General features: G+C 39.3%; 17 protein-coding genes across 55 annotated transcripts in view; 8 read left to right on the top strand and 9 right to left on the bottom strand.

Annotated features, from left to right (window-relative positions):
• The window catches only part of lama2 (laminin, alpha 2), a 231551-nt gene extending 120131 nt beyond the window's left edge, over window positions 1-111420 (bottom strand). For 5 of the 6 annotated variants that reach the window (XM_026194236.1, XM_026194237.1, XM_026194239.1 and 2 more), the window contains exons 1-17: window positions 110934-111419; window positions 68135-68305; window positions 64894-65006; window positions 45062-45113; window positions 43389-43579; window positions 30399-30578; window positions 30177-30266; window positions 27036-27153; window positions 24654-24832; window positions 24472-24571; window positions 23934-23991; window positions 23000-23102; window positions 22608-22748; window positions 18964-19128; window positions 4578-4682; window positions 1402-1613; window positions 856-967 (exon numbers count right to left, since the gene is read on the bottom strand). In XM_026194236.1, coding sequence (XP_026050021.1) covers window positions 856-967; window positions 1402-1613; window positions 4578-4682; window positions 18964-19128; window positions 22608-22748; window positions 23000-23102; window positions 23934-23991; window positions 24472-24571; window positions 24654-24832; window positions 27036-27153; window positions 30177-30266; window positions 30399-30578; window positions 43389-43579; window positions 45062-45113; window positions 64894-65006; window positions 68135-68305; window positions 110934-111000 — 2157 coding nt within the window. In that variant the 5' untranslated portion in view covers window positions 111001-111419. Of the gene's footprint in view, window positions 1-855; window positions 968-1401; window positions 1614-4577; window positions 4683-18963; window positions 19129-22607; window positions 22749-22999; window positions 23103-23933; window positions 23992-24471; window positions 24572-24653; window positions 24833-27035; window positions 27154-30176; window positions 30267-30398; window positions 30579-43388; window positions 43580-45061; window positions 45114-64893; window positions 65007-68134; window positions 68306-110933 lie in introns of all 6 variants that reach the window. The other variant, XM_026194235.1, reaches the window with a different exon arrangement.
• LOC113037303 (vesicular inhibitory amino acid transporter-like) lies at window positions 110035-124067 on the top strand. 2 transcript variants are annotated; one of them, XM_026194244.1, is made up of 9 exons: window positions 110035-110974; window positions 112222-112399; window positions 112707-113397; window positions 119258-119394; window positions 119602-119713; window positions 120121-120323; window positions 121277-121514; window positions 121778-121940; window positions 123498-124067. In XM_026194244.1, the coding sequence occupies exons 2-9, from the start codon at window positions 112296-112298 to the stop codon at window positions 123815-123817; spliced, it is 1968 nt and encodes a 655-aa protein (XP_026050029.1). In that variant the 5' UTR covers window positions 110035-110974; window positions 112222-112295; the 3' UTR covers window positions 123818-124067. The 2 variants fall into 2 exon arrangements, with proteins under 2 accessions (XP_026050029.1, XP_026050028.1); XM_026194243.1 differs by having other exon boundaries at window positions 119602-119728.
• Window positions 124068-157044: 32977 nt separating this feature from the next.
• Window positions 157045-160229, top strand: LOC113037555 (uncharacterized). Its single transcript, XM_026194790.1, has 3 exons — window positions 157045-157414; window positions 157465-158026; window positions 159937-160229. Exons 1-3 carry the CDS (start codon window positions 157045-157047, stop codon window positions 160088-160090), a joined length of 1086 nt encoding a protein of 361 aa, XP_026050575.1. The 3' UTR covers window positions 160091-160229.
• A 17635-nt stretch (window positions 160230-177864) lies between these two features.
• ptprk (protein tyrosine phosphatase receptor type K) lies at window positions 177865-283851 on the top strand. Of its 23 annotated transcripts, none has more exons than XM_026193798.1 (42): window positions 177865-178186; window positions 184581-184604; window positions 221112-221234; window positions 226908-227068; window positions 228320-228371; window positions 228470-228528; window positions 233418-233499; window positions 234939-235054; window positions 235975-236149; window positions 242865-242977; window positions 243602-243782; window positions 252398-252580; window positions 253380-253499; window positions 253777-253886; window positions 253997-254198; window positions 254309-254414; window positions 254555-254627; window positions 254829-254951; window positions 255279-255353; window positions 255536-255572; window positions 261267-261402; window positions 264378-264407; window positions 267118-267278; window positions 267841-267876; window positions 270378-270389; window positions 270704-270891; window positions 271340-271427; window positions 272300-272445; window positions 273642-273659; window positions 274234-274270; window positions 274410-274507; window positions 274865-274981; window positions 275247-275401; window positions 275526-275661; window positions 276796-276945; window positions 277648-277821; window positions 278642-278659; window positions 279277-279408; window positions 279714-279839; window positions 280301-280464; window positions 280615-280750; window positions 280918-283851. In XM_026193798.1, exons 1-42 carry the CDS (start codon window positions 178105-178107, stop codon window positions 280969-280971), a joined length of 4509 nt encoding a protein of 1502 aa, XP_026049583.1. In that variant the 5' UTR covers window positions 177865-178104; the 3' UTR covers window positions 280972-283851. The 23 variants fall into 23 exon arrangements, with proteins under 23 accessions (XP_026049583.1, XP_026049582.1, XP_026049592.1 ...); XM_026193797.1 differs by having other exon boundaries at window positions 271331-271427; XM_026193807.1 differs by having other exon boundaries at window positions 271328-271427; window positions 272300-272376.
• A 1494-nt stretch (window positions 283852-285345) lies between these two features.
• Window positions 285346-413896, bottom strand: dlgap2b (discs, large (Drosophila) homolog-associated protein 2b). 5 transcript variants are annotated; one of them, XM_026193823.1, is made up of 14 exons: window positions 413609-413689; window positions 412972-413026; window positions 332907-334048; window positions 325485-325702; window positions 323316-323469; window positions 320994-321213; window positions 312872-312916; window positions 308215-308271; window positions 299062-299420; window positions 297607-297692; window positions 297114-297520; window positions 296713-296804; window positions 295175-295327; window positions 285346-293453 (listed from the first exon to the last, which is right to left on the bottom strand). In XM_026193823.1, the coding sequence occupies exons 1-14, from the start codon at window positions 413624-413626 to the stop codon at window positions 293238-293240; spliced, it is 3222 nt and encodes a 1073-aa protein (XP_026049608.1). In that variant the 5' UTR covers window positions 413627-413689; the 3' UTR covers window positions 285346-293237. The 5 variants fall into 5 exon arrangements, with proteins under 5 accessions (XP_026049608.1, XP_026049609.1, XP_026049606.1 ...); XM_026193824.1 differs by lacking the exon at window positions 412972-413026 and having other exon boundaries at window positions 413609-413896; XM_026193821.1 differs by lacking the exon at window positions 412972-413026 and having other exon boundaries at window positions 312881-312916; window positions 413609-413804.
• Window positions 413897-415873: 1977 nt separating this feature from the next.
• On the top strand, window positions 415874-423845 carry LOC113037248 (cytospin-A-like). Of its 2 annotated transcripts, XM_026194125.1 has the most exons (12): window positions 415875-416470; window positions 417306-417423; window positions 419106-419579; window positions 420226-420299; window positions 420579-421147; window positions 421228-421315; window positions 421421-421496; window positions 421581-421617; window positions 421924-422020; window positions 422121-422237; window positions 423346-423405; window positions 423526-423845. In XM_026194125.1, the coding sequence occupies exons 2-12, from the start codon at window positions 417384-417386 to the stop codon at window positions 423613-423615; spliced, it is 1722 nt and encodes a 573-aa protein (XP_026049910.1). In that variant the 5' UTR covers window positions 415875-416470; window positions 417306-417383; the 3' UTR covers window positions 423616-423845. The 2 variants fall into 2 exon arrangements, with proteins under 2 accessions (XP_026049911.1, XP_026049910.1); XM_026194126.1 differs by lacking the exon at window positions 417306-417423 and having other exon boundaries at window positions 415874-416470.
• A 559-nt stretch (window positions 423846-424404) lies between these two features.
• On the bottom strand, window positions 424405-432115 carry grcc10 (gene rich cluster, C10 gene). Its single transcript, XM_026194131.1, has 4 exons — window positions 432010-432115; window positions 431530-431583; window positions 428578-428754; window positions 424405-424891 (listed from the first exon to the last, which is right to left on the bottom strand). The coding sequence occupies exons 1-4, from the start codon at window positions 432095-432097 to the stop codon at window positions 424752-424754; spliced, it is 459 nt and encodes a 152-aa protein (XP_026049916.1). The 5' UTR covers window positions 432098-432115; the 3' UTR covers window positions 424405-424751.
• Window positions 432116-432262: 147 nt separating this feature from the next.
• saysd1 (SAYSVFN motif domain containing 1) lies at window positions 432263-434329 on the top strand. The gene is made up of 2 exons (XM_026194130.1): window positions 432263-432485; window positions 433764-434329. Exons 1-2 carry the CDS (start codon window positions 432282-432284, stop codon window positions 434085-434087), a joined length of 528 nt encoding a protein of 175 aa, XP_026049915.1. The 5' UTR covers window positions 432263-432281; the 3' UTR covers window positions 434088-434329.
• Window positions 434330-435050: 721 nt separating this feature from the next.
• bpnt1 (bisphosphate nucleotidase 1) lies at window positions 435051-451692 on the top strand. Of its 2 annotated transcripts, XM_026194128.1 has the most exons (11): window positions 435051-435076; window positions 435344-435387; window positions 441245-441370; window positions 441468-441572; window positions 441678-441785; window positions 441941-441989; window positions 442409-442500; window positions 443323-443520; window positions 447435-447540; window positions 447663-447815; window positions 448328-448448. In XM_026194128.1, exons 3-10 carry the CDS (start codon window positions 441251-441253, stop codon window positions 447812-447814), a joined length of 930 nt encoding a protein of 309 aa, XP_026049913.1. In that variant the 5' UTR covers window positions 435051-435076; window positions 435344-435387; window positions 441245-441250; the 3' UTR covers window position 447815; window positions 448328-448448. The 2 variants fall into 2 exon arrangements, with proteins under 2 accessions (XP_026049913.1, XP_026049914.1); XM_026194129.1 differs by lacking the exons at window positions 435051-435076; window positions 448328-448448 and adding an exon at window positions 451632-451692 and having other exon boundaries at window positions 435083-435387.
• On the bottom strand, window positions 450796-456645 carry LOC113037249 (serine/threonine-protein phosphatase PP1-beta catalytic subunit-like). Its single transcript, XM_026194127.1, has 8 exons — window positions 456424-456645; window positions 454445-454576; window positions 453775-454005; window positions 453223-453327; window positions 452845-452916; window positions 451616-451767; window positions 451112-451246; window positions 450796-451025 (listed from the first exon to the last, which is right to left on the bottom strand). The coding sequence occupies exons 1-8, from the start codon at window positions 456473-456475 to the stop codon at window positions 450921-450923; spliced, it is 984 nt and encodes a 327-aa protein (XP_026049912.1). The 5' UTR covers window positions 456476-456645; the 3' UTR covers window positions 450796-450920.
• A 2662-nt stretch (window positions 456646-459307) lies between these two features.
• Window positions 459308-476122, bottom strand: LOC113006651 (phospholipase B1, membrane-associated-like). Its single transcript, XM_026142732.1, has 41 exons — window positions 476077-476122; window positions 475211-475271; window positions 475091-475125; window positions 474098-474182; window positions 473961-474012; window positions 473463-473543; window positions 472989-473054; window positions 472852-472913; window positions 472457-472532; window positions 472251-472358; window positions 471320-471394; window positions 471146-471217; window positions 470953-471027; window positions 470800-470860; window positions 470280-470338; window positions 470125-470198; window positions 469968-470011; window positions 469753-469861; window positions 469500-469551; window positions 469176-469256; window positions 469019-469084; window positions 468818-468918; window positions 468597-468678; window positions 468403-468507; window positions 466967-467062; window positions 465974-466045; window positions 465724-465801; window positions 464435-464495; window positions 462818-462876; window positions 462657-462724; window positions 462529-462572; window positions 462069-462168; window positions 461928-461979; window positions 461757-461837; window positions 461610-461675; window positions 461437-461531; window positions 461104-461185; window positions 460920-461024; window positions 460747-460842; window positions 460523-460597; window positions 459308-459791 (listed from the first exon to the last, which is right to left on the bottom strand). Exons 1-41 carry the CDS (start codon window positions 476105-476107, stop codon window positions 459516-459518), a joined length of 3219 nt encoding a protein of 1072 aa, XP_025998517.1. The 5' UTR covers window positions 476108-476122; the 3' UTR covers window positions 459308-459515.
• Window positions 476123-479486: 3364 nt separating this feature from the next.
• Window positions 479487-482826, top strand: LOC113037640 (protein yippee-like 5). 2 transcript variants are annotated; one of them, XM_026194925.1, is made up of 4 exons: window positions 479487-479671; window positions 480579-480732; window positions 480961-481029; window positions 481765-482826. In XM_026194925.1, exons 2-4 carry the CDS (start codon window positions 480592-480594, stop codon window positions 481984-481986), a joined length of 432 nt encoding a protein of 143 aa, XP_026050710.1. In that variant the 5' UTR covers window positions 479487-479671; window positions 480579-480591; the 3' UTR covers window positions 481987-482826. The 2 variants fall into 2 exon arrangements, with proteins under 2 accessions (XP_026050710.1, XP_026050711.1); XM_026194926.1 differs by lacking the exon at window positions 480961-481029.
• Window positions 482827-484212: 1386 nt separating this feature from the next.
• Window positions 484213-489764, top strand: slc35a1 (solute carrier family 35 member A1). The gene is made up of 8 exons (XM_026142298.1): window positions 484213-484402; window positions 484645-484825; window positions 487020-487179; window positions 487655-487807; window positions 487964-488030; window positions 488238-488414; window positions 488500-488634; window positions 489209-489764. The coding sequence occupies exons 1-8, from the start codon at window positions 484378-484380 to the stop codon at window positions 489340-489342; spliced, it is 1032 nt and encodes a 343-aa protein (XP_025998083.1). The 5' UTR covers window positions 484213-484377; the 3' UTR covers window positions 489343-489764.
• A 20-nt stretch (window positions 489765-489784) lies between these two features.
• On the bottom strand, window positions 489785-501754 carry rars2 (arginyl-tRNA synthetase 2, mitochondrial). 3 transcript variants are annotated; one of them, XM_026142297.1, is made up of 20 exons: window positions 501366-501752; window positions 501170-501243; window positions 500961-501063; window positions 500371-500454; window positions 500157-500257; window positions 499522-499577; window positions 499075-499158; window positions 498886-498962; window positions 498548-498706; window positions 498312-498418; window positions 497268-497363; window positions 497023-497083; window positions 496381-496457; window positions 495742-495866; window positions 493823-493890; window positions 493183-493292; window positions 492887-492982; window positions 492729-492803; window positions 492537-492617; window positions 490078-490170 (listed from the first exon to the last, which is right to left on the bottom strand). In XM_026142297.1, the coding sequence occupies exons 1-20, from the start codon at window positions 501399-501401 to the stop codon at window positions 490119-490121; spliced, it is 1722 nt and encodes a 573-aa protein (XP_025998082.1). In that variant the 5' UTR covers window positions 501402-501752; the 3' UTR covers window positions 490078-490118. The 3 variants fall into 3 exon arrangements, with proteins under 3 accessions (XP_025998079.1, XP_025998082.1, XP_025998081.1); XM_026142296.1 differs by having other exon boundaries at window positions 492554-492617; window positions 501366-501743; XM_026142294.1 differs by lacking the exon at window positions 496381-496457 and having other exon boundaries at window positions 489785-490170; window positions 492538-492617; window positions 495742-495835; window positions 501366-501754.
• Window positions 501755-502831: 1077 nt separating this feature from the next.
• Window positions 502832-509373, bottom strand: akirin2 (akirin 2). The gene is made up of 5 exons (XM_026143187.1): window positions 508838-509373; window positions 508299-508430; window positions 505134-505283; window positions 504949-505020; window positions 502832-503461 (listed from the first exon to the last, which is right to left on the bottom strand). The coding sequence occupies exons 1-5, from the start codon at window positions 509007-509009 to the stop codon at window positions 503451-503453; spliced, it is 537 nt and encodes a 178-aa protein (XP_025998972.1). The 5' UTR covers window positions 509010-509373; the 3' UTR covers window positions 502832-503450.
• A 2504-nt stretch (window positions 509374-511877) lies between these two features.
• cnr1 (cannabinoid receptor 1) lies at window positions 511878-516079 on the bottom strand. Of its 2 annotated transcripts, none has more exons than XM_026143223.1 (2): window positions 515528-516079; window positions 511878-514934 (listed from the first exon to the last, which is right to left on the bottom strand). In XM_026143223.1, the coding sequence occupies exon 2, from the start codon at window positions 514887-514889 to the stop codon at window positions 513480-513482; it is 1410 nt and encodes a 469-aa protein (XP_025999008.1). In that variant the 5' UTR covers window positions 514890-514934; window positions 515528-516079; the 3' UTR covers window positions 511878-513479. The 2 variants fall into 2 exon arrangements, with proteins under 2 accessions (XP_025999008.1, XP_025999009.1); XM_026143224.1 differs by having other exon boundaries at window positions 515533-516079.
• Window positions 516080-563747: 47668 nt separating this feature from the next.
• The window catches only part of rngtt (RNA guanylyltransferase and 5'-phosphatase), a 117999-nt gene continuing 105030 nt past the window's right edge, over window positions 563748-576716 (bottom strand). The window contains exons 15-16 of the mRNA XM_026143578.1: window positions 568044-568167; window positions 563748-564128 (exon numbers count right to left, since the gene is read on the bottom strand). Coding sequence (XP_025999363.1) covers window positions 563962-564128; window positions 568044-568167 — 291 coding nt within the window. The 3' untranslated portion in view covers window positions 563748-563961. The remainder of the gene's footprint in view (window positions 564129-568043; window positions 568168-576716) is intronic.

Below are 576716 nucleotides of genomic sequence, written 5' to 3'. Positions count from 1 at the left end.
TTTCATCAATGCCCTTTCAGTGCAACAAATGTTGCTCCGCTGAGGCGATGCTCACACGTCTTATTCGGTTCTGCATGAACTCAAGACTATAAAATATTTTCCCCACAACTAGAAAAAAAAAAACTAAACTGTCATTCATAAGTTAAAATGATCTAAAAAAGTTAGGTCTTAGCAATTCAAACGTCTGAGAAAACAACGTATTGTTATTATTGAAATTTGAAAGTTGAAATTTCAAAATAATAACCCCAAATTTTGACTTATGGCTAGCAAAAAAGTGTTTGTCAAAGAATGTGTGTTTTCACAAGAGACAAGCTTCCAGGTTTTCAGCAACGCTCTCCAGAGAAATTAAAGGTAACCACAACTTTCTTCATGTTCTGCTGAAAGCTTCAGACTTCCACCTAATGTCCAGACGGCTCTGTATCCAGTAACTGGGGTTGATTCTTGTAGACTTGTAAGTCTACCTATCCACCTTTTGCACATTGGATTGGATGTTATTTTGTCATACAAATGGAATAATTAGCTATGTGTAATATACCTAATTCTATTCAGGATACATTTTGCAACAATACCATCTGAAGCAGAGATCTTTACTAATCTCTTGGCCCAATTGGATATTGAATTTAGTTAAATAGTTTTGGTTCTGTTCTTGTCATATTTGTTTTTAATCCCTTCTATAAGTTTTATTGTCTGGTAGCATCTTGTTTGTTCTATGTGCTTGTGTCTATATTGACTGTAGGTATAAATGTTAGTATGAACGGTTGTCTCTATGCATTAGTGCTACAGTATGTAACCAACCAGCCTTATGTGCCCATTGGATAAGCCGTTAACACAAATGGATGAATGGTGTGTATTTACCTCACAAGAAGTTCCACCATATCCATAAGGGCAAGAACACACTTCTACAGCTGATGCTCTCCTCTCTCCTATAGCAGCGGGATTTGCTACCTCCATAGAAAATGAGTGGAGTCTGCACACGGAGGGCACAGAAATACAAATATCAAGCAAAATCATACAGCATACTGGGAGTCTGTCCGCCTTCACAGTTAAACATACAGCTTGTGCGTAAACAGGGCAGTTTTGCTGATAAGTCTTTTAGAGGTTTTATGAGCCGAGTTCATTCTCTCAGGCAGATTTTACTCTCAGACGGCAATAAGCTTCACCTATAAAACCACCATCTTTATGTTTAGGTTGCACAAGGTTAAAGCCGTGATATTCACAGGCTATAAGAAGGAGATGCCTCAGAGTCTTGATTCTGAGCGAAAATTTTGTTTCCTACAGCTAAATGAGACTAAAAACTTCTGATTTTACAAGCTTAATTTTAATATAATGATTTATTTTACAGTGTATGATCAATACGTCATGATGGCACACTTCGAAATGTGTACATGTTTCCGTACCCACCTGTAAACAGCGCTGCGTTCTGTGCTGTAAGAGGCCCGCACCATCACACTCGTCACTTTTGCCAGCACAGACAAGAAATCTCTCCGACTAACTGGCTGTGCCGTCTCTGAAACCCGGAAGTTCTCTGGCAGGAGAACTATGTGACTGGTGCTGGATGAGGATGGGTAGACAGGCTCGCCAAACCTTTTGTAATTAATCTTCATCCCTCCTCCCTGGTAGAGCAAAAGAATTACAATTTGAACTTTTAATTTCATAAATGTAAAACATCGGCATTCCCTCTGTTGCTTTTATGACAGCACTGACATGTGCATTTATAACTTATCTAAAAAAAATGAGTGAGAGTGAAAGATGTGTCATTAGGTAATGAGCTCCAGTTTATATTGACATACTGAATGGACTAAATGCAAAGTAAATTGAGCCCAGGCCTGGTATCTGACTATCTCTTGTTGAGAACGGATCAATGGCATGTAGTGGCTAACACAGAGTGACAACTACTTATGGAGGGAGAGAGTGAGAGAGAGGGAGAGCTTACTATGCCAATAAACCATTAAATAAAAACTAATTGAATTGGGGGAGGTGGGGGAGTCATAAAGACGGTGAAACCAGCAGCACAGCCAAGAGATGCACAAAATCAGAGGATGACAGAGACAAAGAGGGAAAATGAAAGAGTCACCTCACTTTTATTTACCAATAAGAAAAAGAATTCAGTTAAAAAAATCCCTTAAAAAGACAAACATCATTATGTTGGTTCAATTCTTAATACTTTTTAATACAAACATTTCACTTCTTACTTTAAAAATTAGATCACAAAGGGAAAGTTTTATAAGGTTTTTCCTGAAACAAAATGAGAGGCGGCTCAAGACTGCGTTTCTGTGTTTACAGCATTCTTTTCTTTCTTTATTTACACACTTTAACTGTGCTAAAGTGGACTGATTGAGTGGGCATGGATCGAGAGGAAGGCACGGAAAGCAACAAAGCCACAGAGCCATACAAAGACAGAGAGATTATTATCTATTCAGATGCTGACTTCTTGCGAACAACACACAAGTTTCTTCTTGCACTTCACAAAAACAAGCAACAAAAAATATTACAACTCGATGCAGATATGCAGCGTAAACAGCAGGGCAGAAAAAGAGGGAACAAAACGAGACAAAGGCTGAAAGAGACAGTGAAGAGGGAGAGAGCTGGCTGACAGTGTGTAGGTGGTTCATTATTGTCATCATTTGGAGAGGCTTTTTGTTGACAACAAGACCGACACTTGTCCTCCTCTCCTTCTCCTCCCATCTCCTCCCAGTCTGTCGATCTCACTGACACATCTTTAAATAACACAAGCTCATTGGTCTGTGACTATCCGTCTCACAATTTTCCTTCTTCCTCATTCTTACTTTTGTTTATTTCCACGTTCCGTTCTTCACTGTTTGTTTCTTCTTTTCCTTTTTTCCTTTTCACTTCCTTTTGTGTTGTTTCACACCCACCATTCTTCCTTTCAATCTTCCACTACTTTTTCCTTTTTTTGTCAATTTCTTTCTTTCCCATCTTTTATTTCACTTTTCAGTCTGCCCTGCCTTTATTTGATTCAAAGTCTCTTTTACTTTTCATTCCCTCCTTTTATGGCTTTCTTTCCGTGCCCTTTCATCCATTCGATCCATTCTTTCTCACCTACCGTACACAGTACGCCGCTTTCTCTTTGCAGTCAGTATGTGAGACTTAGGTGCTTTCACATTTACTGCAGTTTATTTTAGATCGTTTCTGAAAGCCCTTCCAACTATTCTAATTAGAATTCCCACTTCTTCGAACACTAGCAAAGTAACTGGATCCTTTCTACAGCTCCAGCACAGAGGACACACATACACACCAACCTGTGCATTGTTTTGTGTGTACTCCATGCTCTCACACATACACAGACACAATGTTGTTTAGTGATATGAGAGATATAAACAGTTAACTAATAGTGTGGCTGCTTTGCTTATTGCTGCCATACATCATATTGCAACCTGCTCATTATACAGACATACAGGGAGAGAAGGGGCGAGAGAGTATATCTGCATTTTTTATTGCTAAGTTCAGCAGTTCTCCTCAGGCTGCAGCTGCTTGCGTGCGCGCGTGTGTGACTGTCTGTCTTTTCTTAACTGTTTGCAACTTCATTTAGTCCTCATGGTCGCAGAAAACAGCGGAAAAACAAGTACACAAAAACAGAAAAAGTCACACTTGAGTTACTCTGACACCAAAAATAATGTATTTGCTGAGTGCTGGGAGCAGTCCTTGTCAACCCCTTTAACTGAAATAGTCAGTTCAGTTGGATCTCATTCCTGGGCTCTACCGCATGGCTGTTCCTGAGGAGTCTCCCAAATGCACCAAGACAGTTTAATATAGGAATCAAAAAGTAAAACAAAAAAACGACACAATTTAAACCCATGCATATAGATTGCATGGATATGTTGTTTCAGGCTAGAGTCACATAGGCATCAAGAACACTTGGGGACTCCCGGAAACCACAGATCACTAGGAAAAAACGTGTATTCCCTTACTGGTCGCTGAGTGGCTGCTAGAGGTCCTTTATTTATTCTAAATAAAAAGTTCCACTTCTTCAAACATTGGCAGAAATTTCTGGCTGTTGTTGGGAAACCAATTGATAAAGCTCCAGTCATGCAGTTCCCCTAGCAACCACAGGCATTTGCAATCTCCAACCAGTTGGCAAGTGGTTGCTGGAGGTTGATGGCTGTTGCTATGTGAAATCAGTCTCAGCCCTTACTGTGGCTGTGGATTGAAAACCGCAACTTGAAATATTAAACTAAATAATGTATTAGAGTTCAAAGTCTTCAAAAGGTGCTGGTTGTAGCAGTAAGGCACAGCTTTCACTTTAAGTGTGAATGTTCTCAGTTTCCAGTCTGACTGTTAATAAGCAGCTTTCAAGTGATTGCAGACAAGTCTGTGTCCTCCATGCAATCTGATAACAACCACCAATAACGACCAAGATTTATTCTGCAGTTTCACTGGGTGACAACCAGCAAACACTCGCCAACTGCTTAGGTAGTACACATTTTTCCCTATCAGGTGGTGGTAGCCGACCAGTCTCAAGTCCTGGTTGACTTAATATCTCTCCATTACCGTGTAGCATGTTGACAGTAGTTTAAGTTCGCAGCTACAAGTAATTAGTGAATTGTTTAAAAACTTACCTCTATGATTAAGTCAGGCTCTGATGTGACTCTGATGCTCACTTGTTCTTGCTGCTCTACAGTATAAGACACGGTGAAAATGACATTCCCACCGTAGGCTGAAAGCTGCAGAATGACAAAGGCAGACAAAACAAGTTAGAAAGTCAAGTTTGTAATAAAAACAACACCTTTTGACCTTTTGATTTCCCATGCTTCGTAGCTCATTAGACTTAGCTCACTATTAGATTGATTTAAAGGTCCATGTTTCTGCTTTATTTGACGCTAATAGAGCGCACGGATTAAAAAGCAAAACGTGACCAAAAAACCATCAGAGTAGTGAGAGAAAAAGTGACAAAGAAAAAATTCTGATGTAGAGGCAGGTTAACTTAAAAATGTTGAAAATGTTGACAAAGTACATTAGTAGGAAGGAAAAAAGCCTAATACACTGTTTTAAACCAATCATAGTCTCACAGAAAGAGGTTTTTAGAAAATGCAAAAAATGTTATCTAGTCAGAGAGATTTTGAAAAGTTGTAAATAAGTACAAGTCATAGACAAACCCACAATAACACAGAAAAACCACCACAACTTCTTCATCTAATAATGACTTTTTCCCCCTAAAATAGTTTTAAAATGCTGAAAACATGAAGAAAGCAGGTACATGCTACAATCTTTGTTGTCTCGAGTTGTTTTGGTGCAGCGTTTCTGTCGAGTCCACAGAATGAGCTTTAGCTGGAGAAGTGCTGCATCGGCATGATCCTGAAATTTATTATTCTGCTTCAACCTGAACAGTAATGGGTGGGAGAGCGAGATAATAATGCCACCATAAAAACAGAGAGAGGGGGACATTGAGGATGAGGGGGAGAGAGACGAAGAAATAGAGCTGGAGACAGAAAGACAGAGCGAGTGAGGTAGTGAAGGAGGAAGAGTTAGGCTTAATGCCTCTATAAACCTCTTCCATTCTACATCATTACACTCACTTTTTAAACCACGAGGCGGAATCACCGTTTTCACAACTGACTGAAAAACCACACACACACACACATACACAGATATATCCACACCAGTGTGCCTGGAGGTGTACTTGGTGGATATTTTATTCTATAACACTTATCCTCTATCTACCTCCATTTGCTGATTTGGACTCCAGAGGACAGTAAAATCATAGTTTAAACCCACACAGCCCACACACATCAGACACTTGTGCTGCCCGACCTCCTCCTCCATTAGCTAATCAGCCCTCTAGCATGACCACTGCATACACGCTTAGTTTCTCATGCAAAAAGAAAAAAGTCTGAATTTCATTCCAGTGCAACAAAAAGGACGATAAGCTACGCATCCACTTCCAATGTACTCGCTAGACTACAGGTGTAATAAATGGTATGATCAGACAAGTAGACGGGAAAAAGTAACTTTTGGTGATCTCGTCACTTTTTTGAACTCGTTGTTGACACTACAGCTACCAGCACTTAAAAGATAAAGCAGAGACACAGATCCTGCTAAAAAGCACAACACAGACTTCATACTTTGACCAATTAACAAAACTACATATATTACTGTGAAAATTTCATAGCATGCTTTTAATTATTTATTTTACTTAAACCCGCATTATTTTATTTCCATGTTCATTTTGGTCACGTTGAGAAATCACGAGATAATATAAATACAACATTTGAAAATTAGCATTAGCATTAGAAATAGTTTTTTTTCTGGTAAATATAGGAAAAAATACAATCCTAGACCCTATCCTTAATGGAAATATCTGGGAATTTAGAGACCCCCACTGTGTTAAACAAGTAGTCAATAGGTTTGTCTCATCATTCACTGATGCTAGACAGTGTATAGGTTTTAACCTTTTGAGGCATCAGCAGTTACTACATGATCACAAGCCTAACTCTAACCCTAGGCTATCAGAACATGTAGTTTTTGGTTTTATTAAATTGTTCTCCCAAGTCTTTGCAAGCAGGGAAAAAAGAAAATAATCATTGTAACAGGGTTAGGGTTGGGGCTTTTCATGAGAAACAGCTGCCTGCTGCAGATGGAAATAGACTGATTAGTGGTGAGACTTAGTCAAACAGCAAGATTTAGACCTTCACACAACATGCAGATGGACGAGGTTTTGAATTTTGTTTTAATCTTGATTCCTGTTACTCTTTTATTGACCCGCTGTTTTCTACTTTCCTCTTTTTTCTCATCTTTCTTTGTCTGTGTGTGTTTGTGTTCCTAATGGTTCTTTTTTTTTTCGTAATTGTTTTTTCTTGAGCATCCTCTGTTAATTTATTTCCTCTCTTGGTTCTATTCCTGCCCTTGTGATTATCTGCTCGACCCTTACTGTTGCGTGTGCTTAGCTTTGGTTTGAGCTGGAGATGCTAAGATTCCAACTAAGGTTTTAGGTGGGAGTGGCCAGAGTGGACAGGAGTAGATGTGAGTATAGCTCGTGTTGAGTGGTTTGGAGACAAAGATAGAAAGGCAAGCCTGAGATGGTTTGGACATGCACAGAGGAGTGATAGTGGATACAGGATGTTGAATATGGAGCTACCAGTGAAGAGGAAAAGTATATAAAATAGGGTGATGGAGGCAGATAATCCACAGTGGCGACCAAAAAAAGAAGAAGCTAAATTTAGCTTTAGTTTGTTTACAACACTTTTTTTTTTAAATTGTGAGTTTAGCTTATACACCTTTTAGTTTTTGTGAAATCAGCTCGTATATTAAAACCCAGTTTTAGCCTAACATTCTGTCTCTGTCTGCATTTTGGTTAATTATATATAACTTGTATTTTTTCTCATCTTACATTTCATTTGCAGTATAAATGTTGATTAGTAAAGTTTTCAACACTCCAGATATGAGCTGAAAATACATTATAGTCTCACAAGGTCCTGATTCCCGGGCTTTTTAGCTTGTGGCTTATGAAAACAACATTTGCTTAACAAATTTATTAGACCACTTATCATAAAAATAAGAAAACACAAGTATTTTAAAAAATCTGTCAGGTTTTTTTTTTTTAAACTAAAATTACATTTTGATATACCCAAATTTGAGCAAGCACAATGGACTTGTCTGAAAAGTCAGAAATTATTAGAGCAAAACATTCACTGGCTAAAAATAAATGTTCTGTTCGGGAATGATAACTGCAAAAATAACTACAATTTGTCATCCTAATCGGAAAATAATAAAAAAAAACCCAGCATAATAAAATAAAATTTTGCTCACTTGTAAAGAGTGTACACACACTGGTTGATTAGCCATTACAGAGACATAGACACATTATTTTTATTATAATAATCAATATTGTTATTTTAGTTTAGCTGTGGCATAAACACTGGATGTCAGTCTAATAAATAGTACTGTAATTCTGTATGGTTACATATAGAATTATGGAACCAAAAATCAAATACTGTCTATCTCATGGGCATTCACATTTGCTGTTACTACAACATAGTGTTTTGTTCACCAGTATAGGAAGTGCTGGCATAGAATAAAATCTAGATAAAAACACAAGAAAGTTGCACAGATCTGTAAGTGCTTCAACTTACTACTCCAGTTGTGCAAAGAGCTATAAAAAGTGGATTTGCATGTACTATACTTTTTTTTTTTACCTGTTTCTGTTTGTTGTGTTCACTAAGCATTCAGCAGGATATGACCTGAAAACTAACAGAAAAGCTTTTTCACTCTGATTCTCCATCCAGTTAGGACTCCTGTATTTTGCAATTTACTTCCTTTGAAATTATTGACATTTCTCAGAAAAACTCATTTCTCTGATGCCGTCCACTCAACCTGGGCAACAATCAAAGCTTTTGTCATGGCAACCTGATGACCCATCTCTACCCTAGGGGGGAGTTGAAATACAGAAACACAATACAGGAGAGAGAAAAAAAGGCCAACAGAACAGCACAGCAGGAGAGAGACATACGGGGAGGGAGAGGAGAATCATGTGTAGTGGAAACGAAGGAACAATAAACACTCAGACACACACGCACACACACAGCTGCAAAAGACATCAGTGAGATCCCTTGTGAGCTTGATAAGCCTGTTATTAACTGTATTAGTGGTCAGAATAAGAAGAACAAGACATAATCCTCACTGTTAAAACCCTAATCAAGAAGCTGACACAATCTTCATTAGAGTGAAACCCTTTGTCACAGCCACGGCTATATGAGTATCATACAAGCCATTCAGCTCACTTCAATACTATTTGAGAGAAGGGATAAAGTAGTTTCATATCAAAACAGGAGTAGTTACTGTGAAAAAAAAGGGAGCATACTAAACTAAACATGATGAAATGGGAAGGTGTGCATGCTGCTGTTCATGAAGGAGGGGAAACTGGTAATAATGCCCCTGTTTATCAGTTTAATTAAAAATAAAGTGGATAAAATATAGAAAATGAGAAGAGTAAAGTTTGGCGTTGTGCCAAGCAGTGGGTTTGGGTTTGGCACGGAGAAGAGGTGTAAGGATGAGTCACTGTAAGTTGGGTGACTTCAACATATGAGTCACGTTTGACCTCAGTCCTCCTCCAAGGTTCTCAGCAGAGCCCTGATGTAAGATGGATAGGGCTTTTCCATAATCATAAGTAGCCTAGTCGAGTATTATAATTTAAGGGTTAGTCCATTCCAATTTTAGGATACTGTTGTTGTCCAAAAAGAGTTGGATTTGTGCTACAGCTTGACTTCTTTGCGAGTTTTGCAGAAAAAGGCGAAGACATCTTTCCTAAAGAGATATCTGCTTAACAACACCTGTTTTCTCATATCCACATAAAATTATTCAAATTTAGCTGAGTTTGTTCCTTATACACACTTTTATAAAACACTACATCAAATTAGTCATTGATAGTTGTTAAAAGAAATATGCTACTCATGTTACATTGGGTGCTAATGTGTATATGTATGTATGTAGAGAAATGACAAACTGTATTTTTATGATTTGTGAAATAAATAGAATTGACATTTCCCATCAATCTGCACTCAGACGAGTATGATGACAAAATGAAAAGAACATGAGAAACACAGCAAACGTCTTAAAAATCTGAAACTGATTGTCTAATTTTACTAATCGTTCAGCTTTTACTGTAAAAGTTCAAATTCTAGCCAGATGTTATTGGCTTTAATAACCCTTAGCAAGTATGTAGAACTCTGATGGACTCAGAGGTATGATAGGGACAAACCCTCATATATGCATGGCTCTGTGAAAGGAAAATCCGTGCTGTACTTCAGGATAAAACCTCAGCCTCAGAAATCCAAAGAACCTTGCTGTAGACTTAGATGCTAAAATTGTGGGGAGCAAGGATTCAAAACCTTTGCTTTGAATGTTCCCAGTAGCACAGAGGAGTCGGTAATTGCAAAAGAAAGAAGACCCCCTCCAGGAATTTTCATAGAGCTGGCGCTGCTGCCAAACTGAGCAAGAAGGTCCATGTGGGAGGTGACCAGGACCCCAGCAGTCATGGTAACAGAGATTCAGAAGTTAGAGGTACATGGCAGCCCACTTGGTGTTTCTCAAAAGGCATTTAAGGACACCCTGAGAGCATAAGGATAAAGATTCTCTGGGGTGCTTCTCAACAGCAGGGACCAGGAAACTAGTCAGAACTGAGGGAAGGATGACTTCATCCAAATATAGAAAAGTCATTGGAGAATACCTGCTCAGGAGGGCAGCGGCCTGAAGCTATAGGGCGACAGTTCACCTTTAAATGTGCACAAAAGTAAACCAAAGCAAACAATCAACAAGTCCTTGACAGGCCCACCCAAAGCCCAGACTTAAGCTGTACTCAGTCAAGGCTCTGTACTGCATCCAGGCACTTTTGTTCCCTCATTACACTTGCCTGTTGGCTTGCACTCACTCTGTGCTTAAACGTCCAAGCATGAATATGTTTAGTTTTGTCTCTCTTACTCTCATATCATTTCTCTCTTTGATGCACACAAGCTTTTCAAAAGCACCTGTGCAGGCAACAAAGATGTTAATCATTTTGCACTTTGTGGTTAAGTTGGTGCCTGAACCACAAAATTTTGCAGTTTGTGCTTCAGTCACACTGTGTCCTCTCGCGTGCCTTAGAGATTTCCTAATTACTTAATACAAAACATTTCTTTGGCAGCAGCTGTTGAGGAAGCAGTGGTCCAACTGAACAGCACTCGAGAATCCGGTGCATTGCACTGTGCATAGTGATCCCACTAGTCAAATGGACTGATTTTGGCGTTAGCTTAGGCAAGAATAGTATGGATCTACTGTAAGGTAAGTACACCCATTTTTGCACAGGACTGATGGTGGCAGTTGCCTAATCAGATGCAGTTATATAGAATATAATTAATCCAAATAGTATTTAGTTACCAAAAACCCAGAAATCTGACTAAACCACAAGAGCAACAATTTACAATGATTTGTATGATGATTCCTATATGTCTATTTATTTTCTCACATTACAAATAAACATACACATGTCAATTTTAAACATTTTCTATTACTTTTAGCGACTTTTGATCTCAAACGCTGTGGACATTCATGGAGAATTTAGAGGTAAGAATCAGCACCATCACTACTTTGAAGAAGAAAAGTACAGTAACCACAATCAAAGAAATTACTGTGTGCGGGGAGTAATGACATGCAATTAGCATGTAACTTTCTTTTGTACGTACCACATGCCAGCTTCTTCACAGAAAAGTGCGCCTGCTTTCTGTCAATTTTGCGAATACAAAAGCAGACAGTGGCAACAGATGCTCTCTTCAGGAGATTGGGCAGGGGAAAAAAGAGACGGGGAGGATGAGGAGGGGGACAAAGGAAATCACCCTTTAGGAAATGAAAACCAGATTGTAACAAAAGCCTTGGAAAACAAACGTCTCTAAAATGACAAACACATGGCACACAGAACATAGGTAGGTAGGTAGATAGATAGATAGATAGATAGATAGATAGATAGATAGATAGATAGATAGATAGATAGATAGATAGATAGATAGATAGATAGATAGATAGATAGATAGATAGATAGATAGATAGATAGATAGATAGATAGATAGATAGATAGATAGATAGATAGATAGATAGATAGATAGATAGATAGATAGATGTTGGACAAGACATTGTGTCTATTGCAGTTTGCTACCAGGTGATTATTGGATTGTACTTCAGTAACCATTCTGCGTGATTACCTTTCTTAGGTCTTATTTTTCTGATCACTTTTACAAGGTAAAGACAATTTTAGAAGGTGTTTGTGCTCTGGATTGTGGAAGCACTTGCTTCAGACAGTGCTCACCCTGATACTTTACTTTTTCTGTGCTTGGCTGTATGATCACTTGCAGTTTCCCAGGACTGTGAGAATGTTTTGGCAGCTGTGCATGCTACAGAGGTCCAGGTACTGGCCTGGAGGTCCTCCTGTGTTGTTTGCAGCATTCTTTAATTGGGGGTCAGTCCGTTGCACCCTGACTCAGTAATAGCACACAGGAATGAGCCGGGCTTATTATCGGGTTCTTTGAGGTTCTCTGCAATGTATTTGGCCTCGAGTTCAGTTTGGCATTATAGGCAATAACTTAATATGGTCTTTTCACTTTTCTACCTAAAGTTGATGTTTGTGGCAAGAGGTTAGATCCCTAGACATACCTCACACTGTGCATGGCTACAGGCAATGATCTTTATATAACAGATGCACACAGCCTCCAGCTGTAAAAAGTGGACAACATTTCCTCTGTTTCTAAAAAAAACAAAAAGTATATAATTCTATTGAAATCTACCCTAGGGTCACTCTACATCAAATTTTAGACAATTTTCTAATCAATAGCTTTTGTTTTGCCTTATATATTATATTATATATATAATGTCATATATTATCTCTATTTGACTTTTTGACTTCTACTGTGACTTTGGGTTTGACCTTCCTTGCAGTAGAAAGTCTATAATGCAATACACAAGTGATAGTTTTCACTTCCTTTCCTGATATGCCGTTGAGAGTGCTGTGAGTCACAAAGTGCAAAAGGTTGTGGAGACATTCATAGAAAGACATGCAGGCAACACGTCTACATGACTTGCACAGCTCTAAATATTTTCAGTAGGGGCTTTTTTAGGTGGAATAACCCTGCAGTTTTTTTCTAATACATATATTGTCACTACATATATCCAGTTTCTTATTCACATTCAGGTTAAGAAAACTTTGTTAATCCCAAACAAGGACACGTTTGTGGGGTCAACTTTGTAGCTTACCCACACAACCTAGTGACGCAATCAAATTCACACAACTTAACGCATAACACTACTGTGTGTCAAGGCGCAGATCGACAAACAATAAGGTCAAAGAAAAACTAAATTAAGAATGAAATAGATAAATAAACAGAATAATAAGGACATATGTTGAAAAATGAAAAATCAAAGAAAAATGAATCAAAATTACCCCATCGGAGTTAAGTAGCCTAATAGCTGAGGTAATGGACGTTAGACATCAATTCCCCCCCCCCCCCCCCCCTTTTCTACACAACAACTTCGTGAACTCACAGATATTTTTTTGTTCCATACCTTTTTTTTTTACAAGGCTATTGTTTGGTACATAAAGAAATAAAGAAATGTTAATCACATGAAACACACATAAAGACAAGACATAAGATAATCTAAACCATGTAAACAGGTTTAAAATGTCATATTTGGGTTCAGCACGTCAAAATCAGCACATCAAAATTCCTAAGAAAAAGCACAAACAACCTCTGAAAGACAGCTGACCGGTGTCTCCGTATTCTTGTATATGTGGTTCAAATAACATTCCTTTCCATGAAGTTTTATAAGCTGCTAAGTGATGCACAGACACTAACATATGCCTTTGGCACTTGGAAAAACAAAAGGGGGAAGCAACATTGTTGAATTCTTAAGTGGTTGTGTGCAGGACTATGACAGAATAATTATTACTCCAGAGAAGGTTACATATACTGTAAATCTGTATGCATATCTCATTCAGGAAGATGACACAGAGCAGCTCACTCTGTTGCCCCCGGTCTCTTAGAGCCAATCAATTATTGTTGTGTTCTTCCGCAGCTTGCTGACTCCTTAAAATCAACTCCATCATTTTGCGATGTATCAGATTTGGAAGTTTTACTTTCTACAAGGTAACAGTTTTGGATTTAACATTTGAAAGACTTATGGATTCAATATAAGTGTCGTGTCAAAGTTCTTTCTCCAGCAAGTCTTTTTATGTTTTCACTCAAGTTTATAATAACTTAGCTTTTTCCCTCCACATCAGATCTAATCAAAATTCATGAGTTTTTGTTATTTTAGAGCCCAAAAAATGTTCACCTTTACATATGGTATAAGGCATGGTGGGTATACCAGCTTTCGTGTTTGTTTTAAAGTTTTTGTTTTAAAGTTCACATCCTGAAGACTTCTCAAATGGCTTTTTCTCATAATTATTAAATTACTATCATATGTATTACTACAGTGTGGCCCATATTACATATCACTGTTTTTGTTCTGCTATGGTTGTTGAGCTTAAAGAAAGTCTAAGGCCTGAAGCACCATCCGAACAAAAGAAAATTTGATTTTAAGACCAACTGTGCAAACAAGAAATGAAGCCAATGTGAAGTTAACGGGCCACACTTAGTCCTCATGTTAAAATGTTCAACATTATAACAGATTCTTTTTGATGACATCGTTGATTGTGCCAGACAGGCTGGTCTGAGTATTTCAGAAACTTCTGCTCTACTGGGATTTTCCCACACAACCATCTCTAGGGTTTAAAGAGGATGGTCTGATAAACGAAAATATCCAGTGATGAAAATGCCTTGCTGATGCCACAGATCGGAGGAGAACAGCTAGACTGCTTTTAGCTGATAGGTCAGCAACAGTTACGCTAAAGTAGCTACTTGTTACAAGCAAGGTAGAAGAGCATCTCTGAATGCCAAACACATTGAATCTTGAAGCAAAAGGGCTACAGTAGCAGAAGAGCACCTAGAACATCACACCAATTGCGACTCCTGTCGCCTAAGAACAAGAAACAGAGGCTACAATTTGCACAAGCCCATCAAAATCGGACAATATAAGACTGTAAACAGCTTTGTGTAAACAACATCAAATCTCTCTTATCTCTACTCTACCTCCTGAACCACAGTCACCCCCTAGTGGTGATGGCGTAAGGGAGTGGGGGATATTTTATTGGCACGCTGGTTCCCTTAAGACATAGGTGTCAAACTCTGGCCCGCGAAGCCATACCAAATTACTATTAGAGCTGGCCTACTGGTATTATACAGCTAATATATATATTGTTTAGCATTAAGCTTTGCTTGTTCCATATTCAGTTTTCCAGAAAAACTTATTTGAGTCCATAAGAAAAGATTCATTCTTATATCTGGAGGAAGATTTTTTTTCAATAAATATTAACGTTAGCCCGTGACTTTGTTCCAGTTTTGAATTTTGGCCCACTGTGTATTTGAGTTTGACACCCCTGCCTTAATACCATCTGAGCATTGTTTAAACACCACAGCCCACTTGAGTATTATTGCTGACCATGTCCATTCCTTTATGACCACAGTGCAGCCATTATCCAATGGTTGCTTCCTGCACCATGTCACAAAGCTCAAATCATCTCAAACTGGTTTCTTGAAGATTTCCATTAATTCATTGTTCTCCTGTGTCACCTAATCTCAATGCCACTCGGCCCATTTCACCACCTCCATCTTTTGAGGTGGTGGAACGGGATATGCTGCTGATGAATCTGCAGCAAGTGTGTGATGCTATCACGGTCGATATGGACCAACATCTCTGAGGATTGTCTCCAGCATCTTGCTCAATCTCTCCCATGAAGAGCTAAGTTATGCAGTTACTAAAATAAAAGGGGTTCCAACCCAGTATTAGCAAAGTTTACCTAATAAAGTGTCCAATGAGTGTACATACACAGGCTATATGTGCAACACTTCTTTCCTGCTTTCAGACTTGAACTAACAAATAAACAGAAAGATGATATCCCACATTCAATATTCAGCACATATTCACCCTTGAGGCTCATTGCAGCTATTATTTTAAGTATGAACATCCTACTAGCACTCCACATTTAATTATAAGAACATGTAAACACAAGTCTATCAGCCTCTATCGGCCTACACTGAATTTGTCAGGAAATTAAATTATTTCATAATTCAGAAAAGGCACAAAACCAAACTCCTCTACACTTTGCAATTAATTACAGTGTTGATGAGTCCAGTTTTGTCCAAATTATGTGTTGCATGTGTTACCTGCTTTTGTTCTCTTCTAATATCTCCTGAATGAGCAAAGTAGGACAGGGGATAAGCAGTGGAGATACGAGCCAAAATAGCAACTTGGGCAACAATGTACAGAGGAACAGTTATCTTAACTTCAAGACCTGCTGCAAACTGAATACGGTTGTGTATCTATATACGCCTTGTTTGACTTTCAGGAATGCAATTTTGTGTTGCTGTACTGATAACCAGGTGTAATTATTTTCCTTTCTTTTTCTCTGGACCATGAGATTGCCATTTAGAATGAAAAAAAAAAAACTGGAAGAAATCAACCGCGAACTGACGTAACGGTGCATTTTCAGCCGTACAAGTCAGAAAAAGAAAGGGGAGGGAGAGAAGAAAAGAGGAAAGGGGAGGGCAAATCCATGTCATGCAATTAAGACCAGATTAGTAGTGACATTATACACAAAACCTACACACATTTGTCACTCTCATAAGTCACAGCTCATCAGCTTGCAAAAGGTTGATGTTTTTCTTACTGAGAAAAAGAATATTTTCCACAAAGACAAATTTCATTCATTACAACGGTGAGGTGTCAACTTCTATAACATTTTTCTAAAGAATCAGCTACTCCGCTCCTCCCTCAGGAGTGTAGCTAGTTTGCTTCTAAAAGAATGATCATTTTGTCTTCTTTGCTTTGTCAAATGCACAAGGAAGACAAAAGCAAGGTGACTAATAGCTAGATAGAGTTGCTAAAGGGAGAAGAAAAGAAAACTCTATGGCTTTGCTCTCTCTTTGGCCATCTTCATCATTCTTTTATTCCCAAATTTTGTTGATTGTGAATCTGTTAGTAAATTAGCAAAGACTCTGTGCTGCTATTATCATAAAGTATTTGGTTTCTGATTAAAAAGCCAAAGATCTGCACTTTTGTGACAGAGGAGTGCTTCCTAAAACAAAATGACATTTTAGTGCAAGGACTACTTTAAGTGCTCCAAAGAAAATGGAGATTTGAGAGATTAAGAAAGTCCATGTGCTTGAATCAACTGCAGGTTTGTGAAGAAGGACCAAAACAACTAAAAAAAAACAAACAGTCTTTGAACTTGTGGAACATTTTCTTAGATTGAGATTACACTCCACATCAAAAAGTTTTATTGTGATCCTTACGCTGAACCCCACTCATTTGCCCTCTGCTGGCAAATAAAGCAGAGACGGCTATTTTTTAAACTTGGCACTTTTAAATGATAGTAACTGCTGTTCCTGTGAATGAGCAGTCGCTGGACCTACATGGCACATAAACTACCCAATGAGCATCAGTGGAATGCTCTTCTGGACCAATGAGCATCCGCGAAGCAGGCGATCGGGCCAATGCGCATGCATGGCATTAACGATACAGAGATGGAGATGGAGCACATCATCACACACACATTTGTGCACTTATATATCTGCTGCTAGCTTGTTATTACAAACATGGCCTGTCACTTCCAATGATACACGCTAACATGACAGATCACAGCGTGTTTGTGTGTGTGTGTATGTGCGTGTGTAAGTGAATGCGTTACATAGTCAAGTCACATAGCATCTATCTCTGTAACACGATCAGAGACTGAAGCAAAGAATCACTTTTTCATACAGTATTGCGTACTGCTTCTAGTGATCACACACACATGCATGCACACACACACACACATACACACACACACACATACACACAGTGGTAATTTGTTTGTTTCCCATGTTTGGAGGCATTTGGTTCTGCTCTGCTGTCCCTAATGCCTCCAAAACACATCATTATCTGACTTATATAGACCTGGGAGTCTGTCTGAGTGTTAATGCGTGTGCGTGTGTGTGTGTTTGGTGTATGCATGTGTGCGATGAGGAAAAAAAAAACCCACATTGATTATTGAGTTCAACAGGCGAAACACTGTTTACCCCAAGAGACACAAAGCAAGCGAAAGAGATAGAGAGAGAGAGAGAAGTGAGAGAGAAAAGAGCTTGGGGGAAGTAGAAGGAGATGATTTAGGAACAGGGAGGTGAAAAATGCGAGTCCTGGAGAGACGGAGAGAGAGTTAGAGGAGCACACCAATGAAAAGAAGCAGGGATGGAGGGATGGTTAGAGGGAGGGATAGAGGTTCAGACAAAGAAGTGAGATGACAAGCCAGGCCTGCCGGGTGCAAAGTAATGAAATTCAGTGGTATATTCCTCTAAGCCATGACACACAGACAAACATCACAGTCGGTCTGTTGTTGTAGTAGAGCAAAAACTCGACTTCTGAAACATGGACTGCAGCTATTTGCCAGCTGGAGTGATAAAGTCTAATCGTGGATACAGAAAGCCACGGCGCAATTTCAAACAGTCGGCATTAGCAGAAGCTGATCCAGAGAAGCAGGGCTACGAGGGAGGTGAACATCCCAGCAGGACACATTCTCACCAGACTTCCACCCAGGGGATACATTTTGAGATCATAAATTGGATCTGTTTATATAGTGAAGGCTATCCTAATGATGCATCACGTTAGAACTTATATATTTGCCCGCCAGTGCTATCACTACACAGTAATATAGTTAGAAATGCCCATGTCGTGAAGCAAATAGTCCGCTGAAGTAACCTGAAACATTAGCTTATAGCTTATTGCTGCTGAAGTATAAGATTAAAGATTGGATTAAAACAACGCACAACTGAGCTACTACTGTGACCTTGAGAGCATTTGGATGTGTCTACTTTAATGTTGGTGCTAATGTAGTTTCTCAGTTATCTCAAGTAAAATAGGCACAAAAAAAATCAGCAATCAGTGTTGACTGCTGGTTATTCAAAGGACACCGAATATATTCACTGACAAATCCATGTCATTTTTGGGGTCGTCTACAGTAGCTTTGCATTATTTATCTTAAACTGGGCCTTAGCGCAGCCCCTCAGTTCTTCATGTTTCTGAAACAAGTCGTCTCAACTCCTTTCCTTCTCTCCTTTAAGCCAACTTTCTTTTGATTAGCTGCACGCTGCAAACAAAAGACTCAAACAGGAGGTTGTGGAGCTTCTGTTCTCAATGCAGGAGCAGTGTAATTGAGATTATTAGGGATTATTAGGAGCATAATAGACAGGCAAAAGCAGAAAAAATGGCCTCTTGTCTCGCACGGGTTCCTTGTACATACACTGACCTCATTTTTGGAAACACTGGCCATGTTTAATATAAAGAAAACAAGGAAAATCGTAATAGGTGTCATTTAAGCCATTTGTAAAAGTCTCAGAGTGTGTGCTTGCAGCTGACCTTGTTTCCTAAGTATAGTCCAGGTGCATTCCAATAGTAGGCGGTGCCAAGATCGTCCACAACATCTAAGTGTCGCACGCTGAGATATGGAGGGGTCTCTCTGTGAACGGACCACACCCTCCCTCCCGTGTTGCCAACCAGGTGCCAGCCTGTCAGAGTGGTCTCCTATGAACACAACATCCAGGTTAAAAAAAGTTATTTTACTTTCAGCTCCATCTATTTCAAAAACAACTTTTTTACTCTGATCATGCTGGCATGCCCAGACCGCAGTTCCCCATGTCACATTTCAAAGTACACAAAGAATATTTCTGTGTAGGGGTTGTTAAAAAATTCAACACCCAAATTGTGAGGCACGATCTGTGTGAAGAGACTGTGGCAGGATTGCACCTTTCCGCTCTCTTCTGCAATCGCGGAAGTACACATCATAACAAGACGTCAGCTTTCAACTTCAAGTTTTTGTTGGGGTTTTCTGTTTTCAGCAGGTTTTCTGTTGCTCACTTAAACTGCGTGAGTCATGTAGAGATGTAAGATGTTTATATATAGTCATCAGGAAAAGAATTTATATAAATATGTAAAGGGAGAGTCTAAAACAGAAAAGCAACATACAGTATTATTTCTGTCCACGCGACAGAGTTGCTTACTGTCAGCACATCAGTAACATTGACAGCAAACATATTAAAGCAAGGCATGTTCAGTGTAGGTTTTACTTATAATGCCCAGCTGGTGGTTCGGATTTGCTACTTCACACAACTGTCAACACGCTGACTCTCTTAATAGATTTGTTCATCCACCACCTGAGCTCCTTCTTTTCTATTACCAAAGTTGCAATGTATTTTTTTTGTGTACCTATTGTGTCCAGGTAGTCTACTGCCAAGCGTCACCTTTGTTTTATTGACTTCTCATTCCTGCCCTAGAATCCTCTGTTTCAGCAACCCTCTCATGTCCTTCTTCACTGCACTCATGGACCTTCTCCTGTTTTCCTCCTGCCTGGCAGCTCCATATTCAACATCCTTTGTCCAGTATACCCACTATCCCTCTTCTACACATGTCCAAATCATCTGAGCTTGGTCTGCCTCCATCATACCCTTATCTTCTGTATTGTGGTCATTCCCAACCAAACTGAGCATCTTCAACTCTGCCTCCTCCAGCTCCACCTGGTGTCTTTTCTGTTAATGCCACTGTCTTCAAACCACAAATCACAGCAGGTCTCACCACCACCTTGTAAACCCTCATTTACATTCACCCACTCCACCCTACCTGCACTCTCTTTTTCACCTTTATTGTCCACTGTATGTTGCTTTGGATGCTTCATCCCAGGTATCTCAACTCGTCCATCTTCACTGTTACACCTGCCTGCCTCTCATTCACACACATGTATTCTCCTTTGCTTCTACTGACTTCAAATCCTCTTCTCTCCAGCACACACCTCCACTCCACTACTACTCCTCTACACTCCTCTTGTCCATACTCTCAGTACATCACAGTGTCATCTATGAACATCATAGCTCATGGTGACTCCTGCCTGACTTCATCTGTCAACTTGTCCACACCACTGCCTCCAAAACCCCAAAACCTTTTTACAAAAATCCTTCAAGCAAAATAAAGGTGGTTTATATAGATGAACTCCTGAGCAGGAAAATTATTACCTCTAACGATACTTTATTATAAGAGGTAATTAAAAATGAAAAGCAAAATTCAAGTTAAAGTCACCATATTACTTCAGGTTAATTTAAAAAAACAATAGAAAATGTCTATCATGTGATTTTTTTAATGTAATTTATTGTAAATGTAATTAGTTGATTGAGATAAAAGATTTTTTTTTAACAAAAATGTCAAAGTTAAGCTTTTGGTAACAGCTTTGTAAATCTGCCACATGTCAGCTGGAAGTTTGCAATCGACACCTTGAAAGAGATTTTTTTTCTTAAGGATTTTGTGTGTGTTGATGTGTGTCTGCACGTGTGTGTGTTTGTGAATCAGAGATTGCTAGACACACATCTGTCATTGTAATTAACCTAACCTTGGCTTCCCCTTTTGAAAACACACACACACACACACGATCGGTGTCTAAATCAGAGCTGTCATCCTGTCAGCGTCTCCTCTCTCCTCCTCTCCCACCCTCCCTGTCAGTCAAAAACTGTTTTCCTCTTGCTTCACCTCTCTCCTCCCTCTTGCCTCTTGTCTTGTTTCTCCCTTCTCCTTTCTAGTTCTGTCCTCTTCCTTCCTCCATATTTTTCTTTCTCTTCATGTCTCTCACCTCTCTGTTCCCTCCAGACTCTCTATGCAGTTTTGTTTTTCTGCTTAACATCCTACTGATTAATTTCCAGATGTTTTTAATGTTTGCCAGATCCAAATTACTTTACACCTGGTGTCAGATATGTTCAGGCCCTGAAAGATATTTATTAAACTGATGCAGCAGTGTGGATGAGTAGTTTTCGTGTCATCTAAAAAAAAAAGTGTTTTGAGCGATAGCTTAAGTGATTGTTTTGTTTGTTAGGAAAATGTGTATTATGGACCTACATTAAAAACTCACAATCTGAAAAATTTCACTTTAAAATATACTGAAGGCCTGATCGAACCAATTTATTTGATTAAACAAAGGGGTAAATAGTAGTTGGCAAACTAATTACTAACTCAATCACAAAAACTTGTGTCAAACTCAGTGTCAGTGCCCAAGCTTGTTAGCATTGAACCTAATTGAACATTATGACAAGGTTATTTTAGGTGACTGAAACTAAATGAAAAACTAAAACTACCCATCCAACTATCTTCTTCTGCTTATCCAATTCAGGGTTGTCGGGGTGCTGGAGCCTATCCCAGCCGAGTTACACTTCAGTTTAATTCTTTTCGCAAAATTTGTTATCACAGCTTGGCCGATGAGGCCTTTTTGCATATATTTATTGTGACTTCGCATGTCTACTTTGAGTCAGTTGCTTTCAACTGGTTTGTTCTTCGCTTTTTTTTTTATACCTATGTACCCTTACCGATGTTATTTCCAGCATATACCCTCAATGCCCTCAAGTTAACTATAAAACAAATAAAAATGAAACTAAAAGCAAACATTTTCAAAAACTAAACTAAACTGAAATGAGCAAACCCACACATTATAGAAAACTATAATAACTCTGATGTATGAGACCTGTTGTTCATGTAGTATTTCCCTCGTGTTTAAAAATCAGATTTACGTCTCTTTTGCTGAGCAATTTGTTCTCAAGTAAAGCACGCTGTTAGAAAAAGGAGACACAGGCCAATGTCAGTAAAACCTCATGACACATGCTTCTGTTTTGGACTCTCTGATTCACTGAACATCAGTTTAAAATTCTGCATGTCAAAAGTCACCAAAGTTGGATTAGATGCAAAAGATGAACACAAACTGAAAGTTTACTCCACTCTGAAACTTGTCATGGAAGGGAACACATACTATAAAATTAGTCAGAACAACTTGCGTCACAAATTTGTTTCTCAGCTGATGTTCATCCTTCTGTGGTGCACAGTTATGACGCAATTTAAGTTTACAGCAGTAAATGATATTTGAATAAAAGGAGGAAAAAACAGTTTTTCAGCTCTAAGCCACTCTTGCAGAAAAGATTTTAAACTGAAGTAGCGTTTACATCATCCCACAACATCAGTGAATAATGAGTTCCTACATTCTGATAGGTCCACGTGGAGGCAGCGCACTGACTGGAAACGCCCATGCAGGAGCATTTTTCGCAGCCGGGTCTGTTGGACGCTTGAAGATTGTAGAATCCGAGCTTACAGCGGTCACAATTTTCCCCCTCCACATTTTCCTGCATGTGAGAAAGATAGAGAGAGGGGGAGAGACAGAAAAGGGCAGGCAGAGAAGAGAGAGGAGAAAAAGAAGAAGAAGAAGGACGCAGCATAGTTTATAGGCTGCCCTCAGGTTGACGCTACGAGTGCAAAGCATGTTCCGGCAATGTTAATGTGGTGAAAATAATGATGACAGGGCTAAAAAGGTTAGGAGAGAGTACTTGTCATTATTTCTGTGCATACAAATGCGAATGTGCGTGTTTGTGTGTACCTTGCATATGCAGGGTGTTATACATGGGTCAGCGTTGACGCTTCCTTCAACGCTGCAGTTACAGCGCTCACAGTATGGGTAGCCCATATAACCAATAGCACACCTACAGTTTTACAGCAATAATAAAGATCAAGTCAAAACAGTAAATTGATCAGATTAACAACCACTGCCTTTATCCTGGTCAAACTGTTTTCGCGTGAGCCACCGATCCCCTACTCACTGCTGCAAACCGCTAACGCTGGTAATATGTGTGCGTGCTTAAGCAGAAAAACAAAAACAAAAAACTTCTACTAATTAACAGAGAAAGTAAGCCAAAGCAAGTCTATTAAATAGCATTTAGGAAGTCATTTTAGAGACAATGCTTATGCTGCGGCCCTGCGGGTAGGTCATTAAAGGTTTAGAGGAAAAGCAGTATTTTTAAGATAAGGCTTTTACATTAGACTAGAGTGGAATACTGGGTTACCGTGGGATCAAAGATAATACAAAAAAAAAAAGCAATTACATCAGTAAACGCAATTACTCGCAAACCAACTAATCAGGAGAGTAACATGAAGGACCCTGTTGACAGATCTACGGGTTGATATTGAAGCTGCTTCTTGTTTAATTCTTGTAGGAATTTAGTAATGCTAAGACTTTTCATGAAGACCTCAGGCTGTGGTTCTTTCTGTTTAAGTTCATGAAAGGTATTATTAAGGAAGTAACATTTAGCTGCAAATAAGACAGTGCCTTGCATTTGCACCACAGCTATGCATGCAGTCACTTCTATACAACCCAAGTGTGATAATCAATATCATCAAAGATCCTAATGGAAACTTGGTGGCAATTTCTAAACACTAATTGGAACAGACAACAGCTGAAAGGTTCTGCTCACCTGTCACTATGTGTCTATCTCTTTCCCTATTTGTGTGCATGTGTGTGTATGTGTGTCTCTCACCTGTCACATCTCAGACCCCCAAAACCCTCCTTACACCAGCATGACCCTGCTGGCTGGCCTGTCAGTCAAACACAAACACACACACACAAAGAGACACATGCACACATAAAAAAAGTATAAGTGTAAGAGAAAGGGTATCTCTTTGAAGTAGCTGCACCTAAAATAACTCTACTTGCTAGATATAAAAACAGCGAAAACACAGAGGAGGACAGAGGAGTAAAATTATCTCTAATATAAATAGTTCTGTTCTGTCAAAGACATTTTCAAGTAACAGAAGCTTCTGTGCATGCTGCTGAACTCGACTCACCCCGATCCCATAGGAAATCAATGTGGACCGAATTGATGAAATCTCAGAGTTACTGAAGTACCACTTTAAAATGAATTAAAATGTGAAATGGGTGCAGGCTCTAAAAGTCTGCATGCATATCCACTGAGGGGCCAAAATTATCCCTATGTTAGGGCTTAAATGATCCTCAGAAAGAACAAGGCGGAAAGTCACGTTACCAGACAGAAAGTACAAGTCAAACTGAGTGCATACGGGGCATAGCTTGTCTCGAATCTGCGACACACGTTTGGCTGATGGAACCATATGGGTCGCAGGAGCAGGGGATGCAGGGGTTCTCCTCCTCAGCGCTCACCTGGACAGGTAGAGAACGCAGACATGTTCAAATAGCAGCAATTTAGGTAATGTACGGACACACGCATAAGCAGGTTACGTACGTCAGCAGGTCTGTAGAATCCAGGAACGCAGCTCTGACAGTTAATGCCAGCCGTGTCGTCACGGCAGCCTATGCAGACTCCGCCCCCTTTGTACTGACCGTGAATGTCCAGGCTGAGCGACAGATCTGCCACTGTTTGATTAAAGTAGCATTCTTCTGCCTTACCGTGGCAGTTACACTCTGAAAACACACAGAAAAAGTTGGTGGGCTGTAGTACTGCAGTTGATAGGATTTGTCGAGTCCTGCCTCTTCTATCAAAATTCTGTACAGTATTATATGCAGCCGGGGGGGGGGACACTTTCTCTAATCCTTTTACTTCATCTGCTCACAAGATGAGAAAAAAAACACCCTATCCTGGTTTTTAGACAGTGCCGTAAGGTTCACACACTGACTGTGAGCTGTGTGTTATCTCTAGGGCTCCAGAGAATTATCTCCAGAGGAAAAAAATAGCCTTACTATTCATTCATGCCCTTTCCATTTTCACTTTAGTTTGCTATATTTACTAAAGTGGTCTAAAATTCATGAGCTAGATAAAAGCATTGTCCTTTGGAATTTTGAGAAGAAACTTGGACTTAAAGTTTGTAGAAGTCTCCTACGGCCACAAAGATCTTCTTGAGTTTAGATTCCGATTTTGTAGCCGAGTTCATTTGTTTCATACATTTTCTTAATTCAGACCAGAACATGTTTTGCAAAGATAATGTTGTGATTGATGCAATATTGATCATATGTTTTCCCTACATGACTAATGGACTTTTTAACCTACACTATGGCTATGGACTCTCACCCCTACAAACTCAGTACATTTAATGTAGCACATACATTTGCAAGGCCAGACACACAAAACACTTTTAGATTTTAGGTTAAAACAACCACAGGGAAATGGCCTGATGGACATTACTTAAAGTGTATTAAATCCAGGGATTAAAGGCATCAGCTGTACAAATGGCCAGGTGTTAAGAAAACAGTACTGACCTTCACTGCTCGGCATGCCTTATTTCAGGTCCCTACGACATATTAATTACAATGCATATTGGTTGGCTTGAGAAGCAGAGCACGTTACATGATCTATCACATGCTTAAACACTACACAGTGCTTTATATGTTCCATGACATGATTATGAAAGATTTTTGTTCTCCAGAAAGTTATAATTGCATCTGTCTTATATGTTTGCATGACTGGACCTTCCACCCACTGTTAATCCAGTATCGTGTTCACAGCTGTGTTTATGGGATTAAGAACAGTGGATAGCTTGTCCCGCTGGTCACTGCTGACCTGTAAAGCTGCACAACACTACAGGGCATCATTCTGTGCTATCCTAGAGTGCCGAGTTCGCTTCATATACCTCATCTTAGATAAACGTTTTCTACCCCTACCATTACAACAGTTTGTTCAGTACTGGTATTAAATCTGTCATGGTCAGTTCTTTTACTATTTTGCTATACAGGACCTTTTGTCACTTTAGTTATGTCAATGTCAAGGCAACAGAAGCAGTCATTGAGCCACTAAGACTACAGAGCTTTCAGAGGGTGTAGCCTGTGTGAAATAAAATAAAGATTACATGTTGTAACCTTAGTTTTATGATGACAGGTGGAAGCCTCTAACCTCATCCCTCCACTGCTGCATAACTGATGAAGGTTAATGGATGCCAGGGTGATTTCGGATGGCTTTATACAGACTTATATCACAGACTGATTCTGATCAGCTGGAAAGAATGTGAATTTCAGGGCACAGCTTCACAGTTTAATTGTGTGGAGAGTACTGACCTCAGTGAGTGAGTACTCTAGGGTTAGCCTACTGTTTTGCAGTAGCCAGGCTTTATGTGAAAAAATTAGCTCAACTAATCTGAAGGGGAAGCACAATTTATTGAACTGAATGGACCTAAATGACTTTGACCAGAAAAGTAAAATTAAAAATAATATTAGTCTTTAAAATAGATATATATTAATATTTAAAATAAATATGCAATGTTGAAAAATTAATAGCAAAATAAAATAAATAAATAAATTGTTAGCCAATACACATAACATTAAACTGCCATTAGTAAATCAAATTGCTAAACTTAATGTATAAATGGTTGTAATAGTTTGCCAAATCTGTAAGTAAAGTGTATTTAGCTAAAAATGTAGATGGAGAAATTGTTAAATAACATAATGGGTAAAATAGTTGAAATATCTAGTTACAATCTCTTAGGAAAAGATGTAGTATTCTGTTTCCTATTATATAGTGCCATAAGAACTCTGATAGAGGCTTTTTATCTCGTGAAAATCTGAGAAGTCACTGTTTATTTTTCATAAGTAGCAAATGTGTTGTGGGTGAACTGCTGTAAGCTTGTGGGTAGCTGTGTGCAATTTACAAATATAATTTGTTCTGTGTTTTTCTTACTCTCGCAGACATGTCGAGTGAGGAAGGTTCCTGCCATCCAAGGCTGCTGGTGGTAACCTGGGCAACAGCGATCACAGCTCTCCCCACAAGTGTTGTGTTCACATTCACAGCTAAACTTCTACATATGCGCAGAAACACAAATGTCCACACACAAACACATGGAAAACACACATTAACAGTGCACTTTAAATTTCACAGATGTGAGCTCTCTTTAAATTGATTGTGCAAACTAGAAGCAGGTTTTTAAATCTGAATCTGAATCGTGAACAAATATGATTTTTCACTGCAGCCAATTCTTCACCGCAGGTGATTCAAAACCTCTTAAGTGAAAAAATGAAATGTCAGCCCTTAGCTTGACACTACTCCCACACACAGTGTTGGGAAAGAGTGACCTTCAGTTAATTAAACTAATAACTATTATTTGTTTCTTTGTGTCCTGTCGCTGTGCCGAGTGACAGCCTGTTAGAGAAGCTCCCGTTGTTTGATATTATTATTTTAATGACTTTACAACCCAATAAGGTTGATTTTAACTTTTATTTTCCCCTACACCATTTTTGTATCCTGAAGGGAAATCAATTTTATTTATTTTTTCCTTTCTTATCAAATTTTGTTTCTTGCCACTATATTCTTAACAATTCCACTGCCCGAAGTGAGGCCTTTAATCCTGGAGGAGATTGACGAGGTTTCAGAGCTGGAATCAAGTGGAGAGTTAAATGGTGAAAATAAAACCATCTGTTTAAGTTTTTTAGACAATAAATCGTCTAAATAGAAATTATTGCTTGAGTGTAGTATGAGGTGTTTTACTGTTTCACTGTTTTAGTGTGACCGAACCCAGCGTTGGGAGTTCTTTGGGGGATATGGGTGATATGATAAGATATCAGGAACTGCACTGCTTGTGCAGGGAAATGGTGCTGGTCAAGTTACTGCAAAGGAACTGTTCAGTTGAATGTGGACTATTACCACTATGGATGTGTGCAACTAATCATCGCTGTTACCAGTCGGTACCAGACTTAGTAGTCGTTTAATCCAATTGTTAAAATTTTACTTGATGCCAAATGCCAGTAAATCACTGAATCATCACTTCAGATGAGCGGAAGAAAATGGCTGGATGCTTGTTTTGTTATTTTAAATTTGAACTTTTATTGCAGTGGTTGAACAGTGTGCGTCATTCATAACGCACGGCACAATGCGCCACACTTTTCTGTCACAATTTATACGTTTGTCAGATGTTAACTTGTCATATTTGAACATGTTTTGTAGTAACATGTTTTCACGTCATATTTAGCATCGGTTATTTATATTGGTTGTTTTATTTGTTGTTGTTGATTTGGTTATTAAAATGCATCAGTTATTAGTTTTTGACATTTTCCATTAGATGGAAATTTAACTTGATATCTTAGTGTTTCTTAGATAAATGAAAGGGTATAATATTTTTTCCTGGTTTGGTCGACAAAAAGTTCGTCACCAGGAAAATCCTTGAATTCCATTATCATGCACGTGGCAGTTTGTATAAGAATCACATCAAAAATTGTTTTACAGACACTGTTATAAGACATTTTAATGCATTTTCAACCACATAGCTTCCAGAACAAATCTCTTTTAAACTGTTCTGAGATAATAAGCACTGTAACTATCAATTTTTCAAATAAAGTAATAACCTAGTTCAAATGCAGTCTTTATGTTCTTGCTGTGACTTTGTGGTCCTTTACATGCATAACCACATCTGCAGTAAGAATGTTTGAATGTATGAACAACACCTGAACTGAAGCAAAATAAAATGTTGAGATCAAGTTTGTATTGATTTGAATCTAAAAGTGTAGAAAGTGTACATGTATAACCCTCTGTACAATATTTATGAATATATTTTTAATATACACAGAAAAAAAATTCTCTCCTTTGCGCACCCTCGTGTGGCACCTCAACATTCACATGAATGTGAGAATAGAGTGCAAATAGGTAATTATCAAATGCATCACCTTTTGAAAGCCCTTTAAACAACAATGTGTACACATGAGAGCCAACTCAACTGAAAGAACTTGGTTCAGTTTCCAAATTTTCAGTTAGCAGTAAATAGGTTCACGATTAGTCTCCCAGGAGAGAAATAAATTCAAAACTAAACACAGACAAAGCAGAATGTAGCAGGATATTTGCCAACTAAGGTTCAGTAATTCAATTTAGGACTTTCTGTAAATTGGTTGATATGGTGAGGGTGCCAGATTTAACTGAGAGGAGAGCAGTACAATAGCACAACGAGAGCCAAGTCTGGATTTGTTGGCATGAGTAAATTTGCCCCTTTTTATCTGAGACACAATGCTACAGCTCTTGCTTAGGCTGCCTTTGTGCTGAGCAGGCATCTGAACAAATGTTCTGCGGACGATCATCAACAAATCATCTCGCAGGTCTCCACCTTTCTGAATGTCTGCCCAGTATGCTACTGCATGGATTGTTTGAACACTAATCAAAGTAAAAAAGCTAAATGTCCTGTGGGAAGACAGCGCAACAGAGAGGCTCTAAAAAACTGCAGATAAATAAAGCAGAATTATAAATAAACAGAAATTATTCGGTTGTACCGTATACTACATCTGCTCTGCAAAGTCTTTTTGTTCTATTAAAACTGACTAAATGTGTAGCCTTTAAACACCTGGGCAGAAGAAAGTGGTTAGTCTCCTCTAGTGAGTTTAAATACTTCCTCAAGTCTTGGTTAGAGACGGTGGGAAAAGAAGAAGAAGAAAAAAACAGGACTTTTCACACACCAGTGACATCACTTATTGTCACTGACATCACCACCGAGGGACCAGACACAGGTGTCAAATCCGAGTTAGACTTCTTGTTTCAGCCTCGGGACATGTAAAGGACACAACGCGGTGCATGTGTGTGTGGTGGGAGAAAAAGAGGGAAAGATCAGGTGTCTGGTATCAAACACTCCTCTGTTTGAAGTGACACGTGAGACGACGCTGTACAGTGTCACCTGTGTCCCCTGCAGAAAGGCGCGCACAGACTCACACGGAAAGTTTTTATAGAAGGAGTTAGATGAAAAGGTGATGCCTGAGGGCTCTCTTTACTCCTGTTCAGAACTATGGAAGAGCTACATCACCTTGATGGTATTGTTAAACAGAGTGAGAGAAAGTTGGACATTATTACCTTTGTAACACTGTTGAGTGGACAAGCTTTCGCATGGCCAAAACAGATGCACATCCCTCCAACTGAGATGTCCTTAATGGTATAGTAGTACTGAAGAGCCAAAATAGGTTATTGCAACTTTAACAACCAATGACTCAAAAGATATTCTACTTAAAAATATCCAGAGATGAATGACTCATACTGACAAAGTTAAAGTGGTAGTGCATGTGTTTTTAGCCTCACCCGTCTCGTCACAATAGGATCCATATCTTTGGGGTCATGGAGTGTCAGAGTCATGAGGTCGGCGTTCAGCGTTCTGATTCTCTGAAACACCAACCTGATGTAGCGGGCGGACGTGAAGTTCAGGAGAGTTGGCGAGGGGTCATCTGCACTGGGTCTACCATTGATCAGAGAAGTGTGTATCTGTAGAGATAAACGCCAAGATATGACAACAGAATTCGACTGCATGCTGTGAAGATTAAATGTTTTGTGAGTTTCTCACAGCAGTAAACAGAAGAAGTAAAAATTCAAACGACATAACGATGGGCAGGTAATCCAATTACTTTTTTCAGGTAATGAGTAAAGTAAGGGATTACTATTGCAAAAAAGTAATTAGATTACTGTTATTTTCCCGTAAGCACTCTGTGTTACTGTTTAAAAGGGTCAAAGTACTGACCTTACTTTGAGTTTGATTCCATAAAAAGTGACAAAAACATTACTATCAACTGTACACTGCGTGTGAAGAAAAACCCCTAAGCTTCTGAGCAAGTACCTAGCATGCTGCCACGCGAATGTGAAATTCACAGAGAAACCCCCAGATCCCCCCCACTGACATGACCGCTGCGGCACCGGGCAAACCTCCACCCACCCCACTCCTGCTAAACAGGTGAAAATAGATTTAAGAGCGACAGGACTCAGTCCTGAGTCTTTGATTTTTTTTAATTTCTGCTGTGTTTTACTTGCATCTATTTGAAAGAGTGAGCGTAAACACAAAGCACTATTTTATTTTATGTGCTGATATGCAGTAAATAGGTTTAAATCTTAAACAAATTTATTCAAGTCAAAGACTGTTGCATATAATGTATCATGTTTTTAAAAAGTAACTATCTAAGTAACTAAGTAACTAATTACTTTTGAAAATAAGTAGTCAGTAAAGTAACGGGGTTAATTTTTTGGACAAGTAATCAGTAATTAGTTACTAATTCCTTTTTCAAGTAACTTGACCAACACTGATGAGCAGCGACAGCTTCTAGGATAAATTGCTATTTGTTCTTTAACAACAGAAACATATCAAATTTAATTAAAAGAATGCTGATTTTCACTGGATTCAACAAGAATGTCAGGGTAGAAAATGGTTTTATTTGGTAATAATAAAATCTGATTTCAAATTCAGACCAGGAGACAGTGGCTACAGCAGGGGTGCCCAATCCCGGTCCTCGAGAGCTACCGTCCTGCAGCTTTTAGATGCATCCTTGTTCCCACACACCCGAATCAAATGAATGGCTTGTTATCAGGACTTTGCCAAACATGATGGCATGCTGAAGAGGTAATCAAACCATTTGATTCAGCTGTGTTGGAGTAGGGATGCATCTAAAAGCTGCAGGATAGTAGCTCTCGAGGACTGGGATTGGGCAGCCCTGGGCTACAGCAAAGCACAGCAGTGATTCAAACATAAAACCTGCTATCACCCTTTGACCACAACAGACTGAGAGTCCTGAACTAAAAAGTGAAGCCATCACAGAAGTGACAAAAATGTGGACAAAAAATGTTTTGGCATTTTTTTTAGGTCATTTGAATGAATTCTGAAAGGGTTTAAAATGGGGACAAATATAGCCACATCAGAGCACATTTGAGTCACTCAACTTAATCTCTTGACTATGTTTGTGTTCTTGGTGCCTTTCTGGGCTAATGAATTATCTGTTATTTAGCACTAGTTAGTAATAATTATCAGATACCTGTTTTGTAATCAAGCTTAGTAGATAACTTAGCACACCACTTTATCTTCCAAATATACTTCCCTCTGACAAAAAAACCCAGCATGGCAAAAGGAAAAAGAGACCTCAAGATGCAGAGGGAAAAGCAATGGGTGATGTCACAGTGGCTGTGACCAACTTATATACAGTCTTTGTTGTTGAACAGTGACTGGTCACAGTAGGCTAAGCTAACCTGGCACTAACACTTAAAGCACTTAAAGAAGACTCAATAAGAAAAATGCCTCCTTACAGCTGACAGCACAACTTATTTAAGGGATTATAACTTCCAAGAGTGTCCCAACTTTACTATAACTTATCACATAGTAACAGTTTCACCCTGCCTTCCACAACTTGGCAGAGTTTAAATACTTGCTGGCTAAGACATCTTGTCATGCACACCTGATTCAGTCAGAAGCCTCAAATTTCTTATGCTTCTTTATACCTAAATTTGTTTTTTACTGAGTGTATCAGCGTGTTTTTTATGTAATATCACAGATGGTTTTTCACTGGTTCATAATGTATTTAAAAAAAATCTGTCTCTATTCACCCACGTTTTGATCAGTGTTTCGTTTCCTGGATGTTTAGCTCCTTCACCGCCAGTGTTGGGACTAACGCGTTATCAAATAACACGTTACAGTAACTACGTTATTATTGTGGTAACGAGCACGGTAACTCGTTATTATGCCAAAATCAGGAACGCGTTAGTCGTTACTGGGATTTAGATAGGGTCGTTACTCGTTACTTCGTGTGGTGGCTATCGCGGAGCTTCCACAGATTCAGTAACATTAGCAAGTGGTGGAGGCCAGCAGGTGGATGAAGGAAAAGAGACCCGAGGCGGCCGCCAGTCCAAATGTGAACTGAACTTCAGGTAAGAAGTTATGACCTGCAGTCTATCTGAGTCAGATATAAACCAAGTTTAGGTGGTGTTTATTTTCGTTATTCTGACTTTTTCCGTACTGCGTGCTAGCTAGCATGACGGAGTTTCTATACAGCTGGGTGGGTCCTATGAAGTTAATGATGTTGCACTTTATTTTGTTCATAAGTTATTAGAGTTGCCAACCGTCCCGCCTGGTATTCAGAGGAAATATTACGCGTTTCTTATTGAGGTGAAAAGGAACAGTTTGTGCCGTAATTCAGCTACAATGAAAAAGGCACAAAGCTGGAGTTATTCTGTGTCTTTGCTGCACAGCTGCCTCTTCTTCTCTCATTCTCCCCCCTCCCTCTCCCGTTTCTACTTCAATCATGAAAACTGATCAATGATCAGCTGATCGGCTTTTCTCTCTTGTTTGTTAATCGCTCACTTTGCGCCGAAAGAGGAAACCAAAGGATGTCGCGCTAAACAACAGCAGCACGTTTAAGCTTGATCAGCTGTTGTTAGAATTTATTTAATATTAATTTCTAGTATCAGCTGATGTTTGCTGGAGCCACAGCTGTAAAGCTGCTGGTCATGATATCAGTTTGGTTATCTGGTGAGAGGGAAACATGAAGATGAAACCAGGAGATGTCCTTACTGAATCATCAGAGCTGTGATGGAGAAACAGGTTTACCTTTTAGGTGACATGAATGAGTTGAAGTTATGAACTGTTTCTGAGCGACAAATAACACCAGGATCCTTTTCTAAGTAGCTGACAGCTGGTAACTGTGCAGGGGCGGATCTAGCAAAGTGTTGCCAGGGGGGCAGGTAGGGCATTAACAGGGAAAGGGGGGCACAAAGAAATACTTTTCTTTCTTATTCCCATTTAAAATGTCTAGCTTTTAAAAAATAATTATCTGAATCTTACAACAAACGATTGATAGATTGATGCATATATACCATCAAAACAGTGAACATCACTGTCACAACAGTGTTTATTTTCATTCAAAGGCTTTATGATTTTTGCTATAATGGTGGGCCAGTCTCCAGTCAAAATGCCCGGGCCAATTTTTTGTCCCAGTCCAGCTCTGTATGCAGCTCATCTGCAGTCTGGTGTTGCCTACATCTTCCTATTCAGAAGGCAGAATTTCCGAGTTCTGAGTACAATCGAAAGCACCACGACTGCAGTTTTTGTGTTGGATGTAAAAGGCGCACATGACGCTGTGACATAGGCTAGAATCATGGCAGCAGTCAATGACGGTCCAGGCGTGGGATTTCTCTCGTGGAAATATGCACATTGTCATGGTCCTGGGTCGGTGACCCAGCGCTTTTAGTTTGTTATCATTTTCTAGATGATGATTGTTTAAGTTCTGTGTTATTTTCGATCTGCCTCTGAGTCTGCGTCTGTATCTGTCTGTCTATGGTGTCTCCCCATCTGTTTGTGAATCTGTCTGTTTAGTTCAATGTCTTGTCTGGTTCCATGTATCTGAGTTTCCTGTTTTATTGTGAAGGTCCGTGTCATATGTGAGTGTGATCAGTTTACGTTTCCCCTGTCCCGTCAGCCCAGATTCCTCCCAGCTGTGTTGCCCTCCTGTCTCTCATCCCCTGATTACTGGTGTGTGTATTTAAGCCCTGTGTGTTCTCCTGCCTGTTGCCGGTTCGTCTGTGTTCCTCCGTGTAACTCCGTGTCAGTCTGTTCTGTTACCCTGTGTTCCACGGTGTCCTGTTCCTCGTCTGCGTCTCTCTGCTATTCATCATCCGTTGTCATATGCTCCCAGGTCTGTTATTTTTAGTTCTCCCAGTTTAGGTGTCTTTAGTTGTTTGTTATGCCCCACTGTTTGTTTGCCACTACACCTCTGTAAATAAAACCACCGGTATCTCATCCACTGCCTGCATCTTGGGTCCTCCTTCTAAATCCACACGGCTCGCCTCGGCAGCCGTGACACACATTATCTTTTCCTTTCTATTGGTAGGTGGCACAGTGCACTTGTGGCAAGTAAGCAAGCTAGAAGACTGGCAAAGTTATGGAAGCAACACATTAACAAGAGAATTCTGAGTAAAACCAAAGTTACTTTCCCTAGTAACTAGTTACTTTGAAAGTAACGAGTAACTTGAAGTAACTGAGTTACTTTTGAGCGAAGTAACTAGTAATGTAACTAAGTTACTATTTTAAAGTAACTTACCCAACACTGTTCACCGCACAGAATGATGATGTGTAAGAGGTTTTTCAAAAATGTTTTTTCCATACTGACAAGATAGGATCACATAGCTGATGCACATTTGTGAGCTGCATATCCATGATGACAATCTCCTGTTCCATCACATCCCAAAGGTGCCCTGTTGGATTGATATCTGGCGACTGTGGAAGGCATTTAAGTTCAGCAAATGCTCAAGAAACCAGCTTGAGATGATTTGAACTTGATGGCATTGCACATTATCCTGTTGAAAACAGCCATCAAAAGAGCCCTACACTGTTGTTATAAAGAGATGAACATCAATATAAATGGTGCCCTGGTAGGTTGTGGTGTTTAAACATTTTTCCAATCTCCTATTGTCCATTTTTGGTGAGCCAGTGTAATCTGTAGTCTCAGTTTCCTGTTCTTTGCTGACAGAGGCGGCAGGCGTGGACCTGTTGTGCGCCCAGTTGTGTTATTCTGTATGCCTTGCTTTTAACATGTAGATATCTGATTAACTGTTGCCCATTTATTAAAAAAACAGTCTAGCCATTCTGCTCTGACCTCTGGTATCAAGACATTTTCACCCATAAACCTCACTCTGTTTTCTTTTTTTTGGACCATTCTCTGTAAAACCTACAGATGGTTGTGTGGAAAAATCTCAGTCGATCAGCAGTTTCTGAAATACTGAGACCAGCCTGTCTGGCACCAGGAATAAAGCCATGTTCAAAGTCACTTAAGAGTACGTTTCTTCCCCATTCTGCTCAGTTTCAACTTCAGCAGGTTGTTTTTTCTATATCTACAGGTCCAAATGCATGAAGTTGTAGCCATTTGAGATGCTGATTATATAGATATGAAAAACTAGTTCATGAATTTATTACTTTTAGGCTGGACTATTGCAGTTGATTATTATCAGGATGTCCTAAAAACTCTTTGAAAGCCTTCAGTTGATCCAACATGCTGCAGCAATTGTACTGACAGGGACTATATTGGCTTCTCTTCATTGGCTCCCTGTTAAATCCAGAATCAAATTTAAAATCTTTCTCCTCATATACAAGGTCTTAAATGATCAGCCCCCATCTTAGCTTAAAGACCTCATAGTAGGGGAGACCGGGGATAGTTGTAACGTGGGTCAGTTGTAACACTTCCAATTTCTCCAATCAGGGCTAAGTTTCAAATGATGTGACTCATCCTGTACATGCCCAACTCAGTTCTGCTATCACATGTGAAAAATCAGCGCATTTTGTCAAACACAGACAATTTAACATGAAAAAAGTAATTTGTATGCCAAAAAGTAAGTTTTTCTACTTTATTTCAATTTCTAATAGCATTATCTGCTTTGCAGTTAAACTCATCAAACTTAAATTATGTTATTTGTATGTCTATGGGGATATATTCTGGGTAGGTCTATAGTGCTAATGTTTTAGCCGTTGGCTGTAATGTTAGCTAGTTCATGGCTATAGGAGTCTGGGTCAGTTGTAACAGCAACAGTCTGGGTTAGTTGTAACAATAATGCAGATGTTACAACTTACCACACTATTACTTTAACTTATATTAAACAAGTTGGGGCAACGACATCAGCAGAGAGAGGTTCACTGGTCGCTTTTGTATATGCGGTTAATGCCATTGGCAACACAATTCCTCCACTGTTTGTGTTCCCACACATACATTATTAGAATTAGAATTAGAATTCAACTTTATTGTCATTGCACATGCACAGGTACAGGGCAACGAAATGCAGTTTGCATCCATCCAGAAGTGCTTTAGTGATATAGATATATTAAAATATATATTAGCAATAATATAGATATGTGAGTATATTACAGAAATGGGTCTATTATGGTATGTTATAATGTACACGGTATGAAGTATGTTGTGAATATTCTATAACTATAAGTATGTACAGGCTGTAGTGAGTACAAGCTATGTACAGGCTATGAACAGGATATAAATATGAAAAACTATACAGAATATGAAATAAATAACTTTACAGAATCTGAGATATACAGCTATACAGAATGGGAACTATGCAAGTTGTAAACAGTTGTAGGATTAAAGATTATCGAATGTACAGAATGATTATTTACACAGAGCTATACAGTAGTGCAGTTAAGATAAGTGAGGGTGTAGATAGTTTCTACAGAGGCTATATAAAGTGCTAGTGGTTGTGAGTGGTGGTTCAGTCCATGTTATTATTGTGTGTTTGAGGGTACAGTTGTCCATTGTGGGTGTGTGTATGTTCAGTCCATGAGTTTAACGTGGGTCAGATGTCAGGAGGCAGAGTTCAGGAGTCTGACAGCTGTGGGGAAGAAGCTGTTCCGGTACCTGGTGGTCTTAGTCCGGAGGCTCCTGTAGCGCCTCCCAGAGGGCAGGAGGGTGAAGAGTCCATGCGATGGGGGACTGGGGTCTTTGATGATTTTCCCAGCCCTTTTCAGACACTGCTTCCTGTAGATGTCTTTTATGGCAGGAAGTGGTGCTTCGGCGATGCGCTGGGCAGTTTTCACGACCCTCTGCAACCCCTTCCGGTCCGAGGCAGAGCAGTTCCCGTACCAGACTGTTATACAGTTGGTCAGGATGCTCTCGATGGTGCAGCGATAGAAGTTCACCAGGATGTCTGAGGACAGGTGGTTCTTCCTCAGAGTCCTCAAGAAGAAGAGGCGCTGGTGAGCCTTCTTGACCAGCTTGGAGCAGTTGGTCGTCCAGGTGAGATCCTCGGAGATGTGGACTCCCAGGAACTTGAAGCTGCTCACACGCTCCACAGCCGTCCCCTTAATGTGGATGGGTGGATGTGGGTCAGCATTCCTCCTGTAGTCCACGATGAGCTCCTTGGTCTTCTCGGTGTTAAGCAGCAGGTTGTTTCTGTCGCACCACTCAGCCAGACGATCCACCTCCTCCCTGTAGGCGGCCTCATCGTTGTCACTGATGAGGCCAATCACCGTGGTGTCATCTGCAAACTTAATGATGGTGTTGGAACCGTCAGCAGGTCTGCAGTCGTGGGTGAAGAGGGAGTAGAGGAAAGGGCTCATCACACAGCCTTGTGGTACACCGGTGTTCATTGTGATGGTAGATGAGCAGTAGTTATCCAGCCGGACATGTTGGGGGCGGTTGGTCAGGAAGTCCAGTAACCATTTGCAGATGAGGGAACTGATGCCCAGATCTGTCAGTTTCCTGATGAGTTGTGAGGAGTGGATTGTATTGAATGCTGAACTGAAGTCTATAAACAGCATTCTGGCGTAGGTGTTGTTGTTGTCCAGGTGTGAGAGGACAGAGTGCATTGCGATGGAGACTGCATCCTCTGTGCTCCTGTTCTGGCGGTATGCGAATTGGTGGGGGTCCAGGGTGGGGGGGAGACAGGATTTGAAGTGTGCTAGGACCAGCTGCTCTAAGCACTTAGTGATGATGGGGGTGAGTGCTACTGGGCGGTAATCATTGAGGCAAGATGGGTTGGAGTTTTTGGGTATCGGGACGATGGAGGTGGATTTGAAGCAGGCCGGTACCACAGCGTGGGCCAAGGACAGATTGAATATGTCTGTGAGCACTCCTGCAAGCTCCCCAGAACACGCTCTGAGAACACGCCTGGGGATGCCATCAGGGCCTGCAGCCTTGTGGACATTGATCCTGCTCAGCACCGCTCCTACATCGGTGGGGGAGAGAGTCAGAGGTTGGTGGTCTGGCGTCATGTCTGCTTTGGTTGTGGGGTTCCCTCGCTCAAAACGAGCATAAAAGTTGTTGAGCTCATTGAGGAAGGAGACATCAGAGGATGCGGGGGAGGGTTTGGTGGTCCTGTAGTCTGTGATGGTCTGGAGTCCTTGCCACATGCGTCGGGGGTTGGAGTTGGAGAAGTGTTCTTCTACCTTCTTTTTGTAATGGTGTTTGGCTTTTTTGATGCCCTTCTTTAGATTAGCCCTGGCTGTACTGTAGGCGTGTGCATCTCCTGACCTAAAGGCAGTGTTGCGGGCCTTCAGGAGGAGACGAACATCCCGGTTCATCCAAGGCTTCTGGTTGGGGTACATGGTGATCCGTTTCTGGGTGGTGACACTGTCTGTGGTTTTGGAGATGTAATCCAGTACAGATGAGGCGTACTGGTCCAGGTCTGTGTGGGTGAACATATTCCAGTCTGTGTTTTTAAATCTGTCCTGGAGCACTGCGTCTGTCCCCTCTGGCCACACTTTAATTGTCCTCACAGCAGGTTTCACACGTTGGATGAGTGGTGAATACCGAGGTGTGAGGAACAGGGAGAGATGGTCCGATTGTCCAATGTGGGGGAGGGGTGTGGCTTTGTAGGCTCCAGCCAGGTTGGAATACACATGGTCTAAAGTCTTGTCTCCTCTGGTGTGGCAGGAGACATGTTGGTGGAATCTGGGGAGGACTGTCTTTAAGTTGGTGTGGTTGAAGTCGCCAGCAACAATAAAAGCAGCCTCGGGGTGTTTATTCTGGTGTTTGTTAATGGCTGCAGAAAGTTCTTTCATGGCCAACCTAGCATTAGCGTCGGGGGGTATATACACGGCAGTGAGTATGATCGAAGTGAGTTCTCTGGGGAGATAATAAGGTCTGCATTTGACCATTAAAAACTCCGCATTAGGTGAGCAGTGACTCTTAGTAGTAGTGGAGTTCATGCACCAAGCATTGTTAATATAAATGCACAAACCTCCACCTCTGGTCTTGCCGGAGTCATCTGCTAGCCTGTCGGCTCGGTGTGTGTGGCGTCCTGCTAACTCGATAGCATTGTCCGGGCAGCTGTTGTTCAGCCATGTTTCGGTGAAAAACATGACATTTGAGTCCATAATCCGTCTGTTGTTAGTGATGGAGAGCCGTATCTCATCCATTTTGTTTGCCAGAGAACGGACATTGGCGAGAAAAATACTGGGTAAAGGCAGCCGGTGTGGTGTTAGCTTTAGCTTAGCCCGTAGCCCTCCGCGCCTACCTCGCCTTTGTTTACGATCTCGGCGCCGTCTGCGTGCACTTCCGCCCGGCCGGGGAGAGATAAGATAAGATAAGATAAGATAACCTTTATTAGTCCCACACGTGGGAAATTTGTTTTGTCACAGCAGGAAGTGGACAGTGCAAAAGTTATGACGCAAAAATTAGAATACAATAAGAATAAATACAGTACACAGCTGTACAGAATAGAATAAAATAATATACTATATACAGTAGAATAAAATAGAATAAAAATATACAATAAGATAAAAATAGAATACGAATGCTATATACAACTGAGTAAAAATACAACGATGCCAGAAAGGATTATTGCACTTAGTGTTATTGCACATGTGTGGATGTGTGTGTTTGTTCAGTTAAAGTCTTTGTTGTGGAGTCTGACAGCAGTGGGGAGGAAAGACCTGCGAAATCTCTCCGTCCCACACCGTGGGTGCCGCAGTCTCCCACTGAAGGAGCTGCTCAGTGCTGTCACAGTCTGCTGCATGGGGTGGGAGACGTTGTCCAACAGGGATGACAGCTTAGCCGCCATTCTCCTGTCACTCACCACCTCCACTGGGTCCAGAGGGCATCCTAGAACAGAGCTGGCCCTTCGTCACACACACACTAAATGGCTCTAAGTGCATTCATGTGTTGAATAAACAAAGATTACATGTTAATGTTTTGTTAGTACCCTTATTTCATTGTGTTACATTTCACCCCAGGATATGTTACAACTAACCCAGACTATGGGGTTAATTGTAACATTTCACTCTTCGTGTTTGAGACCATACCATGCAATGGGTAATTGTGCTGCAGAGAAAATAGCTGCACTATTTAATAGCCGAGACATGTAAATACTTTGCATTACATTTTGAATCCACTACCTTAAAAGAGCTCCAATTTACAGACAGAAATGTCAAAAATGTTACAACTATCCCCGGTCTCCCCTACCTTATCACCCCAATAGAGCACTTTACTCTAAGACCACAGGCTTACTTGTGGTTTCTAGAGTATTTAAACGTAGAATGGGAGGCAGAGCCTTCAGTTTTCAGGCCCCTCTTCTGTGAAACCAGCTTCCAGTTTGGATTCAGGAGACAGACACTATCTCTATTTTTAAGATTAGGATTAAAAATTTCCTTTGTGATAAAGTATATAGTTTAGGCTGGGTGTATAAGATAAGATAAGATAAGATAAGATAACCTTTATTAGTCCCACGCCTGGGAAAATAGCCTACATCAACCTACATCTATATGTATAGATAGGGGCTAGGGGCTTCCTATGATGCACTGTGTATTTCTTCAGTATGCCTCATTTTCACTGTGTTTGTACACCACTCTGCATTTAATCATTAGTTATTATTAATTTCTGGCTCTCTTCTGCATCATGTCTTCCTCCCACTAACCACAACCAGTCACGGCAGAGGTTTCTTACTGTTAAAAGGGAGTTTTTCCTTCCCGTTGTCACCAAGTTCTTGCTCAAAGTGGGTTGTTTGATTTCTGGGGTTTTCTCTCTATTATTTTAGGGTCTTTACCTTTTTGGCAATATATGAATAACATTGAATTGCATTAAATGTATGAGCTGAAATGTTAGATGACCAAAAATCCTTTCTGAAACGTAGTAATTCTCAACAAAAAAAGATTTCCTGATGTAAAATTGCTAATGACAGGATGCCCACAAGGCAAAGATTATACCTCTCTACAGAATCTTACAACTTGGATCATAATAATAGAAAAAGGAAGGACAAGCACAATTACTGATGGCATTCAAAGAATCTTGTATTTTTCCAGCACTGGTCTAACATTAAATCAGAGTGAAACTAGTAGAAGCATCAGTTTATATTGTGCATAAACAATAATCACCAAGCAGGCACATAATAAGAAGTGTTAGGTTCTGTCTGCCTGTCTGACTGTCTGACTGTCCATCTGTCTGTCTCACTAATGTGGCCAAAAGCAACATTTGGCATCTGTAAAAAAAAAAAAAGAAAAAAAAAAGAAAAACTCTTTCAGTGAGCTGACGGTGTGTATGTGCATGTATGTCAAGGGGAAACACTTGATGGGTGTAAGCTGCACACTTGGAAGTAACGAAGGAGCCGGTTCTCTATGTGTGTGTGCTGGCGTGTGTGTGATGAGTGGTGGGGTGACATTGTGAACGTGTGTGTGCGATGCTGTGACACATCGCCTACGACTCATTATGGTTTCACTGTGATCAGACGGCAAGGGAGCTGTCAACCACACACACACACACACACACACACACACACACACACACACACACACACACACACACACACACACACACAATTCAGACACCTCCGTCGTTACTTGCAGCTCTTGACATCTCCCAGCTCGCACCCCCTCTAGCGCTCCCCCGCAGGACACAAGCACATACAGTGCAAACACACAAAAAGACACACCGAGCACACATATTCATGCACGCACATTAGCACACATGGAAACGCATGCAGATAATCAGAAGGGCATCTACAATTACAGCCCTGTGTGGGGGGATGTTAACGTGTGATTAGTTTATTTTCAATGCGTGTTTGTGTATTTGTTAGTATGTTTGTGTGCTCTGAAATCCTCTTTCTCTTCATTAATGTCAGGCCTGCCTGCCTGTTGTTACTGGATGTGATCACACACAGCAGATCAAAGGAACACAACAGTAAACACTGGGGTGCACGTGTGTATTTGTGTGTCTTGTGGTGTTTTTTTTTTCTTTTTTAATAACTCAGAACTTTCTTTTTCATGTCATTGATTAAAGTATTTTATAACAATTCCCACATCCCTCTTGTCGCCTGGCCATCACCTGCCTACACCAGTCCACCAGATCAGTCTCTTTGCCACATCCTCATTTGTGTCTCACAGTTGTACAGTCAACTTTGGTTCTGCCTCCTTCTTTATCATCTCTGACCACTCTGGATTTTTTCTTCTTTGCCTATACAAGCAATGCATTAAATCCAGAAATTCCAGCATGGTTTAAGTAGATTTAAACTAACCCACCTTAACCCTTCTTCCCCAACTGGGACCAAAGAAAGACAAATAATCTTGAGTCAATCCAACCTCCTACCCCCAACAGCTGTATTTTGAGTGAGCAGATATCCAGGTCAAGGCTTCCCATTATATGAGCTGGTATATTGGAAATGTTTGCAAATGTCTTTTCTCTTTTGCTTAAGAAGGACAGCTTACCCTTATGCAACCAAAAGCCTTTAGATATACAGTTAAAATGATCAGCATGAATTCTTTCAGCCAGAATAATTGTATAGTCAAAATCTGACATTGCAGCAGCCCTAGTTTGTGACATCTTCATGTGTTACCTCTCCATTCTCCAGTGGGTGAATCTTTGAGTAAAAGGATGTGCAGATGACTTCATCATCTCTGGTGTAGGATGGAGGTCCTGTCCGAGGATTTATGTTGAACCTTGTCAGGCACTCTGTGTCTGTGATAGCATAGTACTGCCAGGGTTCAAAGGTCACACCATCTATTGAACGCTCTAAGATCCAATTGCCTGCGGACAAAAAAAACGATGGTAAAGAAAACAATGAAATGCTTTCAGTGTGCGATGAGGAGACCAGGGAAGATCAATAAAAATAATGAGTGGCACGCAAGTCTCTGTTAAGGTCACGCTGCTTAATATACATAGAAAATTGACAAAACATTCAGTTTCATATTTAACTGTGGTATTCTGGATTGATTAAATGCAAAGTAAAGTGAGTCCTGCTGAACGAAAAAAAAACAACAACTGTGAAGACAACAACAGAAAAATCAAACAAACATGCACTCATAATTTCCATCATCTTTATTATTTTTTGTTTATTGTGTTTCTGTGTGAACTAGCTAGAACATCAACTTTATTTTTGCCCATTATAATTGCTTATTTTATCATGTAAGCACCACATCCCTCCATTATATAGAGTCATGTGAAAAAGCAGGTTTTTCACATTGCTTTCTGCAATACTGTCAAAAATTAGGTTCACCTTTACTATTTCCATAGGAATTAATTAGGGTAAGTAACAGACAGGTGCTGCTAATGAAATATATTTGATTAACTGATAATCAGCAAGCGTGACCACTTCTATTAAGCAGATGGTCTGGATCTGGATGGATTTGGGTCTGTGTTAACACGATGCCACAGACCAGACAACTCTGTAAATTCCCACCAAGGTCAGATCGTGCAGTCCTCTTAAAAACTATAAAGAAAAACCAAGATCTGACAAAGACTCTACAGGCCTCAGTTAACATGTTTAATGGTAAAGATCATGACAGTACAGAGCAGGGGTGTCCTGCAGGTTTTAGATGTGTCCTTGATCCAACACAGCTGATTTAAATGGGTAAATTACCTCCTCAGCATGTCATCAAGTTCTCCAGAGGCCTGGTAATGAACTAATCATTTGATTCAGGTGAGCTGACCCAGGGTGATATCTTAAACCTGCAGGACTCTGGCCCTTGAGGCCTGCAGTTCCCACCCCTGATTTAGAGAAAGACTCAATAAGTAGCACTTGTCTGGAAGTACAATGCTACAAGAACATTGTAACATGGCTTAGGTTTGCAAAGTTGCATCTGAACAAACCACAAGACTTGTGGAACAATGTCCTTTGACGAAATCAAATGGAGATGTGGCCATAATGGATAGCACTGTTTGCCAAGAACATAGGAATTCCATAGGAATTCAACTGTTTTGTCTTTTTCTAGATTACTTTTCAACATATTTAAACCTTCCACCGCCATTTTACTTTAATGTGCTAGTTTGTTGTTTCACATCAGTATTGTTAATCGCTGAGCTTTGATTTTAGATCCATTTGATTGAATGGAGTCTTCCATTATATGAAGGCTTCTCTGTGGGATGATCATTAGCTTGATGATTAATGCTCCTAAGACGAACCCTGCGCATTAGTCACAGTCCTCTCCTTAAAATGAATCAAAGCAAAAATATTAACACTTCCAGCAGTATGAGACTGATAAAATAACATTTTTATAATTGAACGCATACCTGGGCGAGGTGAGTTGGCTGCCTTTATTATCACATAGGCGATCTGAAAAACCTGAAAGATGCACACAGAAAAAATTCACATCATACCTTGGTTTTAACAATTACACAATTTTTTCACTGTTTTAAGCCTTAATACAGAGCAGTCCAATATTAGAAATCTTTAACAGGGATATGTGAATAAATAAAATGTTACTGTATCTCAGACTGAAAATTCAGTTCTTTTCAGCTTTTTTCTTGCTTCACTGTAACAAATATATGACATTCAATATTTCCCCAAAATTAACAAAAGTTGTGCATGCCTGTGCCTACAGATGAGCAAAAAGTAAAAAAATTCATAGAGAAAATGAAATCCATTAGACCACACTGTCAAATAACACACACGTCTACTCATCACACAGTCTTCCTGTCAGCTTCTCTCCCTTTAATTTATTGCATTAATATCTTAGAAGGCGTTAACATGTTAACACATATTAACACTTGCTGGGGAGCTTTTTTAGCACTTGCAGTAGTGTATCAAGTTCTCCTTATTTTGGGTCAAATTATCTTCATTTCCTTAATTTCTCCCCTGCTCTGCTCGATGGTGAAACATGGAGCAGAGGAGGGCAGCAAAACTCTCACTGCGGAGTTTAACAAGTGAAAATTAAAAAATAAAGCGCACATAAATTGGGTAACTGAATGCTCAGGACTGCACTTTGCCCTTGTTGCTTTTACAGTGCAGTGCAGTAGATTGCAGGTGTTAGGGAGAGGCTTACATGCACGAACACGCCAGCTGTACCGATTGCCAAAAACAGTAAAGAGGGAAACTCAGATTAAAACTCACACAAAGGGAGCATGAGTTTCTCATGTGCTTAAAGCCAATGCTTATTTGCTGCTATAGTAATTTCAAAATATATGAAAATATATGCAAACCAGCGCTTACAGTAAGCCGGTTTTGTGGTAACTTTAAGCTAGACAACCACAATAAACCAAAAAAAACCCCACCAAACTAAAAGGTTTTTATTTTTCAGTCACTGAATGTTGTTGTCCAGTTTTGCCCGACTTTTTGTATTTATAAAATAGAAATAAAATATTTTATTATGATTTAAATAAAAAAAAATTCCAGATTCGCTCAGCAAGATAAAAGGTCAGCTCACTATAGACAGGTATAAAAATGTACTGTATATGCGAAATTCAGATTTAGGTCAAATGCTTGCTTGAACTATCTTCACCAGGCTGTGCTTCCTTTCTCTATGCAAGCTCATTGGCCTTTCTTCTCAGATGTGGGAAGAAGTGTCACATTGCAGCAATTAGAATAGGGAAAAAGCGTGTGTGTGTGTGTGTGTGTGTGTGTGTGTGTGTGTGTGTGAGAGAGAGAGAGAGCAAAAGAGAGGGAGGGCAAGAGAGAGCGAGAGATTGTGTCATTTAAGTAACCCTATAGCAGTTATTCAAGCCTCCTACAAAGAGTCACTGTTACTTACTGAGAACGGGATGGTGTGTATGTGTGCATGTGTGTGTGTATGTGAAAAGGAGTGATTTCAGGGGTAACTTGTAATATGGTGACAACTTTGGGACAGCTAGGCAGCTCCAGCAGCTAAACATAGATCAACACCACTAACTAATGCACTCTGTGTCTATGTGTGTGCGCGCGCACCCAGGGTTGCATTGTGTCATAGTCTAGGTTTTGATCAAATGTGGATCAGACAAGAGATTTTTTGCAGCCTCTGGAGCTCAACACAGCATCAACAAATAAACAAACCAATAACCATCCTGCAAAATATAAGAGAGCTGTTGAATAAATGTGAATCTCATAGGCATGAAATTTAATTTAATGTCAGATAAATACATTTATGTAGAGCCCATATAAGTATAAAGTTTAATTGGATAGATTCTCAGCTCAAACATTTATTTATTTATTTTTTCCTTTATAGTGCAAGAACTATAAGCTCAAAGTAGCAGGGTGTCAGCGAGTTTCATCAGGTTTTGCATGAGACCTTGTTATTTCCAACTTAAAATGAAGCAAACAAAACATTCTCAATGGATAAAAAAGTGCATCACCAAATGAAAGAAAAAAGAAATTGAAATTTTTGAACAAAAATAAAATGTGGTGGTATTACTACAGAGTTACTGCCTTTCAATACCATTGTATTTGTCACCCCACTTAAAGTACAGTCCAGCAATGTTAATGTCATGTCTATTTTATCTATCTGGTCTATCTTGTGAACCAAAACTTATTTTTATTCTTTGCAGCATAATTATTATTAATTATTAATTGAATTTTAGCTTCAAATATTTACTCTGTCAGTTAGCGGTTCCATATGGTAGTGGTTAACACATTCACCTAACACAGAAAAGTCCTTGATTCAAGACTGGGACAAGAGACAAAAGTCTCTCAGGGAGAAAGGATTCCTGTCAGGAGGGGCATCTGAAATCTTTACCAAATCAAATATGCATATTCTTCTACTGTGGCAACCCTTACTGAATAATGTAGCAGCTGAAAGGAGTTTTACAGCATAATGTTCTACTCTGATCCAAATAGTGGCATGGTGCTTAGCACTGCCACCTCCCAGGACGAAGGTTCTGGGTTTAAATCCGCCACCTTAGAGGGATCTTTCTTTCTGGGTTGAGTTTCTATGTTCTCCCCATGTCTGGGTGGGTATCTCTGTGAATATGTTGTGGCTTGTTGTCTGTCTCTCTGTGTTAGCCCAATGCCAGACTGGAGACCTGACCAGTCCCCCCCACACCCCCCCACCCCACCCAACCCCAAAACACACAAATTTAAATATTAGACAAAGCTAATGCAAATGCAGTTTCTAAATGATGCGGTTAATTATTAAGGGGGAAAAACAAAACCAACATGGCACTGTGTGAAAAAATGTCCCAAACCTAAATAAATGACTATAAATAACTGTAAATGAGTCTTCTTCAGCACTATGGAGGAAATTTGGCACAATCATCTTTGCAGAATTGTTTTAATTCAACCACATTGGAGAGTTTTCAAGGTTGAACCGGCTTTTTAAGATCATGCCATCAAGCACATCAATCAGATTCAGGTCAGGACTTTGACTCGGCCACTCCAAAGGCCTGACCTGAATTCGATTGAGATGCTGTGGCATGATCTTAAAAAGCCGGTTCATTCATTTTGATTTTCTTAGGCCATTCAGAGGTAAAATTGGTGTGTTTTCGATCTAAAGTACCAAAGTACGCTTCAACTTGAAGTCACGAACAGATGGCTGGATATACACCTTCAGGATGTTTTGGTATACAGCAGGTTGGTTCCATTTACCACAGCAAGAAATCCAGGTCCCCTGACGCAGCAGAACAACCCCAGACCTTCAAACTACCACTGTTGCTATGATGTTCCTTTTCTAAAATACTGTGTTAGTTTTATGCTGGATGTTACAGGACTCAAACCTTCTAAAAAGTTGTCTCATCGGTCCACAGAACATTTTCCCAGATGTCTTGGGGATCATTAAGATGTTTTTTGGCAAATGTGAGACAAGCCTTTGTGTTTTATTTGCTCAGCAGTGGTTTTTGTCTTAAAACTCTCCGATGGAAGCCATTTTTGCATACTTATTTTTGATGAACTCTGACTTTAACTGGGATATGTGAAGCCTGTGGTTCTTTAATCTTGTTCTGGGTTCTTTTTTGACCTCCTGGATGAGTCATTGCACTCTTGGAGTAATTTTGGTAGGCCAGTCACTCCTGGGAAGCATCACCACTGTTCCAAATTTTCTCCATTTGTGTATAATGGCTCTCACCTTGATTTATTGGAGTCCTAAGGTCTTAGAAATTGCTTTGTAACCCTTTCCAGGCGGATAGATGTCAGTGACTTTATTTCTCAGGTGTTTCTTTAGATTGTAGCAAGTTGTGTTGCTTTTTGAGATCTTTTAGCTTGCTTCACTTTCGTCAGACAGGTTCTATTTATGTGATTTCTGGATTCAACAGCTCTGCCAGTAATCAGGCCCATGTGTGTTTAGTGAAATTGACACTGAAATAATCACATGTTAATTCAATGACGTTACAAATTTTTACTGATACCATTTAAAAATAAATGGTTTGATACTGGTGCTGAAGCCTTAAACGTTCCAACATGTTAATGCACAGACAGACGGTGCTCTTGTGCAATTAAAAAGTATAAAATTTAACAGCTTTTACTTTTGCGAGAGAATCTGTGTGCTCTGTGTTTTGTTTGAGTTTATAAAAAGTTAAAAAGTGAAACGGTGAGTCATTTGTTCCCCAGGTGAAGTGGAAAATCGTATTTGTTTTTTGGACCGATGAATAATTCTTTGACTCAAAAATAAACTTTGAATCATTTTAATTTTACATTGCACATTGCTTCAGATAAAAGTGACAAGATTTCAGAGTTGACGTAAATAAAAACACAATAAAAAAGTGTCTTTAAAGTTTACAACATTCGCACATATATCTAGATCTCATAGAAATCTTTTTTTTTTAAATGAAAAACTCAGAAAAATATAAATTCATTTCCAAATAGCTCTCATGTATTCCATTGCTGCCATTACATACTTGACAGAAAATCATCATGATATGCCAGGAACTGGCTTTTGGCAGATATTTCAGCGTTACAGCCAACTGAGCACTTAAAATGTTTATTTTAATGCTCAATCGGGCCACTTAAGCCCCGTATCCAGTGTGGCTAGGTTGCCTACAATTAAATAGCCTGTGAAGAATCCATTTTGTCTCAGTGTGATTTGGACACATAGTTACAGCGGTTTTACAGAACAGCTGGCGTTTACAGGTCATTCACATGGAAACGTGTTAAAATCTCTCTGGCCTGATACACTGGCATCAGCCTCCAATTCCTGTTAGTACTCCAGTCAGTTCCAGTGCACAAAAACAGAGCCTGACCAGAAACAAAGTGAGATGAGGTCAGAACAAGATAGTGACCCCAAAATGTAAATAGCAAAAGGTGCTTTGTTGTTGTTGTTATTGTAGTTTTGTTTTTTCCCCCCAGACATAAACACACAGGTGGATATGTCATGAGAGAAACTAGTACGAAGATTTACTGTCACTTCAAATGAAAATGTGTTAACATCTCACAGGACTAATAATGTAGCTGTTGGTCCGGTTCAAAATGGTGTGAATCATCCAGCATCCTTTACTGCCAAACTAAATGCAGGCAAACAAGCTGCAAATAATCAGTGGAACCATTCACTTGTTTTTCACATTTTTGTGCTTTTCCACTAAAAACAATTTGAGAACATATTTTTGAATGTACCAGAAAAAAAAGTCTCGCCAGTCCTGCAGCAAATAAGTTACAGGACTCTGATATTTGAGCAAACTGCAGAAAAAAAACACCCCAACAAGAAATACGAAAAAAATATTGTTTTTCACATAGATTTGAACAGCGAAGCGGCAGCAGTATACACAAACACGGGCCTCGAGATAAGACAGAGGAATGCCCGGCTGTGTAACAGCCTTTTGAAATCCATTCTGTTTAAGTCTGTCACTCTGCCTGAACTGCTCAAAACACACTTGCACATACAAATGAAATGCCTTTATACACTAACACGCTCACTCACAGACTGGGTCGTAATTTGGCCCTAAGCTTTTAAATAGGCTTTACTCTACACAAAACACCAGATGCTGCAATCTCCCACATTCTTGCTTTGGCCCAAGCTACTGTCAGACATTAAACCAGCAAACTTTTATTGGGTACAGCAGATGTTTCATTTACGTCCTCTTAGTTATGATTTTTGTTGGCACTAAAAGTTCTGACTACATCATTTTTTATGTTTGTTATTTTTGAAAAGCTAAACAAGTTTGTCTGTATCGCTTAAAGAAAGAAATACGCATTTAACACATCAAATTTTGAATCAACAATGGTGTGACTTTGTGTAAAATGTGGTGGGAAAAGCAAAAAATATAATTAATTCAGCGTTCTTAGGGTACTGACTAAAATAAGAAGGTAACATAAAGTGACCACAGTATTTTTTTTGTATTTTTCATATTCATTTTGATACTAGCAATATGTTTAGCTCGTGTTAGGTCAGAAGCATGTTTACCACTGTGTTGCATCACCTCTTCTTCAACAACACAAAGCCTTTGCAAACTGTGGAGACCAACTGCAGCAGTTTAGAAAGCACAAAGTTTTCCTTTTTTTGTTTAATACAGGATCTCAGCTGTTCAGCAAACCTTTGGTTTTACTCTTCGCTTCATAAAACATTACATAGGGTGGCACATCTGGACTGCAGGTAGACCAGTGTGGCAACAGGACAACTTTTTGCATGGAGCCATGCTATTTTTAAATTATTTCAGCACTGTCTTCTTGAAATGAGAAAGCATTCCTTGAAAAAGGAACCCTAGATGGTAGCCTGTGTTCCTCCAAAACATTGATATTTTGTTTCTTATTAGTGTTTAATTTGCATATATGCCATATGCACTACTGCACAGGTGCACTGGTGAAAATCCAGAGTCTCTTTTCTTTTGGCAGCACAATGCTGTGTCCATAATTGAAAAAAAAATGTTAATAATATTATAATAATTATTATATTAATGATGTAATAGTTGTACACTTCAAATTGAGTCCAGTTTATATGAGCAAAGTCACAGTGAAGGAAAGATGTGTTTCTCAAATTGTTGATATGTTTTTTGTTACTTGATTTTTTTGTCTGTATGGTGGAGTTTTGCTGTGCATTTTCACTGACTGAATGATTTTCAGAAGTGTTTCTGAGCCCATTAAGTAAATTAGATTAGAGATCATGGCTTTAAGAAGATCACAGCCATTCAATATTGGTTTCCAGCTGTGTCCCTTCCACACTGAGATTTCCATACAGATTATCAGTGCTTCAATAACATTTTGTTCTGTAGATGATAAAATCTCTAAAATGTTTGCAAATTAATATTGAGAAAATAGATTCTTATCTGCTAAACTATTAGCCCATACAGTCTCTGACAACTTTTGATGGATATGATAAAGCCTACGCTCCTTATTTGACACCCAATCATGTTACGACTCCAATGCATTCACATTTTGCAACTTTCTCTGCGTACTTGTATTACTTCACATGCATTTCTGTCTTTTTGCATGACCCAATAGTTCAGTATTGTAGAGTAAGTATGTATTGCATCTAACTGTCTTACAATGATTTTAAAATGTTGGGACTGCAAGACAAGCATATCCACTCATGGTAAAATAGTCCTAAGACATCTCTTAGTCTAAATGTATTTTATTAGTTATGCCAACTGCAATTCAGAGTTTTATACACCAGCGATGCATGGCCAGAAAGCTCTTAGTTTGGCATGAAAAACTGGAGTTGCAATACTCCAATGATACAGTAAAAAAAAGGGGTTTGATTTTTTAATCTTTAAAAAGTAAATTAAACCTCAAAACTAATGAAAGCCCCTCCCCAAAAAATGTTTATTTTTGCAAAGTTAGAAATTATTCTCAAGCCACTCTCCAGAATCTCTGCGGATGGCTTTTAGTGTATTGTCAAGTCTGATGCATCTTCACGCACGGATATGATTCAAGAATTTATCTAAAAATAATGAAGAACATACACAGACATCAACTGTCTGCTTCACACACGGAGTGAAGCACATAGACCCTCAGCTCCCACTCTCTCATTATTTAGTCTTTCTGTCCAGAGAGTCTCAACAATAACAAGAGAGGAAATGAGAGTGGTGATGTCACAGACGATAACAACACACACAAGCCCACTGTCATTTTCCGAGTGAAATGACTGCGGTCGCAGAGGAAATTCAGTGCACTGGAGAGTAAATAGCTTTCTGTTGGTTTGATCGAGCGTCACGCATACAATGAAGCACATTCACACATATGCATTAACAAAAAATTAACCACGTTTAATTTGTAGTCAACGTCTGCAGCATAGATGGAATGTACTATTGCTGTAATTAATACAAAAGCCATTATTTAAATAGGAGAATAAAGAAGTTTCAAATATTCAACTGACCTAAAAGTCTCAGGTTCATGAGAATGCAAATTTTCAATTCTGAAAATACTAAAAACATTAGTAATCATTGAGACTGACTGACACTCGTATCACTTACTTTACTCTCTAAAATCATGAATTCAAAATCAACAAGAGCACTCAGATAGTGCAACTCCCCCCGAAGTACAAAGGCTATATTAAAACTTTGATGTTTTATGATGTTTTTTTTACAACAAGCTGACATTAGTCTGTTTGTACTACAGTACAATGAAGTCCGCCTGTTATGACATCACTGTGATGCTGTAGGGCATTGCTCCATGCCCTTTCATATAATATATTATTCAATATGCTTTCTTAAAATTTTTTTCCAAGGTAAACTTTGACCTTTAGCGCTAACAGTTAAGTTCAAGGTCAAAAAATTAGTTAATGTATATACTCATGTCCCCCAGTGGCATTGTTGTGAAGTTTGACGACGATCCATAAAAAACAGTTGGTAATATAACGTTTTTATTGATCTTCACATTTGTTGTGACCTTGACCTTGACTTTGAGCCTGACTTTCAACAAAATTAAATCAGGTCGAGATGTTACTGGTATCTACAGTCATGCAAAATTAAAAAATACTGGCATGGGCTGATACTCTTTTTCAATCCCAGGGCACCAAACAGTCCAAAGACATGCAACTTGTGGGGATAGGTTAATTGGATAATCCAAATTGCCACTAGGTGTGAATGTGCGAGTGAAAGTGAGTGCAAATGGTTGTCTGTCTCTGTGTGTTGGCCCTGCGACAGACTGGCGACCTGTCCAGGGTGTACCCCGCCTCTCGCCCTATGACAGCTGGGATAGGCTCCAGTGCCCCCCGCAACCCTGAAAAGGATAAGTGGAAGTGAATGGATGGAGGGCACCAAACAGAATACTCCCATTCAGTCAAATGCTGTAGTGTTGCAGAGGAACACTCAAGGTGTCTATTGGCATATCAATTTGACACCACAGGCACAGTCATATCTGATGCCAAGTGGTTAGAAACCTCTTGGACAGAATAACAAAACCCCCTGTGGGATCGTCAGTGGGTGAAGACAGATTGGTTAGAACAAGAAAATAAAAAGCCTTTTAGAACTACCATGGTGGATCATTTTCACCCAATCCTACAATAATAGCACCAATAACAAATAAGTAATTTATCAAGACGTTAAGATGTAAATTTGACATATTTTAAATAATAAGAATTTAACATTAACCCTTTGGAGTCAGTGGACGAGCTGGGACATCCAAATCACATTACCGGTAAGATGACCTTGCAGTCTCACTCATTGGTAATCTAAGCTCCTTACATAAGCTTTTTAGATATTTTAAGATGTGATAATGATACTATTATGCTGCAAAATAATACATATAAAAGCATATATATGTGTGTGTGTATATGTATGTATGTATGTATGTATGTATGTATGTATGTATGTATGTATGCATGTATATATATATATATATATATGTCACGGTCCGGGGCAGCGGCTGTGTGGAGAGCGGAAGGAGGACTCAAAACGCAGCACTTATTCAGGTGTGAGGGTGATTTATTGATAATATCCAATATAAAGTGGGGATGGTAAAACAGAACTAAGGATGAACTAACTGGGAGAAACTACACAAAGAAATAGCAAACCTGAGCATGAAGGGAGAACAGCAGGGAGAGCACGCAGGGGATTACACCAGGTATGAACACAGACGACGCGACGAGGAGCAGAGGAAATCACACACTATAAGTACACGAAGAGACACTGGGAAATCACACACAGGTGGGGGAAACAGCTGGACCTGATTAACCTGACGAGACAGGGGAACACTAACACCAGGGACCAACAGAGGGAGCACAAACCCAGAACCCAGTGTCTAAAATCCCAAACACAAACCATCCCAAAACAGCCATGAATAATAATGAAAGTAATAACAATAAAGAACGTAAACATAAAGTCACTGAGTCATGGTCGCAGGACCATGACAATATATGTGTGTGTGTGTGTGTGTGTGTGTATATATATATATATATATGTATATATATATGTATGTATGTATGTATGTATATATATATATATGTGTATGTATATATATATATATATATGTGTATGTATATATATATGTATGTATATATAACACCCAGCACGCCCCTGCGGGCGGTTTATCCTTCAAGCTCGGGTCCTCTACCAGAGGCCTGGGAGCTTGAGGGTCCTGCGCAGTATCTTAGCTGTTCCCAGGACTGCGCTCTTCTGGACAGAGATCTCCGATGTTGTTCCCGGAATCTGCTGGAGCCACTCGCCTAGCTTGGGAGTCACCGCACCTAGTGCTCCGATTACCACGGGGACCACCGTTACCTTCACCCTCCACATCCTCTCGAGCTCTTCTCTGAGCCCTTGGTATTTCTCCAGCTTCTCGTGTTCCTTCTTCCTGATATTGCTGTCATTCGGAACCGCTACATCGATCACTACGGCCGTCTTCTTCTGTTTGTCTACCACCACTATGTCCGGTTGGTTAGCCACCACCATTTTGTCCGTCTGTATCTGGAAGTCCCACAGGATCTTAGCTCGGTCATTCTCCACCACCCTTGGGGGCATCTCCCATTTTGACCTCGGGACTTCCAGATTATACTCGGCACAGATGTTCCTGTACACTATGCCGGCCACTTGGTTATGGCGTTCCATGTATGCCTTGCCTGCTAGCATCTTGCACCCTGCTGTTATGTGCTGGATTGTCTCTGGGGCATCTTTACACAGCCTGCACCTGGGGTCTTGCCTGGTGTGATAGACCCCAGCCTCTATGGATCTTGTGCTCAGAGCTTGTTCTTGTGCTGCCATGATTAGTGCCTCTGTGCTGTCTTTCAGTCCAGCTTTGTCCAGCCACTGGTAGGATTTCTGGATATCAGCCACCTCCTCTATCTGCCGGTGGTACATACCGTGCAGGGGCCTGTCCTTCCATGATGGTTCCTCGTCTCCCTCCTCTTTCTTGGGTTTCTGCTGCCTGAGGTATTCACTGAGCACTCGGTCAGTTGGGGCCATCTTCCCAATGTATTCTTGGATGTTCCTTGTCTCATCCTGGACTGTGGTGCTGACACTCACCAGTCCCCGGCCCCCTTCCTTCCGCTTAGCGTACAGCCTCAGGGTGCTGGACTTGGGGTGAAACCCTCCATGCCTCCATGATGTAAGGAGCTTTCTTGTCTTTATGTCAGTGGCTTCTATCTCCTCCTTTGGCCAGCCTATTACCCCAGCAGGGTACCTGATCACGGGCAGGGCGTACGTGTTGATGGCCCGGATCTTGTTCTTACCATTCAGCTGACTCGTCAGGACTTGCCTGACCCTCTGCAGGTACTTGGTGGTTGCAGCTTTTCTAGCAGCCTCTTCATGGTTCCCATTCGCCTGCGGGATCCCCAAGTACTTGTAACTGTCCTCTATGTCTGCAATGTTGCCTTCTGGTAGTTCAATCCCCTCAGTTCTGACTACCTTCCCTCTCTTTGTTACCATCCGACTACACTTCTCCAGTCCGAACGACATTCCAATGTCATTGCTGTATAGCCTGGTAGTGTGGATCAGTGAATCGATGTCTCGTTCACTCTTGGCATACAGCTTGATGTCATCCATGTACAGGAGGTGGCTGACAACTGCTCCGTTCCGTAGTCGGTATCCGTAGCCAGTCTTGTTAATGATCTCACTGAGGGGGTTCAGGCCTATGCAGAACAGCAGTGGGGACAGAGCATCTCCTTGGTAGATCCCGCACTTGATGGTGACTTGTGCTATGGGCTTGGAGTTGGCCTCTAGTGTTGTACGCCACATCCCCATTGAGTTCCTGATGAAGGCTCTTAGGGTCCCATTGATCTTGTACAATTCTAGGCATTCCAGTATCCAGCTGTGGGGCATTGAGTCATAGGCCTTCTTGTAATCAATCCAGGCAGTGCACAGGTTGGTCAGTCTGGTCTTGCAGTCTCGGCTGATTGTTCTGTCTACCAGTAGCTGGTGTTTTGCGCCTCTGGTATTCTTGCCAATTCCTTTCTGTGTCCCGCTCATGTATTGACCCATGTGCCTGTTCATCTTAGCCGATATGATGCCTGACAGGAGCTTCCATGTAGTACTGAGGCAGGTTATTGGTCGGTAGTTGGAGGGGACCGGTCCCTTCTTGGGGTCCTTGGGGATCAGGACCGTCCGGCCTTCAGTTAGCCATTCCGGGTGTCTCTCGTTAACTAGCAGCTGGTTCATTTGTGCTGCCAGACGCTCGTGGAGTGCAGTCAGCTTCTTCAGCCAGTAGGCGTGAACCATGTCGGGCCCTGGTGCTGTCCAACTCTTCATACTGGAGACCCTTTCTTGGATATCTGCCACTGTGATGGTTACTGTACCCTGTTCAGGGAGGTCGCTGTGGTCTGCCCTCAGATCCTCTAGCCACTGAGCATTGCCGTTATGGGTTGCATCCTTCTCCCATATGCTCTTCCAGTATTGCGCCGTCTCCAGCCTTGGTGGTGCTGTTCTCTTATTGTTCCCTTGCCACTGAGAGTACACCTTTGCTGGTTCTGTGGAGAACAGCTGGTTTATTCTCCTGCCTTCTATCTCTCTGGTGTACCTCCTCAAGCGGCTGGCCAAGGCTGTGAGTCTTTGCTTGGCAGTTTCCAAGGCCTCAGGTATGGACAGCTTGCTGTATTTCTTAGGCACCTTATTTGTCGCACCTTTCTGCAACTCCGTTAGTTGGCTAACCTCCCTCCGTGCTACTTTGATCTTGCCCTCTAGCCTCCTTCTCCATGGAGGGTACTGCCCCTTGTCGCAGTTCAACTTGTAGCCAAGCATCTCACTGATCACTGCTGCCGTATTGTAGATCAGCTTGTTAGTGTCGGTAATCGTGGTTGTAGGTATTGCCCGTAGTGCTGCATTAACATCATCTAGCAGACCTTCTGAGGGTACTTCACGTAATCTTGGTAACCGGCTACGGGGGATCCAGGTTTCAAGCTTGGCCATGATCCTATTTTTCAGGTCAGTTCCTCTCGCACTCAACGATCCTTCTCCTATCGCACTTGGGGCTATGTACCCAATCTCGGGTGGGGGTGATGATATCTCCCCCCTGACCTGGCGTCCTGACTCCTCCTTGCCGTAGCATTTGTGTTGTACCTCGTCAATCTCTAGCTGTGAGAGCAGTCCCTTCTTTCGAATGTTGGAACACTGAGCTACTAGTTGTTTCGCCGTCATTGTGGATGTTGGGTATCGAAGAATCCATAGGTCCCTCATCCTATTCATGTAGCCCCTTCCGCCGGGGTTACTTGCGTAGTAGCATTCCAACAACGCCCTGTTTTCGTCTCTTGCCCACCGATGCCTTCTTGTTCCAGTAGCCCACTTTTCGTCAGGGTGCCCTGGTTCCTGGCTTCCTTGCGATTCTACTGTTCCCGTGTTTGCCTTCGACTTACCCTCGTCTGTGTAAACAGGTTTACCTGGATCAGCCCTTTTGTGACCCCTGGACCCCGTGAGTAGGAGAGTGAGCTGAGCTGCTTGTGTGGAGACTGTTTGGACAGGGAGCAGAGCGAGTGCGAAGAAGTGTCTCCCCAGCCTATTGATCCCCGGGACCCTGGTGTTTCCCCCCTCCCTTCACGTGTATATAGCGCACCAGTGTGATTAATAAAGTGTCGTTGAACTGTGCTACCTCAGTCTGCGCCTGAGTCCGTTCCACCCCCGTGACAACTCCAGAGACAGGTGTGTGTGCGTGTGTGTATTTGTGAGACCACTGAAGCCTTAATATTTATTCAGTAGACGCACCACAGTGGTGAAAGGTGTGATTGATGGGCCTAAAGTCATTATTATTTCAAGATGGCTGTTACTCTTCTTCCTGTGCAGGGCTGTAATTACGTTCAGGAAAAAAAGAGCAAGCAAGAAAAGGAAAAAGCACTCTTCACATTTGCCTCACTTTGTTGCAGTTGTCTTTGTGGCTCTAAATTCAGTATGAATAGTAGGACTCTGACCAGAAATACTACAATATTCATATGTGACATTAGTATTCAACTCTTACTTTTTGTTTGTTTCACTACTTTTTTGTTGTCATTTCGCTTAACAAACTACACTTTAAACTGTGAGGGTCATTCCATCACATCCACTTTCATCCATCATTGTCTTAAACGTGTGGGATTATGTTAGAATAGAAATCTTAAAATTTGAAAAAAGGCAACTAGGAGGGTTTTATTCTGCTTGTTGTGGATACAGCTAGTTGCTGTAATTTCAGTTCTTTGATGATTTCCCATTGATTATGTTTTGTCAGTCAAACGGGTCCAGTTTACCTGTGAAGTAAAAGTGAAATCTACTACCACCACCTGCAATTTCTATTAGTGTTATGACAAATATCCTCTATGAATAGAGCACAGCACTGCTAGTTAGCAGTTTGATTTTAATGAGCCACAAGACAGCAGTCACCACCAGACTATTAACTGATTTGAATAACCCAAGTCCATTTTATTAACTCCGGATATATTTGACTGAAACAAACATTATTTGCAAGACGTTGCCATATAAAAATTACTTTATTTTTATTATAACAAAAAACTTTAAATTCCATTTGAAAAACATGTGATCCAATTATTTTTGGAGCAATGTACTGCCATTAAATTAACAGATTCTTTTTCAGTCATCATCATTTTCATAATTTCTCTGCTCCATGTCTGTCTTTTCATGTCTGTCTTTTCACTTTATCTTGTTTATATAATTATCTATTTTTATTCCACAGTTCTGCTGCTCCATTTGACACTTTTGCAGCCTTTTGTAGATCAGGTGGAGCAGTGCGGCATGAGGTTAAATAACTAGTTAGAAATAAGTCATGTAATAACTTTTTTGGTAGATTTTCTTTGTGTTTAGGCTCTGACAAGCTGACCTGCACTGCTGCAGAGGTTTACTTCTCTTTATGGATTTAGTTACCTGGATTTAAATTTCAGCAGATGTTAAATGAGGTATCATGGTTGAGCCCAATCCTTAGACAGCAGATAATGCAGAATCTAATCAGTATCATCAGCTTACATACGAAAGGCCTCAATATAACCTATGAACGCCACAGTCTGTCCAGAATCAGTCCAACTTAGCACATTACTACAAACGTCACCTCAGGACTCCGAACTAACCTTTAATCAGCCTCTACTAAACTGTAGCAAACTGCCTAGTAAAGTATTTAAATGCAACTTTTAAATAACTCTAATTTTTCTTCTTCGATTTAGGACAGAATCACAACCGCAACTTTACATCTGCACCATGAACGCATCACATGGATTAGAAAGAGAAAAGGATGCATTAGATGTGTAAAAAGGCTGGAGGTTAACTGCTGTTCCTTCTTTATATGTTTAAAATGAATTTAAAGACATATTTCCAGTCCACTATAACAGGCGCCAGAAGGGTTGAGCAAGTTACAATTTCTAGACCTGGATTTTTTTACATAACCCTATAATAGTAAAGTATGAATTTTGATCGGCTGACATCAAAAACATACTTAATAAAGTCAAATAGGGATCAGAAAATCAGAAATTGTTAACCCGAGTTAGTTTTCAGCTTTTTCATGAATATTGGTGTTTTTATTAGACATCTAAAATTAATCTCTTTTTTTTTTTTTTACTTTTAGACCAATTTTTGACTGACTTCTCTTAATGAAGCCATGGATTCTCATAAACTAAATCTTCTATTCTCATTACTTTTATTCTCATAACATCTATATAATTACAATCTGGCAGTCTTATCTATTTAATCACACTTCTAAACTAAACTAAATGTCCTAAATCAGCCCATGCCAGTACACAGCCACTCAATCACAGAGATTCCTGCCAAGCTTTCCAAGTCAAAAATGGAAGCCAATATTTAAAGCGTGGCACACAAGATTATGAAGTGATTAATAGCAAAGTTGGTTTAACTAATTCCAGCTCTACTGAAACAGTTCTGTGTAGCTTAAAACCCTGATGACATATCAATGACACATTTTGTACACCGCACCTTTAAATGACTAACTGCAGTAATCACTTTAATTGCAGAGAAAATAAAATCCAAGCTAAGCTGACCATGACAGCATGCAGCACAGGGTGTTAATGTAGCTCTGGGAAGACAGTGTTTGTACGTGCAACATCCTGACGGAAAAGGAACACAGTGGCAGAAAAGGGATGAGCTTGATGGATCAAGCACCTGGCAGCTGAATGCATCTGCGCTCAGTGTGAATCCAATCATATGTGCACAAACAGAAAGCAAATGAAAAGAATTTGACTCATTAAAATAAGCATTTGTGTGAGTACGTCTGATTCTAATGGAAAGCTGAGATTGTGGATCTCCATATAAATCAATTTAGGAAAAGCTAAATATTACTTCTAAAACTAAAAGTAAACTGAGCGAAAATTAAAAAAAAAAAAGGTATACATGTCTAGTGAAACATATTCCTTTTAGTAAGAGTTTTTAAATATCTGTATGTCTGAATGTATAATACACTTATACAACACAGCAATTAAATAATGATTCTGAAGCTGTTAAATGAACCTTAACAAATGAAAAAAGTGTGTAAAAAAAGGGACATTGCAAACAGGGATTGATGTTTATATACAGTGGAACCCCGAGTTACGAATACCCCGTTTCACGAAAAATTCAAGTCACGAAGGCACTGAACAGCAATATTTTTGCCCATGTTACGGCAAAATGCCCGAGTAACAAAATCCACTGGCTCTGATTGGCTGAGCCTACAATGCCCACAATGCCTTCCGAATCATGTGACAACTAGGGCTGGGTATCGTCACTGATTTCTAGAATCGATTCGATTCTGATTCACAAGGTCCCGAAACGATTCGATCCACGATTCGATTCAATTCGATTTGTATCTGGGAAATTTTGCCTCAGACAGTCAGAAATATTATAATTCAGATCAGTACATTTACATATTTTTGTATCTATAAAATAGAAGCTGACACTCGCAAGACTTTATGAAAGGTGTGAGCATCACAGCAGATGTCTTTGTGTCAAAGTAGCTGAAGATAAAACACAGAAAAACATGAAGGTGATTTTCCTGGCCTAGATTTTATAAAAATATTCTGCAGTACATCAAAAACGAAAGAAAACGATTAATCAACATATGAACGTTACCTCTGAAGTTACAGCAGTTTTATTAGAGACACAGCTAAGCGTTTTGCATTTGAAGCCCATTGAACAGCAGAAATTAGGTTTTCTTTTCGGAAGTAAGTAAAAGGAAAAAAACAGCGGCCGACAGCGCTGTAAACAACGGTAGACTTGTGCGTAACAAGCAAGCGAATAATGCAGAAAACAGATTTTGGGGATAGACGGGAAACTGTTCTTGAAGTACAGAGAGAGAGAGAGAGAGCTGTGCATGATGTGTGATTTTATCATGTTGGAAGCAAAACACCAAAAGTCAGAGGGAGTCCATGACAATGTTTATGTGAAGCATAGTTTGCTGCTTCTTTTGCTGCTGGTTCAGTCAGTATTGTTTGGAGAGAGATAAAACTAACAGCTTTAGAATCAGCGCAAAAAGGGCGTAAACACAAAGCGCGGACCCGCCGACAGATCAGAATCAGCGAGCTGTCGGCTTTCAGCCCCGACCGTGTCCGTGCCATTGGGTGAGAAAGCCACATCTCACTGATTCTGATCTGCGGTCCGCGCTTTGTGTTTACATTTATGTGCACGTGTTCCTGCTCTCATTCACTGTTTTAGCTGTTTGGTGGTTGTTAAAATTTTGTGAGGTTTCACCTGAGATTCTGGCGTTTCAGGTAAAATAAATTTATATTAAAAAATCGATTCAGGATTTTAATGAATCGATATCACGTTATCCAAGCCAGAATCTATTTTAATCGATAAATCGATTCTCAAAACCCACCCCTAGTGACAACCCCTTGGCTTCCGTACTTGCGCTTCGCTGTTCCACTTGAACAACGTATTGTTGTTCTAGTTAGGATTAGCCTATAGCCTATCGTTCAGCATGGCCTCAGTCAAAACGCACGATGGGTGCTTCGACTTACGAAAGACCCTCGGGAACGAATTAATTTTGTAAGTCGGGGTTCCACTGTACTGACAAGACACATTTCTGATGCGGCATCAAGTGAAGGTGCGCCTTCAAAGAATGAACATGCTGCAATAGCACACATGCATGAGCATTTGTGTACTTAGAATTTCTGCTTGGACTACATTGAATACCCCTTAAATACCCCTTGATAAAGAGGATTTTGCCCTTTATTCATTTTTTTTAAAAAAGCGGTTTGATATCACATCACAAACCTAAAAACATAAATTACTGAACTTCAATAACTTAGTGAAACTTAAAAGAGTGTGTTTAATATATAAAGTCTTACACTCCCTTGCTCCACCACCACTAAAGCAGTTCATTTGGCATAAAGAAAGCTCAGACAGGACCACTCGAGCTACAATCCGAGGAGACTTGTTTATACCCCACAGACAGACAGCATTTGGGCAGAACGTCCTCTCTGTCCAGGGTGGCCATCTGTGGAACAGTCTTCCTCAACCCATTAGAGAATGCTCTACACTCAATTTGTTTAAGGCAAAGGTTAAAAACTGGGTATGGACAAATCAAGTGTGTGATCATGTATGAGTTGTATAGTTTTAATGTTTTATTTGGGAACAGAATGGTGTGTATGTGTAAGTTTGGTGATGGAGTTTTTATTATGAATGAATGATGAATTTTTATGAATTATTATGTCTATTTTTTATGCTTAAGGACAACAGATGGAAATTAGCCCTTGGCTATAATCTGGCATGTTTACATTCATGTAATTTTTTTTTTTTTTACATTTATGTTCATTAACATGCACTGTCCTAAATAAATAAATAAATAAACCTGTCACAAAGCTGAATTATTGGGTCACAGCTATGCATTTATTGCTGCATGTTTTGGGCTAAGTATGAAAGGTTGGGCAGTAATTAGTAAATTATTAATTTTATAAGGATTTCAATTTTACATGCAGTAATTGCAATTACAAGCATGTGGTTATTTACCTTAAAGAATGAAAATGACATGAATGAAACCTCACAGAGAATGGAGGAATAATTCCCAATTAAAAAATATTTTAAGCTTATGCCAGCCCTGGTGCAGCCCCTTAGTTAATGCTGCATCTGAAACCAGCCATCTTTAAGCATCCCACCCTGCCTCCACTTCTCCAACATATAAAGCTAGACAGTATTTAAAAACAAAAAACAAACACAGATATAGAAAATCTTATCTGTACCTCCTGGTCTTACACAAGTCTCTGGTACAGTCCCAAGCTCAGGCTTCCTGATGGCTTTTTGTACTCAGTCACTCAATTAATGACTAATTGAGTGATTGAGTTGAAATGTCAGATCAGAAAGGATCCAGGAAATGTTCATTTGATGAAAACTTGTGACTGACAAGTCTTTAGCCAACAAGCATGCATTTTCACACTCACATCCACTCCTCGCTTGTCACATCTGATTTCAAAACATCATAAAGTGATGGTGAAAACACTCAAGGCTTTGTAACATGATTTGGATTTGCCAACCAGCGAGTGACTTCGAGGTGAGCCCAACCATCTTTTATTACGTCTGTATCTGCAAACAGAAATCAGGGCTTGTGATTCCTACCTCCTAGTCTCTGGTACCCCGGGTGCTGACAATCAGGTATAAAATGAGGAAAAGTTGTACATTTCTCCTATATAATATGTGCTTGTGTGTGTTCTTGGGTGTCTGCTGACATTATTTCTATATTGGCGAATTATGCACGTGTGTCATCACTAAAGGAATCTGTCGAATGATGAAACTGCTGCCCGTTTGTTATTCTAAGACTTTGTACCTTAGAAAATCAATGCTTAAATTTGATGATGCAAGCTGATAAAGACAAGTAACCCGGTTCAATACAAATAAATAAATAAAACAGAAAAGAGGCATGCAGTGAAAGTACGTGAACAGCGTTTCACTCATAATGAATGTGTGTTTTCTACCTGTTTCAAGTCCAGTGTGATTGTCACATAGTGGTACTCCATTCCATTCTTTATCGACGGACTCTGCCACCAACGATTGGTTCCATCTATGGCATACTCTACGGGATGATGTTCTGTAAGCACACACAGAAACAGTTTATTTTAAATATCTCAGGTATTTTCATCTTGCATTCTACATTGTTCTAAAGTGAAAATGTAGTACTCTACAATTTTTCTCCACCCTGGCATTTGAGACGTTCAAAGCCAGATATCAAAAGCACATTTGTCCACCTCGTAAAAGAAGTAGTAATAGATTTCCTTCCCATTTAGTAATATTTGATTTCACTTCTGAATAAGAAAAAATGTCAGTGCATTTGCACAGTCTTCTTCTGGGTACTATTACAAGTCTATAGAACAGTTTTAATAGAGCAGGAAGATAAAAATGCATCGCCACTATAATTTATTATAAAGCAAAGGTCACAATCAAGCATTTTATTTATGCGCTATATGCAGAATCGTTTTGGTGCTTATAGGTGTGTTAATGAAGGTTTTTAAGAGCAGACATGTTTTTTCAGCTTGACTGGCACCTGTCAGTCATCTGGCTACTTACCTGTGACATTTCAGTTAAAAGTAATGGAAATGATCTATAACAAAATAAAGGTATTGTACTTATCTTGCTCTTTCCTACCCTGCTGTGTGGCATTAGAAGAACACAGTAAAGAAAATTATTTTACAGAAAGCAAATAAAGAATGGACAAAACACTAAAACCACGATATAGAAAATGAATATTCACCTAGGGCAGGGGTCGGCAACCTGCGGCTTATACTTATACTGTGGCTCGGCGTGGTTTGGTAAAATAAATTAGAAGTATTTAGCTGAAGTGTATTTTATTTATGTTAGTTCTTTTTTTTAACTTGTACTTCTAAATTGGAAGATTATTGTGATATTGAACTATAAAAAATAAAATTATATTTTATTATTTTTTCATCGTTCAAAAATAAGCGTCACACTCGTGGGAGCCGGTGTACCCGCAGAAACGCCGTGCATTTATCGAGATTTTTAATCCCAGGTAGGTCAATTATGGATCTTCGGATCCACATTATGTCAGCAGCTCCACCGTGAACTATGTTAAAAACAAACACCGCTCACGCCTCACAGATGACAGCTTACAGTCCTGCGTAAAGATGAAAGTGACTTCGTACAGCCCCGATTTGCAGACGCTGTGCACAGAGGTTCAGGAGCAGAAGTCCCATTGTAAACACGGCAGACCCGACGATGTTTGCATGAACATGTTTTTCAGCATCTCTTGGTTGACCACTTTTCATACAGGGTTGCTGTACGCATACAGCCGGCTGTAGCTTTTCAGCCCACAGCCCGACATACACCAACAACAGCATAGATAGCACAGACGTTAAGGCGGCGAGGCGTGATTGCGGGTGCCGCTCAGGTGCGTCCGCCTCCCCTGCAGCGGCGCTGCAGACCACGCCCCGCCACACACCTTAACATGGTAAAATACATATTTAGGCAGAATTTTGCAAATATCTATTTTTCATTTTTCAGCAGCATAGTGCTTTTTTTCCAATTATTTTTTTAAAAGTCAGGTCAAGGCTCCAAAAGCCCAAAGCCGATATAAGGGTGGCGGCTCACAACAGTTTTTGTTTGCCACATGGATCATTTTAGTTCAGCTGGGTGTCTTTCCTTTTGTTATATTTCTTCAAAATGTGTTAATTACATAAATAAAATGTAACTTTCTCTGTAGCACTTCATGGATTTCATAAGCAACACACCTTAGTTGTTCACACAAAGCATAAAGGTAAAAAACAATATATACAGTGTTATCTTCATTTTAGATGTCAAAAAGTATTTGCGGCTCCCAGTGTTTTCTTTTGCGTGGAAACCAGGTCCAAGTGGCTCTTTGGGTCCTAAAGGTTGCTGACCCCTGACCTAGGGTAAATGCTTTCTTACAAAGTTACCTGTAGATGACGACATATAAACTTTATTTTAAAACTGAAGCTACGTCCTAGAAAAAAAAAAATTCCCAGACCAGCTGGTGGATGCTAGAGCTTTCTGTTGAAATCAGTCACAAAGAGAGCCCTGCACCAAAAAGCTCCTTGTGATTTCTGTGTTTACTAGTAGGTTGGTGTAATCACCCGTAGTTTGCATAAAAGATGCCGACTTGCCAAGTGTTGACCTTCAAACTAAAGTTGTTACAAGTCTCTAAAACCAATATGTTGAGTTGCACTTTTCAGTTTTACTACTACTTGGCAAGCAGTTGGTGAGTGTTTGCAGACAATATATTGTTTTCTACACAAAATACAAGGACCAAAGCAACAGCAATGAGGTTTTTTTAAATTTCACCCACCAACTGTCAACTGCTCTTTTAGTGCTTTTATAAGCAGTGGGCCATTTCTGAATGTTGGGCAACCTGATGGTTGACCCCCCCTTAACTCACTTTACACAGCCAAGAAGTGATCTACATACCCTACCAAAATACAGCTAGTTGTTATTTGAACATACTGAACACACTGTCAATGAACATATTAAGGATTGTTGTGGCAGATAGCCGCTGAGCCTGGTTCTCCTTGTAGTATTGTAGCATCTCTACCTTACAATATAAAGTGCACTGAGGAAACTGCTGTTGTGATTTGATGGTATATATTTAAAATGTAATTAAAGATATCTGCTCAAAAGGACAAAAAGAGCCACAAGTTAAAAAAAAACAAAGCTCTAAAACCTCATGTTGAGAGCACGCTAAAGACTAAGCACTAGGCTACTATGGATACACGTTGACCTCATTATTTTAAACCATGGCCCATCATTATATGAATATGCGCCAATGTAAGAGTATACAATAAGAAAATAAAGAAAAGGATGGGCTCCATTTAATGAATAACACCAACAATGAACTGGCTGACTGATGGCTGACTAATTGGTTTGTTGACTAATCACTGGATACTAGTTAATGATGGGGTGCTTCACTGACAAACTGATTGGGTATTTGACTGGCTGAGCGGTTAATTGAATTATTGATCCATTGTATTATGACAGTCTGGTAGACTACTTGAATAATGAGTGCAGGCTAATTTTGTATTGTCGTCTTGTCATGTTGCAATTGATTCCTCATTTTGTTCTATAATTATCGTTTTAGACAAAATGATTGGTTAACATCTGGCCAATCATAGTCTAATTAACTAATGTAAAATGATTAATTGTTGTAATCACTAAGACTATAAGTCTCATGTGGATGTGACTCTTCCTTACCCATGGGATTTGCACTCCTTTGGTTGCAGATTCGACACTGTGCATTTCTAACAGGCTGTCCTGGAACGTGCTCCACAAGCTTGCAGAACATTTCTGGACCAGTTGAACCACAGGTAGCATTGGTTGTTATATTAGCCATAGTCGCTAGATTCAACACAGCTGGAAACAGACCTGGGGAAGAAGAAAAAAAGAAAGAAAACAGACATGGGTAATTGGATAATTGCATACAGATGCAACTTTTGAAAGTTAAAGAGCTTTATGCATTAGTACTGATGCCTGCATATACCTTCTACTTTTTTTATATCTTAAAAAATTTGAAATAAAAAGCAAACCTACATCAACTATCCAATAAAAAAATTACAATATTTCAAAAGTTAGTTCACTCGTTTTCAACATATCTAAAAAAGAAAAGAACACAGTACATGATAACTTCGAAGCAAGTTCTATGTTATTGTGCATTCAGATCTTCGTTAATCACACATCAAAGTCCGTTCAGAGCACTTCAAATGAGGCCAGGCTGGATTTCTTAGTCAAAGCATAAAATAAAAGGTGGGCAATTGCCAAATGCTACCGTGGGGGGTTGTTAGGAACAGCACATCCTGATTTGCATTTAGGTTTTGTATTTCAAATCAAAATGATGCCTGTATTTCTGTTGTACTGAGGTTATGAGTAATTAGCCTGGAACATGAGGGGGAGGGCAAGGGTTTCGCATCATCCGAGCTATTTAATTTGGGTGTATTTTCAGTGCAGTCAAAAGCAGTTAACATCATTTAACATCAACAGATAGAAATGGCTGTAATCACTTTATCTTTTGATAAAAGAAGCATGGACAGAATATTTTCTGGCACGCTTTCCACTGTGCAGACTTTGAGCAATTTTGTACTTTTGTTTCAAAACTGTTCATTTGCATTATGTTGTTCAAGCAACTTTCATTTTCTGACCATGGACATTTTTCACTGCTGGAGCCACAGAATGTAAACTAGGAGAGGACATACATTATGGAAAATCCTCCAATTTTTTTTCCAGGATATTCTTGGAATCCATTAATAAAGTTATACTGTGCTAACAGGACTTTGTTTTCAACCTTATTGTTATGGTAATCTTGTGAGACCAGGTTCATTCAAGCAGGAAGGACATTCAGGAAACTTGGATGTTTTATGCAGAAAGAAAATGCAACAAGTCAGATATCAAGGATAAATGTGAAGACCAAACGTATGATATACCACTCACTGCCATAATTTATTCCACAATAGGTCATATTTATGCACATTCAGCACATTTCTCCATCTATGTAAGGCTGACACCACTCTGTTCATCCCTAAGACCTATTATCATTCAGTTAGTTTTCAAATAATCTACATATTTAATCAATAAATGTTTAAATGACGTAAAATATCATATGAATGGATTGATGGAAATCCATCCTGATGCATTTAATTTCCCTAGTGGATACAATGAGACAAGACCATATATGTCATGGAGCCAGGAAGCTAGAATACTGTCAACCTTCAGTGACAGTTCACTTTGGGAATCTCCAACAAAGAACAATACTGTGCACCAAAACTGCTGGAAATGGCAAATGTGTTTTACCAAAAACATACAGTTGAATATTAGTCGCTAGTTTTGTGCAATCTAAAAGTAAATGTTTCAACTGAGAATGGCTGCAGCAATCACCAGTTACACTGCATAAGTTTAACTGAGCAACAGTGGATAGACACGTTACTGAAAAAGCAGGGCTTAAAGCTTTAAAAAGCATATTTCAAAATACAACATCACTACCACTTTCCCAAGCTGTCAATCTCAGTACTGACATCATGACTCTGGTCCAGTCATCTTCTTGCCCACCGTCAGTGCAACTAACCTCCTCCCCATCAGAGCTTCATCTAAGCCTCAGTCTTCATCTTCACCACCACCAGCGTCTAGACTCCGGGGGCTCCTGTCTTAAATCCTATCACCACTGGGAGTCTGTTCTGCCATGATGTCTAATTACCAAACACATTAATTTCTCAATCTCAATAAATCATGTTCAAGTCTTCTAAGTGATCTCTCCCTATTGATAGAAGTGGGAATAACCATACATCCCACGATACAATATTATCACAATACTTAACGCACGATACAATATTATTGCAATTTTTTAAAATATTTTGCGATATTCAGATTCTGTACATAAAGGTAAACTTTATCAATATTAATTTTATCTAATATCAAAGTCTCACACTCAGTCTTTCTCTCATTTCAGTCAGTTTTATTGTTGACAAACTGAACGGTTTGTATTATAGTCTAGTCCAATTATAGCTATTCTGAACTATGCAATTTATGAAAACTATGCAGCCCATTCAGCAACTGAAGAATTTGAAAGTAAATTAAAACAAAATACAATTTTACATTAAATAAAAAAGTTTTAAACTTAATTAAAATAAAACATGTCTTAAATTAAAATAAGTAAACTGTCATGTTTATTGGTGCCAAAAAACAAGTTAAACACATTTGGACAGTGAAGGAATGTCAGGATTCTTGCTCAGAAAAAGGATCAACATGCTCTGAAGTCAGAGCATGTTCCAGTCCACAAAAACCTTTTTTGTAACAAAATATCGATTTCTGCTGTTCCTGTATCGATACATTATTAGCAAACAAAATATCACGATACTACACAGTATCGATTTTTTTCCCCCACCCCTACCTATTGACATAAAATTACTGGAATTTTCCTTGAGATATAATGACTTGCTTTTGAGGGATACCAATATAGCAGAGACCTCCTACAGAAACAACTATGACACGGATAAGTCAGATAAAGCTTGAACAGAGGACCTGGGATTGGAGTGAGTTGCGAAGTGGCTTGCAGAGGCACAGCAACTGTGGGCAGTTTAAATAACATACCCTATATTAGACTTGACAGTTGGATGCAAAAAAGGACATCAGCCAAACCCTCAGTTGATGTGGGCTGGCACTGAGCCGCTGACGGTCTGCCTGAAATAACACTCAGTTTTTTAACAAAAAAGAGACCGTTTTCAAAAAGAATGTATCAATTAAATCATTAATTCAATTCTTAAAAAAAAAAAAAAATTAAAATTACTATTTTGCTATGCATGTAAAGCTAAAATGTAAAAACCAACCAAGGTTTATAACTGTTCAGTGTTTAACCAGAACTTCCATTCAAGATATCAAAAGCTGCATTTTACATGTTGCAGTACAAGGATGGAACATTGGCCAGTATCAGCTGTCCCTAAGAGATCACAGAGTGTTCACTATGAATGGCAAGCTTGTTGAACTTAAAGTCCTGGAATGCTGAACATGGCCTACATATGGTTCACATTTCCTTTCTGGAAATCATGCACAGATAAACACATAAATATACTATGTTACACTAGACATTACAATTAAAGTTTAAGAAAACAAGTTAAAGAACATGTGCATGTATACACAATGAAAAATAGATAAATATAAATGTACCATATCGTGCACATGGGAGACAAACAAATCAAGGGTGAGTAAGAAGGAGAGGAAAAGTGTAAGGAAGTCTGAGAGGAGAAGCACTTGGAAAAGCGTGGACTGTCTGTGAGTGTTTGTCCAGATGAGTCCAGCTGTTTGGCCAGATGTCAAGACAGATGAACTGTGAAAAACATCTAAGACACCCAAAGTCTCTCTCACATATGCGCACACATTCTCATACGAATACTCACAAGATATCACATGCACACGTGTTTCCCACGCTTTTAGTAATGATATCTGAGAATCCCCTGCCACTTAAGAAGCCCAGACTTCCATTACGACTTTTTTAAATAAAGGAAACGTCACGGATAAATATTTTAACCAGCTTCTCAATGAGTAATAACACAAAGTCCCGTATTTATTCCTCCTGTATTACATATTCTAGGGGTTTTAATTCACCTTAAAGCACTGAAGCACACAAAATATTTATAGTTAATCAAATTCCTCGAGCTGTAATGTATTGAAACACATTTGATTTAACAGAAAATGTGCATTTTAGTCACAGAAACCTTGCAAGGATACCATACAGACTTTTAGCCCCAAATAAATTTTAGAGTTGGCCCAATTTTTCTCCAAATCAGTCGTCATTTAATGTGTAACTTCTGGGGGGTGTGATGATGGTAAAATCACTGATCAGCTGTTCTGCGGTTTGAGCAGTCACACCGTTTGATTTCGAACATAACTGCTGTCAAAATAACCATTGAAGTCAGCCAGCAGGTGAGGTGACCCAGATGTAGATCCCTATGCAGTTAGCCAAAATGACCATTCTAGGCAGCTACCCACTGTGCTTATTTGTAGCTGCAGTCAGAGCAAAGCATTTAAAACGATTCATGTAAAAATTTTGATTGTTTGGAAAGCTACAGGAGGCATGTGCAGACTTCCCCAGGATTTTTTTTTTGTTCCAAGAGTAATTCCCCTGAATCCTTCCAACAAAGATGGGATGTGCAGTTTTAACATGACCTGCAACATGTGCACGAGCTGCACCTTTTGTGGGAAATATGCCGGCTTGAAATAAAACAGAATCATGCATTAATACACCACATTTATTTTTTATGCTTTATTTGTTGCGAATTAGGTTGCTGTACTTAATATAAATTCATTTTCCTAAGCTTATTCAACAAAGTGTTCAAACAAATAGTCCCACAGTCACAAATGCCTAAATCTCAACTCACAATCAAACAGTCTAAGTGCAACTCCTCTTTGTCTCTCTCTGAACCCTGGAATGATAATGCAGCCACTTTTATAGATTTGCTATCAAAATCTTTTCAATTTAATCTATTCACTGTGATTCTTTGTGAATTTCTGAGATTTCTTTTTTGATGCCTCAAGATTAGTCTGATATTTGGTCAACCTTTCAAAGAACACAGTCAGTGGAGAGCAGTCTGAACTCCTTCAAAAGCACTCTTTTGTTCACTTATTCTCAGTTTGAACACTGGCAACAGGGAAGAGATAAAGCTCTAAAAAAAAAAAAAGCAATGGCATTCAAGACCTGTATATACATACCACAGAGGTAAGGAAGAAAAAAGAGATTGCATTCTTTTGTGGTCAACATAGACAACCAAGACCCGAGTATAAAACTTAGTTTAAGGTCTTACTGCACAATAAAAAAAAATGTCTTCATGAACATATTTTTATGGTTATTGTCCACACCGTTTATAACTGCCAGGAAATCAAGCCAACATTCTACTTATTCCTGGGGTTCTGATTCACAACCTGGAAGAGTCTCTAGATACAAGTGTGTGTGGGAGACTGTGGAATTTTCAACTTGATTTGAGACAGCTATTACCCTTAGCTTTTTATCACTTCTTCATGTCTGATTTACAGATTCACACGTGGTCTCCCATATGGAAAAGAAATAGTAAAAACGTATATGATTTACTCATGAAAGTGGCCACTTTCTCATTACTTTCATATATTGTTTTAGTAAGTATCCAAAACATACAAGTTTCATTATATAATTTTTCAAGAGCTCTTATATCTGTTTTCACTCTTGTGTGCTTTTCATACAAGATTCACACAAGACATATACAAACTTTATAAGATTTATATATATATTTTCCATATGGGCTTAAAAGAGAACTTCATTTTTTTCCGTGTCTAACTGTATTGGCTTTGTCTTTCAAGCGAGCTGGGAAATACTGGTGGTCAGATTAAATTCACTGATGCTACAGTGATTGGTACTGTCCTGGGTTCAAATCCAACAAGTGACTGGCGTTGGCTCCTCTCTGGGTAATCTATCTTCCTGAATTGGATAAGTCTTATAATTAGACAGAAGTACCATTTTTATCTCATCAGCCTGTCATCAAATTTAGGTTCGGTGTACATGTTGTGGTCATTTTGCTGTGAACTGCTCTTAAGAGGTCATACGCAGGCCATCGGAGTGGTTTATACTATTAAGGAATTTCAACACAGCCAGATTTCATTAGACTCATGACTCTTCTTGTCCACATAAAATGATCCCTATGAGTGTCCCTACTCCAGTGAAGGACATTATCAGATAATGATGATAAGAAGTTGACAGAAATAATAAACTTTATTTATTTTTATAGAAATCTATAAAGAACATAAAATACAGTTAAAAATTAAAAGTTACCATCTTATAGTCTAAATAAAGGAAACAAGAAAATCATTAGATCACCACTATTGATGAATTAAAATTTTTAATAACCAGCAAACAAATATAACTGATTAATTTTCTACTTTGTGTTCTAGTAGCTGTAATTGTGGGAAAGAGAATTAGCAGAAACTTAGAATCAAATATAAAAACATTCCAATGCAATGGCAGTGCAAAGCTAGAACTCTTGAAATTTTACAGCTGGGCTTCCTTCGTGGCCAATAAAGAATCTACATCACACTTAACACATGCAAATAATGAAAGTAAAATAATTAGTGAAATCGTGGTACTTCAAGCCAATTTTAAACTATAACTTTGAATGTAATCTGCTATAAACCAGGTGCTGCAGTATAAGTTACCACAGTGATTTAGACAGGTAAAAAGAGAGGCATTAAAAAAAGCTTTGACTCTAAGATCTACATAGCTGCTAATCCATTAACGTCACTTTGTAGTACACCCCTGAGTCAGTGTGGTAAACAATACAAAGAAATGTAAAAAAAAAAAACCCAAAAAAACAAAAACAAATAGCCAACTAAGAACAAAGAGAGATTTTCAGAATAAAAAATCACAAGCAAATCAGTGGAGAACGTCTAAAAAGCTTCAAGAAGTTCTAAAACATCTGTCCATAAACAAAGTGAAACAGCAAGGAGGCTGATTGTCTCATTGGTGGCAGGTGGCATGCAACGAACAGCGAATGAAGTAAAACAATGTGAGTTATTAACAGGAAATTATTCAAGCATAAATCCAACCTACACAGCTCTAATAGGAAACAGAACTTTTTCAATGAGCGAACGAAAAGAACTCAGCACTGTGGGCAGAGGCTCTGAGACCTTGCACCGTGCTACATTCAAGCAGTCGACCCTCACCACATAAACTTAATCTTAACCCAACAACCCTTACATTTCAATTTTCATGTTGCAGAGAAGAAAAACATTCCAGCTTTAAAGAAATAAAACAAGGATATTTGAATGATCTTTACTTTGGGGACTTTTATGGGTTGCTGGCTGTTAGAGCAACATCAAAATTCTTGGTTAGTTCTGATCATGTGTCCGACTGTGACTTCAGACGGTGATAAGTTTTTTCTCTCATGCCTTTTATGTTGAACAATAAGGTGAGATAACAGAGAAACAGAGAGCGCTGGATAAAGACGAGGGTTCACATTTCAGATTCACTGAATGACAAGGACACAATGATTGTCTGCCTACGGGTCCGTGGATGCCTCTCACATACACACACGTACGAAGGTTCATCACCTTCCACTCTTTTCTCTCTGCTCTGATAACTATGGCAACCTGCCTGTCTGTGTGTCTGTCTGTCTGTCGGCCTCTCTATCCTCCTCCATCTACGCTCTGTTAACCAGAAGTCTCCGAGGATTTATTGCCATACTGGCTCTAAATTTTAATACTGTCAAAATGCATAAGTATACCTAGGGAAAGCTGGGCAGTGTCATTGCCCAAGGAGTTGTCAATGTCCTAAACTTTCGATGTTTTGCTAGTATTGAAGGCTGATATTATGGAAGCCCATATCTGCCACACACAAAAAAGTATCCATAACTCGAGTTATCTTTCTCAAAAGTTCGACTTATTAATACGAAATTTTGACAAAAGTAGCTCGAAATTTTGACTTACTTTAATTTTGACTGACTCAAAATTTTGAGTTGATAACTTGAAATTTTGAGTTAGAGTTTCCAATCAGTAATCTACGTGAATCACATCATCTCCTTGTTAGCCGGAAGCTGAAACCCTCAGCTACAAATGCTAGAGCTAAGCTACTAGTATTACAGCCAGTCATGAATGCACAAATTGCTGATTATTTTCAGCGTGGCTTCACAAATGATGAAATCCTTGAGTTATTAGCTGAATCACATGGCGTTACTATCAGCAAACGTACTCTCGAAAGCGCCAATTTGAGTGCGCATTCCACGTATATTACTGATTAGCAAAGCTAACTCTCTGAAAAGTTACTTTTCTCAAAATTTAAAGTTGATAAGTCAAAATTTCGAGAAAATAAGTTGAAATTCTGAGTTAATAACTCGACATTTTGAGTTACGGATACTTTGGGGGGGGGCTTTGTGTGGGCGGAAACGGGCTTACATACTGATATAGCTAGGTAAAAACAAAAAAAAACAAAAAAAACAAAAAATGGTTGTTACCATTAAAAATTTGTGTTAATCAAGTTTACTTTTTAAACTTTTGAACTTTGACCTTTTTTCCCAGTTCCCAGTCTCCTCAAGTGCACTTACAAAGAAATTGAATTATGATTATTAGTCAGTACCAACACCAACAGGAGTTTGAAGGAGCATAGCTATTGCTACATTTACTATGAAAAACATGAGAAATACTGCAAAAATATGTGCTTTTGCTGGTACTTTAGCCTATCCCTCGCTGAGGAAAGACAGCAATCCAGATACACAAAACACTTTTTTTTAATAATTGTGTGAAACATAGTTTGAAAAACCATGAACACTATCAACTCCAGCCACGGTCAGGGTATCTTGTTGTTCATTCTTTGAACTTTATCTTTTTCCTTGTACATTTTCCTCTTTGTGGTGAACATCCATATTTCTTGACTTTTTCAAGCCAACTTTTCAAACTTAGTATTTGAACTATGCATCGGGTCACCACCACTGGGTGACACGTGATTGTTTTTTTCTGGCAGGCTGCACAATAGAGCGCCTTTGTGGTCTCTGTGTTGGTCGGATTCTCATAAACTTTCTATTTTGACAGCCAGAGAGCTACACAATGAGCACAACTGTGAGCCCTTAAAGGATGTCGAGCACAAAAACTGAGATGATATTGTCTATATTCAAATAGTCTACATGTTCCTATGCAATTCAGTCAAAATCTTGAGTCCTTCATCAGCACATGAACTTATATAACGTCTGTGTCAACTGAGCAAACCAACCCACCTGTTAATGTAAAATATTACTGAAAGCTCCTCAAACACCTCTCACCTTCTTTTATTTATCTTCTATATTTATGCTTTTTTACATATATGTAATTGAGGCGGGCACACATGCTCAAGTGCACACAAGCAGAGTTTTCAAAAGTCAGGCTACTGAACCGTTCATCAATGTAGTAACATGGGTCATTAACATAGGAGTCTACATTAAATCTAAGGGGAAAATGGTCACACTGATCAGATTTCCACAAGTTCGGGACGATAGCATATTCTTTTTTATCTTATAAAGGTTTTTTATTGCATTAGGAATAAAACTTTATTTGCTTTTTCTGTCATAATAGAAGATGACTCGGCACTGCTCGCCTTGCTCTGCGTCTGTGCGTGTGCCTTATGTGTGTGTGTGTGATGGATGTGTTATTGTTGAGTTTTGAGGCTAGATGTATGCTTGATGGAATAAGGAGGAGGTTGAAAAAGACAGGATCATCTCTCTCTCTGTATCTCTCTCTCTCTCTCTCTGTAACTTTCCATCTCTCCCTCCACCCTGAGTGCTTAGAGGGTGAGAGCGAGATATGGATGGAAGAAAAGATAGAAAGATTGATGGAGAGCAAATAGATGGATGGAGGGATTCCCAGAGAAAGATGAAGTGTTGTTTAAAAAGGGCGAGGGCTAGAAGAGGAATGAGACTGCAATAATCCTGTATATGCACACACATAACCTTTATATAAAGATATTTACATAAGCAAAAAGATGAAAAACCGAGGCGCAGAGCTTTAAACTCTGTAAAATACATATGCAAAAATATAGAAAATTACTCTATATCCAGTCTCACAGAGATATTATTCATAAGATGCATATGCACCTAACACGCAAATTAATTTCCAGCAAAAAAGATAAAAAATAAATATAGAGACACTAATCAGTGCTGGACTCATCTTCAGCTTCATGAGGATCTCTCCTAAAAAATCTAATCAGCTTTGTTACTGTAGCTCAGCTGTGCTCGAAACACCAGAAATATGATTTCTCTCCTTCGTTTGAGCTTGGTAAACAAGGCAATCCAGGAAATGGGGTTTTAACAGTTTAATAAGGACAGGAGAATTCAATGCATGCCCAGATTTGTACCAAATATCACCAAAATGTCCACATGAAGGTGAGATCAGCAGCAGCTATTTCGACTTCAGCAGCATCAAAATCAAAACTTAATTATCTTGTTATCTGGATATATCAAATTTTCCATCAGAATGAGGGACCAAAGCTTCTGCTAATTGATTCTGGCTGCAGTGCCCGCATCTGCTCATGACCAGAGCCATGTGGTTAATATCAATGATTCAGTTTTTCCTTTAAGACAAAACAATTTTTGGTGGCCACGTATCTGCTTCATTACATCAATGTTCGTTTTTTCATCAAGGAGAAACTGAAAATTTATGAATCAGAAACACACGCCATGGCCCCTTTTCAGAAGCTTAAACTGACTATAACTCGTCAGTTCGTCATATGTCAGGCTAGATGAAAATAACGTGTTCTCAAGACCATATCCTAATTTTGTTACTGAAGGTGGGCGAGATGATAGCCTGAGTCATGACTGAAACCCTGGTAAAATAAATAAATAAATACAAATAAGGCATAAATAATTTTCTGTCTCAGTTAACAAGGTGACACAGGGTACAGGCAGGCATCTGCACACAGAACTAAGGTACAGCAAAGCATGTTTCCAATAAAGAAAGTGATCATTAAGTGTAACATCAACATAACACTTGGAGACCTTAGTAAAATAATGCAACCGAATGATTAAATTATAATTGCAAAGTTTCCTCCTGTTACACATGGCTCTACAGGAAGGAACCTAACAGGTAGCACTTTGTCTAAATCAAGCCGATTCAAATGGCGGCCCGCGGGCCAAATGCGGCCCAGAAGCAACCTGCGAGTGGCCCTGCCTGTGGTCCTGGCAGAAACACAGAGAAAACGCAAAAAATGAATTCGTTAATTAATTTTTAAAAAATTAAAAATTCCTACAGCGTAGTCTAGACTGTGAATGCAACACTCCTAGTAGCCTAGCAATATTTAACCCACAATACACCGTGATGTAAACTTATTAAACAATCATCGTAATATATGATGCGACAACAGCATGTCTTTCTCACTCCAAAAGCGCAAAATTGACAATGAAAACTGTCGGTTTAACCCTGCCTGGACTGACAAATACTTATTCATTTTACCGAGTTTAATAATCTTACAACCGGAGTTGTACCATGGTGAGGGTCCTGTACAGCCCAAGAGAGAGCTGCAGCATCTTCCCTTCGTGTTTGCTTCTTGGCGAAGAAGAAAAGGCCTTTTACAGATTCTGAAACAATGAAATACTGCATGCTGGCCGTGATGGATGCGGTGAAAAGTGAGTGTGACATCTGCTATTAAAAACGTACCCCTGTAGGACAGTTCAAATATTCGTAGAGTTGAAGTTCTGGCATCAGACGAGTTTGAAATGCTGTTAGATGACCTGAAGAAAACTGATGTAATGTCTATAGCAGGAGATCACAGACAGAACTGATAATGCACAGTTATGCGTATATGTCCGTTTTTTGGATGGGAAATTGCTGGGTTTACTACCGTTAGAGGGACACACAGCTGGCGAAATGATGTTTGAAAAGATTTAAGCTCTTTTTGAGGAAAATGGTCTGGATATGAAGCGTGTCTGTATACTTGTGACCGATGGGGCTCCATCCATGGCAGGAAAAGTGAGTGGTCAGCAAAATATTTATTTTAATTTGAAAGGGAATTATCAAAATGTTTTTTGTTATTGTTATTATTATTATTATTTCAAATGTGCAAAAAATAGTTTAGTTATAGCTCCCTTTTTTTTAAATGGACCTTTTGGTGTGCATTTGTGAGAGGTCACCACCAGATTTATAGGGGAAAAGGAATAAAAAAAACAACTTGTTTTTCAGTACAGTTATGTGGGCTTGAAATTGATCATGATCTGCTGCTTACTGGCTTCAAAAAAAATATCTGGCCCAGATAAATTCCTCGGTTTGAAAATCTGGCCCAACTAACTTCGTAGTTGAATAGGCATGGTCTAAATTACTTATTATATAGGAAAGAAAAATACACTCAGTCATCCATCGCTAACAAACAGCCACCATCCTTATCTAAAGGAAGATAGTCTTCATTAACTGTGAATTGAAATAAATGCAGCATAACTTTTAAGGGCTCAAGTTTAAAGAAAAAAATATTTTAAGTACGAATTTAAAATGGAAAAAGATCCAAGTGTGACAAACTGACTAATCACTAAACTGTGCAAATATAGTGGCATATATAGCATGTAATTGTTTTTTATCTTAATCGTGAAGATTCGAAATGTCATCATTTTCCAGTAGTTAGTTCGTATAAATAGCTAGATGTTTGTTTTGTAAATCACTGGTCTTAAAATCTAACTGTTAAAATATATACGTATACTTTATTGTGACCCAGACTACTCAAACCAAAAAGTTATCAGCTATTTCACAGGAACTGGCTTATTATCATGTATCAGAATACATATAAATACAGCCAACAATACTGCTTCTGTGTTTTAAGTTTATTTTTAGTTTTAAAAGAAAAGCAGTTTTAACTATAGGGAAAAGACACACATTAACTACAAACTCTTAAAAAGACACAAAAAAGACTAGACTTTTGGTCAGTAATTTAATGATAAGTAAGGTTATTAGTTAATCTAACTAATAATAAACAACAAACTCACACACCCGTTGCTGAGACTTAATAAAAGGGGAGGTCCTTAAGCAATATCTGCTGTATAGGTGATTTTAATTAAGAGACAAAGTAACACAGGAGCCAATCAGTAATAAGAAATCAGGGAAGGTGAGGTGTGGACAAGTGAGGAAATGGGTAAATAACAGCAAAGTTCACAGCACGGCATTTAATTTGAGGCCGGGCAACATGAAAAAGCGAAATATCTGCTTAAAGATTTCAACTAACAGGTTTTATTATATGGAACATATATTATTATATTTTAAGGTGGCTGTGGCTCCAGAGTTAGACCAGATCATCTAGTAATCAGAACGCTTGTGGTTCGATCCCTGGTTGCTTCACACACATACATACACGTGCAAATCATGAATTCTCATAGTATTTATCAAGACTTATGTTCAGCATAACTCAGATCAAAGAAAAGGTTAAATACTAACATTGGTGCGTTTTCGCCCATGCACGACCGTCAGTGTTCCTTGGTTACTGCATGTTGTTTCCATAGTAACATAATTCACAGACATCCATCCATTCGCTTCCGCTTATCCTTTTCAGGGTCGCGGGGGGCGCTGGAGCCTATCCCAGCTGTCATAGGGCGAGAGGCAGGGTACACCCTGGACGGGTCGCCAGTCTGTCGCAGGGCCAACACACAGGGACAGACAACCATTCGCACTCACATTCACTCGCACATTCACACGCAAACACGGGGAGAACATGCAAACTCCACACAGAAAGACCCCGGCCTGATGGAGGAATTGAACTCAGGACCTTCTTGCTGTGCGGCAACAGTGCTAACCACCGTGCCACCGTGCTGCCCATTCACAGACATGTTTGATAAATTTCCAATTTGGTCCCCATGAGTCAGTTTATTTGATATGGTTGAATTCAGTCACCATAATGCTATGAGTTGACCTCAGCAATCTTAAGGCTGATTTTAAGACAATGTTGACAGTCAAAGGATTTTAGAAATATTACCCAAACATGTTACGCTGAGAAAATGAATTGATATGCACGATAGTAGTGCCTTTCAGTTTTTATGGGCATTTTTTATGACATTGTCATTACTGTAGCACTTGAAAAGCGTCTTTATGTGTCACTCTGTCACTGTCTTTAGTGTCACATTGAACACATTCATTTTAAAGTGTATTTCATTCAAAGAGTCTTTCAGAAAAGTCCCATTATCTATGTTACCGTATGAGCCAAACGATAAAATATGCGATTTTTCATCATACAATACTCATAAACTCAAGGCAAATCTGTGTTTGTGCTTGCATATTCTCTGTGTCTGCTTTCCCCAAGTTGTTTTCTTGAATTGTATCCCTCAATACCATTGCTGAAAATAAATATGCACTTTGAGCTCTCTTGTTATTGCTTCTCTGGGGTGATAAGAGTGAGAAAATATACATTAATCTATAGTTTTGTTCCCCTTCTTCTGTCTCCAGCTTTACACGTGTTGGCCCCTCTTCTGTCGACCTCCGGGGTTCTCATAGAAAGCTGAAATGAAAACTAAGTCAACATCCTGCTCTCACTAGGACTTCTTGCCCTGGGAGAGTGTGTGTCAGTGTGTGTGTGTCTCTGTGTGGGTTCCCAACAGTAATGGAGCTCCAAAGGAAATGCAGGCAGATAGTCACACTGACTTGAAAGAGAGTGATGAATGACTTATTACAAAAAGAAAATAAATGCAGAAAATTATTTTAAAAAGAAAGAAAGAGGCTGTGGGATCTCTTTTATCTCATTTCTGTTTCAATAAAATTTCATTTCTGCCTCTTTTTTTTTGTCCCTTCCCACACATCACGTTTTTTACTGGTCTAAAAGCTCCTAAACTAAAACTACAAACAACACCAGCTATCTCTGAACTATTTCACCTACGAGTCAATGTAACTGCTGTACTTTCACAGTAAGAAGTCACATATTAACACTTCAATGTTCATTGGAGCGTGAAGCTTCTTTTTACTAATTACAACTGGCCCAAATTTTAGGAAATTACTGACTCAAATGTTGTATTTTTCCAGATGGCCACACACAGTCATTACAGAGCCGAAGAGGAAGAGGCACGTGGGCTTAAGTATGTGCATCTGTGTGTGAATTTGTGTGTGAATTTGTGTGTGTCTGTATGGTAGATTTTTGCGAAAGCTGTCCTCTTCCAGACGGTCATAAACCCAGACTAAACAGGAAAACCGCTAAGTTATAGACAGTTAATCCCCTACTTAAACACACTCTTAGGAACTCACAAACCCAGTGTCAATGAACTGTCTGCTCCAGACTGGAGGGTGAGCATCTCCCAGGAGGTCTACTCACAAATTAATTCTTCAGACCAGGATGTAGGCTAAATTACAAAATGGGGAGTGGTGCGCTTTGACAATATATCATTTCGGCTGCGGTCTGAACTAAATATCAAAACTCCTTTTTATCCAACAGTATGTCTGCTTAAGTTCTGTTTTCTCAAAACTGTCAAGCATCCAGGCACATAAACATAAACACGATTATCAGTGTCAGAATTTCCTGGGGTCCTTAATTTCACAGACTAGTACACAAATGTCCGATTTGTCTGTTTGGCTCATTTGATCAACTTTAGTTTAATGAGGTAATTAATGTAAATTCTTTCCTCGAGGCTTTGAGAAGTTTGATGAATACTGCATAAACAACATTTCAGTGAAAGTCAGTGCAGCCCAGTAAAAGATGAAATTGCAAAAAGTAGATCTTAACCAAAATTACACAGAAAAACATACAATGGAAATCATTGGCCTGTCCATAGCCCGGACCTCAACATTATTGAAACAGTGTGGGGTCGTCTTGACAGAAAATGGAATAAAAGCCACCCAGCATCCAAAGAAAAGCTTTGAGTGTCCTTCAAGAAGCCTTCCGTACTATTATTGAAGATTACTTACAGAAATCGCAAGAAAGCTTGACTTACAGAGTTATTGTTTCAGGGTCATTACCTTACAATATAAAGTGCCATGAGCCAACTGTGATTCTGATACAACTGAAAAAAGAAATAAGGTAGAAAGAGTTCAGGCTGTTTTAAAGTTGAACATACGAAATATTAACTTTTAAGCTCTTTAGAATTATACAAACTCTTTTTAAACCTCATATACTGTACTTCCTTGTATGTTTGCACAAGTTTCAATAAATCGTTGCACTTATTTCCAACCCAAAATTTCTAGACAATATTTTAAAAGTAAGACAATCTGAGTTGAAAAGCCCTAGATAAATGCTATACCTCTGGAAATAACTTGCTAACTACTACTTTTGCAAAGGGATGATTCTATTATAGCTAATGCAACAAGCACCGACAGCATATCCACACTGTAACACTATACCTTGGCATCATAACTGATGCCAGATTTTTAAAATTAGGTCAATTTTGATATTTTGTATCTATTGAGAAATGCAAAAAGGTGCACTGTACCGTAAATTATTTGGCTAAGAGTATCGCTGCTACTGGTGTCCATGCATACCATTTCGCATGACACCAACATTTAGTTGACTACTTCCATGAAAGGACAGTTAACATTTGCGGAAATCAGAAATCAGCCAATTGCAAAATGTATTTCTTTAATTAGGCAGGTTTTGTAATTGAATACCATAGTATTCTAGTAACAAATGGATCCAAGGCCTGTACAGTATGTTTAAAAAAATAAAAAAGAATTAAAGGCAAAGGGTAGCAGGGAGAATGTTTATGTGCAATAACTCCTGGATAAGTGTTTGAAGTGATATAGCTGAGTTCAGACCAGTCAGCAGTAAATCTATCCTGCAGCCCCCTCCAACTGCTCTCTCACATATACACACCCAATCCATACCTGATGAGGCAGTGATGAGTACTTTGTTAAATCATCCACAAGCACCTCCGCGAAATGGCTGTCCCTCGCTCTCGCTTCGTATATGTGTGTGTGTGGCCGTGTATGATTTAAGCAGGAACTATTGCTGCTAGCCTTGGTTAGTACTTAGAGTCCAGCCTGAGCCAAGGCCACTACACACACACTTAGATTCACACGTTGTCTGGGGAATATGGGGGATATGTTGGTGCTAGTAATGAAAACATGCCAGAGAGCAGATTTACAGGAGAGAGCAACTTGACCTCTGGCCCCAGAGAGCATCTAATCTTGTCATAGCTGCAACCACTACATTCTCCTGCAACCCAAAATAGAGCAGAGAGATAAAGTCATGGATCAGTGACTGCTCAGGCTTTTACAGCATGTATATGTGGCCTTTATGGTCAACCAAAGCAAAACAATTATGAAACCTGATGTCATCAAATGAAATGGTGAATGTCAAAGTAACAAAAAATGACAATTATATTGAATATTTCCAGACTGATTCCAGCTTCCAAAAATAATTGGTCAGTCTTACTGCTGACTAGGTAATGAAAGAGGACAAAATAGCATTGCCTTGATTTCATATATAACTTTGCTAATATGCAACGAACAATTACATGTCCAAGCAATAAAACCTCTTGTGTACTGTAAATACAATTAACTGTGCATAGAGTAGACATCATTATGTAATAAAAGCCAAAGGAAAATATGACAATTACAAAACAATGATACTGCTAGAAGGTCATTTTACTTGTCTGCAATCTGTCAGAGCTTATAGCCCTATTCACATGGGACTATGACCTGGGGACCTCTAGTAATTTGCAATAAATATTGAGGTCATTTGTGATCTTAATACTCTGTGACTCTGCCATCTGTAGTGTGCAAAGTAAAAACGACATCACAATTTTTGTGTTCTCCCAATCCTGTTTTATGTAAATGAGTTGCAGAGCGTGCATTGGCACACGGGTTGACATTGGTGAAAATTCAGCAGGGCTCATGTAACTACACAGCACTGGTGAAAATTCACGGAAAAAGATCAAAATCATTAGCAGAGGGAAATGCTGCAGGCTATCAAACCTGTTTTTCAACTGTTTTTATTTTTAAATGAAACATCCCATTAAATGCTAACATTAGGTTCGTCACTGGCAAACGCAAATGTCAGTAAATTTGAGTAACAAAGTTATAATCTAAAATAAAGCCCCTGATAATACTAATCCAGTGCAAATAGGGCTTATTACATTAAAATGTAATTTCCCCCTGAGGGATAAACTGTACAAAGTATTACACAAATTTGCTTATAAAACCGAGGCAATATGAAATTAAGTTTGATGGTGCTGTGCACTTACAAATATCTGAAACAAACCTGTCACCGTTACAGTGATGGTGTCTCCCTAAAATATGTATGCGTTTGAATCTTGATGCAGCTGCTGCATCCTTGTAATCTGAGATTGTCTGAGCTCTTGTTATATCTGATATATCTTCAAAATGTTCTGTAATTTGCAAGAGCAAGAAAAGTGAACATAAACTGGGTGTAACACTGTCACTCCAAGTACCCACTATCAGTAGACAGCAGGAGACACTGCTGCCATCAGTGGCTACCGTGACTTGTCGCAGTAGTAATGGATGTGTCTACGAATGGTGGAACAAACAAATTGGTCACCAAATTCAATATTTTTATCTAAAATTATGCTTCCTTGTCTAATCTTTTTACAAAATCTTTCTATTTATTTTAACAGCTAAAAATGGTCATTGAGAGACAGGTGATTCATCAGCGGTCCCCAAGGTAAAGAAAATGGAATTCTAACATTTTTAAGACAATTTGAGTTTATCCTGATTCATGATGTGACACAGAGATTTGAACAGACTGCTATTTTATATAGTAAAAGGTATTTTTTTTAATGTGCATTCCTAAACCCTTTTTTTCATAGAGTTTCTAGTGCTGAAGCTTTTCCAAGTATAACATTATCAGAAAACAAGGTTTGTTCGTTTTGTTACCTTGCTATGTGTGTTTCTGTACATATGTACTTCCTACATGTGTTCAAGTAGATGTATTTTGTGTGAATGTGCAGGTCTGTCCTGAGTGTGTTTTGTATTTGTCAGGTCAGGAAATAACATTATTTTCTAGACGCCGCCAGTGGGGTCACAAGGGATTGTGAGTAATTGGAAATCCAGATGGATGTGCATGAGCTTCCTGGAAGAAACGGCTACCACAGAGATCAAACCGAACACACTCTACAATGTTAATATTCTTCATCTCTGTCTGCGCACCCTTCCTATTCTTTTACTTTTCCTATTCTCTTCCCATTTTCCTCATGATTTCTTCCCTTATCGCACGACTTTTATCTCCTCTCTTCTAGTTTCGATTCACATGACTGACAAATGACAAATCTGAGAGACAGGAAACAGCGTATTGGTTGAATAGTTGTGTGAGTCGGTCCACGGGGACCAATTAACAAAATAGGTTCAAAAGGGCCACTATTCATAAGGAATATTAACCATACAAACTCACACAGTTTCACACATTCTCTCAGGGGAACAACTTCTTTACATTGGTAAGGAGAACATAGCTCACTGGCCATCAGAAAGACCGATGGAGGCTAGACTTGTTCCCATTAGTCTCAGTGTTGCTATGATCTAAAGATTAGTTCAAAATGTTTTATAGTCTGCTGGCCCCAGACGCAGCCCAAAATGTGAATGTCAACATGGAAAACATTACTGCAAGCCAACAAAAACAGAAAAAAAAGTCAAAAAGCACACAGATGTTTAAAGTCTTACAGGAAGCTCTTTGACCAAACTGAGATCAGAGTATTTTATTCTAGTACATGGTTGCATTACAGTCTTTATCATACATACAAGCCTGATACTTAATCATCAGGCTTTTAAATGTATGAAACTAAATGCTCATTATTCATCCGTCATGCATAAAAACCTATTGTGCAACATAAAATATAACCTCATAATGATAACTCTATATTTGATTTAGGAAATGAGTAAAAGATTTTTGGGGAGTAACTAAATTGACCCAGAAATGCTCCCAAACCTTCCCAATGTGGAAACCATTTCTTTTGAAAGCAGCAGCTGGATAACAGATGAGTCAGTATGCAACCACTTCATACACATTTTTTCCCCTCAACCTTTTGTTAAAGTTGATCAGACTGTTTTTCAGGACTTCTTTTTATGCAGACTACTCTTGCGTGTGACATTTTAAATATGACTGCATTTGTCTGAAAACTCAGAATCAAATGATTGAATTAGAAATGAGCTCTCCTGGAGTTAAGAGGTTCATACATAGTATTAAATAATGACTATGGATTTTTTGCAAGAACTGAAGTACAGGTTGCTGAGTCATGGTTTCTGGCCAGCACTGACGACTACACGTCGGCTATTAGCTGACCTGGGGCTATCACTAACTGCTTTGGCATGGAAAAGGTTCCGATTAGATTGAATGTAGCTGAAATATGGGTTGGAGAATATAGAAGCTATAAGAGTGTATGCAAGGGCTTAATAGATAGTGAATGGGTGACTACATATAGTGCTTTATACCATTTACTATGACTAAATATACAGAAAATGTCCATTTAAATTTTCTTGACAACAATCTGCGTCCAAACATTCAGCATCGTATTCAGGTGAAACATGAGCAAGAGAGAGAAAAACGGAAAAGAGACAAAACCAGGGTGGACAGATTATCAGATAGAGTTCCAAAGAGCCCATAAGTGTGGACTACAATTTGTCTACAACTCTTTCGAATAGGCGCACTGTTGACAAAACTATCGGTTACACCAATGCTCACATTCTCAGTCTGAACCTGTATGTGTGTGTTTATGAGAGTGTGCACAGAAAACAGGGCCAGAGTTGTGTGTGTTGGAGTATATAGCATTCATTACAGTGGCACTACAGACAAACTGCTCCCTGGATAGACATTGATTTTCACCCAATGGATCTCACTGTTAGCAAACCTAATAGCTTGGTGGGTAATGGGTTCATGTTATGAATGAGCCCCTGTGGGTTGGAGAAGAGAGGAGCGGAAAGAAGAGGAGAGGTTGTAAGACCTAAGGTATGGCCAAAATGTGAATGCATAAAGGGCAAGGTTGAAAATGGATGAAAGGAAAGAACCAAGACATCACAGAGGATTTAAAAAATCCTGAAAGAACAAACTACAAGAGAATTCAGCAATGCCAAAAATGTCAACCCACCCAGCCTCCCCAAAAGCTGATTAATGTAAACTATTGTATTTTCGATACATGGACATATTTCAGCCTCAAGGGAGCTCGACAATCATATCTTCTCATTAACATAGTAAAGATGTAGGGAGGTGTAGACCAACATTTTTTGTTGTTGTTTTCTTTTGACTTGTTCCTACAATGTCATGTGTGAAACACCCTTCTCGTAACAACACAAAACCTTTTGCATCATAGGGAATAAAGCATGTACCACCTATACATTACACATATTACAGATAGAGGAACAGTTCAGCTGTGGAAACCTATGCTATGAAGTTTACTGCAAACACTTCTTGTTCTGATATTAATGCCAAAGTCAGCAGAGAGTTGGTAACTTTTATGGACTATGTACTTCAACATTTGGAAACCCCACTCTGCAACTTTAGGTGGTCTGCCCAAGTTGCTGTGGGTCCTAAACGCTTCCACTTTTCAAAAATACACTTGTACAGTAGTTAATCGTTGAATACCCAGGAGGGACAAATTTTTACAAAGAGTCTCGTTGCAACAGTGGCACCTATTACGACACCATTCTCAAATGCAGAGAGATCTTTAGAACAACCCATTCTTTTACTAATGTTTTTTAAGGGAGACTGCTTGCGTTAAGGTTATTATTCATTTAAGGACCTGTGAAGATACTGCCGCTAAGATAGATAACACGAGGCACGACTGGCTTCTAGAAGGACTTTGAGAACTGCATTAACAAGAAAAAGGAAACACAAGGAATGTGAATGAGGAAATGAAAATAAAAGTTGAGTATATGAAAGACAGGGCACAGAAGTTGAACTTCATTCTTTTTAAAAAGCAATAATGAAGATGAAAGAAAAATCAGAAGAGAAGAGAAGAGAAGACTAACAGCGGCAAAGCAAATAGATCAGATGTGAGTTGAAAGGGGAGTTGCTATTTACCATTACTGCTAATAGGTTTCAAAAGGAAGCAAGTCGTTAGCTAAATGGATGGGCCCTAAATGACACATTACCATGTTAAAGGCTGATTCCGCTCATTATTGGAGCTCTGATTCCTCCATGCATCACAAGTACTGTGTACAAGTGTGCGAGGCTACTAGTACACAGACCTGCTGTCTCAGCAAATACACCCACCTACACCCTGAGAAACTCAGCAGAGAGCATATGGAAACGGGGCATAATAAAAAATATATATCTGGTTAGAATTCTGCTCTCTCTGAGTCAGTATGTAAATCAGGGAAACCAAACACCGGTTTGTGTGAAGTCATATAAAACCTTGTCCGTCTTTGGTTGTTTGAGAAGAAAATATCAACTGGGAACCAGTGGTATTAGAATAAAACATAGGGTAACAAAAGAAAATATGACAGAATAGGATAGAGTACTTCAAAGCTCTCCTATTGCTTTCAGTCTGGGAACAGCTGCTGAGTGTGTGACACACACCAAAGGCGTGTCTGTTGAGAAACAGATGGATTTTTCCTGCATTAGACACACTATGTTTTAGGAAAAAAAAGACTGACAGGCCCATCGGAAAGAAGCTCTATAAGTATGCATCCTTACAAGTGTGTCTATGATTTAACAATATTAAAATTAGCAGTGGCTGTGATAAAAGGAAACAGCAAATAAACACATCTAATAATCTGTAATTATTGTGTATATGTGACTTAACACGCTCATTATAATGGCATGCTGATGTAATACATAAAAGGCACACTCACTTTAAAAACTGCCATTGAATGGCAAATTTGAAATTAGACCTGAACCTTAGAGAGCAATTAAACGATCCCATCATACCCTCTCAGATGTGCTTATACTGTTAAACCTGTGATGGTCAAGATTCTCCAGCAGTTAAAATTGTGATTGAGTGTTGTAATCATGCCCACTCGCAACCTTACACATTTCATTGGCTACACTTACACATTTCCCAGGGTGCTTTTTTTTTTTTTTTTGACAGTGGTGATGTGTTCTATTCAGCTGCTTGTTAAGCAAGAGCCTGCCAATAACTTTATGTAGGCCACCTGGAAATTAGCTTCAACATGGTTGCAACTTACCTTCAAAAGACTGATGGAGAAAATAAGCCCCAGACTTAGCCATTGAAAGCTTTTGACATCAGGGGGCAGACACAATGATCTAAAGCATAGAATACACAGTGATGTGTGTTAAGATTGAGGACTATTCCTCAAAAATGTGCGTTATGTTTCCATTGCCAGTGTTTGTGCATGAGTGCAATGCATCTGTACCGTGCTGAGTTACGACTTTGCACCAAACCACAAGGAAACTTGCATAAAATCCTGGAATAAGGATGACATACTTAAAGAAAAAAACTATTAATTGACATTATAATAAAGAGTACAACTCAAAAATAATTAAGCTTGATATTATATCAACAACATTTGATAATTGTGTAAATATCTATGAGAAACAACCCTAAATTTCCTCAATCTGTGACTTTTCCTGATGAGATGTTGGTCTCCGTTACTTCAGAGTAAACGACTTTAGACACCAAACACGTAAAATTCATGCAAATATTTCAGGCATTAAAAATATTTTTGGAGCTCAGCTATTCTTAGTGCAGGACAAATTTGTGGCATTTATTCTTTCAGATCAAACTTAATTTCTTGGATGTGAATATGCAGATCTAACCAATCAGACCACTGGATTTGGCTACAAGTTCACTTGTAGCTCAAAATGCACACTGTTATAGAATATATAGGAAAACAATGCTATTTTAACCACAGACAGACAGCTAGATGCTGCTTCGTTTCAATCAGCTCTCTGAAATTATTTCTCTGCCTCCTCAGATGTGGTCCCAACTCTATGTACCAAAACGGTTGAGATAAAACCATGAAATTCTCCCCGCTGCTACCTGCTCATGAGAATGGGGTAGCAAAAATCATAATCAGGATTGTTTTTGATGCAATTATTAAGAAATACATGTGTGATTCCTCATCTGGGGCTCTCCTCAGCTCTTTCTGGGACAGTGGCGCGGCTGCCCCTCTGTTGGTCTTCCTTGGTCTCTTGTGTTCTGAGGGCCTCTGGATGTCTGGAGTTTTGATCTCCTCCATACCTGCTTCATGCCCTGGAGGACGGCGCTGTGGCTCCCCACACCCTCTAGCAGATCATTACATGAAGGAACCTTTTAAATACAAGCGCGTCCATGCTCACAGGTGTACACATGGGTGCTCACACATACAAACTACACCCTTTTTGGCTCCTACCTCACAGCACACTGTGCTCTGTCGATCTTACATGCTGCACAATAATGTTTAATATTTAGTATTTACTGTTATATTCACATAGATCATCGTGATGTTGTTTATTATGTTGCCCTTTTTTTTCTTCTGCTTGTTTTCTCTTTTTTCTTTCTCAACAGGTGATCCAGGTGATCGATATATGTATTTTTTGTGTGCTTATTTTGTTGGTTTTTGTTTTTTGCCCTTTATCCCCGTCCCTCTTCCCCTCTGTTTTTCTTTCCCTCTTTCTTTCTCCCCTTTCTTTACCCCACTCAAATCTGTCCCGTATTTAGCAAGTGAAAATAAAATAAACAATAAAAGGTGACTCAAATAGACCATTACGACAAGGCTGGGTTGGTCCATTTGGTAAAGTAAATCCGTTGGGCATCTTTCTTCGCCTTTAGACAATAATTCTGATGGCAAAAGAGCCAAACGGGACAGGAAAAAAAAAGAAGAAGAAAAAAGCTACAATCATGTTGTTTTTGAGCGCTCTACCGGGGCGGAGTCATGACGGCTCCAGCCCCTGGCTCGGACACCTGCAAACAATCGTCTCATCTCATTCACTTCTTAAGGCGGCTGCTGAGAGTGCTTCTTCGCTGGATTATTGTGTAACACTCATTTCTCGCCAGCCTGAGGACCGCCTTTTGGTGAGCTAAAAGCCGGAGTCCGAGCTACCTGAGCTTCAGTGAAGGATTGTGTACATAGCCGTCCCCTTCCCGTGCCTGTGTTCCCCGGAGACCCTCTTCCTGTGCCCCCACACCTGTATATATCCGCGCCTGGTGTCTGTGTGTAAATAAATTGTGAACTTAAGTGACGGTCTGCCTCCGAGTATCTCCTGAGCCTGACAAAAAAGACGCAATGGTTTTTGAAAAACATTTATTCTGAACTGTGCACCGCAATTTCAAAACATTTTCTGAAAGATGTAACAGTTCTCACTTTCATTAGAATTTTGTTTATCAAAAGGTCTGACATAGGTGAGCTGGTAAATGCAAATAACAGCATTCTCATCACTTATTTCTTCAATACAATATGCACGTCCTTCATTCATCACTTTGTGGAACTGCAACGCACTTCTGCTCTCCCCCATATTCCATCTTCACAAGCATATCCTGTGTGGAGATTGAATAAAAATTAGTTGACACTAATTAATGGCACAAATAATCCAGTAATCAATTGCAGCACAGTTAAAAAAAAAAAAAAAAAAGGAATCCTCTTTGAGCCATTACTTGTGTAAAGTATTTTTCCAAAAGACAAGGACACAGGCAACAGGTAATACTGAACTAAATGTAAAACCTCAACCTTTTTCATTTTTACCTAAACCGTGTGCACAAAACTCTGGAGGGATCTAAATGCTAACGTAGAACCCAGTCAGGACATCTGCTACTGCTGTTTGCTCGGCTTTTTTTTGTTTTGTTTTTTTATGGGAGATCGTTTTCAGGCTTCAAGTAGCACCATTATACCAACATTTCACATTCTAGACATTGTTTTAGGTGTATTTGACCAAAAGTTTGACTGAAAATTCATATGCAAGCTTTTTTTCAAGGCTGTGGTATTTGCCTGCAAACAATACCTTTCCGCTAGCTAAAACAGAATATTATGCTATCACCGAGCAACATGGCTAATGCCTTTCACACAGCTTTGTCTCAACTCCAAAGAGCCACAGAAGTAAAAGCTAATAATAATAATTGAAACAATCTTTGAAAAAATGACTTACCAAGCATGGCAAACAACTCAAATATGTAGAGCAAAATGTTCTGAAACGGCTTCACTTCAGCTTCGATTGGAGCCTATGGTGCTGGGGGCGGAGTCTGTGAATTTACTCTATTGGTGTCATAGCCCCTGTTGGAGTTCAGAGTTAAGAGGTCAAGAGTTAATGTTTCCATTGTAACACCTCCAGATTTGAAATAGAAACACTCATTTTTAACACTCGATTTTAACTACTATCATTTTACACCTCAGAGTTACATTAAAAGAATGTGACTCTACTCAGAGTAAAATTAACTCTACTTTTGCAAGAAGGCTACTAACACCAAAACATTTAACACTTTTGAATTTGCTGTGTGGAGTGCAATGCTGTAAAGATATGGCATGTACTTGATTTAAGACAAAATAACAAGGCAAAAAAAAAAAAGGTTTGTAGCACAAATAAGTATTTAATCCCAATAAAATCAAGATCTGTTTTTTTAAATAGCCCTAGTCAAGGCTTCACAATCAGATGTCAAGTGGCAGTATCTATCTCTCTATGCACTTTGTGTTAAATTTTGTGTTTTATGTCAGCGGTCTCCAACCTTTTTTTGCGCCACGGACCGGTTTATGCCCAACAATATTTTCACGGACCGGCCTTGTCGCGTGTCCCGGATAAATACAACAAAATAAAACTAGTACCGGTACCGAAAAAAAGAAGATTTATTCATAACACACGTGAAAAGACCCAGGAAAACAGAGTTAACGATAACGATAACAAAATAACGCTGAAAACCGATAAAAACCCTGAAAACCATACATTTCACACCTGAGCCTCAACTCTCGCGGCCCGGTACCAAATGACTCACGGACCGGTACCGGTCCGAGGCCCGGGGGTTGGGGACCGCTGTTTTAGGTAATACATTTGATCAGAACTCATTTTTATCAGGTAATTATACAATTTTGAGAATGTGTTTGCAACAGCTGACTTGAAAATGAAAATCTAAATAAAGCATGTGGATTTCTAACTGATTAGATAAAGAAACACGTGATTTGGCTTAAAATGCTGAATATATAAATTAACAAGGCAATAAGCAGGGGGCAAAGAAGATCAAGACCCCTACAAGTCATACTAACAGAAGCCTTTGTTAACATGGCCTAGGCCAGCAGAGGACAATGAGCTGGTTGGGTTGCAAGAAGAGAGCACAGGGGTCTCCTAGGAATAAATGTGCTAACAGACCACCCACCTCCCACCCACTGTCAGCACAAGCCTTGGGCTCAGCTGAGCGCTTAGGTTGACTTTTTCTCTGCAGGGGCAAACAAGGTCAGCAGAAGAAAAATAAAGTATGAATCTTAGAGATGGTTAAAAAAAACACAGTCAAGGTTTAATGGGGAAAATGAGGATGCAAAGATGTATTTTTTAAAAAAGCCTGCCTCTTATTGCTTTACTGCATCTGACATTTGCTCTTGATTTTAGGATACTAAACAGATTAATACTTGACTGATGCCAGCAGGGGAATTTCCTCCAACAAGGAGAAGGTCAAAAGTCAAATTCAGCTAAAAAGCACCCTGGGTCCTGATTATTCATCTCTCTCTGTCGAAAATTACCAATCAATTATTAAACACAGAGCTGCAACAACTATTTAGTTCACCGGTCACCTTCTTTATATATATTTTTTGAAAAGGACAAAAGCTAACTTTCTTTCGCTGCTTTCTGGTATTTCATTGAATAACTACTTTTTAGGATTCCTGTAATTCTAAGCAGTTCATTTGTGAATCCAAATTAATGTCCATGCCAAATTTTAAACCTTCTCTGAAAGCATCCCGGAAATACTGGGTTCACAGGAATGGACTAAAGAAACAAAACAAGATTTGGTATTGCTTGTTTGCAACTTCTTTTTTATTCAAACTGGATAAGCAGCTGTGAAAAACGTAAAATACAAAGTCCATTACTTGATTTTGTTTCATTTGAAACTGACTAAAAGGAAATATAGTGCACTAGTCAGCCCAAAATGCGCAAAGTGAGACATGGATCACAATTGGAGGTGCTCCTAGTGGTTTCCTCAGTAGACATTTAAAGTTAAAATATAGATTTGGTTTATCCATACTCGGTTAAAACCAATCAGCCATTACAGTAATGTGTGTCAATTTTGGATGCAGGTAATTAAACAAATGTACAAATATAAAGGAAATGCCATGCCCTTTTAATTATGCCACCAGCCTGTGAGATTTTCACCAAGAACATTATTGATTCCTCCTGGCATCATCAAATTAAGTTTGTGTCACTTTTGCATTTCTGTGTTTGTTCTGGGCCTCAATACTTCCATGCCCCCTTAAGCCCAGCCATTAAATGATTTATTAGAAAAACTACTTAGCTCCATCTCTGCTAGCCCGAAAAGGAAATGACAGTGTGGAATATTTTACTTCATACCAGCCTTGTCCAATCCCGAGCCCGCAGTCCCAAATCCCGGGTGTCACCAGTCTATTATTGCGGGGCTGCAGAGGTTATGGGCCCCCCGTCCACACACATGCACACATACACACACAACCATTTTTCACGTATTTCCATCTCATGTCAGATGTGAGCATTTGCTCTGCATTAGGCTCTCTGTGGATTTGCCTTGGACCATAATAATGGAAACACAAAAAAATATAATGGAAATGTGAAATTACATATAGAGTATGTTCCTTTCTGTGCACACATGTACACACACACACACACACACACACACACACACACACACACACACACACACACACACACACACACACAATATTGATGAGAAAAGCAACTGGAATAATGGAAAAATTGTATACACAACACATACCTCTTTCTCCCTCCTTCACTCTGCACCATCTGTATTTTTCACTTTCTTTGTCACACACCTACACACACATAGAGGTGTGTATAAATGTTAAATCCATAGCTAACCAGGCCAGTCTAATAGACCCTTATTCCTCTGATGCTTTATCAGCTCAATCACACAAACATTCAGCCCCAAAATAATGGCCTTTCTGTTTGCTGCCTCTTTCTGTGTGTGTGTGTGTGTGTGTGTGTGTGTGTGTGTGTGTGTGTGTGTGTGTGTGTGTGTGTGTGTGTGTGTGTGTGTGTGTGTGTGTGTGCACGCGCGCACTTCTATCTAGGAGCTGTGCTGCACAGAATGTGTGCACTGCATACAGATCTGTCAGTAACACCAGAAATGGCAATTGTTGGGTTAGGAAGCCCTAGACTTTTATTCATTCATTTATCCACCTGTCAGTCAAGCTGACTGCACATATTTGAAATTAATTAAAAGTTACAAATGAAAAAAAGCTACTGATTATGAGTAGTGGAGGAACACATTAATAAAAATAGGTAAAGTCTAGGTAGTCTGTTTGCAGTGTCCAAACGGTGCAACTTTGTGTGTGTTCTTCTCTCCAAAGGGGAAAATAAATAATAAAAAGTTTTTATTAACAATTGTGAGAGTCTCTACTGATTTTAACTCATTTATGTTCATGTTAGTTTCTCTACTACAGTATCAGTGGGGAGGCAGGGAAAAGAAAAGACATATAAGTGGATATAAGTCTGATGGCATGGAAGTGAAGATGACGAAGTCAAAAATCCCTCATAAACTCCCCAAGCTTTAACTACTTGATTCAGCAGCAAATAATATATAAGGTAGGGATGTCACCAGAATGAATACTAATGAATGAATATCGTTCAGTGCCAAATTCTAAAAACATGCCAACACAGTACGTATACGTACTGAGGAGAGTTTTTTAAAAAGTGTATACTTGGATACTAATTGATGCTAAAAATTACTATCAGATTAGATACTTGTTTACATCAGTGCCGTTTTGTGCCAGCTGAGACCACTAGCAGCTGAACGCATGAACAGCACCACAACAAACTTGGTAATTAATCTGTTCATTACGAAGTTGTAATAAAAGCTCCCATTTCAACAACAGTTCAAAACAGTTATCATAAACATCAAGGTGGCTGGCACACACAATATAATTAGCGGTTTAACTATTAGCAACTACCCAGTTTACACATCTCTTATGTCTAAAAAATGTTATTTTTATCTTAAAGTCTCTGATTGAAGCTGAGAAAAGTCTTGCAGAAACAAACAAGGCTGTAGCTAAATGCCTATCGTATTTAGCTACAGACTGAAAAGCTCTTGCTCCAAAAGCAGTCAACCTTGAGAAAAAAATTGTACAAAAATTTACTTTCCAGTCAAATAGTGTCCTTGGTAGTGATTTTTGATAAAGCAGAACATAAAAATATATAAATTTAAACAAAAAAATCAAAGAAAATGGGTGCCTTCAAAACAGAGATTGCCTATTTAACAGGTATCTGTCTTTGTCTCTTTGTCTTAGAGATTCACAGAAAGTAAACACTGCATTCAAGCCATTTCGTAGGAGTGCTGAACAAATTGTGATTTAATTTGTTGACCTAATTACACCAACTCTCTGCAACCATGGAACTGATGATGGAAAGGTTCTATATATGCATCGAAATGCAGTTCTAATGCAGCCAGTAGATTCAATTCTTTAATACCCCTCCTTATTCGCCTTGATGCAAACTGAACTCTGGAGCTCAACCACAGCCATTGTGGGTATAGCTCTGGAATAATCTTAGATATCTCAACTTGGACCACACAAATGGCCTTGGTTACAATAATAAAAGGTCGAGGACGGTGACCCTTGCAGGTCAAAGTTCATGAATGTAAGAGGGTAGAGGTTATTATGAACTTCATGACATAAAAGCTAGACAGCTAGATGGAGAAATAAAAAACAGATGGATCAACAAAAAGCCATATCCTCATGATGCAGTTGTATTTGTTTTTTGTCACACACACACACATATTGTACCCAGATTTGGGACCATGTGTTGAACGGGGATGTTGTGGTTGAGGTAATTGGTAATTTCTAACAACCACTAAAAACAACTGGTATTGAGCAGAGTTCAGATAAACCCCAGTCTAACAAGCAGTCTGAGCTCAGACATTCCTACTCCTCAGTGGCCCACAGCAGACTTGCCAACTAAAGTGTAAAAATCCGCTTTTGAAACATGATCTATAAAGCATTGCGATGTTGGTGGGAGTCTGAAACAAGGGGTTTTCTGTCGAGACTGAGTGGGCCTCTGAAATTTTTCTGGGAAAAAAAATGTTTTACCAAAATGTGTCGTGAAAAACTCTGAGCTAAATCTCAATGTTATATTCTTGACCTAATTTTTCACAATTTTCTAGAAGACACGAGGATTAAAACTTACTCTAAATTGCTATTTTTATCAGCCTTTATTTGTAATTAAAAAAACATCACGATAAAAAAATTCCCGTATACCTCTCCATGAACACATACAGAAATGACTACTTCAATTGCTGGGGAAACATACACAAAATCAAGTAATTTCAAGTATTTTCTATAAAGATCACACAAATAAAAATAGGCAAAAACTATAAGTATGGCAGTTTATGTTCCCCTCAAGAATAAGAACCATGTTATTAAGCAACAAGGCAAGGAGACAAACAAAGAATCCAGACAAAAAAGTTATAACATGTGTAGACCATGTGTCTGGTGTGCACTACACAAGACATGCAAGCCATGGTTTCTTCTGTTGTGTGTCTATAAACAAGACTGTGGTTTGAAATTAAAAACAGGGCAAAAGTGTCTCAAAGTGCAATGCCATAAATGTAACAGGTCTGAAGTCAAAAAGCATTATCTTCACTCAGATGTCACTGCAATGGGTGAGTGTACTCGTTGAGTAGTCAGTCTGCTGGTGGTCCTTTTATAATTATAAAGAAGCTATTAGTGCAATGACATGAGTTGTTTTCCCTAAGCTTGTGACTGTCCTTTTTCAGCATGCAAGGGTAGATTAGAAGACTTGTAGTCGTTTGCTGCCTGGAAGAATTGCAGCCTAGGGTTAGGGGTTGCTTTCATATGTTGCCTGTGGTACTTAAAAGAATAAATACCATTTGGTTTTCAGACTTTTTGTATTGAAAGGTATCAAAAGTTGGTTCAAGTGTCAGTTCACGTGACATCCCAGGATATAATGACATTATATTGATGGTCAAGATTGCATACTGGTTGTGTGATTGTTGGGGTTTCTTTCTAATATTGTAAGGTACCTTAGAATTTACCTTACAATATGAAGCGTCTATTGTTGTGAAATAAGCAATATAAATAAAATCGGATAAATTGAACTGAAATTAATTGGTTGTGAGAGCAGGTAATACTTTTTCTACAGACTTCTTTGTTGTTTTTCTTTTTTTCAGTTTTTGGTTCATCTTATTTATGGCTTATTCTCTGGTTAGGTGTGTTGTGAGATTTTAATTTACATTTTTCAGCAATACTATCCCTTGTTTCAGTCTTAATACACACCATATTTAGTGCAAGGTCAATGTGTGCAATATGCCTTGCTCGCAATATGCCTGAAACCGTGTCATCAATTTCTTTCTTCAGGTTGTTACTATTCTAGATATAAACACTTTTATTTACTTTTTAAACTGCAGAAAAATCTAACATCTTAATTCCTCTAAAGGTTGTCTTTATTGAACTTAATATATGCATTATTTGTTGGCCTAATCTTTAAAATTAGGTAATTAATAAAAATGTACAATAGAAGAATACTAGAGCTAGAGATAGAAGTAAATTTGAACATGGATCTGCCAATCCTGCTTTAACCTTTAGAAATACCAGGAAATACCATATTTGGAATTCCCAGGATCACTCTGATTGATCCTAGGGAAAATGAATAAATTTGGCAAGAATTCCCTGGAAACACAGGGACGTCAAATTTTTGTTCTCAACTAGACATGAGCAAAAGATTTTCAAGTTTATTTTGACTTCATCTAAAAGATGTGCCTTGAATATAACTCAGGAGACATAATATCCACACATTTGATCTTTAGAATAGGATTAATTTGTGTGTAGCTACAGCACAAACTTTGATTAAGAAACTATTTTGGTGTAACTCAATGCTTTAGGTTCATGACCTAGATAAAATGTAAAGACAGCTTAAAGGAAGAGCCTGGACCCAAATCAACAAGCTGAGCCCTAGTTCTCAAACTTTAACACAGAAGGAAAAAAACTTCCACAAACCAAATTTAACAAGCTAAAAAAATCCAAAATAAAGCCGGGGGGTGTTTGTCTTGCTTTATGGTTGTCTTTCAACTGCCTGTGTCAGGCAGATTTCTCCTGTAAAAGACATCTTGCTCTCACTGTGTTCACTGTGGATAAACAGAGGTTCTGAACTCAACTGATTTGAGTTGGAACAAAACAATAAGACCTCCAGAAACCAGCAGTGAGGGAGTAGCTAGACAAACAAACTGAGGGCAGACATTGCGCTCAGCTATGGCCACAGAGGTTGTCAAGAGTACTCCTACACAGGATGAAAGGAAGATGCCCAAAAGGACGTGGAAGAAAAGTTAAGGGGGGAAATGTAGAAGGAGGAAGAGAGGTGCAAGGATATGAAATGTAGAAACTCCAGAATGCTTAAAGTAATGTGCAAAAACTACACATCACTGGTGTACCTTTAAAAATGTAGACAGATATTTTGATCTAAAATTCTAAAATGTAGACATTTTCAAAAAAAATTACTGATTATTGCTGATTAGATACAAGCATAGAGATAGAAGAAGTGATAAAAAAAAAAACAACCCAAAAACAAAACAAGAACATATTGAAAAAAAATAGTCTGGGAGAGAAGCAATCAAGCAGCCAATGAATGAAAGGAGAGATGGAAAGAAAAAGCGGAGGTGGACAGGAAGGAAAGAGGAGTACGAGTAGGGGAGGAAGGGGGGATGTCTGTGTGCATTTCTGCAAAGTGTGTGTGTGTGTGTGTGTGTGTGTGTGTGTGTGTGTGTGTGTGTGCGTGTGTGTGTGTGTGTGTCTGTGTGTGTGTGTAGGGGGCTCATTATTGACACCATGTGTTACCACAGGAACCTCCTTGGAAAAATATAAGCACCCAGGAAGATCAGAGAGCAAGAGAGAGATGAGAGACTGACATAGAGAGATAAAAAAAAAACAGAGGTCATTCCAAAACCTTTGCAGCTGCAGATGTGTGTGTTTATGTGTGTAAGGGTCAGCAGCCTCTGGTTTTGTAGCAGCGTATCTGTATGTCAAACATGCTGTGTTTTTGCCACAAGTTCATAACATCAAATCCCCTAGCATGCATACATGGATTTGACTGTCTGCTTTACTAACCTTCTATCCAACACAGACATTTATGCATCAATATTTGAATGCACATTGTCTATTCAGTTGATAGGAATTTGAGAATCAGAAGAGTTCAGCTTCTTTAAAAAGAAAAAAACAATCGAAATAGGTACAACATTTCCTATTTTGAGGAAGATTATTTAGATAGTGTTTAATGCAAAACTCTAACTCTAAGTATCATGAACGCTCCTTGTTGAATGATATCCCAGGAAGAGTGCACTGTTTCTTTTTGTGGCATGCGCATCGCATGAAGTCCCACCCCATTATAAAAAGCTTGATCACCATGTTTCTGAATTACTGCTGTACCATTTGTGAAAACGTTACACTCAACTGTCTTTTTTTTTTTTTTTACATTTTTGGACTTTTTATAAACCAAATACATAACTGGTTAGCTAAAGGAATAATATTACTCCACAGTGTAAACACTGAGTGAGTTGCATTTATTATAACCTTTACTTATTTGACTTGGAATTAAAGCTGAAAAAAAAAAAACCGGCATAACAAATTATGGTTCCTGCACACCTTTAGCTGTTTCCAGTACTATGTTTAATAGTTATGATGACTTTACTGTAAAACCCCCAACGAGTAACCCATTTTGTGCTCTATACTCTTCAAGATAAGCTACCTGATAGGCTGAAAGATTTATTTCTACTGGAGAGCAATTTTACCCACACAGCAGCATTTGATGTGTCGAAATACCAAAAAAAAGGTTAGAGGAATGAAAGATGGGTAATTTGGGTAGTTATTTCTGCAATGCCCCTCTAAAATGTAAGTTGAAGTACTGGTATTACTACTTCACAGAACACTTTTTCTATTTTGACGCCTCTCAATGTGGGAAGTCGGTGCTATTAGAAGAATGCATTATGTATTAATTTGTATTAATTTCCATTATTTTCCCATGTATTCCTTGCTGCAGACACACTTGGTTATAGCGCAGCTCAGTGTAACCTAAATAAGTAATGTATTCAAAACAGTGGTAGGGGTTGCATTCCTAAAAACGTTGTCATCCAGTATTTTACAGTTTTTACAGTGTGTTGCGTCCTACAAATCTATGTCACAGTCTAGTTTATTTTTTAGGCACATTAAGCAGTCTGAGTGCTGCAGTTACTGCATACACACACACACCACACACTTACCAATTCATCAGCACATGCCCTGTTTGTTTCTGTGTCTAAGCCCACCACAGAATGGAGCTGGGCAGAGTAGCTATTGTGTCCCTGGTAGAATTAACTATTGATTTTCTCCTCAGCATTATCAATGCTGTTCTGACAACAAAACAGCAAAGAAACACTCACACACATGGGCATACACACACATGCACAGACCTAGATTTTTTTTTTCTGTGGAAGATGCGCTTTTTAGGAGGCGGCAAAGCCCCACGGGGAAGAACACAAGTCAAATATTAAAATCCTGCTGTAATAAGCATCGAACACATTCACAAACAATGATGCACACAAATAATCAAATATGCAAAGCTAACTGAATCAAATCTTCTGACAACCATATCACACATGCATTAGTAGAGACAATGTCCCGCGTGTTTATGTATCACATGTTTATGCATTACTTCTAAAATAAGAAAAATGCAGCATATAAAGGTCTAAAGTTCAGTGAATGAATTACGAGTGCCTCAAAAGTATTATGGAAATAATTTGTGGAGTCGTTACTTACATAATTATTTCCAAAAAAAAAGTCCTGCTAGTTTTCTTTACTTTTAAGAGATAGCATGTATCACTTAACAATGAATCCATAGTGTGACCTACAGCACTGTGCAAACATTTTAGATTTCTAAATCCACAAAAGATTTGTTTTTCTACATGCTGTGTGCCTTTTACAATTGGTGGTAAGGCTGGCAAGTAAACTGATGAAAGTAATTAATGCAATGCATGGTGAATACAATATTGATAACACTCATTCCATCCAAGTTTGTTGACAGCCGGCATAAAAAGGCAATGATAATAATCATGAGAAATCTTCTGGAGTGGAGTTACAGCCACATCAGGGTAGGTTGACAACAACAGTGAAAAAGTACAAGGAGGCATGGCACATGTACAAACCTTTGGGATACTGCTGCCACTGCCATGTACACCAGCATACGAGGAGTAAGATAAAAGAGAAAGTGGCAACAGAAAATGTTAAAGACAAGTCAAGAGACAGCATTACCAACAAAGACACTCCAGTGAATATAGCTCTAGGCCCAAAAGACAAGGACACTGTTGAAAAGAAGGATCAGAGAAATGCAGTGTTGTGGAGATATTTTGGCTTTTTAAAGTCTGGCACAAAGTTGCAAGCACTGCAGATTATGGTAAAAACAAAGCTTATTTCTGAAGCATTTCCATCCTTTGGAGCACAAACAATGTTTACAAGACTTTACGGTTCCAGATCCAAGCAAGTGCTGGTGGTCCCCCTAAAACAACAATTGGGATATCTGCGCAACGACAAACCATAGTGTCCACTTTCTCCAGTTCAATACCTTAGTACACAAAAAAATAAAACAAACAAAACAAAACAAAGAGAGCTATAGTGGTATCAAAGATGTAACAGTCTACCTTAGTGCAAAACGCATGACACCAGTAAGCACAGTCAAAAATATAAGATTTAACTGAGTTATTACAGTAGCTAACCCTCATTACCAACTCCCTGGCCATAAACATTTCTCTTAGATGGCAGTTCCTCAGTTATAGACAAAGTATAGAGAATCCACTAAAAATGAGCCGCAAAGTGCTATATGCTCTGCTACCACATTGGATTTGCGGTCAAGTCGGACATCAGAACCACATATAAGACTCAATGTCCAACTCACTGTCCATCATTGGAATCTGGAAAGTAAATGTCTTCGAGCTGGGTTGGCAAAGCCATTGTTTTAGGACTGAAGTCTTCATCACAACAGACACTGGTATAAGGACAGTGAACGCCACATCAGCAATTAAATCAGCAATCAACCTCATGATTGCTCACTTAGTAGTAAAAAGTAATCTTTAAGCTTGTTTGACATAGTGAATTTAATTCATCTCATGATATATTTTAATATCGATTGTTATGGAGAAAAAAGAACGCCCTAACTTTTCGTGTTTTGTTAAAGGCAAAAGGTGGTCAGACACAGGCTATTAGTTTTATTTAACTGTACAAGAGAGAGAATAAACTAATTCACATTTAAAACTTAAATCAGTCCGTGCAATTGACTGTGTCTCTCTTCTCCTGCAGCTTCCAGCTCTCTTCCACTTATTGATTGGAGGCATCCAGCTATGTTCCAACTTAGCACCTGCCTAAATTTAGCACCCAGACTCCTCCGAAGCACACAGAAACACAAACACCTGTTAGCGGAAATGTGATCTATGTTTTTGGCACAATGTCATTTATTAATTCTTGGCTACGGTGTCACAAGACACGAGTTGTTGTTGCAGTGGTGGTGAAGTGGATGGAGGCCTGATGATTGGTTAGAATGAACAAGAAATGTGAACTTTGGTAAGTGTAGTTGTTCCAATGTACAAAAACTCGCATGAGAAACACAGTGATTTCTCTTGTATTACACTATTCCTGTCAAAAGTTAGTAGAAATTGTAGAAAAGACAATTAAAAGCATAACATGTAATTGCAAGTTGTATAAAGCAAAAGGACATATGTATCTACATTCTGCATGCATCTACAACTTTTATGACAGCACTTCCTAAACCCAAGAAAACTTTTTTGAATCATTCATATCTTCCTGCCTATTCTGCTTTTATTCTTCCCTGTACCTATCTTTCCTTCCTTTCTTCACTCCCTCTACCTTTATTTTCTAGGACACATTGATTATATTCACTGAATTTGGGTACCAGGCTGAGAAAAAGTGAGCTTCCCCCCCCCTGTGTATACCATCAAATCCATTCAGCTAAGCTCGGCTGCTCTCACATTAACATAGCAGAGTGAGATCAACATATTTTAGAAACGTTATAACGTTGGGATGAATTCACCTCATAAAAATGTTGATTTCTCTGATGAGCAGAAAAACCCATTCTGGATTCACATCGCCTTCATTGCGGCGCCTCTGGTGAGTTCACATCTCATCGCATTTGGCCCAGCTTGGTTAAATCCACATTACCATAAACTTATAAACACATCTGTAGTTGCTATGAAGAGACTTTTTTTATCAGCAAATTAACTACTTGTTATATTTTTTGAAATAGATCCTGCCAAGGAGAAAATATATCACAGGATTAGTCTGCACCTTTAATTACACTTAAAGTGTGATAAACATCAACAGGGAAATCAATCAGTTTTCTCACTCGTCCTTACATTTTTGCATCTTGTCTAAGAGGCAGCATGGGGTTTCTGCAGGACAGTAGATTATGAGTAAGTCACATGAATTCACTGAATACAAATGCTGATTTCTCAGTTGGTTTACAAGCCTTGTCTGGATTCAATCCACACTAGTGTCTCTAGTGACTATACTTGACATCTATTCATGCAAATCAGGCTGGTAATACTCACATTAATACACACATAACTCCAACAAGTTAACTTTCTGGCAACTTCTCAGAACTTTTACATTTTTTCCCCAGTGACAGCCACATATTCTTGACATTTTGCTATCTTTTATCAATACAGTTGTTTGGTTTGGTGCCAGAGTCCCATGCATCATACTGGCTCTCATCTGATAGAAAGTCAGAGTTTAAAACTTATATTGCAAGAAGACTCATGCTAAGTTATAAGAGTATATGAAATCAAGGAATGTGCAGGAGCAAAATAATTCAGAAGCATCCACCAACACAAAATTTCCACATATTAAAACCACATTAATGTTTTAGTGGAAAGAGGGGACCCAGTTACATACCCCTACCTGTCAGTATACCCTGGCAAACTCTGGCCACTAGAGAAAAAAAAGTATTCTCAAAGTGGTTAGTGAGTGTTTGCTGGAGATTTGTTGCATGTTGCCTGGTGAAATCGGTCGCAAAGAGCGTGCGACACCAAAAACCTTGTGATTCCTGGTGGTCAATAGCAGATTGGCATGGTCACCTGAAGTTTGCATGGAAAACCAACCAACTTGTCTGCAAACACTTGTGAGCTACTCACTGAGCGACAGCGAAACTTGTAAACGTGCACCCCAAACTTCAAAGTAAGGTTGTACCTTACCAGTACAACCAATCATTTTGAATGGTGCACTTTTACTTTGAAGGCAAACTCCGTTTCCAGTTTGCGCTGCAATTCTCACAGTTTCACTGCTACTTGATGAGTATTTGGCAACTGCAAACAACGCACTGTCTTACATGCAAATTACAGGCGACCACAGCAATCTGTTAATAATCAAGGCAGTTTTTGGTGCAAGTCCATATAGCTCTTTGCAGCCAATTTCACCTAGTGACTGCCAGCAGCCTCCAGCAACCACTCAGGGAATATAAATTTTTTTAGAAGCAACGAGTGGTTTCCAGCAGGTCGCCGACCAGTCTCTAGGTCTGTGGCCTTAAACCACAGACCGATTTTTCATGTTTTGGCTGACCAGTGCATACTGTTTTTGCTAATAGCAATGTATTGGCATTAGTACTCAACATAATGTTCACTGATTATCACTTGCCAAAACCTCAGTGTTTTCTCATCAATCTGTTGATCTTTTTTCATTATTTCAATCACTCCATATAATATCAGCAAATAATGGTGGCTGTGAGACCCCGATTTCACGTTGTCTCAAAAAATTTCAACAAGCAAAGATAATAAATCAACAGTGAATCCAAGTTTAAGGGGGAAAAATACCCCAAAGTGTTTAACACTCAAAAGTCAATGCTGAGGCAACTAAGAGAAACAAACAAACAAACAGAAAAAATCCTCAGATTCAAATATTGATAGCTCATTATCGATGAAGAGAAATGTAGAGCATCACATTTTCCAGCTCACCCTCCCAACTTCAAACCAGTGAGAACAGCACAGACAAATCCTTTCATATGCCCTCAAAGCTGCGCAAAGATTTTTTTCTTCAGATACAAAAATCAGGAGAATACATCAGTTAAAACTAATCATTATTTATGTTCCACACTGAAGCTGAAAGGTCTGGTGTATTCTGCACCAGACTCTCCAGGAAATGTACTTGAACTTCCACTATGACCAAAAAATACCCATTATTTCCTGATCAACAAAAATGATCTCAGTTCTACCCTCTCACAGGCACAAAATAAATATTGGAGAATGACAAAATCTTCTTTTCCAATCAAGCTGTTGTTGTTTAGTGGCTAATGTAGTTTGGTTTCCTTGCTGAACATTTATACTTCAACCTCATCCTCTGTCTTATATCCTCTGAACCTTCTGTCTACCTGTTTCATCAGTCCACTCTCTATCACTCTTCTAGTTCTTAACAACTCTTAAACAGATCCCCCTTCCTCTCTCTTTCAGCTTGCCTCCTCCTTCTCTTCTCTTTCTGATTATCTCCTAGTGTCTCTCTGAGCTCTGTCGCTGATGGAGAGCATGCCTGGTTGACACGCCTGGTAATGAGGCTTCTTAAGCAGATGGCCTCTTCCACCCTCTTCAGCTCACTCTTTTTCCATCTCTCGCACACAAACAATATACAGAAACACATACATCCTGATGGCAGTCCCCATCCTCTTCTCTGCGGGAGGTCCAGAGCACTCCAGGTTTACAGACTAGTTGGAGATGGTTTGAAGAGGATAAATAGAAAAAAGCATGACTGGCAATACATTTGCTTCATCTTTCGAGCAACAGTCACCATCACCTCATACTGAAAAAAACATGCACATGCAAAGAACTTCTGCACGGACTCATGTTCAAACACCTGACTGATCAGCTCCCTGCACAGGATGCAACTATTTCATCTTTTCCAATCCAGTTTTAATGCATTTTGTGGATCTGTGAGATAATTTGCTTAACAACTCTTAGAAGCACTGCTTGCATGAATATTTTGACTCTTCTTGTGCACCATGTTATGTTGGTGGTTTTGTCTCAGCTGTCAATCCCCATCTCTGCTCAAGGCTTCGTTGCTCATTTTTCATTGTTGACTGTGTCAGGGCCCTAACACACACACACACACACACACACACACACACACACACCCCACACACACACACACACACACACACACACACACACACACACACACACACACACACACACATTAAATGAATTAATCTTTCATAGCCTTGCACACATACCAAGTAAAAAAGAGCAGTATTTCTTTCTCGAGTGCATTTCAGGGCACTTCTAATTAAAAATTTAATTCTTACTTCTATTAGACTATTAGATTTTTTTTCAGTTGGTGTCCACAGATGCAGATTGTTTAGTTTTTTGTTTGTTTAAAAAATGTTAGCATCAGTTTCCTATTATTTAGGACAATCTTTATATCACCAAAAATGTTCAAAAAAATTATTTTTTTAGTACTGTATTAAGAGCATTGGTTCTGCAAACACATAATGTTTTAAAAAGATTTAGAGATGATTTTTCTAACCGTAAAGTTGTAATGGTATTCAATTAATCTCTGTTATATTGGGTTTTCTGACAAAATATTAAAGTCATACTGCAAAATCAATATGTGAAATAAAAACTAGCATGGCTTTTTAGTACATTCATTCATTTTTTTGAAGGAAGTGAAAATTAGAATTAGAAAAAAGCAGGACATAAACCGCAGTCTCCTGGGTGAAAGCGCTACTAGCCTTACTTTCCAGACTTTGTCAATGTTTTCTATGAGATCCCAGTGGCTTTGACCAAACAGTACTATTTTTTGCCCCTGAAGTGTGAATAAGTAAACTAGAAACTGCTGGTTTTCCCAGGTGAGGTCAACCGGCCCTGCCTAATGCTGTAACTTGCTAAGAGCCCTTAAAGCTGGGGCTGGAGGTGAGTTACAGAATAGAAAAAAAGAAGAAAAGAATGGTAAATGGCCTGTATTTATATAGTGCTTTACTAGTCCCTAAGGACCCCAAAGCGCTTTACATATCCAGTCATCCACCCATTCACTCACACATTCACACACTGGTGATGGCAAGCTACATTGTAGCCACAGCCACCCTGGGGCGCACTGACAGAGGCGAGGCTGCCGGACACTGGCGCCACCGGGCCCTCTGACCAAAGAGACATTACTTTTAATAGTGCACATATGTTACGCATTGCTACGGATGCGTAGGTCTTGTATTTGTGTGCTTAGATGTAAATGTGTCACTTTGTGCATCTACAAAGTATTGCCTATATACACATTGTCTATATTTACAGTGACAGGAGACCAAAGAAATGTGACTTTTGATTGAAAATAAATAAATAAGTTTCTGATGATGTTGCAGTAGGTGGAACATAAACTTTATGAAAGAAAAAGAAGGACTCTATACTAGGAAGGCTGTATTTTGTGAAACTCAGTGACATGGATCATCATAAACTCAGTGTATGCTGTTTTGCAGCAGTAACTGCAAAAGAGCAAGCCAAGTGACATCTGTCTAACACATAACAGTACAGCTAAGCCAGGGTCAATTATGTTTAAGGTCAAGCACTTAATTTGATTTATGTGGCTAAAAATAATACGAAATCCACCAGTAAGTCTCTGACCCATTAAACTTGTGTTTCTCTTTTTTTTTTCAATATCAGATTGAAGAGACAAAGCGGGCATAAATCCCACCATAAACATATTTTCATCAAGTGCTAGTATTAACTTAGGGCTAAAGCAGGCGGCTGTGCTCATTGACAAACGTGTAGGCTTTGAATGATTTTCACACACTTTCCCCTCCCTTTTGTTTATTGAAAACAAAGTAAAGCTGCAGCCAGTAAAGGCAGGCTTCTTCGCAACTAAACCGATACAAAATATACTGAACTGATAGCCGGAAGTTAAAAGGTGTATCTAATTACTGACTGAGTGGTTCATTAAGGGACACGCTGAAACAGCCACAGCCGAATGAGCTCTGGGGGTTCTGTGTAAAGAACTCCAGCAGAGAGCGCCGGGTATCGGCGTATCGATTATCTATCAGTCGCTGATGACTTACCCCTCTGCTGGGCTTGGCAGTGTTGCCATAGCAACGCGGTCGTAAGTACGAGCAGAAGCAACTTCATTTTGTCCTGTCTGAGTTGCAATGGTGTAGCCTGCCGCGCGCGCGATGTGGGGTCCGCGGCGTCCTCTCGCGCGGCTCAATGTTGAGTTGAACGCCAGAAAAGTTTTAACAGAAGTTGATCCAAACTCTCTCTTCTTCTTCTTTTTCTTCTCCTCCTCCTCTTCCTCTCGTTTCTCCTCCTCTCTAAAAGTTGTGGCGGGAGCAAGGGTGGGGGAGATGGGAATGGAATATGAAACCTTCCTAGGGAGATGCAGGTGAAAAAAACAACAACACTACATCCAAATGAGCGGTCTTGTAACCAAAATGTGTTCTTCAAGACAAGAACACTCAGACAGATGCTACAAAGCCAGTGAAGTGTTACATCAGTTCTGAGAAGAGGAGAAGCAGAGGGAAAAGTTTGAAAAGTAGTGGTTCACAGACAGTACCAGAAAAGCCAGAAGTTCTGGTCCACACGTGTCCAGATGTGCTCTACTGTTCTATGGCTCCTCCTGCTGCCCCATAAAACTTACCACACTCTGGGGCAAAACAACATTAAATCACAGATAAACTGGAGAGACTTTAAATAAGGGGAAGCCATGTACTGTTATCAGTTTATTTTACAATTTTACTTATTTGTGGACAAAAAAAAGTTTTAAGTTAAAAAAAAACTGCTTGTAGTTTAAAGAATGAAGTGAGATGTGAAACAACACGAAGCTCCATCTGTTGAAACAATCAGAGACGCTGATACATACATATGGCCTGCACATTAAAGTTAAAGATGCACGATATTTGGTAACTAGAGGTGTTGGTACCTCCATATGTTGGGTAAAAAGAAGGATTAGACTAAGGCTGGAATTAAAGCAATTTTCAAATACAATGTTATAAACATAAATGATAAATTAGGATAGAATAAATTACTTTATCTTACTGCTGTTTGGCAGCAGTAAGACAAATGTAAATGTAGTGGTGTAGGGTTGTCTACGGGAATTCAGGGTGTTTCTTGTTTACTTGTTTACAATGGCCTCCACTCCCTGAGTGTACTCAGGGCCATTAGAGCTGTTTACTTCTTCCCCGCTGAAAGCACTGGCATATTATAATGTTACAGCTCATCAACCTGTCAGTCAATTCACACACCTGTGACTCTGAGTACTTACACAGATGTGCTAATTTGAGTGAATATGTTACTCCTGTATTTGTGTGTGTTTGGGTGAGAATTTTTGTTTGGGCTTGTTTATGTGTCCAGTGTGAGTTAAGCTCCCCCGGAGGCTAAGACCTCCAAAGACAGAGAGGCTTACTCTGCAGACACGAAGGCTGAAGATGGGCTCTCTTCACTGGGCTCGTGGGCCTGAGCAGCCCTGGAGTGCTGCTGGGTCTCTGTGGGGATGGGCTATGTCGAGGCTGCACCTGGACCGAACAACAAGGTTAGTGACATCATGAGATATATTTATTTATATAAATTCACTTTAAAAATGAACTATATTTTACAGTAATGTTATACATATAATAACATAACTTTCGTGAACTTTTATAGATTCATTTTCTCACAACTGATATAACTTTATTGACGGTTTGAGATTTATTTTCATACTTCTTGATATTTTTCCTATTTTGTTATCTGTCTGAATATGTGTGGAACCTCTGGAGGAGTAAAAAATTATTTAGAAGTTCTTTGTAAAATGAAAGATGGGGGAGGAATCATGAGCTCTCAAAGGAGGTTTTGATTTACAGGTTCTTTCAAGGAGATGAAGAGATGCTGGTTTTGACCCAGAGTGATGAGTTAAACCGAAGTTACTGTGAGGACAACAGATCAGCCTTTAACAACATCACAAGCAATATTAATCCACATTTTGATGACAGAATAAACAGCAGACCGTCATCAAGAGAAGACAGACGCAAAGATGAGCCCTCTATAGCAGCTCATAACGGAGCCACCAGCCCCTTAGGATGGGAAAGCCCAGCCTTTAAAGAAACCAGGGCTACTGTAATCTCCACTGGAACCAAGACCTTCACCATAACTTCCGCTGTCTCTACTGAAGAGCCCTTTTGGTTGGAAAATACCAGAAACTATGAAAAAGAAAAAAGATTATCTGAGATGCAAGGTGAAAAGATGGGAAGCGAGAGTTGGGAGAATCAAGGTTCCAACCAGAACCAGGGGAACAAGAAGAAGTCCATCAGACCATCTGGGCTTCCTAGAGGGAAAGTGGTAAAATGGAGAGTTTCAGGAGATGTAGAGAAGAATCAAGAGGGGGAGAAACCCGTAGAAGGGACGTCTCAGCTCTGTACACGCCTTGAAAAACAGAGTGGAAGCATGAGTTTGGTTACTTCAGTTCAGAGCCCTGAAACCTGCACCCTGGGTCTGAACCCCTCTCCCACCATCACAGCCTGGGAGGCTGGCTGGAACATCACCAATGCTATACAGGTACACTAATACACACATGCATGGTTAAAATGCTTTCCCTAAAAGAAAATATAACAGTTCTTATGCCCTGCTTTAGAAGTTCATGATGCCATACCTCATGTAAGTGATTTAAAAAAAAGCAGTAAAGCAGCAATACAGATAATTTAGGTCGTTACAATGCAGCACATTTTTCAGACTTCCACTTTTATAACTTTCACGCACCTGTATCATGCCAATCAACCTTTCCTACAGCTACAGACACACAATCCTTGATTTGTTCCCTGCCGAATGAATGCAATAACTCAGCATGTTGCTAGTATGACTTATCCAGTTATGAAAAGACATTAGTCAAAGTTATTTAATCCAGTTATTGAGTGCTTTTACTCAATTCAGATTTTTGAGTCAGTGTTTCAGCATTTAAAGCGGCAGCATTCAAACAGGACTTTAAAGAAAGCCCTCATGTTTGTCTTCTGATAACACATCTTTTGTTAAGTGCAGCTGAAAATGCACCACATCTATTTTTCCTCTGAAAAATGACAACTCGAAATGCCAACTGTGAAGGTGTTAAGCTGCACACGTCATTCAAAAAGCATGAAGCAGCCTATTTCATTTACTCCTTTTGTGTTTTTATATTACTGAACAATGCTTTCTTTTGTCTTGCAGGCTGTTTGTCAGGCACTTGCGAGCCTTGATAATTAAATTAACTGTGGATAAAATCGTTTTTTAAAAAATGGCAGTTCACCGGTCACAGCGTGTCCTCGTGGCAGTAATGCTAATAGCTTCTCTTGCTCTAAATGCTGGGCTCTATTCAACCACTGCATTCACGTAAATGCGTGTGTGTGTGCACGTGTGTTTTAACTGAATAACTCTGGTGTAATTGAACAGTGTCACCGGAGCCATAGAGAATGCTTTATGACATTAGGGTAGGAATACTGTGTATGCATCCATACACAGTCATATGCAGGTAAATGCTGACTAATTAAGATGCAAACATGTTCCTTCGGGAGCGGAGGTACATTTGCATCAGATGCTTTTGTGTTCGATTGCTCGAAACTCTTACTGTTAACCCCGTTGTATAAGCACATAACACATATTCTAGCACATGATTTTTAGTAGAGAAGTATTTTATGTGCTTGGTTTGTTTACGGCAGTCTATATCTGAGTGCCAGATTTTTTTTAATTCCAGTTTTCCTTAGAGACTCGGTTTCTGTGCCAAGCAAGCCACAGAATCCTGGTCTCCAGTGAAAATTCAGCTTGTGATATATACTGTATTACTGATTAAAATTGCTTATTTAAAGCTATGGCTTTTTAAATGCTCCCAGCTATTTATTTTAGCTCCAAACCCCAGTGTGATCTGAATACTTTTTATGTAGCGTGTTTTTACCTCAGCACAAACACTTTCCAGGGTTGTTGGATTGGTTAATGTTTTATAGGTTGTTCATTACCTGCAGCCCTCTGTCTCAATCAGCGACCTTGACTAAATGAACTGCTCAGTAATGCTTTCACTTGAGGTTACAGACGGTCAGGTTATGGTTTAATATTCACTGGATACTAAAATATTGAACAGCGACGAACAATCACATGGCAGCGATCAAAGACAAAGGATATCTGTGGTGTGTAAAGAAATATTATGGCATTAATCACAGAGCTGATGTTTGGCTAACAAATGTCTAAATAATGGGAAAAGAACAGCACTTTTATCTCCTATCAAGGCTAAAAAGAAAATATGTACTTTCCTGTGGTGGTTTATTGATGCCAATATAATTGACTGTCTGCCAGCTTAATAAAGTTTTTATTAGAAAGTAAATTTGCTGCCAAAATGCAAAAACCAGCTCCAGCTCTCAAGGCTCCTGACATGGGAATAATGAAACTCAGTTTGATTTCCAATCTGATTGTTAATGAGGCAGCTCCAGTTTGTGTGTCTTCGTTTCAAATTAGAGATATGGGCCTTATGTTATTGAGAATAAGAATGGCTGCGACTGACACGCTTTCTGTTTACAAGTGATATTTTACTTTAAGCCACACTGAAAAATTTAAGTCGTCGTGATTTTCTGATCTAAACAGAAGCCAGAGGGGAATAAATGTACTCGTTCTGTTTTGGAAAGATGGTTGAGAAAAGGAGGATCTGTTCCTTTATTCTTTTGCTTTGCTTAGATTAAAAACTTATTGGGATGCTACAAACTGAATGTCTGTTTTTCATTCGCCCCGTTTAAAAAAATGCTCTTAATGAACTAATTGCATCAGATTTTTACATTTCAAGTTTTAAACGATCAGTGAAATGATAAATCAAAAATAACGACTATAGCTGATTGTTTACCGATGAATAGGCTAATCGTATGCAGACACTCTATAAACTTCTGTCTACAACATGACAACGAACTCACTGAGCAACACTACACGCTCATGTGACTTTTCAGTTACAATATAGATACTCTATAAATCAAATATGTTTTTCAGTCTAGATATATCGTGATTTACTCTAAAAAGAACCATAACTGAAAAATATGAACATCAAGCCATCTTAAACAAGTGAACTTACCAACTCGTAAGTCTTTGCTAAAGAAATATATGATAATATAATAATACATATATTCACCAGTCACTTTATTAGGTACACCTTTCTAGTACTAGATTTGACCCCCTTTTGTCTTCAGCTGCTGGAAATGCTCCTCAGGCATTTTAGTTCATTAGTCAATACTGACATGATAGCATCACGCAGTTGCGGCATATTTGTCAGCTGCACATCCATGTCAATCTCGCACTCCACCACATCCCTGAGGTGCTCTGTTGGATTAAGATATGGTGACTGTGGGGGCTATTTTAGTACAGTGAGCTTATTGTCATGCTGAGAAAAAACCTGAAACATCACTTTGAGATGATTTGAGCTTTGTAACATGATGCGTTATCCTGCTGTAAGCAGCCATCATGCTTTGCATAGTGAGATGGACATAGTCAGCAACAACACTCAGGTAGTCTATAGTATTTAAACTACTAAAGGGCCTAAGAGTGCCAAGAAAGTACTACCTACGTGGGGCGATCGTGGCTCAAGAGTTGGGAGTTCGCCTCGTAATCGGAAGGTTGCCGGTTCGAGCCCCGGCTTGGACAGTCTCGGTCGTTGTGTCCTTGGGCAAGACACTTCACCCGTTGCCTACTGGTGATGGTCAGAGGGCCCGGTGGCGCCAGTGTCCGGCAGCCTCGCCTCTGTCAGTGCGCCCCAGGGTGGCTGTGGCTACAATGTAGCTTGCCATCACCAGTGTGTGAATGGGTGGATGACTGGATATGTAAAGCGCTTTGGGGTTCTTAGGGACTAGTAAAGCGCTATATAAATACAGGCCATTTACCATTTACCATTACACCATTAAAATACAACCACCCATGTTATTTGTACCAAATTCTAATTATATTCAATGTATTCAATTCTATATATACCAATGACACAACAGAAATTGTGACTCATTAGACCAATGACCAATTTTGTAGCCCCATGTGAATTTTAGACTCAGTTTAATCTTCTCAACCAACAGGATTTGCACATGGTGTGGTCTTCCGCTGCCGTAGCCTGCCCGCTTGAAGGTTCGATGTATTGTGGATTCAGAGACACTCTTCTGCATACGTTGGTTGCAACAAATGAATTACAAATTGCTGTTGCTTTCTTGTCAGCTCAAACCAGATGGGCCATACTCAGACACCAACAACCATCTGACATTACATATCACTTCAAATCACCTTTCTTGCTTATTTAAAGGCTTGATTTAAACGTCCACAGATAATCTTGACAACTTCTTCATGCCTAAATCCATCGAGTTGCATATGCCGTGTCATTAGATTCAATGAGCATCTCCCTGTTCCTAATAAAGTGAAAAGAGAAAAACAGCAAATGCATGAATTAGGCACATCCATTTGTTGTTTTATTGATTTTTCTAATGCAGGTTTGATTGAACTTGAGAACAGTTCTTTGTTCCTGGTTTTAAAAAAAGTCACTTTCAGTTATTTAAATGTCAAACCTGCCTGTTTCAGCATCATCTAATCCCCCCATGGCAGAAAATAAGACATTTCTCTGTCACTTTTTGCCAACTAGGCATGTCCATGCATAAAATACTGGCCATGACCTGAGGGGCAGGAGCTGAAATCTAACTCAGAAGTCCAGGCATGGTGCAGTGAATGTGCAATAAACTTTATTCTATTAGCATGTAATGCCAAAGAACTCTCACTGTTTTGCCAATGCTTCCTGTGTAAGATATGAAAGAGTATAAAGGTAGTATTGGGTAAATAGAAGATACTAGAGTTGTCATATTGTGGCAGAATAAAAGGGGGTAGGGGTAAAACTTCTTCTACAGCTTCTCTCGAGCCAATCAGGGATTTGTTTCTTCCTTTATTGTACCCCTTTGTGATTGGAAGCTGCTTTTGGTTGTACTCAGAGTAACCAATTAGGAATTAGCTGGCAAAAACACAGAGAAACAGAAGTGCAGTGAGAGCGGCGGGGAGATGAAATCAAATACTTGAGCGTCAGATTCCTCTCAAACTGCTTTCATCCCCAGCAGCTCCATTTGAACATCAAAGCTCTATCAGCATATGCCTAACAGTCACCAGTTACAAAATAGCAACTTGAAAGAGAGAGAATGTGTCTCTGTCTGTTTATGCATCCACAGTGTGTGCTTATGTCTGCTCTGTGATGTGCTTCCACAACTCTTTCAGTGAGTCTGCATATCTCCGTGTTCCAACATTCAAAACACAGCAACTCCATCAAAGTAGCTTGTTGTCTCCTCTGATCTTCCATCATCCAACCTCATGCTCTCTGGCGCTGAGGCTGCACCTCTCCTTCCAACCTTCTCTCCTGTCTGTGTCCTTCTCCTCCTCCCTAGTCTCCCTGTTTTTTCTTTTCTTTTCCTCACCTCCCACTTTCACCTCCATTCCCTCTCCTCCATCTTCCCTCTCTGGCAGTGACTTACATTTTCCCTTGGTGATGGGCCAAAGCTCGACTCTACTCTTCCTTCTGCTCCTGCTGGTCTCCTGCATCCTCAGACTCTCCAGGCATCCAGCCAAAACTCTTCTCTCGCCTCCTCATCATCCAACCATGAAGAGTCCTTTCATCTCTTTGCTCTCGCTCTTCTCCTCAGCCATCCTTTGCTCTTCAGTTTCCACTTTAGGTTGTGAATTTTCACATTAAAAAAAATATATTTTAACGTATGTATGCACGATCCTAATCTAACTTTGACTAAGATTTCTTGTCTTTGGGGTCTCATGATGATGATTATTGCATGAATTTCAGTAATGCTGATATATTCTTTATAATAATATCAAACCTTTCAATTACATTTTTTAATGGAATTTTATTTTTATGGTACCATCTCATGAGAACAGTCATCTCAAGGTGGATTATTTTCTAAGATAATGATATTCCCCCACCTTCTTTCTGTCTATAATTTAGCTTTGTGTGCACACAAAGAAGAAATTACCCTCTGGGTTGTAGTGTACTTTATCGATCTAGGTTGTTTATTTCTGAATTATCTAGCTTGGTAGAATTCACATGTATTAAAAAAAACCTCCTGATGTGAGCGGTTTCATTTAAGATGATCTTTAAAATGTGCAAATTTGATTTTGGCCTGAACTTTCACTGAAAATGTGCATCTGTGATGTGTGACTATGCACAATTTATACACTGAAAAACAGAAACAAAACCCACCATCAAAGTTTGTTTTATTTTGAGTAAATTTCTCCCTTCAAAGATGAAGTAACGACATGCAGATTAAGCCAGAAATTTCACCCTTACATGATCTTACATGAACATCTAAGCTGTTTTTGATTCGTCTGTCATTTCGAGCTTTTCTTAGCCTACTCGTAAACCTACATTTTTTTAAATGCACTTTTTCTTTTCTCAAAGGGTATCTTTGTGCTGGGTTTGCCCTTCGCCCTGGTGCAGTCAGGTTATGTGGGTCTGGTCCTGTTGGTTCTTTCAGCGTGGGTCTGTAACCACACAGGAAGAACCCTGGTGTCCTGTTTATATGAAGAAGAAATGAGGTAGAGTTTCTTTCACATTGTTATCAATATCAATATGACAGTGCCTGTTGTGAGCCCATTACTAAAAGTAACCTTAAGTGTCTGGTTTTATGAGATACTTAAGGGAACTGTTACATTTACCAAATACACAAGCATTTTAACAAAGTAATGAGGCCATTACTAGTTCTGTTAAATAGTTGTTTTTGGTATATTTTTGGTATATTTCAGTGGTGGGTCTGGGTCAGTTTCAAAGGTCCGGGTCCGAACCAGCTATCAGGACATTATGGAGGCCTGCTGCAAAGGACTGTGGCCGAATTGGTCTGGAGTTGGAGGTCTGATGGTAAATGTAGCTCAGGTAACACGCCTTCAACTGTAACACAGTCCTTTATTTTCCTTTTTTTTCTTTTTGCTCTGCAATATAACGTATGAACTCGAAACTTTTCTTTAAAGCAGATGAAGCAATCAAACAATCTTCTAAGTTTGTGGCAGAGTCTTAAAATATTGTCACTTTTGAGAGAATTCAAAAAGAATCTTTATTCAAACTGAGTTGCACTAGAAGATAGTGAAATTACATCATTCTAGACTGAAAAAAACCTGAAACTACTTAACTTTTAGATAACTCAAAATCTAACAATATTTAAGATGCACTAATATTATATGTGTATCCAGAAAAAGGCCATTTATTTACTTTCTTACAATATACAGTAAATATATGAAGTAAAAATATACGTCTGTGCTGTCTTTCAGGTCATTGAACTTTTGATGACCTGTACCCTCTATCTACTCGTCTCTACAAGCCTGTTGTTTGACAGTTTGTCCTGGGTGGCTGTTCCTCGATCAGTGTGTTCACTCGTGTCTCTGGTGTTTCTTCTGCCCTGTCTGCTTCTGACTGATCTCAGACCAGTTTCCACTCTCAGCCTCCTCTGTTCCCTGGCTCACATACTTATCAGGTGACAGAATAAAAGAAGCAACTCATTTGTCCCAACACTCCAGCAAATTTGTACTGGCTGACCTGATCGCCTTAAAAACTCACCAATCATTTTAATCAAGAGAGGAAGGCGCGCTGTCTAAATTGCTCTCTCATTCTCGCTCGTGTGATCGCGGTGCAGCTGCTGCTGTTTAAGTCGTCTGCTCTCACCTGCTACACGCCGCTGTTCCTGCTTGTTTGATTTATTTCTAACACCAGGTGTCTTGCATGAGAAAAGAAGCACGGAGTTGCGTCTATGAGCTGCCAGGGTTCTTACAGCTGTCTGATCTTTTAAAGCACACACTTTGACTTTCAGTTCATGAAAAACAGAAATTGTAAAGCCTGGGTTTTCACTCCACTCTTTGGCAGTGCTGGTTAGATTAATTCATCGTGTAATTAAAACCATGTAATCATAAAGTGCTTTGGTGTAACTGGTTGAATATCAACATCAATATATCCATTTTTTTTTATTAGGTAGACTGGATGAATAAGATATGATGACATCAGTTAGTATGACTCATTTGTATCAAACTACAGTACAGTGTGTTGAATTCAGAGTTTAGTGATTTATGGTAAATCTGTAAATTAAACTATTCTCATACTATTACATGTACTTTCTTAAAATTAATGCATTTCTAAAGTGTCATCCGGTACAATTATTAGTGTTTTTTTCATTTGTGTAGTGGGCTAAAATAGTTTAAGATGTTGCTGATAGACTTTGATTAAACTGTCTCCTTCAGAGAGTTTAATTTATTACCCCGTTAATAATTTCTGCCTTTATTTGTTGTGTTTTTCTTTTCTGCAGTTCATCACTTTGTTCTTCCTCTCGGCGTAATTAGGATTTTTACGCCCCACTTTGTTGTGTGTGTTTATCACTGTGCTGATAAATTTTTAATTAATCAGTTCTCATTAGCTTTTATTTTGTCTCACTCACAGCCTATTGGTCATGCTGTACTGTTTGAGTTGCGCCAGCAGCTGGTCTTGGTCCTCTCTGTCTCTCTCTGTGGATCCAGAGGACTTCCTCGTTTCCGTCGGTGTCATCATCTTCTCCTATACCTCGCAGATCTTCCTCCCTCCTCTAGAGGGTAGTATGGAAGACAGGGGACAGTTTAATGTCATGCTGGGGTGGACCCATGGAGCAGCTTGCATCATGAAAACTATGTTTTCCCTAATGGTTAGTGACAACTTGGAAAACATATGATTGCACAGGCTAACAAGCTTCAGTTAAATGATGGTCAAAAGCGGGTTTTTAAGTTTGTAACATTAGCATGTGAGTTTGCAGTAGCACTTCCCTTGCTTAAAGCTTTTCATTCTTATTATTTTGCTGTTAATACACATGCACGTTTAAACAGAGCAGAAATTGTATCTCGCAATTAAGGTTTGATATAACTGATAAGTTGACAAACAGACTGGCTGATTGTTTTCTTCCTCCATTAGGCGGTGTTAACCTGGGGACCAGAAACCAGTGAGGTCATCACAGACAATCTACCCTCTGACCTACGACCTCTAGTCAATTTGTGCCTGCTGGCTAAAGCCCAACTGTCCTACCCTCTGCCATTCTATGCTGCTGCTGAAATACTGCAAACATGTGTGCTCAGAGGTAAAACCAAAAGAAAACCCAAACATAACCCCTAGTGCTGTCTCAGTACATACTAAAACTAACAGTGGGTCACTGAAATTAAAAAGATGTTCAAATGTTCATAAGCTACTGCGATTAAAGGCAGTAGTGCTCTGGTAGTCTGCAGGTGGCACACTGGGCTTTGCAGACCCACGTTTACATGTTGTGGATGTCTGTTTGTCACCAGGAGTTAGTGTCAAATATATGTGGGGGTGTTGGTCCTTAGGTTTAGCCTAGTTTAGCCTTTTTTAATTTAAAAAAAGCATGCTTGGGAGCTAACAAGGAACCATAAATCCACTGTAAAGTCTGCAGAGCATGCAGGTCACATGTTGCTTTATCAAGCTGTGATTTCTTCCAGATATTTTGGCCCATAAAAGACAAGCTCAAACTTAACGCTTACCCTTTCAAATGCCAGTAAATACAGATCAGTCGTATTTCACCTCATGCTGTGAGGTTACTCTTGAACGAAAGACTACATTAGCCCAGATGTCAAAAATAGCAACCTGTTTCTATAAACCCTTTAAACCAAGTCTGCCTAAGACAATTTATGAGCACCCAGCTGAGATGGCTTTTTAGCCACCCATGCCTGTAGTTGGTGTCCACCTTGCTTCCCACATGGGGCCATTTAACAGAGGCCATTTTCGTATGATAATAGCGGGTTAAATGTGGATTTAATTAATAACAGCCTGTTCTGTTTGGAGTGTCAAAGCCATTCCAGTGAGCTAGCATGCACAAAACCAGAACACTGGATTGTCTCAATGAAACAGTACTACACAGTGCTGCTGTTAGTAAATACACCTTTGTTTACCCTGTAATGGCACTTCAAAATGCCTACTGTCAAAAGAGTCTATAACAAGTAAAACTATGATTCCCAAGAAGGCAGTTTTGGTAAATCAATGTGACAGCCTTTTAGGAAATAGAAGCAGTTACAGTGACTAAACAGTGTCAGCAGATGTATTTAAAGGCTTAGTGCATTTTGATGCTGTGAGAAATATGATCAGACAGTGAATAGCTAAAAATACTTCCAATACGTTCAGCCACGATTGAACACATGACTAACAGAGAGTTACACTAATGATATTAGTGTAACCATTTGAAGTAAGAAAAAAATTACAGTAAGTCAAATTTAATAAGGAAAACCCTACAAATTAGGCTAAAAGTAACCTACAACACGTGCCAACTTTCAACATACTGGTGATGGGTCACCATAGCTAAACCTTTCATAGTTGACTGTCAACAGTTATGTAGTCATCACACTACTCAATGATGATTTAATGATGCATGGCTAACAGTTTCCAGTCATTTAGTAATTAAAGTCACCACGCAGGTGCAGGTGGAAAACAATGAGTCAGAGTAGGATGTTTCGCAACCCCAACTGTAATCCAACCAAATCTAATGGCTGTGGTTGAGTAACACCCACTTATTCAGTGATCCATAAATTGAAAGACCAAACAACAAAAGCTTCTTTGATAGTGAATATAAACCAGTTACCAGTTACCACTGTATATCTTTTCAACTTCTCTGGTTTAATCCCTTCAGATGCTGCCATGTCGTCTTACTCCAAACACCGAGGTCAAGCTGTATCTCGTCCTGCACTTGTGGTCCGCGGCGCCTTGTTGATGACATCATACTTGCTGGCTTTGCTGGTGCCCAGGTTCTCCCTGTTGATGGGTCTGACAGGAAGCGTGACCGGGGCGGCAATGACACTCATACTGCCGTGTTTATTTCACCTTAGACTGCAGTGGAGCCGCCTTACTGTGAAGGCCCGACTGATAGATGTGGGTATTCTGAGTCTGGGGGTCATCTGTAGTGTGTCTGGTGTGATTTGTTCAGTGAAAAGGCTACTGGAAGGCCTATAGGAGGTGAAGATGGATAAAGGCAAAAATTTGCTAATAGCTTAAGTCAGTCACGTTAAAGAACAGCTGCGAGTTCTTCTTTGTATTTATTCCTGGATTAAAATAATGTATGAGCAGATATTTTCCCTTCTGTACTTGTCAAACATAGTTTACAGTACAAATAAAAATAGGCACGCTGTTTTTCATTTTCTGTTAGTCTTAAAAGGCTTGTAAGGTATATTAGGATCCAATAAACGTACAAATTGTACTTTTTTTTCTTTTTCTCTTTATTTGTTTGTTCTGAAAACTGTCAATGAAGAATAATGTACAAAGGTCTAGAGCAGAGGTGTCCAACTCCAGGCCTCAAGGGCCGGTGTCCTGCAGGTTTTAGATGCGTCCTTGATGCAACACAGCTGATTTAACTGGCTAAATTACCTCTTCAACATGTCTTGAAGTTCTGGAGGCCTGGATTAACTAATCATTTGATTCAGGTGTGTTGACCTAGGTTGACGTCTAAAACCTACAGGACACCCCTCGTCTTGAGCCACCCCTTATTTCTTTATATTTTGCTTGGAAAACAGGAAATAGTTGCAGCGATTTTCTGAAACACATGCAAGCATGCATGAAAATACAGTATATGAGGTGAAAACAGAGTCTTAACATTTCAAATGAGCTTGAGAGTCAAGATTTGGTATGACCACCGTTACATCTTTCTTGTAACTTTGTAAGTAAGTCTCCAGGAGTAAGTCTTAGCTCTCCAGGCTTCTTCGTCGTCTGTCAGGCACATGCTGCTTCAATAATGTTGAGGTCCGAGTTCTGGGGATTGCAATCCAAGACTGATAGTGTTTCACTGTGTGTTTTTTATCCAGGTATGCTTTTATGCATCGGTAGTCTGCTTGAGATCATTGTCATGTTAAAAATGAAGAGATTGACATTCAGATGTTGTTGTTTTTTAAATGGCACTGCATGGTGGTTAAAAATTTGATGGTACTTTACAATGTTCACAATTGCATCACTTTTGCAAACATTCCAACATCACTGAAATGCACCTTTCTCCTCCATTTTTTTTTATATACTGCCAATATTTCAAATCAAATATTCCAAGTTTGGACTCATTACTCCATAAGACCTGCTTCCACTGATTTTCAGTCCACTTCTTGTGTCATTTGGTTTGTTCCCTGTTTGGTCCGTGTTTCAGTTCCTTAAGTGTGACTTCTTGAGAGCAGCACTTCTACTTAAATCACCTCTGATGAGACTTTGGAGAACAGTAGACTCATACTGAGATTTTTTTTTCCTGTTTCTTAAATACATGACTTTGAGATACAGTCCATCTTTTATCCTACACTTTTTTGACAGACACATAACAGTGCTAAATTGTGTGAGTGCTAAATATTTGGCTAATAGATCTTTGGGAATGAAAATTCTCAGTGAACATTTTTTAATATTTTGTTTTCTTTTTTTATTGCACTGTCAAACCGTTTTATCTTTGCAGTTTTGCAACAGCGAGTCATTAACAGTGCCTAAAGATGCCATTTAAAATCAGTTCTTTGCAAAGTTGTCTGAGTTAGCTACTTTCAAAGGTCAGTTTTAAAAACAAATAAATCATTAAAATCTTCTGAAAATGTTCAGGTAAAAGGACTGGAATGAATGAAAATGAGTGAAAAAGTGACCAAAGAAAAAGCCTGGAGAACTATTGCTCAAAACCACGTAAAAATTAAAGAAAGTCTGGCTCACTGGAGGCAAAACATAAAGAAATGAGGGGTTATTCAAGACATTTGCAGTGTTCATACATTTTGAATTGTTACTCTGAGCATTGATGTAAAGTTAAGAAGACCAAGTCCAGTTGATTCTGGACAAAACTGATATTGTGACCTTTCTGTTGTTAGATCTGCTAGATTATAATCTGCATGTAGGTGAAAAAATATAGAAGTGTAAATGCATTTCATAAAAGAAGATAATTCAAACATGATCTTGAAACCTCTTTTATAGATGATCTAAATCAGTGTATGTGCATGCTGTGATCTTCAGTGTTGAATGTGTGTGAATAAAATTCATTTCCACCACAGAAGAGTTGAATTATTCCATAAAAGCAAATATTCACTATTGGAAGAAAACTACTGCTACATTTATGAGCAACAAGCTTCCTCCTCCATATCGCATATTCTGATACTTTTAATAGAGAGCATTTTGTGGCAACAGGCAGACTCAAATCCCACAGTTCCAAGGGTAAATGTGAATGCTGAGACTGAATCAAGAACATGAAGTGAAAATCAGCAAGTCAGCTGTGTGTTTCTCATGGCTTCTGATGGAGTCATTGCTCACAAATGGCCGTGGCTGTGACATTTTATCGACTACAGCAACAAACCTTTAAAATATCATTCCCCACACAGACTTGTTATGGGAAGACGTAACGAGAAAGAGACTTAGGCTTGACCTTGACATCACAGACAAATTCTTTTCCTTAAACAAGAAATCGTCACAGAGTGGGTAATATCAAACATGGTTAAGGGTTTCTTTAAGAGATGGCAAAAAGAGTGTAACATATGTTGTAATTTAAACTTAAAGATATACCCTTTAACTGTACATTATTATTGTAAAACACAATTGTTAGATATAAAAATGTATGCACCTTATTGTTGTTGTGAAACTAATCAGTCTCTGGGGGGAGTAAATATGAAAAATTATTGCTTATCTACTTCTCCTGGGCAGGAGAAAATTGACTTATGTTTTTCCAATGCCTGAATTTTTAACATACACACACACACACACACACACACACGTATATATATATATATATATATATATATATATATATATATATATATATATATATATATATATATATATATATACACGTGTGTGTTTTGTGTGTGTGCAGGTGGGAGTGATTCTGGGCTTGGTTTGGCAGTTGTTTGTGTTTTCAGCACGCTGTGGAAGTGGACTGAAATGAACTGAGATAGATTAAAAAAAACCTAAAAGAACTACAAAGGAAACCAAGGTAGTTAAATTTTTCACCATGTTAAAAAAACATCTACTGAGCAAAAATATGAACAGTGAGAGGAATGAAAAATGAAAACGGAAAAGATAAGACTGAGAAAGGGCAAACAGAAAGTGACAGTTGAGGAGGAGGGGAAGAGAAATTAAAGTTTTCTGTGTTTCTTGGAACTCTATTCGGGGATATGTGATAACTCTTAGTCAGAGATTCTGAGTCACTGGTGAGACAAGCAAACACATACTGTGCTGCACTATAGTAACGCTGAAAACAAAGCAATTCGTGTAAAAGTTATAAATTTTCCTCATAAATGTTGGTCCGCATTGACATAGTATCATCCAACCTCCCATTCCAGCACATCTCAATTGGGCTGAGATCTGGTGACTGTTTTGGGGTTTGTAATATAGTGTACTACCCTGCTGTAAGTAGTAATAAGAAGCTAGATGCACAATACTAACGTGCCTAATGCTTAGGTAGGCTGTGGCAATGAAAGGATGCTCAGTTGTTGGGGCCTAAAGCCAAAGCATGCCAAGGAAACATCCCATTAAACCACCAGCAGCAGCCTGAATGATTAATATAAGGCAGGATTGATCCATGGATCATTACTGTGTCCACAGAATTCTGACCCTTCCATCAGAAGTATTAGAGTTATTACACTTGTGTAGTGACTGGATTTTCTTGTTTCAGTTTTTTATAGTTTCAAAATGTTTAGTTTTCATTATTATTAACTTATTGACAGCATATGCCAGTGACAAGATTTAGGAAAATCAGTGCAAGGATTATAATAAAAATGCTGAACTTTGTCCAAGAGTTGATTCTGTAAGAACATCCCAGTAAATCAGCAGTTTCTGAGCACAAACAAAGTCACTTAAATCACCTTCCTTCCCCATTTTTATACTCGGTTTGTACTTCAGCAGGTCATCTTGACCATGTCTACATGTCTAAATGGGTGGAACTGCTGCCATAGACAGTTCAAAACACAGGCATAGCTTCCAGGTTGGAAAAATAAAACTAATGTGGAAGTGCCTGAAAACCTTAATTCTATCTCAAGACCACCAAATTTCTATTAACCATGGTTGCAAAAAGACTTTCATTCCTCCGGCCATGATTGGCTGATTAGAAATGTGTGTTAAATGGCAGATGAACAGGTGCATCTATATAATAAAAATGTCTCTGGGTGTATGGGTGTCGTGTTACAACCTTATTCTACTTTGAGACACACACATACTCAGTTGACAGCTTGACAAAGTCTTTAAGCCAACACCTGCCACGTCCATATAAATATCATAAGACACATGTGTGTCTAGCCAGAGGTCAGTTTCATACGGCGATGTGGCAGGAACACGACAGCCCACACCAACACATCGCTAGAAAACAGCCTGTGAAAAAAGATTCAGACAGGAGATTACACCTAAGACCTCCTTTGTATTTTTGCAAAAAAATGTTTTATAAATACTCCATGAATGTCCAACAGCAGAGCCAGTCCATTCAGATCAGGAGAAAATAAATTAGTTCACGTCTCACTGATGTCAAATTTTAACAGTGAGATAGTGGATACCATGTGGTGTCCAAATGGGTGGAGAAAAATGGATGAGAGTGCAAAGTGCTCATACTTGTCCAAAACATATCATGTGCAGAGGGGCTCTTTTAATTTTTGCTGAAAACAGCATTAAACTACATGGGGAAAAAAACCATTGTACCCTCTGCAATGATAGCCCGCTGACCTCAGAATCTATTGATTTATCACAAAGGAGATTTAATATCTTGTTATCGGTCGTCGCTGCGGTCGCCCTCCAAAATTGTATTTAATACACCTGGACCTGTACTGTGCAATGATAAATGATGCTATTCATATGCTGGTTCTTTGCCATACCCTTTTGGTTCTGGTGATTGCATTAATAGCACGTACCTGAATTTCCAGAGATCTCTGTGTATCATTTTTGAAAAATTACTTCTAGATATCCATTGTTATACTGTAGTTGCTCATGCTTTGTCACCCAGTAAATTCACAAGCAGAGTATAGGTCTTACTGGCTGTGATTTAGCCTGAGCGTGGGTTGGGTTGTGCCATGTCATCAGGGGTCAGGCTGGAAGGTTGTTTCAGTCAATCCCACTGGAGCCAATTATGTGGTAGAAGTATGCACTCACCATATTGAGCTGCTCTGAATGAAGCTGTCCACCGTGTTACATTTGGCATCACAGCTACTGTCCTTCAGCTGGGTGATCAAGGTTTAAACCTCTATGAAGGCAGGCATCTAAACGATGTGCGTTAATGCCTGGTGACAATGGCATTCAAAGGATTTTTCTTCTTCCTCTGTGGTAAACACGAAGCTACTGCCAGCAAGCTGTTAACTTTTAAGCTGTTTTCACATATGAATGCCTGAAAATGTCAGGAGAATCAGGTCAGGACATTGTCACATGTTGTCCTTTGTCACGTGTAGCATATAGCAGAATACTGAGTCAGATGAGTTCTCAGTGCTCTTAATAAGTTTAGGCAAGATAGCGTTCCAACTGGAGTATTTAGGAGGCAGGACACACCCTTCCCCAAACTATTTATTACCTGTGCCGTTCTCACATTGGTATATAACACAGACTTTGTACTCGAAAGCTCAAAGGTTAAAGGCCATATAATTGCCTAAGATTTGTGCTCTCACCTGTTCCTCTGTTGGGTAGCCTAATGTCTAGAAAGGTCTAGAGCTGCAAGAGAGTTGGGAAAACACGTTTAGCTAAAATAAAAACTGGAACCATCGTGACCACCAGTGACCATATAAAAAGCATGAACTACTAGCATGTGTAAAGGAGGAACTCACACACAATGGTAGCAGCTTCAGCTCCTGTTTATTTACAGTGTTTGTTTGTTTTTCAGCGCACTTGCAGCTAAACCGCTTTCACTCACTTAAATCAGCCCTCTGCTTCATGCTCTGTCTCCGCCATCTCTTCTGTTTTGTCCAGGTCCCAGCATCCAACTGAAATAAGGGAGGCATGATTAGATGATGACTACCGGCTGTGGCAGCCTCCCCTGACGCCACACCCTGAACCCACTGCTACCCTCCCCCTGCAGCTGAGCCACAAACCACATCCTGCCACAGTATGTCAGTGCTTAGCTTGTTAGGTACATTATTTTAGTTGGTCTATGTTACCCACAAAGATGTAAATGGTACATTTTTCTTTGCCATTGTGTGGTGTGATCAGAGCTTTGGCATCTTTAAAGATGCTCAGTTGCAGTCAGTGTCAAAGCAGCACTATCTAACTTTACCAGGGATGCTGTATAAGATGTAAATAAAAACAGAATGCAATGATTTGCAAAACTCATGAACCCATATTTTATTTATAATACAACAAAGAAAACATATCAAATGCTAAAGAAGAAGTGATGCTACACAGTGATAAACATGGCCATGTCCCAACTTTTTGGGGGATGTGTTGCTGCCACCAAATTCAAAATGATCATGTTTTCAGAAAATGGTACACATAACATTTGATTTGCTTTTTATATTCTATTTGAAGAAAATATAAGTTTTCAAAAGAGAAGTCAAATCATTACATTCAGTTTTTAAATCATGATGATGAATCATTATGTTTAGAATTTAGACAGCATCCACCTTTTTAGGAATAGGGTTGTGCAGTGTATAGTTGTAGTTTTTCTTCCTGCACAGGCAAAATAACTCAAAATGTGTTCAAAAGTTAGAGGAACTCTGGCGTGCCTTTTATCAATTTTCACAGATGCCAAAGGAGTTTCAGGAGTAACGTAGGCTACACCTTTATCAGTACAGGGTTTTTACTGCCAGAGGCATAGAGAGCTTTCCAAGACATCTTCACCTGCCTAACAAAGAAAGTCGAGCACTCCTGCTGCAGCAGAAAACAGATGAAGAGAGGAAGTGAGCAAAGGGGTGAGAAGAAAGGGAGATAGAGGTGGAAAAGGATATGAGAGGAGGGAGAATAGAAAAAGAGAGGGACAGAAACAGAGACCGACACAGAGATCAAAAGGTGAAGATGGAGGCGAGATTGTCAGTGAGAAAGCGCCAGAGGTACTGTAGTAAAGTGAATTAGCTCCAGTGGATAAGGAGCTCTGCGCTGGCTGCCAATTTTGCTAATCCCTTTAACATCTGGCTGGCTAAGACACTGTGTATACGTATGTGGGAGTGCCATTATAGGCCAGCTTACACATACATATATTTATCAGTTTCGCTCTGCTCATAAGGTAAGGCAATGTGGGTGCACATATGGGAATTTATACATTTGTGTATGTATATGTTATACTATGTGTCTGCGTGTTGCCACAACTGCTTTCAGGGTAATATTTCCTAAATTGTATTACTGAAGATATTTGACCAATATTTTAAAAAACCTTTTTATTTAAGTCCAGTCGATAATGTGTGCAAAACATTTGACAAGGTTCAAACATTTACTTTCTTCTCCATGACTTGCTATCAGAGAGCCATCTGACTTATTTTTTAAATTTTGCAGCATAGCATACCCCCGAATATGAAATCAGAAAGCCATTAGTGACATATATAATTTATCAGTTGCATCAGCTTAGTGTGCATTCACACAAAAAGGTGCATTTATTTTATATCATAGCATAAATAGCATGTATACTGTTGCCTTAAAAGTAAGTACTGCTGAGGTGGAGGTTTGTGTTCTCGGAATATTTCTTGAGTATCTGAGGTCTTAATCTTGATGATTATGGCTTATACCGTATAAAAATGTGTAATCTACTGTCTCAAATTATCAAAATATCAATTAAACAAGAATTTACAATACAGAAATGTCCAACCTTTTAAAAGTCTTCGTCCACTCACTACTGGGTTGGGGCTCCTTTACCAAAGATTCATGCAATCAGTGTGGTGCGGCATGGAGGTGATCATCTTGTGGCACTGTGGGTAGTAGTCCTGGTAGTTGGCTTTGTTGACTTTAGATAAAATACAGTGTACAAACTCCATGAACATCAGGCCCCCCACATCATCATAGACCACAGAAACTTCACACTGGAATTCAAACACCTTTGAGTCTGTGCCTCGCAACTTTTCTTCCAGAATCCAAGATCTAGACTTCCAAGAGGAACACAAAATTTACTTTGGAAAACTGAACAATAATCCAGTTCTTTGCCTGCCCTGCTAATGTATGTTTGATGTCTGTAGCTGCTGTCCTGTAGGTAATTGTGAATGGTGGCTCTGACTCCAGACTCAGTCCACTCACTGTGATGCTTAAATCAACTTTTATTGACAGTCCTCTCGTGGTGGTGGTCATTCATGATGCATGTGCACCTTTTCCTTCCAGCACTCTGTGAACAGCCAGCATTTTCAGCAATGACCTTCTGTGGTCAGGCAATGATCACCCTCCTTGTGGAGGGTGTTGATGATGGTCATCTAGAAATCTGTAAGGACAGCAGTCTTCCTTGTGATTGTGGTTGTGTGTACTCAACTAAAGCAGGAGTTACATGGCTTTTATACTGTCTGAACAGTACTTTATTGAAACAACATGAAATAAACTAAGGTGTAAGCCTAAATCATCAATATTTATTTATTTATTTATTTTTTAAAGGGCTTGAAACATTTGACTTTGATATCATGAATATAGGCTATATGAAAGTTTTGGGGTTTTTTTTTTTATGTACTTATAGGACCAGATATTGTGTACAGCCTATAGGGATTGTATTAAATTCTGTCATCTGAAGTTAACAAAGACACTGTGCCTATTCAAAAGCTGGGGAGCTATTCCAAAAAACATATTTTCCATAAGAGAATTTCTTTGTTAATTCTGTGAATAATCAGGAGCTCTGCATTGTTGGCTCAGGCAGGCTTCAGATGGTGCAATTCTGTGTAATATGTCAGCTGGAGTGCCTTAAAATTGGAGCAAATGCAACAAGGTTCAGGACGGGGCTAATGCGGTCATCTTTTTCAACCCAGGCTCACATTCTCAGAACTGTATTTTAGGCAAACTGCACTTGACCAAAAGTTCGCTTTAATCATTGCCAGAAAAACGTCAGATACATCAAACTCGACTTCAAGTTCACATGTTTAGTACATCACTTTGCATTGTGAAGGTCAGGAGTCAGCAATGCCGGTTTTCAAATGAAAGTTTCATGGGTGTTGCACTGAAATGCTAAAATCCTGGAGAAGTTTCACTGTCTAAAATTCTTGGGTAGTGTTTGTTTGACCCAATTTTAAATGTGCATATGTTTTTCCTTTTTTGTGTATAAGTGATTGTAGACCGACTTCTTTATATTCCTGTTTTGGGTTTTTTTTTTTGCAGCTGCTTGTGGTTTTTAATGCCTTTGTTATGTCAATTTATCACTCAACTCCAGTGCCAAGTCTCCTAATGATTAAGATTGGGAAGTGCTTAACAAAGGGGAAGAGAAATAAGGTTGCCAGAAACTAAGAGTGTATATACTCATTACCATTCCAGTTTTACACTACATATTTCACATAATTATGGAGAGTTTGGAGAAAATATATTAAATTGAAGGATGTAGTAGAGCATGCTAGGTGGGTCTCTGAGCACTCAACTTGGCCCGCGCATTATAATAAAACCACTTTGGTCAGCTGGCACTGTCATAAATATTAACGAGTTATGGGCAGTGCTACAAGTCTATCAGTGCTGTACTCGCTCATTCATCAGACCAACTCATCTGCAAATCCATCCTTGGCAAGACTCTGCTTTATCTGAGCTCACCAGTCCACATCTCCACCAGCTCCAGCAATTTTCCCCCTCTTCCTCTCCTCCTCCCTGAAGCTCACACCTTCTTTGGCTGTAACCCACTCCACTGTGCAGCTGCCAGCAACTGCAGTGAGTTCCAAAATCCCCCAAATTGATCTTTTCATCCCAGCCATACCCTTTAAAAATAGGCTAGTCAAAACACTTTCAAGTTCCCGCACCTGCTGTCTTCCTTAGATTTACAAACCATGCTAGCTTTTTCTTAATTTATCTGCTTTCTTTACTGTACACACTACTGTATACACCTCCGATTTCCTCCAAAGCCCTTCTTCCCCCCCCCCCCCCCCCCCCCTCTTCTATAACTCTTAATCTTAGCTCTGCCCCTGTCCCAGCAATAATAAATTCATATCCCACTAACCTACAAGGTTAAACAAACATAAATTTAAAAAATGACAATGTTGCATCGCTGACCATAGAATAATGAGACCATTATGATAATTAAGCATCCTAATAAGCCTGAGTCATATTTAATCTCTTTGAGCACGGGGTCAGCAGATGTGGAGGATTCCTCATTACAGAAATGCAACAAATGGAATCAACAAAAAAAAATGTCCTCTGGGGTGAACACCAAACATTCAGTTGTTGTGATTACATACCTAACGTATTATAATCCTGACATATATATACATATTTGGCTTAATTATTATTATTTTTTGCTGACATTTACTGTCAAAACCCTTTGAAACAGTTGGAACCTCAGGGATGAAATAATCATCTGAGATTGCAACATCCTTGATTGACTCATCTTACTTTAAAATGTTGGCATTTAGTTAACTATTCTTTTAAACTAGGAAGAGGCTCAGAATCAGTATAGTGGCCAGAAGCATTAACATGCTGCTAGTTTTGTGGTATGGTTAATTCTCAGTCACTGTACTATTGACCAAGTCAGAGGTTTACAGCATTTCTTGCGGCATAGGGGCTGTCCACTGCTTCAAATGCTTAGATTAGGTTAAATATATTTTTCAATTCTTTTATGTAACGCCAAATAACAGCAACAGTTGCCTCGAGGCGCTTTATATTGTAAGGTAAAGACCCTTCAATAAAAAAAGTAAACACAGAAAACCCCATCAATCACATGACCTCCTTATGAGCAAGCACTTTGGTGACAGTGGGAAGGAAAAACTCCTTTTTAACAGGATGAAACCTCCAGCAGTGACCAGGCTCAGGGAGGGGCGGCCATCTGCTGCGACTGCTTGTAATGAGGGGAGAAAGTGCCAGCTTGATGGCCTGTGGCACATAGCCGATTAATAGAGGTTGATCATATTTAAAATTCAAAACATTAATTAATGGCAGGACCTCTTTGTGCAGTCTTGTATGAATAGGGTATTAAAGATTGAGTGATGGGTTGGAGGAAGAACTGAAGTTGACTTACAAAGATGAGTCGGAGAAAAAAAGTCTAAATAAATATTGATGGTATTGAAAGTAGCTGTTCATAGTGTCTGATGGTTACTGAAGAAATTGGTTACTGTACTTATTACGCTCTCTTTTTGTCAGCCTGGTTATAGTGCTGAAGAAGTGCGTTGTGTGTATTTGACTGCAAGTTATATGCTCATAAATTACAGGTGTGGGAGCAGAGCTTTAACACTTTGGACACACATGCCACATTTATAAGACAAAGAAACTAGACAAAGCATGAGAAGATTGAGAAACATGCAGTATTAGTCAACCGAACACCTAAACAAACTGCAGATAGAGAGGCAAACAAAGGGCCCGTTAAATTTTATATCGCACAACCCAGAAGTAGTTTATGAGGGAGAGCCATAAACTCATGAAGTTACAGCAAACACAGTTAGTAACCACTCATTTATGCTGTTGGAATAAGACAGCTTTTATTTTAGTTTTTACACTCCAGATGCACCGTTCAAAAATAAATATTGTGGTAATTTAAAGCACGCAGCGTTTCATTAATTAGTGTGGCCATGACTTTTAGTCTCACCCACATCTGTGGGTCCTTTTCTGTGTTTATATATAAAAACAACTTTTATATTCTAAGGAAGTAAATATGAAAAGCATTTAAGGCCTCAGCCACAGAGGTCTACAAACTGGTCAGTGACTCCTCGGCAACGTCTGGTAACTAGGGAATAGTGACTAGTATTTTTCGACGAGTTAGCAAGTGCAAAAACCTTGTGAATGTTTTGGCCGCTAAAAGACTGATTGTAGTTTCTATGGAAGATGCTGACTGCAAACATTTGCTAAATGACCACCAAGCAGTGGCAAAACAAGTCTGCAAACACTCATCAACTACTTGCTAAGTGGTTGTTAGACAGAGGCTGTTTTCAGTGCAACACCATATTACCCATTGGGACCAATTTTACCTAGCAACAGTCCACATCCTCCTACAGCCCTGTGCGAACCAGTCACAAAGAGTTAATATAGTTTTGTATTAGTTTTTAGTTTTATTTCATTTTTGCTTTTTGCTTTTAATTCAGTTTAGTTTTACCTTGTTTCCAGACTGGATTTTTCATTTTAGTTGTGTGAAAACGTATAGTTTTACTTGTGTTTCTATTAGCTTCGGTCTTCAGTTTTAGCCTTTTTAAAATTATTCATTGTGTTGTATATGGGGCATAAATCTGAAGCATGGGAAAATGGGAACATTAGTACAAAACTGCAGACCTTTTAGCAGTAGATTCACAATCTTGTAGGTATCCAATGATCAAAGCCACACCAGGCAAGTTGTAATAAAATTTTTACCAAACTAAGAAAGAAAATGAAAACTAAGGATTGATTTGATCTTATTTTAGTAGTTCAAGTTTGCAAAATAATATTAGTTAGTCTCATATTTTTTAAGTAGTAAACAAAACTGATTTTTCACATATAGTTTTAGCTTCTAGTTTAGTTTTAGCTAACTATAATAACCTGTGTAACAAAAATGTTTTTCACAAGTGGTTATCAAGGGGTTAAAACATACAAAGAGTGAAAAGTGATAAGTGAAGGTAAGCTCCCCAGCAGCTTAGTCCTATTGAAGCTTAACTAATGGATGGTTCATGGTAACCTTTTGCAGCTGTATTATCAAAAAGTAAAGTTTTGAGCCTAATGTTAAAAGTGGAGAGAGTGTCTGTCTCACACATCCAAACTGGGAGTTGGTTCTATAGTAGCAGGCCCTGAAAGCTCAAATCTCCCATTCTACTTTTAAAAAACTCTTGGAGCCACACGTAAACCAACAGTCTGTGAGCAAAGTGCTGTCTGCGAAGTGTTAGGGTACCAAAGTACTATGAGGTCTCTAAGATATGAGAGGGCCTGATCATTTGAGATTTTATTTGTTAGGAGAAGGATTTTAAATTCACTTCTGGATTTAACAAAAAAGCCAGTGAAGAGAAGCAAATATGGGAGAAATATGGCCTCTCTTCCCAGTCTTCACTGTAGTTTTCTTGATCAACTGAAGGCTCTTTATAGGGTTTTCAGAATGACCTGATAATAATGAATTACAATAGTCTAACCAAAAAGTAATAACTGCGTGAACTAGCTTTTCAGCATCACTCTGAGACAGACTGTTTCTCATTATTATCTAATTATATACTATTCAGCTGTTGGCAAGCGTCAAATGCCATAACATGTTGGCAGCCATTTGCTAACAAGTTTGATCTATCAGCTTGCAAGGTAAGGTGGCTCAGGAGATACGGTTGGTTGTCTGCCAATCCAAAGGTCAATAGCTCGATTCCCTAGTCTCTCTCGACTGCAAGTTAAAGTGTTCTGGAGTAAGAAGGGAAACTCTGTGTTGTCTGAAATGCATCCATAGGCATATGTATGATGAATAAACACATACTAAAGCACCTTATGTAGGTTCAATGTACTTTGATGTGAAAAGGGAAAGAAGTATCAATCGGTCTATTAATCATGTTGCTGATAAAGTCAGTGTTGTATGCACTGCCCCAAAGTATTTGAAAAATCATTTTTACATATTTAAATAGGTCTATTTGTACTGCATGGCACTGAGCAGAAAAGCATCCCACTTTGCATATTTTTCCCCTTAATATTAATTAACAATTAAGCTATTCATAATACAGCCATTTATGCAATATTCATGACTGAGATTTCCACTGTAATCACGAATATATACCACTTGCACTGACATTTACTTCACTCCAAACTCCCCATCAACTCGTGCTTTGTCCTCCTGTGTGCTTTTCGCCGTTTAATTATACTATATCCGCTCTAAACATCAGCCATTCTCAATAAGAGCATCGTCCTTGAAACCCACTTAAGAAGCACTTTAGCAGTCATTAGGATTGGGCAGTTACTGGAAGCATGGTCTACCTTGATTCTCTATTTTTATTGATTTGTGAAAACACTTGAAATGCATGTCGCTGCAAAATGTGCATCCTAAAGACAGATCGCCCTTATTTTTAATTCATGTTTCTATGAGTTTAAAACATCAGCCAGTTCTATTCTTTCTCTGCTCTATGCTGTGGCAGCTGTTGTGTGGACAGACAGATGATGATTAAAATTAATATCATCAGACACGGATCCCAAACACACAATGACCCACATCTGACACAGCTACAGACACACACACCATACAATACATGTGTTAATACACGAAACACATGCTGCACCTACTGGAAGCCAGGTCTAGTGTGTGCCGCTGTAGTATATTATGGGGTCAGTCATTAGTGATATTGGTTCTCAGCAGCTGTTAATATGCTGGCTTTCAACAGCAGGATGCAGGATGAGCCGTGTGTGGATACGCATGTCTGTGTGTGTCCGTGTGAGTTATGTGGAACATGTGTGGAAATATGTCACAACAGCCCATGAACCTCCGTTTCTTAGAAAAGCACTAGAATCCTTTTTCCAAGAACCTTTTTGTTTGATTGTACATCACACTGAGGTAAGACGAGGCAAAGCAAGGCAAAGTAGTTTAATTTGTAAAGCATCTTTTGTGCAGAAAGGCAGATTTAAGGTGCCGCTCTGAGAAATCCAAATGTAACATGCCAAGTTTAAATAGGACGTACAAATATACAATACAAAAATACAAATTTTAAAAATAGGATAAAGATGTAAATAAATTAAAAACAATTGTAATAAAGATGAAAAAACACTCATAAGAACTAAAAGAGTGGACGAATGAAATAAAACATTTAAATTAGTTGTTAATTAGTTTAAAAGAAATTTAATTAAAGTCGTGTATGCATATTCCGTGACATTTAATCTGTCATGTATTCATACTTGTCTTATCTGCTGACTGTACATGGTGGCAAATCTGTCCCTCTATGTCAACACCCACTATGCCAGCGGTCCCCAACCCCCGGGCCACGGACCGGAGTCGTTTGGTACCGGGCTGCGAGAGTTGAGTTGCGTGTGAAATGTATGGTTTTCAGGGTTTTTATCATTATTTTTTTAATCGTTTTTATCGTTAACTCGGTTTCCCTGGGTCTTTTCCCGTGTGTTATGAATAAATCGTCTTTTTTTTTTGGCACCGGTACTTTTTAAATTTTGTTGTATTTATCCACGACACCTTAAAGGCCGGTCTGTGAAAATATTGTTGGATATAAACCGGTCCATGGCGCAAAAAAGATTGGGGACCGCTGCACTATACTATAAATACACCCACCTGGCACTTTATGCTAGTACCAGAGTGGACCCCCTTTTGCTTTCAGAACTGCCTCAGTCATTCATGAAATTGATTCAACAAGGTGCTTTAAACATTCCCCTGAGACTTTGGTCCACTTTGACATGGCAGCAGCAGACAGTTGCTGCAGTTTGATTGGCTGCACATCCATGTTGTGAATTTGCCGTTCTGCCACATCCCAGAGGTGCTCTATTAGATTGAGATCTAGTGACTGTGGAGGTGTACTGAGTGCAGTGAACTCATTGTGAGCTCTCAGAAGATGGGTACACTGCAGTCATAAATGGATGGACATGTAAAAAACATACTCAGGTAGACTACGGTGGTTAAACAATGTTCAGTTGATGCTAAGGCGCTAGTGGTGGCTGAACCATCGATACTAGGCAGGAGGGATCCATGCTTAGATGTTGCTTAGGCCAAACTTTAACCCTATCATGCAAATATCACGGCAGAAGTCGATACTCATCAGACCAGGCAAAATTTTTCCAATCTTCTAAAGTCTAATTTTGTTGGACTTGGGCTTATTGTAGCCCCATTTTCCTGTTCTTAGCTGACAGGAGTATCACCCACTATGATGTTCTGCTACACCCTATCTGCTTCAAGTTTTGACATGTTGTACATTCAAAGATGCTGTTCTGCATACTTTGGTTGTAAGAGTGGTTATTTGTGTCACTGCTGCCTTTCAGTCAGCTCAAAGCAGTCTGGCCATACTGATCTGACTTTTCAAATCAACATTTTCTCCCAAAGAACCTTTTCTCTTTTTCAGACCATTCTTTGTAAAACCTAGCAATGGTTGTGTGGGAAAATCCCAGTAGATCATCAGCTGCTGAAATACTAAGACCAAACCCTCTTAAATCACTTTTCTTGTCCATTCTGATGCTTGGTTTGAACTTCAGTGGGTCATCTTGACCATGCCTACATGGCTAAACCCCTAGAGTTATTGTCATGTGATTGACTATTTTGTTTGCTACCCTAACTTATGTATGAGTACATGTGTACATGATTTCACTGGCAGATGGACACAGAAGCTTTATTTAAGAAATTAATATATAATAAACTTTTGAAAATGTAAAGGTTTAAATATGTTTTATTTTTGTATCTGTTGCAGTTAAGACACTTTAACACTGTCACGATCCTGGGTCATTTTGAACCAGCGTTTTGAGTTTTAGTTTGTTTTTATGTTTAAGTCCTTTAGGTTTTCTAAGTTCATTCTATCATGCCCAGGTTGTCATTATAGTTCTTTGTTTGTTAGTTTCCCTTTGTGTTTTCTACCCCTGTATTAAGTCTCCCCTGTCCTATGTGTTTCATGTCTGCATGTCATTTGTTGTCAAGTTCATGTTGTCATGTCTGTCTCATTATGTTTCCTGTTTTATTTTGAAGAGGTCACGTGTTCATTGTGTTTAGTTTTACTCTTCTACTGTGATGTCATTATGTTCATTTGTGTCAGCTGTTTTCCCCATGTGTTTCCACTTCCCCCGATCACCTCCTGTGCACTTTTAGTCTGTGTGTGTTCATTCATTCCTTGTCCGAGCGTCTGATATCCTACCTTGTCTCCATGTCCATGTTCCAGGGTTTTGTTATGTTTAGCTCACCCAGTTTAGGTTATGATTTAGTTTTGTCTTTGCTTTAGTTTTTCATTGCTAAAATCAGCCTTCAATAAACGGCTTGTTTTCAGTTAATACTAAGTCTTGTTAGAGACAGACTGTGACAAACACAGTATATGCTAAAGAGTAACTACCGGTATACCTAATATAAAACCTTCTTATAAATGGTTTAAGGTAGAGATATTAACTTTGCTCAATGTGTAAAACTGAAATAAAAACACTAAACGAGAGAAAGAGGAAACATTAATAATATACATTCCCACTGAATCACCTCTGTTTAATGTAAATTACTGCTGCTCTCAGCTTCCTGGTTGAAATGAGCTGAATGTCTAATGTTCAAGGAGGTTATAACCTTTTAAGTAGGTGGTTCTCTGAGCTATAGATTTATTGCAGGGTAACAAAAATTAGATAATAAAAAAAATCTTCCCCAGGATTAAAGATGAGCAATTTCATAATTAGATTTGTAATTGTTATGCTTCTAAAAAATCTAGTCAGGTATGAATGATTTCCATGGACTCTCATAGGGTTCTATTCATACTACATTAGACCTTGTAACTTTTCAATTAAATTTTATTTTTCCTACAATGAAAAGCCACATTGGAAGATATAAAGTGTGCTTCTGAGTTCGTTTGTAGAAATATCCCCGCATATTGTAGTTTCTCCTGGAGATAAGGCTAATGTGGTCACGCTTGGGGGAAGTTAGTGCTCTATGGTAATTTCCTGTAGAAATAGCAGCTCCAAAGGCGTTAGCAGTTAGTGAGATAGATGGTCCAGGAGAGAGGTGGGAAAACTACAAGTCAGCAAATTTTACTTTATCTATTAGAGCAGTGATATTGCATGATCAAGAGTGGGACACAGTCGCTCACAATCTCACTAACTCTCTGTGTCTTCCTCCCCCCTTCTCTCTGTCTGTCCATTATGTTGAGTAATGAGTGCAAACTTTCCAGTCCATCCAGCTCTGCTCTTAAAGGTACACACCAAAAGCCAGGTGATCACGCCGACACCCTCACAGAAGCGTTTGGAGTGTTCCTGCTCCCTGTAAAGGTGAAAAGGACGAAACTCCAGAATGCCTGCGTGGTATAACAATGTTTAGCATTTTTATAACAACATTTAGCATTGGTACACCATTGAAGTTAGCAAAGCATTGGAAAAAGTAACAATATATTGTTGAATATTTGTCAGATATACAACAGAAGAGCATTTGATGTGTCCATTTATAGTGCGACCAACAAGATCTGATTTTGAAAATTCAACCCAGCAAAAATAGAGTGCCTTACATCAAAGGAATTATCTGCTGAAGAGGAAAGAGGCAATTTTAATAGTCATGTGAAAAATACATTTTTCATAGCAGTCTATGTAGTCTTGTGAAAAACTAACTACCCCATAATTCAGAACTTGTAGAACCACCTTTACCAGCATTAATGGCTTTATCAGTCTCTCACGTCACCGTGGAGGAGTTTCGTACCACTCTCTTTTGCAATGTTGGTTTAGTTTCATGAGGTTTGTGGACTCGGCTCTCTTAAGTTCCTGCCACTGCAGTTCAGGTTGAGGTCTAGGATTTGTCTGAGCCATTGCACCTTGATTCTTTTCTCTTTGAGCCCTTCTGTTGTAGATTTACTGCTTTGATTGGAATCACTATTTTGTTGTATAACCCAGTTTCACCCAAACTCTAGCTGTGGAACAGATGGCCTCACATTTGTCTCGTAAATACTTTGGTATACAGAGGAGTTCTTCGACTCAGTGAGTGCAGGTCCTGTGGCTCCAAAGGACAATGTTCCAGAAGTCGTGTAGTTTGCAAACCTAAGCTGTGCTGCCATGTTCTTTTAGAGGGAAGAGTCTTTGTCCTGGCAAACATTCCAGACAAGCAATACTTGTTCAGTAGTTTTCTAAATGTACCGTCATGAACTGAATATTTAACAAGCTAACTGAGACCTGTAGACTCTAAGATGTAGCTCTTGGATGTTTTGCAGTTTCTCTGAGCATTGCATGGCCTGACGTTGCTGGGATATCCACTCCTAGGAAGACTGTTTTATTGCTGGAACACACAACCAAACTTCTTCTTTTTTGGAAGTGGTTACACTTGCTGATCATCAGTCGATCGAGTGTATTTAATTAGCTACACCTGGTTGCTACTTAGACTCTTAATTCCCGTGAAAGCTGTAAAGGGTGTGCTTAGTTTTTTCACAGGAATGCATAAAAACCACAAAAAGAAGAACAGCAGCTAAAAATAATGTCTCAAACTGAGCAGTGTTCATAAACATTAACATCAACATATATGTTAGACTCTTTTTACACTTTTTAAAAATGTTTTTATTACGAATGGAGACTACTAAATACAGGTTTGAATGACCACAGAGATAAATTGTTGCTGGATCACTCAAACTACTTTCTGAGGTTGTCTCCAAAGCACATCTGTAGTGTAAATGCAAATGAGATGCATTGAAAAAGATGTATGTGATCATTGTGGTTCTTTTTCAGCTTGTCCTCTGCCCTTTGTTCCTTTTACAAAAAATATAGGTTGTGCATTTTTCTTTTAAACCTATTAAAAAAGGCTGCACTTGATTTGTTACAGGTGTATGTACCAGCCGTACTACAGCAACTAAGCAGCTGTCACACTGGATGTAACTAAATCTGAAGACAAATGGACAGCTGAACATCTTGTGGACACATGATACCGATCGGTGCAAACAGTAGTGTGTAGTTGCTGTCCAGTCACCAGACATAAAAAATCCAAGGTAAACAGGATATCATCTTCAAGATCAACATGAAAAAACATGATTCTTTCCAGTAGTTAGCAGTTAGTAGTTAGTAAGACTTACAAGTAATCTGAGACCTTGGATAAACTTATCTTTAGCTGATGGCATGTTGGTCCTAGAGCGGAAGAAAGCAAAGAGCAGGCAAACTTCTGAAGATAACTAGTTTTTATAAAGGCAAAAAAATGTCACCAGCACATGACAGTGATACACTATCTTCCTCTGTGGGTTAAAATGTATTAGTCACTGAAGTTGTGAGGTTTTATCTCTAGCTGGAAAGAAAAACTTGACACCAATATGTTTTGAATTGAAGTATCATTAACTCAACAGCACTGACGTAACCAGGCTTATACTTGGAGCAATTTCAGAAGAACAAACATGCACAGCATTGATCAGCTGTGTAGCTATTTGTAGCTGCACACAGTCATCTGTTATCTGTCACTATTTTTTTGTGGCAGAAAGAAGAGCAACACCCGTCCTGTTATAGATAGATAGATAGATAAATGTGTGCGCCTGTGTGTCCGTGTGTGTCTATCTAAGTGGATTACAAACAATGACTGCGCTGATGAAAAGACAACAGACTTTTATTCCCTTTTGTTGCTTCATCTTTCTCTTTGCCCGCGCTCTCTAACCACATCTTTTCTTCCATTCTTTTCTCCCACATTGTCTCTGTTTATGAGATTTTATTTCTGGTGCTCTACCTCCACCAATTTCTGACTCATTTTCTTTATTATACCACTTTGAACTGTGTATGTGTGAGGAGGGAAAAGCCAGAGAGAGCAGACCAGTGGTTATTAATCAGTAATTAGTGGTCTGCGATGTGTTGAGGATTAATTTACTGATTCTTCTATTGCCCATCTGCTACTACACACACACACACACACACAGACAAACACACACACAAGCTGTTGTTGAAGGGTGGGAAAATAAAAGATAAATTGCCCACGCGCACACACACACAGGCTCTGTATCTTTTGGTAATAGTCTCGTCTGATTCCACGGTGTGTTTCACTGATCTCTGATCAGTCTGGTCCAGCTGGACTCAACCTCCCTGTGGCTGCATAACAGAATCAACTTAAACTCTTTCACAGACGATAAGCTGTGTGTCGCCTGCAGATCCACGGCACAACATCCTTGTTGCAGTCTGGGAACACTAAGCGGAGGAAGAAGCAAGAGTTTCAACTACAGCTCCCTTTCTGCATTACTGAAAGCATCAGTATTATGAATGTGGTCGTTGTCATGGATATATATGTATTACTAAAAATGTATACCTATTTTTTTTTAAGTTTTTCAAATAAACATCTTTTTTTTTTAATCCAAACCTTAACTTACATTTTCCCATTATGAAATAAATGCAAACATTTTAATTAAAATGTTAGTCGTTAAGACAGTACATAAAGAAAATGCACGAGTGAAAGTGTCACTGACTATAAATGAAAACATTACATCAAGAGCTGATCCATCAATTAACTTTGATGAGCTTCCAACAGAGTTAAACACTGGTGGAAGCTGACAGAATTTTTCTTTTCAGCCATTGCTGACCTTTGGAAAGAAATATTGCCCAAAACTAAGAAAACCACTACAGTGAATATTTATGGCAACATAGTTTTACACAGCCTGCTCTGACAGAACCTGAGCTTGAAGCCACCATTTCAAAAGACAAGAAGATTTCAAGTTCACTGCAATTAGTTGCAGTAATTTGGTTTATGCCAGAGTCTCCAATCACCATTTTCCTCAGCATGACTGCAGCATTGTCAACTTCTTGATGTATGGTTCCCACTGAAATGATGTCCCTGTGCCAGGGAAAGGGTAATCCATTTAACAATCAATCAACAGAAAGATAAGTCAACATTTTTTTTACATTTTCAAACTGTTGTAGGAGTTGTTTCATGTTCTTCACTAAAGGATTTACCTCAGCCCCTTTAAATGTTGGTACGGTTTAGTACCAGGTTTGTCATGTGTAATTTTTTTACAACATGCTCAAATATTTTATTGGTACAAAAGTTCCGATTTTTCTCCCGATAAAGAGAGAACATTTTAATCGGAACACATTCGCTGCAAACATAGAGCAAAGAGAGAGCTGCTCCACTCGGCACTCGTGATTCAAAGAACTCTGGTACAGTACACACATCAGAATAAAACCGTGCACAGCAGGAGTTACCTTTTCTTCTCTGACAGAGCGATCGGGGCTGACATGTCATTGGTCAAGCTCAGCGTTGTGCGCAGATGGCCTCAAAAAGCTCAACACAATTCACCTGTGGTTTCACAGCAGTTTCCATGAGAAGGAGTCAGTTTCTTGCCCTGCTTGCCAGGCTGCCCACGGGTCTGCGCTCACCTTTCACTGCAAATGAGTGATTTCTCAGTAGTTGTGGCTTAAAATGTGAAATGGCCTCAAAGGCAGGTGAGGCAGCACCAAACAGTGGACTCCCTTATCGAGAGCGGCGCTAAAAGCACAGCTCTGACACTTGAATGTCAAGTGTCTACTGTGCAAAAGACGTGCTTGTGAAGATGAAGTAACGCTGAGCTGCTTTGATATTCCGCTGAATGCAGGCTCTGAATAAAGCAAATCGAACTGAAGGTAAATTCTTATTTTGCGAACGTTCCGGCGCGAGGGCGTTTTAAATTGTTGCCATATGCAAAATTATAATTTATATCGCTTTCCAAAATGTCCTGCGCTTTAAAACAGCAGAGGGAGTCAAATGTTAATTGCCTTGCTCAAGGGCACCTCAGGAGCTTATTTACAGTGAGCAGAGAGTGTTCTACATTCACCCGCCTCGTGTATTATCCTCTCGACAAAAGAGAGTCAGAGTGAGGCGTTGTTCTTTGTAATGAGAGCTCCTCCAGAGTAATGAAACTTGTCTAGAACAAAAAGAGCAGCTCTAATATCAAACTGTGTCCTATTACCATAATAACTGACCTTTCTATTGGTTGAAAAGAAGGACAGAGACTCAGCTGTGGCCCAATCCAAATCTTTCGGTTTGATAACAACCTGGAATTAATGTCCAGTATAATAGAGTGCAGGCATAAGAAGAAGAAGAAAGTGAGTTTAGAGGGGTTGGCGTGGGTGGTGGAAGACACGTCCTTATCGGGAAAATAATCACACCCAGCAAAGGGAAAAGGGTGGTGAGGGGGAGATGGCAACAAAAGGTAGGTGGAGGAGGAAAGATGTCAGGGTACAAGGAAAAGAGAGAAAAGCCAAGGGAGGAAAGGAGTGTGGAGATGTTTCGACAAAAGGTCTCATGTTGAGAAACACTCATTCTCCCTCACTTTCTCCCTTTCCCCCCTCATTATCCCTCCACAGGACAAGGGGGAGGGTGGAACAGGGGGGTGATGGTGGAGAAATGACATTTTCATTTGTTCTTTTAGGGGCTCCTTATTATCACCTTTCATGAAAAACCCTTTCTTTCTACGTTTCTCTCTCCCCTCATCACTTTCTTTTTTCTCCCTCCTGCTCAACCACAATAGAAGTTTTCATGCTCTCTCTTTCCATACTCCCTGTGTCTCTCTCTCCCTCTCTCACCCTATCGTGCTCCCCCCCTTCTCTTGTTCTCTCTCTCTCTTTCTCTATTCTGCAGTATAATTGCATGGCTGATTAATTATAAGGGAATCAGTAAGAGTGAAAAGAGGCGTTGGCATTTCAACTTGCAAAGAAAAAAGAAGCCTGCACCTACACACCACACACACACACACGCACACAAACACCTACACACACACATACACACACCTACACACCACACACACAGCCAAAGCTACTATCAACAGATTTTTTTTCCTCTGCATATTCTTCTAGAAGATTTTTTTGTCATCCAGCATGCATTAGCACACGCAAGATTCCTCTTGTGTTCACACAGTCCAGCTCCTTACACTTCTGCAAAAATGCACACACAAAGAGCATAAACATGCCTTCTGAAAGTATTTGTTTTCCGGGTAAACTATATTACTGCAACCATAACTTAGCAGGAATAAGCAACTAACAGTAGCTTATTTTCTGAAACTACTACCAATGTCAAATGATAAAACATGAGACTAACACTGAGGTTAGTCTGTTTCACACAGGTCTAAAAGAGGGGAAAATGTGTTCTCTTAATATTTGGTAAATTGAGGCTGGAGGTTCCCATATGGAAAAGATATATATAAATCTTATAAAGTTTGTATCTAGGGATGGGTATCGTTTAGGTTTTATCCGATACCGGTGCCAAATCGGTACTTTTGAAACGGTGCCGGTGCTCAAACGGTGCTCAAACCGGTGCCCCATAGCTGCTTTTCTGCAGCTATGGGGCATATATGGTATCACTCTTGGCTGGAAGCAGTGGTTAAACAATGGAAAAAAAACACAAACTTTGTCCAAAAACCTCTCATGTTTAACTGTTTTCCACTTTTTCTTTGGTCATTTTAGCCTTTTTGGCCAGGGTGAAGGGAGTATCTGCCATCAAACAAGAAGACAGCCACATGTAGCTATGATGATGTTTGCTAGTTCACCTTACATGCATTAATGTAATAACGTGTTTAGCCTACTCAACGTAAATTACACTCGAACAACATTAAGCGACTCACGCAGAGAAGAACGGCTGCTGCTGCATCAATATCCTCATCATTTCTGCTACACTGGCAGGGCTAGGGGCCAGGACTCTATTCTTCGGGTTTTTGGGGGATGTTGCTCCGGGTCCGATAATTGGCAACCCACCCAACGTGCACAGTGTGAGGTCTCGCAGCAAGCTATCAAATACGGCACATTTCTCGGCTTTTAAAAAAAACGCTATGCGTCGCCAGGTGTTTCATCGGATTCGAGGTGTTACCTCCTTTGACAATATCACAGTATCAGCTTAAAGCACTTGTTGCTGCTGAGTTTGCATATTTTGCTGTGAAGTACAACCAGACTTTTGACCGCTTCGCCTTGGACATTTTTAATCTGTAGCTCTGCTCTAACTGAACGTACGTACCTGGCCCCGCCTACTATCCTGGGAAACGTAAAATGATTGGCTAGAAGTGTATCACAGCTCAGGAAAAAAAAAGCGCCGAAATAAAGCACCGAAATGTGCGCTGCTTTTCGGTCTGGTTACTACCGTTTATGTCAGAACCGGTGCCATCATGGCACCGGACACCGGTACCCATCCCTATTTGTATCTGTCTTGTGTGAAACTTGTATGAAAAGCATATAAGAGTGAAAACAGATATAAGATCCCTTGAAAAATTATATAATGAAACTTGTATGTTTTGGATACTTACTAAAACAATGTATGAAAGTAATGAAAAAGTGGCCACTTTCATGAGTAAATCATGTAAGCCTTATATGATTTACTCATGAAAGTGGCCACTTTCATGAGTAGTCACATATAAGTTTTTACTATTTCTTTTCCATATGGGTTGCTGGCAGTCTCTAGATGAAAAGGTCTGCAGAGAGGATGCTGCACCAAAAAGCTCCTTGCACTTGCATTTGCTTTGATTGCTAGCAGAATGGTGCAGTGGCCTGTAGTCTGTATGAAAGACACTGACTTGTCTGCAAACACTTGTCAACTATTCTGCAATGCAAACCATGATTGTTCAAATACAGTTTAAAAGCTCTGCATTACTGCTGAAACCAACACTTTTCAGAACTCTTACTTTGAAGGCATCAGTCTATGTTTCCAGTTTGTGTCGCACCATAGTTGCACTACTGCTTGGAGAGGGCAAGGGTTTGCAGACAAGTGAGCGTCTTCAGTACAGGCCATTGCACCATTCTGCTAGCAACCAAAGCAAACACAAGGACCTTTTTTTTGCAACCAGTTGAATTGAGAGACTGCCAGCAACCTCCAGGCTCAACGTGCCAACTATTATGTGAACACATTTGCCCTCACTATAGATCTGAGTGGCTACTAGTGTAAGATGCAAACTTTATGCGAAGTATAGAAACATTCTGCCGGTGACCAAAGCAATCGGTGGTAGGTTTTTGGTAAAGCTGCTTCTTTCACCTGGTAAAATTGACTGCAAATATCTTAATGACCCATGGTACCCATGGGGGCAGTGAACAGACTTCAGGCCTGGATCTACTCATACATGAGAATTTTTTAGAACTTTTTTGTTTTGTTTTTTGTTTTCATTTTCATATATTCCTCCATCCACACAAAAATGCTGAAAGTGATGTGAAATGCTGTCAAAAGCATTTCAAAGGAACATGTGGTGATATAACCCCAATGGCAGTGAAATGTTGGCCAGAAGTCTGTATCCATCCACAATCTAACTGTAGTGCACAGTCTGCTGTCAAAAAAGTCTTCAGCATGCATGGAGGTTTTGTGTGGATGGCAAACTAAAAGAAAAATAAAAGGCTAAGTTTACTAAAGTACACGTGTATTTATGGACAGGGCCTTGACAGAATCAGGCAAACTTCAATATTTGATCTGGTTTTATTTTTTAATATAGATTTGATTGTTGCTCATAATAAAGACTTTAACTGATCAAGCACACACATCCATACATATGCAATAATACCAAGTGCAATAATCCTTTCTGTCATCGTTGTATTTTTACTCAGTTGTATATAGTATTTGTATTTGTATTCTATTTTTATCTTATTGTATATTTATTTTATTTTATTCTACTGTATATAGTATTTTATTTTATTCTATTCTGTACAGTTGTGTACTGTATTTATTCTTATTGTATTCTAATTTTTGCCTCATAACTTTTGCACTGTCCACTTCCTGCTGTGACAAAACAAATTTCCCACGTGTGGGACTAATAAAGGTTATCTTATCTTATCTTATCTTATCTTATAAACATGACCTTAAAAAACCCCTGCACAGAGATTGATCAGTTCCTCACTTTTTTCACAGAAAGTTCTAGTAAACTTAAAGCTCAACAAAAGGTATGCACTCTGCAGAGAGCGTGCCTTTTTATCACGACTTCTATGAAAGAACCTGCCTCTAAACAGACATAAGCTCAGGGTAAAATAAACAATACCATCTTTTAAAGATTTATCCACCCTGGCTTGCATTTCTGAAAAGCTATTTGGGGCTGTGAAAAAAAAGTTAGTTTATGGTGGACAGAAGGCTGAAAACATTAGAAAGGATGCAATTTAATAGTTTCTTCTTGGACATTAGGTCTGAGTCTCCACAGTCGACTGGTTCTTTCATGAATATTCATTCATCAGCTCCTGGCCAGTTGGCAGGTTGTCATGAGCTGTGCTCCATTTGCCAAGGCAGTCATCAAAACCAATACTTAACGATCACTCAGTCTGTAGGAATAATATAATTCTCTGAACCAAAGACTCATCCACATTCTATAAAGAAAAAAATGATAATCCCTGATTCATTTTTTGCCAATTACTTTAGAACATAGAATTAAACTGCTCTCGAGTCCTAGTCATATTATTGCAAATTTAATAGTTTATTGTTTTGCCAATAAGAAAAGACGTGTGGCAGGTATCAAGCCACACATACTGGGCTTTGTACCTGCAGCTTCCTTCCTTTCATTAGCACAGCAGAGAGTGCTGAGACACAGTTATCTGACATGATAAACCTTTGAAAAATATTCATAGCAGATGTTCGGATGTTGTGAAATGCGGATGTATACACAAGCCTACGTGGCTTGGACGGGAATTTTCAAGCGGACGACTGTGCGCCCTCGCTGGGGTGTCTAACCTCTTAGCGTTTGCTCTCTAAGTGGAACAGTTCCAGAGGATTGATGGAGTTTCTCACGTCAGTTGTTGGTTTTTAGAGCAGAACCCGGATTCTGAGAAGCTCTAAATCACACAACCCGTTCTTTCTGTTCCTGTCATGCCTCAAAATCAGCAGCTTTAACAGAATAATTTGGGAGATTGTAAACACACCAGGACTCACCTTTGGGTTATTACTGAGAAGTGCTACTCCTCATTCTGTTCTTTATCCTCTCTCCAGCCTTTTCTACCATCATTCCCGATCTGTTTTTGACTCATCAGGGGGTTTTCTGTTCAAGTGTTGCCTAGTGACATAATCATAATATGGGTATGTGCTTGTGTGTGCAGTATATCCTATATGCCTGTTTTGTTAATGAGCATATGAATATGATATATGCTTAAATGTATCCATATGTGTTTGTATTTGCAAGTGTGTGCGTGTGTGTGTGTACACACACACATTCATGATCTGATTTAATCAGACACCAATAAGACCAAATCTCATTAGCATCAAACTGCTTTAGTACTAATCAGGTTACTGAGCAACCAGTCAGCCAATAGCAGCTACTAATGCTATTAAGTAGAGCCTGATTGGATTGAATCTTATTTCAACTTCCTGAAGGCTGCCAGCATTTTAATCAATAAACACAACTACAGTGATGTCACAGTCCGTTAGAACGGCGAGGTGGTGATGTCACAGATCATTAAGATTGTAAAGACGGTGGAGGGGATGAGCGGATGGGATTGAGGGATTTTTACCATATACCGTAGTCGAATCCAGGCAATTTCCACCTACGCTCCTAAATAGATGCGGTAAAGCTGTATTTAAGAATTGTGAAGAGAAACACAAACGCAGCACATCTTCGAGGATAATTACAGGGTGCTGGCAAAGGGAAGGAAAACTCATGATGCTCTGGCAGGAGGAAAGGTGGAGGAGGAAGTAGAGGGAAAAGTGCATACAGTCCACAGCCATGCAAGCAACTCTGTGCTACAATAGGTACTTGGTTAGGTTAGGATAGGTTTAGGCAATACCAGAGTGTTCATGGCAAACAGCTAAAAAATGAAGTCAACACACTCTCTGAAATTAAAGTTGCTCCTATGGCCACTTAAGGTACGAAATGAGCGTTAATGCTAAAAGCAAAAGAATTTAATAGAATTAAACAGCACGTTCACGTTGTCACCAGGTGGAGGTCACGTTTTGCCATGTGTTTTATTGTGTGATGTTATTGGTGGATTTTGATTGTTTTAAATTTTGCATGATATTATTTTATTGTAATCTTTGCATACTTTTATTTTAAAAATTGTTATTCAGTGTTTTGCATCCAAACCACAACTGCCCCAAACGATGCAAAATCAATCACACCTGCTCAGTCCACTCTTTAAAAGAGGCACGGCAGAGCAGGATGGGGTGAGAGAGACGGCAGAGTCACCTGAGAAGCACAGCGGCAAAACGTGCAGAGAAAATTAACCTTAATTCGAGGGAGGCCATGGAACGCTGGCATTTCTTTGAGCACTGACAGGGGCAAGAAGAGAAATGCGGCATTCGCACAGCATCAGAAGTCAGCATCAGCACCGATGCAAACTGAGGAGGACAGCACGGCAACGACAGAGTTCAGACCTCTGCCCAAGTTGTCCAGCACCACCAAGAGTGGATGTTTCCTCCTTCTTCTACACTGTCTTCCCCGTGATCAGACACCATGCACATGACACACGCAGAGCATACACGAAGGCAAGTCACTGTTGCTGGGAGAAAAGAGAAAGGGTATACTTTTCATGCGCCAATGAAGGACTATTTATACTTTTGGCATGGTGTACACAGGTTAGGGACCTCTAGTTTAAACTGCTGGTGGCAACTACAACAACTTTTTTTTTTTTTTGTTATCAGTTTCACTAGCCCGGGCTGGTTTTATTGACTCACTCCTTTCTTATTAGTATGAGTAGCATTTTAATAGATTTAATTCATCCATCAATTCGCTTCTGCTTATCCTTTTCAGGGTCACGAGGGGTGCTGGAGCCCCAGCTGTCTCATAGCAACAGGCAGGGTACACCCAGGACAGGTCGCCAGTCTGTCGCAGGGCTAACGCATAGACTGGAGACAACCAATCGCACTCACATTCACTCCCGCATTCACACCTATGGGCAATTTCATGTTTCCCATTAACCTATTTAAGATTTAATTCAGTACATTATTTTTTAAAACACTCAGTTTTGTTATTAGTGTGAATTCAGAAGCTGGATTGTCATTTTTGAAGAGATATTCTATGGTTTATGTGTACTTCTTTAAATGACCTTTAGATGTTTCATCATATCTGTTGTTGTGGATCATAAGATCCAACACAACTTAGAAATTAGGGTCTTTAAACTGTTAAAAATGACCTGACGAAATTTCATGGAATTAACAAAGTCTGGGATTAGTGATCAGAAAATGGTAATCTGCACAGATGTGATGGACTAACGCTGCCAAACTTAAAGCCGATGTCAAAAAGATATTAAAATTAAGGTTTAAATAAGAAATAAAAAAAACATTCAGAGTTCCCCTTTTGTGGTAGTTTGTTAATTCTGATCAGTAGATTAACTGGTCTGGATAACTAAGCCCAAAATAATCCTCTTTGCTGGTTTTATGGATTTCTCCCATTCCATTTTGTGTTTCCAAATAAACTGTCCACGGTGTCATGCATGACAGGGCATAAAATGGCGGCCTTATCAGACTCACTTACGGATCCTGCGACATTAAGTTAAAACAAAGCAATCTGGACAGTTTAATCCATTTAACCTGGCCCGTTCTGTTGCAGTCACTTCATTCAGTGTTTCATTCTTTCCAATCGTCTCAGTTTAAAGGCCCAACCGTGCTCCTGTCTCTCTCTCTCGCTCCGTCTATCGTTCCCTTTCTCCCACGTCTCTTCTGCCTCAGATCGATGGCAAGGGCGAAAAGCTAATGACCCATCTCAGCAACCAATTCACTCAGCTCTGCCACACTCAGTACCTGTCGAAGCCTTTGAGGAGAGGAGAAGAGAGGAGGCTGGTTTATTTATCTAAAGAGCTTTCGCGTCCTTTTCTTAGGCTGAAAGAACAGTGAAAGAGATGCAATGAAAACTCAAATTCTTGACTTTTTGGTGAGTAGACAAGTCAGCAGTTTTTTAAATCACAAAAAATTAAGCATAAGTCTTTCATCTTTAATAAAATGATCAGCGTTCTGCTCTACCAGGTGTAACAATTGAGTTTAACATCCAGGCATCCATGAAAACGGAATTTATGACATTTAACGGAGTTAGAAGTTAGCAGGAAGTTAGCTCGCTAGCTTCTATCTAAATACAATATAGCATGTCCTGACTGCGGGGTTTTGGAAACAAATTAAAACGTACAGCTCTGTTATCACTTCCAACATAAATGAAGACAGAAAACTAAACAGCAGTGACGTTTGTAGGGTTACTGAAGTTTGGCTAGCTGGTATATAATGATGTGCTATGTGACCTAGCGACACAGCTATGTTAGCATAATATAAACAAGCTAACTTTTTTTCCACTCAATAAAAGTTAACGTGAGTGTTCTCGGTGGTCAGGAACAAATGTAATCGCATGGCAGGATGCTGTAAAAGGACCAAACTTCAGCCAGGAGAACAACTGAGATAATCCATCCTCAATACGAGGTTAGTCATTCATATACTGCTGCATGGGCTGGGCTGTAGTTACATCCTAACGTTTTAAAAACTGAGCTTAAATAAATGATTAGTGGTAATAAAAGCTGAGGGAGGTCAACAGTGATCACTGACTGTCACTGTTTGTGACTGAAAATGCATAACATTAAACATGTTAACAACAGAGATGGGCAGTAGCGCCTGTAATCTGATTACTTTTTTCAAGTAACGAGTAAAGTAAGGGATTACTATTGCAAAATCAGTAATTAGATTACCGTTACTTTCCCGTAGGAACGCTGCGTTACTAATTTTTTTGCGAGAATGTCTCATGACAGTGACGTAAGCAAGTGCGCCGTTGGTGACAACAGCTGTGTGCAGATCAACAATGGATCACATATCGATTGTGGGAGAGAGAATGAGCGTGCAGCGTTTAAAGGGTGGAAGTACTGACCTTATTTTGAGTTTGATTCCATAAAAAGTGACAAAAACATTAGCGTCCGTTGTGCGTGGGAAGAAAACTTTTTACAGCGAAAAAAACCCCTAAACTTCCAAGCAAGCACTGAGTGCGCTATGACGTAATGGGAAACTCACAGAGAAACTCGCGGATTCTTCAACTGACCGCAGCACACCTGCACCAGGGCAAACCTCCGACTACCCCCAGTCCTGCTTTACAGGTGAAAATAGAGTAACAGGACCGCTGAGTCTTTGACTTTATTTATTTTCTGCTGTGTTTTACTTGCATCTATTTGAAAGAGTGAGTGTAAACACAAAAAATATTTTATTTTATGTGCTGGAATGTGCATAAAATAGGTTTAAATGTTAAACTAATTTATTCAAGTCAGAAAATGTTGCATATAATTAAATTTTTGCTTGATGCATAAAGTTAAAAGATTAAAACTGATAAAACAAGTTTAAAAAAAGAGACTTTTCCATTTGATTACATTTTGTATGATGGATTATGCAGAAAAAGTAGAATTGGGCTGAAAGATCTATCGCTTTATCACCTCTTCAGGTTGTAAATCGTGTTTTTAAAAAGTAACTAAGTAACTAAGTAATTAATTACTTTTGAAAATAAGTAATCAGTAAAGTAACGGGATTACTTTTTTGGGGGAGTAATCAGTAATTAGTTACTGATTACTTTTTTCAAGTAACTTGACCAACACTGGTTAACAACACAAAAGCCATATTAAACGCAGACTACTTTAGGCCCGGAAGTAGGATTCGTCATGTCATCACTTAACGACCGGATTCCTCGAAGCATCCAGAGACGGCACCGGAACTCAGTAGTCATTTCACAAATCCTTTATTCATCTTTATTCATCTTCATTTAAGCATGCATCTTCTAGAAGGGAAGACGTGCAAGGCCGGTGTCCCTCTGCAGATCTTCACTTCTTTGTCTGTGAAACACAGTTTTGTAGAAGCGACCCCATCATAAAACCCCCATGGTGTCCTGCAAACTCTGTGTCTGTGTGTATGCACAAGCACGTGAGTGCCTGTGTGTGCGCGTACCCGTATGTCTATGTGAGTGCACGTGAGTGAGTGTGTGTGTGGATGTGTGAGTGTAAGTTTAAGCGCTGTGTGTGTGTGTGTCTCTGCGTACGTGACTTCCTGACGGTCATAAAAGTAATCTCACCCAAGCTACACCAAATTTCTCTACACAACATAGAAAACACAGTTAAAATATTACAAACACTGAGACCCCCACTCTGCATCCACTGGGCCATTGGCCCAGTGTTGCCAACTCCTCAGTAAGGAAAATCGCTATTGGTTGTCCTAAAAGTCGCTAGAAGTCGCTAAATGACGTCATCGCCTAACTTGCATAATTGGTCATGCTAATCTAATTGTAACCTATGTTGTTGGAGAGAGAAATAACATCGTGGAAGAGACATAAAGTGAGTAAAAAACGTCCTAAATGCATTTAGAATTTATTTAGAACTACAAATTAAATTTCTTTTAGCAATTATTGTTTTTTTTAATGTCACAATTCCAAACTTGCTCCTTTACCCGGGCTTGGACCGGCAAAAGTGACCCGAAATAGGCACTCTGGTGGAGTTACTTTGTGTGTGTGTGTTTATAAGTAGTTTTAAACCTTGTGATCCACAAAACAGCATAAGAGTAAAAGAGTAAAAGAAGAACTGACTGCGTTACAGCACCCACTGCTTGTTGAGAGTAAAAGCGATACTGTGGCGGACCACCAGGTGGCTCCACTCACACACAAGTTGAAAGGAAGTGTGGGGGTGGAGATTTTGGCGCTGACTATTTGTGAAGTTCTGTCAGTTAATAAAGTTGTTGGAGTGAGACACTGAGACCTCTCCTGTCGTTGTTACATACCTCCACATTGGTGACCCCTGTAGTGAACATGCTAAGGCTCGACGACGAAGCCAGCTCTGGCCTGGAAGCATCGGCGGCCGCCGGACCTTCACCTCCGCCGATGGCTGCGTTTGCTGTGGCGCTTAAATTGCCGGATTTTTGGCTTCACGATCCTCCTTCATGGTTCATGCACGTAGAAGCTCAGTTTGCTCTTCGTGGAGTTTCAGCCGACGACACTAAATACCACCATGTGGTGGCCTCACTTGACCCGCTGTCAACCCGCCGTGTGATGACTCTCCTCCGGGATCCCCCAGCCCAGGGCAAGTACGCCGCCCTCAAGGGGCTGCTGCTGCGGCGTTACTCCCTCTCTGATGCTGAGCGGGCCGAGAAACTCCTTTCCATCGCGGGCCTGGGCGACGGCACCGCCCTCGAGCTCATGGAGAGCATGCTGTCCTTGCTGGGCGCGGAGGATGGAGGATTTCTCTTCACCCACCTCTTTCTTCGACAGCTGCCGGCTCCAGTGCGCGCTGGCCTTGCCAACTCCCCGCTATTGGCCACGAAGGATTACCGCTCCCTTGCGGAAGAGGCGGATCGCATCCTCCTGGCTACCAGGACTTTCGGCGTCCAGACGGTTATTCAGGACCCACCAGCGTTTTCCCCCTCCCCCTCACCGATGCTCCACGGGCCCTCCGACTCGTCCACTGTGGCCGGAATCGCTGCACGGCGGCACCGCGGAAAGGGGCTTTGTTTTTATCACCAGCGTTTTGGAGCGAAGGCACGGCGCTGCCTCCCGCCTTGCAGTTTCCAGACCCAGGGAAACGGGCATGTCAGCGCTCTGTAGCAGCCGCGACCGCTGGCAACAAGGAAAGGCTGCTTTTCTTAGAGGACTCACGCTCGGGGAGGCGTTTCCTGGTGGACTCCGGCTCACAGAAGAGCCTTCTTCCCCCGGCTGGCTCGGACAGGCTAGCTGAGGGTTGCGGGCCATTGCTAACAGCGGCTAATGGCTCTCCCATCAAAACCTTCGGTGAAAGGTTGGTGACTGTTTGCTTTCACGACCGTGACTTTCAGTGGAACTTTGTTGTTGCTGCTAGCTCTGTGCCTATAATAGGCGCTGATTTTCTTTGTGCTCACGGACTACTGGTTGATGTGGCTAACAGACGTTTAATTGATGCTGTGTCCTTTTCCTCATTACCCTGTTTGACTCGGGGTGCTCAGCCCGTGGTGCATGCTAACTCAGTAGATTCGGGTGACGTTTTTCAGTGTTTGCTTTCTGAGTTTCCCTCACTCACTGTCCCCACTTTCTCGAGCACGGTGACGAAGCATGGGGTAGAGCATTACATAACTACAGTAGGGCCCCCGGTGTTCGCGCGCGCGCGCCGCCTCGACCCCGCCAAACTGGCTGTCGCTAGGGAAGAATTTGCCACCATGGAGTGTCTGGGCATCGTGCAGCGTTCGAACAGTGCCTGGGCTTCTCCGTTACACATGGTGCCTAAATCTGATGGTCGGTGGCGACCTTGTGGGGATTTCCGCCGTCTTAATAATGTCACGGAGAACGATCGTTATCCCATTCCCCACATCCAAGATTTTTCCGCCCATCTTGCGGGGACCTCGGTTTTTTCTAAGATCAATTTGGTACGGGGATATCACCAGGTTCCCGTGCGCGCGGAGGATGTCCCCAAAACCGCCGTAATTACACCTTTCGGCCTTTTCGAGTTTCTGCCATGGCTGCCGATCAGAGCGGTGACCCTGACATCCTCGCGCTTAAATCCACCCAGACGGGCCTCATACTGGAGGACAGACCCGTGCAGGACGGTGGTCCCCTCCTCGTCTGTGACGTTTCCACCGGCCGCCCTCGCCCTGTGGTTCCCGCTTCCTGGCGTCGTCAAGTTTTTGACTCGGTACATGCTCTCTCTCATCCAGGGGTCCGGGCCTCTGTTAAACTGGTCAGCTCTAAATTTGTTTGGCCAGGCCTTCGCAAATCTGTTAAGGAATGGGCGTCGGCGTGCATTCCCTGCCAGCGCGCGAAGGTTCATAAACACACCAAGGCGCCCCTGGAGCCGTTCTTCATACCCGGCAAACGTTTCGATCATGTGCATGTCGATCTGGTGGGTCCCTTGCCGCAGTCACAAGGTTTTACGCACCTTTTGACTGTTGTTGACCGGACCACCAGGTGGCCGGAGGCGGTCCCCCTGGCGTCCACTACCGCAGCAGTGGTGGCCAAGGCGTTTTTGTCGACCTGGGTCTCGCGTTTCGGCCCACCCGCGGACATTACGTCAGACAGAGGCCCCCAGTTCATTTCCGAGCTTTGGTCGGCCATGGCTGATGGACTGGGGGCTAAAGTCCACCGCACAACCGCATACAACCCGCAGGCTAATGGGATGTGTGAACGGTTCCACCGGTCGCTGAAGGCTGCCTTTCGCGCCTCCTTAAAGGATGGCAATTGGGTTGACCGCCTCCCGTGGGTTTTGCTTGGGCTGCGCTCTGCGGTTAAGGAGGATCTCGGCGCTTCCCCAGCTGAGCTGGTGTTTGGTCAGCCCCTCCGCGTGCCTGGAGAATTCTTGCCTGAAAATCCTCCTCCCTGCTTCGATCCATCGGTGCTCTCTCTCACCCCGCTTTTGCACTCGCTTCGGGTTCCTGGTCCGGTGCACCATTGCGTGCCTGACACCTTTGTTCCAAAGACTTTAGAGACTGCTAAGTTTGTTTTTGTCAGGCACGATGCCCACAGGACACCGCTGCGGCCGCTGTATGACGGCCCGTTCAGGGTTATTGAACCGGGCCAGAAACATTTTGTTTTGGATTTTGGGGGTCGAAGGGAGACTGTGTGTGTTGACAGACTTAAACCAGCACATGTTCTTCCGGACAGTGATGTAGTGCCGGCCCAGGCCCCTCGCCGTGGCCGACCTCCTGCGCTGGGGTTGACAGTCTCTGGTTTTCCCCCCAGGACTACCCCCGGACCACCAACGTTTGAGCCTCCTCCTGCCTTTCCTGCTCGCCTTCACCAGCCTCGTTCACAGGATGGACCTTCCTCTGCCTGTTCTCTCCCTCCCAGGTTCAGTCGTGCGGGTCGTTTGCTTAGACCCAGGGTCCTGGACTGAATGGAGACCTGACTGTGTGTTCAAGGGGGGGTATGTGTGGCGGACCACCAGGTGGCTCCACTCACACACAAGTTGAAAGGAAGTGTGGGGGTGGAGATTTTGGCGCTGACTATTTGTGAAGTTCTGTCAGTTAATAAAGTTGTTGGAGTGAGACACTGAGACCTCTCCTGTCGTTGTTACATACCTCCACAATACACACTTTCACGTCTTTTTTTAGACGGTCTAAGGGGTCTGAAAACTCGCTAAATATAGCGACAAAGTCGCTAAGTTGGCAACACTGCATTGGCCTCTTGTTGTCTTACATTTACAGATAAGGTGGAGAGTCTCCTACAAACCTACTTCTAAGTTTATAACAATTATGAGTTTTATTAAAAGTACAAGCATCAGCAACCACCAACTGTAGCTTCCTGTCTCCTTCTATGGCAGGCAGACCCCCAGTGTCCATAAATTCCTTTCTCTCTAAACAAGTACACACATTCTCAGGCCTACAACTAAGCCAAACTAAAACACAGACAAATCCTTCCTTATTCCTCTGATCTAAACAAATTTAACACATCATATTATAATAATTATTTTCTTGTACTCACACTGGTCTGTGAGGCAAAAAAGGTTGGGGACCGCTGGCTTAATGCATTGAATTGCACAAACAAGGATTATTTTAGTGATTTCTACCTTAAAATCAAGTAGCTTTGGCTTGTAGTCTGTATCTGTGCGTTGTTAGCAGTTAATTGAGACATTCAATTTCTTTCTAAAATCTTGTTTTATCAGATTTGTCATTGATGTCAAAAAGTCATGGTCTAAACAAGAAAATGAAAGCAAAGAGGACTGGACGCAAATTAAGTAAAGCATAACATTATCATTGAACCCACTTTGGAAAATGGATCGCTGGACATTTAGAAATCACTGGATTAGTCATCATCACCTCTGCCCAGCATCACTAGTGTTATCATTTGTAGAATGTAATTTATTCCAAACCAAATATGTCAATAACTACAGAGTACGACCGTTTTCAGCCACAACTGTGTTCACTCGTGCTTTCACGAACGCTAATCATTTCAATTAATCATTTAAATTTAAACATGATGTAAACGCGATGAAAAATAATCAAAGCGGCGCAATGTTTTCATGCAGAAATTGTTATTTTGTCACACTGAAAGCAAAGTTTCCCCACCTCTCTATCTCTCGGCCTTCCACGTGATTTATCCATCCATCTTTCTCTGTCCCACCCCCCCATCCTGAAGTTCAGCTTCAGTGCCTATCACATCTAAATTCATTAGTGCCTCAAGAGATGTGTGTATGTGTTTCTGTGTGTGTGTGTGTGCAACATCAGTGCTAAATGATTATAAAGCACAGTTATTAAAAACTGCCATAATTACCATGCCTGTGGCAAAAACATTCTGACATGAATTTACCTCCTCTCCTCTCAGGGCGACGACACACACACACACCAACATCACACAGATACATGTAAGTGCACACATCTACAGTAACAAACTGAGACACACACACACACTAGTGAAAGCAGCGAGACACACAAACTTTTCTCTTTTGGCAAGAACAAGCTCCTAAGCTTGGGAGTCATTTTTAATGTTCTCTGTCCTTTCCGGCTTGCTGTGAATGTCATTCGTAAACCTTATGACCCCGACTTTAGGTCTTCCCCATTCTTCATACGCCACATAATACATAATTTGTGTCATTCACTTAAAAAATATTACTGTTGTCATCGGATCTCCACTGCAGTAGCAATCATTACAGAATAACAAATGCGCGCATAATAATAAGATAAATAATAATTGAATAATCACAAGCCAAGAAATCAATTTTCTTTGCACACTTCCTCAAGAAGATAAGTTGATGTGCAGTTTAATCGTTTGACAAAAAGTTTGTTTGTGACCACTTCTGTCCCATTAGTGTTACTGCATAGAAGAAAAAAAAAAACCCTGATATTTTTATACTTCAGTAATAAAAAGCATATTTGAAGAATAAAGGTTTAAGTTGATTCTTTCTGACGAGTAAGTCATCATCTCCTATTAGTATATGGATTTTGTTTGTTTGTGTCACTGTAAAAACAATGCATGCATTCATAATTAATATACTTTATAGCATTATAGTTAATCAAACATTTAAGCTTTTTCCCCTGCTGTATGACATTGTAAAAATTTCTAATTTATAAGTTGGCAGGTAGAGGTAGTAAGACAAAATGTGGAGAAATCAAGTCTCACCGCAACACACACAAAAGATTTGCTACTTATAATCATCCATCCATTCTAAAAAGAATCGATTTTTTTTCTTCCATCCTCTTCTATATGCACAGCTACTTCTGTAGTGCTGCAGTTTCAGCTTTTGCTATCATTAACTGGCATTCGCACTACATCACTAGATCTAGCCCAATTTAGAGACTGCATCCTACCAAGGATGTGGGCAACGAAGGCCACAATGAGACAGTCTAGCGTAGGAAGCTGCTATTGACTTGCAACCTTAACATTAGCAACAAGAGACAAAAGTATTTATTCTAATTTGTCTTACTTTTGCTCAAGAAAATTGAGATGTTTCTTTGGTATGTGATGTATCTAAAGCTGAAAGCATGCAGATCTAAAAACAAGATCTCTTTAGCCAAAAGTAATGTTATCTTTAGCTAGTAAATAACAGTTAGCTAGTGTTAGCTAACATTAGTTAGCTAATTACTTTAGCTAATGTAATTCATGAGGCTAGCGTCAATTTAACAAGGTAATAGGTCAAACAATAAACATATTAACATATATAAAATATGTCCTTACAAATGAACCACAAACTCACTTACTTGACTCAAACACTGCTTTAGTAAAAAAAAATTCAAGGTACATTTATTTCCATTTTATATCACTTTATTGTCAGCTCTGCTATTCTTACTCTTTTTATTCAAAAAGTATTTATTATATTTTGTCTTACTTTTGAGATGTTTCTTTGGTATATGATGTATCTAAAGCTAATATAAGAGCATGCAGTTCTAAAAACAAGATCTCTTTAGCCAAAAGTAATGTTAATATTAGCTAGTAAAGTCGTCATCGTTAATTCATTAGTTCTGCTACTCTTCAGACGAATATTGTTCATTGACAGACCTCTGAAATTTTGTCTATTGACTTCCTGGAACAATAAGAAAATACTTTGTATTAACACTTTAAATGAACAAAGAATCATTTTGAAGGGTTTTAAATAGTAACAGCTTATTAAGTATGGCGTGGCTTTTTTAAATAGTGAAAAGCAGCAGCTATTGCAAGATTCCACAGAACAGTTTCACTGATAGCTAAAGATGGGTATGTAAACTGGTTGATCAACAGTGTGAAAAGCTATTTCAGCAATGTAGATATGTAACAATCTTTTGACTTGTATAACACTTTCCAGCAAATACACACACCCAGCTCCCTTAAGAAGCATAGTGAAAAAGTGTGACACAAGTAGGTTGGCCAATTAAGAGTACCCTGTAGCGTTTTGACCATTAGTAACACTAAGGATCAATGCTATCCTGGTGGAAAAACAACTGTTTGCTGTGGACACACATTTACTAAACACACAGGCTATTTATACGCACATTACTGCCACTCCTTCCAGGAGCTTAACAATTAACTACCAAAGCCAGTGGACTACAAGCAAACACTGATTGAAAAGGTTTAGTGTACAATTTAAAATACACAAAAATGACTTTGCATTATGAGGAAAAAAATAGATTCAAAACATTGGTGAGGCCTCAAGAGTACAGACAATGCACTTGGTGTTTAACAATGAATGTAAACAAACCCATGTTTCTGTCAGAGGATATAGAAGTAAATTACTGAATTGTCTGCTGTTTGAGGGGCTTCCCAAAGATGGTGGGCAGCTACAAGTATTCTGCTGAAAAAAACTTATCCCCCTTACTAAATACATACATGAACATTAAATATTAATCCCATCAGCAACATTAAAAGAGCAGCACTAGTAAGTGTCAAGGTTAAACTATCTACAATATGCATTCAAACTAAATGCGATTTAGTGAGTCAAAAAGAATCACTTTATAAAAATCACACCCATTCACACAAGGACTATCTTCTACGTTTCTTAGTGCTTCCTAGATTCCATTTATATACATTCATACTCTGATGGACGCATCGGAGAGCAATTTGGGGTTAGTATCTTGCCCAAGGATACTTGGCAGCTCTACCTCCTGAGCTACAGCCACCCCTAACTACTGAGCAGGTATCTCCTATCTTCATGCCATCACAAGAAGCAACTCTAGGCTGCAGCGCTCGAAAAATTAACTCATTCAACAGCAATAAACATTAAACTACCTATTAATCAAATGTCCCAAAATGCTGTTCTGGATCATTCCCACTTTAACCAATGGTTGCTGGTACACAGCCAGGAATAAGCCAATCATTATAACACAGCATGCAAATGGAACATGACAGCCAATGTAACCACTTGTACGCATTACTGTCATTTTTTGAATTAAAATCTAGCACATTCGAAAGTAATGCCGAGAGAATTTCAGGATATTTCTCGGACTTTCTCAGCTAAGCGGAACTACTGGTCCGAGTCCTCAGATGGACTATCAATAAAGGTAAAACTGCTGTGGACTCAAATAGAGCTTAACAACTAATGAATGGACAATTATCAGTGTTCGTATTTAGGAATTAGTAAACGCGCAGGCTTCTGCTTGGTTCTTTAGAGATTTGTCTCTTCTGAAGGCTCTGTGTTCTTGGTTTGTCTCCTCTAAAAGAGAAACACACATACACACTCACTCCCACCATCCACCTGTCGTTACCAGCTGGCAGATACACCTGGCTCATGGAAACAGCCAAAAAAAGGGGGGGACGTTACCATAGCAACCATATGGTGTTGGCTTGGTGCAATGTAGGGATTGTCATGGTAACAGTAGACTAGACAAGTGGGCAGTGCCAGTCCTATAGACCATACAGACACAAACACACACACACACTGCTGGTCCATTAAGACTCCATACTGGAGTTATTTCACTCATAAGCACATCTCTTAAAAGTAATCCTTTTATTTCACATCTATCTGTAGCCAGATAATAGACACAAGAGTTTCCTGCACATGTTTTTATTAAAATAATCAAAATAGATGACAGTAAAAATGAGAGCATCTACCAGTGATGATGCAAATTATCATTTTAAATCAAGTTCACTGCTTTTTAGCTTTTAGCAGAGCCAGTCTCTGGTTGAGAACACCGCCAAATGTGTGTGCTTTGGCTGAATCTGTGAGCAATGGGAGGAAAAAAAATGACTGGAGCTGAAGTGTGGACTAACCCCTACTCCCTTGTGGCTGAGTGGACAGGCTAACAGAAATGTGAAAAGTGCACGTGAATAGGCCAAGTTATTAGAGCTGCTTAGAAGTCAGAACATTTTTCACAACAGCATATAAAAAACGGGTTCAAACAAAAAAGTAGGGAAAATTGTAGCTTTTCAGAAAGCTACTTATACGACTTGATCAACAACAATATCACAAGGACTTTATGTTCGAAGTTAAATTTAACGTTCTTGGCTGTGTCTTTTGTCATATGGCTTTTGTAGGCATGGACATAAATTGGCAGAGAGATGCAGAATATAAATATGGAAGAAAACATTCAGATGCTTCCAACAAGGCCTCCATAATGTGGACTGACTTTCTGGCTAAACTTCAGAGTTAGATCATCTACAGCTGGTCAAATAATATCAAGCTTATTTGTGTCTGTTACAGGAAATCATTTCCTATCCCATCTTCTGCACAGTATAAACAAATCAAATGTGCAGATTTACAGTAAATGCATGGAATATTATAAAACACATATGGGCTCCATGGGGAAATAATAGCACCAAATTTAGCACACAGATTGTCATCGCATGTGCACAAGAGGTTCTTTGATTAATTATTTCCCATGTCTGTTAATTTGTGCACGTGAGATGCATGTATATATTCACAAAGCAGCACAGCGTACCAGACTTTTACCCTGAAGCCAGATTGCAAACTACAGGGGAGCAGGAGGGCCCAAGTGTCCCTGAAAAAATGATGTGTGATATTTTAGGAAGTATCCAAAATACTGACAGTATAATGCTTTTCACACATGCACCAAATTAGTAACGTGGTAAAAAATCAGGGCCAGTTAAGCCCATCTAAAAAAAACCAAAAAAAACATTAACACAAATTTTATCATGTGGACTCAATTTTGTGGGCTCAGAATATGTTTTTCCCCTCTACAATGACTGATGAGCTCCATAGTTTAGTTCCCAGGAAACACATATAAACTGCACACTGCATCAGCTTAACGGGAGAATATCACCCCCAGCAAAGATGACAGAGATTAATTCTGTGTAACCACATTCTGGTTTAAAGCTACAAAAGTACTGCCCTTTGAAAATATTCTGTTTGCTCCATGTAGCAAATCAAAACCACGGATTGTAGTGTTTAAAAAAAACAATAGTAATATTTTATAGTCTTCTTTTGACAGTGTGCTGGTTCATGCTGCATACAGACCAAGTTCCATTCAGCTAGCTGCTGAACAACTCTGCAATATCTGTCCACTCCAGTGAACACAATAACCTGTGTTACCACGTGCTGAATGATGAGCTGAAAAACTGGCTTTCAGCTATGTTTCCAAGTCAGTGTGTGTGTGTGTGTGTGTGTGTGTGTGTGTGTGTGTGTGTGTGTGTGTGTGTGTGTGTGTGTGTGTGTGTGTAGGACAAGTGTGGAGTATTCAAAAGTGCATAGCTGTATGCATGCGTGTTTACACACTCCCACACCAGGTTGCATACCTCAGACCTGAGTATGCATAAATGAAATAAAGCACACAAACTTTCTTCCACTATCTGTCTTTTCTCAAACACAAACACACACAGCAGTTTCCTACCGCAGCTGCGACCTTGAGACTGAACACGATCATGCCTATCTCTTGCACACAGACCCCCGAATGGTCTAACTCTGGGTATGTGTGTGTGCACATGGAGCGCTGCCAACCCTGTCTACCTCAACAACAACAACAACAACAAAACATCCTCTCTACACTTCCTCTGCTCTACCGTCTTCTCCTGGACATCATTTTGACAATGCAAGTTGCCTTTACTACCATTTTCCAACACTCTCAACTGTCTTCATCACTTCACAAGTTTTGAAAAGCCTGGAGATAAACTGCTGTGTGTTAACAAATCTTCTCTCCCATGACAAGACAGCAAGCTCTATCCGCTGATGAAACCACACGATATGGTTGAAAGCTCTACCATACTGGCACAGTTTGGAATGGAAAGTGTCCCAAATTTCAAATCCTATTAATCAGAACTACATAGTATCCTGAAAGGCTTACAGGATGTGTGGATTTCTCAATAAGACTCGGACTTATCAAAACTGACTTGAGGCCTGCAAAACACCTGCTATCACTTTTTGAAACCCACTATAGAGATCATGCTAAGTTCAATCCCTTAAAAAGGTATGTTCAAAAGTGTCTTTGATGTGGATGTGCAAATACCTCTGTGCTTTCTTACAAGTGACTGAATATGAATTATGAAGAGCTAATTTCCTCAAATTCTGTATGAGAGAAAAACGTTTTTTCAAAGGCAAACTGCTGAGAAGTGATGCTGTCTTCAAGCGAGTCCAACAGACAATTTTTTCAGTCATTTTTTTAAAGGGAAGTTTAAGCAGTGGTGTTTTATCTATCTATTTAAATTTGATGAAATCATTTTGTTTAATTATTCTCTTTCTTCTGTTTATTGTACTTTCCAGGACCCTGACTAGGGTATTCTTGACAGGTTCCTTATATTCATATTTCTAATTTTTATTGTATTCTCATGTAAGGTAGGAGGTTTTGCCATGTGTTTCCGAACACAAGTGAGGCATGATTTACAATGCACAATCAGTGGTGAATCTCCCTGCCTTCCTCTTTCACAGCTGTACAACTACAAAGAGGTTTAAAGACATTAAGAATCTTCCTCATTTGATTGGGTTATTTTTTTTTTTCTTTGCCTGTGTGTGTGTCATTTTTTAATAATAAAAAGGGGGGGAGGGTCAAAAAGGGTTAAAAGAATACCCATAAATGTTCCAATATGGTGACTAAGGTGAATTTGCCCTTTCCGCCATGCACATTCTTAACAACTTCGCCAAACAGCTTTGTTAAAACCTGTGCAAATGACTTTTTTAAACCAACAGTTAACCAGACAACTAAGTGAGAACAACGTTGTTTTCATTTCAATTTGCCCTTACAACTAATTTCCACCTGCAACCAGCACTGTTATCACCATGTTCTGACAAATCTACTCACATGCTGCCGTCTCAGAATCGAACAGGCAGACAAAGGTAATGAGCAGCTACAATCATGTGAAAAAGAAAGCCTTCATGGGACTTTGTGCAGTCCTGTGAACATTATTGTGGAGCAATTTTGACCCACTCTTCTTTACAACATTGCTTCAGGTAATTGAGGTTAGTGGGCATTTGTTTATGCAAAGCTCTTTTAAAGTGCCAGCACAGCTTTTCTTTTTGGTTGAGGACTGGAGTTGATGGTGTTGCAATGACTGGGCCATTGCAACACCCTGATTCGTTTATTTTTCAGCCATTCTGTTGTGGCTTTGCTGCTGTGCTTGGGATCATTGTTTTGTTGCCTGACCCAATTTAGGCCGAGCTTTAGCTGTGGGACAGATGGCCTCACATTTGACTGTAGAATACTTAAGACTGCAAGGTGCCCAGGTCCTGTGGCTGCAAAATAAGCTTGAATCATCACATCTCCACCGCTCTACTTGACATTTGATATGAAGTGCTTGTGCTGATATGGTGTATCTGGTTTTCTCCAATCATGGAGCTGTGCGTTAAGGCCAAACGTCTGCACTTTGGTCTTGTCTGTCCAAAGAACATTGTTGTAGAAGTCTTGTGGTTTGTTCAGATGCAACTTTTTCGACCTAAGCCAAACTGCCATGGTGTTTCTTTAGACAGAAAAGGGTGTCTACTGGAAACAATTCCAAACAAACCATATTTGTTCAGCATTTTTCTAATTATAGCTAGCATTTAGCATGCTATCTGAGGCTTGTAGAGTATGAGATGTAGCACTTGGGTTTTATGCACACTGTTCCAAAAAATAGTGTTCGAGCCCCGGCTCGGTATTGTGTCCGTGGTCAAGACTCTTCACCTACTGATGATAGCCAGAGGGGCCGATGGTGCGATATGGCAGCCTCGCCTCTGTCAGTCTGTCCCAGGACATGCAATCCATTATTATTTAAACCAACTGTTAACTGTATATTTCTGTACATTTACGTATTATGATTCATATTGCCACATTCATTGATCTTGTTTATAGGTAATTTCATTGTTTGATCACGTTAAAATGTTCCTAATTTAATGTCTAAAAGCACTTGGAAAAGGCAGAATCCCATGTAAAATTAGCGCAACAAACTCTATTTTCATTACTGAAAATAACCGTATTTTCATGAGAAAGTTATTTTCTGTTATTTTACGGTAGTATTTTGGCGCCCCAGCTGCCGGAATATTACTGTTTTTTTAAGATTTGGTTTTTTTTTCCCTATTTATAGATAATTTCATTGTTTAATCACATTAACATGTTCCTAATTTAATGTTTAAAATCACTTGAAAAGGCAGATCCCATGTAAAATTAGCGCAACAAACTGTATTGTCATTACTGGAAATAACCGTATTTTTATGAGGAAGTTATTTTCTGTTATTTTACGGTAGTATTTTGGCGCCCCAGCTGCTGGAATATTATGTTTTATTTTAACAGTGCAGTTTTACTGAGCATTGCACAGTCTGACCTTGAGGAGAATTTGCTGGGATTTCCACTCCTGGGAAGATTGTGGCATTGTGTTAACACACACTTGAATTCTCCAGATTTGCAAATTGCCAAAGATCATGCTTTTATAGAGTGTGTTGCACTTTCTTATGATCAATTAATGAAATGCATTTGATTAGCAGAACCTGCTGCTACCCTTTCAATTCCTGTGGAAGCTGTAAGGATGTACTTTCTGCAGGATTCTTTTTCACATGACTGAAACTTGTACTACAGACATTTTCCTTGTTTGGATGAGAATAACAAAGGAACTAATATGACCATGGTAGAGGATGACATTGTTCATCTTCATTAAGCAAAAAGAAACAAGACTCCAAATTAATGTCAATGTAACATATTTTTACAAAACAACAGTGTTGGTATGTTTTGTTCGCTAAGCATCATAAGAAAATTCATTATTACTGCTGTTTCCGTAGTCACTCTATTTAAATAGTTGCTTTTATATTTTAACCATGTCATGCCCCGTGGTTGTTTTTCTGTGTATCTTTTTTTTTTATTAACACTTTAGCTGAACTTTATTTATATATTTATTTAACTCTTTGTCATGACCTCCTTTGAATGTTGCTCTATCAAGGCTTCTCTGTGCTTCATATGTTTTGTCGGATGTTCTTATCGCTGTCCCCATGTCTTTTGCAAATTATTTATTATATATCAAAGGACAAAACCCCGGGAACATCATGTGCTGTGTCCTTCTTAAATTCAGTTCAGCAAGTTTGTTTTTCTTTATGTTGGATTCAAATGTTGAAAGACTTTTAGCATATTCACCGTGAAAGATTGAAGGTTGCAAATGAGAAAAAAATGTATAAGTAATAAATTCCTGTTTCTGTTCACACTGTGAATGGATGAAAGCAAAAAAAAAGGAAAAAAAATCAGACGAATTGACCTTGATTCCTGCTTGGTGCATCTTTTTTGTTCTCCTTCTTTTCCTTTTCCTTTTCTTTTTTTTCTCTTCGTCTTTCACGCCACCCAAACTCAGAAATAACCACTGGTCATGTCCAACTATACACTTAAATATATTTTAAGTGTATAGTTTTAAAGATTTTTGACTGTTTATGTGACTCTCATCACTGTTTAACCTACTTCTGTTCATAGTCACCGTTTATAGAAAACAGCTGATGCTTTAATATGAAAGAAATATATTTAAGTAAGGTTGTCTGTGTTAATTCATGTCAGTCTACACTTAATACTTGTGCTAGTGCTCACAATAAATGCTCAGACTAAATTGATTAGCACTTATCTCAAATGAATCCAATGCAAAAGATTATTGCAGATATATGTGACACTGGTGGAATTGAATAAATAAAATACAAACTTATACCAGATAACTGTTTAAAGTTTCATTATGTCATTGTGTGTGGTAGGGGAGGGAAATGAAAAAGTTCTGAGATTAGGTAGGATTGGTCATTAAAACAAATTCTCTCTATCTTGATGGATCCAATACTTTTCCTGATGAGACTCTACCTGGAAAAAAGCTATTATAATCAAAAATTAGGGAACTTTTATGCATCTCAGTTTGACAGTTTGAAAGTATTGCTTTGTCATGGAAGTCCGGTCACAGATCACGCACCAACCAGTGGATAAAATAAATGTTGCTATCATTACCCTTACAGATACATTGTAAAAGCTAAAAAGCTGACCTTTTCAAAACATATGGATGCCCTTCATCACTTCATCAAGAATCTGGATGAAGCAAGTTGAAGGAGTAGTCCTTAACTCTTTATCTCCACTCTTCTTCTCCTGTTTTCTTTCAGCAAAGCTGCAGTTTGGAGCAGAAGAATGAATATGGTTTTTTTTGCTCGGTCATCTTATGAATGTATGCACCTTGCAGCTTAGTATCGCTTTTAGATTAGAATGTCATTTGTTAAAATGAGGAGCATTGGGGGGCTTATGTTGTTTGTCTGTTTGTTTTTGGTTGTTGTAATACAGCCTGATCAAAGGAGCTTGCAAAGAAAAGCGTCTGGACTTCTTTAAGTTGCTTGAAGACGTTTCACCTCTCATCCGAGAAGCTTCTTCAGTTCTAAGGTCGAATGGTGGAGAGTCCCAGATATAAACCTAGTGGGAGTATCCCCCCACAGAGGGACAAAAGGACCCCCTGATGATCCTCTAATCGCCTGAGCCAAGGTGTGAAACTGGGTGTGGGTCCCAATCAGCCAGAGTTTCGGGTGTGTTCATTGTGAAACCTGGCCCCACCCTATCATGCGAATTCCTGAGGTCAGATGGCCCAGGATGTGAGTGGGCGTTAAGGCGTCTGGGAAGGGATCTCAAAACTGGATTATAGATGGCAGAGAGTTGGTGTCGTAAACCCCCGCCTCTGTTCAAAGATGGTCGTTCACAGTGGACATAGATGGCTTCTTTCACTCCTCTTTCAAACCATCTGTCCTCTCTGTCCAAAATGTGAACATTGGCATCCTCGAAAGAGTGTCCTTTATCCTTAAGATGCAGATGGACTGCTGAGTCTTGTCCTGTGGAGGTGGCTCTTCTGTGTTGTGCCATGCGCTTGTGAAGTGGCTGTTTGGTCTCTCCAATGTAGAGGTCTGAGCATTCCTCGCTGCACTGTACAGCATACACCACATTGTTAAGTTTGTGTTTTGGCGTTTTGTCTTTCGGGTGAACCAGTTTCTGTCTGAGCGTGTTGCTGGGTCACTGGGATGTCATGCTTGGAGAAAACTCTCCTGAGTTTCTCTGATACACCGGCTACATAGGGGATGACAATGTTGTTGCGTCTGTCCTTCTTATCCTCCCTCGCTGGTGTCTGGTCTTCTTTTCTGTGCCTCTTTGCTGACTTTAAGAATGCCCATTTAGGATAGCCGCACGTTTTGAGTGCTTCCTTTACATGTGTGTGTTCCTTCTTTTTTCCTTCAGGCTTAGAGGGAACATGTTCTGCCCGGTGGTGTAGGGTTCTAATTACTCCAAGTTTGTGTTCCAAAGAGTGATGGGAGTCAAAGAGGAGGTACTGGTCCGTGTGTGTGGGCTTCCGGTAAACTTCGATGTTTACAGCCTGATCATTTTATAAATGTAAGATGTGCTGATTTATGGCTGTATTGTGTTAAAATTGAATAAAACCACTGCTGGAAAGATGAAAAAAAGCTGTTATCACTGTCAGCAAATTCAGATTATAGAGTATAGTGACTGTTTGAAGGGCAGCTAGGGGTTTTCAGGTGAAACCTTATTGATTTCACATTTCCATTCTGTTTCAATCTTTTAAAATTCACACACACCAAGAAGACAACCCGGAGCCTGTCTCGACTTTTTTGGTCTGTCTTCAATAAAACAAACAACGGGCAGGCAGTGAAGAACAGAGCTGTCCTGCCTTTACAGGCAGATATATAATAGTAAGAAAATCACAAAGCTGTCAGTCCAGCAGTAGCCAGAGAGACACAAGAAAAGACCCAGAGATGAGTGTACACCGTACATCGTTCTGTGAGGAAACAAGTCTCTGAGCCATGCTGGCACCTCTGCGAGGTTGGTGTTTCATACAGTGGTGTTTGAGTGAAATGCGAATGTGCACACGGTGATGAAGTCAACACGCTCATCTTTAAAGGGTATCATGTTTAGCGTGTTAGTACGATAAAAATGGCTAATCAACAGTAAACGTAAAGCTTGGCTGAATGAGCCTCATTAGTTTATAATAAAATAACTACACGGTAAAAGTGCCAGAATCAACATTTGTATGAGTTTGAATGCAAGTAAAGGCCATTTACTGTGTCTTCACCTGGTCTTTCTCCCAGCTTTCCTGTCTTCTCTCCAATATATCCCAATAATAAAGACTAAAACCTCCTAAAGGTATATTTAAAAAATATATAGAAAAGTAAAGTTTATTTCTTATACACAGTATTTTAAACTAATTTTTAGAATTTGTAAGACTAGAATTTCCAATATGAGCATCACATAGAAGCACAACTCTATTAAACACTTCAACGTATTATTTATATCAGGTAGCAGAGGGATGATGGTGGAACAGACCTAAAGCAAAACGCTAATGCTCGGTTTATGCTAGCAGTTGCTGCTCTTGCAAAATGTGATGTGTGCCAAACGATGTTGATGTGTCTTTGGTGTTGTTTTGGCTTTTTTGTGGACTTTTAAATTTTGAGACCCTAGTGCACGTGAATTCATGATTGTGCCAATCTTTACCATTTTAATTATATATCAAGTCCCAGAATTTACAGAGCGAGATGCTGCAACAGTTTGAAAAGATGAGATGTTTCAGAAAAAGAAGAAAAACTATGATTTCTTTGCTGTGTCTTTCAACTTTTTCTACACCTTTACCAGTGCTGATGCTGAAGTTTCTTTCTGAGGAGAGGAGGAGGAGAAGACTGCAATGCATCCTCAAAGACAAGTACTAACACTGACTCTGGGGACTTCAGGCAATATGACGGTAAACTAGGCAAGAAGACAGATGGGGGAAAAAAACCCTCTTAATTGTTTCAAAGTTCAAAAAGTAATATAAATCCCAAAAATCAGGAATTCAAAATGAGAACAGAAAGCATAAAAAAATCAGCGAAAGAAAAAGGTGGATGCAAAGCACAGGTGGCAACAATAAGGCAGGTGAGACTGTTAGACAGGAGGGAAAACACAGATGACCCAGTCAGAAAATTGGTTCAAAAATAAAGCAGGACATCAAAAGTAGTACGATGGCATCTCTTACAAACAGAGAAGACAAAGCAGACACTGCGGACCAGAGGAAATGCAAGAAAAGATCACAAAAGCAAAGAGGAATCTAAAGCTCAAAACCTTGAAAACAAGAACCTGGGACCCTGAAGATAGCATTTTCAGGGTCATTGTGTTGCCACATCCACAGGGAGCGGTTTGACTATGGGTGCATACTGAGTTGTGGAGTAGAGATTTGACTTTGCATCCCATCTATTAACTTTACCCAGACCTTTACCATAATAGACTTTACCCAAATGCACATGTGTATATATATATATATATATATATATACACATATATATATATTCCCATGTGGAATATGGTTTTGAAGAATTGTCGAGTAGATGTTCCTGTCTGCTGAGCTAAAAGGCACATGGGCCTCTTGTGCAATCCATCATACAACAGATACTAGATGGAACATTTGGTCCTAAAATTGCACTGAGCTACCATTGAGCTCCAGTGAGTGCTGTGACAGGTTAGATTGCTTAAAATTGCCGGCACAGGAACAATGTACCTGCATGGAGATCGAAAGGGGTCATGGAGTGCTTCAAAATAAAAAATCTATTTATGCTTGCTGTCCATTTCCAGCATAGTGTATTTTCCTTTGTAGACTAACTTTCAGTCTAGCAGTGTACTATTACACAACGATGACTACATGCCATGTTTTGTATGCTATCTTTTGTCACCTGAAATGCATCACCGTTACTTCGGTTGATGTGAGGGATAAAAAATAAATAAATAAATAAATAAATAACTAAAAACAATGACTGGAGAGAAGCATCTTAAAATCCACAGCACATCAGAGTGTATAGTACACTGTGAAATATGAGCTTTGGCACAAATCCTTATGAAAAAGTATCCACTTTTAATATCACATATCTGTCATGGTGTGTGTTGCAATGCACAAAAGATCTGTTTATCTATAAATACAGCTTAGAGTCAGTAAACATTAGAATGCAGCTGCATATAGAGTTGTGTCCATGCGAAATCGCAGAGAGTACGCATATGCGATAATGATTTCCACCCATGCTGTATACAAACACCGCAAATGCAAGAGCTTTTTGCATCAGTGTATACCGCAAAAATATGGCATGACAGAACTGTGTTCAAGCTAATAACTGCAATGAACAACCTGCAACCTGCAATTTCAGTGAGCGCAGTAGTGAGAATACACGGCCATCTACGTATAATGGCAGGGTACAAACACTTTGCAACATTAGCAAGTTGAGATTTGAATCTAAAAGTGATATTTGGTGACAGATACACAGGTTTACATACAGGACAATAGGCTAGCTAGCCACAGTACAGTTACGACAGTAAGAAGAAACATGTAATTACCAGCACAGCAACACTCGGCACTACATCTATTTTCTCTGCAGAAACCAGGGGATGCCTATGTGAATATTCCCGTCTCACGCAGGCTGAAACTTGGGAAAGGAGATTCTTCACACCTTTCATGTGGGAGATGTGGCACTAAGAGAGACAAAACACACAGAGAGGATGCACACCTGTTCCCTGCTCATACATTTCCAACCACGCCACATATTTTTATTTTTATTTTTTACTTCAGTTGTGTACCAAATCACATCTATTTTGTCTTTTTGACAGGTCTGTCATGATGTTATCCAGCCTCACTCTGACATACTGTCACCAACTCTTGGCTGTTGGTGAAGTGTGGGTAAATGATATGTTTTCAAGTCAAACTGTGGCACACAGAAACCGGAAACACTAGCATACAGTTGCATATAAGTAAAATTTGATAAATACACTTTTTCTTTTAGTGGTGGTGCACTTTTGTGGAGTGAAGTAGGAGATGTAAAAGGTCATCAAGGATGTTGCAGTAATTTTCTTTGACAAAAAGGTTCTCAGCTCAAAAAAAAAAAAAAAAAAGAGTTCACTTTCGGTCATAGTCCACCAACTGTCCACAAGGCCTCCTTTAAATCAAATGGAAGCAGCTCCTGGCTGTACATCTTGATGACTTTGCACATTCAAGTCTTTACCGCTCTGGTTTCTGTCTTTGGAGGATGGTTTTTGTACTGCAGAACTCTAATTTGGTTAATCTTTCTGCACTGTAAATGTCTTTCAATATAACACGAGCACTTTGATATATATTGTGCTTCTTTGCTCCTTCATTTTTACTCTCCTCTTATTCTGTTTATTTTCCTTTATTTGGATGGTTTTCTTTGGAGGTGGAAGCAGTTTGAAGAGACCTGTGTTGGACAGGCGTCCTGTTTTGTGCAGGGAATTATGCATATTTTTGTATCAGGGCTGTTTATTTTGAGATTTATCATTGTTTTTATGACCATAACATGTTTGTTTGTTTTTAAACAACACAAAGGTTCATTTTCCCACTGTGTGTTTTTTTTTCTTTTTCTTTTTTAGTATTTTAGCAATTTAATGCAAAAAAGTACTTACTTAGAGAAGGCTGTAATGAAACAATGACTTTTGATAATGACAAATAACTTAGCAGTAAGGAATTAAATATATTGCAAGACATTGCGCTCTCTTTTTCTCTCCACTCCTTCAGTTCTTTTCTTCACTTGTAGTCAGATCAGTTCTAGTTAAAATGAAAATAAAAGCAACAGCTAGATTACATAAAAGTATTTAAATAAGGCAGTGGGAAACATGCTTGACATTGTTATGACTCTGTGTGTGTTGGTACTGGCGTTACTCATGTTGTGCAGACCTAATCTGTTTGCGCAGTCCAATTGAGAGGACCCGACTCATCTGTTAGGACAAAAAGAAGGCTGAAGACTCGGTTTAAGGTTAGAGACCTTAGTTTTAGGATTAGGGCACGACTCCGGGAAAATTAATGCACCGTCCCCTCTCTTCTCTCTCTCTCTCTCTCTCTCTCTCTCTCTCTCTCTCTCTCTCTCTGTGTGTGTGTGTGTGTGTGTGTGTGTGTGTGTGTGTGTGTGTGTGTGAGCGAGAGAGAGAGAGCGAGCCAGAGAGAGAGAGAGAGAGAGAGAAAGAGAGCGAGCCAGAGAGTTTGCCAGAAAGAACATAAAAGGTCAAGTAGATGATAAATCAAGTTAATTTTCTTTCTTTTTTAATCTAAAATTTAATCGTAGCTTAATGGCATGGGGGTCATAAACATGTCACCAATACTGCAGAGTTATAACATAATACTATAAAGTAAAAAAAAAAAAAACTCAATCTGCATATGCTAATTACTTATAAAATAATAGAAAATAATAGAAAACCAGGGTGCTGTTGTTACATCGTTTCTATTAATTCCTTATTTTTTATTTTTCAATAAACTCCCGATTTGTGACGTCACACATTTTCTCTGCTGAGCTCGCCCTCCCTGCCTCTCTCTCTCTCCCTCGCGCTCCCTCACTGCACTCCGCGTGAAACAAAGTGTGGAGTCCGCGAGAGCCCGTAGGAAGCGAAAAGAGAGAAAACGGGGAGAGAGAGAAAAAAGAGAATGGGGCCGCTGAATTCATCACAACAGGAGGAATAATAACCCGCTGAAGAAATAGATAAAGAAGACTGGAGACGGAGAAAAAAGAAAAAAAAAACTTTCAGGGGGGGAGAAACTGTTACAGACTCTCGCACGGCCACGGCTTTAAACATGGATACACTCTTCTCTGTATTCCTGGGACTCCTGCTTCTCTGTTCGATAGTTGGTAACGTCTCTGGCCAAATACCGACAGGTAAGAGGAAAAAGAAGAAGAAAAACACGACAGTTTGAAGTGGTTTGTGTTGTGTCGTGTGTTAGAAGAAAAAGTTTAGGCGACAATTTCTTTTTCCTCGTTGGTTTAAGCTCATAAATTCCAGACAGGTGTGTTTAGGTGTGCGAGAAAAGTTAGCCTCGGTGTTGAAAATGCACCGTATCGCCTGTTTTATCACATATGTGGGCTTTTTAAATGTCGGCGGACGTGGAAATGGTAATTTTCATGAGGTGGAGATGCCTTTTTGACATTGTTAAAATGTGAAATGCTCACTTCGTCGCACGCAAGTCGCCTGTGTGCGACGCTTTGAATGCAGCCCATTTAAAGCCTTGTTTGCGCTCTCTTATATGAACAAGTAATCTCACTCATAACCTGGATCGCCAACTCTTATCTTAAATGCCTAAAACTTAAGTTGCTGCATTTCTGCTTGGCTCTTCGCATCGCAGGTCTTCAGACCCGAGAGTTACTATGCCTCTGATTTACGAATAAAAGGAAGCATTGCATACATTTGCAGTTATGAGCAAGTAGGATTAAAGTGGAAAGATTTCACATTTTTTGCGCTGAGCATCGTTTATTCCTGTAGATTTCAAGCAGAGCCGAGCTTGGCCGTGAAGCAGTGCAGTCTCGCAGCGCATGAATGGAGAAAAAAAGTTCCTGTGTGCCCGGACATCACTGTATAATAATATTTATGTAGCAAGACAGCGTTGATTTGTACAACCTTTATTAAAAGCCTGGTGCACTTTGCTGTTTTTCCATCTCGTGACACGCTAATGTGTCACCTTAATTGCATGATGGATTGGTTTGTTTTGATCTTTATCGTCCTTAAATGCTTGCGAGCTTTTTATTTAATATCACCCTGCGCTCTGTGATGTGTTAAAAGTACTTTCTAAAGGAGCGTTGCTCTTTTGTTCCAGCCAGCGGACAGTTGGGTTTGCGAGCGCCACGAGCTGCTGGCGCTTTGCAAACCAAATGAGCCGCTTCATCTCCAACTTTATTCTCGCTGCATGCAATCAAACCTAATGGTTGGGAATACAGTCTGCACGTCGATCGCATGTTGATAAAGAGGGGTATTGCTTTTTGGCATTGCGTGAGTGAAGAGATCAGACTGAGATACTTTTTCGGTAACTGGTTTCTGGTTACCACATTCATCAAGTTACGCGTGATTTTTGCGAATTGCCCGAAACTTCCCATCAAAACGGTCACGCGCAGAGTGCGATACTTTAAACCTCGTTTTGCGGGGGATGCGTTGGAAGACCACCGCTCTGCTTGACTTCGGGACTTGAGTTTAAACAGTAACCCGCAGCGCAGTGAGCCTTTGAAGCTCTTTTGTCCGTCTCGCCTGCAGAAACACGTATGCACAGGAAAAACGCTGCAACAGTGCTGCTCGCCACGTTTGGGACGATGCTTTTGCAAGTCGCCTAAATGAACTCGCGGAAGTTATCCGCTGTTACAAAACAAACAAACGACTCCTCGAGCTCCGAGAAACCAAACTCCTTACGTTCTCATTGTAATCGCTCGATCTCGTACCTGTTTGCGTTTTATTTCCGCATTCAGCCGTTGCTCCACTCTCATCTCCGACGCGCAGAGAGGCAGGAGAGGCTCACACAGCTGTTTGAAAGCTGACCTCCAAAATCACAACCATACATTAAAGTTACAGCAAAGAACACATCACGCGCCACACATAAAATCACAATTTTACGCTCCAGTGTTCACAATAGCCCTGTTAATGATTTGCATTAATATTACACATTAATTCCAGCTTCATCTGGGGAGGTTTTATTGCCTCCACCCCTCCTCTTTCCCACCCTATACCCCCCCCCCCCCCCCAATACCCCCCCCCCCCCCAATACCCCCCCATTGTCATTTGGTCCTCTGGGTAACAAATGTGTGGAATTTCTCTGAGGCCTCTTTGGGAATTTAAGTGCTGTTAATTTGCAAGTAAATACTAGTGACTGGATGCCGCTTCACAGAGACGTGGGCTATCATTAGCGTGGAAAAGGGGATCGGAAGGAGAACTTTGGCTTTGTTGTAGAAAAAGAGCCACATATTTAGTGATAAAAGCATGCAAATGTGAGAATAATTGTAGCAAATCAGTACAGGGAAAATTAACAGGCACACTTTTTACTAAACATTCATATGTCTCCATGTATTTTCTGTACCAGCTAACCATACAAAAAATTTAGGTAACATTTAAGTTAACACCGTTCAGCTTGTGTAAACTTATCACTGGCAGCATTTTTATGCACCGGTTTAATAAAATCTCCAGCCAGTGATGCAGATAAGGTTTGCAGGCTGATAACTAATACAGCCATTATGACTTGGCACTGAGAAAAAGCAATAATTATAAGACCAAAAGTTAGTAATGAAGGAAATGTGTGTTTGGGTGCTACACTCATATCACTGACAAGGACAAGAAATATTTGTGGCAAGTTTTTAAAACCATCCATTAAGCACTAAAGAAGTCATTTTCGGTCCGCGCTGAGATGCATTCTCACTAAATTTGTCTCCTTTCAGTTTTTTAATCTATTCTAGTTTCCCAATTAGAAAGTCAAACTGCAAGTTAAAGCATTTCTCTAAATCTGCCTGTCTCTTGCCTCTTCTTATCACTTTTTATACACAGTTTTGTTTTGGCTAATCACTTACAAAGTCAGTGTAATAAATCTGAACAAGCTGTCTTTACAAAGTCAGTAACCGAGTTTATGTTAATTTTACAACTTTCTAAATCTGTCTCCTCTCTGATCGAGTTGTGACACAGATTTTAGGCGTCTTTAATCTTAATGAAGTGAAATAATTGTTTTCCATCACTGTCTCCAGACGAATTAAAAGGCTGCCAGTGCCACTGAACACAGCATCTGAGCTGGTTTAATTAGAATTGTAAATTATTTTAGTATTTCGAACATTAGAACCAAGTTAGTTTAATTATAATTACTTTTCCGCCCCATTTAGGAGATGAAATAAAATTGTGTGTTTTAATAGAGAAAGGCGAAAGAAATGGAAGGACAGTGAGAAAGAGAAGAGGAGGGGGACAAATAAGAAACCATTGGTTTTTGGCCGTGGGCATCTCCTCCACTCAAGAGACTGTGAAAACGGCAGAAGGGAGTGTGTGTGTGTGTGTGTGTGTGTATGCGTGTGAATCACTGTGTGTGTCTGTCATGTCTCGTGTATGTGTGTGGTGCAAACGTGTGTGTCAATTCATGTGTTTTGCTGTCGCTTACAGAGAAGGAGGGAGGCCGATGCTTTTAAGCCCTCCGGAGTACAGTGGTACAAAAGACGAGCATCTGAAATGTTTGCTTCTCATTTCGATTCATGTGAAAATGCCTCCTCATTCTACTCATGCCATGTAAAATGGCGCCAAATCAAAGGCTTTTTTATTTATTTCTCGTTAAAAGTAATGCCTCAGTCTGCAGTCCTTCAGATCCATCTTAATGTCTTCTCCACAAATGAAACGTCCCTTTGCTTAGAGCCAATCTGTTTCTACGGATTTCAATTTAGTGATAGATTTTACAAAATCCATTGCTTTGAAAGTGGCTGGCTCATTTCTTCAGCTGTTTGGGGAGGAAGTCTGTAAAATGTAATTAATCTGCTGAGAGAATTCATTAGCTAATCCCTCATTAGACTGTGTGCGTGTGTGTGTGTGTGTGCGTGAGCATAAATGAGTTTGAGGGTTAAGTGTGTACAGTGGGTGAAAGTTTTGGGCACTTTTGCAAAATAAAATATAAAGAAATTCTTGTTTACATGAGTTTATGCAGACGTATTCAAGAGGATGTGACAGCGTGCAAAATAAACAGAGCGCTGATAAATCGTGGCAGGTTTCTTTACTTTGAAATGACTCTCACTGAAGCTCCCTTTCTGCTTTGGAAAGGTACGTTGTTTTGATGTAAAAATTTGTTCTTCGTCAAGAACTGAAGTTTCACAAAATGCTGTACTTTACCTAAAACAAGTTGAAAATGTAACTGTAGAGTTTAACAGTTTAACACAACTATTATTACACAGGCAGAATCAAAATATATGAACAAAGTTGTTTTTTCCTTTTTTAATGCTCTGTATGTGGAAGTGCGGGAAATGTTTGTGTGTTTTGCACACTGATTGACTCATTGCTTCCCAAAAGAGGATGGCATTTGATTTCTTGTTTTGTTTTGTTTTTTTAATGAGTATATTTTTCTTCTCTGATCCACTGTGACCAAAGGGGTATATAAACAGAGAGAGACTAGCAGCAAAGCAGCAACCGGAGACCATAAAATGCCAAAGAAATTCTGCAGCTTGTAGTGATGATGCCATAATGTCAAAGTGAAATAACTGCAAAGAGGGTGGATACTGAGTTAGACTTTGCTCAACTTAAAACACAAAGAAGTGACTTTAAAAGGAAAGTTTGTATTTTTTGAAAATACAAACTTTTGACTGCAGTCGTGGGCTATATCAGTTGTTATCTGTGGTGTTCATAATGCAATAATAAGCAGATGAAAATAGAGACTGGTTACTGATTAGTGTCACTAACTTTCTACACTTCTTATCCATTTTTAGAACTTCATAACGCAAAACCTCCACAACTATGTCTGTTTAAGATGACAAATATAATCCCACACAATAATTTGTGACATAAACAGTTTGTATTGGCAAAAACTGTATATTTACATTGTATTGTATTGTATGACATGCTGGTCAGGTAGCATATCCTTGGATATGTTGCCAGTCTACTTTCCATTAACAGCTACTCAGCTGCTCAAGTTGATTTGACTTGACTCTGTTTCCGTCGTTTTCCATTACATTTGAGTAGCACCTCAATGAGGGAGGTGTTTTTATAGCAACGTGAACCAAAAGTTCAGGACATTGAGACGATGGTACTCCTGCTGCTAAACCGATGGTAAATGTCTGCACTTTGTCATTCAACCACGGCGGTGGTTTATAGCGATTTCCCTTGTTGCTGGGTCTCAAAAATGGCAGGTTTCTTGTAAAGGACTCCGCCTCGTGAGTCATCCAGCCACTCCGTGGCCAATCAGTGGCATGCAGTCTGTTGACGTCACTTTTTTGGCTTGATGTTTTTGGCATCAGGTACTACCACATAAAGGAAAACTCTGAAAACCGAGTTAAGTCGAGCTGAGCTGAGTAGGTACTACTGAAAAAGAGACTATAGAAAAGACAACCATTCATGATCACATTCACGCCACGGCCAATTTAGAATTGCCAATTCACCTAACACACGTGTTTTGGGGCTGTTGGAGTAAACTGGAGTACTCAGAGAAAACCTACAGTAGATTAAATAATGTCATAAAGAGGATTGAGTCTTAAATACTGGGTCGTGATGGGTTTAAATCACCAATCAAGCAAAGAAAGCGAACCAAGAAAGTGATAGCGCTCCACTGGAAACCAAGACAGGCAGCACATTCAACACACATCCCAAATCCCTGAAACATCACATCCCTGATGAATGATGATGCTAGTCCTGTATCATCAATCTCTGCTCTGCCCTGTTTGGCTCTGGTCACAGCTGTTGGTACAAGGGGGCCTTGAAAAATGCTGCTGCCTGACACACACACACACACACACACACACACACACACACACACACACACACACACACACACACACACACACACACACACACACACACACACACACACACACACACATTCACTCACCCTTATACACATGGCTGGCTAATGACAGATTAAGTAATCAACACTCACAGCTGATTAATTACATTACAGTGCATGCACAAGCACACACCCTTTGCCTCACACTCACACAGCCAGATGAGCAGCCTCAGCACCAGTTGTGCATTTTAGTGTGTAGTGATAATGATATATGCAACAGAGATATGACTTGTGTGTGCATGTGCATAAAGGAGTGAGAGATTGGTGCAAGTGGTAGCAGGTGAAGACAGTCTTGACTTTTGGAGTTCATGGGGATTAGTTGAATAAGAGGGTGAAGGCAGAGGTTGGGTGTGTTTTGGATAAAGTTTAAAGTTTGTGTGAACTTGTGTCAGTTCAGACTTGTTCTTTCCTTTGCATTTTTTAAACAAATTGCATTCAACTGTGTTATTAAGGTTACAAATCATTGTTGGAGTGTAGCTGCTTATATATGATTCCTGAAAGCATTGATTTTGTTGCTGCTGCTGTTGAACAGGGTGGATGCAAAGCTGAAGAAAGTCATGGGGCAATATTGGATTACTTCATTCTTGCTTTTCTTGAATATATATATTTTGTTTAGTTAGATAAAAGCAGAAGTTTATCCAGAATAGACCAGAAAAACGCGTAAAGTGAGAAAATTGCTGTCAGAACAACATGTAATGAAAATCTCTTTTGTGTTTGTGAACCCGTGCATGCTTTCCAACCTAATTCTGTGCTGTTATTCTCTGCTTTGCTTCTATTGGATCCAGCTCACATGGGGCGCGCTGAGAAGGGTGAGTTACGAGTCGCCAGCCGAGCTTCATCTTTCATGGTTTTAATGTTGTCGTAACTCCCCCATAGCTCCACCTTAACGCAGGGTTCCCTTTTCATTGTGTAGACATTAGTTGTAGTGATGTTGCTTTGTTTTGTCATCCATTGTCATCCCATCTTTTAGCTACATTATTAATCATCCCATTTACTAATCATGGGCTAAGTGCTTGTCAATTATTTTAGCGTATTTAATCAAACTCACCTTGACATGGCAGTAGAGCTTTCTTTGGGTTTTTATTTTCCTGACCTTGATAAGCCAGCATTAAAGTACTGTAGTAGTATTTGGACCTTCCTCAGTATGAACATGTTTGAAGAACTCTGAACCATTTGATTCAATGTCAGATAGTTTCAATGTTTCATAAACCTTCAGCTCATGTCTAGTGTTATTTTGCTTGTTAAAAAATTTCTACAGTGACAATCCTGAATCGATTAAATATTTGAAGCACTCTTGTACTGGTATGCTGTCACCCGTCTTTGTGACTCTGCCAACCTGGTTGTCAGTTAATCTATGTGCCATTTGTCTCTGTGTCTCTCTTCCTGTGCTTGTCTGTCTGTGTAGCTAGACAGCTGTCGGGAGGTTTGAAGTTTCCAGGTGCTATTTGTTTAGTTGAGCCTGCTTTTTAATAAAAGAGCTCTGAGTAACTTTGTTCCTTCAGTAGCTAAACACACCCTTCTCTTCTCTTCTCTTCTCTTCTCTTCTCTTCTCTTCTCTTCTCTTCTCTTCTCTTCTCTTCTCTTCTCTTCTCTTCTCTTCTCTTCTTAATAAGGGAGTTGTCCTTTGGTTGTGAAGGTTACAAGTTTGTAAGATATGCTACACACTCTTCACACTGCAGATAGATAGATAGATCATTTTGTAGAGTGCCACTTTAATCAATCCCTGAAAACTAACGTAGGAATGCTATGTTCCAATGCAGACGTTATTCAGTATAAAAATAATAGAGACCAATCGGATGCCCAGTGGGGTAGAAATACTGTCAAATCATATTAAGGAGTACAAGTTTTTTTAAATGGTTTTGGCAGATTCTACATCTACTCTGGCAGAATTTTGTAGATTTCACTGAACTTAGGCCCCAAGTGAAGAATATTTGTTATAACGGATTAGTAAACTGCTGGTTTATTGGAGGTGAGGTAATGGTTGTGTTGTCATAATAGTGTTAGCATTTAACATTTACGATATACTGTTTAATACTTGAATGTTGCTGAAATGGGAGCTTTACTGACCTCTCCTCTCAGGTGTCAGATGCTTTGCCAAGTTTTGATGTGCTGCTGTTCAGGTGTGCCTGTATGTTGCTGTGTGAGGTGAAGATAACATTGTTGGTATCGATACTTTTGCAAACAAGTGTCTAATCAATCGTAATTTTAGTATCAGACCCTTTTCAGGTTCCTCACTCGATTGTGCAAACATTATATAAATACAATTTTTGGCACAAATAACAGAGAGTCTTGATTGTGAGACATGATGCTTTGTATTTGTTTTCACTTTTCAGGAATGTATTTATCCTCTAGCAACAAAACTGATTACATTAGAAATTAAATGCTCTTTTCTAATGTAATCTTTATTGTTGCTCACTTTAAACTTCCTGGCAACATGAAGGCAAAGTCTGTAGGCCTTAGGCTCAGATCATAGTTGTGCTCTGTTATTATATTGTATTATATATTATATTATATTGTTAATGGTAGTAATAATTCAAAGTCAGAGTCCTTTGTAATGAAATGCATATAGTAACATATTCAAGCTTGTCATGGTTTGGTTTTTTGCTTTTCAGGGTCACTCCTGTATGAAGCACCTTTTCCCATTTCCCAAGAAGACTCATTTAAATTTTGGAGGTGGTTTTTGGCAAGGCAAGGGTCTTTAAAGAAAGGATTGTTCATTAACTAACTCTTAATTATAAGTATATAGGTGGCACTGAAGTACAGTTATAAGGTTACAAACTGATTATGGCATGTTTCACTTTGGGGTGGAAACTTTACAGCAAATCTCCACTGTTCCTCTTGTCACAGTGACCAGTTCCCGCCTTTCATGTTCAGTAAATGTTTAATGATCCAGTCAACCCACTGAGTCTGGGATTTCCCGATGACTCTCGGTTAAAGTGTAACCCATGGTCTTAATCTGGCACATTTTAAGTTCTCAACCTCTCTTACTTCTTAGTGTTAGTTTATACAACAGTTAGTTATCTTCCCTAAAAAATGTAAAGTAGTTTTGTTATCTTTTATGCTTTATAAGAAAAACTTAAGCTATGTAAACAAAGTATATTTAATGAGACAGACTTTGCTTAAGGCCGCAGTTAACCTGTACTTTGAGTAGATGTGACAGCCCAACTTTGTGTGTGTTATGCATGATTATGCCAACCTTCAGGTGGATGGGATAGCCAAAGGGCTCCTGTGTGTATGTGCCTGTGTAGCTCTGGGGCCTGGCAGAAGTGGTTTCTATTATTCCAGTTATGAAGACATCTGTCATGAATGCACACACAGGAACACACAAATGCACACAAAAGTAGTCATAAGCCGTCAATGTGCAATATTCCATGAAAGGCTTATTGCTTATCTGTGTGTATTATCTCTAGGTAAAATCCTACGGGATACTCTGCTACAATCATTTTAACAATATGTCCTAAAATTATAGAGACATGTTTTCACTGTCCTCAAATTCATTTCCAATAATTCTCCTCCCTTCTGTAAGCTGATTTCAAATCAGAAGTTGGAGAAGGCTTTTGAGATATTTAAACCTTCCCTTACATGTTTGTGTGTGAATCAATGGCTTACAGATAGACGACCAGTCCATTAAGATTATCATCTCCATCCCTGACCATGTATCTTCACATCCCCACACTGCCGCTCCTCTGTGTGAACAGAGATTTCAATCTTCCGGGAGATATTCCCGAGCTATCTTTTCCCTCCAAATAGTGGTACACAATATTTTTTTCCCCTGTCAAATCTGTCTGTCTGCCACTCTAATCTGACGTTTAGTCTGTCTGTCTGCCTGCCAGCCTGTGTGTGTCTCTCCTTACTGCAGATGACTGTAGACACATGGTCAGCGTGACAGTGACTGCGTATACACATCATACAGTCAATCATGCTAACAGACAGACTGTGTGTGGGAGTCTGAAGAGAGACATTTAAATGTTGAACATCTGTCTGTCTGTCAGTTTTCTAGCTGGGTCGTGTTAGCCTTGTTTTTCAAAATATCGCCTGTGATAAAGTGATATGCTAATATTTACTCTTTACATATTTTACATACACCCGTTATCATTACTCTTTAAAGGAAATTATTCTAAAACTACTGTATAAAACTTCATTTGTATAAGGAAAATCAAACTCTGCAATTAAGTGGGCGATAAGTAGGTGTCTCCCAACCCTTTAATGTCTGCAGTCATAATGCTTTCGCTATCTTGTTTAGAAAGATATTCTGCAGAAATCTGAGCCCAAGGGCAGACAAATTAAGTTAAATAGAAATGATGAAACATTTAATTACCGGTAAGCAATGAATAAATATCAAATGAAATGACAGAAAAATTGATTACGTTGTGGTTGTTTAAGCTTTTTAACAAGCTAAAATGACCAATTTTTACCATCTTAAAAGTGAGGGTTTGCTGATTTCTTTGCTTTGTAAATTGAATGTCTTTGGATTTTGCGAATGTTAGTTGCACTGCAAAGATGTTGCCTAGTGATGGACATGTTTTTCCTAGCTTCTGACATGTAATACAGTAAATCTGTGGCTTTCATACCTTTTCACAACCCTGCTCTTCCATCAGACATGTCACATTTTGAAAGGACTTTTCATGAAGAGAGTGTATAAATATAGCAAGCGAAACCAATGTACTCATGGGTGCAGACTGGGTATCACTTGATGGATATCAGAATCAAAAAACCAATCAATACATTCCCATCTCTAAAGATTTGAATTTCGGAACCTTTGTATTGTAATATACTTTTATAGTTGCCAGATTGCTCGTTTCTGCCACTTGTTGCTGTGGCAGTGAGCATTGTCAGCACTGACTCTAGTAAAGTGTAACCACACTTTCGAATGTTTAATTCTCTCCACCATTGACACTAATAGCAGTGCATCTGTGTATCTTCTGCACTGTTCTTCAGCATATCAAAGAGAAAGCTGACCCTGCCTAATGCAGCTTCTATTGCGAAGAGCAGAACTGAAATGTTGGAGCTTTTCTGTACTTTGGTCTTTCACAATTTAGCACCGGGTTCTGTTACAGTACCCATAAAATCAACCATAATGAAGGCACACTAAACTGTGCTCTTCACAAAAATCTTCTATGAGCAATTACAATTTAAATGCATACTTTTCAGGGATTAGAATCTGTAAACATAGCACTGTATTAGTGTCGTATATCAAAATTAAGCTATGCAGCAACTCCAACAGCTATAACTGAGAGGAGCCAGGGCTGCCTGCTGAGTTTCAACCTCCTAAAGGCCAACCTTTTGAGATTTATATGTATGCATTCATGAAACTAAACAATAGTTTTTTCACGGTTTCCATATATTGCAGGCTTAAAACATCCATTGAGACCGTTACTCCCCCAGGCATTTGTTAGTGTTTGAGCACAAGTGAGCAGCGCCGATTCATCTGTGGCAACCTCTGATCATGAGTTCTGCTGATTCGATTACAGAACTTTACCTCTCAGAACAAATAATGTGGCCTTTCGCTGGAAGAGATAAAAAAGAAAAGGTAGTGCAGTGAAATTCCCAACGGACAGCTTCAGAGCAACACAAAATGAAGAGCTCCAAAATAGGACATGCAAGGTTTTCATTGGGAAGATGCCCTGAAATTCTTATTTAAGCTGATGTTCCCTCACATACACATATACGCACTCCGCTGCGATGCGGATACTATGCAGACTCCACCGTGTCTGGTGAAGTCAGAACAAACTCAGTCAGTTTAGTCAAACAAGCTCTCTCGCCTGTTCTCACGGAGCATTTCCAAGTAAGCCTCTATCCGTAAACTCTATCCTAAAGCTTCATTTACCTCCCTACCCCCTTTGGAATTTATGGCCCACTAACCTAAACAGAGTAACACAACGTTTATCAAACCCTACCCCCTCTCTGCCCCCCCTCCCCCGCCCCCCCGACACACATACACACACACTTTCTTTCCCTACCCCTGACTTCTAATCTAATGCCCCCTTCTTTACCCCCCTCTCTCCCATCTCTCCTCCTCCCTACTTTTCCAGTTCCCATGTTTCCCCCATAACAAGAGAAAGGGTGGGATTTCCAAATCCAGACCAAATGGTGTTGTATTACATGGGATAAAGTGTGTGGATTCTATTTAAGATGGAAATTTCAGTTGTTATGTAGTTATCCTTACTTAAACACTTGAACAATACTGGACTGATTGGAAAATAAAGGTAAAATGATATTTTTGGAGTCAGTTTAAAGCGAATTAAGTGATTTTCGCATCAAAAATGCTGTTTCAACATTTCACTTCACTTGTCAACCTTGTCTTAAAAACTCCACACATTGTTAAAATCACTTACACCTGTCAAGAAATAGTTAAAAAAGGCCCGTGTTTTGCATATTCATCTTTATATTGATTTTCCCGAACATTAAAGGCACAAGCATGTTTCATTTCTCACCATATAAAGCAGCAAAAACAAAGAAAAAATCCCCAGTCTAGGCTAAATGGGAGCTCATTTGTCTGATAGACAGCTAAGTTAAGATCATTTGTGCAATGAAAAAAGAATGAAATGGCAAATGCATTTTCTCTCCTCTCTCCTGTTCTACATAACATATACAGACTTGTAAATGTTTTCTTTTCAGCTTTTAGCTAAAAACCCCAAACAGCAACTTTGCACACTTTGTCAGTTTATATTGCCGATGTATAAGATGTATCTATGGTTTTATCTGATGGCTCAAAAGTTGAAGTACAGATTCTTCTTTACAGTGTTATGCTGCCACGAAACATTCTCAAGGTCTCTCTCTCGCTCTCCTTCTTTTTCTGTGTCTCACTATCTCTCTCACCCACTTTCTGGAATGCTTTTGTTAGTGTTTTCTCTCCTCTCTGTTTTCAGTTCAGCCAGATTTACTCTGACTCAAGCTCACACACACACACACACACACACACACACACACACACACACACACACACACACACACACACACACACACACACACACTCTAAATATAAGTCCTTGTAGAAGAAACTGTCCGTTTGTATTAAGTGGCTAGGTTAACTGTCACTATGTCTGTGTTGGGCCAAAGGTAAATAAAGTGTGTGTGTGTGTGTGTGTGTATAAAACTTGTGAGTGTGTGTGTGTGTGTGTGTGTGTGTGTGTGTGTGTGTGTGTGTGTGTGTGTGTGTGTGTGTGTGTGTGTGTGTGTGTGTGTGTGTGAGTTAAGCGAGCTGTCTTGTTGGAGTAACGGTTAGCAGATACAGAGCTACCTCCCCATGACATAAACTGTCTCTTACACTCAACCTCAGGGACGCAGACACACACACACATGCGCACATGCACACAATTGTATGTTAACACACAGCATTGCTTTGTCTTGTAGGGTTAGTTCCTCACTACAAAGTGAAGCTAAGTGCAGGTTTGATACAGAACTACAGCTGTCTGTGCACGATCATTTGTGTATGCTGATGTTTTGCGGTTTACATGGATTTGTTGAATAAAAAAACTCATGACTTTCTTTACGTTGTGTGCTCGGGATTCATCAGTTGGATACAGTACTTGACACCCTCGTTTATTTTTAACATGTTTTCCCTGAGATTCCATGTAGTCTTTGTGGATTTGTTTTCTTCCTGTTCAACTTCATTCAAGTTCATGCAAGGGACAAAGTCAACCAAATTAATCATTTTTGTGGAGCTGATTGAGTTTGTGCATATTTGATTGTTGGCCAAAAAAACACTCGTGTTGCTACTTTTTTTGCATACTTCTCTACAAAGTGTGACATACAAACTCTTGCTCAAAATGCAGTGATTATACATTTGCAGTCATTTTTAAGCAGTTTCATTGGCTAGGAGGCTGATCTGAAACAAACAGACATTCTTTATGGAGAATCTGTGTAACTGACTGAAATCTAATCAGCTGAAGCAGAAGAGGGTCAGTCCTTCTTTGTGGTTGTCAGAGAAAAAAAAACATTTTAAAAGAGTATTTTGGGGAGAGTTCTTTCAAACTGGATTTTTTCAGGTTTAGGATGTGACTGTGCAGGAACTGTGGCAGGTTTGCCTTTGAACAAAGAGCTTAACCTCACTGATTGTGGCACTGCTGCAGGGGTCAAGAGTAAAAAGCATACTTAAAGTGGGACAACTCCTCCGTGTGCTGCTGTGTGAATGTAGTCTTACTACAGAACTACATGTCTGCTAAATGCAGCTGTTCCCTGGACAAATAAAGGTTAAAGTCAAGAAATGAGCTCACTCTGCCTCTGTGCCTCTTCTTCTAATGTTTGCTCTCTATCACACACCGTCACACAGTTACATGCACACACACACACACGCTCCAAAGCCTCACATACCTCTGGACGCAGCGAGAGAGCGAGTCAGCCACATGTGGTTTCGGTTAGCCGCACTTTCCCCTCACGCTGGCCCCAAACTAACCGCTTCTACTTTACCATGGTCAAGTACATGTGTATATCTCCCATTTAGTCTATACGGCTGTATGAATGCTTGTAAATCTGCCTGTCTGTACATGTCTCTATGTTCAGTGTGTGTATGTGTATATGTCCTAGCCTGAGGCAGAGTCGAGTAAAGCAGTGAATCAAGGTTAGTGGTCCAGAGAGAGCAAGAGAAACTAAAAGAGGGGAGAGCGACTTTAATCGTAGCAGCAGAAATGTGAGAGGGAATGAAACAGAAGGAGCATGACTGCAGGTCATAGTAAATACACTTCTGGCTGCGTATGTAAACTTAACATGATTATTTAATCCTAAACAGTGTCGTTGAGCTGTTGACGTTAAAGCTTATCGATGTGTGGACTTAATAAAGCGGGTCATGGCACGGATTTCACTTTATGTAGGCTTATAACGAAATAATCTGCTCTTAAAGGATCTGTCTTTTATTGCTAATATCAGACTGGAACCTGCTTTACAGTATTTGTCCAGTGGGACGTTGTTTTCACACATAACAGATCCAATTTAATTCTCTTGTTCTCCACCACAAAGAAATGCTTAAATGTCAGACCAATTTTCATTACAAAAGTTGCTATTTTATGAATTTATGAATACTTGAGATTTTCTTGAGGGTTTCTAGGTTATACGTGCATTTGTAATATCAGTGGACGATTTTACGTTCTTTGCATGAATATGTTCATGACTTAACTCACGGATATAGATAGGCTGAATATTTAGTATATTAAATTGCCATCTTATGTGATACTGTACAGTTGTTGGAGAGCTGTAGTTGTATCAGCAGCTCTTATATAATCAGTAAAGTCTACATGTCTTTTTGTTCTTTGTTGTGTTCTTGCACTTCAAAGATGCCGGATTCCATTTAAGCTCAACTGAAGTTCAAATAGACAAAGCACAGTCATCTTTTGCTTTTTAAAAAAGTTACTGACTGTAAGTTACTAAATTGTTGCAGATTGTAAGAGATTTTTTTTTTTAGATCTTTTGATGCCTTCTGTTTTTAGTGTTTGAACACAAAAGCACACGTGAAGTGCAGTATGAATCGCAATACGATTGCTTGATTTAACACAAAGATATAGAACGTTTATTGAATTCGATTTAGTATGGACTGCATATCTGCAATAGTTTAATTAAAATGTTACATTATATATCTTAAACCCATAAACCTTAGTGAGTCAGGCATAGACTCATGTTGTGCGGCAACACGCACACACACAACTTGTAATTTGAGTTTAAATCCCAGAGGCATATTTTAGGTAATTATGTTATACTCATTTAAAAAATGTGTATAAAATCAAATATTTCTAATTTGATCCATCGAGATTTTAATGCTTCATAATCATGGCTATACGCTCATATCTATATATGAAGAGGTTAAGCATATCTTTCACAAAATATTTGGCCTGTTTTTCATATTTGTGGGATGATTTTACACCAGAGATGGGTATTCAGCATGTAAAGTGTACCGCACAGTACTCATCTTCTCCATGCATTCCCGAGATTATGACTCACATTAATCATATTGCCCGTTTTTCTCAGAGTAAAATCTGAAAAACAGTCTGATGTTGCCTGCAACCAACGCACCACAGAACAGTGCAGAAACTCCACCTACATGTGAGAACAAATTAGAAGCTCTTTCTAAATGACACTGTGAACAAAGAGTGGGCTCAACAGTAGGCTATGTTTTGTCTTTCGTTAACTGTGGCTGTTATGACAAGTGCTCTCCTCCGAGAACTGTAAATCATTTTTCTTGGCTGCTGTGATACCAGATTGTATTAATTCAGTGAAACGATGCAGCTTAACATATCTTGAAAATATAATACCATTTTCCTTTATTTTAGAAAGCTCTCATTATTTGGAGCCCTGAAAATCTGCTGGCTTGTATTGTTAGACATCGTCCACGAGTGTAAGAGATAAAATGAAAGAATGAAATGAATTCATTAAAAGATCTAACCGTGAACTGTGGTACTTCATTTTGAGTTTTCATGCACTGAATTGGATCGCCTTAAAATCACGAGACCTGTAAATACAAATTGAATACCATGATGAGGTCCCTCCTGAATGTCACCACTATAAACCATGGCTGCATTGCTGCCGGTCTGTTTTTTCCATGGCTGTTAACGTTTGCAAAGTTCCAATTTGTTACCATTTTACAGTTTGCTGGGAAATAACAGATGCTTAAGGACCGGTATACCTTGCAGATATACAGAGATCTGTTTTTCAATTTGGCAAAAAGAGAAAAGAAAAGAGCAGATTGGTGTGACAGATTATAATGATGATAAAAGCTGTTTAGATACACGTTACAGGCCCACGACCTGTGACACAGACTTGGGTTATAATCCTTCATGAAATGGAAAAGAAAGAAATGGGAGTACATGATACAGAAGAGAGTGGCCGGAGAAAAGTGTGTGGGAGAAGGAGCAAAAGCTGTTTGAAGTATGATAAGCAACTACACACGAGCGGAGTAGACCAGAGCAGACTGACACAACAAACACTTGCAGCTGCACTCTTTCATACCTCCTCCGTATCTGCTGATAACAGGAGAGAGAGACCAGCGAAGAGAGAGAAAGTTATGCTGGTTTGATAAGATGCAATTCTGTATGTAGGATTTTCTTTGTCCGGGCTTGTTCTGCAATGCAACTTCTGTCTGCGACCTGTTTGGGTTCAATACTCACTGCATCTTTGGAAAAGGGAACAGAATGCACTGACCTGCTTTCTCATTTACTGCAGGAGTTAGGCTTCTCTTTGACCAGCACAAAGTGGACAACTACAAGTTGTTAACCCATTTTCTCACAGATGGAGGCAGAGCTTTGAGAGTTGGCCTTTGTTCCTCTTTCATGTGTGTCTTTGTCTATCTGTGTGTATTTACTTTTCTAACTGGTTGGATTACTGTGCAATACTGTGATTGGTAGGTTTCTGCTCTGAAATCAGCCTGTTTATCTTTCAGGAGGCCTGGTTTTGGCTGTAGCTGTTTCGATTTAACCAGGCCGATAGAGAGGAAGGCAGACTAGATAAAGTAGTCTAAGACTGTGTTTAAACGTGGATTTAGATGTCTGGATTTAGGATTTAGTGGAACAAGTGGGAAGTGCTAAATGTAAATGACGCACATAGAGATGCACGATAATGTATCCTAAAAAGAAAATATGTCTTTAAAGCAGGACATGGTGGCCTTGTCCTGTTTTGTTCTGCACCCTTTTACAAATGTCAACAGCTGAAACAGCCTGTAAATGGAACATTCAGTATTACTTGCAATGCATTTATAAATAAATCTAGAGCTTGACTGATGACCAACTTCTGGTTAGTCAGCTTGAAGCACAAATATACACAGGTAAAAACAGCCTCTGTCACACCTGCATACCTGGGATCCGTTAGTCCAATTCACAGATTAAAATCAAGTGCAAAAATGATGTTTTATAACTGCTACAGAGAGATCTGGGGAACTGCACATTGTGTGTGTTTAAAGTCCTCTAAGTAAAGACTAGATTATTTGCATCTATTTAAGCAACTGGACATCCATTACTTGTAAAAATATCTATGTAAAAAATTCTGTTCCAAGGTTTGTTGGTCGATATTTGTGATGCATGATTTACAGGTTATATTATTAATGTTTTGATCAAGCGTCAGATTAGATTTTTTAGCAGTGACCCATTATCTGTTTTAATCTTCTCTCTAAATGGGTCATATTTTCTCAAAGTCAACAAGTAATTTGTCATTTATGTAAACAAGTAACAATTAACTTTATGTAAGCACTTGTCTGAGTGGAGAAACCCATTTTAATTTAATAAAGTTCACCTGGTAAGCAAATACAGTGTGACTCAGACAGTGCAACACCTACCAAATGTCAGTTTTTCTATTAAAAGTCATCTTACTGAAGCAAGTGTACATACAGCTACAGTGCATTTGTAGAATTGCCCAGCATTCGAGTTTATACCAATAAAAATAATTGTTTTGACTCATATATTGTGCAGTTGTTCAAAGATTTAATACATTATTCAATTATACCTGAAACGGCTAGAAATTAAGGAGAAAACATACAGTGTAACTTCAACCTGAATTTAAATTGACATCTTTTCCTTTTAAGCCAGAAAAAAAAGGCCTCTCCCTTAAGTGCTTTTATATTTTTGGTCTGTCCTGTCACGTTTCCAGCAGTATCAAAAACAACTTGCAGAGACACCGACAGCCTTTAGATGTGTAATCAGTCAATATGAAAAAGAAATTAATATATCCTCCTACTCATTTTTGTTGCATCTCATGACTTTCTCCTCGTCCTGTCTGCCATCTTTTTCCCTCTATGTTCTGTTGCTCATTACGCTGATCAGTCAACTTTCACTGACACACACTAGTCACACCTCATTACTGACTGTACACACACACACACACACACACACAGTTTTCAGTCAGTGAACTTGCATCACTGCTTAATGTGGTGAGGATGAATTCAGCACTCACTGCTATTACTGTGTGTAAGGGGTGAACAATTGCCTGAAACATGATTTCAATGTTGTTTAGCTAATGGGACTGTAAAGTATTAGTCACTTTTAAGAGAGTAAAGAGAGATCAAGGACAAAAAGTACTCTGCCCATCATTTTAAAATGAGTGTTTTCATTTCATGCAACTCCTGGTTAATTACATTTCACTGGATTTATCTGAAGATGTTAAAAACTATTTTTAAAAAAATCCTAAAAATTTAATTAAATTAAAAAAATCTTGACCAACTACAATGTTGAAATACTTCTTAGACTTCAGTCACCCAGGCCTAGAGATCCTGGCAGTCAATCACTAAGGAAACACATGCACTTCCTTAGTGGTTGCTAGCAGCCATCATGTGAAATTGTTTGCAATGGGGTATACAGTTCTGAACCAAAAACCTCCATTGCCTCCATAGATGCTAATTGGTCACTGATGTTGCCCAGAGTTTGCACTGGAATATGTCAACTTGTATGAAAACACTCACACAATCCTTGCCAAGTGATAGTGATACTTGAAAAAGTGCAAAGCAAATCAAAAATGGTTGCCTACAAAGTAAATAGTTGCTACAACCAACATGATTTATCCTCCATGCTCATTTCTTCAATGCAAATTATGGGTGACTGTGCCACTCTTCTGCTGATCAAAGCAGCTTCAAGGAGGTTTTTGGTGCAGCACCCTCTATGTGACTGATATAACTTGATGACAGCCAGCAACCTTTGTGACTGTGGCTGTACATATTAAAGCATCAAAGTAAGAATACTGCGTGCTTTGACACACACAGGGATTTTGTTCTGTTTTTTTTTTCATTCATTCGCCCTTAATATTGTAAATAAACTTTTAAGTACAAGTTTTAGTGTTTCAACAACTTGATTCTGGATTTGAATTCATATTTCCTTCACTGCTAGTATTTGCTACAATGCATTCTGATGAATTTTCATGCATCTGTAGGGACCTCATTGGAAAATAGGAGGCTATAATAAAAAAAAATGCATAAAACCATTGAATTTCATGCATGAGTAAGTCTCTGTTGGAATTTTTGTTTGTGTTTTTTCTGTGACTAATGACTGGTGAGTCTTGGTGAGTAACACACTGTGTACGTTGATGCCTGCTGGCAGATATAGTAGCTCTGGCTATAAAGCGTGTGTGCGCTCGTGTGTGTTTATGACAGGTAGTTAATTACACTCATGTTTTTGTCCATTGGTATATGTTTCCACACACACACACACACGCGCACACACACACACACAAACATGCACACGGACCACAGGCCTGACAGGCAGGTCTTAATTAGTTGCCAAGGCCGCCGATGATGCGTTCTGACAGTCACTGTGCTGATGACAGAATCTCCTGCCTCGGAGCAGAGAGGCATGCTGGGATTGACACAGGGTCCACTCAGTCATCACGCAGTGTGTTTGTGTTTTAAGTGTGTGTGCAAAAGTTCAGATTGAAGAAAATGAGGCAGTTTGTCAGTTAGTTCCTTGTTAGTCAGTCAGTGAATTTGTCAGGGAGAAAAGGATTAACTGAGATGCGAATAACACGCTTACACATACTGGTGCTTGCGCGCACACACACACACACACACACACACACACACACACACACGCTTTTTGTGTGATAAACAAAGTGAAAGTAGGAAATTGCCTGGTGATTTCCAATCTGTAGGTGTGAAGATGGAATGACTTCAATCATCACTTTATTCATCTCTCGTCGTCCCCTCGATCTGTAACCCTCTCGTCCTCATCCTTCTCTTTTTCGTTCATCTGTCCTGGGAGGCAGCAGGAGAGCAAACAGAGTGAATCTTGTGAAATGTGTCGACAGCATGCCACAACAGATCTGCCGAGAAACGGTCAGCTGTACAAGAAAGTGATTTATGGTGATTTACACAGGCCCAAAATCACTCTATAAACTTGGAATTTAAAGCCAATAAGAAGAAGTGACAAAGTGAACAAATTTTCCAGCCCTGCTTTAGTGCTACAATTACTGCAATTCATTATGCATTCAGTGATTTCAATTGGCCTAAATGACAGGCGAGAGACAAACAGAAGGGGAGAGACAATTGGTGCACTCTGACCACCCTCATCTGCTTATGTGTTTGTGTGCATGTTTGTCTGTGTGTGTGTCAGAGGGTATTTGGTTTGCTGGTAGTGAACTCAGAGATGAATCTTAATGGCCATCATTTAACCTTACACCCTAACACAAAGAAAGAGAGGAGTAAACACACACACAAAGAGCTGGTTCACTGGATGAGGAATGGAGTGGAGACTGAAGCGCTCAGGATATTAAGTGAAGTGTATTTGTGTGTGTGTGAAAGAGAAAGAGAGTGAGGGAGAGTCTGTGTTTGTGAGTTTTTGTGGCTGTGTGGAGAGGCAAAGGTTGATCGGGGTCAATAGACGTAATTTGTCTCTGAGAGGTTTGTGGGATCAACTCTTACAGTTTTTTACAGACGCTAGGACACATTTCTCAATACTTAGGTCACTTTTGCAAAACTCTTCACACAATCCTCCTAACTGACCGTCAGCTTGGCAAAGCAGTTCATTTCACATTCAAAATGCACTACAACCACTAAAACACTTTATTCAGGTCTCAAATAAACTCATTCTTCCAGAACACTAGCAAAGGTTGACAGCCGACACACACAGTTTGTCACCCACAAAACAAAGACCTAAAAAACACTAACAACATGTAGCATTACACAGTGTTTTCTTGTGTAAAACAAGGACACATCTCTGTTTATAATTTCAATATATGTTACTGGAATGAATCAGACATCATGCAGAATTCGTTAATATTTGTTTATGTATTTTTATTATTTTTGCACTAAGTAATCCCAAAATACAAGAATTTGTATACACACCATCCACTGATACACATACAATAGTAATGCTATTCTTCTCGGTCTTCTCTATTTGGCCACAGGTTCTCATCCACATCACATCTTATGTCATCTAGGGCAATACACCTAGGAAAGAATCTTCTGGCATGCCAGAATTGAAGGAGTTGAAAAATTGAAGGGGTAACACCTGTGTAGATGTTCATCTACAATGAGGATCAGCTGTGGCTGGTTAAACTGCATTTTTAGATTTAAAATATGTATCAATAAAATATTGCTGTTGGATTTTGCTGTCTTTTTAAGTTTTGCATTGTGTTATTGTTTTGGCCATAAGTTTAACAGTTTTGAAAACAGTATGTAAGCACATGCAAAATGTCCTGTACGTACAAAGATTTTTGGCAGTTGTTGTGTCTGAGTGAGAAGATAATTCATGAAATTTGAGAGATGTAGTCATTGAATGCATTTTGTGCCAAAACAATGATAACTGGTCCTCAGTTTAGCCCACATAGACTTCTGTTGTGCTCACTGTGTGAGGAGTTTTGCAAACGTGACCTAAGTATTGAGACATGTGTCCTAGCGTCTGTAAAAAACTGTAACAAAAATGGTTCTGTGTAGACCCGACCAGCAGCAGAACTAACTCTACGTGGTACCAGTTTTAAGGTTTCAGCTTTACTTTCTTTAATCAGCAACAATTGGGACCAAATGAGGACAATTAATGTTTAAACTTAGAGGTGGACCAACACCAATTCTTTTTTTCCCTTCAAAATGAAACCAGATTACAAAAAACACCAAACACACATCTTCACTGTTGTGTGAGTTAAAACTTAAATGTTGCATTTCTGGCATCATCCCAGCCATCGACGTTAGAGCAGGTGTGTCGCATCTGCAGCCAGAGACAGAGCAGCTGCTTTGATGCACAGGTTGATAACAACAAATTGTCTAAGTGAACTTTTGAAGTAAATGTGTCACAAGCACAGTTTGGACAAAGACCAACAAATCACAGTAATGTAGCTATATTTGACGGAAAGTCTTACTTTAGTTTCCTCTGCCAAAACACATTCTGCTCATATGTGACTTTAAAAGTGAGAATTATGTATTATTTCCATGCATGCAGGAGAGTGACCGAACTGTGGTTACATGATGCTAGTGGGTGGAATCTGTCATCTGTGTGTGTGTCCATCTGGTATGACCCCCTGTTCAACTCCTCCAGCACTAATGCGCATATGGACCATAGACACACACAGACACACACACATCGGCACGTACACACCCTTAAGAAGGAACAGCTGAAAGAAACTGCCCACCCTTCTGCCCATCCTCCCTCCTTCTTGGTTCCTCCCCTCCTTCCCGCAGAGCCTCAGGACTCATCCAGGTGTCCACTTTTCTTCTCTGGCTCCTTTTTCTTGTCTCTTTTCTGTTTTAATTTCTCCATCCATATTTGAAAGTCACTGGACTGCTTACAGATTCACATTCAGTGTGATTTTTATAGTGAGGTTAAATGAACAAAATTACCATAAAATGTTACCAACACGTAATTTTATAAATTTTTTTGGTGAAGAAGAATAAGAAGGGACTGCCAATCCATTTTCTTTTAGTCAAGTAAGAAGTAAATTGCACAGAAATTGTTTATGTAGTTTAGGTCAAATGAATTGCTTTTAAACGGTAGTTTTAAAAGCAGTTGTGGAAATTTCCATACATGGGCTTTACTCATTATGTTTAGGCATGTTTGATTTCTTTTCTTTTCTTTCTGGTTACGGGATGGTCATTGAATGAATCATTGATGTACATTTATGTGTACAAAAGGCTAAGATCTATTTGTGTCATGTTATTTAATGGGCTGTTTGCTTCAAAGATGAAGACTCATTGAAGAAATGTCAGGGTTCAAGTTAAGAAATGAAGTTCTAAAAAAAAGAGAATAAATTAATAAGAAGAAAACCACAAATCTCAGTAAAAAAAAAAGTAACCAAAGGGGAAATAAAAGCAAATGGAAGAAAGAAACGGAAACAAAGGAAAGGATGAATAAGCAAAAGGAACGGCATAAAGAGAGAAATGAATGTGTACTGAAGGAAAGTCAGAAAGGCTTCAGTTTTGTGCAGGAGTGCAGTTTCAGCTTCTATAAACCCAGGAGCTCTGAATACCGCTTATTAAGCAGGGACTGTGTCTGTGTGTGTATGTGTGCGTGTCAGGGTGATATATTGAAACACACCTCTGTGGAACAGCTGCAATGATGAGACAGAGAGTTGGGAGTAAGAGGTGTCGTCTACCTTACACGCACACACACACACACACACACACACACACACACACACACACACACACACTGTCATGCATGCAGACGCACAGAGCTGAGCCAACTTCTTTATTGTATTACTGAGGCCAGCTTGTATCAAAGAGCAAGCGAGAGAAAGAAAGAATGGAGAGAGCGGGAGAGATGAATTTGTTGTGACTGCTCTGGTGGACTCAGCTTTTTAACACGGCACTTCTTTTTTTTTTATCCCCCCCCCCCCCCCCCCACACACACACACCCTCCCCGTTTCTCTCCACTACTTTTTACTCTCGTCTCTTCTCTCTTTCCTCCTCCTCATCTGTGTGCATACTTATTATATTACACAGATAACGAGAGTGATACAGGGAGTGACAGAAATTGAGAAAGACAGAGTAAAAAGTAATGAGAAGGCTCTAAAAAGAGAGGCAGAGGGAGCTAAAATTGGGAAAAGAAACACATAGAGGGAAAGAAAGGGAGAGAAATGGAAAGGGACTGACAGATAGAAAGAAAGAGAGATTGAATAGATGAATCTGATTTATCTATAATGAAATCAGCCCCAGACTGCATGGAGGAATGTGCTCAATTCAGCCTTTCTGCTGTTACAGACAGATTTGCCCATTTAATATTCTAAAGATCAGTGTGAGCAGATACACGCCAACTATTGGTGCGCTTTGGAAGGGCTAACCATGACTACTTTTAGTTTAAAGTTGATACTTGTTACCATTACAGCTCTGCTTACAATCGAAAAAGTATAATGACATCAGATTTGTATTACTGCAAGGTCTTTGCCTTACAATATAAAGTGCCTTGAGGCAACTGTTGTTGTGATTTGGAGCTATGTAAATATATTGAACTGAATCGAACTGAATTGAATCCGATGAGAAATAGACAGAATTAGTAAATCTTTTGTTTGTTTTTTACACAAATAGTCAGATATTTTCATTTTTTTTCTTTTCATGTGTGGGTTTGCTGCTTTCTGCATACAGAAACATCAATCTAAATACGTCCTCTTCAACTCCAGGGACTTATGATTGCATGTATAAAATAATATCTACTTGTTATTTATTTTATCTTATATGCCGTTATTGTTCATTGACAAACAGTACCACAGTGTTAGCATCATGAATTAGGTCAAAAAGGATATTCCCATCATTGGCCTAAAAATAAGTTAAAATGAACTAATACTAAATTACGTTAAAAAAAGAAAACATTTCTTTTTGTTCTTATCCCCCACAAAACAACAATCTAAACCCAAAGGGATAAGATGCTAATAATCCTCTACTTTCACCTCCCTCGCCTTAGAAAATACCAAAAAACCCTCTATTCATAATCATGTGTGTTTGTGCAGTTGCATCCTTTGGGTTTGGACTGAAAGGAGATGGGTGCATTCAATTGTCTGTATTTTTTCATACATCCATAACTATGGCAAAAGGCTTTTCCTGTTTGCAGTCTGCGTATGTGTGTGGGCATGCTCTCTCGCTCTCTTTCTACCTTTCATGTTCGTCCAGGCATGAAGCAATCCACTCCACACACACGCACGCTGCCTCAGGCCAACACACACACATATACACACATAGACACACATGCACGCACTCCGCATAGCCACATTGCCTGTGGCTACACATTTGGTCCAAGGAAGCTGTTTTTCACTCTTCAAGTTGTTTGTTTGAGTGAATTTTACACAACACCCTTGGCTTAACATCAAACACACACACACATGCATTCACAAAGACATGTGGAGGCACACATGCACACATTTTAGGGCCTGATTGTACGGATCTTTGCTCCTATGGGCATGGCATAATAATACCCAAGTCCTCACGCACACAATCACATAGTTTCTGGTTGCCTCTTTTTCTATTGAAGCAGCAGAGATGGTAAGAGGAAACATCCAAAACAGCCAGATCAGTCGGCTCACCTGCCAAAAACAGTATCCCATCCAATTATCCTGTAAATGTGTGTTTTTGTGTGTGTTTAAAAGCACATTCTGTATGTTTTACTGGTGGATGTGGATCCACCGTAAATCAAAGGACGGCACTGCAGGCGTCTGCTAGTTGATGCTTTTTGCAGTAATGTTGTGCAGTGATTTGGGAAAATTACAGTCCATCTCTGGGATTTTATGGTGTAAATGATCAGTAAAGGGTACACACTGTGCATCAACAAGGAATTTGTTTATTCTGAAACAAACATTTTGTGATTGCCTAATTCCAGTTTGGAGATATTGGGCTTGTAATGCTGGAAAAGTGGGATACCAGTTTGATCCTCACTTTCATCACATCTACATTTCTTCTGTCTGCATCGCTATCCTCATCGTCCTCCTTTTCGGCAGGACAGGAGGCAGAGAGGAGTGGACAGTAAAAGGAGATGACCCCTTGCTCTCTCTTCTGTTCTCTTGCTGTCTCTCTCTCTCCTCTCCTCTTGCTCTCTCAGCATTACAAAGCCCCTTGTCCACTTTGATTACTTACATTAACATGAGCAAGAAAAAGACTGCACTGTGTGTTTGCGTCACAAAAAAGGAGTTTGACCGAGTTTGTGTGTGTGTGCATGTGTGTTCAGCTGAGACGCAAGTTAACAACCAAACAGAGCAATGATTGTTGGGTCCTTGTATAACAACCAATGGTTTCCTTGTGCGACAAACCAGAGAGGAACCAGCATTTTCTGCCTGGCTGCCATGAGCGATGGCCCTGACATGGAGGGAGGAGGTGAAGGAAAGTGATAGTGTGTGTGTGTGTGTGTTTGTGTGTATGTGATCAAGAGGAGGCGGGAAGAATGGAAAGATATAGATGGATATATAAGGAGAAATGTGGCCAGTCTGCACTTGTTTTCCATTATCAAGTTTCCAAACTGTTCACAGAACAAACACAAACAGCATTAATTACTTGGCACACATTGTGGTGTACGTGCCACAAAGGGAGCGAGTCTGTGAATGTGTGTGCATGTATATTAAACAAAAGGAAGAAAGCTTATATGTGTGATGGAGAGGAAACAGAAAAAGGACAGTATTGTGGGAAAGTTTAAAAGATGTAGGGCAACACTTGCACATGGATGATCATAAGCAATTACAGACTCTTGTGCCAATTGGAACGCAAATCTTTCTCCATAATTGGTGCTTCCTTAACAATATCAGTGTTTTTCACACATAGACTTCATTGTTATTAATGGCTGCCAAAATATATTTGGCCAAACATTTTAGCATTTTTTTCATTCATCCGCAATTTTCTTCTTGAAAAGTAGACTTTTATTTTGAAAGTTCAGTAGGCACATACCTACTAGTTCTGGCCCACTGTATCCATCTCTGGTCTCTATGGTTTCCCAGTGTGTCTGTAATTGCATGCTGGTCAGATTGCTGTGGCAGAGATCCTCAATGTCATTCAGCTGCTTCACTAGTGAGTCTCTCATCTTGTGGTCTGAGAGGATCCAACTCCACTGCTTGGACTACAGCAGGTGATCTGCTCTCATGGAAATAATTTACTGTGGTGCACGGTAATATCCTGAAAATTAAAAAAAAATGCTCTTCAGTCCCAAAAGGGTTCTCTTGAAGATCAATTTTTTTAAACAAACACATTTATCCGTTCAGTCTGAAAAAGGGGATGAAATGAAAACAATGTAGCTTCACTTTTAACCTTTTAAACTAATAGAAATATTACACAATTGCTATATAATGTCTTATTTATTGTAACAAAATACCTCTGAATTTTGCTATAAGTTAAGGAATTGTTTACATATCTTTGAGTAAATTTGTAATTCATTAACAGCTACATCCAGTTCTGCGCTTAATATTGACCTCTGGTTCGCCTGTAGGGGTTCATATAAAAATAAATATACCAGCAAGACTCAGTAGAGTATTACAGTCTTAGTTTAAATTGACACCGTCGTGCCAATATTTTTCAGTCAAAGCTCACATTTAGAATCAAATTCCTCAATTAATTTCTTCTGGGAAGGAACGTGACAGGAATGCAGGCTAGTGTTGTTAGAGTATAGGCTTCCTGTGGTGCATAAGTAAATGTTATGGAAGTAATCAATGTTACTCTGAAGAGTAGATTATGCACTGCTGTTGTGTAGCCTTTGCATCATCGTGTCTAGGTCTTGGGCCTTGGGGATGGGCGTGCATGCTTCACTGATGCCCTCTTACATGTCTCCTCCCATGGCTTTGACATTAAAGGGTCCATCTTAGAGTGAGTCCATGCTTGATAAAACAGGGTGTGATGCCCTAGAGCAATAAACCACATCCCCTCAAAATACACACACACACACACACATACATACATACCATGAAATGGACGTTATGGGGTCAGCTTCATGGCCAATATTCTTGAGGCAGTATTTTTTGTAATCTTTTCAGAATTTCTTGAAAGTTTCTCAGCTTTTCTTTCTGTAGACCTATTTAGTGACAGTCATTCAATTTATTTTTGCATTAGTTTGAACTGTTTACAAATAGTCAAAATTTTGGACTGCTTTCAAGGTCATGTATGTAGCTCAATTTTTTCTCAAACTAACTCAAAAATCGCCTTTTATTTTTACGTCACAATTTCCTGAAGGCTGCCAGAGAGTCATTCATGCACCGCTGTCCCCAAATCAATGGTCAGTCTTTCTGTCAAGGTCAGGGAACATTTTCTGCTTGCAAAAGCCAGCGTTTGTTGTCAGTTGCAGTAAAAGTGGTGGTGATATCTGTGCAACACTGACAGGATACAAGTATATCTACTAACAGTGCAGGAAGTCCTTTTCTCAGTATGAGTCTGTTGTAGTCAAGAGAAGTCAGGTTCAGTTATATAGGCACAATACTGCATTTCCAGTTTTGTCTCCAGGGCTGTGCAGTATACAGTATACCTCTCCTCAGACCCTATATTTAGAAAATAATGTTACTTTATGTGGATTGGCCCTGCTAGTTCTTAATGTAAATTGTCTTTTTTTTAATAATAAACTTTCTTTAAGAGATTTTGTTTTCTTAATTTGGGACTTTATAGCTAACATGTCAATAGTTTGATTTTGATAACAGGCTTCCAGCTTTGTGCTGTTTTTAGTTGATGGGATTCTTATTTTTATTTTGCTTTTCAATCTCAATGTTGAATTTATGTGAGTGTGTCAAAGGATAGGCTCTGCTCTGAAATTCAAGGCCTTTCCTTTTTCTAAAGGAAAGTCTCTAGTTTCCAATGAACTGCAGGTCATGGTGTTCAGTCATCTTTTTGTGTAGTTATGTGTGTGTGTGTGTGTGTGTGTGTGTGTGTGTGTGTGTGTGTGTGTGTGTGTGTGTGTGTGTGTGTAGGTATATGCAACCAGCAAGCTTCCAATAGTCTGTCTGACCACAAAGTCTCAAACCAGCCCATTTATTTGTCCATTGACCTCTATAAATGCAGACAGAAGAAACACGAGAAGGAACACATTTAACAATGGTGTCTGGTGTCTAAGTGTGTGCGTGTATCTGTCTGTGTGTGTGTGCGTGCACGTGCCGAAGCCTGAGTAAGCCTGAGGCACTGCTCTGTAACCTGAATATGAGTCAGAAACTGGTTGGACTCACTTGCTTTTTAGGGCTTTGTCATTTAACAGTGGCCACACACATGCGCACACTCATTTGTCTATTAAAATGACACTCCCATGTAGGTAACTGGCCTCTCACTCCCAGGAGCTACTCCTTTGCTCCAAGACACACATAATCACACATACACACAATGACAGAAACATAAGGTTTTGCATAACTAGACTCTGGTGAGTAGTTGAATCAAGGTGAATGTATATTTTCCTCTAAATGGCTTCCAAATGTAGCCCATCTTTAAATCTTTTATCAAAAGCACAAAGTACATGACTTTCTCTAAAACTCCTCTCTCTCTCTCTCTCTCTCTCTCTCTCTCTCTCTCTCTCTCTCACACACACACACACACACACACACACACACACACACACACACACACACACACACTGTTGCTCTGCCACACACACACTCACTCATACAGTATTTCCCTGTTGTGAAGTGTAATAACAGCTGTCCTCGGGCCAGTTACAGCCCTCGTAAAGAGACGACAACTCCCAAAACTCATTTAGCGCACGCACACACACACACACACACACACACACACACACACACACACACACACACACACACACACACACACACACACACACATGCATAGGTGCATGCTGTGAACCCGCAGGAGAAGTGGAGGTCTCTTTAACATGCATTTTCCCCTCTCTCTCTCTCTCTCTCTCTCTCTCTCTCTCGCTTTGTCACTTTTTTCTGTCTTTATTTTTTCAGCCCCTAAGTAAGGTTTGACCACATTTCACAGCTGAAGGTGACAGCATACACACTCATATTCATGCACATTGTTCTCCTCAGCCTGTGACTGTCATTGGATGTTTATGAAGGATGGAGGGGGAAAGAGAAAAAGTTGTAGTGTTATTATATTACCAGTTTACTTTTTTCTACTTTGAAGAGTAAAAGTTCAAAATATTGATAAATTAATTGTAAAAATAAATAAATAAAAGGTTTACTGGTTTACTACAACTGGTATTAATATTGTGGTCTTGACCATAATTTATTAAGTTACAACAACTAGTTTCTACACACACTTTCTTACTTGAGTTAATTCCCTTTTTCCATATTAAATAAACTTCAAGTTTTACTTGAAATTCTAAATAATGTGTATTTTTTTCATTCTTGTCACTGCAGTGAGATGATTTTTTTCCACTCTTGCAAAAGTGATCTCGATCTTGGTAAATCCTGAAGCGTCCAAGCATCCTCACAAAAATAACTGCTGAGATTTGAGCATGGTTACCTAATGGTACACTGTAATTATTGAAGTTAAACAACAAATAGAAGAGAATTATTCTGAAATGTTTACATTCAGTATAGCTGGAACCAGGCATGTTGGTTGTGCACACAACATCAACTTGTGTCAAAGATGAACCACAGAGTTTAACCTGTAGTTCATTTACGCTGAATCAGTTGAGGAGTTTGTAAACTTGTAGCTTTTTCCCATGATTTGGTTTCCTTTCACACAGAGATAACTCAAAGCGAACCAAAACGCGTGACTACAAACCTCATGTCCCTCAGAGTAACAAAATTAATTGCAGGAAGAAGGTGGTGTTCTGGACTGTTGCCTAACATGGACAATTGACATTCATTTCACAGCTAGTTGTGTACTCTCAACATGTGTTTATGGCCAGTCTGTATACTCTGTATATCTGTCATACTCTGCTGCCTCTCAGAACGCAAAGCGTATCTGGCTTAAAGTGTTTAGCTCAAATGTGCAACTCCCTTGGTACCTGGGTCAGATCACTTTCTCACCATAAACAAATCATTCTGGAATTGGTTTGTTACTGGTCCTTCAGTGGGTCTCTGTGTGACTGTTTAAGTCCACACTTGAATGCAGTTACCATGCACATATCTGCAAACGCACCATTGGGAAACTAAATCAGAGTTGATTGTAAACAGACTAAACAGCACAGGTGTAAAGCACCCTAAGCTTAGGGCTGAACAAGGTTGTGATTGAGGCAGGAAGTTGTTTTTCGTTGGTGCTAAACCCAGCTTAGCACAGATGTCCGTGAGTCATAGCTGATCCAAAAGACTGTAAAGTAGCAAACAATTTACTCTTTATTTAGAAACTGGACATCAAAACTGGGTGAACCTGTTAAACTGTGCACACAACTATTGCAAGTATTACCGGTTGTATTTGAAACACATCTTTGGTCTTTAAATGTTCCCTTGTGGGTGCAACGGACAGTTTACATACCTTTGCAGATTATCTCTTGATGCTATGCATACGTTTGTCCAGAGATGAGGTTTGTTTTAAACAAGTATCAGTATTAAGATGCTTCTGTATTTGATTGTTGTTGTTGTCTATGAGGCCATCTTTCAAAATAACTCTCAGGCTGCGCTAAACAGAATTCCCCTTTAATATACACCTGTCTCTTGACATAAACATACTGATGACTGCGCATCCCATGCTGTAAATATTAGTCTGTGTTGATTTACATCTGTACACATGGCTTTGACAGTTGTGGCATACAGCTGTGGACCTGATAACATTCTCACATATCAGTTTTTAGCCTCAGCACAGCCATCTCGACACACAAACAGAAATGTGTAAAATGTGTTTTAGTCTCAGAACTAGGTGCTTTGGTAGTTGTCTGGCCTGTTAGCATGTTATTCCCAATTGTATGTCTTCCCTTTGTTTGGGTCTCTATGGTTTCCACTGCTGTGTAATGTGCTCTTTCTCTGTGCTGGCACTGAAAAGTAAATTTCCTCCAGGACAGTAAATGCTATCGTTAGGCATCTTTTGTTGTTCGACAGAACTGTGTCACAAGCACAGATAAAAGAGATTTTTTGACACATTATTTTTTTCTATATGAGATTTTTTTTCATATCTGATTTTTATTGGTTTCAGAAGTCCCAGAAACATTTTTCCAATTGTTATTTTAGGCACCTTTTTTTCTCCTTTGAAGCTGGATATTTTAGAAGCTTTTTTTAAAAGTGTTTATTTGTTTGTCTGTCTTTTTCTTTCTCTCCGTCTCTGCCGGTCTCTCCAGTATTAGTGCTGTTTCAGGTTGTTCTTTGTGTGTCGTGGGTAGAACTGCTTTTTGTCCGACAGGCTGAACAACAGAAGTGCTTCTGCTGCACAAACGTAGGATAGGCTAAATCCGACCCGCCAGTCAGTCAGTCAGTAAATCAGTCAGCAAGCGTTTGAACCAGCTTGCTGGACAATTGGGGAAGTCAGCCAGGCAGTTCAGTGTGTCACCATCCACAGTGCTGACTTGCTAAGCTAGCTGCTTTAGATTAACCTGCTTATAGCTCTGGGTGTTTTTTTCTCAACTCACAGTTGAGTTTCCTTCTCTTCCTACTTGTCCACTTCTTTACCTCTTCCCTTCTTTGGCAGTCTTCTTCCATGTACTTCACTTTTGTTTTTACTAAATTTCCTTCACCATCTGGATTTAGTTATCGTGTGTCCCTGTTAGAGTATGTGTATATGTGTGTGCATGTCTGTGGGGGTTGGTGTTTAATGTGTGTTTGTTCTGCTCTTATCTCATCCACACCAGACCTGCTTTCCAGTCCAAAACCTCAGCTGTGCCCTGATTGGCTTAAAAACAAACTGCATCCTGCCCACCCCTGTGATTGGGCCATTCAAATCACCTACAGTGGCTAAAGCATTATTTGATTGTATTCTCCTGGTAATTCATCAGTTAGTTATCAGGTAACGTCATGAATGCTTTAGTGGCACACTGTAATGACGGTTTGCTGGCTCTGGTGGCATGTGGATACATACAGGTGCAGAGTTGCTTGTGCTCTGCCCAAATGCAGCTGACTGACTGCCAGCAATCATTCTGACCCCATTCTGTCCGCTATTGATTCCTTTTCATTTCAGCCTCCTTTTGTATAACTCGATGGGAAATGTCCATCTAGGCTCAGTCTCATTGAGAAGTAGTCATTAGATCTTATGAATAACAGATCACTCGCATCATGTTTAGAAACTTGGTGTGGAGTGCTGCAATAAATTATTAATTGCCTTCCGAATTTTTCCCCACTTTGAGTCATAATTTGGTTAAAGTTTATGCAGGCTTAGTGTCTACAGTGAATCATCCAGTCAGCATGTTTGAGGTCAAGTGTGTGGTGAAGGGTGGAGAGAGGGAACCAGTTGAGACTTGTTGTGTGAGGATCTTACTCAAAAGAAAAACTTCGAGCTGTACTTTAAAGTCTAAACTGAGCTCAACGCAGACTAAAAGTTTAATGATGACTCATTCAGACTGACACACGCTGATGTGGGATCTGATTGTGCCGATGGTTTATGGGTTAGTTTCTTTGTGACATTATTGGATACCAATGTCTAGAGTCATCCTAGCACTTAATTGCCAGTCGTAAAGCTTCTCAGTCGGTTTTTCAGAACTTCCTATTGCTACAAAAGAGGAAAAAAAAGTTGACCGGTCATGTTTGACAAAAAGCTGAAGTGTGTCAGTGTTCCCAGAGCACTATATTTTTTTTAATCAAATTGTTAAATGGGCACCTCGTGTACAAAACACTGCCAGAAAGAGACGGAAAGAAAGGGGTGGACAGGGAGACAGTAAATGGAGTAGTGGGTGTGGGGAGAAGTAAATGGGTGAACAAACACACAAAAAGGAGGGGATGGGTTAGCTTTCATGAGAACGAGTGAAATCTGACTCTCTTCTGGGCTTATGAGTGAACTCATTCACAGACAGGGAGGCGTGAAGAGGGAGGGAGGTAAAAAAGAGGTGAGGAGGATTTCCCAATTTTTTCCGGTGAACGACGAGCTCTCTGCTCCGTCTCTATCATCCCCCACCTTCGCTCCTGCCCTCTCCTTCTCCTGCCTTATCTGCCAGCCAGTCAATCAGCATGTGAAGTTACTTTAAATGTCAGCATTTGAATAGGAATAGAGATTAACGATGCTGAGATAGACACAGAGCCCAAGACTGAGAGCGCAGGAGAGCCAGGAGGGAGGTGAATATCATAAAGATAGTGTCTGTGGAAGACTTCGACCCCAGCTAACAGTGCGAACAGCTAGATGCAGACACACACACATACACTGTACTGCCCAGAAAAAGAAAAAAAGATATTCTCAAAGAAGTGTGTTTTACTTAAGGTGCAGGTATCATGTTGCCATCATGAGGGATTCAGACCTAAAGCTGCTTTCAAAAATCAACTACGGAAATTCTCGGGGGAATCTGACCAGAATGTTTTCAGGGTTTTTTAAAAGAATTCATGTCAGTGACATTCTCTTTATTGGAAATGCGATATTGGTACCTGATTAGAACATGCAGGAGCCAGTAAACAATTACTTACTAGCTTTGAATGCAGAAGACAGTTACCTGCACTATTTTGACTTTGGCACAAATCTCTGCAGTGATTAAGGACTGCTTACTTTTGCGGTCTATATATGACAGCATATTCGGTTTTCAGATGTTGGCCAGGCCCAAAAAACGCCCCAAAAACCCAACTATGTTGTCTTGGGAAGTTGCGATAAGTATTATTCATTATTTTATGGTGTCTCAAACGTAATAATGAACATGTTGATTGAAAATAAAGCAGTTTAATAATCTGTAATGAAAGTCTTCTAGTGCTCAAATGATTGCATGAATAATCAAGAAGACATTATTTGCTCCAGCTTCTTCCATGTGAGTGTGCTGCAGGTTTTTTCTTGATTAATCACTCAATATTAAAGAGCTCAAAAACGACTGAAAAATATCTGACCAACAGTTCAAAACATAACCATGTTGTCACAGGTGAATGCCAACAAATATTTTCAGAAGGAAATAGAAAATACATTTAAGATGAGATAAAATCTTAAAAACCAAAACAGTAATTTTGGCATAAAAACATCAATTAAGTTGACTTTTGAGTAAAATCTCTAGTCTCCAATTACTGCCCAAACAGCACACCGTCACATACACGTATACACATGTCGACATTAGACTTGACATCCTTTAATTCATATCAAGTGTGTACCTGCTTGCCCCAGGGCAATAATAAAAGCGTTTCCAGACAGTGTGATTCAACATCACAGAAAAAGAGCAGCAGAGTATTTTCCTTTTGAGACTGAAGCTTTTTAATGATAAGGTTGCCATGTGGAACCAAATGATTTCCTTAATAAAGGGCAACTATATTAAAAAAAAAAAAGTTACTCTGTTCCTTTTCCTATTATGCTGTGTAACAGTGATACTGCGATGGCAGGTCATTAGTACGTTGTTCATGCCTCATTGTGTGCTGATAGTTCTTTTTGTTTGCACTTGTCCAAGCAGAGGAGTGTTTTCAGGAACAAATTGAACTTCCTTTGTCTCACGGCACAGCAGTGAGAGGCTCATTCACCAGCAAAAGTCTCTGTAATAACAACTTTACACAAAAAGCACTCAAAATGCAGAAAGCGTTTTACAGAATACAACTCTAAATTAGCATTTGGCTCTAGAGGTTATATTTACTTTTGCCGAAAATATATTCCATCCGCACATCATGCCGTGAAGGTTGTGCTTGCCTTTCACCAGCTGACCAAATCATCAGTTTGTGGGAAATAATGTGGCTTTTTGAAAACTGCTTGGGTTTGAATTTGAGCTGAATGCTAGCGTTAACCCCAAGAAAGGAGGGGTTTGGGGGGGAGGAGAAGATAGTCAGGGTTGGAAGGACAGACCTGCTCCTCACAGAAGGAAAAATACACATTTCTGTTTTACTGTTACTGTCAAAGGAAACTCCTGAATCAGCTGAACACACACAGACACCCAACTACACGCACACACCTACACACACATGCACACGCACTCACACACACGTCTCAGATTCAATTACAGCATTGTGAGATGAAGGAGAAATTCTTCAGCCTTCAGCACTTCCAATTAAACTACTGCTCTGAGTTTGTGCATGCACGAGTGTCGGGCTGTGTGTGACGGTGTGCACATGCCTGTGTGTTGCTACACAAGTCGTGCGCGTTTGCGTGAGCGATTGCGCGTGCCACTGTGTATGTTTAACAGTCGAGGTGTGTGTATATGGGTCTCGGCTTTGATGGCGTCGCGCTGCGCTGCAAGGGCCACTGAACCGTGACGAGCCAGTGTGTGTGTGGTGTGTGTGTGTGTGTGTGTCAGTCTCTCTGATGTCACCTTGTATCATTTCAGGCTAATTTCACCTATTCTCAGAGAGGGTGAGAGAGAACAAGAGGCAGCGAGAGAACAAAAAAAGTAGAGAAGACACACAGAAAGTAAATGATAAGGTACAACTTTATTAGTGTCCTTGAGGTGGTAAGCATCAGGGCTGCACAGTGCACACAGATTAAAAGCAACAAACAGGAATATACTTTATCATAGTGGAATACCAAAAACATGTTATAAAGGGTTTTTTGTATAACACTACAACATAGATGGTATGCTGCCTCTTTTGCATTAATTCCTCCTTTTACTTCAGCTTCTCTGGCACATTAGAGCTAAAAACTGAAAGCACTGTAGTGATTCATTGGTATGAAATGTGCCACAAAGCCACATGTGATTATAGATTCGGGTGAGCTAATGTAATTATTAACTGGACTAAGCCAAAATTGTGATGATTTGGTGGGAAACAGGATTACTGGTGGTTGGAATTGGTTTTTAATGATGTAAATGTAATTATTGTCCTTGAAAATAATAATTTCCATTTGTCGAATAGACAGTTCTCTTCTCTTCTCTTCTCTTCTCTTCTCTTCTCTTCTCTTCTCTTCTCTTCTCTTCTCTTCTGAATAGGGCTGGTGTGATTTCCGCCAAATTAATTTCTCTGTTTCTTTTTGAGCTTGTCTCTTCAACTTCCCTTCATATCTTTATACCCTTTCCCTCTGTTTCACCCTCTTTCACTCATGTTGTATTATCTCCTCTCTGGTGATAATATCTATCCCTGCAGACAGAAACAGAGCTCTTCTGATAAATACTAGACAGACTTAGTAGTGAGAGGGAGAATCAAGACTTCTGTTGCACGTACATTGGAGAAAGAATGTATATTGTTTGTCTTAGTGAGAGCCAAGATACCACTTGAACTTCTAAGTCCTATACATTCCTGAGTAGATTTATGTTGCTTTATTTCAGCTTGTGATCAGAGGGTCACCTGATCTGTAGCGATGTTATGGCCCTCTGATCCGCTGAAATATAAAACAGGTAAGAAGATAGAAACAAAGTGCATACCTTGCATGCAGAACTCTGCACGTAAAACCAGCCTTATGTAGATCCTGATATGATACTATGTGATGTGACAGACCTTAAACCTTATATCTGTACATGAACAATGGCATTTATTGTACTGTTGTTTTGTCTTTAATTGTGGTTAAGTCCTCATTTCTTTACAAAATTAACACTGCCAAGTTTTAGAAACTTCCTAATATAATAGCAACATATGTGTAGTTCACTACTTTATATTAAGTACATAAAATGAGTGCATTCAGTACTTGCTAAATGACGTGGTATTGTAATGGCACTGATAAAATGCTTTTAAGAGGTGTTGCCGGTACATAAACACTAGAGATGGTTCATTTTCCCTCATTGCTACATGGCTGTTAGGAAATAGGAAGGTGTTATAATATGTAAGCTGTATCTTTGTGCCAGTTTTAATTGCTCAACTTCTGATCTTCTGATCGTATCTGAGGAGCTGGCAGATATACAGAGATTTTTGCATAGTAAGATTCAGACATCCATCCATAGAGACAGCAGTCAAACAAAACCTGTCTGTAAGACTTTTGTAGAAATTGCAACATAGCCCAATGTTCAGTGGCATTGAAAATCCGCAAACATTTAGTTAGACATTTCAGACCGCATAGTTAGTTTTTGTATCATGCAGCCTTTTATAACAACTGACAACAACTGATAACAACAACTTTCTAGTTGTTTATTGAATTGACACTATTAAATAAAACCAAGGCCACCCTGCACTGTTAAATTCTCACATTTTTCAGAGAAACTTTGTCAGCTGAGGATAAATTTGTTACAAGGACACTCGTATTGACTGATTTGATAATCATTTCTCTCTTGGTTTCTTTTGTCATAACAAGATTTCCTGAATTATCTTGAGAACATATTAAAAAAAACATCTCAGACCTTCATTTGATTTAAACATGTCCCTGAGACTTTTATCTGAGCAGACTTTAGCCGTTAGATATGATTTAATACTGCCTATTCTGCAGATCGGGTAGATCAAATTAAAGCAAAAGCTAATCAAACTGTCTATTGTTTCACGTTTTTGCCAATGCCAGCTAATAATCTCGATCTTAACTAGTAATTGAGAAATGGGCCTCTTCCTTTCAAGGGACCCCCTGGGGTCTGCCTGCACACGTGTTTTCAAACAGTTTTGGTCAAAGGACTTTTGTCTGATTCACCTTATAGAGGTGGAGGTCAATGCAAATCACCACAAAATGATTTTGAGTGACGGTGGCAGATGTTGTCTGATGCCATTCAACGGTCTTTTAGATAGTGGCTGTCCCATTTCCCTCTGCCTCTGTGTATCTCTGTGTGTAGGTGTGTGTGGTTTTGTTTCTCTCTCTGCCCTTGAGCCTTTATCAAGTCCTTCTAATTATTTTATTATGCAAATGAGTCACCATTATTTCATTAGCGAGGCAGCCAATCACAGAAGCTGATTATAAAGTGATTAGCATGCAGTTGGGTTCTCTTGCTCTCTCCGTGTCCTTGTGAATGGAGGAGAGGGTGGCAATAATGACCCATCTGGACACAAACTCATGCATATACATGTACTTTGAAAATTGTCAAAATAGTTACACAGTTTTATCGAGCAAACACATACAGAGTGTAGTAGTAAGATAGAAGCACACACAGTATTTCTAATCATAACAATTATATTCATTGTAAGCTGTTTTACAGCTGCCAGGTCAACGTGATCAGATCATGTCAACACGTAAAACACTAATCACAGTTATTACAGGGCACCCTTTGTTCAACTTATATATATATATATATATATATATATATATATATATATATATATATATGTGTATATATATATATATATATATATATATATATATATATATGTATATATATATATATATGTATATATATATATATATATATATATATTGACAACACTGCAGTGTGTAAAAAGCAAAGGGTTTTGAAAAGTACAAAATCAATCTCTTAATTTTTTTGTCAGGCCCTTCCTGAAGATTATTTTTGCAGTCCTGGTAAAGGCTGGGAAAAGCTTTTAGAGAAGCTTGAAAAGAAAACTGAGAATTATGGAAGGTGGCATGTCTTAAGCTTGGGATTAATTTTTTTTTCATTCTTAATCAGAGGCAAAGACTGGAAAAAATAATTACCTGTGGGAAAAAATTAATATTTCAATATTTAATATGAAGTATTTCATATAATTCATTATAGCTAAGGATCCAAAATGTCAGAAATTGAGGTCATAGCTTCTTTAAATTTGGCATGTGTGGTGTTCCAGAGAACTCGCCAATCCTCGATTTCACAATCCAAGATGGCAACAGTGCCTTTCAGTTGTTTTATGATACAGTTCTAAGAGCTGCCATAGACTCAAATAGAAGAGGAAACAATATGATGTACAAAAAAAGGAGGACAATATTTGGGGACCGAGCAGTAATGATGAGAACGTGAAAGCTGGTCATTATTTGTGACAAAGCCAGCGATCCATATATTTCTGCTCCCCTCATCTTCTGTCTTTGAGCTTGTTTTGGTTTTCCAGTCAGCAGCTCAGCTGTTTTGTTATAGCAGCTTTGTTTTTGGTCACGAGATTCAGCTGTTTCATCTGAAGATGCCGTAAACACCCAACATTCACAAACTGCTCAGCAACAAAAGGCAGACAAGCAGAAGTAGCGGCTAGCTGAAAATACTTTTAGCAGCTAAGAAGCCAGAGATTTCCCAGAGGGAAATGCTAACCAAAGTCAGAACTAAAAAGGAGAGTGAATATCAAATTTACATTCATCAGGGGGCCAGAAGTCGACTCGGAATAAATGATGATGTTGCTAACTATCTACTGAAGGGTAAACAGGCATCTGTTCACTAACAAGTTACCACATCAATTTAAAAGTTGATGCTATGCTGCCCTTATTACCCAAGAAATCAATTACTGCATGTTTAATTTCAGCATTTACCACTAGCAGAGCACACCAAACACAAAATAGAGGTCAGTAATTCTTGACATTTGACATTACGTTAAAGTATAAAAAAACAGATTGGCTCAAGTCCCTACAACATTTGAGCAAAACATGGCTCATCATTTTGCTGCTGAGTGTTTCAGCTGAGGCAAAAGAGTAGTTCAAAGTCTGCTCATCTCATTATTGGCAACAAGGATTTGCTGTCAGATGCATGTGTCTGCTGATGTGTGTGTTGGTTTAGGTTGGCAGGACATTTAGGAAAGGGAGAAGTGTTAACTGAGAACGTGGGCGGGTTAGCGTGAGGTTTGTGTATGTGCAGACACTTTCGCACATATTTAGTTTTTGCAGGCCCCTTTTCAGCGCGTACACACAAAAACAGACATTTTGTTTAGTATGTTACCGTCTCGTGTGCGTGTGAGTGAGTGAATATCTTTCAGAGGTGTGCAAACAAGGACAGAGAAGTGCTCTCCAACTGAAAATGTTGATTTAATATGGCCTGTAAAGCTGAATTTAAAACTAGGACATTTTTTCTTCACTGCTAAGCCAAGGTAAAATACCTCTTGTACCACGGCTTGTATCAGAGCCGAGTGGAATGCTGGGCATTTATGTGTACACAATTAAAAACTCATGAAACACATTTAAAACACAGCTTGTTTAAATCAAATGCTTCTGTACTCAAAGGTAGAAATTCCACAGAAGAACCTGAATAAAGCTGCTATTGTACGTTCTCTGTAGTGTCAGTGAATAAAAGAAGGGCTACACAAACGCTGTAGCAGGTAAACCAAGGCTAAGTGCATCTGCAGTGTCACAATGTAGCAGTGTATGATATATAGAAAACTGACAAAACAAGCTATTACACAGATTTCATTTATTCATTGTAGTTTCCAGTCAAAAGAATTACTGAGATACATAGTATAGAGTAATAACTACACAAAGAAACTGCGGGAAAGAAGCTGTGTTTCTGATTTTTGTCACTCAGTTTTGATAAAACAGGAAGTTATTTTCCAGACCACACTGTATGGAGGCAGTCAGGGACAGCAAACACACTTACACTTCGCTTTACAGATCAACATTTTCTTCTTCTCCAGTCCATTTGTGTAACTTGTTATGTGTGATGTATGGCACTGGGTGTTTAGTTCTTTATTTGTTCAGTGTTCGGTTTGAATGCATGCAGGTTTGTAGATGTGGGATACTTCCATGCACGTAAAAACACATTTTTAACACATGCAGAGAAAGTTACATGACAGCAAGATGCAAACTGACTCGCACACTGCGGAAGACAGGAGTTTTACACAAACAAACACACAAATGCTGTGCACGACAACAAAGAGTTTCTATATCTAATTTAATGTATAGTAGTAGTAGTTTTTTTTTTATTGTGCTGTGCTGTGTGTGCACATGTCCCTGCATGTTTTTGCACAGTGACCGGAGGTGACTTGCCATGACAAAGACTTAATTGAACTGAATGGGAGTGAACTGAACTGCACGAAGAGAGGTTGGTTTAAAGAATGATGCCGAGAGGAATGTGATCCAGTGCCTCGCCAAGGCTGTGAGTCACATCCAGCCGTGCAGCCAGCAGTTGAAGACAGTCGCTTAGTTTGATGTTAACTTGTTTCTCCTCCGGCGGCGGCTGTCACCTCTTGGTATGCCTCTGTAGCGGGAGCTCAGATCAGTGGGGTATCTGAGGGCCTGTCGTTCTGCTCTCCATCACAGCCACCACAGTTTGCTCTAGGACACAGGTAGCAAAGCTGTACCGCTAACTGAAGGCTAGGAGATTTATGTAGCTGGCAGTCCTGGTTGCTGATAGTGCTTCATGGTGGCTTGCTCACTCATTCCTTCTTCCTTTGTGTATTTATTTTGTAGTATAGTGATTTGAATATAAATATGCTATTATACTTCATGAAATTGAGGTTTTAAAATAAGGTTAAATCTTGCCTAAACAAAGTCATTGTCAAGTGATAATCAAGGCAAACAGTGGCTGCTTTTTATAAATGATATTTAAGATCTTTTTAAATGCTACAGTATTTGTTTCCGAGCGCCTACTAACATTTTAATTACAAACAGTTTTGTTTCATGATAAGTTAACGTGAATATAGATGTCTAACTTAATAAATGTATTGTGATTTCATTTTTCATAGTAGACTTTATCCATCTCAACAGTGGGAAATAAAAAAAAGGGCACAAAGGACACGTCTCTGTGACCACTAACTACCAGAGACTTGAATCAGATGGCATTTTGGCTTTTCTTAGCCATGTCTCTTCTGGCCATTTTATTAACACAAGCTGCGCATAACTGCTAGGCCAATGAATCAGATAGCAAGTAGTAGCCTGAATGCTGTTCCTATCAGCAATATAGCCAGAACAAACTGCATATCATTTTAAGTTGATTGGTTCAGTTAGCTGTCAGGGACAAGTGATGTCTATCTGTGTTAGAGCAACTTCCTGTTTAGGCGGAGCCAGAGGCGGTCAGCTCACACATGGTTGTCCCAAGGCTGTGGCGATGGGCTCAGATGATCAGCTGAAGGCTCTGCTGGCTGAGTCAGAGGTGATCCTAAGTGGCCCTGAGTGATAAGTGTCGGAGCTCAGACTTTGGTGGTTTTTTAATGAGCTGAGACAACCGCACACATATAAAAAAGCACAAAAGAAAGGTTTGAAACATGACTCAAAGTCAAGTTTAAAAAAATGTGTTCGCTTACTCAGTCAAGGCAACAAACTTCATCTTTGTCTTTTTGTAAATTTAACTACGTTTTGTTGTTTCTCTTTTCTGCAGGAAGTTGTACATTTGATGAGGGCTTCTCTCAGTGTGACTACCAACAAGATCCTTACGATGACTTTGACTGGACGCACATCAACACCCAGGAATTGCCATATGTCTCACCACACCTGCCACAAGGTGAAGCTCAAATTCCTTTCCCCTCATGTTTGTCATCTCCTACTTCATCACCTCAAAGTGTGGAAAGCAGCTTATTGTTTAATGCAGTTTGAAGTGCTTGAGCTCTTTTTCGAGTTTCACCATTTTTTAGATGTAATTTCTTCTTATTACTGCAGCACATTTATTATGCAGGATTATTACTGCTCTGCTATATCCCAACTATATCCGTCAACGTCTGATAATCACATCGTGTATATGCTGAACTATGAACAGCGGTTTGCAACTTTTGGTTGTTGTTTTTTTTTGGTTGCTTTCCCCTAAAAAATGTTTCACTGAGTTGTTAGCAGCTACATTTTTTGTCTAATTTTCTCAGGTGGTTTCATTTAAACAACTATACAAGCCTAATTCTGATGCAGAGTTACCCAATATTTCAAAAAAGCAAAAATAATTTTGCAGAGCAGCTTTTTCCCCTCTCAATTAATCATTCCATGAGCCTGCAGATGTAGTTTGCTCCCTTTTGGAGGGGGTCAGCCCCTAGGCTGGGAATAACTGGACTAAATGACCGAAGCGTATGCAGTATAAAACTAGCTCTACCTCGGGCAGCTGCCGCAGCAAAATGCTTCTTACATATTGATGCATCGGTGTTCTGCAGATCACATACTTTCATTTTGATGCTTTAAGTTTATTTTGCTGATAATACTAGTTTTGTACTCTGGCTGAAGTAGGAGCTGATTGACTGACTTTTACTTTAATGGAATATGTATATATCACTGTACAAGTTCTTGGTGCTTTTTCCTCTCCTCTCCTCTCTAATCAGTTGTTTTTTTTCTTCATGATGATGATGAAGGGGAAATTAAATCTTTCTGCCTCAGGGCTGAGGGTCTAATTAACAGAATATGAGGTCATTAATCAACGGCAGGGAACAGGGAAGGTTGCCTGCTTTACAATGTTAAAACCAAAATGTTATAACAGTAACCAGCTATGCAATGTTGAAATGGTAACTAGCTTTACAAAAAACCACAGAGTAAGAATGTCAAGTGGAAGTATGAACCTAACCACATTAAGGAAACTGTGTTGCAGTGTAGCACCACAAACATAGTTTGCTTCTCAGCATTGTTTCTCCTTTCCTTTCCTTGTCTTTTTGATCTCACGTTACCTTGATTCTTTTCACCCTCTTCTCTTACCACTTCTTTCCTCTGACCTCTCCTCTTCCTCTGTTGTGGAAGATTAGGATTTTGTTTCCATGACAATGCAGTGCTGTTATTTATCTCTCAGACTTATCTTCATGACAACCCAGGCTCGCTGACATTTAGAGAAAGGTTCATTTAAAAGTCGACTTTTTACAATTTTCACACACAAAGACCCACTTTGTGTGTCGTGCATGTGTGGTCTTGCATGTAATTAAGCACTGACACAAGAGTGTGGTGCCCAGTGGTACAAAGCCAAAGTCTATCATTTAGCATTATTAATACCAAGTGGTGTCACTGTGCTGAGAGGGCAGCGTTGGCAGCCTGAAGAGGTTAAATACCTTGCCTAAGAGTGCAGAGGTAATGGCTGCAATTAACATAGCATTAATGGCTGTTGAAGCTAGTGGAACGAGCAGGGGCATGGGGATGGCAGAGCAGGTTAATGGTTTGGAGATGTTGGTTGCTAAAGGGGAGGTTCAGAGCCTTGCCTAAAGGTATGGGAGCATGAACTGACATTTGATGTGTTAATAATGCCAGTGGGGTGTGGAACAGTGGTGCAGTGGATGGAAAACGAGGTTGCTAGAGGGGATTACAGATGCAGCACTTGGCTAGGTTTCTTTTTGGAAGGAGTTAAGGGAAATGGGTGAGGGGTTGAGTTGGTTGCTTAAGTGCCATGCCCAGGGAAACTTTAGTAATGTCTATTATTAGAATAGTTTTCTCAAGCTATCCTAGCCACCAGTAATTTAATACTCTGGTCTGGCTAACTACAATCTCCCTGAGGGCATGGCTTGATTTAAGAGGAGTGGCATTAAAGTCTTTTGGGTTCTGACCCCTGAAAACAAAGGAATACCAATCCCATTATTTGGGGAGTTGTTAAGAGTTCCCAAAGAGCTTTGGGAGTGACTTTTTTCACTGATTAGTACATCAGGGGGTTTATTTTGTCAAAGGTAAGGGCAGAATAAAAGGAGTCATCTACTAGGGGAGTTACACAGAATCCTTTTAGAGTTATAGCAGTGACAAAAATGATACTTTTGTTCCTTATAACCCACAATGATTTGTGCCAGTTGCTAATCACCATTTGTGCTTATGGCAGTACTGACATTGCAGGGACAGTTTGGCAGTGTTTGTAATAAGAGATAAAACTCTTCTATGTAATGTCTCCGGGGGTCACTGTTGGCACTAGTCATCATGGCAGGGTCTACAAGCTACTCTGGCAATGTGCATTGTGCCAGTTGAACATTCATGGGCAGGGGCCCTGTGGCTCAGTGGACTAAAGCAGATACTCTTGACTCATAATGTTGTCAGCCAGTACCACTCAAAACCTATTTGGCATGCCATTCTCTCCATGTCTCTCATGTTTATCAGTGTGTGCTATCTAATAAGGAGGGGAGGCATTTAAAATGCACCAAAGCTGGTCTCATGTGCACTAAATGTTTTAATAATGATCAAATAATGAAGAAGGCAGCAACACCGTTATAAAATACTTAAAATGACCAATAAATCCAACCTTTATGACACAGTTCCTACAAGACGTGAGTGTTAACCTTCACAAAAGTAGTATGCAGTTTAATTAAAAATTATAACAATATGGGGACATTTTTAAAGCAACAAATTAAGATAGAAGTGCTAATTAAATTTCAGAATTATAAGGCAATGCATAAGGTGTCAGTAAAATAATGAATTATAGTCAGAAAAGGGAGTGGAAATGTAATTTCCACTGTTGCTTATATGTATAGAAAACTGAGCATGGCCTCTGGAGATGCAAGCTGTGTCTTGAAGTGAAAAGAAAAAATGAAATTAACTCCATGTTTGACTCCAGGCTACATAATCTGTAGTCTGTGCAGTGATCTTCCTTCCTATGAATGAAGAGCATGTGTTACTGTGGAAGGGTATTTGACATCTCACGCATCTTGATTGGCGCCTTAAAATGCTAAAAATGAAAATACCCCATTAGCTGTTATTCCAGCAGCTAGCTGTTATTGTTTTGCTGGAGAATACTGTCCCCAGTCTGCCCTGCTACTGTTGTTCTTGTTGCGACATATCTGGGGCTCAAGGCTATCACAGCGGTATTTTAGTCTCATCTTTAATTATCTTGTGTCATTACCCTTTTACCGGCCATTTTAGACTTTAGCCATTCAAAAGAATCAGCCATTTTAAAAACAAACCTCAAGTGTCAGATGTTCTTGGCATCATAAGGTGCTTGCTTAGCATGGGTGTAGCGGTGTAGCATCAGTTTTGTGTGCAGTGAGTCTTTCATTATTACTCATGTTTTCAAATGCAGCTTTTGTGCCAGGTTAGGTCTTGTCATTGTTCTGGTGTAATCGACTGATATTCATGTGGTTTCTAAAATATATGTTGGAATTATTTCAGTAAACAGACACTGTTGTCACATATTACTCAGCTGTTTTCAACCTATACTAAATCCTTTTCCTGTTATATTTTTGTAGCAAGCAGCGCTTTGATTAGCTGAAGTGCTAAAGGTTATATTTTGCAACATTGTTTGTGTTGTGACATATCTGGGTCTCTGACTGATAGGAGTATTTTTAGCTGGCACATCATCTTGGCAGCCATCTTAAAGGCTCTTTTTTTCAAGTCACCATCTTAGCGTCAGTGGCACAAATGAAAAAAACAAAATAAAGGGAGTGATGTCCATTATATGTTCATTTTGCAGCAGATTTAGATAGAGAGGAAATCGGTGCCGGCCTTGTTTTGTTTCCAGTCTGATTGGCTGTAGTCCAGTTTGGCTGGAGTCATTTTGGGTTTTGTTTGTGACATTCAGAACCAAGAAGTGAGATTATTCTAATACCTGCATGGCAGAAAAAAGCGCAGAGATAAAAAGAAAAGAACAGCCAAAACGATAACTGGGGTACTGAGAAGCTGATGTGCATGTGTGTGCATGTGTATGCATGTGCGCACACATGTCCGTGTCTCCACATGTTTGTGTGCATCCGTTCAAAGCCTGTTATGTTCTGCTCCATTCTGCAGAGAGATGTGTTTTCTCACAGTAGATTAGCTAAACAATAAGTGATAAGCGCTATTGTCTAGAAACCATTATATAGTACATATTATGTATAGTCTAATATGCAAATACAATTAACCAGGGGCATTTTATAGAATGTAGGGTTTTATCCAATTTGACTTTATTTAATTGTATTTAATTCTATACTGTCCTATTCTATTCTATTCTATTTAGGATTACATCTGCAAATGAATTAATTTCAATAGCCAAGTATTTCAAACCCAAAGATATCCAATTTATGATAATATACATTTTTCTTCATAGGTGATTAATACGAATTGCATATTCAAAACAAATATAACAATATACGTTTCAAGGAATTAGACTTAATCGTTACCATGGGATCGTTTCTCTGAATTTGTGATGAGCTAATGTGAGATTGTGAGATTAAACATCATGCAGAGCAGGATCACATTTTATCATATTTCATTGCATCAACATCTGGTTCGGGTCTGAGCTGATTACTAGAACATCTGGAAGGACAGTTTGTCTGTCCTGTTGGTACAGCCAGATTATTCCCTTCAGTCAGCTGTAATGGTGTATCATGTATAGTACTCAGTAGGCTAGCGAAGTACCTGAAGTATATTTATTCTTGGCTTGCTGATGTTGTAGAGAATGAAACATTTCTCCAGTGTGCCATTGTGTTAGCATAACAAAAGTAACTGATTTGTGTGTGAATTCGGTGTTGAAGGGGCCAGAATAAAGTAAACAACAGAAGTGAAAACAGAGAAGCATCGCCCAGAGAACTGCTAGGAAATCAAATCAACCACTAATCATGAAATCAGAGTGCGAAATCTATTGTGACAATTTGGAGGTTCCAGTTCCTCAAATGGGGATACAGCAGGGTTTGTTTCCTGCCATAAAAGCATTGTCTAGTCACTTATGTATATTAAAAAGTGGTGCGTCATTTATCCATTCTTCTTCCAGGTATTGCTCTGGTTTCTTGTGAAGAAGCTGCAGACATTTAGTTTCCTCTTTATGCGTCATTCCAATTGTTGCACATCTTCCAATTATTATTATTTGTTTCCAACCTTGTGCCAGGTCACTTTTATAGACTCGTTCAGCTGAATGTACTGCTGCAGTTTCTCCGTTATTTCTAAAAGGACTGCTGAGTAGAAGGTAACTTCTACAGGGGAGTATTATTAGAACAAACAAAAAACAGTGCAAAATATTATTTTAAAGTTTCTAAATACTTTAGACTGTTATAACCTTGTACAGAAGCGGTTGGATGCTCATGTAGGTACATACAGCCCACTCTTTGGCAAATGCAGTCATAGTTTCACTGTCTACACACTAACTAGCCCCTCAGAGGGCATCCTTGCTAGTCTGTTCAAGCACTGAATTTTTGAAGGTATGTGTTGGCACAAGCACACGCAGCTGCAAACAAAATGAGCAATTCATTGCTCTTGATCCGGTCAGATTTAAAATTGCTGCATTGTTTGCTTTCCAACTGTGGTTAAAGTCCTATGTTTCTTTCCTTTCACGCAGGTTCCTACATGTATGTTGACGTCTCGCAGTATGATGTTGGAGAAAAAGCCAGGTTTCAGCTGCCAGTCATGAAGGAGAATGATACTCACTGTATCGACTTCAACTATCTCCTCAGTAGCCCCGATGGCTCCAGCCCTGGCACGCTCAATGTCCTGGTGAAGGTACTGAGATCCGATCTAGTAGAGTAGATTGGATATGTAGTAGTTAATTTGTCTTAAGGGACCCCATGATGCTCATTCCCAACTACCTCTTATTATTTCTGAGCCAGTGCGACTTTGCATGATTCACAGTTTAAAATAATCCTTTTTTATCTTATACTGGGTCTTGGCGCAGCCCGTTGTTTTAGCTGGGATCTGAAACTATCTGAGCATTACTGGCCCTCATAATAAGTTTTAACAGCAGATGTGTACCTGAGAGAGCCCGTTGATGTTGTAAGCCCTCTCTGACATCATCCAGATATAAGAGTAAAAAATAAAGTGCTAGCAAAACTGCTAGTTTAAAGTAACTCAGGGACAGAGCTGTTAGCTCACATGGATTACCTGTACATATGGTGACATCATTATTTGCAACTTTGGCCATGTTTATGCCCAGCTATGTAGAGTTAATATGTACCAGAAAACAGAAAAACATAGTAGACCTCAATTAACTGACGGTTATATTTATTTGGATTTTTCTAATTAGTAAACAAACCAGCTGAATCAAGACCAAATGTACACCTCCACCAGCCACTATACAGCAGTGTACATTCTCTGAGGCTACATATTATAGAGCCCAAGCTGGATTGCATTATTCTAAATTAATTAAAGGAGTTTGTTTGTCACAAAAGCAGATGGTGACCAAAGCCTCTCCATTTAAAACAAAACAGGACAGAAGAAAACAAAGCAAAAGAATACTAGATTTATTGGGAATTCTTGGTTTTAGTTTTATGAAACATCCCCGCAATTATTGCAGCTAACATGCAATAGAGGCTGCTGATTGCCTTGCTTTAACCAACACTTTCATTTCACAATTAAACATGATTTTTAAAGCAACACACATGCAGTCTCACGTTTATTTCAAAATAACATTGTTATTTGTTTTATTTAAATAATATGGAGAAGTACATTCACATATCTGGTGCTTTGACAGTCTATTCCACATTTATTTCCATAACACCTCTGTCTCCTGATCCTATTCTTTTCTTTTTTCTGTGTGTGAATGTTCTTAGAAAACACATTAAGATTAGATTGTAGTTTCTTTGGAATTTCCTGGCTAGAGCCAGGTGAGCTGTAATAAACCAAGAAAAAGATGCCTGACTGGAATGTAAAAGGGGCCTCTGTGGATAAATCATGAATTGCAGTGCACTGCATGCTTATAGGTTCATTTTTGTGTAAACTATTTTGTGACTGATTGTGGTTCTGTTTGATTTCTAGGTGAACAAGGGTCCCTTGGCTAACCCTATATGGAATGTGACGTCCTACACCGGTAAAGACTAGCTCACAGCAGTGCTTAATCTGATTCAATTCAGCGTTTATGCATTATTGCTTATAATGGCTTATTTTGATCCTGATGTCGTTGTCCAGGTAAAGAGTGGCTGAGAGCTGAACTTGCCGTTTCCACGTTCTGGCCTAATGAATATCAGGTAAATCGGTAAAATAACAAACAGCAACTACACAGTTAGAACATCCCACTATCATGCATAGTTCTTTACTTTCTGTCAAACTGATGTGAAAACGCAGATGTCACACAGACACACACAAATAAAGGCAAACACATACACGTGCTGTGAGGCAGGCAGCTGATTTATTTGTGTTGACTGAGGCTCAGGAGGTGGCGATTAGGCTAGAAAGACACTTAGAAAGACCAGCCGGGTGTGTGTTTATGTGTACACGTGTTTGCACGCATAGGGGTGTGTCGCCATGCTGGACACTGACATTGTTGTTATTGCCCTATGGTCTTGTTTATGTGTTTTTAATGAGCAGCTGTCTGACTTGACCCTGAACATGAGATTCACATAGGAAAATCTATTGCAGGAATATTGTTGTAGGTTGCATTATACTGATCTTATGTGCATATTTGTCTCTTCCTTTTTCTTAATTTATGTCAGTCAACTTGATCTGTGCGCGGTCGTTGGGTGGTGTTCAGACATGTGTGTACATTACAGGCTGAGCGTTGTAGCTCCATACACACACTGATCATGTTAACACACACAGCCAGAGGACTGTGTAATATTACTATAAAGCAAAGTGTAAGAACATCCTCCAAATGGCCCATCTGGAACCCAGTCCCCCCCAGCGGAGATCACCAGCATGAAACTCGTGTGTCAACATGTTTTAATTGGAACATAATCATCCAGGTTTGCCAAGGATTATATAGGTTTTGAGGCTGGGAAACAGGTTATTGGATTTCAGAGTATGAAGCTATTTTATCATGTTGGAACATGTTTCTCTGTTAGCACTTTAGCTTCAGCTGTAATGAGACTCGTTTCACCAGGGGAAGACCTGTCGCATGCAACAACAGATGCACGTATGAAATGCAGACAAAGCCACATAGCACAGTTTAAGAAGACCTTGTAGTCCTCTTAAACATTTTGTCTTTCGTGGCTCTTTATTTCAACTGAAAACTTAACAATCTTAACCGTTTCTAGATCCCCACAATGCAGTGAAGAAAGAACTTTATATAAAGATAATAATATCTGGTGACAGTTTGATATCAGAGTAAAAATATATTCCAAGGATTTTTTGGTTTAAGTGATGTGTTTTGTTTTTATTTATCTTTTTTTAAACGTGACAGTAAATCTTGAGTTTTGAGCTCTTGGTCAGACAATACAAGATATTTTAAGACTCATTTTCTCACAGGAACTTAAATTACCTTATGCGTTAATTCATATGATATATATACAGAAACAGTGCCCAAACACAATTTACATTTATTAATCTTTGGGCTATAAAGTCACATGAAAATGTTCCTTCCCTGCAGCTTTAACCTCCTAAGACCCGAACTCTTCCACAGCATGCATTTTTAATTTCTCTTTGATATTTGGGTATATTGGGGCCCAATGAATGTAAAAACAAAGAATTACCAGATTTTTTTTTTTACCTTATTTTTGTTTTTATGAAAAATCAGAGCCACATATGAGGACATTCGTTTAAAATTTTGATAGAACAGTAGCAGTATAATGTCCTCATAAGTGGATATCAGGCCCTTGTAGAGCAAAATTGAGTATTTGGTCTAAATAACCCAAAATGTGATGTCCACATATGTGGACGCCAGGTCCTAGGAGGTTAAACATGTTTGATTCAATGGCCATGCATGCATAAACTGTATCTGAGTGACGTACTCTGGAGTAATGATGTAGGCTTTAACATTTCAGAAAGCAATAAACCTGCTCTACACTGATTGGATTGGTCAGATAGTGAGTGTTTGACCCCCTGTATGTATCAGAGGTGACCGCAATCCAATATAAGAATATGAATTCAAATGGCTTTATGGTAGACAATTAACTTTTACAAGAAGGTAAAATGACTTGCACCCAAGCCACATGTCCCTGGGCATGATGAAAATCCTTTCAATACCACACTCATGAGTACACAAACATTAGCAGAGTGTAGATTTAAGACCAGCTCAAAAAATTGATTATAATCTTTGATTTGACTGCAGAGACTTGCTTCACTGCCAAAAGAGTTGGCCTGAGATTTGAAAATGTTTAAAAGTTTGATGTCAAGTTTCTTGCTTTTAAAGTTCCTAAATGCTAAAATTTAATTGGACACCAATGGGCAGACCTTGTGTACTCAGTCTTTCATTCTCTGTCAGGTTCAAACAAGTTCATAACCAAGATATAATTTGTTCAGCTAAATGTCCACAGACAAACCTCAGACTATACTGTGGGTTAGATTCCACTCACTGCAAATTCAGAAAGGTTGTTAAAGATTTTTTAATCTCACTTTTGAATAGCAGGCTGGTAAAGAGCCAGCCCTAAGCCACACATTTCATTTAAGTATTATGTCTATATTAAATAGATTTCCTTTAGGCTATGTAAGAAGAAAAAGTATTAAGATAATTTGAGAAGATTCATTTTATTCACTTTATTTGGGGAACATTCATTGCCCAGAGTGGTGACCCGAGTTCGTCCTCAATGACTTGAAGCATAAACATAAAACATTGGTTTATATGTTTTTATACATGCACCTACATGCAGGTGTATAGGAGGCAGGCAGACAGGAAAGCTTGGCAGACAGGAAAGACGGAGATGAAGGTATTAAAAGTCAGCTGATGTCTTTCTGCTGGGCTCCGCAGTGAGCTATGAGTGAAAGATGATAGGAGAGAGAGACAAGATAGATTGGTAGGGCAGGGAGACCGAGAGGGGGAGAGTGTGACAAGCAGGAGATGATAAGCTGTGGGTAAACAGTTCACGGCAGATTTCCTTTTACAGGTGATGAATGACAACAACTGCTCACTGCCTTGCTCTCTTTCTCCCTCTGCCTCTCTTTTTGATGGCTACCTCCTCTTTTCTCCTCCTGTCCCTTCTCTTCTGTTCATTAGGTGCTCCTTTCTAAATAAACACTGTTAGAAAACAGACAGCAAGCGAGAAATAGAGAAAGGGGAAAAAGGCTTGGGAAGGCTAACGTATGGACAAGGAGGAGGAAGTGAAGAAGAGAGAGATTACGATGAGGTGGATTTTCCTAATTCAGATCCTTAGTGAGCTGCAGGGAGGTTGAAGCACCTGTTGACTGTTATGACTCCACTTAAAATCTACAAATTTAGCTTGCCAGTGTTATTTAGTGTTAAGCAGGTAATTTGCCTACTCAGCCATGATTGCTTATTTCTTCCAAGCAATCATACTAACACATGAGAAATTAGTTCACGGCAAGAATGTCCACAGATTGTTTTTTTTATTTTCATCAGATTTATAATGGTCACCCAATGGTCACCCATTATATTTTAAAGTTATATATACATAATCTATTTTGCCCAATTATCAGCTTACATTTAAATACTTTGTAAAGTCCTGGTGGATTAACAAACACTGTGCGTTTCCATTCCCCAAGGGAATCAAAACAAGCACGACAGGTTTGTTTTTCCAGTTCATCCGAGGCCATTCCCATAACGCTGAAACTTTCACTACCTTCACCAGGTCATGGTACTCAAATCACATTTTAGTTCTACCCTTAAGAATGAGCTGTTTTCAACTATCCAGCACTTTTAAGGCGGCCTATACCACGAAGTAATGGTTTTTTGGAAGCTTTTCTAGGGAAACTAAAAGTGCATTACATACACACTCGTTGATTAAACTCCTTTAAAAAAAACAAGCAGCAAAGGATTTACAGATTGGTTAGTCATAGCTTTTGGCATCACAGTCAAAATTGTTGCAAATATTACATAACGTTTAAAGTATTGTGGATCTTCCAACACTATGAAGAAAAAGGCTTAAATGGCTGATCGGGGAGCTGTTCATGCAGTAGAAAGGCAGCTAATGGCAGCCTCCCATGCCTCTAATGTGTGACTCTGTGTGTTTGAAGTATTTATCAATCATTGACCTGCTGGTAGCACAAAAATGAAATTAGGAATTATCCTGTGGGGAACATGGATGTCAGTACAATGGATTTACTGAATTTAACTCCCAAGGCCAACACTATTATCATAGCTAAAAGAAAATTGAATTTCATGTATTTATTTTGGGTTTTTTTTTTCATCCTTTGCTGAAGTTCTCATCATGTGTTACATGCACAGATGTTTGACAACATAAGGAAAACAGACAGATGTAGGAAAGGAAAGGAAAGCAAAAATAGGCATGGGGAAAAAAGAACAAACAGAGAGGTCATAGCCCTTTGCTATCTGACTTACCACACTGGATTTCAGTATATACTATAATTTCTTTAGCAGCCATTTTTGTGTACCCAAAGAGATTACTATGATCCATGAGGAAGTATCTCATTTATCCTCCCTGCCGTGTTGGGCAGAATGTATAAATCCAGCGGCATTCAGGGTGGCGGTTTTGAATTTATCCAGTTTAAAGCACATCACCAGCTGCTGTCGGTGACTTTCAGCCTGCTTTAAGATTGAATTGTTCATATTCACAACAAATTGAAATGGCAATAGTCTCACTTTGCAGCTTCCACTGCACTTAGGATGCATCAAAACAATTTGTGATCTGGTAACAGTACTAAAGAGTTGATTTCATAACCATAAGGGGCTTGTGATTTGCAAACAGAGCATTTGTAGATTACTTTTCTCTCAGGCTTTGACTTTGTTTTTCCTGTTGTTGTATTTTCTGTTTTTGATACACGGTTTATGTGCACAAATTGTTACATTTGCAAATTCAACTTCTTCAAGGTTTCAAGCTCAAGCATTTTGTGTGCTACTTGTAAATGCTGTTGTCAGTAATTGTGCATGCTAATTGTATGAACATTTATTAATTAGCACATTAAAAAGATGTTATTTCAGGATATCTTCATCTCAGTGTTAATATTAACTGTTTAAACTGCATTTGGGAGAGCAATAGGTAAATCTCCTCTATCTCTCTTCTCTCAGGTCATATTTGAAGCTGAGGTTTCGGACAGCAAAGCCGGCTTCATCGCCATAGACGACATTCAGGTGCTCAGCTACCCATGCGGTGAGTCATTAGCATGCCAGCAATTAGTCCTAGTTCGCTGGATAGACGCTGATAGCTTTGGCCACTAATTAGACTGTACCTGGGATGGTTTCTGTTGCACTTGAATGGGTAGATAAGTGGGAAGGTGACACAAGAGAGGAGGGATGTGGCAAGAGGAGAAAGGCAAGTCGTAGAGAAAAATGAGAGAAATAAAAAAAGGAGAGTGGAGGAAACACAGAGAGAAAGAGGGGAATAGGAGAGAGTGAAGCGGGAAATGAGACAGTATTAGGGCAATCATGGAGAGAGAAGATTCTGACCACTCAGCTCTTTCTCTTTAACCCACAAGCACACACAGATGCGTGCACACACACACAGAGTGAACAGTAGCTTTCTTGTCTCTGTACTGACAGGAAAGAGATGAGAGCTGCGATCCTTTTTAAATTCTCAGTACGTCTCAAGTCTTCCTCTCTTCTTTGCTTGAGTGTTTCCTTACCACTAGAGGCTAGAAAAAAAGTGTTGTGACGACAAACTGTTAACAGAAGGGTCGTCCGTTAATCTAAAGCCATAGGCATGTTCCTGGAGAGGCAACTATTACAGCTGTTTTTGTTATCTATCTAGCAGAAGCACTGAAATCTTCCAGGACAATTCTGTTTCTTAATGGATTCTATTGATTATAAGTCATAAAAATAAAGTGTCGTGAACCCTTGTAGAGTTTGTGGGGTCGTGGTGTCCCTGTGGTCCCTGTCTCTGTCACAAGTTGTCGATATGAGTCAGAAACACATTTCTACACTTGGACGTGAAATCTTGTAAAATATGGGAGGGAAAAAAGGATCCCTGGTGTTTTAATGGCAGAGCAGCGGGGCCCTTAATAGGAAGGAGCAAGTATTTAAAAAGGAATTAGTACTTAGTCTCCACAGTGGAAGCATTCATTCTCACAGCTGCATTTCTGGACACACGGGTTTGTGTGTGTGTGCACATGTTCACATGCGTGCATGTGTGAGCTTGTGTGTTTGTGAGCGTGTGTCCGTGTGTGTGTGTTTTCATTCACCATAGGAGCTGCTATCTATGATTGCAATCACATCCCCAGAATAAAGATGTCACGGCTGAACTGCATCTTCAGGGTCTAAAAAGGCTTACTTCATTATCTTAGCATGGTATTTAAGAACTGGAAGCTATGTCAAGTCACATGTAGTGAAGGTGGCATTATTGTTACCTGGCAATGGCAAGTCAGTACTGTGCTGTGGTCCAGTAAAACATAATAATGACAAAAATGAACATATTCCTCAGGGTGGCCCATCGTCCTGAAATGTATTGTGTGTTTGTGATAAGGTGACCGTTTTGTCACCTCATTTCCATTTTAAAGAGAGGAATAAAATCAAAACATTTTAAAGCACAAATACATATATTCTCGCTGTAAACCTAATCTGATTCGCCTCTTTGTTTGACCTCATTTCCTGCAGATAAATCGCCTCATTTCCTGCGCCTTGGGGATGTGGAGGTGAACGCTGGACAAAATGCCACTTTTCAGTGTATCGCCACGGGGCGAGACACCTCGAACAATAAACTCTGGCTACAGGTACAACCAAGAAAACATTTGCAAAACGTGTGTGGTGTGCTGTTATTACACCAACAAGTTCTACAAGGCATTTGTAGCAAGACCAGATCTAAACGATTAATTATGATTATGGGGTTATTTAACTAGCAGTATTTAAATTGCAATAATATTCGCAGCCTTTCAAGTCCAGATCCAAAAACAGCCTGTTTTGTCACATCTAACAGTGGTATTCATTTTAGTGTACCCAAATACAACATTATTGAATGGATTTCATTTATTTACTTATTTATTTTTACAGAATATGACAGTTAAAAACATATTTAAGAAAGTCAACTTTAAAGCCAGAAAGGCTTGATAAGTTAAGAGAAAATTTATACCACTGGACTCAACTAAGAGCATGTTTTCTGTAATTGGGACAGACTTTCCCTTCATTATATGACTCTCTGTCTTCATAAAGTTGCAGTACAAATGAAAATGAGCAAGGCCTTGCTAAATCTGTCATTGCATTCTTGTGCTGATTAATGCGAGCAGTTCCTTGTAAAATAATATAAATATGCAGTATATAGCTTTATTTACTTAACAACACAAAGAGTGTACTGAATGTGACACCCTTAGGACTTGTATGTCCAATTATAAAGTGTCAACTGCGCAAACACACAAGTACACACTCACGCAGTCACAGTCACACTGACTGACTTCAGGCCATACATCTAGCAGCTAACATGATTAAGAGTTTAATAGCTGCTGATTTCATTATGGTTCTATTGTAGTCATGACCTTCAAACCTGCTGTCAGCGAAGCAGAGGGGGATGAGAGTGTGTACACACACGTGTGTGTGCGCACGTGTCTGTGGTCAGTGCTGGCTGACCTTGAGCAAGGCATTTAACCCTTCATACCCGCTGCAACACCTGATCTGTCTGTCTGTGTGTGTTTGTCTGTAGAGGAGAAATGGAGAAGATATTCCAGTGGCTCTGACCAAAAACATCAACCACAGACGGTTTGCTGCCTCCTTCCACCTCAAAGAAGTCACTAATCAAGATCAAGATCTGTATCGCTGTGTCACCCAGTCAGAGCGCGGCTCTGGGGTGTCCAACTTTGCTGCGCTTATCGTCAGAGGTGAGGATTTTGAAAAACATTTTCAAGGTTATTTAATAGATTTTCTGTCAACTTCTTTGCTGCTTTTTTAAAAATCTGATAGTAGTATATTTATATATATAAGCTTTTTTGAAGAGTTCTTGGATGTACAATGAAAGTTCCCAATGTATTAAATTTTAATACAGTGTGTCAACAAAGTCAGACAGAAGTAAACAAAATCAGGATTCACAGGAGCTTGATCCATTTATCAAATTTGTTAGCTTAAATCACAGCTGCCAATAGCATATTTTATCATTAGCTAAGTAATTAAGTTTAATTCAGTGATGTTAATTTGGACAGTCAACAGTGACTCCAGTGCAGCACGAAGTAAATAACGAGTGATTTTGGACTAAAGCTTCATTTAAGGGCAAAATATTTAGTTCATGATGTTGCCCCTTATGAAAATTAATAGTCCAGCCCTGATATAGAGGATGTCTTATCATATGAAAGAGTGATTTAATAATAGACTAACTCTGTAATTAAAAGGTTAATGCTGAGTTACATCCTACGTGCTTCCATGTACCCTGGCTAGCTGTTTTCTTGACCTCTCTGTGTGTTTGTGTGTTTTTTTTGTTATGACCAACTTTGTGTTTCACTGTGACTGACTGATAAAATGAAAGTCACAATATAGGCTAATGAGGGAGGGTATGTAGATCTATGTGTGCTACGCTTGTGTTTGAATGTGGGTGCAAATGCTCCGTCTGTGTGTGTAGATGCTTATATGAGGATGAGATAGCTCAATTGTTGTCTATGCCAGCATGGGCGTGCTGTGTCTGAGTGTACGCGAATCGAATCTGTGTATTTGTGTGTGTGTGTGTGTGTGTGTGTGTGTGTGTGTGTGTGTGTGTGTGTGTGTGTGTGTGTGTGCGCGCGCGCTGCAGCTGTCATGTGCATCTGACATGTGGTTAATAAGGTGTCACCAATGTGTGTTTGAGATGGGATGCTTTATTCATTCACATCCAATAGCTTACATATTCAATTCATCTCCCAGAGAGACACACGGGGGGTGGGGTGGGGGTGGAGGGGGCAGATTGGGGTGGGTAAAGGCGAAAGAGATTCAGAAAGAATGATATGGGAGTGACAGAAGGGGGGTGGAGTGGGCAGGGTGGGGAGGTGGAAGGAAGAGCAAAGAGAAGAGAGGAGTTGGTGGAGAAAAGTTAAATGTAAATAGCTCATTATCCAAAGAATATCCATATCAGAATCAAGAATATGTGTGAATATGTAAACAGCAGAGCAGAGTCATGTTTATTATTCTGCATAGGAGATGTCAGAGCAGAAAGAAATAAGAAATCAAAGCAGGAACGAGCGGCATGAATATTAGATGGCGTACCTCAGATAAAGGTGCTCTTACACTCTCTGGCATAGAGGTTCAACTCTCTGTGTCACTTGACCCTAACCCTGCTATTGTGAGGCTAAAAATCACTAGATATAAACAGATTTTTATTTATTTATTGATGAGGATTATCAGGCAGTAATGGAAGGAGATCTTCAGGACATTGCTGATTTAGTAGGAAAACGTAAGTGGCTAATGTTTATTTATTGTGAACATCTTTTTTTGATTGCGAGAAGGGAAAGAGGAATGAGATGAGAAACTCGCACAGCAGGAGATATGTGTCCGAACATGAAAGGAACCAATCTACATGTATGAAAATAGATTCAGGTTCAAGACGGTGCACTGAGAACGCTGTGTCTTTCATAACCAGCCAGTGTTTTTGGTTTTTGGGGCGTTTTGGGGCGATCGTGGCTCAAGAGTTGGGCGTTCGCCTTGTAATCGGAAGGTTGCCGGTTCGAGCCCCGGCTTGGACAGTCTCGGTCGTTGTGTCCTTGGGCAAGACACTTCACCCGTTGCCTACTGGTGGTGGTCAGAGGGCCCGGTGGCGCCAGTGTCCGGCAGCCTCGCCTCTGTCAGTGCGCCCCAGGGTGGCTGTGGCTACAATGTAGCTTGCCATCACCAGTGTGTGAATGGGTGGATGACTGGATATGTAAAGCGCTTTGGGGTCCTTAGGGACTAGTAAAGCGCTATATAAATACAGGCCATTTACCATTTTTAACAATCAGTAGGAACGATACTGTTGGACGTTTGAGGAATTTTGGTGATTATGAATATTGATCTTGAATCTGGTCGTTAGAAAGATGTCACAATAAAATAATAAGGACTGCATGTATGAATGTGGGAGGAGAAGAGCCTCATGTTTATTTATTGGTAATATCAGATGTGAGAAGAGAACCAGAGAGAAATCAAAGAAACAGAGAATATGTTTATTTCACTTTTTGAAAAGTCTGCTTGTTGGATAATTGAGGCTCCTGCAGGACACTGACAACCATGAATATGGACAGTGTTGCTGCATTGCTAATATTTTCGCTCTGAATATTTTGATATTTAATATTTATTTATTGTGAAATTTAAGCTAGCAGGCGAACTGCTGGGAATGGGCTATTACTTGAGGAATCATCTATATAGATTATAGGAAAACGGGAAAAGGGAGAACTCATATGGATGTGCCAAAATATGATATACATAAAAAATAACCCAGGTTTCATCTTCAAAGCCTTAAAGTGGCTCACTGTAGGATGTGAAATTGCCCCACTAAGGTTACTCACAGGAATAGTCTATTGATATTTATAACATGTAGATGACAAAGATGTGCCATTATCATGTGGGGAGGCTGTCAGGATGAAAGAAAAGAATCACATTTCTTTAAACAGAGGTGTGTCTTGGGAGCTTGAGAGGTGTGACAGGGGATTCCAAGATATTTCTTATATGTACATTTCCGCCTCTCTTCCCTTTTGTTGAAATATAAAAGCATATGACGGCTAAGTTACTAGCTAACTACCAAGCCTATTTAGTAAACACAGGCTACATGGGTGTTGCTCAGACACAGATAACTGCTAACTGCTAAATATCATGCAATATAAACAACAGAGCTTCCATTAAAGAACCTAGAGCACAGACTCCTGAGGTGGGCTCTTTGTACACTTGAGCACACAGCTTGGACATCTACTCCAGTGACAGACTATCAAAGCCGACCTGCCCCTTAAAACCGCCCTCATAATACCTTTAACCATTTATACAGTTTTAATTTGTGGGGTTTAACTCAAGAGTTGCAGCTTGGCCAAAATCCAGATGAATAAAATACTGTCACATTATATAGGGATTTGTTTATTATTCGTTTGTAAAACTTTAATAAGCGATCAATAGATACTTGGTTTTTAGAAAGAAGTACACGTCACTCACACAAGCTGTAGCTTCTCTCAAGATTACTTGCTGGTTTTCTCTCAATATAACAGTCAACTCAGCATCCCTGGGTCGCTTGCTTTTCCAAACAAATATACAAGATCTGATCAAATATCCAGAGGCCAGTTTTAAAATTCAGCGTTACATATACATTTCCTTGTGTACCAAAACAGTACTAAGGTTCAATAGCCCAAAGCCCAAAATTTTAAGACCTGATGGATGGATGCTGGCAAGCAGAAGCTCTGCCTTTACAAGTTTTACTGTAGATAAACAGCACGAGAGGTATGAGAGAGTCTGACTGTGTGTTTGGGTGTGTATATGTATGTGCGTGTCACTTTTGGTTTGGTCAGAGGCGAGCTCTAATAAAGCCTTGCCCTCTGGTTCCTTTGGTGACAGAGTGCATCATCACCACACACATACATCACCATGCCAGCTTGCATTACACACAACCCATGGCCTAAAAATCTCCTGCAATATTACTGTCACACACACAAACACAAACATGTATCAGACTTATGTGCACACACAAGTTGCTTGAATTCCTGCAGTTGGTTTAAGCTATAGTGGTCCACCTCTAAAATGTCCCTTTTTCTCTTGTCGCCAGTCGCACACTCTTAAGTTAGACTGACAGGTGGAGCTTCAGGCATTATATAAAACTATAGAAAACCAAAACTACTACCACTGGACTGTTGTTAATGCAGCTGAAATACACACACACTTGCACGCTCATGCACACTTCTGTAGTTCTGTAGGTCACATGACCTCCAGTGAGCTCCCTAGTGATGTCAGCAAAGGTTTGTGAAAGCTAAACTTTATTGACAAGGTTGCTGACGATGGAAAACAAAGGACATTCCTGGTGGGCTCCGGTCACCAATGAAAACTCTCTCTTTTTCCACTCCTTTCTTATATTAGTCTGACTGTCTCTGTCACCACATTACAAACCACAAAAGCACAGAACCTACCAAAACATCTTTCATAATAGCTTCTGATTGCTTGCTCTTTTCCATATCGGAAGAAAATGAATGACAATATAAAGAAATTAATCACAGAGGCAGTGTAGGTCAGAATCAGCATATACATTTGAAGCTTTCCCAGTGTTCATTTGTTTCCTTATTTTCATTTACATTCGACCCAAAAACCTGAGAACGATGAGAGGGTTCACACATGTGATTAATAATAAAAAAGATAGTGACAGCAATTCCACCGCAAAATATTGGAATAACACCATTGATGATTTGTTATATTTTTTAGGTCAGTTGCACGAATGACAAGTGATGGAACAAAACAAGGAGAAAATGTAAAGTTTGAGCTTGTTCCAGCTTTTGTTTTTTTTCCTCTGGAGTCTCATAATGACCCAGTTACATTTCTTACTGTTTCATTTTTATGTGTTTTATTTATTTGTTAGATATTCGTAGATTTTAAGCAACATTCAAACACGCATTCAAGCTAACACACAAGCTAAAAAAATAAATAAACCTACTGTTTTGTGCCCTTTAAAAATGCATCATTGTGAATCTGCTTCATTTCTTCATCTGCTTATTTATCATCGGGTTGTTTACTTTGCTTATTTGATGGCATTGCGGGATGACATGCCGTTGACGTTGGTGGTTTTCTGAAGTAACTTCAACATTCATTATCTGGATTCAGCTTCATTGGCCTGCCTGTGCCTGTGTCTGCGTTTGCACGTGTGCGCGTGCTGTCAAACTTCAGTGTTTCATCTGTTGCTAAAGCGCTGCTTCCCCATGCGCACCTCTCTGACAGCCACATTCAGTACACACAAAAATGACAACGCAGGCACACAAAGAAAAAAAAAAAACAGGTGACAGTAATGTGAAATATAACTGTTAATGGAGCAACATACACCGTAACACACAGGCACACACATTTAATTTAGATAATACAGTACTTGCTTTGATATGGTGTGATTGAAGCTGGTGGTGTGTCTGAGAAAGATAAAAATCTTTATGATTTACTGCATGCGAGACAGATCACAGTGCATGTGTGTGAGGAGAGTGATTAATTCATGCGTTGATCTGTGTGTGTGTGTGTGTGTGTGTGTGTGTGTGTGTGTGTGTGTGTGTGTGTGTGTGTGTGTGTGTGTGTGTGTGTGTGTAGATGTGTCAAGTAGATCAAACTTTGATGCACTGTGTTTAAAGGTTGTATGTGTTTTCAGCCTGTCAGTCACAGATGTGTGACAGTTATCTGGGATCTGGCTGGCCCTGAAACCATCGTGCATCCATCACATTATGTAAAAACACATCATTTATTCACCAAGCACTTTGTGGCCGTGTTACAGGGACATACGTCTAGTAAAACTACATACTGTGCATAATATTTAAAACTTAATTGCCGTTATTTAGTCAATTGTACTTTTTTTCTTATTTTACAGTATGAAATGATACTGTAAGGTAATTAATCGTTACACCTAACAAAGGGGTAGTTGATGAGCTGAATGTTTGGGCAAATAAGCAAACTTAATAATGGTAACCAGATCCCCTTTGAGATGTCTCTAAATTTTTCGGATGCTTATATAATGCATAGATTTCAGTCTGAATAAGGACTTGAATTCCAAAAGCCATCTGACAAGTAGAACAGAGTTTGGCCTCTAGGCTCTAATCGTCTTAGTCCTGCAGAAAACATTTGCACAGAGATATTGGGGAGTGATGGGTAAATATCAGTCCCCTAAGTCAGGGCCTGTTGGTGGCTGATGCTCGGGTGATGGTGATGCATAGCAAACAACCTTGTCAAAACAGAGGGAGAGATAGGAATGTTAGCAACTTATGTGCATTTTTTACTGGGAGGGTTCTTTTGGTAGATCGAATGGAAAGTGAGGGATGTCGCTTTAGTTTTCAGTATTGCATCTTGCCAGTACAAGCTTTGAGATTTAGATTATAGAACAAAAAAGCAGAGGGGGGAACTGCTCATGCTGTTGCTTTAACATAGTAGATTCACAGTCTTGTGGTAGCGAAGATGTTCTGTCATATTTGAATTAGCATTTTTTACACAAATTCTTTCTCATGGACCAAAAATCCATTTGATTTTAACAGAAGAAGTAAGAAAAGCACACATTTCACATCAGAAAAGGGCTTAGTCTGTATTTTTAATTCAGGAAGGTAAAAAGGCTTGTCATGTGTAGAGTGTAAACTTTATTATTATGATTTTATTCTTAGTAAAAGGACATGGGATCTAAGCAGCCCTATGAAGCATCTTAAACCATTTAATTAGCCATGATGCTCACGTAGCTCGTGTTGTGAGTGGGTGTCGTGGCTACAAGACCTAGACCCTAGACAGTTGTCATAGCTGGCAGGTATTCTGTTTAAAATGTTTGAGTTCACAAAGATCATGTGACCACTAATGAGGTATTTTATTAGATTGACTTTATTATGTTTGCTGCCACCCTAAAGTGACCTTGTTTTTGCGAAACCAACTTACATGTTCTTGTTCTTTGTTTTCTCTCCCCAGAGCCTCCGCACCCAATTGCACCACCTCAGCTGCTCGGTGTCGGTCCCACTTATCTACTAATTCAGCTCAATGCTAACTCCATATTTGGAGATGGACCTATAATACTAAAGGAGGTGTGTTAGTCTTGAAGTACTGGATGTTTTTAACAATTTAACATTGTAAATTGGGGCATTGTAGTCATGCAAACTTAACAAATTATGTAATTACTTAACAAACCTTTAACAAAGACCATAACAATTACCATTTATAATCTTACAGGAAAACAGGTGGCTTCTAAGTCACATGAATAATTCCGATTTAGCTTATATGAAGAAAGCTGACCTCTAAGCTTTCTTCTGATTGTCTGCCTCTTGCAAATAAAACACTTAAACTATAGGTTTGTTTCTGTGCTCACACCAGTCATGTGACTGAGAGAACATTGTTGTGGATATCCACCTTCACTTACATCATAGAAAATTGTCTAAAAATGGAGACAAGCGTCTGGTTCACAGGGATTATTTTTCTTGATTTCTTCTTTTCCATGCTTAGTATGTACATCCAGCAATTTACCAGCATATGAAAGAAAATAAGGAAAAACATGATTACAAGTTGTCATTTGCATATTTTCACAAGGTTATAAGTCATAAGCAGAAGCATGGTATCTGGTCATGGAGGAAACCTTTGTATTCCAGAGATTATCATATGACACTGACATTAATATTGATGTTCGGATTAATACTTTCTATTCTTTCTAATAGGTTGAGTACCGTATGACATCTGGCAGCTGGACAGAGACTCATGCTGTGAACTCTCCTAACTACAAGTTATGGCATCTTGACCCAGACACAGAGTATGAGATCAGGGTCTTACTGACCAGACCAGGAGAGGGAGGTACCGGGAAACCTGGTCCGCCGCTCATTACTCGGACCAAATGTGCAGGTAGGACAGCTGCAATATGTTAACATAGAAGAGTTAGGATTCAATGTATTGATTTTGTGATTAGAGACTTTGCCTTGTCAATAGAGTCCTTCCTTATGTATGTTCTCCTAAAAGAAGATCAGCCAGGTTTAGCAAGAAGTCACAGATGGCATTACTTAATTGGTCCCTCTTGATCACACAGGCTTTTTTCTGCTTGTCTTATTATTTATCGATCTGTCCATCTACTGTTCTTTTTGTCTTGGTATATATATTTTAGTTGGTAGGGTGATATTTGTACAATGAACAGGCAGGAAGAGGAGAGGTGTAGCGAGGGGTGGAATTGGAGAAGAAAGGAGGGGAGAGCCTGAGTCAGTTCTTGGTTGCTCAGTGATCTGCGCAAAAGAGTGATTATAACACTGGAGGCTCTCTGCACTTTCTATCACTTTTTATACTGTTTTTTTCTATACTTCTGTCATTCCTGCTTTCTCTCTGCTACTCTTCCTCTTTCATACCTCCCTTTGTGCCTTCTCTATAGCTTTCTTTCTGCTTCGTTCTTTTTCACTGCCTTTCCCCCTTTTCTCCCTGCTTCTCTCTCCCCATCTTTCGCTCTCTGTGGATCAATAGACGGAGGGCAGAAACACTGTCTGACATTTGTAGAAATAAACGACTGAAATATAAACACAGCTAGCCTGAGGGAGAGAGACGGAGCAGGAGCGAGAGAGAGGGTTGATATGAGAGAGAAAGAGACAGAAATAAAAGCAATGAGCTTGAATGAGAAACAGAATAAGGGAGCGATGGAGAGATGATGAAAAACAATAAGGCTGGAAAAGAAAGAGAAGAGAGAATGAGAGTGGGGCGAGAGAGTGCAAGAGGCGAGAGAATGATGAAACTGGAGAATAAAAATGAAAGAGAGATGAAAACTCATAACCACAGGGTCTGACTGATGTGTGCCAACCTGTGTGTGTGTGTGTGTGTGTGTTTAACAATGAATGGATCTGCACGTATGTGGTGTCTGTTTATTGACAGAGAGGAAGTCATAGACTTGTTCAGGCGACTCGTGTATTGAACAGTTTCCTGTTTGACAGGAAGAGGAAATTAATCTTCTTCTCCTCATTCATGCTGGAACACATTGCTGGTAAAGACGTAAACTCATTGTAATCTACGTAATATGATGATAACAGGCCAAATCTAGAAAATGCGATTATGAATTTAGAGACTAAAGAAAAAAATGAATCCTGTACATCTGATTTATTTTCTGTTTTCCTGACTGTAAAAAACTGTAGTGTATTATGATGTTTGATATTAAGGCATTAATATTTTATGATTTTTAGAAGGACTTCCTGGCATGTAGTTATTCATCAAATGCATTTCAGACAGTAGCAGTGCAGCAAATGTCCTTATGAACAAACATTCCTCAGATCAATTAGATTAGTTGGATGAAACGAGAGATCTAATACTGAAGACCTTTTCATTGAACAGGGAACTAAAAGATGAGCCACTTTTGTTTGCTGATAGGTAGATTACCTTTGGACAGATGCATGCAGGCTGTTCTCACATGTTTTCAGCCTTTAAGCTTAGCTAGCATGCTTCTGACTGGTATTTAATCTTTGCTGTGGATGTTACATTTTCTGTACACCAAATAATCCCAACAGAAAGCATTGTAAACAACTACGTTTTTAACAGATTTGTAAAGAAGTCCACAGAATCAGCTAAATGAAGTTGAGTGAGAGAATGATCCAAAGCCTAGCTGCCACAAACTGAAAGGCTCTGTGTCTTCCCAGTTCTCAGTTTCGTATGTGGAACAACTAGCTACCAAAGACTGTGAGCAGAAGTGTGTTTAATAAGACTCTGAGATAAAAAAAATTAAAAAAAATCTGCAGCTTGTCCATTTATGTTCCATATACAAGAATTTTAAAATGAATTCTAAAATCTACTGGGAACCAATGTGGAAAGTATAAAATAAGCAATTTGATCTCACCTAGTAGAACGAGTTAGTAGTCTGGCAATGGCTTTTTGTATAGCTTGGAGGTGTGTAAGAGATTATTTATCCAGTATATAGAGCATTACAGCAATCTAGGTGCGCTGAGACAAATGCATGAACAATTTTCTCCAGTTCAGCTGAGAAACTAAAGCTGGCAATTTAGAAATGCTCCTTTAATGAGAGAAACAGGGATATGAAAAATACTTTTTATGAGAGCCATAGAGTGGAATCTGATATTAAGAAAGACATTAGGCGAGTACTTTCAGTGTCAAGGCCAGCGAAGAGGTCAAATTCCTGTGTTACAATTATAAAGAAAAGTAATGTGGTTCTGCACAAAAACAAAATATTACTTTTGTCACTGTATAAATTGAGGTTTCACAAAAGTCATCTCGCTAATATACAGTCAAATAAATTCATTCCATAGTCTTTTATGACTAGTTTATGCTTTCTGTTACAAGTTGCAGGTCTTATTTAATGCAAAATAGTGTAATTTTGTAAATTAAAGTCTACTTTTGAGTAAAAAAGACAATATGATTTAGAGTGTGGCAAGTCAAACAGTACCAGCACACACTGTCCTTACGTAGATCACTCAAAAAAACAAAATAAAATGGTGACATTCAAAATATCTGTTATAATTTTCTGACTCGCTTTCTGATCCAACCTGTCCTGGCAGATGGCTGCCCCAACTGATCCTGGTTCTGCCAGGTTTTCTTTCCCACTGCAGTCTAGCTTCAATCACACCATATCATCTGATTTTTTGGGTTCTCTCTATTATTGTAGGGGGTCTACCTTACCGTATGAAGTGCCACGAGGTGACTGCTGTTGTGCTTTGGCACTATATAAATAAAATCGAATTGAATTGAAAATTAATGGTCGTCCACAAATCAGTACGTGAGGTCACAGTCGCACCTTTTATATACAGTGTATGATTTGGCACCGTTACTTATATTTTGAATAATATGCTGATGTTTTTAGTTAAATCTCCCCACCTTCTCCCTTTGTGTTTCCAGCGTAACTGAGATTATCCACACACACATGCAAATGTGCACACACCCTTGGAGTTGGATTGTGTGTGTTTGTGTTTGTTGTTAGAGTGAGGCACACACACAGGCACGGGGTAGGAATGTTATTTAAATGGTAATGACTCCTTTGCTTTTTCTGTTTGGTTAGGTTTGTCTGATCCCACCACCTGTAGTTTACTGAATATTTAGTTTAATACAATATGATGAAGACATGCACACACACACACACACAAGCATCAGGCATCAGCCCAAGCGTGCCACCACACGAAACACTGTTTAATTAAAAAACCAATATAGTTAATAAAAAACTGAGCAGACATCACACACACTGCTGAGCAATTGATATGATAACAGGAAGGATTTCATCTCCTCCTTTCCTCTCTTCTTTTGTCCTCACGTCTCTTTTCATCTCTTCCGTTTACATTTTTTTCTCCTCTGTCCCCGCTTCTTTCTCACGCTCTCTCTGTCTCTCTTCTCCAACTCTTCTCGATTTTTCTTCTGTGGTGATGTATTGCTCTTGTCTGAAGGGTGAAATATAATCAACTTGAACTGAAGGGTTAGTGAGTGTGCGTCGTGCGTGTGTGTGTGTGTGTGACAGAAGAAGGTGATGAAGTAGCTTTTAATCCAAATCCTGAATTTTCTGCTGAAAACCTCTTGGTCATGGGAGGTTAGATACACACACACACACACACACACACACACACACACACACACACACACACACACACACACACACACACAGACAAATCGTAGTTGCTGAGGCTTGAGCACACACGCAGTTCAAGAGAGTCACAGTATTTCTCATATGTTGCACAAGCTCAGCATCGCTTGGATTTATGGAAGAATAGAATCACAAAACACATTTCCAGACACACAAACACAGATGCTGCAGGGAATCACACACACTATGTCATATGTACTTCTTTTTATATGTGAATATGCACACACACAGACACACACACCAGCAGTACAACACTTTTAAGTGTCAGTCTCTTGAAAGAGCAGCCAACAGATTTAGCGACAGAGCGTGTTTTGCTGTGCATGTCAGTTTTACAGTAATGTTCTGTCTGTGTGGGTCCACATTCGTCTGGCAAATGGGGTTTTTTTTTAATCTAACGGAGGGTCTCTTATTTGCAGGGGTCAGTTTTTCATGGATAGATTTCAGCAAAGTGCTTTGCAACCGCCATGAGATTCTGTAGTTCCTAAACCAAAAATGTCACATGCTCAGAAGACATTTTTTAAATTTAATTTAATGAAATTCATAAAAAAAATGCAACATGTTCTGTGCGCTGTGGCAAAACAGTGAAAATATGAGCTAAAACACTGCATGAAAGGCGATTTTATTCCATTTTTGACATTTTGCTGCAATAATGTGACACTTTAAAATACACTGCTTTTTAAAGTGTACTGTCATCATCTCTATTTTGTATGAGTTAATATGATTGGACTCTTGATAAGCAGGTCTGGTGAATTAAATTAAACTTTTAGCGTGTGCTCATGCTCGTGCAGTGCATCTGCAATTAACCAGAATCACTGCTCCTTTATGATCACCTAAACTGTGCAAGTTTAAGGGCACTCCTCCTGGAGTGTTGGCCAGATTGTAGTGCAGCCAAACAAGGTGAATGTCAAGGTCACATTTGTGACCCATATGGATTGTGAGACGGAGGAGATACTACATCACTGAGGTTCTGGTTGCTGTTTCTGTGAAACCATTTCTGTGAAAAGTATAAAACCAACTAATTACCTATTAATGAATCCTGCAAGTTGGATGGCCTCATTTCCACGAGCATGTGCTTTGTAGTTTGATCTGAGTCAATTCCACACCACACTAATGTTCGAACTGTTTAAAAGCCAAAAGGTGAAAGTACTAAGAGGTGTTATTGGTATTAGTAATGTTGAGTTTTATGGGTAATAAGAAGAATAAAGAACAGAGCCAACTTTACCCTTTAAAAGACATTTGTGGACTCCTCCCTCTTTGCTTCGCGTTTATGTTTGAATTGCTTTTGAATTTAACTCATGCATGTCTTTTTAATCATCAGACACGAGCTGGATTTCCATTTATTTTTCTCAGCCTCATAATTTGAAACAACTCGCACGGCACTGTATGGATAGTGTTTTTTGGACTTAATTGCTGCTTTCATAATTAGCCTCTCAAAATCCATGTAGCTTCCAAGTGCAAATTGAAAACATGTTGGAGGGCAAATTTGAACCTTTTAAGTACTTAAATGTGGCCTAGAAAGAGAAGCACACATGCAGAGAGAAATTAGAGTTAGAGACAGAATAAATGGATGGAGTTTCATTTGTCTTACTTATGACAGTGGAAGGATTACCAGGAACTAATTGGACAGATTAACTTGGCTTTAGCTGCATCTCCTGTCAACCTTTTCTTTTCCAGCCCCTCCTCTCCTCTTTTCTTCTGCTTTTTCTTCAGCTTCATCTCCTCTCACAATGGTTTTATGGCTGTGTTTGTTGGCTCTTCATAATACCTCATGTTGAGGGACATGGTTTGGTTGCCTTTAGCATAGTTCTGTTTCATTTAGTTTCATTTCCTTTGCTTTTGTTTTCCATTTTTTAATTCCAACCTCTGGATTCTGCTGATATGAAGCTTTCTGTCGTTGGTGTTATTGTTAGTGTTTATTGGTATTGTTGTTGTTTTCAAAGCTGCATCTGTAGAGAACAAAGCCTTTTAGTTCCAACATGAATCCAGCCGTTTGTCTGTCTACCAAAAGGAGGGGGAAAGGGACAAGGCAGCCTCTGTGGTTTGCCATTGGACCTGGTCCCGCTTGACTCTGGCTGTATTCCAGACGAGTTATCGTCGTTCCCCGTTCCACCTCTGTTTCTCTCTTTCTGTCTCTTGTCTCCGTTTCCCTTTTCTCTCTCTGCTACCTTTATCTGTTCCTCGCTTTCTTCAAACCCAGTTTCATTTTTGTCCATATATTGCTCTGTTCTGCCACTATTCTTTCTTTCTTTTTTCATTCTTTCTCTCTTTCTTTCCCTACCTGCTTCCACTATAAATAGAGATAAGCAGCAATACAATATAAGTCAATAGGGTAATGGGTTTTCAAAAAAGTCATGGTGCGTGTGGGTGTTAAAGACACATAAATTTGTTTACACATTCACATTGTGGGGAACCACCTCCCATTTGGGGACACAAAGTCCCAGTATAATAAATCTTGAAATTATAGGGCCTAATGTTAGGGTTGGGTAACTGGTTATGATGGTAGGTTAGGGCAAGTCTCCAGGAAATGAATGTAATGCCCCCTGAAGTGATGGAAATATGACACTGTGTGCATGTGTGTTTGTGTGACAGGCAGCCAGTCATATATTTTGTTTTAATTCCACGTGGAAGACTGTCTTACTGTGAAGCAGTGTTAGCATCAAGAGACCCTGAAATCAATGTAATTTATTACACTGCCCTAACTGTGAGCATGTGTGTGCGTGTGTCTATGCACCTGTGTGTCATAATAGCTTGTTTTATAGTGAGGATCACAACTATTGATTTGAACAGGGAGAGAGACACAGAGAAGAGAATGAGACAAGTGAGGAAGACAGCGAAACAAAGCGAGAGACAGGCAGAGAAACCAGTGGTCTCTGTCTTGCTCTATTTAAATGTCAACCATCCAATAACAGGTTGAAGCAAAAATGAAATGCTCCGACCCCTCAGCTATTAACACACACGCTGTTCAGCAATAATATTTTCTCAGCAGACAATTACCTGCACAGCCTTTCTTCCCCTGTGTCTTCTTCTATTCCTCATTTTCTGTCCATCTGTTTGTCACATTATTAGTGACATATTTATGTTTAGAGGATTACGCAAACATTAGCATGACTGCATTTTGTGTTGTTGAGTGTATGTAAGAGTTGTGTGTTTGTCCTTGACAATGAATTGTTATTATGAGAAGTTTTACTGAGATGAACACACACGCACACACAAACACACCTATAAATGCTCTGCCCAGATTTAATCTTGATTCAGTCACAATCTAAAGTGTGAGTGGGTGTGTGTGTGTGTGTGTAGGTGCCTGTGAGCTTCCGTGCATGTGTGTGTGTGTGAGTGACAGGCAGATAATGGGTTGTCAGAAGAAGCGACAAGTTTGTGTCCTTGTGTAGTCTCCTCTGAAAGAGGAAGACCCAGGGAAAAACACAGAGCAAGACAAGGAGGGGTTGGGGAGAGACGTGCGTCTCTATTTAAGGTGAGCCGTTTTTATTAAAAAATCTTGGGAGGACATAAGGAATCAGGTGGGTTACAGCTAGACTGGATAAAAGAGGAATAAAACATCAACAGGTGATAGACTTATCAACGTGAATTCAATTTTTGACGAAGAACAAAGCTTTTCATTAAGTTTGTCTTTGTTTCCCAGTAATGTATTTCACTCTGGCGATGTCAAAGACCAATGCATCCAATCAATATCAGAGTTAATCAAGGCATTTCTTAAGTATTGGAAGTACTGAGCCTGATTAGAAAGATAATTTTGATTATAACATCGAGAACTTTTTAAACTGATTAAAATATCCAGAACAGAAAGTCCCTGAATTTACCAAATTAATCAAAAATAGCAAGCATTTGGATAAGATACTTGAAGAGTGTTGCAACATGGAAGTGTACTGTATTTCACCACCTTTCTCAAGTGGTTGACCCATTAGGATTAAAAGTCTATTTATATAATAAATTATTAGTAATAAATAAATTATTAGTGACATATTATTAGTGATTTAGATCTATGGCAATGTGCCTGAGGATACACCAAGCTGCTAGCTATATTGTGCTTCAGTTCAAAAATATTTATCATGCTTTACTCTGGAAGATGGTAGAGTGGCAGAGGCATTTCAATAGACTGTTACATCCTCTGGAATCTGCCTTGACTGATGGATATCTTCTCTAGTTAGAAGGAGAAATAACTCTTTGACAGCAATTGGTGGCGCTTAAAGATATTACCTTACTTCTGTTTTCCAAAGGAAAGCAGTATCTTGTGGATTGATAGCCACATAGCTTGAATGCTATTTCCTGTATCTGAGGTAGGCTTTTAAGGTGAATGCAGCAGAAAGCAGGTAGAAATATATGTATTTAAATGTACTCCCTGGCATATATATAGTGGACTCACAGGCAGGACTCTTGCATGCAGAATGTAGAGGAGGAATAGCACAGCCTTGTGATTATAGTCTCTTCTGTGGCTGTGTGTGTGTGTGTGTGTGTGTGTGTGTGTGTGTGTGTGTGTGTGTGTGTGTGTGTGTGTGTGTGTGGCACTGTGGGATTATTGATCCAGCTAAATGAGCCAGTTAAGGTAATTAAAGCCCTGGGCACCGAGGAGGGAAAGTTGATTATATTGACAATAACAGTCTGAATACACATAAAAGACAGAAAAAAACGACGTGTCCTTATGGAAGCTATTGCTTTTGAGAAATAGTTGATTGACAAGGGTGGTGAAGAAATAGGTTTTTGTAAAGTCCAGTGAGGAAAAATGTTGACACAGAGCTCTTGGTCATTTTGGCAACATAGTTACTTCATGGAAATGCAGTAGTTCAAAAGCTTCCTCAAATGTTGGATGCAATTAGAGTGTTGCAGTATCGGAAAAAATATAGATCTATATCAACATGTATAGATCACAGATCTTCTTTCTTCTCTTATTTTGTAGAACCTATGCGAACTCCTAAAAGGCTGAAGATTGCTGAGACCAGGTCGCGTTTGATCGCAGTGGACTGGGAATCGCTGGGTTACAACATCACCCGCTGTCACACCTTTAACGTTACCATCTGTTACCATTACATGACTGCCAACGATCGTAGCAAAGCTGACTGTTTGGACATGGACCCTAAAGGTACTACTTACTTTTCTTCCTACCTTAAAGGTGCTACCGTACTGTGCTACTGACATTGATGCAGGATTTGAAGTCGTGGTGTTTTCTAGTGTTACATTGCTTTTTATTCATTGTGACATGGGTAAAGAAGTACAAAAAGACTTGATAAAGTAACAACCCTAAAAGTGCTGAAATTTAGTATAATAAAAAGGTGTCTGCTTTCAGCGAGATTTCAAATTTGAGTGGATCATTTATTCACAGTGAGCTTGACACTAGTATTGACAACCACTTCATTTTGAAGCCAGACATAATATCAGAAGCACTGATGTTGAAGAATATTGGAATGGACATAGGTTGTAGGTACAGTAGTTGGAATCATTCCCTGAAAAGTGAATAATTAATTATTGGTTGAAGTCATGTCTCTCATACACTCAGTTTGACCTGCTCAGCTATTGATCCGTTAGTCAATAAATGTAGTAGCTGACTGACAGAAATGTGATAGCCAATATTTACATAATCAATTACATATTTAGGTTCAAGACAGATGACAACAGCTCTCTTGTTCCTTCGTTTGAAATATAAGGCTTTACAGTGAAAGCAAACAAGTGGTAAACTGCCTTTAGCTCTCACACTATTACCGGTACTCACACCTAACAATACATTTAAAAACACTAAGTTCTGATTTTACATTACATAGACCATTATAAAATCAGCAGCAGATTACTGAGTGAGAAAAATTGGTTTTGATCCTAAATACATTGCAAATGTTATGACATTTTACTCTGCAGTGTGTTTATGTTGACCCCATTTTTGTTCTTAGCACCACGCCACCTGGTGGGGAACCTGCCGCCCTACACCAACGTCAGCCTGAAAATGATTCTCACTAATCCGGAGGGACGGAAAGAGAGTGATGAGACCATCATACAAACCGATGAAGATGGTACGATACACATATCACACCTTTTTTTTATTCTTTTCCCCATTTCAAATGTTTTTATCCATTTTATGTATTTTTTTATGAAGCAAACTTTTCAATAAGGGATGGAGTTTTGTACAAAGGGTGTTTTTAGTATCTGTAACTCGTTTCTGCATGTGTTGGGAATGTCACTGCTGCCTGTTCTCAATCTGTGTATTTCTGTTTAGCAGTTGGTTTCTCATTTGCAGAACATTATACTGTTGATTTTATTAGAACTGCATGAATTTATGTGTGTTAACAGTTCCTGGTCCAGTTCCCAGTCAGTCACTTAAAGCTACTCCATCTGAAGAAACAATAAGTCTTTCCTGGAAGGAACCAACGGAACCCAATGGAGTCATTATACAGTATGAGGTACTATCATTAGCAGCTGTTGTAGAGGCCAAACTTAACACAGCAATCCTTTGGAAAAATATAAACAAATAAAAAAAAAAAATGGTTTCGCTTTCTCTACTCCAACTCAGATCAGCTACAGTGGCGTGCATTCGTTTGACCCTTCGGTGCCTCTGCAACGACCAGGGCTCACAGTGTCACTGCCTTCAAACGCCTCCCATCACATGTTTTCTCAGCTCCACCCAGGTGTCACATACCAGCTGTCTATACGAGCATCGACCTCTAAAGGGTTTGGTCCTGCAACCACGCTCAATGTGACAACTAATATTTCAGGTGGAAAAAATACATTTTAATATGTGCTGTTGACTCAAAATTTTTTAATATCACATTTAGACAGCAAGAGGTTAGAGCTACACTTATGCAGCCTCATATTCTCTTTTCAGCTCCGACAATAGACGAGTACGATGGTCAAGAGGCCTTCCTGAATGAAACTGCAACAACTATCACTGTCCTGCTCAAACCTGCCCAGGCTAAGGGAGCACCCATAAGGTACAGCACTTCTGTTATCTGTTAAACTGGATAGATCACATGACAAAAGCAGTCAAAGGCTTTTCACTAATCATGTGTGTGTTAGTAAAATAACAACAACCAAAATTACATCTGTACTCATATTGTCTCTATGTCTACAGTGCGTACCAGATTGTGGTGGAAGAAGTGAATCCTCAGCGGACACGCCGTCAGGCTTCGTCTGACTGTTATCAGGTGGTTATTAATCCTTTTTACGTATGTTTGAAAACCCATGCCCCTTTTACAGCTTTTCTTATAAGCGTAAATGGTTGAAGTTGAATAAAAAATAACAATAAATTTCCATTAATGGGCTTTGTTGACTCTGCTATTAAAATACCTCTTTTTATTTACATTTAATTGAAGTTACATTTATAGACGTATCTTCATCTTCTCCAGGTCCCAGTTTCTTACCACAGTGCATCTAGCGGTGGATCCCCTTATTATTATGCCGCCCAGTTGTCCCCCAGCAGCCTGCCTGAACCACTTCCCTTTACTGTGGGAGACAACAAGACGTATCAGGCAAGTCTTTAATCTGAACAAAACCGTATGTATGTAATGCCTTGAAAAGATGTGTTTATCAAAAATTCTGAAATACAGAAGTAAATGGCAGCACAACACATTCACTGGAACTAGAAGGCAGTTGCTGTTATGCAGGAGGTTTTATTTTTAAAAACGATACGACTTAAAGTTCATAGAAATTGTATGCAATACTTTTTAAAGGCTACATAATTTGAATGTTTACATATCGATATCCTTCTCAGCCAAGTGTAAAAGTAAAATTGCTTGTTGTAAATCTGTAAATGTATCGTAGACATGTGTGAACTGATCCTTCTTTCTTTTCCTCAGGGTTTCTGGAATCCACCTCTGGCTCCAAGGAAGAACTACAACATTTATCTTCAAGCTGTCAGCAGTACAGAGAGGGTAGGCTGTGTATTTAATTTTTTTGAATGAGGTTCAAAAAGGCGCACTCATAGACTTACATTATGTTGCAGCTTCTGTACACTCATTATGTACAGTATTTAATATTAAACGCTAAGAGCAAGGTTCGTGTTGTAGTGTGTTAGTGGAACTAAGGTTTCTTCCTTCTGTCTTTTTTTCCACAGGAAACAAAGACACAGTGTCTGAGGCTGGCAGCTAAACGTAAGAACCCATTTGACCTTAACAGTATCTTAATTTAACTCTTAGGAACAGCTTCAATGCTAAAAATATTTTCAAAATATTTTGTCAAAAAAAGACAAAAAAAATCCTGCAACTCCTGGGCAGAAGAAAGTTGGCCTAAAAAGAGGGTGGTCTTTAAGGAATAGGAGCTTCAGCTCTACTTAGCTGATGTCATCGCATCAGAATAGTTCATACTGCAGTGTAAGAACAGACGAACTAAGGGGATATGCCAGGTCCCAGCATTAGAGAAATGTGGAATATTTGGATTTCGAACAATGTAATGTTGGTGTAGTAGAGTCCAAGAGTAAAGTGTTGGAGTGTAATAGGTCCCCTTCAAGGGTTTGGCATAAATCTAAGGGGAATGCAGCTCTTGCAGCTCTGCTATTTTGTTCTATCCTCCTCCCACCAGACAAGCACGGACCCATTCACATACTTCTTACACTTCTGTTTTAAAGTGAGTCATTGCTGACTTTGGAATTCACATGGAATTAAAATCCCACTTTCCCAGCTGAAAATACTCACATGAGTCCAATGAAGCTCTTATTCCCATTACATAGTTTTTTTTGTTTTTTAAACTACTCTGATCTGATCTAAAGGGACCAGCTGTGAATGGCCAAAGTCTCTTGTTACAAGCCAGCCTTTATAAAGAGTGAAATCGGAGTGGAGGGGAGGTGCACGAATTTATTTCCCACAATATGCTAAAAGGTTTCTTTGGTCCAATGATACCAAAAAAATTTGCTTACTCCAGCCTTAATCAGTTTATTATTGTGTTTTTCCTCTGGTCTGCCCTTTATTCCCATGGAGGTTTGTCAAATGGAAATTGTTTCTGGTTTAAGAGCATTACAGAAAACAGTATTGCGCTTGTGCATGGCATTGAAAGAAATGTGTGTTGGTGCGCACTGAGTCTAAATGTCGGGTCTTTACCAGGTTTTTGCCATGTTAATAGATTATCAGATGGTTTTAAACGGTGTGGAGTTAATCCCCGGGCACTACACACATAAGCGCATGTGCACAAAAATGCACACACACTATTTTGAGGAAAGAATTTTAGAAATGCGGCTGATGGATCAGAGTTTATCTGTGTGGAGTAGGAATAAGGATAAACACATTATATTTTGAATGAAACTGACATCCTCACACTGTTGTGTAACCAGCAGAGTTGAGCTTCAAATGACTGCGCAGGCATTTCAGTGTTTATTCGACTTGTAATGTAGAACTACAAGGTCAAATTTAAATGAATACAAAATGTTCCCACTTTTGCTAAAACTATAACTGCCCTATAATTATTTCACACCAGTTTTTTCTTGTTTTTATGACAACACAAATGTAGTGATACAGCAATTTTAAGAGGAAATAATTATTAGTTCACTAATCTTCATTTTATTGCTTTATTAAAGATTAAAGCAGAACATAATTCCTTAAAGCATGGCAGAAACTTAGTAGTATTATTATTGTGTAGTTAAGGTGATGCTCTCAAGCAATTACAAGCTTCATTAATCTCCATAGATTATTCTAGTGTTTTTGTTATTTTGGTGTACTTTTTAATATCAGTATGAAAACTTGTGATAAGTAGAAGGTTTACATCAGATATCGCAGAAAACTAATAAGATCGGAAATAGAATCAGTTCATGAGTTACGTCCTTTTTCTTGCACAATGTGCATTATTGTAGCAAGAAAGCAAGGTGGAGTGTAATGCCTTTCTGAACTTCTCTTCTTTGACCTTCAAGTGCAGACACCTCATAAAGCTACTCAATAAAAGTGACATCATTTTGAGGACAATCAGCCTTAATGATCATAGAATGAATCATCATTGCTGGTTAAGTTAAGTTGATTAAGTATTTATATGTGGACCCATTGAGAGAGGGCATTCCAAACTAGCTCAGACTTTAAATTCTGTGGCGTGTGGTGCTTTTCCAAGTGTCAGGTTTATTAAAATTGGATTTCTTTGGAGTAAAATAAAAAAATGCCTCTTCATCAAGAAAGCCCTACAAATAATACAAGTTCACTTTTGTTCTCCTTACGTCAAAGAGTACAGGGTGAGAAAGTTGTCTCATAGGTGGGACGTTTGCACACTAAAATAGGCAAAAATGTGTGAAATCACTAACTCTGCAGGGTCATATACTTCAAGAATTGCTGGTGGTTGCAGTTTCTTGAACAGGTGGTCACTCTGCCCAAAAGCTGCTAAAATAAAATGACACTGTCTTTCTAGCCTAGGGAGGTCTGAGTGAAGCCGAACGACTTTAGAGGGGATTTCAGATTTTTATAATAAGAGAGACCAACACACTAATGGATCGAGAGGTCAGACCACTGTGTCTTCTTTACTCTCTCCGTCTCTCTGCATGTGTGTTTATGTGCATTCAACCATGCATCCGGGAGGGAGGATTAAGTGATGGTGGTCATAGTAGGTCATTTGGGGTATTGTGTATTGTCATTCCTGCCGCAGGGCGTTTTGTGCGCCTGTGTGCAGGCAAGTTGTGAGTGTTAGTGTACTGACCTGAATCATTTTTACACACATTAAGAGCTTCCGCAGACATTATGAGGTTAGGCTGAGAACCCTTAAAGGATTATTGTTGTTGTTTTGGTGTCTTGTTTGGACATATTTTATCTGTGTGATCTTCTAATAGTCTCTTGGTTGGATAGTTATATGAAGTGAGACGTTCCATGTGGAAGTCATCTAAAATAAAGTTTGGCCTTCGTACATCAGCACTAAGATGATGAACAGATTTTGTAGCTACTCAGCAGTGCCCTTTATTTGCTGGTATAGAAGTGCAAAAAAAGAAAAATCACAAAATTAGAAAAAAAGACAATATAATGTCATTATGCCAAGCTGTGGTTAAGCTATATAAACAACATAAAACTTTACACTTAGTTTTCTGCATAATCAGTTTAAGCATTCTCTGTTTTCAAATATCTTGATTTTTACTTTTTACCATAAATAAACCTAGTAAGTATTGGCTGCATAGTAAAAGCTTGATTTATCTCATCCCTCTGCCCGGACAGAGAGCTGAGATAGAGGTATGCTGTTTCTGTTTGTTTGTTCATCTGTCAGCAAAATTACACAAAAACTACTAGTCCAAATTTCATAAAACATAACAGATGAAGGAAGAATCCATTACGTTTTGGTGCAGGTCTGGGTTGCTTTTTTTGATAATTGTGATGGAGGGAGGGCGTTGGCCTTGGCTCTTCTAGTCTTTCTGTGTGATGGAGCTCTGCTGCCCAGGCTCAAAAACTATTAAAATCACATTAGTGAGCAACAATGATCCCTCACTGCTTTGGGTATTTTATTTTATTTTGAATTGATCACACAAACACCATCCCGATGCTGTAAAAACTCACTGAAGCACCAAATAGGTATTTTTCCACCAATGAAAATAGACCTCAAAATAGACCCTATTTACTTTAGGTTGAGTGACATTAGGAATTAATTGGTTTGGTGCTAAGACTGATGTGGGGCTGTGGAAGTCAAGGCATTACTAAAAATGTTTTATTCTTGTGTGTTATTTTTATTATGTTGATAATGGAAGTGGGTTGTTGTTTGATGCATGTATTGCATTATGTTGAATTTTGTGCATATGTCACTGAGTTGGATTATTTGGATTATCATAAGACATGATAATGTTCTTACGCTGCAGTATGAACTGTTCTGATGACATCAACTAAGTAGAGCTTGGGAGCCTGAAAACAGATGCTCTCTGTCTTTCTGTTGACTTTCTGTCCATGATCAACAGCATTTAAGCCCTGCAGCCTACACTCCGCTTGAAACGTCACTGGTGAATTATTTTCCAAAACAGACGAAATCAGGGAGTTCAGTCAATTCTCTGAAGTCATCAGAAGCAGAAATGAGTTCGGCTACAAGCAATATATGGTGACATTGGTGCAGAAACATTGGACAGCTACAGTTAAATTGCATTTTAAAAGCATTTTCTAAAGAGACCGTGATGCCAAAGAGGCAGCAGAGAAGACACATAGACATTCAGTTGGTTATTTTCATTACTATAGTGTACATTTATAGGGATGTTTATTTTGAATGTTTGAATATTGCTGCTGGGAGTCAGATTTGATTGATGATTTAGTTCGGTGTAGTACGTTTGCCATCATGTATAATGCGACTAAATAAATGAGAAGCCGATGTCTGTGTAAGGTGAGTGCTTTTAGCTCAGTTGACCCAGCTATAGAAGCTGGTATAGGCCATTGTCAGCTTCCACTGATTCTCTACCACTGCTTTTTTTACAGGATTGTATTTTTAAGTTCAACAAGAAATGCATCTCTTTTTATAGCCTTTTTTTTTTTAGTCTTGAATCGATTTTAAAACACCTGCTCTGAAAATGTTCAAATACAGTTCAAGCTGTAGAAGCAATCTCTTTGTTTCATTATTACATAGCAACCATATTAATGAAGAAATTTCTGTTGATTTAAGTACTTAAATATGCGACCCAGATTACCCCCAAAATGAAATATTTGATTATATTTACAGTTCGAATGACAGTTGCCATGGCATTTGTGCTAGCAGCTGTTTAACTTTTCTTTACAAGGCATATTTAGAGGCTTGATATTTGCCTGAACTTTAGCACAGGGATAATTGAACCTTAGTAATTAATCACCTAGATTTTGTCTGATGTGAAGGCAGCCTAAGAGAAAAACAACCATATTTCCTTAGATGGTATACGTTCCTAGCCTGAGGCGACGTGGGCTTTTTTAAATATGCCTTACAGTCAGTGCAACAGAGTAATAAGTTTAGAGATGTGACTAGGTTTGAAAAAGCTGTATATTCTTGGAAATCTTAAATGGTTGATCGTGTTATTTGGCTAGTTAATTCTTCAGAATGCTGTTTTGAAAACAAAAAGGAGCTTTTCACAAGAGTCCGAATTATAGTTATTTATATGTCCTTACTAAGATAACAAGTTGTTACTAAGATAATCTTGATTTGCTGTTAGACCAAGTTGTAGATTATTCATCTTATGCTCTGCCCAACTCCACGCAGATCAGTGGGTTGTTGTGTTTGCGGGGTTCAATGTTGCCAACTGGGAGGTTTAAAAGAGTCCTCTGGTGGGCAAAATATGCAACATCGAAATTCATAACATAGGAGTCGTTGGCGCTTTTCTCCCCTCTTCTTTATTTTTTACCCCTCAGTCGTAAAAAGCTGATGAGGTACTATCATCACACCACCAGGTGGTTGGGTGGTCAGCATGGACACCCACGATGTAGGAGCTTCAAAGTGATACCACAGGTGTATCTGCTAAAAACCTCCAAAGAGTTTGAATATTAGTGAGCCTGACCACAACATTTTCGTTTTTAAAAACGTTTACTTCGGTGGAAACTAGACATTTTTTTAAACATATGTACCCCGGTCTCTAGGAAGAATATCAACTGGTCAGGAGCTGGTTAGCTAATAAACAGTTAAAAATAAACATACTTTTAATCTCTACTGTCCAGTAAACTCTAAAACTCTCTTTAAATACCGTTGCAATTTAAATTTTCCTTTTTTTGCAACATTTCGAGGTTTTATTTATTTATTTATTTCTCCTACAATTTGAAAACTCAGTTTTCCTTGAAACTTCCAGGAATGCACAAATAATCCCAAGTGTGTTCTTACTGGACAGTGATTTTAATGCTTTTTCCCTTTAGTAGTTACTGTGTTCCCATCTTGTTGATGTCTTTTGTCATCATCTTTCTTAGGTGCCACAGAGGAACCAGAAGTCATTCCCGACCCTGCTAAGCAGACGGATCGGGTGGTGAAAATCGCTGGAATTAGTGCTGGTGTTCTCGTTTTCATACTGCTGGTGCTGGTAGCCATTCTGCTGGTTAAGAAGAGGTGAGTGACAACTGCAAACAATACTCACTAAAGCAGCTCAATGAAGATTATTAAAGAGGGTAAATATTTACAAGACCAACATTGAATGCACACACCAACTTGCATGCGTGCACACACATACACACACAAATATGCTCTTAGTTCATTCTCTTGTTGTGTGTTGGTCCAGTATTTGCTGTAGTAACACCATCTTCCATCCATCCACCATAAATGTTGATCTCCCCTCAGAACCAGTTCAATCGCTTTCTGAAGTTTAATTTCCCACCAAATGGCTAAAGGCTTGTGAAAACCCCCCAAATGTTTTATGTTTAAAATATGCTGTCTTAGTTTTTGATGATCTGGTACAAGAAATGTCAGAGCTGAATGTATTGTGTTCTTGCACATTACAGCTGTTTTCTCAAGTGAAAGTAGGAAAAGGTAGAGTGAAAGAAAATGTCAATCAAAAGATCTTAAGTAAATATAAAATGAAATTATGTATCTGCTTTATCATAACCGCTTAAATGAACTCATCAAAATCATCAAAACAGTATCATGTTTGTCAGTTTAGAAGCAGCAAAGCTTAGGTCCGTTCTGCACAAAGGTGGAGATTTTGGTGAAGCAGACTGAAGAAAAGATGCTTGCTGAAATGGTTTTGTGCATTTATAGTTGTGCTGTTATTTTAAGGGAAATGTAAACGGATTCATACAATATCTAACCTTTTACTTGTACAGCACAATAGCTCTGATAAGAATCAGAGACCAGAGATGTGTCGGTGTAGCAGTTTGGCCTGTATTGTTAATTTGGTGCAGAGCTCCACTATGTGGTGGATAGTGACAGTTACAGCCTGAGCATGCTTTACAATAGGTACATCTTTACAGTAGATGAAGACAGAAGTTAGAATAAAGCTCTGATAGATTTTGTAGAAAATACAGAGAAAATGCACAGACGTATTCATGGAATATGCATGTATAGCTGCCTTGCGTTTATGAAATATCATGGTTTTAGTCCCACTTTTCCACATTCACTACGAGTAAAACATATGTATACAACAACATCAGTATTGCTGCAGTCATAGTATAATCTCAAGACATTTTTGAAAACTAGTAAAATATGACGATAATCAGAACCTTAATGAAATAAATGAATCCCTGAATGTGATTTTTACCATTTCGTTAACAGTGTTGGAAAGTTGGAAAAGCAGTGACAAGAAACAGCGTTTTAATATAACCTTCTTAGTCTTGGATCCACTGTGAAGCTCCATTAGGCTAAATTTTGTCTGACTACTTTTGGGAGAATGTGTGCTCATGTGTATGTGTTTGCATCTGCATTTATAATTTATGTAAATGCGCCAGCATGCATGTAATAATTAACAATTCCTAAAAAAAATTAGTTTTTTCTGCGATTTTAACTTTTTACTTACAATAGTTGAGGGAGTGCACACTTGAAAAAGAATAATTAGAAATAATTAAGAATAATTAATTTCCACTAACAGAGACCCTGAAAATTCAGTAAAACTATTCACATTAATCGTTTGGCTTACCTATTAGTTATTATGACTCATCCTCAATTTAAGAAAACGTCTCAGGAGATTTTGCTTTCCTCTGAAAAAATTGAAGGACTACATCTTGGCACAAGCCTTAAGAGAGCAACCAGGAAGAGTCTCTCAGTTACAACCAATCATAATTACACTCAGCAAATCAAAAACAATTACAGACATTAAATCACAGCCAGTAATGATCTCTCATCATCAGAGAACTTTGCTCTTGTGGCTCCTGACCTCCATATTTTTCTTCTAATTTGCGTAATGAATTAATGCGAGCCAGCGTCCATGCTGCAGCTTTAGTGTGAAAGTGCAATTGTAAGTGATGATCAGAGGAGCTGAGCTTAAAGTGTAGGGTAGATGGTCCATTTGAAATGTGTTTTGCAGGAGCTACTACCACTGTGTTTTGCGGGGTGTTTATTTTTGTCACATCTAACAGTATTTGAAACACTGTGTGCACTCAATGGCTTGATTGCTGTTACTCATTTAACTTTTTTCATCCCTTGAGTATTGGATTGGATTTAGTATGTGGTATTGTTGGGGCTTTGAAGCTTAATGTGGAGTTATGCATTTCACATAAATATGCTTGATAGTATAAAATAAGGCTGTTTATACAAGGAGTGCAAGAGCTCCTGTATGTTTTAGCAGCTTGAATCACAACACAAAGACAGCACACTGAGGTCCCATTTACTTCCCATTTACAACACACACAAATAATTTGTGGCAACATCTTAAAGTGACATGTTCATTCTGGTATTTTTACACACATTTCTACTGGAAGTTTGACGAGTTATGCATCATTAGTGCTCTAGATTTTTGTGATTTTTTTTTTTTTTAATTTAATAGTTTTCTCTTCCATAAAGGTTTCTGGGGAGATCAATCTTCATTGTCATTAAACCTTTACGACTTTGAACAATAATACTGCATCTTTAAAATAGTGGGACATGATGACATTGCAGTGACATCATGCTTGCTTTACAGGAAGCGAGCTGCCTGGTTTTACAGATTGGATAGCTTTGTGTTAGTTTTCATTTTGTAGGAGTGCGTAAAAAAAGATCATTGGCTGATTAGGGTTAAATCTCTAATCGGGCCATCGGGTTAGAGTAAAAAGTAAAGTTTTAAAATACTGCATGAATATTTTTAAATGGCACAAAAAATAAAGAAAAGAGAAAAGAAAGGCTGCATGGTGATAGGTTGATATTGGTGAGTTGTTATTCAAGTTTCGTAGCTTGTTTTGTACTATTTATTTAGCGTTAGCCTTTGGTTCTTTTTTTTTCTTAGTAAGAAATAGGTACTTTAGCTAATATGGCACCCCTTGCATGACCCTCAAGTTTTAGCAATCAAAGGGTGTTTTCTTCTGTTTTTGTTGTTACTGGTTGAGACAGGACAGTTTTGTCCTAATTTGCATATTCCCTTGTGTCTCACTCTTTGCTTTCTGATTGGCTCACAACCCCAGGAGGACCTACTATTCATACTCTTATTACCTGTAAGTAAACAACCAATCAACAACCAGCTCATCCAGCTGCTGTTATCTTATTGGGCGAATTATTAGTGGCTAGTTGTTGTTATTTTTAAAGATGCAGTATACTTTTTTCAAGACAAAACACATTTTCAGCTCTGACCAACCAGCCAAAGTCATCCTCATTGACGCCTCACCAGGGAGGGGGTCAGTTCACTTTCATGTCAATCTGTTCAGGATTTCAATTAATTCCTTCTTGTTTAAATGATTTTGATATTTTCAAAATATCGAAATTGTCTTTCTTTTTTTTGTTTTTACCAAGAGAATGTTGATGATTTCCTGTCTAAAAAGTCCAAGCAATGAATGAGTGCAAGAATTTATTTGAAGGACTGAACTGAGAGTGAATTGATCTCAGCCCTGGTGTCCTCTACATGCTCCAAAGTTGCTCTGAAGCAGGCTTAAGAAGGCCAAAGTTGGCCATAAACCAGACCCAAGCAGGCCAGAGTGGGACGGCACAGGCCTGAGCGTGTTATTTGAAAAAAGAATGCTGCACTTGTGACTTGTAGCTCTTTGTGTGCATGTAGTCATGTGATCATCCATCCGCCCATCAAGTCACAGGTATCATGGTAAAGCTCTGCTGCACATGTTCAGTGTCTCTCTCTCTCTCGTCAGTGGATCTGAACTAGTTGGTTTCCTATTTGGGATACGTGGTCTATGATTTTGTGTGGGTTGTTCTTATGATGGTTTTTTCTTCTTTTTTGGTTTACGTCTTTCTCTACCCAGGCCATTATGGGCTCTGACCAAGATGGATCATGAATCAATTATTTGTACTGCCTCAGATATTTTAATTCACTCTCATTGCTTCTTTTTATTCACAATCACCAGACTAAAAATCAAGATGTGCTGAGTATCAATGCAGGACTGTACCTTAACGTTCCCGTGGAGTAGTTTAATGAAACATTTCTTTCTAAACTAGGATGACTGCTTTGCTGATTTTTTTGAACTTGCTACAACCACTGCTTTTTACTGTTTACCATTAAGTAGCAGTTTTCTAATATTACATCTATTAAAACACATTATCAGGAACAAAATTTTGGTTCTACAGTGTCTCCTTTTTTCCTAACATAGCTAGTCTAAGCCATCCATTTATTCCAGTGCACCTTAAGAAGTTGGACGTGTTCCTCATCAGTGAAGACATTCTGCCTGGTGTCTTGGAATTCATTTGCAATTTTAGTAATTAGGCGAGTTCATTAGACATTCATGCATTTTTATGAATTCATACAGAACTTCAAATTAATTCGCAGTTCAAGTGTGAATATCAGAAAATAATCACAATGTTAAAAAGAAAAAGTAGATCCATTCTAGGTCCGGTCTCAGCTTCACCTTTCTTTTTCTTTCTCACTCTCCTTTCTTCTTATATATACAACATATTGAGAAAGTACTCAGCATGTGGTGGTTTATATAGTTTGCAAATATTGTAATTCTATGACAAACACACACACACAAGTAGATACATTTGGTCAATAGTTCAATCTATGTTTCTACTGAGTGTGTGTGTGTGATCTCAGAGGTGGAGATGGTGTAAGTTGGGGTCAAGAGGTAAAATATGCACAATAAACAGCATGCTTTCTATCAGTCAGAGCTGTACATTGCATCAGTTTGACAGCAATCAAAAACTGATTGGTAGCCAATAAAATGCACACGATGTTATCGCCTCTGCCTACAGGCTCTCTGTGTTTCAGCTGTAGAGATTTTCTTGTATACCGCACAGAAATGTAATAACTAAGAGCTGTTGTCTTAACTGATGTGCATCTACGGCTCTGGGTACATAATGTTCCTGCATGATGTGTCATGCTCGACATAATAAGTCCTTAAAAGTGTTTCCCTGCAACTTTGTATGTTGAAAACACCGAAAGATTAAATATGAAAATGATTTGATCTTGATATCTATTTAATCAGGTACCAGACTGATGATAAAAAGTAATTTCTCATTACTCTGATTGTTTGTTTGTTTTTCAAATTGTGAAAGCAAAACATTTTAATTCTAAAATTCACAGCAGCTGGTAAAGCTGCATAAGAGATTGAAAATCAGTGTCCCACCCTTCATAACTGACTATTTGTGACACGACTAGTTCAAGTTCTACTATTTACATGGTGATAACTGTTGGTTGGTAAATGGTTTTCCTTAAGGGTTCTGTGCATTCTAGCTCAATCCTTGCTTCTGTTTTAGTGGGATTCACCTGAACTTTGCTGTCAGATGAAAACCAAAGAATTCATACAATTTGAAAAAATATGTAATTAGTTTCTATTAATATAGTCCTAGTAAAATAGGTTCATACAAGTAAAAATGGAGGGAACGGTAAAGTTTAGAGGCTTTCATCTGACAGCTGTAAGCTACAAAAAAAGATCTTCCTTGGTTTGAATTAGATGCTGCAGTATTTTCCCTTTGCTCCTTTTGCTGAGCCTGTTAAATGCTGCCATATACAAAAAAGCCTCTCCTCTACCTTCCTTGCTTGTTCTCTTCTCTTTCCTTCTTCTCTTTTTTTTCTCCCTGCCTTTCTTCTCTTCTCCCATTTCCTTATTGTTGGTTTCAAACTCTGCATCTTGAGTCAGCAGCCCCAGCCAAAAAGTGATCCAGCTGCTAGATTCTCTCGTTCTTGCTGTGGCTTCAGGCTTCCTCATGTTTGTGTATTTGTTTTTCACAATTCCTGACTGTCTGTCTATCTCCCTCTAACAGGAAACTGGCAAAAAAACGTAAAGATGCCATTGGAACAACACGGCAGGAAATGACACACATGGTGAATGCTATGGACCGCAGCTATGCTGACCAGAGCACTCTGCATGGCGAGGACCCCATGGCTGTGACATTTATGGACTCTCACAACTACAACAACAGATGTAGGTTCATAAAATCAAGGTTTTACAAACAAAAAAACCCTTAATTAAATGGCTCTTACATTCTGTTTTCCTATCCATCTTCTGTCCACACTAATTAGAGATGAATCTTTGCAAAGATCAGGGTTATTTTTATCAACAGCCAAGCTCCTGTTCAGAAGCTGCAACAAACAATTATTAATGCAATTAGTTAAAATTTTAGCAATCAAGTATTTTTTATTCAATTGTCACTTTTATAACAATAAGCAGAAAAATAATTAGTCATTTGTTTGCCAAACAAGGATCTAACCTGCATTTTGTTTTGCCTGGAAAAAGACTTAAATGATGGACCAAAGTCATATCTAAATCATTGCTAGTTAAGGTTCTGTCTATAAGTCAATTCACAACAGCTCACAGTGAAAACAGGACAGCATAAATGTAGAACTCATACATGACAGCGATGAGAAAAAAAATGATGAAAATAGTAAGGTCTTGCCAGAATTTGTGATTTGTCTCAGTTGTCCTCATCTATGCTTTAGTAAATCTGAAATTTTAATATGTTTCCTGGCCGTGTTTCCTCCTGCAGTGCCCAACGATCCTCTGGTTCCCACTGCTGTGTTAGGTGAGACTTCTAGTGTTGGATATGTCACATGTATCACCTCTAGTGATCACCTACCATCATCAATTAGACCCTGCGCTTGTAACCCTAGCACGTATTATCCCGTCTGTTTTGTGTCCATAACTGAAGTCTATAGTTAGAGCTGTTGGATATAGTCAAACGTATGTTATAGTGACCTTTGACAAAAGTATGGCTTTCTTGGATGTTTCTGGAGCATTAGGTTTTTAATACTCAAAAGACAAAAAAAAAATGACCAAAAACAAATCAAGGAAAATTTAAAGAGGTATAACAGATTAGAATATGTGAAGTTGGCAAAGCTTTATGTTCATCTTTTATATTTTTCTGCCAACTCTCTGTGTAGAACATGTCTGGTGTAAAAAAAAACCTCCAACAGCTAAGCACTTCATCTGTCATCCTGCGTTTTCCCTTTGGTTCAGTCATTCCCGATTCCAGCCATGGTTTCTGTTTCCTGCTGCGAGTTATTGATATTCACAGTAATTGCCATCATTCTCCCTTAGAGACCTCATTATTTCCACAGTTTTGAGTTGTTTTAAGCCGTGCCATTTTGTCTCCCAAAAATGACAGAAAAGAAGGCTTAAAAGGAGGAAGACAATTTGTCATGTTGCCACAGCAAAATGACTGCTGATTAAATCTGTGACAACACTGAACAACTTAGTGCCTGCAGCCTTGTCTCTCTGGCAGAAGTTTTTCTGTGCAATGGATCTAGAAGTCTACTTGAGTATCTACCATCTGTGTTATTCCCTGGACTTGTTTTGTGCTGAAACCCTGCTCTGAGTGTCTGAATCGTGAAAAATGTAGCTTTTGGCTAGTTGGATGTTTCTCTAGCTTCAATGTTGCAGTGCAATGTGTTTATCTGTAGTTGAGTCTAGTGTTGACACTGCAGCATGATGTGGAGTTCTGAAATACCCTTAAGGGGTTCACAAACCACAGTGCCACCAAACTGTGTTAATTAACTGTTCCATAGCCTCTAATTTGGAGTGAAGGCTGCAGTTACAATCTGTCTTGGCCAATCACTTCACAGAGGAAGAAGAACTAGCAGGAAGTAACAAATTAAGAGGCGGTGTCGGGTCAAGTTTACTGTTAATTGCCGTGACGAGGGCTTAACAAACCTTTAACAATCAGTAATGAGCTAACATGTCCTCAGAGCAGAGAAAAGCATCCGTTGGATGAAATAAACAGTGTCAGTTAATAAACAGCGGTGAAGATGAAATCAGCCGCTTCTGCTCCAACCCTGAGCTACTGCATTATTTAACCTGTCAGTCTGTACATTACAACTGTCAAGTCACATTTTAACCACAGCGCACTTTGAAGTTCTGCAACTGTTTAACCCCAGTTATAACCTCCAAATGAACTACCTCCTAAAATGTACAAGTTTCAAAATCCAAATAAAATTAAATCAGAGGGGCGGTACTCACACATGTAAAATATACCTCTAAATTTCTGCAATATACCACAACCATTCCTGGAGTATAAAAAGCCCAGTGTGAAAATCTTTGATGTTAATCTAAACCTTCTATAAAAACTCTCATCAGTTTACAACATTTCCTCTTTTCTCATTACAAAGATGTGATATCGACCTAGTGATTTGGTTGTAGTGTACAAGCTTAAAAGCTTTGCTTTGCCACCTGCTGGTCACTGCTCCATTTGAACCTTTCCTCCACCACTGATGAGATAAAGGGGACATTCCTGATTAAAAACAGGCCATATAAACAAATAAAAACAATAACAATAAATAAAAACTAATAAATAACTCACATGGGCTTATAATATTAGTTCAATTTAACCTCTCACCATATATGGCCCACATCTTGACGTGCACAAAGTGGGCAGAAAAACACACTTTGGGAATCACTTACGTGTATTTTCAGCTGCTCCCTTTTGCCCACTACAGCAGATGGATCCACTTGTTTTATTTGGCATCCTTCCTACTTATGGAGGCTTGTGACCCTCCGTGGCTGGGTCTGTCTTGCCTCCCAGTCTCAAACCAGGGATCTTTTGCATGTAAGGTGTTAACTACTACACCACAGAGACAGTTTTGGGAAGCACTCCTATAGCTCTTGATTGCTTATTGGGGATTGAGTTAGTTATTTTATTCCACATTTAAAAAACAGATGTTTTACTTCTTTAAATATATTTGCAGTGTGTTTGAAAGGTTTAGAACAGCAGAATGCAACAAATGTTTTAATCTGCTGTGAACGTGGTTGTTTATTGTGAACTAAATGACATTGCAGTGAACATCCACCTCACAATTCATTTTAAGATATTCCTCATGTTTTTCAGTTTCTGCATCTTGTGGCAATTTTTGGTCCTTTTTGTACGACATCATCTAAAAATTCTCTGTATCCATTTCATCCATCGTGGAAAGTCCTTATAAACAAATCCAAACTGTTAAACTAACCTTTAGTCTCGCTAACAAATCCACTTATCCTGCAGTCTGACTAGCCCTTTTTGCTCTTTTCTTTTCCTGCTGCTTTGACATGTAGTTCCAATCACAGGTGAGTATAAACTGAGAAAACAAAGTGGCAAATGTTTGGTTTGGTTTGAGGAAATGCACTGTTTTCTTTTTGTAAGGTAGAAACTGGTACAGATTTGGGAAGATTGGGAAAGCTTGTTGCATTTGTATAGATCAGTACAAGTATCTTTCCACACGTGCCGTTTCAAGGTACAAATAAGAGTTTACATGTTTTGGTATCTATGTTACCCATTATAGGGGTCATAAAATAAAATATTAATGAAGATAAAATAAAATGAAGGGAAGATATTTTGCGAATTATCAATTAACCGTACCTTATTTTGTCTCCTGTTGTAGATGAGAACCACACTGGCTCTGCAGCCGAGAACAGCAGGCTTCTAGATGTTCCTCGGTATCACTGTGAAGGAACTGAGTCTCCTTATCAGACAGGACAGCTCCACCCAGCCATCAGAGTGGCCGATCTCCTGCAGCACATCAACCTAATGAAAACATCTGACAGCTATGGCTTCAAGGAGGAATATGAAGTAAGATTATTATCTGTACTGTTGACACTAGAGCTTGTAATATTAATTACAGAAGAGGCAAAAGTATTATTAGTAGCAGGAAATGATGTATTTTAATGTGGAGGCTGACACAGAAGTATTATTTCTAAAATCAATACTGCTCTATTTAATGTTTTGGCCTCACATTAAAATGAAAAAATGACTACCAGGTCTAAATTGCCTCTTAATTTGAGGGTACCTTCTGCTCCATCGACTGAACAATCAATGAGACACAAGCCATTTTTATGGTCATTTTATTTTAATGTCTAATAAGAATTTGCTAGTTGAATCAAACCAGTCGAACAAAAGTCGAAAAGCACCTAAGTACCACTTTCCTCTCAGATATATGCAATAGTACAGAAGTGTTATTTTTAAGGATCCATGACATCTAATTGTATTTTTATTACTTCGTGTGTTGTTGGTGATACAGAGCTTCTTTGAGGGCCAGTCGGCCTCCTGGGACGTGGCCAAGAAGGAGCAGAATCGTACCAAAAACCGCTACGGGAATATCATAGCATGTAAGCAAGACATCTGCGTTACTGCATTTTAAGTCATAGAGCTTTACAGGAAGAAGAGAAGAAGAAATTGGGAGCAGAAGTAAGTGTACAGCCTGCAGAATTAAAGGTTTAAAATCAAGACAGGACCAAAGAAAAACCACCTTTGTAAGCAACAACAAAAGAATCAATGAGCAACATCTTCAAAAGCTCAATCACCTCTTCAGCCTCTGCCTTGACTCTAAGAGTTTTCCTTGTGTTCCTTGAGTCCCCAGACTCAGAAAAATTGAGTCACAAAAGGGTCTCATGCTACTTACTTGCATACATACATAACCATGCTTATTGACAGCTGTTGTAATTTTATTGGCATGATTTATTTGTATATAGAACGTTACATATAATCTGTTGTTTGTATTATCATGTAAAATAATGAATAAAGCAATACAAAGAGGTTGCTGCACCAAAAATCTTCCACCTTCCTTCACAGTTTCACTTCCATTCAGTGAGTAGTTAGCGAGGATTGGCAAACAAGTGTTTTCTTGCAAAGTACGGATTACTGTGTAGCAATCTGCTAGCAACCAAAGAAATCGCAAGGTTTTGATACAGAACTGTAAACCTACCGACTAAAAACAACCTCTGACTCACCATCCGATTGGGAAATACAGATTTTTGCCAAGTTGTCTCTAGACTAGTCTGTGTGACTCCGTCCGAACCGAACACCTTGTTAAATTATTTTATTAAATCCCAACTACACACTGAATAAAAAAATAGAAAGCCAAAACACGAAATTCAGAAAAACAGCAAACCATGAAAACCTTGAAATAAAAATTCTTTAACAGCAAATCACCTTTCTTACCTGTCTGTTTCTGCTGCTCTCTCACACACTGTTTTCTTAGATGACCATTCAAGGGTTATTCTGCAGCCCATAGAAGACGACCCGTCCTCCGACTACATCAACGCCAACTACATCGATGTAAGTGGAAACGCATCGAATGCTACTATTGGCTCCCAACGAAACCAACGAAACCACACTCCCTCGCTCGTATGTCAGGCCTCTATACCTTGATTGCGTCTACCAGTCATTCATCATACCATTTTATGCATCCAGCCATGCAGAAAACACATCATACATGCAGTACATGTGTCTGTCTCAGGTGTCGGTCTTGTTGTCTTTCTTTCAAGTGTCCCCATCAATTCACCTGTCCGTCCAGAACTGAATAAGTTATCTGATTTATATGTACAACATAACGGATTTTAAGTCATCATTTGGATTTAGCAAACTCGTTTTCCAGGAGACCAGAAAGAAATCCATTTAAAGGAGTGACTTTAAGAACTGACAGTGCTAGTTAGTGAGCTTTAGAGGTGATGGTCAGCAGGTTTTGTTACTGTTGGATGGACCCAGCAGTTTTGTGCATTTGAGTAGTTTTTTAAGCTAAGCTAAGCTAATCAGATTCTAAGGGTAGCTTAATTTCTAGCATTTTTCTTGACTTGAGTCACTTTTAACTGTTCGACAAACCTATTCAGCTGCCTTATACATCTATATACAATTAATTTTCCATCTTTTGCTTCATCTATTACTTGCCTATTGTTTCTGCATTCACCCACGACACAGTCTTCATCAGTTCATCCATTTTCTGTCATCTCTCAACAATCATCTGCACACCAGTCACTATGACTCACATTGTGCTTTTTTAATGCTAGTATGCTTATCATAAGCTCCACTGTATTATAATTTACTGTCATTAAAACTCTTGCATGCATTCTACCACTCACATTAAGCTAGAATTAGAATGAATAGAGTGGGCACTCCCTAATCTTTGTTGGCACAACAAAGGCAGCTGTCACACAATTTGAACTGCACCCAAAAGACTGAGAAAGCTGGAACATCAGTATGTGATGGTGGTTAAATGAGATTGTGATATGCCAGCTTTCTGAGTCTTTTTGGTTCTATTGTGCTCTCCATGGAAGATGGTCAAATTCCATTAGGGAGTGTCCTCTCTATTTGGTCTAATTTGGAGTTTTAGATCACATTTTTTTTCTGCATGTCCTGATCAAACTTCCATTATGTCAATGCAGCTTTTCTTTTTTCTGATTGACACTCACTGACATTGTTGTGCTTTCTTTCTTTCTTTCTTTTTTTCTTTCTTTCTTTCTTTCTTTCTTTTTTTCTTTCTTTCTTTCTTTCTTTCTTTCTTTCTTTCTTCCACTCGTTCTTTCTGCCTGTGGCTTGGGCTGTAGATTTGGCTGTACAGGGATGTAAGTATCACTGTGGTCTTGTTCATAAATGCCCCTGAACAATTACACCTGCTCACCTGTACATCCATGAACCAGTCCTTATGCATCAAGACATGATGTGTATCCATTTTGAGATGCTGGGGCATCCTTTGCATGACTGATCGCACTTCATCTTGGCCACCAACCACCATCTTTGCATCTCACTGTTTGGTGTCAATTTGCATATGCATATTCACCACTTGTGTCTTAATTGCTTTAATGACAACTTAATAAGTGGTTGTCATAGCCCACGGCACACCTGGCAGTTGTTGTAGATGTCAAGTAGTAGTTTTTAAGTGGAAAGGAAAAATGATGAGATGACCAACTTTGCACATTTTAACATGAATTCAACAGTATGCAGTGCAACTCAAGTATGGAGTCAGCTAAAAACGAATTTCATCAGTCTGTCAGAAGTTTTCTCCTGTTGTAGATGAAAGTGAGGTAGTAAGGTAGTTTAGTGTAGAAAGTTATCATTTCCAGCCGTGATAAAAGGTTTTAGAATTTGACACGATTATGTTTTCAGCTCATATTAAGGACTGTGGTGTTCTGTTTGCAGGGGTACCAAAGACCAAGTCACTACATTGCTACACAGGGTAAGATGCTGCACCACACTCAATTACATGCAGGAATTCTGCATTACTGCTGTTTTATAGCATAGCAACTATTTAATCACAAATTGTAACCGTACTTACAGCAGAATAAAGTGTAAGTATACTCTGCATCTATGCGTAGGTCCTGTTCATGAGACAGTGTATGACTTCTGGAGGATGGTTTGGCAGGAACAGTCAGCCTGTATTGTGATGGTAACCAATCTGGTGGAGGTTGGAAGGGTAAGTTGCTCGTTTTTCTACACTCAGTTAATTTCAGTTGGTAACTTTATTAAAATTACTATTACTTAGTCAAAACTATCCAAATCTCATTTTTTTTAAATTCAGCAATGTCCACTGCAGTGCTATTGCAAATACCTGTATATTTACAGTTAGGTAGGAAAATTGCAAGAATGTTAGTGTGATGTCTCTGTCAACAATCCTGTAAAATATACTCTCTAAATTATGTATAACATATTTGGTTTAAAAGTGGCATTTTTCATATTGGCATCATATTAAATATCATTATGCAAAAAAAAGCTATATTTGCTCCTTGATTCAAGCTTGTCTTTATTTTTTCATGGCTTTTTTTCTTTCTAGGTTAAGTGCTATAAATACTGGCCAGATGATGCTGAGGTGTATGGAGACTTCAAGGTGACTTTTGTGGAGGTTGAACCACTCGCTGAATATGTGGTTCGCACATTTACACTGGAGAGGGTGAGTAAAACTTGTTATAATCTAGCAAAAATTAATATTTTGTATTCATTTTGCATTTTGCTTTGATGTAATTTATGCAAAAAACTCAGGTAGAGGTGTAGCTGCACCTCTAGCTGTTGACACAGACTTGGTTTTGTTTATCGTCCTCCTTGTAGCTTCAACAAAACCAGTTAATAAGTTTGAGACATATCTAGAAAGGGTGTTTATAGAATAAACACATTTCATGAAATTTTACTTAAAGATGTTTTTTTTTGTCTTTACTCAGCGTGGTTTCAATGAGGTCCGCGAAGTCAAGCAGTTCCACTTCACAGGCTGGCCTGATCATGGAGTTCCATATCATGCCACAGGACTTCTTTCCTTCATCCGCAGAGTTAAAATGTCTAATCCACCTTCTGCTGGGCCAATTGTGGTCCACTGCAGGTATAAAAATGAATTATTAGAAAATAAACATTCATAGTCAAAACAAAATGTTTTCTCTCCCAATGACGGACATAGAGAAAGATCTATAAAGTTAAAATTTGTGTGCTTCACTTTCTGTCTGCAGTGCTGGAGCAGGGCGCACAGGATGTTTCATAGTCATTGACATCATGTTGGACATGGCAGAGAGAGAAGGAGTGGTCGACATCTACAACTGTGTGAAGGCTCTTCGCTCCAGGAGGATCAACATGGTACAGACTGAGGTGACTGCATTACCCATCCTCCATCTGCATCCACATTTTTAATATAGACGTAGGTAAAGCTTGACTTCAAACTCAGCCATCAGCATGGTACGGGCTGAGGTGACAAGGTTTTATGTAGTTACCTATTTTCCATGCATGCATGAAAATATCACCTCATTAAGTTCAATTCGTCAGCTTTCACTTCTGTGAATGTAACACTGACAATAAGTAAAAGTCATACATAATTTTCATATTTAAAGCTTACTCTGGAGCCCTCTTGTGTTAGTAAAAAAAAAAATCACTATCACGTTGAACTGTTCTCTGAGGAAGCACATTCATCTGTCACTGCATGGGTGTATCTGATTTGCCTGAATTTGTGGTTGTTAAACATTTTTTAATACATAGAATAATAATTGCAGAATAATAGAAGCATAAATGAGTTAGTTCTAAACAGAATATAGATAATATATATGTATATGCATCCAAACAAAGAGGATCCTTCTTTGACTTTAGTGGTTATTATTCTTTAAATTAATATTTTTGTAATGTTTTTCCTATTAAAAAGACCACAAATAGTAATTCAGATCATATATATAAACTATCAAGCAGTGCAGTAACAATGGGGCAAAAGTAATTTCAAGCTTCATGGTTCAGAACAGCCTGTAGGTCAGAGCATAAAGCAAACTTTTAAAAGTTTATTAAATTCTTTGTCATACTTGAAGGCTGGTGAGTAGACAGAATGCAGGTCGATGCAATCTTTCATGGACACATTTCATGTCCAACTTAAGTATTCTGCACTATTGGCCGGTAACAGAGTAACAATTTAACAGCTTATAAGACCCATTGTAACAAAGTACATTCACAGCCGTTCACCAAAGCAGGTCAGTCTGTGTCTCATCATTGAATTGAAGTTGGCGTCACTTGCTTGAAAGATCTAAAAACACAACTGCCAGTATGGACTGACTCACAGGTGAAGTACACCTAACCAAGAGTCATCACGTCATCCATCCCTCCACCTCTCATCAGTCTTCACTCACTCACAGTGTGTGCATCACTTGTTTGTCTTATACAAAGCTGTGTTTCTTATTTTTCTAATGTTGAAATATGAATGTGCAGAATATGTGATAATATGTGTATTATAATATATGTCTTCAGGAGCAGTACATATTCATTCACGACGCCATACTAGAGGCTTGTCTTTGTGGAGAAACAGCCATACCGGTCTGCGAGTTCAAAGCAGCTTATTATGAGCTGATCCGCATCGACTCCCAGACCAACTCTTCCCATCTGAAGGATGAGTTCCAGGTAAAATCAAACTGTAATCTGTTACTTTGCGCCCAGAGCTTTCAAAGTGGAGCGTGTAGGCCAGTGTCAGCCTGTGGTAAAGCAGCACAGAGGGCTCTTCAGAGTCTTCAGAGTCTGAGAGCGCTCTTCATTTACAATTGTTCTGTTCTGTTCCTGGCATCGCAGCAGACTAAATCTTCCTAACACTGACAATTATAGCTGCTGTCAAGAAAGGTCACCTCACTAATGGTTAAAAAACATACTAATAAAACCCACAAACTAGTACTGAAATATTAAATGGAACTCAGTAATCAAAACTTTAACAATTCCTACTTCATGTCCTAAAATGAAATCTCCTCTAACCCGTTCTGCTGTGTAATTCTTTTTACAATATGGGCATTAAGACATTTGCTGTGTATTATTACATCAAGAGGAACCACTTGCTGTTGTCATCTGCTACTCCTGGATGTAAAGAATGGGTTTTAACACACAAAAAATATAATTATGTGGAGTTTCTGGATACTCAAACTCATCAAATTCTTTCTCTGCAGTGCTGAACCTTGTGACTTGTGTGACTTCCAGAAACCAAATATTTTTAATGCACACAAGTTTTTCTTTCCCACCAGCTTGGCTTTTGGGTCTATTTCTATCTTCATGGAGCCCTTCTTTGAATCTTTTGACACTTTTAATTAACGTACATCATACATTTCTCTCTCTGTCCAGACATTAAACTCAGTGACTCCTCAGCCACAGCCAGAAGACTGCAGCATTGCGTTGTTGCCTAGAAACCAAGATAAGAACCGCTTTATGGATGGCCTTCCTCCAGATAGATGCCTTCCCTTCCTCATCACAATAGATGGAGAAAGCAGCAACTACATCAATGCTGCTCTGATGGATGTAAGTCAATAATGTGTTACTGGAACACACTGGAAGATTGTGTTATTTTCAACACATCAAACAAGAGTAGTTTGGGACATTTCACACTGTGTGTACATGTGCAAAAAGACTTTCAGCAGAACCGGCTGATGTGTTACTCTTACCACAATTTCTGTATATTTAATGCCAATTATATAAAGACTAGATTTAACACTCGGTGTCCCAAACTGCGGTCACATTTTTGTTGAAAATGATACAGACTTTTATGAAGGTACATTGAAATGATGATGAAGATAAAAATATCACACAACACTTAAACTTACTAACATAAAACATACACACACACACACACACACACACACACACACACAGACTCCCTTCCTTCTTTGTGTGATGCTGTGTTTGTGGTTTTAGCAGCAGAAGGCTAGAGACAAATCCAGCCTCTAAAAAGACGACTAGCTTTTCTCTGGCCACCATTCAAACGTTGTTTATGTTTGCAACTGTTGACATTGCCTCAACGCGTTGCCCATTTACCGTGACTTGAAAAGAAAGTCATTGAGTAGGTAGAAATTTTGAGGTAAGGTTTTAAGGTAAGGTCATTAGAAGGTTATTATCAGGTTTGTGAGTAAAGATATAGTGAGAAAAAGATAGTAAGAGGTGGGCTGTAGGTATGTGAGTAATTTCCTGATAATGTGTGAACATTTGCATGTTGTGGGAACAAACCTGGCTTCTCTCCAACAAAGCTGTTGGACAAAATACTGTAAAATTTCTAGAGTTCAGTCAAGTTTTAGGCGTTTACCTTAAAGTTTAGTTACTCACCTCTGGCCTCTCTCTAACCAAGCTGTCAGAAGAGTTCCAGGTAATGGGATTTTACTTCAAGTCTCCAATACTGGATTTGTTTCATGGCTTCAGTGTTGTTCTGCCACCAGATTCATTTTTGTGAACGACATCCACACCCTAAATCCTAAACCCGTGCCCGGCCCTCACATTAGATTCACTGTCGCCAAGCAGTCACACCTGCGTCACACATTTGGCTGTACATTTTCATTTAAGCCAAAGTGGGTTCAGTTCACATTCAGACCAGTTAGTTCTTGATTCTTTTTTTATGTGAACTTTGAAGAAGTTTGTCTTCCTGAGCTAACTGAAAAAAAAGTTAACTGACCCCATCAAATGTAGTTTTTGCTCTATGTGTAGTCTTGTGCATGTTCCCAACCCTCACAGTTAATAGACCCACTGCATGATCATCAAACCAAAGTCACCTTTTAACTATGCTTGCTTTCCCATGTCTCACATACTGTGCAGCTCTACTCTGCTGTTTGTGTTTTAATGTGCACACGTGAGAAAGAAGCGTACTGTGGGACAGTCAAAATAAAAAAATAAAAAACAATAACGCACAGTTTAATAATGCTTGATTGAATCATTAAGAGTGTCTTCTTTGTCGGTGATCGCTTTTGTTGTCTCTCTCCTTCTCTTTAGAGCTACAGACAGCCTGCTGCATTCATCGTTACCCAGCATCCTTTGCCCAACACTGTCAAAGACTTTTGGCGCCTAGTTTACGACTATGGATGTACCAGTCTGGTGATGCTAAATGAGATTGACCTGGCTCAGGTATTTTACATAAAGTTCTGCTGTGTTTCTTAGCATAGCATTGTGTCTTTTTTACAGTAATCATGGATTTATTATATAAGATTAGCTTATTTAGAGCTAATAAACTTGTAAAGGAAAGATGGAAGAAAACAATCCTGCACACATCCAACATTCTTAACCAAAATTTGTAAGCACATTTCATTTTAAGAATTTTTTGTCTGGACAAAAAATTGTCAGGGATTTTTTTTTTGGTTTTTTGCATTTGTCTCTATTTTTTCTGAAATTGTTCCAGTGTTTTTCTAAATGGTGTAATTGTTCTCTCTCAGGGTTGTCCTCAGTACTGGCCAGAGGAGGGCATGCTGCGTTACGGTCCCGTCCAGGTGGAATGTATGTCCTGCTCAATGGAATGTGATGTTATCAGCCGGCTCTTCAGAGTCTGCAACCTCACTAGGGTGGGCAGTCAGAATCATACTACGTTTCTATTATTATTTATTTATTGTTTTATTTCACCTTTATTTATACAGGTAAATCTCATTGAATCAATCTCATACAAGGTGTCATTTTCAAGGCGACTTGTTTTAAATAGCCATACAAAAATACAGCATGTTAAAACGCACTATAGTCATTAAAATTCATATAACCAATTACCTGAAAAAATACATACTGGGAACATTAGCTGGAAAAATATATACCTATTTACAGTGTAAAAGATGGATGTGAGCATGTGATATCACCTGTGGGTCTGACACTGAGCCAAAGGTTTTAAAACTCCTCTAATAGTTTGGCCTGACATTTCAACATTGGTGCCTATCAGGATTGACTCGTTTTTGGCGCTAGCCTCAAGCGGCCATTTGAGGATCTGCAGTTTTTGACATGGCTTAATCAGTTTTTCTGATTCTGTCTCTTATTCCAGCCTCAGGAAGGCTATTTGATGGTTCGTCATTTCCAGTACCTGGGATGGTCGGGGCACAGAGAAGTCCCCGCGTCCAAACGCTCTTTCCTCAAACTGATCCTTCAGGTTGACCAGTGGCAGCGTGAAGGGGAGGAGGGAGAGGGAAGAACCATTGTGCACTGCCTGTGAGTGCACACAAATCAAAGAGTTTCTCTTCTTTTACCATTGAAATTAAAAGCATCAGCCCTGCACAAGAGTTGGAAAAACCCCAAATGAAATATTAAATTGTGCTTTTTGCGACGTATCATCATGTATTCTGTTATGTTTGTTTGTAGAAATGGAGGTGGGCGTAGTGGAGTGTTCTGTGCCAGCAGTATCGTGTGCGAGATGGCAAAGAGACAGAGTGTGGTTGATGTTTTCCACGCTGTAAAGACCTTGAGGAATAGCAAACCTAACATGGTGGATACTCCGGTGAGTTAACCATAAACACTTTCTGCAAAGTGAGAAAGAGCTCATGAATGCATTATGCTGTTATTACTATTATACACATAATAATACAAACTTTAGTCAAACAGTGAATGTGTGATAGTGCATATGTTTAGTTAAGGGTGTATGTGTGTGTATGTGTCTGTTTGCAGGAACAGTATCGGTTCTGCTACGACCTGGCATTGGAGTTCATCGAGTCGTCCTAAGTGAAGGACAGAAGAGCAGAATGAGGAGAAGAAGAGTCGGAGAACATCTGTTCACATCTTGTGTGTTTGATCCTTTGCTTTGCTTGGTCTCGATCTTTGTGGCGGCCGTTGTGTAGCATCCATCTTGCATCTCTACAAAAGGCGCAAGCGAAACGGGCTCCTTGTACAGGTTGTTAAACAAAGGGAAATGCTTAGACTTTTAACAGGAAATGCGATGGGGAGGAGGAGATGTTACTCCTTTCACTCCTTTCTGCTTATTGTACAGCTTTTTGAGTGCCAGCGGGCCCCTGTATGCTTCGGGCCCCATTTAAAACATTTAGCCTCTCACCACAGCCACCTCCCATGGACTTGATGCTTTGTGCTGTTTCAGCTGCAGTACTTCCTATCTACTGTAGATGTCTCTCTCTCTCTCGCTTGCTCGCTCCCTTGCAAGCAGCTTTTGATAAACTGCAAGCTAAAGTTTTCAGTGGCCCGACATTCCTGCTCTCGTGCTAATTTCTGACTAATTTAACTGTATTGGGCGTCTCATCATGGTGATATTTGTAGTATATACAGCCAACACTTTTGTATGAGAGCAAGTGAACAACTGAAAGTTAACGTCCGGAGAAACTCTGTGAATGGTTCTGTTTCTGCTCCGCACACCTTTCAAATGACTTTAGCGAACATTGAGTCAGTACATTGTTATGAACAAGTATGAACCTATTAACATTGGTTACACGCAGTTTATTATTTTTGGAAAACAGAAAAAAAGAATAATAATTTTGTCCTTATTAAATAAAGTAAAAACAACACTGTGAAAGGCTTGTTTCACAGTCTTGAAACAAAAGAAAAACAGGAAGTTTACATCGGGATTATTAGACTTTTAGATTTTTTTAAATAATATTCATTTAGCTGCAACTTGACAAACATTATGTTATGCTTTTTGTTTTAAAACGTGTGTTATGTATCACTTTTCTTTTGTAGTATCATGTACCTACCTACTGGTTAGACTTTTGCAGTCTGCATTGTACATTAGACTGTGACATTAGCGGAATCATGTTCTTTTCAGGGCTGGGCCCAATGCACTTTCAATTCAGCCTGTACATAAATGGAAAAACAAACAAACAAACTGCAATTATAAAGAGATTTTGGACATGGCAAAAAATCTGCCTATTTGCCCATAGAAAAGACTGAAATCACACATTCTTTGATGGCAAGATTAACTGACAGTTTCCATTGACAGTATGGCTTGAATAGAATTGGAAGTGACCTGACCCCAGGCTTCATTTGTTTTGTGCACTGGTGGCCAACACTCTTCTCTTTGTTGTAATATTATTATTTTGTAGCTGATGTTTCTTCATAAGCCAAAGACTTTGTGTAAATATGTCTATACGGATAAAGCACATTGTTTGTATTTATTGTTTGTTTACTTGCATTGCTTGTAAGAACAATCATTTTCCATTCCATGTTCACCCACCAGCGTTTCTTAAACCGCACACGGGGACGCAAAATGGGCTGCAAGTCTGTTTCCTCTGGAGTCTTGAGAGTATTAGTGTGATTTATCGAGGCCCCTAATGGGTCCCAAGGTAACAGATTACATCTGCCCAATTTGGGTCCATGAAGAAGAGTTTAAGAACCCCTGATTGAAGCTGTATATTAAAGCTTTAGAAGTAGTTTTTCAGTATTTAGGTGGAATTCAATAGTATTGTCTTTGTTTTCACTTCTTGAATCTCTGTGATGTTACTGTGGTTTATTTGTGTATGAGCCCATTGCGCTGTCTGTGGTCAGTAGAAATTCAGTGCATTTATATGCAAAGAGTATTTTGGATAATAGCGCCTATCCCTCTTAACGTCTTAGTCGGGATAAGCTGTTTATCTTCATCCTCGTATCCTGCTCACCATTATCCCGGGATACACACTGACTCAGTGATGCATAAACGGGCTTAGTGAGTGAAACACGCAGGACTGTGATACAAAAAATTTTATTGTGCCTAATCATTTGAATTTTCTTGTCGCTACAAGCATTTTTACAGCATCTTAGATCGCACCCAGGGCTTTGTTGAATGCGTTCTCATGAACGAACAGTGTCCCGAATACCTTTTGGACCATGATTCATTGTGTTTTTACTCATCAGAATGCTTCTTTGTGAGGCTTTACAAGCTTACAGAATATCAGATGTATTTCTGTTTGTGAACAAACTGAGTCAGAAAAAAAGAACTTTATTGTAAATAACATGTCAGATGTTCCACTTTGATGGAGCAAGAGCAGCCCTACTCATGAGGATGTTATTGTAAATAGAGTGCTCTAAAAGGCTCTATTGTTGAGTGAACAGTGGAGATTTAGATAATGGATGCAATGTCAGAACATTTGTTCTGGTGTAGATAAAAAAAGATACAGATTGTACTCTTGTTTTGGAGGATTCAAATTCAAGTATTGACAGATGGTGTTTTAAAAAGATAAAGATATAGATATAAGATTTCACTGAATACAGAACATTATTCTATTGGTGGAACATCAGCCTTCAGTTTTGTTACTTCTGATTTTTGGTCTGATCCAAAGAAGGGAGAGAGAAGAGCATGGTGTAATAGTAATCCAGTCATATTTTATGTTTAGCGACAATGGATTTTGCTACATGCATAAATCAGTGAGAGCAGAAAGTGAACACAATATGTAAAGCCTCTTAACTACACACTTAAAGGAAAACTAAGAAACAAATCTTCTTAAGAGGCCAATGACTCCTCCTCTTTAAATCTGAAATAATGGCCCTGAAGCTGGTGTCTGGATGAGAGGCCAGTCTGACTATAGAGTTGATATTCATGGTTCATAATTATTCTTGTCTGTAATGTTTGGCTTATTTGCTGTAATAAAGACCACTTCTTTAATTAAAAGTGACGTGTTTGGAGAGTTGTTGTATTTATTCAACCATTATCAGCTTCTGATACATTCAGACCAACCTGTAGACATTTCATTTATTACCTGTAAGGTACCTAAGTGCTTATAGTCCCCCTGCACACCTTCCATTTTGATTAGCCCTGTTTGATGACTACACTCTTCCTGAATATAAAACAGAAACTTGGCTACTGTGACATCACCTGTTGTACTTCAGCTTTTGAAGCCTCAGTATTCATACTTTGGCTGCCACCAGAGTGGTTAGTGGGCTTTGTTAGAAGGCTGCATGCATAAATTGTATGCAGAAAATTGAACATACACATACCCGCTAATTAGTGCTAAGAAACAGACTGATAAAATTATGAAAGATTAATAAAATAACTTAATTTTGTTCATCAAAACTGACACACAAACGTCTTGGACCACAAAGCAGGCCGTATTATTTGTTCCACAATAATGTCAAGAGGTCCAGTTTCTTGTTGGGAGGTTGGTCAACATGGTCAACTCAAATGGATGGAGTTAACTTATAATACACAAAACTGTTGTCTGTCTGTCCGTAAACTCTTGCTACGTGATCAAACTCGGCACATAAGCACACTATTATTTGGTTCAAAATCTCTTAGCAAGTTGCCACTCGTTTGTGCACCCAGTTCTTGTTCTTTTGTTTGTTTGTTTTCCAAGTGATTAAAATTTTATGCTGTACCCCAGCAGAGACGGCACACTAATCATTGATGAGCTTGAGCTCCTGAAGCCTCATAGCTATACAAGGTATTATGATGTTGTCATGTTGCCCATAGCAGCCAGTGGGCTAAAATTACTCACTTGTGGCATTTATGGTCTTATCACTTTAATTTTATATCATTTATTTTGATAGTAAGCTGTAGTTTATATCTACAAAAAATATTGTAGCATTGTCATGTACTAAAAAGAAATAGTGTGGAGTCTATAGGAATTGACGTGCTCTTAGAGCCAGCAGCAAATGGCCAGTAGAGGAACTGCAGTTTTTGGCACGTTAAACTTTGCGTTTTTTTTTTTAGCCACTTACTCATGACTTGAGCTTAAATCACTTTTCACTGGATGAACAAAAGACAAAATATGTCAAAATTAAGTCAACTTGGAGCACCATAGGAGGATTTAGTATAAAAACATTCTTTATGTTTACTTTTCAACATCCACCACCCACATTACTTAGTGCTTTGTTCCTTCTCTTTCATTATACTTCTTAGATAAAAAAGTTTTATGATTTAAGCTAAAGGTGGAACTGCTTGGGCAGCACAGGAACAGGCAGGTGCTGTACTGCTCAAACCTTCCAATACCCAAAAAAGGTGCGACTAAGCTGGGAGCATGATGCGTATTTCCATGATATTTAGCCAGCAAACTGTATTGTATTGCTTCATAAACAACCCCATGTGGGATTTTTGAGCTAAAATGCCACATACCTGTGCTACAACTGCACCCTCTCCATCTGATACACATAGAGAGATCTCAAAGCACTCTTACAACTATGCTGTTTTCTTCAAAAAGTTTAATTTGCATAATTATTTACAACAGATGGTTGATAGCAGTACTGAGAAGAGGCAAAGTATACTGAACCACATTGATAAGCAGGGAAATAATAAAATGATATAAACTGTTGAAACTGTTTCGAAACCTTGCATTTATAAAAGAAAGTTTACAAGTCATTTATAGATAAACAAAAGTCTAGAAATGAAATATTCAGCTTAAATTAATCCTACAAACACAAACTGATCTGTAGAATGCTGTAATACTGACCAGCAATGAAACACTAAATAATACATTCATTTTCACTATCCTGCATGCTATCTGAAGAGCTTATAAAATAATGTTGACAAAGAAACATTAAACAACAAAAATATGGTCAAGAGTGGAAAATAGTTCCATTTAAATTAGGCATATATTATATATATTTATATATGTATATTTCTGTACAAATACTGAATATTTGGCATTATATTTATCCTCATTATTGATATATCTAACAATTTCAAAATAGTTTTAAGCTAACCACAAACCTTTTTATGCTATGAAATTTTTCTCATGTCACTTTCCAAAAACCCATGAGAGGCCTTTTTAAAAAAAATGTTTTCTACCCACAGCCACAATACAAGACATTTCTCCACCAAAGGCAAACAAAAGTGACTGTTCTCTCTCCTCATAAAACATGAGACACTAAAAAAAGAAACAAACAAACAACATAAATGTAAAGAAACTCAACAAAACAAAACCCTATTAGGACAATGTACAAATTTGAAAGTGTCTATATTTAGAGCTGATCAGATGATTTATTATGACTCATACCCATAATACAGATGGGCACTGAGGTTACACTGAAATGAGCAATAAAAACAACCTGAATGACATAAGAGGAAATACGTAACCTTTAAGGCTGCCTTAGACATTCATTATTAGACTGTTTAAGAGAGTTTGATGAAAAGCACGGTACCACTCTCAAGTTTGTAGAACAGCTCAGTCACTATAGAGGAAAACAGGACAACATCCTCCTAGTTTTCTCACTGATTGCGTTGATTCTTTTTTTGTATTTGGAGATTGACTACAAGAAGTTGCACTCTTACTCACAACTGACCGCAAGGTGATTGCCTGGCGGGAGGCAGCCAGTCTCCAAACAGCTGCAATTTGACTCAGACTGATTGTCAGATGGATTGGGGAGGGTTTGCAAACAATTGATGTGAAATTTATAAATACCGAGATAAAAGGTCAGTCTACACCACTGAGTTAACTCGACTCCCCTGGTTGCATTCTGATTCTGCTCTTATATAAATGCAAGGTTGTTGAGCACCTATATCACTTTGGATTTAAATCAATGTTCTGAGTGATCTCTGAATGAATCAGTTTTAGCTATTTCGTTGCAGTTGCAGATAGGTAGCATGAAGGTAGCAGATAGCTTATCTTAGCATAAAGACTGTGGGGAACAGACAATCCGTGTCTCTCTAAAGGTCATAAAATCTTAATGCAAGCACCCCTAAAGACATCTTGTCATATTCCAAACCAACATAGCAAATATTTGTAGTTTGATGTTTTAGTCTATTTTTTCACATGCACAGATTCTTTCCTCTGTTTCGAGTCTATGTGGTCAAGCTAAGCAACTGCTCGCATCTTCAAAGGAGACACGAATGAAAGTGGTAAGGTCAACTTTTCTACATTAAAGTGTATTTCCTCAGTGTCAGGCCGGTTGCTGCTGAACCGAAACCCCTACGACTTCCCACAGATGTGTCAAAAAATCTAAAGAAGATAATGAAAAGTTATCCCTAATATTTAAATAAGGCTTATTGCTTGAAGAGCAGACACACTCTCACACGTGGGAGCATGACGTGAAACGTGCTCAACAGTGACTCGACGGTTGTTTGGCTTGCGACAACAGGGCGACGCTCTGATGTCATCGAAAGTCACGTGGTTTTACGAGAAGAGAGAGCAAGCAATAGAAAGACATCTTTGCAGTGCAACTGTATCGGAAACAAGGAGAAAAGAAAAATTGAACGATATTTTAAATGGAGTCCAAAGAGACTTTAAAGATCCCCAAGATATGAAGAAGGGCAACTCAGGGCGCTATCTTGAGGATATACAATGACACTGCTGTTGTAGTGTGTATGCGTGTGTGCATTTTGATGCTTTTGGTGTTTGCTGATTGTCAGAATAAAACAACAACCAAAAAAAAAAGTAAATAAAAAAGCAAATTCAGGAAAAATAAAAGTACAAGGAGAAGCGTTGGTTGATTCAGCACCTATACAGACTTCTCTGAGGTTTAACTTCAGGACAGCTGTTATATGATGTCAGGCTAAAATATGGAGGCTGTAAAGCATAACAGCTATCTTGAATAGCGACTAAACAGGGAAACGTGACCCCGACAAAGTAACTCTGACTCGTCATGTTCACGTGAATCTTTTTTTTAGAGCGTTGCTGAAAGTTAGTCGACTTTCTGTTTACACTATATTATTTTGAAATCAGCATGAAAGAAATCCTAAACTGAGTCATGAGGAGTGAGCTGTAAAGGATCTGGATGGCGATGACAGCGTGGTGTTTTAGCTCCTGCGGTGCACAGCTCAATGAACGTGGTGCTTTCGGCTCTCTGCGAAGGAAAGATGATCTGCACCAGGGCCTGCAAGCTCTGCCGCCCCACAGAAATACTGCTGCATAGTACACAGGCGTGACAAAGTGTTCCTGTGGAGATCACAACTACTCCTACTAAAACCATGTTTGCTAAAACACTAAACCATGAGGTAAATAGCTGTAGGTGAGCCTGCCTGTCATTGTATGAAAACACTATTGCCCTTTTGTTTTTGGCTGGTCAAGTTTTGTCAGTCTCCCGATTCTGTAGACGTAAATGCCAAGAATGGCAGAAACATCCCAAGATTACAATATCACAGCTAGGAGGAATTAAAAGAAAGACCTTATTAAATAAGTAATCTTTTATGATTAGCAGAAATGGATGTGACATACACTCTGACGTGTAGCATTTACACTGTCATATCCACTGGTTCTCTGCAATTTGTGTGTGTTTTTCATCTCATGTCATAAAAACGAGTCACTATGAATCTTTGTCAAAGAAAATGTGGAAAACAAAATAGCAAATCCTCCTTTGATACCCTCTAGACTTTATTGTGCTGAAGTTTATTACAATAGGACCTCTAAATCAGTCAAATATAAATGTAAATCCATTTGAAATTCTGCAGCCCGACCCAGCCCGGTATCCAGCCCTTGTAAAGGTATTTCAGACAAACTTGCACTCTTAGTGGTGCAGTCCTTTGCAGGTTGCAGTCTTTTTTTCCATACTTCAACCCAAAAACATTCACTCAGTCCTATGTGAATCAAACTTTAAGGCACCTGAGGATTTGTCATATACATAGTTGCCAGACTTCTAAGCCCCTCATAGCATGATGGGAAAAACTGGGAGACGTGAAAGACAAATATTATGTGTTTCATTGGAAATGGTATGCAAATGAAGGGTAAATGGTACCATGTTTACACAATAGCCCTGCATTATTCCACAATAGCACACACTTTAGCTAAATTTCTGACCATGTGTGCCGTTATTGTCACAATATATTATATTAGCATCCCTGCGACTCTTGAGGACATCTTTGTTTCTGACGTTAGCCTTCCTGACATGCAGTTGGTGCAAAAACATCCCTCCCATTCATGCCGTGTGGCCGTTACTCTGAATCCTGTTTATTTTTTTAAGCCATTCTTTTAAGGTGGCGAGTTCAGAAAGCATCAAAGTCATTTTGTAGATTTTACTCAAGCTTACTGGTTGAAAAGCCCGCAAGCAACAGTAACTCAAAGCTACAAAAGGACAACAAATAAAAATAAAAAAGCTTCTTTTCAATAGGTAGTTCTTTAAATATCATCAAGTACTACATAAGATGGTATCACAGTATTCAGTCTGTGGGAAGTAGACTTGATTTGCATGACTTTCAGTCAGGTGGAAGAGCAGCTGGATTGTTAAAATAGCCCATCAACGGTTGTCATAATTCAGAGAAACGGTCGCCAATCATTCCAAGGGCGCAACTTAGGGAGGAACCAGTGAAATAAATGAGGACTTTCATATTTCTAAACCAACAGACCAAACCTACAGACCAAAACTGAGTGAAGATGCTAGGGAAATGATATTAAAGGATGGAAATGGAGACAGCCCCCCAAGACGAAATAAATGAAGAGTGATGAACAAAATCACCACAGTTCTTAGATTTGGGGGTAATAATTGAGAATATACGTGTTCATTGAAGCGCTTAACCGTGTATTATATGCATACGGCAATGAACGCTAAGATGGTAAATTGTATGAATGATTATAAAGTAGTAAATTGTAATATTATGTGAAAAATGGACAAAATGTTCAAATGCAACCCAAGCAAGGAGGCTAAAGAAAAGGTTTCTGTGTGATAATACGGGCTGGATGAAAACTGCAGCCTGTATAGCATCAATAAATTAAAGACAGACCACACCTTTCCACCAACCAACTGCTCTGAAAACCCCAAAAAACCCAAAACAAAAACACTACAGAACGGTATGAATTAAAAAAGAAAAGCCCCAAATAAATGGATATGAATGAAAAAACGATTTCCTCTTTGAAAAGGGGAAAATAAATCTGACCAGTCAGGACGTACTGGATCCTCCCTCTTGCAATACACTAAAAGCTGTGTGTTATTATTGGCTGTAAATTGTATTGATTCCTCGGAAATTAAAGCCAAGTCCTTGTCGTCTTTTGGATGAAATTACTGTACCTTCTTCTTTGTTCTAAAGTGGGACACACAGCCTGCAGGGACATATATGCATTTAGATCAACTAAATCACTGAACTCAAATGTGGATAACAAGGAGCTGGATGGCAGATTACCTTTATTACTCAGTTTAAATGCGAAACAGTTACTTTCTATATAAATCTGCCTACTTTAAACATCCTGCTTTCATTAAATCCTATTTTACTTAATTTATAATATTCATTCATGTGTGAAGTGGCTCTACTACGATTTCAGTTTTCACAGATAAGTGTGCGCTTTTCTTTCAGCAATACTTCACACTTCTGGAATAACTGTGAACTACATTTGTGATATCGTAAATTTGATAAAAGCGTAGGAGGATGTAATTCTCTCTGTGTCTCCTGTTATTTTATCACACCCTGTTTCGTCTTTAAATCAGTCACATTAAGTAGAAAAAAAAAACGATTTGAGATGAGCAAATATACAATAAAAAAGTAAAAGGTTTGAGAGTGACTTCAGCCCTGTCCAATTTAGTTGGAATTTCATCTTATTTTTATATTTATTTATTTATTTTTTGCATCATCGGAGGCTGTACATTCACGACTGTTTTGGTTAAGGCCATCTGGTAAGGTAGGGTCTTCTAGCACTGATGTACACCCACAATCCCTCACAACAAGCATGTTTCACTGCCTCCCAGAAGTACTGATGGTACACAGACTGCTCTCCCCTACTGAGTGCCATTCCTGTGGCCATAACAACATTCGTATTCATTAGTTGGGGTTCAGATTGGCAAATGAGGATGAATGGGCTTGCATCGCAGGTGTCAGAGAGTATAAAATATGGACGCGTATTATTATGTACTTTCAGCTATAGCAGTATGCCCTTGGCTCAAGGCGGGCATACGGTATTAGATTTTAGCTTGAGGTTGGTGGAATGTCAAAGCCTGTAATCTCTCCCATGCGATAAACAGATATCCCTGACCTCTTTGCAGTTTCGAAAGGAACTTAAGCCATCGTACCTTCTCCACATTTACATCACTGAGGGCAAGAGCATTGCAAAGATGATCGTTTCTAAAGTCACAATCTACCACAAGTCATCGGAGAGACGGTGGGCACCATATTAATAAATCTCTGTTTAAAAAGTCCTTGAGTGTGTGTGTGTGTGCGTGCACATAGGACTGGGTAAAGGACAACAGTTTTAGAGTAAAAAGCAGCACCATTTACTATAGTAACTGAATATTGTTAAAGTGTCATTTGCACCTGTCTTTCCTAGACTATGTGAGCAGATCAAAATAAGAACAGAAGGGCTTTCATTATGCGCCACTTGGTAAAAAGGTCAGATGCAGTGAGTTATGAGAAATGGTTTGTTAGCTAAAGAACACCTTTTAGTCATTAGGACAGATACATTGTCAAATCAACCAACAACAGGTTTAACTAGAAATACTAAATGTTTACTGTAGATTGTGACGTTGGTCATATGATAGATACTGCAAGTAGAAGTAAAAGTGTTAGAATTACAATATTTCCTTACGCGATGGCAGTAATGCCATTAACAAGAAAAAAAAGAAACAATATGACAAAAAGGTGCAATTTCTATGACCTATAGAGTAATACTGTATGAAATTCTGTAGTAAATTTTCCATATCTGTCCTTGCAATTCAACTGCAACAATATCGCATGAGCTTCATAAACTACATTTCCCTTGGAAATACAAACATGTATATTATAAGGTGCAAAATGCATTTTTTTTTTTTTTTTTTGATACAGTCACCTCTTTCGGGCCATGTAAAACTCTGTTTTGTTAATAATTCATATTTTTTCTGCAATGGAAATGCATCCAGCAGCAAATAACCTACATGTCGTAGAATTGTCTAGTCTTGATGAACATGAATGGATGTGGAAATGATGGAGTTTTAGTCATATTTTTAGATCTCAGTCAGCAACACTGGGCAGCAGCTGCAGCATGCCTGATTAAACATGGAAAGGTATTGTTGGATCGATATGAAGGGTCCCAAACACCCTATCAAAACTTTTGTTACTCTCCATCTATTCCGACTTCAAATTTAATGGGAAGCGTTGAAGAAATGACTTCCCCTGCATTTCTTTCAGCAGTTACAGATTTTCAGAGGCTCGTCAATCGCGCTAAGTGACATCATTATGGGAAACCACCCCCGCACAGGTTGCTTTAGCCCAAGACCACTGTTGCTGGTGAGAAAAAAGTTGCACTTTTGTGTTTTCTTTTAAATGTGGCAAGTGCTGTATAACATCACCCTCAACACAGTGCAAGAATGGGAACGATGGAAAAGTCTAGTACCCCTTTTCCACCCGCCCAGTCCAGGTGCCTAATCTTCAGCTGGTTCCGTCCATTTCCAAAGAAGCAGAGGTGCCGTAAAATTGCCTGTCCCAAAGCTGGAACCATCGGTGGCTATGGGAGGGGGCTACTGCATTAAATCCACCAATAATTGGCATATGCAATCCACAAAGGCTTTTCTGTTGCTGTGACTTCTATGATGTAGTGGCCGTTTTTTCAGACCTGTCAAAATGTGGGCTGGTTCTCAAAAGGCACCGAGGCAGAACTGGCACTGGCACTGTATAAGTGGAAAAGAGGTATAAGAAAATGCTGGTGTGGAAAATAAAAAAAAACAGTGATGTGGTGTAGTAAGGATGAATGTTTGTTTTAGGCTTTATAAACTAATCGTCATGGTGCAGAACTCGTGGGGGCGAAAAAAAAAATCCCCTGTGGTCTTAAAACTACACTAAGCAAATTTCTGTTTTAGCCGCTCCAAGTGGCAGAAATGTAACTGATTTTAATTTTTTTTTTTTGCTGTTGTTGTTCTTATTTTAAATATCCACATCCGTGCATAAACACAATACTGTCATCACCAATTCAGCTGGCCCAAGATCATCATTAGCCAAACAAATGACCAAAAAAACAAGAGGGAAATGATCTGTTGTCCAGTTTTTACTGTTCTGGAGACACTTTTGGTTTCTACAGGTGAAATATTTGCTTAGTGTAGATTCAGTAGAGACAACCCAGGGTATTACAACAGATGGAAACATGAATGAGCAGCGACAATAGTTGACAGCACAAGGGGGCTGAATGTGGCGCCACGTGCTGGTGTCGAGTGGAGGTGCACGAGGGGAGCTGAGGATGAATCCGTGGACCTCAAAGCCGCGTCTGGGCTTCAGGGATGTAGATCTCGATGCTGTCTGCCCTCTCTGTGGCCGAGTTCTGTCTGAAAGAAGCTGCTCTTTTGGCAGCCATGAGGCGTCTGCGGGCTTCCTGTCGCTGGCGGTCCTGAAGGTCCAGAGAGCGTTCCCGCATCACACCGCCACGCCCCTTGGCTGACCTTTTTGGCAGAGGGGGTGGCCACTTCCGCTCCTTAAGACACAGAATGACATAACAACTGGAAGTTGGTTCACAGTAGGCTTCTTAATATGTACTAAACAAGATAACAGCCCAGTAACTGATATTTATTATGGTATTTTCTGCTGGGACGTGGAAGTAAACTGTGCAAAGAAAACAGAAAAAAAATCAGATTATAAATAAAAAAACAACCCAAAACATGAAAATGTATACTTTTTATTTAGTTTGCTTGTTGTACGTGATTGCATTATGGAAAAACACAAAGGGGTTTCTTATTGAGCTCAGAGCAAGAACTTGTAATTGAGCGTTATGAGGAAAAGTTAATATTAACTAGCAGATAAAAGACTGCCACAGTGGACAAATGTAGAATGAAATTGGGCAGAGATGATAAATGTTGATTAATATGGGGCCAATTAATTAAATGCTTAAAGCACCTTTATTCACTATGAAGACTTGATTTCGGGCTAAATTTGGCTTTAATATATAGACTCTTGATATCTGAGCAAATTTAAATTGGAAAGAGTCCGGTATCACAGCGTGTTGTCTAACTCGAGAAGAGAAGTCGTTTACACCAACAGCATTGGCTACAAAATGAAAATTCATCAGCAGAATTACTCATTAATTACTCACTGCTGCTGGATGCTTAAAAATGCAAAAATCTGCCTCTTGCGGTCCATAAGCTGCACAAATACACAAAATCTGGAAACTCATACTGATTGTGTCATCGAAAATCTTCACCTTTGAACATTTAATCGCACTGATACACAGTCTGATTGCAGGGTGAACTTTTTGCGGCTGTTTGGGAAGCCGGTGTTGGTTTAAATGGAGCCTGCCTCGAAGGTGAAAAGGCAGAGCATCTGTGTCACCGCTAGGGTTCGGCGTCATAGAGATTGCAACGTGTCTATTAACTGCTGGAGGTAAACAACTCCTCGCAAGCATGAAGATAATTATCCAAGTGCCCTGAAGGATGCTGTCGATCTCTAAAAACACATTACCATTTAAATGTGCTTCCAAATGCGGCTCTTTCGTCTATGAGCGCCACTCGTGTAAGTGCGCTTTCACTTATGGTGTGGTGAAAGTGCTTTAACTGGATGGTTTAATGACTAAAATGCCTTTTATGTCACCACGATCATTATTCACGCCTTGGATTTTGTTTTGCATATTTGCTCCTGTGCTTTGTGCACCTGTCGGAGGAAAACTTTTGCTTTATGCTTGTCCGACGGTGTTAGAGCTTTCAAAATAAAAGTGGCTTTGATCTATCGTGTTCCTGAAAAAGCCAGTAACTATCCGGTGCAGATGTTGTGATAAAAAGTCAAAGTAATTTGTGTGTTTAAATGCTGTGTGAAAACTGCCTGTGATTTAGTCTGACATTAAGGAAACTCACACCAAGTGTTTTTCCCCATTAACATTAGGAGCTGATAAATTTTTCACAAGCAACTTGGATGAAATTACTAAAAGCTTAAGAGCCATTCAATTTTACTTTAACACCCTGAACCAGATACTCAGTGATAATATGAAAATGTAAGTCACTTTTAGAGGATGCCACTAGCTTTCTAATCTAACTTGTGCCGCCTCCTTTGTTATGCTTTGTAACCTCCTGCTGGTTCAGGGTCTAAAAATGGAACAGAAATGCTGTTGGTGTAGTTTCCTCTAAAGCTGAGTGAGTTCATCTGGAGCCCATTATGACTTGTTATTATAAGTGTGTGGAAGCATAGGAAAAGAGCAAATGGTTTAACCTTCTTCTCTGGGCTCTCCACCAGCTGCCACTGGTTGCTCTTGATCTGCTGCAGCTCATCAAACTTGGCAGTGACGTCATCGATGGAAAGTTGCAAAAGGTCCCAGAATCCAGCCAGGTCCTGAGATGTGGGTCTGGGCATGGCACTGGGGTCCTAAAGAGACGGAGGGGCTTATAAAGATGTGCATCAAATCCAGTGTTCAAAAGTCCACCTTCTTTCTGGGACTTGCCGTTACTCAAAGCTACACTTGAACCTCACCACTTTGACCACTGTGTGGCAGTATAGCACCAACATTGGCTCATGACCTCAGCTGGCAGTTTTTGAGAATTGTTTTTTCTCCATTATTTGCTTAAGCGATTACTGTGATAAACAAGTCGCATATGTGCAGAATGCTGAAGACACGGAAGCAAAGAGATACACTGTTACAAAATTGTTGTGTTTTTCTTTTTGTAACAGCATCGATTTTGCCTGCCTGAGTGTTTTTCCAGAGAGATTTAGTTTCTGTGTTCGGACAGTACCGTAATGTAATTATTATCTAAGAAGATTACATTTCATGTTAAAGAGAAACCTGGTACACACTGCTGCTGTATTTCTACATATATGCACATCTGGATGTTGCTTGCACATCACAGCTCACAAAATTAAGCAGATAGAGCCTCATTACTTCAGACACCACACAGAGAATGAGTGTGCGCTGACATCAAGAAAAGGTCTGTCAAGCCAAACTTCAAAAGCAAATTCAGAGCTTTTTATAGATACAAAATGCAGTTCTTCCTCCATCCAGCAGGTGAAACAGATCCATTCTCCCATTCAGACACGTCTGAAAGCTCAGGGCAATCTAAAGCTTGTCACTACCAATGTTAGACTTAATTCATCATCCTATTATCTGAGGGGAGAGAGGGAGAGAGAGTGGCCCAAAATCATCTAAAGAAGAGCAACACAGTGAGTTAAGAGACAAAAAAAAACCCCAGCAGAAGGCAGTGAGAGAGGTGATTTCAGCCACCTCCACAAGGTTTTGCATTTCATTTACATTTTTGTTTTAATTATCTACGTTTTATAAAGAGGTGATTAAGTTTCAGGCTGCCTCTTTGTGTATCTGCAGAAACATCCCCATTTACGATTCTGCAATCTTTTGATATATGCTGACTCTGTAAAGTCTGCATTAGAAAAGGTATGAGTTTCCAGCAGACGTGACATGATGGCTAAACAGTGAGACAGCGTGGCAGTCCATTACTAAAACTCTGAGTTCCCATTCAGACTGCTGTCTCTGTGCATTAATGGATAGCCTCAACACAGGTGCTGCTTCCTATTGGAATTCCCCTTTCGTTTACTGCGGGGTCAATAGCTGAAGAGAGACTGCTTCGCTATCGATCTCTGTGGTCTATTTCTGGAAAGCACACAAGTGCAGCGTCAGGCCAAGCGCCTTCTCAAAGCGCTGAGAAAAAGGAGCCAATCAACAAGTTTACCCCTGACCTTTTGCGTGTTTTTGTACAGCATGTTGAAACAGGGATTTTGTCTGAAAGACATGCAGTACTCACCAGATTCTGCTGGCATAGCCAGTAAAACTGCTGAAACTTTTGAGACATTAATAACTGAGCACTCCCAACTGCACTTCGGATTTTTCCTAGGACTGGACACGTACACAAGCACAGAGAGAGGGAGAAAGAGAGAGTGCTTTATTACAGACAGCTTGGCAAAAGCCAACATGGTGAGCAATATCTTTCGGTCATTCACAAGAATCCAATCTGCTCACAAAATGCCTGTCACGATTCAGTATTCTCATTTTCAATGACAGCTATTACTGAGAATGTTCGGCTTGGCTATACTGCTATAAAGTCTGCAAAAAGAACATTCAAAGAGTAAATGTCATGAAAGCATTGAAATCCCGCAACAAAAGCACTGGATTTGACAAAAGTGTCCTTTCCATCAGTACACTCACTCTCCTCTGACAGGTCATGCTCCTCTGCCTCTGCCTCCATCTCTTTGCACCATGCCTCCAACCGCTTGGTCTCGTTGTGAAGGAGCTGCATAAACCAGCTGCCGTCCCTGCGGAGGGGGGTTACTCGGCCTGTGTCGGTGCTCTCCAGGCTGGGTTCAACCAGCCAGGGTTCAGGCTGCGGGCTGGGTGGCCCACTGGAAGGCCGGTAGTCCTCCCTGTAACTGAAAAGGCCCTGTGTGCGCACCGTACGGATCGCTCCATACTGTGTTGGCGTGCTGGGCTCAGAGTGGCGGCCGAAGGCACCACCGAACTGCAAACCTTTATCCTCCATGGAGGGAAATCCCTCCAACTCCATGTCTGCTTGCACTGCAGTGGTCACACTGTTGGAGCGCTTGAACCTCCCATGCCTACCAGGAACACAATGAAATGTAAAGACTCTAACTGAGATTTTAAAAAATGCACTGTGACACTTTCCTTCATCTCTGCTACATACCGTTTTTTATCCTCCACCTGGATCCCTATAGAATGGAACTGAGGAAGGCCTTTAGTGTCAGTCTCAGAGTCTGTCACAGTTTCCACCTGATAAATGCAACAAGAGAACACTGAAATTTACAGACACGCCAAAGTACAGATGCACATTTTTAGCACCTAAAAGAAGTTTGACATTGAGATGTTTGTTACATACTGCCAAGTATAAAAAAACCCAACTTACGTGTAAGAGTAGCTTTACATTATCATTGATTGATCGGCTGATTCAGATCTGCAGTTTTCTATTTACCACACTGAGCTTGATGGCATTGACTCAGTGTAAGCCTGACTTAAGAGTCATTTTACACAATCTAAATGTCAGGTGTGTTGTGGGATTTGGTATATCTCTGGCCTACAAAACACCTGCCACGCCATGACTTTCTTGCCATATTTGACCCACACAACATTTGCCAGAACTGTAACTGAGTCATAAATGCCATAAAAGTGCCATAAGTAGAACTTAGAGCTCAAATGTGCCTAATTTCTGATACAAAAAGCACCATAGGGATATATATGACCTGTTTGTAATTACAGTACATGATCTATGTGATAAAATTGGTTACCCCTAGAAATTTGCACAGGTCCCAGAAAAAGTTGAATTTTATCCAGGAGTTTGGCACTTCTTGAGCAACAAACTATGCAATAGAAAATCATCTAGTTTACATTAGAGTCCTGGTAGACACATTTTCATAGAAAATATGTGGAAATGCCCACAGGTCCAAAATAAATACAGTCTGCAAAGGAATTCTTGCAATGGAGTGGAATGTGGACACTTGCCTTCAGGGCTAGCTAAGCCAGACAGTACATAAAACAGAGACCTTCTTTATCTCACAGCAGACCTCCTTGTTTAAGCAGTAACATGATGGGAGCTACCTCAGCTGGTAGTGAAGGTGTGTTCAAGAGGTGAAAAACATAAATCACCAATTTATCCTTGCTGCTGGGTTCTTTTAATAAGCCCTCGGTAGTCTTGACATATGTAAAGGTCAACAAGACTCCATAGCCATGCACATTTGGGTATTAGTCACAATGAAAGAAAAATGACACATTGAACTAGTGCGGACACTTGTAGTTTGTCAGTTCAGCATTTTAATTTCTCTGTGCCCAGAGATGTATTAAAAAAGATCAGTTATTTATACATTTTGACAAAAATCATAGAAGCCAAAATGCCATCGTAATTTTCATTCTCTGAATCATGACCCAAGTTTATACGATTAAGAGCAAAGAGTGGAGATTATACTGAATGTCTGATTCACATTGGCGATCTGTTTATCAAAATGAGAAGTAGCCTTTCAGCCAGGACAGAACAAAAGAAGACAAATGGGACCTTCCTGGCACTTGGTGTAATCAGGGGAGTGGAGGGAGGTGGGGTTTAGCAATAGAGGCGAAAGAGGAAGTGAGTGGCCCGCGGTTATGTTGTTACCTGTATCCCAATAGAGGAACGTGGGGTTTTGAGGTACTCCTCAGCCTTGGACACCAGCACTGCTTTGTCGCATGTCTGGACCGAGGTGTGGCTGCCTAACGATGCATGCCTCTTGCTTGCTGCTGACTCCATGGCCATGGTAACCGCCTTGGTGCTGTCCAGGCTGTCCATGGAGCTGTAGATGGGACGGCCGAGACTGTCTGTGGTCCACAGACCACCCCGTGGATGCCTGCCCTCATGGTAGGCATCTTGGGTGGACTCTGTACTGCTCTGGGCTGTTACAGAGATAAGAGGCTTGGTGGTGGTGCGCGGGGGCACAGGAGGTGGAGTCTTCTTGTAACTGGGAGGATATGATACCGCTGGATAGCACAAGCAAGATGAGAGGACGAGGACAAGGCAAGACAAGGGTAGAGGATAAAAACAAAAAATAACATGAGAATGATAAATGTGGCCAAAGCTGACGAGTGTGTGATAGAGAAGCTTCATAGCTTGATGAGAGATTAGGCATTAGGGCACTTAAAGGGAGGGAAATGTCATTAAGGTAGAAAGCATCAGCAGCTTTGTAATATGTCTGTGTTTATTGGAAAGTACAATGAAGGATTATGGGAAGATTTTTGGTCTTTCAAGTGCAAATGAGAATTTGATGGTAATCCATCCAGATGGACCTCACTGCAGAATTGGAAACATACCAATTTCACTTGCTTTGCAAAGGCATATTAAAACACCTAAGATTTAGTTGTTCAGCATAGAAATTTTGATGCCATTCAATTTGTAGGAAAATAGTCTTGGCAGAAAAAGCATAGTTCAATTTAGTTAAATATATATAATATCCTCTTTCAAGTATGATCTCCATGGTAAATGTAGATACTATCGATTTGTTTGCATATATACATTTTACATTTTATTAATTGGATGCTCTGGTTTTTGTTTTAGTAATACAATTCAAGTAGAAGTACTATGAAACTCCCTACAGTTACCTACTTTAGCCTGACTGGATCTATTAGTGAAATCTTTCTTTAATTATATATTGTTTTATACATACCAGAGAGTAATCATGTTCCTTAATTTTATAATGGCATCTATCTGTAAAACCCTAGTTAATTAAAGCCTAAATCCAAAGGTTGCTCCATAAATTAAGCTTGAGTTTAATGGGCCCTCGAAACTGGTATTTTTTTTTACCACCAAACAAAGCCCTAAATCAACCACTGACTAGATTAAGACTGAGAAAATCACAGCTTGAATAATTATAAGCTATATTGAGAAAAAGCCATTGTGCCCCATTTGAAGCATCACTCATTCACCTCTGCAGCGCTTTTGATGCACTTGGAACATCTCCCACTCAGGCACACATAGAAAAATATGCTAGTCTTCAGTAGCATACTGCAGGAATTTCATAGCAAGCTTCAGATGTTGACTCTACACTGACATAGAAAGGTGCAGACTGTTTCTAACATAGCAAAATTACACAATCAACTTTTGATTGCAGGTAATTACATGCAATATGTAATAAAAAGCCACACTGAAACCTGTTCAACCAAACCTAGTCACAGATTTGACTTCCTTCCAACTGGAGTTCTGTAAGACACAGCAGGTGAGTACCAAAATATAAAGAGCACAGTGACTCAGACAGCATGCAACTCAAAGCTTTCTATTTTTGCATCCTGGATTTGTTTGACTTACTGAAAGAAGCTGAAAATGTCACAGATTGCTTGGTACCAGAAACAAGCTGAATGATACAAATGTCTGAATGTCTCTACTCTACTGTCTGTATTTGTTTACTGGCACAATTATGTCGCCAATGTATCATTTTCAAGTCAGTTCGTTAATTAGATTTTTAAATAAAATATTAAAGATGCTCATTGGCTGTTTATTTTTGAAGATTTCTTTTTAATCCAACAACTGAACATAACACTACATTAGAAGGAAGTTAAATAAATATAAAGTACAGATCGTTTACACAGTAGCCTTTAATAGTAAGACTATGAACTTAAATAGATCAACAGTCTTCACTAATCTCATCTATAATATCTATTATTACCAGCTAGACCAAGTCAAATGTTTAATTCTTATTTTCCTCACGATATTTTCAAAGATATGTGAAGCAAATCCCATTTTATTTCTTGTACATCAATCCTAAATGTATGTATTTATATATACAGCGCTACTACAGGTAACTTTTTGGTAAATCACTTGGGACTGTTAGGGTCCCTAGGTCGTTGACCCAGTGTTTTGTGTTTTTGGTTCTTTGATTTTGTTATTTCATTATATTCTAGCTTTGCTTTACGGGTTTTTGGATTATTCTTAGTTAAGGTTCTCTGGGTGGGGTTTGGTTAGAGTTTTAGTGTTCTGGTTTTCTGTCTGTGTAATCCTTAGTTGCTGTCTCCCCTGTCTGCCCTGGTCCCACGTCTCTGTTCCCTCTGTTGTAGTGACTGCATGTGAGTCTGTGTCTTTTGTTCAGTCTCTGTTATGTTTCCTGTTTTACTTTGAAAGTCCATGTCTCATGTTAATGTGTCTGGTTTTGCTTCCTTTGTCTCGTTAGGCCTGATTTGCCCCAGCTGTGTTTCCCTCCTGTTACTCATTCCCTGATTGCTCCCTCTGTGTATTTAAGCCCTGTGTTTCTCTGTGTCTGTGTCGTGATCTACTGTTTATTTTGCTGTGTGTTTTGTCAGTCCGCCGGTGTTAGTTTATTTTGATTTTTCCCAGTTATGTTATGTTTGAGATCAACATTAAAGCTGTTTCGGTTTAAGTTTGTCTCTGGAGTCTGCACCTTGGGTCCTATTCCTGTCTGCACACAGCCGTCACTTAACAGGGACACTGTTTGAAACATCAGCTCTTCCACATTATTTCATATGAGCAGTGTTTAAGTCAACTGGGCCAACTATTTAGCAAAAATGGGCCACTCATACAGTGGTTCAAATCTGCTGAACGGCTACCCTGCGGTACCCCTGAGCAAGGTACTGTCCCTACACACTGCTCCCCGGGCGCCCAATGGCTGCCCACTGCTTCACTGAGTGAATGGGTTAAATGCAGAGAGGAATTTCCTCAAGGGGATCAATAAAGTATACTTTCTTTCTTCTATACTGCAAAGTAGACATTTCCAATGAAACAAACTGACTTAAGACTGAATCTTGAGATCAGTTTGATTGTATAATGTAAAAATGGAACATTGCATTTAAATGTAATCAAAAGGATGAATAAATAAGTAATGCATAAACAAATAATGTAACAATCACCTCGTCATCACCTCTTCATTATCAGCTCCTGGTGGAGGGCTCCACCATGAAAAGATTCATAACAGCAAAACCCCAGTAAACATGGAAATTTAAAGAGGCTAACAAAGGTAAAGTGGGTAAAGCTAAAGCTAGCCACAGCTAAGAGCCAGTAAACAAGCTAGCAGCCTTGATAGCAGTGAAAGGAACAAGGAAAATTATGGAGACGAGGGGAAAAAGGGAAAATGCTGGATGTTGTGCTGGAATTATAAACTGCAAAAATCATGTAAGTGTCTGACATTTATTTTGTCATTTAAATCCACTGCATCTGCTTTTGGTTAGTAAGCTAAAACCTGTCAAGTAAAGGCGGATGTGCAGCAACGATCCTATAACCTACTCTCGTTTGGTGAAAGTTGTTATTTTCTACATTTTTAGTGAAGTATGGTTTAGTCACTCCTTTTGGAGTTCAAATTAAATTGATTAACTACATTGCTAGTTGAGGTCAGCTACCATAACTACCTTCTTTTATTTGTTACAGCTGTTGTGTACAGACTAGGAATCAGCGGCTAACTCACAACACAATTAGCTCTCTGGTTTGTTCTTCACATCGTGTTTCCTTCTGTTTCTTCAGCTGTATTGCAACTTCATTTCAGTTTAACTGTATTCATTTTGGAATGATTTACATTAAAAAGAAAGCATACAGTCTTGTAAGAGAGAGTCTGCCTGTCTGTAACAGAAAATATTTGCATCAATAACCTAGCACAAAAGCAAGCAATACTACTGTATATGTTGAATAATGTTCATTTTCCCAACCCTATTACAGACCTACTAAAGACAAAAAATGCTAATGCATTGAGGAAGTTGTTAGAATAAATCTGCATTTTTGTTTGTGTTACAGTCTCTAAATGCAAAAGTACATTTAAAGTTATCAAAGCTGTTAATTTTGCCCAATGGTGGTCTTCACCGAGTCTCCAACATTCTTGTAAGAGTAGGAATGACCACTGTGTTGTTTTTGAATAACCAAATAACTGAGCAATCATATAGTTTGCTGCAGATGTAATGACTGTACACCCACAACAGTGTAATGAAAAAGAAATTAGCCTGTAAGTTGAGTCAGCACTACACAGCTGTGCTGCAGTTCATTCATGTACATCATGATTGTCTGAATGAACTGACATTTGGAAACAGATTTGTTGCCCTCACATTTACAGTTATGCACTGGACAAAATTATTGAATAATTTGCTTAGGTTAACGTTGTTTAGTGAAGACATTTAATTTGCTGACTCTACTTACACTGTCACCACTTAATAGGCTTCTGAGAGTATTGTCCTACTTCAGTGTGGGGAGGGGGAATCACAACATATTGCTGTAACACCTACTGGACACCAGATGTCCCCAATGTAGACTGTACTGTACTTTCCATGTTTTCCATCTGTTAGTCTGGAAATTTTATGAATGAAATTTTACGTGTGTCTCTGACATGTACTGTATGTATGTTTTATGAATTTCCTTATTTTAGTAATATCATTATAAGAGTTGTTTTTCAGTTGGAATATCTGTGAGAGGCATTCACCTGTGAAGCATAATGCTATAGTCCTGTAAAACCCACTGACAAGTGCTTATTTTTTTCACCTGCAGTCATGTAAAAAAAAAGGTTTTCACAGGAATCTAGCAGTTCTGTGAAAAACGAAGTACATCCCATGATTCAATAACTTTTACAGTCATCTTCAACATCAATTACTTGAAATAATAATTTTCTGTATGATTTCATCAGTCTCTCACAATGTTGTGGAGGACTTTCGGGCCACTTTTCTTAACAACGTTGCTTCAATTCATTGAGGTTTGTGTGGATTTGATTATACTCAGCTCTCTTTATGCTCAGCATTTCTATCAGGTTGAGGTCTGAATTTTGACCTGGTCATTGCAACAGAGGAGTTTATGGTCAACTTAGTGACTGCAAGGTGCCAAGGCAAAACAAGCCTAAATTATAACTACTCCACCACCATAATTGACAGTTGGTATGAGGTTTGTGTGCTCATATGCTGTTTTTGCCAAATATGGCATATTATGACCAAACATCTGTCCGAAGGACATTGCCCCAGAAGTCCTGTGGATTGTCCAGATCCACGCTGCCATGTTCTTTTTAGAGAGACAGGGTTTTCATCTCCAACTCAAGATGTAGCATTGTGTTTTTCTGAGCTCTACCCAGTCTGACCTTTGGGTGAATTTACTGGGATGATCATTCCCAGATTGTGGCTTTGCCTTAACACACAGCACAATGCTTTACACCAGCAAACTGCCAAAATTTACAACTGGTCACACCTGCTGATGAGCAATAATCAAATGCATTCAAATAGCAGCACCTGACTGCTACTTACCCTCTTAATTACTATGGACAGAGTAAGGCTGGATGTAGTTTTTCATAAGACTTCGTAGACCCTGTAAAATCTCTCATTTCACAGGACTGTATGTACTGAACTGAACTGACAATTTGAATTCAGAATAAGAATACATTTACAAGTGAAGTCACTCTATTAACAGTCAAACAGTCCTGCCCACCTGGCCCCCTTAGAATGAGCTGATAACAAGCAATTAATTTAGTATATTTAATGAAGCCCTGAAAATCTTTACCTGAATACTATAAAATGCTACCTTAAAGTACTACATTAAGGTTGCATTTTATGGTATGCCTACATTAATTTACAGTTTGCAGTTAGTGTCTACATGAACTGCAATCAAGTCAATTTGACATCCATCTAAAGGCAAAATATTTTTGTTCATGGCAATATTTTCTTTAATCAGATTTGACCATTATTATTATGCAGTTTTTCATTTCAACACTAGAAACACACCAATTCCATGTCTGTGACATGGAGTAACAGTAAAAAACATTGGCATTCTGGATGTTTTATCTGTTTTCTTATAATTTCACTGTGAAAACTACAAAAAGTGCATTTTGGGTATACTCCCAAGGACCATATCACCCTGCAGGATATGCGACTTCTTAAACAAAATATAGCAAATTCTACTTTTTATACATATACTTTGACACCAGGCTCATCCTTCATACTCATCCCCTTGCAGTGAATACATCTGTGTTTTATGTTGTTGTTAACAGTTTCGTCACATCAATCAAGGAATTACAGATCCTGAAGAGGTTAAGCAAAGTCCTTCCAATCACAAGCACACAAAAGCATAAACCTACAGATCCTTTTTGTTTTGCAGTTAGTCGATTTTATATAGCACAAATGCCATTTAACTTAATACTGGGTCTAGATACTTCTTCCTGCTCTTAATCTGTAAGAACAGGAACCCTCCTTGTGCAGACACTGCCACAACAAAAGACATTTATAATAGCGTGGTGATTTGACAAGTTAGGTAACTGCAGTAGAGTTTCTGGATCTAATCTCTGGTTAAAGTGGGGAGTCATTGTGTACTATGACAAAATGTGACAGCGCTGAATATAAAACACCTCTACAGAAGTCTTATCTTTTCTTACACAAGCATACTATTCAACAGAGTTAGAACAATCTCAACTCCTTCAGTAACATATACCAAAGTTCTTTGTTTAATTCACTTGTTCACTGTAACACAGCAGTTTGGGTTGGAACCATGGAGGAAACTGTAAAATTATGCTGTGACTTTTCCAGAACAGTTATGAATTTGGTGTGACTCATCAACAGGCTGGAAGGAACAACCTCGAGCTCTAAGGAAGAGGAGGGTGGAAATCTGAGGCTGGCACTGACAGAGAAGCCTCAATAATCAGTGTGGCTCTGCATTCACAAGTCTTGTCACATTTTTTTTTTATGTACTACAGGAAGTCAGAGTTTTAGTTTTTCTCAACTTAATCTTATCCTCTGTCCCACGCAGTAATACTGAGAACCAGTAGGAGTCCTTGAACACAATAAATCCCCTACCTAGAGGCAGTGACAGTGGGTTTCTCTTCTAAATACTCAGCTTTTGTTAAAAATTTGGCTAATATAGTCCAGGGAAGTATCATGTCTTTTGTTTAGTCAGTTGTGCCTGGCTGTGTTTGAATTTGATTGTTTGGCTCAGCACTGCTGCACTGGGCACTTCAGCAAATAAACCCACACGCTGTAGGTGCAGCCAAGACTAAATAGACCTGAGTGCCATGGCATAAAATTGTGTTGCTCCTCTGCTTAAATGTACAACATTCGTAGTATTACAAATAAACAGTGAAGACCCAGGTAGCTTTTCCATTCAGAACAGGAATTTTGACACATCAACAGCAAAGATTTGTCTCTGCATTTAACCACAAACAAACCAATGTAGCCTACATATCATCACCACAATCTCTATAGTTAGTTTCTATTGCCTTTTCTAAATTCTTCATCTGCACTGGAGAATTAACAGTGTGCATGACGTAGCTCCTCAGATTGCTTGAGGTGCAGTGTTACAAAAACTGTTCCCCTAATTAATTGATTGGTCAGTCGGGAAATTAATTTATAACAGCTTTGACGTGCAATTAATTAAATAAGTTGCAAATGAATCAGAAAGGACCGACATATTTGAATTCTAGATTCAAAGTAGTGATCATAAGCATAACCTGTACAATACTACATACCTGATTATTGATAATTAACAATTTAAATAAGTAACAAATTCAGGCCTGAACAAAATATTACATTTAGTTATACTTTTAATACAAAATTAGGAATGCGTTTGTTAGGTTATTTAATGCAATATAATGGAAATATTTGTTTTCGATCATAGTCCATGCCAACAGTTTTTTGAATGTTAAAAATCATGGATAGGGACTGATTATTTATTCATTTACTTCAAGGCTGACTGAGGTTATTTTTCATTGTTAGCACTCATGAAATGTAGGTCTGAAAAGTGAATCAATCCCTAACCTCTGAAACCTCTGCTACTATCATGACATTTACAGGGTTGCAGACCAGAGTGCAATACTACAAAGTGAGATTAATGGGTTGGAGATAATCAGATTTCCCTGTGTCCTGAAAGTATCTCTATTTTTACCTGGCTAAATCAGTGTGTGGTAAATTCAAGCTGAACACACAACCTGGTCGAAGCAGGTTATGTTCAGGGTTTTGATTTAAAATCATCTTAGGCTACCACGTTCTAATCATTTAAAAAATATATATATTATATTTGGAGCCCTTTTTTGTGCCATATTGATTCTGCGCTGGGAAATATGTTTGTCCAAGCTGTACCTTACTAACATCACAAATGAAGCGCAGCCAGTTTAGAGTTTCATGGCTCTAATGTGTCACTTTAACATTAAAATAAACTGGCCACCCCCAAAATTTGCTGCCTCCCTCCAAGACTGTCCTGTGTTGGTAATGATTTTAATAAATGTGAGCACAAGAGAGGAAGACACCTTACAAAGAGTTTCAACATGAACTTGTGCTTTATTCCTATGTATACAATTTTTGTCATTATGTCCCTAATGATTTCCCATTGTCACCCCTACTGCTGCGTCCGGTGCTACCCCAATATTTTTAGTGGCCCCCATATAGCCACCACTGTGAAAAAATTCTGGAGGCGCCCTTGCCGTGATTAAGAGGGTATGGCAGCTCTAACCATGTCTGGTCTTATAAAACAGGCAAGTTTAGCAGATGCAGGCTCAGCAGCACTTTCAGATTAGCATCTGTGAGAGTGAAGCAGCTGTTTTGCCAACACTCCACTTTTTTTTTTCATTCATATTTTAAACCGCCTGTGGATGTTGACAGTTGACCGTGTCTCACACTGCTCAACCCTTTTGATGATGTACTGCTGTGTTTCTCAGCCTGTTTCAGATACCTGGTCCTCACCTGATTTTCCTTTTTTTTTTTTTTTTTTTCGCAAAAATGACATCACTCCTTTGCTTTGCCCATGGATTTATGGCTGCGACTGAAATGCATGTCTGCAAAAATAAGTGTTAGTATGGAGGGAAAGAAGAGTATGGAGATGGACTGGTACCTGGAGGTGGCTGAGCACGATCCACGCTGCAGGAAGTAGGGAGACGAAACTGAATCCCTGTAAGGAACAAGCAACACTGGTTAGGCAGAAAAGATGCAGGGTAGGAACACAGTAATGCTCAACAGTAAATCATCTTAGATATATATATATATATATATCTACCATAACAGACTAAGAATTATTGAAAATTGTTTACAGGATATATTGTCTTAGTTTATGCAATCCTTAATTCAATCATTTACAGGTGATAAGAGAGAGAAACACAGGTATGCTCAGTTTACATCAGTGCTTTTGTTTTTCCCAATAGATCTAAATGCATTTGTTTTGCAATCATTTCTTATGAGTAATTTACATTAACAGTCCTGCTGTAATGAACTTAACGCTTCACATTATAAAGAAAACACATTTAAATGCTCATATTTGCTCAACTCTAAGACACTGACTGTGTTTCTGTCTCAAAATGCAGACGTTCTAATGACACTGGCACAACTTAAACACAGTTTAATGGGCAATGCTCATAGGCAGTATTCCTTTGAGGAGTCAAAACCTTGTGTCTGATAACAAGGCTTTTATTGTCAGAGAAGAGTGAGAGTATATTAGGATAGACTTTGTTCTGTTCCATCTGCCAATATTTTATAAAAACATCTTTGTACATTTTAAAATGAAAAAAGAATGGCAAATGATGATCTGACGAGGCTAAACAAAAAGCCATTAAGCTATATTTATTTTAGTAAAATTAGGCTGAAAAACTTTCAAAGAGTCAATAAATATCTAGGCTATTAGGAATTTTGCCCATCAGTGTTGCCTGAATATCCTAACCATTTCTCAGGATCTCGTGATCTGTCAGTACTACTTATCAGGTCTGCGTTAACTTTTAAGTCAGTAGGCAAGTTATTAATGCATAAAAACATTCACTGTAACATGCATTATCTAAATCTCTACCTTTTCATATTACACATAATTAGAAGACACACAGAGCATAAATCATCACCATAAATATGAATAAGCAAGCCATATTAAAAAATCCAGGATGCAGTCAAATATTTTTGGATTATTTCAGTTAATGGTTTTCATATTATTTCATATTGAAGTAGTTCTTTCTGTAAGGTCAGCAAATTGAAATTAGACTGCTGAATTAGCCAATCCAGACTATTTACTTACACTACCAAAATGATGTTTAGACAGTAAGGAAGTAAGATGAGATGTGCTGAGACAGCCAGACAAAGAACATGTTTAGACTAAAAAGTAAAGCAGTCTCCTATTCTCATTCTTAATGTGAAGACTGGCTTTGACTGATGTAGTAAAAAACATTGCATGTTGTATTTCAGCATATGGATCTTTTTGAAGTTTCACTTTTGGCATTTTTAAAATTTCACACGAAATGGTTACGATCACCCTATGACCAAATGCGTTTCTGTTTGTATTTGATCTCATGAGTTTTAGTCACACTTTACATGAAGTGCAAGTACATGGGCACACATAAAAAACACTTATCACTACTTTACAATTACAATTAAATTAAAACATTTGAAATTAGCATATTTTGCATATGTGGTGCAGATTCCCAATTGATTATATCGGCACAATTAGGGAAAATAAAAGAGAAACCTTTTGTACTTACATGGACTTTATGTAAAGTGCAACCCAATACTATTCCATAACAATAATTTTGGTGCAAAAAATATAACAGACCTCCACTCTCGTGCTTTTCAGCCAGACCTCTCAAACCTTTTGCTTCTTTGTGTTCAACACTTAAATTTCAGAAAAACCGTTGGGAAAAGTTCTGACAGTGTCTCCGCTCCGTCCGACTCCCGCCATTTGTGCCAGAGGCTGTTCTTGCCATAGTTGTGGACTCAGACTGGCAAAGAGGCTGGTAAGATGCTGTTCTTACTCAGATCAGGGTTGTGGGTTAATGATATGCAATGACTGACGAGCTGTGTACATGAGCATGGGGGCTGCGGATGTAACAAAATGAAGGTGAAATCTTCCGTGTTGCTGTGTTTTATTTAACTCTAGCTATAGAGAGAGTTAATGTCTAGTTTCACTTCAGTTTGACAAGGATAATGATAAAAATGGAACTTTGGTGTTTCTGTTATCTGAGTAATTTTGTTGCAATCAAAAAGATTTCCTAAGAAATTAGAGACAAGCGCATACTTTATATGGAAAACTAGCAAAAAGTATTTTCTGTTTTACGTAACAGCATACATATAGCATGTAGTATACAACTTTTTTTCCCTAAAGTTTGTTCCCTAAACTTTGACTGAGCCAAAATAAATAACTGTGTCTGGCAAAAGCAACAAGGAAAAAGAGAAATAGAGAATTTTCTTTTCCTTGTTCCTATTCAGGCCCTATACTCTGTCCTGTGTTTAAACCTGAATATGACACTGGTGTTTTGAAAAGATGGAGTGGATTGATTGGTAAATGGATGACTGAATGGATGATTTGACGTAGGACAACTAGTTATACCTGACGGTGTGTAGAGGTCAATTGCAGATGATTCTATTGGGTTTACAAAATGTTTAAATTTAAATTTGTGTAGCCCTTTCTTTTACAATAAAACAAACATGTTGTTCATTGCCACATACATATATACATACAGTGGTGATGCCCCCATGGATGCAAGGTGGATTAACCTTGTATGTATGAGTATTTCAGAACAAACCAATACAAATCAATGGCCTAAACTACCACTTTTTTTCAGTGTAATAACCCCCCCCCCCCGGCTGTTAAAACCAAAGTAAAGTTACTTGTACACTGTAAGCTCAAAGGTGTTGTCAAAAACAAAGACCAACATGATAAAAATTAGAAAAGGGTTTCCTGAGATTAGGTTAGTATATTTTGAGTGTGCAAAGACAACATGCTGGACTAATGTTGGGAATTCAATAGCACTCCATCTAAAACGTAAGTAGGCCTATCCTGGACGCTGTACTATGAAGCAAGATAAACATACCCAGGGTATGTTAGCTGGCTTCACTTACCCTAACATCAGTAAAAAGGTCAATAAGTTGACCCAGGGTTTATCAGTCTAGCTACAATTGTATATATGACCAGTGATAAACATGGCTAGGTAAACTGGCAGCAGAACAACAGACTTTTCAAAAGAAGATAACACTATTATTGGAAAAATATGAAGAGGTTAAATACACAAATAGATCTAAAGTAACAAAGTTATTGCAGACAAATGACCAGTATGAGAGTCTAATTGGCTATATCAATATAGGTTATCTATCTGAACCCAATAAGGAAAGTCTGCAAATATGCATTTTTTCAGCTGCAGTCCTGATGAGGTTCAACTATAGGAGTAAAGGCTTGACATTATGCAATTCAAGCATAGGCTTAGACTATATACAGTATTAATTCTGTTATAATAAATCCATGAGTCCAAAAATGCACCCTGTTATCGGATTGCATATTAATGCTTATAGAACAAAAGTTTAAAAAAAAGAAAATAATTTGACCCAAACCGGAAAAAGCAAGGAATAAAGTTCCTTGGTTATTGGTTAGTGGTGACTTCATAGCTTTTAATCTGTAATCTTAAACAGAACCTGCTCCAGAGCATCTTAGGTCTGCAGAATTAGTTACCATGGGGATATACCCCTAACTTTATAATAGCAGAAACCCAGGGTTAACTCAGAAGCTACCTGGATAAGTCCAAATCCTGCTTTGTAGTACAGGCCTGTGGTTTATCAAAAGATTTGTTTCACAGAAACTGAGAAGTAACTATAGGATATGACTGTTAGTGGGCTAACATGTTCTAGGTTTGCTACAGTATATCTAGTCATCTCACTACGAACAGAGAGTTTAAGATTACTCATAAGTTAATTTATCTACTGAGAGCCCCCGATTACAAGTTTAACATGATTTGTAGCCTGCTTGAAAAAAAATACACTTTCTGGTATATTTAAAAATAAACATATCAGTGTCCAAAATACCCAAATCTTCTACCATGATGTGAGACGGTAGAATGCTATAAAATACCATTTACACCACCCCATTTAAAATGAAAATAGTGTCTATCTTTCTCTTAAAACTAATCCTAAAGCAACTGCTAAAAACAAGTGACTTTACTACACATTAACAAAGGTATATTAAGCATTGATTTGTGGTGGTTTGTAGAAGAAAGCTGTTATGCTGGTCAGAACCTGCCTTAAACACAGTGTGTGCTGATTTTACTCCCCTCGGTTTTCATAAAGAAAAATATATACAATGGTTAAAGCAAGAGGGTGAATCACTGCTAAAACTAATGAATTTAAACAGAACTATAATATTAAAAGAAATGAACAAAAAATTAATTATGGTCTTTGTTAAAAGGCTTCATGCACATCTCAGTTAAATTAGGAGGCAGTTGTGCAGAAAAGATTTTAAAAGTATATTGTTCAAAATTGCCAGTGGCTAACACTAGGCCAACATGTGGGTATTTTTTGTTATATGACAAACTTTTTTTCTTTTTTTGAAAAAGATCCAGAACTGCTATAAAATCTTAATATAAAATTGAACTCAATTTTGAAACAGATGAAAACAATGAAATGTATTATACATACTTATACATGATGGCATATTTAACTTATGATATCTCATTTTTATCAAGTGAAAATGTTAATGACAGACAAAATGTATGAAAAACATACAAAAAAGATAGAATAAAGCGGTTCCCTACCAGACCTACCGTACTCTCTACGCCCCCCAGCTAAGCTACGGAGGCCTAAAATGGGGGAAACGACAAAAAAGGAAAACAAACAAACAAACAAAAACAAAAAAGGTGATAGCTTAGTAGAAAAGCAAGACATATTGAGAGGGTCAAAGTAAAAGACACTGTGCCAGGCTTGTGTTGTGTATTTGCAGTGTGTTGAAGAGTATATAGATTTTGGACACAAAAAAATGCTATCAGTGCCGTGAGGTCAGTCGCATCTTTGAACGCCACTGTAAAGCTATGATCCCTATTTTTCCATTTTGAATTATCATAAACATCATAAACATTTCAATCCATTGTTTTATATCAATTTATGAAAAATACATAAGGCCAATAAAAGTTTGAAATAAATAATCACAAGAAACACCACAATAAGCAAAAATAAAAGAGGAAAAAACGTATCACACAGTTTTCATTCATTTAACAAAATAAGCATAAGCTAACAAGTGCAGGCTAAACTATCATTTAAAAAGAATGCTTTCTTTTTTTTCTTTTTTAATTTGACAAAATCGTATTCACTTAACAATGCAGTCTGAGATCCCTGAAAATTAGCTTGTTTTCTCCAAGACACCATAAATAAATGCAGGAAGAGAACACAGGGATAGAAAAAGATTTATATTGAAGCAGTGTTACAGGTTCAGGTGAGATCAGATTCCATCCAAAAACCCCTGTCCCATTAACTGGACTTCACAGAGTTGGCACAGTTGTTGCATCATATCTCTGGATGACAAGGAAATGTAAACAAAAACTAATGGCAAAATTGACTACATATTGAAACATATTAGATACTGTAGACAGAATTTCTTACAAATAGTTATATATTTCATTACAGAAAATATGGTTGCATGATAAAAAATAATTGCAAATACCCTTTGTCTATTTCATCTTCGGTCTGTTTTTTTAATATGTATATCCTTCACATATATGATTTGAAAATATTATTTAGATCTGTATTTTTGCTACATTTCAACTTGCTTCAAGGGAAGGGTAATATCTTTGAGCAAAGTAATAAAATGAAAATGAATGACTGGATTAAACTTATATTTAAAAAAATTTGGTGCATTCCCTGGCATCAATCAGTCATGAGTTTGCAGTTTAGTTGTATATAGATCGAGAAGAATGTTAAGCATTTGTACAGCATTTCCAAATATATTATTGGAGGCCTATTTTCTAATTTGGCTGTATTTGGTAAAATTGTTATATGATTATTCAGTTTTTTGTATGCAGTGTCACAAAACATGTAGATGCTACTACATAGCTGGAATCTCATCCCCTCCCCCCCAAAAATCGTAGATTCTTAGGTACATACAGGCTAAATTAGTAGAAATGTGGATGAAACAACTTTTTTGCAGCCAACACTTAAGGAAACCTTAGCGTTGCCCATGGCTCATGCAGAAATAAGAACGTTTTTTTTCCAAAGAGTCACCAATATTTTCTGAAAATGTGATTCCATTTCCGAAATTGATGACCGGCATGAAGGCTCAACATAAACGTTCATATCTAAAACTGTTAAAATGTAGCTACATACAACAAGAAACAAAGGACTTGCATAGAATGAATGAACGCAGATTGGAGACGTCACGATTGGCCAGTCTTCAGCACCTTTTAAATTAGTTTACATTCCCCAAACAATGGGAAACAATGTAAGAGAATGCCACTGCAGTCCCCTCTTAAGCATTCAAAAAGCAGAATTATGAACACAAGCCTATCCAAATGTTTTTCATATTTGTACATGTATCATATATATATATATATATATATATATATATATATATACACACATATATATATATATATATATATGTGTATATATATACTTCATACTAAAATGATTATAGGCTAAATGTTGTCACAGTCATAAGCCTTTCACTGTAATCTTTTATGATTTTATGATTTAATTATGCTACCCCAACCTGTAATGGTCTGTAATGAAAATTTCAACGTCTTATGTTTAGGTTAAAGCTAAATTAAATAAGTTACAATGTTTTAAAATGTATAATCAGTATTGCAAATAGTAGACAATCATAGCAATACACTTGAGCTCATCCGTATATGTCCTAATAAAACCACAACTTTGGACTTGTTGTCAAACATCCCCATCTACAGATTGAAATTTAGTCAGGTGTTTGAGCTCAGGTTTAACAGCTTGCTGAAACAGGTGTAGGATACTCCTACAGCAGAAACTCAAAAGGAAATGTCTGCCTTCCTCCTTTTGTGGCTTCAACATTAATTCTGATTCACCTTTGTACAACTGTCAGCTTATCAAAATGCCGCTTTATTCTGTGAATATTGTTTTTTTGGGTCGTGCAAAACAGGAAGAAGAACCACTCTCTTTATAAATTGAGAGATGATGCCTCTTCTTTATTTAAAGTCCTTGCTGAAGGTTCACATTTCAGTCGGGGTTTGATACATATAGGCTTCCGGTGGTCCTGTGCTGCAGTCCAAAGATAAGTCCTGTCAAACTTGTTTGCTGTTGGACTCTTTTTCCACACCTTTCAGTATTAACTTTGGTATGCCTTGCAGGTATAATGTGACAATGGAGGGGATGAGGGCAATATCAGTGGCTAATGAGCAACTATTATTTTATAAGTAAGAGGCAGAATGAGCAGTTAGCCAAATAGAGCAGATGATTCTGGGCTCCCACCCATTAGGGCTTGACAGGAGCCCAGCTAAGCCATCACTAGTGAGGCGGTGTTAGTACATTCAGTGGCACTATACTGCACCTCTGGGGACATATCGAAGAGGTAGAGGCCCTCAGTGGCTCTGATTGTCTACTTACAGGGACCAGTGTTTCTCTGTTATAGTGATGAACAGCCTCAGCATTTTATCACTGGAGAAATATGATAGGATTTAGATCAAATATATGTTTTTTCAGAGCTAAAATAAAATAAATGTGACTAGTTAAGACATTTTTCATAACAGTTGAAGAACATTCACTTAAAACAACAGGTGAAACACTGTTATGAACTTCTGACTTCATCATGATGTGCAAAAAACAGTGGGGTGATGAACAGGATGAAACAAATAAAGATGGACATTGAAGACTGGTAAACGTGTGTTTGGTTTAGAAACCCAGTTACTACTTTAACCCCTCTCAGCGCTTTCAGAACACAGTATGTTTGTAACTGCAAACAGTACAAGTATTGAATATAAGTTTCTCTATTTACAAAATGATACATTTATATACATATACAGAGTTTCAACATAAATGCAGTTTGTGCAGGAATGAGTTGAAGCCAGTACATTCAAACTTGATAATTTCTGTGAATTCCCCTTTACTGTTTTACGCTTTGCTGGCTGTTTGACTTCATAGTCAATCAGAATAATTTATCGTAAACAATTCTGGTCAGGGACTAGGTCCTCAGAGCTTTGAGACAGTGCAATCCATACAGTGTTCCAGAGAATAGGACTTTTAAACAATTTATGAGGGTTATGACAGATTGTTTTCACCACTACCTGCTGTTTCCTAAACTACTGTTTGATCTTTATGCTGCGTGGTTCATCAGTTCACCACTGAAAATATGCTCATATGTTGGAAATTAAAAAGAAAAATGCCCATTTCAACTGGAACTGGCTACAAAATGGAAGAAGGCAATGGCAAAGGAATGCTTTGATCACGATAACTGAAACATAAATTATATATCAATATATCCTTAAATAATGTATTCATCTTTAATGCATTCATTAAAAAACTAGGGTTTATAAAGTTATTCACAGTATTTTTTCAGGTGCTTAAGAGAATGTTTCTACATGAAGAGAAACTGGAATGAACATGAGCTATTCAAATTCATGTGCAGAAACAGACTGAGATATGCGTCACCTCACATTGGCTGATAGTTGAGTTATATAGTTAAATATACCTCAAATTTCCAATCATGATTACTTAAATTGGCTTTTTTGAGTATTTAAGACAGCGGAGGGAAGATGATGCTGCACTCGTTGGCACTTGAGGATCTGAATATCAGTCACATTCTCCCTCAGATTATGATGTCACCTCATTCTGGTGTGAAACAAAATAATTACTTTGTTCGATGGCTAAGCAAGACACTTGTTAAAAGATTGCTTGAACAATAGTGAAACCTGTTCAAGAGATGACAGACTCTGTGTCTGCATAGCGTAAAGGGACATCTAATAACAGCATGGTTCTGCTCCCCTTTTCTGAATTTTCAGGTTTTCAGCCCGTTTTCCTTATTTCATTTTCCAATTACATGTATGTATGGCTAAAATGACATAGAAAGGTATGACATGGGCCCACTGGTGTACTTCCTGCTCCACAGTTCTAGACTGGCGCTTCTGTGACCACCTGTGTGGCCAGTTGTGTCTGGCTGCTTATGAGCCTTTTGCTTTTTGTTGATCTCCCATGGGAAATCCTCTATTGGAAGTGGGCTGGCGGGGCTGCCTGACCCCTCTGGCGTGCTTTCAGGAGTTCCCTCTATAATCTCAATTCGAGGTGGGTCCATCAAATCCATGATACTGAAGGGTGCTGGCTCGGGTTGGCACATCACTGACTTGTCCTCTGTGTTTTGTCGTACAGACCAGCTTGAGCCTGCTTGAATTCCTATGGAAACTCTGTCATCTGTTTGTGTGGTGCTGTCGCTGCAGGGCTCCCGGCACAAAGTCCACATGTTGTAGCACTGAGTAAAGTTGAAGAAGTTGCTGTTGAAAGTTTTTAATTCCCCACAGACATCTCTGCGCAGCTCTGCTAGTTCGTAGCGCATTGCAGAGATTTCATCCTTCCACTGCATGTTGAAGGCAGCGACCATGTTAGCAGACTCCTTAAAGGCCTGAATGGCCTGAGGAACCGGTTGCTCAGAGGTGGCTATTGGTGAGGCGGTAGGGACCCTGTATGAAGGTGGAGGTGCCGGTGGGATCGAGATGGCTGTTACCGTGGAGCTAGTACTGTGCTGGCTGCGTGCAGCAGCAGTTTCTCTCTCTAGCCTCTCGAGCTCCGCATAGGCAGAGGAGCTAGCACCATCATCATCCTCGATCATGTCATCATTTAGTAAGGATGTTCCATCCAATACATCATATCCCTCTGGAAGAAAAATGTGAATATGCAAACAGAAGGACATTCAGGGTGAAAAGAACAGCTGGAGTGGGATTTGACTGGGATTCTGATCTACAGTATAACACATATCTATGGAAAACATACAGTATGTGAGTGGAAAGTTCCAAAGATGTACAAGCTCTGATCTATTGATTTCCCATTTGGTTTGACAGGTTTAACGTTAAGTAACGCGTCTGCACCCACCACAAGCATTAGAAATGTGCACGGCTAAGATGTAGGTGAATATCGGTCAGCCAAAACCTGCTTAAAAATGCACCTTTACTGAAATATGCTTTTCAGTTCTCTTACTCCACAAAGGCAACGATTATGACCTAACTCACATACTGCAGGCTTTTCACAATGTTTTTACACTGCCTTCTCAGTCATCTCAAGGCTTCTTTCCATCTTTTCACTGCACAGCACAACAAAGAGTGGAATTAAACATGAAATACATCAATCATTATCAAATCATAGATTCATTTTTTTTCTGAGAACCCTTTCTCAAACCATGTCAAATGTTTCTGACTTACTTAAAATTTGTGCAATTTTGTGCAAAAGAAAAGATGCAAAGGGAGTAGAAGAATCACAAGAAGCAGATATGAACCCTATTGAACATATCAGGTCCAAGGTGGCTGATTTAGACCATGTGAAATATTCAAACCCGGTGAGGGCTGCACCAGGGAGAGGCTGCAATCCCACAGTCCAAGACAGTTGACAAAATCACTGCCAAGAGTTAGACTCTGCCACAAGTGGCCTTTTGAAAAGAAGCCAGATTTTCATGAAAGAAAAGAAAAAAAGTTCACACATGTACAACAGGTAGATGCTGCGCTCACAAATGATTGGAGACAGTGGCAATGCGATAACATTCACTGCTATTTTATGCTGAAGCATGAAAACATTCTGAAGAGTCTGGGCAGAACATACCGCATACATTTACACTTACAATGTGGTCTAAGAACACTTAAAATAGAGACGTGGTAAACAACTCACAAAAGCCAGCATCACATTCATCACTGTAATCAATATTCAGCATTACCAGTGCTCTAAAAATAAATCAACATGTCTGAGGTTTTATGAGTTGTTTGACACCATGTTTGCTACTTGGGATAACATAAGGCGATATTTCTACCAACTACATATAAACTTTATCTGCTATTTTTTACTGAGAAGGCAGTGCAAAAACACACATATACATAGATATATGTATGCGTGTCAACATTAAAATACCTGCAACAATCATCACTGATGCCTCCAGTTGTTCTTTCCCCTTGGTTATCCTTCAAGAGGTGGATGGTCAAATGGAGAGGGGTTTGCTGTTCGTCTGCCCTACGGAGCACCATGGGGTCCCTTCCCCACTCAATGGCCCACTAGCCTCAGGGTTTGGGTCATAAGTTGCTTACAGTTTAATAATAATAGTAATAATCTAGTACTGAAGACTAACATAAAAACAGGATTCCATGAATAAGCGATTCTCTCTTATTTTATTTTATTTTATGGCCACTATTCACGCATAATTATAGTGCATCCCAAAAACAAGTAATATTTACAGTACGGGTTGTATGGGAGGTGGCAGTACTGTATATTTTATCAGCATCCAGGGAGTCCTTTCTCTGAACTGCTACAGTCTTATATTGCATGTTGTAATCGATGCATTATGCTAATCTTGGTAATACAATTTCAGAACATAATGTACAGTCAACTGCTTGTTTTCGCCCATGTTGAGCTGACAGATTTGGAGCAGAGTTAAATGAATAGCGTTAAGCAAATAAGACGGTGGGATTGGAGAACACTCCTTTGTCCTCAGTACTTCTGTCACATCGTAGAAATCGTAGATGGAAACCCAATTGAGAATGAAAGGATAAAAAACAAAAACAAAAGTCCAGATTCAACAAGAAAACAAAGGCAACAAAATGAATAAAACTGCAAATGTCTCCAATATTAAATTGACAGAAAAGTGTACAAAAACAGTAAAAATCCAGGTAATCCATAATATTAAAAAAATGCATGTAATTAGAGAAAAAAAATGTTTCAATAGGGTTCATAGCTTTACTCTTGCAGGCAAACACCAAATACACTCAGTGAGGGAGTTACCGGAAAGACTGTGCTTGCACAAAGAACCTGAAATGCTAAATAAAGGGACATATTGTTTGAACTGTGTCACAAAAAACCTTGAAATTATTGCATTTTTACATTGACATATCATTCATTGGGACACTTGTTAGCATTAACTCAAGTTTCATGCAACACAGTACAACAATACTGTTAGTAAAGTTTTTTTCTTTCAAACTCTAACATGTGTAGTGTAGTTTCTTTGTGCAACCAGCATGTAGGTGTGCATATGTACTAGCTGCTAAAGCTTGTTGACTTACCTTAAATTGTTTGTTTTGGGGTTTTTTTTTAACATTTTTTTTATTTTATGTAGCCAATTGCAATGTCCGTTACAAAGTTTGTGCTAATGGGGAGTACAGGTGAATGCTTTGTCCAGTGTGTCCTCTCAAACAAGTATATCAGTGACCTACTGCTCCCCTGCCCCCTGGCCCATTTTGTTTTTCACCCCTCCCTAAGTAACTCACACGCTTTTCATAATACATAAATAACACCACACTTTAACATGCTTTGGTTCGGGTCTGTTCCTTTTAGGCATGCCATGTAATGCGGCTGTGCTGTGTTATTATACTGTGTACTATGGCCATGTGTTGCCATCTTAATGTTTAAAATGTAGCTCTCCCACCCCTATCCTAGATTAAAGCTCGGCAACACCACAACTGACCAATCAGAAGCTTGGCTAATGATGCATGACTCATGCAACGTAACACACAAGCAGGTCCATCTAAACAACTGGGAGTATGCAGTGGCAAAAAAACAAACACACGTACACCATAGCTTCCAAAGAAAATAACTGGAATCATTCAGCCCGGCATCTCTGAAGCTCAAGGGTTCCCCACTGTACATATTTAGGTATGTCAAGTTTGTGCGCATGTATAGGATATATGAAGATATGTAATCTAAGCCCTCTCTTATTCAGGGGGGGGATTGTTTTACCTGTTGTGGATCTGAGAGTTGAAGTGACAGTGGAGGATGTCATTGAAGGCAAGCAGTCGTCATCTTGGGAATAACCAGCCTGAATTGCACGGAGGTAACTGTGGCTTCGAGTGCGGAACGAACCAGGCAGGTCCAAGGCCTCCATGGCCTGGGATTCTACTTCACTAAAAACGGACTCGCAAACTGACTCAAACTGGCCATTGATCTCAGTCTCACTCACCTGAGAGACAAAAACAGGAATAGCAGTCCTTAATTTTTCCTCTTCCTTTCTCTTTCTCACTTTGATTCTTCCCCTTTGCACAGCAAATATGAAGGAGTGTTAGCATAAGGAAACGCCGCTGTCAGTTTCGACCTTAAACTGAATAAATGTCAGATCAAATGGGGGGAAAAAAATTCAGATGACAACAAAAAAACAATAAGAAAAATAGCCAGTTTGAGTTATAAAGCAATAAATTGATCACAAAAGACGTTCTATACAGTATACTGAATGCTAACAGATGGAAGATATCTCATAAGTCGTGGAAGAGCTTAGAAGTACAATAAACTGCTCTGTGTAACAAGATTCATTTGTTAATGTGAAAATCATGTACTCATCAAAGGGAAATGTTATTTTACAGCTAAGTGCTGAACGTGTCTCTGTAGTGTAGTAGTTAAAGCATTTGCCTAACCACCAATAGATCCCCAGTTCAATCCTACGAGGAGACACAAATCCCTTTGGGGCTGCGTCAGGAAGGACATCTGGCACGAAAACTCTGCCAAATCAAACATGTGGAGTTTACCTGTTGTGGAAACTCCTTGTGAACGAGGGAAGAGATAAAAATAGCTTCTTCTTTTAGTGATACAAATTGTGTTGGCTGCATACTTTTGTTTATATTTGAATTATTTAACACTTTTTGTAAATGTTGATGTACTATTGAGATAATATTGCCTTTTCATTATTACTTTAGCCTTTACTATTTAAAAACGGGAATGATTTGCTATTAATTAGACCTTTTCCAGTAATGGAAAACTAGGTGTTAGCACGTAAGGGTGTAAACTGATTTTTCAACCTGTGTTTTAGCCAAAATCTCTCCTCATTGTTACTCCATGTACGTATTGAAGGTCCAATGGTGGCTGTGTCTCAGATCTTGCAGCAGTAACCACATCTTAAGCCACCATGGAGGTCCAAACGGACTTAATTTATCCAAATGTATAGATTCATAGGAGAAGAAGGTATTTGAATTTGAATTTATTTGAATGATGATGTTGGTTCAAAACGTGTATTTATTTCATCTCCAGGCCTACACTAGTACTGTAGTGTATTGCTCGAGGGTGACAAAAAAGCCCTGTCAACCAAAACAAACGAGTTGGCATGCTAAAACAACACTAGGCTCATTAACTGTGTATCAGTAGCCTGTTCCAGATATCAAGATGCAAACTTGCTGATGTGACACTGATGTCCTAATTTAATAATTATGTGTAATTTCACATTTTTTTTTATGAGCAGATAACACTTCAGAAACAAACTGTAAACCATGTTGGACTGTGCCTGGACATAAGCTTTCAGATAAATCATCTGTACCCAAACAGTAAAAGCAATAAGTTATTCCAATTTCGTTTGACTGATATAGCCAAGGCTTTGTCTACAACAGGGATGTCAAACTCGCTTTACATTGTGGGCCACACAAAGCCCACTTTGAACTTAATTGGGCCAGACCAGTGAAATGCCCCTTTCTGTCATTGTAAAGAGATTTAACAACACATTTAATCCCTGAGGTATCTTAATATTAGATAAAGAAGTCTAATTCAACAGCATGTGTCTTTTTGTACATAATAAAGAAATTGTGCTGTAGTTAATGAAAGAAATCACAGGAAAAATTCTAGTAGTTAATTTCCCAGACTTCCCTGTAAATATAAAACAGAAGTTTCTTGTTAACTCACTATAGACCCATTAGTCTACAGTAAATAGTAGATAGCGAATGTAAGTTTATTTTTTTATCTACAACTTATTGACTTTAGTGTGGTATTAATGACCAAGTGGGAGGTCTTAATTGTAGTAGTAACACTTATGAAAGTACAGTGAAAAGTCCATAATTCAAGCCCTCCTTCATATTTTCCAAAGACATCTAGTAGGCCGGATTGGAGTCTTTGCCCAGCTGATTCTGGCTCCTGGGCCTTATGTTTGACACCCCTGCTCTGCAATCTAATAATCAGGGGACCTCCCTTGGGTGCTTAGTGCCTCTGTGCTGTCCTCAGCACAGTGCTACTACATACAAACTGATATAAGCTCTCAGTGATGTGTCCAGGTGTTGCCTCTGTGTAATGCATGTGTTTGAGACTCACCTGGCTGACGCAGCTAGCCTGACTGAGGGTGCTGACGGCGCGCATGTAGCTCTGGTTGCGAGAGCGGAAGGGCGGGGGATGAAAGGTGGCGGGGTCCAGCGTGACACTAGGGTGGGGCTGTATATCTCTTGTGGTTTGCAAGTGGTAGCCCTGGCTGAACAAGGACAGGGGGCAGGGACAGACACGATTTCACAGTTCAAAAGCCACAAAGGTAACATCTGGAACACACTGTAGTTTATAAATCCGCTGGTTAGCATCTGTTGGCACGGCCTTGTTTGTGATTAAATGAAAATGAACTTCTACCCTCTCACTTCTACATGATACCCCCTCACCCCTCTCATTTTTAAATATCCTCTAGTTCCATGATAAAACAGTAGTTCATTCATCCCAAAATCATAGAGAGCATGCATAGCTAGGCTGTGGCTCTTATTAGGGAAACAGTGACAGCATGGAGTTACAGTAAGAGATTATTACATTCTCCACCAGAGGATAAACAAAACATAAGAGCTGTTTTGTTTGTGGACAAAAGCAAAAGTGATCAGTTCCCCACTGAGATGATGGTAACAAAATTAGCACTCAGTGGCAGTAGAGATGACGGATTCACGACTGCTCCCTAGCTTCAAGAATTTGGCTGCGTTTGAAAGTCACAGTGCCTGAAAACAAACAGTCACAGAGAACAATAAATTGGGGGGAAAAGCTGTGTTTTAGCTTAGGTAGAGCAATGACATCACGAATACGCCAATTAAAAAACACTCTGTATGTTGTTCTGGTTTAGCATGAAAAAGATACACATGGTCACCATTTACCAGCGAGAGATCATTAGGAAATCATTAAATGGAGGTGGTAAGATCCTGAGAAGCGAAATCTATCTGTTCTAAAACAGCCAACTGATGTACACTGTGCTTTAAAAAGTAACATCACACAAATCATCTGGATAATTAATCTCAATTTGTCCAGTGCAGAACCTTTTGCAACATGTTATTTGTATGTTAACCCTGATTAGAATAATTATCAACAAAATACTATTTACCACATTTATATTAATGAGTAGATCACATTAGAGTGAAAGTGAATGGTAAAACTGTCAATAATTAAGGTTTGTTGTAATTGTGAAGGCAACACAGTAGTGCAGGAGGGTCTTGGGTTTGGCTCCACAGGTCAACTGGGGCCTTTCTATGTGGAGATTGCATGCTCTCCCTTTGTCAAAGTCTGTCTAGGATCAAAACACAGACATATATACTCCACACTTGGCTGGGTTACAGAACAAACCCGTCACTTCCCCCAAGGCTTTTCATCAAGCAGTGTTAACTTTAACGTATGCCCTTCCATGTGTCACCTCTCCTGCATTTGAACCGGCTCTCTTTCTTTCTTCTTTTGACAGAATTGTCAGCAATAGCGTGATGCGGCGATGCAGTGTTTGTGTATGGTATATCAGAAATTTATATCAAACTCAAAACCAGTTGGTGCCACAGCAATCACCAGAGCACGGCTGCAGCTGACCCATGAAACAGTTGTAGAAATACAGTGCTTGGCAGGCAATGCCTAAGACCAAAAAAGAGCCAACCACACCAACCATACAAGCCAACAAAGGAACTATTGTTTTCCAAAGTAACTTCACTTGAAATCACCTGACTGTTCAATTTAGTCATATCTCTCAGGGACAGCTTAACAAAAAGCAGCATTAACAAACAGCAATTTTACTTTGACAGCATGTAGGCAGAGCAGTGAGACTGTTTATTTATATAGACGACTCTGAATGTTCTTGCTTTGAGCACCAACTAAACACAGCATGCAGCAACATTTTGTTAGCAGCAAGTGTTGCATCAAAACTCCCAACTTTCCACTTGTATTGAAGTATGAAAAAAAACAACTTGTGTCCTCAGCGTTGACTCCAATAAATTCTAGCCAAGCAACAATTAACACTGAAATCCAAGCAGCTCAACTGGTTGACCCTGAAGCAACACCAGAGATACTGCTATTGATGAGCGTTGGTTTTGTCATGTAAATATTTGAAACTTGTGAAATAAAAGGGAAATGAATCACAGTGCATCATCTTACCTTTTTTTGAGTAAGACCTTAGTGAACCCATGATAAAAACTGGAATATTTAAATGAATACACAGCATTGCCGTGGGCACACTAAGTCAATACGTTAGGCAACCAGGCCTACCTGTGGGAGTCTAAATGGGGTCTCTGCATGGCTGATTTGAGGACAAGAGCATCTGACCGAATGGTCTTTTGTGGAGAGGTCTTAGGGCTGGTGTCAGAGTCCCCACTTTCATCATCCACCTCTCCCATTGCTTTAACATAGCTACTGCTTCGCATCCGCCGACATGGGATCTCGTCATCCTTCTCACCTGGGTATCCACTCCACTCATCTTGGGGCACCTGTGGAAGATGGCACACCTACATTTAATACAATACAGACATTTATAACAATTAGGTCGAAGTAGTCCAGGATATTACTTGTTATTCCTGCAAGTCTGTGATAAAACGATGATGAGTACTATAGCAATATTTAGCCATGTACAAAATATACAGCTTTGACAGGGTTGTGTAAATGAAAGATATTCGCAAATACAGCTTGAAAATTACCCATATAAGTGTGAAAAGTGTATCAGCTATGTGTTTTTTAACCTAAATGGAAAAATCAAGTAAAGGAATTGTGTATCACAGTGATGCCAAGGATGTTATCATTGAAAATATAAAGTTGTGAGACCGTAACATAAAGCAAATTTTTTAATAATTATAAAGATTTATCCAAGTGGTTTCACAGCAGTGTACAAACGTTGGTCTCCACCTGTACCTAATTTTGGGCTGATTAAGAAATAATAACTGGTTACTTTGTTACGTGGACTTGTTCAACTGCTTGTTAACATAAATATACAATCAGCCAACTCAGTGCAGTTCGGTGTATTTAGGCATGAAATGTCCTATTGGAGTTCAAACTGAGCTTCAGGAAGAAAGGTGATTTAAGTGACATTGAACATGGTCATATATTGGGATTTTTTCCCACATAAACATATATAGAGATATGAGAAATAGTCATGATTTAACAAGAAGGGCAATTACTTTTACACACAGGACCAACTTTTTTCCCTTAATCAATTAAATCATAAAAACTGCATTTTGTATTTACTCTGGTTATCTTTGTCTAATATTAAAATGTGTTTGTTTGATCTGAAACACATAAGTGTGACAAATAAAACTAGGAAATCAGGAAGAGGGCAAATGCTTGTTCACACTGCTTTTTTTCCATTCATAAATGTTTAGGTAGCCCAAAACTCCCCAGCCCATCACTAAATTACGGAGTGAAATTCATTATCACATTTCTTAGAAGTAAAGTAAAATGGCACTTTACATCCGCACGGTCAACATTCAGTTGAATGGACAGGGTTCAGCATCCTTTTTAGCAAATCGCTCATAATGCAAATCAAAATGTGGCCATATTTAAAGGATTTTTGGGAAGCAAATGAACACATTTGGCAAGGAATCAGTATGTATTTTTATGCACGCACAGAAAAGGCAGCCAATCATACCCCTGAGGCTTGGGCTGTAACTTTTAAGTCAGCATACTGTCATCACTGTAGTATTACTAATACAAAAACATACATGCTCTTCAATTAGCTTTGACTGTCAGCCAAATAAACACAAAATAAGCTTTTGGCATACTGCAGCTCAGAATAAGTTGTAAGGCAAATGTGATTAAAAACGACAAAAATAATGAACACTCATGTACAGTCATGTGAAAAAGAAAGGCTGACAGTATTCTATGCAGTCCTGTGAAAAACAAACTACACCCCATGAACCAGTAGCTTGTGACACCACCGTTAGCAGCAGTAATCGGTGAAGTAATTGTATTCTGTATGACTTTATCAGTCTCTCACATCGTTGTGAAGGAATTTTGGCCGACGCATCTTTACAGTTTTGCTTCAGTGCAAGCAAATGCTTATGTACAGCTCTCTTAATGTCCCGCCACCGCATTTCAATCAGACTGAGGTCTGGATTTTAACCAGAATATTGCAACACCTTGTTTCTTTTCTTTTTCCATCATTATGCTGTAGATTTGCTGGTGCACTTGGGAACATGGGGACATCCACCGCTAGGAATATTATGCCATTGTGTTAACACACACCTGAATGCTCCAGACCAGCAGAACTTCTGCTTTAACAAAGGTGGTCCCACTTGCTGATGATCAGTTAATTAAGTGCATTCGATTAGCAGCACTTGGCTGCTACTTACCGTACACCCCTGATTTCTATGGAAGCAGAAAGGCTGTACTCTTTCATGTGACTGTATGTATTAGATGCTCATAGCCATAACATTATATATTTGTAGCATAAATTGGTTTCAGTGTTTCAATTATAAGTACAATAAACAGGGACTTTGCTTAACACAGCAGCATCAAGATTAGCATAGTGAGTAAGTGATTCCGTTCTAATTACTCTACACTGTGCTGTGCAGTGCTGCAGATGTCTACACATAATAATTGCGCTGATTTAGTGATTTTGATAGAACAGAAATTATAGAGTATATCAAGTTCAACTCTTCAAAAATGATTATCTGTTATTGTTGGGTTGAATACACAGTGTATGTTTGAGCTTACAGTATCAGATTGATACTATTAAAAACAAGGTTCATGGGTTCTTCAATTGCACCCTGGTTTAATTCTTATGAAGATGGACAGCTACAGTGGCCATGTGTCACCAGTGTTGGTCAAGTTACTTGAAAAAAGTACTCAGTAACTAATTACTGATTACTTCCCCCAAAAAGTAATCCCGTTACTTTACTGATTACTTATTTTCAAAAGTAATTAATTACTTAGTTACTTAGTTACTTTTTAAAAACACGATTTACAACCTGAAGAGGTGATAAAGCGATAGATCTTTCAGCCCAATTCTACTTTTTCTGCATAATCCATCATACAAAATGTAATCAAATGGAAAAGTCTCATTTTAAAACTTTTATAATTTTATTAATTTTAATCTTTTAACTTTATGCATCAAGCAAAAATTTAATTATATGCAACATTCTCTGACTGGAAGAAATTTGTTTAACATTTAAACCTATTTTCTGCACATTCCAGCACATAAAATATTTTTTTTTGTGTTTACACTCACTCTTTCAAATAGATGCAAGTAAAACACAGCAGAAAATAAATAAAATCAAAGACTAGCGGTCCTTTTGCTCTATTTTCACCTGTAAAGCAGGAGTTGGGTAGGCGGAGGTTTACCCTGGTGCAGGTGTGCCGCAGCGGTCAGTGGAAGGATACGGCAGTTTCTCTGTGAATTTCCCATTACGTGGTAGCACTCGGAGCTTGCTTGGAAGTTTAGGGGTTTTTTTCGCTGTAAAAAGATGTTTACTTCCCACGCACAATGCTAATGGACGCTAATGTTTTTGTCACTTTTTATGGAATCAAACTCAAAATAAGGTCAGTACTTCCACGCTTTAAACGCTGCACGCTCATACTCTCTCCCGTACTCGATATATGATCCATTGTTGATCTGCACACAGCTGTTGTCACGACCGTCGCACTCGCGTACGTCACTGTCATGAGACATTCTCGCAAAAAAAATCACGGTTTTAGTAACGCAGTAACGCAGCGTTCCTACGGGAAAGTAACGGTAATCTAATTACCGTTTTTGCAATAGTAATCCCTTACTTTACTCGTTACTTGAAAAAAGTAATCGGATTACAGTAACACATTACCATCTCTGTGTGTCACACACTGATTCTGCTAACAGCGTATTGATCAGGCATGTAGCAAGTACAGCAGTGTTAGTGTGTGGTGCAGCTAGCAGTAGTCCCAGTGGACAGACCAGTCTTAGCTCCTGGAACAACAAGCCCAGGCGCAGGACTGTTCTTCATGCTCTGCCAGTTACTCACTTTAGCCAGTCATACAGCGTGGCTGTTTCTCTGCCACAAGTGCTGAACTGCTCTCACAGAAAAGAAAGTGGCTCACACCCCTTTTTTTCTCCTGGAGGTGGAATATTGCTTTCTCTATCACTTCCATTCTCGCTGTCTGTTCTTGCTGCCCATGTCTTCATCTCTTCCCCTCATAATCTTTTTCTTTAGCACCCAATATCCTCTCTTACTCGACAGCCCTTGTGCTCAGTGGCGACAGGTGAGGGACTCAACAGCATAAGGCACTTATATAAAGCTTTTTTCTTCTGTATGGAAGGTGGCACATAGTAAAAAGTAGGAGGATTTACAGATGATTAAAGCAGGACCAACTGGGCTTCATCATCCTTAGTGTAAAGTATTCTGCTCAGATGTATTCCTCAACTGTTTTTGTAGTCAACATAAAACACGTTCTGAATCTTTTAAACCATATGCTACGATTTGAAGCCAAAACACAATGAATTTCTTTTGCGCAGCATGTCTCACTGCCTCAGCACTAAACTCCACAACAGCACGTAGGAAAACGAGAGATGATTGTTCGGTTACCTAATATTGTGATATAAGATAACATTTTGTGCATTATCATCTAAAAAAATGAAGGCAGTAGGTACGTTGCAAACCTGCGTAACCTCATAAGTTAACATGGGAAAAAAAAGACCCATCAGCAAAAAGTGTAACACAGGCTAATACATTTTCCATTCCCACATGCATAGAATAAAATGCCTGGAAACTAAATTAATCAGCCTTAAAGACAGCAATAAAGTAAAAGATTCATTTTCCTCCTAATGCACAACCATTGATCGTCTGGGGCTGCTGTTAACAAGGCAGTCATCACTCATGGAAGCAGTGCGCTACCTCATTAGCATTACCTTATTTCTGTGTTCATTTGATGCCATACCTGAAAGAACTTGTTCAGCTGTGCCTCTGAGGCAGCTAGACAGATGAGCTGCTTTACACCATCATTAGTTACTACTACACTGTGGGCACTTTGTACAAAAATAACCCTGGGATAAAACATCTTCTCAATGCAGAAAGTAATTCCATAACGCCATGTACCAGATGTGAAACTGCATCTAGTGAAAAACAACACTGACCTGTTGGATGTGGTAGAACAATTTCTAGCTCGTAAATGTGCGGGTCCTGTAATTTTGTGCCTGAGTAAGCCAGTTATTTTTTGGCTTTTGAAATGGTGAGAGTGGACGCAGTCTATTTGAAGGTTTTTAAATGCAAAGGTAGCAGGATAACTATGATTTTAAAAAATATGGTGGGAAGGAGCCCTTCTTGTACTGAGACCATTTCTGATGAGGCTATGGTTAGTAGTAGATTGAAGGACCGGGTCCATCGCTCAGGTCCTGTGTCAGGTCTTTGCTGAATTTCTTCTTATTTCTTAAGGACATGCCCTTCAGATACTGTTCTGTTGCCTTCTACTTCTTGTTTCGTTACACTTTTCCAGTTTCATTAGGTTTTTAAGGGCAGATTAAACATCATCGGGAATCGGGTGTCCATTTTATGTCTCAGCGATTCATAGGTCAGTGTTAAGTGGTCAGTTACAAGGACAGGACTGAAAATGAGTGAAAAAACCACCAACGTCCAAAGAAAACTTTTCAAAGACCTTAAGAAAACCTGGAGAACTATTGCTCGAGACTGCTTTTAAAAATTACAAGAAGTGTAAAGAAACTAGAGGTGAATCAAGACTTTTGCACAGCACTGTATGCATTTTTCTTAATGGCTTAAAATGATATGTAGATTCAACCTCTAATATTCTTTGACATATGCTTCACCCTACCCTTGTTGGCTTAGATGGTCAGACTGAAGACGTGACACTTGCTAAAACAAGATTATGTCAGCTTCCCTAAGGCAGGCCTGTCCTCCTCCTCACAAGTGAACATTGACCTAAAGGACCCAGACATCAAAGAGATAAAATCAGATGGGCACCAAGAGCGTTCACCACAACGCCTTTACAGATCTCCGCTCATTGATTCCACTGAATAAGGCTCTCATTATGGACATGCTCAGTGCTGAATGTGCCCATGTGGCAGCTGCAGGGTCTCTGCCTGCTGACATATAAGCTTGTTAAATGCCAGTGAGAGAGCCCCTCTATTGACAGAGACTACCCATTACACACAAATAACTGCAGTTTGCGTATCTGTGTGTAACTGTGCATTTCACACAGCATCAAAATGAATGAAGGGGATGCATATGGTACTCGGTAGAACTATTTATGGGTTTATATGAGTGGCGCTTCAAATTTGATGTCATGAGTAAAAAAACATGGGTAATTGTTGATTATAGTGCAAGCACATATTTCAGTTTGCAACTTTCTCATAATGGCTGTCATTGAAAGTGGCTTAAAGGAGTTGTCTATTTTCAAGATTGAGTGATATACAAGCACAACTGTAATATGGAAGCATAGCTTTAATAATGGCCAATCACTTCAGCTGTTCTCTTTCACATTACAGTCAAGCATTTCATAACATGATTGATCAAAGTCCAGGCCAGCTTTTCCCAAGATGTGCATACAACAAGCATCGTAATGCTAATGACGACCCATTGGAAATCTGTTTGGCATTTCAGAAACAACTGTTACCCATGTCACTGTTTTTATCATTATTTCCAATTCTTAAGTCACCTTCATTAAAAGCTACTTAAAGCAGGACTTTGAGCTTAATATTCTAATGCTGTAGCCTGTGAGTCACTGTGGATGAGAGCATTAGCTAAGTGCTTAGTATTAAAAATTAAAAGAAACTCAAAGATCGCTGAAACACTGAATACTTGACTTTTGACCGTTTTAGAAGAAGTCACTATCTGTAGCTTAACTGCTTTACTTTAGTCTCGTGACTCGTGACAGTGTTACAGGCAAGCATGGGGCATAAAATCTGTGAATAAAGTAATGTCTCTTTCCAATCTGGTGAACCAGCTCCTACAGCAACTCAAGCCACACTATATGCTGTTTTTGCAGACACCACAGCCTTTGTGTTTCCTACACTGGAGTTCAGCTCAGTGGTTCTTCTCAGTGCTTTCCACCATGACATTGATTCAGTCAGGCGAGCTCTATATCTTAATAGACAATAGCTCCCTGAGGTGAGCACACAAAAGGGAATCCTGGTTAAATATATTGACTTCTCACACTTGTGGACACTGTAATTGCCCTCTGGAGGATGACAGAAAGAAAGGCAGACTCCAAATACCCTGCTGTCTAGATTCCTAATCGATCAATGCATTTTATCGAGAAGGGCAGTGTCGGAGATGAGTGGATATTGATCTTAGTTATTGTTTGTTGTATTATCTGATAGTTGGCGTTTCAAATATCTCCACATTTAATGGCCTTTCAGTCTATATTCAGACATTTTTTGTGGGCCTTTTCCAAAGAGTTGAGTATTAAACATTTAGAAGAACACAAAACTTGGAAGGAAACATCCTGTTATTGCTTCAAACTAAATTAAACAACTTCTGTGATTTCATTAATTCTGAAAGCAAAGGATGACTTATACGTGGACATAAACTAGCAGCTGATCAATGCCAGTCAGAATTGTTTGCATGGTATGGAATGAAATCAGTGTTTGTGTACCAGCCATAGCATATACACCGATGCACACAAAAACATGTATTTCAGTAGCTCAGTACAATACGCCACTAATCAAATTTGTCTGTACTTTAAGGACATATATTTCCAAAAAAAGGTACTACTAACCTGCAGGTAATGACATGTCCGCGATGACTTGAGGTCCGTGTACATCATGGGTTTCTCTAAATTAAGCGATGACTTCCTGTAGGCCTCTTTGGCCTGGCTGACTGTTAGAGTCGACCAGGAGCTCCTCTTCATGAACTTGCCCTCGGGTCCCATGGCCATACTCTCACACGCTGAGCACTTGACGTCATTGTTACTCTTTGAGGTCTTGAGTGACAGGTCTCCAAAGTGGTGGCTGTGCATGGAATCTGGGTGGTAGTGGCCGACATGTTCCCCATGGTGCCGTGACATGACACTGGGTGTGCGATAGGTGCTGTCACTATCCAGGTTGTCATCTGAGCTCCACCAGCCACCAGAGCGGTGCTTACGTTCTTTGCTCTTGCTCCTCTTGCTACCGTGTTTTGTGGAGTGGTGGCCATGATGGTGATAACCCCCTCCTACAATGTCACCTTTTGTGCCATTCATCTTGGACGATCCCTCCAGGGAGTGGGACTTGGTGAAGAGCTTTTGGACTGAATGAACAAGGTGTCGAATGCGGCCGGGACTCTCACTGCGTTGCTCGGTGGTGGTGGAGGTGCGCTGGTATTGTAGAGTGTGGAAGCCGTCACGGTGCAGTGGCAGTTGTTTCTCAAACTGGTCCAGGAGATTAGCAGGAAGGCGGTTGCTCTTGGTGCCAGCATGGTGGGAAGAGGCAGCTGCTGCAGCTGCTGCAGCCGCAACAGCTGGGGATGTGGCGGAGGCTGTGATGGCAGCGCAGTCGTCCCGTGTGGCTGAGTCATAATACTGAGAGCTGTAGTGCATTCTGGGGAAGGTGCTACTGGAGATGTGGTCAGATGCAGCAGCTGGGGGCATCATGACAGGGGACATCATCATGCAGTCGGAGTGGATGGAGCTGCGTGGTGAGTAGCGGTGGTGGAAGTCCATAGGGCAGCTCTCTGTGGGGCTGAGCAGGTAGGATGGGTGGCGGGAGTCAGCGCCATGGTGAGTGTGGATGTCATGGACGTGGGGATCATAGTCCAAGCCGTGGGGTAGAGGAATCTGATGTTGGGAGCGGCTGCCCGATAAGCCCTTCATGTTCCTGGATGGAGGGAGGCGTCTGCCTTCATTGAACTTTCGAGACAGAGACCAAGATGAAGTCTTCTGGTCTGTTTCAGAGAAGGAGAAAAAGAAGAGAAAGATTCTGTCAGATTGAGAGAGCATAGTGACACCTGACAGACGAATACTCTCACGGGGTGCTTCACAACCATCCTGCAATTCTAATTTACATCTAGACCAGTCCGTACCAAAACACTTCTAATTAAGTAAATACTCCTACAAAGGCCAGACCATGTTACACAATAGGTTTTTACACTTTTACACTGATTGACACTTTCAGTAATGTGACGCTAACCTAAGTTAACCTCAGTAATGACTGCTTTTAATATAGTAGAAAAGCTAATGAAATATTTTTGTTCTACATGAAAAGTTGCACTTGTGTGTCAAATTTCATCTCATCTGAAAAGAACAGATGACAAAATACCCTGGAGGTTTTGAAGCTTAAAAATAGGAAATGTACTTGTGATGTATAATTCATCATAAATGACTGATTATCTCCTGCATATATGTTGAAATACACTCCTTTTTGCAACTGATTTTATTCTTCATCGTAAAGGTAGATGTCAGTAAAGGAGTTTCGCTTTTTAGAATATATAAAGAGAACAAGCATTTATTTCAGAGACATTGTTATCAGTTGGACCTGAAGACTCAATAATACACAGTTTATGGATAGATAACCATAAATTACAGTAGAGATTTTCTGCACTAACCAGATGTTTCCTTCTATATAACTATACTCTACAGAATCAAGGCTCCAGTTGTTTTCTCAAAATGTTTTTTACAAAAATTGTGAAGAAATCTAAAGCAAATGTAATCCCTTACTAGATATTATTGTCAAGTTGTCAAGTTAAAAACCTAGCTTGCTTCATTTAATCCAATATAATACTTGTCTGTAAAAGAAGACTATGTTCCTAAACTCATCCCATATCCTTCCTGCAACTGCTTGGGCTGATTCAAACTCCTCTAAAATCTGTGATAAAAGCATTATTTCTCAAGCCCCGTGGTGGAGAACATTATTAGCTGTACACCTAATTATTTTGGAAGAGACGCGCACATCTTTGGGCGGTGATCACAAAGAGGGGCAAATTTTTCTTTACTTCAGAGAGATTTTTAAATGAGAAAATTTGGTAGCTTCTGTGTGTGAGGTTAAAAAGTTCAGCATAACTTCCAAAATCCCTTTGCTCTGTCAGTCCCAAGAACATGCTTCATGATGAAAGCTGTTCCAGCTCCCACGAGTTTTCCTCTATTGCGTTTATGTTGTACAATGCTGAAACAATATGTGCATATTCACCAATAGTTTATAACATTCAATGTTTGCTATGTTCAACACATAAAAATTAGGGGAAGGATTAAAGGTAAGATAAAAGTAGTCTATTCATTTCACTCACAACGATATTATTATGGCATGATAAAGGTTTGGTGGCAATGGTGCACTGGTTAGCACTTAATTGGTGATTCTTGGTCGAAAACATGAATGATTCTCTGTCTCTCTCTGTTAGCTGCATGCTAGGCAGATGACCTGCCAAAGGTGAACCCCACCTCTTACCCAGCATCAGCTCAGATAGGCTCCAGCCTGCCGGCACAAATGACACTGAATTGGATAAGCGATTAGAAAAATGGATGAGTGAAAAATTAGGGTTAACGCACCCAATGGGGTTGTGATGGTTTATTATTATTAGTTGTCTTATGCTGGATCTCATATTGCCATGAAGTGGTATCACAATTTTGCAACTTACTGGACGAATTATTGCAAACAATGTGCAACACTACCTTAGAAATATGAGCACTGTAAGCGTGTACAGGTGCTTCACAAAATACAGGGCTGCAAGCAGTGATGCAAGGCGAAGACCTATGCCATGGTAACTTGATTTAATTATGTTAAAAGCAGGGTTGTTGTCACAAAAAATAAATTAATCAAAGAAAGTGTTAGTGATTATTGCACTTCTATCATTGGTCAAATAATAATATGAACCTCAGGAATAGTTCAGAAGTCCACATACAGTGTCCAAGATCCTAATTCCTGTCTCGTGGTTTTGTCCCCAGTCTCTATGACAGATTTAGAAAATATAAAATACCTCCAAGAACTTGGTCTTGCTTGGTCTTAAGTCAATATATAAGGTTGGAGGTGGGTCACATGGTCCATACATAAACACAGAAAAAGTTAGAACTAAACTGGGTCTACACAGCATCACTGCTTTAACCGCAAAATGATCAAAATCATCCCAGCTGGACTGATACTGGTAGTACAACAGTCAAAAAAATGTAAAAGAAGTATAATAAAGGCTCAGGGGTGAGACCAGGTTATCCATTCATCAAAGGTTTTTGATGCTCAGCAGTTTAACAGTATCCTTTGATAAGACACTGAACCACCGGTTACTCTGGATGACAGGTAGGTGAATGAGAACATATTATAAAGTGCTTTGTAAAACGTAGCTCAGGTTAATAAAAGTACAGACCTTTTACAGACAGATTGGATTTTTAGAATTTGCATTGCATGAAAAAGCAATGCAACAACTACTTTTGAATTTTGATTGTAATGATGCCAAATTCCATATTCATCAAAGAGTTTGCAGATTTTTGGTCTGGCTTTTTTAAACAGACTTTCCTCAAGCCTGAAATCCACAGCTTTAATTCTGGCTGATTGAACCTAACTTTAAGAGGTTTCTGAAGTTTTAACCCTCAAATTTTCTCTGCAGCTATACTTTCAGACTTTGTTTGTAAATCTGTACGTAATATAGTTTTACAGACTCTTTCAGTGATAAAGCTTTGAGGACACAATGTTTGTATGTTGCACTGTAGTTAATATAATATGATTAGCGGTGATGGGAATAACGGCGTTACAAGTAACAGCCAGTAGCGGTTTTAGATACGGGCGGTTGCCCGGGGCGGCATCTTGGTGGGGGGCGGCATCACGGGCATCGACAAAAAAAAAAAAAATGCTTGTACTCATGCTGCCCCGACGTCAGCCAGCGCATATTGGGAATGGCATAGACACCGATCGGTTTTCTATCGCCAATTTGCTGGGAGTAAGGGCGCCCTTCGTTTACGAGGTGCACCTGCTGCTTGCGGCGCAGAGTGGAGAGGGCAGGGCGGCGGGGGATTTTCTGACCGGCTGGAGCAGCATCTAATAAACAACCCGCAAAGTAAAACAAAATAAAAATAAACCAACAAACACGAAAACACCAGACATTATGATACAGACTTATAATCTGCACTAATGTTTTTTTCGAAATTCTATACACGAAAAGTGAGCGCGAGAGCCCTCGGTGCGCCTGCTTGCTGCTGAAGTCAAAGTAAACTTTATTGTCATCTCTGCTACATACAGTCCAGTATATAGAGCAGGGGTCCCCAATCCGAGTCCACAAGGGCCGGTGTCCCTGCAGGTTTTAGATGTGTCCTTGATCCATCACAGCTGATTTAAATGGATAAATTACCTTCTCAACATGTCTTCAGTTCTCCAGAGGCCTGGTAATGAACTAATCATGTGATTCAGGTGTGTTGACCCAGGGTGAGATCTAAAACCTGCAGGGACACCGGCCCTCGTGGACTGGGATTGGGGACCCCTGATATAGAGAGACGAGACGACAAGGCTCCAGTTACAGCAGTGCAAGCAAACAAAAAATATATGTAAGAAGAGTCAGAAAATAAATATACACTTTAGGACCAGGGGTAAAGGGATCAATAACAATTTACAGTTTGATGATTTAAAGTCTCACACACAAGCCGTCAAAAGGGGACGGGGGGCTTGCTGCTTCCAAATAGAGCACATTTCATTTATAATCTTGTAAATCCAAGTCCATTATGTATTCATGATTTGAATCCTGGGTTGTGTGAAATCTCAGAAATGCACCCTAGACAAAGTGAATCTGTGAACTAAAGTGTAGGTGTGTTAGATCATGTTGTGGTGATCCTTGGGTTGAGATGGGTGTTCATACTGGAGTGCAAAATTAAAACCAATGGAAGATGGACAAGAAAAGTTCAAAGCCATCAGGTCCTCAGTTTAGAAAAAGAGAAAAGAAGAGGAAGAGAAACGAGCAAAAGATGCAGGTAAGCAGATGTGTCATTGATAATGGCAGGTCATCCTGAAACAATCAGAATCAGAATACTTTATTAATCCCCAAGGAAATTATGTGAGTTACAGAAGAAATGGTAAAAATAGCAACAGTAACAGACTAAACTCCAAACAATACATTATGTTACAGATTTTAATATTAATTAGTCATTGTCAGTTGTTGATGCGTACTGTTCTCATTGTATGACGAATTATGATGGCTGTTTGGTAGCCGTTTGCATACTATGCATACTCTCTCTCTCTTCGTGTGTGTGTGTGTGTGTGTGTACAACAATTTTATGTTAATGTACAATCCTTAATACGTTTTGTGTGTGTGTGTGTGTGGTGGTGGTGGTGGTGGGGCGCCAGAGGGAGTGTTCGCCCAGGGCGCCAAACTGGCTAGGACCGCCACTGGTGTTACTAACTGCGTTACTTTTTCCAGTAACGAGTAATCTAACTAATCACTATTCCTATCGTTACAACACTGTTACAGTTACTAACAAGAAAATACGGTCCGTTACTATTTTTCAACAAACAGAAGCACGGAAGTAGCTGACTACTAAGTAAGCTGGGCGCTACAGCTTTAAGCAGCTGCGCGCGCTCCTGCGGACGGTAATCACGATTACTTTTTGGCAAAACACCTGGAGCTAAGGGGGCAAAACAATCGCATGAGTGCTGCTGTTTGACTGAGGAAGAATAAAGTAGTCGTGGTAAGCCGATCACATGACCACGTAAAGACAAAGCAACAAGGTGATGATTTACCAGTTTTTAAATTGTGTTGATAGGCCACGTAAAACCAGAGTCATGATAAACAATATATACGCGTGTTTTTTCATGAATTGTTTCGCCATGTTTACTGTCTAACGACAGCGCAGTAAGCACTCTCTGCGTATGAGCAAAAAATAAAAATAAAAAAACAACAGGGGAAGTTTTAGGAGTGACGGCGAGCGAGAGAGAGAGAGAAAGACAGCAGAAAAAGAGAGAGAACGAGTTTTGAGATGTGAGAGATTTGTGACGTTTAGCGTGTTTGGAGTGTGTAGTTAATGTGTTGTCTTGTGTAGTTAGTGTGTAGTGTTGTGGATAGTTTTGTGCAGAGGTGGGACCAAGTCATTGTTTTGCAAGTCTCAAGTAAGTCTCAAGTCTTTATCCTCAAGTCTCAAGTCAAGTCTCAAGTAATGTCAGGCAAGTCAGAGTCGAGTCTCAAGTCACTGGTGTAAAAGTCCGAGTAAAGTCACAAGTCTGAAATTTTGAATTTCAAGTCCTTTCGAGTCTTTAAAAAAAAAACAAACGAAAAAAGCATGTTGCAGTTATGCTAAATGTAAATGTTAGACCATGTAATTTTTAAATCTGTGTTTTTCTCAACACATGACAAAATAGTGAACTTAGAAAATACACACAAATTGTGAAATTGTACCTCTTTAAAATGCAGCTCAATTAAACCTAGCTCCAAGAATAATTTTCACCGACAGTTCTGAGATAAGCTGCATGTTATTCTTGGATGCGGTTTTAGGACCGGCTTTAAAATTGCATGACAAAAATATCATACATATTAAAAAAAACTGCATCACCAACGTAGCCTGGCCAACATTTGCTAGTTAGATGAAGTCAGCTATCTCATCGTAGCATATTTATGTGCATATTTATAATCATACGGTTCTTGGAGTGAGTGCACACACTCATGAAGTTTAGTAACTTCAGGTCACTGCAACAAGCCCAGGTACAGTTTACCGACGGATGGGTGCAGGACCTTGAAATGCACCGTGTAGAAAATAAAGACCATCGTACGAACAAAGGTAAGTTTACCAGTCTCACAAATCGTCTTCATAAATACACATTCGTTAACCGTTTATTAATATAACCTTTGAGCTCAACGGTAATTAATTAGTAGTGAAAATAATTTCTGGTTCATTACAGAAATGTAGCAGTGACAATAATACTGTATGCTGTAATCGTACTGGGCAATTAGTGATACAAAAAAACTGTTTTATCCTGTGAATAAAAGTATATGTTTTTGTCAATGTACCATAATAACAGAAGCGAAACGCAATATTGTGTCAGGACAATTCACTATTTATGCACAATAAATAAAGGAGCATAGCGCGACAATTTCTGTTCAGCACCAGACTTGCTTGTAACCTATATCACCAATTATGTTATGAAAATGACGTGTTAACTACAACAGCAGACTGACCTTTGTGTAAATGTTTGGAGCAGATTAACCTGTGAGCTGGAGTGTTCTGGGACGTTATATTTGGTCTTTGAATGGCTGCAATCCAGGCCATCCGTCGCCTCTTTGTTACTTCGGAAACATGGCTCGAACAATTTCTCTTCAACGACGTAATCCGATAACAACCGATCTCTTTACCCGTCGGCTTCCCGTGGCTGTCATGCGACCGGCTATTGCAGTCAATAATACAACAGCTTCTTGACATTTTTGTGTTTCTTTTTATCGCTGTATAAGTGATTTCAATTGAAAGCCTGCGCGCGCTAGTACCTCTTGCCACGAGTTCCCAGAATCCTTTGCGGTTTTACCCCTGAATGACGTCACATTTTCAATCTCTATATAATATGCATGTTAAATTTTATATTTGGGGTGAAATATCAAGTCTTTTCAAGTAAACCGGTTCAAGTCCAATTCAAGTCCCAGGTCATTGGTGTAAAAGTCCAAGTCAAGTCACAAGTCTTAGAACATTATTTCAAGTCAAGTCTAAAGTCATAAAATTAATGACTCGAGTCTGACTCGAGTCCAAGTCATGTGACTCGAGTCCACACCTCTGGTTTTGTGTTGTGTGTCCGAACAATGAGGCAACTGCTGTCTCCAGGTAGAAAAAGGAGTGATACACCTGCTGCTGTCAGACCTGCAGGTATCAGGCTGTGATGTTTTCCTTTATAGTGAACAGAAATTCTTTTTTGGAGTGGCACAAATAATTTGTGTGGCATCTTATTGAATGCAGAACAGCTGATTGTTCTGTAAATAGTTTGAAATGTTTATTTAAAAAATCAAGGTAAAAGGTAAATGGATGCAAATAACTTTGCTGTTTGCAAAACTTGTGCATAGGATTTTAAAATTGACAATTTATATTTGTATTTAAAGTTATGAAATATGATTCATTAAATATGTTTGTGGTTGTTACAGTAAAAAATATAACTTTTTCTACTCTGATTTTGTTTTTTTGTCTGATTTTAGATCAATTGTGTTAATACAGTATGTCAAAATGAAAACATAACTGTAAATTCAGACACATGAGGTTGTGCTGAAAAGGATGATACCAAACAAGACAAAGTAAATAGTTTTTAAAGGTGAACTGTGGAGGGAAAATCAAAAGTAGTTAAAAATGGCCAATTATACCCTGGACCTCAGAGGGTTAAACGTTTTTTTAACCCTCTGAGGTTTTCAAGTAATTAATGACTTTTAGAATATTGTAACTCAGTTACTAACTCAGTTACTTTTTTGAAGAAGTAACTAGTAACTATAATTAATTACTTTTTCAAAGTAACTTGCCCAACACTGATGATTAGCATCTGAGAGTAAAAAAGATCAGTTCAGAATATGATAGTGTTATAAAGCTCATAAACCGGTAATTACTATGGAGTGATTTGCAAAATATCCAATGTCTATCTTCAACCTTCATTTGCAAATGTGTGCACTGCTGATATTTGTGAGATTGACGAGAAAATTGCTTCCTTGAAGTGATTAGCAACTTGTTTATATGCAAACATAATGCAAAAGAGGTCATGTAAAACCATAAATTATAATTTATTATTTTCTGCCCTGTTAATTATAGAACTTTTATCATCAAAGGCATTACCAATATTCACATAAATCTTGATCTTCACAATTTTTATGGCGCTGTAGTCCATCAACTTGCAGGAAGACATCTTAAATGTACAAAACCTTCCACGAATTGTGTCAGAATGGGCACCATTATTAATAGTCTCCATCCTCAGCTTATCTTCCTGCATAACAATTACAGCCTACATCTTACCAGTGCGATTTGAAAACTGTAAGGTAAACAGGGAGGCGATGTCTTGAGTGCATGCAAGTCCCCTGTAATTAATTACTTACACTTCTCTGCAGCAGAAAACCCCAGTCTGGAACAGTGCACATCGCCTTACATAACGTTTGGGATCTCTGATCGCACACACCATTTCAAAGGAGCCAGAAATAAAATGCACAGTTGTCATGGCAACCACTGCTCTAAATCCCAGGAACTGTAATAGGATTTTCAAGGTTGTATGGGGTGTATCCCAGTCTCACAAGGAGGGGGGAAAAGACCTACTATGTAATGCGATACAGACTCTTGATGCGTGACTCTACGACTTGATTTGCCATGTGGGCTACTATGTTCAGTGTTCTGTTACAAGTTGGGGTGGTTTGGTTTTGTTTAGCAATAAAAACTAAACTATGAATTTAATCACACATTTAAAGACAAAAAATGAACTGCACATTATCCGGTTGTTCAGTCTGACGTCACTAGCCGTGTCTGGGTCTAAACTCCGCTGCAGGTCCATATATCAAACGATCACTATGGCATTACTGAGAGTTGAAAAACTGTCTAAAGTCTTTCATCTTTAATAAAATGATCAGCGTTCTGCTCTACCAGGTGTAACAATTGAGTTTAACATCCAGGCATCCATGAAAACGGAATTTATGACATTTAACGGAGTTAGAAGTTAGCAGGGAGTTAGCTCGCTAGCTTCTATCTAAATACAATATAGCATGCCCTGACTGCGGGATTTTGGAAACAAATTAAAACGTACAGCTTTCTTATCACTTCCAGCATAAATGAAGACAGAAAACTAAACAGCAGTGACGTTTGTAGGGTTACTGAAGTTGGGCTAGCTGTTATATAATGATATGCTACGTGACCGCTAGCGACATAGCTATGTTAGCATAATATAAACAAGCTAACTTTTTTTCCCACTCGATAAAAGTTAACGTGAGTTTTCTCGGTGGTCAGAAACAAATGTAATTGCATGGCAGGATGCTGTAAAAGGACCAAACTTCAGCCAGGAGAACAACTGAGATAATCCATCCACAATACAAGGTTAGTCATTCATATACTGCTGCATGGGCTGGGCTGTAGTTACATCCTAAGGTTTTAAAAACTGAGCTTAAATAAATGATTAGCGGTAATAAAAGCCGAGGGAGGTCAACAGGGATCACTGACTGTTTTAGGAGCTTTTTGAGATCAAATAGAAGAAAATACATAACATTAAACATGTTAACAACACAAAAGCCATATTAAACGCAGACTACTTTAGACCCGGAAGTAGGATTCGTCGCGTCATCACTGAACAACCGGATAGTAAGGCTTTGAGAATTTAAATGCCTTTCGCCCAGGGATACCCAGGACTACATGACTTGGGATTTGTTGCGCTGCATGTTTGTACCAATAACTCCATTTTAATTTTGCAGAGCAATAAATGGATAAAATTACACTTTAAAATAATTCAATTTATGTTCTTTCCTTGCTCTAAATATTGGTCTAACTACAGTGAAAAACACTAAAACATTCCCATTCATCAGAGGGTGTAATCAGCCATGTTATGAAATGTAATTGGAGGTGAGCTTCCCTCCCTCCAAGACATCTACAGGAAGCGGTGCCTGAGGAAAGTGGGGAGGATCATCAAGGACTCCAGTCACCCCAGCCATAAACTGTTCAGACTGCTTCCATCAGGAAGGAGGTTCTGCAGCATCCGGTCCCGTACCAGCAGACTGAGAGACAGCTTCTTCCATCAGGCCATCAGACTGCTGAACACGTCATAGACACCTCAGCTTCACTACTGGAACTTTAACATTATGCACTCCACACTGTATATAAATGCCACTTGTTTTGCACATATTCAACTCTGTATATTTTATATATTTTATTATTATTATTATTATTATTATTATTTATTTTTTAAAATTTTTTTTAACTATTTAATTTGTAAAAATGTGCATACACACACACACCACACACACACACACACACGTAGGAAAATATTTAGTATACACATCCAGAAATGCATACACTATTATATATTGTACATATATTTATTAGTTTCAGGTTGGCCATTCTTGTATTTTGCTCGTTTGTGTTGTTGTGTTTGCACATCTCTGTTGCTTGTGGGGCTCGCACACAAGAATTTCACTCGCATGTGCTGTGCCAGTGTGCCTGCACATGTGATGTGACAATAAAAGTGATTTGATTTGATTTGATTTGATTTATTTTTATATTTTATTTTCATGCTGTGTTTCAGCACAGGTTATACACTGCTTGGTGAGTTGACTACAGAAAACAGCAGATGTAGCGCTGTACAACTTTAATGTAATAATTACTCTGTAGTGGTTAAAGCGCTCTCTTCTCCTGTTTCTCTCTTTCTCATTTTCACCATCAAAACTCTCTGTTGTCCCCCTTAAGTTCCCTCTCACTATCTCCTGAATTCAGTACATTGAAGTTGACGATATCGATTGGTTGCTGAGTTGACAAAGTGCTTAAAAAATATGCTTTTTGCATACTTTGCGTTCATCAACAACAGTGACTTGATGTGGACCCAGTATGTATTTCATTATTCTTGTTATGTACAGTTGTAAATGGTGACGTTAAGCATGGCCAAAGTTTCATATAATGAGGTAAGTGTATATGCAGGTGATCCAAATCAAGAGCCAACGTTTCAGGCTTTAGATTGTGCTGCTTTTTTTTCTGTTCTTCAATAGTGACAGTATTGTACAAAGGATGTGGAATATCGAGTTGCTATGCAGAGGGGAAAGAAGACGACCTAGGAGATTCATGGATGTAGTGAAGAAGGATATGCAGAGAGTTGGTTTGACAGAAAAGAATTTCATGACATGGGGTCTGATGGAGGCATTCGATGTGTTGGGTTCCCCTGAAGGGAATAGCCAGAAGAGGATTTGTACATTACATACGCAAGAATTTGAGTAATGCATGGAGAGAATGGTGGCTCAGAAAAGGGGTGCTTACTTTCATTATTTTTCCTTTGGAGGTTGTTTTAGCCATGGTGAGGACTTGTAAGGTAAGAATAAATATTCTGTTAATTATTTATTGACAGCAGTTAGATAAAAACAAACAAACAAATAATAACAAAAAAAAAAAAAACACTGCAAAAGCACACAAAACACAACTGAAATAGGAAAAACGAAAACAGAAATAGGAAAATAAAAGATTTCCAAAAGCACAAGTGTTTCTGGGGAGACAATAACCCGACGGACCAGTTGCAGGAACCAAAATATTCTAGGTAACTGTGTTTTAATCTCATGATTCATATAATACTAATGGAGGATTTTTAGGCTATAGTTAGGCTAACACACTTACCTCTCATCTTTTCTTTCCTCACAAAACCGATAGATCCTCCACTTCTTTTAAGTGTCTCCCAGCGCAATTCTTATCAGATTTTGGTTCCTGCAACTGGTCAGCAGTGATTAATAAAGTATTAGTGACATTATATATAGCCCATGAATCATACTCTACAGTTTGACTCCTTGTTGCTCTTTGTTTCTCCCTGTGGCATTAGCTAGCTGTGCATTGGTGTGGAGGAGGAAGGCCTCATTTATTCCAAGTTATGCAACCATCTTGGGAAAAATGCTGGCCAGGCGCTGACTGCAGCATAGCAGCAGAGCTTTAACCAGCAACACAATGCTTTCCCAGAGAGCAGAGAAAACACAGAGGCATTCCCCTCTCCGTTATTCTCTTACACACTGGCCCCAATATCTTCCCCCTCAATGTGTGGCATCTTTTTCAAAAAAACAAAAACAAAAGATAATACAGGCTGCATCAGGTGCTGACAGAAGCACAGAGGAAATTGCCTGTTGATCATGCAGCACAATAGCTGTTGCATAAGCTGTGAAACAGGGAAGCTCTCATCAATGTTTCATAGACTTGTAAGCTCTTAAAGAGCCAAGAGGGAGTATTTGCATTTTTTGGAACCTACTGTACTATTGAGGATGAAAAAATAATCAATGACTACCTGAAGTATTCGTACTTTGTATGTCAGCTATGCAAAACTGACACCCTGCTTTTATTTGGATCTATGATTTTTGATGACATTAAAACAGTTTCAGTGACATTTATACCGTGACTATAAATACTATGACTTTAAATCAGCTGGTTTTCTCCACATTGCTCCTTTACCTCCTGTCCTGACTTATTCTGCCTGCAAAACTTTAATAGGGGTTCTGCAGATCTAAAGATAGAATCTGTGTAGAAATGTCAGAATGTGTTGAGACAGAGAATAACAAACAAGGGGAAAAAATACAGAATACAGAACATATAGGGTAAAAAAGTCCAGATAAGCACCAAGAGTTTAGCTTTTGGCCAAGCTTCAGGACTCAATTAGTGCCTGAAATTGGTGCTATTGTGAAATCTGCATTGCGTGGTCATCAAATGAGCACTTGAAACACCCCATCGTTCACCTGAGGCAAAAGAGCTGGAAGCTAAAGGTGCTCCAATGCTGCATCAGCTCATTGTATGGTGAGTGGGAGGTATTGTCCGAGATAAACCTGAGGAAGTGATCCTCCTCCTTGCTGCTGCCTGTAGGCTATCTAGAGTCAGCCCTATGACACAGCTACTTTTTTTCTCTTTACCAGTTTTTTGAGCCTGCCGGCATCCCCAGCCTTGATGTCACCTCCCCCGCACAAAGAAAACTGCACTGGGCACTACAGTATGTATTAGTAAAACTTGCAGAGCAGTCTGATGCAAACATTGGATGACACAAGCCTCCTTGGGCAGATTTGTGTTTGTGTTGTCTGACTACACCAAGTTGCTATGCGATATGTGAACTCCTTAACTTAACTGTACTACCTTCACAGATTGGTGGCACATGTCACTGGCCTCCCAGTCTGCCTGGGAGTCTTCAATAGGTTACCCACTTTCAGTATGAAGATTAGAGTTTTGTAGAGCTGAAAGTCACTTGGAGTGAATTTAACACAAAACTTTAGTTGGTGCACACTTTTCTTCTACATTTTTAGAACGGCTGCTTGCACATTTTAGGCTCATTCACAAATAGCCCCCAAAGGACATGTTTTTCAAAAATATTCAGGATGTTGCCAGTCTGTTCTCAGGCAAAACAAGCAACCTGCCAAGTCTTGATAAACGCAGGATAACACTGTGAAAACATTGTTTGTTTGGAATGACAGTATATGCCCTTTCTTTAATTGGTGCCTGCCTTTACTTTGTGGACTAGTAAGCATTTTTATTGTGGCCATACCACATCAGTGTTATACTGGACATAAGAAAAATAACCCTGGATCTTTCTATATATCCAGTAAAGATAGCTTAAAGTACATTTATATCATTACGCTGACATTGTAATTAACCACTTACTCACTAATGAAAGAGAAAACTCGAATAGCTTCTCGATAGTCCCTTTTTAAAAAAAAACTGACTTATGAATTGACTCTACTTGAAATGAATTAGTTGATCACTGGATAGACTAATCTGGGGGGAAAGATTCGTTTCTAAACAGCTGATTACAGAGCAATCAAACAACGTCAAGAGAGTTTATAAAATCTAAATCCTGGGGTGACTGTACAGGGAAATGTAGATTAGGTTTACAGTTTGCACTGTGGGGGCAAACAGATGTGTTGTATCTTCTGAATGTGTACTTCACATGTCATGATATTCATGTTGCCATGCAGTGATTCTTTGTCCGTAATTTGGATGATTGTGACTCATATAAACAGGAGATCATCACTAAAGCATGCAGCATCTATAAAGTGTAGTACAAGCAAATTCCAATAAATTTGGGCCTCGTTTACAGTTTTTTACTTGTATTTATTTTATTCTTTTGTGTCTTTGGTAAGGCAGGTTAATGATTCATGCATGGAAGAGTTTCACAGAGGGGTTTAATTAGAAGCTATTAAATGCTTTTGTTGTGAAATTAAAGTGATCATTCCAGCCCGTTACTACGTGGTTGCCGGGCAAGATGATGGCATAATAATATGTCATGCATAATTCAGATTTTTGTAGATATATTGGATGTTATGTTGTTGAAATAAAAGTGACACAATGAGGTGTAAAAGGCGTATTAGGTGCATTAATATTAAAAGCCGCTCAGGTAGTTAATAGGCGACATGATGACGTCATAATATCTGACAAAGACAGGAACCTTGCCTAAAATGTGTCTGCGTGTCAGCTATGGTTGCTCAAGCCCTAAAACCCTTGGAGGAGTTTGTGGATAAAAAAGCAAACACACAAACAGGCAGATTTCAGTAAGATTACACAGCTCAGTCCAGCCAAGTAATACAATAGGAAACATAAAATACTGGTGTTTAAATCTAGTTAAAAAAAAGGTTAAGCTAAAGCTTATAGTCGACTTATTATGTTCAATCAATTCAATTCAGTTTCATTTATATGGCACCAATAGGCAACAGTAGTCACATCGAGGTGTATTTACAGCTCTCGAGTTTTGTCTTCTACTACATGAGCTTGTACTCTGTTGTTAACACAATCTTTCTTTATCTAGCACTATCTGGTACTGGCCCTTAGTTATACGGCACCAAATCACAACAACAGTCTTTTCAAGGGACTTGATATTGTAATGTAAAGACCCTACATTAAGTCATACACTATATTACCAAAAGTATTCACTCACCCATCCGGATCATTGAATTAAGGTGTTCCAATAACTTCTAAAGCCACATGTATATAAAATCAAGCATGTAGGCATGTTTCTACAAACATTTGTTAATGTATGGCACCATTATAGGAGGCCACCTTCCCACAAGGCAATGTAGCATAGATATGATTCAAACCATTGCAGCACAGTTCTTATAATACCTACTATGTGTTCCAATCATTGTATAAAAATATAGATCACCTGAACTGTTTTACAACTACTCTTTAAAAATAAGTGGAAAATTGGTCTTTAAGGCTTTTTAAATGCTTTTAAATAGTGGTTTGATTACAGCCATCTTGAAAACATATGTATTTCAAAATACACAAGTTGATATATATATAAACTTGTAAAGAATTCAGACTAAGAGCTCTAGATTAATTGATAGCTTAATTAATTGCCTTATTAGGCAAGTGACAAGATATTTGGTGGCCAAAGCACCAAAAGTGCTGTATGAATGTGTGTTGGTTAGGTCTTCACCAAGTTACCATGGTAATGTACCAGGAAGCTAATTGTCTTTGTGATGCAAAAAACCCAGGGTTAACCTTAAAATTACCTGAACAAGCCCAAATTCTGCTCCGTGCTATTCTTCTTCTTATTATTATTATCATTATTATTATTAGTAGCAGCAGTAGTATTAGTATGATTATTATAAGATGGCTATGCACTTTTTTCTAGCATATTAAAGATGTCAAATTTATTACTGTAACATAAAGTCCTGGAAAAGTACTTCTAGACGATAGTTGACATTTGGTCAGATACAGATTTTGTAAATCATGTGAAAGGACAAATACTTTGAGCTTAGATATTATACATCCGTCATATAAACTTACTAACTTCCAAGCTCATCTGCTGACACAAACCAAACCTTAAAAATAATGATTTTTTTGTGTGAGGAGATTTTTTGTCAAGTTTTCATATCCTGGCAATATTTTAATTTTCATCATGAAGAAGAAAGTTGTAAGAGTAAATTAAATTCTACACCAGGAAGTTGTAGCTAAATGAAAAATTACTACCAAACTAAATCCTGCATTCTTACCGATACGGCAAATAAAAGTATTGTGCTTTTACTAATACATGTGAGGATAACAGTGAACATTATTTAAGTGTAAAGAGTGTTAAAGATTGCAAGTGAGATAAGATCGTATTCAGCTTGATGTAGCTTTGCAGCAGAGTCTGCATTTCACCTTTTGATATCCGCCCACTCCCTCCCACTGCTGCTGTTCTCTCCTCAGCTGGCAGACACTGGCTGATGTTGTAGTGATGCCACACACCCTGGACGCAGCCTCTGTCTCTTCCCTACACTCTTAAACGGAAGAAAACGCCAAATAGGGATATAAAGTCCATAACTGCTCACTGTGCAGCAGCTTGTAAAGCCTCCCACACTACTTTGATTTGCCACAAAAGATATGGTCTTATTTGGAACTGAAACATACTGTTCTTTCAGTGTTCATCTGTGCTTCTGAATACTTTCTTATACATACAGACATGCAGTATACTGGGAATGTAATAAGTTATCCACATGAATGAAGAAATTATATAAATTATTCATTTAAAGAACTCATTATATTAGGTCAGATTCACTGGTACAGTCTCTTTTTCAGTCTGAGGTATGCTATAAATATAACAACATTAAATAAATAACAGATTAAGATAGCCATGTGAGATAGCATAAGTGACTGAATGCCTTTCACATAAAGTACTAACCCATCGTTTAAGCAATATAAAACTGCACCAGCCACTTTCTGTATGCCTTGCCAGTATTTGACTGGACTCCTGGCTGAGTACTCATAAAGCGAATCGCTTGTACCGCCACATCCCAAAGGAGCTCTACTGGATTGAGATCTGGTAAACAGTCCTTTGATTTCAAGAAACCAGCTTGAGATGATCAACTTTGAGACATGGAGTGATATCCTGCTAGAAGCAACCACCAGAAGATTGGTACACTATGGCCATAAAGGGGTTGACATGGTTGGCAATAATACTCATACAGGCTGTGTGTGAAAACAATGCTCAATCGGTTCTAAGGTGCCAAAAGTGTGTTTAGCGTGTGCTGTAACATGTATTATAATGTGAGACTTTTATATTGTAAAAAGGTACTCTGGTATATTCTCAGTAACTGTTTCTGACATACTCAGACCAGTCTGCCTCGCACCAACAACCACCTTTGTCTTTCTTTCTCATTCTGTTACTTGTTTTTGACCTGCAGCAGACCATCTGGACCACATGTACATGCCTAAATGTAATGAACTGCAGGTATGTGATTGGCTGATTAGTTATTTGCTGGAACAAGCTGTTGAATATGTGTACCTAATGAAGTGGCCAGTTATAGCTGATAAAGAAAACAAAACATGGCGTAGGAGGCTTAGGTTTGGCATTACGCCTGTTCTCATTCAGGTCTTATACCAAATGTTGACACATCTCCATGGAAACTACAGTATGTAACTAATACAGAAGTTTCCCCGTGTAAAAGAATATGAGTTTTGAATATTGAGACATTTGATAGACTTTAGCAAAAGTTTCTCCTTAATCAGTTAGTCAGAAATAGATTCAAATGGAATATTGCTTTATTCTCATTTGACTAAAAAAATGTATAACAAAGATCTTAAATACTGACTCAGGTCATTGTTTCCTAGATTAAAGAAAGGGGAAATGTAATTGTTGGCCAGTCTGAGGACACTGGAGGATTCAGTGATCCCCTGAAATGAGAAAGCTGAAGACCAAGAAAAAAACTGTACTTGCTGTCACGGTTCTGGGTCCGTTGGACCCAGTATTTTGAGTTTATTATATTTCGGTTTAATTCTGCTTCATGGATTGTTTTCTTATTCTCGTAGTGATGATGATTATTTCTTGTTTCTATTTATCCGTGCTTAAGGATTTGTTCTCAGTTATATCTCACGTTTAGTTTAGTTCAGGTTCCATGTGTCATTCTCTGTCTGTCTCTCAGTGTAAAGTCTGCATGCTTGTTTAGTAATTCATGTGTCCTGTTTTATTGTGAAAGTCTTTGTCTTATGTTAGTGTGTGCAGCTTGGTTCCCCCCGTCTCGTTAACCCTGATCTCTCCCAGCTGTGTCTCCCTCCTGTTGCCCATTCGCTGATTACCACCCTGTGTATATTAGCCCTGTGTTTTCCTGTGCTCAGTGCCGCGTCATACCCTCAGATTATGCCTGTGTGTTTCTGTTCTCCATATTCTGTGTTCACTTCAGGTTTTGTTTTCATACTAGCAATAAAGCTGAGGTTTTGAGTTTCACGTTTGTGTCTGAGTCCTGCGTTTGGATCCTCCTCTCCGCACACAGAGCCCTGACACTTGCTGTGGTGACTGTACCCAGTGATTCACCCGGGAGGTCCAAATGACTTAACTCAAGAGTATCAGTGCTATCTAACTTTATTTTTCATTGAGGACCTATAACCCTGAAGGCTGGCACAGCTCTTTTTACATTCTCATGTGCAGGGTCTCACAGTGACATCTAGGAATGGGTAAAGATAGAATATAATACTAAACAGTACCAATTACAGTACATGTCTTTACTTTTATCAGTATTCTTCTTTAATGAGGCTAAAAGTTTTAACTCACTGCTCCATGGTTCACTGTGTCCTTTATCCATGAAGTCAACATGCAATAAGGTTATAAAAACTAAGACAACCTTCCTTTGGTCAGAAAGCACCTAGACATTCTCCCCGGTTCACTAAAGTAGATAGTAGCAGTACCTTAAATTTTATGATTTATATTTGTCACCGTCTAAATGCCTAAATTACCCACGTCACATGAAATTGCTCCAGCTTTTGTGACATTTTCAAAAATATACCATCTGTTTCAGCTCCAATAAACACCTAAGATGAGGATATCAGGCTCAGTTTGACAGCAACAACTCAACACAGAACACAGCAAGACAGGACAAATGGAACTCCATTTCCAGAAATTGAATTCTGGAAATGGAGTTCCCTCTGAAAACTGCAGTGATCATATCTGCAGGGACGGTAATATTAAAGCACAAGATATATCTTCATCCTTAATGTTTAATTCACAATGCCTGCTTAGACCAAACCGCACTTTGTCTGGTATCATTACAGTGACAGAACAGCAGTGCTTTTACAGCATTTTTCATGCATATTCCTTGAATAAAGAGTATCCGTGTGAGTGATGTGCAGTGCAGTGTGTAAAAGGCATCCGTTTGCTGCAGCTCACTCTGGCCTGAAGCATGTACATCTACACAGGAGCATATTATCCCTCAGTGTCACTCACTGGTCTTTGTGGCCACATGTGTGCACCAAAGTGAGAGCACTCTGTAAGCCTTTCACATTTACTCCACAGCAGCATTGCTTACAATGATTGACACAGCTGGCACAGCTGAGGTAGTCATCCAGTCTTCCCACACATAAAGCGAAAAGAGACATAGCGATATTAATCGTCAGCGATCGTGGCTCAAGAGTTGACAGTTCGTCTTGTAATCGGAAGGTTGCTGGTTCGAGCCCCAGCTCGGACAGTCTCAGTCATTGTGTCCTTGGGAAAGACACTTCACCTACCGCCTACTGGTGCTGGCCATAGGGGCCGATGGCGCAATATGGCACAGGGTACAAGGCAGCTGTGGCTACAACTGTAGCTTGGCTTCACCAGTGTGTGAATGTGTGAGTGAATGAATAGTGGAATTGTAAAGCGCTTTGAGGGTCTTGAAAAGCGCTATATAAATGCAATCCATTATGATTATGTCTAACATTAATAAGAAATAATATGATCTGTAAATATTATTCCAATTCCTAACAATTCATCGCATTATTAAATCACTCCATGATGTTTTATGTGCTTTATGAAGGACCAACTAATTGATTGTCATCCATAAAACTACTTTGCTAAGGATTTTGACAATATTCTTTGTTTCCAGTAGCTATATTAAAAAAATGTCCATAAGTACATTGAACACAAGACAGTTTTAAATGCCAGCTTCATAAAGCACCTCCTTACAACAATCTCCTATTTGTTAGTGCTGTGACACTAATACAGAATTTCATGCAACAGGATGTGTTGCTCTAACTTGACAGCAAATCTTTTCATGTATTAAAATTTACTATTGGGCTGTGGGGATCAAACTGTTGTTATTGCCATAAGAAAGAACTTAATAAGCCTTTAAGTTCCTTACTTTTGCCATGGGCATTAAAATGAAGGAAAATGCAGTTAAATAAAAGACTCATTCTTTCCCTATTTTCACTACACATTTTTACTCAACACACACTCTTCTAGGGCTACAACTAATTATCATTAAAGATTCATCAGCTGAGTGTTTTCATGATCATTTTAATTGGCATTTTATTTCAGGTATTGTTGTGTCTGTCCTAAAACAAGGCACAGTAACAAAATTCCACATTTTTCCTTAAAGAATTTACATAAATGCTACACAGAATTTTAAATGGGGTGTTATTTTCCACCCTATTTTACTTGATTACTTAATGAAATGTTATCCATCTGTAGGAGCTGTTGAATCCAACAACTAAAAAAAGGAAGTTGATATAATAAATAATCCTGTGTTTGTAAATGCATTCAACAGTGTTGCTCATCAGGTTTTTAATGTTGCCGTCCTGCATTGACCTGAGTCGCTGTGCCATCGAAAGCACACATTTTAATGGTCTATTTGTTACAAGCTCTGTTTTTCAAGGCCTCTAGGTTGCATTAAAGCCAAGCACACTGAGGACAAAGACGAGTGATGCAAATTGAAAAATGTTTTTTCCGTCTTTCCCCGCTGCCAACTTGTTCTGTCACGGTTCTGAAAAGGGTTTCCACGTATGGGAATTCAAAGGTCCACCACTCTCTTAATTAGGCTGGTTTGTCATGTACTGCTCCATCTGTCTTGATTCTACTGCAGCAGAGAGAGAGAGGAAGAGAAAGGATGAAGTGTGGAGTGGGGGACAACTCCTCCCCGATACCTGTACAGCCTGCACCAGATTGTCAAGCAGCCAGTGTGAAAAGTTGAGCTTTCATGATGGCTAACCAGATCCAAGGCACATAAAATATGGAGGACAGACCCTCCTCCTCATGTCTGGGCTGAAGACAGATTAAATAATGCTGCAGCAATACCACGAAAAATTAAGCTACTGTATAATGAAAGGAGCAAGTGCTGCAAACTAAACAGCTGGACTGCCCCTCTAGCAGTGCTTCTTAAATTTGACAATGGAAGAAGTGGCTGTTGAAACCCAAAAGCATTTCCTAAGAGGGCAGATTGTTCACATAATGATAGCAGTGTAGATTAGCAACAAAAAACACTTTTGTGGCTCAAAGCTTTTAGTGCTTCATCGCTACAAACATACAACCATAAACAAAACAGCATATTGTGTGCACTCTTCTTTTAATGGCGGTTAAATTATTCAAAGTGTAATAAGTATTCTCATTAGTGTTAAATTAATTAGAATAAAGATTTACAATCAGGTCGTGAAGGTCGCAGCAGGGTGTTGTTGAGATGTCCAGGCCAGGTCGCACCATTTATCTACCGCTCTAGAGATGCTAGGATAAAAGCTCGTTGCTGTGGAAACCACCTATCTCTTGACACAGGGATGAAGGGCTCTTTGTGTAGTCAAACAGAGTGATTTAAAAGGGAAGAATTTAGATGAAATTTAAAAATACTGAAGGGTTAACATTTTGACAAATGATGAATTAACTTTAAGAGTAATCTCAAATTGTTTATTTCCTTTTAATTTAATAGATTTTCAGGGAACATGGCCACCAATTAGTAGAAAAACCTGTCGAGGGGCAAGGGTACTTTTTATCTTTTAGCACTGACTAATCAAAGAGGGAACTTGTTTTTTGGGGAGACAGAAAAAATGTAATTGTTCTGGGGGTTTTTTCTTACAAATAGGAATGTTTGGATCCATTGAAAACAATTTTAGACAGAGACAAGAGAAAATAAATTAATATTTATATCATAAAATATATTAAAAACATCAACTAATAATAATAATAATAATAATACATTTTATCTGAAAGCGCCTTTCAGAACACTCAAGGAAACTGTACACAGCAAAATAATAAAAAAAACATAATATATCAATAAAATGTTTTTTCTCCCCTATAGAGTGAAAATGATCTCACAAGTGTTGCAAATGTGTATGATATGACCCATAAGGTTAAACGAAGATTTACCAATGTGTGCAATTATTTGTGTGTAATCTTTTAGTACTAACAAATGCATGCTCCAAACCACATACTTATACAAAGCAATATGAGAACAAAGCCATTCTATAAACGCATCCAAACCTGAATAATCACTGATCATTTTCACAGTAAAAAAAACTTGATGTGTGAACAAATGTCCTGATGTGGTCTTTGTGGTGATTTAGCGCTAAACAATTAAAACGGAATTGAATTGAAATAAAGATATTTTTTGCTCAACTATACAAGCTGTGCATGGTTTGGCTGATATGCACAGAAAAAGTCATGTGTGCGTGTGTGGTTTTGAAACTTTTTCCGCGTAGTTTCACAAATGTAAGCTGCTTTCAAGTGCGAGTGGAAAACTCTGACATCTGGGCAGCCTGCATATTCCTGAGGAGGACTGAGGAATGTATCGAGCATGTCCATCTGGGAGGAGACCCCAGGACTGATCTAGGACATGTTGGAGAGATTATGCTGGCTGCTCAGTGACCCTTAAACGGAGCTAGGAGAGGTGGAGTCTGAGAATCTCTGTTTAGACCCAGCCCGGTAAGACAGACTCCAATAAGCAGCAGAAAATGGATGAAAAAAATGAATTTGACAACCTAGATGCTCAGTGGTTAAGATGCCTGCACAGCGAGCCTGAGAAACATTTGTGTTTAATATTTTCTATTTTTAAAACCAGACGCACAAAAACTTTCATTTGATATACATTCAAGAGAAAAAGTCTTAACATAGAACTAACTAGTAAATTAGTGATTATTCTATCAAAGTAAATGTAAAGTGACATATTTGTCGATCTGTGCTATTATTCTGATTATTTAACACCAGTGTATTGCATTTACATGAATGTAAAGTGTGAGTATTCTCTAAAAAGAATTAGAGAAAAGGAATCACTGCTAAAGACACTCTTTATCTCTTAACTTTAATTCTAACCCAAATATGTATTTCCTAAGTACAGCAACCAAGGAGCAGAATGGGAATCTTAATCCCAACACTAAATTTGCCTTCATTCATCATTTCTTCTTATGCTCAAACAACCTGTATATACCCATCTTATCTCAGCTCTTTTCTGTTAGTACAAAGCAGTAAAATGCTGTTCTGCATGTCGCTCCATCTGTCAGTCTGGTGCCAGTTCAAACTGTCACAGTGCTGGCTGATGGGAACTTGTGACTCCCAGGTTTTGTGACAGATGCTCTGCTGTGGCCGTCAAAGTGGATATACCTTGATGTACATGAGGTAAAACACACACACTGTAGCTGCCAACATATATACTCAAATACATGTTTGCCATTGGTGTTGACCTGACAGAAGAGGTGAGGAAGCTGTGGGCTAGATAGCCATATAGATATGAATAGATATAGAGAAGACAGATATCAAGCAACAGGACCGCAACAATGTCTGCAATTCACAGCCAGACTGCATATTCAGTGTCAACCTTTAGCCTTTAGATCAAACAACAACGTACAAAACAAACAAAGGTCACATACTGCAGTTCCTCTGGTGGCCACTTAAGGATGGCTCCAAAACCAAGATAATTCCCATCAAAGAAATCCAAGGCACTCTCTTCCTTCCATCCATAGCCTATCCCAGTTTTTTTTAGGTCAAGAGACGTAGTAAACCCTGGATAGGTCATCAATCAGTTGCAGTGCTTACATAGACACTTACACATTCACAATCACATTCACAACTATGGTTAGTTTACAATCACCAACTAACCTAACCCAGTTCTTGTCTTTGGGAGGAAACTGGAGTACCCAGAGAGAACCGACACGGACACGGGAAGAACAAGCAAACAAAGAAAGACTGCAGATTAGATTAGAACCCAGGACTTTCTGCCTGGTAACAATGTAGGGAACAGTGACAACTGCGCCACCTTTTTAAATAAAATTTTTAATGACTTTATTCTCATTGCATGAGAGTGGTATTCTACCAATGGCAAGCTTCCACTTAGATTAAGATTAGGATCTTCGACAAGTGATTCTCCAGCAACAGGAGGAATCTTGGAGAGCTGTAGGAGTCCAAAGGGACATCGACACAGTAAAGCCTACAATATTTATCAAATTTGATTAAAAGTTAAATAAACAGCAACATCAACCACAGAGAATATCTATGCATTAAAAAAATACAAACATGGTATTTGGGAGCCTGTAACTTAAGAATCCAAAAAGATTCATTGGTGTGTCCGGCCAGCCTGTCCTGCAAATGTCTTTTTGCTATACTTTGTAAATGTAAGATTATACGTATCCATTTTCTTCCTCGAGCCGAGTAATTGCTCCTTCTCTATAGAGTCCCATGTTAAAATGCTCAACTTAACAGCATTAAAAAGCCTCACACGATATGCTCTATGGATAGTTCCCCCCCGTAGAGGAGGGCTATTCATAGATTATATGATGCAAGTGGCTGCACATCTATGAAGCACTTTGTGACTGCTCTTGTCTTGAAAAACACATACTTATTTTGCACTAATTAGCCAATTTTAACGTTTAGGAATTATGGTTATCTGCAGCTATTTTTCAGGGTTTGTCTGTTGATTAAAACACTTTTATATTTCCTCCTCATCTCTCTTACTGTTGCCCAAATTTCCCTTTCCACCAACTGAAAAAAAATAAACTACAAATCTCTAAACAAGAGAGCCCCCTTGAGAGAAACCCCACTATAACCACATTTTTTGGGTGTCATGGTTCATCACAGCCTAAATCTCAGGCAATAAAATAAGCACCAGAATCACAGATGCTACCCTTTAGTCTTTCAGCATCCAGTAAAGAGTAATAGCTCCAGGGCATTTGACACAAACTGTGCCGAGCTGCAGTAAAATGTACTGTTCCGTGTTATTGTTGTCTGTTAGTTTATTTAGTCTCTTGGAATTATTCACACGTCCATCAGTGGATTCCAGATTCACCTATGCTGACATATCAACCTCTAACAGTCAATAGCAACAGGTTTTATGTTATTTATGCATGTATTTATTTTTACTTATTTGTTAACCAAGAAACATTATTACATTCAACTTTATGTTTAGTAAGCCAAATATGCTGCTGTTAGGTCCTGCTATTATTAGCATCACAGTGCACAGCCTGCTAGTAGAGAAAGTAATGTATTGATTTTCAGTGTCAAGCTGGGATAAATATGCATTTTCTATACGAGGTAGAAGTCTTGCATTGATTTAACATTTAAGTGTCCAAGACGCAGAACAGAGGTAAATCAGTTCATACCAGTCTGTCATACTGAGTTGCATTTGATGATGTGTTGCTTTTATTCTGACGTCCTTTTGAATTTCTCGTGTTAGAGAATAAAATTTAGGTTTTTTTGGTCTTTTATTTTGAAATGGTCGATAAAAATCCTCAAACTGGCCTTACATGGATGTCTGTGAGTCACAGCATTCAGCTTTAAGTGTCCTCAGCAATGAGAGTATTTCAAGAAATATCACTGCAGATTAATAAAATCCAATCGAGTAATGAAAAAGCTTTAAAGAGGTTGTAGAAGCACTTCATTTATAATGGCAATTGGCAAACCATAATGCCCATCTCCATTGTTATGTAAGAGGCAATGTGCTTTTTTTTTTTTAAGCTGGAGTCTCCAAAAAAATAGCAAAAATAAGCTGGGAATCGAGCTCGAGGCTGTTGTCCTTTGACTTGCATGTTGGCTTTAAACCTTCAGCGTTATCCATTCTACTCAAAGGACCCAAACGCTTTTAATCGCTCTAAGGGCTGACTCGATTTGACAGCCACGAAGAACATGCTACCGTCCGTCACCCAGGATGTAAAAGATCAAGATAGATGAGTCACACTGTAAGTAAAAAATAATTTACAATGCAGATTTTCATTTTCTCTGAATCAGTTGGCAGAAATACCTGCAGCACAGGAAAACGTGGTGGTTTCAGTCGTTAATAATTTTAACATTTTAATCTTTACTTGGATGAATTTGGTTTTATTAAATGTCAGACATTTAATAGACAAAATTATTTATCAGTGCGGAAGGAAAAATGATTATCAGTAAAGTTGCTAAAACACATTTTTGTTACTCTTTTTGGAGCTCCAAAGGGGTGTTCACTTCAGATCATTAGATAAATTAGCAGTAATCATTATAGATCATTATAGTACGCCACTTTCTGGGTAATACAGCCTCATAATGAATTTTAAAAAGGTGCTCAGTAATAGAAAACACAAGTGCCATCATTTTAGAGAAGTGTCTTGGCCCCCTTTTAAATTACCTTTCTAGGGGATTAAATTGTCAACATATATATATATATAGTGCATGGTCACATGTTTATATTGATGCTGTGCAAATATGGCCACTAGTTAAAAGTACATCTATTTTAAACTATTGCACTGCATAAACTTGCTATGCTAAAATAGGACTCAGGACTTCTGATGGCTGCCATGTTTTTTCTTGCTTACATGTATCATGCTGCTTCCCCCCCCACCACCACCACCACCACCAATTTTCCAGGGACCTTACAACCAGGAAGGAGGCTTGAGCTTCTCTGCTGATTAGGTTTAATTACCTCTAATTAATCGTCTTTCTGCTCAAGTGTGTCGTAGTTTTATGAAAAGTTTAGAGTGAAGAAAATATGAATTCCCTGCTTTTTCATTTTCTTTTAGCAGATTAAAGTTGTGTGTGTGTGTGTTTTTAAAACTATTTGGTCGGGATGAATCCGAAACACTGTTTTTATTTTCACTGCAATGCTTTTCCAGTTGTCTTGCAAAGAGAGCTTGTAGATTATTTATTTGCATTATTTATTTGTCACGCAGCTATTCCCACTTGTTCCTGACATGAAAGCAAAAGGAATATTTGAGATGTGACAAATGCAAGGAAAAGCTCTTCGAGTGGGGTTTCGCTTGTAGTTCGTTTGATCACATCACACATTCGTTTTCTGTTTGAGTCCCTTTCTCAAGGCTGTGACGCAAGAGACTGAGGGGGTGAGGGTGAAATTGCTTGAAACATTTCTTTGGATTGCATTCCAGGTTGTGACAATGCGATGCTGCAGATAAACTCCAACTCCTAAACATGTGACATACTTAGATACTGGGGAATACCCTGAATAGCACTTTCGCTACTATGGTGCAGCGGAGTCAACAAGAGCGCATCATCGAGGGATTTATCCTGAGTTCAGGCGACAATAATTTGCTGGCAGTCTGCCTCATGTGGGACATGTACACGAAGTCTCGCACATCAGACTGTCCTATCTCACTCCTGATATTCTTCATTGCAATATCCACAAATAGAAAGCACTCGATCACCGTGACATTTTCAACTAAAAGCATTTACAGAACATACACACTGTTAGATTACACAGAGACAGTAGTAATACGAACTGCTTACAACTATCCTAAATGTTTAATGAGTTAGAGTGATGTATCAGGGTGTTTCTTTTTAAATGTAAATATATGCAAAAACACACATTGCTGTCATTAATCAAGGCACATGGAGCAAAGCGCACACATCTCAGTACAAACAGGGTGTGGCAACCAGTATTTTGCATTTCAAATAAGCACGCTGAATATAAATGTATCAATTCTGATTTTAAGTCTCATCCCACAGGAGGTTTACTAATGAAGAGGAGAATTCGCTACGCATTTTTGGGTTGCCCCAAACAAATTATCACTAACAGGAAAATCATGGTAACATTGCATGTAAAAACATAAATTATGGTAGGTTTATGCTTGATATAGACTTCAGTGGAACCTTTGTAGAATCTATGACGTACCCTATTTTGCTGTCCACATTCATGTTTGGGCTGTTGCAATCATGTTGTTAACGGCGATCATGTCCCGATGTTTCATGTGCTTTGTTCTGGTCAGTTTTTGTCCCTCGGGATTTTCCACTTCTTTGTGTATTCCCTCACATAAATTATAGTCATTTAAACATTCTCCTTCCATGAGCCGGGAGACTTTTGTGAGTCCTCATATTAAGGCCATGACTGTTATTCTCTGACTGATAATTAAAAAAATGCGGCGAAAAAGCAGCCAGAAATGCACAGCAGGTATGACGTTACTGAACAGGCCAATCAGAGCAGTTAAGGGCTGTGTCGACCTGACGTGTGGTTACATTTCTTGGTTACGTGGTAGGGTATAAGGCTAGAAGGGTTTGTGATTACTTTGTAGGTTATGATGTAGATTTGCCACTGAAGCATAAATTGGCTATTAGACTGAAAAAGGTAACATTGTTGCAAGACAACTAGTTTGACACTTCTCAAAATTGGGTCAGAAATGCAACAAAATCCAGTGAGAACAACGTTTCTGCTGACGCAAAGTAGCACATGTGGAACACAATACAAACTCCCATAAAACAGCTAAATCCTGCAACTGGTATTCCACATAGGCATCGTTACACCAGCAATAGCATTATAATTTACCATCCAGTTATCATATCAGCTCACACACTTCAAACGTCAAACATTTTATTGCACCCACCTCCCATAAACTTGTAAAATATCACAGTGTATAGGCACTGAAAAAAGAAAGACCAGAAATATGTTACTAAGGGTGATGGATGCACCTTTCCAAGTGTCATCATTTTAGAGAGAAATTCAGATGTGAATGAAAACTAGCCTTGCTCTCATTCTTAGTACACGATCTGTCTTTTTTCAGTGGCAGAAACTACACAAGGCCAAGATTGCGTAATGCATGCTTTAGTTGCATTTACCGTGCAGATAGCCAGATTTCATTCATCCACTTGCAACCTTGCTTTACAAGGTAGGGAGTGATCAAAGTATCAAAAAATGTAATTTTAAAGACAAAAATGTGTTAGAAAAACAATGTTTACAGTCCTTTTGGAGAATTCATTTTCCACTAGAGCTTGAGCCACCTCTCATTTGTTTACATTTTGATTCCAACTAGTGAGGCTTTATTATAAGTTAAAGATGTCTTGAGGCTTTAGTCCAGTCCTTGTACTTCACCATTTACAGAAAATTTTACTTTTTTATTTGCTACTTAACATTGACATTAATAATTATATCTTATATTACTGCAGCTATTTCCTATTTTTCTGGCAAAATATAAATAAATAATCGATGATCAAGATTTTTGCACAGTATTGTGTTTTTTTGTAACCAATGAAGAAGATTTCATAAAAGTATCTTCAGCAGAATGTAGCCTAAAACCACAATTACACATCACTGCAGCAGGATAATTATACCTGTGTTTTAAAAAAAATTAGAACAGCAGCAGATCTGACGCTTCCAAGTCTCACCTTGTTTTTTGTATTTCTTCTATTCTTCTATTGCTGCCCCAGTTCTGACTTGCACTGCAAGCTTTTGCGGAGCTTTAAGCTGTTTCTCAGGTGTCTTGGCATTTTCTCGTTCAATTATGAGTGAGCGCTGTTTTAAATCCCCTGATTATACCTGGTCTTTACAGTGTTACATGCTGACCTAAGTCAGTTAGAATGTCATGTTCTATTAAATGCTTAATTGACACCATACTGTGAGGTTAATGCTAACTTAATTACAGAATTAAACAAACAAACAGGAGCCTCGTGCATTATTGATACTCTGCATCTCAGGTTTTGACAGGGAAAACACCACTTCCATATCTGGATTTGTTATGGGCTAACGGGTTGTCTGTGTTGCACATTGATTTTCCTGCAGGGCAAGTGATTTATCAGAATTACTCAAGGATGCTGGACACCATGTGCATAAATATTAAGGCACCACAGCGCTTATTTAATTGGGTAATTCCCCTCTGCTTAAGACTGCATATGCACTCTCTCACTGACAGTACACCTGAGTGACACTCCTGTCCTTGCACGTTTCCCTTTACTCTTTCACACACACGCATAAAGTCTAGAAATAAGGTATAAAGAAGCCAAGAAATACAGACCAATATAAACTGAATGGCATTTTGCTGTTGTTGTTGTTGTTGTTTTTAAATCAGCTGTTTAGAAAAACAAAAAAACAATAATGGGTTTCTAATTGAGGAGAAAAAGTCCTCTGCAGTAGCCTAGGTCTCTTGGTTTAAATCCAAAAGAATGCTGACTTTTTCTTTGTAATTGTATCATTAAATAAACAGTTAAACTTAGCTTAGTTAAACTAAGCTGCTGAAAGAAAATGTAAAAATGTGCTGGTGTTCCTTCATGCCCTTTTAATGAGTGGGATGTAGTACGCATGTCTAAAAGCTATTTGTTTTCTTTCAAGTCCTAGATATTGATCCACAATGGTGTATAAGCCAAAATTAAAACCATTCTGTGTTTCAGAGAAGAGAAACACAACACAGTTGCATGATTTTTTCCACTATTTAAACTGTGCCTTTCCACAGTAAGCTGTAGAGCTGGGACAGTTCCAGAGTCTTATTAATTTGTTCTCATTTGGCTGTCTCACAGTCAGCACACTATGGAGTCAGGCTGCTAATGAAAGTAAAAGCAGGATGTGGAGATAATTACAGTTACACGCAGATCGACTGCTGTTCTGAATCCATTACCATGTTATTTGGCTTTGATGGAGACTTCTTGCAAATTTCCCTCACGACAAATAACAAAGTTATCAATAATGCAGCCATATTTTATGGACAGTCAAAATAGGTGTCCTCCCTTCAATTACATCACGTAATACTTAAGAAAAACTAAGACAGTAGTCCGCTGGATGGGACCCATTAAGACCAAGTAAAGTTCAGCTATATATTTAGGAATTCTGTATCCTAAACACTCGTGTTAAGCAGTTTGCTGGCATAAGTGGAGTTAAAGCTTGGAAACTAATTCAGGCAGTCAACACAAGCTGCACACCAACATGTCTCACTCTCCTCACGTCATATACCAAACACATCCTCCCAATTTGTTGCTCTATTTAAGGTGCAGATTTACCAGCTCTCCCCCATTGTTGACGCCACTGCTGCCCTGAATCACTGCCTCCTGTTTCTACCCATCTACCATCCCACCATCTTGTAGGCTCAGGGGAAAATTTACTCATTGCTCTGTATGTAACTTATGTGCAAGGAGGGATGGTCTCAGAGCCAAGCTGCCAATATCTAAGTGTCCAAATGTGACAAATCAATCATTCCAAATGGGAGCTTTCTCACTGAGCTGACTTACTTGCTACTTCCTTAAAATCTAAGTAAAAAGCCATGAAATTGACTTGGGATAAAGAATACTAATTTTTACATAAATTACTTAATCCACTTTGTCAAATACAAGCTGCTAAATATACATTCGGTCCCACACTCTACATGTGTTAGTCACAACTATTTAGAAAACCAATCCCAGGCATACTTATCAAAGGATTATCAAAGTACTTAGAAATATCAACAAAATATTAATACAGTACAATACTATCCAGCGTTTAAATGATTCTCTTTAGTAATTTTTTATCTTTTCATTTTTCTTCTCAAATAGATATCTGTCTACAGATATGCAGAATATTTTTGTACCAGAAGTTTTCTGATTTCTTTTTGCAGCCAGTTTGTACTGAGTGGTATTAATCAATCATGTTTGAACAGGCACTGGATTCAAGTAGGTAGACGGTTCGCAGTCCTGTGAGAAAGAACATTTTCACAGGAAACTGTGCAGTCCTGTCAAGAATGAGGAATTATGAGGCCAAGTGGCAGCCAGGTGCTGCTAATCAGATGCACTTGATTAACTGATTATCAGCAAGTGCGAGCACCTGTGTGAAAGAAAATAGGTTTTAGGATTTTTACTGGTCAAGAAAATTGAGGTATGTGTTAGTGCCAGAGTCTTTCCAGAAGTGGATGTCCCAGAAAATTCACCCCCAAGGTCAAACTGTCTGATACTCAGAGAAACTGCAAAAAACCCAAGAGCCACATGTCAGACTCCACAGGCCTCAGTCAGCATGTTATATGGTTCATAACAGCACAGTTAGAAAAAGACTGAACAAGTATGGCTGGTCTAGAAGGGTTGCCTTGTGTTGTCAGACGGAGGTTTTCACTCGACTCTATGCAGTCCTGTAAAAAAAAATATATATATATATGTATGTATATATATATATATATATATATATATATCCTGGGCCTGCTCCACCAGGCCCAGGATCCTCCAACAGCCACCAGGCCCAGGCTCTTCCAGCAGCCACTAGGCCCAGGATCCTCCTGCTCCACCAGGCCCAGGATCCTCCTGCTCCACCAGGCCCAGGAGCGTTAAGATGCCGCCTAAGAGGAGCAACGTTAATGAGGAGGAACTGGAGGACATAAAGAAATCCCTAAACTTTATGTCTGAAGAAATAACAACAATTTCAAAACAACAAAAACTGATACTCAATTTAATGGATGATATTAAAGAACTAAGAAGGCAGAGCGAGGAAAAGGACAAGAAGATTGCTATGCTGGAAGGACGGGTGTCAGATCTGGAACAATATTCAAGAGTAAATGATGTGATAGTGACAGGACTGGAAACCAAGCATCAGACATACGCACGGGTAGCAGCAGCAGAGAGAGGGGAGCCACCCGAGCAAGAGCTACGCTCTTTGGAAGAGCAGGTAATGGCCTTCTTTAAAAGCAAAGGTATAGAAATGGACAGTAAAAATATTGAGGGATGCCATCCTCTTCCGAGAAAAAATCAAATACCTGCCATTATCATTCGTTTTGTTAATAGAAAACAGAAAAAAGAACTGCTCAAGCAAGGAAGAAAGCTAAAAGGTACAAATGTTTATTTAAATGAACACCTAATCAAGAAAAATGCAGACATTGCAAGACAAGCAAGAATATTAAGAAAACAGAAGAAAATACAGTCAACTTGGACGTCAGACTGTAAAATATTCATTAAGTTAAATGGAACACCAGAGCAGGCTAAGGTTCTAGTCATCAAAGAGATGACGGAACTAGAAAAATATAACCGATAAATGCAAAGCAGTGCTAAATATGATGTGACCGTCCAAGTGCACAACCAACGCAGATGTCTGAAAATTTTCAACTAACAACTCATATAGATATTGAAAATAAGACGTTGATGTATGACAGCAACATAGATCCTGATTGTAATTTCTTTAACAATAAGACAAATGAATGCAATTATTATACAAATGAGCAACTTAAAAAGGAATTCAAGGTAGAACAGGGTATAACAATGGTTCACTTTAATAGTCGAAGCTTATATGCAAACTTTCAATCCATCAAAGACTACATAACACAGTTTGAACAGCCATTCAATGTGATAGCCATATCGGAGACCTGGATAACTCCTGGAAAAGAAGAAGACTTTAACATAAATGGATATGAATTCCTTCATGTAGACAGGATCAACAAGAAAGGAGGTGGGGTGGCACTTTACATTGATAAAAACCTAAAGTACAAAAGAATGGGAAGAATGACAACTGTTATTGATGGAGTGATGGAATGTTTATCAGTGGAAATAAGTATAGAAAAAAGGAAAAACCTAATTGTCAGTTGTATATATAGAACACCAGGATCTAAGATTGAGATATTTAAGGATAATATGGAGGACTTATTTACAAATATAAATCAGAAAAGAATGTTTATTTGTGGGGACTTTAATATTGACTTATTGAATCCAAATCATAATAAGAGTACAGAAGAATTTATTGATTCCATGTACAGCATCGGTTTATTTCCACTGATAACAAGACCGACCAGAATAACATCTCATTGTGCAACTCTATTAGATAATATATTTACAAATATAATAGAAGGAAAGATAAAAAGTGGGCTGTTAATCAATGATATAAGTGACCATTTACCAGTCTTTGCATCGTATAATTGCCATTATAAAGTGAACAACGATGGACATAAGATTATTTACAAAAGAATAAGAACAGAGAAGACCTTAAATTGTCTTAGAAATGAACTTTTAAAGCAAGATTGGAATATTGTATATGAACAAACAGAAGTTAATAAAGCTTACGAAGGATTTTTAAGAACATTTAACACATTACTTGATAAAAACTGCCCAGTAATTGAAATCAATAGGAAACACAACTATGCAGGAAGACCATGGATGACAAAAGGACTACAAAATGCCAGCAAAAAAAAGAATACCTTATATCGAGAATTCATAAAAAAGAGAACAATAGAAACTGAAATGAAGTATAAAACTTACAAAAATAAATTAACTAATATAATGAGATCCTGTAAAAGAGAGTATTACATTAAAAGGTTAGAACACAATAAAGATAACACAAGAGATATATGGAATGTATTAAACAGAATAATCAAAAATGAATCAAGGAATAATGATTACCCTGGGTACTTTATAGAAGGGACAAGAAGTATTAATAACATGGAGGAGATAGTAAATGGCTTTAATGAATTCTTCGTAAACATAGGGCCAAAACTGGCAGAAGAAATAAAGGTTGATGGAATAGAAAGGGACACTGGTGAAAATATTGAAAGGAATAGTAGCTCAATGTTTTTAAGAGCAGTGGAAGAGAAAGAGATTTATGACATAGTTAGAGGACTTAAGAACAAAACCAGTACAGACTGGAATGATATTGATATGGTAACGGTAAAGACAGTTATTGATGGTATCGTAAAACCATTAAAATATATATTCAACTTGTCGTTTCAAAAAGGAGTTTTTCCACAAAAAATGAAAGTTGCTAAAGTTATTCCCATTTACAAAACCGGTGAAAGACATCATTTTACAAACTATAGACCAGTGTCAATACTCTCCCAGTTCTCTAAGATACTGGAAAAACTCTTCATAAAAAGATTTGACAGTTTTGTGGAAAAATATGAATTAATGACAGATAGTCAGTATGGGTTCAGAAACAACAGATCAACAGCTTTGGCACTGATAGATTTAATGGAAAAGATAACGGAATGTATGGATAATAAGAGGTATGCGCTCGGAGTTTTCTTAGATCTAAAGAAGGCGTTTGATACTGTTAATCATGAAATTCTATTAAAAAAACTGGAAAAGTACGGGTTTAGGGGAGTGGTTTTGGAATGGTTAAAAAGCTATGTAGGGAATAGGCAACAATATGTACAAATAAATGAATATAAATCTAATTTGATGGATATAGCTTGTGGAGTACCTCAAGGTTCAGTACTGGGTCCAAAAATGTTTATTATGTACTTAAATGATATCTGCAGAGTATCGGAGATTTTAAAGTTTGTAATATTTGCAGATGACACAAATATACTGTGTGCAGGTGGGGAATTGCCACAGGTTTTGGAAATGATCACACAGGAATTAACGATATTAAAGAAGTGGTTTGATATAAATAAATTATCATTGAATCTCGATAAAACCAAATTTATGTTGTTTGGAAACCAAAAGAAAAACATCGAAGTAGAAATATGTGTTGACAATGTATATTTAGAAAGAGTAAATGAAATAAAATTTCTTGGGGTGATCATTGACCACAAGCTCTGTTGGAAGCCACACATTACTTATGTTCGGGGGAAATTGGCACGGGGCATTGCCGTCCTGGGAAAAGCAAAGCATATGTTGGATCAGAAAGCACTGCACATTTTATACTGTGCTTTACTACTGCCATATATGAGCTACTGTGTAGAGGTCTGGGGAAACACATACAAAAGTAACACACAAACAATAACTATAATACAGAAAAGGGCCATTAGATTAATAAATAATGTAGGGTACAGGGACCATACAAATGCACTCTTTGTCAAAATGCAAGCTATTAAATTCCAAGACTTGGTGAAGCTTAAAACAGCGCAAATAATGTATAAAGTCAGAAATAAATTGCTTCCCAAAGAAATCTGTAAATTGTTCATAGAAAGAGAAGGTGGGTATAACTTAAGAGGGAAATGGAATTTAAAAATACAAAGTGCTAGAACAACTTTAAGAACTATGTCAATCTCAATTGCAGGAGTTAAATTATGGAACAGTCTAACAGAAGAAATAAAAGACAGTCAAAACATAAAACAGTTTAAAGTAAAATATAAAAACCTAATTTTAAATAAGTATAAGAATGAAGAAAACGGGGTTAACCCAGGACGATAATGTTGCTGGTAATGGTGTTGCTGTTCTTTTTTGGTTGTTTTTTTGTTTTGTTTTGGTTTGTTGTTTTTCCATAACTTGTGTATCTGTAAATATACACATTCTGTATTTTTCATATGAAAGAAACTATACTGTGGTGGGGCTGGCGAATTTCTTGTTTTTGATTTATGTATGTTATGTTTTGTTTTACTTCATATGTTTATATGTTTCATATGTTGTTTGTTTAATTTAAGACAAAAAAAATTAAATGAATGAGAGGTAAAACTTGAGGGGGTAGGGACAAATAAGTAAATACTTCAGCCTACTCCTTTTCAAACAAATAATGGAATGATATTTTGTAATGATTGTGAAGGCACATGTTTGAAATGTTTGAAATAAAAATGAACTGAACTGAACTGAACTGATATATATATATATATATATATATATATGTGTATATATATATATATATATATATATATATATATATATATATATATATATATATATATATATATATATATATATATATGTGTATATATATATGTGTATATATATATATATATATATATATATATATGTGTATATATATATATGTATATATATATGTATATATGTGTATGTATGTATATATATGTGTATGTATATATATATATATATATATATATATATATATATATATATATATATATATATATATATATATATATGTATATATGTATATATGTATATATATATGTATATATGTGTATGTATATATATATATATATGTATATATATATGTATATATGTGTATGTATATATATATATATATGTATATATGTATATATATATATATATATATATATATATGTATATATGTATATATATATATATGTGTATGTATATATATATATATATAGATATATATAGATATATATATATATATCTATATATATAGATATAGATATATATAGATATATATATTAGGGGTGCAACGATATTCGTATCGATATTGAACCGTTCGATACAGTGCTTTCGGTTCGGTACGCATATGTATCGAACAATACAAAATTTGCAATTTATTTTATCAACTTTCCTTCTGACGATGCTGTCTGTGTTGAGCGCTCAGTGAATCTGCGTTCGACTACTCCGCCTAGGCTGCACTGTCGAGCCTAGGCGGAGTAGTCGAACGCAGATTCACTGAGCGCTCAACACAGACAGCATCGTCAGAAGGAAGAGCGCAGGGCAAGCTAGCGAGACAGAAGTTAACCTCTCCTTGCAACATGGACCTCCCCCACCCTCATTCAGATCTGGCGTTTGGAATTATTTTGGTTTTCATGTGACGTATGACCCTGAAGGTAAGCGAGTCATGGAATAAAGTAAAACAGTATGTTGGATGTGCCATGCAATGCTCAATTACATGGGTGGGAACTAGTGTGTTAGCGCAGTTAGCTCGTTAACGTGTTGGCCGTCTAGCCCCATGCACGGGGCGATCGGCGGTAGCTCGTTAACGGAGATTTGCCGTGTTGTGGCGTTATGGTCATTTCAACGAGATTAACCTGAAAGCACTAGTGGGAACACAATGAATATGACTGCACATTTACGCCGACATCATCCTAGTGCAAAGACAAGTGGAAGCAGAAAAAAAACAAGCAAGCATGCTACTAACTTTAGCCGAGTCATTTAGACAGCTGTTAGCACATGATTCTCCCTATATGTTTAATATGCTGCTGAGAATATAGCCCAGAAGAAGCGGATAGTATAGCTTTTATTTTGGAAAGAGACATTTCTCTGTAATAAACTCTCTTTTCCAAAGATGAGTGATTCCTCAATCAGATACAGGGCTCGCAATATCGCTAGCCCAACGTCCCGGGGCTAGCGATTTTTTCAGTCGGGCTACCAAAATCTATCTCTGCCCTGCCCGTCGGGCTATTGTAGGAAGGAAAAATATATGTCAATGCTTTTGCATTCTTTCAGAAATGTAGCTGGGTAATTATGTCATTGGCATCGGTGAGCCACTGTCAATATGTGACATATTGAAATCGTGTTTGAATTTGCGCTTGTTTTTTTGCTTTCACTTTGCAATCGCGCGAACTGTGTATAGAGAGCGACAGCACTGATCTGTGAGTGATGATAATTTGTGCACCAATTCCTCTGACATCGTCTTATTAATTGTTAGCTTACTATGCAAACATGACAAGTGAAATCTCCCGCAGCAAGCTTAAACATGTGAGAGGTTGATCGCGCAGAGAATCGCTGAGCTTATGTGAGTGCGTGTGTAAAAGCAGGAGGATATATATTTGACTACGATGACCTGGATGACTGAGAACCTTCACAGACAGATATATATTTTAGTTCTGCTGAGCCAAATAAGACAGGTCAGGGTGAAGAAGTGACAGCCAAAGAAAAGCTTACCACAAAACGGAGAAGTTATGACAAATCAGACTATAAGGCAAAAAGAAAGTGCAGCTTTATGGTTTCATGGACAAAAGAATTTCTGTGGCTGCAATATGACGAGCTAAATAACCAGGGCTGCACATAAGTGGTCCACAGGTGCGCATTCGCTGTCAAAATAAAAAACACGCACAAGGGTTAGGGTTAAATTTAAAAACTGTACTTTTGAGTTAAAATATATATTTATAATTTTAATAAATGACAAATTAAAAAGGCATGAACATTTTTTGTATCGAAAAAATATCGAACCGTGACACCAAAGTATCGAACCGAACCGAACCGTGAATTTTGTGTATCGTTGCACCCCTAATATATATATATATATATATATATATATATATATATATATATATATATATATATATATATATAATAGCCATTACCAGGCTATACAGCAATGACATTGGAATGTCGTTCGGACTGGAGAAGTGTAGTCGGATGGTATCAAAGAGAGGGAAGGTAGTCAGAACTGAGGGAATTGAACTACCAGAAGGCAACATTGCAGACATAGAGGACAGTTACAAGTACCTGGGGATCCCGCAGGCAAATGGGAACCATGAAGAGGCCGCTAGAAAGGCTGCAACCACCAAGTACCTGCAGAGGGTCAGGCAAGTCCTGAGGAGTCAGCTGAATGGTAAGAACAAGATCCGGGCCATCAACACGTACGCCCTGCCCGTGATCAGGTACCCTGCTGGGGTAATAGGCTGGCCAAAGGAGGAGATAGAAGCCACTGACATAAAGACAAGAAAGCTCCTTACCATGCATGGAGGGTTTCACCCCAAGTCCAGCACCCTGAGGCTGTACGCTAAGCGGAAGGAGGGGGGCCTGGTGAGTGTCAGCACCACAGTCCAGGATGAGACAAGGAACATCCAAGAATACATTGGGAAGATGGCCCCAACTGACCGAGTGCTCAGTGAATACCTCAGGCAGCAGAAACCCAAGAAAGAGGAGGGAGACGAGGAACCATCATGGAAGGACAGGCCCCTGCACGGTATGTACCACCGGCAGATAGAGGAGGTGGCTGATATCCAGAAATCCTACCAGTGGCTGGACAAAGCTGGACTGAAAGACAGCACAGAGGCACTAATCATGGCAGCACAAGAACAAGCTCTGAGCACAAGATCCATAGAGGCTGGGGTCTATCACACCAGGCAAGACCCCAGGTGCAGGCTGTGTAAAGATGCCCCAGAGACAATCCAGCACATAACAGCAGGGTGCAAGATGCTAGCAGGCAAGGCATACATGGAACGCCATAACCAAGTGGCCGGCATAGTGTACAGGAACATCTGTGCCGAGTATAACCTGGAAGTCCCGAGGTCAAAATGGGAGATGCCCCCAAGGGTGGTGGAGAATGACCGAGCTAAGATCCTGTGGGACTTCCAGATACAGACGGACAAAATGGTGGTGGCTAACCAACCGGACATAGTGGTGGTAGACAAACAGAAGAAGACGGCCGTAGTGATCGATGTAGCGGTTCCGAATGACAGCAATATCAGGAAGAAGGAACACGAGAAGCTGGAGAAATACCAAGGGCTCAGAGAAGAGCTCGAGAGGATGTGGAGGGTGAAGGTAACGGTGGTCCCCGTGGTAATCGGAGCACTAGGTGCGGTGACTCCCAAGCTAGGCGAGTGGCTCCAGCAGATCCCGGGAACAACATCGGAGATCTCTGTCCAGAAGAGCGCAGTCCTGGGAACAGCTAAGATACTGCGCAGGACCCTCAAGCTCCCAGGCCTCTGGTAGAGGACCCGAGCTTGAAGGATAAACCGCCCGCAGGGGCGTGCTGGGTGTTTTTATATATATATATATATATATATATATATATATATATAACATAAATAAACACAGTTATGGCCAGGATTTCCACTGGCCACAAGAAAACCCCCAAAATATTGCCCATCTCTACCCAGGGACTGAACCATCAGACGATAACCAATGGGTCTCTAGGTTGCTTTTCTCCCTTGTACTTTTAAGCCAACACATTCTAACTCTTGGCCTATTAATTTCTCAAAAAAAGATAAACTATAACTGTGCGTAAGCTCTTTTCTTCTCGTCTCTGCAGCCAGTATAAAGGAAGTTCTTCTCGGACTAGCTGAGGCACAGTTGTTGGCTCAAGAATAGGACTCTGATGGGCCGCATTGTGTGTGTGGTAAGAGGCATAATGTATTCAGTATTCAAACACCCACACCAGGAGTTCAGGGAACTTAGCCTTCACCGTACCTCTTTTTTTTTTTTCTTTTCTTGATACGGGTATTTTTTAAAATGCTGAGTGGTTGCCAAGCAACACCAGATCAGGAGACAGTTTAAGACTCACTCACAACTTTGCATTTCTCCTTAAAAGGAAAACGAAGCACCCGTAACTTCAGAAAGTGTGACAGAGAAAATTATATGAAGGGATGAATGCAACTCAACGCATACTGGAGCAGCACATTTAACTGTAAATTTCACAGCTCGCAAATACCAAAATATATTCAGCAAGAGGAGCACATTTCTAAATCAATCATCTTGACAGATTATCCTGGTCGCCCTGATAATTAAACCACATGCTGCTGTGGTGTTCACTGAGCTGTCTGGCACATTAATGAGCCATAAGAGCATGCTAAATGTGCCATAAAGGGTGGCGCAGTCATTTAGGATCAAACACACCTTGCTCTACATTGTATTTTCATTTATCCTTCCAACTGTCTTAAAACCGTCATACTAGAATTTGTCAGAAAAAATAAACGTACATCTCTTTTCTTCAAACATCAAACAGCATTTCTTTACGTGTAAAAGTTTGAGATTTGCCCGTACCCCAAAGGGCAAAGCAGTAGTGTGTGTGGGTCTTTTCCCTCTGTGTTACTCTGTAGGCTTCATCTTCAAGATTTTGAAAATACAAGCCTGTCACAGAAACAACCCAGATAAAAGTGCAAAAGAACAAGTGTGATGACCCCGGCTGTCAGCTGAGAAGCCCTCCTCTCCCCCTGAGAAAAGAAAAATAGACACCGTGGAAGCTTGAAGACGGCAGCACTGGACAATAAGATTACACACAGCGCTATCACAACCACATCGATGTTATGCAACTGTTTTCTAAAGGTGGCACCTGTTGTTTTTTTAAGGTGTTTCCACCATATTGGATTGTACAGTGACAAGAACAAAAGGTGAGAAGTGGAAAGAATAAGACTGTTTGTGTGGGTCTGGACTGTCAGTGTGACCACAGTGTGCGTTCGACTGCTGAAAACAACCATCTCAGTCTCTAGTGGATGAAATATGCCTTCAGGCAGTATGTAATATAAGACTTTGACCCCAGGCAGTAAATAAATCAAAACACACTTAGGTACATGAAGTCACACCTGCCTACATATAGCCATGGGGCTTGCATGCTCTATATTTTTACCATAACACCAATCTGACAGTACTTTACTGCATTCATAATGTCATAAGATTCTCAACACAAATGGCTGAAATGCTCCCCAGATGATGACACGGCCTCCACCATGTTTGCCAGATGGCTCTAGGCTCTCTCTTTTGTATCTCCTGACCTCCTTCATGCATACTATTTGCGATTTGAACTAAAAAAATTTGGATTCAGACCTATTGACACCTATTTTCAGTGCAGGTCCTGTGTAATCTGACATATCTCAGCCAGAGATCAATTCTGAGAAATCTTCAGTGAACAGTAAATGGATCCGCTGAAGGTCCAGATGTATCTCTCAGGTCGTAGTTCTTAACAATTGCTCAAAAGCACTTTATACTTTAGGACAGGGGTGTCCAATCCCAGTCCTCTAGAGCTACCGTCCTGCAGGTTTTAGATGCATCCTTGTTTTGACACACCTGAATCAAATGAATGGCTTGTTATCAGGCCTTTGCCAAACTTGATGGCATGCTTAAGAGGTAATCAAACCATTAGGGATGCATCTAAAAACTGCAGGACAGTAGCTCTTGAGGACTAGGATTGGGCACCCCTGCTTTAGGAAATAAAAAGAAAGAAAAATTAGGCCTAAGACTTTCGCACAGCACTTTAGTTTGCCAATGAAACAAATGTTATCCAAAATAGATTTCATCTTCAAGAAAATGTTATCTTCAAAGTGACATTTACCTATCTCATGATAAAAATATCCATTAACTGAGAGGGAAGATATAGATAGGTCCCCTCAAAACTGCTTTAATCAACACCTCAATTAATGATGTCAGTGTTACTGTGAGCATAAAGCTCAAGCTTCAGATAGCTATAAATGCTCAGTTTCAGGTATGTTGTTTTTTTTTTTTTTTTATCTTCGCTCGATGTTTGTACTAAGGACACAAATATCCCACTCACCTGTAACTCAAATATTTTGTTTGCGAGAAGCAGCCGGTCAAAAGTAAGCTGACTTAAAGGGATAGGAGCTAAAATGGTTCATTTACAGAGAGTGGATGAACAGGGGGACGGGCTGCATACAGGGCCCAGTATAATGACAAGAACTATAATAATAATAAATAACTATAATTCTGTAATAAATGTAAATTACGTGTAGTCCAAGAATAAAACTATGGAGTTGGAAATTAACTGTTCATCATGACTGTATGATCAGGAATGCAATTCAATCACAAGGGCTAATAAGTTTCATTCATCGAGTGTTTGTCACAGTCACGTGATACCTTATGAGTGGTTGTTTTGATGTTCTGTAATTATCTTTCTTACTCACCAGTGTTGTGCAATTTTGAATTGACCCTATTGTTCTGAAAAGGACACAGCAGCTGAGTGGAAAGCTGCAGGATTGGCATGAAAGGCTTCTGTCAAGACTAAGGGTAATGCTCTGCCAGTGCTGTCACAATTCCCACAGGTCTAATGGAGGTAGCTTGATTAGTTTACGACGCTCTAAACTGCCTGCTTTTGAATAACATTCAAGTTTTAATCACCTCCAGTGCATCAAGGCAGAATGGGATCCATGTGTGACCAATCCACTCAACCTCTGTAAACATGATGTGATATGAAGGTCACTCGGTGAAACATTATTGCAGCTACAGCAGAAGGAAGGTGGCTTCATAATTTAAGAATGCAGCACTGATACATGGAGCACCTCATAATACCCATCTGCTATATATCTTTTTTAACTGGGTGGCAGTTTGCAATGAAAGATTTTGGCTTTACTGCGTGAGGAAAATAGAAAAAATAGCAGTGCATTTGTCTACTTTTAGTTTAGAAACCAGCTCAGCTCTTCTTCACATGACAGTGTTGAAAATGTCAGACTTTGCTGCTGTCACAATGACAATGGCTAAATTTTGAAAGTCCACTGGAGACTGAGCCATCAGCTGGGCCTTTTTGACATCACAGCTAATCGTCTCCATGTCACATTCTCAGTGCCGCACACCGCCTAATGAGACAGAAACCACTTGAAATGCCTTTTTTAAGCCACTAAAATCCATAATGATAGCCAATCTAGCATCCAGATCTACAGCGATGTAGGCAAGGCATCAGTGACTCATCACACAGTTTCTCCAGAGCTAATGGACAGCTGGCAGTGAGAGTCCATGTCATGCAGACAGGCCCACGCAGCCCAGCCTTTCCCCAAGGTCACAGCCAGTCTCTCATAGAGCTCTGGCACCAGAGCAGCAGATGGTAGAAAAATGATGGTCTATCATTACTCATCCAGCAGAAAAGAGGGTGGTCCTTTGTTGAAAAAGGATTATGGAAATTTGCTGTATAGGAATGTTTCCATGGCTGTGGTTGTGCTCCTAGTGTTATTTTTCCCTCTTTCACAACAAGCAGATACCAGTTATTATCAAGAACAATTTAATGTCTATGACAGTTTTCTAAAGACCCAAATATGTTCATAGAAGTTGTTTCATCAAACCAACATCCAAAACTCCTCAGGAACAGATCAAGGAATATCACAAGGAGTCGGAATGACCTGACCCCTAAACTCCAGAGATACAGTGGGGCAAAAAAGTATTTAGTCAGCCACCGATTGTGCAAGTTCCCCCACTTAAAATGATGACAGAGGTCAGTAATTTGCACCAGAGGTACACTTCAACTGTGAGAGACAGAATGTGAAAAAAAAAATCCATGAATCCACATGGTAGGATTTGTAAAGAATTTATTCGTAAATCAGGGTGGAAAATAAGTATTTGGTCAATAACAAAAATACAACTCAATACTTTGTAACATAACCTTTGTTGGCAATAACAGAGGTCAAACGTTTACTATAGGTCTTTACCAGGTTTGCACACACAGTAGCTGGTATTTTGGCCCATTCCTCCATGCAGATCTTCTCGAGAGCAGTGATGTTTTGGGGCTGTTGCCGAGCAACACGGACTTTCAACTCCCGCCACAGATTTTCTATGGGGTTGAGGTCTGGAGACTGGCTAGGCCACTCCAGGACTTTCAAATGCTTCTTACGGAGCCACTCCTTTGTTGCCCGGGCGGTGTGTTTTGGATCATTGTCATGTTGGAAGACCCAGCCTCGTTTCATCTTCAAAGTTCTCACTGATGGAAGGAGGTTTTGGCTCAAAATCTCACGATACATGGCCCCATTCATTCTGTCCTTAACACGGATCAGTCGTCCTGTCCCCTTGGCAGAAAAACAGCCCCATAGCATGATGTTTCCACCCCCATGCTTCATAGTAGGTATGGTGTTCTTGGGATGCAACTCAGTATTCTTCTTCCTCCAAACACGACGAGTTGAGTTTATACCAAAAAGTTCTACTTTGGTTTCATCTGACCACATGACATTCTCCCAATCCTCTGCTGTATCATCCATGTGCTCTCTGGCAAACTTCAGACGGGCCTGGACATGCACTGGCTTCAGCAGCGGAACACGTCTGGCACTGCGGGATTTGATTCCCTGCCGTTGTAGTGTGTTACTGATGGTGACCTTTGTTACTTTGGTCCCAGCTCTCTGCAGGTCATTCACCAGGTCCCCCCGTGTGATCCTGGGATCTTTGCTCACCGTTCTCATGATCATTTTGACCCCACGGGATGAGATCTTGCGTGGAGCCCCAGATCGAGGGAGATTATCAGTGGTCTTGTATGTCTTCCATTTTCTGATGATTGCTCCCACAGTTGATTTTTTCACACCAAGCTGCTTGCCTATTGTTGATTCACTCTTCCCAGTCTGGTGCAGGTCTACAATACTTTTCCTGGTGTCCTTCGAAAGCTCTTTGGTCTTGGCCATGGCGGAGTTTGGAGTCTGACTGTTTGAGGCTGTGGACAGGTGTCTTTTATACAGATGATGAGTTCAAACAGGTGCCATTCATACAGGTAACGAGTGGGGGACAGAAAAGCGTCTTACAGAAGACGTTACAGGTCTGTGAGAGCCAGAGATTTTCCTTGTTTGAGGTGACCAAATACTTATTTTCCACCCTGATTTACGAATAAATTCTTTACAAATCCTACCATGTGGATTCATGGATTTTTTTTTTCACATTCTGTCTCTCACAGTTGAAGTGTACCTCTGGTGCAAATTACTGACCTCTGTCATCATTTTAGGTGGGGAAACTTGCACAATCGGTGGCTGACTAAATACTTTTTTGCCCCACTGTACTTGTCTGATTGAGCAATGTTCTTCTGTTCTTCATCCCACAACCCACAAACACCCCCAGAGGTCTGTGTCCAAGGGTCAGAGCTGTTTTGGCAGCACAAGGGAGGCCTAAAATATATCAGGAAGGCAATTTTACTGCTATGAATAATTTCTGTAAGTACATTTTTTTTTAATGAAATTGTTTTTTAAACGTTTTGGAACTATAGTTTACAGTAAATGGGTAAACCTTTGTAAAATACCAAAAAACAGACTCAAAATAAAGATATTGGTGTACTAATCTGGTCCATTTATGCTTTTTAAGTAGGCAAAAAAATATAGTTTGTAGTCAATATCGCTAAATGAAGGCACGGATTTATAGTTTATTAAATTGTCACTCTCACATTTATTATTTAGAAAGAGAAATGGTAAGTTATGTATAATAATCTAAGCTCTAAGGTATATGTAATTATTCATTTTTAGCGAGTATATCACTATACCACTTCACCCCCAAAAAATTCAGTTTTGTTACACAGTTAAGGATGTACATGTGGAAATGTGTGCTGCAGCTGCAATACAAGCCCCGATTCCCTCCAAACCAGCATGCAATGCACCCTTGATTAAGCTGCTTTGTAACCCATGGCATGTCGGTCTGCACGTACAAACAAGAATGCAGGTGGAGAAATGCCCAGAGAGTACAAAATCATTTTCTTTTGTCATCCATCTCAAAATCCAACACTCCATTTTCCTGCTAAATAACCAGGGCAATCAGATCATCTTCATGTAGCTTGAAGGCACAAAAAAAGTTTCAGTGTTGAAAGACTTTATCGCTATAGCAACCAGTGGATTAGCTTTGGCTCTGCTGAGCTAAAAACAGAATGAAGATGCACTTAATGCAACACTGTTACAGAAGCAAAGGCTTAGTCACCACCTCGATCTGTAGTGCGAGCTCACTCACATACACAAACACTGAGACAAACTATCTGACCTGCATCTCAGCAGGCTGTTGGAGTTCCCTCTCCCTGGGACGTCTGCGCGAGTGAAGGGAATATGAGAGGAATACAGAAGTGTCTAAAGGGTTAGGGAGTTTACTACTTTACTACTGACACTCCAAGTTCAAGAAAATTATATGAAGACAGACAAATACTTTTTCTTTTGTTAGACACAAACATATTAAAGCAGACTTTTTTATTAACTATAAAAATGGTTTCCCTACATGGGCTCCAAAAGTGAGCGGCAGGTATTCTGAGACACTTTTATGCTGATACACAAAAATGGTCCTTGGGGTCTTGGTAACAGAGTCAGCAAGACCTGGCTGAGTTTTTTTTTATCTCTGTGTATCTAGGCAACAGCAAACCACCACGATTATTACATCATCTGGCAAAGAGGCCTCGGATGTATTAATCTCAAAGCAGCACTTAGCTCAGCTTAGCAAGCAGTGAGTGAGAGCAAAGGGGGCTTCACATGTTCACCGAAAAGAGGGCAGAGGAGGCTATCCACATCTTAACAAATGTGAGAAATGAGATATAATTTCCTCCGACACGTCATCTCAAACGACGTCAGATACCGATGCTCAGTTCTTATATGCTTGTGTATATTACCATTTGTGTTTGTGCAGATAATCCTAATAGTAGAATTACTTCTACCGGTGAATTACTGTAGTTACATTCACCAACATAACACATGTTTAACCTGCGCAAACAGTCTGGCATTTCATATTCAGTAAGTAAAAACCTACTTTTCTTTATTTTTTAGATTTTTATTTAATCTATATACGTATACGCAAATGAACACAAATGACTTCATTTATTAAACTAGTGGTTATTTGGGGTCTAGTTAGACCAGAAAGTCTAATAAACTCTCATGTAAAAATCACAGAAGCACGGTTAATGGCTTGTACAGAAGACAACACTTGTTTCATTAAACTTAGATTTAGGACATCCATCCATCCGATCCATTTTCTCAACAGCTTGTCCAATTTATGGTTACAGGTGGGCTGCAGCCAATCCCTGCTATTATAAGGTGAAAGGTGGACGGGTCACCAGTCTATCACAGAGCTAACATGGAGAGACAGACAACCATTCACACTCACATTCACACCAATTTAGAATCACCTGTTAACCTAACATGCATATTTTTGGACTGTGGGAGGATACCAGAGTACCCAGAGAGAGCACAGGAAGACACAGGGAGCACATTCACACAGAAAAATGCAATTTAGTCTAACAGTGGTCCCTGCTAAAGCTTGAGTAATAAAATGTATTGAGTAAAAATACATAGTAAATAAAGTGTGGTTTGTCGTGTTGTTTAAAGTTGCCAATAAATTGTATGATTTACTGTATGCATCCTCACTCTTTGCTCCTCAAAGAAGAAATGAGAGCTTTGGGAAGATGTTTAAATTGGAGGACTGAAGAATTTACAGGTCAAGTGGAGCGAGACACGATAAAATACAGAATTCATGATGGACACAGATACAGTATGTGAGCGAATAAGCTTGAAAAACCAAAGAGCTTAGTATCACTGCTTCACTGGTGCTTTAACTGACAGGTTAGAGCATCCACCCGTTCATCCTCTTCCACATCCATAAAAGGATTGTGCTATTCCACCACTGTATCAAACTTAAAGATGTGCAAAAGTCTTGAGTCACCTCTGGCACTTGAACTTTCGTTTTTGAACAATAGTGGGCATTCGTTCTGAAAGTCTTTCATAGATTTTTTTCTTGGCATTGGCTATTTTTTCCACTCATCGTGACATATGAATCATTCAGTGATAAAAAAGCACGTATCTTAAGGGATGAACCACCACTGAGTCTGCAAATAAAAGCAAAGTTTTAAACTGTATCTTCAGGCCTGTCGCAACAATCACAATTTTTCTTATTTGATTAGTTAAATTCATTAAGAATACCAAAGTTAACACAGTTTGACAGGCATTAAATTGTATTTTTGCACCAACAAGGTGTGCCAAGGTGATTCCCAATGAGCTGTTAGCTGAAAACCTGGTATTTCTCGACATGATGTGCACTGTGTCCTCAAAAAAGTTGAGGAAAGTAGACAAGTGGAGGACAGAAGAATTAGCAGGCCTAAAATATAAGCAAAGACCTGACACAAAACCTGAGAGATGCATCTGTCCCTTCAGTTGACCAATCTACTGTTTGCTAAAGCCTTCTTTAGAGTGGCTCTCACAAAGGCATTGTTAAGGAAATATTTGGTGCAAATCATCGTCAATATGTATGGAAGCAAAATACAATGGAGGCTCTGTCATGGTTTGGAGCTACATTTCAGCCGGTGGTGTTGGGGATCTTGTCAAAAATGATGAAATTACAAATGCAGTAAATTACCATCAGATTTTGATCCACTGTGAATCTGAAATAGGGTCATTTTTCAGCACGATAATGATCCCAAGCACACTGCCAATAGAGTAAAAGCATACCTGGATATTTTTATAGCATACCTGGACGTGCTGTATTTTGACATGTGTCTGTTTGCACTTGGTTTACACTGTGAAATCACCTTTATAAATACGAATGTTTTCATTGAATTACAGTTGGTCAGGGATACATCCTGGTGGTTTATATTCTGCAAATGTAACCATGTAAACCACCAAACAAAGCAATCAAGATGTGATTAAAATGTGTATTTTCAGGTTGCTGCATTAACTGCTTAGAATTAACAGCCATTTTTGTAGTCTCTCCTTTGTCAGAGGCTCACAAGTAACTGGACACTGTTAAAAAATAGTGTCCAAACACCATAGACGTTCCTACTTGTTTGCACCTGCCAAGCACATTGCATGAATAATAAAGTTAACCAGGCTACATCAAACAGGCTACCAAGTGATGCTGTTAGTCATGCTACCAAATGACTGTTGCTGTACTTACTCATGACTTAATCAGTATCTAAAAACAAATGTGTCTGCTCATGTGCACAAGATGTCTTCTTCAGCCACATTTGTCTTCCTCAAATATCTACAGCCCGTCAGTGATCAAGTGTGTTTCTGCCTGTGTGTATGCGCAGTTGTTGTGTAAGCCCACATAGAGCTCTGATCATGCAGTTTAATGTGTCATACTGAAACCAATTGTACAGATAATGATTAGGTATAACAACATGCTTTTGAACTGCTGTGAGTCACTCATGTTGCCTGCTCTGCAAGCTGGAAAATGGGAACAATAACAATAATAATAAAAATAATATTTCCAAGTAGATGTAGTCATATTTTATTCGTCCCAGATAATGACCACCGTCTTTTTTTAAAGGGACAATGAAGAAAACGTATTTTGACCCACAGTGCACAGAATTATCTACAGGGGATAATTCTACAGGGAAATGATAGGATTATGGATAGTGACTTAGCCAGGTGCTCAGATTTGTAATTTTTATAACTTCCACTGTGCTGCAAGACATCCTCTCTGTAAGATCTAATTATTAGCACATGGATCCAACAAGAAATTCTGCTCTCCAATTTGTTGTTCCAGCTGTAGTCTTCCACTCTCCACTATGAGCTATGATTTTATTCCCTCCTCGGCTCCAGACTGCGTTCTGCAGTGATAGGCTATTACCAGTTTTATTTTTAGATAGGTCGCTGCTGGCTACAATTGAGTATTTCAAACGTGGTTTTTAAGGTAGGAACTTGTTAGTGAAAGAGAAGGAATCTGGCATACTGTCCATCATTTAAACCCAACCATACAAAGGTTGAGTTGTTATCACAAGAGGATACAACCTATATAGCTCAAGTCTTTTGAATTGGCTTTTAACTTTCATGTAATTCCAACTGCATTGGACATAATTCTTCGTGTTCCTTTGACATTTTTTCAAAACATTCAAGCAGCTTGACCCCTTTTACTTCCTTTCGCTTTGTTCTATATTTGCGTCCACTTTGACGTCCCCGCTGAGAGGCTTCCGTGGGCCGTGTTTTTGCCTCACACCAGTATCAGTGTGGGTCTCACACTCAAGTGCAATTTGTCAAAGCTGTCTGACATTCAACAGAAGCTGTTTCTTCTTAGGACACTGAGCACAGACTGCAGTGACAGAATATTTTAATAAAGAAGCTGCTGTGGGAGATTACACAAGCACAAACTGGGCATTTCCACACTACAGTATTTCTTATTATGCCCATCTGCAATCATAATGGCAAGCTTTTGTCCTGATTTTCTGAGGGCCTTGGGTTTTAGCGCTGCTGCTGTGCCTGAACAAAACCCATCACAATGGGCTGAGTGAATGTCAAATCAGAAGCCTTGAGGGAACTTTGATATTCATTTAAATTATTTTTTATTTGTTTTGATGCTTGTAAAAAGAAAAGAAAAACTTATCTGTAATGTGATGTGGAGTGAAAGCATCCAAAGCAATTCCACAGCACTGTTGGCTTTGTTTTCAGCAGCAGCTCACATGATGGATTCAGACTTTATTATGTTCACCTGCTCATGCATTTTCATTTCTTTTCTTTATTTTTTTTAAACAAATGAATACTGGCACAGGAACTGAGCCACAAAAAACAATAGATAGAACCAGTGTCTGGCTGAATATGCGCTCAACATACTGGACAGTTTTTGTGCTTCTTGGAGAGAAGCTCATTAGCGGAAAGCACTCAGAGACTGAACGAACCTCCTGATGTCATGCTGGTTAGCTTACATGTACCTGCATCATTTAACAATACCTATCAAAATAAAAAGAAAGAGAAACATTTAAACGTCTAATGTTACTGTGGCACTACCTGTCAGCATTATAAAAAGGCTACAATGATAGGATACAATGGGGAAACATTCAAAAACGTATTTTCAGGCTCAACACAAAATGTTCTTGTACTAAATTATGGAGATTTTTTTAATGAAGAAGTTTACAAAACAAAAGATAAAAACTTTGTTTCAGTGTGCTTCAGTGCTTCTGGTCTCACTGTATGATGATCCTGTATACAGAGATCCAACATGTTCTTCGCTGATATATTTCAGAAAACCTGCTTTTACAGTGTGTACAATAACACTTTTTTAAAAATCACAATTTTCACACAATTCCTAAACCTCGTTTCAAACATCAATTGGAATATCTTTCAGAAACAAAAAGTTTTTAAAAAGCCATGGATTTCTGTGACACTGTAATGTAATTTTATTTGAATATTGGGCAAAAAGCCTGCTTGATCTGCTATTAACCGCCAATAAATTAAGTGCATGGTTGATCTCGTCTTTGTCCGTGGCTCCACTGTGTGTTTAAGAGCTCTGTAATTTTGGAGATGAAAAACTAATGAGATTGAAAAAAAAAATTACCTAGTTGGCAGAGGTAATAAACTGAATGCTTTCAAAGATGGACATAGCTTCCAGGTCTAACTAGTGAAGTGAATGCAAAAGATCTTGGATCTGCATTACGTCTTATAGCCAGTAGGTGGCAGCTGCAGTGGTTCCAAAATGTACAACCCTATGAGAAAATGACTGTGCTTGTTGGTTCACTTAGTAAACTATAACACTGTTCATTTAGTAAATTATTCCCACTTTGGAATCAAAAGGGAGGCTAAAGTAGAATATACAGTATTTAGAAAAGTCTTGAGCACCCCTTACTTATTTGCATTTTAATAGGAAAATAGGAAACAGATGCAGCAACCTATTGTAACATATTCAAGCATGCATTATACAAAAAGTATGCAAAAACTGAGGTTTTACAACTATAACCAGCATGAAAGTCAATATTTGGTATGACCACCATGATTCCTGAATTCTCTTAATCAAGCTTTATAATCATTTCTGTGATTGTTATTCAAGAATAGTTCTCCAGGCTTCTTCAAGGATATTGCAAAGCTTTTCTTTGAATGTTGGCTACCTTTTGTTCCACACTCCCTAAATAATGTTTAGCTCTGGGCTCTAAGGAGGCCGGTCCATTGCTTATAATGCTGCACTGTATATTCCCTTCCTTAAGAATGGCTTCTCGACAGCCACTAACAGTAGTTGTAACAGTAGATGAATCAACCAAAGAACCTATATCAGGTCTTTGCTGGATTTTTCTCCTATTTCTTAAGTCCCTGACTTCCAGTTCATTGGTTGTAGATAGTTTTTTAGGCCTGACACGTTTTCTTTTGCCTTCTTTAAAGACAAACTGCATGCCATGCTGAGATATAACAAGCTTTTGGCTAATAGATCTTTGAGAATCACCTTGTTGGTGCAATACTGTTTTATGCACATCAAACTGTTATCTTTGGCATTTTTAATAGTTTCAACTGAAGAAATAGGAACAGTTGATTTTGTTTTTGTGACATGCAGCAAGAACAAAGATTCAACTTAAAATTGTTTTTTTGCTATGTTTTTCCAAGTTCTCTGTTGTGTATGGACACGTACTTAACTCAGCTAACCATTAAGTTAGATACCTTTTTCATGCTTAAATGATTCACAGGTCAGTGTTAAGTGGCTTAACAAAGAATAGTCAGGCATAAGTACTGGATTAGTGCAGGATCAGAATTCTGCAGTGATTTAATAATGTTGAGTGGGCTCTGGGGAGTCCGATCCATGACTGATTGTCATGGTTCTGGATCATTTTGACCCAGCATTTTGAGGTGTTGTACCTTTTTTTGTATTATGTTCTAACTTATATAATTATATCGTTTAGGATTCAGCTGGTTCTATGTTTTGAGTTCTCTGTTTCCCTGTTTAGTGCTTGTCAGTTTAGGCTCCTGCCCTGTCCTTGTTTCCCTACTATGTTGTCTATGTTGTGTCCCCAGTGTCGTCCCTTGCGTGTCTTAGTCATGTCTTTGTCTCCCTCTCCCAAGTTGTCAGAGTCTACGTCTCGCTATGTTTCCTGTTTTATTTTGACAGTCTCATGTTCCATGTTCAGTCTGCTAAGTTTTGCCTACCCTGTTGTGTCAAGTCCAGTTGTGTCAGCTGTGTTCACCATGTGTTTCCACTTCCCTCGTTACCCTTCTGTGTATTTAAGTCCTGTGCCTCCCTTTGTTCATTGTCAGGTCTTCTGTTTTTCATGTTTTATGTTCCAGGAATCCATGCATCTCAAATCCAGGGTTCATGTTCACTGTGTTTTCATGTTTAACTTATCCAGTTCAAGGTTTTGTTTGCTTTTCCTTAGTTGGCCTTCTCCTGTTTGATTTGTATTTTTCTACTAGACATTTAAAATGGCTCGCTATCTGTTTAAACCGAGTTCTGTTCCACGCGTCTGGTTTATGCTCACCTCCACACAGTCTGCATCGCAGACCGTGACACAGTTTTTGGGGACGCACTGCACACCGTACCAAGATATACCAAGTTTCAAACTAATAGCAAGACTTTTGCACAGTACTGTACTGTAAGCCATGCCTGCCTTTTAATGACCAGTCACTGCCACATAACTGCGTCCTCTCCTTCGGTTTCTAATTCACCCGTCACATCCGGTTTCATCGCCGCAATGATGTTGGCGATCGCACTCCGCTTGTGGCTTCATAACTTAACAGCACTAAGCAGTGGGTAACACCACAGTGACTACATTCATCTTTTATATCCCAGTTTAGAAACTCTCTGTTTATTCGGAACAACAGAGAGCTTTTATTTTTATTTTTAATGGGCTGAAAGAATATTGATATGAAGAGCAGAGGTGCACTCGTCTCTCCCTCTTCTCAGCACACACACCTAATTTCTAGTGATGGGCAGATGAAGCCTCATGAAGCACTGAAGCTTTTCATCCAATTGGTTCACCCCAACGCGAAGCTTCTTGAAGCTTCATTTGCTCTAGCAGGACACCTACTGGACGTAAAAATATTAGTTGGCATGAATATGAAGAGTGTGGCATTTTGCACACAGCCTGTAAATGTCAACAACAAAAGGAGTGTGTAAAACATCTATATTGTAGTGATGGCAGTATACTGTGTATATTTATGCTGGCAGTATGGAAAATGATTATTTGCGGCAACGTTCGAACCGCTTCCTGAACCAGTCACGTGGTACAGCCGGGCAGCGAGGCTTCGGACGTCATCATTTTCAGCTCCTCCCATAAATGAAGCAAGCCTCGATACGCGCTTCGCGGAAACGCCCCCTCCATTACTCGACACACGCTTCGAAGCCTCGATACAGAACGTCACATCACTACTAATTTCCAAAGTGGTCAATTTAAAATCCCTGTAGGCAGCCAAATCTCCTCTGTGACTAAATCTATACCCTTTCTTTAGGAATATGTGAGAATTTTTGCTTGAATTTCACAAAGACAGAGGTGGAGTTGCCCTCTGGTGGTATCTCAACTCTCTTTTTTTACTTAACAAAAGAGATCTGTGGCTCTTTTGAAACATTAAAGCGCCAGTGACACTTTGATTGGTGTTTAGAACTTTTTTTTTTGCAGTGCTACAGTGAAGCCTTGCCGTCACTGATCTCGCTGACAATCTCTACAGCGTCTATAACGATATTTTAAAAATCTGCTTAGAGATGTCTAAACTAAGACTCGTCTTCTTTCTGATCCAAACCCTTGAACGGCATATGTCAACACTTTCACTCCCTGAGCGGGGCTGATGTGGAAGGGAAAAAAAAAAGAAAATAAGACAAGCTCCAGAATTTTCCATAATTAGTTTCAAATTAAACTGTCACCACCAGCGGGGTGCTAGACTTTGCTGTCAGTGTTCTCACCTTTGTGTGCCACCACAGATCAGAGCGCAGGCCACAATCTTTAAGTCTCTTGTGTTTTGTTTTGCTTTTCTGCAGTGACAAACAGATCTCCTAATCCCATGCAATTAAAATGATTAGCAAATGCTGATGCTGCTAAAAGGCTTTAAACTAAATTATTGGGTTTATTTCATATGCCCCCACACATATGGGAAACGTTTGCTGCTTATGTTTTGTTGTTGTTGATTAATGACTTTTAAAGAGCAGATGAAGCAGTCTGACACACAAACATGCTCAAATGTTTTTCTCCCAAAACGATCTACCAAAAGATTTGTATCTTAATAATAAGTATCTAGGATTAAATGGACTCAAAGATTATGTTTAAGACACTTGATGGATCCCTTATAAGTGGAATATTCAACGCCATTAATAATCCACTTGCACGCTTAAGTTGTGCTGATGAGCCAAGGGTCTGCTGATCAGGCCAAGCTGTGGGTGCTGCATGCCAGCAGCCCGCAAGAGTCAAGCAAAATACGTCTTACATAGACTCTTTCCAAGTGAGCAGAACCCTCTGATTAGTGACTGTTCAGGGATTTGAAAGCTAAAAGAATGTTTTTCGTTCGAAATCAATTTTAATAAAAGAAGAAGTGTTTGTGTGTAAGGCTCAAAGGAAAAAAACCTGTGGATCTCTTCTTTCTGTCCACAAGGAAAACACTTCCCTTCATCAGTGAAGAAATAAAGTTTGGGCAGCAAAGTAGAGTCATTTGGATGAAGGCGAACGTTTTGTTTTCTATACAAGCAGATGCATTTCACAGGTGTTACAGCTGAACGCAGGTGGAGTGGTTCTGTGAATGAGTCCCTGTAGATATGCTCACATGTTCCTGAACAGGATGCAGAAAGCGAGCATGACAGGAAGCATGTGAGCTTCCAGCTGAGTAAACCATCTCAACGGTGCACCTAGCCATGCCCTGTCGGTGTTTTATATCATCTGTGGCACTCAGATTCCCCCTTGGCCTGACCGGACGCTGGCTTAGCACATTAGTATTAGCACTCTAAATTCCCTGCGTGGACAAGTACCACCTGGCAGGCTCCGCTGCCCAGCGTGAGTCAGAGCACTCTGGCCATTAACGCATGGCAGGTAACACAGCACTGGCAAGGATCGAGCCACAGTGAGCAGCAGTGTCCGCGCACGCATAGAGCTTTTCTCTTGCCCGACTCGAACTGATCCTATAAGAGTTCCCCTGAGTGTAATAGACTAAGATCACTGCTACCACCCGGCTACTCTACAGGCAATCCCTGCACACATCATATCCTATTATGCTATGCACAGGGACTGCGAGTGTATACAAGGGGGAACACACAGATCCGTTTCATGCATGAAAGCAGATTGTTTAAAATTACACAGGTCAATCAATTTGATTCTGCTTCGTTTTGATAAGAGAAAAAAATTAAATTGAGGACATTTGCTTCATGTATCCATTTTTTTTTATACACAACCATCTATAGGATTTACGGAGAATGGTCCAGAAAAGGGAAACTATCTACTGAGTGGCAGTTATCTGAGCCTCGCTAATACCAGAAATCAGAGAATTTCCAAGTGTCTCAAGGTGATAAGAATGGAGCAATAACTCCAATAATCCCTTATTATAACCAAAGTATGCAGAAGAGCATCTCTGATTGGGAGATTACATCAAATTTTGAAGCAGATGGGCTACAGCACCATAAGACCACACCGAGTACTAATCCTGCCAGCTAAGAAGAGGAAGCAGGCTGCAATTTGCACAGGCTCACCAAAACTGGACAACAGAAGATCAAAGAAAAAAAAAAACTGATAAAAAGAAGAAAAATGTTGCCTGGTCTGATGAGTCTCAATGCAACATTTGGATAGTAGGATGAGAACAGTTCCATGCTGCCTTACATCAATGATTCAAACCTTGGGCCCTTTAGTACCAACCTACCTGAGTATTGTCCAGCACTTTATGACCACAACATTGTCACCAAGATAATGCACCATGTCACAGTGCTTATCATCTCAAGCTGCTTTCTTGAACATAGTGGTGAGTTCACTGTACTTAAATGGCTTGCCCAGTCATCGGATCTCAATCCAGTAGAGCACCTTTGGCATGTGGTTGATCAGGAGACTCACTTCTTGGATGTGCAGCAAACAAATCTGTGGGAACTGTGAGATTCCAGCATTTCAATGTGAACCAGAATCTAAGAGGAACATTTACAGCACCTTGTTAAATCCACGCCACGAAGAATTACGATGTAAGGGGTCCAACCTGGTATTAGTAAGTAACTAATAAAGTGACCATGATGTGTTTGTTTGACAAGAAAAAAAAGAAACACGCAACAGGTCCCATACAAATAATGTGTGTCCCTGGTCTGTTTCTAACCTTTTTGATTGCACCTTATGGGATGGGGCAAATAATGATGTGATCTTACTGTTAGGGTTAAAATTTAATATGGAGAGACAGAATATCAATAAGTGAGCAAACTTACAAATTCAGCAGGGGGTCACATAATTATTTCCCCCTCTGTGTAGACCTAACAGTTAAACAAGAAATTAATTGTTCTGCTGCAACCAAGTGCTTCACAAGGAAACTGATCAAGCTTGTTAATAAAAAAAAAAAATCAAGTTAACACAGAACCAAGCCAGATTATGTAAGTGCTCTTCTCACAAAACTAATTGGTAACGTGCAAAAACTATCAGATACGGTCGAAGAATCAGTGAGTGGATCGTACTACTCCAAGAGACACATGCAGAGCATTGACAGGGCAGAGCTTCGGGATTAAAAATCCTGTTGTTACAGGGATTGCCCTGGCCTCCATACGGCAGGGACTCTCTGTTCAGGTCTGCACTGCATCATTCTGCCAAAACACAAAGATCCTTTTCGCAGCTATTTTCGACACGCTCTGTCCCTGTGGTGGCCTCTTTGTCTGGCCAGGAATCGCTTGTCACCTTTGTCACCTTGTTTTTTCTGGCTTTAACAGCCCTACAGCCCTACACATACAGTAACGAGACACTGCAGCACGATTATGTCAATGAGGCTATATATTATTTTCTGCATTCATTAGATCAGCAAAGCTTTTCACCTTCTGTTTCTCCGTCTCTCTCTCTCTCTCTCTCGCTAACCTCTTCTGCCCTCTCGCTCCACTGATCCAACTCTTCTCTCTCACCCTTTCTACCAGTCTGAGTCACTACAGTGTCACTCTCTCTCTCTCACACACACACACACACACACACACATATACGCACACACATACGCAAGTCGAATAATTCAGCCTCCATAACTCACTATGACATACACACACACACTTGAACATTCGCTACAGCAGCTACTACTAGCATGACACACCAGGAGAGAGAGTACAACTCCTGCAGACACACTGTACAATGACACTGTTGGAGGTACCAACACACACACAAACACACACACTCAATACTACCACAATAGCGTAAGTATATCCATCAATGGCACCATACGTGTCTGTGTGCCTGTTAACACACTGTTAAATCCCACACACACACACACTGGCCCAGATCCCTCTTATAAAGCAGCACCGTTTGGAGGAATGTACAGCAAAAGAGGGGGAAGCTACAGCTCCCGAATATCTCCATGGAAACAGGCTGGAGAGCAGCATATCCCGCTCGGCGTACTGTCAGAGACTGAAGATGAATCCAGTCCTCATTATGGAAGCCAAGCCACACAACACACACCAGGTGGATGACTCAATTGTTAATTGCAACATCTTTTAAATAAAACACACACCTGAATGAAGGGGTTTCCTCCTGCTAAATGTGAGGATTTCTTACTCGACTTCAACAAAAGATTTTCTCCTCAAGCTGATCGATACATAATGTGTGATTTTCACTCTAGTTTACCGTCATTATTGCTTCCAATTGATTTTATTTTCTCCTCCAACCAGCTCATATTTACCATTTTACTTTCTGCATTTGGTGCAGCCACTGACAGCTGAAATGGAAAAGGGAAGGAAATTATTTTTTAGCCAGATCCAAAAAGCATTGATGACTCACTCATTAAAAATACCGAGAAACGAGAGACTCGATTCGCATAAACACAATGAATTTCTAATGATTTACTGCCTCCAAAATACACAGAAAAAAAAAACTTGAGAGTGGGTCAAACTGGCTCTCACTTTAGGTCAGAGAAGGCCTTCAATAAGAGCAAACCAAGATTTAGGCAAAAACTGCAAAGGGAAATTCAATCTTTTGCCACAGGGCTTATGAAACGACAGCATACTAAGCATTGGGACCTATTATGACGTGAAAATGCCTGATTTTTGTGTCAAAACTGGCCAAGAAATTACATATTTCCACGTTCTCAGAACAATGGTATCAATCTCTGCCGCTAATATCGAGCTCACTCCTCTGAACGCTCTCTATATTCACTCTTCCACTCACTCACACGCCCACGCAGCTTCACTTGCTACCTAACATGGTATTGTACCAGGCACCACTTGAAGGGATTAAAACTGGGATCTTGGATTCTAGTTATTTCCATCCTGGGCTCTCCTCGTTTAACTGCAGCACTGCACATCACGGTACCCAGAAACTGTTAAGATAAAAAGAGTTGACATTAAACTTTAATCATGCCCGAGGGCAGTCGTTGGTCACCACAGCAGCAAAAGAGTAAAGACAGACATGAGTTCAACAGATAAAACAAAAGGTGGTGAGAAAAAGTCAATTTTGGAGCAAGACTGCTAAAAAAAGACAGCTTCACCTTCTCAAAGACATTTTACTTTTCTTTGTTTGAGTTTGGGGCTCGAAGTTGGATGAAACTACATATGACCATACATTTTTACTGCTTCCTCCATCTGCAACTCCTTCTAGCCTTCCCATTGTGTGCTGCTGAACTCTACTCACTTAAAACAGTTCTGCTATCGTCTATTATTTTCTGATAATAAACATTCTGAATATGCTGTCACATTACAGAACACATATTGATTAATGAGTTAAACACAATGAATTTAAATATATGTTGCATGGCAATATCATTTTAAATCACACATATTGAGTATTATTATTAACAAATGTGCAATGCATGTTCATATGGGTGGATAATCACATGCATTCAATCATTTTAAACCCTGGGTTTACAGTTATTTCCTCTTTGCATTTCATCTGTTTCCTCTTGATATCAGCTGCTCAGACAGTTAAAGAGATCTTGATAACAGTCTAGTTACGATGGACTTTACAACTACACTGAAGACATGATTTGGAAGAAAATACCAAGGTGCTACAAGACACAAGACAAAGGAACGATGTGTTGTAACAGCCTGAGCTCTAAAATAGGTAAGCTGCTAAAAGAACCCTGATCCTGAGTCATCAAGAAGTAAGTTAATTGGTGAATCTGGGGAAGTGTTATTCCCTGAGGTGGTTGTCAACAGCACAATCACTTCTTACTGCTAAAGAAAGTAAAAGAAGAAAAGAACAATTTCCGTTGCTAAAACTAAGCAAAAGTCAAGGGGAACTTGTAGTTTTGGACAGCTATGGTTACAAACGTGCTGAAGATACTCTTTATTCTCCAAGTAATCAAGCTAATTTGGTATCCAAATATTAGCGGGTGGGAGGAGGGTTACATGTATTTATTGTGTGGATGGATATTAAATACTTTCCAGCACAGTGGTGCTGTTTTTGCTTCGATTATTAATGCTGTCAATTGTTTGTGTTTTTATAAGAGGTAAAGAGCAGCTAGGATGCATTAACTAACTTAACAGTTAACATCTTAAAAATATTAAAAGAAATCTCAAGGCTCAGCCCTGGCAAGCTGCCATGTTTGCAGTACACTGGTGGAGAGCCTGAAGATGATGATGAAGAAAATGGGACTTGCTAGCTAGCACTCTCATTAATATAGAGAAATGGGCAGATGCAGGTTTAACAACACATGGCTTGAGAACAGCAATTACTCTCGTTGCTTAAAGTCAGTGCCTGGAAATGCTTACGAAGCAAACTGCAGTGCAAGTTTAAAGGCGTTTCGAAATGGGGACAATGGGATAACCACTCAGGGAACTATGATATTGTTGTTGCCATTTTCTCCCACTTATCCAATTCAGTGAAGCGGGGGGGCTGGAGCCTATCCCAGCTGTCATAGGGCAATCTGTAACTGGACCTGGACAGGTTGTGGCAGGGCTTGTCAGCGTTTTTTATATGCTTATTTGTTTGGCTGTGGTGCTTCACCCACTCACATTGCCTCTATGGGGTCTAAATACACACTCGATTTACCACCATGAACAAAGTAAATTGTGTCACCAAGAGAAACATCAAGCTGTGCAGGTTAAAATAATTCAAGTGGCGTCATCTAAGCTATCCCAGTTTGACTCTCGTGTCATGTCTCGATCATGCAGCCGATGCAGATGCGCCACAGAAATGACTGTTCAGCAGCACCGATAAGAAGACATAAAAGATCAATTTAAAATGAATGTGCAGCTTGTCACTTTAAATTTAACAGAATTTGCCGGTGTTTTTGTTGCCGTCCTGCTCTGCACCCAGCAATGAATCAGCTTGTCAGTTAATGGGTGGTTAATCTTTCCATTCTGACCTCCAAACCTCCGCAGCAAAACCGAGAGAAAAGATACCATCAACTGCCAGATGTACTGCGGCTTAATCCAAAAACAAAACATGATCTGTGCGTCTAGCTAAGAGGGTAGATAAACAAATTAGCCATTCAGTTGTGCGCAATATTTTTGGCACAACTTGGGAAATTTACTGAAGAGCAATCGCAGCACCCAAACACACTTTAAAAATGAATTTTTGACGTGCAGTTTTTGTTTGTTAAACTTTGTTACACAAACAGAAAAATAAAACTTTATTGTGATAGCTGCAAAAGTTGGAGAAAAAGTGGAGTCTCACGACTTATTAGCTCATTAAGTCTTAATTGATTTTTAATTGGAAGCAGAATAATTGTCACCTGATGATGACTGAGAGCTGATAAATCATCTGACTCAGCAACCATGGGCTCTTCTTTTGAATTTACTAAGGAATGATTGATATAAAACTGTCATGGTCCTGGGTCGTGCGACCCAGTGTTTTGTGTTTTAGCCTATTTTGATGTTTATTCTTTGTTTAGGGTCACTAAGGCAGTCCAGCCATTTGTACATATTACCCGTGTATTAAGTCTCCCTTGCCCTTCGTGTGTTTATGTCTGCGTGTCTTATATTGTCAAGTCCATGCTGTCAGTTATGTCATCTCCCCTGTACTATGTCTCCCCGGTTCATGTGTCTTGTTTAATCTCCATGTTTCCTGTTTTACTTTGAAAGTCTGTATTCACGGTCAGTGTATTCAGTTTCACTCCTTCTGTCCTGTCGTTAAGTTCAGCTGTGTTCCCATGTGTGTCTCCACTTCCCCTGATCACCTCATGTGTGTATTTAAGCCTTCTGTTTTTTGCATGTCATTGTCAGGTCGTCTGTTTGCATCCCCATAGTGTTTCGTCATAGTTTACTCAGTGTTCATAGTTTGTCATCGCATTTTCACTGAGTTTCTTAGTCCTTTAGTTTTCTGAGTGTTCACAGTTTTCTTAGTTTTCATAGCTTCATGCTTTTTCGTGTGCCAACATCCAAATAAAGGATCGTCTTCTGTTCAGCCAGCAACTCCGCCTTTCAGCATCTGCTTTTGGGTCCTGTTTCCATTCACATCGGCGCAACCCGCCGTAACATAAAACAGAGAAAGGCAATAAAAACATGTCATTTGCACTGTCCAAACTACCATTATGTGTCTAACTCAAGGGTCAGAGCTAAATTCAGTCCTCGACAAATTCGTATAGAGCCACACAACCTGTGCATACACCAAACTAAACAGTTATGTGTATCTGAACCTAAACTTGGCAGAAAAAGAAGTATGTTGATCCTGAAGGCAGTATCAACTAGAGGTGTTAAACTTACTACTTCTTCATTGAGTATAAGAAGAGGCAAGAAAGGCCAATGCATCCATTTACCGTGAAGCAATTTCACATACTTTGCATCATCATTTTGAAGCCACACAGCAGCAGAGACAGAGACTGAAAATTGCTGAACTGATAAGCAGCATGCAGCTACATTATAAAAAAACAAAAAAGACGTATGAGCCAACCCTTAAAGTGATGAAGATGAAAAGTCACGTTGGCAAATCAGAGGACAGGTTCCAAAAACCCCCAAAAACAAATAACAGCTTTTTTTTTGTTCATAGATTTTGTTGATCAGATTTTACACCAGAAGGCTAGACTGTGTACTAAATTACACGATCAAAGCTTTTTTACTTTTTGCCTCACACAAACACTGACTTGTCATGTTCAGGACTGTAAAACACATTCAGTGACACTTTCAAAAATTAATGCAAGAACAAGATGAAAGATTTATCACTTTGCCTTTATGTATTTATGCTTTATCATGCATTTTAAATTTCCTCATACTGCCAATAGTCGACATTCAGCCTACCAGTAAAACTATGACTGTAGTTCGTTTTTTGTCTAGGCCTTATGATGGCTAGGTGACTTGTTGAATTATTTATGTGGACCAAAATGAATGTAAGAATGCTAACATGCTCTTTCTAAAAAGAACATGACAGTTAGATTTAAGTTTGCAAAGTTATATAAAATTCCAAGACTTCTGGAACAATGTCCTTTGGACAGACAAGACCAAACATGAGCTGTCTGGCAATAGTGCACAATGCTTAGTTTGGAGAAAATCAAGTGCAGCACATCAGCACAAATACCTCATTGCAACTGTCAAGAGAAAAGGTGCTGAGGAGGTGATCATTTCGGCTTGTTTTGCAGCTGCTGGACCTGAGCAACTTGTTTTTGAGTCAACCATGAATTCCTCTCTGTACCGAAGTATTCTAGAGCAAAACGTGACCCCTGTCCGTCTGCCAGCTAAAACTTGTTTGGAACTGGGTCATGCAACGGGACAGCAATCCCAAGCACAGCAGCAGATCTCCAGCAGAATGGTTGAAAAAGTAAAGAATGAAGGTGCTGCAATGGTGCAGACAAAGTCCAGACAAATGCCCCCAAACCTCAATGAACTGAGGTAATGCTGTATAGAAGAGTGGGCCTAAATTCGATATGAGAGACTGATAAAATCGTAGAGAAAACAATTACTTTACATTATTGCTCCTAAAAGTGATTCTACAAGCTACGGAATGTAGTTAGTTTTTCACAGAACTACACAGAGTGCTAAGAAAAAATTCCCTTTTCACTTGGCTGTATATCTGGCCCTTAAACTCACCACATCTGACATCATCTGACATTGGGAAATCCCCCTTTCCCAAATTTGACCTTTACTGAAATAGAACTCGACATCCCTGGCCTACATGAAACCTTTGCTCCCCATTGTCTTCTTCTGCACAAAGCAAGCTCTGGATGGTCCCATTTAAAACAAGTCAAAACTAATTTTGAATTCAGAATTCTTTGAAGTAAAAGAATATCATGTCAGCTGTAACACGTGTGGAAACCAGGTGAACTGGAAACATTACATGTATAGAAGAAGAATAAATATTGACAAATTCTGGATCCAAATGTCGTGCAGTCGGCCAAGAAACCGTGGCTGAAAGAGAAAGAGACGTGAAAATGTCCGTCTAAAATCCATCATGGAGCAGAGCAAACTGAAGCTTTTGGAAAAGCCCTCACAGTTCCCCTGATCTGAACACCATTAAAACTGTGTGGGTAAATCTTAAACATATTGTGCCTGCAAGACAGCCTAAAATAGCTCAGAACTGAAAGTGCTCGGCAGAGAAGAGTAGGAGAAAACTCCTAAATCAAGAATTTAGAAAAAAAAAATCTTTCCAGGCTACAAAAAGCCTTTGCAATACAAAAAAAAAAAAAAGGAGACTTCAGAGGATGTTTCAACACTCCAAATATGAATGACCAACCGGTGTCAGCAGTCAAGAGCACTGTTAAACCGATTATGGTTGAAATGATTGAAAAATCAGTCTTCCCATCCAGGTGTTTGTTTCCTAACTCAAAAACCCCCGATGTCAAAATTCATGGAAATTTTTGGTCTTCAAAAAAGACTCCGAATCATTTTTGTAATCACATGAGAACTGATTTAACAACGCTGTTGGGTCAAAAGTCAAAATTCTACATGAAACTCAAGAATCTCCACATTTAATAGTTTAATTTCCTTGAAATCTGACTAAAGTTGTAAAAGAGGTCTACATAGGATTAATTTTAATGTTTTGACCGCCTGACCTGAATCTGTAATTCAGTCTTGCATAACAGTATCATTATCAAGCAGGATTAGAAATTTCGTGAGCACATCCATGCTCTCAGAGTGCTAAACCCTGAGTTTTATACTTTGTGGTAAAGTACTTTTTCACTTTCATGTCACTAGGGTCAATCTAAAATGCCAATGCCACAGTGAGAAGTTAGTTACTTTAGCTTAGTGCAAAGGCAGTAAATGGGAAAACTTCTAGTGTGGCTCTGTCCAGCAGTAACAAAGTAAACCTAACAGCATCTGTGAAGCCCGCTAATGTACGGAACTGAAAATTTTCTGATGTTGGGAAAGGCTGAGACAAATTGGCAGGAGGCCGGTATAACTATTACATGTCCAGCCCAGGGAACAGTCAGTTTTTATGTGTTGGTTCCAGTCCTTATGCTCAGCTAAGCCAATAGACTGTGAGCTTCATCTGTACATTTGCTGTTAAGACATTATAGTGATCAATCTTCTACTTACTCATAACCAAGAGCCAAAAAACCATTAACCAAAATGTCAAAGTACTCCTTCTACCATCAAGAAGTAACTGGCAGAGACTGTCCAAGACTTTCATATTCACATGTGTAATTTACATTATAGCCTCTGGGGGCTGCTGGTGGAGCTTGACATTCTTATTATGGCTAAATGAAGCATTTCAGGATGCTAGTGTATCTCCTGGAGAATCAAAAGGAGGGGGAAAAGCCGCTTGGGAGCTGAGAGAAGCTCAGACTCTGCTCCTTTGGGATCCTCCCAATGCCACGCATGACAAACGGCCAGCCAGACACCTCGCTACACCAGAAAGCAACCTGATTCATCCTGCACAGCTGTCGGAGTGCGCCGACAGGTTTATCTCTGTGTACAGTGTGTGAGAAATGAGAGCTTATTGCGAGAGAGCACATAATATGTACAGATTGTGCACATGTGTGTGACTACAGATGTCCGCACAGGATGTTTCATGGTGCCAAATGCAGCGATGAAAGATTTGATTCTGCATCCAAAAATAAATTAGCAATAAATGCACATGTATTTTTATCCAAAACAGGTTTTCTGCAGGACACTGTGAGAGGTTTTAGCTCGCAAACACACAGACACGCACACACAGAGTCCTGATGCTCTGTCTCACAGCAGAATGCAGGTTTTGGACACATTGCTGCAGAATCACCTGGTCTCCATCTCTTATTATGATATTACAAAGACACTGTGTTTGAAAGGTGAATGCGATGAAGCCTTGTTTGGTCACTTCCAGGTTCGGGCTTTGCAGAGTAAGACCTAGCATGTTACTGAGAGACTGAAGACTTGCACCATTCAGCTGTTGGCCAGCAGTTTTTCCAAATCAAAGAGTGATGGAGTAAATTCTCCTCCACCCCCCTCCTGTCCTCTTCCACCCTCCTGTCAGTACCCTAATTCCCCCTTTCAGTGCTTTCTTCATCTGAAATTCATCCCCATCCATGAAAAACGGGGGATTAAGACATGCAGAAAATGACGAGATTTTTTTCCCTCTCTATCGCCAAACTGTATCCATAAAAATGATTACATAATGATCAACTATTGGTACCACTGAAAAAGACAGTCTGTCAGTTATGCTGAAGCCACAGATTCTACTGACATTTGTGGCCATAAGGAGATCGATAGAAAGCTTTTTGGCCACACTGTAAAGATGATAATCCCCCTGTTACCCATCGAGAAGGCTCTGGTTGAAGAGCAATCCCTGCCACCCTGTTGGATTCTGTCACACACACACACACACACACACACACACACACACACACACACACACACACACACACACACACACACATATGAATGCACACACACCTGCATGGATCCCTGTGACTGCTGAGGGGAAGAGGTGCTTTTCCTAAAACCTGAAGACAAATGTATTTGTCTTTGAGAGCCTCGTTTGATTTCTTTTCTGTCCGATCTGATGTGATAACTTCTCATCTACCTGTTAAATTCACACTCTCACTCGGGGCTGGAACAGTTCCACAGAAAACGTCTCGAGAAAAAGCAAAACAAAAAAAACCAAAAGGAAAACATTGGGCAAGAAACATTTCTCTGGATGAGTCTCAGTCTTCTTACCTAGTAGTGAGTCTATGTTCCGGAGACATTTGAGCACATATGCGGCGCGTCTTCACACGATGACAGGGAAGCGGCGGACAGTCGGGCAGAGGTGTGTCACATCTGAGAACGGAGGGGGGGACAGCAGGATTTCTCCTCTGCTTTTCTGATCCTTTCTTATCTCTTTCCAAAGCCCTCAGAGGAATGGAGCAGTGACATAGGAGGAAGAAGAGGAGGAGGAGGAGGAAAAAGAGGAGGTGGTGGAGGAGGAAGAGGATGAGGAGGTGGAAAAGGAGAAGGAGGAAAAGGAGGAGGAGAGGGAAGGCTGAGGAGGGAGCAGTCTGCCGGGCTGGGCTGCTGTGGATCACCTGGAGCAGTGCTGGGCTCCGCATTTACTCCTCCACTGCAGCAGTGCGAGGCAGAGGCGCGAGCTGCATGTTGCTTCCACAGATCACCACAAAACAAGGACACGGAGTCTCCATCTGCTGGATTCAGGATTCTGCAGCTCTGTTGCTCCACGCGTTGCTATCCCCATCAGCATTCACACTCATGCTGTCCCTCTTCCCCTCTGGGTATCTGTCTGCGTTTCTCTGTTTTATGGTTTTGCTTCACTCTCCTTTTCCCTCTGAAAGGGCTTTATATCGGTTCACAAATGCCATGATATCAAGCTCTCAGCTTCCCAGGTCTGTGTCCTCGCATGGACTGGTGCATGTGGTCACACGTCTGGTACTCTTGGTAATAAAATGCCAAGCTCAATAAAGCCGCAGCCAACCTCACGCTCTCCCTGCGATGACATCACTCTTCCGACCAAAAAGGAGGGAGTCGTTTCCTGGTCTTGCCGGGGCCCTGCATACGTCATGAAGATCAGACACGTTTCTCATGCCATGTGCAGGTGTTCAGTTGGCATCCCCTCCATTGAGAAAGTTAGAGGGAAGCGAACAGGCTGCAGAGAGGTACACGCCAAAACTAAAGGTTTCACTTCAGGCCAACGCGACACCAGCTCCGACCAAATTACCTCAGCCTCACACATTTCAAAGTCCTGACTTCACCTCTGTTCCGAACTGAAGCTGCACATTCTGAAAACCAGCAGAGCACTTCGTCTCCAAGTTCAGCCGCCCTCACATTCCCCTCACGTCCTCCCTCCTTCGCCAGCCTTTTCTCTGTCCTACAGCACAGTGTAGCTTCAAAGGTTGAGAGACAATCTTAGAGATGAATAAATCCAGACTGAGCAAGGATGAGCTTGATTTTAGGCCCAACTAAAGACTGATTTGTATTCTCAAGAGCAGAGCTGCCGCTCAAGATAAACATGATCGCACAATGCATATGAAAAATTACATGTAAGCAGCAGTGCAGATAGAAAAAAAGGCAAGCTTAATACACAAAGATGTAAAACCCTAATTATGAGCTCAATCAAAAATGCTGTGATAAAAAGTTTTCCATGTGTGTGCAGACTGACAGCAACTCAAACAAGGCTGAATCTGGCCACATGCTTATTACAGTATATTTAGAAATGTTAGATGTTAAGTATTCCAACACGCTCAAGTTACGAAACCTGTGGTTTTATTCATAAAATCAAATTGAAACAGATTAGTGTTTGCCAAATCAGTGTGTACACAAAGACCTAAATTAGCTACAATTACAGGGAACCCTTAGATGAAACAAACTGAGCAATATGAAAGTAAATCTAACGAGGAATGTTCCCTGCATTATAACGCACCCCAAACTTTTAGCTTTTACCCCCGAGGTTAATGCTGCAAACCAGCAAAAGCCATAAAACTTAATTCATCAGGTTGATAAAGTCATAAGTTTGCTTCTAAAAGCATTAAACACTTTTTCCTGTGGTGATTTCACCCCAACTGTAAGGAACTGCTGCTTTAGTTAAATGATTATTACAGCTTGTAGATGACTTATAAAAGAGAGACACAGTAACACATTTGCACTAACAAATTTACTCATGCATATGGGATTATGCTTACACAGAAAACACTCACTGTCTGCACTGGATTGTGGGAATGGACGGTTTTTGAAATACACCAGCAGTCATGTCAAAGCAGTAGTCGGGCATTTTATCAAAGTAAACAGTCCCACCTAGTGGTTTAATCCCGTTCTGACTCACAGAACTAAAAGAGACACGTTAAATGTTCAACATGCTCATTTTTAAAGCACGAGCTCTTTGTCTGACCAGAAGTCATAAACAGCATCACTGCCCACGATGCGTCCCTTGCTTGCTTTACATTCCTTAAAACGATGTGGTGCGCACAGTCATTAACAGTCTGCCTCAACCTTGAAAAAATGATGACCAAGGCATGATCAAGAGCCAGTTCTGCAGGTGGCTGATAAAGGAAGAAAAAGACGAAACAAAAAAGGTTTTAAATCCTTTAACAGTTCTTTAAGTTACGCACATCAAACGGAGGCAGAGATGTCCTCGAATCTGTACTCCTTTCATCACAAGCTTTTGTGCTGACAAAGCCTGTAACATCACAGCAAGATCCTACACATGATTAACTCGCAGATAATCTCTGATGTGTGGCTGTGCTGAAACTCCGCTGTCAGCTCATTTGTAACGTAAAAGGACTATTTGAGAAGATGGTTAACACATACCTGATCATTTTTCAAGTATTTTAAATGCAATAAAACTTCATACATTAATTTTTTTTTCTGTTTTTCTTTGTGTTTTTTTCCTATGAGAGCATTTATGATTTGAAACATTAGGAGAACACCTACTATAGCAAATTGCACCTGCGGTATTAATGAGGAAAACAAAAGGTAACGACTCCATGTAAAAGCAGTCAAACCCGACCTCAAAATGATCACTCACCGGCCGTTACACGCCAACAAACGTGCTGAACTTTTATAGTGGTGTCGTGGGAATTATGAGAACACTTTCCTTTTTATTAATATGCTGTATTTATAACCAACAATTTAAAATTCACATTGAGTAGTATTCGCACCATTTGGCATAACCAGCTGTTTAGAGCAGATGGGCATGTTTTGCGTGAAGTCTATAATAAAAAAAAAGGACCAGTACAGTTCAAAAAAGAGTAGAAATCCATCCTGGCTGACTGTTCATTTCCTAAAAACAATATGTGTAACCGTCAGGTGTGATTAAAATGAGACAAAAGGTTCCTTAACCTGTAGTATGACACTCAGTGCCTGCTGCTTTACCCTACTGACAAAGATTTAAACTTCTGTATTTAGTCCTCTCATAGAACAGACATTAGGTCGGTAAATAATTTTGTGCAGCAACTTAACTAATGTTCAAATCTTTTTTTATTATTATTGAGGTGTTGGTCCACCTGACTAATCTATAACCTGCTTCCTGCAGTTCCACCAAAAAAAAAGAAAGGTGCAGGTGCAGAATAACCAATGCTAGCACCGCACACAAAAACCACAAAGGTGTCAAAGGTACCAAGGGCCAAAAGGTGGAACCACTGCCATCAGAGGCAATGGGACAGCGTATAACTAATGGTTTAGAGATGCAGTCCCAAGATTCTGCCATGATTTTCCTACTATGAAAACTTCATGATGCTATGTCAAAATGTGGGCTTGTTCGCAAACAGAGACCAAGGTAAAACTGACACCAGCACAGCACTGATGGAAGTGTCACCTGGGTCATTCAATTAAAAATAAATAAATCAGTCAGCGTATTATCCTATATGAAGCAGTGTTAGAGCCACATTGAGAAAAATATTATTGATCTTTTTGAGAATAAAGTCAAAACAGATATCTTTGTTCCCACCATCTAAACTACTGTAACGTACCATTTGTTGTGTATGGCAGCCACATACTGACCAGTGTGGACTTGTAGCATTGTTAGTGTTGAAGCATCACAACCAAATAGGTGCTCTCTGTGTTGATCAGGCCATCTTTTCTATTCAGTCTGTGAGAGCAGCCGTGACCACGGCCAGAGGAACTGTACTCACACGCCATCTAATTTATTCTTTGTCTATAATCTATAAATATACTCAAACTCATTTCTTCAGTATGATCTTCTTTCTCTCACTGTGAAAAATAAATAATTTCATCTTGGCCTTTGGCTTCAAACGCATCAAAGGAAGGGGTAGTGACAGTATTTGAAATTTGTGCTGATGTGAGCCAACATTTGATCATCTGCAATACCAAAAAAAACAAAATCCAAGAGAAAGGCAGAGGACCCCTGGAGTGCTTTTTCCTTGGATGGTGCTCTGTGCCTGACCTCTGCCGACTTAAGGAGTCGTGCAGAGTTTAGCTAATTAACAACCAGCTCCTTTTTGCTCCATCTTCAAATTCTCAGCGCCTCCCCCACACTATCCAGGGTTTGCTGGTTGTCTTTACCTCCTGCCTCTTCTTTTTAAGGACCTTGGTGCATATGCAGTTGGCTCAAGCGCATGTCACATACAGACGCATGGTCAGGAGCCCTTGGTGTTTTATTTTTCATGATGTAAATAAATGCAACCAAAAAGCGACTGAAAATAAAACATGTAAATCAAACAAAGCTTTCAAGCAGGACATAAACCGCTGCCTGCTGGTTGCACGTCTTGGGAGGCTTGGCACATACACCAGAGGACACTTTGTGCCCATCTCTGAGACACCAGTGGCATTGACGAAATGGCAGTATTTGACGCCATGGGAATAGAATAGGTCGGCTCAGCACACAGAAAGGAAAGCAGCAATTAATCCTTGTCACTTGCGGTGACCGTTCTAACAACTGAGCTCATTTAAGAGCCATTTGAATTCAATTTTGGTTTAAAAAGTGATATTTTTACAAAAAGAAAGGATGAAATGGTTTCATGTAATGTGGAAGGTGATCCTCCTGGTGTCAAACGCACCACTTCAGTCTTTCAGTTAACTGTTTTGAGTTGATTGCGCGATCATTGCTGTTTTTAAACAGTCTCCCTTGCTCATCAGCACAATCCCCAACTGTGGTTCAGAAAAAAAAACAAGAAAGAAAACCATGGTAGACCAACTCCTGCCAACCAAGCACCAATTACCACCAGTCTTGTGAATGTAGCATAGAAAATTTCAATAAAACACGCGGATATATCTCTGTTGGTGGAACTAATGAAGTCGATATTGTGTTTCTAAACAGATGTTTCTTCCAGTCTGCTGCATTTGTAAAATGGCATCTCCTTGCTAATAAACTCACCATATAAACTTTAAGTGATAATATATCGGTTTTGTGGCAAGCAAAACAAGTCAGATCTCCATAGAGTGTGCACCAATATATTTCTATATGGTTTACTAATGGTGAGAGTAAAACCAGGGATTTTCAGTCATTCTGTACTGTGCTAGGGCTCCCACGCCAAATATTTTTATTTTCATGAAAGATGTGTTGTGGTTCACATGCTCATTTGGTTGCTGGTGCAATTTCCAGCTGGAGACACAAATCCCCTTTGAAGAATTGCTTTTAGAATGATTGAAGATGTTTGGTATTAGGTCATTGTGGGATGCAGACAGAGGTTGTATTTTACAACAGCACGCACATGTGTGCACTAGAACCACAGGACAGTTTTGGAACTAGTTAAGAACTACAGGGTGGGGCATTTATACAGGGAGTGCAGAATTATTAGGCAAATGAGTATTTTGTCCACATCATCCTCTTCATGCATGTTGTCTTACTCCAAGCTGTATAGGCTCGAAAGCCTACTACCAATTGAGCATATTAGGTGATGTGCATCTCTGTAATGAGAAGGGGTGTGGTCTAATGACATCAACACCCTATATCAGGTGTGCATAATTATTAGGCAACTTCCTTTCCTTTGGCAAAATGGGTCAAAAGAAGGACTTGACAGGCTCAGAAAAGTCAAAAATAGTGAGATATCTTGCAGAGGGATGCAGCAGTCTCAAAATTGCAAAGCTTCTGAAGCGTGATCATCGAACAATCAAGCGTTTCATTCAAAATAGTCAACAGGGTCGCAAGAAACGTGTGGAAAAACCAAGGCGCAAAATAACTGCCCATGAACTGAGAAAAGTCAAGCGTGCAGCTGCCAAGATGCCACTTGCCATCAGTTTGGCCATATTTCAGAGCTGCAACATCACTGGAGTGCCCAAAAGCACAAGGTGTGCAATACTCAGAGACATGGCCAAGGTAAGAAAGGCTGAAAGACGACCACCACTGAACAAGACACACAAGCTGAAACGTCAAGACTGGGCCAAGAAATATCTCAAGACTGGTTTTTCTAAGGTTTTATGGACTGATGAAATGAGAGTGAGTCTTGATGGGCCAGATGGATGGGCCCGTGGCTGGATTGGTAAAGGGCAGAGAGCTCCAGTCCAACTCAGACGCCAGCAAGGTGGAGGTGGAGTACTGGTTTGGGCTGGTATCATCAAAGATGAGCTTGTGGGGCCTTTTCGGGTTGAGGATGGAGTCAAGCTCAACTCCCAGTCCTACTGCCAGTTTCTGGAAGACACCTTCTTCAAGCAGTGGTACAGGAAGAAGTCTGCATCCTTCAAGAAAAACATGATTTTCATGCAGGAAAATGCTCCATCACACGCGTCCAAGTACTCCACAGCGTGGCTGGCAAGAAAGGGTATAAAAGAAGAAAAACTAATGACATGGCCTCCTTGTTCACCTGATCTGAACCCCATTGAGAACCTATGGTCCATCATCAAATGTGAGATTTACAAGGAGGGAAAACAGTACACCTCTCTGAACAGTGTCTGGGAGGCTGTGGTTGCTGCTGCACGCAATGTTGATGGTGAACAGATCAAAACACTGACAGAATCCATGGATGGCAGGCTTTTGAGTGTCCTTGCAAAGAAAGGTGGCTATATTGGTCGCTGATTTGTTTTTGTTTTGTTTTTGAATGTCAGAAATGTATATTTGTGAATGTGGAGATGTTATATTGGTTTCACTGGTAAAAATAAATAATTGAAATGGGTATATATTTGTTTTTTGTTAAGTTGCCTAATAATTATGCACAGTAATAGTCACCTGCACACACAGATATCCCCCTAAAAGAGCTAAAACTAAAAACAAACTAAAAACTACTTCCAAAAACATTCAGCTTTGATATTAATGAGTTTTTTGGGTTCATTGAGAACATGGTTGTTGTTCAATAATAAAATTATTCCTCAAAAATGCAACTTGCCTAATAATTCTGCACTCCCTGTATGGATACACTGTAATAAAATGGGAATGGTTGGTGATATTAAAGTCCTGTTTGTGGCACATTAGTAAATGTGAGGGGGCAAACTCCTCAAGATGGGTGGTGATCATGGTGGCCATTTAGAAGTCGGCCGTCTTGGATACAACTTTTGTTTTTTCAATAGGAAGAGGGCCATGTGACACATCAAACTTATTGGTAATGTCACAAGAAAAACAATGGTGTGCTTGGTTTCAACGTAACTTTATTCTTTCACGAGTTATTTACAAGTTTCTGACCAGTTATAAAATGTGTTCAATGTGCTGCCCATTGTGTTGGATTGTCAGTGCAACCCTCTTCTCCCACTCTTCCCACACTGATAGCAACACCGCAGGAGAAATGCCAGCACAGGCGTCCAGTATCCGTAGTTTCAGGTGCTGCCCATCTCGTATCTTCACACCATAGACAATTGCCTTCAGATGACCCCAAAGATAAAAGTCTAAGGGGGTCAGATCGGGAGACCTTGGGGGCCATTCAACTGGCCCACAACGACCAATCCACTTTCCAGGAAACAGTTCATCTAGGAATGCTCGGACCTGGCACCCATAATGTGGTGGTGCACCATCTTGCTGGAAAAACTCAGGGAACGTGCCAGCTTCAGTGCATAAAGAGGGAAACACATCATGTAGCAGTTTCAAATATCCAGTGGCCTTGAGGTTTCCATTGATGAAGAATGGACCCACTATCATTGTACCCCATATACCACACCAAACCATCACTTTTGTTGGTCCAACAGTCTTGGAGGGATACATCCAATGTGGGTTAGTGTCAGACCAATAGCGGTGGTTTTGTTTGTTAACTTCACCGTTCACATAAAAGTTTGCCTCATCACTGAACAGAATCTTCTGTGTGAACTGAGGGTCCTGTTTCAATTTTTGTTTTGCTCATTCTGCGAATTCTGTGCGCTGATCTGGGTCATCCTCGTTGAGATGCTAAAGTAGCTGGAGTTTGTAAGGGTGCCATTTGTGAGTAGCTAATATCCGTCGAACGACTAATGTCGCTCTCCAGTGACTGCGGCAAGTGCTACGCTGTAGGCTCTTGCTGAATGAAGCTAGGACAGCCACTGATGTTTCTTCATTAGTGACAGTTTTCTTGCGTCCACATTTTGGCAAATCCAACACTGAACCAGTTTCACGAAACTTAGCCAGCAGTTTGCTAACTGTAGCATGGGAGATGGGTGGTCTCGTAGGGTGTCTTGCATTGAAATCTGCTGCAATGACCCGGTTACTGCGTTCACCAGATATCAACACAATTTCGATCCGCTCCTCACATGTTAACCTCTTCAACATGTCAATGGCTGTGAACAAAGAGAAACTTGTAAATAACTCATGAAAGAATAAAGTTACGTTGAAACCAAGCACACCATTGTTTTTGTTGTGACATTACCAATAAGTTTGATGTGTCACATGGCCCTCTTCCTATTGAAAAAACAAAAGTTGTATCCAAGATGGCCGACTTCTAAATGGCCACCATGGTCACCACCCATCTTGAGGAGTTTGCCCGCTCACATATACTAATGTGCCACAAACAGGACTTTAATATCACCAACCATTCCCATGTTATTACGGTGTATCCATATAAATGGCCCACCCTGTATACTAATAGTAAAACAAGTAGTTAATTCACAAACTTAAACTTTGTTTTCTTGACAAAGAAGTTGGATTTAAAAAGGTCATTAAATGTTTTTCTTAATTTTCTGTCGTACATGCTGAGGACTCTCCTATTTATCAAATATTTACTTTCTATTGGTTTTATTTTCTATAAATTTAAGCTCAGTTTCCATTGTGATGCTGATGACACCCACCTCTAATTTTCTACCTTCCACTGCCCTCTGACAATCTACCTCTGTGTTTGCCTTGAAGAAAATCAAACCTTGGTTCTCCTGCGATTTTCTCAAATTGAAAACAAAAAATGCTTCATTATAAGACCTTTCAACCTCTGTTAGCTGAGATGGACCAGACAACATCCCAGGCAGAGTGCTCAGAGAATGTGCTGATCAGCTGGCAAATGTTCTCACCGACATCTTCAACATCTCTCTGAGCAGTGCCGTTGTCCCCACGTGCTTCAAGGCCACCACCATCGTCCCCGTGCCCAAGAAGTCTTCTGTGTCCTGTCTCAATGACTACCGCCCTATCGCACTTACACCCACCATCATGAAGTGCTTCGAACGGCTCGTCATGAGACACATCAAGACCCTGCTGCCCCCCTCACTGGACCCAATGCAATTTGCATACCGCCATAACCGCTCAACGGACGACGCCATCTCCACTGCACTCCATCTTGCCCTGACACACTTGGACAAGAAGGACTCACACGTCCGAATGCTGTACATAGATTTCAGCTCAGCATTTAACACGATCATCCCCCAACAACTGATCGGAAAGCTGAGCCTGTTAGGCCTGAACACCTCCCTCTGCAACTGGATCCTGGACTTTCTGACCGGAAGGCCTCAGTCAGTACGGATCGGGAACTGCACCTCCAGCACCACCACACTGAGCACTGGGGCCCCACAAGGCTGTGTGCTCAGTCCTCTGCTGTTCACACTGCTGACTCATGACTGTGTAGCAACACACAGTTCAAATCACATCATTAAATTCGCTGATGACACGACCGTGGTGGGTCTCATTAGCAAGAACGACGAGTCAGCGTACAGAGAGGAAGTGCAGAGACTAACGGACTGGTGTAAGGACAACAACCTGTCTCTGAATGTTGACAAGACAAAAGAGATGGTTGTTGACTTTAGGAGGACACGAGGCGACCACTCACCGCTGAGCATCAACGGCTCCTCTGTGGAGATCGTTGACAGCACCAAATTCCTGGGTGTACACCTGGAGAAGGACCTCGGCTGGTCCCTCAACACCAGCTCCCTGCACAAGAAAGCCCAACAGCGTCTCTTCTTTCTGAGAAGACTGAGAAAGGCCCGGCTTCCACCACCGATCCTGACCACCTTCTATAGAGGAACTATTGAGAGCATCCTGAGCGGCTGCATCACTGTCTGGTTTGGGAGCTGTGCCATATCAGACCGCAAGACCCTACAGCGGATAGTGGGAACAGCAGAGAAGATCATCGGGGTCTCTCTACCCTCTATTGAGGACATCTACACCACACGCTGCATTCGCAAAGCCACCAGCATTGTGGCTGATCGGACACACCCCTCTCACACACTCTTTACACTCCTGCCATCTGGAAAAAGGTACCGAAGCATTCGGGCACGCACATCCAGACTGTGCAACAGCTTTTTTCCACAAGCCATCCGTCTCCTCAGCAAAAAGGGACTGACTGATAAACACGCACACACACACATACACTAACATTATCACTCAGCTTAACTCAAATACCTCAAAACATTGAGACTGGACTGACTAACCAACACAAAGCGCAAACACACTGACCTACACCACCAAACCATCGCACACACCAACCTGTAAATGCTCTTTTGCACAATATTATTACTAGATATCTATATTTTTTTTTTTTTTTTTTGCACTAACTTGTCTTGTAGCACCTTGGTTCCTGGAGGAACGTTGTTTCGCCTCACTGTGTATTTTTAAACTGTATATGGTTGAAGTGACAATAAAGTTGAACTTGGAAAAAAAAAACAAACTTGGAGATGTAGTGGCAGCCAGTTGGGACTTTTCTACCTCAGGTCACTCAACAATGCAAACTACTCTAAACTGACATTAACTGTTAACTCTGGGGTCTGAATTTTATTGCCTATGTTTGAACATTAGTGGAAATATATTAAAAGAATTTGATTACATGGTTAATTAGATAATATATCCATCTTTGATCACCGTAGGGAAAGCCCATTCTCTGCATTTAACTCTACCTAAGCAGAAGAACTGGTGAGCCACCATACACCCGGGATCAACTCCAGCTATAAGCCAAACTAGGAGATCTCACTATTTGGGAAATTGTGAAAAAAAATGTCTTAGTGGATCCCTAGTGACCACTGTCTGCTAATGACACTGAATGTTTTGGCTCTATGTGGAGCCACAATGATGATCTAACTGCTTGTAAATGGCGTGTTAACACTCTGGAGAGTGTACGAGGGTGGATGTATGAGCTTGTGTGAGATGAAAGTTTGAACAGACAGGCCTTCTGTAACATGTGTTCACTCTTTCAGTTTGTTATCAAGTGACATTTGTGTTTCTAACCTAATCAGTTGCATGTCTATTGTTATTGATGCTTCCTCTGTTCTGTGCTGAGGTCTTCCTGCTGCTCTCCATGACTCCTTCTCGTGTCTTAGAAGTGCAAAGGGGTCCCAGAACAGATTCATACCTCCAAATATGTCACTGCAGACGTAAATAACAATCTTTTGAATAAAGGGGTGCTGACATGAAGAATACCGCCAAAAAAGGAACAGAACAAGGAAGCTTTGAGCACTATACTACTGTATCATACCTTCAGACACACCCAGTGTACATCATGTTAAATGAAAAGCAGTGCCTTTTAGTGTGGATGACATGTACTCATTAGGTCTGACTTAATCACCCCTCCCACCACTTACCTGAGTCCTTCTCAAAGAAAAGACAGCAGTGAGTCTGTAGTAGCCATGGTAACACCTGTGACAGATGAAAAGATGGATGACAGATATAGTACACTACAGCTGAGTCACTCCACGCACACACATTGACTGAATGGAGGGGAGCAATGGGAACATGTGGGCATACATAGACAGAAGAAACTTGAAGGAAGGAGCTGTGGGTCCCCTCCATTCACAATGGCTTTTCACCAAGGGAATAAAATCCACCCTAACACCACCCCACCCTCATCACCATCCTCCCACCACCTCCAAACACATACATACTAATTCCCACACCACCTCACCCACAAGGTGCATCATTGAGTGCCACTGACTGATCGGTGTAGGAAAGAGGAACACCCTAACAAGTTAAACACCCCTCACACAGTGACTCATTCGCGCCTTGCAGAACTTCTGGCAGTTTCTGAAATGTACACTTTCAGTCTGCGCGGCCAGGTGCGGCACTCTGGCTTCAGACGATCAAAAAAAAAACAACAACCCCAAAACCTCCATTAGATGCACCTGAAATCACATTCAGTAACAACAAGAACAAGAAGAAAAACAAGCTGCGTGGCAGGCTCTGTTCGTGCACAAACACGACAATGCGCGTCTTCCTTCTTACCTTTTTCAGCGCTGACATCTTCCGCCTCAGAGAAGGTCACTTCTTCTTCGATAGTAAACGGGAGATAAATAAGTGGACGGCGATCATGTCCCCTGGTATCCGTGAAAATGTTCATTGCCTTGTTCGTTGGAAACATCTGCAGCGAATCTGTCGTAGTTTCCCATGATGAAGGCGGCTTGTGCTGTGTGTTTTCTTGTCCGACGCAAGTCCCGATGCGGTGGCAGAATTCATTCTTGGGAGATGACTTATAATGCACTGATGTTGTGGTCACTGAAAGCGCAGCTGCTCTTATGGAGGCAGCCTATATCAGACGCCATTTTTTACAAAGTCTGCACCCACAAAAGCCTTCTTGTCTTCCTCTAATGTGAGGGAAATGACACGAAACTTTAAATGCAAACTTAAAAGTAAAATGCACCAGACACGTAGACAGTCATATCACATTTAAAGAAAATGTATATACAAAGGGGGGAGTGTTCAAAATTACTGATGATAAGTAACCAAATAGTTTGTGGAATCCAATTATTTATTGTGTTGTGTAGTTTAAAATATGTGTGACGCAAAGAAAAAGAGAGTAGCATCATTTTCATATTTTTTTACGCTGTCGTTTTATTTCTTTATTGTGGTTATTGGATCATCAAAACTTTGTAAAATGCAAAGGCTTAAAAGGTTTTAAAGGGAAAAGGGTTAAATCAAAAGATAAAAAATAAATTAAGGAGAGAGGAATTCAAAAGAAGGTGCATTCCTACGGTAACTTTAAGTTACTGGGTGTGAATCAAACTCCTGCAGGGAGACTGCTGTGTCACTGGGCAACACTGGGGGTTGTTATCACTAGTGTGGAGCCAAAGCTCAAACTCAGCATTTATCTCCTCTTAAAAACATCTCAAAACTGACATTCAGGAGTCAATCCACACCTGAGCCTTACCTTTATAGTCGGTATCTCTCAGCACGCTCACATTTACCTCTTTCTTTCTTTCTTTCTTTCTTTCTTTCTTTCTTTCTTTCTTTCTTTCTTTCTTTCTTTCTTTCTTATTAATTTCGCCGCAGACAGAATATATTTACAAAGAGCGTCTCTTAATCTCTTTGCACTCTGCAACGATCAGCATGATTTCACTGATGCTCACATTTCAAATCAGCCTCAACTCAAACAATGAACAGAAGTTACATCTGTTCAACATAGATTTTGTGGCAGATGGGAGCAATCGATGTCTAAGGAGTAACAGATCATGACAAAACCCCACAAACACTGCAACACTTATTAAAAAGTAGGATAATTTGTATATATTTCATATATGGCATGATTACTCTAAATTATTAGCTCCCCGTGGGCCCATAGATAATAACTATGCTAAAACAAAACACACGTTGTTCAAGTCCTTGCATACTCTTACTAAGCAAATCCAATTCAGCCAATTTTTTTATACCTATAAAGTTTAAAAGGCCCTCTGGCATGAGTCAAAACACTCTTAATCGCCTTTTTAAAATAATTCCTCCTGTCATTCCTAAATGTGGACACTGGAGGACGCCAGAGACGATTGGCTTCATTCAGCTCTGTCCATGGTGCTGAAATTCTAGCGGGTTCGCTATATTTCTAATCAGACTCTATAACAACAACAATAATAACACTAATCATAAAAAAAATCCTCTATTCTGTCTTTTGCGCTTCTGCATTTAACCTTACATTACAAAACTATTGGTTAGTGAAGACCTTCATTGTTTTTGGCTTCTTTATTTCTCTTTCTCGATGTTGATGGTTCTGTGGGGTGTGCAGAAAGATAATGCATCTTAGACTAAATTTCTCATGTTTTTTTCACACTGGGGCATCTTAAATTAAATATAGTGCGTGGTTATGTTCTTTAAAAATATATATATACTTTAAGGATCACTGCACAACCTCTGCCCCGGATATCTCATCTAAAATTTGCGTAAGTTCTTATTTAACATAATTAAAACTGCTCGAAAAAACAGCACTTTAACCACGTTCGCCACATGTAATTTCGTTGCTCTCAGGTTTGATGGGATCCCATTTTTCCTGATTAAATGCGTGTCTCGGTTTTCAGTTTCATTCGAGGTGTCCTTATCTACGTTTTTATATAATTTCCTTTCTGTGGAGACGAGCAACGGCCTTGGTGTGCATTTTCAGAAACATTAATAAATAAATTCCACTCGTTAGTATGCAGTGACTTATTCAGTGTCGGAACAGTTGGAGTTTCCGCCCACGAACGGGGTCTGTGGATCAATAGCTACCACTCTGGGGACTTTCTGGTTAAAGTTGTGTCCGCTAAATATTTCCTGGGCTGTTTGGCTGGTTTCCATTCTCTCGACAGATGCAATGTGACACACTGCACCCACGGACCGTGTGAAAGTATAACCTGTTACCTGGCGCCACACCTGCATTTAACAAAAGATAATTAGCCCGTAGCCGGTGTGTCTGCTTCTCAGCAAGCGCATTTTATCCTGCACTCTACTCACTATTTGGTGTTTGGATTTGTTGTATTGTGCGATTGAAAAAAGCTGAGATCTAAATAATCCCATTAACAAACATTCATGCTGTTTATCCAGCGTGCGGCTGCTGCGCAATCAGTTTGCTTCTGCCTCCTTTTTGACGCATTGGATTTAAAGGCGAAGCAGCGGAGTTAGATTTAGAGTTGGAGTTATATATGGCTGCCTTTTTGTAGCTGTTTGGTAATGTAGGATACCCAAGAAGAAGAAGAAATGACTGTTATTGATTGGCTCTGTGCCTTTCGTTAAATTTGGGATACGGGACGAAGAAAGGCAAATTTGTCCCGAGACACCCGAAGAAGAAACCCGCCGGACGGACAGTCGGGGCCAAACTGGAAGGCGTCCAGCTGGTAGGCTGAGCAGGTAGGATGAATGAAACTGGAGCTATGACTGCGTGTGAAAGGCGACTGGTTAGATATAACAACCAAAATGGCTTGATAAACTGCACGGTTTTTTTTCTCCATGGATGCAGAAAAACATGAGCCAAACTTCACTGATAAACAGAGCTATTCAAAAATGCGAACCTTTTTAGAAACGAGATTGAGAGACAGACAATTTTCGAGACACGTTCATCAATTAGAGGCTTCATTCTTTAACACGGCACACAATTCATTAAGCTGCGCAATGATTTAGGAGTTTAATAGGTCGGGCTGGTAGAGTTAGTTATCCTGTATAGCCCTGTGGGTAATACAGCTGTGTGAGTCATTTGAAATGGACCGTGTCTGTCACATTATATCTTGCATGCCGAATAAACTTGAATAGTGTTCCAGTGTGTGAACAAATCTCCGTTTTCGGTTCGTGTGTGTTCTCCTCCCCCTTCTCCAAGGAAGCCTTAAATTGCTTGATTATTCAATGGGGTTTAGTTCATTCTTCATGGCAGAGACGCAGCCACGTGCTAAACATGACAACCTCATTCTGCTGCCGTGGAGTTGACAGACAAGATGCTGCTATGCTTTGGGCACCACACATTCGTGTTGCCTTACTTCACATTAGCCAGCTGACCAGGATAATGAAAGCTATGCAAAGGCAAATTTACTGGAGGCTAGTTTTATTGGACAAATGTAATAGCTTCTGTAGTTTTTGGAAACTGTTACTAAAGGGCTTGGGACTAGAATTCCTGGACTTCTGTTGTTGTGCTCATCAAATGGTCAGGACTGAGTCATACTCATGAAAACCGTGTTTATTTATTTTTGGCCAGTCAACAGAGAGCCTCACAAAGCAGGACACAGTGAGGGCAGTTGGGATAGCCTATCAAGATATCCACCCCTGCTGGATCATGGGTAACCACAATGGCAAAGACAGCCATGTCCCTACAGGTAACTCAGCATCCAATAGTCCAATTTCAAAACACATTAGAGAAATTATTTATAAAATACTGTGTATAAGTTTCAGGCTTTGTATTTTATTTTTTTGTAACTGTCTTGTTTCTTCTGATCATTATTTCTAAGTCTGACTATTTTTAGACTGTTGGTACGACAGGTCCAGGAAACTGTCAGCTCCACTTCATCTCTTTGTCTCCTCTGTATTTCCAAGTGTGAAAAATAAACTGTCAAAGAGACGGCACGAGAAAGACAGTCGGTTACTTTTACTTTGTGAGACAGCACGGCAGCTGGGGCTCTCGCACTGAAGAGGGCGTCAATCAAAACATTTGTGCTTGTTGTGCTTCCACATTACCAAAGGATGAAAACAGGGTGACTACAGAAAGTGAACGCTTATGGAGACATTTGCATGAAGGAGTTCATTTTCTGTGCCATTCACTCACTATAACAGGTTTTAACACTCCCGTTAAACAAAGATCAGACAAAGAATGTTCCATTATATTCCCCCAGTAACCATTTTAATTTATTTATAGTTATTATTTTAACCAAAGCTCAATGTTTTGTCTAAAGCAGCAGAAAATGTGTTTGGAACTGTTTTAGTAAACTCAAAATAAATACTAATTTAAGGACAACCACTTACAAAAAAAAAATGTAAATGTGTCAGTGAGGATGCTTTGCATTTTATAGACTCACTCTTTTCAAACCAAACTAAATTCTGGTGTCGGGCCCTGTATGATCAAAAACCATATTTCAGCAAACAAAATGATGGATCAGCATGACAGTGAAATAGAAACCACATCCAGTAAGATTCAGTAAAAGTTGGGATCAGAGTTTTAGCTTCTTCAGCCCTTCAGTATCCTTGAATTCAAAGTGCCACATTTGGCTGAGCTAATGTGTGAAATTTGACTTTACAACTTTATAGGTCTAGTCTTTTTGTCTCTTGGCTGTCGGTATGCAGGAATTCAGCTCATGCTAGAGGATGAGAATAGCTTCCCCATGGTAGCTGAGCAGACTACATCATGCTGCTGCCAGGGAAATGATGAGTCTGCAGAATCCTGCAGCACAACACAAGGACAAGGAGGGGAAAGCTTAAAAAGATCAGAGTCAAAGGAGGCGAAGATCCATGTAGCCTGCCAAAATTTCCACACCATAAACAGGATAATATCAACATCACAGAGAAATCCAGTAGCTCTAACATTAGTTATCAGCAACAGATGACACACTAGTGGATATTTCCTGATTTGACACATAACTAAAATGCTAATAATGCATTAGCAAAATCATCATTCTGCTCTCAAGGTGTCTTTTTAGAGATTTTTTTTTTTTTAATGTGTTTATATTTTGTTTTGTTTTTTTGGTTTGTTTTTTTTCTGCAGCTCTTTATAATATAGTCACATTTTGGCTGCAGTGAGGAGCAGCTCTATGATCAGGGTAAAAATTATCTCTCTTCCTGGATCTTGCCACATGGGGGAACAGCCTGCATTTGCCAGCCAAGATATTGGCAGGGGAGGTTTTTTGCTGCATCAGTCTGCCGAGGATAGTAAATAAGGAAGCAGGCAGCGAGGCTTACATCTGCAGTGAGGAAAAGAAGAGGGGTGGCTTTGCAATCGGCACATTTTTCAACAGATTTCAGGACAGTGCCATTTTTCTCCTTTACCTATTTATTTCCCTCCTCTCAGGTTCTCCTTTAGATTTCTTCCAAACGCCTCCTACCACACCCTCACAGGCAGAGCTGACTGTCATGGCCTTATCCTCTGCAGCTTCCTCTGATAAGGCACAAACTCCTCCAGCAGCTGGCAGCACCACCCCCTCCACCACCTCTCCATTCACAGAGTGGACACAGCGGCTGTCGGCTCCCTCAGACTGGGCTGTAATCAGCGTTGACAGCGTCGCTGCCTTAGAGACAAATGTGAGCGATGCAGCAGCGAGAAATGAGGCAGCGGTGGGCAGTCCGGCCACTCCAGTACCGCTGCCTTTGTCCAGAGGTTCGCCTTCAGAGCCTTGTTCGAATGAGAGAGACAGCGGGCTGGAGCCACAGGCTACAGCAGAGAGAGCTGGAGAGGAGATGACCTTGGTTTTACTCAGTCTAATGGAGCACTACAGGGCCTCACTGGGCCTAACACCCAGCACTGATATTACCACAGGAGCAGTAGGTATGCCCTCTGTCATCACCTGTTTTGTTTGTTTGTTTTTTTTAAGTGTGCTGTCACTGACACATCAGAGATGTGTGGTGATGAGAAAGGAAGCAGAAAGTCTTTGTAGTTAAAGATTACATATATATTGTTAAAGAAGTACGTGCTCATAATAAACGTGGAAAAAGTTTCAAATAATGAAATCTGCATGCGAAGGATCAAAAAAGCTCAGGCTTCACACTCCTCCCAACACTTGTTTTCAGGCAGTTTTTTTTTCTCCACTTCTATATCTGTATGATATTAAAGAGATGCAATATCCTCAATATGGTCTTCTCCAGCACAATGGTATGTAAGCACAAAGGCCCCACCTACCTACTGTTAAAACCTTGTGTTTATAAAAAGCAGCAAATCAGAAAAAGCTGACTTAAAAAGAAAAACCTAGTCCCAGGATAAAATATGGAACTGAAACTCAAACGTGGAATATGGCCCAAAAAAAAAAAATGGTATGACTCCAGGAGCTATCCATCATAGTTATAAGTGGTTTAAATATCATCATCACCTACTAAGTGTCATGTGGAAAATTGATTATTAACAGCAGCATAATATGCAGTAACTTAAAGGGACAGTTTTGTGATATGGTTGTTTTGTTTTCTAACTCGTGTGTCAGAGCTGCTTCGGCATTTGATAGCAGAAAGAGAAGAGCTGGTTGAAGAGGTGGAGACCCTGAAGGAGACACTCAGGGTGAGTTGTTGGTCTACAGGTTGCAGACAGTGAGCTTGCTAATTATTTAGCATTCAGAGCTGTGTTTTCATGCAGCATTTAGTACTGCATTTGTCTAATTCTGTGCACTTATTTCTGTTTTAAATGTCATGTGACATCATTGCAACATTCATATTCCAACAGCTCTGGTCAGACTTAAATTCAGTCACACGGTACTGACTAGTAGACAGATATTTATGTAGTAATGACAAATGGAGAGCAAGCCTTAACGTGGAATTACAGTGTTTCTTTGTTCCTCAGACAGAGAGGTTGGAGTGGCAGCAGTTCCAGTGTGACCTACAGGTCGCTGTGTCTGTTGCCGACCGGCTCCGGGTTGAGTCAGAGCAGGCTCTGGGTTCACTCCAGGAGAGCCACAGGACTGTAAAGGAGCAGCTGGCACAGGCCCTCAGCAAACAGCAGGATACGGACCGAGAGCTAGAGAGGCTCAAAGCTGAACACAAAGACGCCTGCTGCAAACTGGCTGAACTGGAGAAGCAGCAGCAGCAGGATCGAGCCGAGCTCGATGCCCTCAGAGGTCAAACGTATAAAGATGCAGATAAACCAGACTCTGAGGAGCAGCAGGAGGAAATGCTTGAAGTTACAGAGGAAGCTGAAGCAGGGACAGAAGCTCATGAAACAAATCAAGAGGTGGATGCTACAGAAAAAGGCTGTGATCCTGAGGAGACGAGGGAATCAGAAAATGTGCAGCTGAAAGGGAAAGGGGTGGCAGAGGCATACATTCGCAGTTTGACTGCCCTGGAGAAGAAGAAAGGTGACGGACGTGGACAGAAAGATCCCAGAAAGATTGTGATGCTCTCTGAGAGATCCTGGTGAGTCTGCATAAAAGCTCAAACTGTGGTCTCCTTGTTGCGACAAAATCTAATCCAACACAAAATTGTTGTCTTCTTAGGAGTCTCTCTCGTCTCCCGCTTCCAACAGACTCTTTAAATCCAAATGGGGCTTCAAAAAACTCGAGTACAACATTGCCACTGTGCAAGGTATAACACGTTTACACTATTGTGATATACTGGGAGACACTGAGATGATCGATGTCATCCCATGTCGAATGAAATGTCAAATATGCCATTACTTAACTGTTTCAGAAAGAAGAGCCGACAAAAGGGAGGCGGATGGACCGAATTTTACAGAGGCAGGACAGCTGGTCGAGCTTTTACACAGGTGTGCTTCAGTCTCCCGAATCACCGTTAACCAAACCATAGCATCTTGTTTTATTACAACTGTGTCTGCATTTGTGTGATGCAGGAAAACAGGATGACGAACAAAGCTCAGATTCCTTCAAGTGAGTGGCTGATAAACCTCATATATTGTTGGTAAAGATGATGCTGATGTCTTTGTGTGGAAAGAGAGGTTGGCAAGCATTTGTGGAAAAATAACCAAAAACACACTGATACAATTGGCATTTTTCAAGTCTTTGAGCCAAAAACATTTAAAACTGACCCATATGACTTTTATATTTGTATGACTTTAGAATCGATTTGTGTGTTTGTCCGATTACACTTTTTTTCACTCGTGTTCTCAGGTTAAATGACTGAAACAGTTTGCAGTGAATGAGCAATTCGCAGTTAAAATGTTTCTCCATCTTCAGACCTCGGGATGGTTTCAGTGCTCTGCTGAGGCGCCATGGTGGCTCCAGGAGAAACTCCCTGCTGCGCTGGTGCCAAACTCGCACTCAAGGTTATAAGGTCAGAGAAGAGAACTTGAGCATTGCTGAGCTATATGAAGTCATGTGACTCTTTGTAACAAGTTAAATTCAGACAAATTGCAAATAATGTTTTGTGGCAGAATATTGAGATCACCAACTTCAGCAGCAGCTGGGAAGATGGTTTGGCGTTCTGTGCTGTTTATCACACCTATTTACCAACTCTCATCCCCTATGACAGCCTGAACCCAGCTGATAAGGTAAAACTCAAAACGCAATGATCTCACGAGAGAAAAGAAAGCACTCTTTAATTTCCATCTGCTGTCCCCGGACAGTTAAGCACAATATTAAATGACCTATAAAATACAAATACATACCAAAGACACCAGATTAAATTTGAATAGTAAACTCAAATGTGCAATGCTTAACACAATACAGCACAAAGTCTGTAAAGTTTCAGGGATATTAATCTGTCCAGTTAGGAAACATAAACCACTGTGAATCCATTTCACCTCCTTCTGTGCAAATTAAGTCACAAGGTGGACTGGAAAGGCAACAAAAAGACCGATCCCACAAATGGGAATGATTGTGGTGGCCAACATTGCTCTCGCTTGACCAATTATTCTCTAGTTACCTTTTTTTTTTTTTTTTTTTTTTTTTCTTCTCTTTTCTCTAATGTCCTTGCCACTACTGGTAGCATAAGACAGTACCTATTGTTCCTATTCAGGTTGCACAGTTAGTCCAGCTACTCCAGGATGGCACAACCATATGTGCCGCCACGAGAAGGTTTCCTGTGTCTTTCAGAATAGTCTCACAAATGTGAAGGAAACAGTGGAGAAGAGAGCTGGACAAGGTTGTCCGCACAGTCACAGACCCACAGAGAAGACCTCCAGTCAATGACTGGCAGCATTACCTTATCTTCACACTCCTTCACATGTGCTCAGTGTGAACCTACTCTCATCTCTGAAGAGAACTGGGTGCAAATGGCGAGCCTCAATAGGTCTTTGTTGTGCTGGACACGAGTCCCACTAAAGGACGCCGGGCGTTCAAATCACCCCCATGGTCTCGGTCTCTGTAAGTTTGGTGAGAAACGTATACAAAGGGTTGCTGGAAGTCTGTCTCCTTCTGTTCCTTCTCACACAAAGGAGTAGATACAAGTCCATCTGATGGTTTGGTGCCCTTTATGACCCTCCTACAGCTCTCTGTGTGACAGACACGCGGTTATACATGTGGAACCTGAATAGTCCATATGTGCTATCTTAATCCTACTTGTCATCTAAAATGCAAAAATAAGGGCTATGAAGTATATTTGCATTTACACATTCATGTCTGTAAATGTTCATACAAAACGTGTCTTTATTTTTACAGAAGGCAAACCTGAAGCTTGCTTTTAAGACAGGAGAGAGTGTCGGGATCTCTGCCACACTAGTGAGACATTTTTGTTCTTCTTGTTCAACTCAGATTTGTGTGTTTTACACAAATAGCTCAACTTTAACATTATTATTCTTTATCTGCTTTTTAAAACTTCCTGTTTATCCTATGTGGCAGACAGTGGAGGAGATGCTGAAGGCAGAAGGACCAGACTGGCAGAGGGTCTTGGGATATGTCGAAAGTATTTTCCGCCACTTTGAGATGTGAAGTCTTCCGCCTTCGTTTTTTATTTCTATAATTATGAATCAGGAGCTGAACCACGGAGACACAAGACGGAGCTCAGCTCTCTAAACTAAAACACGCTGGCAATACTGGACTCCATGACTTAAGTTTAGGTACCAGAACAATCTTTTTCACAGAAACAAGTGGAAGAAACTAAATAGCATTTCACTATCTGAGCCATTTAAAAAAAAAAAAAAAAAAAAATCTTAAACATGCACAGAAGTTATTCTGGATCTGAATACCTGGCTCGATGAATGTGCACAAGACACAAATCTAAATATGCCAGAAAGACTGCACACTGAACTACTTCCACATAAACTGGGTGCCATCTGCACTGGTTTTGCACAGTTTGCCTTGGTGAAGGGGAAAAAAAGCACTTTTGGAAATGTAGTGTAGGTTCCAGAATCTGGGTCACTTTATTTATCTCGACTAATATTTTTATCCTGAACTTCTTCTGCCACAATATGTATTTATGCATCAAAGCCTAAGAGCTGTATAAGGTAGATATGTATTCAGATTTTATATGCTGGAATAGTGATCTTTTAACCCCAAATCCTATATGTAAAAGAAAAATTGCCTTTAATGAAATGTATATATGTAAATACATGTAATCGATTCAGGTTTGTTTTTTTTAAGTTTTTTTTAAGTTTTTTTTTTTTTAAAGTATGGTAAACACTGGTATATAGATTAACTGCAATAATAAAGCATTTAAATGGAAATGAGGTTTTTTGGGGGGTTTTTTTGCACATTTTCTGCATTAACAATGCACACAGGTTCAGAGAAAACATTTTTAATTTAAACAAAAAAGACATTTGACAGCATATAAAAATGGTACAAAACATGGCATCAAAGGAAATGATTAAGGTTAAGAAAGTGGTCATGGTGTAACATGTGACAAATAAATACAGAACAGTAAAGAAAAGCAATAATTAAGCAAGGGTACTTGAGATTAAACTGGAAAAGTTGTGTTGTCTTTCTTGGAATATTTAGTGTTTTTAAACAATAACCGCTCCACATAAAGACAGAACTGTTGACGGCATGCTGGATCTGCTCATAACTGCACTGTATTCCAAAGTTTAAATGGAAGTATCCTTGCGAACAATGGATGGAAGTAATATTTCCTATGAAGCTGGAATGGCGCCTCCTATAGGTGGTGTTGAAAGTGGCGGTAGGAGAAGAGATTTCAGTTTAGCAGACATGGCTGCGATTTCTGGGTCCTGGGTTTCATACATCTTGACCAGTCGGGCAAATTTAAGGACACCTGAAAGGGAAGCAGATGATCAGCATGACAAATTATATCATCTCCCCAGAATGACATGCAGCCTGTAACCAGTACAGACTGGAAGTTTCCATCGAAAGGGATCTATTACAGTTTGTTACTGACTTTTTTGGATTCTCCTAGAACAGATTTCTATTTCAACTCGTCTTCCTTTAAAGCAACTCCCTTTTGATTGGCTGCACCTTGCAGACAGGAAATTTAAACCACAAGTAGGCGGGGCATCTGTGCTGTGTGCCTGAATTGACCTCATTAAACCCGAGCCTTGGGCTCCCAGGGATTACTTATACATACACTGATTTTATTATTTAAAACTTTGGACATGTTTAATTTTAAAAAATTCCCTGTGTGTGATTAAAAATTGAGGCCCATTTAAAATATGTCATTTAGTATCTATAAAAAACAGTGATGTGCATATGTTTGTGACACTGTAGTGAGGATGATATTAGTTTTGATAATAATGAACTCAGTAGGTGGAATATAAGTGTTTTAAAGACACTGTCTGGCTTTGTTGTTGCATCTTAAAGCTCCTCTGTGGATTCAGGCGGTCTCATCTGCTGCCGTCTTTGTACCTAATCCCATAACAATTTCATTATTTTTCCATCGAGCCTCTGAGCTATGCAATCTGTTGCAAGCCTCCTAGTTATAACTGTCTTTATGTCTCGGGTAGTTGATCAGACATCTCTCCAATGTGTGACTGGTATACATCTAAAGTGACTACAACCCTGCAAAGTTTGGTTTCTGTAACAGCATTGTGTGGGAGATTTAAGGTGATGTCTTTAGAGATAGAAAACGGTAAGAAACGTTTAGATGAGAAACAAATATGATTTATAAATGCAGCATTTATTTGTTCTTCTTTGAGTAGTTTAATGTCCAATTCATACATTTAAGACCCAAATTAAATTATATGAGTACTCTGCGTCATATCAGCCAACACTAATTAGCACCGGTGGGATCATTTGTTCTAGTCTGAACGGTGTCTTAAAATTATTTGAACTTTAGAGTAGTTTCTATTGTTTTAAGCCTTCAGAGAATAATGTCTTACACTTGGTACTTTAACTCAGAGAAAGGAACCTGCTGTCCTGAAAAAAATTCCACAGATAATCTTACTACTATGGTTGGCTCTTTGGACAGAGTTCATCCCTAATCATCTCAAAACCGGGGGGATTACAATAATTTTTTTTTTCTACAAAAACTAAATGGGAGGCCAGCAGTGGGCGAGCTGCTTATTTTCACAGTACACTGTTTGCACTTTTTCTCTAACCTAGCAAAGAGCAGGCTGCCACCTATAACAACACCACTGACCTCCAGGAGTACGCAGAGACTGTTACTGCCTACATCCTACAAGTGTATTGAGGATGTAACAGTCACGAAAACCATAACTGTCCGGGCAAATCAAAAACCATGGATGACAGGAGAGGTCTACAGGCTGCTGAAAGCTAGGAATGTTGCCTTCAGAGATGGAGACGAGGCGAGCCTGAGAACAGCTAGGGCCAACCTTTCCCGTGGCATCAGAGAGGCTAAGAGACAGTACTCCAGGAAAATATCTCATCACTTCAAAGACAGCAGAGACTCACGGAGCCTGTGGCGGGGCATTCAGACCATCACAGATTACAAGCCCCCACCACAGACCTGTGATAGCACTATCCCCCTGCTGAACGAGCTGAATACTTTCTTTGCTCGCTTTGAAGTCCAAAACAGCACCACTGCACAGAAGACCCCACCCCCTCCTGGTGACCAGGTGATGACTCTGTCCCCGGACAGCGTGAGGAGATCCCTCAGCAGGATCAATGCACGTAAAGCTCCGGGTCCTGACAACATTCCTGGTCGTGTACTGAGAGACTGTGCAGTGGAACTCACTGATGTCTTCACAGACATCTTCAACATATCACTCATCCAGGCTGTCGTCCCCACATGTTTTAAAGCCACCACAATCATTCCGGTTCCAAAAAAGTCATCTCCCTCCTGCTTTAATGACTATCGTCCTGTTGCACTTACTCACATCCTGATGAAGTGCTTCGAACGACTAGTCATGCAACACATCAAGACTGTCCTGCCCCCCTCCCTGGATCCCTTCCAGTTTGCGTATCGGCCCAACCGCTCAACCGATGATGCCATCTCCACTGCACTCCACTCAGCACTCACACACCTGGACAAAAAAGACTCATATGTTCGAATGCTGTTCATAGATTTCAGTTCAGCATTCAACACTATAATCCCCCAACAGCTCACTCAAAAACTGGTCCAGCTGGGGCTCAACACCTCACTGTGCAACTGGCTGTTGGATTTCCTCACGGGAAGACCTCAAGCAGTACGGGTCGGCAGTAATACATCCAGCACCATCATTTTAAACACGGGGGCCCCGCAGGGATGTGTGCTGAGCCCCCTCCTCTTCACTCTGCTGACCCATGACTGCACTCCATCATATAGCTCCAACCTCTTCATCAAGTTTGCGGACGACACAACGGTGGTGGGTCTCATTAGCAACAGGGATGAGACCGACTACAGAAGTGAGGTGAGACGCCTGGCCACGTGGTGTGTTGACAACAATCTCTCTCTGAATGTGGAGAAGACGAAGGAGATTGTTGTGGACTTCAGGAGAATGCACACCCAACATGCTCCTCTGACCATTGACGGAGCGTCTGTGGAGAGAGTGAGCAGCACCAAGTTCTTGGGTGTGCACATCACAGAGGATCTCTCCTGGACATACAACACCACAGCACTGGCCAAGAAATCACAGCAGCGTCTCTTCTTTCTCCGCAAACTAAGAAGAACAGGAGCACCAGCCCCCATCATGTACACTTTCTACAGAGGCACCATCGAGAGCATCCTGTCGAGCTGCATCACTGTGTGGTTTGGAGCCTGCAATGCGTCCTGTCATAGAACCCTCCAACGCATAGTGAGGGCTGCAGAGAGGATCATTGGTGTCTCTCTCCCCTCCCTCCAGGACATTTACAGCACCCGTCTCACTAAAAAAGCCCTTTGCATAGCGGCTGATCCCACGCACCCAATGCAAAGCTTCTTCAAGCTGCTGCCGTCAGGGAGGAGACTGCGGAGTCTCCAGGCCAGGACCAGCAGGCTGAAGGACAGCTTCATCCATCAGGCTGTCAGGAAGCTTAACTCCCTTCCGATTCTGCCCCCTCTCCCCTCTTCTCCTCCATGGTCTCACTGAACTCTGTCTCACACACACACACACACACACACACACTCTCTGACTCACTCACTGGCCTGCACCAGTTACCAGTCACTTTGTGGAGCATTGGACTGCCATTACCTCATAAGACTTTGTTGTTACACTATCTCTTACCGTATATTACTAAATCTCCATTTGCACTATTTGCCTATTTGCACTACTCTGCCTGGTTTACACTCAATGTCATTTACCCTTACTTGAATATTGTATATCGTATATTGCATAGCTTTCTTGTTATACGTAAAATTGTATTGTATTTATTTAAATTTTTACTTTTTAATTATTTTATTTGCATTTTTTAATCACTCTCTTATATTTAAATGTTCATTTGCTATTTCATCTAGGGTTTGAGAGTAACGAAATTTCTATTCTCTGTATGTCCTGTACATGTGGCAGAATTGACAAATAAAGTTGACTTGACTTGACTTGAAGAGCAAAACCAAGCACATTTTTAGTTTTAAGATACAAAAAAGCTCACCTTCCCCCTCATTGTTGAATCCGTAGGCTTTGATAACCTCTTGTTGAATTTGGGTGGCCACAGGGAGCACAAGCTGCAGCATCTTGCCCATGTCGTTGCAGGCGCTCTCTCTGGCCTCCTCCATCCGTGCGGCATTCTCCGGTACTGAGAATGCCTGGATCACCTCGCTCAAAACCACTGTGAAAAAAAAGCTTTTTTAGTAGCTGCTCCACAAAGTAAAAAAAACCCAACCTTTTCCTGACATTGCTGCACATTTTAGAAGAAATTATCAACTTAATTAATCTCAGCTCTGCTTTTCGCAGGTGATGTGGTTCTGTTGGCTCGCACTGGAACAGTTTGCAGCCGAGTGTGAAGCGGTGGGAATGAGATTCAGCACCCTAAATTTTGAGGCCATGGTCCTCAGCTGGAAAAGGGTAGAGTGCCCACTCCAGGTCAGGGATGAGTGGAGGAGTTTAAGTATCTCTGGGTCTTGTTCACGCGTGAAGGGAGAAGGGAGCGGGAGATCGACAGACGGATTGGTGCAGTGATGCAGACGCTGTAGCAGTCCATTGTGGTGAAGAGAGCTGAGTGTAAAAGTGATGCTCCTAATTTACTGGTCGATCTACGTCCCTACCCTCATCTATGGTCACGAGCTTTGGGTAGTGACCTAAAGAACAAGATTGCAGATACAAGTGGCAGAAATGGGTTTCCTCCAAAGGGTGGCTAGCCTCTCCCTTAGTGATAGGGTGAGGAGCTCGGCCATCTGGGAGGGGCTCACAGTAGAGACGGTGGGGCGATTGTGGCTCAAGAGTTGGGAGGTCGCCTTGTAATCGGAAGGTTGCCGGTTCGAGCCCCGGTTTGGACAGTCTCGGTCGTTGTGTCCTTGGGCAAGACACTTCACCCGTTGCCTACTGGTGGTGGTCAGAGGGCCCGGTGGCGCCAGTGTCCGGCAGCCTCGCCTCTGTCAGTGCGCCCCAGGGTGGCTGTGGCTACAATGTAGCTTGCCATCACCAGTGTGTGAATGTGTGCGTGAATGGGTGGATGACTGGATATGTAAAGCGCTTTGGGGTCCTTAGGGACTAGTAAGGCGCTATATAAATGCAGGCCATTTACGCTGCTCCTCCACATTGAAAGAGCCAGTTGAGGTGGTTCGGGCATCTGACAAGGATGCCTCCTGAGCTCCTCGTGGGTGTTCTGAGCATGTCTCACCGGGAGGAGGTCCCGGGGCAGACCCAGGGTGCGCTGGAGAGATTATATGTCTCAGCTGGCCTGGTTTGGTGTTCCTCTGGATAAGCTGGAGGTGGTGGCCGGGGATAGCTAGGTCTGGGCTTCTCTGCTTGGGCTGCTGCCCCGCAGGTCCCGGATAAGCAGAAGAAGAAGGATGGATGGCAGTACAGTAACTAATCTGGAGCCTGAAAATCACCATCACTAATTCTTCTTCTTACTTTTCATGAACAAAGAAAGTGCACCCCATCCAACTCCAGGGCCCTATACTACAAAAAAAGTTCACAACACCCAGGCTATTTTACCGTTATCTAGATTCTCTTATGCTAACACTGGCGATCAGGATAAAAGGTCACACAAAGCTGGTTATCAGCTCAATAAGTTAACCCAGGGTTTCTCTTGTGCGTTAACACAAGAAGGGTGGTATTGGCTGCATCTAACCAATCTAAAAGAGGCATTTCACGGATCATATGACTCTTCTTCCACACAAAATGATCCCTATGAGTGTCACCTAGTCCAGAAACTATCAATGCGTGATTAAAAGTCTAGGATGAAAGCTTTAGATTTCGGACACAAAACAGTAAAATAAATATTTTCATTTCAGTTGATTATTTTAACACTGAGTGCGCTCTCAGTCCTGCTGTTTATTTCTAAGGTGATGGCTGTGCATTAGAGCTCTGAAACTTTAAACTGGATCCATTTGAATATTAAAGATTACTGTCCCACAGCTTAATACTATTATTAATAATATTATTCTGAATAAAGGAGATGTTTACATTGCCATAGTTTATTGCAGATAAAAGTTAAAACCATATTACTGATTGAACAGGCATTCTTTGTGTGTCCTGTGTTCTAGTAGCTGTAATACCACCAGAGTAAAAGATTAGAATTAAGCATAACAGCATTTTATACATTTTCTAAATCACCAAGTTAATCATGCACATTGCCGTTATAATATGATTCACAGGTTGTGCTTCATTCAGTGGTTTTACTAAGGTACACATTAATAAGCTGCACACACAAGCATAGACCAGCATACAATCTATGTTGCAATTAAAACGTGCTGTGAATAAAAGGATCAGTGAATCACGCCGCTTCCAGTTGATTTTAAACTTAAACTCAGAACATAACCCGCTCTTAAAAATGTAAGTTTTTGTTCTCTCAGCTGCAGACTCAGTGCTGTTTAAGGGCTTGAAAGTAAATATTAAATATAAAAACAGAATTCAAACACAGGATTACTACAAATTTGATATGAGGTCATTAAGGACAGTGTAGCCGTCCTGTTTTAGGTTTATATATTACTACTTATTTTATATTACTATTTATTACTCATAAAACAAAAAGCTGTTGTAAAATTGTTTGCTGCCAACACAGAAAACAAGGAATAAGTTGTGTCTAAAAATCTGCATTTATTACTGATGCTCATCAGGGAAACACAGAAACTTTACATCCTACAACTCTCCCCACAGAGTTCTCCCGGGTCTTCCAGGTTAAGTCTACAGCATAAATTACCGTGATGACTTACCTCGGTAAAAAGTGAACCACCTATGTAGTACAGAAAACCTAGGGTTAACCCTGAAGCTACCTGGATAATCCAAAATCCTGCTGACAAGTACAGGTCTCGGTCTTACAAATGCAACGTACGAGTACTTGCCCAGTATTTATTCAGCAACAATATGGACCACCTGGGGAAGAGTAAACAAGTAGAAACGGGAGCTTTTATATATATAAACCAGCTGTTCCTCTCACCTCTGGTCTGCTCAACTGTCAGAGTGGGCTGCTGTGCTGGAGCTGTGGCCATGTCTGCAGAGAAAACAGAAAGCCACGAAAAAAACAAAGCTACTGTAGACGCTCTGATGTAGACAAAATTAAAAACATTTACATTTTGTAATAATAAAAGTAGGAAAATTAAAGGAAGATCGAGGTAGCTTCAAGAATATGAAGCATCTTTGTTTTATTGAAATATATTTTAATGTATAACATAATGATAACTGTTAGCTTGATAAACCAATAAAAAAAATATAGAAACCGCAATAATAGCACAACGACACGTATATATAAAGGAGACGTGGTGGTTATGTGGTGATTAGCATCTGTCTCCGATCGTTCATTCAGTAGCTTCAGTAGCTTAAATTTTGACGGTTATCAACAGCAACAGCAGCTAAAAATCCATTTATTTATTTACCAAACTAAATGAACATAAAACAGTATAACATTTGGGGAACTCACCTCTACTGAAAACAATCACTAAGCTAGCAACAGAACTGTGAAACTGTCGTAAAACGGGGACTGTTGGAGGCTTCTTGCGACACACCATCCTGCTTTCAGGTAGACGTCGACGTAAAATGTAAACATACCTGTTACTAAGCTAGTAGCAAGTCATCAAACTTAGACTGAAAGTTCGTGTGTGCGAGAGAGATTTACTGTGCTTCGAAGGGCTTATAACTTTAACGTAAGCTTATAGAAGTTGTGAATGAGTTGCTGTCGGTTCTTAATTATCCATGGAGCAAAAGCTGGCAGAGTTCAGAGCCAGACGACAGGCTGAAAAAGCTGCTCAGAAGAGTGAGACTACTGGTTCACAATCCAGAGGGGAGACAGCAGCAGACACCGCTGCTCAGTGTGATAAAACACCCACAGCTGACAGTCTGCAGCCTGAAGACAGGGCACGAAACAACCAGACTGCGACCGACGGCTCTCAAAGCAGCGTAAGAGATAATTTCAATCGGGAAGCTCATGAACTTCCCGATTTAGCTTGTTATTTTAAAGATCGGACTGTGCGTGATAAATAGAGTGCTTCGTCTGCTTTGCACTAATAGTATTGTTTTACAATTGGCAATAATTTAAAAAAGCACACTCACGAACAATGACAAAGTAAACCATCAAATATAACAGTAAACAAACGCACAGACCACATCATTAGTTACACCTGCTAAAAGTGATTTCCATCGTTTCTATTTTTTCATATCTAATATATTTGCCCACACTGGTAAATAGGCTGTAGTCAACAGGATTTACGAAGGGTTTACATATAAAATAAAGAGTTAAATAAAGAAAATGAATTGAAGGTATTTCCATGACGTTATTTCACCTACCCTGTTTTCTACATTGGCCATTTAAAATATCTTCTAATGTTATTGGGGTGTTTTGTTTTGCTTTGTTTTTTACTCAAAATGACTTGATATAATTCACAAAAAGATATGTTTTAGATACTTTTGACAGATTATAGGCCAACAGTATTTACAACAGTGTAAAATAAGCAGTCCTTTTTTTGTCAAGTACCAGAATACACCTTCTGGTATTTCGTTTGAAATCAGGTTGGACCTCCTTTAGCCACCAGAACTGCCTATATTATTTGTGGGATAGATTTAACAAGTTGCTGGAAACAAACAAAATCGCAGAGGTGCTCTATTGGATTGAGGTCTCATAACTGTGGAGGCCATTCGAGGACAGTGAACTCATTGTCTTGTTAACAAACCAGTTTGAGATGATTTGTGGTTGTGACATGTTACCCTGCTGGATAGAGCCATTAGAAGATAGGTAAACTGTGGTCATAAAGGTATGCACTTCTGGGTACCTTGGTTGTAACGATTGGTTGAGTTACTGTTGCCAAAAAAGTGTTGGCTTTTGATGGGATTATCTACAAGAGAACTGCTACCCACTGGATATTTTTTCTTTTTTGAACCATTCTCTCTAAAGATTAGAAATAAATGCCTTTGTGGGAAAAATAATAAAGTAGCTGTATTGATTGCGATGTATTGATTTGGAGATCCAAGCTATTTTTTGTAAGCTCATATTTTTTCTCAGCAGCCAAGGAATACTCACTGTACTGTATATGTTCATTTAATCCCCACTAAGTCATGTACAATTTGTTTCTAAGAAAACTGACATCCTATTGTTTATTTATTTTATCCAGTTTGGTGTATTTGTAGCATCACATGTTTTTATTCTTCTCTTCTTCTTTTTCTGTTGTGTATTCACTATAGGATCGTGGAGACTGGCTGCTGGATAGCGCTCTGGGAAAGTGGCTGGCTTCCCGACAGTTTGTCATTTCTAACATCACTTTACTAAAAGTGCTGCTATGGCTGGTTCTGCTGGGTCTGTTTGCCGAACTGGAGTTTGGTCTCCCCTTTTTTGTCATCTCTCTCTTCTACTGGCTCTATGAAGGACTCCGGAGCCCAGCGCCGCGCAAGCCTGGTGAACTGAGTGCTTATTCAGTGTTCAATCCAGACTGTCAACCTCTGCTGGGTGCTCTAACCGCAGAGCAGCTAGAGGGAGAGATGGGCTACAGACCTCTGGCAAACAGATGACTTGCCTGTGATATGCACATTGACATCAAATATTTAAATTTTCATCTGAAAAATGTTAACTTTTCTCCCATTTTTTTAGTTGCTGCTTCTGTATGCCACATTAAAATGTAACTGGTCAGCCAAAAGTTTTATTTCTGTTTCTACTGTAAACTATTTTGATAGTGTACATCAGTCATATATAATGGCTAAATCATGATGGTGGGTTGGCATGTCTGTAATACAAGTTTTTTTTTTCATTTAAACATGGATGTACTCCTAATTCTCTGATCAATGTGAGTTTATTTGAAAATACAGAAGCCATATTGAGGATTAAAGAAAAAAAAAAAACGGCCTCTACTGAGTCAAATGAACTGATTTTAATTTAACTCAGTAAATGGCTATTTTATTTTATTTTAGGTTTACATCTTAATTTCTTAACTTTACATCTTTGTGTTTTTTCTTTAGCTACTAGAGTAGCTCAAAATAATCTGTTGTATTCTAGGCCTTTAAGCGACCTTACTGCTGATTGGTTGCTCCTGTCAAACAGATGATTGAAAAAGCATGTGGGCACTCACTAGAGATGACCAAGTATGTGGTCTTATTGATATCACACAGGGTCAAGTGTACAACAAGTGCTGAAACCCTGCATTTAAAGCAGCAGCTTTTGGTTCTCAATGATTATTTGTGCAGACACATGAACATCCACTACTGTAATGCTGCATATGACAGAAAATTAGAAGGAGGGAAAAAAAGTACAGATGTCCGATAACAAATTGTGTTTGCGATTCACGAAGTGGAGTTCTAAAATGCAAAACACAGCTTTCTCACTGAAAACAGAATTACGGTCAAGAAAACTGAATGTTAAATAAAATTTAAACAAAAAACTGTACGGCTGTCCTTCCTTTCCTCCCCTTCGACGAAACCGGCGGGCACTTTGACCCGTCACATCTGTCATTACAGAGAAAACGTGTTTCATGAGCAAAAGCGAAATGGTTCACCTCCACATTCCGGTACTTCCGTAACGGTTTTACATTGTGATTAGACCAGTTTTAAGCAAAATTTAACGTTGTTTTGCGTAATACAAATTCGAATTACTTAAACACATTCATATATGAGAGATAATCGCTGTATTTTAATCCGTGTCGGCATTCTTATTATTTGTTGACGGGTTCATTCTGAAACGTTGCTGAGAGTTTGTCTTTTGGGCGAGGGGGTACATATCTTGTGGGGATAAAAGGTCTACCACTTCCTGCATCTCCCTTCTTCACAATCTCCAGGTGCAGTCCAGGAAAACTGTGGCTATTGCACAGCGTTAGCATCAGTAAGTACTCATCAAAGTTAAGAGGATATATTTTTTAATATTCTTCATTTTAGATTTTTAGTCACCTAGCTTTGAGCTATAGCATGGTGGCTAATTAGCCTTAACTGCACGAGCTTACTTAGAATTCCGTTTACACCCGACTTTTAGTTACTTAGCTAAACTAATCACTCTAAAATGCAAAGTTAACTACTTAATATTTAAGCTACGAAGCTGGTTATCGAAAGACGGCATTCACTGAGTTTTAAACTATCAATGTTAGGCTGTTATTAAGTACATTTAGTACTGTACTTACTAAAATGCAATCTTAACATACTTAAACTTTACTCTTGTCTATTTGTGAGACCTTATACCTGTACTGCACTATATTTCAGCGAGTAATGTTTATGTTTGTGTAACAGTTTAATTACTTTACAAATTTATGCATATGAGTACAAGGTATACTAGAAATTATTGATTTACACAGTAAAGTACAGCTGAATGATTAGTCAATTAATCAGCTGCTGCACCCACAGCATAACCTATGCCACAGATGACCATATTCGGGATATCCACATCCTTTAGCATTATAGGGAGTGGAGAGTTGAAAGACCTGCTTGAGTAGTTGTTTTTAGACCAGTCTGACCTGTGTGTGTATGTATATCTATCTATCTATCTATCTATCTATCTATCTATCTATCTATCTATCTATCTATCTATCTATCTATATCACATTAAAGTGACATTTTCGACTTGTAGCACTTTGCTAAAAAATATTGGCAGATGATGGCACTAGTGTTGTTGTGAATTAATGGGACAACTGCCTTTAGCTAAATATTTTCATTTGAATGTGTAAATCTTATTAAAATAACCTAAAAATATTTTTTGATGTACATTAAGATAAGAAAAATGTACAACAAAAAGAAGCTACTATTATTTTTCTGATATTAGTGTGTTGTGATCAGCTTAACTTCGTCATTAACTCTTGTAGCTGCAGTATCCTATGTATTCTTTTAATTTAACTGGGGGATTGTAAAAGCTATTTGCTTCTCCAGAGTATTTGGTATTTTTCAGCTATTTTTTAAGGAATAAATCCAAAAAGGAATTATTTTTTTGTTAATTTTAAGGCAAGGCAAGGCAAGTTTATTTGTATAGCACAATTCAACAACAAGGTGATTCAAAGTGCTTTACAGAGACATTAGAAACAAGAACAAATAAAAAGCATGATTTAAAATTGATTAAAACAAGCAAATAAACTAACTAACTAATTAACAAACAAACAAACAAACAAACAAACAAACAAAACAGTATATAAAATCAAAACAGATAAAATCAGAACAGTAGATAAAATCAGTAGTTAAATGTAAGTTTTGAAATTTAAGCTTAAAGTGTGGATTTGGTGCTTTATTCAAATGCAGCTGAGAACAGGTGAGTCTTCAACCTGGATTTAAATAAACTGAGTGTTTCAGCTGATCTGAGGCTTTCTGGGAGTTTGTTCCAGATATAAGGAGCATAAAAGCTGAATGCAGCTTCTCCGTGTCTGGTTCTGACTCTGGGAACTGATAAAAGACCGGATCCAGATGACCTGAGGGATCTGGAAGGTTCATACTGGGTCAGGAGGTCATTGATGTATTTTGGTCCTAAACCATTCAGAGCTTTATAGGCCAGCATCAGAACTTTAAAGTCTATCCTCTGACGGACAGGCAGCCAGTGTAAGGACCTCAGAGCTGGACTGATGTGGTCCACTTTTTTGGTCTTAGTGAGGACTCGAGCAGCAGAGTTCTGAATGAGCTGTAGTTGTCTGACTGATTTTTTAGGTAGACCTGTAAAGATGCTGTTACAGTAATCAAGCCTACTAAAGATGAATGCATGGACTAGTTTTTCCAGGTCCTGTTGAGACATCAGATCTTTTATCCTTGATATATTCTTGAGGTGATAGTAAGCTGACTTTGTTATTGTCTTAATGTGTTTTTCTAAGTTTAGGTCTAGATCCATCACTACACCCAAATTTCTCGCCTGGTTTGTGGTTTTTAGATGTATAGATTGAAGTTCTCTGGTGACCTGTAATCGTTTTTCTTTGGCGCCAAAGACTATTACCTCAGTTTTGTTTTTGTTTAGCTGGAGAAAATTGTGGCACAACCAGTCATTGATTTCCTCAATGCATTTACCAAGAGCCTGTACAGGGCCTCGGTCTCCTGGTGACATTGTGATATATATTTGTGTGTCATCTGCATAGCTGTGATAGTTTATTTTGTTGTTGTTTATAATCTGTGCCAGTGGGAGCATGTAGATGTTAAACAGAAGGGGTCCCAAGATGGAACCTTGGGGAACTCCACATGTGATACTTGTCTGCTCAGATGTGAAGTTACCTATTGATACAAAGTATTTCCTGTTTTCTACGTATGTTTTGAACCAGTTTAGTACAGTTCCTGAAAGACCTGTCCAGTTCTCCAGTCGTTTGAGTAATATGTTATGGTCAACTGTATCAAATGCTGCACTGAGATCCAGTAAAACTAGGACTGACATTTTTCCACTGTCTGTATTCAGACATATGTCATTAAACACTTTGGTCAGAGCGGTTTCAGTGCTGTGGTTCTGTCTAAAACCTGACTGGAAGGCATCGTAGCAATTATTCTGTTTTAAGAAGTAACTGAGCTGTTGAGAAACTGCTTTTTCAATGATCTTACTTAAAAACGGGAGATTTGAGATCGGCCTGTAGTTGTTCATTTGTGTCTTGTCAAGATTGTCCTTTTTCAGTATAGGTTTGATTACAGCAGTTTTTAGTGATTCTGGAAACACACCTGATAATAAAGAAAAGTTGACGATCTGTAACAGGTCTGACTCTAAAGTCTTTGAGACCTTTTTGAAAAAACTTGTTGGCAGGACATCTAAACAGCAGGAGGAGGAGTTCAGTTTACCTAAGATGTCCTCCAGGTCTTTGCTGTTAATAGGTTGAAACTGTTTCATGGTGTTTAAACAGTTTTTTGGTGGACACAGTACATATCCTGGATCTGCTGTTGATGTACCAATTGCTTGTCTAATTTTTTGGATTTTTTCAGTGAAGAATTTGGCAAAGTCATTGCAGGCCATGGTCGAATGAAGTTCAGCTGCCACTGACACAGGAGGGTTTGTTAGCCTGTCAACTGTAGAAAATAAGACCCGAGCATTATGGCTGTTTTTAGTGATGATGTCAGAGAAGTAGGACCTCCTTGCATTCCTCAGTTGTAAATTATAATTGTGAAGTTTCTCTTTATAAATGTCATAATGAACCTGGAGGTTTGTTTTTCTCCATCTGCGCTCAGCTTTCCTACACTCTCTTTTTTCTTTTTTCACCAGTGTGGAGTTTCTCCATGGAGACTTTTTCCTTCCAGAGATAACCTTCACCTTAATGGGAGCAATAGTGTCCATTACATTTAACATGTTAGCATTGAAGCTATTGACGAGCTCATTGACTGACCCTCTGGGCAGGTCAGGTGTTAATGGGAAGACCTGGTTAAAAATTGCACTACTGTGTTCAGTTATACACCGTTTTGTGATCACTGTTGTTGATATATTTGTGTGGGCTGAGATTTTACTTTCAAAGAAAACACAGTAATGATCAGACAGGCCCACATCAGACACAGTAACCTTTGAAATGCTCAGGCTCTTGGAGATCAGTAGGTCAAGAGTGTGTCCTCTATTATGTGTGGCCTCTGTTACATGCTGAGTCAGCCCAAAGTTGCCCAGAGTGTTACTCAGGTCTTTAGTCCCTTTGTCCTGAGGGTTGTCCACATGAATGTTAAAATCCCCAGCAATAATTACACAGTCAAAATCAACACAGATCACAGACAGCAGTTCACTGAGGTCATTAAAAAAGTCTGTGCAGTATTTGGGAGGCCTGTAAACATTAAGAAACACAACTTTGGATGGGGCCTTCAGCTGTAAAGCCACATATTCAAAAGACTGAAAACTTCCAGGAGATAGCTGCTTACATTGAAATGATTCATTAAATAAGACAGCAACCCCTCCTCCTCTCCTGCTCGCCCTGACCTCACTGATAAAACTGTAGTTAGGAGGGGTCGTCTCGATGAGAACAGCTCCACTGTTACTTTGGTCCAACCAAGTTTCAGTTAAAAACATAAAATCAAGGCTGTGCTCAGTGATTAAATCATTAATTAAAAATGTTTTCCCAGCTAGAGATCTAATGTTTAATAAAGCCAACTTAAGTGTTTTAGAGGTATTACTTGTCTCCTCGTGTTTGGGAGCAGTCTGTGGCACACAAGGTATGTTTACTATGTTTAAAGATCTTTTAGAGTGCAGCTTTCTGTGTTTTGACCAGGCCACATGTCTCCTGTCACCTAAAAGTACAGAAATTTTAAAACCTTCTAGTAAACAGGGTCCCAGCTTCTCCTGGGAAAAGTCATCACTGCCATAATCCTCACAGCCCGGACCCTTCACACATCACGCATCAGACTGCGGAGACAGGGCATGAAGAGGAACTAAGGGGGGCGAGGCTGGGCAATGTGACTTCGATTGCTCTGTTGAGGGTGGGGCTCGATGGCGAACCTTTGGCCGCTCTGGTGGGGGGTTTATGGGGGACAAAAAGGGATTGGGACGGGGGGTAGATCTGAGCCCAGCATTGACCCGCTCCATCATCTCCTCAGTGAATTTCAGGTGTGGGGAGGAGGGAGAAAGGGAGGGGGAGGAGGGTGATGGCCTGTCAGGGGTTTGGGGGACTGGGGAAGGTCGTGGTCCCTTGTCCTGGTCGTTGGTGTTGTTGAGAGAGTTGGAGGCAAATAGGGACCCCTCTTCTTGCCTTAGATGTCTCTCCTTTCTGAGGCTCTTCCTCAGATGCCATGGATGTCTCTCCTTTCTGAGGCTCTTCCCGGGTGGGGGCAAATGGAGCTCCTCCTCAAGGCTTCTGCTGGGCTTTGTCTGTTCTTGGAGTACTGTTTGTTCCTCTTTATGAGATAACTCCTCGTTTATCTCAGCCTTGGCACCAAGCACGGATGGATGACGTATGGAATAAAACAAGTTGGAGGTGAACAGTTTCACCCCTGACTTGTTAAAATTAAATCCATTTGCTTTGAACAGATGCCTGCGTTCCCAAAAAATATTAAAGTTGTCGATAAAGTGCACTGAGTGGTCAGCACATGCTGATATAAGCCATTTATTCAGTGTAAACAACCTGCTGAATCTCTCGTCTCCTCCTCTGACCGGCGGTACAGGTCCACTGATGAATACAGCTGCATTCAGAGAGTTTACAGTATTTAATAATCCAGTAAAGTCCAGTTTCAGAACCTCCGACTGTTGTTTGGACACATCGTTTGACCCTGTATACAGAACAATGTTTGTCACAGTTGGATATTCATCTGCAATTTGAAGAATTCTCTCCTTCAGGTTGTTGACCATATCGTTAGGAAAGCAGAGGACTTTAGTGTTCTTACCGCACATCCTTTGTGGGTGACTCTGCCGTAAAGGATGTACAATCAGAGTTTCAGGCCTAGCCTTTAGCTTTCCCTGTGGCCTTTCACTTTTCAACAGATTTTCAGACCTTATTTCGCTGCTTTTAGATGGATGGTTGTCCGATATAGATCCAGGGTCCTTTGATAGTGGAGCAAATCTGTTCTGCAGTTTCACATTCAGTTGTTTTGGAGATTTGTTGTTAACCATCCTATTCACGGTTGTCCAGTCCTGTTTCCTCCCGTATATAGGGGTAGAAGAGCTTCTCTGTCAGATAACAATAAGGGTCATCATTGTTATCTTTTATTTAAGATATTATATTTATCAACTGGAGTACTATGCATTTGAGTTTTTAAACCTGGCTATAGCAGATTGGCATAATGAACAAAATCACTCCTAGTTTTATGAGTTTTACTTTCTTCTGCCCTACACCAACCAGAAAGCAATGTCTGGAAGTCCTGCTGTTGTTATGCGACTGGTGGCCTCAGCCTATGCTGTGGCTGAAAAGGCTGGGACCATTGTACGGAAGGTCCTTCACAGTGGAGAACTTGGTATTGTGGAAAAGGTATGACCCCACTATGTGCATTTTGTGGTTTAACAACACTAGCTGCACTCATGGTTAAACATATAAGTTTAACATTTCTGTTTCTACTTTTGCACAGACAGGCGCTAATGATCTGCAAACACTGGCAGACAGACTAGCACAGCAGAGCATTTGTGCTTCACTGTCCAAACGTTTCCCCAAAATCACCATAATTGGAGAGGAAGTAAGTGTCAACAATATTTAGCCAAATTATTTGCTGTGGATACCTAGACCTAAAAACATCCTCGTATTATGACAAAGCTCATGAATATTTATATACTTTGTTCAGGATCTTCCTTCTGAAGTGATACAGGAAGATCTAATTGAGACTGGCCAGTCAGAGGAAATTCTTCAGAGAAGTTGTCCACCTGAGTACAGCCAGCTGAAAGAAGAAGAGGTAATCACATGTGGGTTTAGTTTCAGAGGTTTAGCACCTGAATAAAAAAGTATTTTCTGCTATTACAAATCAGTGTTGTACAGTTGTTGCTTGGACACTGTTTACCTCCTACGGTGTATACGTACTTGTTCTGAATGTGTCTATCTGAATTTCAGATAGTTGTGTGGGTAGATCCTCTTGATGGCACAAAGGAATATACTGAAGGTATGCTCTTCTGAAGCATGTCTTAAAAATCTCCTCCCATCTCTGTGTATTCAGCTGCATAAAGCTCTCTGTGCACAAGCCTGCTTGGTTGCTTTCTGGTTCTCAGCTCTCAGAACTTCACTGCTACTTTTTTTGCCTCTTCTTTGTTCATCCCTGCTCCTGCTTATCCACCTGTCCGCTGTCTTTCTGCTGACCCTAGCATCGAGGTGTTTCCATTTCCAAGCTGTGGCCCAGGCACCACACAAAGGGTTGGACACCCCTCAGCCTCACAGCACAGCTCTCTGTATGGGAAGGCAACGGTTAAGCCGGGCCTTGCAGAATATTAATTATTATGGCCACACTAGAAATATTTATGAGTGAAAGTGCAGTAATGTCGTTTAGTGGCTTCCAGCTAACATCCTGCTGCTTCCTGACTTCAGGGCTCCTGGATAATGTGACAGTGCTCATTGGGATTGCATATGGAGGCAAAGCCATCGCAGGCGTGATCAACCAGCCGTTCTACAACTACCAGGTACAAGCCAAATCAAAACTGTGTTCAAACTGTCTAACAGCTTTGCTATATAGTGTGTCGGCTATTTTGTAGTACTTTTTGTAAACATCATTCACCTTATAGTACACAACAAAATCATCACAAGACGCACTAAAAACAGCGCACAAAAGCTGCACAGATGAAAGAGTCACCAGAGATGGAAATAATGTGATTTTCTTACCCACTGAGCATGCTGTACCTGGTGAGCTTGATGGCTTCTCAGAGGCAAAATTAGAAGTCTCAGCTGTGCTGTGGCCCATCTTCTCCTGATAAACGCTGACTAGAGCCATATTTTAGTCTTCAGTTGCTGAATTGCATTGTACATCTTAGAGATGCATTATAGAATAGCTCGCTTATTAAAAATCTACATGCAAGCTATAACAATAGGCCAGCAGCTTAGCATCTGAGTGAGCAATATAGCTTTAAAATTATAACACAATAGTTCAATGAAATTTGCAATGATGATATTAATGATGATTAACTTTTTAACTTCTAAATTTAGAATAACTAAAGTAACCTAACCTTGTAACTCTCCAGGACCTGCACGATATTGACACCCAATAAAACTGAAACTGAAAAATATTTTCTACCTGGAATGTCGTCACTTCCGTCAAGCTTTTTAACCAGTTGCTTGAACCCCTGCTTTTCCACCGTTTGATATCTGGGCTTGTCTCATTGTTGTGCACATTAGGGAATGTAAAAGCATGATATCACAGTAGGACTCTTGCAGCTGCACATATATGTAACAGAAACAGTCTGTAGTAGTTGAGTGAGTAAGGTTAATTGTGACATTTTCAACATCAGCTTGGTGCAGGAACACAATTAGGAAGAACCATGTGGGGGATGCTGGGATTGGGCGCTTTTGGGTTCCAGCTCCAGGAAGTTCCAGGTGACAGACGGATTGTCACCACCACCCGTTCCCATAGCAACAAGCTGGTAACAGACTGTGTGGATGCCATGGAGCCTCACGAAGTTGTACGAGTGGGTGGTGCTGGAAATAAGGTAAGATGGATCTAAAATTTTCTTCTGACAGTGGTAACAACTCTGTGTACTTGTTCGGGCAGGGTTTTTTAAAACTTATCAACATTATCTTTAATTTCAGAGATCATCAAGACAGAAAAACTGCACGTATAGAATGAACAGTCAGTTGATTGATTCCCCGTGTGCCATCACAAGCTTTGAATCCACAGGTTCTGTTAAAGTAGGGTCCTGTGCTCTTCTTATGCTATCATAGGGCTTTGTCTGCAGGCATACCTCACATAATCTACCAAATGCACCCTTCATGCATTTATATCCCACTACTCCATGGCTTTATTTTATGTATCGTCCTGGAGTTTGTGCTTTGTTTAGTTTATTGGTTATCAGCTCTCTCTGCTCTTCTTTCCTCTCACCCCAACCGGCGTTCTCTTTATATTAAAAGATTGCCAGTATTGCAAAGTAGCATTCATAGAAGATTGTTGTAAATGTGGTTTTCTCTCTATTGTTGCAGGCTCTTTGCTTTAGTTTAGCACCCCATTATGAAGGTGGTGAAGGTTGTTACTATATAAATAATAAAAGAAAGATGTAAATCAATATAAAAAAAGTGCTAACAAATTGAACTCACTTTTTTGCATTAGTGACCAATGAATTATGAAGCAGTGAGATTTTTCTTTTACATTATTAAAATTAAAACTTGGAAAAGTGAATGCTTTTGTCTAGTTACAGTGGGGCAAAAAAGTATTTAGTCAGCCACCGATTGTGCAAGTTCCCCCACTTAAAATGATGACAGAGGTCAGTAATTTGCACCAGAGGTACACTTCAACTGTGAGAGACAGAATGTGAAAAAAAAATCCATGAATTCACATGGTAGGATTTGTAAAGAATTTATTCGTAAATCAGGGTGGAAAATAAGTATTTGGTCACCTCAAACAAGGAAAATCTCTGGCTCTCACAGACCTGTAACGTCTTCTGTAAGAAGCTTTTCTGTCCCCCACTCGTTACCTGTATGAATGGCACCTGTTTGAACTCATCATCTGTATAAAAGACACCTGTCCACAGCCTCAAACAGTCAGACTCCAAACTCCGCCATGGCCAAGACCAAAGAGCTTTCGAAGGACACCAGGAAAAGTATTGTAGACCTGCACCAGACTGGGAAGAGTGAATCTACAATAGGCAAGCAGCTTGGTGTGAAAAAATCAACTGTGGGAGCAATCATCAGAAAATGGAAGACATACAAGACCACTGATAATCTCCCTCGATCTGGGGCTCCACGCAAGATCTCATCCCGTGGGGTCAAAATGATCATGAGAACGGTGAGCAAAGATCCCAGAACCACACGGGGGGACCTGGTGAATGACCTGCAGAGAGCTGGGACCAAAGTAACAAAGGTCACCATCAGTAACACACTACAACGGCAAGGAATCAAATCCCGCAGTGCCAGACGTGTTCCGCTGCTGAAGCCAGTGCATGTCCAGGCCCGTCTGAAGTTTGCCAGAGAGCACATGGATGATACAGCAGAGGATTGGGAGAATGTCATGTGGTCAGATGAAACCAAAGTAGAACTTTTTGGTATAAACTCAACTCGTCGTGTTTGGAGGAAGAAGAATAGTGAGTTGCATCCCAAGAACACCATACCTACTGTGAAGCATGGGGGTGGAAACATCATGCTATGGGGCTGTTTTTCTGCCAAGGGGACAGGACGACTGATCCGTGTTAAGGACAGAATGAATGGGGCCATGTATCGTGAGATTTTGAGCCAAAACCTCCTTCCATCAGTGAGAACTTTGAAGATGAAACGAGGCTGGGTCTTCCAACATGACAATGATCCAAAACACACCGCCCGGGCAACAAAGGAGTGGCTCCATAAGAAGCATTTGAAAGTCCTGGAGTGGCCTAGCCAGTCTCCAGACCTCAACTCCATAGAAAATCTGTGGCGGGAGTTGAAAGTCCGTGTTGCTCGGCGACAGCCCCAAAACATCACTGCTCTCGAGAAGATCTGCATGGAGGAATGGGCCAAAATACCAGCTACTGTGTGTGCAAACCTGGGGCCTGTTCTTCGTACCTCGCTAAGTAAGTTAGCTGGATTAGATTGTTGACGATTTTGCGTGATCCTGGATCGTTCGGTTCCCCGAAGCTCATCCGGGACTTGCTGTCATAGCAACAGAGCCGTAAGCGTAAACCTGCTCCCGAGCAGGTTTACTTTATGTAAACAGGATTAGATCGCGGCCACGCAGGTATGTCCGCTTCATTCATACGAAAGCAACAGCGATATTCCACCACTGTTTCACCATAAATAAATAACATCAATGTAACTAAAGACAATGCAGCACCTGATCCATTTATTGATTTCACACAGATACATACAGGTCATTCCCTAAAAAAGGGAAATGTACTATTAACATTCTATTACATGTATGTGATTATTACAGATGTAATTCATATTTCAGAGTAGTAATTGTAAATTACTTCGTGTAATCAAGATGAGAGACCACGGCTATAAAAGCGAAGGTGGATTTGGGAAGTCTGTCGCAGCCATGTCCTGTCCGTATACGCGACCAACCCATTGCGGAAGGTGCAAGATTGATAAGGAGAGTCCTCAGAATTCAGCGTATATTGCGGGATAGACAGGATCCTTTAGCTCAGCGCGACAGTGTGCTCATTGAGAGATATCGATATTCCCGTGAGGGTATTATTTACTTAACCAACTTGTTGACGAGGGGGTGCAGGACCACCACCTGTCTTTTTTTCCTCTGCCCTTTTCTTGGTTGCTGTTATGAACAAACTAACAGAGTATTACAGGCCAGTATTACCTTGCCAAGAGACGAAAAGCAATCTAAGAGATAAATATTACCATTCTGTAGAATACTCCTGTATTCCACTTTTACTTGTTCCCATGTTCTTGTGGGTCCTGTTGTGGCTCTAATGTGAAAGGGGATATAATATAACATATTATAATATAATATAATGCCATATGATATTGGACAATATAGTGTCATATGATAGATCTACCCTACCGCCTACTGGTGTTGGCCAGAGGGGCCGATGGCGCGATATGGGAGCCTGGCTACAACCGTAGCTGCCTCCACCAGTGTGTGAATGTGGGAGTGAATGAATAGTGGTATCGTACAGCGCTTTGGGTGCCTTGGAAAGCGCTATATAAACCCAATCCATTATTATTATTATTATTAAATTACCTACGAGTTTGATTTGTCAGCAACTTTCTGCCAGCCCTCTCTCCTTGCTTTTTCAGCCTTTGCAGTGTTCTCTTGCGTTTTCATTAAACTCTGAAACTCCTGAAATCCCTCACTCATGAGTTCTTGCTCTGCTGCCGGAAAATACCAAGCGCGCTCCTTCGACATTTTCGCCGACCAATCAGCGGGTTGCCGATCAATGTTTCTACTATCGATGCGTAGCCCCTTTTACGACACCCAGTGATGTCACATTACTGTGTCCAGCTGTACTAATCGTCAACAGCAGGTGTGTTCGGGGAACCGGATTAGCGAGCTCACGGTTAGCGCGATGGTTTGGTCTTGGATGTGTCATTTGATCTTGGATGTAGTAAGCGACGTACGAAGAACAGGCCCCTGGTAAAGACCTATAGTAAACGTTTGACCTCTGTTATTGCCAACAAAGGTTATGTTACAAAGTATTGAGTTGTATTTTTGTTATTGACCAAATACTTATTTTCCACCCTGATTCACGAATAAATTCTTTACAAATCCTACCATGTGGATTCATGGATTTTTTTTTTTCACATTCTGTCTCTCACAGTTGAAGTGTACCTCTGGTGCAAATTACTGACCTCTGTCATCATTTTAAGTGGGGAAACTTGCACAATCGGTGGCTGACTAAATACTTTTTTGCCCCACTGTACATAGATAAATTCTACACAGAGAGACTGAACGTACATTTTTCTGTCCGTGCTTCTCTACCTGCAGATTATCCAGCTTGTTGAAGGAAAAGCTTCTGCCTATGTCTTTGCTAGTCCAGGGTGCAAGAAGTGGGACACTTGTGCTCCTGAAGCAATCCTGCATGCTGTTGGAGGTGAAAACGTTTAATCATATAGCAACATAATGTCATGTATAGACACTGTTTTTTTTAGGGTTTAAACCACTTTCTAAAATCGTTTCCCAAATATTTCCTGATCATCTCTTTTTCTAATGCAGGTAAACTGACTGATATGCATGGAAATGCATACCGCTATGATGCTAGTGTAAAGCACATGAACTCTGCCGGGGTTCTTGCTACACTCCGTAACCACAAGTACTACGTCAGCAGAGTACCACAGTCAGTGCTGCAAGCTCTCAAGTCAGACTGAGGTTTGTCTTTATGTTGTCAAAACATACAGTGTAAAATCACTGTTTTGTTTTTTTATTAACCACATTATTTGACTGGTGTATCTAATTTTTAAATGTAACTAGTAACAGCAGTATTGAGGGTATTCTGTGTTCCTGTGCCTAAAACAAATCACCGTGATTTCTGAGTGTCAGCAGACTAACCAAACTACCACTATGATCTGCACTAATTTAATGAATCAGACACAAGTATTAAAGCAGGCTTAACAGCACTTCCATTTATTTCACTCATTTGAAACAAACTTGTACAAATCTCAGAACATCTTAACATACGGTTTCTCAACTTGAAGACCAATAGATTTACAAGGCAAAAGGCAAGATCTGAAGGTTAAATGTTGGTTAGTGAGTTGGAAATGATGTACTGTACTTGATTCGGTAACCACAAAGTCGGAACAGTCTATACGTAATGCAATGCCAACAACAAACAAAATGCAGGCATCTTGACTTGATACATTTTACCCTCTTTTTACACACAGTAACAGAAAATGCATTCTGGACAGTGAAAGAGGGCAATGGTCAAACCCCACTGCTGTGAAGAACAAACATACAACTGAGCTGTGAACACTAAAAATAAACTGACGACTAGTTAATCCTGTATTTGAAACCTCGTCTTGTATCTAACAAGATGCCGTGTTCTTCATTTTCTTACCTTCTATTTCTCTTTTTTCACACTGGCACATCTGTCTACTTTTCTACACATTTACTGTATTTATCAGACTAAAGGACACACACTCAAAGTGCTCTCTGAGCGGTGTGGGTCCATGATGTCTGGATTTTTACTTCAGAAGCAAAAAAGGAACCATTTACAATGTTGCTTTATCGATATTTTATACCAACAATGGAAACACCCACTAATGCTTGTTCAGTGATGTGAGGGATTAAAAATGTACACAGTACAGTATGAGTTGTGGAAAAATGGACTTGAAACACTACGAGGAGCATCGGCTTTATACAAATGCCCAACTAAAGATTTAGCACAAGTTGGCATCTTTTTGAAATTAAGAGGCTTTAATAGCCCTCTCACATAATTGTGCTTGCATACAGCAAAATTTCTAGCAATGTTTATTGCACTAACATCATAAAAGTCTCTGGATTTTATTGGCATCTCCATAGGAAGAAAACATTCTTGAGTCGTGAGAAAAGTCTTAGCTGTCACATTTAAAGATAAAATTCAACATTATGGGAAATATGCTTTGGCCGTACCTGCTAAGTGTGAAATTCATGGTGAATTGATTAACGGTTCGTTTGTTGTGTTGTTTGGGACTGTAGGTACAGCTAACAGAGCTTAGCATAAAGACTGGAATCAAGTGTCTAGCATGACTAGCAGAGATCAAATACAACAAAATCAACATATCAGCACCTCCAAAGCCCAATAATATTAACAAGAACGTTAACAATATTTGGTTTATCTGGACGAACAAAAAACAAAACCCACAGTAATTTTAAAGGCGTTCTTTGAGTCAACTTTAATGCTGTACACCATACTTATATAGTATGTGAATTTTAAGAAGGTAGTCCAAATTTGATTGCAATCAAATTCAAATTTAATTTGTGAATAAACCTAAAAAAAAAACAAAATAGTACTCGAGGAGCTAAATCTAACAATCGACCTGGTAGATACTTTGCTCATGCTACCCTGCAGCTCAGTCTCACTGCAAAACCTGAAGGAGTAGACAAACGACTAATTGTGAACACAAATTGTCCTTTTTGTTGACACTTACCCCAGCACTGAATTTAATGCACTTCAGTTGGAAGTACCTCTTGTGCCCACATGCGCTGCTTTAAAACATTTGCTACAACATTTGGGGCGATCGTGGCTCGAGAGTTGGGAGTTCGCCTTGTAATTGGAAGGTTGCCGGTTCGAGCCCCGGCTTGGACAGTCTCGATCGTTGTTTCCTTGGGCAAGACACTTCACCCGTTGTCTACTGGTGGTGGTCAGAGGGCCCGGTGGTGCCAGTGTCCGGCAGCCTCGCCTCTGTCAGTGCGCCCCAGGGTGGCTGTGGCTACAATGTAGCTTGCCATCGCCAGTGTGTGTGAATGGGTGGATGACTGGATATGTAAAGCGCTTTGGGGTCCTTAGGGACTAGTAAAGCGCTATATAAATACAGGCCATTTACCATTTACACCTGTTTAAACCCAACCCATGATCTTTTCCTAAATCTAACCAAATATTTTTGCTGCCTAAACCAAACCAACACCTAAAAGCACAACTAAAGCCTCAAAGTATCAATTAGGAAAACTTAAAATTGTTAGTCCTGAGTGTCTCCAGAGTCTTTTGCACTTTCAGACTGGAAGCACAACAATTTGTGTCTTAATTAATGGATCTGTGCTCATGGCACATCTGTTTTGCAAACTAACACCCGTGATGGTGGGAAATGCACTAATGCAACAAACAGCCATTCCTTGAGAGCACATCCATACTTTTGAAAGCGTGACAGGTATTGAGATGCAATGTGTCCTTAACAAGAGATCTGTCAATTTAAGTTTTATACTGGGAAGTCTGAAGAGTGATTTCAGGCCCTTGTGCTAAGCTATGAAAGCCATATTTAACAGGTGAGAAGTCTTACCTGATAGTTTGCAGGAACACAAAGGAGCATATTTCCCAAAATGTTTAACGATTTAACCAGTGTAATACTTGAGATAACACAGTGGGAATCGAGATGAGACTGGAATTATTCGGACCTGTAGGCTGGGAGAGTGCTGATTTTACACATTGCTTAAACAAAGAGCTCATCTCAATCACACAAGCGTGCATGCATTTACAAAACCACGATTTTTTTTTTTTTTTTTAAATCTGAAGGCAAAGAAGCATCTCGCCCATTTCGAAAAAAGGTTGGTGTTAATATTCCTGAATGAGCTGAGTAAATACATACTGTAGCATTAAAAAAGAAAAATCACTCACATATTCATAAAAATACCCACAGAACAAGCAAAACAAAAAACCCTCTCTTTGAGTTTTTATTTACACATGAATAAACTGACTGAGAAGGCTGGAGTGTTTGAGGCAGCCTGCAGGGATGTGGGCCAAAGCCCAGCCAGAGGAGGAGCAGGAGAGTCGGGGCCAGCTGCTCACCTCTTTTTAGGTGCCTGAGTGGTACGAGGTGGGGTGACAGGGCGTCCTGAATTCACCCCTCCATACTGATACTTAGCTTTTTTCTCTGACGGCTTCAGGATCTGAAAAGAACAGATAGCAGTGTTGACATAAGCCTACAGAGGATTTAAGGGAGATTTAATGTGCCATCAAAATTAACACGCTCTACCTGAAAAGAACACATGAGTGATTCGTCCACGCTCATCATGCCGCCTGCATTGTCAAACTCCCCACAGTAATTGGGAGCAGAAAACAGGGTCACCAGCTGCCGCTTTGCAAAGAACTCATAACCGTCCTCAACAACCTGTGGTGTGGCAGGATTAATACAAGATGACTGACTGAAAATTAACTGGCACCTATTTTGGTAATAAATTCAATTCAGTTATTTTTAAGGCTTGTTTTTTTTTTTAAAGATTGTTTTGGTAGCTTAATGTTCCACTCAGTAAGCCAAAAATACTTTCTACTTGGTGGTTGTAAGTCATTCAAGAATATTTAGGGAACATGTTTTGCATACAAAATGATCAGCTCTGTTTTCACTTTCGAGCTGTAATAAATAAAAATGATTTAATTCAATTAAAACTGACCAAACTTGTTTTCATTAACAAATGGAAGTTTAATTATCAGCTGAGCCATTTTAATACAGTTGTATGTCATCAAGTAGCTTGAGTGTTACCTGATGTGCTCGACAGATGAGGTCCAAGTCGTGGCGGTTGAGGAACTTGCTGACCACATCAGCCCCAAAGGTGAAGGAGACGCCCCGATCATTTTCACCCCAGCCCTGGACATCTTTGTCTGGATCAGACCACAGCAGGTCGCACAGCAAGCCTGGAATGTGGCACATTTAGGTCAGCAGTGCAGTCGAGTTGAGCAGTTACCCACCGACAAGTGCCTATTTTTGTAAACTTCTACATGTAATTGTGTGTTTAAAAAACCTGACATTTCACCTGTTGGTTAGTGAAACTGTTGTGAAGACTTGTTTCTGAGCGACATCTTGGTGTTTTAAATCCAAACTTGTCACCATGCACTGATACAGTAGAGACTTGTCAGTCACAAGTCAGGCTCACCCTAAACCGTACATAACTGAAACTAGTCAGCAAGACCATAACCTCATCACAAAAGTGTTTATGGTACCATCCAGCAAAGTCGACCTCAAATTGACATTACTAGTTGATTTGAGCAGCACAGCCCTCCAGCTGCTGAAGCTGGAATAAGACACTTTTTGTAAAAAAAAAAAAAAGGTTTTAAAATTTCTGGTTTTGACTTGTCCTCTCATATATCAGTGCTGATGTGGCGGTAGCTACGTGTACCGTGACAGTGACCATAAATGGGCGTGGCTATGTGATGGAATTACCAGAAGTGATGGGTATGGTCACCCTGACTGGCCATTGTAAAAATTCAGTCTAAATGGGGGTTCAAAATGGAACAACTAACAGCGATATGGAAAGCAAAGATCCAGGAATGCCATTAACAGTCAGATGCTTCAAATGACAACAGATGAAAAAACTTAAGGACATGAAGTGGACCACTCCTGAGTTACATTTTTCCTCATCTCTGAGGTGAGTGATCTAAACAGCTCTGAGTGGGAACAAAGAAAGTGCTGACTGACATAAGGGGGTGGTAAAAACATGAGAGTTACCTAGACAACCAGAGCCTAAAATGTCCTGTAATGAGCATCTGTCAGCTACAAAGCAAGGCACCATGAGCAAATCGTTTCATATCTGGATGGGGCTTAAGGCACTATGACAATGGCTTTACTCTTTAAACCTCAAAGCTATGTCCATCCTTTATATACAGTCTACATGCTAAAGCAGTAGGTGGCAATGTATTCATAATTTTACACAGTGGGAAATGACCACAGATATATATGATGATCTTCATGAATCTATTAACTTAAACACAGACCTGTGTCTGGGACATCAGTGGGTCTCATAATACGTCGGATTTGTTCCATGGACTGCAGATCAGGTGACAGTCCTGAGCAAAAGAAGACAGTATTTACTACATGCATCAGTAAAAAATTTAGACATGACAAAAACAAAGTTGACTAATGTCATGAATTACCAAGTATTTACTGTAGTTAGTAAAATATGTTAAGTTAATGCAATAGTAACAAGATATATTACTAGCTGAGCCCTCAAATGCATTTAAATATCTAAGAATGATAAATGGAGTAATTCTATATGATCACTCACTGCCTATTTAGAGGCACACTTTTAATTCACGGAGACAAATTATTCAGCCGTACTTTGTTACCTCCCACATAACAGATGTTTCACAAACCTCCGTGACAGCAGAAAATCTTCTCATCAATAATCGCAGCAATGGGCAGACAGTTAAAACAGTCTGTGAATGTCTTCCAGAGCTTTATGTTGAACCTGCGTTTGCCTGAGGAAAATTTAACCAAAAACAATTTCCAATTCAGGTGTGTTATTTTACATCCATGAAAACCTCCGTTATCTCACAACCAGAAATGTTCACTTTTCACATTTTTAGCTTTCAGAAAATTCAATATGTGTTTTGAAGTTTAATCATTATCAGATTACTTTAATAATCATGAGTTGTATTCTCTAGTGCAGTAAGCACTAGAGAATGTTAAGGATTAAATCCAATGTTGATCAAACATTTTTGTCTTTTACACATAATTTATTGCCATAGTGCTTATTTCCATTGAATAACAGAAAGAGAAAGGAAAATAGTTCTTCAGTTTGTATCGATACAAACCACAGAAGCAGCTAATCTTTACATCTATGAAACTGTAACCATCAAGTTAAATTAACAGAATTTAAATCTAACAGTATTCAGATGCAGGCAAGCACTGATTTTTCAACTTACATTCGTCATAGAAGCCGTAGATGCGATTGATGGAGGCACACTCGTGGTTCCCTCTGAGCAAGAAGAAGTTTTCTGGATATTTGATCTTGTAAGCGAGAAGAAGGCAAATGGTCTCTAATGACTGCTTCCCTCTATCCACGTAATCTCCCAGGAACAGATAGTTGGCCTCTGGCGGAAAACCTCCATACTCGAATAGCCTTAACAAGTCTGTGTACTGCCCATGGATATCACCTGAAATTAAAATTTTTACCTACAGTTTATTGATCTCATGTGATTATACAGATATATTTGAAAAAGAATGGCATATTTATAAACATATTTATAAAATGTGTAGTAAAATATTAAGCTCAACTGTATCAAATGCTGCACTGAGATCAAGCAGGACAAGCACACAGGTAAGTGCAGTGTCAGAGGCAATAAGGCAGTTATTCATAATCTTCACTAATGCAGTTTCTGTGCTACAGTGAACTACTGTGAATCTAAATATGGTTAACCTGGAGCAAAAATAACAGCATTGTGGGGTGGACTGTCTTGCTGTGAAGGGACTTAAAACATATAAGACAAATCCAAGTGGATTTTTGCTCAATTCAACCCATAAGCATTGTAAATGTAGTGAACAAATAAAAACAATGTATATAAATGCCCTCTGGGGATATAGGTGGGTTCTCACCACAGATTTTGAGTGGAGCCTCAAGTTCAAGAAGAATTGGCTGACTGAGGAAAATCTCTCTGGACTTGATGCAGAGCCCCCGCACCTCAGCCTCTGTCATCTGTACGATCTTCCCTGGACGGCATCCTCGCACTACAAGGTAAAAAGTAACACACATATCATTATTGTGATTAAAACAGAAAAAGAAAAACATTTCATTCATATCACCAATTCCCAAAACATTTATATTAAACAAAACTATTAATTAAAAAAAATAGTATGTTCAAGTCACAAGTTTTGTCTTTTATTTACATTTGCACCACAGATGAAAGAAATCTGATCACCAAGTTTTGCTTTGCTACTGGCCAAATATGCCATTTACTCCAGTCAACATGGGTTGTTATGAACTGGCAAGATCAGGAATGAACAGCTTGTTGGCTCAGTTGGAAGTTTATGAGTGAGTGAGCGCAGGCGGTCTAGTCTAGAGGGCAGATTAATGTATGAAGAAAAAAAAACAAAGGTTGTTTAGAAATGTGGTAGCGCTAGCCAAAGCTGAAAGCTTACTCACAAATGTTATTGAAAAACTGACAGTAGGTACAAGTTGCACATTAAACCCATAATGGTAACCACAGATTAAAAACAATAAAGATTTGTAATAAATTAGCATGATGCTGATTTTTAATTACAGTGGAGTTCTAGTAATGTTAAATACTATCATTCTTCCTGCAGATGTTAAATGCACAAATTTCAGTATGTGCAGAACAAATACATCCAAAATTAGTTCATGACATGCATTAAAGTAGATGGAATTGAAGGATTTAATAAATTTTGAAGTGTAAAGACAGTAACAATGATTTTGCATATCATTGGTTTTTCCATAACCACAAAGTGCATCTGCCAATAAGCAGGATGTTTAACCAGATATTATTTATTGTTTTCCGTATACCATTCTTTATTTGGTTTCAGGCAAGCAACAACAAAAATAATACTGAATTGTTATGAGCAAATGAAAAGATTAGGGTGAAAGGTAAAAGAAGTTCACTTCACTTTTACTTACACTGATGGATGTGGGGTTTATTTAAACTACTTTATAATTCTGGGTATCATACGCAGGTTTTTTTTCAACTTTTAGAAATTGGACCAAAAATACAATTAAATTTTAAGTTTTGTTTATTTTGTTTTCATTTAAGACACTTTTTTAATCAATCGAATACGTCATTTTTATTGATACATTTCATTTATTTTAGCTCTTAAATTATGCATTGTACAGCAACTAATAACTCAAGATTCTCGTTTTCTTAAATGTTATGGAATTGCTTTATTTAAAAGTATCAGGTACTGTGGGAAATACTAATACCTCAGAACAGTACTAGTGGACTGAGTTGATTCCCACCCCAGGTACAGCCTAGGGAATACACTGGTTTACTGTTTAAATTAGCAAAGGCTCATTAGCCGTGCAGGCTTTAGTGATCCCCTACGTAAAGGGGGTGTGTCCGCAGAGGTAGCCGACTTAGTTACCTGCCTTGGGAACGAGAACAATTAGTGTTACTAAGAAACCATAAAATTTCACAGTTCTTCCCGTTCCCCAACATAAGAAAAATATTAACCAGCACCCACTACAACAAAAGAGGTGCTGTTAAACCCTCAACTTATATGACTACTTAATTTAATTAGCTTTCACTATCCCTATCGGGCAACAGCAAGCCAATTTGACATCACTCTTATTTTCCACACAATCTCAAAACTAGCATTAACCAGCAATAACGAACAGATAGAGTGATGCCACACTATTTGGGTCGAACGTTTACCGTAGCTTTTTAACGCGGCGGTTAGCTTAAAGGCTTGATGCCGATGAAAAACAGACAGCTAAGGATGCGATGGCGAAATGCTTTCGAAACATGTCGTGAAGTTCCTGGTTACAAACAAGAACCTCCAGATAGCCTTTTTCTCCTCCCCGAATAAATTTACATAAAGACGCTAGATCACAAATGCTAACCTACCTTCCAGTAATCTAGAGATGAGGCTGTCAACGTTCAACTCGCTTTCCGCCATGTTTCTGATGCTCACACAGGCAGGTTAATGGACAACACTGGCCCTGAGTGATGACTTGTAGGCTCGATGAGTGGACAAGCTCACTCAAGTAAAATCACACTTAAATGTACAAAAGTACGGAAGCTATGGATATAAAATAAGGCAAGAGAGCATTATCAAGACACAGTATCGACGAACAGAGGTATTATAGCTTTCGATTTTTTATTAGTTTATTTATTCTGGGGGGGTTGTTTGTTTTTGTTTTTCATTCAGTTTAGTTTGCCCCAACTCATTTGTTAAGTCTTTACTTTTATAAAGCTTCACTTCGCTGTTTGCTTCATCAATAAGGGGATTTAAGACGTTCAGAACAGTCCAGTAATGCAGTACAAGCACTTGACTCAGAGTCTTAAAAAGTATTTAAATGAAGAGGTTAGGAAAAGAAAAAAGGGGGAAGAAAAATGGGATACAGAGATGAAGAAAGTAGACAGGAGTGCTGGGAGGCCTACCTACCCTCCCCTTTTTTAGATTAAAATCCGCCACATATACACATGTACATATAAACCTTATCCTTATTGAACTAATATAATTGAAATCAATTGAAATTGAATCAGTCATCAACTACTTCACAATTTCAAATGCACCATATACATTTAGCATAATTAAATTAAAAGTTTAATAATGTTATTTTATACTGCACAAGCTACAGGTAGTGACGTTGTGCTAATGCTAGGTAGCATTTTGCAGGGCATTTTTATTGTTACTTTATGTTTATCTTTTATATGCCAGAATATATTTACAAATCCAACAACCCTGTGAACTTAAACATATTGATACAAAAGCTTTATGAAATGCTGGGTTTGCAAAGGAAATACTTTTACTATGGTTAGACTCCTTTAACTCAGTTGAATGCTCACCCTTTCAGGCGTACAACTGAACACACTCATTTCACTGTGAGCACTAAAGAAGCAGGAAAGACAAAGATGGAGCCTGATGATTCACGACGTTGTGAGGAGCAGGATTTTGAATTTAATTCTGAATTTAACAGGGAGCCAATATAGGAGAAATTCACACACCTGGTTCAAATTTTGCATTCAATTATACAGTATATAGACTTAATGTACCTCCCCTGGTATCTAAATGACTCCAGCTCTATCTTTTTATGCTATGAAAATGCCTGTAAGCAGTGCGATCTGGATGAGGGTCATTTTAATAGAATTTAATTTAATTTATTTTTATTTAGAAAGAGGGACAATACATATTAATGAACATTTTAACAAATGTAAATATGCCAGATTATAGGCTTGGGCTCATTTCCATCTGCAGACTCTCTGGCAGGTTGGTGTTACAGATAAATTAGTAAAAACATACAGAGACACTATTCACAGATCATGTGACAAGGACAAAAACAGTGATCACATCATATTAGAACAAACAATGACAAGAAGAGTGGACAACAGAGGACAATATAGATAACAGTAAAGGAAACACCTCAATTATATTGCACAAACCCCAGTATTACACATGCCCTGACTGTCCTGATATTGCACTGACCCATTACACTAATAGTTTTTTCCCTTTTTGTAAATACACTAACTAAAAAACATTGATACGGTCTTTTTAACGTTAAGGCACAGGCATGAGTCATTCAGCCATTTTTAAAATAATGTAATGCCAATGAAAGCTGATGGGCTGCATCATCAGCAGTTTTGGCTTGTGTAAAAATTACCGTATCATCAGCATATATAATTGTGTCCACATTTTGCACACATTGGGCAAGTCATTTAATTAAAGTGAAAATAACAGGGGGCCTAGAATTTAACCCTGAGGGACACCTTGCATACAGTAAAGATAGGGTGAATTACTATTCTTTATTTGTATGCATTTTTTTCTATCGGATAGATAAGACCGTATCCATTTAATGGTGTGATTACTAAAGTTAAATGTTTACAGCTAGATGGAGAGATTGTGGGGAGCTATGATAAGGATGAAAAGCGGCAAACCTGTGGAGGTATCGAGATGTCTGAGAGAGAAGGCAGTGGAGGAATCTCAACTTTTGTCTGATTGTTGTTTTCTATCCGCTTTTCTCTGTTTTTGTCCTTAAATTGTATTAATGCATCTTTCAGCACATGGTGTGAAGTCATAATATTTGTCTCAGATGTGAAAGGGGACTGTCCAAAGTGATTAGAGAAAATAAGTCACTTTCCCCTGGGAGAAACTCTTCATCATAGTTTATTCAAGTCTTTTATTGAGAAAATTCCATCAAAGAAAAGAAAAAGATGTGATTTCCATAAACAAATCCAATAAATAATGTTTATCTATGTGATATAGACATACTATACATTATCAATATGTTCCAGTTCACCTTCTTAGTTTTCCATGTGTGCAACATTTGCTTACTGACATTAATGAGTAAGGTGGGAGTCACATTACATTTTCTTAATTTCCCCAATTGAGCGCTTTCTGAGATGCAGCCAGAAATGAGTGATCTTCAAAGTTACTCCAGTTCACCCTGAGAGTAGCATGATAATGAATAACAGTATGACAATACTGATAAGCTGAGCAACTTCATTATATAAATCCAAACCACAAATATCAAATTGCTGCTGGGTGCTATGAAAAGGTTAGAGGGATCACCAGAGCCAGTGGGATTTCTTCTCTAGAGAATATTTGCATATTTATACAAAGTTAATGCTTCACTTGTTGGACAAAAAAACTACTAGAAGATTTAAAAACACTAAATTCAACTCTGTTTTAAACAAATGAATCAAACCGCACTCAAATACTGTAGCATTTTTATTTCATCAATAAATAAAAATGGGTATGATGAGAGTGAAATGTACAAACTGTCAGGATTCATACATTTATTTAATTATGAATAGTTCAAAATGTCTGTGCAATACAAAGTAATTACAAACATTTCACACACCTGCTAGCACTTTTAAAGAACATTTTAATAGTAAAATTAAATATTTGAGAGATGGCTTCAAACCTAAATTCCATCATGAAGTCTTGTCCAGATTTCAGCTCACTGATTTGATTCTTGACACGATTTTAGACAACATTAAAAAGCTGTTCCTTTCATTTCAAGCTCTTTTCTCTCTGCCTTGCTTTTGCGCCGATGACCGAGAGACAGAATTATCCAACAGGCAGCAAAACCCACCACTAAACCTACAATTCCCACAAGGACAGGCACCCACACAGGGGTGGAGGAGGGACAGTTGAGCACAGGGGCTGTTAACGCAGAGCTGGAACTGTGGGTGGAGTCTGTAAATGGAGTAGGTGTGGTTCCTGATGGACTTGGAAGACTGTTGATCTTTGTGAAGATAAACGGACTGGCCTATGGGAAAGATAAAATGGTTAAAAGCTCAAGAGCTGTCTATATGTAAGAATTTCTGAACTTTAGAGAAACACTGGAAATAAAAATTAATTTTGGGTGACATTGTGGAATAATCCACTAGATTTTTAAAATCGTTTGACATATTGTGAAATATTTTCTCCTATTCATCTTCACATGTCCATATTGGCATGATAGCATCACACAGTTGCTGCAGAATTTGTCGACTGCACGTCCATGTTAAAAAAAAAATCTCATTACACCACATCCCCAAGGTGTTCTTTTGGATTGAAATCTGCTGACTAGAGGCATTTGAGTACAGTAAACTCATTATCATGGTAAAAAAAAACAAAAAAAACCAACTTGAGATTATTTGAGCTCTGTCACATGGCACACTGTCCTGCTGGAAACAGCCATCAGAAGATGATTATACTGTTGTTATTAACAAAAAAAAAAGGACATTGCTGTCAGGCTGTTTACACCAAGTTGTCCAGTTTTGGTGAATCAGTGGAAGTTGTAGCCTCAGTTTCCTGGTCTTAGCTGACAGGTGTGGCCCCTATATTTATATGTATATATATTTATAATATTTTTTGCTTTTTTTTATACTTTTGGTATTTTTTAAAATAAAAAAACTCTTTTTGAAATCATAGATTGTAAGTGGAATTAAATTAACTAATTATTAAATAGTTGTAGCAACATGATTAGTAGAATTTCTCTAAAATCTTCCTAAATACCTCAGAAGGACAGTGAATTTTGGAGCGGTCATATGTGAAGTTGTTGTAGGCCTGCTTTCTCCCTATAGGCTCTAACTGTAAGAAAGAAAGAAAAAGAGTTGAAATCTTTAAAATGGCAAGCCAAAAGAAACGTTTGCACGGAGTTAATACTTTTTACTGAGTTAAAAGTTTGCATAGAGTATACCACCCTGCTTCAGTTTGGTTCATTATTTCCCGCAGCTCACCATGTTATTCCACAGACCAATGGCCATCTCAGTATGTGCTCGCTCACTGATGTGGAAACAGTCTACAGAGAAGAAACTTGTATCTGGCTCACCCTCCTGGTGAAAAAAATGAAAAAAGTACCAATATGGGTGCATTTGATAATTCGTGTTTGGTTTGTTTCTCAGTTACTCACTCCAATTTTAGGGATGAAGGAATTATGTAAAAATGGCTGAAGTACGACAGCAAAGTCTTCTTTTCCGTCATAGAGATCTCCAGATACAAGATACTGGAGCTCAGACTAAAGAAATATAACAGAAAGGATTTTTTTTTAAATAAAGAAGTTATTGAAATGATTTTAAAACAAACGGCTTCCCGACCTGGTACTCGTGATTGATTCGTTTCATCTCCTCAAGCTCTGGAGACTTTTCTGATGGGTTGATGACACAGGGACAGCTGGTCCTGGAAAAAAATCCTTTTAATATTGTGTTTTATTGTCCTTAGAAGGAATAACATTATCAGCTGACCAATTGAAATATGGTAATACAGTCGAAATGATACAGTCAACGCAAACATCATCTCCGAACAATCTCATCTGTAAAACAAAGGAACATTTATTTGTTCACATTTGAAAAAGTGATTTACATGACATATGTAAAATCCCAGTTTCATTCTATGAAAAGGTCAGAAAAGACACGCACTAGAAAACCAACCTCTGGATTAGTGAGCAGCCCAGAGTGTTCCTCGTAACTGATTTCAACAGATTTATCTGCATGATCTCCACGACATTAACCAACAACCTCGGTACCTAAAGATACATGGAGAGAAATGTAACTTAGTTAAACTCATGATAACAGTATAGTTCACTATTTTAAATATAACCTACCTCTTTGTAAAGCATATCCAAGCTGATCTTAAGATTATGGCTGTAGTTCTTGGGCGATAGATTATTCTACAGAGGTCAAGCACATGTTGTGTTATTGTTCCATAACTGTTGTTTGTGTACAATGCAGTAATTTGGGGGAACACTTACTTGATCAAAGCAGTAATTGCAGAGGTCATTGCCTCCAATGAATATTGTCACAAGTTTCCAGTCGTTTTCAAAATTCACCTCCTGTGGGGCACATGTACCAAAACTGATTATCAAAAACAAACAAATTGCTAAATGTAACTCATTTTTAAATCTAACTCGGTTTTCATGTACCGTATCTTCTCTTATGGCCTTGATGAGAGCTTGGACTTGTGATGGGATATCTCTGTGAACAAGTGAATACACAGACCGTTAACACGTTACAGAAAATGAAAGAGGGTTGGTGAAAGGTTTGTTTCACTGAGGTGTACATACGATGCCTTAACTCCAGGTTCAGCCATGTTGAAGTGTTTCTGCAATAACCCCTGACCTTTGGAAAAGCCTTTCAGAGAGGGGTTGAACTTCCTTAAGATGTCTGAGGAAATACAAATAAATGAGTAATGAGAATATGCAAGAGTGGCGTTCTCCTTGTACACAGTGGGGTAATGATTTAACTTGGATGTCGTTTGGTATCATGTAATCTTTATTATTAAGTTGTATAGCAATTTCAAATCAAAATCTTTAACAGCAAATCAGAAATTGTTTTAAAAAGGCAAATTCCTGTAACATTTCTTTTCAGGCTTTATATTTTTGGATGTTTTCAACAGTAAATCAGAGATTATTAGACATACGTATAACAGAAAGAATTGTCTAAAGACTTTAGATACCCCATAGAAACAGCTATTTCAGTCCCATAAAGTAACTGGTTTTTGCCCAACGAGTGGCATAAACTCACTTGGTAGTGTTGTGACTGTGTCCAGAGTATCATCACCTCCAATGCTTTAAGATATACGTGAAAAAAGCCAATCAGCAGTACATTGGTTTATAACAGTCAGCATCATGTATAATGGGATTATATCATACCTCCATGATACTCCTTTATACTTTGTATTGAGCTCAAATATGTTCTTTGCTTTAGCACCAGTGCCTGTCTATGAAAACAAATATACCACACAGCAGTTTAAAGATGCAGAAAGTTTGTTTTTCTGCTTAAAAAGGGGGAATAATTATGTTATTGCACTTACTGTCACAGAGTCTCCTAGTGCTGCCACCACCTTAATGTCTGCTGGCCTCAGCTTGTGGACTAGGATATTCAAAGGGTTGAAAGGGTACTCAAAATTTGTACTTAAGTACAAGTATTGTTACATTGGTTAAATTGTACTAAATTACAAGTAAAAGTACTGGTGTTAAAAAATACTACTCAGAGTATTAATTACTTTTTACTGGTGGATGTTTTATTATGTCGTCAATAGCGGCCATTCGGTTCATTTCACCAGTATAAAATATCTATGTTCAAAGCACGTTTCTCAGATGAACAAGGTATAGAAAGGTCATTTGTTTTGTAAATAAATGTTTTCTAATTAAATGTAAATATAAAGCAGGAATTTATATCTACTAGAAGGAGAAAAGGAAAAACTGAAGAAAACAATGCTCGGGCATGCAGCATAGGATGGATTAAAATGCTGAGAAAGAACACAGAGGTCAAGGAACTTAATAATAACTTGGAGTGCAAGAACAATGGCATGCTCAGGAAAAACACAGAGCTCGAAAAACTTAGTAAGAAATTGAAGTGCAAGAACAATGAAATGCAGGTTCAAGAGCAAGAACTGGAGAAAACACATGATGACCTGCAGTGTACGCTTCTAGAAATCCAGAGCAGAAATCACGACTTAGAAGACATGTACAACAAAGTACAACAGAGGAATACAGACATGTACGAAGCAAAGCTATTACAGGAGGCATCTAAAGATCTGAAGGAAAAGCTTGAAGAAAAACAAGCAAAATTAGAAGAACTGGAGAAAAAATGCAAGAAACTTGAGGAGGAAATGGCAGTAACAATCAAAGAACTGAAAACCCTCATCCTACAGAAAAAAGAGCTCCAGGAACAGTGCCTGCTGAAGAAGGCAAAAAAAGAAGAAACGCTTCTGTTTCTTCTGGAGGAGGGACCCTCCTGCTTCCTCAGTTGATCACTCCTTTAAAGGGAGTTTTTCTTAACCACTGTCGCCTTGTGCTTGCTCAGAGGGGATTGTTGGGGTTTTCTCTCCTCCTTTCTCTTTCCTTCCTTATATCCCTTTCTTTTCACCTCCCCTCTTCTCTCCTACCATCTCTCCTACCACCTCTCCATCACTCTTCATTTTTTCTTTCTCCCCTCCCTTCTTCATCCTTTTTCTTTTCTTTTTTCACCCTCGCTTAACTTATTCTTAACTAACAATAAATATAATCAACCATATTTTTACTTGTGCCAAATCAATGTCTTCATTCAAGAAAAATTCATCTTAAGAATAAAAACAACAAATGTGTGATAGCTCTGTGTGTTGATGGAGTGACACATTTATGTCTTACATTTTAGTGGGTCTTTTATTGTTGGGTCTTTACAATACAATATAAAGCACCTTGAGGCAACTGTTATGGTGATTTGACACTATATAAATAAAATTGAATTAAATTGAATTTTAGTTTAGCCTTATAGGTTATCATAGTTTTAGTTCTTGCAAAGTTTGGTACTTTAGCTTAAAGTTTTTGGCTTTTAAGTTCCCTGGTTCCAAAATCTATCCAGCTTTTTGAAATTGGGATTGCATTAAGTGGATGATAGTGGACACGTCTTGTGTGTGTGTCTGTGTGTATGTGGGTGTCCATCTTACCTGAAGTTGGCACAGTGTCAGATGGTCCAATATTTACACAGGAAAAGTCACTTCCCCAGTTCTGAAAGAATAAATACCAAAAATATTTTAATCAGACCTCATTAATCAGAACATTTAGCTTTCGTGAAGCATCAGTATAATAACATTTCTTAAAAACAATATTTGTGTCTTTTAACCTTTAAAAATGGAAAGTCTGCCCAAGCATTGCACCGGTTTCTATCTAATGCTTACCCAAAGAAAATAAGCAGACATTAATTAGATTTTAGTGGTTTTCTATCATTGGGGCTAAGATCTGGAGAATCACTGCTTTATTCGGCCTTGAAGCATGTAAATTGTAAATGAGGGAAAATACACATACACAACAAAAGTGCATAAAGCTTGTAACAATAATAAGAGATACTAGCTGAATTATAGAAATAATTAAAAATAAGGAGAATACTGGAAACCAATTCCAAAATATCCACATGTCTAACCCAAGTCCCTGGCACAAGATAAACCATCATAAGCCCTCGGGCTGCTCATTACTGGCATCTATTTTAGTTATCTAGATAAGTGTTAAGCAGTTCTGAGCTTCCTCTGAGACCCAACAGACTCTGGTGCATGACTAAAAAAGCCCAAACCCTAAAAAAAAGGGAGTCTGTTTACTAGGGTTTAAACAATCTTATAGCTTTAATGTTGTGTGTAATTTGAATGTGTGCTTTGAGACAAGCCCTGGCATTTATGACAATCACAAGCTTTGTATGTTGACCAAAAGATGAGCTTTAGGTCAAGCAGTCGAAATGATCTTCCAGGGTGAGGAGCTCAGTCATTCAAAAAGAGCTCAGAGCAGAGCCTACTACTATTTCAGTCCACACCACTACACATCGAAAGGAGGCATATGAGTTCATTCAGGCAACTGACCATTCCTCCTTTAAGCCTCCAAGGGGAGTGTTTTTGGGTATGTCCTGTCAGGAGAAGGCCCCAGGAGAGAACCAGAACACACAGGAAAGATGGCTAGCTTGGGAACAGCTAACACCTGAATGAGGTAGACAAGGTAGCTAGGGGGAGAGAGGTCTGGACACTTCTGCTTAGACTTCTGTCCTAGTAACTTTAACCCAGATAAATGACAGAAGTTGGGTGGTTCAAAAGCTCTGATTGACACTTGGTAGGTTGATAATAGGTAGGTTGATAATTTTAATGGCCCATTCAGGTCTTTGGCTCTTAAACAATAAAATATTTTAATCGTGATAGAAGTTGCTGGTTTTCTTTTTTGGATAAAGACCTTAAAAACCTGGAAGTTAGATACTCACTGTATTAGGCTGAGGTGTTGGGGAGGGACTGGAATAGATGTAATTGCTGTTGTTGTAGGTCCGAATATAAAGTGAAGTCTGGGGATAAAAAGAACTTAAATTAAATGTGATGTATAGTGATTACAAAGAGATGCGTATCTATAGAGGCTAGAGTCTAGACAAAGAAACCACAACATTTGTAATCTAAGCTAAGTTTGAATAGCAATTTTTCCAACGAGGATTTACAAAGACATGTTGACTTGTCTCCTACCTTACTTGGGCATTTCAGGCCAGTGGATACAGAAAAGTCCTGTAAAGAAGTCTTGTTGCCCAGTGGCTCCAACTTTGAGAGTAAAAAAAAAAAAGTGATTTGTGCACACAGCATGTTAAGTATAATGATTAGAGCAAATAAGCTTTATAGTGTTTATAATCATGTTAGGATAATGTTCAGTACCAATAAGTCAGTGGAAGTTTAACAGTCTGTTAAATAGTCAAGATTACGTCTAACAGATACAGTTTTGTTAGTCGGTATAAATTCTTATATCCTTGTGTCTCAAGGGTACAGAAAATATATATTATTCTTTATAAGCTCAGCTACTCATACTAGTAATGTAGTTTTATCAGCTGATATTTACAATGTTCCTGCCTTTTACACATAGCATCAGTAGCTATAATGGCATTGTTGAGGGAGCATAATAGTGGTTTTTACCCACCACTAAGTACTTTGAAAGCCTGTAATTCAGAAAATTTCCATAGTACTAGTTCCATTAGATATAATACAGTTATTATATAATGTTCTGATTCTGGGTGGGGGGGTGAAACACTGTTGTTTTCCATGCAGTGACCCACTTATTAATATTTTCATGAAGCAGAACAACATCCCCAACAGTCATTAATAATGCAGTCAACAGCAAAATGGCATGTGTGCAAAATACTGTAACAGCCTCTTTTTGTTTACGAAAGAAGGTAAGTGCTGCTGTTTGTGATGGCTGACCCCACTGAGGCTCTTCAGTGGCACAGGCAGAGATGTCAAAAGAAATATAAAAATCCTTGCTGATGTGGCACAATTAGAAGCACATGAAACAGCTGAAGTGTGGCAACTACGTCTTTATTGGTGCTTGACAAACACATGTTCAGTCGGAATCAAATACTCATGTCATATTATGTTGCTTTTGTAGTAATAAAAGTATCAAATAGCAAAAATATATACGGGTCAGAATAAGTGTTTTACAAAAAGAGTCCCTTTTGTTTGCCATATATTTACCATGTTGTTCCAAAGGGAGCGAGCCATCATGGTCTGGGCCTTCTGGCTGACGTGGAAGCAGTCAGCACTAAAAAAAGAGCGATCAGGGCGGCCATCCTGAGAAAAACGCACAATAAATATGTAAATGTTAAGATTTTTGGACTACTTGCATCGGTCAGAATATAACTACTGTGTTAGATATCTGATCAGGACCAGGAGATCTTTCAAAATACAAAAACAAACAAAAGAAACAAAAGAAAGAATCTGCAGTATTTTCTTTTCTTTTTAAAATGTCAATAAAGCTGTTTTTGTAAGAACTTAGGATTTAACATTGACCTTAATCGTTAAGGGAGCAATTTGTCATTTTGAGAAATGTACTTTTAAAATACACAATCTGAACTGTTCTAAGGAGCAATCCACTCTAAAATGATAAAGATCACATAAAGACACGATCATTATACAGATTAAATCAAACCACTGAAACCAGACAGAATAGAGTGACCTTTAGAGGTGGATTTTTAACTTTGGAATAGTATCAGTCAATCAATCAATCAATCACAAGTATATTTAGTATGTTTCTGTTTATTCGTGGTTAAGGATTTGTTGTCTCATGTATAGTTTGAGTTCCATGTGTTATTTTCTGTCTACCTCTCAGTGTTGAGTTTGTGTCTTTGTGTAGTGATTTCGTGTTTCCTGTTTTATTGTGAAGGTCTGCTTCTAATGTGAGTGTATTGTTTTACTTCCCTTGTCTCATCTCGTTAATTACTTCCAGCTGTGTCCCCCACCTGTGTGTAATCTCCCTGTGTTTCTCTGAGTGTATTTAAGTCGGGTCTTCTGTTGTAGTAGTTGCTGGTCCGTCTGTGTATCCACCGTGTTTCATCTGTGTGTTCTCCCTGCTGTCCATTGTCGTTCATGTTCATGTTCATGTTCATGTTCATGTTCATGTTCATGTTCATGTTCATGTTCATGTTCATGTTCGTGTTCTGGTTCGTGTTTTGTAGTTTAGTTGTTCTCAGTTTAGATAGTCTGCAGTCCCATTTGCCGTTTTACTATTTTGTACTTTATTTTCAATAAACCACCTTCACACCTTTACAAGTGCCTGCGATTGGATCCTCCTTTATTATCTCCACACGGCTCACCCCACTCGCCGTGACACAAACAATTTCTCACAAGAATTTCTACAGAAATTCAATAGTCCTTTCTCTTGTTAGCTAGTATTTAAAATTTGACATCTTTTGTTGATGATTTAAGGTAATCAAAATTAGACCTTATGCTTTGCAGAATAATTTACAGAATTGCTTGAACAGATTCTGTGGAAGCCATTGATTCAGTGGTTTTATAGTGGAATAACGACAAAATCCTTGTGTACTGCTGCAGGGGCCATGTTGTTACATACTGGATAAGGTGAACTGTGGATAAACACCCGTAAATCCTGTGCTCTGTGCTTTATTACTGACCGGCAGCCTGGGGAAAATGATGTCTCTGAAAAAAGGCTGGATAACCACAGTGAAGTCTGAGCGAGTGTCATACCGGCCGGACTCCACGAGTTCATGTAATGCTCGCTGAAATATAGAGAAAACAATGACGATCAATGGGGACTGACTTTAGGGCTCCTTTTTTAATGAGATTTCCTTTTTCTGGACTTTTCTACCTGATAGCTTCTGTTCAGGTCTTCCAACATTTGAAGAGCCTCAGAGTTGGACTTTGGCAAAATAACGCAAGGACACATAATCCTGGAGAGATAACAAGGGGTTACACAACAGTTTAAGATTATTTATGAAATGATAACTGTGGACGATAAAAAGAGCAACTGAGCAATGCATTACCTACATATTTTTTTTATATCTCATAATACAAAAAAGTGATACTCACTTCACCAGCCAGGTTGGGCATTTAAGTGAGGGATCTTTGTGCATTTCTCTTAGTTGTGTTATCTGCAGAGGCTCTACTAAGTTCACCAGAGCCCGAGGCACCTATCAGACATTAGCTAAGTTAATACTAATGCTAACACTGACCAGGACCAGCATACATACTGCATCTATATAAATGTGACAGCCTGCCTGATGATTTTACCTCCTTGTGAAGATAATCCAGGCTTTCTCGGACATTGCGAACATAATTTTCTGTAGAGTAACGTAGCTGCAAACCAAGATATAACATTTTTGGGTTTGGTGACCGTTTTGGCTCTTTAAAAATGACCTATGAGTTCTTACTACATGCCAGTACTTACAGAGTTGTAGCAGTGCTCACACAGGTCATTTCCTCCAATGAAAAAGGTGATCACCTTCCAGTCTGATTCAAAGTTGATCCTCTGCAACATGCACAAATGTGAAGATAGATAGATAGATAGATAGATAGATAGATAGATAGATAGATAGATAGATAGATAGATAGATAGATAGATAGATAGATAGATAGATAGATAGATAGATAGATAGATAGATAGATAGATAGATAGATAGATAGATAGATAGATAGATAGATAGATAGATAGATAGATCTATCGAGTTGGTAAGTAAAAATATTGTTAAAGATCAAATATCTTTAAACATACAGAGTCATTCTTCATTCTTTCCACCAGAGCACGCACTTGGGTTGGTACATCACTAAAAACACAGTAAAAGACAATTCTTTGATGGTTAAAGAGTCATTTTATCGAAGTTGAACCATTAACATCAACAAAACTTTTAAACAGCAAAAACAACAGCTGTACTCATTCAGTATAGAAAAACATATTCTACAAGCTGATCACTCATGTATCACCTGTAACAAATCTCTAGGCAGGTATTTGTGCTAAAAGGACTCACTGGCTTTTTGCTCCCGCCACAGCCTGGTTAAGGAATGCTTGAGGTGTGTCCTGCTGACCCGTGTCAACAGAGTAGCCCGTCAGGTTTTGGCTGAAATATTTCAAGATGTCTGTAATAACAATAATAATGAACAACAATGAATAGTAATAACAATCAAGGAAAAAAAAATTCACACGTAATGTTGAGCAATGTGTTTGGTTATCTAAATGACTCACTGGGCAGAGTGGTGACGCTAGTCAGGTTTTCATCTCCACCAATGCTGGGAAATAGACATGAAGTTAAATACATGAATGATGTGACACACTAGCCCAGGAAGTTTAATAGTAGTATTTTGCTGCAACATTAAGGGATACCTGAAGAGTCCTGACTCACCTCCAGGATAAACCTCTGTATTGACGCAAGACATCCAGGATATCAGATGGCCTGGATGCAATGCCATTGCCTGCCTGAAAAACAGCAGGTTTTAAAAACTTTTAGGATCAACTTATTCAATTCTAAATAACGAGAAGTTGATAAGAATGACTCACTGTCAACGAATCGCCAACAGCAGCAACAACGTTGACGTCTCCAGGTCTGAGTTTGTGGACTGCAAAAAACAGAAGAAATGGTCAGAATAATAAATAAAATTAATAAGACAAGTGTAGAATAATATTGTATTTAGAATACACATAAATACAAAATATATAAAATTAAACTTCCTACAAATATTGTATACTAGTATCAATGTACTGGGAGGTACTATTAGGATGATTTGAAAGGGCAGATTTAAAGAACACTTTACATTTTACAGACTGAGGAAACCAAGACATCTCACAAAAAACAACAAAAACAAAGCTCCATCATAAAGCATCTTAGATTGTGACTTGAAGTTTGTACAGTGTCAGAGGTATTACTTTGTAGTTTTTAGTCCCATGTGCTAAAGTGGGGAATAAATGAATAACCTTCAATATGTTATATAAAAAGCCAGATCTTGGATAAAATCAGTTTTACTTTTTTGCTAATTTAAGGTCACCTAAGTGCTCAAGAAAAGCCTTAATGTCATCTTACCTGAAGTGGGTGTGGAAGGTGAGGGACTTAAGTCCTCACAGGGCATATCTGTCCCTGTAAACTGAGCAGTCACACAGAGCACAATCAGAAATTGACAGGAAGCGTGCAAAGCTGGCCCAAAGCTGGTTCGGGTTGGCTGTAGACAAAACTCACAGGCTCCAGGAGAGGAGAGCTATTGCTGTGGTGACATGACGGAGAGTTTCCTTCTGTCCTCAGGTAGGGTCGTTCCTAAGGGAGGGAGACAGATAAGGAGGAGGAATATGCTGCACAGAATCATCATCTGTAAATACAGTGTGTCTAATGTGATTACCATATATGTAAGTGGGTTTTCTGTAAAATTACTCACCTCGCTTGGACATGGCAATGTGAAGATCTTACCATTGTCCTCTGGTTCATATTGGGCAACTGTGACCTGCAGCTAAGAGACAAAAGGCTCATTGTTTTCATGTCTGGGATACTGAGAAGAGTAACTGGGTGTGAAAGTGCCAGTGCATTCGACTTTGAGAGTCCCAAGCCTCACCAGGTTTGTCCACATCTGCACCAACAGTTTATCTTTGTGCTGTAATGCTTCAGACTCAGTGAGATGCTTCCCTCTCTGTTAAAAGCAAGAAAGACAGACAATGTACAGTGCATAAAAAATATCTTCAGTTCAGTTCAGGAAGATAAACACAGACATTTAATATCATCTACCGAGAAGACAAAGTCTTTGTACTCTTTGGGAGTCGATTTTCACAGATGCTGGGATGAGACACAAATCCCTGTGGGACTTAATCAGGAAGAGTATCCTGCATAAAAACGCCTGCTAAACCACTGTGCGAACTACCTGCTGTGGTGATCCCTTGTGACGTAGGGAGCACCTGAAAGTAGTTTTTATATAATGCATACAAATAGACTACAACACTCGATTTAATATCACCCTGATGGGCCTTCTTGAAGCCCTTTAGTTTTACTACACTAACTGTTTTAGCTCCCTATCACATCCCTTTAACCTTTCTGATTGGCTTCCCTTCATAAACAGAAGGTCTAAAGAGATAGTGGCTGGGGCTTGTATATTCAGAAGCTAATGTTAAAGTGCTCCTCACAGATACACATCCACAAAAAAAAACTGTTAGAAAAGGAAGTTGACTTCATGTTCAATTTGACCAACTGCTGTTGCAACAAAATGGATGAAGAAAAGTTAAATAGGTCACTATTTAATAAATTTTTGCTCTCTCAAGCCTTATAAAGAGAAAGGTTGGGTGAATTTCTTCAATCACAATAAAAATGTTCGGGTTTTGCCCGGTAAAAATGTGTCAGCATAGGCTCTAGCATTTTTTTTTTTGATGACAGAAATGATCACGGTAAACTGCAGGTGTGACTAAGGCACTAATAAAGATTTGGGTTTGCAAAATAGTGCAATTGAAAGGATTTATAGGAGAATAAAAGGATGATATGATCTGAATTTAACTCACAGCAATAAATGATGGGTCTGTGATGAAAGGTATATCCTGAAGGGTAACAGTGAAGTCTTTTCTGTCACTGTACCAGTGTTTCTGTACCAACAGCTCATCCAAAGATTCCTGGGAAAAGGGAGTTTAGGAACAACATTTATCAGCAAGAGGTTAGCTATACCCTCAAGCAAATCCAAACACTATTTGAACATGAAATAAGGACAAACCTGCAGAGACTGAGTCAGCACGGCTCTCAGGAGCCTGAGCTCCCCTTCACTGTATGTTTCCAAACACTGGCCTGATCTGTCAGTAAAACACATTTACTCATTAAAACTTAATATGGATCCTCCTGTTTAAAGGAAAACAATCTACCCCAACAGTGAATAATTAAAAAATGAAAATAAAACTATTAAAGGAAACAAGTAAACGGGTTAAGAACATAACATTCTCTAACTTGACAGCAGTGACATTTTGTATTGCCACACTGACTTATCATCATGTCATCTAATTAATTTATTTTCCTGGGAAAAAAAGATCTTAATTCCTTTTACATCTTCAACACATGCACGCCATCTGTTTTGATGTCATTCTCTAAAGGTCAGGGAAGAAAAAGTGAACTTACTTGCTCTGCATAGTGTCATGCTCTCCATCCCATAATGCAACACTGACAATGGTCCGTTTGAGCTGTAGCACAGTTTTTGCAAATTTTATGAACACATTGTAAGTAAAATCGCTTCCTGCGTATAATATGAAACATACCCGAGAATGCAGCAACTGCAGAGCCTTATCCACCTCTTTGACCACTGCCGCGATAATTGATGAGACCTGCAGTACAAACACAACAGACTCCATGAACTCCTAGTGACTTTAATGCTACTTTTTTACAACAAGAGAGTCACCAGTACAGTCACTTGTTTGTTTGGTTGTCGGCTAATACTTTAATGTGTTATGTGAATCAAATTATAGGAAATGCTAAGTAGCCAAAAAACGCTATAGAAGGCAACCTTTGCAATAGCAACAGTGACAACATATCTACAGAACAAATTTTATTTGCATATATGAAGGAAAGTTGGGATAGTGCAAGTCTGAAACTGATAAGAATTGATAGCTTGGGCTGTGTAACTACAGTATTAAGGCAACAAAGTCTATAAAACATGAATAACAAGGGATTTGGACTCTGGGCATTGAGCTCTTGAAGATTAAGGAACCTCAGTAAGGTCTTTCACTGTTTACCTGCTGGTCCTCACAGGCACAAAACTGATCCAGCTGAACAAAGAGAAGCACCAACTTCCAGTCCCGATTCACATTGGGAGCCTGTTGGGGGTGAAGTCACTGCTGGTTACTTTTGAACTTGAAATAATTTTAATTTGAACCTGTAAGAAACACCATGCACTGGTACATGTTTAGTAAATTGTATGGCAAGTATGATCTTTAGATATTTTTCTCAGGGCACAGCAGGTTAAAACAACACCTGTTCAAACATATAGTTCTGCAAAATTTCCAGTTTTTAATAATTAAATCAATAATGAGAGAATATATTTTGTTTTCTGGTGTGTGTTTTTTTAACAAACACTGAATTATATATATTTTTTCTGAGAAGGTTGGTTAGAATACTTTTATTGTGAATATTTAATATTTCCCTCATTTCCAAATAAGCTATATCTTCTTGATTCACCATGGAAAGCATAAAATCAAATTTTATCCTTAAGGTTGGAAAATGCAAGAATATACCTGACTGTTCTGTAGATAGAGGGACAGTTTCTTTGCCTGATCCACCAGAGTGCTACAAAAATAAAATAACATGAAGGAGTTAAGCCATCATATGCAATCATAGCTTTTCCTCATGAGCCAAAAAGTACACACTGTACCTGTGTTGTATAGGCTGAGAGGTGTAAAGGTTTGTTTCCTTGGAGAGGTGACTAATCAGTTCAGGATTGAACAGAACCATCAGCTCTGGTTGAGAGAAGGTAACACAAGTTTAACATTAGCACTTATTTTTACCCTATTTTCACTCTTGAACTCATAGGGTAGCTTTGCATGATTCACAGTTCAAAATAAGCTCTAAAAGCAGAATTGTGTCCCCTGTACTGGGCCTTATTGCAGTAGATCACTTTGAAGTGGCTGTGTGTTAGTGCTAGATAAATTCATTTCTATTAAATTGAACTGAACTAGAGCTACAAGAGCTGAAACACTTTTTAAACTCTTCTGCCTTTAAGCCAACTTCCTTTCTAAATGGCTGCCTCTCATAAACAGAAAGTTTGAACAACATGTGGGCTGAAAAATCTGTGCTCACAGCTAGAACTATGTGTCTTAGATGGGCATATTAGATAATATCTATGTATTAAAATATCATACAGGCCCAAGAGTAGAAAGATTGAAAAAGAGGCCAATATTTACTATCCTAAATCTCTTAAACGCAAGAGTTTACTGCTCACCTTCAATCACAGTACAGTATCTTTGTTTTATTCTGTGTGGCTGTTAAAACTAGTTTAGGTTTAAGCTTTCTGACTGCAGATTAATCATAAAAATTAATTTGCCCTGCCAAGTTGACGTGAACATGATAGCAGTGTTTTTGTAACAGTAACTATCACGTTGTGTCCATATCAGTGCTGTATAGATAAAGCACTGTGGTATAACAGGAAAAAATTATTAGCCTCGTGACATGAGTGTATTTAGTAAGGTGCTGTAATTCTAGTGAGGGTAAAGCTTGGATCAAGCCATTTGGTTACTTTTGTATTATCCCAGAGACACTTGAACACATTGAAGCTCTCACATTATGTCCCACGGGAAGCCCAGAAAAACAACAGCGACTTTATTAGGTACACATATAATGTCAGAAGCTGTTAAAGATATATACTTACCTCTAAGTCTTGATACAACTGAGGACAGCTCAGTGCTGTAGAAAAGGACCAAAGTGTGAATTTCTAATTTTGTGTAGGTTTTCACTGTGCTATCACAGCTGAACAGTAAACTGTGCTCACCTGCGCATGTGAAGTCCAATGGCGGAAAGCAGACCCACATCTGAGGGCCTAACAACATTAACTGAAAAAATTGCAAAAAATAAAATGATGCAGCTGATTAGCCTAGTTACCAAATCTGGGTAAAGGTATGAATGGTAAATGGCCTGTATTTGTATATAGCACTTTACTAGTCCCTAAGGACCCCAAAGCGCTTCACACAACCAGTCATCCACCCATTCACACACTGGTGATGGCAAGCTACATTGTAGCCACAGACAGAGGCGAGGCTGCTGGACACTGGCGCCACCGGGACCTCTGACCACCACCAGTAGGCAACGAGTGAAGTGTCTCGCCCAAGGACACAACGACCAAGACCGTCCAAGCTGGGGCTCGAATCGGCAATCTTCCGATTACAAGGCAAACTCCCAACTCTTGAGCCACGATCGTCCCATGATGGTGTTACATTAGTGTGTGCAGCAGGGAAGTTGTTTTATTTATTTATATATTTATTATAACCTACATTTATTTATATCCCAGTAAAAGTTTTAAAAAGTGTGATAACAGGAAAGTTTACTAAAACTATCAAATCTAGTAATCATGCTAAACGTTCTACTCAGACTTAATCATTACACCTACATCGATCTCCCAGTGCAGCTTTTGTGTTGTTGTTGTTAATGCAAGAGGATGTTTAGGACTACAGTAATGAGTCAGCAGAGCTTTATGCACTATGTACCTCAGCACTCACCGACCCTGCTCTGTACTTTTGCGTGGTCAGACACTTCATGGCTGAGTTGTAGTTTATCATAAAGATCAGTATTATAGTGTCAGCTGTAGAGCTTTGTTCTCCTCGAAGGCTGTTCATAAAACCATATGATTGTCTAATTTACCAGTTGAAGGAGGCTCCTGCGAAGGGATCATCTGAGAGCACGGCAGTCCGACTGCTAGAAAACGTGAAGAGATAACAAATGATAAAAATGCTTCAAAGTACAGAAGTTCAAGGCCCTGAGGAGCATTTTTGGCAAAAGTATTACTCTTTATTCAATTGCAGACTTGGCTCAAATCCACTCTTGGTTGGAAAAGAGGAGCACAACAAACACAAACATCTTCTTCCTGTATTGCTATCACTCTTACCAACTGGACAGTCATATACTGAATATTTTAATTTTACTTAAATTATTTTTTTAATAACTATAGTAACTATATAAATAACTATAGCAGCAAATATACATCAAAATCCAATAATTTCAACTAAACCTCCAAAATAAGCAAATAAATAGTACAAGTAGTAATGTTAGTATTAACAGACTGAGTTAAAAATAGCTTATTTTAACACCTGACTTCTGCAAAATTTACTTTAGGTAAATCGTACATAATTCCTACATTTCATGCAGAACCTTTTCAAAATATATATTTATAATTTGTCAAATTGAAACAAAACATCATCATAACAAACATGAAACATGAGCATTAGATTGAGCTATAGTAACAGTGGAGACCTGATGTCCACGTGAGACCCAGCAGAGAGATCAGAAGCAGCTGCTGAAGCATCTTATTTTTTAATGTTGTTTTCATTTATCTTCTGTATGGCTTTCTTTCCTGCCTGCTCTCTCAGCTTACAGTAAGCTGTCTTTCTCTGTTATTATCAGTTATACTTAGTCAGTTAATTATAGCTGTCATAAATCCTCATGCAGGGAAGGGACTATCCTATTTGTTCAAAGGACACAGCTTGAAGATGATATATGATATATGATGATATAATGACACTGATAAGCTCAAAGAAAGTAAGAAAGTAATGGGTTTGAATTTGCTTTTCTGTGTGGAGTATACCTGTGTGGCTTCCAAAGACATGCTTGTTAGGTTAACTAATGAATTTGTTGGCTGTAGGTGTGAGTGTGAATGGTTGCCTATCTCTATGTGTTGCACCTATGGCAGAGTGGCAGAAAGGAGAGGTCAGAGAATATGTCTGTGAAGGTTCTCAGTCATCCAGGTCATCGTAGTCTGAGGAGCTTGGAAAGAAAAGCATCTGGACTTCTTTAAGTTTCCTTGAAGATGTTTCCCCTCTCACCCAAAAAGCTTCTTCAGTTCTAAGAGCAATTGGTGGACAGTCCCAGATAGGGCTTAAATACTGGGACTCTCCACCATGGACTTGTCGGAGAAAAGAAGCAACTTCAGAAGTAATGCACAAAGTTTCGGAGCCTTTGTATCAGGCACTGAAATGAGAAAAGTAAACTGGCAGATTGCACTAAAGTACTAAATCTACTGAAAAACCCATGAATACGGGGAAGTATTGGAATAGTTTTCATAAAAGTCACAATAAAACCCCTCAAATCCCTGATTAGTGGCAAAACAAGAGAGTGGCAAAAATAGATAACAAGGAAAAAAGACAATGCATTGAGAAATGACTGCCTTCACATATGACACTAAGTGGAATGATTGACAATCAGTCCAATGTTCCTGATTGTTTTTCTGGCTGTTCAGAGCACATTAGTCTAACGTGACAGCAGATGCAACGAGTCCTCTCAGAGATTAAAGAGCTACACGTGTTATTCTGGAAAACTGGCTTGACTCACTATAACATAGGAAATGGGTTTTAGATAAGATAAGATAAGATAAGATAAGATAAGATAGAACTTTATTAATCCCTCGGGTGGGTTCCTCTGGGAAATTCGACTTCCAAAAAAAGCACAGCAACGACCGAAGTTACAGTTACAGAACTGTTATATATATATATATATATATATATATATATATATATATATATATATATATATATATATATATACACACACACACACACATATATAAATACAGAGACAAATATAAATAAAATATACAAAGGGGATAAATAGAATAAATAGGAATAAAAAATAAAAATACAAGTGAATTGCACATTTCAAGTATTGAGTCTATTGCACTGTTGACTATTTACAAAAAGTATTGCACAAGGTATTGTACAGTGAGGTGCAGAGGCACTACAGCTTAGTTGTTCCCCCCTCCTTTGTCCTCCTGTTTCCCCTCCCTCTCCCCTCCAGAGAGGAGTTAAACAGTTTGATGGCGTGTGGGACAAAGGAGTTTTTAAGTCTGTTAGTTCTTGTCTTGGGGAGAAGCAACCTGTCACTGAACAGACTCTTCTGGTTGTTTATGGCCGTGTGCAGAGGATGCCCAGCATTGTTCATAATGTCCATCAGTTTCTTTAATGTCCTTTTCTCTGCCACTGTCACCAGAGTGTCCAGCTTCATGCCGACCACAGAGCTAGCCCTCCTGATCAGTTTCTCCAGCCTGGATGAGTCCCTCTTTGCTGTGCTGCTCCCCCAGCACACCACAGCATAGAAAAGTACTCCAGCAACCACCGACTGGTAAAACATCCTCAGGAGCTTCCTGCAGATGTTAAAAGACCTCAGCCTCCTGAGGAAGTACAGTCGGCTTTGGGCTTTTTTATACAGGTGCTCTGTGTTGCATGACCAGTCCAGTTTATTGTCCACCCACAGCCCGAGGTACTTGTACTTGTTGACCACCTCCACCTAGGGGGCTGACGAAAGTCTGACGAAGAGATATAAAGTGCCATGGAAGGAGAATGAGGCTACAGAATGAAAGCTGGTGCAGGTGGTGCAAGTATGCTGTGGTTCTATTTTGAATGGACACATTCCTGGGTAAATCCCATTGGTTAATCTTGGTTGTAAGGTAAACCGACTGTTTACTGCAAGATTAGCACAATGGAAAATTTGACTAAAAATAAACCGGTCTGCAGTTTTTGCTCACAAGCACGCGATTCAACCTTCGTTGACATATTTACCTTTACTTTAAAATGAAGAAAACATATGAAAAGTACATTTAACAAAGGAGAAATTTACTACAAAGGACACTTTCTGTACAGTTTAAGGGTAGTTGTACTTCATGTATCAAAAAAAAAAAAAATCAAAGAAGGTAATCTATCTAGCAATGAACTGGTGGATTTATGCTTCAATTGGCAGGAACGAAATATACCACAACATCCAGTCATGTGGGTCTGATAAAGGGTTTCTATTTTGGTATGACGTGTTGCTCCCTAGTGGTCAAAGGTAGGAGCTGCGTCAAGCTACTAAATAGTATGGAAAACGTTGGAGAGAACGAAACTTCAAAATAAAAGCCTTTATTTTAAGAAGATGCTGAAAGAAAGTAGGTTTATGACTACTGTTCCAATTAAGATGTTTTTCAGGGCACTAACATTTATAATTAAATATTATTTACACAAATGTTTCAGTATTTAAAAAATAAAGTTTCGATTCGGATTTATTTTTAAGCCCCTGAACGGAAGCTGTCATATCATTCTTGGCAGCTTGGGTAAAAAAACAGAAATCGCATCAAACGCTGCCCTCTGTGCTGAGTTTGACGGCAATAACAATAGAGGAAACGTGAAAATACTCGAATATAAAGACGACCCGGCGACTAAAAACAAGGGAAACGTCCGTAGTTTTTTGAGTTTTCTTCAGCTAACGCAACGAGGTGAGAAATTTGGAGCACACGTAACGGTTTTCTTTGGCCTATTGAGGTTATCCTTATTTAGCTATTGTTTGGGTGACTTTGGCATTACATTTGGCATCATATAGTTTTCCGAGAAGGTTTTTGGCATAAGTCCGCTTCAGCTGAATCTTTTGTTTATTATAAAAACTATCCTTTTTTATAATTTACGATGTCGATGTTGAAACGTAGTTTGTATATGTTCCTAACCTTGTTATTGGCGAAGCTCTCGGCCTGATGATGCATTTAAGGGGTCCCTTTAAAAACAGAAACCCCACTGTTTATTTTACAACAAGTACGGTACAAAATCATATTTATTTATTTATTTTAAAAGTAAGTGGTGAATATTTGTTTTTTGATTACTCTGGATGAAAATAGGTGGGTTGCTCTGTTTTTGTTTTTTTCTATATGACGCGTATATTCCACAGCAATCATTATCTATGTCCAGTCATTGGAGTGTGACATTTTTCGATAAATCTGAGGTGGGTGAGCAAAAGGCCCACTGTGATTTCAGATGGAATGACTCAGCTGTTAATGTATAAAAGTACCAAATTGAAATGTATCTGGCAACTCCAACAAAGAGGAAGTTTTCTTGCACATAAAGATTTCTTTTTATATTTAAACCCCTCTGATTTATCTCTTTGTGATGTTAGTATTTCAATTATTTTTTTATTTGAAAGGACAGTGTTCATTCAGACAGTAAAATATTTTCTGTTATTTGTGGCCAATTTGACACATGGCTTTTTTGTCAGTTTCTTGTACATGAAACTTGAAAAGAAAATCAAAGAGTCTCACACTGTTCATCACTTTAAAACCCACTGTATGTGTGAGAGCAATCTAAAGAAAGATGTGAGAGGCATACTCCAACAGGGCTGTTTTCTTCACTATGAAGGCCAAGCTTCAAAATGGGGCGTATCTTCTTGGACCACATCGGTGGGACTCGCCTCTTCTCTTGTGCCAACTGTGACACCATCCTGACCAACCGAGCTGAGCTCATCTCCACCCGCTTCACCGGAGCCACTGGCCGGGCTTTCCTCTTCAACAAGGTACATCAGTTTCTCATGTGATGGACAACATTGATGTTATTTAGTTAAAATACTTTAACTTAAACAATAGAGTGATTGTTTAGTATATTTAATGCAGCTATGTAAATAATTACTTTCATATTAAGAAGTATTAGAAGAGTTAAAGTCTGTCAAAGTACATAGCGGTTAACTGAAATTAGGAAACTTTAAAGTCACCATATTTGTTTCCTTCTTTTTGGATTCCTTAAGCCCCTAAATGAGGGTGGCTGTGACTCAGGAGGTAGATGGTCATCCACCGGCCAGAAGGTTCAAACCCAGGTCGTCCAGTCTGCATGTTATCCTGCCCTAATTGCTGCTGATTCATGCATTGGACTGGTTGTGTTTGTTACAGTTAGAACAAAGCACTGTATGAAATTGTATATGAATGGGTGAATGTGGCTTGTAGTAAAATGTGCTTTGAGTCCTGTGTTAGGGTAGAAAAGCTCTATGTAAGCAGGCACAATTGGTTTGTGATTAGCTAAGGCACAGAGTCTGTGGTACATTACATAACAGATGGCATTTTTATGTTATGTCCATTAACAAAAGAAACAAACATATTTTATGCTTGAGTGAACAAAACTTATAAATATTATAGTCCAGATGATTTTCTTTCAGAAATGTTTTGCATGAAGGTAAAACCCAAAATACATATAACAGTTTCAAACCAAAATTGTTGTTATTGGATCAATCTTTGTTGATTATCTTTGAGATTTAAAGTTGGTGCAATTATTCAAGCTGTAGTTTGTTACAATTCTGGCTTCCAAACAAAACACTATAATCAAGATAAAATTATCACTGTCTTGTTTTTTAACAATTTTCTCACTTTGTCTTTCAGCTCATCCCTTTCTTTCATATTTGCTTTACTATAAAAGTCCAATTTCACTACTTTAATATTTTCTAATTTACTGAAACCAGTTACCTGGAATAAATCATGTTGAATAATTATGATCTCAGTATTGATCACTTTTGAAAAGCAATTATGCGGTACAGTGACGTGTGGTTGGTGTTCTCCAGGTTGTGAATCTGCAGCACAGCGAGGTGCAGGACAGAGTCATGCTGACGGGGAGGCACATGGTGCGTGATGTCAGCTGCAAGAACTGCAACAGCAAACTCGGTTGGATGTACGAATTCGCCACAGAGGAGAGCCAGCGCTACAAGGAGGGCCGCGTCATCCTGGAGAGGGCGCTGGTGAGGGAGAGCGAAGGCTTCGAGCACGTCCCGACCGACAATTCCTGAGTTCATTTATATTCATCTGTGGATACCAAAGCTTTCCCTCCAGCAGCAGCAGAACATGGACTTGCATTGATGGTGTTCCATTTCTCCCTACAGCTACACCAAAATATCACAGGCTGGGTGTTTGTGGGAACAACTGACAACAAGGTGTTATATATTTTTCAATTCTGATGGGGATTATTCCTCAAAGGGCAAATAAAGTTGCTTTTCTTCCCATTTAAAAATCATCTTCATGTCCAATATGTGATGAGCAGGTGTAGCTGATGGTGGCTGCTGTCAGACGAAGAGACGTGGCTCCTGCAGCCTTACAGGAGGCTCAGATTTCTGTGTAAAGATAATGCGGTGAATCTTGAAAGCTGAGGCTGTCAATGGGTCTAATTTGCTTTAAGAGTGAGTTGTTAAACATTATACTGCAAAAGAATCATTTTCTACAAAGTGTTCAATGTGATGCTTTGCCCTATGGGCTCAGCTGTGCTAGAGAATTACCTTTAAAAGAGTTATTAGTTGATATAAAATGTTATAATTCAGGTTATTTTCATTCAGACAGGTTAGCAATTTAAGCCTGTCACTTAGTTTATTTTATCTATTAAATGACAAAAACAATATTGTGGGGTCTTTACCTTTCCATACCTCTTATTTGACTATATAAATATAAATAAACCTAAATTCAGTAAAGTTGATTTGACATGTTCTACAGAGTTAGAAATGCCAATATTTCACTACATCACTACTAATCTATCCAGTTTATTTTCCTTTATTTAACAAAGCATGTTTTTGTTTCAGTATTTCAGACTTGTGATATGTTTATTTGCAAAACAATAAATGATTTCAAATATGCAGTTATTTAATTCTCTTTTTTATTGTGTGTGCATATCTAGATTTACATAATATGCCCAAATAATCACAATCTGGTTAGTTTTCTCTTCTTTTTTTAATGTGCTGAGTTTATTTGCCTTTTTAAACAATCATTTTATCATTAAATATTGTCATTACCAGTGGCTTAGACCTTGTGTTTATTACAATTTTGGCCAGTGAAAGCAGTTCTCGGTATGCTTTGTGACTGAATACTTTCTCATAAGTCAACGTAGACAAGCTAACCTGATCTAAGTGAAATCAATCTGAAAAAAAAGGGGGAAACAATTATGCATACTTACTTGAAATGACTCCTCCTCAAATTTAATGATGTGCATTATAAATTCTTATTTGGCAGATGTTAATGATATTGTATATTTATATCTGCCACACAGTAAAATGAAGTATATTTACTGTCATGACCAAAGTATATTTTCCTAAACTGGTTACCTGTTAACCCCTATGCCACCGCATTTATAAAACAGAAAAATCCTAGATTATTTTTTGCTTTGTAGACTATCAGCTCAGTTTTGACATCGACTAAATCAAAGGAGACACATCGTTTAATATAAACTGGACAAACTGTTGTAAATATTGCATTAGACTGTTCAAATTTCTAGGTTTGAAAGCAGTCTAAACTGGTCTCATAGCTCAAATAAGGTAACATATTGAACTTTATATAGACATACCTGTTTGGTTGCATATCAGTCGTAATGGAAAACTCAAGGCACCAAAGTAAAATCCTACATACTATTCTCACTATACCACAGCTAGGAACCTACAGGAAGTGTCGAGTTACCCTTCATTTCTTAATATTATGTTTCAAAAAAGCAAAATATGTTTCACTATACCGCCAATATTTTGCTTCAAAGAAACACAATGTGTCTTATAATTTTTAAAGTGCTCTTGAGCAATAGTTCTCCAGGCTTTCTGAAAGGCTTTCCAAAGTTTGTAACACTAATCTATTCAAGTAGATGAACCAGTGTTACGTCTACACATAACAGGAAATAAATATTTTTTAAACTGTATCTTTAGGCACTGCTAGGGGATCTTTACAGAATAAAGAACAAAGGGCAAGGAAGAGCGTTTAATGTACCTCGGGAAGTCTAGAGAACTAATCCCGAAGCTTAGAAAAACTTAGAAAAAAGCAAAAGAAAAATAACGCTTGCTCAATAAGGGGGGTCACGTGATGCTCTTTTATTTATTTATTTATGTTCTTTTTAATAATACTCATTTGTTTCAATCATTTTTACCTTATTGAGCAATTGCCTTTATTCTATTGAGCAATATTGTTATGGTTTGTGTTTAACAGTTTGACGTCAATGTGTAGAAAACAAACGCACCATTTATAAACTCGATTTACGCTGCATTCTGGGTAATACGGAACGAATGACGACACACAGGAGCTGGGAATAAGATAGAAAACGGGTTTCACGTGCTGCGAGAGGCATTCCCCTACTGACTGCATGCTTGCAATACGCGTTGTTTTGATGACATGTAACATAAACGGCATTATTACTTCTCCATTCACTCGGACGGTAGATGAACGAAGCAACTATGGCCAACGGTGAGTTTACTTGTTAACACAAGCTAGCACAACTGGTTAATGTTAGCTGTAAGACCCCGTTAGAGCGACAAAAACATTAGGTAGCAAAACATTAAAATGCAAAACCGAACAGTTTACAGATAAACTGTCATAACCGCGTCGTTTCTGCTCTTAAAGTAATTATTAAAGCGGTCGCTAATGTAGCTTTATACCATTTTGTGCCACGAGCGGTAGCTAATATTTTCTCCCCTTTCTCTCCTCAGAAAATGTGAGCGTGATCTTCAAAGTGTACTGTCTCACGGTGATGACACTGGTGGCAGCGACCTACACAGTGGCACTGCGGTACACCAGGACCATTTCAACAGAGGAGCTGTATTTCTCCACAACTGCAGTGTGCATCGCCGAGGTCATTAAGTTAGTGCTGAGCTTGGGGATGCTCACAAAGTAAGTGTTTGAGGCGCTACCCGCTATTTCCTTAGTGACCACAGAATGTAAGGTATGGGATTAAGAAACCCACATGACTGGCCAATGCGGGTTTGGACTCCGCTTTCCCTTCAGAACCGTCTTTATTCTTCACGGCATTGATTCAACAAGTTACTGGAAACATACCTCGGACATTTTAGTCCGTGTTGACATGATAGGATCACGCAGTTGCTGCAGATTTTTCGGCTGCACATCACATTTCAAAGTTGCTCTATTGGATTGAAAGCCGGTGACTGTGGAAGTCATTTAATTGCAGTGAGTTCATTGTCATGCTCAAGAATTCCGTTTGAGACGATTTGAGCTTTATGACATGCTGTTGGAAGCAACTTTCAGAAGATGTGTTCAGTGTGGTCATAACGTAGTGGGCACGGGTGGCAATAACGTTCAGATAGGCTGTGCTGATGCTAAGGGGTCCAGTATCCTCAGTCTAAGCAGGATATATCCAGGCTTTCATGTTGTTTATGCCAAATTCTGGCTATCTCAGATTCATAACAGGAAACATTTTTCCTTGTGTGTGTGTGTGTGTGTGTGTGCGCGCGCGCTTCGAGGTTCAAAATCTTGTGTGTTCAGAGACACCTTTTCCAAACTTTGGCTCTAATGAATAGGTATTTAAGTTAATGTCTCTTTCCTGTAAGCTTGAGGTAGTCTGGCCATTTTTCTCTGACATGTGACTTCAAACAAGGCATTTTCGTTGATTTTTTCTTTTTCTTTTTTGAGGTATTCTCTGTAAATACAAGAGATAATTGTGCATGGAAATCCCTTCAGATGAACAGTTTCTGAAATACTCAGACTAGCCCGTCTGGCACCAACCGCCATGCCATGTTGAGAGTCAAGTAAATCACCATTCCTCATTCCTCAGTTTAAAGTTGAGTAGATTGGCTTAGTTGTGTTTTCCAAATGCACTTGTTGCCAAGCAGTTTAATTACCTAATAAAGTAATCAGCGTGTGTGTGTGTGTGTGTGTGTGTGTGTGTGTGTGTGTGTGTGTGTGTGTGTGTGTGTGTACATAAAAATGTTTCTCTATAAATCTTTATATTAATAAATTAAGGTTGCCTAGATTGAAATTTCATTTGATAAATAAGCCAATAGATTTTGTCTAGAAGATATAATAGATGATGCTTAGCTTCATTAAGAATATGTGTGTGCTTTTACCTAAAGATAATCTTCTTTGCCACTCATTTTCCGAGTAAATCGATTTATAGTTTGGTGTATAACATTTCCTTTAAACTTGTACCTTTTCAGCTCATTTAAGCCCAGTATTTTGCCTTTATAATTTTCCATTTCATTTTGTCATTTTATATTCATTTTGTCAGATTGATGCCAAATAATAAACTAAAGGCTGCCAAGAAAAAGAAGAGCAGAAATTTCTCACAAGTGACAAGTTGTAAAGAGACAGCAAAGAAGACTTTAATAATAGAAAAACATCTTTAGACACATTGTAGTTCAATCTGTAACTTTATTTACAGAGCTCAGGCTCAGCATATCCAGACTTTCTTTGGCTCAACAAAACCAGTCAAAGAGAAGCAGAGTGGTTATTAATGGTCTTTGCTTCATTTTCTTTTTCTATACCTAACTTTTTCCACACAAAATAGATCAATGTCAGTCAGAATTTGTCAGAGAAACACAATATTGAGATTTATTTTTAATAAGGCTATAAAAAAATATGGAAATTATATTCGTTTTGTCCAAATGAGAGTGCAAGTAATTTGCACTACAAATAAACTGATCCGTCTTCTATAAGCTGCAATTCCAGCACTGTAACACATGACTGTGTATAAATTCCTGTTGCGTGCTTTCGTTTGTCAGTGCCAATAAAATGCACCTCAGTAACTTATTACGTATAAACTGGATTTCTTCAAGAGAAATTCCAAAGAGTAATTGGAGGTGATTCTGAAAAGAAAATATGTGCCATTTCCAGTCTGAACCTAACTGCAGATTGTCTTTGTCATAAGTTGTCGTGCCATTGTAGCCACACAAATGGAGACACACCTTCACGACATACTAAGAGACTTGTTAATCTTGTTTCATGAATAAACCCCTCAGATAAAACAAACATATCATGTCATGCAGAACATACAAATAACAATGGTTTGATCATTTACCAAAAATTTCTTCTTCGTCCATTCATCTGTTGTTTTTCACTTTTCCTCTCCCAGGGAAACGGCAAGTCTCATCAAACTAAAAGCCACCTTACAGGAACACATCTTCTGCAGCCCTAAAGAACTGCTAAAACTCAGCGTGCCTTCGGTGGTGTATGCAGTTCAGAATAATATGGCTTTCATCGCCCTGAGTAATCTGGATGTAGCAGTTTATCAGGTATTATGTGAATCTGGGTTTGATGTGTGGCTCTTGTGGAGACAGTCCACGTCATCATTTACACAGGTCTTGTTACACGCATTTAATTATATCAGTAGCAACTAAATTCTATAGATAACTGCTTGATAAAGTTTCCTTTTTGTTTTATATTTTTTAAGTACTTGGTATATTTTGGATCCAAGAAGTTTGATATCCTCCTTATGTCAAGTGGGACTTTCCCCTTATAGTCAAAGGGTTTGTTGCACAAGTATTTGTGGCAAAATGAAGCTCAGTTTATGTGCAGTTTATACCTCAGAAAGCGCTCAGTAAATTGCATTTTTGACACATTTTTGAGAGAGATTTGTAGGCAGTGAATTTAAGATCACTTTGGCTTTTGCTTTTCAGGCTGAAATGCTAATAGTGTACAACATATTTAGGGAAACAAATTCTACATCTATGTGTGAAGTTATAATATTTAGTTCAAAATCCTTTTTAGGTCACCTATCAGCTGAAGATCCCATGCACAGCCTTGTGTACAGTGCTCATGCTGAACCGCTCTCTCAACCGGCTGCAATGGTTTTCCGTCTTTATGCTCTGTGGAGGCGTTACACTGGTTCAGTGGAAACCTGCGGAGGCCACTAAAGTTCAGGTGGGGCGGCATGTTACACTATCCTGGTTACTCAGTAAACCACTCTTAATTTCCTGTGATACCACTAGCAGTAAATTAACATTCATTTTAAAAATCTCTTTAATTTACAAGCTGTATCATCTGTTCTGTAGTTCATCATTGATCCTTTTTTCACAGATTGAACAGAATCCTGTTATTGGGTTCATTGCCATTGCAGTTGCTGTCCTTTGCTCTGGTTTTGCAGGTAAGACCAGTGCTGATGATTTGACTTTCAGTATTGGCTTAACTGTCAAGTAAAATCCAGAAATACGTTTGGCAACTAAGAAAACGCCAACAAAACCCACAATCTGCACACATGCCTGATGATATTTTCTCTAAAGTAGATGGATTTTACTTTTACTGCTGCTGTACTTTGAACCTTTGAATCTGACAGTCTGGTATTTACTTTAAGGTGTGTACTTTGAGAAAGTGTTGAAGAGCTCAGAGACATCCCTGTGGGTGAGAAACATTCAGATGTACCTGTCCGGCATAGTGATCACCTTGATTGGTGTTTACATGACTGATGGAGAGAGGGTCATGGAGAAAGGATTCTTCTTTGGTTACACACCTTGGGTGTTCTTTGTAGTATGTAAGTATGACATCTTGAGGAAGAAGTACCTTTCTTTTACTTTCCTTGTACCTTTTGTCTGACTCTGCTCTGCTTGTGCTTTCAGTCTTGGCCAGTGTAGGTGGCCTGTACACATCAGTGGTAGTGAAGTACACTGATAACATCATGAAAGGCTTTTCTGCTGCAGCTGCAATTGTCCTCTCAATGGTGGCATCTGTAATCTTGTTTGGACTACAAATAAGTAAGTTTCTCATAACCACAGTTTGAATCCAGCCAATTCATTAAGTAAGAGTATATTGTGGTTAATGATTTTTGTTCTTTTATTTGAACTGTAAACCTCTCTAGTACTTGATAAAGTAGTGGGTCAAATATAGAGTAGATCACTCTTGGAATCAGATATTAAATATATAAACACAAATTTTTACTAATGGTCAAAATCGTGTTGCTTCGTCCCTCTTTTATCTGTGTAAAACATCCAGTAACACTTTGCAGATCCCACAGTCTCCTGTAACTTTCTAGAAAAGTTTTGAAAAGTAGCTTAAAGCCTCAATTATACTCTATTATTGACATTAACAGCTTAAAACACTGTGCACAGCAGCTTAGATTCACATAATTAAAAATATTGGCAACAGTCAGTGCTACCTTTCAGCCTCCCTGCATGTTTTCTTTCCATTTTGAAACTAACAGAAGGTTTGACTATGTTTTTATATGAAATGATTTGGTATACACCGGCTTTCATTAAAACCATTAATCTTCCTTTTTTATTTATTTTTAATAATGGAAATGTCATTTTGCTTTTTTACCCTCCTGTGCAGCTATGACGTTTGCCTCTGGAGCATTCTTTGTCTGCATTTCCATATACCTGTATGGACTTCCAAAGCAAGACACATCCAGATTAACCTGGAAGGATACAAATTTAGAAGACAAACAGAAACTAATTTCTGTGTGAGGTGCTGACTGACATCAGACATTTCTATGCTGGACCAGGATCAAGGAAGCCTTTCCTCATTTGAGGTTAGAGTTGGATCTGCTTTGTGTCGACGTCATCAGATGGAACCGTGAACTGAGTCTCTGAATACTTTGAAGAATCTTAGTGGGTTTTTTGTTTTTTATAAAAAGGGGGTGGGGGAGTTTGGGTTTTTTGTAGTTTTTTTTTGGAAACTGCTTATAGCTAGCTACCAGTAAGCTCGCGAATCTATACCCTAACCGGTGAATTCTTGGAATTGGAATCCAATCTTCAGCCACAATAAGTAGCATAAGGGGTTTACTATTATGCTCCCTGTGTGTTTTGTTTTTTTTTTAAATTGGGAGTACTATATTGTCTTTATTTTATTTAATAATCCAGTGTTAATAATTGGTCTTTAAACTGTGCAATACGAGTGACTTAACTCCAAATCACTTAGTCCTTACTCTGAATGTGCCCAAATCACAGACTGCATGCATAATCCACCTCCCCCATCTTGTTTTCTAATATTTTTTTTTTGTTTGTTTTAATCACTTCAGTGTTGTCTCGTAATGAAGGTAATTGTACAGTTTTTATTAGCAGAGAAGTGTTTTTCTGAATACAGACTAGACCCAATCCTACAGACTAGCATAATTTTATTTTGACAATATAAGGCTCTGTTTTTAGAATACAAATCAACAATAGTTGCAGCACTGAAAAGAACACTGACACACACCGATGTGGTTTTTACATTTTGTTTACTGGTGTGATGCCCAGGATTCTCATCCCGTTGGCCAGGACTGAGCATGCTCCGCTGAACAGTCGTAACCTTGCCTGTGGATATGAGGAGAATGAAGCAGTTTTCAGGTTGCAAAACTGTTGTTAGCAATGCCCTTACATATGTAGTGACAGATGTAACAGTGACTGCAAATACAATCAGTTCTCGCAGGGAAACAAAGAGATCAGTATAGCATATTTTAAAGACTCATGTAGTGATTCACATATTTGACCGGCTACCAAAAGATGGGGATCATTTAGTTATCAGTCAAATATGTGAATGAGTTGGACTCTAGAGAGAAGACATCAGGAAGGGTATTTAAAAAAAAAAAAAAAAAAAAAAAAAGCCAAAATATGTGAAGCTACTGTGTTGATCCCTTGATAATAAGGTAGCTTTTTACACTTTAACATTTGTCAGGCTTACAATTGCACTGACAAACCTAAGTATCTACCACTGATATTAGTATAGACCATCTATGTTTTCATTATGCTGATATCTGTAAGCAGTGCTCCTACTATTAAACAGAAATTCTATGTAGAGCTGGGCGATATGAGATTTTTTCATATCACGATGTTTTTTTCATTTCAGGCGATAACGATATCTATCACGATATAAGCCAAATAACTATATTTGTAAGATTTAAATGTGCCGTTGCTCACAAGTAAAATGTGAAATAATCAGCAGCTTGTTTTTAAATATTTATTTCCCATAATAAGTTCAACAGGGTAGATGTACTTAAGGAACATGAGACTTTTTCAGATAAATAAAGGCAAATATTGCAAACTACACAAAAGGCAGCCGCTAAAGCGTTTAAGTTTCAAAATAGAACAAACGAAACAGACTAAATTGTCAATTCCACTTAGAAATAAAGTATTAATTCTAAAAATAAATCTTAGTTTGTTTTACAGAAGAACAGACAAAACTGACTAACTTTTGTCAATATCAAGTAAACTGAGAACTAAAAGGAAATTCTCAATCTCTCCTTGTTGTATAGCTTAGCTTTTCAAACAGTTTTAACAGTTACTTTAGTCTGACAAAAGCCGAATGACGAATTAGCGCTTCCAGTCAGAGACTGAGGCTACGTCCACACGTACACGGGTATTTTTGAAAACGGAGATTTTCCGTTTTCGTTTTAAAAAATAATCCCGTCCACACATAAAGGCAGAAATGAAAGAAAACGCTGCTATGAACATGCCAAAGCAGCAGGTGGCGCTAGATTCCTAACCGTGCAGAAATGTTGGCCAATCAGAAGTCTAGAAGCCTCGGTGGGAAAAAGTAAACAAAGCTGGGGCATAGAAGCAGAACCGAGTCGTATGTGTGGAGGGACAGTAACTGTGTGTATATGTAAGCATTTAAACACTGCAGAGAGTAGAATTAACAGTAACAGTATTGTAGAAATTCATTTCACCGAAACAATAACGTGGCGCACAGTGTGACGCATGCACCAGTTTATTGTATTTCCAGACTTGCTTTCGGCACAATTTACAGTGCACGCTACTCTGTTTTTTGTCAGACTTGAAATAGCCGAAATACCTTCACACTACGGAACTTCTATGGCTCTTCCGTTCAACAATCTCTCCGGCATTGGAACCATCATCTGTTTTCTCTTCGGTCACGCTCGGTTGATTTTTCTAGTCGGCACACGCATTTCCTCCATTATGCGCTGGCTCCATTACCCGCTGGCTGCTTCCCAAACAAACACACGTGCGGCTTGGCACTTGTGCTGTACGTAACAAGTCACGCGACGTGACGCTGCGGCTGTGATTGGTTCGGCTCTGCGCTACTGAATTTGGATCGGCTGACCTTTTTTTTTTTTTTAAGAGGACAAGAGCGGCGAGGTCTATCGCGATAGCTTAATTTCTCTATCGAGTAAAAGTTATATCGCGATACATATCGTTATCGTTCTATCGCCCAGCTCTAATTCTATTGGCTGACCAATGTTTTCTACAAGCAAACACAATGTTTGATTAGTCAAAGAAGAGTCCCGTGAGGGGTAAGGCATCTTTAACTTTGTCCAAATTTCATCTTTGAACCCCACTAATAAGCACTTCTGTTATTCATTTTCATGTAATTTTCTTGGTATAAATCTCTTGGGTATTCTTGCCAGAATGTAGCTATAATTAATTTTCTAGACCTTTTAAAATCTTGAAAAATTTCCAAAACTGTCAAATCAGACAGTAAATGCCCCTCAACCTGTCACCTCCTCAGTACAAAGCTTGTGGTGCATGTGACTGTGCTAATTTGGCAGTTTCAGACAATGTCCCAGCCAGTTTCTCTTAATATGTTCATGTGTGAGAAGAACAGGTTGTTGCATAAGAACTTATAGAACCATGCATTAAAAGGCTATACAAAAATCAACTCCATTGTGGCTGTTCAATGTAGTATTTTTGGCAGGTTTAAGAGGAGAAACAAGTTTACTTAACTCTGTTTTCTTTGTACCTGTGCAACAGCCTCAGGGCTTCCTTTTACCGGCAGCTCTCTGTGCGCTGAAGCAATCAGGTGGCTGGAAGACACGAAAGAGAGTAAGGACACACCTCTGTACATATTTACTACTAATGTTAACTTATGACTGTAAGGGCTTGCCAAGTAGCACGACTGGCATCCTGTCCCTTACCACAGCTTCAGCAAGAAGTTGACAAGGTGCTTAGGTTGCAGATCCTGAGCTGACTGGTACAATACCTCGTCATAACTGCAAATAAAGAAGGGACAGTTTTGTAAACGTAGAACAAATATTGACATTGACAAATGAACAGATGTTCAGAAAGTGCTTGCCGAAGGAGGTGCTGTAGGATGGCAGTACACGTCTGCTCAGATAGAAGAGATGGGTCGAAGGCAACTGCCTCTACACCTTTGTTTGTCTGCTTTAAACTGTAATAACAGGATTATATGTGAATCACATGACAAATATCCTGTTGACCTTTTGGAATTAAGGATGTCAGACATGCATCTAAAGTGTTAAGTCTTTCAAATGTTTCTCTGTTATTTCTCAATTTCCAAAATAAATGACTGAATAGATTAATGGATAGAGGATCCAAAATGAAAACGTATCAATACTAGAAATCTCAGACCTGCAGAGTCGAGCATGTGTGTACTGAAGGAAGACACCAGTGTCACCCTGAGCCTGCAGCATCCGGTCCCAGTTAAACTTATAGTCTGACTGCAGGGGGCCTTTGAAGTCCTAAAACAGAGTTTTCAGGCACGTTAACGCCTACTTGCAAAGTGCACAGAGAGGAGGAAAGGTGTGAGAAAGGTAATGCATCAACAGGACTTTACTGCTTAACTGATGGGTTTTGGCTTGTGATAGGCCCGATGAAGGCCAGAAACTAAGAAAAAAAAAATGTTGCTTTAATGCTAAAACTCCTGAAAGGAGGAGTCACCGCATCATCACTAAGACCGAGAAATGAAGCAGCCAGTGGTGGAATATTATACTTGACAGTGTAATAATCTTGTTTATTTTCTTTTGTACTATTGAAACAAAGTCTTAATTATTTAACAAATATGTGATTTACATTATTCTTTTAGATCTTTATGACCACTAATTTTGAACATTTAGCAAACTTAGAATATCAGTTAATGGCCAATATGTTATTATCGGTCTGACTTAAAGACCTGAAACTCCCAATCATAACATTAATCACACACACAGATCAATGAATGAAGCTGCTGGTTGCTGAATACTAGCAGTATTATTAAATAAAAATACTAAACCTGGATTATTAGGGCACTGATTCCTACTTTCTCTGCAGTGTCCTCTGGGTTTTCCAATTCCTTTGTTGCTGTGGAAAGATTTAAATTTAGTCAGTGACACAACAAAACAGCCCTTGTTCTGACATGTGCCAATCCCACAGTAATCATGGAATAAGTAAGTGTTGAGTCAACGATAAGAATGTGTCTCAGTTCAATAATATGTCACAATACATACCAGTCTTTGTACTTTTTTAAGGAGGCATTTTTCTAAAGGCCTTAACCATCTACAAGTAGTTTCAGCTCTTATCAACTCTGACCACTCCTTTTTTGGCATGTGTAGTTCATTGTGGGAGAAAAATGTGCTTAGCTGCTTACAGGAGGATAGATTTCAGACTAGGGATGGGTATCGAAAACCGGTTCTTGTTGAGAACCGGTTCCCACTGTTTCAATTTCTTTTTTATTGTTTGCCATTGTTTGCCATTTTTGCAAACGATTCCCTTATCGATTCCAGTCGCCCCGAATGACGTCACCACGTTGCGTAGCGTCATTTACCTGGCAGGAGACACAGCGCGTAAGCGGCTTAAACGCTCAAAAATTTGTTTATAACTTTACGAGAACGGATGACAACAGGGCAACTTGCAATACTAAGTAGATATTTCATTTAAGGGAGGAAACACTACGAATATGCAAAAGCATTTGCTCACAAAACACGCGATGACCTTAAATCAATGTCGTGTTTTTAATTCCGCTCCGGACTCGTGAATCTCAACCCAGCAGCAGCGCTAACGTTTGCACGTCCTCTCCCGTTAATGCGGCAGGTAAATAATCAACTAACAGTGCATATTATGTTAGCGCGATCTGCCTTATTACAAAACCTGCCATTACTGTGCATTTAGGTGACCATGATGAGAGAGACAGAGTCTGGCTCAGATGCTGGCAGTTCTCGCTGCAGTCTACCAGTAGCGTCTCCTTTCAGGCCAGGATAGACGAATGTCACCGAGCAGTGACTAAGTTTGTGGTTAAAGGCTTGCACCCATTTGCCACAGCAGATGCCCCTATTTTGAGTGAATGTGTTTAATTGTCGGCAGGGACATTACTGGATATTCTTGTGTAATTGCTACAGAATAATTTATGTTATACTTTGTTATTGCTACAGAAGAGTATTTATTTTATTATTTTACATTTACAATTTTTTCCCCCGGGGACCCTGTGACACCCCATGGAAGAGCCATAGGCTGTGGATCTCTTAAGGATCTCTTAAGATCTCACTGTTGGGTTTGTAAGGCCATGCTACTCCTAAATTTCTATCTTGTTCAAAGAGAAGATATAAAACAAAGTTCTAAGCTATTCGACCTTTGTGTTCTCCTTTAAAAAAAAAAAAAAAAAAAAAAGAATCGATAAAGAATCGAATCGTTAAACAGAATCGAAAATGGAATCTGAATCGTGAAAATCTTATCAATACCCATCCCTGCTCATCACATAAAAATGTAAATCAAGCTCATTTTAGAGAAGAGCGCCATCTTCTTGTTGCAAAATGCAATTGACAACAATTACAGATAAAAGCAAAACTCCTGCACACCAGTCGATTGAGGACTGAAGTGCTGATTTTGTTTTTAAAGGCACATAACGTCTTGATGCATTCTCAATCATCCAGGTAAGTAAATCTCCAAAAGTTGATTCTTTTCATCTGGGCGTAGCGTTTTCAGTGGGAGAAACGTTTCGTCACTCATCCAAGTTTATAAGACTGGGGAAACCTGCAGTCAGCTGAGACTGAAGAAGTCACTTGAATGAGTGACGAAACGTTTCTCCCACTGAAAACACTTTGCCCAGATGAAAAGAATCAACTTTTGGAGAAAGGCACATAACAGTACTTAAAGGACACATAAGTATTTATTTACTCTTTTACTGTTATATAACTGCCTAATGTGTGACAGGCTTACTGTTTGATTGGCTCATGTTGTTGAGCATCCTGGCCCGAGCCTCGTCCAGCACGTCCTCCAGAAACACCACCTCACCGGCCCTGGTCTTCATGCCCTGCACCAGACCAAAGGACACGTGCCGACACCTAAAATCATGTTTTTAATACTATTAGAAGCACTCATTTTAAGCACTTTATAAACTCATGATATGCATGTACATTCACAAATGTATCCTATTATTTTTTTCTAAGTGTAACTTTAAAAGAAAAAAAGCAATAACTACAAGTGGCAGAAAATTTAAGTGAAATGTGGAATAGAAGCCTGAAGTTGGCTTAAATATTAAGGCCAACACAAAGTTGCCAGCACCATCACACAGACATCATGAGACAGCAGAATTTCATTCTGTTTCTAATTACAACAGCTGCCTGTTTTGGGTGGGAGGAGTAAAGTAATGCTGAATCTATCTTCATTGAATTACAAGAGAGACCGTGGAAATCCTGTAATTACTGAGCCGAGGTTTACTGTCATTCCAGCCTTAAATGCATCTTTAATTTCAAGTCTTTCATAAACATAATGTGCAAAAATACGATTGAGAGCTGACATTAATTAGTTTTCATTAAACCGGTGCATTATGGGTGAATTTATGTAATGCTACATTACCCATCTGCCCAAGAGTGACCCATCGCAAGCAAGATCTGGAATAACTGGGAGAAGTGATTCTCTTGACTTTTATCTGTCTAGAAAAAGAAACATTTCAAATGTCAAGTTATTGAGTTACAATTTTGAGATAACTCCAAGCTTCCATAGAAAGGTCCTGCTAGTGTTTCTAATACAATATTTCATATTAAGTCTTATAAAGACTTTTTTTTTCAGTTTAAATACTGAATTAAATACAAAATATGAATATCATACAGACTAACCATAAACAGTTAATCTGCCAGTTGCTGTTCTCGATTATTTACTACTTGTTTTGAGAAAATTACCAGAAAATTATTATTTATTTATTTTTCATTAAAACGAAAGTCCAGGTGTATTTCTCAATACATTTCTTCTGCTTTTTTAAAAAAGCAAATTAGACAAAGATTGCTTGGCTATAAGTTACTTAAATGACCAGTTGTGAAAGTAGTTTATTTTTCTGCTCCGTTTTCAGCTCAAAAAAATTAACGGCAAAAAACAAAAATTATAATGCAGAAAATAAACTGGGCTCCATGATTATTAAAGTCATTCAATTTCTACTATCTATTCCTCGTCTGTTATTGGCATAAAGCAGCAGGCAAAAAAAGAGAGCTTGGGTGTGCTTACCACATAAATCATCTCATCAAAACTGTACTTTTCCTTTCGGTTAATGGCTGCAGCGATATCTCTAAAACAGAAAATACAAAATAAGTGCTTATGGCGTCAAATCAGAGGGAGAGACATCATTTACCAGGTGCACTCGATTTTTCAGAGTAAAGCAGCTAACAATTTCAGTGGGCTCACATAAACTTAAATCCCAAGGACTAAAAGCTTTCACCATTTTGTGCCGATCGCAATTCTTGCTAACTAACCTGGTGATGTAGAGAGTCGTACCATCGCTGCGGAGCACTGTGCAGACGTTGGTCATGTCTCTATTGGGGGAAAGATCCACCACACCAGTGCCCTTCCTGTCAACAGAAAAAAAAAATCATTATGTCCAGAAGACATAGGGTCAGGCTCAGCTGTTGAATCTATGCATATTTTACTGTATTTCATTTTTAAGCTACTAAGCACTGAATCCCTACACTCCTCCTGTGAGTTCACGGGAGGGCAGACCCAAGTAGCTTCCAAACCCTCTGCCTTGAGCCGGTACCCTGGGCCTGATTCTAGGTTGTGATGCGGGTGATCCTGTACAGGAAAGGGTAAACTGGACCTTTGATCTTTTTTTTAAGTCAACATAGTGTGTTGTAAAAAAACACTTCAACTGGCTCCTGCACAGTAAAATGAGCCAGTTGAAGTGTTTTGGTTATCTGATAGAGCTGGAAAAGGTGTATGGGGTGAGAGAAGTCTGGGCTTAGGTAAATATTTTAACAATATCATTATACAAGGGGTGGCATGTAGCAATAAACTGGTAGATAACTATGTGAATCTGTATTTCCTTTCAAATTTAATCTCTCTGCCTTCCAGCTTAACTGTTTTGGTTCAGCCGTTGCTCTCGTTTTTCAAAGTAAAGCTCTAAAAACCAACAGGACACAACCTGCTGAGCACCAAAGAGCTGGCAGACACAGGTGAGCACAGAGGAGAATGTATTAGCCAAAGAGCCAGATATTTCCCTGTAGAGCTGAACGAGATCAAAAACAGAGCTATAAAAAGTTCTGTGACATCTCCAAATGGCTCCAAAATGAATGACTGATGCATCGGGGATCGACGACACCTTCACAATTAAATATATGTTATTCACAGTTTAAAGCCTTGCTTAAAGATGGACACACTTTTTGCAAATAAACTTCCCCATCTGTTAAAATCTATTTGTATTCTGTTTGTAGGGAAGCTGAACTCTGACTAATAGGTGGCCTCTTAGCACATGTTTACTTGGTGTTAGACACACCAGTTACCAATCGAAGGTCGCCACATACTCAGATGTCTTCAGCAGGCCCCGGCTCTGCAGCTGCTGCACCACCTCCTGGGCCTGATCCTGGTGAAAGGACTCCCCGCTGTAAACGTCGAAGTGGACCCCCAACCGCTGGAGAGATTTTAAATCAATCTCAGTCGTGCTCCATGGCAGTCAACTGTTAAACATTTTTATTTCTCATTTCAAGTTTCTATCTTTAGAGACTCAAGCTGTTACCAAGCTGCCTGGCAGCTTTCTAACCTCATAAATGTCCTGATACTCCTTCACTGTGATGTCTCTGAACTGCTGCCATAAGGAGACAACATGGCTCTCGTGCTGCTCCAGCTGTCTAAAGAAGTCTCTGGCAGCCTGTTTCATATCCTCATTGTTCTCTGCTTCTTTGTTTACTCGAACATAAACCTGAAAAGCAAAAAAAACAAACACTGGTGCTGTTTAAAAATGCCTTTTTAAACAGCATTTAGAATATAACACTAAAACAACATCTTCTAAACATGCAACTGAGGCTCATTCAGTGCTTAAATATAAATTTGAGAGTCAGAGAGCATCTATTGGGTCTTTCTCCAAACATCCAAACTCACTTCGAACAAATGCTGTAAGGGATTCTGTTTTAATTTTTCCGGACTTCCAAATTGCCCAAATCCAGCTCCCAGCAAACCTGAAATCCAAGACAGGTTACTTGTCCTTGACGTTTTAATAAACAAACAAACAAACAAACAAACAAACAAAAGATAATCCCTCACTGTAGAGTAATTTTCTGACCAACTCACCAAACTGCATCCCCCAGTCTCCAAGGTAGTTCATTCGAATGACATCATTTCCAAGTGACTGTTTAAGGTTAGCAATGAAGTTACCTGAAGATAGAGTTTATATATTTTTTTTTTACACTTGCTGAAAAACTATTTGCTATTTAAGAATTTGAAAATCTAGTAATGACACATCGGGTCTTAATTTTCTTCTTCAAGCTAACAATATAAATATTTTGAAGATTTCCTGATAATTAAAAGGTAAAACTGTGCGGACTCACGGTTAAAAAAAAAACGAAACTTGTTGCTCAAGATGACAAAAAAAAAATCATTTTAAACCCTTTTGTGCACATTTTTGTAATCAGTAATAAGTTCATTGGTAAGGCTCGATTTAATATGTAGCTCACATGCATTTCAGTTAATAATAATAATTGTACTATTATTATTATTATCAGTTTAGTTTATACTCACCAATTATTGTGGACCGCAAGTGTCCAGCATGGAATTTTTTGGCAATGTTTGGAGAGCTGTAAGCATATCAACATATCAACTCTGTCTGTTAAGTGGAAATGAATACACTCAATAGCTACATTAGCCACTTTTTCTTATTCCAAAGAACAAGGCGCTGGATACAATTCCTCAGGGAGTTTGGTCCATATTTAAGCAATGACATGACAGAGTTGTTAAAGATTTGTCAGCTGCACATCCACGTTGTTCTACCACATCCCAAATCTGCTTTATTAGATTGAGTTCAGTGACTGTGGAGGGCATTTCAGTGAACTCACTGTCATGTTCAAGAGACCAGTTTGAGATCATTTGAGCTTTGTGACAAGCTGTGTTATTATGCTGCCTCATTCTTACACTTAGGTTGAACTTCCATAGGTTGCCTTAGCCATGTTCACATGGCTAAATACACAAAGTTGTTGTAATGTGATTGGCTGATTAGATGTTTACACTAATGAGCAGTTGAACAGGCGTACCTAGTTACATAGTCAGGGTGTGTACGTTAAAATAAGGGGGAGACATACAGAATCCTTCCCCCGTTTTAACAAAGAGGCCGCATTTAAATTTATCGCCGTATAAATAAAACTGAAAAACAAACTTACCTGTACTCCACTAACGTCGTTCCTGTCGTGAGAGTATTGAAAAGTTCACTATTTAACCCAAATTTATCATTCTCCCCATTTCCAAATGGCTCCAACAATTTCTGGAACAGATAAAGTGGAGAGGGACTGTGATCACAGCAGAAGCTGTGGAAGTTTTTTTGTTTCATTTTGTTTTGTTTGCTTAAGCTGTCACTGTGTGAGTGGAAACTCAAACCTGAGCAAGAAGCTTGCGATTAACTTTAAAGTTGATAATTCCACGTGCAGCTGAGATGTGTTCCACCACATTGTCCTGCTTCAACTGAAAGATAAAGTGTGAATTACCTACTAAAAACAAATTAAAGCTTCATCTAATGTATATGAGACAAACACAAACTAGAACTCATTGAATTGAGGAAGATTAATTGTATAATCTGTAGGAACAGATTATACAATTATATGACTGTCTTGCAATGTCCAACTGTCATAAACACATGGTTACGGTGCTTAAAGGAACTGATAAACTTGGATGCACATTAAGCTGAAAGACTGGCCTGTTTGGAACAATGAGGAATGAAATAGATCGCAAGCAGTGAGAGCTTCGGCTACAGGCAGCTCAGCCTGTCACAGTCTTACAGTTCATGTTACAGGTTAGGCTTCAGGTTAAACCAGTCTGCTTCTTTAACTTCTTTGTCTGGAGCAAACAATTTCTTTAAGGGCCTCACTTTAAGCCGCGGGTATTACCATGACCTCCACCAAAAATATATACATGCGGTGGAGTTACACGTGAAGAGGAATGGTGACTGTCTAAGGGTGGTTTAATCTCACCTGAGTGGCCAAGTTTTCTGTCTGCACCTGAATGTCTCCACTGGATGGTAAAATCCCACTGGCTCTCAGGGTTCCAATTAAAAGCCTGAAATCGGCTCCCTGCCTGAGGATCACAACTTTTTTTTAAAGTCTCTGACAAACAGGTGAGAAGACAAAACATACTTATAGCATCCTACAGGTTAGCAGTGAGCGACACAAACAGACTTAACTGTTTCTTCAGGACTGGAACTGCTGTCAGAGCTGGAATGAAAACATCCTCTGACTGCTGCAGCGCTCTACCCAGCTAGACATTAAAACACAACACAAGATAAACATTGTAAGTGTTCAATCACAGCCCTGCAGGGTCAAAACATGATAGCATTAGCACACAGGTTTGTGAAAATCTGAGACTCCCAGCCGCATTACCTTCTCCGCGATTTTTCTCCTGAAAAAGCAAGCCATGTTTTCTAAACACACGAACAAAACCTTAACTTAACCTTTATGCATAAATTAAAAAAAACCCTTGCAGGGTGCTTTCACATTGACACATTGCTGCTGCACTTCCGTATTACTGTTACTACTTCCGATTTCCTCGGCCAATCACAGGCTTCGCTTTAGAAAATAGCGTAAATAAAAGAAAGGGTTTGTTCGAATTTGTTCTAGGCTGCTCCCGGTCATATTATGGCATGGAGAGGAAAGGGCGGACAATAATATGACTGCGGTTAGTTTTATCATCGCCAGCCATCTTAAAACGAGGGAGCTGGTGAATTTAAAAATGACCAACAACGCTCCTGCGGAAAAAAAGTTTTATTATTATTAATTGTAGCTTTTTATTGACTACAAGAGACAAAAGTTCAAGTCCCTGGATAAAATCTGTGCACTTGAGCAAGTCCTAAAACAAGAGCCGTTGAATGGAGGAGCTTGAGTCAAGTGTTTTTCCCTGGTAACAGAGGGTCCAATTGGCTCGAGAACTCACGTGACTTCAGTTTCATATCGTTAAATGCAGCTTTAAAGCTTAGAAAAACCTTTTTTCCATAAGTAACGAGTCGAAAAAATATAAATCCTCACTAAAAAGATTGAGGGAAGGATTAAGTTATATTTGTACGGTTTCTCAAATTTATTGATAATCGAGATCTTTGGTGATTTTAAATGACCTTTAACAGGAGGTATGAAAGTTAGAAATATGGAGGAAAAATAGTCCCGCGGATTACTGGAAAGTTTGTGATCTATTCCAAATACCATCTCTGGACGGAGAAGTTGGGTAATTACATTTCTCCATTTTTCGAGTCTTCTCATCTTTGAATTACTGAGGAGATAACATCCGATCAATATCAGGGCTTCTGCGTGATTTTCAAAGTCAAAATTTATGCTTTTTTTTCTGAACTTGATGCATATAAACAAGACCAATGTCAAATTGATGCGTTAAATTCAAGCATGGAATACCCCACCATAACTACTATATAAACATACAATGATTCAATAATCCCTGCATCGCAGTGATTTTACTTCTTTCATTACCAAATGTAATTTTCTTTTTACTTAAGCTTTCTGCTACTGTACTGCAAGATTTGCAATTTTTATGGCTCTTAGAATATAAGAGCCGAATTTTATTTTAAAAAAACAAAACTTTTCAGCTGAATATTGTCATTTTGTGTTTAGCGTTCACATTTATTATCCTAATGAATGTTATCGCCCCAAGCCTTAAATACATTTACAGAACGTATGAATGACTTGAGTGTGGTTGTGGCCTGGGAGATGAGCAACAACTACCCCCAAGTAACAAATCACAATGGCAAAGCCCATTACCAAGTGATAGTAAGAGTAAAAGGCTAGAAAACAAACAAACAAAGAACCCCCCACCCCCCCCCCCACAAACAACCGACAATCTAAACATTTGTGTAAAGACTTTTATTTGTTTGATTTTCTTGAATCAAAGCCCCTTTATACCTACAGCAAATAAAACCATGAAATTATGGTACAATGGACACACATCAAGCAAAAAAATAAAAATATACAGTGTATACAAGTGTAAAAGCAGTAATCACCAGTACAGTTTAAACTATGTTGAAACAAGCCAAGACAACTGTTCCTCAAGTCAGTCTGAAAGCTGCCTTCAGCCATTCCTTTTTTCAAAGAAGTACATACAGAAAAGCCGCGACAGTAACATCCTCTCTGTGGAACGACTCAATATGATAAAGAATAAAGTGAAATCAAAAGGTCAAATGAGTGGTGGCAGTCAGCCTTTCACAAAGGCATCAGAACAATGCCAAATAAATATCGATGCGGCAGTGGAGAGGCCACGGGTGGAGCCACAGCGGGTCCTCAGACATGAAGGCAGCAGGGCGCCCTCCAAACTCTGGAGGCAACAGCAAACATCAGTGCCACTAACTGATGCCTGAGGCAGAGAGTCCACATAGAGGCGATATGGCACAGCTAGGAGAAAAGTCCAACTAGACCCAGTGAGGCCCTGGATTAGTTTGCAGTAAATGGTACTCCATTTGGGCGCCAACCTCAGGAAACATCTATGGAAGAAAAAAAAAAGGAATAAACGATTACACATAAGAGATGGCAGACAGGAACTGTTCTTAATAAGACAGTTTATAAATCCTGTCTAAGCTAGAAGACATTTAACAAAAGTTCAGCCAAAAAATGTTTGCACTGACAACTTCATAAATGGGATTCAACGTGCAAACATGCAGAGCTCAAAATTTTGTTTGCATTTTGTTTTTAAAAATTTACTTTTCAATATTACTTTTAATTTAACATCTTCTATATTAACACGCAAAAAACAGATTTCTTTGTTTTCTATGAATATTTATTTGTGGAAAAAAAAAAAAAAAAAAAAAAAAAAAAAGTAATTGTAGCATGTTGGTAAATGATTAAGCTAATAATAAAAGCCTGACCAGTACAGGATTGGCTGTTGTGTTTGCAAAATATGGAACATGGAAGTTACAGAGCGCCCTCTTGTGGACAAACTATGCAAAGTCAATATTCATAACATGGTTGAAGGGTGTTTGCCCTGTCTCTACTGCTTTTACCCACTACCATTTACTGGCCATTAATAAATACAAATACTGATACATCTGCAAATAGCCTACAGCAACCTGTCAACAAATAAGTCGAGCCCTACCACGTCTACAAGAAACTGATCAACTGATCACAATCCACACAGCAGATGTGGGAAAAGTCACCAGCACCACTAAGGGGGCCAAATATTGCAGGCTTTGCCCTCAATAGAGGGGTTCGGTGGACAAGGAGGGACTGAATATTTATATACAGTTTATGCACCACAAACATTTTTCAAAAGTAGGTTTTGAGAGATGTTTGCAGATGAAGAAGTTTAAATAAATATCGCAAAGTCCAGTTCCTCTTTATTCGATCACAGTTATATCATCGGTTTGCCGTTTAAGATTGGTGGGCTGTTTGAATGACATCCCCACAAAACACTGCACCTCTGCAGCACCTGAATATAGAAAATGAGTCACTAGGTGTCAGTTGTAACCAAATTCTGGAAAAATGAGCGAGCACTAACTAACTAACTAGTTCTGGTTGCTACCGCTTAAAATGTGAGTTCTTCCTTCACACAAATAGCCCTAAGAAGCTAAAACATCACCTACGATTTGAATTTCATTCATGTTGGCTTGACTCTGAGGCTTTTATCAGCATAAGCTGATATGCCTGGGCACACTGAAAAGGCTGCACTCTCACAGTCTACTGCAGCAAATACTTTGTCATTTTAGACAGTTCAGCCTCACATCATTATACTTCCATTTAGCTCAGACAGCTTCAGTCTGCTGTGAAAATGTAAACATGCACCCAGAAGCTGTGTAACTGCTGATAAAGCATAAATGTACACAGACTCTGACAAGAGCTCTGCCATGAAAAGCAAGTTTCCTTTTATATTATATTTTAATATTAACTACTTATTATGCACTTTAACCTCAAGAGGCAAATACCATAGCTATGGCTAATATGACAGAAATGTTTAACAGCAAAAATATACACTCACAGCTTGCAGGCTGCTCTCCAAACCTTCGCATCAGCTGGTCATGGGTGAACTTGACAAAGGCGTCATATTGCTCTAGTGGAATAAATCAAATATTATTTAAAAAAAACAAAAAAAAAATCAGTTTGGATTACTTGCACGTGAACATAACATTTAAAAAAAAAAAACAAACAAAAAAAAAACTATACCTGCAAGCTTTGTCGTCAGGATCTCGTCATACTCCTCACGGATTTTGTCCTCTCGCTCCTTCAGTAGTCTTTCGCAGATCATCCCAACTTGTCTGAGGGAAAACAAAGGCTGTTCTTTCCTGGCAGGAGATGAAGCACCTGAGGATGTACCTGTTGAAAGAGTCAGTAATTCACATGTAAGTTATATATATATCAAAAAAAACAAAACAAAAAAACAACAACACTACAGGCAAAATATAGCCCAGAGAATCAGCCTGCAGCAAGAAAGAAATTAAAAAAAAAAAAATTGCCAGCTTCATGCTAACAAATCAAAGGCCTGCTTCAAACAAAGCAAAGGAAGCACAGTCAGTCTTGCCTTAATTTGATACCACTGCACCACGAATCAGGTATTTCTGCTGCCAGCAAAACGGCCTACAAGTCTCAAGTCATGCCGACATTATTTTTCTAACTTTTGTTTCTAACAATAGAGTTTGGGCTAACAAGCTGCAACGTGTTGTGCTTGTACGTTTTTGGAACCACTCCAAAACAGTGTGAGCATGGTGATGTGCTGCATCAATCGTGCCCTCACTGTGTGAATAGACACTCTGCTGAGAGGCTATGTCACAGACAGTGACAGATTGCCTACACGTTCATAATTAATGCAACGCAGTCGCTCGGCAGTTAGTGAAACAGTCACAACCCCTAATCTATTGACTAGTCACAATACTAGCCACACAAAATTAATATATATTAATATTTTTCCACTTTTTAAACGTCCACATTTGGAGGCTGGCACGCTTTGTGGAAGAGTAAACCATTTCGCTGCTGACACCAGAGGCCACACTTTGAGTCATGCCAGACAGATGACAGGTTTATAATACAATGCTCTTTTTAAGCTTGTTTTTCCTGGTTGCCATGGTGACACCTCCCCACTGAAGATTCTGGCCAAAGATATTTCCTATTACTTAACAAAATTGTGCCGAGTTAAGGGGGAAAAAAAAAAAAAGAAGAGCCACAGTGTCCATAATCATGAACCATTACTGCAAATGCCTTTTGGAAGTAGAGTGTCTCTCTCTCTCTCTCTCTCTCTCTCTCTATCTCTATCTCTATCTATATATATATATATATATCTCTATCTATCTATCTCTATATCTCTCTCTCTATATCTCTCTCTCTATATCTATCTCCCATATACACACACAGTATCGTGATATTTTGTTTGCTAATAATGTATCGATACAGGGACAGCAGAAATCGATATTTTGTTACAAAAAAGTTTTTGTGGACTGGAACATGCTCTGACTTCAGAGCATGTTGATCCTTTTTCTGAGCAAGAATCCTGACATTCCTTCACTGTCCAAATGTGTTTAACTATTTTTTTGCAGCAATAAACATGACATTTTACTTATTTTAATTTAAGACATGTTTTATTTTAATTAAGTTTAAAACTTTTTTATTTAATGTAAAATTATATTTTGTTTTAATTTACTTTCAAATTCTTCAGTTGCTGAAGGGGCTGCATAGTTTTTATAAATTGCATAGTTTAAATAGCTATAATTGTACCAGATGGTTGCATTCAGTTAAGTTGGACTAGACTGTAATACAAACCGTCCAGTTTGTCAACAATAAAACTGAAATGAGAGAAAGACTGAGTGTGAGACTTTGATATTAGATAAAATGAATATTGATAAAGTTTACCTTTGTGTACAGAATCTGAATATTGCAAAATATTTTTTAAAAATTGCAATAATATCGTATCGTACGTCAAGTATTGTGATAATATCGTATCGTGGGATGTATGGTGATTCCCACCTCTAATTAATTAATTAATTTTTTTATAGATAGAGAGATACATAGATAAAGAGAGAGATATATCTCTCTCTCTATCTATATATCTATATATACACACACACACACACACATATACTTCGTGGTGGTTTTCTCTACACTCAGGAAAGTAGGAGACGAGCAGGCTGCAGGTTCTCGTTGTTAAACACAACAGAGCAACACAATAGTTTTATTCCAGCATGTTTTTCTATAAGTTTGTTTTAAATCTGTCTGATAATAGCTAGGAACCACAAATCGCTAATAGAAAAGAGGGTTGTAACAAAGCAACTTAAAACTGATGAGAAAAACTAAAATATAGTCAAAACAGGCCTGCTGTCAAGTCGAATACGTTAACCTGAGCCTCATACTGTAATTACAGTTTAAAACACTTCATCTGCCCTAAATCTTGTTAAAAAACAAACAAGTGCATATGCTTTGCTGTCAGGTTTTAATCTTACTCTAAAACACATCTGGTTTTCACTTTATGATCTGTCCACCCCCCAAACATTCCTATGTAAACACTGTTTTGGTGAGTTTATGGGTTTTGTCACTCATTTTAAGCATATAAAAGAAAATTATCTGTGATACACCAATTGTGATTGCTGTCTATTTTTATTTTTTTTACATCCCAACCATCAACCAAGATGTATATTTCTGTTACTGTTATTGGTAGAATAAAAGGCCATTTATGTTACCAATAAAACAACACTAAACACAATTATCGCACGTCTTGATAAATGTTTTAGTGAAGCTGAACAGTTCAAATAAAGAACTGATGACAGAATACCCTGATGTATGGAATTAGTGTCACGCAAATGTGCCATTGACACTTATTTTTAGACTTAACACCACTGTTGACTGCGGTTAAGTATTAGTACAGCATATACACTTTAAGTCAAGTGTAATTTCAAGACCCAGAGGGCCTCTACCATCTGTAGACTCCAATGTCTGCTGTACACTCCCATCTGGGATAATTACGCACAAAAAAAATAAAAAAATATATAAAAACCCACCCACACACACACACACAATCAAAAGAAAGTGAAAGGATAAGGAAGGAATGTCATCTGTTCTCCCTCTGCCTTTTTGTGGAGTTGCCTTAGGCAGCAGGATTTCCCAGCAAGCAAGCAATGTTATATAAAAAAAAAAAAACAAAGCAGTAAAAGAAAAGTGATGATTTAGTGTGAAAAATGAGAAAAATCAGGCTTGTAACCCAAAACAATCCCTCACAATAAGCTCATCCACACTCCATGCAACTGACTTAAACATTTATATTACCCTTTAAACCCTGATCTCAAACAGGAAGTTCATGGATTACAGCAAAACAAGCCTATTCAAAAACAACCCTGGTATAGCTACCTGGTAAGGCAGATCCACCGGGAATGTTCTGCAGGTCCAGAGGACAGCCTTCAGCCTGCTGGAAAGCACTGTCCAAGTGTCGCCGTTTCTGAAACCTCTTGTACTCCTGTTTAATGTTGTGTAGAATTTGCTCTGAAAAAGACAGAAGCAGCATTAAATGAGATCTTTACATAGAGGTGCTGTGATTGTATGGAGACAGAGTCGCTGCAGTATTCAGATATGATCATTAAGTATGGCCTTGGCATTATTTTAATGTATATCCCGACTGTAAGAGATTATTCTTTTACTATCCCCCCCTCCCCGCACATTAATACCAAACAATATTTCTTCATAAAGCCATAAAAGTTCGATGGAAGTTGAATTTATAACAAAATAACCACCACATGCTGCGCTAAATATAACAATGCTTGTCTTAACTTTACACAATCGTGTTTGGAGCGTTACATCATGTACGCCACTGGAAATACTTGTTAATATAGCGTGGTATAAATATAGAAAACTAGAGGGCCGTGAAATCAAACGTAGACATCATTTCTTACCCGTGGTGAGTCTGGACGACACTTCCCCGAAAGGCGATGGCTCCATGCGCAGATATTTCTGCGGTGAAGACACTGGAGACATAACCGGGGCGCACCTCCTTCTTTTGGGGGAAGCAGGGCTCATTAACGGATCAAAGTCCAAACTCCTTTTTAGAGTCGCTCCACAAGCCATCACGCTTAAATATGTTAAATATTTAAAGCCAGGAAACTTCAAAATTCCTTGGTATCCGAGAAAGCCGCCGGCCTGGGCCCGGGTATGTACCGCTTTTGCTAGCTAGTGTTAGCTAAGTCGATCGGTAGAAGCCTTTCCGGGCTGCAGACAAATACGGATTTTTTTTCGTCTCCCGTTGTCTTCCACTGATAAATCTCACAACGTTCACGTTAACGAATATATTTTACCGTGACCAGGATAAAATAACGTCGCAAAAACGTCGCATTAAAGCAGATGATTACAGATTTTACCACATTAGCTGAGAGCACCGACTACAACGGTCTGGACAGCCCTACCTTTTATTAGTTTGCGTTTGTTTGGTAATGCGCATGTGCAAGAAGACACGCTCTTGCAGGTAATTGTAGTTTTTAGACACATTCGCATCCGTTTGGTTGTACATTTTGAAAACTACATTTCCCGAAAACACAGAAAACGCACTCTTTTTAAATTTGTTTTTGTTTGTTCACAAAACGTACCAAATCCACGCGAAGTTTCAGTTTCGTCTAAAACTTTAGGATATGATATCAAATACATTTTAAAAAGTATTTGTGCAACAGACTTGACATTTAGGAGTTGTTTTCTAGAAGAAACCATTCAAAGTACACATTTTAAAGCATTAAATCTTGGATATGTGAGGAAATATCGACCGAAATCATCACTAGCTTGCCTAACATAATTAACTGGTTAATAGCAATATTTAAAGTAGTTAAAATTCAGCTACTTAAATGGTGAAGAACTCCGATTTCAATATGTTCTCTATGTTGTTTGTCGTCCATACATTGTATAATCCCGTTTAAATTATGTACTTGAGAATGTGCCTCAGAAAAAGAGTTTTCGTCTTGTGTCATTACTAACAAATGAAGAAAAGCTTCTGTTTAAATTAATCCTAAGGTTTCACCCAATTCAATTTTATTTTGTTGTATAGCTCCAAATCACAACAACAGTCACCCCAAGGCAATTTATACTGTAAGGTAAAGTTACTTAAATGTTAGAGAGAACTCAACAACCAGAAATGAGCAAACACTTAGTGACAGTGGGAAGAAAAAAACATGAAGCCTCCAACAGAATCATCAGAATCGGAACACTTTAATAAACACTTTAATAATCCCTACAGGTATTTGGCAGGAATCTGTTGCAGATGATTGGAGGTAAGGGAAAAGACTAAATCCAAACAATAAGTGAAAGTAGAGTTTGATCATTATTAGTGATTAAATGCAGTTGTGATGTATGAATCCACAGGGAGTGAAAAGAGGTAAATGAAAAAGAAATGAGTGCATCAAAAGAAGCCCAGCACCAGTTTAAAATAAGGGATCATTCACTGTCGCCTCATCCAGCCCTAACTATAAGCTTCATCAAAACGGAAAGTTTTCAGTGTAGTTTTTAAAAAGACTTCCTGAATCCAAACTCAAGCTGGTTCCCACAGGAGAGGGCCTGATAACTGAAGGCTCTGCCTCTCATTCTACTTTTAGAAACTCTAGGGAAGAAAAGTGAGCAAAGTGCTCTGTTAGGTTAATAAGGTACTTTAGGATATGTGTTTTATGTCGGATATAATATCAGACAGCTTGCTGCTTGCTAAAAACCAAACCCCCAAGTACAAATTGAATTCTTCTCATTCCTTATTACTGAGAATATAGAAGCCATAAAATGCTCCGCATATGTTAAAGCCGAGAACTGTTCTACCTTTGATACCCTGTAGGACTCCCTTTAAAGCTTGGGTGTGGCACTTTGATTTAGTCTTTTTTTTTTTTTTTAATAACACAAAGACTTGTGTTCTCTTTGCTTCAGCCTTGTGTTGTTTGATGCAAAGAATAATATTAAGAATAATAAAAAAAACAATTATTACAAAATGTGGTATTTTCATTTCTAACAATCAGATTGCAAAAGTCTGTCTCTCAGAGATGCGGTTTGAGTTTTGAAATAACCCTCAACCTCTTGCACAGATACACTGAAGACATTTCCCATCCATCACTTCCTCAGCAACCTCTGTACACATATGCTATGTTTGAACTGTACAACAGGATATGCTAGCTTTGTTTATTTCACCACTTCTTCTTTGTGTCACTGTGCTGCTGTGCGGCTCGATAAACTATTATTATTCTGATTTAAGACTGATATTAGTGCTAAAGGGTGTAGAAAAGACCTATTTTCACTAGTCTTGTATGACTTGTTGCATAATCAGCGATCTAATATGTAAAAAGGAGAAAAATGTAATTAGAATAAAGGCTATTGTTTTTTTGACAGGGTTATTAACTTTTATTTAAACAGGAAGTCAAACTTTTAAGAATCTCATTCACCCACATCAGTACCCGGGTCCTGTTTTGGTTTGGACCTGTGTGCTGTGAAACAGAAGTGCCAACCGTTGAATCACCATGCTGCCTACTGAGAGACCTGTTCATGTATGCTGCCTCATGGCTTTTTTTTTTTCTTTTTTCTTTTGAAGACTGAAGCATCTGCATTAAACAAAATCCCAAGGACAGCTGTGAGAACAGATGTTTCAATTTCCCTCTTCATGTAATCCAAGAGATAAAAAGATCAGAGCAGATGTTGCTGTCAGGAGATGATTTGCAGCCAGTGATTTGCAATTTGTCACTTTTAGGGCTGCGATAAGTAACCGTAACAAAGCTAAATCCAACAGGAGGAATGTCCTCGTTATTCAAAAAGGCTGATTAGATTCTTCCACAAGGGGGCACTGAAGCATCACAGATGCTCAGGAGCTCAGCGCTGTGCTTTCTTAGCGTCTGGTCCCTCTCAACTGAGTGGATAGATTAGGCAAAACGTCCTGTTTTCCATCGTTAATTAATCAATCAAACAAACAAACTGCACGCAAAGTGACCACCAGCTGCGACTTTATTCAAAAGTTTGAGAACAGCAATACTAAAAACACTTGACTGATTGGGATTTTTAAAGTCATAGATTCCTCATTATGCCACCAATGTACAGAAGCCACTTGACAGTTGACATTTTGATCTTCAATACTCAAAATTACAAGAGGCAGCAAAGCATACTGATAAACAGCTGTCTGGATAAGTTTACACCGAGATAAATGTCTACAGAACAATTGTGCTGTGAGATTTCTAGATTAAAAGTACTACATCACCTATTAGAAAAATCACATCTTCTGAGCTTCTTTTGTAAGGTCAGTTGTCAATGCTCCACAGAACGCATACACAAAACTCTCATTCAAAGTACCAGCTAATGAAAAGACCTTAGTTTCTTTGTTTTCATACATAAAATAAAAGTAGACTTCTTTTTTTTTTTAAATGTAGAGTTACGCCAAAACTACTTCACTAGCCCCGTGCATGGGTTATTTTCCAACATGATGCCCCGCTGCAACAGTAGCACTAAAACACCTCACTGCAATGATCAAAAGACTCAGGATTGGAAACATATCACCAAGTCACAAGGTATCACACACGTACAAGGCTGAATCCAGTAAAATCATACATTTGATGAAAGCAGCTAGAGTCAGTTTTTTACAGTAGTGACCAGCACACTGCGTCCAAATTCAGTTTTTGAGCTGTTCAAGCCTCGAACAAAAGCTTTTTTGTTATTGTTGTCTCGGCTTTGTAGTTGAATGAGTCGATCTGAACACTTTATTTTGCAAGAAAACACTGTACAGTTGTTAGGTATACATCGGAACAAAGACACGTTACTCTGAGGGTGTAACAGCCAGCGAGTAAAGAAACAGACATCGGGGACAGTCACTCTCCCGCAGAAGATCCCATTTCAGATTTCACGATGCCAAAAGCTGTGAATCTATTTGCCTTAGAGTTTGCTTCATCATGGTGATAATGTTTTCTGTCTTGGAACACAAACCACCTTTGATTTCTCAAAAATCTCCTCACACGTTTGCCACTCACTGAGTGTTGTCAGAAGTACAAAAGTAACATGTTATATGGCAAAGACAGTTTGCATCAATTTTTTCCTTCTATTTGCTTATAGAAATGTCGATATGCAACATGTACATGAAGCCTGTAGAAAGTCAAGATGCGAGGATTTTATACTTTTATGGTGCAAGACGTGTTAAAGTCTAAATGACACAGTAAAACATCTCTACTTAAAAATGTCAGTAGCCCCTTATCCCATAAATGAAATATTGTTTTCAAAACCTGAATTCACAGTACAAAAATATAATATGCCTTCACTAATTGGATATCATGACGTCTCTGGTAAACAGCAGACTTATGATAGTCTTTAATGACCCCTTCCAGTTATATGAGTCCTTTACATGACCTTGCAATACCATTTGGCACTTTGGCACACTATGTACTCATACACAAACGTAAATTATGCAACCACTAAAGCATCTACGTGAGGATGTAAGTCAGAATTTTCGGGAGATGAATGCCTAACCTCTGCTTTACGTTGTGGAATGGCATTGTTTGGGGAGAGGAGAGATGACATTTACACAGTTTTCCCCGTCATGGCCAATTAGACAGCTTCTGCAGAAGTTTCAGTTGATACAGACATTGTTACTTTGGCTATTTTCACAGTGGTCTTCACGCAACTCTCTGCAGCCCTGTTGGCAGAAATGTGGGTATTTCTGTTCTGGCAGTCTGACTCGAGGCTATTGTCCAACTGCTGGCCACTGCCCCTGCAGGCATTGCAGGAGCTGAGGAAAGCATGCCTCAGGTCCTTGCTCCTCAAGGCGTAGATGATTGGGTTGACAGTGGAGTTGAGCAGGCAGAGCATGCTGCAAAATGCAAACACTGTCTTGATGTCATCGTCCATCCTCCAGAAGAGGTCATAGACCATGATGGCAAGCAATGGGCCCCAGCAGATTACCAGCACCACCAGGATAAGCACCAGGGTCTTGGCCAGACGGATGTCCATGCGTGCCTGATCAGGGCGTGTGGTCTGCACTTTGGTCCCATCTGCTGAATAGACAACAAGGCTCTTCTGGGAGGCGCGGCTCAGCATGCGGACAGCATGGTGGTGAGCTTTCCACAGGATATATATGTAGGCGTAGATAATGAAAATAAGCAGCACGCTGGTTACACCGATCCAGAACATCAGGTAGTTCTCATCGATGAGGGGGAATATGTCTGAGCAAACAGAATTGAGACGCTTACAGTTCCAGCCCAGCAGAGGTAGCACTGCGATGATGATGGAGATTGTCCACATCATACAGAAGGCTATGACAGCCTTGGTCCGTGTCACGATGCGCCTGTAGGCGAGAGGCCGGTGAATTGAGATGTAGCGGTCAATAGCAGTGAGGAAAAGACTCCCCACTGACGCTGTGAACGATGCCGTGACTCCACCCAGCTTGAAGAGAAAAACATTGGGGCTGTCCTTCCTGTGGAAAACATGGAAGTCCAAAAAGCTGTAGACAAAGATAACACTGCCCAGCAGGTCAGCCACAGCGAGACTGCCGATGAAATGGTAGGACGGTCGACAGCGGAGGGTGCGGGACTGCAGGATGACGCAGAGCACCACCAGGTTTTCCAGAACAGTGAAGGTGCCCAGGGTCAGAGACATCACAGCCACAGCCAGCTGCTGGCTAGGAGTCAGGATCATGAAACACTCCATGTCCATAAAGTTCTCCCCACACTGTATATTGTTAGTCTCATCTTTGAATGTACTCCTGTTGCCAAACAAGTCAGTGGCATTGGTAGGGTAGAAGGGGATGCCCTTGAGGATGAGCTCCTCGTCTGGAGGTACTTTGTTTGGGAAAGAGTTGCTGCGGAAAGCAGATAACGGCTTCTGCAGAGAGAAGCTGCCCTTGAAGTCTACATCACTGAGCGGGTCATCATAGTTAGCATCGTTGGAGCCCAGATACTGCAAACCAGATGTAATAGTCCGAAAGGTGGTGTCTGCCACACCATCCAGCACAGATTTCATGGCTGCGTCTGAGGGTTATACTGCAGTCTAAGATGTCTGGACAACCTACAAATTGATTTAAAAACAAACAAAACAACAACAAAATTTCAGAAATATTTTTTTAAAATCTAAGAAAATACAAGCCATAAACAGAAACAAGTTTGCAGCAGTGCAAAATTTGGGCTGAAATTTCTCTAAGATGGATAATCCTCGCATAATTCAAATTTTCCACTGCAGATATCTGAAAGTCTGTGCAGTTCAGATTTTTTTTCCACACGTATTACTGAGTTAGTTAGTTAGGCATGACCCACACAGTAGCTCACTTTGTTCTTAGTACTGTTTTATACATTTTTTAAGCTTATTGTGCAAATTTGTGCAGTCTACTATGAGACATATAAAATTACAGAACAATAATTATTAAATAACTTCCACATACAGTTTTAAACACTCCCACACGAATTTAAACATTTAATGTGGGAATGTATATTGGAACCTGTGTTCCGGTGCGTAAATTAATATTTGGAAATACGTAACATTTAAGAGAAAAAGAAAAAAAGAAAAACCAACCCTTTGATGGCGGAAGAAACATTAAAAAGGCATTTGAAGTACTAATCTAAGTATTAATGTAGCGCTTGCAATAGAAAAGTGCTGATTTTTACCTTACATAATTTTCCCAAGTGCACAGAATCGCCCTTTTTCACCGCGCATTAGTCCAAGTCAGAAACGCATCCTCCAACCAACTCAGATCTTACATAAAAGGAGAGACAACCACCATGAAAGCTTTAAACGCAAATCGTCACTTTTATCATAATAATTAGTTTGCTTTTCAAATTCTCTGCGCAAGTTAAGTTTTTCGGGTGTCTGCAGAAGTGCCTTTTCGCTCTTGGAGTGCGCTCCTGCTTTGTAGAAACAGGTTGCTGTTCCTGCTGCTCCTGCTGCTCCTGCCGCCTCCAGCGTCTCTCCAATCTATTTCTCTCTGTCTTCACACTTATGAAGCGTAGCTTCCACAAAGCCCGGTCACGTGTTTCCATACCGCGTTATCTGCCCAACCCATGAAGCTGTCAAGTGCGGTGCATAGGAACAAGGCAGACGACAGAGGGTTCTTATGTGGGGAAAAAAACAGAAAGAAAGAAAAGAAAAGGGATTTTGAATTTTGAATTCCCAAAGCTCCTCTTTGCAGAGGATGTTCTCGGGCAAAGAACCAGCATCACCACAGCACAACAAATAGATAAATAGCAGCTTAGTAGAAGCTTGCTGTCCTCCTACTTCATGACGTTATTGTGATCACAATCGTTTGTATTGTACAGGAACAAATAGCTGCACGTTTCAGTTGCCTTGAGTAGGCTTAACTTTAATTTGAATGCTTTCAAAGACAGATGGAGGTTGCAGACTTCATTGATAGTCACTCCATGCCTGTTTATTCTGTGAATAATTAACCACGATTGACAAACTCAGAGCGCAGATAGCACACTTCATATATTTTGTTGGCTATCTCTAACTGTTGAACCCCATCATCCCCACCTATCCAGTCGGGTCTGCCTTCCAGCTATTTTTAAAGCTTAAAAAACAACCTCAAGATCCCGATTTGGAGAAAGAAAATTGGAGAAAGAAATAAAGAAAAGTACGTTTTAGTCGCATTTAACATTAAAACACTTCACATTTCACACACAGTCCTGATCGGTGATGATTCAAGGACATTTTCTTTGTTTTTGTTTTTTCTTTGTACACTTCATATTTGCTCCAGTGTCCCTTCTCATCTGGACAGGCCGACTAGTTATCAGCACATTCGATCAGATTACTCACCAACAAATTAAGAGTCAGATCCTGTTATGAATCACAATAGCAAAGCCCTGCCCTGTGCATGGTCGTAATAAATAAAGATTCAGTTCACTGATTATGAATGATCTAATTTCCATTTATTCAGACATTTTAGTGATGTTTTCTTCTCCCCACATGGCTTCAGGCCAGCACAATGGCAGAATTGGCAGTGCAGGCCAAGGAGGCAGGAGATGATAGCAGTAATGTTGCAGATAAAATCAGAATAGATGCATTAAAATTGGACATTTGTTGGTCACAGGCTGCCTCAGCAGACAGACAATTAAAAAAACCAACTTGCTGGCTCTGTGGGACTGAAATTAGACTGTGCCTCTGTCATCATCACAGGTGTAATTATTAATATTGTTCCGCCATGGCTGCCAGTGATGTCTGAAGGGAACAAAGTGTACTGTTTCACAAAGTGTGAATTCATTTATTGTCATGGGGAGGAAATGACAGAAATGCCAAAAAGAACTTAGATTATTTTTTGTCTTTTTGCTTAAATGAGGTCAAGGTTGTTAGTATGAGCCTGTGAGTTACTCGTAGATTTTCTCCAAGCTAATTCTCAATAATCTGTAGAAAAACTGAGAAAGAACACATTATTTACAGTCACAATCAGCCAGACTAGATTCGATAAGATCTGAGCTTCACATACTGATTGAAACCTGAGTGAAGACCAAAATAAAAGCCCTCTTCCTCCTCTGTTGATAACTGATAAGCTCTAAAAGACTAACTGGGAGATAAATGCCTAGTTCTAGGAAACATCAAAGCAGTGTGAGGAGAGAGACGCTGCTTCACGTTGTCTGCTCTGGGTTTCTCAGTTGGTACACAAGCTTGAGGTAATGATCTTACTGTTTTTAATCTCCCTCTGAAAGGAGAATGGTTCCCTCAGATGCACTTTCACTGCTAAAAAGCCAACTGTGATGTTGCAGTACATCCTATCCACTTGTGTTTTGATCATATGCTGTACTTCACCTTTTCACTGCATCTTTTTGTCAACTTCCTTGCTGTATTTCCTACAATTTAATAGCTGCAGAAGTAGTTTGATGCAATTAAAGTTAAGGACATGAAAATATTTCCTGGCAGGTGTAATTACTAATAAGGAACAAAGCACAGTTGTGCTTTAAGCATAATATTCATGTTAATCAAAATGTTGACATTCAGTAGGTGCTTTCCATCTTCAGCAGCAAAGGTTATAATGTACCAAACACAGGTAAATAGACTTATATTCATACAGTGCTTCTAGTTTTACTCAGAACACTGTCTACACTACAAGATACATTCATCTATTACCACACACTGGCAGAGTGCTTTTATTCTTTACATTTAGCGTTGCCACTTGAGCTACAGGCACCGAAAAACACCACATCCTTCACGATGTAATCAAACTAGCAACCCAAGGGTGTCTTTTGTGATCACTCTAAAGTCCTCTCCACTACCAAGGGAGCTTTTGAAGGATGAGCACAGTATGATTAACTGTGCAGCTGTTCTTAAAGTATCAGACAACCTGAAACGTCAGGGTGAGGGCGGTGCTATATAAAAGGTCGGGAAAGATACAATTGATCCTGAGTTAAGATATTCTGCGCTATAGGTGGTAGTTTTGATAGGGTGGACTGTATTCGTGGGATGCAGAATGTCAGTATAAAGTTTACAGCGTTAGTTTGTGGACTAGGATACATGTCCTGGCTGTAAACGTGGGGTATTTTATCATGAATACATATTGCTTCACATGAATAATAAGAATCTGTGAGGGGATTTTTGCTACGCGATGCTTTCAGGCTTCTCTTTGTTATTCGAGTTCCATCTAACATCAGGTTTAAGCAGGCTTTGGTTAAGGTAAACAACCTGTGTGACAAGCAAAACACAAACAGCAGATAACGATCAGTTATCACCCGCTGACGATTAAGCATTTATTTACTTTTTAAAAATTGATCTGCATTTGAAAACAATGGCCAGCTGACAGAAACTATAATCATGGCCTGGCTGTGGCTGCACATGAAAGCAAATCAGAGAAGTCAATAAACTGGCCAGTGGGTTCCCAGGTGGATAGGGACCATCTCACATTTGAAGCCAACTTCATGTGGCCATTTGAGGAACTGATGCCACTTGAATGGAAACAACAGCAACAGATTGTAATATTAAAACAGAAGGGGATAAATTTAAGATCAAGGCAGACTGTTCTTTCTTTTACGCATCATTTCTGCAGAACTCACCTTTAAGCATCAACATCTATTTGACTGACACCTGGAAACAACAAAATTCTAAAATGTCACTTATATTCAACAATACTAACTGCCTTCTTATGTGGAGTTCAACACCTGTGAAAATAACATACATCCGCTAGCATGTTGCAGTTTTACTCTAAATATATAGACACCACAAAATGTTCCAGCAACAATGTCCAACATGTGAATTTCATCTGTTTATTATTCTCTTCCCAATCTCTGAGACTTTGTAATATCCACCACATGGAGCAGTTAGACTTTAGGCAGCAGGGTGGTTTGCCAAACTGACGGGTGTACTGTGACAGTTTTCTCTGACTTGGTTGGCATGCTAACCTGTGAGTGAGCAATGAGTGATGGCTGAAGCAAAGCTCACGGCCATCTGCGTTTCAGTTGTGGTACATAACATTTTGTCCTCCAGTGACTCACTTCGAGTCCATGGACCAGACAAAGAGCTCAGGGGGAAATTAAAAAAAAAAAAAACAGTCAGAGGAAGGAAGTCTTACTAGATGTAATTTAAGTAACTAACTGGTATTCAGTACAAAATGTCAAACTCTCCAGTTTAGGTACATTTACAGCCATTTAAGCCCATTAATAAGCGTATATGGAAAACGACCTTCTTAGTCAGAAGTAATTTTGTTACCTCACCGAACGCATGAAGTCATTATTTCAACATTAAGGTGCATAAACAACTGTCTACATTATAATATAGGCTGAAAATAGGAAACAGCTATTTATGTAAACGGTGCATGAAATAAGCTGCTGCTGTAGTTTTGTAGAGCCTGTGTTAACCCGGTAAAAGGCCAGTACTATAACATGTAGATAGACGATTAATACGAGGTACTGCCTTTTCTGGATGTAATGCAAATAGTCTGCACATAGACTGTACACGTGTCTGCACCTGCTGTTGGACCCTGCAGCTGTGCAGTAGTCAGCCTGTCTAAGGAATGTTCAGTTGGCGACGTATCAGGACAAGTGTCCAGAAAGTCCTGTGCTACACTAGCATAACTTGTATGGAGACAGGAATTGTCCTGCTGAAAAAGCCACAGGGTAGGGTGCTATCACAAGAATCGCACAAGTACAAGTGTCTCAGTTTTCCCTCAAGAATGATCAGATTTGGGATGGCAAATCGTGACTTATGGCATGCAAGTCCGCATCCAGCATCCCAACAGCAAGCCCTCTGTTGTGCCATCGTGGCATTGTGACAGTGTTCTGCACAAACTATTGTTTTGTTTTCTGATACCACTGGCTTAAGAATGCAGCAAACTGAACACATTCTGAGGTGTACAGATTCATTCATTTGCGTTTGACAAACAAATTTAAAATTCCCACCACTGAGTGAAACCAATCAACGAGAAAACTACTCACAGAATATGTTTGTGTTTTCCAAGAGATTCAAATCATGTACTGGGAAATTGATTCAAAAGAAATCTAACTTTTTAATGGTTCGTTTTTTTGGCGAGCCTCAAAAATGACTGCATCACACTGCACTTGAAGCTGTCAGGTAAAAGTTCATCAAGGCTGTTTACTCCATCCTAACTTCCTGCCTCTTCCCTGCAGGTTTTTTCCTGCAATTTTTTAGGAAGAAGTTCTAACAAAAAATCCCAGATACCTCACTAATACATCAGTAACAAACTCATCAATATCCAGCTAAAAAACAAACAAACAGAACATCAAAAATAAAAACATTCCTGCATTTGTCTGATCCTGGTCTCCCAGCGGTATTCCCCTGATCTGAATCCTAAAAATTCATTGGGAAACACGAGCATTCAGTTGCTCATGCTTTTGCTCAAACAGGTGAAACCAGTGAGTAAGGTTATCGCATGACATGTGGATGAGTCATCTGAAAATAGGCCACATGTATACTTCTGCCTTTTTGCCAGTAAGCAGTCCAACTAACTTAGAGCTTATTTTTTTCCTATGTGGCACTTACTCATCATTCCGTGTAATATGCTTAGAAATCTATCGAGACAAATGAGCCGTTGTTTAGTTCCTCCATAAATAGACCCAAACTAGCTATAAAATCTGTATGTAACAGAGCTGCAGCTGCACCATCAGTTCATGATAAATTACAGTTTACTCCAGCTCTGCAGCAATAACCAAACTTCCTCTTATTTATGCTAAACAATAAATAAAATTGTGATGAATAGATCTGATTAGTTTTATGACACTATTTATGGGTCATTTGTGGGTGAATCCCATCTGTATCTATTATGACCGAAGAACGGGCCATATTCTGTTCACATTACTGGTAGATGGATGTTTTTATTGTTAGCTCTTCCCCGTTGAGAGGCGCTGTCATTTCAGAAGGACAACCCACATTGAAATGCTGTCAGGCAAACATCACCTTTGTTTGTGTCGTTACTGAAGTGATTGTTTGTATTTGAAAACCCTTTTCACTGTGACCTTGCTTCAATAAAACGACAGAACAGAAAATAAAAGGTTGATAATGGGAAAGAGAACAAGTGATTGCAGTTTGATCCTCCTGCACGTTTTCTTTCTCGTCACAGGCAATGTGTTGAATTTTAAAAAGAGTTTGGTTATCTAAATTTTTATTCCTCTCCGTTGTGTGTGCATGTGCTTTACAATTTAAGACAATTAGCATTCACTTTCTTACACAACTGTACACATTTTATCATAACAGGGGGTTTTGGTTGTTGTTTGGCAGCAGTGTTTGGCTAAAGGCCCAGACTTCAGTGCATGTGCTGTCACAGTTTATTAAACAGGTTATAAATCATACTGGCTTTGTTGAGTTTCTGATATTTCTTCTTATGAGTTTGGCATACGTAGTTACTGAGTGAAATGTGGTACGCAATTTTACTACCCTAAGGCTGAATTGTAGAAACCTTAGAGGTGCATGAACTCCTCATACAGCCTAAGCATCAGATCAAGGTTTAAATTTTGCTAACTCATACATATCCATCCTACAGCTTGTTTGGCCTGTTTGGACTCCCATGATGATATGCTCAATCATAGCAGATGTTGTTTATATGCTGAAAATGGGCGATTTTAGCCTGTTAGGTGGTTGCTAGGTATTGAAATTAAAATCATGTGGTTATAAAATAAATGCTTTTGCTGTGAAATTATAACAATGGGATGTTTTCATTATGTTTTTGTAAGATACAGACTAAAACAGGTTATTTTAGCCCACTTCTGGGTACTTACCAGGCAACATGATGGTGTCATAATACATCATGCATAATTCAAGATTTCTGGATAGAAATGAGATGTTACTGTTGAGATGATGCTTTTACAAGGTGTTATAGGTATATAAATGTATTTTTAGCCTGTTATTAGACAGTTGCTAGGCAACACGTTGATATCATAATATCTGATATAGATAAGAACCTTCAGGGGCCTAAGATGTACCCTGGGCCCCAGTTTGATTACTCAACTCCTGATGATCTAGGTCGAGTTGGTGGACAAAGAAACGAACAAACAGACAAAAAGGCATTTGCTATATTATAGGAAGATACTGCAAAATAACATTTGCATCAGCCTACATTGTGATTAGTGCTAATTAGTTAATGTTTGCACACTACAACTCCAGAAGCTTAAGGCTCACAAACATACTAAACCATGCCAAGAACAAACCACTCCAAGGAGCATCTGCCTTTAATCCCAGCAAAGTATTGAATTATATTATAAGTACTGAGTTATGGAATTATGGATCATCTGAAAAAAATTCAAGTTTTATGCCAGAAGATCCTTCACAGTGAGTGTCTCACAAAACCTCTGTCTGAACCATGGGAAAATGCAAAACTCGCTATGCTTACATTGCGTGCATCATTGTGTTAAATTATTGCTGTGTAAACTACAGCCTAAATGTGTCTCCTTTAGCAGAAGGGTCTGTCTTTGAATGAGAAAAGAATATGTTTGTTTGCACACCAACATACAGTACTAAATAAAAATGGAGCATTGCATTAATGGTCTGTCATTTATTTTGCAGAGTTAATCACTAAACAACATAGAGGAGCCCTGTGACAGAAAGTGTTGGATAGTTAAATCTTACTGAAGTATAAAATAGACATAATTGTATTGGAGACATTAGGCAATGAGAAAGATTTTAATCAGCTACCTTGTAAGGATATGCAATTTCATTATAGTTAGCAACTGAAATGTGATTGTGAAGGTGTTAATTCTAATTATATGATTTAAAATACTATGTTAATAATAACATTTCTTCTGTTGTTTTTGCATTTTACCCCATGCAGGAATGATTTCTCTTTGCATATAGTTCAATGTCATTGAACATCAAGACCATTAAGGGTAAATTTGTTGGTCAGTAATGAACCCATCCTTAGCTGCTCATAATAATACCATTTAGATGAATGCTTTCCCTAAATTCTTATATTTAATTTAATGTGTACAAATCTTATTAACATGACGGAATAAGGCTGCAAAACAACAACCACGTCAAGGAAGGTGAGCGTTGTAAAACGTGTTTTCTATGAAAAGTCTGCAGGTAAGTCATTATGACCGCAGTCACCAACAATACCTCCTTCTCTATTGTGTTTATTTACCTTCAGTTTTAAAATAATCTTCACTGAGTTCTGCTGTAAGGTTTAAAGTACTGAATTTAAATTTATGCTTTGTCCCTGAACATATGTTAGAAAGACAAACAGGGTAACTGGGTTATTGCATTTGAAAAGTAACTTTCCCAGCATTCTTTCATCATTTTCTAATTCTTGAAAAAGTTTCTTTTGACTGTAACTAAAAACTGTCTTCATATTCAAAAGGTGAAAATAATGAATGCATAAAGGAAACCCAGTAGACTAAAAGTATTTAATTATATTAGTATATAGGAGGCTTTATGCAGGCAATACAGAATATTTTTTTCATTTGTCTTGAACTTGAGTCAAAAGTGGCAGAGAGAAACATATTGGTGGTGACAACAGCAAACATAATGCACTCCAAGCTGGAAAAAAATGAATCAGCATTTGTTTATCTCCCTGTTCCTGCTTATATGAAATGCAATGAAGTCAGGATGTCTCACATGGGTGAACGCCGCAGTGCTCTGCTGATGCTGCTGCATGCGGACTGATGATAGCCTACTGCCTTTTTAAGCATCCTCATACACATTTTATGAATTATATGTCAAAACACCTAATGTGGGTGAGCGTGCTGCAGTCTGAGCTGAATATGAGGAATTTTTTAAAAAGTTCTTAAGGAAGTCAGCCTTCCATCTACTGAGACAGGCATGTGTGCTGCTCATGAAAATCAAGCCGGACTGTCAGGAGTGCTCAGTGTTCCACAAAGTCTTTTCATTTATTTGAGCACCAAGGGTAATTTTCTTTTTTTAAGCTGATGTTTTTAGAATCATATCAAACATTCACAGTTTTGTCCTCTATTAATAGCTCCCTTCTTTATTACAACTGTGAACTAGGACAGGGGGTGAGGGTGGGGGGGTGGAGGGGTTGCATTGATTGACAACAACACGGGCAGCTGCAGCCCGCAGCTGTTTATTAGGCCTCATCTCCGCCAATTACAATCAATGAACTGGACATCTCTGTTTGTGCCGTTGGTGCCTCTTTATTGGAATTATCTATATATACAGTATCTCACAAAAGAGAGAAAATCCAAAAGGTGAAAATGTCCAAATTGTGCCCAAACTGTCAATATTTTGTGTGGCGACCATTATTTTCCAACGCTGCCGTAACTCTGTTTGGCATGGAGTTGACTAGAGCTTCACAGGGTGCCACTGCAGTCCTCTTCCACTTTTCCATGATGACATCATGGAGCTGGTGGATGTGAGAGACCTTGCGCCCCTCCACCTTCCATTTGAGGATGCCCTACAGATGCTCAATAGGGTGCTTGACCAGTCAAGTATCTTTACCCTCAGTTTATTTAGCAAGTCAGTGGCCTTTTTGGAGGTGTGTTCGGGGTTGTTATCATGTAGGAATGCTGTCCTGTGGCCCAGGTTCTGAAGCGAGGGGATCATGCTCTGCTTCAGTATGTCATAGTACATGTTGGCATTTATGGTTACCTCAATTAACTGTAGTTCCCCAGTGCTAGCAGTAGTCATGCAGCCCCAAACAATGAAATCCCACCACCATGCTCGACTGTAGGCAAGACACACTTGTCTTTGTACTCCTCACCCTTTGCCGCCACACATCCTTGACACCATCTGAACCAAATAAGTTTGTCTTGGTTCCATCAGACCACAGGTAATCCATACCCTTAGTCTTGTCTTAAGCAAATCGTTTGCAAGCTTTCTTGTGCATTATCTTTAGAGAGGCTTCCTTTTGGGTCGACAGCCATGTGATGCAGTGTGCGGCGTATGGTCTGAGCACTGACTGGCTGACCCGCCACGGCTTCAACCTCTGCAGCCACGGTGGTAGCACTCATACATCTATTTTCAAAAGACAACCTCTGGATATGACACTGAGCACGTGCACTCAACTTCTTTGGTCATCCATGGTGAGGTTTGTTCTGAGTGGAACATGCAATATAAAGCGCCTTGAGGCAACTGTTGTTGTGATTTGGCGCTGTATAAATAAAATTGAATTGAATTGAGTGTGAGCACACAAAAAAAAGAATTGAGTGTGAGAGCAATAACACCAAATTCAACACACCTGTTCCCCCTGAAAGCTTGTAACACTAATGGGTCACATGACACCAGGAAAGGAAAATGGGTAATTGGGAACAAGTTGGACATTTTCAGTTAGGGGTGTACTCACTTTTGTTGCCAGCGGTTTAGGCAATAATGGCGGTATGTTGAGTTATTTAGAGGGGACAACAAATTTACACTGTTGTACAAGCTGTACACTGACTACATTGTATCAACGTTTCATATCTTCAATGTTGTCCCATGAAAAGATATAACAAAATATTTTTTTAAAAATGCGAGGGGTGTCTGTCTGCGGTTTGCACCCATACACTTGTTCATTTGGTTGCTCTTATTAAGTACAAAAATTATCGGGTGCCAGTTGATGTCACTGGACTGAGGAGGCGACTCATATGCTGTAAGGCTAATGCAGAAGCGTGAGGTTTGAATCCGCCCTGAGGTCTTGCTGTGTGTTTTTCTCTCAGCTCTCCCGTCTTATCTCTTTGTCTCTTGTCCCATTGCAATAAAGGCTGAAAAGCCCAGAAAATCAATTTAGAAAAATAATATCTTGTGATTCAAAAGGTTATTGTGCACATGTGTGGATATGTATTTCATGGTGCCTGTTTATCATCTTCTGCTCAACTGCAGTACAAAGCTTCAGTTTGTAATTCACTCACCATCAGACGCCTCGTCCTTTGTGCCAGTTACTGTATAGTAGCCTGCCTCAACAGATTCTGTGAAGCCCTACCTGTCCATCTCTGGACCTCTGGTACATTTTAAATTGGCCCACTTTGTTAGCGCTATTTATTGGAGACTGTTAATGCTTGACCTGCATTAGAGTTCTTCTTTGGGTCCAAGTCACTTATATCCCTCCTGTCTCTTCTTCTAAAATCCTTCAGAAAATTGATCGTGCGATGACGTGCAATGACATATGCTTTTACACTCTTATTTTGAAAATATTTTTTTCAAATTGCTATTAGTTCTGCTTTTCCTGTCAGATCTGTGACAGGATAACAACCCAAAGTGCAAACTCCTCTCCTTCCACTGGGTTTCATTGAACATAGCTTGAACATAGCAATAATTTTTCTTGCATTTTTCCTGACAGTTTGCTTTTGCCTATTTACCTGCACTGCTTGGATTTTGTATTTTAGACAGGTTTTTTTGCACTACACATTTTCCCAACCCCTTTGCTCAGTTTTTCCCTTGTTGACTGCCTACCTGTGTGCGTGATTCCCCATTTGCACATTAAATTGTAATTATTGTAATTATTAATGATTAGTCTTTTATCCTGAGTAGCGTCCGATTCCTGCCTCTGAGTGTGTTCTTGGTATGATCCAGTTAAACCTAGCAAACTGATGTTGATTAGCGTTAAATAATGGAAAGAAATAAAGAAATAAAGTCTGCATGCTAAAAGCTCCCGCGGTGACAACAATTTATTACGGCCACAAATGTCTGGTAATAACTAATGCTGTTTTGCATTAGAAGCTTTTACTTTGCATATTTTGTGTGATGAATTTCCTACAACTGATTTCAAACCTTAGTTTCTGACTTATTGCCCTCAAGGGAACATTTGTCTAGCAAAAAAGGTTAAGGTTACTTTATTGCCTCTCAAAGGATGATTGAAAAACGTCTGCATAAAAACAAGACAACAGAAAACTCACTGCTGTGTCTGTCCTGCAGGAGCTGTTTGTTTAACTGGGAAAGGGGCAAATGATGGCTTATAATGGTTATGCTTACACAAGCAGACCCTGTAAAACAGCGGTCCCCAACCCCCGGGCCTCGGACCGGTATCGGTCCGTGAGTCGTTTGGTACCGGGCCGCGAGAGTAGAGGCTCAGGTGTGAAATGTATGGTTTTCAGGGTTTTTATCGGTTTTCAGCGTTATTTTGTTATCGTTTTTATCGTTAACTTGGTTTTCCTGGGTCTTTTTTACGTGTGTTATGAATAAATTTTCTTTTTTTTGGTACAGGTAGTAGTTTTATTTTGTTGTATTTATCCGCGACACCTTAAAGGCCGGTCCGTGAAAATATTGTCGGGCATAAATCGGTCCGTGGCGCAAAAAAGGTTGGGGACCGCTGCTGGAAATCTTTCCAGAATTTATTAACACATATGGAGAGTACAAAATATAAGTGAATCATCCTATTGGCCTTCCCAGCAGTGGACTGTTTAAAAATGCTTCGAGGGGTGACAGCATGTTAACAGAACATAAAACATTGAAAAAGTTAAAATCTTACATCTAAAACAACAGAATAAATCATGGAAATTTCAGCTACCTTAAAATGCAAAAGTAAAACAAGGAAAAGTACTTTGGGATGCAAAGCTTGTACTCAGGGGAAAAAATATGACCTTCAAGGATATATGTTTGCAGGCACATTTGTATTCCACAAATCCTGTTGGGTATCACACACTACTGAGTCTCTCTGTGGATTAGTAACAGTTTGTTCTTTTACTTTTAAATTTTCCTCCAAGTTTCCCTGGACTGATGGTCAAAGTCGACCAGAGCAGTGTGCATGACGTTTTGACACCGTTCAAATGGGGATCACCACCTCTGAAACGTTTCTCACTGGACAAAGAAGCCCGACCCATCCAGGTGAGAGATAAAAGCAGCCACATCGCGGCTTCTTTCTTTAGAGATTTTAAGAAACACTGTGGGCCTGCCAGCCTGTCGTGGAGGTTTTGTGTCACACTGATATGGGGAGCTGAGCTGTGCGAGGCAGCTGGTGAGGATGCCCCCGAGTGCCTCCTGTTTGGAGAAGCTCTGGGCAAGATTGACTGGGAAGAGACCCTGGGCCCACCCAAGACACACTGGAGGACAAAGTATCCCAGTTAGACCAGGACTGCCTCAGGCTCCAACTCATTAAATTGTACCACTCACAACAACAGTAGCTGCATATGAATTAGAAATAGAGCCAGAAGTTCTGATGTTTAATCAGTCTAAAAAGGACAAAATTAATTAGTAATCAGTGATACACAAATTTGAATCCAGGAGGGTTCCAACATGAAATCATCCTTGTTCATAAAACTCAGTAATAAATCTTGGGATCTTTGTTTTGCTCAAAAATAATAATACTCATTTTAACAGACAACAGTAACATTTGCAATTAAGGTGATGATGAACTACCCCAGACAAGCTTTACTGCCCCAATAAACTGTAAACAAAACAAAGTTATCCAAACAAAGTGATTGCTAAATATCTACAGCTTCCTCTCCAGAAACTAATGGCAGCACTCTTACCCATGTTTAATCTAGTAATTCATGTTATGGTGTCATCACTGTCATTATCAGTCTTTCTTCAGTAAAAGACAACATGAATTAATTTAATTAGGTTTAATCTCCTCTATATATTTGATTTAAAAAAAAACGGCAGCATTAAAGGAAAAAAACATCCCCCCCCCACACACACACACACACTTTTTAACCTGCTTATCTAATTAAGGGTCACGGTGGGTTGAAGGCTATGCCAGCTTTAAAAATTGGGAATCAAAAATATGAAAATGATTCAGATGAAAAGCAGAAATGAGCTCATATGTGATTATTTAGCATGACACCGTTCTGCGTGTCTTTGCATGGTCAAATTTGAAACAACATTAGAATAAAAATCTGATGAAGGCTCCTCACAAAAGAGGAGCCAAAACCAGACGGAGCTAGCAGGTGTTATGATTTTAAAATAACTTGCAAAAAAACAAGACAACCAAAGAAAATCCAAACAAAGCAATAACCAAGAAAGAAATATGGTTAAAAACATATATAAGAAAAGCAGACTCACTGTGAAAGTACACAGTCAGCGACTACAGACCTACAGACATCTGACAAAGTGAAGAATAGATTATAAATACACAGGGATCTAATAACACACAGGTAAAAATGATGGTGGTGGGGAGGAGGATTACAAAAGGGGAAAAAACAAACAAAATGGGAAGTAAAACAACAGGAGACGCATGAAACTATTACCCAAATAAAACAGGAAGTGACAATAACAGACATCAGGGAAACAGAGAAAGAGGGAAAACATGACAGGAGGCTTTTCTCATTTCTCTACTTTGTACCTCCTCACCTCCTCTGTCCTCCCAACTGTGACCCGGGAATCATACTCTGTACGCCTCAGTGAAGGAGAGAGGAGCCTTGCTGGAGAAGCTTTAATCTACCACATGCACACACAGGTGTATTCTTTGAGGAAGTGTTTTTATGTATGATGCATGAAAGAGCTGGGGCACCAAGAAAATATACAAATCTGACCAGGAGGAGAAATATTTCTTTGCATTCAGAAGTTATTTTAACTTCCTTGCTTCCTCTGTTGGTGGGAGGGATAAGCTGAAGATAAAAGGAGAGGAATCGAGTATCTACAAACTTTTTTAGTTTTCACCAATATACAAAAACTACATGCATATAATAGAATTTCTACCAGCATGTTTGCTGCTGAACTCTCTTACAGATTTCAGTCCAGGTTTCTCTGAGCTCCAGGACACTCTTATAACTCCCAATAAATTTACCCCAGATGTCAAATAAGTGAATCATCGCAAAACTTCAGTGCAAAAAATCCAAGCACATAAGTGTCCTTTGAGAGTGCACGATGCACGACGAAGCTTACACTCTGTATGCACCTACCTGCCTCTCTGTGAAGCGCAAGCATCCCATCTCAACACCGAACAAGCACACTGACTTAGATGTACGGTTGGCATGACAACCAGTGAGGATTGAAATGGCTAGTCACATGACACAGCCAAGGTTGAGCACAGACAAAACACGGGAACATAATAATTTTTGCTGCAGGGTAAAGATTTTACAGCAGACAGTGCATCAAAGAAAGGGGCCAATAACAAGATGTTCTGAGCCAATTATCCCTGGGACACCCTGTGGGTGCAAGCATGCCTCCTCTGCAGCGCAGCGCATCTGAAGTGGGAGTCTATTCCAGCCCAGCACATCGTGATCTGACAAGTGCTATTGAGCTGTGCACAAATGGTGCATTACAGCTGCTTGAGGAAGGGTAAGGAGACAAAGAACAAAAGAAAAATGAGCAGAAAATGGGTAACATCTGCTATCTGAACCAAGGCTAAGCTTGGCTGTCATAGCAACTGAGTCCCTTTGAATGAGATGTTGGTGGTGCGGCATCATGTGGCTGAATAGCAGGCCTCTGGACAGAGCCCAGCTGAAGTGTGTACACTGAAGGGCTGTAGTCATTCACACTATACTGTCCAACATCTGTCCCTCGAGAATGTGGGAATATTAAAAGACTCAGTGCTATGAGAAACACAATGGATGGGCCTTTTTTTGTCCATATGAGGTGACTTTATGTAAGCCTTTGTTTAAACAGAATTCAACCAGAGACATGAGACTCTTTAAGGACTTTTATTAGACCGTGTACGCATGCCATTTATGTTACAAGAGCACTCATTTCTAATTTTTTAGTGATTCTTTTGCACTTTATTATTTGCTTCAGTTTCACATAACTAATCATTCTGAATTACTGGGTTAAAATTCCAGGATTCCATTAAATAAAATAGAAGAAAATGTAACAGCAAAAAGTAAAACTATAAAGACACTGCAGATGCACTTTTATGAGGAGCTGCTTTTGTTTATATGTCTGTGAAGGTTCTCAGTCATCCAGGTCATCGTAGTCAAAGGAGCTTGCAAAGAAAAGTGTCTGGACTTCTTTAAGTTGCTAGAAGACGTTTCACCTCCCATCTGAGAAGCTTCTTCAGTTCTAAGGTCAAATGGTGGAGAGTCCCAGATTTAAACCTAGTGGGAGTATCCCCCCAAAAGAGGGACAAAAGGACCCCCTGATGATCCTCTAATCGCCTAAGCCAAGGTGTGAAACTGGGTGTGGGACCCAATCAGCTGGGGTTTCGGGTGAGCTCATTGTGAAACCTGGCCTCACCTTATCATGCGAATTCCTGAGGTCAGATGGCCCAGGATGTGAGTGGGTCTTCTAGCAACTTAAAGTCCAGACGCTTTTCTTTGCAAGCTCCTTTGAGTGCTTTGGTTTATAAATACAGAATAAAAGGTATTACGACTACATATACTGCAACATGCATATGTAGGCCTCAATCCCTTTTATTGTACTACATACATATGACCTACATGGACATCACAGTGATCCTGGGTTCAAATCTAGTCTGTGTGGAGTTTCATGTATCTGCGTGGGTTTTCTCTGGGTACCTCCCACAATCCAAAGACATGCTTGGGGTTATCCCACCTCTCGCCCTATGAAAACTGGGATAGGGTCCAGCTGTCATAGGGGGAGATAGCTGTTTTTTCCAGATAAAACCTATATTTAAAAAAATCACCCTACAAAATGTGATCAACTAAATGACCCTATGTAAGTGAAAAGAATTAGCTCCACCTGAACTACAAACAACATCAAAACACAATGTTAAAACATTAAAAATACACCTTTTTTGTCCATCTGAACAGTATTTGAATTACTGATTTAGACGCTTAGTTTAACTTTTTACCAACTTTCAACTTTTTTAAAATTAAATGCAACTTTTCAAATTAATTATGTTGATGTATATGACATTAAGCAATCTGATGTCCTTCTAGCTGAAAACAAGCAAAGCAGACTGCAGTTTGCTGCGCTGCGCCTTTTGTGTTTGCCGTCTGTCTTTGCATTTAATGAGAAAATACAGATATGTGTCTCATCTGCACAGATGGAGGCACTTTGATTGCATTAGTATTCTTCTCGGTTTTCTGACTAATTTAGCAAACTTATTCCCTCCCCCACGATAACCTTTTCCTTCCTCCTCTCCCTGCCTCATCGGCACAAACTCAAACTTTCAGTTTTATCATACAGGAGGGCATAGAGAGGATTAAACCTCTGACTGTAAACATTTGGTCTTCGTTGCCTCATGAGCGAAGAAGGTAATGTTTGCTCTATTGCAGCCCAAAATTGTACTGCTAAGTCCAATTTAGAGTATGATAATGGAAATGAACTCAAAAAGGAGCAAAAGTAAAAGCAGATGCAGTTAAAATAACAACAATAAAAAAAATTGTAAAAGCCATTAAAAAAAAAGAAAAATAAATAAGTAAATAAAGTAATAGTGGAGGGGAATAAACACAGATTTACTTCTTTTTTTTTTAAATCAGTAAAAGTGAGTTTAGAGGAGTAAATTAGGAGCTGGCTGCTGCTGTTCACCATTTTTACTTGTACATAGTTCTGTGTAAGTTCTTTTCTCTAATGTTTCAGTTTACCAGCAGTTATTACCCAGCTCCAGAATCACATTTGGGCCGACAGAATTAAAGATGAATATTTACCCAGCTTTGTTTGAGACTCTGGAGTAAAGGCCCTCATTCTGGTCTTTCCATTTTCTCTAGTGTACTTTTTACTCATGACACATTTGTTTGACATTTAATGAACTATGCCTTCTTACTTTCTTAAGTTTCGTTTATAGTGTTGCACTGGACCCCTGTTAAGTCCATGCTGTAGTAAGCAATTACCTTGCTCTCCCATGAGTGAAGCTGTTAATGTCAGAGCCAATGCATCCTGAACAACAGTTACTAGGAAAAAGAGACTTTAACCTTGAATCAACAGAGTCTGATAAAAGCATGTTACACAATTGCAATTACAGCCTACATGTTACATCTTGTTTCACATTATTATCCTTGTGCTAATCCTATACTGTGTTTACACAGCACATACTAAACAGACATCTCACAGTTGCTGAGGTCTGCTTTGCTGACATGTGTAGATATGATTCTGAAATGTACACCTCAGGCTACAGCATGCGCTACCCTGCAGGACACAGTGCTGTGGTGCAGATTTAACACACCACTATCAGCCCAGCAATGGAAGCACTCTCACGTTTGTCTGTATAGGTAAGACTGGATGTGTTTAACAGTTCCTCTAAACTATGTGACTAAATAGCTTGTCAAATGACCCTACTGTATATAAAAGATGCACTTAGCCACCATGCTGTTACTGATTGGTTTGTGAAGTCCCGTTTTGAAGCCTTGAGCTGAGTATTTCGGCTGTCACCTTTTTGGTGTTTTAAAAACTGAAAATATGAAACCACAAGCTCTGGGTAGGGAATGAGACTGTGGATACAAGAAATGGAAATAAGCTTCCTTCGAAGGGTGGATGGGCTCAGCTTTAGAGTTAGGCTAAGGAGCTCAGTCGCACTCGAAGGAGGCCCTCGGGCAGACCTGGGTGATACTGGAGATATTATATCTTTGGGTTGGCTTGAGGACACCATGGTGGTTCCCCAGCTACCTTCCTAGGAAGTAGCTGGGCATGTCTCCCTAGATAAGCAGTGGATGAACAGACGGACAGATGGAATGGATGGATGGATATGGCCCAAAGTCAATAACTAGGTAGCAATGTCTTCTATTCACTTCAGTTCAATTCAGGATTCATGAGGTTTAGGAGGGAGAAGAAAAAAGCAATACAAAAAATGTAAAGAACTGCAGCAACTGTGGACTAAATGCCAGCTAAGACACCACTGAGGATTCTAAGAAAAAGCAAAACTAGAGAAACTCAATCAAGAGGATTAAGGGGAGATCAATGATCTTAAGCCACCACCTGCAAAACTTTTCCTCTTTTTGGGGGGTGTCTGGTTGATGCCTCTCCAGTGCACCTGTTGTCACTTTTATTTGCTCCAAAGCAGATTGACAATAGTTTATTCTTCCTAGTTGGACAGAATGGTGTCTCTATTATGTCTCTATTTAACTGTGCTTGTGTTATACTGTGATGATCACATGTTCCCTTAATGTTCTTCAGCAGCGTAAACAAACAAACAAACAGAATGAGGGTTAAACTGTTCACAATATAAAAATACACGTTGAGGATCGCCAATCAGCATCTTTGTCGATAGAAAGAAGAAAACACAGAAAAAGGAGCAAACTTGAGCCAAACTTGAGCCTCAGCCAATAGCTGAGGCGGCATCAACAACACAAGGTTAGTCATTAATGTTGTGGTTTAGATTACTTGGCATAAGAAAAGTTATGGTCCTTATTTAATTAATCTTCATACTGAGAGAGGCTTAAAAATATTTGTTGTTCAGGAAACCACGAGCTTTTAAAAATGTAGTTTAAAGATGTGCTACACATCAAAAGGGTTGATAAAAAGCTGGAAAGGCAGAGAGAGAAAGCTTTTGTTTCTTCTCTTTGGATCTCATTTGGATCTCAAAAGCAAGAACAAATTGCAGGGTTAATAAATAATCACTCGACAAGCAGATGTCCATCTTTTAAGTTGGATAGGTACATTTTCCATTCGGCCTATAATCTCATACAAATAACATGAAATATGAAGCTTTCATGTTGCTGGCGCAAGCTTCATATTTACCATAAAGACATAAACGTCAATATTTTAAAAGTTAAACATTTTAGAGCAAGAATACTCTATGGGCTTTTGTGTCTGAAATCTCCAGATCCATGTGTGCTGATGAAATCTATCAGCTTTAAGGTGAAAAGTCTAAAACGTCAGAGTCCCAGAGGCTCATTTCAGAGCTGGCATTAGTATTCATGTTGCATCCACGCTCTCCTGGTATGATTTATCTGCGCTGATTGCATTTGCCATCTACAAACGCATTAAAATCTGATTTTTCTCTGCTTAAATGAAGATGAGGATAAGATAGAGAAAAACTTTAATTACTCTTTGGGGAAAACAAGGATGCTGCAGCAGAAAGTATAACAATAATAAAACACTGCAAAGGGGAATCGAAAAAAAGAACAGAACAAATGGGATTTTGATCTTGGACGAGAGCGAAATAAACTTTGGAAGCAGAAGCACATGAAGGATGGATGAACGATAGATAGAGAATCTTTTTTTAACAGAAGGGAGGTGCTTAAAAGAGCGATTTTGTTAAAAAAAAAACAAGCTCAAAATTTTTGCTAGCTCTGTATAGTATGGTGCAAAGGTTTCGCTGCTTTTTCCACTCATTTTCAGTTCAGTCCTTGCACTTCTAATTTTCAGAGTAATGCTTTTAATTTTTTAGGCCACTAAACACTTACCTATGATTTACTCAAGCATAAAAAAGACCCTAAATTAAGGAATAGAGACCTAAGCAAAGAACCAAATTTAAATGGTATCATAGCCTGTTTGTTACTAGCAGTCTGACACAGAAGCACATACCTGGTTCCCATTTCTTTACCTGAAGCTGTGAAAAATGCCAAAGATACCACACTTGGACAGTCATAAACCTGTCAGGCACAAACCAGGAAATTCCAAAGAGCCATTAAGTGAAAATATTATGTGAAAATATAGCATGGTGTGCAGGGCCTCTTTTTTTTTTTTAAATGAGGAAACTGGACAAATGGAGGACACAAGAAGTGGCAGCCCTAAAAAAAACAAACCTAAAAAAACCCCAAAACCAAACAAACTATGTACAGTATATGAACACAATCAGAGAGTTATGTTCTTAAGAAATAGGGAAAAAACAAAGAGGAAAGAGGAAAGACCTGACACAGGACCTGCCAGATCCATCTGGTGAAGTACCACCAGATTTTGATCCACCATGCAATGCCATGTGAGAAGTGTCTGATTGGAGCGGCTTCATTTTTCAGCATAGTAATTATCTCAAACACACTGCCAATGCAGTAAAAGCATGCCTGGAAAGAAAAACACACAGTGGAACACTATCTGTCATGGATTGACCTCCCCAGAGCCCGAACATCAGCAGTGTAGAAGCAGTGTGACGGAGAAACGAACAAAAGGATGAAGAAGGCTTAAAGAAATGGCATGATGATGAAAACTCAGGCTGTGCTGATAAATAAAGGTGGTACCAAATACTGGCTTGTAATGAGGGGTGGCTCAACAGTTTTGCAACACGCTGTATGCATTACATGTAAGTAATACAATTCAAATATATATATATATGGCATAGTGGGGAGTATAATAAGGACTTTGCTCCTCCAAACACATAACAGATGTTTGTTATAAACATCCAACGAGGAGAACAGATGAGCAATAAAATGCGAAATTGTCTTAATCTTCTATCTCATCCAAATTACATGAGAAACAAAGTGTTTTCATTTCAGGGAGCTCCATCGACAGCTTATAATACACGGAGCTAAGTTTAACCATGTTTTTTCTACATGAACACACATGCTGGCAAGCGTGTTTGTTTTACAGACTGAACGGAGTTATAGATTTGTCTCTGGTCCTCATTTTAACAAATAGAAAATTATGCAGAACAGCACTTTGTCAGGCTCATGAAAGTACAGAGCATCACAGAATAAAGAAAAAAGTTACTTCATTGTTCCAAACCTTTAATTTCTACATATGTACACAGAACAAACATATGCATAAAGATCCAATCTCCTGTAATAGAGATGAACCCCGGGCACTGAAATGTGAATATGTGTGTTTGCAGCTTGTGCAGCAGAAACTATGATGCAGACCCAGAGGGTGGGAGGTGTTGTCTAAGCTGGAGTTTAGGTTGAATGATGCAGGCAGGCTGCTAGTGGAGGCTGGTGTGGGAAGAAAGCTGATGGACAACCCGGAGGAGGGGAGAAAGGACTGTCATCTTCCCATGTGCTATTTACATCTTTTACAGAGTTTGCAGGCACACACGCACACACTGACTGACTTCATCACATTTCTTCATCACAACAGAGGAGGAGGAAGAGGAGGAGGAGGAGGAGGTGGAGGTTTGACACCATTTTACAGAGCTCTGACTGAACTGACAAGGAGTGAAGAGCTGAAGGTGCTCATTTGTCAGGACAGAAAGGAAAGTGCCAGGGCATTATTAAGGAGCAGATTTTAAGATTTCAAGCACGCTCCTTTAAGACAAGTGTCATCTGAGAGCGAGGTTGTAAAAGCTTGTTTCTATTTTATAATAGTGCTGTTGCTTCTAGTTTGACCTTTTCTAGTATCTGGAACACTCGGAGAGCCCTTGTGTTCGCAGAGTAAATAAAAAGTATAGTTTTCAGAGTTGAACATTCACACAATTAAGTGATTTAAAAAACACATTTACGCTATCAAACAGTTACACAGCCACGCAGTTTTTTTTAATGTGGCCATGCTGAGAACGACATCACTCAAACTGGTATGGTACTGAATTTGTTTTTTAATTAATTATTAATTAATTATTAATTATTTTTTTCTGGCCTTGTAAGATAAATATAACATTTTGGGGTCACTCGCTCTTATCATATTCAGGCATGACTGCCATGCAGAAGTACACAGTGACACACTTGGAAAATAATTTAGGGGGTAATTTGACTCCCACCCATGTTGCCCAGGACACAATTATTACGACTGCTGTTGATATTAAAAATGAAAATAATGATATCATCAGTCATTTTCATCTGTTTTGTCTTTTGTATTTTTGTCCTTAATGATTTGAATTCTGAAAACAAGTGTGGGAAGGTGGATAGATCTCTCTGAAACCATGTGCAAAAGTGTTTAATGGAAAAATTCCACAATCCATTCTTTTCCTCTCATCCAATTTGGCTTGTGGTCTAGGGTGGGTTGGAGTTTTTCTCCCTCTTTTCTCTCTCTCTCGTCTCCTGTCTTTCCTCTGCTCTCAGGTGGCGATGGACCCCATAGCTTCCCACTCCTTATCCGACACGCCTGTTACTATTTTACCAGTTCTCAAGGACCAATTTGAGCTCGCTTTTTCCTTGTCAGGTGAAGCTCTCCCTCTGTGGAAATTACTCACCTGCAATCCTGAGCTGGTCCATTTTTGAAAAAGGAGGAAGTTGTCACTTGTCTCACTAAAGTCACCAGCCTGTCCGCCCTTTAACGTCTCCTCATCTTCTGTGAAAGACTCCAGTCTGTCACCCTCTCTGCCTCCTATTTCCTAAATAAATTCAAACACTTGTCCCAGCCTTGTGAACTGAAACTCACCATGTGGCTTTCTCTGTTGTAAATTCCTGTGCAGAACCTTGAGTGTTTATAAAAAAAATCAAATCATGTTAAAACTACAGATTCCACTGAATTAATTCAATTAAATGATTTACCTAATTTGATTGTGGCACACTGTTAATCCTATAGACAGACAATTTGTTTGAGGATTATGATTATCTGAGATGAAAGTTATCCAGATTATAAGATACAAAATACACGACTGATCGACATTTATAGATATATAGATATAGAAAGCTGACTTTCACTGGTGCCAGCTGCCATTAAAAACCTACCAGAAATACATCAATATTAGAAAATACAAGGATCAGACATGCAAAATATGAAGCTCCCTGTTTAAATTAGTATCTTTATTCAATCACTATAAATATTTTTTAAAAACTATGTAAAAAAAACAAACACAAATATTCAGTGAAATTAAATGCACTCTAATGTGTGTAGGTGGCATGTTAGCATTTAGCTGCATCTTTAACACCATAAAGGTGCATGATGGTGTTCGCAGTCATCAGGAGTGTGCGTGGCTTGGAGGTAGCTGGTTTCTGGGAACTGTTAGGTATTGGCAATATAGTGGCGAGGGCAGTCCAGCAGAGAACTGCGGCATCCATCAACCTCGAAACGACCAGCACTTGATTACACCATGAGAAGCAGATGTGGGGAGGTCAGCCCTGGCAGGAAAACTACACCTATGAGTGTATGAAGAATCAACGACAGCCCAGGAACTCCATCTGGGACTAAGACTGAAAGACTAGAATTTAGTCTGTGCTGTTTATGGCTATGCCTCGGCTCCTCCCCTGCTTTTAAAGAAGAAAAGAAATGAATGGGCAAGGGTTGACAAAACACATCATTTGGTACCTTGGTATTAGTGTTTCACCAGTGTTTGTTCATGTATAGCATAGCTAGTGAGCAATATTAAGTACTTGCTGATGAATAGGCGACACTGGCTTAAGTTTAAGAATCTTTTTTGTACCTTGTGGATTGTGCGTGGATGTTTCTACAGATTTATTTTGCTGCCTTTATGTTTTGGCAGGCCTTAGACTCTACACGTAAAACACAAGTCATGGGCTTATGTAGTTCTTGCATTATATAATACAGACATCAAAGAAAGAAGTGAAGGCAAATACTGTTGAAAATTCGTGTAATTGAGTTTAAAAACCTATTTTTCTTGGCCAGGACTCCCTTGAAAAAGAGGTTTTTAAACTCAATGGGACTTTCCCTGGTAAAATAAAGGTTAATAATAAAAAAAAAAAACCAAGTCAGATTGGTCAGATTTACTTTATCACTGACTTAGATAATAAAGAGACAGATTAGGGTTTAAAATCTTAAGGGAATTTAAGATTTAAGAAAAGTTTTTTACTGGGATCAAATGAAGTCCAATCAAAGCCAGGAATGTTGAGACTGTATCCTAACAGGTGGTCTTGTGCTTCAGTTTCAGATTTGGGGATTTAAATCAGATGAGACTGCAGCTCTGAGGTGTTTGTTATCTAAAGCACTGTCTAACTGAGATAAAGCACTGGCACTGTCTGTACTTTAATTCTGGATTTTGTGTTGGAATCTGGGTATTAGCTGTTAAAACCACTTACATTTACACAAGAAAATACATCACCATACTGTAGCTTAGGCTCTAAATCGCATATCACACATCGCACTGAATTCCCTGCCACAAAACGTTGTATAGGAATAGCTAATCCCTTTTTAATCATGCTTTTCTTTGCTTTCACTTTCCTTCTTAATTATTTTCCCCTTTTCCTTTCTTCCCATTTCAGAACATCGGGGGGAGGAAAAGATGTATTTTCGACATGCTTCATCAACAAAATTTTGCACCCACCTCGAGCCACCCTGACCTCTCACTTTCATCTGTTCTGCAGCTTCATCTCCTCATCATTAAATCTGTTCTGCAGCTTCATCTCCTCATCATTAAATCTTTTTCTAATCTCTACCAAACCTCACCACTCCCTTCACCCTTCACCCTTCACTCCTCCACTTAATTTCCGTTAACCAACTAAATCTGCAAAAGTATATACGAGTTAGTTATTCAGTGCTGCTGCACTCGCAACTTTGTCCCTTAGTCACGTGTATTATTCTGCAGGTGAAAACGAATGCACTATGCTGAGGTTAAGTCAGCTAAAACATACAGTGACCAGCTGGAAACAAAAGAAAACGGAGATGCTGCAAGAAGTTGAGAACAGATCAAATTGAGAAAAAACGGCATACTAATTAGAACCAAAGAAATATAGAATAATATCTAAATTATACCAACGACTAATGGAAAGCAAAGGAAATACACCAGGTTCAACAGAAAAGGGAACTGGAGCTAGTCGTGTAATTTCCAAAATGTAGGCAATTGTATTAGTATTTAAATAGTATTTACGTTACATTGAAGGAAATATCGTTTCAAGAGAAGATATTTGTGTTAACTGCTTGTAAGAAGCTATCGCAAAGAGTGCAAAACCAGATCCACCAACACAAGATGAAAGGGTGAAAATATGAATATATGAAATATATGTTTTAGAGTAACTGACTTAATTAAAAGATAAAACTTTACGAGGAAAAGTGTGAAGAGAAATGGACGGAATTTATCCATCAATGATAGGGTGAGGAGCGAAATATGGATGTTACAGAAGCAAATTGTGAGACTAGCCGATCCAAATTGTTCACGGGTTGATGTAATGTTTTGCTTTTCAGTTCTGATTTGATCTGAAATGTGAAATTTACTTTGTTCTCGCACAAACTGAAAAAGGCTCTGAACCCTTTTTTCCCTCATTTAAATCTTTTTAATAAAGCAGTGTCTCCTTCTAAATACAACTGTTAAGATATCAGATTTATTGCGGTCTAAGAATATTATTATATATTTTAGACCATAACATCTTTACTAAATAAAATTTGTAAAAACTAAATCCCAGTAACATTAATGTTCCTTGTTGGGCAGTTTGTGTTTTTTTGTGTTCAAGGGTGGAGAAAAGAGGCTATAACCCTGAAAAGCTCACAAAAAGAACAATCACACTTAATGGACAGAAGAAAGGAAACCTCATGAACTGATAAATGAGCCACAGGACCTCATGTCTTCCATCAATGCAGTGATAATTGAACCAAAGTCGTTCATGGGGAGCCGGGACAGAGAGTTTGTTTGTGAGGCACAGAGAATGACAAACTGCCATACAGGGTGATTTAATGTCTGCTGACCATATCACTCCCACAATGACTGCTCCTTGCCAGCCTCACCAGTGATGATTCAAATGGTTTCCCTTTATAAAAACTTTCAATCAACTCTTTTTGTATTAGGCTGAAAACACAACCAGAAGAAAAAACATGTCTTAATAGTTAGTTTTGGTTGTTTTGATAATTTAAGCATTATTTTTCAAAATTGATTTTTTTGTTTGTTTGTTTGTTTGTTTTTTAAATCTTCAGACCCTTCAAGGGGACATAGGGTCTTAATTGATCACAGAATAATATGATGACCGAGTGTGGCAGAAAGGATTTTACTGTGGAATTGGAGCCATGCTTGGAGCAGTGAGGACATCAAGAAGCTGAAAGTTCAGACAGAGGTTGTACCAGATTTTCAGGGGCACTGAGAAGGGGCAAAATGACAACATCCACACCCATCATCCACTATGGATAAAAAGTATTGTAGCACTCTGTAATTGTGGGATTTGGGTTCTCAATTGCCGCACAGGACACCGGCATGCTAAGAGAATCATCTTTCCATGGGAGCCTTGTTGCATTGTGCTTAAAATCTGTCTCAACTTATTGAACTGGCTCATAGGAAACAGTCAGTTCGGATCCTAGGTTATCTGGTGGTGAACACATGTGGTGAATGTTTGTTTGTGGCTGATTTTATTTTATTTTTTTTTGCTAAAACCTGGTTGTCTATTTCCTGTTTAGTGCCCTGTTTTCATGGCACATAATATAAAAATAAATGACAATATCAGTAGGGTTGAAACTGAATTGATAAAGCCAGGAAATGTGCAGTTTAATGCACTGCTACCATATTTATGATTACTGAAATCGACAGGATAAAAGAAGAAATCAAACTCTGGTGTGTGTGTTTATTTCCCCTTCTACATATCATAATGCCTAAAAACCCAGTTCTTCCTGTTATGGACAGTAGATGCCATCATGCTGTCCCTGCTCAGTCTCTAAAAAACTGATATGTCTTCCTCTGAGCTTTCACCTTCCTGCTCTGATGCCTGGCCTTATTCCACCTCTTTCATCAGTTTTGAGTAAAATCCTTTCTGTATCATCCTACCCTCTGCTTCTCAGAGTGTATACGTTGGTTAAGAATGTAAGGTAGTAAGTCCTACAAAGGACACTGAATAAAAGTTTAGTTGTGGAAGGGGTCAAATTACTGTGCATTTCGATTTGATTTTAAGCAATAGAATCATAATATCTGCAAAAAAAAAAAATCCTTTGTGGCCATAAAATACAGTAGTTGCATTTTCTGTCCATGTGCATTATTAGCCCAGCCCACACCAATATGGCATCAATAGAAAGCCCAGGATGCTCACTTGACAGCACAGCAGGAGTCACATAGATTGCATAAATGGTGTGGAAGAACCGTACACAGCCACAACAGCCTGGCACCTCTTCCTCATGCTTGTCCCCAGCTCGGTCACACACTGCTGTGGGATGGTGTCCTATTCATTCCAAAATCGCAGGCAGGTCATTTCATCCTCTCCACTTCCAAGTTCTGGAGGTAGTCTCTGATAAAGCCCACTCTGTGGGGGTCATCTTGGATCCTAGATTGGGGACATATGGGAATTTTCTTCAGTGATGACAAGGGTTATTTTTCTAATTGTTGTAGGAAGAATCTGGAAAGTTTCCTCCACATATTCAGGTTTATTTACGGTTGTGTTGCTGACCCAAGCATAAATGGGCCTGAAGGTGAAGGGTAGTCATGGAGGGTTTCCTGGTTGCCCTATGAGTGATTTGTGGAGTCTGTTCCGGATTGTCTGGGTAGAGAGATGGTAGCCATATCATCCTGCAAACACAGGGTGAGGAAACAATCTTCTCATGTAGTTGTCTTTTTGGGACGCCTACTTCACAGCCTGTCAAGCTTGGTCAGCACGCCACATTTATAAACTATACGGGTACAATGCAATATCAAACGCCAAAATCTAAGCAAAAGCTAACTAAGTCCACTTCAGTGACTCCAGTTAGCCAAGGTGACGATTAGCAGATAGCAATTGACTACAGCTTCCTGTCAGTGAAAGAGGCCACATGCCTAACAAAAACTTCCTGGTGGATGAGTAATAAAAAATAATAATGGGAAGTTCTTATGAAGGAGGAAACTATCAAGAGAGGCTTTTTAATGCTGTTAAATCGTATGCTGGATGCTTTACATTTTTGCTACTAAAATGTTTTCTCTACTTTCAAATTCGAGTGGCTTGATACACAGATTACAGTTTCTCTACTAGAAACAGGGTGAAAATCATCAATGGGCCTTCTGCTCAATTTGCCTCAGAATTTCGCATGTATAGAATTAGTAGTGAAATTTTAGCTTTTATAAATTGTGCATATTTAAGACATATTTTTTGGAAACATGGTCCATCGGCACGTTTCCAGCATGTTTTTCTGCATTTTGAAAACCACGAACCACGTTTGACCTTGAATACCTTAAAAGAAACACCAGTGAACATTTTTAAACCATAAAATTCAGTTTCAAGTCACATAATATTATGTTTATGTTTTTTGCGTCCCACTTATTTCTAATAACCTCCAAAACTGTCCCCATTCAACCTTCTGGTCTTCAAATCTGGTGTTTCGTAAAAAGGGGAACTGCTATCAGAGGAAACGTTTTTTCCCCATTAAAGTAAAGCAGAAGAGGAGTTAAGCCTTGACTCTAATGAAATAAGGCTGACTCACTGTAGGATTCAGATCCATTACTTTGAGCACTATAAATCCTTGTGGTGGTGCCACAGACATCTGAACCAAGGCATGACAGCAGTTAAAGGCTTAAATCAACCATCAACCCGGTTTATGCACATGGTGCGTTTTAGTGGTCAGGAATACATCAGATCTCAATGCAGTCTAAATTCATCACTGACTTGCATCTAAGCCTCTATACCATATTATATTTACCATGATCATAACCCCAAAAAAAGGATCTAAGTTAAGTTCAATTTTCAATCGCATTCATTGTACTTTTTTCTGTCTATATCTTTCTTCTTGCCCCATGTCTAGTTTTTAAATACCCCAACCATGAGCCCTGCACCCCAGTTAGCGTACCATTGACTTTACCAAAATATCCTCCACATTTAAGTAAATAAGTTGGGGAAAAAGCAGAGAGGTAAGAAGTGGACTTTTAAATTGTTTCTCCACAATCCAATGGGATCACCAACGCTACTCTGCTATCTTCAACCACAGCACAGTATTTTTCTGTGTAATTTAAAAATAACCAAAACAGATCGAGTGTATGTTTGCTCGTCTGAAGGATTTAGTCCTGAGCTGTTCCAGCACAAAGAGACATTCATTAATGCTGTACACTATTAAACCACTACAGGCGCTGAACAACAGCGAGCCTGTTTACTCTGAGTTAGAGGGCACTCTTTGATGTGGCGGAGGCCGATCTTGTGGGGAATTCAGCCTCTTAAATCCTTACAGAATGATGCGATAACTCAGATCAGCGGTGCTTTGTGTCACCTCTGCTTCAGATAGAGACAAAGAGGTTTTGCTGCTGTGCCACAAAGGCTTTTCTCCACACTCCTTCCTAAAGCTCCCATTTCAAAGCTTTTCCCCTAGTTCCATTATATCAATTACAAACACCCCCTCACACTAAAATCCTGACTCAATTTTCTGCTCTTGGATTTCAAAAAATGCATAATTACAAATAGCAGCTGGGGTGCTGTTTCCAACGTCTATTTTCTTCGCTGCCTCGTGGCCAAACTGGATGATTTATTGTGCTGAAATGTCTTTTTGATGCATAGAATTTTTTGAAAAGCAATTTGCAATATTACTGCTGTTGTGTGGGCTTGTCTTTCTTTTGTGTCAATCATAGTTTATAATATTCAAGAGCATGAAAACTGGCTTATGATTTTTTCTTTCTCTGTTCAGAGAAATGCAGATAAAGGCTCTGTTGTATGTTTTCATCCACATGCCAATCAGTCTGTCTCAGTCCTTTTTAAAAGTGTCACTTTATAAGCAGCATGTTGAAAGCTGCTGTGAGGAAACTGTTGGCTAAATGAAGCTTGGAGTTTCCCCACACTGAGTCTCATCCTTGTGTTTCAAATGCCTCTCAAATGACATCAAGTCATGTCATTAGTGAGACTGAAAGCTGAAGGGAGGCGGACCTTACAGAAATCAAATGGATCCCTGCGGTGACAGTTGTAGTAGCGGCACGAACCTGCAACACTTTGGCTGCTACATTAGGAGAGTTTTCTATTAAATTAACTCAGGGTAAGTGCAGCCAGATTACCAGATTGCATCTTGCTTTGAGTTATACTGGACTGTAACTGACACCAGAAATCTTCCCAAAGAGGGCTTTAAAAGAAACCATTAAAAGAAAATATTTTCTTGGTATTCAAGGGCTTCAAATTAGGTGATTTTTAATATTTTCCTTACTGTAAAGCGCCATGAAAATAAGAAACAACAGCAAATTTCCCCTGTTAACAAGTGTGGTCTTCATATCAAAGAGCTAATATCAAAGGGTTTAGGAGTTTCAGCTCCCTATGTGCCACTCTCTTTTTAACCCTCTGTTTCATCGACAGTTGTGGGCAATTCACTCGTTATGTCATCTTAATGTAAGCAGATAAAGGCCTGGAGTTGATCTGAGGTATGGTGCTTGCATTTGGAAGATTTAGCTGTGAACACACAACATGTGGTCAAATGAGCTTTCCTTGCAGATGAAACAAGCCATCCTCAAGCTGCAAAAACATAAAACATATGAGAAATTGCTACAATAGTATGAGTGGCAAAATCTGCAGTTTCGCACATGCTGAGAAAGAAAGAAAGAAAGCACTGGTGAACTCAGCAATGCAAAAAGAACTGGATGTTCACGGAAGTCGTGCTGGATGATCGCAGAATCATTTCCATGATGAAGAGTAACGGCTGTCTCTGTCCAAACATTAATGGACCTATGCTCATATCCTCTTACAACTTGTGATCGACAACTTGTTAGCCAATGAGTTTGCACATTACCCAGTCAAATCTGCCCCTCACTCATTACATCCAAATTCCAAACACCAACGTGGACACAACAAAAAAGATCACCTCATGGCAAACCAAAGGCTATGTGCCTCTTTTATATTTAAGAGTATATAAAATGACCACCAGCACATCATCCATTGGTTTTTCACATTTCAAAGCCTCAACATAAAATCCTGGGTTTTTAAAAAGAAGATACTATATTTGGACAAGTTGGCAAAGTCATCAGCTGATGCTGGAAGATCTGGTTACCATGATACATCCATAAACTGCACAGGTGCAGTGTAGCCAGGCACATACCTGGTAATTGGTGCTAAGTGACAAGCTTAAAGAAATCCCAACAACCAAAACTTCAGCATTGTCTTTTTAGTCGGGTTGTACAACACAGCAGGGGGTTTTATTAGTTTTATAACAGCATGAGAAAATGCTTCAAAAGGCAAAAACACTGAGGTGTAGCCCAGCAGACGGGCTTAGGCACCAAAGCAGCCATTAACATAATCCATAGGGACCCATATATAGACCAAAATGTTTTCTTTAACCACGCTATCGACCTTGAACTTAAAATTGTTAAAATTGGACATTTTTACATTTTTATTGGCCATCAGAGGAGCAGCTGTTTTTAATAATTCCATCTTAGCTTGATTTTTCTACCTTGGAGGTGGCCACTTGATAATTGCATGCTATTGGTAGCATCAGCACTGTCATGCTTAAGTATGGACTTAGCTTAGACTGTGTGTTGCAGAGGAGAAAATAATGGTGCTTTGTTTCCAATTTGTGCTTCTGTGTCTGCACTTTACTGGATTCCCACTCCACTTTAGCAGCAGGGCAGTAAACAGCTCTCCACTTCTTTCTCCCTGGACATAAAAAAACAAGCGTGATTGGTCCCCAGCTTTCCCGTTTGGGATTTAGATTGAGTGGCTTTGACACTACAAGACAGACTCACTGTCAGGTTTTACATACAGGATAACAGGTTTGAGGCTTGTGAAAACCTTTACGGTAACATTGTCCTTTAGCACTAGACTGAGGAATGGAGGGTTAAATGTGTCTTTAAATCCCACTACTTGTATACAGTCCATCCATTGTGTGAGAGAAATGTTTGGTATTGATTAAAAGCTACACAGAAACTTGTAATATGGTCATTTTGAAGTCTGTGGCAGAAAAACAAACAAACAAAAAAACACCCTTCACATCTTCAGTTTTCCAGACAGATGCAATTAGAAGCTACAAGACAAAACTAAAAAATGATGCAAAGCCTGCATTGACTTTGTTTTTTGCTGTTTTTGTTATAAAGTCGAGTGTTGCTGTTGCACTCATAAAACCCTCTATTAAAATCCCTATTTTCTTTCGCCTTGAACACTTGCAGAGAACAAACTAAATGTACCACAGAACAAGTGACGCCTTTTCTGTGGTCACGCTGCCAGCTTTCATGACAAATGATCTGATAATACATATATCACCTTATATTTAACAGACAAATCCCCCTGACTCGCACTCATATTAAAGTCCTAAAGCTAGATGTGACTCATTAGTTTTGCACATCTCGCTAAATTTTGTCGCACATATATTTTCTCTGGCTGCAGGCACTTGTTGGTAATAACTCTGCTGCAATGACTTGACATAGCATTTAAACACAAGGCAGAAGTTTATTATATTAGCACTATTTTAAATACAATGATGGTATAGTATAGGGGAGGAAAAGGCAATTTGAGACTCTACAACACTTTAATATAAAATACATTTCCAGTTAATGGCTTTCATTCAATAAAAATTAACCTGAAGTCATTCCAGGGACGATTATAGATTGAAAGCAGTCTCTAAGAAGCTCGAGGTCTGTGGATTACAGCCCATTACCCCTCAGAATAATGCCCATTATGCAAAAAGTGCCTTCAGCACCAATACAAGAAGTGTGTGCTTTGTGTAGTGAGATGGAAAGTCGGGGATGATTTCCCAAACTTTAGACATGCAGCATAAACATCAGAATTTCACCTGTTACAGAATCATATATCTGGATCACCTTCAGTGTTTTAACACTTTTACATAAACATTCAAAAACTACCAATACAGGGTGGCAGCAATCGTAGCCATACCAAGTAATGTTTTTGAGAGCAGTAACATTTGAAAGAAAGTCAACGTCTCGCAGACAGGATTAGTGGATTTATGGAAAGGCGTCACAGTTGAAATTCTGTCATTTTTCAGGCTATGCTTAGAAAACCTCTAGTTTGTCTGATTTTTTTTAAAAACAACCTCAATCATTTTAATTAAAACTCATAAAAAGGTTTTCCTACTTAAATGTCCATTCTCAGTGGATCCCGGAGGGCTTTAAGTTTCCACATCACATTTCCATAAGTTGCCTACTGGATATCGACTGGTTTCTAAAGTAGTTAATAATTCAAAATGCTCAAACATTAAATTTGCATTTAATGCCCGTCTTCTGCTGCCAACAGAACACATTCTTAAGTGCTGATACCAACGTTTCGCCGGTTAATGTCTCAAAGTCGGAACTGCTGATGTTCTCATTTTCATGTGTTCATTTTACTGTGTCTGTTACAATTAATCCATTAATTCCACTTTCCTCTGTTGTCTAATTCAGGGGTTTCAAACTTATTTTAGTCCATGGGGCACAAAATGTACATCCCAGTTTGATCCCATGTGGGCCAAACCAGTTACATCATTTCATAATAATGTATAATACTGGCCAAAAGTTTGGGGGTACCCATCATTTCTTTATTTGTTTACTCATAAAATGGGAAGTAGATGGAAATACAGTGTATACAGCAAAACCAGACTTTTCTAATGAGCTGCAAAGTCAATATTAGGTATGACCACCTGCTTTCTTTAAGCAGTCTTCAGGAATAGTTCCCCAGGAATAGTTCAGGCTTGGGGACATTCAAAGCTCTTCTTTGGATGTTTCTGCCTCTTGTTCTGATCTCTGCCGAGATGATCCCACAATGCTTCAGTAATGTTGAGGTCCAGGCTCTGGGGAGACCCATCAATGACTGATTGTGTCCTGTTGTGTGTCTTTCTATCCAGGTATGTTTTTACTGCACTGTCAGTGTGTTCGACATCACTGTCATTTCTATTTTGACAGGACCTCCTACCCCACTGGCTGAAATGCAGCTTGAAACCATAACACAGCCTCCTGTGTTTTACAGTTGGCTGTGTACACTCACTTTCACTCTCCCCCGACCTCCATCGTACATAGCGACAACAATTTGAAGCAGAATTTTCAAATTTGGGTTCATCAGTCTATAATACTTGTTGCCACTAAATTTCAGTCCAGAGTTTGTGTAATTTGCCATACCCCAGCCTGTTCTTTGTTCCCCTTCTTCAAGAATGGCTTGTTGACTGTCAGATCTTCCACTGAGGCCATTTCTGATGATGAGGGTCTAGCTGCATCTGTCAGGTTTGCTGTTTTTATTCCTGGTTAAGGACACAACTTTCAGATATTGTTTATCTGCTCTAAATAGTTTTTGGGTCTGCTGCATCTTACTTTGTCCATCAGTTGTGCATTTTTTTTTTTTAGGAGACTGCGCACACCAACTAATGGCTCTTTTTTTTAGTGTTTGAATGATTCATAGGCTTCCCCTGAAAATAGGCAGGTACAAGGACTGGACTGAAGATGGGTGAAAAAGCAGCTGAAGTGTAAAGAAAAACTGAAAGACCTTCAGAAAGTAGTCTTTTTTAAGTTCAAGACAAATTAAAAAAAACCCAAAAACAAACGAAGTGCATATCTAAAATAAAAACAAACGAACAAAAAACAGCCCTCCACGTTCATTCTTTACTTTATTTTTAAGATGTACATGTATATTCTTAAAATATTCACTTGTGCCATAGCCAAGATTTTATTCAATCTAAAACCACAGGACTCAGTGAAGAAGAACCCCTTCCTGCTTCCCTCTAAAATGTGCCAAGAACAAAAAGTATTATTTCTTAGCAAATAATTGTTTATAATTTAACAGTGATCCATATTTGAATTATCCACATTTGTTGCGTTTACTGTAAGTACATTGTGCATTACTATGTGGAAGGTGGACGGTCACAAAGGCTTCAAACATCGCTTTGTTTCACAACAGTATTTTACATCTTTATGATTTAAACTTTTAGAAATACTCCTAAATTTTCCACCAATTTTCTGTCCTGTGTAAAGCTGGAATCCCCACAAAAGAAAGAGTAGTTCATTTTTATGGAAAAATCCCTGCAGTTCTCCCACTGCAAAGCCATCCAGTGGACCCAGTTGGAGCTTGAGCCTCCAGGCTGCACGTCTGATACCCAATGTTTGATTGATTTTATGACACTGTAAGTGCAGCTGTTAATTCCAGCTGTTTTAATGTAAAATGTGGTAGACCCTTAATGTAAAAGTCAATAAGAAGTGTTGAGTTTACGGTGACAGAAGGACATTATCACATAAACATAGTTATTGAATTGTAAAATCCGCTTAGTGTAATTTGAGGGATAAAAAAATCACAGTATAGATGGATGCAAAGAGGGGAAAGCAGATTAGCTTTTGTTTAAGCCACTTGGAAATTGTTGGAATTTCAGTGATAAATCTGTAGTTACATGTTTTTTAGAAACACTTAAGGATTAAGTGTTCTTTTATGGGCTAAGACCACCCATGAACTGGAGAAACAGAATAATTAAGCCTCTCAATCTCATCACAAATGGGAGCTTTATTGAAATATTGATTATTTATTAGTCCTTATGAGGCAGGTAAACTATGAGTCTTTCTCTGATGGAGTTCCACTGCAGTATTGATCTTAATTAGCCCCTCAGAGTTGGACATATAATATAATGATGACTCTTCTGTTGTGTTTTTTTTATATTTTTTATTGTGCATCAGTGTGATGAATCAGGCGGATCTACACCAGCCAGTCAGTGAATGGGTCGTATTCAGCCTCACTGCTTCATAAAAGGGAGCCTAAAGGGAGCTTCGGAGACAAAGATCGAGAGCTACAGAGATCGAAGTGGTGAAATGAGCGTGACGCGCAGGGGAGCCATATCAATAATGTATAGATATTTCATCAGTATTTTGTCTCTGGGTGGTGGTGATTGCCAGTTTATAGGAAGCACTGTATACCAAAAAGCCTCTCCAAAGACAACAAAGCCTATCTCCCGTGTCAACTCTGTCATTACTATTGCCGTCTTGTTCAAGGAAACTTTGTGGAGTCTATTTCCTTTTACGGCCCTTCATAGGACACACACCAGCACTCCCCGCGCCTCGCTGTTGCCTGAACTTAATGAGGCGCGGCAAGATGAGACCTGTACCTTCTGGCATTCTTAGGATGAAACTTTGTCAAGGAAAAAGTAAAGTTTATGGAAATGCCCAATGAGCAGGGACTTGTGCCATTTCCCTCCATCATTTCCGTACAAAGCAGAAGCCACAGCACACACTCCTGCAGCTATATCACATGAAAAATGACTTTTGCTGTGACAAAAGCTGCCCCCTCCTTCCTCACTTCCACCAAATCCAATTTAGTAGTTTCCAAATCACTCCGCTGCCTCTCTGAATATGATAAGGAGATGCTTCCATATTTTTAGTACAATTGTAGGTGGAATTTGGGGGTTATTACGGCTGTAAATTACACCTGAAAGAAAACAGCGCAGTTCCGTAGATGGTAAATATACAGCTCAATCTGGGCAGCATCAAACATTTAAGTAAAAATGGTGTTTTATCCACTGGGAAACAGGAGCAACAAATAGGCTTTATACAGGTTTTGCAAGATTATCCATAACTGGCAGCAATGTGGATGTAAATCCCTCAAAGAAATATCAGAAATCATAGAAATGCAGCAAATGTGTAGCCTATAGACCAACTCTTCTTTATAGGCAGATATAATGTTACTCTTTCACAGACTATTAGGTTTATTACATTTCAGGAAAAATGAAAGTGCTGTTGCAGCGTGGTGCAACAGCCCTACCTATGCTAATCTCCTCACCACATATCAGCAGGATCTACTGTGTTTCTACTTATTTATTAGAATTATTAAAGTGGCGGATGCACATAGTAACATGGTCAAAGGTTAAAAAATAAAGAGGTCAGCATATGTGCATGTTGTCCCTTTAAGCTCGGGCTTTTTTTTTCTACTATTTTCTACAGTGCAAACCAATACTGAAGAGATCGGAGTTGTTTGCTTTAATGATGGTACTGAAGCTTTTCCGACTATCTTAACCAGGTGCATGAGGTCATCACCTGGAATGTTTTTTGTTTAGCAGGTAAACCTCAAACACGGATTCCTTTTTTTTTGCCTTGTTAATGTATTTGAGACCATCTCCTGTGTTGTGCCAAGATAAATGGACTGACATTTATATAGCACTTTCCTCAAAGCACTCAAAGCACTTACACACAGATATACACTCATACAGTGCTTTATTCACAGTGTTTTATCTATCACGGACACACACAGACACACACTGATGGATGCATTAGGGCAATCTGGGTTTATTATTTTGCTCAGGGACACCTTAACGTGCAGACTGGTGGAGACTGGACTCAGAGTTCCTATCTGCTTCTAAAACCCCTAAAGCACCAGTGTGGCTGGTGCTTTAGGGGTCAACACAGTGGCTCATCTGCTTCTGTCTCACCCTCTGCCTAAGATCTTCCTCTATCGCACCAACCCTCTGCATGTCCATGAATCTTCTCTGTGATCTTTCCTCCTTCCTGGCAGCTCCATATTAAACATACTTTGTCCAGTATGTTCACCATCCCTCTTCTGCACATATCCAGTAATTAAAGTAACCATTAACTCCTCTGTATACCAAAGTATTCTATAGTTAAATATCAGGCCATCTGAGTTACAGCTGAAGCTTTAGTAAATCTGAGTCTGGTTCATGCAACAGGAAACTGATCCCAAGTATAGCATGAAATATACAACAATAAAAAAGGTGTTGTAACAGCCCGATCAATGTCCAGACCTCAACCTGATTAAAATGACCTTAAGAGATCTGTGTATAAACAAATGCCTGCAAACTTCCCTGAAGTGAAGCAACGATGGAAAGAAAAATTACCAAAATTCCTTTACAATGATGAGCGAGACTGAAGATGTCAGAAAACCATTACTTCAAGCTATTGCTGCTAAAGCTAGTTCTACAAACCCCCGGATCATGAGCTGTGCTTAGCTGACACGTGTAATATGCTCACATATTGTTCATCTGAGGTTGCATTTAAATACTTTTAGAACCTGGCAAGGACCAAGTGATTTTTACAATTTTTTATGATTTAATCAGAATTGAAAGATGTACATGAATGAGGAGTATTGTTATGATTACTATTACTATTAGTCGATTATATGGGACTAACCACTCGTTAATTGAGCATGACCAGACAGCTTGGAAGAGCTAAACAACTCTGAAAGTGGCAAGAGAGATGGTGGCATTGTCACGCCCAGCTCGTCGCATGAGCTTTCTTGGTCGGGAGCCATGAGCTTCACATTTGAGTGTAAATCTTCCACCTGCAAAGCAGTTCGACAGAGCTCAGCAGCAGACCTTGAATATCTAAAATGGACAGTGTGAGACTGCAGGTTAAATATGAAACGAAGGACCTGCTAACCAAGTTAGGAAAGAGAATGAGTTGACCTCGCAGAATACATGACCAACGCATTATCGTGCATGCAACTGAGCTCAATCTGGCTGTCCAGGGAAAACAAACCAAGCTTAAATTTAAGAATTTTAGTACTTAAAATTGCATAAAAGGTTGCCAGCTGCACACAGCCAATATTTTGCAACCCAAAGGACTGCTGAGAAGACAAAAGGCCCACAATATCAGCCTCGCCCAGCTTCCTGTGGACAAAGCTCTCCACTGATACTTTTTAATTTGGAAAATGTTCCACAAGTTTGTTTTACTTTCCGTCAGTGGAAAGGATTCTCCCCAGTGTTTTTCACAATTCATGTGAACAGCAAACATGATCTCCCTTACTGCTGCAACAAGGCTGATAAGATGGCAACAAAAGGAAAAACCTTCTTCAGGCTGAAGACCAGTTTGAAGTATGTAAAAAAACAACAACAAAAAAACCCCATAAATGTGGTGAGAATTATGTGAGGAAAAGCAGTAAAATGCAGAAAAAAGATTAAGGCATCAAGCTTTTCTGGGTTTAATCAAATACAACAAAGAAACACAGGAAAGCTCACACAAAAACTTAATTTATCCGTCCTTTAATTTTCTTAAAGATTATCCATTGAGTGTCACGGGGGGCTTGAACCTATCCCAGCTGTCTTGGGTTGTGAGGCGAGGTACACCCTGGAGAGGTCACGAGTCCATCAAAGAGCGACAGCCAATTTAGATTTAGATCAATCCCAGGACCCGCAGTGCTAGTCAATGTGCTGCCCACGAAAATAAGCTTAATTTAATGAGTCCGAAAGTTTGCAAGAAGTAGAACACAGTGAATATATACTGACAAAACTATTCTACCAGGTGGGAGAAATGTTTTGTGGACATTTATGCTGATCTGGTCACCCATGTTGTCCAAGTCATGAAGCTTTTGAGGGTTTTTTTTTTTCTCTGCAGGAATTACTCGTTAAAAGCCACCTGATATAGTGGCAGAATGGAGGCAGCTAAACACTGGTGGGAGATGGAAGAGACTGTTCAAGCACTGAGGTAAAGAACGTCCCAACTTTGCACTGTAAAATACAATAATAGCACAAAACTGAATCATCTAATGCACCAGAGGAAAATAAGGTAATGTTCTGTGAAATGTTCACGTAAATAAGAAAATGACCTGTTTTCGTTTTTCCCGAATGAAAAAAATTCCCGATGTTGAAAGAGCACTCCGGTAGTTTAGAAGCTCGCAGACTACAAAAGCAGGAGGTCAAAATTGGTCGCGGGTGAGAAATCACGACTTTTACTCCCGAGCATGTGGGAGAAGTGTCAAACACTGTGTACTCTGTGCCCTTTGTGGGCTATTATCGTCATTTACAGGCACTTTACCGGTAAAGGTGAAAAAGTACAAAGGGTCTGAACCTTTTACCTCTCTTTTAGCATTTTCACACATTTACCTCATCACTTTGTCGGGTCTTCCACTGGGCAGTTATCCTCGTGTTAAATCGCAAGCCTTTCAGTCTCGCGTTAAGTCTGACTGTTCTGAAGAACAATTCGTTTTTTATTGTCCGTGCGCTGGTACATCCCGTGAGGTCAACCTGCAGTCACTCTGAAAGATTTTGTAAAATGTCAGTTAGAAAATTACACCTTCAGGTTAAAGGCGTCCCTCCACCTTTTCTTCTCAAGCGATGACATTCTCACTTCACCGAGTTAATGGAGTAAAGGAAAAAAACAGGAATCACATCTCATTCTTTAATTTTCTGTGGTTTTACTCCTTTGTAGCCTGGAGCGAGGAAAATTCATTGACGTTATACTAACTTGGTGGAACTGCACAAAACTTACTGTGATTTGATGTTGATTACAACAAATACTGGCTCTGATATAAGCAGTGCTCAGTGTTAGCTGCTGAAGAAATCCTTTGGGGGGGGAAATGTGGGAACTCATTAAGGAAAAAAGAAAGGCCTGACCTTTTCAGTATAAATGCAAGCATGTGGACGAACATTGGTGCTTACTTGCTACCACTTTATATCCACTCACTGTGGCTTTAACAGAGCGTGCGCTGAATAAACAAAGCAACTCCACACATGGTTCATCAGCCTGCTGCTATACTTCATGCAGCACAGAGGACATTTGTGTCATGAAGAACATTTCCACTTGGGCCAATGAAAAAACATGGATGATGCAGGAGGTAAGTGAAAAGCTAAAGTACGGAGTACCGCTTTCAAGTGTGGTGATGAGGCTGCGCTTAGAACAGGAAGAGCCAACCCTCAATCAGCAAATCATGCCCATGCTGGGAAGCTTTAACATTTCTTTTGTGACCCTGGTAACATGTGCCAGGTGATAACAGGTCATAAGGCAGCCAGGTTTAATCTAGTGAAGTCATTTTGACCTAAACCAAATATGTCTGTTGTTGAGGAAAAACTAGGCTGATCACAAGCAGGGTGTTTGATTCATGGAGAGACATTTGTTTGGTTTTGGGAGATCAAAATTGCTAATTTCAGTTTGCTTGCCTGCCCACATTATTGCAAAACTCACATTTGAGTGTAAATTGTGGTTAACTAGTTTGTCAAATTCTGTCAAATTGACAGTTATATCAAACATTGGCGCTTTTAGTCAAATATGATACAAAGAGAAAGTGTATAACTAATTACTGCTTTGTACGGTTAGCCGCCAAATTACAACTTCACTACAAAGTTTGCATTTATAGCTTATACACAAGTATATATGCTCAGCTACATGAATGGCATAAACTGCATACAACAGTGCAAGCCTGACTGTTTTATCTGATGCTCACAAGCAAATGCAAACAACACTGACTGCAGTTCACTTAAAGGCCATGGGTGTCTTTCTGGGATGCAACGAAAAAACAAAAAACATTTAAAATAATGTTAAAATAAATAAAAAATATTCTTTTTTGCCATGTCACTTATCTTTAGATGTTTGTGCCCTCTGGTTGCTTTAAGCAGGATCAGTGTTTATGCCTGATATCCAAGTAGGTTTACAGGTATTTTGGGAGTCTTTGAAAATGCAGCAGCAGGCATAAGTGCAGTTTCTGTGGGTCACGTTGATTGAAAAGCTGATCACAGAGTGGGCTGACACTACACTGGCAGCCTCGCTGTGCTGCTGTAAGAAACAAAGCACGCAGAATAGCTTTATGGTGTCACGAACAAAGACCCCCCGATCGCTGCTTCTGATGGAGACTGAAGACCTGTGCTGCAGCTTCATCGGCCGACGCCCCAAATGGGAGTCATTTGTTACCTCATGGCATCAAGCCGAGAATCTGCTAGTAATAGATTTGTGCTGCAATGCCTGCTCGAGTCCATCAGCTGAAAAATTTATGCAATTAAATTTTTAATTTCATCGGGGTAATCAGGTCAGGACTGTCTGACTTTATTATCAGGACTAAAGCCTGTTATTAAAATCAGTCGGCTGAAGACTTGATTCACAGTCGTGACTTTAGGGTTCACTGATGATGTTGTGAAGTCCCCAAACTTTTTTTTAAATGTTTCCGATACCATCAGATGTGAGGCTAATAACGCAGCTCGGAAACTGGAGGGAAGTCGATGAGCAACCTAATCAGGATCTTAAGAAGGGCTGCGCTCTCAGGAATGATACAAATTAAACTAAGATTTCAGAATAAAGTCAAGGTGAGGATGTACAGGCTGAGAGGAGGTAGAAAAAGATTGAGCAATGTGTAAAATGTCTCTGGTGGGTACACAGAACTGGATGCAGTGCCTGATTTCACTACATGTGCAAAAGTAATTACTAACACATGGCACCAGGGCAAATTGGGTTTTTGAGTAAGGAAAGAAGCCTACTGTTGCTATTTACAAAGAGGGCGTAGTAATTGTGTGTATGAGGGAACTCAGAGATTTTTACAAGTTCCTTTCTCAAGGTAAAAAATATAGGAAGAGCGGTATTAAATCAAGCATGCAAAGAGATTCTCTGACGTTTGTGGCACGCAATTTACTGTTAATTGTGTCGAAATTTAACACAGACAAAATTTATATTTTTTGGCACTTGATATTAAAATTAACTGATGGGAACTGTGTGTTGGAAACTCAGCAAAACTATGACAGCTTACTTGCTATTTTGACCCATTTAGCAAATTTGGCCCTTAATCTTTAATTTCAGGTGTTTCAGTCTCATTGCCACAGGTATATAAAATCAAGCACCTGACTGTGAGCCTTGCCTTTAGAAACATTTCTAAAAGAATGAATTGATCTAAAGTGAGTGGTGTTACTGCAAAGTAAAAGTGTTCAGGAACCACCTCCAACAGCAATTTGGATTATGACATATACCAATCAAACCAATATTAGGTCCTGTTATGTCACCAAAACAGCTCCGTGTGTGGACACAGAGCACTCTCAGGGCGTCTTGTAGCATCTGGCACCAGTTCTTGATTTGGTGGAGATTGAAGGTCTTTGTTATATTCGTTGATGTGTTCCTGAGTTGCTTTTGGAGTGTTTCAGAGTGTATGTCTCGCCAGAGAAGGCTGTTGTCATTGGGGAGGTGGGCTTGATCTGTAAAAATGTTTAGGTGGGTGGTGCATGTTGTAGGAACATCCACATGAATGCAGAGACCCAACAAATTATAATGAAGTTGTCATGCAGGGTATTAGTTACTACCTGTTTAAAACAAAGCCTAAACATACATCTTGATTATAGGTGCATCACATTAAATTTTTTGTGCAGAAATACTGAAAATCAAGGCTTCTGCAGCAGTAAATCGTGCTACACGACTCACATTTAAATATACTGCTGGGGCCATATTTGATCACTTGAAGAATAAACTGAATGATAACATCATGAATTTTACTGGACAAGGAGTGGTTTGATTATGAAAACCAAATTAATTTCCTCACATCGTTTAATTATTATTAATTTGAATAACACATTGGGTGTTTTTCAAGATAACAAAAATGTAGTTTACAGTAATCGCAAACACTGTCAGTACACGAGCAGCTCTGAGCTGCAAACAGAACATTTCTGCACCTCTCAACAGTGAGAGTCGCAGAGATGCATTATTCAAAATGCAGGTAATACTGAGACAATAATGACCCGCGAGTCGTCTCTGCTGAATTAATATTGCAGTGAAGCTCAGTGGTTTTCAGCCTCCAACACCTGAGCTGAGAGTGAGAGCCTGGTAATCTTTGCTACACCACCTGTGCTCATACAGAGTGTTTGGATTTCCAGATCCATACAGCCGCGGTGGCGCTCCCCTCCTCCCCTCCGGGGCACAAACACACCCAGAGGAAACGCATTATTGACGAAGCAGGATCTTCCTTTTCACGCGTCTGTCTGCGTTTCCTCGAGCGTCCGTCTTCCGCCACGTTTTCGTGAGGAACACGACACAGAAGGTGCCGAAGGGGTTTTGGAAAAATAAAACAGGTTTGGGTCAATATTAAATCTAGAAGAACAGTTTGCAAGGATGGATTTAACTGAATGAAATTTAAGCTCGTAGAGAAAAGAAATGAAAACAGAAAAACAGGTATGAATCCTGCACCTGCTGCATGAGAGCGGCGGCGTCTCTGCGGCAGCAACCTCACAACAAAAAGGTGAGGGGAGGCTTTGATGAAAATCAGCCAGCTTTCATGTGAAGCCGGAGGGGAAGAGAGCCCAGGGAGTGCAGCTCATCCATCCCCGCTATAAGGAGAACGGTCGCCTCGGGCGCCAATCGACAGGAACTCAAAACACACATGCATGATTTGTTACACTCGTGTGTTACGCTCCCCTAACTTACATTCATTTCCTAACTCCAGATCTAAATTCTCCACGCTGCATGACTAACCGCTCAACGTCACACTAATCTTAAAATAAGCACAAATTCTGACTCTTGATCCTAAAAGAGAAGGGAAAAAAATCCTTCGCAGCACGGGGGTGCAGAGAGACACATTTCAAAGAAAGTTGCACCTCACAATTGTTCTGAAATGGTAACTTTTAGTCACACAGAAGCAGAAATAGAGTCACCGAACGTCAAAGTGGTATCACCCACTATGAGCGAGCGATAGAGAGACCCGTAACAAACAATTAAATATAGCTGATTACATAGTCCTCTGTGTAAATCGTTTCTACAAAAACAACAGTGGGCGATGAGCGCTGCAGATGGGAGTTACTCAAACAACAATGTGGGCAACAGGTTAAGAAAATAATCCATACGTTTCCTGGCAACAGGCTTTACCGAAGGGATTAAAACAAAGCACGTTGAGCACGTTTAATAATCGGAGGAGGAATTATCTTCATTTGCCTGGGCTTCACGGGGAGGTCAGAGGTCAAGCGCAACACAATGGGTTATAGAGGTGGCGGAAAACTGCTGCCTGGGGACCTGGGCATGTGTCTGTTTTGTATGGGTTGATGACTTGTTATTCCTGTCATACTCCTCAGCAGGACACTTAATTAAAAAGATAAATATTTGTTTGTCTCGAGGCCGATGATTAATCTTGTATGTTAAATGTTCTAATTAGCTTTTTCTGCATGGCCACAGCCTGTGACTCTCTATGCTCGCAGCATACAGATCAGGCACAAGCTTTCACTGACATTTCCACTGAAATTTGGCCAAGAAAGATGGCTGCATATGTGGTGCTAATATGAAAAATCAGGATTAATGTTTCACTCAAGTTGCTGAGATATATTGTGGAGCTTTTTTTTTTCCTCTTTACAGCACTCACATATTACACAATTAAACTGGGGAGGTTTACATACATCTGGATCTTTCTAGGTTCTTAAACAACCTAAGATGAACAGCAGTGGGAGTGTGTGGGCGTGGTGTTGTCCTCTTCCTCTTCTCCCCTTGTCTCTCTCTGCCCCTGCCTTCTCCTTTAGGACACACCTGCTGCTCATCTGCCCTTGTTTACCACCAATTACCCTCCAGAGGTGATATAAGCTGGAGGAGAGCAGTGTGGGTGTAGGAGAGGTTTTTGGTGGATTTCCTCTGAGCTGGTCTGTGTGTGATTCTGGCCTAGGTGTGAAAAGGTTTGCTGTGTGTCCGACCAGCCCCACCGTGCGTGGCTCTTTGTGAGTAGCTCTCAACTGGGCAGTTGTTTCGTGTATGCGAAGCGGCCTCCATTTTCTTGGTTTGGCCTGCCTGGTTTATTGCTAATAGCAGCGTTGCTGTCTTTTTCTATTGATACTGTCAATAACCAACATGGTTATTGGTTATAATAAAGACTTATTTTGTGTTTAACACTTCTGCCTGGCGTCCTTTTCATTCCAATCCGGATCCAGTTGTTACTGTCCCCCACCCTCTTCGCCTAACCTTCATGTGGGGACGTAACACATGATGACTCTCATATCATTGTAAAGGGATTTTGGACCACTCTTCTCTGTGGCGTTGCTTCAGTTCATTGAGGTTCGCAGGCACAGCTTTCTTAAGGTCCCACCACAGCATTGAAATCTGGACTTTGACTAGATGATTGCAACAGTGATTTTCTCCCCCCATTTTTAGTCATTTTGTTGCAGGTTTGCTGCCGTACTTGGGGTCCTTTTTCAGACAGATGTCCTCTATTTTGACTGTAGAATATATACAGAAGCGCATACGACTGACTACAGGCCTGGAAGGAAACCAACCCAAATCATCATTCCTCCACCAGCGTGACCTTGACATTTGGTGCGCTGTTTGGTTTTCACTGTGCATTATGGCCAGACATTTCCACTTTGGTCTCGTTTGTCTAAAGCACTTTGATCTTGGTCGGATTGTTTGTTCAGATGCAACTTTACAAACCAAACCCAAGAGGTTTTCTTCTAGTAAACCTTCCAAACACGCTGTTCTTGTCCAGTCTTTTTCCAATTGTGTTGTCATGAAATTTAACATACTGAGGCCCGTAGAATCTTCCCTTCATTTTGCAGTATCTCAGAAGTGCACGGTCTGCGTTTGTGGTGAGTTTAGTCTTCCCAGGAGTGGACGTCAAAGTAGGCTATCAGTATCTCTTTCCACCTGTTAATAATTCTTTGGAAATGACTTTTACACCCTTTGTGGATTGATGGGTAGCAAGTTAGAGGTGCTCACACGTGCAGCAGATGAGCAGTGAATTAAGTGCATTTGATTAGCTTCACCTGGCTGCCACTTACCTCTTTCATTCCTATAGAAGCAACAAACAGTCTTCATTTTGACTTAGTTTCTGTTAAGTAAATAAAAAAATAACATGGTGGTCACATGTAGAAATTTGGTCTGTTTCTTAAATTAATGTCAGGGGTGACTAATTCAAGACTGAAACTGTAATTCACTTCACATGTCCTGATGGTGTAAAACTGACTGTTAATGCAGTTCAGCCACCTTTTCAAACATGTCGACACACCGAAGGTTCAGACAAAGAGGACAGATTTTTTTTTAGCCAGGGTGTACAAAAACAGTTTTTTTTTTTTGTTTTTTTTTTGTGCATCTTATCTCACAATTGTACCTAATATATTAAATAATTTACACCGGGCTCTGGAGCGTTGGTACAAGGAAGTCTGAACAGACTCGTCATGAAGTAATGAGGGGAAAAAGTCACACCTAGCCTTGAATGAGCTCATCAGTGAAATGTCCAATCAATTCATACCCTGAAAAAAAATGAAGGGAATGTGTGAAAAATGACCGAACTGTTAATCCTCTTGAATTAATGCTGCAAACTCATAATTCGGTAACATCATCCATGATTATAGTCCAAATACATAAAAGACCCAACTAAAAGTATCCCTACTCACATGTTCACAGATGTTATTCTGTGGCAGGTGGTTATGTGGCAGGTGGTTATGTAACAATTAGTATAGACATTACTGTTTATTTTGTAACTACAGCACATTACAGTCAGCATTTATTCTTTAAGCTTCTGTTTGATTTTGCTTTAACATGCTTTAAGCATTTTGTTGTGTTTTGTCCTCCTGCCCAGGGCCTTAAGAGAAAAATCAGTTAAATCTAAGTGAAGCAACTTTTCTATTAAACTGTTACCTCGTCCTTGGCAAACAAAATACACCTTAAAATGAAGATGTTTTTCACACAGATGTGCTGTTTCTTAGACTGAAAAGTGTCTAAGACTTTTTCTGCCTTTTTGAAGCCAAATCACATGGCACACAAGACATTTTTAAAAAAAACAAAATCCTAATTGGCTAAACACAAAAACCAGTGTTCTTCACTTTGATGCTGGATATAGCATAAACCTTTTGGCTTTAATACCTCGGTGTAGATGAAAACTGGGGAACAACGAGCGCATGGCGAATTAAAATCAAAGTCAAGCGATTTGAGGCTCTAATCTTCTGGAAAAGTTGTATTTATCCTTCCGTTTGAAGCTTCTTCACTTCTGCGAGACAATTTGTTGATTTTTGTTTCCTTTTGTGTGCCACCCATCTGCAGCTTGACTTCACTGGTTTTGTAGTTGTAGTTACTTTGTAGAGACTGTGTAATCACGTTGTCATCTCCCCCGCCCACCCATGTGGCCTTTAAAACAAAAGTCCACACAGATGGGCTGAGGCAGAGTACTGAGATCTAATCCTTATCTGAGATATGAAAACATTTGGAAACCCCCGCCTGAGTCTTACAGGTGGAACTCAATGAGAAACCTTAATCTGTTAATTGAACATCTGCGCAGCTTTGTGTAAATCTACATGAGACCTGATGGTGGAAACTATTTTTGTAGTGTAGACTCATCAAGACAGCAGACTGAGCTTTAAAGATGTTTACTCCTCTTTCAAAATCAAATTAAGGAACTAGTTGACAAAACATGAACACGGTTTGTCAGGTGTTATTTGTTGCTATAACAATTCCCAAGTAAATAAATACCAATTAGCTCAGTTGTTTAAAATTATAAACAGCAAAACAATGAAAAAAAAATTACCTAAGCGTAATTTTTTTTTTTAAAACATTTTAATAAGAACACAGGCAATTAAAGCTACAAAGAGGTCTACAATGTAATTTAATGACATCGAGGTTTTCTGGTGCCCCGAAATGTATGGGCTGATAAAGCAAACGTGCTGCAGGTAAGAAAGCCTTGAAATGTCCTTTATCTGTTGGCGTGTGAGTGGCTGGATGTACACCGTAACCGTGGAGCAGTCCCAAAGGCGTAGCTACGGGCTACGGGATGGCCCGGTTGGGTCTCTTTGGAGGGGGAGGGGGCATTAGCTCAGAGTCTGGGTCTCGCGGGTTTTTCCGGTTTTGGGATTGTGCTCCCTGAGCACAGCGGTCCAGATACTCCAAAAGGATTTCCTTAGTGACGGGCTCCCGGATGCTTTGACACACAGCTGGACAAAAAAAAGGAGAAAGGAAGTTACAATAGAAATGCCGACAGGCTTTTCCAGCAACAGTGAATTCATGGTTCTTTCAAGCATGTTCTCATTCCCAGGTGATCAAATAATGCAGTCTGTCTCTTGCTAATCTCTTCCTAAACAGAGCCAGTGAGTCAAAGTAAAGCAAAACACAAAGATGCAAAGGCGAGTCATGATGTACACTAGAACTGCCTGTTTCATGTTTCATGTATCATGACTCAAAGTCCTACAATCCATTCACACACCTTCTAACATGCACGCACACACACTGGTGGCTGTACCAGGACCAATTTAGGGGTCAGTATCTTGCGGGCATGTTGAAAAGATGAGCCAATGATTGAACTGACTGGTAGATGACCTGCTCTGCCTCTTGAGCCACGCCCGCCTCAGAGATGTCCTGGCATAAAAGTTACGTCGCCACAGCAGGTAACTCTGCATGTCTCAGTATGTGCCAAATGTCTATCCTAACACAACCCCGCTATACTATGGAGCCATTTTTCTTTTATAACCTAAGATGGCCTGGTGGAAAAAACGAAAAACTTAACGTCATCACTGACCGTCCACTCTCGAGATTTAAAAGCAAGAGACACCTTGTGCATAACAGAAAGATTCAGGCACCTGAAACAACTGCATTCTCTGATGATGGTGTGGATGATGCAAAAACACCTAAATTAATGATTCATAATTATATTAATCAGAGAGGATTCGACACGCATCCAAGCTGCTAAAGTACATTTTAACCACTATTTTATCACAGACACACACCAACTTTTGAGTCACTCCCACTGTCTACGGAAACATGATATGGACTTTTTGATTTTGAGTGCTAGAAAAAAGCCCCTCCTGCTCCACAGCTCCCTCTGCACGGTTATGACAGCGCCATAATACCAGCAGCACACTGACGACTATATCCAGCCTCTAAATGAAGCGAAATGTTATCAGCTCGGGGACAAATGTGTTACTATCTGACCAGATTTGAGATAAAAGGCGCTTTTGCCATCTGGGCTCCGAGGCTGTACAACAGTCCGCCTCGGGATCTAAAGCTCAATAATTCAGGACCATCTTTTCTATCTTCTTCAATCAATTTCGTTCATTCTTTAAATGTGTTTTCCCTCGCTTGTGCTTCTTGTTTTTATTGCTTCAATATGTACTTTTATGCTCCTCCTTGCATAGCGCTGTGAACTCAGCATTTAGATTAAGTGCTACACAAACATGGTTTATTGCCGTGTTTATCTATTATTTTTGCATTCTGTCCTCGCCTTGCTCTGCTTTGTTTGTGTCCATTTGTTTCTCCTGTTGTGGTTGCTGTGCATTTTCATAGCATGTGGCACGTGGGGGAGAACTTTAAAGTTTAAAACAAAAATCACAACTTGTGAAATGAAACCCAATTTGATTGAAGCATTGAATTTGTAATCGTTTTCCCCTTTTCATGCATTTCCCATTATAAGTCCATTATTTGAAAATATATTAGAAGTAGTGCCACATCTGCACTGTCTTCAAGACAGCCATTAACTGTGGAGGTGAAATGAAAGCCTAGGGTTGCATTGCCTAACTGCAAGAGATGGCCTAAAAATGTGCATGGATAACGTTTGCAGTCCATCACAGCTGGATTTTCATTCCACCTTCGAGCGTGTCCGTGTGAATCGACTGCAAACATATTTGATTTTTGACTGATGTCGTTGCACCGAAGTAGGTCTGAGAGACCATAACCCGGGCCAGATTAAAGCCCTTGAACTAATAAATTGTCTGACAGCTCTGTGGTAGCGTTTATCCTCTCTCACAACATCTACCTCTTTACTGCTCTAGGGGTGCTGCTGGTGGAGAGGAAGAAAGGGTACTCAGACTGAGAACTCACAATTTATTCTAACTTTAAGACCCATAGCTCATTAAAACCTCATTAAAGAGACTTAAATGTACAAGCACAAGACAAGCAAATCCTTGTACTTAAAAAAAAGTTAAAAAATGCATCATTATATATGTACAAAAAACTATACAGCAAAACACTTTATTGCCAAAGTGTGCAGAAGACCAACAGCGTAAAAATGCAGAGCCTCAAAGCAGATGCCTTAAAGCAGCGGAAGAAACTGAGGCTGCAATTCACACCGGACCACCAAAATTGGACAATAGAGGATTGGAAAAACGCTGCTTGATCAGATGAGTCTCCATTTCTACATTTGCATGGTTGGGATTTGTTCAGAATTTAGCATAAGCACCATGAAATCATGTATTCATCCTGTCTACTATTAATGGTTCAGGCTGGTGGTGATGTTGATGGTAGGGGGATTTCTTCTCAGCACAATTTGGGGCCCTAAGTTCCAACTGAGCATCATTTAAGCACCACAGCTGATAGAATCTCACACCACCCTACTGCATGTATCTCTCAGGGCACAATCAAAGCCCTTTGAGAAGCTGGCGTTGCCCCTCTGCAGCCAATGTGGCTCCACCAAACAAGACCCTGTCTCACTGAACAGGGAGAGAACCACAGTTTATGTCAATGCTCAAAGCGGTCGAACCCTGGACAACTAAACAAAAACCAGCATGTATAGAAAAAATGTGTGGTGTGGTGACTTTGCCCCAAAGGCATATTTCTTTCCTAGTAAGCTTTACTAGCTTTACTACAAAGACAAACGACAAGTAGTTTTATCTACAAGTAATAAGATACATCATACGGCTGACGCTGCGTGACCCTCCACTGTGCGCATTAATCAGCACAATTATAAGACCGACTTATGGTTCCTACTGATTGGTTCTTTGGGTCAGGGGCAGGAGAAAGGCCATCTTTGCTGCTACAGTTTTCCATTTAGCTTCCTTTGATTGTCATGTCTCGCTCTTATCACGCGTCTGTTCAAGTGAACATTCCTGCAGACTAGCAGCTTGGCTTATTAGCAACCCAGGTAGCTAGCTGAACAGTACATGGAAATATTTTGAGCCCAAACCAGCTTAATTGGTTCTGGGATTGTAAACAGGTGCTTGGAAAATGCTATCTTGTAAGGCCCCCAGAAAGTCTTCATAAATACTGTGATGCTGCCAATGATTTCTTAGCAACAGACAAAACATTTAATTTTAATATTAAGACAAAAAACCACTGTACATTAAGCTTAATCGGTACGGAGATTATCTATTAGTCTGTAGATTGTTCATAACAATTTGCTAGAGGCATCATGAGTAATGTGTGAAAATGGCTGTGGATGAAGCAGAGGCAGCAGGTTAACATCTCGACGGGCAGTTAAAGACATTTATATTCTACTTGATCAACCTGTTTGATAAACTGTTTGTAGAGTTTGTCGTACAGATGAACGAGCGTCGTCTAAAGTTTCTTTAACTCCACTGTTCTGCATGAGGAGCTCAGCCTTGCCCTCAGGCAGCAAGCAAAGAGCAGAAGAAAAAAAGAAAGCAAAAAGTAAAAAATGATTGCTAACATCCGCAGCATGCACCGTGCTATCAGATTTAATTATCGGCTGAACTTTCATTATTGAAACAGTAACAATGATTTCATTTTCTCGCTTATCAGCCAATAATATATCATGCGCATTCCCATTCACGACAGTAAAACCTCTTAAAGATTGGAAATTGTGTGGCAAAATGTCAGCTACTCTATTCACAGTGAGGAGCTAAAGAAAACAACTTGTCCTCAGCTCCAAAGACAAGGCCACAGTGTCAGTGTGCATTCTTAATGGAGAGTACACAACATAACATCTGCCCCTCCGCATACACAGTCTCACAATGCAGAAATAAAACTGAGGCTGTTGCAAATACAAATAAAAGAAATATAGATAAAATAACCCATTAATCACAGGCTGACTGGCTGTTATTTGCACAGATTTAGACTCAGATACAGGAGACAGTGGGATATTAAAAATAACGGCTGGAAGGAGAAGGACAAAGACTCACCCATGGCTGTATCATAGGAGTTGGGGAAGCTCTTGTCCACCCTTTGCCTCATGAACACCCAGCTGTTGTTGGTAAAGGTGCACTCAATGATCTTGTTGTCGTATTGTTTCAGCTCTTTAGTGGCCTGCGCAGACAGAGATGAGAGACGGCGCGTGCCTTTAATGTGAGCGAATACAAAGCATATTCTTTTCTCTTATCACACGTTAAAAATCGTGAATCTAGGTGGGGTATTATGGTCTGGTTTACCACAGCCTTGCTTTTTACTTTGAGCTGAATCATTGTAAAAGGTTTCAGGCACATGCTGCACAACTGATCAATGCAGCTACTTTTGATAAATGACACACACAACTGCAATTTCTTCACATTTTCTTTATCATCATCATCAATTTTGTTATTACTGATACTAATTAGATACTTTTAGAAGACATCAAGAGGAAAAAGACTTAAACTTAAGGCTGCTCTATGCCCGATGCATTCAATTCTACAAAAGCAAAGCAAATTGCAATGACAGAGCACTAAATTGGGATTAAACTGACCGTTGGTTCATACAGGCCACAAAGATCAGCTAATCTCAGTGCCACATTAGCTGATGGCTTAGCAGATATCACTCTACACATCCAAATGGCACAACTAATTCTGGAAACAGTGTTTAAAGATGACTTGTTATACTTTTGTTTATAGTCATGGAGAAATTGAGCATGACAATGGCTGAGAAAGGTGATTTAAGTGGCTTTAAATGTGTCATGGCTGATGGTGCCAGACTGGCTGGTGGAAATATTTCAGAAACTGGTGATCTGCTGGGATTTTCTCCCACAACCATCTCTAGGGTGTACAGAGAAAATACCCAGTGAGCTGCAGGTCTCTGTGCATCAGGGAGGTTCCAGCACAGAGCCATGTCACCAAATTACTACAGATGGAAATAAACTACTTTTGACTTGACTGGTCTTCACTGAAACGCAGTAATATGCAGCTCACTGTGCAGATTAACTGAATGTCTTATTCAAGTAGCGGCAACATTTGACTGAAGCAAATACTGACATGTCTTGTGGGAATCTTCTGAGACCAAGGATCTCTCTAGGAGAGAAAACACTCAAGAAGACTCAGAAGTCTTATACAGAAATATTTTGGGTGACATTTTTGAAATTAAAGGATAAATGTACCATGAGTTAATGTTCACATTAACATCCATTTTCCACAGTTATAAATTTTAGGTTTCTATTAAATGAATGTATGTTGCTATTTGTATTGGTCTTTAATACTATTTGGGCACAAGCTTTTTTTATGTACAGTAGTTTAAATTCTTATGTTATTCTTCTTGTGTCACACATTTCCTTCAAGTTTCAATTGATTTTTAGCATCAGTATTAAATAATTGTGTAACTGTACCTTTTAGAAGATGAAAACATCAAAAGCACAGGCTATAAAGTATTGTAGTTTAGACATGGAAGGTTTAAATGTAATAAATCGAAATCAACTGTGGTGTGACTTTAGGAAGCATGCTTCTTTGAATGTAAGACGAGGCTCTGATGCTTCATGAAGAAGTATGACGGAAGCTAATCATGTAGTTAATCTTTATTTTTGATCATTAAACACAGCTGCATTGCTTCAGAAGGACCTACAATAACACATCAGCACATACAAACACTAACACAACACGAGTGTCTGTATTTCATCTCTCAATAAAGCAGTGCAACAGCTCCTGCTCCACCTACTGAGCTACACAGGATCACTGACTTATTACATCACACTTTGCTTTGAAAACAAAATCAGCTCTACACACTGAGCACACTGTAACACTGCTGAAGTATAAGAAAATGGCACACGATACTGAAGATCAAGCATGAGTCAAAGAAGACATTTGAGCATCTGTTGTTTATTTGTCGAGGGACTGAGAGGATTGTCGAGACTTGGAAAAATGCAAATCTTGTAGCTGCTGGGAACGTGGAAGACAAAAAGTGCAGCTGAAGCGGTCACGTGCAATTGCACGCTTTTAAAATACGCAATAGAATAAGCAATGACATGAGTTGCTATGAGGTGCTGTGATGTGACTTTTCACCTTGGCCTCGCAGAGAGTAAAAATGACGAATACCTCCGGGGTTCAGCGTGAACACGCAACCTTTAGCTGAGGTCAGAGAGTGACTGGAGTTGCCAGGAAAGCACCAGTATTTGGCAAGACGCTAAAAAACACAAAGTAAGAGCTTATGTGATCCTGGAGCGTGGTGCATCTGGGCTAACAGTGGGGGTCGAATTCACACAGGAAGCAAGAACGCTTGTGAGAAAGGAAGACAGAAAGTGAGAGAAAGAATCCAGACTAAACAGACATCTTTTAAAAATAGCTTTTTAGATAAACACATTAAATGGCCTCTAAATTGATTTGCAGCTGTAACTGTTAAATATTGACAAAACTACTGAGAGCTTATTTTGAAGCCAAGTCAAACATTTTTTTTTTTTTTTTACTAGGAGAAGAATTGCAGATGATGTAAAGCAGCGACAGAATCTCTGAGCTTTCCTAAAGCTCCACACATCAAACTGCCAGCAAGCTGTGAAGGGCAGTACAGGCAGGCGGGACGTGCTGCTACAGGCTGGATCTCTTCCTGCTGGTGAAGGGTGACATGTTGGCTGCCATTTTCCATCACCACTTGGTGCTTAATCCATCCAAATCTGTCTCATTATGGCAGCACACGTGTGCCACCAGTTATCAGGGACTTTGGCAGTCAAACTCTTTATCAGCCAATGTTGCACTATTGCAGAGCAGAAGCGCTCTGCTGCCTGCCTTCTATTCAAATCCTGAAACAATCAGAAATATATACAGCAAATATAAACATGGCTGACAAGGAAGAAAAGCAGCCTTTTGTTGTGGACAATTTTTTTTTTTTTTACTAAAACGTGATGAGAGAGCTCTTTTTCCCCAAGTATCAAGGCTCAGTGAAAAGACACGGAGGTTATGATTGGTCATACTGAAAAAGTTCCAGGACTTGACTGATCAAACCACTTTTATGACCACTTGCAAGAGAGAAACAACTTCCCTTTAAACTGACTCGACTTTGTTTCATGTCAAGCATCATCGTTGCTGACGAGAGCTCCATTTCCACAGCGTCCATTCCACAAAATGACACTATAGCTGAAGGGTTGCTGTTCTGAGCACTGCAGAAGAACAATCGCAAGAAAACAGAACAGGATTTCCAGGGAGTGACTAAAGTCTGAATCTGATTCCTGAAACCTTTTCACAGCATCGTGCATGCTGGAGAGTTGTATTTTTAATATCCAGGCTCATGTTCATAAAAACACTAATTACTCATGACGTGATTATGTCTTAATGAATGCAATTTCCATTCACATTAGTGGTACAGTGCCAGTGTGTCATCTGATAATCCCACTAAGGATTTCTTGTGACTGTACAATGTTAATTCCCCAGTAATATATTCTGTCTCCCACAGTTTAGAAATTTTGATTTAAAAATTTTAAGGCATTATCGCTTCATATATGCAGCAGTAAAAAATAAAAATAGCCAATCATTAAGGTAACAATGCTGTTATCTTGTCCTGTGTATCAAGTTTTATTATTCTGGTCAGGGAGTTTATAGTAGCGCTGACCTCAGGCAGTTCAAGTTACAAATAGGGCTGTTCGATATAACGATATATATCGGATGAAGATATAAAAACGTCTATCGTTTGTTTCGTGGTGTCGCAAAATAAACTGTTTACGGCAATATTTTTTCATCGTTTTGATGGTCACTGTAGTGGCTACATTAATTTCTTAAAGTTCTCTCTTTCTCTTATATTTTATATAACCACACTACGGACGGACAAGAGCCTGTTTTTATGCGTTGTCGTTAGCAACAACGACGGTAAAACCATCGCGTGTCCACTTGTTTATTTTCCACATACACCTTTCACAATAAAGCTCAAGATCCTGTTGAGACTGAATCGCGTGAAAGAGTATGCAGAGTATTTACGGATGAGAAGCAAAAAAGAGCCGCCAGGTGCTAACAAATAAACCTTGGGCTCAAATGTTAGAACAAGCCTTTCCCCGCAGCACGCTGTGTAATAAATACTCACAATTTATGTGTAAAAATGTATAGTTTCATGCATCGTTAAAACACTGGACTCCAGGTACACGACGCCCAGCTGGAAACACTTCACGCAAATCGAGCTGCTCGAGATTCACTACATCGTGCAAAAAAGAAGAAGAAGAAGAAGAAGCAGCAGCAGCAGTGGGACCAAAATTAGCTCCAGACTACTGGAATTTATGATATCTGACCTTTTACCAACCTGTACACAGCACGCAGGCAGTCGCCCTGCTTCCTTATCAAATACTGGATCCTGTGGGGACTATTGTACGAGCGCATTATGCTACAGTATGATGTCAGACGAATAAACATAGTTTGTAATTTCCTTGAATAGCTGTTTTATTTTCCCCATCACGCCTCTCTGTGACTGACCCTGCCTTTGTTTCATTCGCGACTTAATCAGAAGGGGCCCGGAGGTCTGCGGCACTGCAGCACCCGGGCCCATTTTAATAACGAGAAACTGGATGAAATAACGTATAAGTGTGGAAATGATATAAGATGCAAAAGTAAGACTATGAACAAACGCACCCTCGAAGGAAATAAGATTCTGGATAGACTGTATCAATATTCAATCCTAATATATGATGCATGCTCAAAAAGAATACGCTAACATCTCCTCCCTATTAATATTAGCTTCCACTAAAACACACACAATTCAACAGGATGACTCACAAGACAAATGTTCAGTAGTAAAGTTAAAATATTTGTCACAGATCAGCTGCATTATCTACTATGTAATTACAGCTATATGTGCCCTTGAATAGCTGTGCCAGAACAAACAAATGGGACTTCCGACCACTCCACGACTCCTTTTGAATGTGCGAGATGACATCAGGATTGAGGTCTCTGGTGAATATGTATAATAACAATCATTATCCCACACATTCAGATTGGCTGCCGCATCGAAAAAGAAAGATGAGCATAACAAGGTAATAATGTGTAAATGAGGCAAATTAGAGGCGAGCAGGCACGCGGCGCACTGTCGAATCTGGCAGTTAAACAACAACTGCTCCAAAAACTTCTCAAACTTTTAACTGGTTGGTTTGTTTTGGTCTGCAGCATGACTGAGTGTTTTCCTGTGACAGCACTTTTAATTACACAGTATTCATACTTTTTTTTTTTTTTTTTTAAATCCCACAATTTAGATTCAACAATATCCAGGAAAAGTCTAAAAAAAAAAATGTCTGAAAAATCCAAATCACTTCAATAACATTTCAAAAAAGTCCTGCCACAGATTAAACACAATAAAATATGTCTTTGCGTAACTGTTCGCTTACTTAGAAATACATAAGTCGTATAAATTACAATTCAGCGCTCAGCAGGTGAATTCCACGCTGATAAACTCTCAAATCTCAACTTCCTCAAAGCAAAGACACACCGACGTAGGTGTTTTGATTAGACCCTAAGTCTGAATGCCTTGAAATTAAGTCATGTAACAAAAGTGTATGACGTTTGATTCATTTTCGCAACTCCAGTCAAACTCCAAAGGATTCAAAATGCATCAATAATAAACCACATGAGAAGTTCAATGCACTTATTGCCAAGATGCATCTGGAGTAGGAGCAACAAAAACGTACACATAGAAGATGCCCTGCTTTGGAGCAGATAAGCTGTAAAATTTACTACTTTGCATTCTTTTCTTTTTATGCATTTCTTTTCCAAATTTTTAAGGCGAAACTATTGTATATTCTGGAAAAAACAAAAACAAAAAAAAAACAACACACACACAAGGGTGGAAAACGAACAAGAGTTTGACTCAAACAGACTAAGTTTGTGAAAAAAAACATCAAGACCATACTTCTATGAAAAACCCACATATCCACTGTGTTGGGAACAAAAAATCAAGCTAGTCCAGAAGTGCAATATGACTGCCTTGAAACATCTCCAGCTTCAACAGAGTCCCAAAAAAGTGTATTTCATAAAGTGTTTCTATGAAATACTAAATAAATATTCTTTCCATGAGCCAAAATATCATTTGTGATTTTAAATGAATGACATTAGCTAAATAGTGGTCCATGTGGGTGGGACCAGTGGGTGGTCCCTAGATTGTGGTCCAGGCAATCCTGTAGTGACAAATTTCAGAGTTCAAATGTATTGAGTATTTTTCTGCAACCAGGTTTTGGGTGCTACTCCATCCTCTTGCCCAATTATGATCGCTTCTGGTTCAAAAATAAAATGGCAATGGCAGAAATGCAAACTTGATGCTTCAAAATGGCAACCCGCAAACCAAATGCTGACGTCACGGTGGAAATGTTTTTGAAAGTCTAGGAATAACGACAACCCAAGCATGTGAGTCAACCCCAGTTTGTGAACCTGTATAGTCAAAAAATAAAGGTCTAATTATGTAACACTTTTCTATTTCTGATACACGTTTTCAGTTTCATCACAGCTTGGTGAGTAGTTGGTGAGTGTTTTCTCACAAGTCAGCATCCTCCATGCATACCATGGGCGCCCACAGCAATCTGCCAGTGACCAAATCAATCGTAAGGAGGTTTTCAGTGCAGCACACTCTTGGTGACTCAACCTACAGCAACCACATGCTAACCGGTCAAGGACTGCCCATCGTTTCCTAGCAACCTTTGGTTGTCAGGGGGTCACTGATGGGTCTCTCAGCCTTAGTGAAAGGGGCTTTAGCAATCGATTTCACAGTGACTACCGGTAACCTCCAGCAACCAGTTGGAGAATACTCATTTCAAAGCAAGTGGCGGTCCCAAGAGAGCCATCAACCAGTCTCTAGGCCTGTGGCCTAACCCGGGTCACAAATAAAATCCTGTTTCCAAAAAAGCTAAAATGATAAAATAAAGAAAGAAAAATTACACAAATTTACAAATGATTTATACTGTGCATTTAATTAAAGTATAAAAACAACATATCAAAAGGACGAAACCAACATTTTTTGTAGTGTTTTGAAAAACATGCTCATGATGAATTTAATGTGAGCAACATGTTTGCAAAATTTGGGATGGGGATAAGAAAATACAGGAAAAACATTAAATACTGCTATAAATAAATATGATAAAATAAATACTGTTATGAGTGGTTTTAGTACTTGTGTTTTTTTTAGCTTGTAATTGCACTGACTTGACTTAAACTGTTTCCAGAACATTACTGTTTTTATTTACATTACATGGCTTCAAAGACTTTCTTTCTAAATTCTAATTACAGCTGAATTTTTAACAAACAGCAAGTCATAAATAAGTCCAGACATGCTTATTATAATTAGACCATTTTTCAGTAAATACTCATTAATTCCAAACAGCATTTAGAGAGCCACACAAATGTTTTCCAGAAGTCTGCTGTCTCGCAATATTTGTGAGACAGCAGACTTCTTTCTGAAGCACTCAGCTGATAAATTCTCAGACAACATCCCTTCCAAATATTCACTTTACCTATACCCTGTAGGTGCAGACAATGTAAGAAATTACAACAATAAGGAACTAAATTGGAAGACTGAGCCAATAAAACAAGTTTTCGTGAAGATTACAACATTTTTCCTATCACACACAAAGTTGGTTTGATTTCTCTCAACAGCAGCTAAATGGATTTCAATATAGTGGAAACTGGATATGCCTCCAAATGCATCTAATAGGCACGTTGAAATTACTAGCACAGCCACAAGGAAGGCGATGAATGTCAAAACCATTGTGTGACAGAGCACAGCAGACAACAAACGCACACACAGGCTGTGTAGAGGTGTCAGATTTATCAGGAACAGCCTTTCTGACTAAAACCACAAGTCATCAAGTCCAGCGATGACAAGTAATTACCATTTTTAGCATATTCACATTCGGACTTACTGTAAAACACATTTTACCACAAAAATAACAACATGCAATCTGACAGAGGATGACCCCGGGGCTGCAGCTTTTGCTCCGACACCCCGTGAGAAGGTTAGAGACCGAGCAGTAAACAGAATCTGCCGTGTTTGGTGACAGAGCCCAGGGCTGATACATGGGAATCTGGCACGACAAGACGATACGATAGGGAAAAGAAAAGCTTGTTTACTGTGTTTTTGAACCATGACTGAAAAGGCTACAAATGCTACAAGTCATTTCATGGAAATTTACAGCAAAGTAAAACAAATGGAAACACATGTTGCTCGTCAGCTGCCTCAGACTGGCAAATTTTCATTCTAAATTAATGGACCCTAACCAATATATGATGGTGATGCGATGGTAGCTATCACTGGAGTGCACAGGACCGAGTCTGTGTTGCTGTTGGTCAAATGTCTGATGATGTCATCTCAACTGTGTATTCACACACAGCAGACATTATGCAACTATGAAACCCGTTGAACTGAACATCACTGTTATGTGGAGCTTCCAAATGCATTTTGTTTACCACTTTTTACAGCAACATGCATCAATTTAACATGACACAAGCATGATGACTCGCCACACTCATTCTGTAAGAGTAACTTTCCAACAGTACATTTGTTGTCTTCTTGCTTCTATGTTTACCTGCTCAACATCTGTCAAGCACCCAACGATTCGACACAGTCTCTAATAGGTAAATGCATTATCCTATTAATTGTTTCAACTTTTGCAAGTCAGAAAGTCCAGAATGGCCTTATCAACTTTCTGCATCCTGGAACATAAATTCAAA

Source organism: Astatotilapia calliptera, chromosome 15, assembly GCF_900246225.1.
Source record: "Astatotilapia calliptera chromosome 15, fAstCal1.2, whole genome shotgun sequence".
Taxonomy (NCBI): domain Eukaryota; kingdom Metazoa; phylum Chordata; class Actinopteri; order Cichliformes; family Cichlidae; genus Astatotilapia; species Astatotilapia calliptera.
The sequence above is the reverse complement of the archived record's forward strand: the minus strand, read 5'-3'. Positions and strand labels throughout refer to the sequence as shown.

Excerpts from the sequence above, each read along its gene's own strand:
- dlgap2b (XM_026193824.1), bottom strand. The coding sequence starts at position 413,744 with ATGTTTCCAACGAACAAGGCAATGAACATTTTCACGGATACCAGGGGA. Across the intron at positions 323,470-325,484 it reads CCCCATTTAGACTCCCACAG|CCAGGGCTACCACTTGCAAA; the intron begins GTAGGCCTGGTT and ends GTCCTTGTTCAG. Across the intron at positions 312,917-320,993 it reads AACTCTCAGATCCACAACAG|GCCTCCGTAGCTTAGCTGGG; the intron begins GTAAAACAATCC and ends CCCCCATTTTAG.
- rars2 (XM_026142294.1), bottom strand. The coding sequence starts at position 501,401 with ATGGCTTGCTTTTTCAGGAGAAAAATCGCGGAGAAG. Across the intron at positions 500,455-500,960 it reads CAGAAAACTTGGCCACTCAG|TTGAAGCAGGACAATGTGGT; the intron begins GTGAGATTAAAC and ends TTTATCTTTCAG. Across the intron at positions 493,293-493,822 it reads TCAGTGCCCTAATAATCCAG|GACTTCAAAGGCCCCCTGCA; the intron begins GTTTAGTATTTT and ends ACTCTGTTTTAG.
- saysd1 (XM_026194130.1), top strand. The coding sequence starts at position 432,282 with ATGGAGCAAAAGCTGGCAGAGTTCAGAGCCAGACGACAGGCTGAAAAA. Across the intron at positions 432,486-433,763 it reads CCGACGGCTCTCAAAGCAGC|GATCGTGGAGACTGGCTGCT; the intron begins GTAAGAGATAAT and ends TATTCACTATAG.
- LOC113006651 (XM_026142732.1), bottom strand. The coding sequence starts at position 476,107 with ATGATCCCTTCGCAGGAGCCTCCTTCAACTG. Across the intron at positions 474,183-475,090 it reads AGTTGTATCAAGACTTAGAG|AGCTGATGGTTCTGTTCAAT; the intron begins GTAAGTATATAT and ends TCTCTCAACCAG. Across the intron at positions 471,395-472,250 it reads CAGACCCATCATTTATTGCT|AGAGGGAAGCATCTCACTGA; the intron begins GTGAGTTAAATT and ends TGCTTTTAACAG.
- LOC113037640 (XM_026194925.1), top strand. The coding sequence starts at position 480,592 with ATGGGGCGTATCTTCTTGGACCACATCGGTGGGACTCGCCTCTTCTCT. Across the intron at positions 480,733-480,960 it reads GGGCTTTCCTCTTCAACAAG|CCCCTAAATGAGGGTGGCTG; the intron begins GTACATCAGTTT and ends GGATTCCTTAAG. Across the intron at positions 481,030-481,764 it reads GCCAGAAGGTTCAAACCCAG|GTTGTGAATCTGCAGCACAG; the intron begins GTCGTCCAGTCT and ends GGTGTTCTCCAG.
- LOC113037249 (XM_026194127.1), bottom strand. The coding sequence starts at position 456,475 with ATGGCGGAAAGCGAGTTGAACGTTGACAGCCTCATCTCTAGATTACTG. Across the intron at positions 454,577-456,423 it reads CATCTCTAGATTACTGGAAG|TGCGAGGATGCCGTCCAGGG; the intron begins GTAGGTTAGCAT and ends TTTACCTTGTAG. Across the intron at positions 453,328-453,774 it reads CTACGGCTTCTATGACGAAT|GCAAACGCAGGTTCAACATA; the intron begins GTAAGTTGAAAA and ends AATTTTCCTCAG.
- slc35a1 (XM_026142298.1), top strand. The coding sequence starts at position 484,378 with ATGAACGAAGCAACTATGGCCAACG. Across the intron at positions 484,826-487,019 it reads AGCTTGGGGATGCTCACAAA|GGAAACGGCAAGTCTCATCA; the intron begins GTAAGTGTTTGA and ends TTCCTCTCCCAG. Across the intron at positions 488,031-488,237 it reads CCTTTGCTCTGGTTTTGCAG|GTGTGTACTTTGAGAAAGTG; the intron begins GTAAGACCAGTG and ends ATTTACTTTAAG.
- akirin2 (XM_026143187.1), bottom strand. The coding sequence starts at position 509,009 with ATGGCTTGTGGAGCGACTCTAAAAAGGAGTTTGGACTTTGATCCGTTA. Across the intron at positions 508,431-508,837 it reads GTCGTCCAGACTCACCACGG|AGCAAATTCTACACAACATT; the intron begins GTAAGAAATGAT and ends TGTCTTTTTCAG. Across the intron at positions 505,021-505,133 it reads CCTGACGACAAAGCTTGCAG|AGCAATATGACGCCTTTGTC; the intron begins GTATAGTTTTTT and ends TTATTCCACTAG.
- LOC113037303 (XM_026194243.1), top strand. The coding sequence starts at position 112,296 with ATGGGCTCTCTTCACTGGGCTCGTGGGCCTGAGCAGCCCTGGAGTGCT. Across the intron at positions 119,729-120,120 it reads TGATGGTAAATGTAGCTCAG|GTCATTGAACTTTTGATGAC; the intron begins GTAACACGCCTT and ends GCTGTCTTTCAG. Across the intron at positions 121,515-121,777 it reads AAACTATGTTTTCCCTAATG|GCGGTGTTAACCTGGGGACC; the intron begins GTTAGTGACAAC and ends TTCCTCCATTAG.
- grcc10 (XM_026194131.1), bottom strand. The coding sequence starts at position 432,097 with ATGGTGTGTCGCAAGAAGCCTCCAACAGTCCCCGTTTTACGACAGTTT. Across the intron at positions 431,584-432,009 it reads AGTGATTGTTTTCAGTAGAG|ACATGGCCACAGCTCCAGCA; the intron begins GTGAGTTCCCCA and ends TTTTCTCTGCAG. Across the intron at positions 428,755-431,529 it reads GACAGTTGAGCAGACCAGAG|TGGTTTTGAGCGAGGTGATC; the intron begins GTGAGAGGAACA and ends TTTTTTTCACAG.
- cnr1 (XM_026143223.1), bottom strand. The coding sequence starts at position 514,889 with ATGAAATCTGTGCTGGATGGTGTGGCAGACACCACCTTTCGGACTATT.
- ptprk (XM_026193796.1), top strand. The coding sequence starts at position 178,105 with ATGGATACACTCTTCTCTGTATTCCTGGGACTCCTGCTTCTCTGTTCG. Across the intron at positions 271,428-272,299 it reads CTACGGGAATATCATAGCAT|ATGACCATTCAAGGGTTATT; the intron begins GTAAGCAAGACA and ends CTGTTTTCTTAG. Across the intron at positions 275,402-275,525 it reads CCAATTGTGGTCCACTGCAG|TGCTGGAGCAGGGCGCACAG; the intron begins GTATAAAAATGA and ends TTCTGTCTGCAG.
- bpnt1 (XM_026194129.1), top strand. The coding sequence starts at position 441,251 with ATGTCTGGAAGTCCTGCTGTTGTTATGCGACTGGTGGCCTCAGCCTAT. Across the intron at positions 441,990-442,408 it reads CACAAAGGAATATACTGAAG|GGCTCCTGGATAATGTGACA; the intron begins GTATGCTCTTCT and ends TCCTGACTTCAG. Across the intron at positions 447,541-447,662 it reads AATCCTGCATGCTGTTGGAG|GTAAACTGACTGATATGCAT; the intron begins GTGAAAACGTTT and ends TTTCTAATGCAG.
- LOC113037248 (XM_026194125.1), top strand. The coding sequence starts at position 417,384 with ATGGGTAACCACAATGGCAAAGACAGCCATGTCCCTACAG. Across the intron at positions 419,580-420,225 it reads TATTACCACAGGAGCAGTAG|AGCTGCTTCGGCATTTGATA; the intron begins GTATGCCCTCTG and ends CTCGTGTGTCAG. Across the intron at positions 422,021-422,120 it reads CTCGCACTCAAGGTTATAAG|AATATTGAGATCACCAACTT; the intron begins GTCAGAGAAGAG and ends GTTTTGTGGCAG.
- LOC113037555 (XM_026194790.1), top strand. The coding sequence starts at position 157,045 with ATGCTAAGGCTCGACGACGAAGCCAGCTCTGGCCTGGAAGCATCGGCG. Across the intron at positions 157,415-157,464 it reads CATCGCGGGCCTGGGCGACG|GATGGAGGATTTCTCTTCAC; the intron begins GCACCGCCCTCG and ends CTGGGCGCGGAG. Across the intron at positions 158,027-159,936 it reads ATCAAAACCTTCGGTGAAAG|GACTACCCCCGGACCACCAA; the intron begins GTTGGTGACTGT and ends TTTTCCCCCCAG.